Source organism: Argiope bruennichi, chromosome 2, assembly GCF_947563725.1.
Source record: "Argiope bruennichi chromosome 2, qqArgBrue1.1, whole genome shotgun sequence".
NCBI classification, from domain to species: domain Eukaryota; kingdom Metazoa; phylum Arthropoda; class Arachnida; order Araneae; family Araneidae; genus Argiope; species Argiope bruennichi.
Window position 1 is genome coordinate 5,507,445 of NC_079152.1, and position 543,205 is coordinate 6,050,649.

The 543,205-nt window shown below is 32.7% G+C and overlaps 7 protein-coding genes and 1 long non-coding RNA gene across 9 annotated transcripts; 6 read left to right on the forward strand and 2 right to left on the reverse strand.

The window, feature by feature from the left end:
* Positions 1–11,540: 11,540 nt before the first annotated feature.
* On the reverse strand, positions 11,541–13,569 carry LOC129962013 (uncharacterized). The gene is made up of 3 exons (XR_008783866.1): positions 13,272–13,569; positions 11,782–11,865; positions 11,541–11,663 (listed from the first exon to the last, which is right to left on the reverse strand). It is a non-coding gene; the product is annotated as an uncharacterized LOC129962013 (long non-coding RNA).
* Positions 13,570–29,689: 16,120 nt separating this feature from the next.
* LOC129957447 (neuropilin and tolloid-like protein 1) lies at positions 29,690–283,794 on the forward strand. The gene is made up of 10 exons (XM_056069768.1): positions 29,690–29,821; positions 201,101–201,148; positions 253,195–253,353; positions 255,887–256,150; positions 257,469–257,495; positions 260,321–260,451; positions 261,130–261,373; positions 272,581–272,706; positions 275,500–275,781; positions 277,582–283,794. The coding sequence occupies exons 1-10, from the start codon at positions 29,791–29,793 to the stop codon at positions 278,265–278,267; spliced, it is 1,998 nt and encodes a 665-aa protein (XP_055925743.1). The 5' UTR covers positions 29,690–29,790; the 3' UTR covers positions 278,268–283,794.
* Positions 283,795–302,720: 18,926 nt separating this feature from the next.
* LOC129962044 (delta(3,5)-Delta(2,4)-dienoyl-CoA isomerase, mitochondrial-like) lies at positions 302,721–303,928 on the reverse strand. The gene has a single exon (XM_056075734.1). The coding sequence runs from the start codon at positions 303,812–303,814 to the stop codon at positions 302,891–302,893; it is 924 nt and encodes a 307-aa protein (XP_055931709.1). The 5' UTR covers positions 303,815–303,928; the 3' UTR covers positions 302,721–302,890.
* Positions 303,929–304,313: 385 nt separating this feature from the next.
* Positions 304,314–306,365, forward strand: LOC129958313 (leucine carboxyl methyltransferase 1-like). The gene has a single exon (XM_056070712.1). It carries the CDS (start codon positions 304,517–304,519, stop codon positions 305,450–305,452), a length of 936 nt encoding a protein of 311 aa, XP_055926687.1. The 5' UTR covers positions 304,314–304,516; the 3' UTR covers positions 305,453–306,365.
* A 21,480-nt stretch (positions 306,366–327,845) lies between these two features.
* Positions 327,846–384,227, forward strand: LOC129956686 (eukaryotic translation initiation factor 5B-like). Of its 2 annotated transcripts, none has more exons than XR_008782702.1 (23): positions 327,846–328,152; positions 332,265–332,307; positions 334,143–334,425; positions 335,205–335,575; positions 338,476–338,575; positions 344,913–345,004; positions 347,833–347,949; positions 349,548–349,698; positions 351,367–351,459; positions 354,995–355,386; positions 357,596–357,703; positions 361,418–361,528; positions 363,734–363,801; positions 368,062–368,203; positions 368,604–368,735; positions 369,822–370,004; positions 372,187–372,348; positions 373,482–373,613; positions 375,046–375,177; positions 377,067–377,143; positions 377,989–378,292; positions 379,084–379,177; positions 380,339–380,478. XR_008782702.1 is itself a non-coding variant. In XM_056068618.1 (23 exons), the coding sequence occupies exons 1-23, from the start codon at positions 328,106–328,108 to the stop codon at positions 383,921–383,923; spliced, it is 3,510 nt and encodes a 1,169-aa protein (XP_055924593.1). In that variant the 5' UTR covers positions 327,846–328,105; the 3' UTR covers positions 383,924–384,227. The 2 variants fall into 2 exon arrangements, 1 of the variants encoding a protein (XP_055924593.1); XM_056068618.1 differs by lacking the exon at positions 379,084–379,177 and adding an exon at positions 383,816–384,227 and having other exon boundaries at positions 380,339–380,500.
* A 58,311-nt stretch (positions 384,228–442,538) lies between these two features.
* LOC129958598 (calphotin-like) lies at positions 442,539–484,807 on the forward strand. The gene is made up of 5 exons (XM_056071187.1): positions 442,539–442,692; positions 446,232–447,253; positions 448,316–448,688; positions 482,271–482,900; positions 484,693–484,807. The coding sequence occupies exons 1-4, from the start codon at positions 442,681–442,683 to the stop codon at positions 482,892–482,894; spliced, it is 2,031 nt and encodes a 676-aa protein (XP_055927162.1). The 5' UTR covers positions 442,539–442,680; the 3' UTR covers positions 482,895–482,900; positions 484,693–484,807.
* A 1,700-nt stretch (positions 484,808–486,507) lies between these two features.
* LOC129958603 (uncharacterized) lies at positions 486,508–489,752 on the forward strand. The gene is made up of 3 exons (XM_056071201.1): positions 486,508–486,861; positions 487,838–489,611; positions 489,727–489,752. Exons 1-3 carry the CDS (start codon positions 486,508–486,510, stop codon positions 489,750–489,752), a joined length of 2,154 nt encoding a protein of 717 aa, XP_055927176.1.
* A 320-nt stretch (positions 489,753–490,072) lies between these two features.
* On the forward strand, positions 490,073–491,740 carry LOC129958612 (uncharacterized). Its single transcript, XM_056071212.1, has one exon. The coding sequence runs from the start codon at positions 490,073–490,075 to the stop codon at positions 491,738–491,740; it is 1,668 nt and encodes a 555-aa protein (XP_055927187.1).
* The last annotated feature ends 51,465 nt before the right edge of the window (positions 491,741–543,205 follow it).

The window sequence follows — 543,205 nt, forward strand, 5'->3', positions numbered from 1 at the left end:
GAAGATTTAAAAATATGTTATCTCATTTATCGAATTGCTTTGATAGATGAGATATATAACGTTTGACGTAATGTAGTCTTTAGGTTGGACAAGAATTTTAAAAAATAAGTAAAAATGAGTTGCCAAATAAAGATATTTTTGGAATATATATTTCTCTCGCATTTATTATTTTTTTTAATGTTTTAAATAAAAAACAATAATGCGCAAGTTTTTGAAAACCAGATGTAAAACCTTCCTTAAAAATTTAAGTCTAAACAATCTCTTTGCCTTACGATCAAAAATTCAGAATAATACAGGGTGTTTATAAAGTCCCGGACCCATTTTGATGTTTAATAACTCATAAAATAATAAAGATATAAACACACTTATGACATTTATTGAGGGAATAACTCATATATTTTCCTTTTCAGGTTTGAATATTTTTACTTTTGTAAATATCGTCTGCACGTGTGGTTAATTTCAGATAATTTCATTTTCCAGTCTAAATATCTGTACTTTTCTAAATATTGTCTGATTATTAATTGCATTTTTCTCTCTTTTGTTTTTGGCAACTATTGCAATGTTATGTTTACTTTTGATGTGTTTGTTCTATGTAGTACTTTTGTATGTGATGTTTTATTCTAGCGGATATTAAGGAGAATGCATACACCACAAGAGAAAGCACAGATTTTATGGTGGTTCATAGAAATGAAATCGATAGTGCAAGCACAGAGAAATTTCAGAAGAATTTACCAAAAAGATCCTCCATCCAAAAACAGCATCTTGCGGTGGAAAAAGAATTTTCTAGAAATTGGAAGTATCAAAGATAAGAAACGTTCCAGACGTCCTTGCACAAGTGATTTTGATGTTGAGCGTGTCAGAGAGACATTTTTACACAATCCTAGAATATCTGTGAGATCAGCGGCAACAGAATTGGATATCCCAATTTCGACGGTGTACAAGGTTATTAAGAAAAAAATTAAGACTGCATGCATACAAAGTTCAAATTGTTCAAGTTTTGGAACCGAACGATAGGCCTAGGAGGATGGCCTTTGCAACAGATATGCTAAGGAGGATAGAAGATGCTGCTGATTTTCTGAAGAGCATAATGTTCTCCGATGAAGCATCCTTTCATGTTTCTGGCATTGTTAATCGCCATAAAGTGCGCAAATGGCTCTGTGGATGCCGACATGCTTGTCGCTACCTGGCATGAAATTGACTATCGACTTGATATTCTCCGTGCGACGAAGGGGGCACACGTGGAAGTTCATTGACAAGGGTCATGAAACTTTTTGAGTCTATTTAACCATTTATGTTATTAATTTAAATCTATCTTTATTATTTTATGAGTTATTAAACATCAAAATGGGTCCGGGACTTTATAAACACCCTGTATTTTATATTCAAAAATTCAATGAGCATGACAGTTTATATTTAAAAAATGTAATACTGAAGATAGTAATAATAAAAAAAATCTTAACTGAGTGTTAAAAGAATGAATTATTTTGAACGTAAATGTCTTTCAGAAGGTGCTTGTTTTCATATTTTTTTTTTTTTTTTATTCATTTGATGTTTTGATTTCGGTATAAATGAAGATTCAAAACATTATCTCGTCTATTACTGAATTGCATGCGCATCCACACTATGTGAAATATGCCTTGATTGCATTGATCTATACACTATGTATGTTACATATTACTGTGTAAAAAAAATGACACTTATGACGCATTATTTAATTTTACCAAAAAAATTTGGATTAATAATCTAAAAGTTTATTGAAAATTAGATGAAAAATAAGGAGGTTGTTGAAACTGATATTAATGAACCTTTTTATTTCAATGGTTTAAATGGTTTAGAAATCTAATATAAAACTCTAAAAAAATTATATCCTAAATTCTATTATAAAATAAATTTCAAATATTTGGTAATAAAAAATACCCCAAAATGTCGATGAACGAAACGTTTCACACTAAAAAATTTTAATGCATTAAGCCGTGTTCCAACGACTCTGGAATCTTCAGACAGGGCACACTTTCTCCCCTTGACCTTCTCTTTCGGTTTTCTGGGGTTCTTTGATGCTTGTCCAGTTTATCGATTGTCAGTAAACTGGACTGGTGTGGTGTGGTGTGGTGTGGAAGTTTGGTTGATTGATTGGATTTTAATGGCTCAAAAGCCAGACAGGGCTATGCTGCGCCAAACGTATGGTGAATATATAAACATATAAAATTACAGTGAAAAAAGTTTTAAAATACACAAAATTCGTCTTAAAAAATTGTTAAGTACTTGAAAGCAAGTGGCACATTATAAAACTAATCATATATGATATAAAAAGCCTATCGACTGTAAAAAAAGGAAGATATTAGAGTGAGGATTTTCTCCCACAAGATCGTTCAGAGATAAAATCGTTGTATTAAAAAAGGGTTGACGTTGAACGTTAAAAACTGGGCATTCGATTAAAATATGCACAATTGAATAGTGGTTTTGGCATGCACCACAAATGGGTGCGGGTTCACCAAAAAGTAAATATTTATGTGTAAAACGCGTATGCCCAATTCGAAGACGTGTCAAAGTAACGTCCTTTCTTCTAATTGAGGCCATTTGCTAAGTGTGGGTTTTAGCGAATGCAATTTGTTATTTTCCTGCAAATCCCATCGCTGCTGCTACATTTTGTAAATATGTTTCTTTATGTAGCATTTAACATCAGCCAAAGGGACTCATCTGTTAAGTGGGGTTGATGCAGATTTAGCGGCAGAATCTGCCAACTCATTACCTTTAATGCCTACGTGACGGGGTATCCAACAAAGCATTATGTCAAATCCTTTGCTTCTCAGATCCCCCAAAAGAAAGTTTGGAGAGGGAGTGTCAGTTCAAGTGTCATCCTCGTTATCTGACCGTAGTTCAAAATTACCCAAAATAGTCCTAGTGTTTCTTTGAAACGGGTTGTTAATATAACTAAACTAAGCTAAACCTACAAATGGATTTTCCCTAGATTTAAATTTGGAGGAAACTAATCAAAAAGCAAAATCAAAGAATTTTTTACTTAAATATTAAATTGCCATTTGTAACTTACTGCATTTAAATAGTTTCCACTAATTAAAAAAATGTCTGATATAATTCTCACTAATTTAAGTGATCTGACGTTAAATGAATGAACGAAATGGAAGTACTCGGCTCTAAAAGGGAAGTAACCGATTTGAACAACGATAACTTTCCGAAAAAAATAAAAGACAGAATCTCCTTAATACTGACAGTTCTGATACTAGCAGAAAAGAAAAATAGGACTGCAGCCCCAGAATTCGATAATTATTGTAAATGATATTACTCAAAATGAATCCCTTTCAGTTTAATAAGAGACTAATCAATATATATATATATGTTAATAGCTTAAAAGAAAATTGCTGCCTTCGGTGGCAGCCGTTCACACACCATACAAGTTTGGTTTGGTTTAGTTTAGTTTAGTTATATTAACGTCCCACTTTGAAGCAAAACTAGAGCTATTTTGGGACGGACCTCATAATTTTTGAACCATGGTCAGATGGTGACATTAATCGGTCGGGTGCATCAGGTTGAATCCGACTTAATCGGTGTGCTACGCTATACGCTGCTCAAAATAATTAAAGGATATTGTAAGTCTTGCATAAAATAACGGTATAAGCAATATTTTTTTTGTATAAAATGGAAGAAGAGAATGGAATAGAGAAATTTCTTATTTTCAAACTTCGCAGTATGCAAATTTTGATTTTGACATCGAAGACGACGCTTTAGCGGTAGCGAATTCAATTTGGTTTTTAACTTAATGTAAGACAAAACGGAAAGAATGATTGACATCGAAGACTGATCGAGTAAGCGCGTTATTTCGATGAGTGCGATGTTTCAATGAAGTCATTTAACTGAATCAGAAGCCAGGAGAATTGTTGGCAGGTTAGAGGGGGTCAATCCCAAGCCGAAGTAGCAGAAGCCCTTGGAGTTTCAAAAAGTGTGATTTCCAAGATCTCGAATCATTTTTAGAGACTGAAAATGCAGACCAAAGATAGGGCAAGGGCGTAGACGTACAACAACGCCCAATGAAGGACGTTCTTTAACTCTAACGGCTCGAAGACACCAAAATAGGAATGTCACTCTTCTTCAACAACTTCGCTCGGCTATTGGCACTACAGTTTCGACACAAACTGTCCGAAACCGCCTTCACGCTATAGATATGTATGCTCGCTGACCAATGGTGTGTGTCACGTTAACAGTAAGGCACTGTCGCGCCTGCAGGGAGCGGGAAACAGAGCATGTGAACTTGAGGAGAAATGAATGGCGCAGTATTCTTTTTTCTGACGAGTCCCGTTTTTCTGTTCATTTTAATAATAGGTGTATTTTCATCCGGAAGGAACGTGGTACTAGAAACAATCCTGCGTTCGTGTACGAATGTGTAAGATTTGGCGGTGGGGGAGTGATGGTCTATGCTGGCATCTCCATTGATGGGAGCACCGATCTTCTATCATTTGAAATGGAGCTCTGGCCAGTCGCCGATATAGGCATGAGATCCTGAGACCTATTGTAGTTTAAGCTGTAGCAATTGGAGATGACTTCATGTTAATGTACGACAATTGAGGGCCACATCGTGCTAACTTGGTAAATGATTTCCTTTTGGAGGAAAGAATCACACGAATGGATTGGCCAGCGTGTTCTCCGCCCATGAATCCAACCTAACATGTTTGGGACATTCTAGGCAGATGAATTATTGGAAGCCTACCACCTCCACAAACTCTCGAAGAACTGGAAAGAGCTCTTCTGGAGGAGTGGGACAGAATACCCCAGTCCCTCATTAATAGCCTTATTGACTCGATGCCTCAAAGGTGTTCAAAGTTACTGGCCGTCTAGGGTAACCATACTCCCTACTAAAAACGATTTTCTTTTAAGGAAACATCTTTTTTATTTGTATTCCTCATATGCACAAATTGTGTTTTTTTTTTAATTTTATACCCAAATGCTCAATAAAACATTTTTTTCTCCCAAAAAATGTCATTTTTATCTCATATAGCCAACTATGTCTGTCGATAATGTATCAATCATTCAAACAATTCTCCAAGTGCAAAATCAATCCACAACCTCAATATCCTTCAATGGTTTTGAGCAGTATGGTTTTATTAGTCAATAACTTTCGAAATGGGAGTGGTTGGGGGAACGAAGCATTATTGATAACTTATCTAGGGATCATGACTTTTTGTGTGAAATAGAAACTAGCGAAATCGAACCAGTGGTTCAGGCTTGTGAAAGGTTCATTTTCCCCCTTATTTTAAATATATAGATTGCTTGTACAATTTTAAATATGTAGATGAGCGCTTGCGAAAATCTTAGGCACGGCATCTTTTAATATTCATTACTACCTTTAAAACCGTTTTCTTTTTCACACAGGATGACTGATTCCAAAATAAATCTCGGTGGCAATTTTTTTCCCGCAACTGTATATTGGGTTTATTTAACAGTCAAATATGCAGGTTTTTTTTTTAAATCTTATTTATTAGACTAGCATTATTTTACTAATAATATGTCATCAACTGCAATTAATGAATAAATGGGATACAATAGTTTTTTAAGTACACTAAAAGAGCTGATTCAAGCATTTGTCAAACATGCTGAATAAATTTCCACATAATTTTATAAATTCTATTTTCAGTATTACAGCTATGAAATCGAATTCCCTTTCTATTAGACTTTATGAAATTAATACAATTTCAAGCGCTTCTCAATTTTTAGTAGATTTTCTAATTTTTTTTTTTGGATAAAAAGGTTTTAGTAATTATTACTATTGAAAATTAATATTTTTCTATAAAAAATATTAAAGTATACATATACAAATCGGAAAATTCTTAGTATTAGATATCAATGCTCATTTTCCTCTCTTTAAATGGAATCTTCCGTCATGTACACTGTTAAAGTTGCTCATGCGTGAAATGCCTTTACACAAAATTACATTTACGTCATAAAATCGCGATTGAGAACCATCTGGATGCTCTTAGCCTTCCTCCTTATTCTTTGTGAAGCATGTTGGTGTATAAAATTCTTTTGATATTTTGCAATATTTGCTGTGTATATCTCCAACACTCAGAAATCTAGAGATTAAATTTATTTCAAGACGACATTTTATGGCTGTTTAAATGTGGATGTAAACTTAGAGATGGCCTTTCGATTCTTGGTTAAATTCAGGGATTTTACTTTAAGAACGAAAATTCCAAACATTTTTGATAAATATTTAAATACATTAAATATTTTGATTAAGAAGCGAGTCGGTTATTATTGCAGAATTCCAATCATCCACAATATATAAAATCGAAGAAAAATAGTATAAAAATCACCATAGCCAGGTAAAAATAAAAATGAAAAATTTTAAAAGGTAAAAATTTTAAATGAAAAATGACAATTCATCTGTATATATTTTATATAAGATTTTAATAAAGTAATAGTAAAAAAAAAAATGTTTATTTTTATATAAATTTTAAAGTGGAAAATGAGGAATAATAGTGCAACAAAACTTCAACTTAAACTTTACAATTCTCATCCAACTCAAAAATTTTAAAAATAAGAAATTTCTTAAGTAAAGGCCACAAAAAATTACTCACTTGCGATTACGAATTATAAAGAGAAAAATGTAAAATAGTAAGTTGTTGTAAACTTTGAATTCGAATTAGGAATTTTAAAATTTAATAAAGAGAAATTTCAAAAATGATAATAAAAAATTCGAATTCCTCAAATTTTACTGCATTTCTAGAGCATGAACAGTTCAGCTAATTTCTCATACATATATTATCATTAGAATAGCGAAATGAATCAACATTTCTAATTTTTCATCTTTATACTCGATCAATAAACTAGCAAATAAATTCTAATGATATTTAGATTAATAAAAAGATTTTAGGTAAGGACTGATTTACATCTAAGCTGAATTGGCTATTGATTTAAGCTGAAACTAGAAAATGATTTTAAGTAAAGAATAGAAATTAGTATCACTTTTATTTTATATCAATAGTTCTCAGACGATGTAGATTTATGTACCATCTTAAATTTAGACTACGTAGATGTTAGCAATGTAGTTTCTAGAAAGTATTTAACTATTGAAACTAACAAATATCTGAAAAAAGATCAGAATATTTGGTAATTAAATAAAAAAAATGTATTAGAAATACATAACATTTTATTTACGATTTTGATATACAAAAACAGATGGTTTACAAGATTGTTACAATATTAAAAGTAGAATATGAGTGCATTTTAAATAAGGATTCATAACGGGTATTAAAGTAAAATGGGTTTTGCAATTTTATGTAAAATACTTAACAAGAATACATGCAGTTCATTAAAATGAATTCATTCAATTCATTTTAAAATAAACCGACTCTTCAGTTCCGAATTCTATTATTGAATTTTTAAGAGTTGCATACATTTAAATCAATTACTGCACAATAACTTATATGGCGAATTTTTAATTATAATTTCAACGATTGTTTTCAATTGTATAATACTATTCGGAACGAATGAAAAATATTGCATTTAATTTTTTAGGAAATGTTTTTCCAAATTTAATACCAAAAAATTCTGAATAATCAGCTGCTAAAAGGTTTCATTTTCATTATCGAAAAAGAAAATTAAGAAGCAATCAACACTAGGTTATTGCAACATTCATTCACCATTTTTCTCAAAAAGTTTTTTTTTAATTACAAAATCTATTTCCGGAATAAAGAATCTTCCAAATTTTTCCACTTATGATCGGGGAGGAACATAGAAAATTAATTTTTGAATTTAATTGGTATTTATCTTCATTCGAATTTGAAGACATTAAAATTTCTACGAAAAACAATGTTAGAAAGAAGAGAAAAACTGCAATTTACCAAATTCTACTATATTTCTAAAACACGACCAGCTTTCTAATCTGTCATATCTACACTTTCATCAATAAACTAACAAGTAAATTTTATTAATTTAAATAAAAATTAGGAGTTCAGGTAAAGGATATAAGCAAATAACTATTAATTCATCTTATGCATTTATACTTTTCATTTGAATCAATTCAATATTCTTCTAACGACTTATGACTTGTCTCAATTCATCTGTGTTTTAGAAGTAGCTGCATTTGCGCTCTCTAAATACTATGAAGTTTTTCCTGTTCTTTTTTGGTTTTAGTTTGAATAAGAAATAATTTTTAGTTGCGATTCCGAAACTATTTCGTTTCGTTTTCATTTTAGTTTCGTCTTCAAAATATTTCTTACTTTAGATTGGTTACTTCTAACGACTTGGATGTATGCACCGTCTTAAACTAACAAATTCTTTAACTGAATTTATAATTTCCTTGAGACGTCTCCCATCGAATAATTTCTGTCAGAGGAGTGAAAAATATTCCGAAATTAAATACAAAATTGAATTCAAAGTACATAAGATTTATTTACATATTTGATATACGAGAACAGGTCATTTATAAGATTACAAACAAAAAGTACAATATAAATGCATGAAGGATCCAGTACAGGTATCAAAACAGCAGAGGCTTGTTACATAAATTGGCTTAAGAAGAATTCAGTTTCATAAGTAAAGCATTCGTTTAACATTAAATTAACATACTTAAGTTGGAATATTTTATGCAGCACGAATTGCTATAACTAAGGAAAAAAAAACCCGTTTATATAAGTTAATGCATTTGGCAGAATTTCAATTAAAAAATTACAAAAATTTTATTTCAATGCTTAATGTAACATAGAATATGCGAAAGTTTGACATTCTATTAAATCAAAAGAATAACGTAACAAATTTATTATTTTAAAACTGATAACTCGGAACCTTAGACTTTCTCGTGTTATTGGAAAAGAAAAATAATCTAAATGTAGGGCAGGTCGCTTTAACATTCATCGTATCCATTCACTTTTTCCTTCAACAAAAGAGATTATATTCGAGAAGGATTTTATGCATATTATTTTATATTAATCATTAAAGAGCATGTAATTTCTCTAAAAGCATACTGATCACCGTGGTGATCAGGCACGATGATCAAATGCTTTCTGAGAATCAAAGGATATTTTGATTGGTTGACCGGCCGAACCAATGAAAGTATGCTTTATGCGCGGATGTAACAAAATTAAAAGTCGAAGTAGCGATAGATTTAGAATTTTAAATTTAATATTGATCTTACCTCAACTATTACTATTTTATTTTAAATTTAACAAATAAAATATTAAAAAAATAATTGCAAATGGATGCAACGAACAGATTTAATATATCTGCACAGACTACGGTGAAAAAAAACCAAATCAGAAATGTAAAAGATCTAAATTAATAAGTATTGACATTATAAGCATTGACATTATGTCTAAATTTTTTATCCATAACAATGCAATGCATTATGAAATTCGCATATGAAAGGTAATGAAAAGAAACTGAAGGTTTATTTTTTCACGGTTTCAGAATATTTATAGTTCCAAAAGTCGAGTATTATCAGATGTATAACATGAAAACGTCTTTTCAAAATACAAAGTTATTTCATGTACGAAAATACACGACTTCCGATTGATTAATATTTATTGAAAATATTTTCGACATTTCAAATAATGCAAGACAAACATGCATGCTAACAATACGTTGATTTATCCACCATACAAAATAAACATTCTTGACAAGAGTAACTATTCGTATATTTTAAATTAGCCGAACATGCATATGACGGTAATTATAGCAAATTTGATAGCGTTAAAGTTTACTTTGAGACCAAAATTCCTTTAAATTTAGAAATCTTGGAAAACATAGTTGAAACTAAGCATAAAATTATTTTGCATATTTAAAACAAATATTTGAAAGGGGAATATCAGGATCATTATAAAATATATATACGGTATTAAGGAATTATGCAGTCATAACACATTGAATTATTTGATAACTCGTTTTATAATCACAAGTGAGTTCTAGAAATGGACAAGATCATAAAGTTGCTTGTTGGAAAGTTGGTTTAGATTACTAACAAAATTTAATACACTATCAAATTTTAAGTTATCCATATTAAAAACCATTTCACCCATGTAGATTGAGGAATAAGTACTTTAAAAACAAAGATAAAAAAAATAAGTATTATATTTGAAGGGAATGAAGGAAGACCAATGTTTTAAAGTTGGTATAGGAATAAAAGTTTCCAGACAATTTTTAGATGAAATATTCATTGAATTGCCTTTGTTTTGAATCAGATATTTTGCACACTTCAAGCTTGGCGAAGTTCGAAGAAAAAATAGAATCAAAATTATATAAATATTCAGTATTTTGCTCTTAGAATAGAATAAAACATTTCAAAGATGTATTGATATCCTTAAGTAATGTTGACTACATACATACCATTTCCACTGTGCAGACCATTTATATATTCGGTTTTTTGGCACTAATATAAATTTAGGTGAAGCCAAAATGAATTTTCTAAACTCAACTGCATAAATTGGATCTCCATTCACAGTTCCATTGAAAAAGCTCCGAATTGCAAAGTTGAAGGTTCCAAATGGCATCTTGTGCCGTGATCACTTCTGTTAAAACACGTAGACGTCTGAAAAGATTAAATGAATAGGTTAAATCAAACTATGGAGAATGTCATTAAATGCCAGAATATAAAAGTAAATTTTGATCTTTAAGTTCACTCCAATAATTCAATAATTTGAAGGAAAAAAATGTTTAATTGCTCTCAATAGAAGCGGAATCTAGATCTATGTAGAATTTTTTTTTCACTAACAGTTCGCATTATGAAAATGTAACTAACCATTCAATTACGATTTAAGAATAGTTTAATTATTCCAGAATCTTCTGAGATGTATGCTTGTTTTTATTCTCCATGAAAGTCAAAAGGGGCAAATAATGAATGCGCCAATAGCGTCCGATAGACGTTGTTTAGATTTTAGAATACGGTAGATTTTGCCGGGCTCTAGCAACTTTCACAGAACCGCTTTAAAGCGCAAATACGAAAGCACCCTTGCATAGTGGAGAGGAAAAAAAAAAGACCCGATGTTGAGAAATGAGCACAACTCCCTTCGTAGAGATTGCAAATGAATTTCCTAGATTGCCGTTCATATACTTGAAAATCAAATGAGTTCACTCACCTTACTGATTATTATATGCTGGTAACTGCGATTAATGAAGGATTGAAAATTTTAAATATCAACTGCAACACGTTTGGATTGGCCCCAAAAATAAATTTAGTGGAGAAATGATAAAATTACACAAAACATCTTTTACTCATCTCTCATAGGCACGCGTCTGAAAAGGTTTGACCTTACATTTCCCTATTGACAAGAAAGCATACATAGGCCAACTCCGTTCTTGGGCAACCTCGCCATCTATTGACAGAAATGGATCCCCCAGTATAACACGAACGGTCATTCGGTTCTTGTGCTCAGAGGCAGTAAAGACATCCATGTTTCCAGGAAACTATGGTTTATGTATTTTTTGTGCCTTCGGAATACTTTCTAGAGGTACCAAATAAAATAGCTTCCGAATATCATGTTATTCTGATTATTTTATTATAATGATTCAAGAACTTACCATGAGAATTTGAATTCAATTATCTTTAGAAAATTGGCGAGTATTGATGGCTTGTATACGGAACCGAGAAAGCCGTATTACTGATGGTGACGGCACACTTTTATCCAAGAAAAAATGCATCCATAATGGTCCTAAGTTGTCTAACCAATAATACCCAATTAAATAAGAACATTTTTATAGTCTAATTATTTCATAATCAAAATTGATTGGATACAATTTTCAATTCAATTTGAGAGTTATCAAAATTTGTGAATTTACCGAAATTACTTCAGTACCGTTTCTTCCGCCAATCCAGACATCTCCCGTATTTAAAATTTGAGGCTGCAGCCGAAATGGTATTCACTGCAAAGATGAAAAGTGGTATTAAGGCATTGTTCAATTAATTAGCCTCTAATGTATTCTTTGCAGAATGCGCTGCTCTAATATCAATTGCAGGAGATTCCGCCTCTTTTTCGATTCATAAGACGTTCCATCATGAGTAAACACGAAGAACTCCGTCAGAATACTTTCAGGTATAAGCAAAGTAATTTACATTTACATTATCTCCAAATTTCTTTCTATTACTCTAAATTGTCACTTGTTTTTTCTGTTCATCTCTTCAAAAAATTTACAGAAATTTAAAAATGAACTATTCAGCAATAATTTTATTTGTGTGCATTTGATTTATTCACATTTTTAAAAATAGTAACAATGCTCATACATGCTCAAGAATAACAATGCTCAAGAATTTATTTAGTTCCATATTTCAATCGCCTGCTTTAGTCAATGTAAATCTGTAATTTAAAGGTGCCATTTTATTCGTTCATTCCAAAGCATAACTTTCACTTCTAACAGATTTAAAGACATTTATTCTGCAAATCAAGCGATTAAAATACTCCGAGTAGAATGGGTTGACTCATGAAATAGGGCTAGATCGACGATTCAAGCTTAAAATACCATGCTATTATGAGATGTCAATTTTCCATATTATTTTAACAATTTTTTAGTCCATTTCTTCATTGTGCATAGAATCCATCCTAATAAAGTCATGACGTCACTTCGCGGATGTCTCATTTTTACTATCCTATAACTTATTTCTTCTATTCCGATGCAAGAGAATCTTTAGCTTTCACCCATGTTTTGAGTCACTCGATTAAATATCTGATGAAATAACGAAGAGGTTTAAGTTTCTGAACTATATAATCTATTGCTGAATATTAATGAAATAAAATTAAAAATGACCGAAATTTGAAAAAATTCCCCCGAATATTAAATTATCATTAGAATTTTTTTTTTGTATTTTTATAAAATTATCACAAAACCCACGAAAGTCAGCTTTTTAATAAAGCTTCTCGTTTCTAAAAATACCCGAGAAGTTGCATTACTACCGTTAAAATTATATGTGCTAAATTTGGGAACATTGGGTCAAATGGTCCGTCTTGTAGAATGCCAACGCACACACATTTACATTATTAGTAGAGATGCAGAAATGAACAAGCAAATTTGAATTTTAGGATGTATCAAATCTCTAATACAAGAATTTGTTAATTGTTTTATTGCGCGAAAAACATGCAAGTTTTTTTTAATATATACATACTCTATTCTGCTACACACTCGATTTTCTAAAAATTTGTTTAGAACAATTACCTTTTTCGAAAAAAAGATGAACGAATATTTCAGTAGAAAAATTCTTCGAATCTTCGATACATAAAAAATAATTACAGTTCATTTTTATTCCTTTGCGAACTCAAAACAACTAAGTAACTTACCCATTATTCTTTAATTCAATATGAGTGATAAACAGTTCTTGAAAAAAATATTCAAAGAAGAAATAAAAAAAATATGAATATGACACCAAAGAGTTGCAGACAGCTAAAAAATTCCATTTTTCTTCAGTCTCGGAAGAGTTATTCATAGTTTACACAACACACCCAATTTAACAGAATTCAGAACCATTTTATAAAATTCGTTAGATGGGATCTTCTTTATAATGCACGCAACAATAAAACGTAAATCTACCCATTCTTTGAGTTTTTATCAGTTTATGGGGACCTAGAAATTTCTTACAAATCGTCCTCTTCCAAAGATTCGACCTACGTGGCTGCTCAGCTAGCGTGTATGATATATTTTCTAAAGGGGCCTCGCGTTTGAAAAGGATTCACAATTATTTATCCAAATTCGAACCCGAAAGAAGCATAGGAAATAAATATAAATATTATAAAACAACAACAATTATTGAGACACATTTAAAAATAAATCTATTGTCTTTCGTAAAAAATGAGAAAATTTTGGCCTGTCGTTCATTCGATCAGTAATCACAGAATTTTACTTTTCATGCTATAAGCGGGATTTTCGCTTAAGGAGCATCAAAAACATGATGACCCAGTAGCATAGTCATCAGTGAAGGTGCACCATGTTATTGCTTGGCTTCGAACCCAGCTAATTCTTGCTGAAATACTCCGGCATAGCTTCTTTAGATACTGCAAATAGCCGGTTATGTGCTCTGCTGACCATCAACATTGCTAAGCCAGGAAGGAATGATCTGACAAACGTCAAAATCATATGAAAGGAAGAAGAGGCTGGGATATGCAAATGATTAGCACTTCAGCGTATTTAGATGACGCGAGCAAGAAACGACATCTAAAACACTGCGTGAAAGAAAAATTGTGTAAGGAATTTCTCATTTAGAAAGCACTTTGTAAGGTTGGAGTTTGCTTAGAATATCGCGTTATGCCTTGAGTAATAATAAAAAAAATTCTTATTAGTGAGTAGAGATTTGGTAGAAGCAGGACCATTGGCTGTCGATCCATGATACCGAGTCACACTGATCGAAATCCAAAACTATTGTCATGCGAATATAGAATCAACGGGTTGTTGAGTTGTACTGAAAGGCATTTAGGATTTCAATGGCCTCCCATAATAAACACCCGGGAGAACAGACGTGTTGTGTGGTAGACCCTGCGAAACCGTACAACTACATTACGGAGCATCAGTAAGGAAATGGGCATGTTTGCAGAACGCCCAGTAACCACTCGTACGGTGCGCAATTACTTCGGTTTCCCTTGACAATGCAGCATAGAGACGACGATCTGTTACTCCGAAGGAGACGAGACAAAACTGGATACAGGACTGGCACGCCTTTTAAAACTCTCTTCATTCCAGTCGGGCGGTTTGGGACGCTTTGGGAATTTTCCTTTAACGTTCACGTGGGTCGCTTTTGTTATAGGGTAGACGAGTATTAAAAACGGCTACTGTGTTTAGTGCTCCAGGAGGTCCGTGGTATCTCTGACGATCGCGGCTTTTTCACAGAAGATTCCCCTGTGCCTAAGGCGGTAGGGTTGGGGAGGGATTCAATCAATAGGTTGTTTGCACATATTTAGTGTTTTGAAAGGATTTTAATTTCTATTTCCAAGTATTGCTATCCCAAAATTGGGAAGATTTTATGGCTATTTATAAAAGAAATTTTCCACTGAAGTTCTTTGTTAACGATGAATATAAGGATACCGGCCATAGAGCTGATATATAAATGGAAAGGGCTTGTCGTATGTTTCTTATCGAAACAAGTGCACCCAACATGAATCGCGTGACTTACGGAGAATCTGAGATTAAGAATACTTTTTTTGGCGACATATCGCACATCTTGACGAACTCGAAATCTGTCGCGCCATCTTTTGCTTCCCGGCATTGGGTCCGGTCGATTATCATTTCCTGAACAGTTCCTTTCTTTTCTAGTTTTGAGATTATCATTCGACTAAGCAAAAACTAAACAAACTCGTTTCGAAAATAATCTTCTTTTTTCATAACATCAATAGCTGAGTTTGTGGATTTAAATCGTGTTTAGTTTTTTTACTTTTTTTTTGCATTCATTAAAAGTGATTATTTTTTTAAGTAAACATTTTATTATTGTTATTTACTTAAAATCATCTTTTATTTTACCTTACATGCTGAAATATTTCTATCATTTTCTCAAACAGATAAAAAATATCCTTTATAAAAACAGATTATAAAAGTGACCTAAATCGCCTTTTTTTTCTGAATATTTTTAAAAAAATGCATTCGTATTTATAATTATTTTTCTTTCTAAAATTTAAATTATAATCCAAGAATTAAGAGAATAAATATTTATTTTTGCATAAAAAACGAGAAAGATGTTAAATTAAGATGTTAAAGAAAATTGTTCAATTATTATGAAATAATTTAGAAAGAAAAAAAAAAACACACTTGCTCAGGCACCGTGAATAATACGCCAGAGCCCTCACCACTATACCATTCGAATGCTCGTTCCGGGTGACACATTATTAGTATATACATTTTGTAAGTTTTCGAGGTTGGTTATAGAGTCTTAATATTTTCATGACTGTAGCGAACGTCCACCCATGGCATCTTGCAAGCTGGCGAGGAGGTCAAAATTTTCTTTTCGAACAGTGATTCTCCTCGCTTGATGGGCCAGGCTCAACGCACTTTGAAAGTGTTGACCTATGTGGTCCTCACCAGCACACTGCAATAGTTCGATTGCTTCATTCTCGATACGTAAATCTGAATTTATACTTGTTAAAATCTCTCTTACTAGTCTTCTAAACGGAGCACGAGGATTATCTAACTGCTCCCTTACTTCCGTGTCCTATGATTGAAAAAGGCAGCGTCAAAACTAAATAAATAATTAACAGACAATTATAAAAAGGATCTGTTCATGTATTAGAAGAAACGGAAAGAGAGAGGTACTTGCCTTCTTACAAAGATAAAAGAGCACGCATTTCAGCACACTCGAAAATATTCAGTTTGCTTTATTTGGAAACCATTACATCAGGGAAAACTTGGAACATAGCTGGTTCAATCATGTCAAAATATTTCCTTTTCAAACATTCTTTATGTGTCATTTATTTTTTTATTAACCTGAAATTTTTTAATCTAGTTATCAAATATAAAAATGCATGTAACTTTAGTTTAATCTGTATATAAAAAAAAATTCTGCATACGATTTTTTTCTGAATCCAAAATATCATAAATAACAAAATGCGTACAAAAAAAAAGTTTTGAAAATACATTTTTTATTTTCTAAAATGTAGTATTTGTTATTATGAAGTCTTTAGAATTTTCGCTATTAAGTGGTGACAGATGAACGATGTACTTTATGAAAACTGAACCCGAGCAGTTTCTTCCGATTACTTTTAAAGAGAAATAATGTTTTATTGGACTAATAGATGGCGCCATGAAAATTGTGGCCGATAGAATTTTCTTGGTTTGAATGAATGTTAATCTCTTCAACCTAAGCCTTTTTCTTCGGAAAAAAAACTTTAAACATAGATTGTTTTCAGAGATCTTATTAATACCATATTCATCAATAGAAAAAACCAGTGATATTCTTACATAGGCAACCCTATTTTTTTTTAGGGACGGAGTTAAATAGTTTGCATGTCTAAGCTAGTGACGGCAGAATTTAAGCAATAGAAAAACTAAGACTACGGTGCTTTTGCTATCATCACACCTGTAAGAGTCCAGTGTTGCTGTTTATGTTTCTCTTTTACAGAGAGGTGAACTTTGGCTTCTTGGTGGAAGGAAGTGAAGTGAAATAAGATTTTATTCAGTTTTGCTACTCACTCGAAAGCGACGCAATCGTTCCTAAAAATAGCAACAAAGAAGCATAAAAATCTGCGTGACATTTAATACCAACATTATATATCTTGTTACAAAATTCTTAGAAATAGCTCTTATTAGAAACCAAATTGATTTTTTTCAATTTAAAAAAAAATGTCTACGAAAGAAGGACGACTTATAATTTAACTAAATAAAGATTTTAGTCAAAAATATTTAAATTTATTTGTACATAACTACTGTCTATGTTGATGCATGATAACTAATTCACTAGAGTGGCGCGAAAATTTGAAATGAGAGTTCCAGCTAATTCGCACCACATTTAATTCCTCTATGATCAGTACCAACAATTCTAGGCTGCCTTCAAAATTATGCGATCCTTATCAAAATAGCTCGACCTAGCTTCTAAATGGGATTTTTACCTAATTATTTAATACTGAAACACTGTTTCAACACCTGGATGGTATATATAAACGAATAACAAGCACACAAATAAGAATAAGAACAAGCATACTAACGTATAACTGTTACTAGAACCCATCAGCACAGAAGGAAAAAGCGAGGTTGGTCCCCCCCAAAACTTTCTCGAATATTATCTGATAAAGTTATTATGTAAGAACGCCTTAATAAGCATCATATTTCATACAACAGTTCTGAATACTAATCCTTGGCCTAAACTTAGCATTTTTGATGAATATATCGCGCGATCCTCGGCGATTGGATCTTTGCATGCGGTTAATAGTATTAGAAAATCGAATTTGTTCTCCAAACATGTTTTTCCCATCCGACTGAAACAAAAATTTAGCAGAAAATTACAACTGGAATCACAAAATCACATACCAAATTTGATTTATTTGTTATTGTGTTTATGTCTTATTGCGTTTGCATGTTTCTTAAAATACAGATGCCCAGACGGCCTACCCCTCAATGGATTTAGCTCCAAATTTGATAAGTATCTACACTATAGATGTTAAATATGTATTCCGAATTTTATCCATCTAGCTATCTTTATTCTGTAGTTATCGTGTTGACCGATATTCGAACAGTTGGACAGACAGACCTCCTTTGAATAAATTTTTGAAATGGATGAAATTTGATGAAAATCTGCAACATTTCATCTGTTTACTTCAACGCAGTTTTGAGGGTTTTTTTTATGTTAGATGGACGAACAGATAGACAAACATTGCTGCAACATAAAAATTCAAATGGACTGCGCATGGGCTGCTGGAAAGAAAACGTCCGTAGAATAAGTAGAGTCGCATTTATTAGCAAACGCGAAGTCTGGCATCAGTATTCACTTTAAATTTATTTCTGCTATGCGTGGGGATAAAATTTACCAGGAAATGGAGAATAAGAAGTGAATAGAGTTTCGGAAAGTATTAAAATTCTTTTGACATTTGATTTCAAAGATGTTATGATGAAGATGTCAAAAATTAAAAAAAAGACGATTTGATGAAAATAGTAAGGTTGGGCATTATTGATGGAATCGACTTGATCTATCGCAGTCGATAGCAAGCCTCATGATGCACATTTTATTAAAGTTTCAGCAAAATTCCCAGAGAACAAATTAAGTCACCCTGCTGACAAATATATGATGCAGGCTATGGAAAAGATTTTCTCCTTCATTGAAATGAATGATGCCGATTTCCCCTCTATGGACTGAAAGATGTCATTGATTTCGGCACGAGGCCTGATCAACATTCAGAGTGAGCTAGAGGATAGACTTGTGACAGCCAACAAAAATACCTCATCTTACCCAATCCCAAAAATAAAAGGTCCGATCTTTCTCTGTTTTTGAGCCTCGGGCAATAATGCTTTAACCAAATCATGGCTAATGAAGGAACAGTAAAGAGGGATACAAAAAGCAAAAAGAATTATTCATCAAGATCTAAGTTTTGTATTGTGTGTACATCTTGATGTGGGTGTCCAATACTAAATTGTTTCCTAATGTCAACACTAGCCTGTTTGATTGATTGGTTTCTCTGGCGAATAAAAAACTTCAATGACTCTGCCGAGTCTTTTTTATTTTTTAAAGTTGAAGTCAATTGCAATTGGCCATGCAGTTACGCTTACAGTTCATCTCCGGTCTTTTGGAGCAGCCTATTCCTCGAAGTATCCATTGATTGGCATGGACACTTTGATTTCAGTCGTCTAAAAGACCCTTTCTCTTCCTTTTCATTTCTTTCTTCTGACAAATAAGCAGTCTTGTCAGCATTTTCGAATGTATTGTATCATCAGCCTTCTGTTTCCTCCTACGAACATGGCTGCTTCATTCGGCATATTGGAGGCCATACAGATCGCATTTCAACAACTTATGGTCTGAGACCCATTGGCAGAAGACGCAGAAGGATATCTCCAGTGCGTATCTCGGTATTCTGAATACCAGCTCATATCGCAGCAATGTTGTTGGACATTCTGCGCTAATAGGAATCGCATCCCATTTAATGGGAACAATTGGGATTTTTGATGCGCATAATATGAATGATTCCTCAGATTTAGCTGATGCATTGAGAATGAAAGAGACAAGAAGTAGCCCAGAGCAAATGTAAAACATACAAATGCATTATTGAAAGTAATCGGGGAAGTTCAAGGACTAAAAAGAATATTGAAGAGTAGTTTATTGTAACACAACACCTGTCTTCCCGTCAAATTTATTATGGATTTATCCCAAACGCAAAGAAGTATTCACAATTCCTAAAAGGAGTGGGTTCTATTGATATACAGGTGAATAGTTCTATAAACCCATTCTTTCCTGGAATTCCGAGTATTTCCTTACATTTTGAGTAAATCCATACAAGGGTGACTAAAGTCCTCCTTTTGCACATTCACTTGAGAAGGGAATAACTTACTGAGCTCAAAATGCCTTCTCGTACTAAATCATTCGTGCTCTGTTGCTACTCGTAAGACACAACAATGTTGCAATTGACTTTTTTCCCATAGCTTCATTATTCCTTCTTTGCATAATTTACATATTATAAAGGAATAAAATCGTATATACTTTGATAATACAAACGATACCAGAAAAATGAATATCTAATCTTTTTTTTATTTCATTGTGTTACTAAAATATAAAAATGAACTAAAATAAAATAGTATAAATAAATGAACTAAAATAAAATAGAATAAATAAATGAATTAAAATAAAATAGAATAAATAAATGAATTAAAATAAAATAGAATAAATAAATGAATTAAAATAAAATAAAAAAAAACATGATGATCAATTAAAAATATACATTACCTTGACTAGTTGAAAAAGACCTCCTAATGTGCATTGCCTAGAGCCATAATCCGCCACCAACCTCACGAACATAGAAGTTCAAAAGCACTTCTTTCTGGGCGGAGAGGAAATTTCAAAAAGGATCGGCGGGGTCATCTACGTGTCTTAAAATAGTCTTCGTGTAGTCAGAAACAGAAAACCTTTAATCTAAATCAGCATTAGACTTAAAATAATGAAAATAAATCATATTGTGTAACATAAAGTAGCAGTTTTTGTACACTGCGTGAAAAAAGCAGAAAGCACAAGACTTTATTATATATTGAATAACACAGAAATTTCTCAAAACATTTTAATGAGAAAACTTTAAAGGGTTGTTTACAGAGTTACAACAGTATCTGAAAGTTAAAATTAAAAAAAAAATGCAACTGAATTGCAATATAAAAATAATGAGTTTTCACTACATCACACTCAGGGGAAAAATAGGACACTTTAAAATAGTGCAAACAACAGTTTTATTAATTAGGAATTCTCCCATCATTGACATTAGTTGTTTTTAAATTTCGGTTTGGTATGGAATCGTATAAAGTATGTATTTCTGTTTTGACAAAATTTTCCTTATACCTAATTCAAAGATCTCCGAAGTTCATTTTCAAATTCAAATTGCTTGTCTTTCCCGTAGACGAGAATAAAAACCCTTGTTCTGTACAATTTGAGGTCCGAGCAAAAGCAGACCAGGGCAAAAACAGAACATTATTCACAGAATACTAATTTTTAGCCCTATTAGTTGTTTGAATCGATGCTCAGTCATGTTATAAACACTTACTTTCGCCTAGCCCAACGCTATGAGGAAGAAGATATGAATTGAAGACTTGGATATTTTATCGGTATGTTTCTGTCGATCACTCAGGAACACTGGGCTCGTTCTTCCACCACACCAGGCTGCCAATCAACTCCTTCCTCTCGCCTGTTGGACAAAATGAATATTTTCTTCACAACCGATACAATGCCAATAATTTGTAGCAATCTGTTACAATTTTTATCTCATTATAAAATATAACAGTGGCTCATCCTCAATCCCAGGGCATATGGTTTTTAGCCTATTGCATTCGGTGTTAAAACTTTAGTCTTAGCCGTTTAGTCCATTTAAGTTTATGTTTATGTAAGTCTTCTTCTGAATGCAGTTGGAGTTTTTCCTATAGTTGTTGATAGTTTTTGACACTTGTATGCCTTATTTTGAGCTTTGACAACACTTCCATCAGTTTTTAAAAATATTTTTTTAGTTCCCCAATGATTTTTCTTTGATCAGTTTTTTTTAAAGCTGCGTGAATGCTTCTGTTTCTTTAGGTTTTTGCAAATTTTACTTTAACTTTTTAGAACTTCACTGTAACTTTTTATCTTCAACCATATGTTTGGCGCAGCATAGCCAGATATGGCTCTTGTACCACAAAATCCGAAATAACTAACTAACTAGCTTCTGTTTCTTTTTGGCCCCTTGACCACTGGAATTGATGAAGTTCGGAACAGTATTTGGACTGGCTTGTAAAATTTCTCACACCTTTGCCATAATTTTCGTAGGCAACAGTTTGACATTTTTGAAACTCACTTAAAGGATTTCCTTTAGGTATTCTGAAAAAGATGAAGTCGACGGCTTTCAATAAAATAGTACGTATGCATTTCTTAACAAAAAGAGTTAAAAAGAATGGAACTCCCATTTTTAAGTTTTACAATATCTTGCAAAACAACTATTTTAGAAAGTCCTACTTTTTCCACAAACTAAAAATCGTTAATTAATTACTGTTTTTAAAATTCTTATTAGCCGGAGATAAAATTTACTCATTTGAAAAAATGAAACAGTCGAAATGAATAAAGAAACAACTTAACGAAAAAATCTAAACCGAATAGGATCAAAATTCAAAGCATAATTAACAAAATATGACTGTCCTACTTCCTTCACATTGTGTATAATAGCCATATCAAAGTTACATGAACAAGTATTAAAATCAACAGCTTAATTATTGCACGGAGTAAGCTATCGATCAGAGTCAAACTCTCGCTTTTATGAGACCTGTCATGATGTGCGGTTCCCAAATTTGGGAACTTCTGCCGTTTGTGTTTCAAGACAAACAATGGATGTAGATTGTTATTATCCCTAAGTTTGTGAGAGGGACGATACAACATAATGACCTTCAAATTGAATCTAGGCCCGAAATTACCAATAGAATATAAATTGAATTGTTCGAAAAATTTCCCAAGATTCGTATCAGGTTGCTACTAAAATCAGCATGCGATCCTGCTGCGCCTAGCTCTAGAAAAAGGCGTAGAGTTGCAGTTGATACTATCTACATTAATACCCTTTTTTGTAAAAAAACAGAGAATAAATAGTATCTTGCCAATCTGGAGGATAAATTTTTCATCAAAATTAAATCATGTCCCGAAGTTACAATTTGATACACGCGTAACTTTTTCAAATTTTGTATTCAAAACTTTTTTTGGAAATTATTTCAAGAGTTTAAAATAATCAAAATTTATTAAAACCAGTCCCAAAACCGCGTGGAATGAGTAACGCAATCTTACTAAATGCATCTTTCCCCCATAAATAGCTTTTATATTATTTAAATAATAAATTAGATTAAAAAATTAAATGGAACTAGACGTTAGAGCTTTATGCGCTTATCTAAATTATTAAAACTAATTTCAATCCCTTCTTTAACAACCATGACGCACCATGCACGTCCAGATGCTTTTATCACAGAATTGCCAGTTATGGGCAACATACGTTAGCAGGCAACCGTCATAAAAGTAAAAACAAGATTGTTTGCCTGAAGACAGTCTTAGTTCGAAAACCAATACATTTAAAAGATTTTTTTTTTCGATTTCTATAAAGTATCAGATGTTTTGCATGGTTTTGCACTGTTTTAGCAAGCACACCTGTGAATTTCTTGCCACCGCAAGTGGTTAAACAAAAAATTCTAAGTTATTATTTTAAATTATGAGATGAAGGTGCGTGCGATCATTTTGTCCCGCCGCGGAACTCCGACACATCACGACCTTACCGCTGAAATAGAATTAGTTTCCAATGTTTTATGCTTATTATAGCACGGCAATAAATAAAAGAAAGAACTATGGCAATCCTTTTTTTGTTGTTGTTGTAGTTAGGGACACTTATAAGCAATTATTTTACGATTTCATTTAGATTTTGTGCCTGTATTCTCTCCGAGTGCAGAAAACTGTCGATATCTTTTACCAATACATTTTAAATGACCGATATCTGTAAATAATTTTTCTCTCGCTGTGAAATTAATATCCATTTTCAGAAGTTGCAGTAAATACTTATGGGTGGTTTTTCGCCAAATGTATTATGAGCCATTTCAGCCACTCATCTCACGCTTTGATCCATTTTGGTACTTCCTTGGAAAAGACATAATTTAGTTACGAAAGTATCTATCAGCATAAGAGTGTTTTTGGAGGGGGGGGCGATAAACGATTGGCATGCGGTTAATATTCATCTACCATAATTTTAATTTTTCAATACCTTGGATCTATTAAAAAATTGTATATTGAGCTTTTAATTATTGGAGGAAAAACTATTGATAGCATTTTATGAAATATCAAAAAGGAGTTTCGCATAATTTAAATTCTAATAACACCATGTGCAACTAATTGTTTAATTTCATCGTTGGTTCCATTTTTTAAAAGCGTTTATTTGTGGTTATTTAACTTAATTCGTATCGTCTATATTTCACAAAACTACACTATTATCACGAAGAAAAACAAATGTGTAAAGTTATGTTTTTAACATTATATTATTCTGGTTTTGATTTCGCGAACATGTCACGGGCACAACTGGGCGGGTTGTGTTAGGAGTCATTATACTGATTTTACAACATTCAAACCTAATAAAATCGAATGATTATTGAAATGCAATTTAAATTGTCCTTCAAGGTAAGAATAAAGGAAATAATATGATTTTGGTAATAATAATTTTTAAAAACTCTTTGAATTTATGACATTTCAAAATATTTTTGAGTTCACGCAGTTTAATTTTGAAAAACCTAAAATGAACCAACTTTTTTAAAACTATAAACATTGAAGAATGGACATTGATATGCTTTGTAAAGAAGAAAATACTTCTAAACTCTTGGTGTCAAGCTAGATTTTTGTATAATTCAAATGTCCCCCTGCTATAAAAATTTTAAAAAAAGCATAAACAACAACGCGCGCCCCACAGCAGTCCATATCCAACAGCTCATAAAACGACGTTTGGATGCGAGCGATGCGGACGCCGCATACAGACCCCGAAGGGCTCCCCGCATTGGGCTTCCCAGTCCGGGAAGGCCTAGAAATTCAAAGAAGAGGGAAACTTGCATTTCGACGGAGTTTTTGGGTTATTGTAAAAAAATCTCTCTCCCACACCTTGCTTCCGACTGGAGAGAAATGTCGAGTGACACTGCATTCCTGTCGCTTTCGTTCCTGTCCAACATCGACACGGAAGAGAAAAAAACATTATTGATGGCAACAACACGCATAAAAGAAATCGAAGCTATATACTAAAAAAAGGAAAAAAAAAAAAAAAAAAAAAAAAAAACAAGAAATTTACTGTTAATAAATTTCAATAATACAAATGTTCTGAAATTACTTTAAAAATATTTTTAAAAGAAATGAATGTTTAAAACGACTGCGTTTTAAATGCTTGAGAATCATCGTTACGATTAAAGATGTTTCTACTTCCATTTGCTTTGTGATGCTTCGAGTCTTTTCCTCACTAACATGCTCATTTTTACTAGGCTATTTAATGTTCATAAATAACGGTTTGACAATCATGATGAGAAAATAATAGAAAATATTATATGAAGTAGACATTTAGAGGTATTATACATATCACGACATTACTTCGTCGGTTACTTCACTTACTTATACGTTCAATAAATTCTCTCATTCAGTAAGATTCATTAACATTTGTAACTGAAAATGACTGCAAATTAAAATTTTTTCTCTCAAAACAAACGCGGAAATCATTTTACATCCATTCAGTTTTTTTTTAAACAGACTTTTCATTGATACCAAATTTTATTTCGAAAATTTTACTCAAATTTTTATAATTAAAAAAATGTAACCTAATTTACAAAAATCTCTTCTTTGTTATAGATACTATTTGAAAAACCCCTCGTGACTGCATCGTATTCAAGCAAACTAAATATTCACCTTAGGATTACATTGCGCCTTTACTCCGAGTGCTGTTCACCGCTCGCATTGTAATAAGATTTCAATAAGTATATTTATATTTTCTTCGACTACGTGGGCCGGACGGTTCAGTGGTGAAAGCAACGTGAATGGTTGTGCATTCAGGATTCCTAATAGCGAATTTTTCATTATCTTTTTTACTTTTGTATTTTATTTAGTATTTTTTCGAAATTTCTCAGATTCTTCTATCCTCTTTCTTTTTTGTGAGTGTAGATTTTATTCAAAAATTCTCTTACGACTCAAATCGTTCCTGAATCGTTTTTAAATAAACCACATATTTCCTCCATAGGATTATATTGCATCTTTACTCCAGCTATTGTTCACCGTTTGGATTGTAATCCTATTAGAATATGTACATTTATTTTTCTTCCTGCTCTGCGTGCTCGACTGTACAGTGGTCAAAGCAACGTGAATCGCTGTTCGTTAAACGTCGTTGCATCGAGTCGCCTATGAAGTGTCATTTCTTCCGCATTTTACACTTTAGTAATAATTGTAAATCAAGTATGAGTTGTAATGATCGTTCGTCAGAATAACTGAATGATGAAATCGAGTGTGCTGTGAATAAAGTTCATTGACCTGTTATTTTCTCATGGATCCTAAAAAATAATAAAAATATAAATCTGTATCCGCACTTATAATAAAAATGAATGTGTGTTGGCGCTCTTCAGGCCATAACCGTTTGAATGGCAGCTACCACATTTGGCACATATTTATCTTGTAGGTGGGGAATGTGCATCTCGGAGCGATTGTTTAACTTTTTAATTCATTAAATATCAAGCGAAATGTTGGCATTTTTTACGATAACTACCGAAAATAGGATCACACAAAAATGAATTTCACTTCCATTTAAATGATCTTTTTAATGATATCGATGTTTTAATGATTATGTTTTAATGTTTTTAATGATTATGTTTTAATGATTTTTAATGATTATGTTTTAATGATTTTTAATGATTATGTTTTAATTTTTAATGATTATGTTTTAATGATTTTTAATGATTATGTTTTAATGATATTTTTAAAAACATTTTAACAGTATTTTTGAACACTTCATTTCGCACAAAATAAAAATAAAATTTAACCTACACGAGGACATTTCGCAAGCATGGGAAAAAAAATTGTTTTCATCTACGTAAAATAATAAAAGTTCAAATAAAAAGAAGTTAATTGTTACTGGAATTTAAATCTAGAAAAGTATCATTTTTTGCATTTCCGCATGAAATGAAATAAACGGGAAAATATTTTTCTAAAAAAGAAATCCATGCAAAATTTTAATCGAGAGTTAAAATATAGCTTAATCCACTCTCATCAAGACCCAACACTTGCTTTGTAAACTTTTAATAATATCTGCTATTGAAATTGTATAAATGGAGTTAATAGTCGTATTTTGTGTAACTTGAGTCAATAAATGCTCCGATGACTTACAATTATAAATTTTTAAATACATCTTCCTCCCTGTGAATCAGATTTAACACAATACTTTTGTGACACCAGTATTTCAAGTAAAAAGATTTTCACGCGCTCCAGTCAACTCCAACTGAACTGGTTTATGAAAATTTGAATATCACTACTCTATTCAAAGGAACGATTTCATACTTTTCGATTCACTGTCTTAAAGAAAATGCATCATCAGTTACCTCAAGGTTGATTATTAGAAGGATGCATGTTTGTGCTTGGGAGGGCACTCGTGTGTGTTTAAGTTGGTGCCAGGACATATGACCTAGAGTTACCAAACTAGGCCCATATATATTTTGAAGGATGGGAATGTGCAACTCGAAATGATTTTTTAAAATTTTAATTAGAATTTTAATTAATTAAAATGAATTAAAATTCAACGTTTTACTGCGATAACTTCCGAAAATATTACAATACAAAACTAATATTTATATCATCTTAAAGTTCAAAACATATTCTTTTCAATGACACCAATGTTTTAACCTCCAAATTGTTTCTAGTTTTTGATGAATTTAAAAAATATTTTAAACATATTTTTCAACAGTTTATTTCGTGCAAAATGAAAATAAAATTTAGCTTACTCGAGCACGTGATGAATAGGGGTGGGGGGAATTAGCTTTTATCAGCGCGTTGCCATAACGTTGATAAAAACTGAAATTGAAAGATCAAGTTAAATTTATTGCACATTAAATCTAGGAAAATGTAATGTTCAGTGTGTTTGTATGAAATGGAGTAAATATGAAATATGATATTATCTAAAAAAACGAATGTCAGAATGCATTTTACAATAACTATATTATAATTTGATAATTCAGTTTCATTTAAGGCATGTATAGTTTAATATATTAAGGACATCCGCTCTAATCAGAGGCCCAACGACCCATTTTTAAAACGGTGTATATATCTAATAAAAACGGTCTAAATGAAATAATTATATTTTATGTAGTTTGAATAAATCATTTCGAATTTAAAATTTTTATACAAATCCTCTGTTCTGTGAGTCATGTTTAATAAAATATTCTTAAGACACTAACATTTTAAATTTTGAAAAATTCAACAATTTTGCTGTTAAAACTGATTTAAGTTATGAAATTTGAATGCCTTTATTCTATTTTCATAAAAACGCATGATTTCGAACCTCTTCATCGACAGTCTCGAAGAAAATATCCAATCAGCGCTTGGACTTTCACAGAGAATGTTTGTCTAAAATAATGAAATCCTTGATTGTCCTTAAATAATGTTATTCAAAATTTTATAACTCGGTCAGGCTTCATTGCAGAAGATTGAAACGTTCGTTTGTCAAGATAATTTTACAGAATATGATTTATAGGATCGGAAGTTTGTATAAGATTTAGACTTCATAGTTGTTTTCAGAAATACATTTATTGATTGACATAAAATAAAATATAATTTACTGCATTTAAATATTTTCGAAAGTAAAACTGAATTTTATGATGAATCAGAACAATTTTTATTTCAGAATTCTTTGAAGTATTACATAAATTATAAAATACTAAATATTCTGTGATACACGTAAGATTTCAATGCTGAGGGATTCGATTTTCAGTCGTCAGCCAAGAAGCTTTCATATTCATTGATGTCTTCCATCTCAAATCTAAAGTTAAATCTTAGATTAGAGAGCGATATAGGAATTAAAATTAGAGATCTATAGAGTACAATGAACAAAATATCAGAAGACTTCTAAAATAAAAGGAATTATCCGACTATTGAAAGTGGCACTGAAATATATTTTGCTGAAGAAGTTATCGAGAGAACAAGGTACATAGCATTAGTTCTATAGCAAGAGAGCATTTGTTCTAACGAACGAACTGGTCACCAAAGGAGACTAGTATATTTGTTTTCAGTGCTAACTTATTGTGGAGTGAGAAATTACCCTAACAGTGTATTAACCAACTCCATTGTTTTGCAAATTGCTGCGATATACATATGTGTAGGAAACTGTCAATGCAGCTGAAATATTTTTGTGTAATTGTTTAAGAAATAAGTTAAAGATTTGCAATAAAGAATGTTTTATAAAAGTACTTGTAAGATATCTAAAAACGTTCTTGAGAACAATCTGTCTCCTCTTTTTAATTCCTTCAGGCCTTCTTGCTTTAGTATTCTGCTTTCGGTGGACCAATTCATTCTCTAAAACTAAAATGTTCAGCTAGCTCTCACGGGCATTGAATGAATGAAAAAATAGTAAAAAAAAGAAGAAAAAATGAATAAACTTCGGTGCGAATCCAATAGGAATGCATGAATCAAATACCACAAATAAATGTAAACATAGAGAATAAAAGCAACAGCCATTTTATAATTACTAAATTAATAGGTAATAAACTAGTTCCATTTTTTTCTCAGAAATAACCTTTGTTTTTATAGTTTGTCCGAATATCTGACTAATCAGATGAGGCATCACTTGAATTCCTGGGAATAATTGGAGCTGAAGTACACACACAAAAGTCAACTTTCTCAAAAGCGATATTACTTTTCAATGCGTTGGTCTTTGTTCCTCTCAATTCCTCGAATCGACCAAACGCTCTTCTGAATCGTCTGCCCCATTTCCGGGACGTCCCAACTTCTGTTTCCACAGGTGCCATCCGAACTTTTTCCTTTCCACCAGGTGTCGCTCTCCCATCTCCATCCTCCTCTCCAAGTTCCTTCAGTCGCTCAGAGGATACTCGGAGGTGAGGACCGGCTCTCTTGTGGATGTTCATCCTGCTGACCAGAGAAGGAGGGAATGCACGCCTGAGGGGGATCGGCCCTCGCTGCTGTTCCCGATGAGTCCGTCCGTACGGCTCCTCGTTCAAGGTAAGCACCTCTAGCATCGTCTAAGACACTCGTCACCAGGTCTCCAGGAGACTTGCTTACGTCACGGATTTTTGTGATTCTTTCGGAAGACACGAGTGTTACGTGAGCAGATGCTTGCATTTCGCTTAGATTATAATTGCTTGTATAAGGTTGTGAATATTATAAAATGATTATGCACTAACATTTCGGTTTACGTCAAATTTTTATTCATAATATTACGCCATGTGGTGCCTTGCGTCACGTATTTTTATGATTTTTTTCAGATGACGCCAATGTTTTTTGAAGGATGTTTGCATTTCATACGTTTGCTCGAAAAACCTTACTAAAAGAAATATGGACTATTTTTCAATTCATCACAGGAATTTTTTTCATAATATGATACTAGGAATTTTTGTGATTCTTTCGAAGGACACGAGTATTACGTGAGCAGATGCTTGCATTTGCTAGAATAAGGTTATGAATAAAAAAGGATTATAGACTAATATTTCGATAAAGTCTTTATTCATAATATTACGCCATGAGTTGACCGAGTGACTTGCATCACGGAATTTTATATTTTAAATGACGACAGTGTTATGTAAATGAATTGTTATAATTCATATGTTTGCTAGAATACAGTTATGGATATTAAAAGGAATATGAACTGATTTTTCACGTGAGAAATGTTTTCATAATATCGCATCCCAAATTTTAAATCATTCTTCGGAGGACACGAGTATTACGTGAACAGATGCTTACGTTTCTGGAATAAGGTTATAGATACAGGTAAATATAGATAAGGGTTTCTAGAATAAGGTTATGGATAATAATATCATTTTGTCACAGAGATTTTCGTGATTCGTTCGTAAGTTGCTAATATGTGCATCAACTTATACTAACATTCCAGATGTTCTCAGAGATAAAATTATGGATAATATAGCTACTAATGAACACACTAATAATAAAATAATATAGAAATTGGAATATAAAGTGACTTATAAGATAATATTTCATACTTCCGTAAGAATTAAGATTACAGATAATAAAGAAATTCTGCTAGCGCCACCGTTTTAATATGGAGTGGAGTCTCCAGCAGATATAAAAAAATATCTAATATTTTAAATAGAGAATTGGAACAAACATAAATTCTTTTATTATCTAAATCATAAAACATATCACATAAATATTAATATGAAAGAAAAACAAACTAGACATACTTTGTTTGTTTCTTTCTTTAATTTCAGCACATTTATTAATTTTCTAATTTAAATTAAGTCTTCGCTTGCTTTCCTTTTATGAAGCCTTTTATTTTAGGTCCAAGAGCTTTTCTTGTGACACTGTGGTTTTTATTTTTATTATTTGAAGATTTGTGAAACTATATTTGACCTTCGAAGTTATTAGAATAGATAGTTAACATCCTTGCATTTGTTGTTGTTTTTAAAGGCATTTTAAAAAAGATTTGTTTGTTGAAAATGCTCTTGAATATTCCATTTTTTTAGTTTGTTTTCCATATTGTTATTATATTTTAATTCTAGCCTTAAATCCATACAAAATTCTTTTTCATATTTTACCATTTTTTTCACATTTCGAAGGTGTTATTTTATTGGGAAAAAAAACCCCAAATAAGTTGCTGTGTTACATACACAAAATATCCATTTTAATCAAGGTAATTTAAAATTGGGCAGCTTCTAAACATTAGAGATTGACATATACTTTCAGATAGAAAAAATATTTAAATGAAGTATTGATTTATATTATTTAAATCACTGCATGTACAGTTGGAAACATTACGAAGTCAAAATTTTTATACAATCCACCGATACTAATAATCCCTTGCAATAAAACTGAATATCATTTTCATGAGATACAGCTGAAAAACAGCAAAGATTTGATCATTTTTAAATAGCTCTTTTTAGAAAGGTCCCTGTGAACTTTTCTTGTTTTGAACAACAGGTGTAACAAATTTCATGAAGTTAGACAAAACCTTAAGATTTATATAAACACCATACAAACAAATATTCATCTTGTTTACAATATAAGGAGAGAGAGACGTTTGCTAATCGGGGGACTCTAACAGAATTTAGATATTGTAATTTTTTCAGAGTACATTTTTTGACTCGAACATCATAAAATATCTCGATTTTACGTCATGTTTACGTCCTTTAAAGCTATGGAAATACTATATGACTCTCTAACAGTTTAGAAGATCGCTGTTGGTCCAAAGCTAAAATGCACATTTCTACATTTTGTTAGTTTTGAAATACTGAAAATAAATTTCGCTTATTTATCAGTTTCTGATCTCTACATATGACAAAATGCGAACCCCATTCGTTCCTGACATTTGCCTCAGCTGATGACCGTTAAAGACCTTTTTTGGATTATACTCTAATTTTTTGCAACACACATCGCAAGGTCTCCAGAAAGCTTAGGTCAATGAATTTCCTGATTTTTTTTCAGAAGACAATGGTTTTACGTGAGCAGCTACTTGCATTCCGCGCATTTGTAAGCGTAGAATTATAGATATTTCCAAGGTTTTAGATTAATTTTTCATATCATTCCGTCACACTACCACAAGGAAGGTTTTTTGTGAATACTTTGCGGTATTTAATTAAATGTTTAAGTTTCATCAATTAGAAATTATGCTTCTATGAAAAAACATTATTTGATTTTACTACTGATTTGAATGAGAACCATAGAAATAATTTAATTTAATTGCCTCGCATTATCCACAAGAGTGCTTTATTTAGTTTGATTTCATTCTTTAAAAATTAATAGAAGAGAGAAGAATTTTTATTGACTTTTGAAAATAGTTCGTAACTGAAAGTTAATCGATACAGGCCTCCTCAAATAATTTATATTAGTTTTTTTCCTTTAAACTGTGTTTTTTTTCAGATAAAAATGTTTTTGAAATGTTTCAAAATCATTGATTTATGAAAAAATTACATAAAATTTATATTATGGATTTCTGTTATTTATTAAAATAAACTTGAGCATCTCAAACTCTTTTTTAAGTAGGTAAAATTTCATTTCAGTTGAGAAAACCGGAAATTACTTGTATTTATTCATATTCATTCACTGATTTCCAGAAAATCAACCTTTACATGGAATTACAAAATAATATTCAGTATGAGATTTAAGAATAGTTTAGCATTGGTTATATTATGATTTCGATTTAAAAAATGAAAGCACTGAAACGATTTTATGTCTTAAATTATATAATAATATTTTATTAGCTATGGGGACAAAAATGTCTTTAAAAAGCCCAGGAAGGTAGATAATACTTGAAAAAAAGTTTGGTGTCGGAAAATAATTTTTTAATAATTAGTTTATGCGCAGATTCTATTCTATTATAGGCAAAGAATTTTCTATTTCCTCTTTAAAAGTTGATTGAAGCGTAGAAATATTTTTTTTGGAACGGAGGCAGATGACACTTTTTCTTCTTACTACGCAGTAGTCGCATGTAGCGGATAATAATTCGGAATACATTTACAAAGAGATTATTATTGTCGACGTAATAAAAAATAAATGCGGAATGTAATTTTTGAAATAATCAATTATTTAAAAAAATTATAAATTCAAATTTCTCTGAAGATTCCAAAACCACTTTCGAGATTTCGCATGTTATTCTTTCTTTGAGTGTTGCGGGAGAACACTTCATTTTAAATAAAATGTTTTGACAAATTCAGCCCACCTTTTATAAGAAAAAAAAATATATTCACCTCCGAAAAGTTTAGAGAAACTAGTGAGCAAATAAATCGGCAAAAATCAACTGCTGCGCTCCCATCGCACTTCCCGTTACAGTTTGTTTGTTCTAGCGATTAGTGTTTTGTCTTTTTAATTTACCGAATTCATTCCAGTGGACTCTCATTCTAAAAAAATTCCTTCTTCGAACTTTCTATAAAAAACGTTGTACGTATTACTTTCCCACCAAACAATTCAACAATTCACTGTGAAATGAATATACACCAAATATAATGGATGGTAACGTTTCTGTATGAAATAATACCACATTGATGAAAGGAATTCTCTGCTAGGTTTAACCATTTCTCGAAAGTCTTCCCACTTATAGAAAAGGATTCTTCATTTCAGGAGTTTTTTGTTCTTTGCATACTCATTTCAGACAGCACATTTTAAGCGAAATTCGAATCAGGTGATGAGATTTCATTTTGTTCTTTTCACTCACTTGATTCAAAATACGATCATTGGATCTATCATTTTGATACAAAGATCACTTATCTAGCTTACTGTATCACTGAATGATCCCGTTTTACATGCATTCGAGTAGACAGATGGACAACCAGCCCTTTGATCTGAAATGTGATTCTGATCTACCATTTTGGCGATAAAATGATATCCAAAATGACATTCATCTCACCCGTTACGCTTTTGAGTTACTTTGCTCACAGGAAAACTGAATCCCATTCGAGATTTGACAAATAAGTAAAATTGTGGCGAAGGAAAACTCAATCCAATTTCAAATTTCAAACTCATTTCACTGGTATGTGCATAAAAACAAGTATTCAATACAGACAATTTGAAAAATATTTTATAATTGGATTTAAAGCTATGTACTGAATTCCATTCAACTGGCATGTTTCATTTTTACTTAACGCTTTCGCATGCAAATAAAGCCCCTGCAGAATGTAAAAGAAACAATTCGGATACAGCTTGAATCCCGCCCTCCCTTGCTTTGAATTCTGACTGAAAGATTAGTATTCATCAGCACATGTATGCATGGACAGCTCGCTTTTCCAATATCTGATTTGGTTCCAAATTTGACACACATCTGCCATTTTGGAGTAAAAAGTGCAAGTCTGTGATATTAACTCTTTGCACAGTTGAGAAAAAGGCTGATGCACAATCATAACGCGCAAATGATGTCTTTGTTACTTGAGTTCACACACTCAGGAATGCGAGAGTGAGATTCTTCTAAAATTTAGGGTCCATTCTCGTTTAGACTGGACCATAAAATAATACGAATACAAATGCTTTGTATAAATTATGTAACAATATTTTTTAGTAAAATTAAATTATTTAATAAAATTATAAATTTTAATAAATTACAAATTATTATTCATTATAAAAAATTTAAAAAATATTTTTTATTAAAAAGTATTTCGATTAAGAAATCTCTTTGCTTAAATTAAAAATGATTCTTAGTATTTTAGTCAAAATAAAAATATTAAAAAAAAAAAACTACTGCTTCTTTTAGTAAGTAGTTAAAAGGAATTGGTAAGACTTTTTCTGAAAATCATGTCTTCATTCTTTCAGTATTTCAACTCCAAACTCAGACAGCACTTGATCTGTCACAGTTAACCAAATTCGTTTCATTTTTTTGGTATTCGGTTACAGTTATAAGTCAGTAAATAAGCTCTTTTACATTGGGACAAAATATAAATATTACCACATGATGCTGTAAAGTAATAGTAATTAATAATACAAATAAAAATAGTTATTTTCTCGGATGCGAAGTACAGAGAAAGTACTGTCATCGTCAAAAACAAAGTATTGTAATCGTCGCGATTTTAACGAATCTCCAATATCGAATTTGAAACCTTCCTGAATGAGACATTCCATTTAGATCTAGACTGGCGAAATTTTGTACGCGATCTTTAAACCACATTTGTAGATTTCTCAAAAATTTTGAGCAAAATCCGTTCAGAGGAAGTCTGTCCGGCTGTTCAAATATGAGCCAACACGATAACTACAAAATGGACAGAGCTCAATGGTTAAAATTTGGCGCATGCATTTAAAATCCATAGAATATAAACGAACCCAATTTTGAGCCAAATCCAACTTGGAGTGGATCGTCTGTTGGTCTGCACTTTTAGAAGTATGCAAATGCAATAACGCACAGTAACTCAATATTTCAAATTGATACGGGATTTTTCTATTAAAGTATCCACTCTGTGTCACATTTTAGTTTCAAACAGTCTGAAAAAATGCATATTTGGTTTTCTGACACTTCCCTAAGAACTGCGTGCCAGAGATCAGTTACCTAGAAACTCGCAAAGGACTATACGGGAGATTCAATAAAAAATACTGAATTCATGCCAAAGGTTAATATTTAGTTACACCCATGCCAATCTTGTACGCCAGCGCAACGCAAGGTTTTCTCTGGGATAGCGCAACTGCCAGAGAGAACGTTTTGGGGAGATCACTGCACCAGGTAGTTTTCCAGCATGCGAAACATTCTGCGAATCTCCTCATCTCAGACTTCCTGGAGTCTTAAAAATACGTTATTGGAATAATGTCTGCACATCTGTCACAATAACCCACAAACGCTTTCAGCTAGACAAAAGAATTGGGGTCTTTGCACCAGATTTGTAGTTAAAATTTTGAACGAAATCCATCTATCGGAAATGCCCCTCTGGCTCCAAGCACGTTTATTAAAAAAGCGCAAGGAACCGGGGCGCCATTTTAACATTTAAAGTTCAGATCTGCATTAAATTTTGAGTCAAATCCGTCGAGGAGGTTAAGAGGCTTACATTCGCTTTTAAAAACACAGGCAAATAAACTTTGATGTGCCCTCTTTTGGTTAGAATGATAGTTTCGTGTCAAATTTTAGTTTCAATTGTTGAACAAAAAAGGAATCCTCAATGTATACCTTATTTTCTTCCCTAGACTACTCAGAACAAAACGCTCATGTGTAGAAAAATAAAAATCGGAGAACTTGTATTGCTCTAAGTCCACATTTTTTTCTGCTGATAGGATTTGGAGATATCCTTCATTTCTTAGAAGTAAACGAAAAAGCTTCACGGAGGCCAATCCTTTCGGTTTCATTGATATTTTTAATGCATTTTTAACAGAATTTTAATTGGGTCGTTTCTGACTGTTTGCGGAGATTCAATTTTGTAATCTATATGTGATCTTATGTTATGTATTTTCCATTTATTGTTTCCGATAGCTATAAATATTTTTAGATATCAGTTAATCTATTCAAAATAATTAAATATTGATTTTGTTAGAATGTATAATGACTGACCATTTGATCAAGAGCTTTCAAAGTCAGGATATGTATGCTTTCATGATGAATAAATGCGCATCTGAGTGATATTCAAAAAAAAAAAAATGCATTGAAAATTATGCATTTTGGCGTTTTTCCGCGATAGCTTTTGAAAATAATGCTGAACAAATCTGTTGTACCATTTCATAATTTAAAAATTCTCTGTATTGCAATTCCAACTGCATGCAATTTCTGTATTTTCCTCTCCAACGACTGAGTTCTAGACTTATTACAATGCCATTGAAGGACTAAATGTCTTGCTTCTAAGTCGTTGCATTTTCGAGTAATCCCTTTCACAATTAGACGAGTTGCTACATGACAATTTATTAAAAGTGTGTGTTTTTCGAAATTTGATAAAGATCTACAATGCGAAAATATTGGATGATAGAAACAGAGCGGCGGAATCGGCTGGTGAGTCCTAAGGGCCATCACCGGCCACGGTACAACATTTCCCGTGGGAAGCATAACCTGTCATTGGTAGGGAGAAACTGGGCCGACACCATTTCTGTTCCTACCTGGGCGGCGAGAAACAAAACCATCATAAACAAACCCCGAACAAACTCATCCCTTATATCAGAAGCGCCCCAAGGGAAAATGAATGGATGGACAAATAAACAGACTTTTCATGGATTTTCACCAACGTTTAATAAAATTTGTAAATCTGGGGAAAAGTGCATGCATTAAATTTCCTGCAGACTGCTCGTTGTGTGTTAGAGTTATCTTGTAAACAGACAGACATAATACCGCATAGGCATTTTCGAAATCAGGAAAGTTTGCAAGATATATTTATTAAATTAAGAAAGATATCAAGATATATTTATATCTCTGTGTCAGTTTTTTTATGATTACATAATTTCTGTTTAGATATGCTCTGCACGACTGAGTGAGCCAGTTAAGTTATTCTACAGGCAGAATATCGAACCTATATGAACTGATAAACTGGTGAAATTCGAGCGCATAAAAGGCCGATTGCCAGCAATTTCTATAAAATATCTTGCATTTATTGATGAATTGGTGAAAAGTTTTCAGATTTTCAGGAGGCGTCAAACATTTGGCATAAAACATTGCTACAATGCGGAAACGTGTATGCTGAAAATAAAATTAATTCAAAACATTTAAACAATTAATACAAATGAATGTCTTTGCAATATTTCAAAAATGAATGCTTATTAAATTATTTACAAAAGTCGCAAAAATGAACAGAAGTTAAATGATTCCCAAACGTCTTAAAAATTAATACAAATATAAATATTTTGATATTTTTCAAACTTTAATACATATTGAATGATTCCTAAAACTTCTAAAAACAAATACAAACTCCATTATTTCCAAACCTTTCATAATCAATAGAAACTGAATTATTCCCAAATCTTCTATTAATCGTAAAAAAAAAAAAAAATCAACTCTATTGTTCAAAACGTTTCAAAAATAAATACCCATTAAATTATTCTCAAAAGTTCCAAAAATTATTACTATTTAATTATTATTTCTAAAACTTGTGTTCCCACCTGAAAATTGAAAATCTCCACTTTCAATAGATCCTTAACGAATAATAGATTCAAATTTCACAGATTATTGACAGATTAGGCAAAAATAATTATTATAACGAGGGAACATTGGTTCTAGCCATTGAATAGCAAAGAATGGGAGGGAGCAGAATGCGACCTCAAAAGAACGCGAGAGTTGAATGTGTTCTACGAATAATTCCTCTATATAAAATGTTAAATGACGTACGCAGAAGTCGCTGTTATTACACATTGCTGAATGGCAGCAGTTAAATGTAAACAAATTACTGTACGAACATTTCAGACTGCTTCACTGAACGTTGTTATAGCTGCTTTTGATTCAACATCTCTCTAATTAATGACTTATATCATTAGAAATGACTTACCTAGAGTATTTCTAATAAAATTCAATATAAGACAAATTAAGAAATAGGCATCAAAGTTGAATCGCACGGGAAATAGACAATCGTTTCCAGATATGTAATCGTTAGAATTTACATATGGAAATGGATAACTATATCGTCAAACACTGTTATCTCACAAAACTGGTTTTTATATCCCCCTAAAATTAAAAAAAAAATTCCTCATTAATAGTATCAATTCCATTTCTGTACCCTGTTTCTTTTTTATTCTCAGTGAATTTTCAAAACGTAATAAACAGTATTATGAAATTCAAACTCATTCTTCAAAGCATTCAGTCGCGTACTTTTGCCAATGTAACAATTAAAGGAAAAAAAAAAAAAAAGCCATCTTTGGACATTTATTCCGAAGAAGGATTTTCACTTCCACTCGTATTTCGTAATAGATGCGCCTTATAATTTTCATGCTTTATAATTTGTTTTGACTTATTCAAATAAATGAATGTTTTTCGGTCTTATTGAATTTACAAGGTGAAATTAAAAAAATATATACATTCCACATTCATATTTAACAGCCGCAAAACTTAATAATCTGGGTGAAGAAGCTGGTTGCCACAGGCAGCTAGTCCTACAATGATTTTTGTTGTGAATCTGTGGAAATGTGTGTTCCCAACACCGAAAGGTTGAAAGACCGATTTCAACAAAAGCGAATAACGTAGCAGTGCCGTAATATCGAGTCAAAGACGTGGTGTGTTTTCTACTCCGACCTTAAGAGTTCGTTCTCATTGAAGTCGAGCCGAGTTGTGAGTTTCTTCTTCGCAGCCGATTTTTTTCCCCTCTTCGTTCTAAACTTAGCCCCCGCCCCGTTTCTTTCCACTTTGATCTACCCATACACAAGTCAGTCCCCACTTCATCACAATAAACTTCTCCTGAGGAATCGCATCTGCATGGAGAGAAAAGAAATTTATAATACGAGTGAGATCCCGTGATTTTTTTGATGCAGTCAATTGTTTTCATTTACAACGGCGACTTTCAAATGGAGAGGTTATTCGAAACTCCACTCGTTGAACGAAGGAAGTGGATTAAATCGCAGATATTTTCAATGTTTTTAAATTTTGTTCGTAAATAATGTACCCATCAAAATATGTCCACCCCCTCTACCTTCGTATAAAATTGTGGATTCGAGGGGGTCTCAGACGAGAGATAAAATACATCAAAATCTCGACAGTGAAATTTTTGACAATTAAGATATTTTTTATTTATATTTCGGACACGAAAAAGTGAAAAGATATGCGCCATCATAAAAGATTTTTTTTTTCAATTGAGAATCGATGAATCCTTAATCAATTATCTATAGATATAAAATAAAACATTTATATTTTAAAAATAGATTAAAAGTCTTAAAAACGAGTCCCTCTATCCTAACCTTTGCATTGATATCAATAAAATTCGAAACTATGTCCCTTATAGTCTCATCGTCGATTACTGCCTTCTTCCCAAAACTCCAAATTATCAAATCAAGGAAAATCTCAAAAATATTACTTTCTGATATATTCTCTGCAGAAAACATCTCCAGCACTTCCATTTCAAGATATATCGCAAAATAAGACGTTGATGCAGCATCCAGGTTTGATAATCAGAATGATTTCGTACAATTTATTTGCCAGTTGATTTCTCAACTTTAAGTATATAACAAATTAATCAGATTCCTCACTATTTATTGTGCAAATATAATATAAAATATTACTTTCATTGTGTTTGATAAAATGTAATTCGTCAAAATGAGCCGGCTTTGCTAATTAATATGTTAAACGAACAGCTGTAGGCCAAAGTCGGTTAGATTTTTATTAATTAATATTCTGCAAATGAAACTGCTGTATTGGTACGACATTTAAATATTACGACATATTCCTGAAAAGTAGTAATCATAATTTAAATAACTTTTGTTACATTTTCCGTGTACGAAGTATAGAGAAAATATTGCTAACCCCAAAAAATCGGAACTCGAGATTTTGATGTGTCAGACTTCCCCGAGTTGGAAACACACGTTGACCTTCTGTTATCGCACTTCATATTCTGTAGCAAGGGCGCTTTCAAGACGGCTGAAGTTTAGCGCAGGGACTGAACGCTGAATCTGTAGATTTCTAATAAATTTTGAATGAAATCCATCCAGAGGAGTTCGAGTATCGGTTGACGCAGAGAGATAAATAGATAAGATTCGGTACACAGATTTTGCATCTATAATGTAGATATCTAATAAATTTTGAGCCAAATCCAACAAAGGCCTGTGCATTTAGAAATATGTAAAAACAATAACTCGAGAGAATCAATGGCACAAATATATCAAATTTAGTATGTGATTTTGAGAGTACAAGGTATGTTGTGTGTCAAATTTGTATTTCAATCGGTGTTGGAAAAATACGTTTAGAGCAGAAATTCGATTTTCTTACGCTGTTAACAGCATGCCTGGGATTAATCTCCAAGGAGAACACGACAGATTCCGTAAAAATGCTAAATTCATGCCAAAGGTTAATATTTTGTAACTATTGCACGCCAATGTTATGCAAGGCCTTCTCGGGGACAGCAGCTTTATTAGAGAGTATGCCAGAAAGATTTGGAGGGGCCACTCCATTTGGTTAATTATTATATGTTATTGATGTGGATGAATGTAACGAAAATTTCGTTGTCAACGGTTTCTCGTGTATGGACTTTATTTCATTCATTTTTAAGAAAAGTAAGGCTGGCTCAAGTTGCAAACATGTCTTATATGTATTTTTAAATAGTAGTATGATTGGAAATATAATTTCCTAGGAACTGGGAAAGAACAGATTAAAAAGTATTAAAAATGTATCATTTTGTCAAAAATATACTTATATTCATATTTTTAATTAAAAATAACGGAATTTATCATTTTTAGATTGATTATGATATTTTTGTAGCAGGAATCGTATAAAGTTTATCTCATTTTTAAAACTGATAACGTTACTTTGCGCAGTGTTCTGTAATTGCCCAGTTTTAAGCCCCAGTTTTGTTATGTGTGTCCGCTATTGGAGACAGTATGGACGTGTTGGATGCAAAAATAGCAGGAAAAATTATGTATATATCTGACTAATAAATATTACAATGTTACATTATATTGTGCCACTACATTTCAGTTTTTGGGACCAAAAATTCACCTTCCAGTTTGAACGGTTGTTGAAGAAAATGTTATAAGAGATTTTCATTACAATTGACATTTTGGACATTCTTTAACTGTTGTGTTTGAGTGTAAAAATTCGCACTATCAAATAATATAGCGCATCATTTGTGATACATGTACCGGAGGCTGAAAAATTCTGGCCTCATTGGTTCTTATTTTGTTTTATGCTCATTCATGAACAGACATAGACAATTCTGTTATTATGTTTTTCGAATTCAGGGAGGGTTGAAACATGCGCATTCATCAAACTCTCGAGATCGAATTTTTTGTAGAAGTACGCCTGAAGAGAAGATTCTAGTACGCCTGAGAGGAGAGGATTTTCGGTTATTTTGAGCCCGCTTCTACTCGAAACTAATTGCTAGAAAAATAGCAAAAATTTGAACTTTAATTTTTTCCCTTTTATTTGGAAGAATGTACGATGTACTTTGTTTGTAAACATTCATTTAACTTGATTAAATTACATTTGTTAAGATGGATTTTTGCAATCGGTTTCTCTTTCGCTTTTTCACATGACAATTTCTCACACGCTATGAAATTCCTAACAGATTTGTGTTTTCGATGACGGTACATTATTATCATCTTTCCAGTAATTTATTTTTAGCTCATAAATTTATTTGAGTTAAATTTTGATTTTATACGAATGGCACTATTTAATATGAAATGTGAGCAAACAATTGATTTTCAGATTTCATGATATTTAAAAGAACGAATTGGAAATCAATGACTTAAAAGTAAAAATTAAATAATTAAAATAAAATTTCTATTTTTATAGCACTGAAAAAGACGTGATCTTGATGCTACTGTTTTTGTTTGATGTTTGAGCAAGTTTACAGGAGTATTATAATCATTAAACGTCAATCATTCCGTGCACCAAATTTCCTGGAGATTCAAAAAGACTTGTTTGGAATTACATTTTTTCATCCCTGAAGATAATGATTCAAAAACTAAGAAAAGTAGAAAGAAGAATTAATAATATGTGCTTGTCATACTAAGATTGTTCATTTCTAGAAAGCTTTGTACGAAACACATATGTCTGTTCATTTACCCCTTAGAACTCTGAAAAGTAATTCGATTCATAATTATTCACTTAATGTAAGGGTTTGTTTATGGCTTCATATATATATATATATATATATATATATATATATATATATATATATATATATATATATATATATATATATATATATATATATATATATATATATATATATATATATATTTTTTAAAGTTGGATTTCCCTGAAAAATGAATCTACGTCTTTTTACCATTCTGTAAGCATTTTTAACAATCAAAATTGAAAAATAAATAACAATTCGAGTGCAGAGAGTTAGATGTATGCGAACACAATAATTTAAAAAGTGCAACGCTGTAGATAGTAAAAAATTGACATATAATTTTAATTGAAGAATTAAGAATTGTCAATATATAACAGAATTTCGACCAAACGTTGTCTGCTAAGAGAGATGGAGATAATAAATTTAGCAATGCTAATTAGTTTTGCTTTTGTGAATGGAGCGAAATGAATTCTGCATATTGTGATTTTGGTTTCAATCGCGAGTTTATTCTAGTTAAATTTTAATTTTTCAAGTCGAGTTATTGACTTAAATTCCAAGGTAATAATCTGAACCTGACGACAAATTCTTTTCTGTTTTATTTTCCAATGAAGTTTTCTAACTTTTTTAAAATTTAAAATCTCCCGAACTTTCTCACATACTCAAGTTTTTATACCGGAGAGCACTTCATGTGGCGCACAACAGATAATAAATGTATTTATCTTTAGAGTGAATTGAGCGGTTTCATTAAATCTGTGGTGCGATTCGTGGCAAGTTTTTATACCGGAGAGCACTTCATGTGGCGCACAACAGATAATAAATGTATTTATCTTTAGAGTGAATTGAGCGGTTTCATTAAATCTGTGGTGCGATTCGTGGCAAGTTTTTATACCGGAGAGCACTTCATGTGGCGCACAACAGATAATAAATGTATTTATCTTTAGAGTGAATTGAGCGGTTTCATTAAATCTGTGGTGCGATTCGTGGCAAGTTTTTATACCGGAGAGCACTTCATGTGGCGCACAACAGATAATAAATGTATTTATCTTTAGAGTGAATTGAGCGGTTTCATTAAATCTGTGGTGCGATTCGTGGCAAGTTTTTATACCGGAGAGCACTTCATGTGGCGCACAACAGATAATAAATGTATTTATCTTTAGAGTGAATTGAGCGGTTTCATTAAATCTGTGGTGCGATTCGTGGCAAGTTTTTATACCGGAGAGCACTTCATGTGGCGCACAACAGATAATAAATGTATTTATCTTTAGAGTGAATTGAGCGGTTTCATTAAATCTGTGGTGCGATTCGTGGCAAGTTTTTATACCAGAGAGCACTTCATGTGGCGCACAACAGATAATAAATGTATTTATCTTTAGAGTGAATTGAGCGGTTTCATTAAATCTGTGGTGCGATTCGTGGCAAGTTTTTATACCGGAGAGCACTTCATGTGGCGCACAACAGATAATAAATGTATTTATCTTTAGAGTGAATTGAGCGGTTTCATTAAATCTGTGGTGCGATTCGTGGCAAGTTTTTATACCGGAGAGCACTTCATGTGGCGCACAACAGATAATAAATGTATTTATCTTTAGAGTGAATTGAGCGGTTTCATTAAATCTGTGGTGCGATTCGTGGCAAGTTTTTATACCGGAGAGCACTTCATGTGGCGCACAACAGATAATAAATGTATTTATCTTTAGAGTGAATTGAGCGGTTTCATTAAATCTGTGGTGCGATTCGTGGCAAGTTTTTATACCGGAGAGCACTTCATGTGGCGCACAACAGATAATAAATGTATTTATCTTTAGAGTGAATTGAGCGGTTTCATTAAATCTGTGGTGCGATTCGTGGCAAGTTTTTATACCGGAGAGCACTTCATGTGGCGCACAACAGATAATAAATGTATTTATCTTTAGAGTGAATTGAGCGGTTTCATTAAATCTGTGGTGCGATTCGTGGCAAGTTTTTATACCGGAGAGCACTTCATGTGGCGCACAACAGATAATAAATGTATTTATCTTTAGAGTGAATTGAGCGGTTTCATTAAATCTGTGGTGCGATTCGTGGCAAGTTTTTATACCGGAGAGCACTTCATGTGGCGCACAACAGATAATAAATGTATTTATCTTTAGAGTGAATTGAGCGGTTTCATTAAATCTGTGGTGCGATTCGTGGCAAGTTTTTATACCGGAGAGCACTTCATGTGGCGCACAACAGATAATAAATGTATTTATCTTTAGAGTGAATTGAGCGGTTTCATTAAATCTGTGGTGCGATTCGTGGCAAGTTTTTATACGGAGAGCACTTCATGTGGCGCACAACAGATAATAAATGTATTTATCTTTAGAGTGAATTGAGCGGTTTCATTAAATCTGTGGTGCGATTCGTGGCAAGTTTTTATACCGGAGAGCACTTCATGTGGCGCACAACAGATAATAAATGTATTTATCTTTAGAGTGAATTGAGCGGTTTCATTAAATCTGTGGTGCGATTCGTGGCAAGTTTTTATACCGGAGAGCACTTCATGTGGCGCACAACAGATAATAAATGTATTTATCTTTAGAGTGAATTGAGCGGTTTCATTAAATCTGTGGTGCGATTCGTGGCAAGTTTTTATACCGGAGAGCACTTCATGTGGCGCACAACAGATAATAAATGTATTTATCTTTAGAGTGAATTGAGCGGTTTCATTAAATCTGTGGTGCGATTCGTGGCAAGTTTTTATACCGGAGAGCACTTCATGTGGCGCACAACAGATAATAAATGTATTTATCTTTAGAGTGAATTGAGCGGTTTCATTAAATCTGTGGTGCGATTCGTGGCAAGTTTTTATACCGGAGAGCACTTCATGTGGCGCACAACAGATAATAAATGTATTTATCTTTAGAGTGAATTGAGCGGTTTCATTAAATCTGTGGTGCGATTCGTGGCAAGTTTTTATACCGGAGAGCACTTCATGTGGCGCACAACAGATAATAAATGTATTTATCTTTAGAGTGAATTGAGCGGTTTCATTAAATCTGTGGTGCGATTCGTGGCAAGTTTTTATACCGGAGAGCACTTCATGTGGCGCACAACAGATAATAAATGTATTTATCTTTAGAGTGAATTGAGCGGTTTCATTAAATCTGTGGTGCGATTCGTGGCAAGTTTTTATACCGGAGAGCACTTCATGTGGCGCACAACAGATAATAAATGTATTTATCTTTAGAGTGAATTGAGCGGTTTCATTAAATCTGTGGTGCGATTCGTGGCAAGTTTTTATACCGGAGAGCACTTCATGTGGCGCACAACAGATAATAAATGTATTTATCTTTAGAGTGAATTGAGCGGTTTCATTAAATCTGTGGTGCGATTCGTGGCAAGTTTTTATACCGGAGAGCACTTCATGTGGCGCACAACAGATAATAAATGTATTTATCTTTAGAGTGAATTGAGCGGTTTCATTAAATCTGTGGTGCGATTCGTGGCAAGTTTTTATACCGGAGAGCACTTCATGTGGCGCACAACAGATAATAAATGTATTTATCTTTAGAGTGAATTGAGCGGTTTCATTAAATCTGTGGTGCGATTCGTGGCAAGTTTTTATACCGGAGAGCACTTCATGTGGCGCACAACAGATAATAAATGTATTTATCTTTAGAGTGAATTGAGCGGTTTCATTAAATCTGTGGTGCGATTCGTGGCAAGTTTTTATACCGGAGAGCACTTCATGTGGCGCACAACAGATAATAAATGTATTTATCTTTAGAGTGAATTGAGCGGTTTCATTAAATCTGTGGTGCGATTCGTGGCAAGTTTTTATACCGGAGAGCACTTCATGTGGCGCACAACAGATAATAAATGTATTTATCTTTAGAGTGAATTGAGCGGTTTCATTAAATCTGTGGTGCGATTCGTGGCAAGTTTTTATACCGGAGAGCACTTCATGTGGCGCACAACAGATAATAAATGTATTTATCTTTAGAGTGAATTGAGCGGTTTCATTAAATCTGTGGTGCGATTCGTGGCAAGTTTTTATACCGGAGAGCACTTCATGTGGCGCACAACAGATAATAAATGTATTTATCTTTAGAGTGAATTGAGCGGTTTCATTAAATCTGTGGTGCGATTCGTGGCAAGTTTTTATACCGGAGAGCACTTCATGTGGCGCACAACAGATAATAAATGTATTTATCTTTAGAGTGAATTGAGCGGTTTCATTAAATCTGTGGTGCGATTCGTGGCAAGTTTTTATACCGGAGAGCACTTCATGTGGCGCACAACAGATAATAAATGTATTTATCTTTAGAGTGAATTGAGCGGTTTCATTAAATCTGTGGTGCGATTCGTGGCAAGTTTTTATACCGGAGAGCACTTCATGTGGCGCACAACAGATAATAAATGTATTTATCTTTAGAGTGAATTGAGCGGTTTCATTAAATCTGTGGTGCGATTCGTGGCAAGTTTTTATACCGGAGAGCACTTCATGTGGCGCACAACAGATAATAAATGTATTTATCTTTAGAGTGAATTGAGCGGTTTCATTAAATCTGTGGTGCGATTCGTGGCAAGTTTTTATACCGGAGAGCACTTCATGTGGCGCACAACAGATAATAAATGTATTTATCTTTAGAGTGAATTGAGCGGTTTCATTAAATCTGTGGTGCGATTCGTGGCAAGTTTTTATACCGGAGAGCACTTCATGTGGCGCACAACAGATAATAAATGTATTTATCTTTAGAGTGAATTGAGCGGTTTCATTAAATCTGTGGTGCGATTCGTGGCAAGTTTTTATACCGGAGAGCACTTCATGTGGCGCACAACAGATAATAAATGTATTTATCTTTAGAGTGAATTGAGCGGTTTCATTAAATCTGTGGTGCGATTCGTGGCAAGTTTTTATACCGGAGAGCACTTCATGTGGCGCACAACAGATAATAAATGTATTTATCTTTAGAGTGAATTGAGCGGTTTCATTAAATCTGTGGTGCGATTCGTGGCAAGTTTTTATACCGGAGAGCACTTCATGTGGCGCACAACAGATAATAAATGTATTTATCTTTAGAGTGAATTGAGCGGTTTCATTAAATCTGTGGTGCGATTCGTGGCAAGTTTTTATACCGGAGAGCACTTCATGTGGCGCACAACAGATAATAAATGTATTTATCTTTAGAGTGAATTGAGCGGTTTCATTAAATCTGTGGTGCGATTCGTGGCAAGTTTTTATACCGGAGAGCACTTCATGTGGCGCACAACAGATAATAAATGTATTTATCTTTAGAGTGAATTGAGCGGTTTCATTAAATCTGTGGTGCGATTCGTGGCAAGTTTTTATACCGGAGAGCACTTCATGTGGCGCACAACAGATAATAAATGTATTTATCTTTAGAGTGAATTGAGCGGTTTCATTAAATCTGTGGTGCGATTCGTGGCAAGTTTTTATACCGGAGAGCACTTCATGTGGCGCACAACAGATAATAAATGTATTTATCTTTAGAGTGAATTGAGCGGTTTCATTAAATCTGTGGTGCGATTCGTGGCAAGTTTTTATACCGGAGAGCACTTCATGTGGCGCACAACAGATAATAAATGTATTTATCTTTAGAGTGAATTGAGCGGTTTCATTAAATCTGTGGTGCGATTCGTGGCAAGTTTTTATACCGGAGAGCACTTCATGTGGCGCACAACAGATAATAAATGTATTTATCTTTAGAGTGAATTGAGCGGTTTCATTAAATCTGTGGTGCGATTCGTGGCAAGTTTTTATACCGGAGAGCACTTCATGTGGCGCACAACAGATAATAAATGTATTTATCTTTAGAGTGAATTGAGCGGTTTCATTAAATCTGTGGTGCGATTCGTGGCAAGTTTTTATACCGGAGAGCACTTCATGTGGCGCACAACAGATAATAAATGTATTTATCTTTAGAGTGAATTGAGCGGTTTCATTAAATCTGTGGTGCGATTCGTGGCAAGTTTTTATACCGGAGAGCACTTCATGTGGCGCACAACAGATAATAAATGTATTTATCTTTAGAGTGAATTGAGCGGTTTCATTAAATCTGTGGTGCGATTCGTGGCAAGTTTTTATACCGGAGAGCACTTCATGTGGCGCACAACAGATAATAAATGTATTTATCTTTAGAGTGAATTGAGCGGTTTCATTAAATCTGTGGTGCGATTCGTGGCAAGTTTTTATACCGGAGAGCACTTCATGTGGCGCACAACAGATAATAAATGTATTTATCTTTAGAGTGAATTGAGCGGTTTCATTAAATCTGTGGTGCGATTCGTGGCAAGTTTTTATACCGGAGAGCACTTCATGTGGCGCACAACAGATAATAAATGTATTTATCTTTAGAGTGAATTGAGCGGTTTCATTAAATCTGTGGTGCGATTCGTGGCAAGTTTTTATACCGGAGAGCACTTCATGTGGCGCACAACAGATAATAAATGTATTTATCTTTAGAGTGAATTGAGCGGTTTCATTAAATCTGTGGTGCGATTCGTGGCAAGTTTTTATACCGGAGAGCACTTCATGTGGCGCACAACAGATAATAAATGTATTTATCTTTAGAGTGAATTGAGCGGTTTCATTAAATCTGTGGTGCGATTCGTGGCAAGTTTTTATACCGGAGAGCACTTCATGTGGCGCACAACAGATAATAAATGTATTTATCTTTAGAGTGAATTGAGCGGTTTCATTAAATCTGTGGTGCGATTCGTGGCAAGTTTTTATACCGGAGAGCACTTCATGTGGCGCACAACAGATAATAAATGTATTTATCTTTAGAGTGAATTGAGCGGTTTCATTAAATCTGTGGTGCGATTCGTGGCAAGTTTTTATACCGGAGAGCACTTCATGTGGCGCACAACAGATAATAAATGTATTTATCTTTAGAGTGAATTGAGCGGTTTCATTAAATCTGTGGTGCGATTCGTGGCAAGTTTTTATACCGGAGAGCACTTCATGTGGCGCACAACAGATAATAAATGTATTTATCTTTAGAGTGAATTGAGCGGTTTCATTAAATCTGTGGTGCGATTCGTGGCAAGTTTTTATACCGGAGAGCACTTCATGTGGCGCACAACAGATAATAAATGTATTTATCTTTAGAGTGAATTGAGCGGTTTCATTAAATCTGTGGTGCGATTCGTGGCAAGTTTTTATACCGGAGAGCACTTCATGTGGCGCACAACAGATAATAAATGTATTTATCTTTAGAGTGAATTGAGCGGTTTCATTAAATCTGTGGTGCGATTCGTGGCAAGTTTTTATACCGGAGAGCACTTCATGTGGCGCACAACAGATAATAAATGTATTTATCTTTAGAGTGAATTGAGCGGTTTCATTAAATCTGTGGTGCGATTCGTGGCAAGTTTTTATACCGGAGAGCACTTCATGTGGCGCACAACAGATAATAAATGTGACACGTTTTCCTCTACCGATTGAAACCGAAATTTGACGCAGAACTATCATTTTAATCACAAAATCGTATACCAACTTTAATACATTTATTATATTTACATATTTCTGAAAGTACAGATGGTCAACTCCTCTTTGGATTTGGTTCAGATATTGATAGGTGTCTTCGTTATACATATTAAATCTGTGCACCGAATTTTATTCATTTAGCTCTCTTAGTTTTGTAGTTATCACATCCATTTTTATTCTCACAGTCGGACAGACAAACTTTCTCTGAATTGATTTTGCTTTAAGTTTCGTAGAAATCTACACATTTGGTGTCAATGCTGTATATCAATCACATTTCATTTGTCCAGCCTAAAGCGTTTTTGAGTTATCTTTGTCACAGACAGACAGACAAAGATCGAATTATTTGAGGATTCCTATATTTTCTCTTTACTTCCTGTACAAGGAATAAAGAGAGAAAGTGCAGGCAAAACTTCGCGAAGTATCCGTATTCATTCCCCACATCTGCTATTTGCAAGATCAGTAGCTAGGGTTATGCATTTCATGGATCTATAGGATATAAAGATTGCAACTGAGATTTCATTTTCGGTTTTAGATCATTTTTTCTTTAGAAACAAAATGTGGATCCATATCAATCCTGATTATTTTTATCATAGAATAGATAGCAACAGGTCTTAAAGTAATGAAAACTGTATTTTTCACGTATTTTGAAAATTCTATAATACGACAGGAAGTGATATTAAGTAAGTCTAAATGCACAGCCATATTATGGAATTATTATTATTTAATAATGCTATTATTTTATGCTAAATGAATCAAGAATGCTTATTATTTTATGCTGATGAGTATCTGATATTTTTTTATTCATCCCGTGTATGTCTACATATATAATACTTTTACGTGCAAAGGCAGGTCTTAATAATGACTTATACTAATTGACATCGAATATAGAAGAAAACAAGAAAGCTGAACCTTCAGGAAGGAGGAAACAGAAAGATCTCATGATGTAAGAGGAATCGGATGATTTTGACTCTTTCGATTAGGGAACGACGGTTGTGAAGATGGACATCTCGAATCATCCGTAATGGATTTTTTAACAATTGTGTATGTTTTGATGGATTGTTGTGGAAGTATCGAAATGAATGGCCATTATTCATTGCTCTGACGAAGCTGAAAGGGGTTGGCTGCAGATGACAGATTTGAAAAGCTCCCATTTCATTAAACCAAAATGTGTTGTGGTGCTAAAGATAGTTTATGATTAGCAAGAGTTAGATAAAAGTTATACTATCGGTTCCTAAAGCAAGTATCGTATTTCCAGGCAGCGGAAATATCGGAGAAAAATGAACTTCATGGGAGATGAAACATTTTATTTGCTTTTTTTCTATTACTAAATTGAACGACTAGTTCTTATTCATTTTAAAGTTTCAGATATTTCTTTCTTGTATCTCATCGTGTGCAGCCATTGATGCTTTTACGAAAGTTCATTTTCCGATTCTTCCCGACAAAAGTGGGGATACAATGATTATAAATGACTCCAGATGGAAGATGTTCGTATGCGTTATTCTATAAAATAGAATACAGTCAAACCTCACATAACGAGCAAACAAACAAACAAAAAAAAATAATAATTTGCTTAACGATCGATGTTTCTCATCGCGAGTGACGGGGAGGCATCATGATGTCACATAAACAGGATATTGTCCGTTTGCCTTGGTTTATGTTCAGAACTTGGTGGTTGATAGTTTCATTTTTTTCTTTCCAAATAGAACTGAAACTGTAAAACCTACAGTTAACAGCATCAAAACGTATAGCCATTTTAAAACAGAACTGTCACTGTAAAACATATAGCTAATTGAATTGGCAAAAAAGCAAGACACTTTTGTACGCACATTATGATATGAGATATTAGTTCAGTCAAACCTCATGTAAAGAGAACGAGTGCTTCGTATGACTGTAAAACAAGATATAAAAAAGGACTCGCTTAACGAACGACATTTTGCAGAACGTGGAGCGAGGTGACATCCTATGCTGGAATAGGTAGATCAGTTCTTGTTTTAAAAGGGCCACCAACAAAGAAGAAGATTTGGCAGGTTGCAGGTGTCGAAAGCGACTCCGGAGGGTCTGAGCAAGTATTTCTCTTAATCGACGAGATAGTGCTTCTGTCTAAGATTATGGGGCTAGAAATGGAAAGTAACGACATCGGTGAGCTGAAGGAAATCACCAAAGAGCTTGTATTCTATGTCACAGCCAAAAGCTGAGGAGTAGAAAATAATAAAATCAACAGACCAAAAACCTTCCAGTGAAATGAAGCGTATGCTGACATCATGGGAAATGACTGCATTATTTGTCGAAAAGCATTCACCCAATAAGGCAGTAGCTACGCGCATTACAAAATCATTTAACCGTGTTTCATCTTCGTCAAATGTTGAAGCATAGCTAAAAACAAATGTCTTTAAGCGACTTTGTTGAAAAGAAAGTATGTATTATAAATGATAATACATGCTTATATTATTTTAAATGCATAAATGATTGATATTTAAATGTATTATAAATGATATATAAACTACATTATTTTAAATTTCTTTGAATATATTGTATTTCAAAATAGAACGCATTTGAACGATATTTTTCGTGCATTCCTGTGGCAAACGCTTTTTCACATAACGAATGTTTCACATTACGAGTAAGAAATGAATGATGCCCGTTCACTGCATTTTTAATTGAAAAACATTTTGCAATACAAAAATACTAGTTTGGTTTCGGACGGTGAAATAAATTCTGAGGAAATAAACTGTCATTTCTTATTATTACCAATATGTTCTCTTCATGTCAGTTTGTTACTCCTATTAAGTTAGTGACTCAAAAATCAAGATATGTATTTTCTATTACACTTTCTGATTTCATACCGATGTCATCATCATCTTTACGCAGTTGCCATTGTCTAGACAAAAGATAGACAGACTGTGCACACAGCTCTGAATGATTACCGATAGATCGAAAAGTTTAGTTTCACCCATCCAGCTAATTTTGAGTCACATAGAGACGGAGGCAGAATTTCGCAATCATAGATTTTGTCCAGAAACCTGCAGATTTGATGAGAAGGTTTCATTCCAAATTTCAGGCTCGTTGTATCATTCAATTATTCTTAGACAGACTTCATCCGAAAGTTGTGTTTCTCACACTCTAAGATGTCTGAAATTTACAGGAGTTGGAAGTTTTCGACTATTCCAACAACTTCTCATTTTTTTGTCTTATTTTTACGTGAAAGTTTGTAAGACGTTTTGAAAGCTTTTTATTTTTTGTCTCAATCCTAAGATATTTTTAACCATCAAACCTATTGTTCCCATTTTCAGCATCCTTATCCAAACACGCGAACTTCATAGTTTGGAACAATGTCTTCTAATACGATGACTTGCTTTTCTTTGCCACAAGATAACGGGAACTAGCACGCGTGACATGAGGACGGCAGTTCCCCGATTGTAAGTTCTCGGTTTCGTTCGGGAACTCAATTCCATTGAGAGTATATCATTTGCGGGAGGCCTGGGATATATTCAATTGGATATGGAGGGTCCCTTCCACTGATATCCTACAGCCATTTAAAAAAGGATTCAGTTTCAATTTCAGGTACTGCAATCCTCATCATATTATTGTTTAAAATCGCAAGGAATCATTCCAAAATAGATCTCATGCTTTTGGAATTCCACGGGGCCAATTCTGGCAGAAAGCATCATCCACACGCTGTACTATTTAAATATAGGATTAGCTATTTGAATATAAAGTATGCAACAGATTGCAAATTCGAACTGCATGTTGACAATGATATTGCCGCATTGAAGAAAGACAGTCGAATCTCCATGGCCGAAAGGTCATGACACTGGTCTCATAATCAAGAGACCTTGTGTTCAAACCCGCTAGAGACAATGGGATTCATAGTATGTGTAAATATTTAATTACTTGATTTTATGTTTTCCTTTATTTCATGTTCCAGAAGATACTGGACATTTCTTTAGTTTACCAGACAAGTGCTCTGGACTTTTCTTACACTTTCCAGAAAAGTATTCTGGAACTTTCCCTGCTAATATAAAAGCAGAGGATTTATCAGTCACTGTGTTCTCAGTTCTGAGTTCAGTTAATAAATTGGTTTAGCTCTACTTCTTGTGTGCGTCATTGAGTTCAACACTAGAGTATCTACGTGACAATATTAATAGATATGGCATCTGCATTATTCAATATAGTAATGACATAACATGACATGTCACATAACAGATGTCACTCTCGTTACACGGTTTGCTGATATTATTTCTTTTTATTTTGGATTCTTGAAAGAGAAGAAGATACATTTAATTTCACTTGGAGATAAATTTACAAACAGACGTTCCGCAACACATATATAAATGAATAGTGTAGTGGTGTAAATTCACTATAAAAAAGTGATGTTTAAAAATTTTATTAATTTGCACAATTACTTATATTAGAATCTAAAAATCCCTTAAAATTAGAAAATGTCAACCCTTTCATTCCAACGCAGAAAATTTCAACCTTCTGCGATTCATTATTTTTTAGAAAACAAAGAAAATGTGATTTATGCTGCTATAACTTATCTATATATTTAACCATATCTATATTTTTATAGGTTAACACAGAATAAATAATATGATGTTATTACCTACAGGTCCTTAAAATAAAAATATTTTTTACTTTAAAATATACCGTACATTCATATGTTTATTTTCCTTCTTTTTGTGTTATTCCTTTCTGTGATAATCTTATATAAGCTTTTTCTTTCTTCCATATGGTAGCAAGCATTTTAAAGCTAATCGATCTAAAAGAAGAGATTCTATTCGTAAAAGTATTCCATACATTTACAAATCAGGCACATTCAGAAACGAGTTCAATCCCAAAACGTTACTTATGAAGGGAGTTCATAGGAAGGTATCGGAAAAACATTCCTGTATTTTTTCAAGATGTAATACATAGGGATGTGTTTTACAATAATCTCTCAATTGTTTTAGTTTTTTCATAATCTTATGAGATGACCCTCTCCTGTTTTGGAAACTTCTTAGTTATTAATAGGAAAGTGGGATCTTGTCCAATTTTTATCGAATTATAACGTATTTACAAGGTTTAATTTCATCTTATAAGTCAAATAAACGATGATTTCAAGCCCGACGATCTTTGGATAAATTAAGTTAGTAGAGTTATGGCGTATAAAAAATCTGGAAAAATGTTTTTCCCATTGTCATATTTTGTTCACAATTCGATGCAAATATAAAATTTTAATGTGCATATTAAATAGCAAATTTCATAAATTTTTTCAAGCTCGTGAGCATTTGACAGTCATCCGAGCTCAAATTTTTGGACGACTCCAAACCTTCATCCTTCCAATTCAGTAAATAATTGGCAGGAATTTCTTCCCATCAGCTTTCTCAAACATTTACAATTATGGCACGTTCTGTTTATTTCCTCACATGAAGGTTTGCATTCATTCCAGGAATTTATTACACGGAGAGGGCTCCTGAGCGTATCAATGAGTTTTATACCGTGCACTGATGCAACGTGACATGTAATGTGTATACCATGGTACAGTAAAAAAAAAAAAAAAAAAAAATGGATATAGAGACATTTTTTGTTCTCTGGTGGTATGCCCTTTTAGGAACAAAATCATAGGCTAAAATTCCTCCACCTCGATTTTTTGTTTTTGATCTATCGCATTTATACTCATGTGAGTGGTAAACGCCCAAAATTTAACGAATATTTATAATTCTGATGATAAAACAATCTGACATCTTATTTCCTCGTATACGAAGCATAGAAAAAGTACATCTGAATTTAGTTATATTAATGTCCCATTTCTAAGGCAATATTAGGGCTATTTTGGAACGAACCTCGTCATTTTGAGCCGCTGGCAGATGACGAGAACGACACCTAAGATGGGACTTCCCTCCAAACTTCCACATCACACCAACGGGAAGACGTTGGGTCCCGACGGATTTAACGTGGACCAGACTCGTCCTGATTATTCGGTGGGACCGGGTCTCGAACCTGAAATCTTCCGGTCCCGAAGCCGAGACCTTATCACCAGGCCACCGCGCCCTTCAGTATATTTTAGATAGAAATATATCCGAGCTTTTGAAAAAAACTCCACGTTTTAGATTGACTACCCGAGTTAAAAAAACACATTTTTAGCATTACGTCTGTCTGTGACAAATGTCACTCTAAAACACTTTCATTAAATTTGGTATATGGCCTTTATAACATATTCGTAGATTTCTTTCGATTCTGGACAGAATCCATTCACAGGAACTCTGCCTCGAATCTAAGTCAAAACGATAACTACAAAACGAAGAGAGCTTGGTGAATGAAATTCTGTCAACAAATGCGACATCTATAGTGTAGACACCTCTCAAGATTTTAGCTAAATGCAAAAAGGTGTTGATTATCTGTCGGTCTGTCATTTTAGAAATATGTAAATTAGATAACTCAGAACTGTAGTGATTTATATATATCAAATCTGGAATGCGATTGCGTGACTACAAGTGTAGTTCCGTGTCAATTTTTCTCTCCCTCAACCGGCTGAGAAAAAACGGGTCTAAAACGACGTTTTAATTTTCGAATACTATTCATCTCATACCGAGAATGAATCCTCATGAACTGATTCTTGAATTCATGACTGATTCCTTAAAATTGGTAGATCGACGCCAGAGGTTAATTCTTCGTAACTATTGCATGCACTTTTATTAGATATTTCGGAAACGCCTCTATTAGAGGTATTTATGCGAGGAAGTTTCGGAGAGACCACTCCCGCTTGTTTCAAACTCGCTTTCACAGACGAATAAACGAGCTCCATTCCAAAAATGGTTCTTTCAATAAATCTGACATGTGAAAAGTCTTCATCTTCAAGTCTAATTGCAATATTTTCTCTTTTTGTATTTTTGTACAAGTCTTTAAAAATGAATGTGTTCTTCGAAAAGAATAATTTGTTGCAAAGTAACCAATTTAATACATCAGATAAATGATTTTATTAAAGAATCCCAATGAGTCGGACTTCCTATCAGTCGGGAAGGAGAGATGGGAAAAAATCCATTCATTGAATCTTGTAAGCAAACTGTCGAAAATATTAATATCATCAAAAAAATTCTACGTCGAAATGCCGATGAGTATACTATTGTAGATCATGAAATTAAAAAAAAATGAACTGCATCTTTCTGTCATTACGTCTCAAAAACATCACGTTAGATGGAAGAAAATGGATGTATTTATTAGACATCCAAATGACAGATTTCTTTTGAATTTTGATCGAAAAATTTTGTGTGTCCATTGACTGCTATTGAACAAAATAATTGTATAATATAACAAAGGAGACACAAAATGCTTTCAGTATAATTATATTGTTTCATGTCTAGCGGAAACGTCTTGAAATTATATTGTTTCATGTCTAGAGGAAACGTCTTAAAATTACATTGTTTAAAATAGTTTTCATATTTTATTTAAAAATGGAAAAAGAAAATTAGAAGAACGTCTTGAAATTACATGGTTTTATGTCTAGAAGAAACGTCTTGAAGCTACATTGTTTTATGTCTAGAGAAAACGTCTTGAACATTTTTGTAACGATTTGGTGAGATGAAATTTGACAAGTAGTTTTATAGTCAATATGTAACAGATTTTTACTAAGATACATCGTGGATTTGGCTATTTGTTTTTCTCTCTCAGTGTGTAGGTGAACGCCATAACTTAAACAAGCAACTAGTTAAATTTAGAACGTTTTAGGCTACAATATTTATTTTAAAAATGTATATAAATGTCAGATTTTGTGCTTTAACAACCAACTAGAAGAGGAACTATTTGTAAATGTGTATTCGAATATTTTCCATATTTTATTTAAAAACGGAAAAAGAAAATTAGAAAAATGAAATTTGCATCAAAATTTAAAATTTCTATAAAATTATGGATGAAATTATATTTGCCACTGAATTTTCCGTTTCTTTATGATAAATAAATAAAAAAAAAGTACCAGTAGGGTGGAAGAAATTTGGTAAGTAGATTTATTAACATAATTTTAAAAGTATATAAAATTACGGATAAATTCCATTCAATGTTGACTGTCGATCTGTCTATTTGCGAGTATGTGGATACGTTAATAATAAATGCAAAAAACTATAAAAAGGGATTTTGAACTTGTAGTCTTCACATCCAAAATGTAAGCCTGGACCAAATTTTGATCGCAATCGGCTGAAACCGGAGAGTTCCAAATGTATATTATATTCAATGTACTACGAATCATACATTGTTAATGAATTGTATTATGAATCGCGAATTACAGAATGAACAGTATGACAAATCATGAACAATTGAGTGAATTGTATTATGAATCCCGAATTACAGAATGAATAATACTACAAATCATGAGCAATTGAATGAACTGTATTATGCAGCACGAATTACAGAATGAACAGTACGACAAATCACGAATCATTGAATGAACTGTATTATGAAATGCGAATTACAGAATGAACTACAAATCACTAATGAACTATACTATGAATTATTAAATGAACTATACTATGAATCACGGAAGAACTCTACTGCGAATTTATTATTGAATTATAATACGGATTTCTAAATGAATTGTGCTACGAATTTCCGAAAAAACTATAGAAAGTATTTCTGAACGAACTGTCATATTTCAAATATGATCACATCGGTTATTTATTAATCCATGCATCCGGAACAGCTATGAATATAGAAAATTCTTGTTAGTAAGGTGAAGGGAGAGCATAGTTACATTTGCCTCTCGAGATAAAAAGATAACAATATTCCCCCGCCGCTCCCATCATTTCCACTTGCAGTTTCATAAGAGCAAGAGGGCTGAAAGAGCGGGGAGGAGAATACAGCTTTTGAGAACATTCCTTTAATTTTCACAGATTAGAAAATTTAAAACATTCTCGAAACCTCTTTCCCGAAAAACGGTAGAATGCAAAGTTTCATCTGTCTTAAGATTTTTCGAAACATGAATAGGAACCCTGAGGCAGCTGAATATAACAAAATGCACTGAATTTAACCCAAACGCTCCTGTGCAGATTTACAATTTGTAGTTGCCAAGAGCAGCTGGGCTGTAGACCGGTTGATTTGAACGCTGCTAAGAACCTAATAGCCAATTAAATAAATAAATTTTAGAAAATATAAATTTGATGAATTATAATAATACAAATCTAATCAATCGTTTCGGATAATATTTATGCTTTGTCACAAATAATCAGCCAGTCTGCTCAAGTAATATCAAATTAGAGCGTAAATGCTGCTCCAATCATGAATCATAATAAATAAATAAATTAAAGTCTATGCATTTTCATAATTGCAATTTTTTTAAAAAAATACCTTAATAAATCATCAATATATTGTTAATTTTAAAATGTCCTGGAATGTGAAAATAAATAGATCAATTTATTAAAATTGAAGTCGGGTAATGCTTACTGCCTGGAGCCTCAAAATGCTTAAATCTACCATTTCGTATTGCTATGAATTCATTAAATAAACGTATTGTTGTAAAATAGAGTTAAAAATATTTTTTTAAAAAAAATATTAAAATTAGAGAAAAAAAATTAAACGGAAATAAAATTGGCATCACTGTTAAATTAACTGGTGGAATTTTAAAATGAATTAAAAATTATTTATATGCGATAAGATGTTTCGAAATTATTGAGGGAAAAGGCCGACATCTCGCTTAATTTTTGTTATTTAAAAATAAAATTCAAATGCTTGAGGAGCACTTACGTCTCAAGAAATATCCGTGTCGCAGATTCAGTGTTTCTGAGGATCCACCTTATAGAGTGGATTCCCTTGGTGAAAGAAAGGACGACTTTTTCACCAATCGTGTCTCATGATGATATGCATTCGATATCAGATTTCAAACATTTGTCCTTATTCTAATAATTAGAATAATTTCTAATTGAAATTTTTTCAAAAAAATATCTTTCTTACTGTGCACAACTATCCCAGATATGCCAAATTTGTTTACTATCGTGCCGAATTTGGTTACTATATGTCCAATCCTGCATTGTATAGCTTTCTAAACGACTTTTACATCATGTATATCTCAAGATATAATTTACAGATAATATCCAGTATGTAAATATCACCATATTAAAAATAATCGAAGCTAGAATTTGAAAATCACGAGTTTTGTTTCAGTGAAAAATCTTTCGTTGCAATAAAACCACAACTGGCATAATTTTATTTATATTTCTATCTTAAATCGTATAGAAAGAAATGAAAATTTCACTCTCTTTATCATTTTCACCACTTTCTGGTCTGAATGGCCCATCAACGAAATCTTTCCAAATTTTTATCCTCTCCACAATACATTCCACGATGGTCCAAATTCTATGAAAACGGTTTTAATTATCACCTTCACAAAATAACGTGGATAAAATGACTCCCTTTCAAATCAAAATTGAATTAGTTCATAACAGAACATGAGCTCTTTGTGTCCTGCCTGCCCAGGTATAGCGTATGGTCTCACGATCTCTATGTCTCTGTGACTGGGGTCTGAGACAAAGGTGACCAGTACTTTATTGTCTGCTCTGTGACAAGAATCTTACATTTCACCAAGCCCAGAGTAGAAAATATATCGATCTGGTGCCAAAATATTGTTCGAAATAAAAGATTTGCGATGAGAATACCGAAGACTTTGAAACCTTTTCAAGAACCATGGCTTGGTATCATCATTGATTAAGAATAGATTCATTAGCCACCACTCTTTGCGGGTTTTTATGAAAAATGTTACCCTCCCTCAAACTTTTTTTTCTTTCCTATATCCTAGATTCTTCCTAGAAACCAGAAACTGTTGTTTAACCTTAAAACTTCTGGATGATTTAAAGATAACTAGGCTGCCTTGGAGACGCATTTGCTCGCGCAGATTGGCTGTTACGCTATGAATATAGGATGTATTAAACAAACATTTATTTTGGTTATTTCATATAACCTAAAAACATGAATTGAATCAGCTTACAGCAAATTAAAATATGTAATCTATTAAGAAATAAAAATGTTAGTGATGATCCTATTTTGGAGCTAATAATTGACAAAAGAAACAGAATGAATGTTTCGATGGTTATGTTTGAGTTCTATCATGGCATTTGAAAACATTGTTTCATATAGTGTAACAAACTGTATTAAAACTTTATTAAAATTAAGAGAAAAATTCCAGGAAAATGAAATTAATAACATTGAAAAAAATTATGTTTTAAGATATTATAAAAAATATTTTTTGCAAGATAATTATCTGGTAACATATGAGCAACAATTTTTAGGCAAGCAGGACTTTCTGTTTGTAGCCTATTTCTTCTTTTTATCTCTTTTCTTGTCATTCTCTGATAACAAAGCGGCCTATTTGCAACTTTATTAATCAGCTTAAAGAAGCGTTAAATTCAACGCAGTTGTAAAAGCATTCAGTAAAGCAGTCTGAAATGTGTGCGATGATTTGTTTACATTTAACTGTTTTCCTTCGGCAATCTATCTACATCTATATCCCTATCTATCTATTTATTTATACTTATAATGAAGCTCAATGTGTTTGTGTGTGTGTGTGTGTGTGTGTGTGTGTGTGTGTGTGTGTGTGTGTGTGTGTGTTGGCGCTTTATAGGTCAGACCGTTTGACTTACAGCTACTAAATTTGGTGCATATTCCTGGTGGTCGGAAATAAGCACCTCATAGTGATTTTTTTTGAATTTTTAATTAAAATTTTAATTAATGAAAAATTAATCAACTTTTTGCGCTTTTCCGCTATAATTTCCCAAAAATAACTGCATAAAATTGATTTTTGCATCATACTGAAGTTAAAAAAATAATCTATTCAATGATATTAACTTTTTAATCTATAAATTAAATTTCTATTTTTAATGAATTTTTTTAAAAAATAATTTAATTAAATTTTCCAACAATTTATTTCGACAAAATTAAAAATAAAATTTGAACTACATGAACACGTTGCGTGTCGATGGGGAAAATTAGCTTTTATGAGCGAGTTACCATCGTATTTACAAAATTTCAAATCGGAAAATAAGTTGAATATTGCTGCAAACCTGAAAAGCGCAATTCTCAACAAGTATCTGTATGAAAAGAAATAAATAAGAAATAAAAAAATTAATGCAAGAAGCGTTTTCTATGATCTTTTGCAATATCTGCATTATTAATAAGTCAGCTTTATTTAAGGCAAACATGGTTTAATGTATATCCTTTCAATTCAGGGCCCATCGGCTTATTTGTGAACCCTTAATAATATAAATACATGTGTCAAAATGCTCTAATAAATGACGAATGTTTAGCTTTTATATAGAATCTCTGCTTTGGGAATCATATTTAACAACATATTCTTAAGACATTAATATTTTAATAAAAAGAGTTGCACTCCAGTCAACTAAATCAGTCAGTAAAACTGACTGATTTATGAAAATTTGAATATCGCTATTCAATAAAAATAGTCTATTTTAGACCACTTCACTTATATAAATAAATGATGATAATAGGAAAAGCTTAATATGACATAGTTTTTGACCCGGGCATATTTTGAAATTCTAAGAACAATGATCCGTGAAAATTCTATCATGAGAACCATTCCATCTTACATCCAATATTATATTCAAATGCGAACCTTATATATTGTATTGAAAGCTTAAAATCGTATTCAAAATAATCTACTTACAATTGCATTCAAATGTAAAACAGGCTCGCCTATTGTATTCTAAGTAATCTGCTTAGTATTGTGTTAAAACCAAAACTCATATATTGTATTCTAGATCTAATAATAATGGGCAAAAGAATCTACATAAGAAAGCTATCTAATGTAGTATTCAAAAGCAACATTCGTCTACAATTAGCTTTCCTTTGCCTCATCTGTGGGATCAAAGCACGCCAATACAACCACAAAACTGTGTGTGGGCGAATCTCTTCAGACGATTTCTATCCTGTCCCTGGGGTGGAATATTTTTAGCCGCCTTACGTAACCTCCCTTCTCGGGGTATTTCCCTTCTTCCGTAGATTCCCATGTAGTTCAGTTCTGCCTCGTACATTTTGTTCCACGTTTCGACGTTGGAATTCAAGTGGAATTTTGTCTTGGCGACTTTCTGGCGAAGCTTTGGCATCATCTTTTTGGGCCTTCGTCAATTTAACTGCTGGGAAGGCCTCACAGGAAGTGTGGTTGCAATTGAAAAAAGTTCGTTTCTTTTTAAAATTTTACAAACATTTAAGAATATATAATTTTAAAAAAATAGCGAGAGGTTCTTCTTCTCAACTTAATCGCAATAGAACGGGCTTCTCAGTCTTAAGATAGTAAAAAAATCCACTTCCGATTGCCTTCCGCCACTTTGAGCATCCTTCATTAGATTTGGCCAAATAATATCATGGATAGATCATATCATTAAATCATCTTTAACTTAATATTTAACATCATAAGTGAAGAACTCATGTGATTAACTTGCTTTATTTTTTAATTATGGCGTTTTAATACTCACGAACTGATCGATCGGCAAATAGTCATCCCGATGATGGATTCACTTCAAAATTTACTACACATCTACATTTCTCTTGATAAATTGCATGTCGAATTTTGTTCATCTAGCTTTTATTGTTTTCTGGTAGAAAAATTTCATTCGAAATTTCAAAGATATCAACTAATGAGGTGTTGCGTTCAAACCAAAGACCAAATTCCATTCATTGCGTTTTTGAATTATGATGTTTGCAGAATGGAGGTACTCATCTACATCTGGTGGCCGAATTCCTTGACGACTGCAGCACTTTTTACACTTCTTGTGGAAGCCAGTAAAACCAGCTGGAGTTTCTCCCGTGTATTCTTCAGTAAAAGCGTGATGACTTGCCTCCGCATAAAAAAGTGGACCTTGCTTAAGACTGCAAATAATGGAGCGTAGCATTGGAGAACGATGGATCACTGACGTGGATATAGCATTTTTACTGAATCTGTTCTTTGGATTTTTTCAGGCCGACTGAAGCCAAGATTTGACACGGAATTACAATTATGGTCACAAGATTTAAATCATTTCCATGATTAAAAGTCATTGCGTTTAAATGCATGTGAAAGGTCAGACCGCCAGAATGTCAGTCATTTGATTCGTTCCTTTGAAAATTTGATAAGCATCTGCATTTTAAGTGTTCAACCTGTGTACCAAATTTTTTTTATCACCCATCTCTTTGCGTTTTGCTATTACTGAATTCACTTGTACTCGAACAGCCTGATAGACAGACTACCTTTGACTTTACTTCATTCGAAATGTGATTCAAATTTACAAATCTGGTTTTAATTTCATATACCAAATTCTAGCGGTCCAGCTCAAAGCGTCTCCGAGTTATTGTGTTCACAGACAGGCGTGTGCCAAAAATGTATTTTTCAATCTCCGGAATATCTGAAGCGCGGGGATTCGTGAAATTCTCGTATTCGAATTTTTTCGACATTCCTTTCTCTATACTTCATACGAGAAGGTAAAGAAAAAAAAATGCAGGTTTTTTTTTTAAATTTTTATCTAGATTTCTTTTAGGAAGTCGACTTATTGCAATGATTCTTACGACTCGGTTTCGGAGAATTTCTACATATCTCTGAAAATGATGGTTTCAGAAAGGCAGAACCATCCCACATTCAAAAGTTACAGATTTTCCCTTCACCTGTATACAAAAATGAGTCGTAGAAACCGCCGGGAACAAATGGTATCGAAGTGGAGAGGCTGAAATCTTTCTACCCTGTAATTTTTCAAGTATCGAAGATAGAAAGTTGATTCGAATGAAAGCGAATAACAATGTGCAATTTTTGAATTAGCAATTATTTGTTATTTGTCACTGGTTTGAAATTCAGAATCGATGGCCCTTCACAGCGAAAACTGAAATTTTTAAAAATTCAATTCTGCCAGGCTAATAAAGATAATGCCAGGACACCTGGTCAGCTTCCTTCTCCCGAGCAACGTCCTGAACTGAGATGAGATGACACACAATTCTGGTGCAGGGCGGAAATGAAAGCAATTATTCCACCCCGCTAAAAGCTGGCCTTGCACACGCATTGTGGTGAGCTGTTGTTTGAATTGGCTTCGTACAAAACGAAATCCCGACTTTCATGTGTTTTCTATTTGTTTCAATTACCGATTTTGTCCAAACACTTTATATATTTTCTTGTCAAATTATCCAAGCGTCAGATTGGAACGAACTTATTATAACAAACTGAATCTTTGCCATTCAACTGCTGTGCCCTGGCACTGTTGAAAGTCACAAAAGTCGTCGCCTGACGCCCTCTTCAGAATCCGAAAAATGCCAATAGTTTAAAGCGTTTCTCAGGATGAAAGAGAAGAGGAATTAAAAGCATGAAACTGAAATGGGCTGGTATTAGGTGCTTGCATGTATTTTGATCATTTTTTCACTTTAAAAAGCCATTTATTGAGAAAAATTCTTACAATATATATCAATTAAAATATTTTCTATCATTTTCTACAGTTTTTTCCCATTTTTGTCCAATAAGTCTTGCAATGGATTGTCTTCGATTTTTTTTCTGTCCTTCAGGCTGGCTGTTTTTTGCCAATGACATCGAAATCACCACTCTTAAATCGTTGAAATCAAAACCGACAATCGGATATGACGAAACAGCATCACCATGAGTTTCTAAAAGTGTCCGATGAGCTTCATTAGCAGATTTCTTCAAATTAAACAAAAAAAAAGCAATGAATGTCAAGAATACAATTCGGAGTGTTCTATGATTGAGGTCTTTATACGCTGAATAACTCAAAAATACTAAATGGAAAACTTTCAAAATGATAGCATTAAAGTAATAGTAAATTGGTAAAACACAAAGCTATTATTATTTATATAAATATTTCTTTACCAATAGATATCGCTGATTAAAACACATGCAAGCACCTAATATTATTTGTTTAAACTCTTATCGTTTTTCTCTTTTCATAATCTCATTACATGACACTTTCTGCTTCATAAGTGTGATGTCTCACTCATTCATTTTAAAATTCATAAAATATTTGAGGATTCTTGTATTATATGTAACTTTTATACAGAATTACAGCATCTTTGGTCGACTTATTTCAGCTTATAAAATGAGAAAAAAGGTAATTTGATGACTATATGACATATGGATCCGATGTTTAAGGATTTAAATAAAAGTGAAAACTTATGAATTCTATATACGATATGTTCTATTTAAACTAAGGAATAGAATTCCATCAAAATTTACTCACAAATACGGTACAGTAAAGTGCAATTCAATTTTTTGTATCTTTATTTAGAAAAGATGATTTCTTCTGTCATTTCTTTTGCGCCTTTTCTATTAAATGATAATACTATAGAAAATTAATTTCTTTTATTTATTTGCCTGTCAATTTTCACTCACTGCCAGTTTATACCCCCCTTTAAGAATTAGTAACAGCTTAAGAAAAAAATTAGCTCTCAGCAATTTCATAAATCTTCCGTTTGAGTTTGTTTGGTTATATCTACGCCCCATTTAGAAGAAAGAAGACTATTTTGGAACGAATTTCGCAATCATGAGCTGCTGAAAATTGCCTGGGGCTGTCTGAAATTTTGTGAGAAAAACTATCAGATTTCATGCTTCTGGCTTTTTCATTTTTTATATATGTTACGGCCAAAGTCCGAAGTACGGCCAGTTCGCGAATTGGCTGGCCAATTCGCGAACTGGCCAAGAGGTTTGGACAAAGTCCGAAATACTTACAATTAATATTGTATTTTCTACTTTGGCTGGCCATTTCGCGGAGTGGCCGGGAATCCTTGGCCAAAGCCCGATGTGATAATCTATACATATAAATAAAGCTCAATGTGTGTGTGTTGGTGCTCTACAGTCCAAACCGTTTGACATACAGTTATCAAATTTGGCATATATACCTTGGAGGTCGGGAATGTGCACAGTGGAGCGATTTTTTAAAAGTTTTAATTAGAAATTTAATTAAAAATTAAGCGTAATTTCGGCATTTTGTCGCTATAACCAGAAAATATTAGAGCACAAAATCGATTTTTGCATCAAATTAAAGCTTTTTTAAAATTAAATCTTAAAATTATGCTTAAATGAAATTATGCTAAAACTTAATCTGCACGAGCACGTCAAATTAAAAAAACAATAGCTTTTATCAACGTGTTGCCATCACATTGGTAGAAGTTTAAATTAAAAAATAAATCAACTATTATTGCAAATTTAATAAACAAAATTGTAATTTTCGGCAGGTGTCTGTATAAAATGAAAAAAAAATGAAATAAGATATTTTCTGAAAAGTAAAAGGAGGAAAAGTTTTCAATGAGCTTTGACAATACCTATTTGATTAATTCAATTAAATAATTTAATTTAAGGCAAACATAGTTTAATATACTTAGGATGATCATTCTAATCAGCGACCATCAGCTATTTTGGGACATACATTTGCTAACAAAATGGTCTAAAGGAACTAAATAATTATATTTAATATAACTTTAGGCAATAAATGCTGCGATGAATCAGGAATTTTAAATTTTTACAATAGGTCCTCTGCCCTTTGAATCATATTTAAAAAAATATTCTTGAGACACCAATATTTTTAATAAAAATTGTTGAACTCCAACCAACTAAATCAATCACTAAAACTGACTGATTTATGAAATTTCAATATCACTCTTCTATAAAAATTGGCGATTTTAGACTACTTCACCGACTGTCTCAATGAAGATACGCTAATCCTCTGCAGGGTTTCTCAACAGTGATTGGCCTGTGATTATAAAAATGTTGATTGTTCTAAACCTTATGCATAAAAACTTCATAAATCGGTCAGATTCATCGCAGAAGATAAGGACGTTTATTTATTTATTTAAAAGTTGGTGTCAAGAGTATTTCGCAGAATAAGATTCCTTGGGACCAAAAGATTGTGTAAAATTTAAAATTCGTAATTTTTTCATAAGTTCATTTGACTGAAATAAAATAAAATATTTTTATTTGCATCGTCCTTTTGAAAGTAAAAATTAATTTTACGATGAATCAGAGAAGTTTTTATTGAATAATCCTTTAAGATATATAAATTCTGCAGATATTATTCTGCAGTGAACATATAATTTCACTGCCGAACTACTCTGATTTCAATTTTCATATTTAAAAAAAGACAAGGTTAGCTTAAATATAAAAATCTTTTATATTGATTGCAGTTTAATATTTCCATTTTAATTTAAAGTAGAAATTTTATGGATATTGACAGAACATTAGAGAAAGTAGTACAATGAAACAGAACTGTTTAAGGCCTACATAAAAGTACGACTGAATCATATAACTACCAAAATAAGAAGCTCAAAAATATTTTGCAGAAAAAGCTACTAAGAGAACAAGTTACATTAATTGAAAATTTTAGCGATCATTAATACTAGTGAACCGGCTGGTCGCCAAAGGCGACTAGTGGTAAATAAGTATAATGACATTTATGTATAAAATATAAATAAAAACATGTTGTAGGTAAAATTCGATAGGTGGCGCCAACAAAGAAATGTCTTTAAATGATATTAATGACAAAACTATTTGTCCTTCATATTTGTTTTACTTAGCCCTTATTTTTGCTATTTGCCTTTGCAAAAAATTTCATATTTTTTGAAGCGATATTTCGGGAGCCAATGTGATTTGGGATCTTTAACATTAGGTCCATAGAGCAGAAAAAGACTAAGGATCACCCTTAAAGGTAATTGAAAACTGAATACTCAATTTGCCTTTGTATTCGTATACGATACGCAACGCCTTTGCTCAAGATATAATTCGTTCATTTTGAAGAGCGCAAACCTAATCTTCACGATATCACGTTGTTACAGTATATACGTTCACTGAATAATTTCTATTATGGCTTTAATATGAGAACAGAATAACAGATATCATATTTTTATATATTACAAGCTTATTTTTAACTCAGAAGTGTCACTTATATTTGAACTCGATTCTGAAACAATTGTACAAAAAAAAAAAAAAAAAAAAAAACAGTACACAGAAGTACTTATTTTTAAATACTTCATTTTTAACAGGGTGTAAAACAATTTGCTCTTGATTTCTTCCTACTTTGGCCGATCGTCCCAAGCCATTTCGCGAATTGGCCGGGCAAAGCCCGAAATGAAGAAAAGATCGGACATTGGCCGATATGTTTACAGCAATGTTGGCCAGATCGCGAATTGGCCGATTTCGGGCTTTGGCCGTAACATATATATATATATATATATATATATATATATATATCGTTAGTCAGTCGTTATATATACATAACAACTGACTTTGGATATTATAATTTTATACAAAAAAGTACTTGCCCGGTAAGTTTAAAAAATGTTTTTTTTCCTACTTGAGCATTGGCAATCCACTGTTGATTTGCATATATATCTTTTAATTTATAACGTGGAAATTTCGTCACCACGAGAAACAGATGTGATGTTCGTCTCTCCCAATGTAAAAGATTATGTATTGAAAGTTAAATAAATAGAAATCTATTAGCCGATACCCCCCATCATATCTCCAGCCTATGCCTAGATGCCATTATCATGAAGAAAGATGATATGATGATTGATAAAGAAGGCATGGAAGGCATTGAATACTTCTAGATCGTTGCGTTTTTGATTGAATGAGCTTCCATATTCGGAGAGATTTGTTTTATAAGCATTTCGTTCGAATTTCGACAAGAATTTATATTTCCATTCATTTACTTAATAGCATTTAAAGTCTATTCGTTAAGCATTTAGAGCTTCCACTTTGCTTCATTGATGTTTATGATTTCTACCATAAAATATTTTTCAGCAATAAATTCTGGCAAATATTGAAGCAGTGTTATTTTAATATGACTTACACTTGCCCTCTTCATTATGCACATGGACCTTCCCAACGGAAGGACGTAACTCCCTGGAAAATTTATTTTCAAATTGACAAGGTTTTTTTGGCAATATTACTGATCCATGTAAATATTGCAATCCGTTGATAATTAGTGGAGTCTTTCTTCCTTAAATTTCAGCATTGAAAAAAATGTCATGCCCTTAAATATATTAATGAGACTATGAAATGTTAAGAATTTCTTGCACAATAAAATATATTGTTGAAATTCGTCTAAAAAAATAGTTTTTTTAAAAAAAAATATTGAAAGTCGGAAAAAATTGCATGCAATTAAAATAGTATAGTTAAAAAGAAAATTTTAAAATAATGCCATTTTTGCGCATTCTTAGTTTTGTGAAAAGTCGCGTCATTTGAAATGAGACAAAATTCTGATTAAAGTTGGGTAAAAATCCATTCACATACAAGCATCAGTTGTCTTCTTTATTATTGGCAGAGATTAGTTTTCATTAACGGTTTTGGATTTATAATGTATTTAGTTATTTTTATAACTTATCAATTATTTATTATTATACAGTTTATTAATTATTTTTTTACTTTGCCCTAAATGAAGAATACAAAAAAAAATTTCTCCTTGATTTTGATGAAGACCTTTCTTCATTTTTCTGAATTTATGTCCTGTGAATATGACAGCTAAAAAACGCTTAGATCTGTGAAAATTGGTATTCTGACATTTCATCAAATATTTATCAAATTTTGATTGAAATGTGTACAAAGTAAGGCTGTCTCTTTTTTCAAGCGCAAATATTTGGACACGGTGACTCAAAAATTCATCTAACCGGCAGGAATAAATTTATCACACATCTATACTATTAGAATTGTAGATGTGTATCAAATGCTTCATCAAATCCATTAATGTTTGTCGGCCTGTTTATTAGAGACTATGTCAAACGAATAATTCAAGAACACAATTTATGTCTCGAACTCTACTCTTAACTAGACAATGGAAGATGTACGGAATCGACCTCTGCAGAAAGTACCCCAAGTGTCCTACTCATAGGGAAGGTGAGATCTCTGCGCATAAACAATAAAAATCTAGTGCTGATTAATAAAAAAATTGTTTCTAACAAACGAACTTTAATCCATTGATCTGAATCCTCATAATACAGTTTCTATCGTAAGAAATGAAAGCACTTCTGCGTCGAAGTCGGTTTCAGGACAATTTAAAGGAAACCACTTTCTACATTTCAACTGGTTCTAGGCTAATCAGCGAAGAACGACTTGCTATGTTTGAACCATTATAGTAAAGATTCGTTGGAACGAAATTTTACGCTCTCGGTGGTTGAAGGGTTAGTGAAATTTTGCATAATCTATTTTTGTGCACTTCTTATGACATATTCCGTCAAAATCAATTGCACTTCAGCAATCTTTCTGTGGAATTCTTTTCATAGTTTATATATGAAAATAATATTTTGCCGTAGATGGTTTCAAACTGGGAACGTCCGTTATGGCTACTCTGTATAAAGAAGTACTGTAAATTTTAGAAAATTCTGCTTCATAGTCGGAGGGCACTGGATTCGAAACCCGCTTTCGCGTATGATATGTCAGGTGTGCTTACCGGTATACATTAAAGAGGTACTGGCGTACATTAAACCATTATCGATATACTACGTCGTGATTCCAACCCCTTCCGTTGGTTTAATGCAGAAGTTTGGAGGAGGGGATACCGGTTCAGGAGTCATTTTCTACATCTTATCGAAGTCAAGATCCGCCTCATAATATTGCTCATAATATTATTCATAATATTGCTAGTATTGCTTCCAAATTAGATATTGAATTAATCTTCTCTTGTATTTCCATATTACGAGCCGCTTTTGGCGGCCAGTTTGTTCGCCTAGAATACTGTATTCTTATTCTGTTCAATAAATGAATGTACTTTTTAAAAATTATCTTGCTATTTGACGTGACTGAAAAATATGAATTCATTTCATCTACTTACTGTAAATTAAAAACTGTATACATGAGAAATAGAAGCGGAAGTAAAATTCTTCCTACAGAGTGTTTTGGTTCGGTTGTTTGAAGTTTTATGGCGCAAGAGCCATAGCTGGCCATACTGCGCCTTACTACAGAGTAAGTGACTAACAAAGCATGCAATGAAACGCTTTGAATTTGAATTCATACCATTTCAAAACTAGTTGTGTATCAAACTAAATTTAAAAAATATTATTAAATTGTACTGAAACGAAAGTGATATAATTAAAAAGGGGGCTATTCCAAGACTTGTCACCTCAATATTTAGACTTAACTTCAGTTTCCGCCCTGAAGAAAAAAAATTTCGAAAGGGGTGGAGGACACTATGTAATTAAAAGATTGAGATGAAGCGATATTTTGGTATTTGCCCTGGACATCATTTTAAGTAGGTATGCCTCTATTTAAAGAACAAGTCGAAAGTGTTATTTCGTGCTTAGATGGCCTGGAAATGGTTTTTGTAATAAACATCATTCCAGAGGAAAAGAAAGCGCTCACCACGATGACTTTGTAACCTACGTTTTATTAAAGAATCTGGTCGAACCTGAATATCCAGGGGATAAAAGCTTCAAAGACTTGACTGCAATTTTAGAAAAATATTTGAACCCGAAGATCTTTCCGAACTGCGATTTAGAAAAGAGGTCGCTTTCACCAGCTGAACTAAGTAGAAGTGTGACGGAGGTTTGCGCTCAGTTTAAGAAATTATCCACAACTTGCGATTTGGGGCAATTTCTCAACGATAATTTCCGTGACAGATTCGTATATGGTCTACACAGCAAAACCATTCAGATGTTGTTAACCGAACTGGATCTCATTTATGAAAAAATAGTATCCCTATCGCAATGGAAACTGCCGCAAGAGGTGCTGATGAATTGCATACAAGTGATTCAAAATCTATCCATATGAGAAATCTATAAAAGGTCTTCGTGGAAATTCAGGTGAGATTTTTTTTAATCTCAACAAAGTAATAAATGGATAAACATACGAAAGAATTTAAAGGTTGGCCCTTCCGATGTAATAGCCCTTTGCATTTTGCTAATGCGTGTCCCGGTAAAAATCAAACTTGTAAAAAAGGTCAATTTAAAAGGACATTCTGAATTAAGTGATAAAACTAAAATGAAATGAATGAATTTTTTAAAATTGAGTTTAGTAACGTAATTTTAAGAGCATTTGAAGCTGAGATGATTAAACCATTATAGAAAACTTCTGTGAAAGTAAAATACATAATCGGGTAAAAGTTAAAAAACTTTATTTGTGTGACGGGAAAATAATATTTTTATATGGTATTGATTGGTTGTGCTGTTTCCATTTTGACTGTAAAGAATTAAAAAGTATGGAAAAAGAATCTGCAGATAAAAGATGAAATGGTAATAACTGGATCGCAATCATTTCGGATATCTCATCTGATTATCCTGATATTTTAGAATATAGTAAAGGTAAAATGAAAGATTCTAAAGCTAGACTGTTTATTAAGGAAAAATAGCCAGCATAAATTGTTTAAAGCACTTCCTATCCGTTATGCGATCTAATCTCTTCAAAATGACATCAAGAAAAGGGTCGGTATAGATATTTTAGAACTCCTAGGAAAAAAGTAGTTGGGTTTGTATACACTATACTACAACAATCGTGTCAGTTATAAAAGCCAGTGGTACTCTAAGATTTCGTGGAGATTTTAAAGTAACACCCTATTTAAGAAGATATACATTACCCTCTCACTCCATTAGAAGACATTTTGCATTTTTTTAATATTATTCTAAAGCGGATTTATTCAAGCTAATTTGCATATAGTAACTGAGAAACGAGATCAAAATGTGTTGATTTTCAATGAAACCAAAGGGTTAAATCTTTGTAAAAGACTATGGTGTGCTATTAAAATATTTCTGTGCTCTTTACTTTTTTCTGACGCATGAAATTTGATATTTTTCTGTTCAAGTTGAATTCATGAATGAGTTAATAATTGTATATATCTACTTTATATAATAAGGTAATAATATATTTGAAATAAAACATTGTCTGCATCAATCATAGGGATTTACTTTCTTTTGACTCTCATTGTATGACGGTAACTTCTAAAGATTTAGATCGAATAATTAAAAGGGATTTAAACATTTGTTGAAAAGTTAGTATGAGAAAAATAAATATTGGGATGAGGACTTTCAGGGGGAAATGGTTTTAATTTGCAAAGAGGAAAACTTTTTTATGGACATAGAATTCTAATTCCTTAAATATATCAAAAGGCAGTATTAAACGAAACACACTGCACTCATTTAAAAAAAATTATTTAAAATGAAAAGTATAAAAAAACATTTGAAAAAATATTTAAATGACCCCTTTATGGAATCTGTACCTTTCAAATTAGCCTGAAATGTCCTCAATGAATTCCGTTACCAGTGATTAAACTATCGCAATATTAAGATCACTATTTTATAGATGGGATTGGCCAATTGCTTTGATTTCTGATAATGGTGTTGATAAATTTCAAAACTTTTAAATAAAAATGACATTCTTAAACAGCTTATTTTACAACCCGGTCTCATTCGGACTCATTTTGAATCCTAAAAACCTTTTTGCAATGTTTTTAGGATGCGACATTTATACATGTCTGGATATAAAGCGCTTAAGTGAACATGCTTCTGTAAAAGATGGGCATTGTTCCAATACGCCAGTTTAAAGCCAGAGATAAAGTAACCGTACGTGACTCTGTAAGTACTGATGGTGAGCAGTGGTTCAGAAACAGTTTGACAAAGGGAAGGAAGGTTTAGCTAGCAAATAGAAATTGTTAATAAAATCCAACTGAAGCACGTAGATCAAATGAGATACAAGAAAGAAATATCCTTCTCAATTCAACTGAACTCGAGTCAAATTTTTCAACCACTCAAGGGACACTACTTACATTTAAGAATTTGACTGTGAATCAGAAGTTGTCACCAGCATTTCCTTCACCTGCTGCTGATGGTGCGGTTGATCGTTCAAAGGAATTTCCAACGTCGGCCATTATTTCAATTGAGCAGAACTTCGAACCGTCGTTGACCGCATGTTCCAATAGCACAACAGTGCACATAGTACTGTGGCACTCCGTCGAAATTCGAGAATCAGTTTATACATGGAAATAAAAAAAAGTGTAGCCAAATGGCTAAACGATGCATTCTGGAATGAATGTTCTTTTGAATGCTATCAGAATTGTCATGTAACGAAGTTATTATCCTAATTGAAGCGATGCTTTTAAATAGGGTCGGTAAACGAAGGGTTAAATTCAAAATAAGTATGTGTATGCAATGCTCTTGAGAAACAAGAAGGATATCGAGACGGTACGATAACTCAGTCATCATTGTTTTTCAGCACGATTGGTGAAACGCTTTGAAAAACTGCAGATGTGCGCATCGATGTTAGTTGTTGAAAGTAGAACAAATACTTCCTTGTACTGAAGACTCTGCTGCATTTTAACTTTCTACTGTTTTTGGTTTCCGATGAACAATAAGCTTGCACTTTGTCATGTTTTCTTTTGATAGCCCTGAAAAGTTGGGATATTTATTTGACACATCGTATAGAAAATTTTTGTTCGATTCGAGTTGAAAAGCTGAATTACTGAAAGCATGTGAAGATAAAATGCTAGAAAATTCTGAAAAAAGTAATCGAAAAAGAATTGTCTTTAGAGAGAATTCAAGAATGAAAACTGTTCTTTGTCACAATAAATGGGCAAAGAATTCTGCGATAGAGCGAATTTCTTTTGGACTTCTTTCTCCAGCTAATTAAACCTGAATTTCTCTTTTGTGAATGCATCAATCGATTAAGTGGTGCAAATCGATAACATCATCGTCATCTTATCTGGAAGTGGAGGCGGAGTCAAGGGTGGGGTTTCGTGTCTCCAAAGCGATTCAGAAGAGTAATCTTATAAAGGGAAAGCAACAAGTAAACATTTTCAAACGCTGAAACATATTACATGAATATATATATATTTATGACGGATTTAATTAGATTTGAATGCTTTCGAGATGAAGCACGCAATAATTATTGCGTATGGTTAGAACTTTGCACACTTGCGATTCTTAATTATCTCTCAGATTGTTCGAATTTCAATAAGGTGGGAATGAGAGATAAATTTGCAGATGATTAGAGACGGGATCTTTATGCAAGGTGACCTGTGGCACTGGCTATTTTTAACCCATCGTATAAGGCAAGAAATTCCAACGAGAAGCGTGCTCTCAATGAAACAAATAATAATTTTATGTTGTTAAATCAATAGATGAATTAGTTGCACCTAAATTTTTACGCATTTTTGAAGTCATATTGGCATTATAAATAAAATATATTTTACTTACTATCATTTTAAACAAAGTTTCTGTTCTTCAATTTGAAGAGTAATGATTTTTCGAATTTCTCTCTCTCTCTCTCTCTCTCTCTCTCTCTCTCTCTCTCTCTGTGTGTGTGTGTGTGTGTGTGTGTGTGTGTGTGTGTGTGTGTGTGTGTGTGTGTGTGTGTGTGTGTGTGTGTGTGTGTGTGTGTGTGTGTGTGTGTGTGTGTGTGTGTGTGTGTGTGTGTGTGTGTGTGTGTGTGTGTTATTGAAGAATATTTTGATAACAAATCAACAGCTGAAAAATTTGATAAAATCCCCTAAAAATCATTTTGATGTACTTTTGTTTAAATTTACTATTCTTTCAAATGTGAATATTTTGTTTGAAATTCTATTTGAAGATTCATTAAAATATATTATACCTGCATTAAAGTTAATATGATATTATTATTAAGCCACTGAGTTTTTACTTCAAGCACATTTTTGCATATGCGTTATAGAAAACAACCAAAAATTGAAACCAGAAAAAAGGTTTAGCATTTTCCGAATGTGTTGGCAATGGAAAAATGCTAACCAAAAAAAAATAATTTTGGAATTCTCATTTGCATTTGTATTTCATTCTTTATCACAAATCAAAAGCTAATTAAATGCTGAAATATTGAAGCATAACTTTTAAATTTCGGCACATTGAGTAGAAGGGCAAGAGCGGCGAAATAAGCCAATAAAATAACTAGCGAATGTGGTCCTCTCAGATCTTTCTAGAATACTCTAAAAAAAGGTAAATTTGTGTTTTAGACGGGGTTTTTCAAACCTATCGAAATCAAAATTTGATGCAGAATTGTAGTCACAAAACCACATGCTAAATTTGATATATTTAAGTCATGTCGTTTACATGCTACTAAAAGTATATTATTGAATTTGACTCAAAATTTGAAGTGTCTACAATATAAATGTTTATTCTGTGTATCGAATTTTATCGACGTGGCTCGCTTCCTTTGGCCGTTATCGTGCTAATTTATAATCAAACTGCCGGACGGACAGATTTCCTTCGTATTGGTTTTGCTCATAATTTGATGGAAATTTTCAAATGTGTCCATATAACAAATTTCATCCATCTTTCTCAAAGCGTTTTCAAGGTTATCTGCTACCCATTACCTAATGAATGAATGAATGAATGCATGAGCCTTAATATGGGGCTCGGTCATTCCGATGAGTCCGGACTCTATAACAAGGCATTTGCCGCTCTTTCATAGCTTGCATTTTCCGTTAATATGAAAGCGGCAAATCGTTGGACATACACGTGGGCACCAAACATTAATACTGCTGCTGGTCATCGAGCCCCTTTGCCTGTAAAATACACCGCTGTCTGAGAGATCGCTGAAGATTTTATATCCAATAGGAGCGGTGCTGCGTCGGCCACAGAACCCGAAATGACTGTTCGTGCAGGATATTCATTCGAGTCTTTCATGTTGCGGCACGGTCGAATCGTACACTTGGTGGTTCCGTCTATTCTATTCATTTTTGTCGTATGAATCCCTGTATTTGCCATCCTGCTTAAAATGTGAGCTTTCATCTAAAACAGGAAATCATTGAACCGCACGTCATTCAGTAGCTGGTTTGATGAATCAAATCACTCAGCACCGGAATATTCTGCGTCATAACAACTGATTTATAATTTTTATAACAATTGAAAGAATTTTTGCTCAGTGATTTGGTGAAACAAAAATTAAAATAAATAGTTAATTCTTTAAATAAATTCGGGATAAATAGAAAAATTGTTCTTTTTTTTTATTTTAGCCTTTGAACATTAAGCCTCAAGTACCTGATAAAAACTGTTGTTATTAAAAAGTAATATTTTAATAAAAGCTGTGCATTAAAAAAGAGATCTACTCGTCATGAAAAAAATCAGTCGTGTGATCATCGGCAGAGGGAGAAAAAGCCTGTAATATGTTTGTAGTAGCAATGAAAGCTATACGAGTTTCACCACAATTCTAGAAATATTGCTGTAAAATACAACTGAAATATTTTAATGGTTTATTAAATTAACGATACATTGGGTAACAACTCAATGAGTATCATGGAAAATATCTTTTAAATTTTCCAATAAAGTAAAAACCATCTTTGTTCTATAATATTTTCGGAATTTATCAAGAAATACTGCAAAAATTCCGATTTAAATTAATCAATATAATAATTTAATGAATGAATTTTTTAATAAATATTTTTATAATTTAATTAATAAAATTTTTTAAAAAATCTGAAAAGTACATTTCCAAACTTCTAAATTGTATCTGTGACAGATTTCGGTTCCAGTTCTGCCTGCTTTGCAGAGAGCTAAAGTAGAAAGAAAAATTTTTTTCTTTTAATTACTGTTAAAGATTAATATATAGAAAGGGATCGATAATGTCCTTTTAAATTCAATAGTCGTGAGACGAGTCGTGTTGTATAGCCAAAGACGTAACGTGTACCTATAGTAAAGTGACTATGCTGAGTTGATTGAGACAGGGTATAATGGCCCTAGCGGCGAAATAAGGAAGTTACAAAAAATAAAGGTGGTTGGCCAAAAATTCCGACTCATAAATGCATGCCCTAATGAACCGTAATAAAAATACAAGAAAAAATTTCGTGCAGAATGGATGAAGGTATTATCGATTAAATTTATGAACTTTCCGGGGCTCAACAAAAGGGTTTGTTCCTAAATTTTTAAAAATGTACCTTACAGTGTTACCATATGGTTTTCCGAGTGAAACAATGCCGAAATAAAATGTAAGCAACGAAGAAATAAACGAAAATATTAATAAAAATCTGTCAAATGATATTAGATCAAAGGGTTTAAGATACATTTAATTTTAAGACTTTTCCTTTTTCACTTTTTCTTTTTTACAGTGTATATTTTTCCAGTTGGACTTTTTAGCCGATCTCCTTCATGTTTTGAGTTATTTTTTGTAACTTCCTCATTCCTCAGCTAAGGGCACTGCAACACGTCTCGCTCACTTTAGCACAGTCACTTTACTGTAGGTACACGTTACGGCTCGGTCTATACGAGATACCATTCCGAATTTAATGTTCTTACGATGTTATGTGTGCATAATGTTTTGAAAATGTTCCCTCTGTTATTTGATAATACGGAAAAATGAAAATTCACTCATATTTTAATCATTGTTTGAAGGGAAATCTATCAATGATTCAAAAGAGTGACAAACTTTGCTAAGCTTATACTGCACACGACTTTTGTATTTTACAAATTCTTGTGTCGCAGAAGGCCCACTTCACGTATCTGTAATACATACTTTCTTCGAATATAAACCATTATTAAACGATAATAGGACTCCACATATTAATCATTTAGGTCATTGCGTTTTTGAGCATTTAAATGTTTCTGAAAGTAGAGACCTCCTTGATAGATTTCATTCAAAGTTTGGCAGTTGTTTACTATGTAAATTTTCAATACTGAATTTTATCCACCTAGCTCTATTCGTTCTGAAGTTATCTTATTAACTTATGTTCCAACAGCCAGACTTTCCCTGAATGGATTCTGTTCGAATTTGGATAGAAGTTACAAATTTTATTTAAAAAAAAAGACTGCATAACAAATATCTTCCGCCTTGTTCAAAGCGATTTTGAGTTATCTTTGTTGCAGATAGACATTTTCCAAAAATGTGCTTTTCGAACTCGGAAAAATCTGACTTGACGAAATTTCGAGTTCGAACTTTGTGATGATTAGAATTATTTCCATTTACTTCTCAAGCTAGAAACTAAAAATCAATATATTGGTCAATGGTTGAGTAATGTTTGTCTTTCATTCCTTTATAGCACTTCTACCGCTCCTGTCTTTAACGTTTTATAAATTAGCACGCGGGTCTTAGTTAGTATGGACACAAAAGTCCTCGGATAAATGCTTCCGTAGAGGAAGCTTTTAAGTCACTTGGTTTATGTTGTTTAGAAAGTTTGGCGTTTAACATTTAAAGTTTGTCTAACTCTGAGCCTTTAAACATTTCTGAATGTTAAATTTTTAAATTGAAGTTGCTCTTAAAATTGTTTTTTCTTCTGGTCATTCATTTTAATTGATAATGTTAATTAAAATAAATAAATCTAATTAAAATAAATCAATAATGGCTTTTTCGAAATAATGCTTAATAACACTGTATAACTGAACCAAACATACATTTCAGGCAGGTTTAGTTCATTCTTGATGTTGAACCAAACAGCACAGCACAGGAAACGAGAATATATGGGCCATCGAGAAGTAGTTTCCACAATAGGGATCCAAATAAAGTGCCAAACAGAAGAATGGTGTCGCTATCGTTTACACTAAAATCTTTTCAACTGTCAGACGGTCAAACCAAAGAGTAGATAATAAAAATTGAAAATTGAAATAATATAGGAAAGTAATCAAAATAGAAAAAAGTTAATATAAAATAACAGAGTTGATACGATAAAAACAAAACGATGTTCATAATTGTTTAAGCATCGTCTAGGTCTTCAGTTAAATGTTTTTCAGCAGTCATAATGACGAATTCCTGACGAACTAGAATTTCAATAAAGCTTTCAGTTCTGTTTCTTTCCAGCTTATTCCAAACTCTTCGACAATATGCAGCATCATATCCATTGCTTTTCCACATCTAATCCATCTCAACATTCTGACCTAACCAGCATTAAAAGCTCCATTGCCAATAAGAATTTGGTTGAAGTAAAAATTTTCTTGCATCCTTTTAATGCTGACGATCATCTGTCTTTTATAGATGCCATTTATTTTTTCATGGTTTAATCCTTTTCATTTGCCTGCAATTTTAGATAGAATACAACATTAAATGGAATCGGGTTTTTTTTCCTTCTTTTTTGTTGCATATTTATTCTTGGCTGTCTGCCTCATCATTTCCGACGATCCCCATTTGCAATTGTGTTCAGAAGAGTTCAACTGTGTACTGATACAATTCAAATATTCATTTGGTATCGCTAATGTACTTCCTTTCAGATAAGATTTTCTTTTTCCTGAGGCCACGTACCAAATTTTAAATTTTTACATGCATCTGAATATAGACGGTTAATCCATTGACAAATTTCATAGGACCACTGATTCGAATCCACAGTTCTGATATTTTAAAAAATAACTCTGCATTACTAATAGATAACTTACTGCAGAACTAATAGATTGGGAAGGGTTGTTGGTCTGTTCTTCTTTTAGTTGCCTCGTCAGATAGTTCAAACTCAAAAGGAATAAGAGAGATGAAATTTGGTTTATATTATTTATATCAAAACTTTGGATTTTTATGAATTTCGGATGAAATCCATCTGCGAAAAATTTGTCTCTCCATCTGTTCTCTTATAATAAATGAAAACGTGAAGGATAATTGGATGGAATTCAGGATACGGTTTTATCATCCAAATGTACAGAAATGTTTGATCCTGTCCAGTCAACGGTTGTCTGTCTGTCGACAACAATTTGCAAGAAATCTTGATATTTCAAACATGCAACGAGCTAAGAAATTGAAATTTGTTACTCGGTCTTGAAGATCTGTATCAAATTATGGTTCTGGTTGGATGAAAGATAAAGGTTAAAATGAACGTTCGAACGAATATTCAGATTAATACAAATGTGCAGATCCATTTTTTTGACAATTTATCTTTGATTTGACAAATTTTTATCTATTCTTACAAATTTTTATCAATATAATCTTCTATTTGTCAAAACTGAAAACGCGGCATTGTGTGCAAGTGTTCTATAAAGTGGAGGGGCGAATGCTTCCTTTGGTTTAATGTTGGGGCAGTTTCTTACAAAGCTCCAAGGAATAGCAAACAAGATGCTTTTAGGATCAAATTAAGAGGACAATGTTTACCGTCTCTTTCACTGTCGTTGACTTAGAGATCAAGGAATGCTGGCCATCAGATGACCGAGGAGGAATTTGAGGGAAAGAATTTCTCGACCAAATGATCGTCCGCATATCAATCGATTGCATCAGCACGATTAATGGACTTCTCTCTTCCTGCTTGTACTTTTGCCGTTTGTAAAGATATGGCCATTTTATGCCGTTTAGGAAGTGTTCAGGAATTTTAGTGCTGCTGGAAAAGGCAGGGAGCAGTGGTGTATTTTTTGTACAATTATTGCCTGAAACTGTATCCTCTTTTCACATTAAGTAGTAGCGAAGTATATTTATCCGTGTTTCAAAGAAATATCCACTACACTTTTTTGTAAGTAAGTAGTACACTTTTTTGTAGAAGGTGTAAAACCAATCATTTCTTTATTTATTGATTTTGTTTTCGAAGGTTTCAGCGCATTCTATTGTCTTTCTTCTTAATATTTTGTTAACTGTCTTTGGAGATCAGTTGTTCGTTCACCTTATTTAATAGAACTAATATAATAAAGTCAACAAACTGTTACAAATTCTACTTCAAACAAAAATTACAAATTCTCTTTTGATTGATTATCTCTGCGCGGGAAGGGTAGAAATGAATGGCAAAGTCATTCTAATTGTTGAGGCTAGAGGATGTGCCATATAAATGGCATTTGGATTACATTTTGGCATTTCCCCGAAAATAGAGAATGACGAGAGGCAGGAAAACAATAATATTTCTAGTGGTCTGGAACTTATTTTATTATGAAATACTAATTGACAAAATCGATTCAATTATTGGTGAACTCTCTAGTGATCTTTCCTTGTAGAAGATGTGTAATGTCCTTCTTGAGATACCTTTCCGGGATGAAAAATGTTGTGAGAGGTGAGGCAGGTGACCATTTATGAGATATCTAAGGCTCACAAGTTTTTGTATGACATAAAAAATGGGCGAAATCGAATTTGTGGTTGAAACTAGGAGACGGGTCTTTACTTTTCTACTTACTTTAAATGTGCAGATTTCCCGATTTTATCAGCAATGTTTTTATATGTAGCTTCACGGCCTATTAAAATTCTGTTTACTTTATTTACTCTATTTTTCTGTTTTTAAAATCCGTACTATCTCATCTCTATTTTTGTAATGGTTCTATACTGTCTCCTCCTTATCCGGCGCTTGTTTTAAATATTCTTTTAAAAGGTTTTTATGCTAGCCGCCTTTAGCGAGCAGCTGATCCTTCAATAACATATTGTCGATTGTATTTGATTTCAGTATCCTATATATAATTCTATTTTATCACGATTCCTTAACAAAATATTTTTAAGCCTCAAATTGTGACAGTATTAAAGCCTGCACTTTTTTTAATAACCTTAAACTTGTTGTGTTCTCTGCTCTGTCCTAATGGAATCGAATCTCATGACATCACAGTACTATCAAAAGCTACTCTTCGGGGTAACATATTTCCAAGTGCTTTATCATAGCGTCATTTTATTTTGTAATTCCTCATAGAAACTGCGTAGATAATAAGAATCTCTGCACCTTTTTCAATAGAAGAAGAAAATCACAAGATTAAATCCTTCATAAAGTTTGGATGGGTGACAAAAAATGCGAACACATAAGAAAAAAACATAACCCATTTCAAAGCAGCGGAACTCGCACGTCACTTCGCACTCAAATCAGCCACCAAGTGGTTATGAAAGGATGGTATAAATTGCTCAGCATTAATCATAGCTGTTGCACATGCCTACCACGCTGTCAATAATGACGGGCCAGTCAGAGTTCTGAAAAGGCCCGATTTCTGAAATACGGTGCCCTGGTTACTCGGTGAAAGAAACAATGAATTATTTGAAGCGTGCAAGGAGTACTCTCTCAGCCTTTATTACAGCATACACGAAATGCGGTGATGTGGCACCGGCGAAGCAGAGCAGTGGGCAGATATACGCTTACGGAAAGAGATAAAAGAGTGTTGACTCGCCACCGAAAGCGTAAGCAATCTTTGCCTCAGATAACGTCCGAGATAAACAATCATCCCATTTCAGTAAAAAACTGTCCGAAGGGAACACCGAACTTTATGAAAGAGTTTTAATTTGTAATCCATTGGTTACATCACTCCATGCTTTTCGGCGAGATGTAAAACACACAGAAAATGGACTACACAGCTGTGGCAATAAGTCACCTGGTCTGATGAATCAACCGTCATCAACTTCAGAACAACTACATGTGGAGAATCATTTTCTCTTGAGTGCCTCATACCAAATGCAAAGCATGGTTTTGGCTCTCTTGTGGTATGGGGTTCAACATCTTGGCGTGGTTTTGGGCCGCTTTTTATTCTGCACGGAAAAGTTACAATTGCTCACTATGTCGATATTCTGAAAAATCAAATGCATCCTTTTATCCACACTTACATTTTCAGAGAATGCTCACTTTGTCAAGAGTACAACACTCGTATCCACAAAGTTGAAATGATCCAAAAAGGGTTTGAAGAGCATGAGGAGGAAAAAGGACTTCTTGCTTTCTCCCTCCTATTTCCCTACTTGAACGTTATTGAACCTTTGTGGGGATATTCAGAGTCAAAAATCCGTGCTGTGCTCGAGTTGCTCCTTCCAAGCTTTCGGAGTTTAAGACCAGGAAGAATGCCTTCCTATTCCGTTGAATGTCGTTCATGATCTCAGTGCATCTGCCCCACGTCGCATGCAATCTGTAATGAAGTCAAAGAGTGATACGACTCCTATTAAAAATATTTTCTTTTATTTCATGGGTGTACCTATTATCTTATCACCCGGCTTTTTGTGACTACATGTGGGATGAATTTCTTAAAAAACGCTGTAAAATATTTTATTATTCTTCCATTAAAAAAATTGACAAAACATGCATGAAGAAACATACCAGTTAAGTGGAAAAAGTTTTTAAAAATTGGAGTAATGATATTTTTTTTTTTTTTTTTTTGCTTAAAAGAAGTATAAAACAAAACTTTTTTAGTTTACATGTTTATCAAATGATTTGCGTAAAATTTTGTAGGTAACTTAAAAAAATATATTTCTTAGTTCCTGGACTAAAATAAGCTATATTTCTATTACTCTTTAAATATTGGGATTCGACTGATCAATAACGCGGAATGCTCTTTTTTTTTGTATGGCGAAGTATTAAAATTGTTCTAAAATATTTCTAAATGAATAGCTTATTTAATCTGTAGTTCAAAAATTGCAGAACATATTGAGGAATTATACCAAATCTGAACACAAAATATGGAGCAGATTTTAATTTATGAGGTGATTCGTGAGAAAATTCTGCCAAAGATTAGAATATGAAAAAATTGCTTTAGAAGTGCATTAAAACGTATATAAGTGCAAATATAAAAATCATTGTAACTTTCCAAAAAAATAGACTTATATGCAAAATTCAAACGATTTTATAAAGAAAGCTATTCAAACATTGCTTATATTAAGTTAAAAAAAATCCTTAAGTTAAAAAAAGCCTTTCAAACGTAATTATCTACTATGAAACTGTGTGAATTTCATCACACAGTTTCCAATGTTAAACGTTATACAAAAGTATTTTTAAAGAACTGCCAAAAGTCAGGGAAAATTTTCATAACTATATTAGCAGCATTAAAAAGACAGCATCTAACTTCTAATATCATGTAAAAATAACATTTTTAAATACTATTTTCTTCAGGTGTTATAATGAAAAAAAACAACTCTATCTTCCTTTTCTTAATCAATTAAACTTCTAATTATTATTATTATTACAAAACGCTCTAATGTGCACCTGCTTATCTTTCAAAATAAATCTGTACCAAATTTGGTGTCTCTAGATCAAAAGATTAGAAGAGATCTCGTCAGGTTTCGGAGCAACTTATCCAGAAAATGGATTTTGAGCCAAGATAGCATCTGTCTGGGAGACCGCACTTCAGTTAATACGTGGGTTCCGTTGCTTTTTACCGAATGCATTGTATTTCCTCTCGAGGGGCGTTTGGGGAATAATCCGAGACGTTCCTTCATTAGAGTAAATGTGTTCGGGGCTTCATTTCATATTTTCACTTTTACATTATATTTACTTCTAAAAGGGGACATAAATGTAATTTATATTCGTGATGCAGCGGGCATTTTTGGACCTAAGCGACTCATTTAATGAATGACCAGTCTGATTTCATATTTCAACCCACTTTTAACTTAACATACTAATCATCCTTTATATAAATTTTTAAAAAATTGTAAAAATGTGTTTTTAATTTTCTGGCATATGAAGCATAAAGTGTTTTCATCGTAAAAAAATTTGAACTCGAGATTTTGACGCATTTCTATATTTTAGATTTCCGGAGTTCGAAAAGAATTATTTTTTGGCATTATGTCTGTCTGTGTCAAAGATAACTCAAAAACGGTTTGTGCTGGACCGAGGAAAATTCGTATATGAACTGTGTATTAAATTTGTCATTTTTTTAATCAGATTTTTAGCAAAATAATTCTGAGAAAGTCAGCTGTTCGAAAAGGGTCCTACGTTTTGTCATTCCCAAAGAACTCCCCAAAAGAACAAAGATGAACCATTCAAGCAATATTTGATTTTTTTTAATCATTTCGAATGTATTACATTTGAAAAATCAAGAATACAAAATTAAAATACTCTGAAAATATCTCACCAACCCTCTTCGGTGTCCCCTAGACAATGGTCGCTTTTGCCTATTAGAAAATCTGGCCCAACCCGTATATGAGATGTGTTCAGAGAAAGTGTTGTAAACATTCGACCTCTCAACGTTCTGTTATTACAAGTATCATTCGTTATTTATTTTTTAAATTATTTATAAATCGGATCACAATCGGCGGAGAGACGCGACTTTTTTTCATTTTGTCCATTGCCAAAGGAAGTCGACTTGCGTCATCTTCGCGTTCTGATGGGTTGACGATCACGTGACTCAGTCGGGCGACAGGTGCTTCTAAATGCGTTTTTCTCATTAGGACTCCGTCCAAATCACATTCGAGGGACGCCAGTCATTGTGTGTGTCGCGCAGTTCAGGAAAGAGGGCACGAATGACATGAAAGCGAAGTGAGGATGGGAAGAAAACCAGGGGGAGTAGTCTTCCCAAAACTTCCTCGGGCACTCTCCAATAAGAGTGTTCTCTTCCACCCTCTCGGCAAACCATTTTGGGCTTTGAGTAAGGCAAGGCAGGGGCGCACGAAATATTAATCTTAGCATTCTTAGCGAGTTTATTGACGATTAATCCGTTGCGTGTGTCCAACAATATTTGAAAATGGAATTTCTGGTTGAGCCACGTTTATTCCGAGCCGAATGAAACCAGACTTGGACTACAATGACAGTCACGAAATCATCTACCAAATGTGATGCATTGAAGTCATTGCGTTTATGAATGATCGCGTTTGAAAGTACAAACTTATTGGATTTAGCTCACATTTTGATAGGTGCCCACTCAATGGGCTCTTCATTGGTGTATCGGCTTGCATCCCTGCATCTCTCTTTGTTTTGTAATTATCGCGTTCATTTGTATTCGAAATGCCGGGCGGATAGACGTCTTTGGCTCAAAATTTTATAGAAATCGACTGATTGGGTGTATTCGGCAACGTGTCGAATGGCCTCCGTCTGCCTCAAAGCGCTTTGAATTATTTTTGCCACAGACGGACTGACAGATAAACAGTCATAATGCTAAAACTATGTTCTTCGAACTCAGGGAGGTGTGAAATGTAGAGATTCGTCAGTTCGAATTTCTTGACGATTTCTCTACACTTACGATGTACAAATCGACAATTTCAGCATCAAGATGATGAATGGCCACTATTTATTTATACATACACTTTCAGGGCCCGAAATGATTTTTGCTCTCCCGAATGGTGTTTTTGAGCTATCCCGTTTTGATGAACAGGCAGTTCTCGTAGAGAGATTTCGTCCAAAATTTTATCCAAAAGTGCAATGTTTTTATATCAAAATGTAGTCCTTGTGTTCTTACTTTCTGGTATTCGAAACATGCAAAGAGAAAGAATTGGATTTGCCGATTACAAGAGTATTTGAACTCGGAGGTCCTTCATCTCGGCACTTAACAATGCTTGATAAAGTACTGAACTCTTCAAAAAAATGAGAACAAGAAATTTTGACACATCTTGATACGTTTCAGATACCCTGAGTCGAAAAAAAATCTTACGTATGTCTGCTTAAAATATGAAATATGTCTGCTTGTGTGCGAACACAATAATTCAAAAATGCGTTGAGTAATGAAATTTGGTATGTCGCTTTTCCTACAACAATTCACTAACGATTTTCAAGCGAAATTTCTTCACAGGAAGTCTATTTTATTGTCTGAGCACAGTTTTGAACACATTGGCTACAAAACATAAAGAGCTAAATAGATACGGTTCGATATACACTTCAAGTATTTAAAACTTTTCACATTTTGAACTGAACCTGTCGAAGGGTAGACTTTCTGTACTCTAGCGTGCATGCAAATGCGGTAACTTGAAAACTCAACAGAAACGAATGAAATTTTGTATGGGTTCTTGCTAATGAAATTGCAGCTCTGTTTTAAATTTTGGCATCAATCGGTCGAAAAAAAAAGCTTCTAAAATGTATATTCGATTTACTTCATCGAACTACGAAATAGGATATTCATGTGAAGAATTCTGAAAATAAAAAATCTGATTTTCTGTAGAGTTCATGGCAGATCCCGAGGTACACAAGTGCACTGAAGGTGTCCCTTTATTAAAAATGTACAAATATGAGAAAGTTTTAGGAGACCACTTTCGCTGGTTTAAATTTTAAGATGAAATAAAATTTTTGCTCAGTGCTTCATTTTGCTGTCCCTCCACCCTCTTTTTGTCTTGAATTCGTGGGTGCTTTTCAAAATTCACTCAAAATGAATCGATCTGTTGATAATTAAAAACTGAAAAAATATCAAAATAATTTCTGGTCATCGAGAGCAGGCAAGTTTTATGAAGTTTCAAATCTTCGCTGCATTAGTAAACAAGCGAAAAATAGTTCTAAAATTTCATTTTTGCAATCACGAAACTATTCTAGTTAAGTAAAAAAAGTCAAAAAATAAAGAGTTACAAAAAAATTAAAACACTTTCAGAATTCTGCATTAAGTTCATAAAAATAATGAAAATGAGAGTAAGCGTAGAATAATGAATATCAATGAAATTGTCAATAGCAACAAAATGCATTTAATCGACAAAATACTGCCAAAGTAATAAATCTTAAAGCAGGAATATAGTTTAAATGACAGCGAAAATCATCTCAAGAATTTCACCCTCTCTTTATCAAAACTTAATTAGCTTTCTTTGTCGGATTCTTTTAACAGATTCCGCCGTGCTGTCCCCAACTGCGCTTCGCTGCCCAAACACCGTTCAACGGGAAACGGATATAAACCTATCAAATATGGCAAAAATATATTTTGGAGTGTAATCATGTGCACCGAAGAGCAAGTTCTTTTTAATTTTAAAAATGAAGTTAGATGTTGTTATTTCTTCTTGATCATTCTTAAATATTATCGATACAATATTATTTTGACGTCATTTTGGACTTCAAAAAATTATCTAATTATACAGACTTGGCTGTAGCATAGTATTTTTTTCTCTATATTTTTACAATTTGCTTTCGCACTCTTCTATAATACTCTCCATTGTTGTAATGAAACTCAAATCGTTATCGTTGTTTCTTCAAATATTGATTCGCGTGATTTTCTTCCAAGAAGCTAAAGGAGAAACATTCTTTTTATTGTCTACTCCATTACTTGAGGAATCAGAAAGTGAGATGACATAACCATAAAAGACAACGCGCAATTAGAAAATAGATGATCGGTCAGTTGCAATTTTAATATTTGCTATATCATGGGAATAAACAGATCAGAACACGTCATCATAATAAATGGAATAAGCGTTAAAACTATGAAAGTAATTCCGTTTTATTGCGTAGCACGCTTTTTAGCTTGAAAATATGTGTTTCTAAAACTATGACTCTGAGTAATGCATAAAAAATTCAACTAAAATGAAACGCGCCTTATGTTTTTCGGGAACGGGTGGGTCGCTGTCCGAAGTTAGTAATAATAAAGGAGATGGTGTGTCTGCACATACGTGAATGCTGCAGCAGATCAGGACGAATGACCAAGAGCAGCGCAATGTGACACATCTCTCTTTTGAGTAAACATTCATTTTTAAATTTTATTAGAATGTTCATTCATTAAAAACCAAGAAAAGTCTTTTTATTTAATAACATTGAACAATGTAATGGAACAAAAATAATCATGACATGGATGAAAATTAAAAAATATATATATTTCTCCTGATATTTATTATTGCGTCATTTATTTATAATTTTTATTTATTTTTAAAGATGTTTTTAATGAATTTTGAAGCAATAATTACTGTTATGAAAGGAAGATCATTTCTGTAGTTATTGCAAATATTTCCATCTCCGTTCGTTCGCTTTGCACAGGCCACTATGAAAAGGATTCAAAGTAGACACATTGAAAGCCTAACATTGAAATGCAGGCTATTTTTTGTCCAAATCAGAAAGAAATCCAAACGCACATTCTCTATCTGAATCAGTGTATTTCACATTGATACTTTTAGCGTGTTTCCAAATTCGTGAAATGTTATCCTGGAAAGGTCTATTTTGTAGTAGCCAATTCTTTTGATTATACTGAGGAATTGGAAACAGTAACTACAGTCAGGTAATTTTTATCGTGGAAATAAGAAAAGAGCACATGGAACAAAATCTATAGAATACGGAGCTCGTATTGAATTTTATTTTTCGGACATTCACTGTTAATAACAGCGCTACAAGATGGCGACTTATTGCAGCTTGGGCTATTTTGCCGCAATTGAGTACATTTTAGATAATGGGATCTTGCTCAACAACCTCTGCTCATCATTAAGTACCATCGACTCTTACGAGGGATAAGCCGATATTGTATGGCATTTATAACATCGTGGAGATACCGTGCCATTACTTGCGCCAACAGGGACATACGGAGGATTAGACAAAGTGGATCGTGAATTCTATGGGTCGGATTATCTGCCTTTTTTAAGCATTTTCTAATCATTAAATAATCTTATTTGTGGTAAGCAATAATCGCTTTTGTGACTTTTGTTAACATGGAGTCAAAAAAAGCAATGATCGCTTTTTTTAATTCTTCTTTTTATCACAAGTCATTGTCAAGTTTGCTGAGACTTTTCACAATTTTTTTTGCCAGAAATGGTTTACTGGAAGCTTATTTTAATGTATATATCGATTTGCCAAACTGCATTCACCATTTTGAAAAATCGCCAAAATGAAAGTTCTTTAAAAACTACTTTAAAAAAAATTTCCAATAAAAACATTTATTTTCAGACAAGGCTATAAAATTCGAATGTGTCAAATTTTTATTTAAATCGTTAAAATATTTTTTGTAAATATTCTTTAACGACTGCCTGTATATACATATTTTAAATGAAACATTTTCCATCACTTTTTCTTCACAGTAATATATTTTGCCTTTGCTAATCAGTTTTGAATAATTTTCTTATTAGTGAATGAAAAAGTAACTTGCTTTTCTGCCTCGTGTTGGTAGATTTTAATAAAGAGATGACTATTCTTTAATTTTATCATAATTTATAAAAGAATCTCTAAATAATCGGGGTATGTCCGGATGAGACAAATTGGATGATCTAGATATTAAGATAATATTAACCCTTTATCAAGTATAATATGCCAGGTTCTTAAGTTTTTTTAAAATTATTTCAGTATTTATAAATAGATCATTAGATTAAATAGTAGTATGTTCATGACATGGACATTTCTCAGTCATAAATCATAATAAATTAAAAACATGTATTTTCACATATTTAAAAAATGGACCTAAAATAAATCATATTAACATATGAAGTTGGATGAAGTTGGATGAAGTAAGTTGAAATGTGAATCTAAATTGAGCAGCTTATAAAAAGAGGGATATTCTAATGTGCACCATATAGGGCCATGAAATGCTTAAACCGTCTTCCATGCTCAAACTGTAGTTTAGTTTAGTTATGTTAATGTCCAGTTTTAAAGCAACACTAGTGCTATTTTGGGACGGACCTCGTCATTTTGAACTGCGGTCAGATGACGAGAGTGACACCTAAGCTGGTACTTCCCCCTCCAAACTTCCACACCACACCAGGGAGAGAACGTTTGGCCCGGAAGGATTTAACGTGAACCAGACCCACGCACACGACGATTCTTCGGTGGAATCGGGTCACGAACCTGAAACCCTTCAGTTCCGAAGCCCTAGACCTTACCACCAGGCCACCGCGGCCTGCTCAAACTGTGGAGCGGAACAAATACGTTTTGTCATTACGCTTGCGCAATTACAGAAATCGGCACTATTCTTTCGACAGTACTTTTCCTCGCACAAACTGTATAACCGAATGAAGTTTGCTATTTTCCCCCCCATTTTGAAAGCTCTAAAGAAAGTACCATTAGATTTGTGAGGGATTTTAAAAATCATCTAAAAATTAAATTGATTTGTGATTATATTTGTGCATTCAAAGAAGGGCTCCGCTGCACCTGTATGTGAGTCGCTCTTATCAGAGACATTTCTGATGCAGGCAAGCCTTTTCGGCACCGCGAATCCGCCCCGGCGATTCATCACCCCATAAAGTGGATGTGACAGGGGGTGCTTTGTGAAATAGGATCGCACCCTCCGCCCATTTCTCTGAAATGCAAAACAACTATCTCGAAGAAGAAGATTCAAAGAAAACTTTCGTGGGGTGTGCTCTTGATAGGAAGGTGAACGAAAGGGCTTCTTCATTCGAAGAATTGAAAGGAGAGATATCTTTCAGAGAAAGGATTATCGTTTAGCATCCCATACAGATTCGAATCGCCAAACTCGATATTTGTTTCGTAGACAGTGAAAGAAGCTTCTAGAAAAAGATCTTGAACTGAAACCGGCCTTTACATTGTCGTGGAGGGGGAGGTATGTAATTAATAATATCTCTTTGAATAGCAATGAAATTCTATTTAACCTGAGATTTTAATCTTTTTAACATGAATGTGAATGTGTGCACGCTATCTGTACATTGCGTCATGTAACCACCGTAGTGGAATGATAGTTCAACAGGGCAGAACTCTATATACCAAACTGGACACATAATTATTTCTTAGGTGATAGGAAGGACAATATAGTTTACAATTAAACTATAATTTAAATTTATTTTCAATAAAAAAATCTATCACTTCAGTCTATATTATTGTCCTGTAACTCTTTTTACATCGTTTAATAGACTTAAGAATTTCCGTGAAATCCTCTTTATATCCCTGAAACTTTTTAACTAATTTTTATTGATTTTTATAGAAATATTTTTGGTGCACAGTATATTTTCCTTGTTGCGCACCCATGCACATCGAGGCAATACTAAATAATTTTTTGTATCAACGTTATCACTGCTAAATAATTAAGAATAACTTTTAAAAATAAAGCAAACGACAGAGAAATCAAGCAAAAGCAATGCCAAGCTGCGATGGTTTAGACTAGAAATTAATTTTGAATGATTCAAAAAAATGTGTAGAAATGAATGTCTCTAGCGTGAATGTTATATTAATTCTCAAGGGCGGAACTAAACTGGATAACGGGGGGGACTTCCTGTTTCTGCATTTCCTCTTCAGGTCTCGAACAACCGACTTGATTTAAGCTCTGGGAAAAAGCATCTCTTATCGTGTTCATATCAAATAGCTGAACTTTAAATTTGGGTAAATTGTAATTTTTTTATCAGAAAGAATTAATTTTTTTTTCCGTTTTCGCAAAGCAGAATGAAACTCAGTAGTGGTCTTACGCTTCTGCTATTAGCTTTTCGTTTCCCTCATTGATAGTATTAGCTTAATTAACTTTGATGAATTGCATATTATCGCGCAAAGGGAAAGTACCATTTTAAATTATGTTTGCCCAATACTTATGGATCATTTTGATTGTTCTGCTATTAATGCAAAGTGGTGAAATTAATTTGGCGAAATCTATCTAGTTGTAGAGTCCGGAGGTATTACCAAGTTCCATTCTACAATATCTCGCGGAAAGTGAGGTGAATAATGGAAAAAGAAAACCCTTGATTGCGCATCTAAGAATCGAGAGCCTTCATATGAATAAGACTTGATGATATCGGTAAAGTGGTCGAGACTGGGGAATTCAGTCTTGGCGCTTCCCCCCCCCAACAAAGAATGGACAGTGAAATAGTATTTCCAAGTTTTCTCCCAAAACTGATATAATGGCATAGAGCAGGCCTAGATGGTCGATGGCATATCTAGGAGCTTTCATATAGAACAAAATTGTTTAAATGTGAGGAATAGTTGAATTTGGGAGATAAGTTTTCCTAATTATTTTATACATATCAATATGAGAAAATCGAGACCGAAACGGGTGGTGAAAAAATACCAATGATTGCTAAATATTCAAAATAATTGACAAATAACCATTTGTGATTTAATAAAATGAACGAAATTTCTGTCGATGTCTTTCTAAATTTATTTCTAATAATTGGAAGCCTGTTGTCGTGATCGTTCAATTAAATTACATTTTCTTATGATAAACGTTCTCAAATAAACTAATTTAGTAACAAGATCCAGACCTGCTAATTAGAAACCTTGAGTTACTTCATTGAGAAGAACGAATGCTTAAATCGTCGAATCGATGCACTGTCATTGCGCTGAACCGCGTTCACGGAGGGAAACAATTCCGCCCGGAGGAATGAATCGATTTACGTGGGAATCCCAAATGTTTTGATTAAAGGGAGGCGTGGAGATGGAGGCGCCTTGTAATCAGCTTAGCAGTTGTCAAACGAATGGAGTGTTGGGTGCGAGGGAAAGGGTAGCAATATTAATGAGCAGAGAAATCAAGATTTTATCTCCGGATTACTTGAATGGTATCTATGCAATTCTGTTTATAAATTGGATTAAGCGCCAAAATACCTAGAGCAACGTGGAAAAAATAATGAAGGAGATTCGAATCGACTGGGAAGCGTCGAAGCGTGATAATGCTTAAGATCATTTTTCTAATCTGCCTTGCTTGTATCGGGCATTGGGTTCTGGCGTAACGATTTTTACTTTATGAAATGACGAAATACACAAAGAAGAAATGATCGAATTTGTCAAAAAGTCAGGGTTCGGATGTCGAGCGAATCTCAACATATCAGACTTCCCTGAGAAAGAAAAACACATTTTTCCTTTAAAATTATATCTGTCTGTTTTGAACAAAATAACTGACAAAGGCTTCTCACTAGACTCATGAAATTTAGTATGAGGTGTTAACACGACATTTGTAAATCTCTTTCAAAGTTTGAATGAAATTCATTCTGATGAATCCATTTGTCTGCCCGAATACAAATGAACACGGTGACTACGAAGCATAAAGAGTTAAATGAATAGGATTTAAAACGTGGATCCGTTTAAGATATTTAATCGGATTCATTTATTGGATGGCCGACGGACAATATGTACATTCGCATATATGTAAACACAGCGACTCAAATAAATGACAATTAGCGTGAGATTGTAGTACTGCGTCCCATTTTTGTTTCAATAGATTGAGAAAAGACGCTTACTTGGTTTCCTCCCCTCTATCCGGAAGTACTTAACGGGCGTCTACAGCGTCCTGAAAATAAAAACATCAGCCTTCGGGACATTCACAGCCTTTCCTAAGCTTTATACTTTGAGGGGGGGGATGGCACCTTTAATAGGGAGTTGACGAGAAAGCATTGGGTAGACTATTTCTGCTAGTCAGTTGCACAGTATCTGAAAATGGGAAGCATTGGAAGTGAGCTTGGAAAAGTGTGAGCCTCTCACTTCGAGTTTAATCACCAGATTAAATTTCAAGCCACTCATTGAGTGGAAATGCGTATTGCATATGCCGACCATCTGGTTTCAAAGGTGAGTGATTCATTTCAGGAACTTCTATTGTGTTTTCGTCCCCTTGGCAACGTCCCAAACCATCTCTCCAGCGGCGGAGATGCAAGTAAACGGACTTTCAGTACCTCCTTGTCTTGGAGCTCGAGGGGGGGGGGGCAAACAGTGCTTGTTTACGGATCCGCTTCAATCTTTTGTCTCACAGCCTCTGTGAACAAAAAGTCTGAAATGTCGTTTACGCCTTCTCGAATATAAAAGTTTAAGATGAGTAATATATATAATATACAGAGTCAAAAACCTTGACCGCGGTTTTTATTCCTTAAATATGGATCATAGACAAATACTTTGAAGGGGTAAATTGCTAAGTTGTGTAAAAAAAAGGTACAAAATGTTATGAAATCATTAAAATTTTTAGGGGATTAAACTTAAAAAAATACAAAATTTAAATTTTTATACGGACCCCGTACAAAAAAAATTCCCAGTGAGTAAAATGTGCCCCATTCTTTAATAAGGTCATATACAAAATCTCAGTTTTAGTTAAAAGTAGTAGTTCAGTTTAGTTTCAGAGTTCAGAGTTAAAACAAAGTTGGTGGAGAATCAATCACACATTAAAATGCAAATGTTTACAGCTTCAGTGCAGATGACGCGATGCAGAAATGCATCATAAGGAAATAAAATATGCTTTATATTTTTAGTTTTGAATACAAATTTTAAAATCTATGCTTCCTGAAAAATACTTAAAATTTTATATCATGAATGACAGAACATAACTTAAAAATAGCACAATCAATGAATTTGTAAAAAAAATTATGTAATCTTTCCTTTAAGTTATGTAATTTTTCCGTATGAATCTTTGCTTTAAGTTATTATTTCTACACATTTTTAAAACTTTTGAACGAATAAATAGCAAAATTATTATTTATTTCTTCAATCATTGCTTTCTTTATTAATTTATGTACGACCCTTAAAATGCAAACCTCCGACATGATTTTTCCTCTTTGCGAACTGGTAGCCAGGCATCGAAAAGAGCTTTAAGTCAGCACTTATGTAGTTTCATATGTTTGAGACTTTTTGTGATAAACTGCTGACATTTTATACATGACCTTACTAGAGGATGGGGCACATTTTTCTCTTTGAAATATTTTTGTATGGAGTAAGTAAAAAAATTTACATTTTCTATTTTTCGAAGTTTAATCCTCTAAAATTTTAATCGATTTCATAACAGTTTACACCTTTTTTCTTTTTTTACGCAACTATTTAACTTACAATATATGTCTATGATCAATATTTAGAAAGCCGCGGTCAAGGGTTTTGAGACACCCTATATATTGTAACATTCCCCGTTTCCCAGTACTGATAAGACATTTACAGCCAGCTGTGCCGACGCTGTTAAATACTAAACTCTTCGAGATAGCCAGAAGGTGGATCTTTTCACCTGGGTGGTCTCGCATCTGTTCATTAGCTACTACAGTGAAAGATCATATGTAGAATTCCTCGTCCAAGAGGTATTGATCGTACCTTCAAAGAGAAAAGGGTGTTCAAACATCTGGATACTAAATGTTTCTCATTGTGAAAGGACTGTGATAGTTCCGTGTTCCAGAATAGTCAGTTGTGAAAGGTGCTTCACACAAAGGACCTTCCCACGACCGACTGGCGCCACTGAGAGAGAGCATATTGCTGAATCCCAACTGGCCGAAAGAGAGCTGTAAATGACCAATGTAAATTAAGAGGCAGAGATTGGCGCCGAAATAAAGTGCGGAGATTTTTTTTAGGAGAAGAGAAGAAACAAATTGCAGGCAGACTGTTGGACTACGCCCACGAGTTCGGAGTCCGAGAACCAACTGAGTTTCAAGAAAACCCTTCAACTTCGTCTGTTGTGTCTCCTACTACAGGTGTAAATAACTATTTATTTAACCCAGATTAGAACCAGTTGTTCTTTTGTATATATAGGGCTGTAAAATAAAGAATTGTCTGGAAATTCTGCTTCGTTATTTGATCAGTCTAGATCAAGACATTACAATATATAAATATTATATACCACTAACGTACGCAGCAGAAAAATTAAATTATTATTTATTGTCGAATGGCAACAGTCAATTGCAAACAAAGCTTCATAGAAATACTTCAGACTGCTTCCTTTTATAGATGCCGGTAATTTAACATTTACTTATTTAATGGAGGAGCAAAATATTATTAGAGTATCTCGAATGTGGGCTGTTTCACTCAGAACTTCATTCAGTCAAGATGTTAGAAACTGGATTTAAATGCGCACGAAAACAGGCTGAATCGTCATCAGATTAATAATCGCTAAGATTTACCTGTAGAAACCAATTTCATATCTTCCCAAAAATGGTTTTTGCATTTTCTTAACTTTCAAAACATTACCTTTTTAATCACATCAGTTTCATTTCTGTAAAATTCTTTTCATTATTTTTAATACATATTTTTTGTAAATTTACTTTGGTTTCAGTACGATACAATGTTATGATGAAATTCAAATTCATCCAACAACAACAAAAAAAATCAATCGCGTGTTTTTGCCAGCGTTAAAAGTAGGATTAAAAAAATGGGCGTCTTTGGACATTCATTTTAGAGCGGCATTTTTACCTTCTCCTTGTATTTCAATATATATAGGCATTTTTTTTTTTTTTTTGAATTTGAATTCCAGTAGTTTTAGTGGACTACAGGAATTCAAATTCATCCATTCAATTCATGCCTTTCACTGCCGAAAATTTTTTAATGCATTTCATCTTAAACTTTTCACTGCCTGAAAAATGAATCTGCGTGAACCAGCCGGTCGCAAAGAGAGCCGGCCTGTTAGAATGCTCCGAAATGTCCGATGAATCTCTTTGTAAAAGAAGAATCATTGTTTGCCTCTCATCAAACACAATGGTTCAATTCAATCAGTCGATTGAAATGCACTTCGTGGTCAGTCCGACACTGCATATTTCTGCTGAATTTTGGATGACATCTTCTTGCAAATATGTTATTTTGCCATTCGGCTTGCTCGGGAGCCTATTTCTGAAATGTCCACCTGTCAGTCTTGAAACATAAGGTAAACTAGTTTGACAGAATAAATTACAGTTTTTCGCTAAATCTGTAACGGGAAAACTGGCTCCTTCAATGCCTGAGGAAAGGCAGAGAGGTACCTGGATGAAAAGAAGCGTCCTCTTTTTTCACTAGTATTTGGATAAATTATTTTAGACAAATGTGTCTTCGCAAAATATATCGCAGTCGATTTTCGTCATTCAGACCGGCAGACGACGTTCAGATTTTTGGTTGAATCTATATTGGCCTATTTATTTGCATTTATATGAATGCAATAAGAAGAAAACACAGCAAGGTACCCGCTGGAATTTTTTTTATATGATGTTTACACCAAAATACAGATCAAACTACATTTTGACTGAAGCGATTAAAGAGAAAAGATTTTGTTCGTATTCAGTAGTCTTCTGTACATTACAAAAACAAACATAAGCTGTATTCATATCATTAGCCAGGGGAAATACCCTCTCCAAAACGTTTCCTCCTATTTTCAAATAAGGCCTCGCCCTAGAGAAAGTTTCGCGTGACCTTAGAAGAATGAATATTTTGCTTGAGATGAGCGTTTCTACTGAATCTATCGTGTCATCCTTGGCGGATGTTTTGGCGATGAATCCCTGGCAGGGGGGTAATAATATCCGAAAAATGTCGAATGTGCCATTTATACACGTTTTTTTTCCAACCCTTTGAAATAAACATTTTGATAAGGGACTAAAATGGCAATCAGAAAATCCCATATAGATCTGATATATTTAAGTCATTGCGTGTTTGAATGATAGCATTTATGTTTCTGAAAGCATAGACAGACGGACAGTCAACTCTGTGTTGTGATTAGTCAAAATGTGTTTGATGTCTACACTATAGATGTTAAATCTGTGCACCGAATTTTATCCATTTAGCTCTCTTCGTTTTATAATTATTGTGTTAACTTACATTCGAAGAGCCGGGGAGATGGCTTTGGATCGCAATGTATTCAAAATTTGAAATAAATCTGCACATTTGACGTGAAGACCGTTAACTGAATTTCATCCTCCTAGCTCAGTGCATTTTTGAGTTATTTGTTCGCAGATAGACATACATTTTCCAAAAATGCCTTTTTGGAACTCAGAAATGGCTAAAGCTTGAATATTCTTTAAAATCTCGAATTTAAATTTGTTGGCTATTTGAGTACTTTTTCTATACTTCGAATACGAGAAAGTAAAAAAGAGTAGATGTGTGCATCTGCAGATAAGTCCAGCTGAGGAATGTGGCACGTAGGTTGTTAGTGATGACTCAATGCATATCGAAACAAAATGTTAAAATATAATGCAAAAAAATGATACTTAGTTTTATCCCGGATGAATTTTAGCCAGCAATTGTTTATAGAATCACTTCCAATTATTGTAAAAAAAAATATTGATGCGTTAGCAAAGAGAACAATAAATGATCGTTCTAAATAAATTCATTTTATGCTTCTTAGATAATTTGTCGAATATAGAGAAATTTTTAAGAAACTGTTCTCTTTTTCAGAAATTTTTTTTAAAGAATTTAATTAAAATACTTCATATAACATTTTAATTCCTTCATTTTTTCAAATTTTTTGAGGCAGTGATGTGAGCGTGTCTATTGATCCAAAACAACCACATTTACTTAACTCGTCTTTTTAATTAATTATTTTTTGGCTGAGATCAAAGACTTTTTTTCTTTGATCAGCAGGGAGACGGTTTTTCCTCTCTGCAGCTTTGACAATGAATGAGTTTTTGAACTGAAACAGAGGAGATTATTTCAATATTATTTTAAATCTAATATTATTGCTTGCAGCAAATTCTCTAATTCCATTCTCTCTCTTTTATTGGAGAATTTTCATTTTCAGTTACTTAATTCGTTTTACTTTCTTCGCAATGCATCAAGTAATATCAGTTGGAAGGCCAAAACTATGTAAAATCTTTTTTAATTTCATTTTCATAACATTATCTATATTAATAAAAAATGAGCGTGTGAATGTTAAGGTTTTATAGGCCATATCGTTTAATCTGCAGCTACCAAATGGGCACATATATACCTTGGAGAGTAAAAATGTGAAACTTGAAGCGATTTTTTTAAAAATTTATAATTATAATTTTTAAAAAATAATGCTTAATATTAGCATGTTTCTACGATATCTTCAGAAAATATTGTACAAAAATCTGTATTAAAATATAAAAGTTTTTTAATGATACTAATTTAATAATCATGACAATTTTTACTGAATTTTAGCAATTTTTTTTAAAAAAAATATTGTTTGCCTGATTTTCAACAATAGAATAATTGTTGTTCTGGAATTCATTCCATTTTCATTATTTCATCAAATACTTAACTGCGGGATCTTCTTCCATTGATGAAATTTAAAGAAGGATTTTGTTTTATATCTGTGTAGTTTACAAACGTAAGTGCAAAAGTAAAGTTACAATGACGCGAAATTTAAATGAGCCGGATATTTCTGTTTTTAATGACGCTATGATGTCAGTCTCTTTTAGAAAAATTCAGGTACACGATAAACAGAGCTTATGAAAGGCAATTGAAATAACGAAACTTGATAAGTCAGAGGAAATCATAAACATGGAGTTATAAAAAACGATTTATCTGAAATCAAATATAACCAATAGTCCAAGCGAAAGAGCTGGTCGCCTGAGTAGATGAATTTGATAAATTTTTGATTTCTCTGTCTTTTTCGCCTACATAAAATTTTCTCAAAGGACTAAGCATCTTCCTATTAATGACTCTAAAAGCAGCACCTCAAGAGCATGACAAATGAGATAATCTACTCAGCACAAATATTATAAAACTGTATTGATTTTTAGACTTAATGGGTCAGCTCAAATGTAAACTCTTCTCTCTTTCTTGCCTGTGAAGTATCACGTAAATAATGTTTCATTTATCGTATACAAAAAGTATATATTGTAAAAAGAAAACATTGAAAAGAAAACATTGAAAAGAAAATATATAAAAGAAAAGAAAATATTGTAATCACTAAAAACTTCAACCTCGCGATTTTGAGGAATTTTCAAGTTTCTCTTCTCTCTGAGTACGAAAAATGAAGCGTAGCTTGTTAGATGAAATTTAATTTTTTTTCAACACATTTGTAAATTTTTATCATAGTTAAAAACAAATCTATTCACAAGATGTCTGCTGACTGGCTGGCTATAGCAACATAACAAGATAATTACAATATGTGATAAGGTAAATGACTAAAATTGGGTACCTAAATTTAAAACCTTGAGTAGATTCACGTCACATTTAAAACAAAACCATTTAAAGAGTGGTCCGTCTGTTCGTATATCATTTCACATGCAAGTAAACGAAATAGCTCAAAAATGTCGATAAAAGAAATGAAGGATGCTGGTCGCTTCATTTTTAGTTCTGTGTCACATTTTGATTTTGATCCATTAAAAAATGAAAAAAATGCATATTCGGTTTTCTTTGCTCTATAGGACGAAGTCCAAAACTCTCGTACGTGGAGATCTGAAAATAAAAATCTGAAAACACGTGATGTTCATCGCCTAGCAGAGGGGCTTCCATTTTATGCGACTGGGGATTGGGGATAACACCTGTATTCGAGAGTTTATGAGAAAGTTTTGGAGAGACCCCTTCCTTGGCTTCTACTTTCTTATAAGTGGGTGGCATTGAAATCGTCAAAAAAATTCGAACTCGAGATATTTATAAATCGCCAAGCTTCCTATCGCCCCGAGTTCGGAAAATATATTTTTAGCCTTTATATCTGTTTGTTCGTGACAAAAATCATTCAGATGCTCTGAACTGGACATTTGATGTACGGGCCTTTGCCATCCAATTCGGAGATTTCTATCCATTTTTAGCTAAAGAAGTCTGTATGGTCCTTCCGATGAAATCTACCTGGCTGTTCGGATTTGAGTTAAAACGAAAAGAGTCGGATGAATCAAGTTCGGCACACAGATTGAACATCTGTAGCATAGATGTGCCACACATTTTGAATCGAATCCAACGGGAGGTAGAGCGCCTGTCGGAAGCATGCAAGCGCGATCATTTTCAAAAACACAACGACTTAAATATTCAAATGTATGTGATTTTTTGACTACAAGCAAAGTTCTCGGCCACATTCCTGTTTCAGTCGGTTGGGATGAACGCTTCTAAAACACCGAATTCCATTTTCGGATATTATGGGCCTTCGACAAACAGTCTATCGCCAAAACACTGACCACACGACCGTTTCAGTCAAAACATTAAATGCATCGGAAAGATAATTATTTTGTAACTATTGTATGCCACTGGCATGCTAGGCGTACTCGGGGATAACGCATTGATTAGAAAGCGTGCGAGACGGTTTTGAGGAGACCAGTCCCGGTGGTCCGTTGAAATATACGAGAAACGGCAAGAGAGAACATTCTGGCTGTTTCACCCAGTAAGTGCGAGGCAACCAAGTAACAAATCAAAGGAAGAAAGATACACTTGTTTGCTAAATGGATTCTTTTGCTCCCTCCAGAGAAGTAATGCCAGAAACAATCCGAGTGTCTTGCCATTGTCTGAGGTCATCGACCCAAAGCGACTCTTGAATAGAATCCTTCGACGTGAAGCGACCACAAAAGATGGCCGTGGGATGAATGGGCCGGCTTTTCAGATCTCATTTCGAAGACTTCACCCCCCACGTTTTGAGTGGAATCGAAAGGATTCTGAAAACCTTTTTTTTTTTTTTTTTTTCTTTCCAACAACTGCAGGGGTGATGGGATTCTCCTAAAGGTAAATATGCTGCAGAAGTTATAGTTTATTCCAAGCAAGGCAAGTCATATCACTTTTTTCTACTCTTGTATCCCCCAAAATGCGCTTTTTTCCTTCGCTTCAATGTAAAAATAGGATATTTCGAGCAAAGCTGTGAATGATACGAGGCTTCGTCGTACCTTTCATCTCAGAATTTCGCATATAATTTTTTTTTTTGTATTTCGTAATATGGTATTTAAAAAAAAAGACTCTACAGTTTAGATTATTCACCCGGTTTCTTTTTCTGACAGCTAAAAGCAAGAATTGACATAGAAGATATTTTAGAAGAAAAAAAAATCCTATACTGAATTTTATTTATTTAAACAACTGCGTTTTAGAGTGATCGTGTTAATGTGCATACGAAAAAAGACTGACGGACAAACATTTAAAGGATGTCGCTCGGTTTTGATAGAAATCTCCGTATTAGATACTAAATCAATTTACCAAATTCTATTCATTTAGCTTTATAAATTTGGTTGATATCATGTTCACTATCCTTCGGACTACTTGATAAACGAATTTCCTCTGAACTGATTTCGTTCACAATTTGATAGAATTCAGCAAATGCAGGGTGAAGGCACCGCGTTCACAGACAAGCATAATATCAAAAAAGGATTTGTTCAATTCGGTAATCTTCTAAATCGTTCTTTGACGAAATCTCCGAGTACGAAAAAAATAGCCATAGGGAAGGGTCTTCCGGAAATATAATTACAAATTCCTAAAATAAATGCTATTTTCCTCTCCTCCAGCTTAAAAACTGTGATTCCTCTACACAACGAATACTTAGATTTTTATTTTTAGAGTTCCGCCCATGAGAGTTTTGTGCTTCGCAGTGTTATCAAGGAAATCGAATGTGAAATTTTAATCCTTCTATACGACTGACTGAAGCAGGAATTTGGAATAGAAGCTCATTAGAACAGAACTTTCGTAACACGATCACGTGCCAGATGACATTCATCTATGGCGTGTTTTTTGAGCTCCCGCGCCTTTCGATGCACGTGAACGTACGGGCAGAGGGACGGTTGACTAGAAAATAAATTCAATTCAAAATTTGATGCAGATCTACATTTTGACAATAAATCAGCACTCATGATTTTATCCAAATAGTTTTTTTTTTTTTTTTTTGTAAATATTTTATTTACATGTCTCGGATGGACAGGCAGACAGATAAGATTTTTTATAAAAAGCTTTTTTTTTTCTTTTTTTTTTTTTCAAAATTTGTTAGGAATATACAAACTTGGTGTAAAAACCATGCACGAAATTTAATTTTTCTCGTTCTCATGTTCACACACAGGCAAACATAATTCGAAGAGGTCGGAAACACGGTGATCCATCGAAATCTCCGTAAGTCTTTGCCGACGATTTTAATACTTTCGTTTACTAGAATGTCAACGAAGCAATGAATGAAGGGTTAAAGTTTAAAATTACTTGTGCTTCGCAACAGTAGGTGCCGTTATCGCTAAACGTTTAACAAAAAGATTTTAATCTAATTCATATATCCTGAATAGGTGAACTTGCTACTTTTATAAAATGTGATGAAATGAATACTGAAACTGATGCAGTATCTATTACTTGATTACTTCCGTTCCTTTTTCACACATTTTAACAGGAATGATTCATAGCAGTTGATGATGGGTGCCGATAACTAGCCAGCCTTTTAAAGGCAGGACGCTGGCGGGTTTGTTTGTTTTTTAAATTTATCTGGGAACTTACAATATTGTCCACGGACATGAATTTTTATAAACGTCCAGCATAAAGATATTCATAAATTTACATTATCAGTATGAAATATCTAGTGAATATCAGCAAAAATAATATATGACATCGCTAAAGTTTTGTTAGCCATTTAGAAATTTTTTTTTTATTTACTAGAGTACTTTAGACTGAAAGGTTTCCCAGAAACTTTCTCGCATACACTTTAATTATCCCGCTTGAAATTATGGGCCTTGAGTGAGCCAGTGATCTTCGTGAATCCTCATCGTTTTGTGTGAGTCAATGGACACAGACTGTCGTACGGGTATCGTAAGAAAGACTTTACTTCCTTAGCAAACATTTAAAACCAAATTTGGCATTGAATAATAACTTTAGTATCAAGACAGCTTGCTAAATTTCATTTCTTTGTTTTATCACGCTTGATGCGTATCTCCAGACCAACAGATCCGTCAATCTATTTGCAATAAAGGTCCTTCTACGAGCAGCACTTAGGAAAAAGTGTGACTATTTATTTACACATATAGCAAATGGGGCACAAACACAATACCGCATCTAAACACACACAAAATATGAGATCATCTTTAAAGAGGCCTCACGACTCCCTTCTACCCTGTTTCTCAACATCTTGTTTAGTGACTCATTTTTTTACGCTTGGATCATAATTTCATTCCCATCCACACTTTAGATATTAGCCCTGTGCATGAGCCCTTTACTTTCCGCAATTGTCGTATTCGTCTGTACTGGAAAAGTTAGACGAATAGATTTCCTCCAAATTTGGTGCAAAGATCGCATTCCAAATTTCACTCTTTTCTGCTTAAATCGTTTCTGAATGACTGTCCCGACAGACATCATTCCAAAAATGTATTTTTCGATTCCGAATACTCTCAAAAAAAATCTTTTAATGACATCCATTTTATTTCCGCGCAATTTTTCCTTTAAATTTAATAATCTTTTTTTAAAATTTAATTTGATACACAATTAATTTAATAGGTTTTTTTAAGGTGACGACGGAATTAAAACTGATCTGTCGAAACCTTCAAAGGCATGCTTTTGGCAATTACTAACACCGAAGTAGGAGTTTCACTTTCTTTTTCATTTCCTAATATATACACTTTTTCATTTGCAGTAAACCGATTCATTTGAATTCGTATATTTTAGTTTTATCAAATAATAAGGTAAATATAATATGATTCTATATGAATTATCTGACAGCCAATAAATGGAAGTTCCAAATGTCTGGGTACACAAGCTGATTGCCGAAGGTGACCAGCACAACTCGTCTATTCTAACGCAGCAATTACTACGTTCACAGACAAAAGGTTAAGCTTCTTTCTGTGTGATGTCCAAACTTTTGCTTTCTGTCCTCGTTTCCAAGGGAGTTACGGCCATCTCTTTTCAAGGGAATACTTTTGAAGCCCTCTGCATTTAGAAGGATAGGGCAGGAAACTTTGTTTCGTTGCTGGATAGAGGTGGGTGCTTCAGCTATTTGTTCCTGTATCTTTAGCAACTCGCAATTCAATATTCCCGAACGGTTGAACTTTATTCAATCCGGAAACTTGCAAACCTTCTTTCCTTCCCGAATAACGTTGCCACTTATTAACCGTTTCCATGGTGACATGTCGTCACTTCCGCCTGAATTGTCACGTGACCCTTAAAAAGGGCTTACCGTCTGTAGATAGCGGAGGGGGATGACGAAGAAAAACGATTCCCCGAAGATGGTTTGCATTGTCGCTCCTCTTCGTTATCGGCCGAATTCTTTTGACAGGGTGGAATAAATTCTTCGAGCACCCTCCTTTCCGTGGGGACGTGGGCCTCAAGGCCAATTGTTTACCTGAGAAATTCTTTGGCAAAATTTAGAGATCTATTCTGACGGGATGAAAGGGTTGGGAGGGAGATACTGTCGGCGTTTCAAACAAAAGAAAGTTACGAAGTCGGATCATTCTTTTAGAAGGTTTTTATCCAGTTTCTTTATATAACGCCGCAGGAGATGACTTAAACGATCGAATGTTCTAAACAATATTCAGTGGCACCGTGTGGGACAGATTGGGTACCAGTGGGTGCTTGGAAGATGAAGTTTTTTGTGTAATTTACAATTTTCAAGCCAGAATAAAATTGCGAGGGTGAAAAAATAAATTTTCTGCTACAAGCATCACTTATCTTTGCAGTACCACTATTTCAATCCTGATGACCTTGGAAAAGGATGAAGCAACATTGGTGCAAGAATAGTTTAGTTTAGTTGTATTAACGTCTCATTTTGAAGCAATATTAGGGATATTTTAGGGCGGACCTGGTCCTTTTTGAACCACCAGGCCATCGCGGCCTCTCTGAGGCAAGAATCCATATCTCTGGTTTGTGGAAGAGGAAATGACCATGAATCCTTGTAAATAAAAGTGAAATTCTTACATAATTTTATATGCTGCCAAAATCTGGGTCAAATCTGAAATATTGTAGCCTAGACTAGTATTCGCACAATAAAAATAGTTGCGGATTTCCTGAGCTTGCATGAAATAAATTTTTGCAATATTTGTTCTACATCATTAAAAATCTTTTTTCTCTGGACATATCTTCTATCTGTCTGCATAAAATTCATAAACGAAACTTCCATTGCAATTTTCAGGGACAATATGAACATCACGAAACATTATTAAAAAAGAGAATTCGAAAAAAAAAAAGAAAAAAAAAACTCATTCATTAACATTTATTGAATTTTAAAAAAGGATCAGATAATGTATTAATTGAAATACTTAAACAATTGTTCAAAGTGAACACCTATACAAAGCTGTACTCTTTTAACAACACTTGAACATATGTGCTCGACTTTGTCATTGGTTACTTAAAGATAGGCCCTTTGAATGGGTCGGTTAAAGTCTACAGAGTGCGTGCTCCAAATGTTAATTCACCCCTTTGTTCAAATATAATGTAAATTCAAAATTAATTGAATATATCCATTACCATTCAGCGTTCTGTTATACAATATAAAACTAGCAAAGAAATTCTAAAAATGCCATGAAAGTATTAATATAAAATTGCCACTGATGATGAAGAATGGAGTTTCACCATTTCAAAAGTAATAGTTTTGAAAATAAATGTTTCCACTCAATTAAAGCTATATTTCTCTGTTCAAATTATATTATTTCGAAAAGAAAAAAAAAAGATTTTATCTAAGGTAAGCCCAATAGTGAAATTCTCGCCTTCGATCGTGCAGTTATTCGTGTAGCTGGTGTAACAGTCAAAGGACTTCACCAATACTGTATGGATGTAATTTTTTTTACTATCGTATATCATAGAGCAGAGCGCATACAGTTGCCTTTCTTATTTAAGGAAACTTTATAAGTATATATCTAGGTGCAATATTTAAAGAAATAAAAGCTTTCTCCACTTTTTGGGGAACATCTTATATATGTAAAAATTATGTTTGTTTGTCTTTAAATAGAATCTGCAGTTTTTATTCGATACTCATGAAATTTTTCGCAGTGTTCTTCAGGCCAAAAAAATCCCTGTCAACATTTTGCAGTCCAAAATTCAATTAAAATATTATATTGAAAGATTAAATCTGTGTTTAATGTTCTTAAATTATGTCTTATTAAATTCTCTAATAAAAACAGTTTTTTTTTTCCACTCCAGTTTTTTTTTTTTTTTTTAAATCCTTGATTTAAAAACTGAAACAATTATCTTCCAATGATGGCAGTTGCATTTCAACAGACATTTTTCTCTTATTTTAATAGTTAAAAATTGTGCATCCAATTAAAAATTTTAAAAAATTTCTGTTGAAATGCAAACTATCTTCGTTGTTTCATTAAAACCATTCCTTCACCCGATTTTATTAATGTAAATATTACGATAAAATTTTGCTTTTTTTTTAATACAAATTCCTAAATAGGATTTTCATTTCCGTGTTTATTTCGTAGTAAATGGATATTTTAAGTTGTACGCTCAATCATTTGTAGCATACGGAATCTGTTAAATTCATATTTTCTTATATAATAATGAGATGAGTTTTGAACAATGATTCCGTATTAATAGTTTAACGCCCAAGATAATCAGTATCGCCATTATCAGTCAGTCACTAAAGGCTGCTAGTTTTTCCATAAAATTCTTAATAACAATTCATTTTCCTAAAATACTCAATTGTATTCATTTCGACCAGATCTTTGAATGACAGACATTTCAGAATTTTTTCTATAACTAAATTGAATCAAATTAAATTTCTCGTCAGACAAATCACTTTTTAAAAATATTCTGAATATCTATTATTTTCTCTTTGCTTATTAGTTTTTAGGTAAAATGTCTTCGAGTTTTAAATTCTTAGATAATCGGCGTATTCTTTCAATTCGCGATTGTATTTTTGACGTTATTTTTCGTCCTTCTCTGCTTTTTTTCTTTGACCTTTTGTTGATTCGTGCTTTCTTTGAGTCACTGTAACCGGCTCTCTCCTGCAGATTGCATTGAAGTGCAGTCTTTAAAAATGTACTCTCCCTCGAAAGAGTTTTTCTTTTTTATTTTGCTTGTTACTTTCTTTGTTGTTTCCATTTCATTCCTTAGTTTCTTAACTTGGAAATAAATGTATGATAATACAGGAGAATACATTATCCCTCCCATAGAAAGAGTACATAACATTTTGATGCATGGATACACGAACAACAACGAGTTACGACTACAACATACGATTGTATATCAGAATTTCAGACCATTTCTATTTGCCAATATATAGACGCTGTAAATCAAAAACTTAAAATGCTAAATAAATGAAATTTCGTGTGCGGGCATTGACATCAGGCGACACATGCATGTATTGATAACACCGCACACGAAATGTGCATCCAATGTTGAATTGAATCAACCCAATGTATCCTCGATATTATTTGCTTCATTACATACCTTAAAACAAAATGTGCTCTATTGTAAATTTGCACGTGAAAGTCGAGAGGAGAACACTCTATCTAGGAGCATAAGAGGGTCCATCCGCATCAGTCATCAAGAAATGGGTGATATTCTATGGTTTGAAATCACGTATTATTAGAGATATATCACGCAAATAGATTTCTTAAAAGTTGTTAATCTGCATCAAAGTCGGGAGTTTTCTTTCGAAGCTCGTTTTAATTATAACTTCTCTGCATTATGTCCATTATGAACGAATGGGTTAAAAACGGGACAGTTTTACTATGATTTTAGGAAGTTTAAATAATTAAGCACTAAAAATCTTCGTTTCGCCCAGATCGCGTCAGTCACCAACGACTCATACAATATCTCTTGTCAGGACATGTCAGTCAGTATCAAGGTTCTCTGTTGCCTGACAACAAACTTCGTGCTCTGACCTCGTCAGTCACCAATGAGTTGAACTGTGCTTTAAATTTAATTGATAAATGGATAAAATAGCATATGTTTGTTGTAAATAACTATGAAATGATACGGGACTCTCTCTTTTAAGCTCTTTCTTTTCATCCAGCTGCACAGCAAAAGTGAACCGTGGCTTAAAGAAGCTTTCAAGTTTCACAGTTAAAAGCAATAAATAATTTTACATTGAAATATAATGGAGAAAGCAGAATGCGGTTACAACGAATGCAAATTCTAACCACAAGTCGCGTGTTTTTACCTTCTCTTGCACCAGAGTAGGGTTGGAATCCGTCCACTCATTATTTCAAATCTATGAGTATGACTTGTTTCAATCAATGACTTGTTTTCTATTTAAACATTTGCCCTCTGAAAACGCCAAACTATTGCAGGATTCTGTCTATCGTATTGAGTATGAGAGAAAAATAAAAATAATTTTTCTATCAATTTTATCAGAAAATAGTTTATTTTCCGTATATTTGCTTAAAAACTGCAGTATGGACAGAGGTTCTTAGTCAAATTTCATCAATGACGCGCCGTGCAAATGCGGTTGATGGGCCGTAGAAACTGAATGGTAAGATACCGGGTTAATCCTCAGAAAACTAAGGGGTATCTATAGACTTCTCAATCTTTTAAAATGAACTTAAATAGTTCTGAATAAAAATAGGTCCTTGAGGGTTATTTGACCACATCTTGTTGTCTGTTAAAAATTCTATGAAAAAAAAATCCGATACATTTGCTTTTTCGGAATTTATTCTCTTCATCTTTTCATGAAAATGAAAATTTGCATAAAATTTAAGTGGTTTTTATATCTTTTCATTTATGAAAATTCGCAATCAAAGGATGAAGGCGTTTTTTTATGAAACGGGCTGTGCAAAGAATCGTTTTACTTGGCCAGCCATTAACATCTAATAACTAAGTTGAGATCCGTGCTAGTTTAAGGATAAGAGCTCTATTTCGGGCGTGAAGGGTTCCAGGCTCGAGACCCGAATTCTTTATAAGGCAAACCGTGCATGTTCGCGATGCGGAAGTTTGGAAAGGAAGGTGCGTCTATTATATTCTTATATCATTACGAAAATGTTTCTCTCAATAAGCAACCACTCAGGAAACTGAAAGCATCTTGCACTCAGTCCCATTTCTCAGAATCCGAAATATAATATTTTCCGAGAGGGAGCAAAAGTTTTTCCATCTGCGAATAAAAATCGTGGAACCATCCATCAGGAGGAGCTTTTATGGAGTGGGCCGAAGAGCTGACCAACGGGGCTTTTGTTGTGCATCCCAATAAATCTTGAGCACCATTTTGCGCCCCGGGCAAGAAATTTCCATTGAACATTCGCAACTCTCGAGTTTTTTAGATTGTGGTATACAAATTACGCAAAAGGAATGTCGAAGCATTTGAGCTGGAGATGTCGATGCACCTCAACGTTTCAAATTTATTAATTTTAGATCCAGACACGATATTTCAGCGGAAAGAGGAAAGTTCATAATTTCATTAAATGGATTCGGTATGAGTTAAATTTACTATGCCGAAAATAGCGAACTGTAAGTCCGTTTCTTGCCACACTTGAAATAACAGTTCTGTAGCCATTCATTTCGAAGATCTTGAAGGGTTATCTGATGAACTTTCTTTAAGATCTACGAAATCTCACGCTGTAACAAACAAGAGGGCCGTTCTTGCCGGTATTATTCGAATGCATAAGATAAAGTAATGAACTTCCTTTTCTCCGATGAAGTATGTGCCTCGATCAACAGTCGTTCATTAGAAATAAATATTTTAAATCTGCCTTTTTAAAAATAAATGTGTATATATATAATATGTGTGTGTATAGGTCATAGAGAAAGCATTCGCTAAAATATTCGAAATCGAGATTTTGATAAATATCTACGTTTTAAATCTTCCTGGGTTCGAAGAACACAGTTTTAGTATTGTCTCTCTGTGGCAAAGCACTCAAAAACGCTGACACATTTCGGTATAGGTTTACCCCAAATGTGTAGATTTTCATCAAATGTTGAACAAAATTTATTTAGAAATTTCTATGCCGGTTGCTAGAATGCAAGTTAGCATGATAGCTACAAAATAAAAAGAGCTGGAGGAATAAAATTCTGTAGACAGAATGAAAATCTCTAGTGTAGACAACTAATAAATTTTGACCCCAATCGAATAGAGTAATGGTACCTTGGTGGCTCTGTACTTTTAGAGGTATATTAAAGCGATAACTCAAAAACACAACGACGAATATTATTAAATCTGATGCACGATTTTGTCATTGCAATCGTCATTCTGCATCAAAATTTAATTACAATTAGTTTAGAAAAACCCATTTAAAACGCAAATACGATTTTCGTACATTACCCGCCTGCCAGGGATTAATCGCTCCCCCCCCCCCAAAAAAAAAAGTCGCCAAGAATCACACAACCAATTCAGTAAAAATGCTAAATTCACGCCAAAGGCTAATATTTCCTAATGCTCTTCAAATATGATGCGGTAATCCAGTCCCAAGGCTTACGATGTTTTGCTAGGGGGGATGGGGGGGATGAGAACACCATTATTAGAGAATATGCAAGAGAATGTTCGGGAGATCACTCGAAATAGTTGGAGTCATCTGTCTGCGAGTACAATAACTAACAAAAAAAAACACCCCATCGAATGAGAAGGATAAATATTTTACATCTGCTTGCGAGGAATGCCACAAATGAAGAAGATAGCTCAAAAATATCAATAAGCTAGTTTAAATTTAGAGTATGGCTTTAAATTCAAAAATTTAGAGTTTCATCGGAGCTTGCATCCAAGGAGTCAAAGTGAAGGACTTCGAAAGTGCATTTGTTTTCTGCTTTATACAGCAAATAGTAAACTAGCTGTGATTTGAAAGTGTAAATATATCGAAGGGCGTTTACCGAATTTCATCCTCGTAATATACTTTGTCTTAGAGCCACCGTGTGCAGAAATAGGGAGAGAGTCAAAAGAAAGTAAACACCCACAAATTATTTAGAAAATGTGTTATTTCAAATATGCTATTGACTTATATTATGAAGTAGATGTATACAATTAATAAATTATTATGCAGAATCGAACATCTTGTAAGCATTCAATTAAAATAAAATGCAAGAAGGAATAAATCGATTTGAACCAAAGATCATCCAATTTTAGGCGCCAAAAAAGTAAACACTCGTAACTCTTTCTCCTTGAAATGTTTTTTATAAAAAAGCCTTTTTTTATTAGAGGTTCTTAATAGAAGTTAGTTTTATATTCTGCCTGAATTTATGCAAATTTCTGAAAAGTCTGAGAGATTTAGTGATAGAAAAACAAACAGCACTAGAAACGAAAAAAAAACAAAAAAACTGATAATAACCTTGAAGGAAAGTGGTAAATCCGTACGTGAAATAGGAAAAAGGAGTGAAAGAAGACACGGCACAGTGAGGAAAATTTTTGACAAATGTTCCAAATACAGATGGGTCAAAGGTATTCAGAGAACAGGAAGACCAAGACAACTTACTGATACAGTAGTGCGTCTGCATTTGGCCAAAAAGTACCTTTAGATTTTTGGAATAATATTTTATTTAGTGATGGAAAAAAATGGATTTTTTGGCATACAGAAGCTCTCAAAAAAAATTGAAACCAAAGAATCCAGTAATAAGTATTCATTTAAGAGAATTAAACATGGGGGGGGGGGGATGGATCTATTTGAGTATGGAGGTGGAGTATGGCGACTGCAAAATTCGGTCTTAGAATTTGTCGAATCGACGATGAACAAAATAGTCTACCTAAATATTTTAAAAGATAACACCGTGGTTAGAATTGTGAATTTGGGAATGTCACGAAACTGTATTTTCCAACATGATAACGACCCCAAACACACGTCAAATATTGTGAAAGAAGGGTTGCTCTATCGTTTTAAAAATCTTGAGAAACATATCTTGAGATTGAAAAAAATTGACATATCTTGAGAAAAATGCCAGGAATTATTTCTCACAAGGAAGAGTTGAAACAAGTTGTCGTAGAATAACTTTTAAAGGCGGTGATAAATCTAAAGGACTGCAGACAAAACATTCATTTTTTTCTATTGGTATCAGTGTTCTCTGTTTACTTTTTTTGACGAAAGAAATTTGTTGCTTTTCTGTTTTATTTGAATTATTTCTTTATACATTTTGATTTAATTAAACATTGTTACATCCTACATGAATAAGTTAATAATTGTATATATTAATACTTTAATACTTTTTTACTTATAATTTAATAATTGTAATACTTTATATTATCATGCATTTGAAATAAAACATTTTCTATATCAATCATAGTGGTTCACCTTTTTTTAATCTCACTGTACATTGACATACATAATTCTAAAGAAGGTATTTTTCGTACTCGAAAAAATTCGTCCGCATCTCGAGAGAGACACATTTTTGAATTACGAGAACTGAAAGAAAAAAATGAAACAATTGGAAGCACTTTTTTTTTCCCCAAAATATTTGCTAATGTCTTAAAATTATAAATTTTTATTTTAATAATTTTTCCCATTTACTTTTTAATTTAAGATTCATTACCTTAAACAATACGGAATTCGAAACGAATTTCTTACATACATTCAAAATGAGGCAGCAGCATTCATATGAATTCAAACTGCGCTAAATAAATGAATCAGTTGGCTCTGAAAATATTAAAACAGTTTGTTGTTATCAAGAAGACAAAGATGTAATAAATTTTCAACTTCTGTTCCACCAGGAATGTATATGAAAAATCGATTACAAAATTCAATGTTTATAAACATAAAATTCAAATTTAACGAAAATTTTCTAAAAAATGGAACTGAATAGGCAAATACCGATATCCCCCCCCCCCAAAAAAAAGTCACTATAAAGCACTGTTGCAGTGAAAATAACGTTTCATAAAAGTGAAGCTCGCTTCTTCTTTGTTCCTTTAGAATTCCCGTCTGAAACACCCCCGCTTAATAGGACGATGCCGGGCGATTTATGTGTTCGGGGTGAACAAAATTTATGGATGATCCTCCGACCCATCTCCCAAACGATTTATTGTCCGAAGCCTTCTTCTCGAAAATTTTTCAACCTACACCTACACGCACACTCGTCCCTCCCTTCGGCAGGGTGGCACCTTTCAAATAGATAGCGAAAGGCAAGGAAGCGCTTCACTTTTGTATTCCGATAGTCAATCGCCGATCACTTTTGAGTTTAGCTTCAAACGCTTTCATTTCGCTTCACTTTTTTATCTTAATAAAACAATAATTACTCTCTCGCATAAGAAGACTAGAAAAAAATATTGTAAGCTTCAAAAAATTCGAACTCGAGATTTTGAGGAATGCAATCATTTTAGGCCCCCACGAGTTGGAATATACGTTAACTCGGTCACTGCAAAACGAAGAGAGCTAGAAAATTCGGCATATAGATTTAGCAACTATTATATAGACACTTATTAAATTTGGTGCTACATCCTACCAGGGATTGGACGTCTGTATTTTCATAAGCATGTAAGCGGGTTAAAGAGATAAAAACGCAATGCCTTAAATATATTAAATTTGATATGATTTTGAGACACGCAATTCTGTATTAAATTTTGTCTGCAATCATTTGCGGATGGCATCTGAAATACAAATTCATCTTTATTAGAGAGTATGCGAAAAAGTTTTGAGAAGACTACTGGTTTTGTTATTTATTTTTATCTGATTTTCAGACAGACAAACAGTTTTCAAAATCTGTAGAATTGGGTCATCTTGATGACATTACGATACTTTAATACCAGATATTCGGATCAATCACAGTTTTATCTCATATCTGGGGAGCCATCTGTTACAAGTTTTGAAAAAAGGTTAACACTAAATAATGAACGCAAGTAACCATAACGTTTATAATATTGAATTAGAAATTAAAAAGTGAAAAGTAAAAAATGTTTAAAATAGAACATTTTTATGTATTAATAAAAGTGTTTCGTTTTTCTAATTTCATGTATATGATATTTCATTTTCTTAAAGACGAAGTTTCATAATAAAATTTTCATTTCAGATGCGATAAAGTTTTGAAAAACAAATCTGTTCAGTTGTGTATCGTCGAAAACCATGCACTATTTTGATATTTGCGCAACTAAATTAGCAGTTAACGAAATAAATTGATTACATTTTGATTTCATATAAGTGCTAATACCAGGTATCAGGTTTAAAGAAAATGTATGAAAAATTATATAACGATTAAATCAAAATCGATGCACATTATTTGGTTTTAAAAGTTTGTAGGAGAAATATAAAATCTAGATCTGCATTGTCTGAGGACCCCTAAAAGGTTTCTTCCGGCTCTGATTGTAATCATCAAAATTTTCGACTTTAACATTTGGACGAAACTTTCAGATTTCCTTGCATCCTACACACATTTTTGGAATGAACGCCTGTCTGTCGGTCAGTTAGTGCAGTGAGCTATAAGCATGAACTTTGTACTTCGATAAGAGGGGGCAAATGGCATCCATCACTTGACCCTCAGACAATGATTCGTACTAGTCATAAAAATGTAATGTCAACGCCTCTATTTTCTGCATCATTTCCATTTGTACTATTCTCTATAACTTAATTTTGCCAGTACCCGTGTTAGTAGGTGCATTTATTAACGTAGAGCAGTTACTTATTCACTCCTATTTCATTCGTACAGATAGAGGGATTTGTGCTGAAAGCTGTATCTTGAAATTCTCTTAATACTGTTCGTAACAATGAAATTTATATTATGTTATGAATGTTGTCCGTTCTTTACCACTGTTGATTAGTGTTCCCATACTGTCGCATCTAGTCTGTCCACCCTTATCCCAGAAATTTATTTCTACTATTGTTCATTGCAAAAATATGCAAATTAAAATAGGTTTGAAACGAGCGCGGAGTGGTCTCCCTAAACCTTTCTAGCACGCTCTCTCATAAATAGGAATTTGCTTTCTAAACACTTTCTGTCGCAGCATTGTCACTGCAGCCACAAAATCGCATACCAAATTTGATATGCTTAAGTTTCGGCATTTTCGAGTCATCGCACTTGCAAGCGTCTGAAAGTATAGACTGAGAGATGGCCAACCTCTTGTTGGATTTGGCTCCAAATTTGAATGATGTCTACAATACAGATGTTCAATCTGTGTGCTCAATTCTATCCATCCAGCGCTCTTCGTTCTGAAGTTATCATATTAACTTATTTTCGATCAGCCGGACAGACAGACTTCCTCTGAATAAAGTGCGTTCCAAATTTGATAGAAATCTATGCGTTTGGTATAAAGTCCGTACATCAAATTTCCTCCTCCTAGTTCAGAGCGTTTTTGAGATGTCTTTCTCACAGGCAGAGAAACGGACAACATTTTTGAGAAATGTCTGAATTGAGAAAGTTTAGATGCCGGAATGTGTTTTTCGAACTCAAAGAAATCTGAAAAGTGGAGATTCGTGAAAATTTAGATTTCGAATTTTTTGTTGATGACAGTACTTTCTCTATATTCCGTATACGAGAAAGTAAAATCAACATGAGGCAAAATGTTATCTAAGCAGTCTGAAAGATTGTTTCCTAATATAGCGTTTGATATCGGTTTGATTTGTTCAACTCTATATTAAACGATTGATCGTTCATCGTTCCTCAGCTAATTGTTTACTTAAATGATTTTATATCTCTCCATTATGTGATGATTCGAATAACTAGATCAAAGGAAATGGAAATAAAATGGCATCATATGTAATAAATTATAGATATTTTATTAATTAAAGGTTTCGGCCGAACACTCTTTTTGTAAATATCACGAAGCAAAAATCTTTATTCACAAACTGTAACAATTTGAAAATCATATTTATTTTTGACCTATTAATATCAAATTTTGCACATACATACTTTAAGGCAGGAGATATGCTTCTCAGAGCGTTGTTTAAAAATTTTTTAATCAAAAATTATGCGAAAAAATTTCCCCTTCCCCTCAGTAATTTCTGAGAATATTACAAAATAAAAATAATTTTTGGGCCACCTTAAAATTAAAAAGTATTTAAAATTGTTTTAATATAACTGAGCTTCGATTTTTTGGAAATCGAAGCTCAGAGCTTGGATTCAAACAGGTGTCTCTGCAATATGTTCTTTTGTTAAAGCTGAGATTTTTTTGAAATTCAAGGCTTCCCTATTCTGCTAACGATTTTACTTTATTATCATAACGTATAATGAAAATATTTTTAAATGCGATGCAAAGTCACTCAACTAATATTTATTGACATTCTGGTGTGGAGAAGAATCCTCAAATCTTGCTTCACCTTTCAAGTCCGTTTACTTGATGGCTGTATCAATAGCATATATTTAGGTTTCATCATCGTAATAACGCCGTTTTGAAAGCAAGAAAGCATCTTTTTACCAAGTTCTTGCAAAAACTTGAGAAGCGAGCGTCTGAATTCTAAATATTCTTTCAAAATTGCTTGATAGGAATCAAATGATAAAATAATTTGTTTATCAATGTCCCCTATTGTTAAAATGCAAGCAACAACTTTACTGAACTTATCATTATCCTGATTGTTAAGCGAATTGGATGGTCTACCAAATCACTGACGGTTTTTTTTTGTTGTTGTTTTTGTTGTTGTTGCTATGTTTAACCTCTTCGTCGTCCATAACGCGTCTAGCGCGTTCAAGTAAAAATTTCTGCAGGACGGCCGTAACGCATTTCAAGCATTTTTCTACATTTAAAGACTTTTAAACGTTTAAAAACGCTTTTTAAATGTTTACTTGTTTGAGTTTTTACTTTTGTTTGTTCAAATGCGGCGAAAAATAGAAATTTTCGCTGATAGGAGAGGACGGCGAATGATTTAAACTCCTTATATCAGTTGGTTTTTGTTGTTGTCTGTTTGATGAGGAACATTTGAAATGTTTTCGTAGTAGAAATTTCATTTCATTTCACAAAAGCTATCTGTTCAATAACATTTATTATTTCAAAGAATCAACAAAATGAATACATTACAAAAGAATTTAATTTTAGACGATGGAATGAAATAAATACCAGACTGTTGCCAGATGTTTTCGTCCAATTTAAATTAAACTTTTTTGCATTATATTCAATTTATTAAAAATTATAATTAATTAATAGTGAATAATAATCACTGAGGATCGTATTTAGTATTAAATTGTATTTTAATCCTTTAAAGGGCCATTTTTTTCTAGTCATATTATGTTAAAATATTTTGAGGCGTGAAACTAGAATTAGAAAATGGATTCATTTAGCTTATTAGATAAATTTAATTTGATTCATTAATTAATTTGGTTAATTAATAATTAAGTAACAAACCAAGACACGTCATTTTGTGTGAGATAAAGAACTGAAGCATCTAAGTTTCTGTCTTTCTAAATAAAAAAATTTGTCTGAACTTGTGCCAACCTACATAATTTCATACAAAGATGGATAAATTTGGTTGGAAGCATACTTCCCACGGCCCTAGAAAGGGTTAAAGGAACCTTCTGGATACGTTTTGATTAAGTATTTTTTTTAATTTATTTATTTGATGAACGCTTGAGATTTTTTTCCCCAAACAATATTCATTGCGGCTTGATTTTCTGATTGAATTATTTTCAGCGCTTCATACTTTAACGTTTTAGTTTTGTTCTTCAAAATGTTCACATTTCTTTTTTTAATTATAAGTACAATAAAAAAGTGCATTGATTAACTTCATTACTTATTATTATAATTTTGGAGGTATATTATGATAAATCAATTTCAGGATTTCGCAACGAAATGTCACCACTCGTATAGAATCAAAATTTAATGAAATCAGTCGATTAAGAGATCACTAAGTTTTGAAAGTAATGAAACTGGAATTTTAAAAAGCCAGATCACTTTACTTCAAATGGTACAGAGTGAAAATAGCAAGTGTCAGAAATCAAGAGATAGTTGTGAGTCGCATTGGATAGCTGAGAATAACTTTCTGAGGGAACAGCTTTCAGATTCTAGACATTTTAAGATGGCGAATATATTACATATTTGTTTATTAGCCGCTAAAAACAAAGATTTTTTTTAACTGATTTAAACTAGGAAATTTAATACTATACAGTTCATGTATCGCAGTTTAACAAAAGTTCATATTATAATAAAATAATTATTCATGTTATTTTCCATCATAATTAAATTGCATACTTTAGCATTCATGTCATTTTTCATTGTAATAAAATAAATATTCACTTTAGTTTTTATTTATATAAAAATGAAAGTGATAGCATTTCTGTCACTTTGTATCAGTATATAAATGAACGGTATAACATTTCTGTCTTTAAGCTTTAGCAATAAAATGAAGAAACGAAAGGAATGCTTTGAAAAATTGAATAAAAAAAAATTAATATTTTAGCAAAATGGTAAAACTGCACTAAAAAAGAATGTTTTGTCAAGATGAATAAAAAAAATGAATAATTTTGCAAAATTATTTTAAAATAAAACAAATATTTTACCAAAATGATTTTTTTAAAAAAAAATTGAATATTTATCAAAATGAATCAAAAAGATGAATAGTGGAACAATAAATGAAAAACGAGTAAAAGAATGAATGATCTAGCATTCATTTTTATTTTGCAACATATGTGTTTGAATGCTGTAGCATTCGCGTCCTTTCATTCTGTTTGCCCGTCTACATCTTGCTGTCAGGCCACCGGAGATATGCTCCCTGTTTCAAAGTTATGAATGAAATAAAAGGAAAGAAAAGAACGCTCGATGCCCATCGGCTCTGTTGATTTTGATCCCTCTCAAAACTCCGGCTTGAATTTCGATTGTTCAAGACGCGAGGAAAGAATTGTTTTCGGCGAGTCAATTCGGAATTCTCCGCCGCGCTGTCCCAGGAGCATGCGTACATTCCAGAATCAAATTCTTGAAAGAGAATAAAAAAAATTAAATTTAGAGGTGGTGATTCGATTTTTCAGGAGTGAACCCAGGCGAGAAATCTGACAGACGACTTGTAAATTGGCAAATCGAATATTCAAGAGGGCGCGGGCAGGAAATTCGATTTCTGTTCAGTTCGGGAGGTGAGGAAAAATATGCAAAATCTGGAAAGGTGTCTCCAGACTTTGGAGAAAATAATCCACTTGTGAAACCTTCGCTCTGGGAAAGTGAAATCTTTTGTGAACACCGAATCACGGCGGGATGGTTGAAAGAAAATCACCTTTACGTCGGCGAATTGTTTAAACTAACCGCCTTTGCTGATCTGTTGGTTCGTCGGGAAGAATGTTTGCGAAATTATTTCAGATAATTACTTTACGAAAATGTTTTTACAAAATCCATAAGAAGATTTACTATTCTAAAATAAAAAAAGCATGATTTAAAACCAAGAAAAGCGAAAATTTATGTTGATACATTCAATCACATTGCAGAAGGAATTGACTATATATATATATTAAAAACTAATTTTAACTTAATTAATTTTCTAATTTTTTTAGCTTAATTTATCCCATATTAACTTCATTCTAAAATGTTCTCTTATTTCCTTTTCCAATTCCACTTTTTTTTATTCAATTAATGCAACGGAAGCTCTGTAAAATTTCTGACATCGACAAGTTCCCACACTAAGGGATAAAAGATTGTTCATCTAAGACATTCTTTTAAAAAATCCCTATAATTCTCTTACTAATCATGTACGTGTAAAGAAATCCCTATCAAAATCTCACAGTATATAATTTACAGGGATAAATCTTTCATTGGCTGTTCCTCATTTCGCTCTTGGGTCGTTTTGTGTTGATTTGCTCGTCGCTTCTGCTTGTACATAAATCAAGCCTCCCGGGATGGAATAAAACGAAGTTAAAAATTCAAAGTGTCTTCTCTGTATTCACCCACGGTTCTGCTTAAAAAATTATGGTTATATATAAAACGTTAACGAACGTGGCACAGAGACCGCTCTAATGACTTACTGGCCAGTTGCAATAGTCAAATAAAAAGAAATCGTCACATGAATCTTTCCATCTGCATTTCATTTAAGCTTCGATTAGCTAATTTATTGAGCTGCAAAATATTATTCGAAATGCTCCGGAAAAGAATCGACTGTTTTACCCACTCGCCGCATCACCAAAACCTCTATATTCACTCAGAGGAAAGAAAATGTAAAAGAAATGAAGACTTAAGCTTCGAATTAAATTTCATCGAACGACTTAACTGTCGTTAGATGAATAATTTCTATGACTTGAAGACAGAATTGATATTTATATCTTCCAAAACTAAGATCTCGCAAAAATAGTCTTCGCATTACCTTAAATTCAAAAAATTACATTTTTAATTATATCCATTTCATCTCTACTCAACTTTTTAAAATACAACATAGCATACAGTCTGTTTTTAATGTTGTAATGAGGTTCAAACTCATTCCTCAAAGCACTCCATTGTTGCCGATGTTGAAATTAATATTACATTGGAACATTTTGACTGTTTGTGAGCGCTGTACGGGATAGATCGCTGGATTTCGACTTTCCAAATATTGCGCATATTTGCTTTGAAAAGTGAGAACATACACATAGAATCTAGTAGATTTTAAAATTTATTTGCCGTTTCAATAAAGGAAAAATAAAAATAAAAACTTTATTGCTTTTCGTCAATAAATTTCATAAATTTTAATCATAAAATATAATTTTTTTCGCCATCTTAAAAAAAAAATTAAGAATTTACTTTTCAAGTGATTCTCATTCAGTTATCCTCCAAATTTTTCTTAATTTTAATACCATTTAAAATTTTTTGTATAATTTGCAATAATATTTTTTTTATTGTTGTGATAAAAATGAATATGTGCCATGTATAGGGTACTGTAAAAGCAGAAGTACTAATGAACAGCAATGCGAGACTACATGTGTTTTGGTTTTATGTCGATTCAAGGCCGGATTATCATTTCTTTGGAGGGGCAATCTCTCTCCCGTCAGAAAAGGATCGTTTTGCCATAAATCGTGCACACCATTTATTAAGTGTTAAGCACAGGAGAAATGACGTGACAAAATTCCCGTTAAAGTAACTGTTATAGCTGCGGGGTTTCGAACTGTCCATGGCTTATTATTTGGCAGCTGTTAAACCGCAAGCTTTGAAGTGATATTTACTGTGATGGGCAGATATAAATGCCTTATTATTTAATGAAGTGATATGGGCATGGTTAAAATAAAATATCTCTCATAGGGCAAGAGAGTTTAGACAGCTAGCAGATGACCAAACAGACATTTGGATTCTTATCTTTCCACTTTCTGAAACTGGAGGCGATTCATCTTCCTGTCATTCAGTCATGAGATTTTTACTTTTTCGTATACGAAGTGTGAAGAAAATTGTAAAAAGAAACAAAAAAAATTCGAACTCCAGATTTTCGACGAATCTCTACGTTTCAGACCTCCCACAGTTCGGAAAACGCATTTTTGGTATTATATCTGTCTGTCTATGCCAAAGATAACTCAAAACTGCTTCATACTAGGAGGACACAGTCCTTAAATCAGTTTAGAGGAATTGTCCCGGCTGTTCGAATATCCGTTAGCACGACAATTACTAAATAAAAAGAGCTATATGGATAAAATTCGATGCACCATCTATATCGAAACAGCTCCCTGATTTTGAACCAAATCCAGAAAGGGGTCGGATGTCTATCGTCGGTACTTTCAGGAGCGTTTAAGAGCGTAAATTTTTTTTTAAAAAAAGCAATGACTTATAATGTCAATACGTCAAATTGAGTACTTGATTGATGTTGCACGTGATAGATCCGTGTCAAATGTTGGTTTCAATGGTTGGGGAAAATGCGTTCACTGCTCTCCCGAAACACACATTCACTCTTATTAGAGAACCTGCGGGAAAGCTTCGCGGAGACCACTCCCGATGGCGGGAAATCTAGTTGGCGTCAAATTTTGGTTTAAATAGGGTGCGAAAACGTGTCTAAAAGACACATTCGATTTTCGAATACTTTTAACCGGCATTAATAACTAAAACATCGTCAGGGATCGCACAATAGATTCAGCAAAAATACTAGATTTTCATCAAAGGTATCTATTATACTAAAGATATCTCTTTAGATAGATATTGTTCTCCGATGCTATCTCTGGGCTAACACTTTTATTTGAGTGTATGCGAGAAAGTGCCTTCAGAGACCCGCTTCGATTCAATGAAGCCGATGGTTTATTTTTTATTTGGTTTGAAGAAAATGTCCATGTAGATAATTGAAATATTTATTCTGCCAGAATACACTTGCTTCAATGAAATCCTGCTTACTGTACGTCACATAAAACGTCATGCCAAGTTTTTCTGCCATTGTTGGAAATGAAAGTCCTGTTTACTTTTTCATATTTTTTAGTAATGTCGCTGTTAAGTTTCAATTTTCTTTCACTTTATTTCAGTGGCGTATATTAACAATGCACTCAAAAGTAATAAAATTCAAACTGTTAAGGGGAATGTGTCTCAAAACGATGGTCTATTGAGGCTATGCGGGGCAGAACGTTGAATCTAGTGTAGAAACACATTTCGAAGAGATCTGTTCAGAAATTTTAATTTAAATCTCAAGATTTTGAAACTTTTCCGCTTTTACTTAACCGCATTTTACCTAAGATAAAATATGAGTGCGCAATAACAACTTTCACATCATTTTAAAACTCAAAGAATTGTAATAATTTTAAATATATCCATTTTTTCCTTAATATTCAAAATTTAAAAAAGAATTTAGTTCATTTTTGATAATATTTTTCATTATTGCAATGAAGTTCAAATGGTTTCATTATCTTCCTAGTTTACCAGGAATAAGAAAATGAGAGAGACGACGACAGCTGCATTTTGCAGGTGGCTATCGTGTGAAAACGCTTATGTGCAGTCATCAAAATGAATAATAATCAGTTATTTTATTTATTTATTATTACATCTTCACTTTTTTATTTATAATTGCGTTGATGTCAACACACTGAGTTCATTAACATGGAAATGAAGTAGTATACTCGAAATTCTTCGATTGTGCTATGAACTGTTTTTCTGAATCGATTTGTCGTCATGGGATTAAATTCCTGATAAAATTTCATGGAATTCTAATGATAAGATACGATTTCAATATTAAACGAATCTTACGAACTTTCAGAAGTAACTCGGAAAATCTGTTACTCAAAACATGTTTCACTCACTAACAGAAAGTTATCTCATTTCCTAAATTCATGAAAAAAAAATGGTTAAATAACACAACTTTAATATTTTTTTTTATAAATGGAACATGAATATGAAGAAAAAGTGACGTTTTAGGATGGAGCAAAGTGGACATCCTAAAATGTCGGAATCTATGCACATAACAATTGTTTTAGAGATATTCACAGACATTGTGAAATTCCCGCAATCGATTTGCAACCTCCACATTTTGAGGAACCGTATATTCCATTTATCTACATTTATAGATCTACTTTTCGTGAGCTTCAAAGGCCATTCTAATATCTCAGTCCGCTAAATAGGAAATGTATTAAAATGAATTTTGCTTTCTTTAAAAAATTAAATGAAAGTAATTAAAGTGAGCTTACATAAACCTGTAAGTGTGAAAGCGGATAGTGAAGAGCATTCTGCCTGAGAGAAATCCAAACATGTAAATCTTACCCTCGATTTCATTTATTAGAAAAGGGAAAGTGTAAGACACCTAACATTTCCTAGGCGGGAAAATAATAATTCCACTTGTCAAATAAGCCCCACTTCTTTTCTAACAATTATTATTCTACTACTACCGAAATCATAAATATAAACTGTACGAGACGCGTCATCAACTTGAATGTGTGTTTGGTAAAGATTTCTAATGGCACCTTCTCATTTTGAACGCTGTGCCACGTCTATCCTTTAGTTCCGGGGAAATGAAAGAGACCTTATTTAGAACAAAGAACTGTTGAATGATGTGTGATAAAGAAGAAGAAGGTGCGTACTTTGTGGTTAACTTTAAAAAATGAATGTTTCTTTTCACTTAGACGAAGCAAAAATCGACAGCAGGATAGACTAAATGTAGAAATGTTTGATCCGTTCTTACTCTTTACCATCACAGACTGAGTGACATTCTCTTCCAATAGAATGGGAATTTCAAAATTTGACGCAGTCCGATGTAAAAGAATTTTATCGATCCAACTTTTTTATTTACTAGCCGCCTTTGGCAACCAGCCGGTTCGCCAATCATAATGTTAGCTTAAATTTTAATAATTAAATATTTTACGCAATTCCTACTTAAATAGATTCTTCATGAAAATATTTTAAAACTTCAAATTTTGAGAGTCATATAATTCACTCATAATATTATAAAGGTCTTCAGTCATAACGTAATATGTATCTCTCTCCTTTTCTGTTAGCTCCCGTAGAATTTATGCTTTCAATTAAAGTGGAAAGGATTAATCTGCAATGAATATAATAATATTTTTCACTGAAACAAAGCATTTTTTTTTAAATATGATTACTGATAACAGAGTCATTGAGCGTTTAAATTTTATGGGCACTAAAGAATATCATTCTTAATTTATGTAATATCTCAAGAATTTGTGAACAAAATTTTTTCAGATTCAACATGAACAGATCGATTCATTAACGATGTTTAATTTTAAATGCATCAAACATTAAGAAAATAAAATGAATCTTTTAAAATAATCGGTCGGAAACAGGTTTAAAAAAACTACTTAAAAAACGATGAACTTAAAACTATAAGCATATACAAAAAATATATAACTAACATAAATACAATTCATTTACAAAAGCATGCAACTAACCTAAAAATAATTTAAATCAAGAATCATCGGTTGATAATAGTTGTCAACAATCAGAACATAATGCGCATGCGTGAATTTTCAACGCCAGTTACGGTAACGCAAATGCGTGAATTTTTCTACGCCAGTTGGAGTAACGCTATGCAGATTAGAAATTTTTAATTTCCTTTATGCTGTGTTATTTTTATTCAAAAGTACTTCAGAATGAATCTGAAAGATCGATTAACAATGTTTAATTTTAAATGCATAAAGCATTAAGAAAATAAACAGAAACGTTTGAAATAATCGGCAGAAAAAGGTTAACCCTAGCCTCATTAGAGTGGGAGAAAAAAAACTGAAGCCTTACTCATTTGGCGGTGGGGAAAATGGAAGATTTTTTGGCGGGAAAGTTAGTTTTTAATTAAAATTAAAAATTAAAAAAAAAGGGATCCCAGGTGCACATTTCTGACCTCTAAGGTATACATGTACCAAATTTGGTAGCTGTAAGTCAAACGGTCTGGCCTGTAGAGCACTAACACACACACACACACACACACACACACACACACACACACACACACACACATTGAGCTTTATATAAGTATAGATTATGTTCGCATGGATTTAGGCGGTGAGATAAACAGGCTTCCGAAGTCGCATAACAAATTCCACCCCTCTAAGATCATTCCATTTTTGAGTTTGCGTGCTCATAGCCAGACAAATGTAGTTTCAGATATATATATATATTTTTCAAACTCATAGTGGCCTGAATTTCGAAGCTTCACTGAGACCTAACGGTCAATTCATTTGAAAATGGCAGCTGTTTGCCCTACTTGATTCGTATGCGGACAAGTAAAAAAAAAAATGTTTATTCCAGATATTGTTTCTTCACCATAAATACTGCTTTCAGGAAATTCTTTAACCGAGAAGAGGAATTTCATCTCGCTTATTAATTCGCTTTTATATTCACAATATTTTCGAAATTTAAAATTTTATCGTTACAGCTTTATTAGAATAAATATTTGATTGTTTCGACCATTTATATATTCAAAATATTGTTGAATTGTACGTAAAAACAATCATAATATTTTTCTTATACTAACATAACCCTAAGAAGCTTAATAAGTTTCCTTTATGGGAGCTTCAACGATGAACCATTTTTTTTGCCAGAAAATAAAATTCTTTTTACGAACTCCAGTCATTTTATTGGCTTAAAGCGGCTTTAGGACGTTCACATCTCACCCTTCAGCGATTCTTTGAAAAAGTTAACGTATTTCATTCCTATAAGAATGGATTGTTAATTTCTTAGAGCGGGGTGAACTAAAGAGGCTAAGTGATGAATGGATTTAAAATGACTCACTATTTAAATTAGAATTAAAAAATTATAAGTTTAAAAATTATTGCCAAATTAAGATCGTTTTGCATTTGTACCTGCGACCTTATATTTGAAATTTACTTTACTGTCGATTGCGTACTGACTTACATCTGTAAGCCTTGTGGTATACTTGTTGGCACACAAGGAGTTTAAACGTAGAAAACAAACAAAAAAAAAAAAAAAATTAAGATCGTGTATATATGCTTCCTAAATTCTCAGTAAAAACTGAAAACACATTTTTTTTCCATAATTAAATTAATTATATCACGAGAATTACGAAATTCGGAACAAAATCTGACACAGATACAAAAAAGTGCCATTGGGATCAAATTATTTAAAATTCCCGATTTCCGAAATAAAAAAAAGTTCTCGTGAGTAGCTAATTAGTTTGCCGATGGGAGCAAGCCTGGAGTCATTTCCGTCGGCACCAAATATATGAAGATACGGTAATGAATAGTAAAATGACAGAGGTGTTCCAGGTTTTTTTCTTTATTTTGACAACTGTACGTAACGAGTATCAGAATATTAAGATGATGCGACTTATATCCCAATTTAATATTTAAAAATGCTTTGTTGAAGCATCAACGAAAGTCAAGTCAGATCAATGCATTTGAACTAAAGCATTAAAGGGATTTAGTACAAATGAAATAAAACCTATCGACGATCGCCGAAAGTGAATGCAAAAGTTTAACGTGAAAAAGAAAAGTACTCTCTTTGTAAAAACTTTGTGTGATAGCTCAGGTCCGAAAGGTTTCTTCTGCTGCTCAGCGATAAAGAACTCGTGCGTATTGTCACACATTTAACGAGAATTAACGGCGCGGAATATATGGGACTTACAAACTAAATTTGTGCTTCTAAGCACATTACCGGAAATACAAAACGTACTGATGGGTGCGTGGTGTCTGAGACACCCCTCAGTTTCATTTCCATTTGTCTTCCATCATTCGGAATATATTTTCTGATTCTATTTGCATTCATCTTCGTTCATCTGTAAGTTTGGCGAAAAGACCGAAAGTATAAAGAAAGCATTGTTATCGTCAAAAAATTCGAAATCTAGATTTTGAGGAATCTCCACTTTTTAGACCTCCCAGAACTCGTAAAACACATTTTTGTCATCATGTATATCTGTAACAAAGATAACTGAAAGTTGTTCTAGACAGATGAAATTTGGTGTATGGATTTAACATCAGATTTGTAGACTTTTATGAAATTTTGTGAAAAATCTGTGCAGTGGATGTTTGTATGTGCATTTATTAATGTAAGCTAACACAATAACTACAAAATGAAGGGAGCTAGATGAATGAAATTCGGTGCCCAAATTTAACATCTGTAGTGTAGATGGCTATTAAATTTGGAGCCATATTCAAAGTGGGACTACCGTCTGTCGGTCTGTGTTTTCAGAATCATGAAAACGCATTATCTTAAACGCATACAATTTGAAATGAGATTTTGTGACTACAAATGTAAAATTTTTTATTTCAATCGGTTGGGAAAAAAAGCATCAAAAACAAAAATTCCTCCTTATTAGAGTATGTGCTTGAAACTTTTGGCGAGGCAACTCCCTTTTTTTAAGTAATCGTGTTCACAGACAGACATAATTGAGGGGAAATGTCTCAGGAGTCAGAGAAATATAGAACCTCAAGATCGTCACCATCTCGAGGAGGTACGACTTCTTCATGTTTGTAATATTTTCTCCTCAAATATTTCGGATACGAGAAGGCGAAAGGAAAGAACTGCCGGCAAAACGATCCGAATCATCGTCTTAAATGAAGGCAATCCCGAAGCTTCGACGGTTCCTTTTTACTACTCGGCCATTGTTTCTTCTTAGAAGACTATGAGATGTTACCATGCCTTTTTTCTCTAAAGCTGTATCAAAACCCAAGTCCCGGATTTATTTCTCTGTTCTATAAAATACAAATTCCCGCAAGGGAGATGAAAGAATTGAATTCAGAAACCTTGTTGACCGAATCCACAAATTGATACATTTTTGAAGAAATACATCGAACCCTCTTTCGGATTGAAAAAAGGAATAGTATATATATATTTCTGCTGGCTTTCTGATAAAATTCAGGAAAGAAATGTTTTCTGGGAATTCGAAAACGTATCTCTAGACGCATAAAGTTTCAGTATTTCTGAAAGCGAACGTTTTGCTGTTTTAAATTTGGGATTCAATATGCATTTTCTATAAATTATGGATAAGAGTGCGAGAGTGACTGAGGCATTGAGATTCTGATTCGTGTTATTGTTATCATTGATTCCCCGGGGAGGAAGCCGACTTGATGAGGTTTACACTTAGGAAACATTCTGCTCAGTCGTTATTCTGAAAAAGCCGACTTGAGTGAATCACAGATGAAGTATATAAATACAAACGGTTATTCCAAATGCATGGTACAAACTTGAGGTGAGGTAGACAACAAAGAAACGAATAATATTCCCCAGGAAGCCCAGGTTCGCAATCCATTTCCTTACTTGTAAATACGGAAAATGTCAATTCAAGTGATACAAGATGCTTTTTCTACGCTTTACATTAGTGAAGATATTTTAAAGGAATTTTCAACAATGGCCGGAGACGGGTAGCCAATTTTACATTAGAGTTATGACGTTTCTTACAGTAGAACTGAGTAGCAGCCACCCCTCTCCCATATTATTCTGAAATCATACTTTTTAGTTTTCTGTCTTGTTTACTTACATTTTTGCGCTCTGAATTTGATGAACAACGAAAATAATAATGATAATAAAAAAAAAGAACAGTGATTATAGGAATAAAAAAAAAGTGAATGAACATGTGAGGTTACACAGGTTATTGTACGCGCAATGAGAAGCAGTGGCATCCCAAGAGGCAAATCGGAAAGCAAAACACGGCTTTCCTGCCATTCAGTTTACTTAAGGTTCGCGAAGGGTTTGTGCTGCCCAGATTCGTCGCTCTACCAATCCAATGAACGATAATGATTCGTCTCATTTTCTCGAAACTTTTAAGCGTGTCCTAAGACAAATTACTTTAAGAAAATTTTCCTATAAAAACAAACAGGAATTATAAATAATAAATTACATTTTTACAAATTTGTTTCAGAATGCAAAGCATTGTCCTATTTAACATGGATTCCTATGGAAAAAAGGGTTTCGCCTAACAAATACCTCGTATTATAGTAAGATTTGGGGGAAAATGAGATAGATAACATCATGAAAGAAGTATCCTCAAAGTTTGTTGACTTACATTAAAGATGACTGTCATAAAATGAATGCCGCCATTATAGCGAGTGGATAGTGGGTCTCCTGAGGAAGCTAGTATCTCATTATAATGTAAAAAGCTTCATACAAGAATATATTTAAATATTAGGAAAAATATCTTAAATTTATAGTACTTCATTTAGAAATTTATTGATTTTTAATGGAGAAAAGAGTTTATGATTGAACATATATTTTTAGTTTTTATTTGTTTCCCACATAATTTAACCATCGGGGGTTTCCCCCTCTCACCAAACTCTCGGACGAAGGTGTTATTCTCCAACCGCCACAAACACTTGTGGACCTCGGGTGAGACAAGGAATGTCTTGTATAGTATTGGCGTACAATAGTTACGAAATATTAACCATTGCCATGAATTTAGTATTTTTACTGAATCTCTTGTTAGATCATAAGCGATTCTTTCGGGGGTTAACAGCACCCGAAAACGGAATGTGTGTTTTAGTCACGCTTATAGAAACGGCTGCAAACCGCTGCTTGATACAGAAGTCACAAATCACATAGATTTTGGGTACAAAATGTGATTGAAATCTGCAGATATTGCGTATTCTGAATTTCATTCGCCGAGCTCAAAGCATTTTTGAATAATATTTGTGACAGACAGTTAAATAGAATGCCAAAAATGCATTTTTCGAACAAAGGAAGGTCTTAAACGATGCATTTCTTCAAAATCACAAGCTCGAATTTTGACGATTACAATATTTCGTGCACGATGAAGTAAAAAGATTGTAAACCGTGCTATACTTATCAATGTGCAAATTTGTTTAGTTGAGAGCATGACTCCAGTTAGTTTCTCTTAAGAAATATCAAATACTTGACTCTGTTAAGCAATATCAAGTGCAAGTAAGAAGTATTGAGTAAAGAATACTTTCTTGCTAGAATTTATTTGTATTTACAGACTCTTATATATATTTTTCTCTTTTCAGGTAAGCGTGACTCGACTACTCAGAATTGTAAGAATATTAAGGATGGTAAGAAAATAAAAATTAATTTTTAATAAAAGATAGAAAAACAGGAAATTAATTGCAAGAGATTTCAAAAAGTTTGTATTCTTTTTTTTTTTTTTGCAGGTAAATATTTGCAGGTAAATATTTGGTTCATACACAACCAAAAATATTGGCCAGATACTTTTGAGACGTATCATTCCATTTAAATATAATTTTAAATATTATATATTTTTCTTCTTTACTTTTCATATTATGTTTCATATTTATTAAACATTAGCACGAGAACTTATATATATTGCAAAAGACCTTTTACAGGATGTCTCAAGAACCGTGGCTTTTATTCCTTAAATATTGATCATAGACATGTACTGTAAATTTCAAAGTTGTGTAAGAAAACGGTGCAAAATGTTATGAAATCGATTAAAATTTTCAATTTCCAGGGTAATAAACTTCAAAAAATACAAAATTTAAATTTTTATACGGACCTGCACAAACAAAGAGTAAAATGTGCCACATACTTTGATAAAGTCATGTACAAAATCACAGAATTTTATCATGAACACTCTCAAAGATATGTTAAAACAAAGTTGGGTCAATCACACATTAAAGTGCAAATGTTTACAGCTCCAGTGCAGATGACACGACGCAGGAATGCATCATAAGGAAATAAAATATGCTTCATATCTTTAGTTTTGAATACAAATTTTAAAATCTATGCTTCCTGAAAAATACTTAAAATTTTATATCATGAATGACAGAATATAATTTAAAAATAGCGCAGTCAATGAACTTGTAAAAAAATGTATGTCATCTTTCCTTTAAGTTATTTAATCTTTCCTTATGTAATCTTTGTTTAAGTTATTATTTCTACACATTTTTAATACTTTTGAACCAATAAATAGCAAAATTATTATTTATTTATTCAATCATTACTTTCTTTGTCAATTTGTTACGACCCCTAAAACACGAACATTCGATATGTTTTTTCCTCTTTGCGAACTCATATCCAGGCATCGAAAAGTGGTTTAAGCCAGCATTTATGTAGTTTCATATCTTTGAGACTTTTTGTGATAAATTGCTGAAAATTTGTACAGGATATTATTAGAGGAGGGGACATATTTTACTCGTGTTGAATTTTTTGTACGGCGTCCGTATAAATATTTAAATTTTATATTTTTTGAAGTTTTATTCCCTGAGAATTTTAATCGATTTCATAACATTTTACACCTTTTTTTATGCAACTTTGTAACTTACAATATATGTCTACAATCAATGTTTAAGGAATAAAAGCCACGGTCAAGATTTTTGAGAGACCCTATATATATTGATAATAATTTCTGCGAAAAACTTTTGTATTTTTAGAGTTTGATATTATTTGGAATTTAAGTTGAACTACAAACTTAATGGATTTAAATTTAATGGTGTTTGACCTCTTATCACGTGACTGCTTTTACCAGCTTTTGCATCGAATACCTGGCAAATGTGTTTAAATCTCTCCTCTCAATAGTAACACAATGGACGAATAAGTACATTAGAGAGAAGAAAAGTTAATTTAGGGTCATTGGAGTTGAATTTCAAATGCACTAAATTTAATAATAAATTTTTAGCTTCTCCTTTTATCAATTTACTGCTTTCCCCACCTGTTTTCTCTATCCCTGGAGAAGGCTTGAAATCCCTTTGATGTGCCTCCTAGTGCTGATTCAATGGAAATTTGGGACATTAGATAGAAAAGACACCAAAAAGATTTTGTGACAATGGTTTTGTTTTTTCAAAATTCACCGCTGCTTTTATCTTGAATCTGTTTGAATTCCAAAAAAGAAAAGCCTTAGTCATTTCTACGCGAACAGTACTGTCAGTAATACAGTATTGTCAGTATTGAACAGTACTGTCAGTAATATGAGAACTTTGGCCTGAGGGGTGCAAAGGCCAAAGATACATCTTCCAAGGTACAACGCTACCGCCGTCCTGGCTCAGACCTCTTCTACAAGAAACACACACCTCCATCAGGAATGGAAGCATCACAGCTCTAGTATCAATTCTACACCCCAAGGGAATGTGAAGATCTACTTAATAAGTGAAAATCATACGGAGTCTTCTCATCCGCTTAATCGTGGTGCTCTCCGGCCTCTCTCGCATATTCGATGGCAACAAGCACCTTTCATAATGATCACTATTCAAGAAAATCTCGATCTTTTTTTCATTGTGAGATCAGACGCTTGGCTGTAGGACATTTGTGCAATGTGGTACATGGATATGATTAGCTATCGATAAATGATTTTTTGGTAGCTTTATATAATTGATATGTTTGGTTCAGTGAAAGTTTTGCAGGATTTAGAAAGGACCACAGCAATATAAACAAAATTTAGCGAAATTGTTCATATTCGAATAAAATTTGGATGTATTTGGATAATTACAGCATTATGATATGACATATTAGATATAAAAAAAGATGATTCTACGAGGAATCACCTTTTAATAATAAACTTAAGTAGAACTGATTCAAACTGTTGAAATTAAACTCATTCGGACTACTCTAACCTAGAAATAAAATATTGAATTCAAGGGCGAGAGGTCGTATCCTGATTCCACAAAAGAATAACCGTGTAAGAAGGCATGGCATATGCTAAATCTTTTAATGTCCATTATACTTCCACCCGTGTTATTGAGGAAATTTGAAGAAGGAAGATATTGATGTCTCATCATTGGATTTCCGATCAAGCAAGATCTCTCCACAATACTCTTCGTACTTCAAAATGGGACTTAAATTAAGCGAAAATAAACTAAATCAAATACTTTAGCAATATTAAATTAAAAAGTGATCGAAATTAGGGAGTTATTAGAAACTGAAAATCATTTATCAACTCTTTAAAGCCATTGCAGCCATCAGAAAAACTTTTATGGCAGAAGTTGTTCGTAGTGATGATGGGACACTTCGACTGATTTCAATTATTTTTTTTCCTTCACACGTAAGAGAGAAATTGGAATTGGAACATTACAACCCTTCGCTATCTCCATCCTCTTTGATTTGACGTATAAGGTGCCTACTTAAATACCTACACCCACCTTGATGGCAGTTATGGTCATCTCAGAATTGATATAGTGAAATGACTATGCACGCGATGCGATCACTTACAGCGCGCGCCATTTAGAGAGACACTCCGGTATTCGTTCTCCTATCTGCAGAACGGTACAAAATTTAGAAAAAAATGTTAATTATTGAGTGGCAGACTGTTATCAATTTAAACGCTTAGTGCACATTAATACAGAAAAAAGAGCATTAAAAATGTAGATTTTTTTTCATATTTTCCGAAATTGGGACATCACGAGAGAATGGAGAAGAAAATTTTATTTTTCCTTTTTTAAAAAAAAGATGGCTTAAATACACCTTTTTCTATGAGATTGACTCGAATTGTAGTTTTCCACTGCCACTGCGAAACACCCTGATAGCGCACCAACTGATAGGCGTGTGAGAGGTGAAACTCAAAGAAAGGCGCAAAACTAAATTGCGGGTGGCGGTGGACAGATTAAATATCGAAAATAAAGATATCTCATGATACTTTTTTTTCATTTTGTTCCGTTTCATGATGTTATAGTTTCGAAATTGTAGAGTAAACAAATTTGGATTTTGTGCATCCTGTTCTTAGCATTCAGGTGTATTACGGTACTAAATCGATAACGGTCTAAAACGTTGTTACTTGCATCTTTCCTTTATATTTTGTCGTTTTTGAACACTAAAACTAGAGGCCGCTGGTGGCATAGAAAAGGGCGTATCATCTTCACTTTGCTATATCCGGCCACCACTTGCCTGAATGTAGCTGTCATCGTTCTGAAGTGAACAGGCGAATGCAAAGGATTTAAATAATCCTTTGCATCCCCCCCCCCCCCCCTGTATACATAAGCTTTTAATGAAGCATCGAAAAATATTACAGCATAAAATTGATTTTTATTTCATCTTAAAATTTCAAAAAGAATTATCTTTTTAATAATGCAAATTTTGTAACATAAATTTAATTTACATTTTCAATCAATTTTGAAAATATTTTGAGTACATTTTGTATCAGTATATTTTACAAAAATATATATATAAATGAAATTTGAACTGCACAAACACGTTGTTCTTGCATGAAAAAAAAAAAAAAAATAACTTTTATCAAGGCGTTGCCATCACGCTGACAAAAATTCAAATTAGAAGATCAGATTAATCCTCGCTGTGAACTATATACAAGACATCTACTCTAATCGGAGCCCAATAATTAATTTCTAAAACTTTAATAATAGATATCAGTATTCAGTTTTAAAAAATAAGGGAAAGAAGAATTGATTCTGCTGCTTTATTGTTCGTTCTCGATTGAACTCGGTAACTTCAAAACGCATAGGACTCGGATCCCCAGAAATGTACGTGGACGTGTAGAATTTCGAATCGGATTCAAAAGCAGTGTGTTCAGGCGTGCATGTAAATGCTGAACTCACTCAGATAACTCAAAAATGAAACTTAAATAAATGAAATTCGGTATTCAGTTTTGTTTTTAAAATTGCATATCTATATGAAAATTTCCTCTCAGATGATCGAAAAAAGACGTTCAAAATACTGTGTGTACTTACACTGTGCCACTAAATTAGGAATTCGGGAGCAGGAGGGACACTCCCACTTGCGGAATTTTCCTCGATCTTTTATCCATCCCTCATGTTACGTGCAGGGAATATAAGGAGAACAGAATATAAGGCATTCACAGAGGCACTGTCACTATTTTAAATGGCCGTGCGAGTTCTGTATTAAAGGGTCGTTTTTGGAGAGTCGATTTCTTTTTCAAATGAGAAATTCAGGATGGGCGAGGGATAACTTGCTTCACATTCTGCACCCCTTGTTTAAAACAGAAATCGGCAGCAAAATGGCTCGTTGATTTAGAACTTTCACGGCCGGGTGAGTATTTAAAGGTTTACGCATACGAAATGACTGATAAGAAGGGCTTACACCGTTCAATCCATTATCATCTTCACGTGCTCGGGAGTAAAGGAACCAGCAAACAGAATTCTTAAATGTGACGCACGCCAACAGTTTTTGATAAATTCCTATCACAAATGCTATAGATCTAGCCGTTCACCTTTTTTAATCCTCACATTCACATGTTCAGGAAAAAATTCTTGCAGATGTGTGTCATTAAAAATTTATATGAGATCTGAATATTTGTTGTATTGCACGTCGCCCCTCTCGTCTAGCATGTTCATTTAGCGTCTTCTATGACAGACATAATTCCAAAAATGTGTTTTTCGAACTCAGTGAGATTCGAAATTGGAGATTCAACATCTTGGAGTGGAATTTTGTAACTGATCGTAAGTCGCGTTTGTAGGCCAGCTGTTTCGCTGTGAATAACGGTTGTACTTAAGCTCAATGAAATCGCTTATTCATAACTGAATGTCGATCATTCCAACGATTAAGGAGGAAATTCCCAGGCAAAGTCATATCCAGGACACTACAGTGCCATATCTGGGCAATTCATTTAAAATTGTATGTTATATTCTATGAAAATAAAATTTTTCTTGCTGGTTTTTGTTTAAATAATTACTTAAATTGCTCAGATAGTTATCAGGATCTTTTTTCCGTAGTATTCAGCAATAAAAGAAAAATACGCGACTAAATATTTAATGAAAAAACTAGAACTGTTTTCATTTCATCACAAAAATGAAATCTATTTTCGAAAATCGTGTAAAAAACCTTTTTCTTAAAAAAAAAAAGATAAATTAATTGTCAACATGTTTAGGAAAAGAAATAACAACATTAAATAGAGGACGTTAAAAAGATAATTTTAAAATGGTGTAAAAATCAGTTTTATGCATTAACATATTTTTTTTTTTCCATTTTGGGGAAACGCCTAAATTTCCCTTGGTTTTTTTTTATTTATTAAATTAACCGATTATAACCTAAAATATATTCGTGAGCAATTCAACACTCTAGGTAATTTTGTAAGGCGCATTCGTCGCATTTTTGTAATACCAGTTACAATACTTTATTCTTCATATAAGAGAAGAAATCAAATGTTTCCCTTTTTATTGCTTCATTTTCAAACCTTACTCTCTAATTAAATAGTAAATAAAAAATGAGAGCTTACTAACTGCTCAATGAACAGAAAAGACTTTTATACCCTTTTAAAATGAAATGAACTCCACCTGCTTTATGACCGAAATAGAAAGAAAAAAAAGGAAATGTGAAGTCTTACACACCGAATGGAACAGTTTGATTATTTTGATATAAAATTCGGCGGCAGTAGCACCTTCGATAAAAGTAAGGCAAGGCACCGAGTCCTGATTGGACGGCGTTATCAGTACTCCTGATCAGCCGACACGAAGCATTCCAATTAAAAGCCTTAAAAAGGGACGGAAAGAATCGTTTGGCGGAGAGGCGGGTGTGTCGGAACTCGGTTGGAACAGATGGTCGAACATAAAATATATTGATTTTGTCACATTAATAGAGAGACGCCGTGTTTCCCGACTCAGATGCACCCTGTTGGAGGCGGCTCTTATGTTACGATTGGAAAGTGGAAAGAAAATAATCGCGATACAAAACAGAGCTCACGAGATGAATTTTAAAGCGTTGCGGCAAACGCTGTGGAAAACTTTTTTTTTTCAAGAAGGACCAGAATGCATTCAATTGGGCAATAAGTTTCAAATCGAGTCTCGTGTCGGAATGGCATCTACCTTCGGCTCAATTCGATAACGTCAGCAGGATATCTCAGACCTGTCCCCATTGCTGGAGAGGTGTCGTCGACTAAGCACAGTTCAAGATTTCAAAAATATTCCCAAAAAAGTCCAAATTGTGCCTAAAACCGCAATGTAAGTACATTAAGCCATTCTAATTTTTAATTAAAACTTATAAGCAGCTCAATGAAACGTAAAGGCTCCAATATTTCTGTGGAAAAAAAAAGAACCTTGCAGATTGTTCGAACGACAGAAGGGAAAAAAAGTGAGTTTTTTAGAACTCCGAAATGTCAAATTCGTCAAAATCTCGAATTTGAATTTTTTGCCAGTTACAATACTTTCTCCGTACTTCTTGTACGAGAAAGAGAGAAAAAAAAAGCTGTATGGAGTGATCGAGTTTGTATTTAACAGCTTGCTTCTATTGATATAAAATGAGGTGATCTTGTCATCTCTTTAATAAAAGAAGAGAAATCTCTTTTATGAAAGGCCTCTTTGCAGGATTTTGATGTTAGCGTTCCAATGACACGCCATAAAAATAGATGAAATCGTTTGGTGCGGCGGTGGAACTCGATTGGAGCAAATAATTGAACATACAAGTATCAATCTTTTTTTTGACACATGAACAATCATGATTTGAAGTTTCGTTCGCATCCAGTTCGAATTCGCATTTATGTTCCAATTTCCAAATCTAAATGAGTTGGATAGAAGTAATCGCAAAGATTTGAAATGAAGTAAGACAACACCTCAATTCCAGTGAAGTAAGTTCTAAAACTTACTAACGTAGTCGAAATGTTAGTATATACAATAAATGTAATATTGTTCATTTAAAATTTCTAAATCTGCGAGGATTGTTTTTTCCTCCCAAACCTTGACGGATCATAAAAAAAAATGACAAGTATAGAAAATAAGATAAATTTATCCCACAAGTTATGCATAATCATCGTCTCCATTCGTTATAACCGCCGTGCAAAATGTCGTGCATTTTTCGTATAAATGAATCAGGTCTTCTGTATCCTCTTCGAAGAACGTTGCCAGATCAGAAGATTTGTTGAAGATGTGAAATGGATTATAAAGTTTCTTTAGAACTCCTCTTTAGTATGGATGTTCGTTAGATTTTTTTTAAAGAAAAGAGTATGGAGTAGAACGTCTAAGCATTCATCCACGGAAATCTCCGAGGCTGGCATATCGGTCGACCAACTCGTTTTCTAGTATTAGATTTTAAAAAGTTGCCTAATATTCTCCTCCGTTTCTTTTAAACCACTTGATCAATTGTTCGAACAAGATCTTCTGTTGTCATAAACTTGTGCGAATTTCTACTGAAAAGACGAGCCATTTAATAAGAAATCTGTTTTGTCACTGATTTATCGTAACAAAGGCAGAGTCATCGGGCTTCTGAAAATTTTCGAGCGAGAATTAGTTAAAACGCTAGACTGGACAGCATTGAGAAAACCAGTTTTTGGCTGAAGCATTGCCCAGCTCTTTTGGCTTGAATGCATGCCAATGTCCGACATGCATGATTCCCTTTATCTAAAATATTTCTAATTTTAGAATACATTTAAAATCTTCTAAAAAAATGCTACTAATAAAAATGGATATGTGTGTATTGGCACTCTGCAGACGATCGTTTGACCTCTACTAAACCTGACACTTGTTTATTTGGAGATTAGAAACCCATACCTCGGTGTGAAAATGAAATTTTAATTAGAATGCATTCAATTAAAATGAAGCGAACTATTGACATTTTTCTTAAATTATTTACAAAAACATTAAAGCACAAAACGTACTTTTAATATCATCTTAAAATTCACAAACATTATTTTTTAAATCATGCTCATTTTTTGTCGTATAATTTTTTTTTCAATTTATTAATAATTTTGAAAAAAATATTTTAGGTATATTTTATTATGCATATCGTTATTGAACTGAAAGTTATATTGTTTTCTTTTTCTCTACTATTATTTCATCCTTTTTTTCCATTGTTGATGACTTGGACTTTTTTCTGCACTTTGAGTATATTTCATTATAAGGCATGCTTTTAACAAAAATTTTGAAATTTTTTTGTACGTATAATTAAGATTTAACTTCAGAAAAAGGGAAATGTGAAACATTGAAAGATTTTAAAACGCATTCCAGTTTTTAACTGTGCTATGCAGGGCTTTCCTGATTTATATATGTTAAAATCAGGAAAGGAAATGATTAGGATTGTATGTATAAAGATACCGACAAAAAATTTAGGAACCTTCGTCGCGCAAAGAACAGAATGATTCAGTCTTCTAAAATGGTATAAATTACATTGTTATAAAAATATGTTTAAAATATTTTGCCAAACAATCCATTATGAGCAAGTTACGTAGAATATTTAATTGTAAATTTTTAAAATTCATTCACCCGAATGAACCAACAGGTCACCATAAGCGACAAGTTGAGAAATAAGAAGAAACAACACAAGTTGAAAGAAAATAGATTTACTTTTTTTTTTTTAAGTCGCTCATGTTACAGAGAAAATTCAATATTCCCAGTTAGTTGCAAGTTCAAATTAATATTTATGACGTCAAAGAAATGTTGAACTTAAAACAGCAACCAAATTTACTTCTTGAGCAATAGATGTTCACCAAAAAAGAACGTTTGAAAATTTTATTTATAAACTTTAAATTTTAATTAAAAGCGTTAAAAATTTTAATTATAAACAATAACATTAAGTTTTAAATAAAAGCGATAAAAAGCTTAATTAAAAACGTTAATTTAAAAAGGTAATATTTTTCTTCAATAATTTCGGAGTATAATATTGTGAAAAAGCTTTATTTTTAAAATAAAATTTCACTTTAAAAATCCAAAAAACAAACTTTTCATTGATACCGATTCACTCTCCGAACAATTTTTCTCTTATTTGAATAATTTTTTTAGTATATTTTGCCCCCATCTCTCAGTTATTGCATTTATTCTCACGCTCGTTAAGACGATAGGAGTTAAATTTTTGACATTTCTGCTTTATAATTGAGAGCTTGTGATTTATTTTCGAAGTTCTGAAAGAAAAGAAATTATTAACTTTTTTTTTTCATATTCTACTGAATTTTAAGTATCTCTACATAAAAAAAAAAAAAAAAAAAAAAAAAAAATGTTTACTTGAACGATTTTTTGCCGATTTTTTTAAATAAATTTCCTTTAGAAACAGTTATTTTTCGAAATCTTTTACTTTACGATTATATTTAATTAGACGTTCTTGGTGTAATCAGAAGGCAATTTATAAAACTGTTTGCTTTAAATTTATTTCTGTTAAGAGGTAAATGGGTTAACTCCTCCGACGACTTCAATTCGTGCATGGAATTGAGACATTTTATTAAACTTACAAGCTACAGGTATGAATTGGAAAAACAGTATTATTTGAAACTAAAGTCCGTAAGCATTTCTTTATCCCATGAACTTTAAATTGAATCAGTGGCATAATTCTCAATACAGAAAAGATCATCTAATTAAAAAACAGTGAAAACAACACAGTTAAGGGTGCAATAAACCGCTCATACTTAAAAATGGCCCTTTAATTGGTTAAATAATTGAACTTGTCGGATCTCTTGGCTTAAATCAAGCCCTAAAGATTGTGTGCTTTTTGGTGACCGACGGACATCTCCCTTTTTCGTGCCGTGCCATGCGCCAGATGCTGACGTCAGCAAAGACATGTAGCAATGTAACAAATTAACACACATACTTCTTATGTGCTCTTGTCACTTATTAACGTCACTTCCGTCTTGCTAGGGAAGCGTTCCTATGGCAACGCATCGTCACTTCTGCCTCGACTGAGAGGCAGTAATATCACGTGACCTTCTCAGAACAGTCTCTTTTTCCGGATGAAGCGAAAGTGATTCTTTCTTTATCCCCTGTTCCCAGATCGTTTGCAGAAGCGGCGCCCCTTTACCAATCTTCTTTGAGAAACCGACTTGTGTTCCCCCGCTTTCGAGTTCACGTTTGTTTACCAACGGACTTTCTCGACCCCAAATATCGATTGATGCGGGGGTGGGAAGGGTCAACTGAAATGAAATGATTGACGAATTTGTTTCTTTTTAATCTGTTGGTACCGTTGTGTCTCTTTACAGAACAGACACTCAAACTGTTCGTCTCTCGATTAGCCGAATGAGTCGAGAAAAAAAAATAACAATTGGGGAGACGTACCTCCACACTGAAGAACACAGTCGAAATCTAAATTTTCGGATTAATCAAAATCAGACCGCATCATTCACAATGGACGAAAAAAAAACTGTTATTTTTTTTAAGGGAGAATCCAGTGAGTGTGATCTCCCGAAATTTTCTCGCATACTCTCTAACAAAGATTTTGTTTTACTTCTTCCTTTACATAAAATTATGTACCTTGAACGAAGCAGCGAAAGCGAAGAGGGCTCAGATTCTTGTATTCTCACTCCAGAATTATCTGCTTCGTAGAATAGAAAAGAAAATAGGTATCTGTATTGTCACAAATCTGTAATGTTGCTTCTCAATACGGTTAGTTCAGTCACTGGAAAGACCGTTTTACTTTCAGCTCTGTTGGATGCTGATCGGATGCCGAATTGGAGATCCCAGGGCTTGGTGATAATCTTGGCGATCAGTTGATGACATGGCGACGAATTTGGCGACTTGGTCGGCAAAATAGATAATATTAAAATATACAAGAATTCTGGCGATAAAGCCAACAGAATCTAAGATATGCTTAATTGTTTCAAAACCCTCTATGCCCTGCTCCGGGAATAATAAAAGGCCGGCCATCCAAGCCGAAGACAGTCGTTGAGAAGTTTAGAGTCGCATAACGTGTCAACGGCGAATAGTTGGATCAGTCCAGTGAATCGCAGGCGTTGAGTGGAACTCAAGCAATTGCTGAATTGAGATGTGTGCCGAACTAAAAACATCGAGTGTGAGGAGTAGTCAGTCGTGTAGTATTGAGTCAGCAGTTGGATACAGCTAAAGCGAGGAGATAGTGGAGGATTACAGGCGTTTGGAGAGTCCGTAGAAAGTCTCTACGAAGTTTCTCTCGTCTTAATTCTATTTGGCCGCTTTGTGTGCTGTGGTTGTTATTACTACCGATTACTACTTGTGGTCTGCTTTTTGTTGTAGATATGCCGTTGTGTATTGCGTCTCGGCTACGTATGTGCTGTCTGTATATCCGTTTCTTCGTGTTAATAAAGTCTTCGTTTGTTACTAAGGCCTGTTAATTTCATTACACCATACACCCACTACAAGCGAACCCGTTGACTCAGTGGATGAAGTTCCGTGACAGTATATTAACTGCATATCAAAGGTGAAGAATTGTCACGAAACAACCTATTACTGGCAGATCTGTAGCGATTCATTTTTGACCTGCGATTAATATTCAAATACCAGAAACTCAAGCATATATTTGAAGATAGATAGAAAAAAAATTGATATAGATATTGCAATCAGAGTCGCAAGAACACACACCCAAATTCACTTATTTAAGTCGTTACATTTATAAGCTATTGTATTTCAATACATTCAAGGGTTGAGAGAAAGATGGTCAACCCTTTAATGTATTTAACATAAAACTTGATAAAAATCTACACTTTAGACGATCAAATTTCATTTATTTGAATCCTTACACGAATTTATAAATTATCGTGTTTATTTCAAGACGAAAAAATACGTACTGTCAAGTCGGGATTTGGTTTTAAACTTGACATATTTCGATATTTTGGATGAAAAGTCTGTGAACCAAATTTTATATATCTAGATTTTTATGTTGTACAACTATCGTATCCCTTTATAATTGGAATCCGGACTTCCTCAAAATGAATTTCGTTCAAAAGTTGAAAGAAATCCTTACATTCTAAATGATGACCACACACCATCTCCTTGAGTTCGCAGATGCACAGACAAATTTGTTTTTCTGGACCCAAACATGTCAGCACCCATTCGTCAGAATCTCAGCATCGAATACTTTTATTAATACAGAACTTTATTCTTGCGTATTTTGTGTGAGAGGTAAAAAAAAAATAATAATAACTTTCATTTTTACTTATTCTTGTATGAATTATAAAAAGATAAAATGTAATCGTCGAAAACGTTTCACTTTGACAATATGACTCATCTCCACATTTTAGACCTTCGCAAAATTAGAAAACTAATTTTTGGAATGATGTCTTTCTATCTGTGAGCATAACTAAAGAGTGCTTTAAACTAGAGAAAAGAAATTGGATGTGCGGTATTTACAATAACTTGCACGGATCCAATTTTGAGCGAAATCCATTTAGAGGAAATTCATCTGCCTGTTTGAAAATAAATGAAAATGGCATAATTGTAAAATGTGAAGGGATAGATAAATAAAAGTTTGTACAGCTCTTTTATCATCTTTAAGTGTCTCCACATTTCAATTTCACCCGCAAAAACACTGAGATGACGAGAAATAGCTTCAAGTGAATCCTGCCGTTTCTTTTAAGATACGTTTATCGTCTGCAATGACTCCAAAGCGAAATGATAGAAGTAAATGAAATTGGGTGTCAGATCTGGTTATTAAGATCATAATTCTGTATTGAATATGGATTGCAATCGGATGAAAATAAGAATCTGAAAAGCGCATTCTTCTCTTCCTGCGAAGCATAAAACACTCATGCGCGGAATTCTGGAAATAAGAAAACAGGAGACACTCGTAGATTCCACGGCCTTCTCAAATATCCAGTTTCTGCGGAGGTTTCACTTTTTTTCAACGAGTGTGCGAGAAATTTCCGGGGGAGCCACTGCCCGTGGTTTTATTATGTTCGGGCATTATTTCTATTTCCAGCCGTCATGCCTGAGAGGTCAAACAAGCCCTAACATTTTCTCGCATACTCTTTTATAAAGGGTTTTTTTTTTTATTTTTGGACACGCTTTTCCAAACCGATTGAAATCGAAGTTTGCCATAAAATGGCAAGCACAAAACCCCATACGAAATGTGATACATTTAAGTCATTGCATTTTTGAGTTATGGCGCATACAAGCTTCTGGAAGTGCAGACCGACAGAGGGTCCACCTCTTTTGGTATTTGGCTCAAAATAGAATAGGCGATGACACTATGGATACGTAATAGGTGCATCCAATTTCATCCATCTAGCTCTCTTCGTTTTCTGGTAGTCGAACAACCAGACAGTCGGTGTTCTCCTGAATGGAATTTGCTCAGAATATGATAGAAAGGTGTAAAAACCAAATATCAAATGTAATCCGTCTAGCTCGAAGGGTTTTGGGGTTAACTTTGTCACAGTTAGACAGATACTGCTAAAAAAGTTTTTTTTCCCGCACCCAGGGGAGTCTAAAACGTGGTGATGCGTCAAAATCTTGAGTTCGAATTTTTTGGCGATTGCAATAATTTCTACATATTTCGTATAAGTGAAAGTAAAAATGCTTCTCTTAGCGCGATAATAATGCGCGATTAACCACTTACTCAGTTTCACTTTCTTGCGCATTAAACAAGGCTCATTGCGACATTATGTTGATTCAATGACGAATTGTGATTTTGTTTTGTTTTTCTCACTGACCGTTGCATATAGAAATGTAACGATCCCGCCCATCGAAGCTGTCATTACGGCAGTCAGTCCATGAATGCTGGGCTTATTATTGGAAATCGCTAAATTTCATTTCCGATATTTTGTATATCGGAAATGTTTTCCAATAACGCAGCCTCATAAAATTCCTGGACGGGAGATGAAATATTGCGATTCTTCAAGCTTTGTGGCCATTGATAAGTGTTCTTTCAAATTCCGATACACAGATTCTGTGGTTTACGAAATCTTTAAAAATGAAGATAACATGAAATATTGGGTTGAGAAATACCCCTCATGAGCGGTTTTTTTTTTTTTTTTAAGTATGTTAAAATTTTCAAATTTACTTCTGTTTTGTTTTATAATAACTTTCAATAGGTGCATAGAAAATTTTTGGAAGGAAGATGAACTATGATGAATCGTTTAGCCGCTTTTGGACAGGTAATAAGTCTATGAAACACAGGTGCACACATTCTGCGGCAATTAAGATAGCCTGGACTTCTGAGTTGAGAATTTTCTCCAATTGATTCTAAATTTTTCAATTGATTTGATATGATTTTGCATAGAAAATTCTCTAAGACATTTGCACAGAAAATGAGAAAAAGGAAGCTAACATTCAGCTTTTGTCTATTGGCAAGTATTCTATGAAATTCTGATCCACGCACATTCTACTCTTCGCAAAACCTTCGAAAATGGAAGTAACATGAAATATTGGGTTCACGGAATACTTCAAGAAGATTTATTTTATTAAATTTATTTTTTGTTTGCAATTTTTTTCTATATTGTTTCGTATAAGTTTCAACAATTGCACAGAAAGCAATTTAAGATATAGTACAATCCTGCTTAAGAAGAGGAAGGGGCGTTTCCTACAAAGGATTTTTCGTTTAGAGCCAATGCGTTACGAGGACCTTTTTATGGTGGAAGGTGTCTTTTCGTCATGTAGAGTTCGACTGAAAACTATGAATGCATTTGAAATAGTTTATTAGAAATTAAAAAGCATATACATTACGAAATAAAAGCAGAAGCGAAAAGCCTACTGCTTTTGAATGTTTTAATAGATGAATGTTAATTCAAATCATTGCATTTAAAAACATTGTTACGTTGTGAATTTAAAAAAAAAATTAAAATTAAGAGGAGAAAATGGCGCGGAATTCTTATCTTTAAACGGATAATATTTTGAAACTTTAGGTTATACAAAAACCATTTTCGGCAGATAAATGTTTAAAAAGATATGAACATTCATTTTAATGGATGAATGACAGCGATGACTCTTTTGGTGGGAATAAAGTCGAAACTTTTAAACTTTCAATTTGTAGCTTATTTTTTTCTCTTATGTTTTCTTTCTTCTGGTCGAATAGATTCTTTGGTGACAACACGAACTCTATTATTCAGTTACTAATTAATTCTATTAAGTAACTATGCGAAGCGCTCAATACAAAGCTGTAAAAACATTTAGTGAAACTCGTAACATGGTTTGCTTACATTTGATTGTTGTCATTCGACAATAAAAGCGTGTTCTGAGCCACGTACATTAGATAATTAATAATAGAGATAATCAACAATAATTCATAGCTCATAAAAAATTTTGTCTTGGAAAATACCCATTTTTTTTTCCGAAGAAAAACTTTTCGCAAAAGAAAAATGAATATTCAATGAAAATATCTTTCTGCTGTTTACGTGAAGGTAACAAGAATTAAAATCAAAATTCATAAAACTCCAATAAGGGAGACAGAGAAAAATGATTACTAAACTTTGAATGGAAGAGAAAAAAAAATTCTCAGTATTCCAACCAGGGTATGCTCTGATAGCAGATTGCCTGTGTTGTCCAGTTCGTGCAATTGTAGTGTCAGATCTCCCTGAGACCAAGAAACACGTTTTTAGGATTATGTCTAAATGTCTTAAATCTTATGTCGAAATTTTTACTTTCTCTTATATGTATCATAGTGAAAGTATAGCAATCGTCAAGAAGTCCGAATTCGAGATTTTGACGAATTTCTACATTTTAGACCTCTGTGTAAAATGTCCGACTGTATATTTTTGTAAAATGTCTGACTGTTTGTGATAAAGATAACTCAAAATGCTTTCAGCTAAACGGTTGAAATGTGTTATACGGTTTTTACCCTACATTTACAGTTTTCCATCGAATTTTGAATCAAATCTGTTTAGAGAAAGTCTGCCTGTCCGGCTGTTCGAATGTAAGTTAATATGATAACTACAAAACGAAAAGAGCTAGGTAGACATTATTCTGTACACAGATTTAAGATTTATTGTGTAGACATCTATCCAATTTTGATGCAAATGCAACAACAAGTTGGCGATCTGTACTCACAGAAACCTGTCAATGCAATACCTCGAAAGCGCAGTGATATCAAATTTGGTGAGTGCATGTGTAGTTTTGTGACAAATATTTTTTATATTTCGACCGGTTGGGAAGATTGCGCCTAAAATACAAATTAGATTTTCGTATACTATTAACCGCATACCAGGCATTAATCGCACAAAAAAAAAAAAAAAACTCATCAAGGCTCACACATTAGTTTTAGTAAGAATGCTAATTTCACGTAAAAGCTTAATATTTTGTAACTATCGTAAGTGTTTTCTGGGATAATAACTTTATGATAGAATTTTCTATAAACTTTACTCAATTGAGAATTATTTGTGTTGGTTATTTTGCTTTCATTTCTGATTTTCTTAACATTGTATTATGTTCTGAAGTGTAGAATATTCCAAACTGCAGTGGTGAATAGAAACCGTGTAAAGTAGATGCGATGTACTGAAAGGTCGTCGACTATCGGCTGCTTTTAACTTGCGTCGAATTGTTCACAGATGTTATTACCATCAGTTTCAAAATACTGTTTCTGGATGAGATTCGAAAACATCTGCTATTATATGAATGACGTAAATAATTTCAGTGATTTTTTCGAACTCATTTTTAAAGCGAATAAAGAAATCCTGGTTTTTAATTTTGCTTCCATTTTAATTACTGATTTTCTTCACAATTATTATTTCACACTCTGAAGAGGGAAAAATTCCGAAGTTGAACGAGAAATGAGGAACCACATAAGGCGAGACGTCGCTGTAAGGGAGAGGGTAATGCCATTTGCGGACGATCCCCCATTTGCTCATGTTCAGGTGAAAAACAACATCCGAAGCGATGCGACGGCTTATTATTTTCATTTCATTAATTCGTTCCGTTTTTATTTGGCGCAATGAGGCCGCTTTCTTCGATGGCGGGACAATCTTTCCCAGAAAGAAAGGCATTTGAAAATGGAAGATAAACAATGCAAAGAGAAAGGAAACAACGGAGATTCAACGAGCATCAAATATTCCGGTAGAAATGCAAAATTCGATCGAAATCCGACTAGAGTATTCTTCTCTATTTTATCTAGCGGTATTTTGAAAAATATAGCGGTGCAGCAAAAAAGATTGAGTCTTAATTTTGGACGCCTTCTTTTCAAAAGAGACAGTTAAACATTGAATAGAATTCTACAATATTGGCAACAAAACCACACACCAAGCTACTTTTATACAAATATGTTGTGTAGTAATATCATTCAAATGCTCTCAAATATACAGACGGTCGTCTCTTTTGGAAAATTTGGTCCAAAATTTGGCTCAGATCGAAAATTCCAGTGACAATCCACATCTTTGAATTCATCGTTTGTTTGCGTTTTTGACTAGCATTGATCAATTAGACGTGAACGAACGAACAAACAGAACACACATAGACGTATTTTGTCCGAAATCGACGATTCTGATTAACAGTTTACCTATCAAATTTTATGATTGTTGTTCGCCGTTCATACATGTGTTCACAGTTCGAGAAACATACTTTTTATAATAAAAAGTAAATATCATGGCATAAAGTATATTAATGCGTATAATAAAGTTATTATATTAATGAAGCGCATTCTTAAATGTCAGTTTTATTCGCAGGCGTTTCCATTCTTTCGATAACCACCTGTATGTGGTTAATCGAGAGCTTTCTCTCCCAATGAAGTATTTTTAAGTAATGAATTCGTTCGTAGAAAATACACAAAATCCTCTTATCTCCGCGCATCTATTTTTATTTAAAATAAGAGTCTCAGTTCCATGAAACAACATTTTAAATCCTCAAAAAGTTAATTTTCTTCCTATTTTTCAAAAGTATGATGCAGAATTCAATTAGATAGTGGCAGATCGGAGGCAAATAAATAAACTGGTTTTAAATAAATTGTGAATTGTTTATTTATCAAGAATAGCAGCATTGAATACAAAATAATCTTTTCTGTAGAAGTAAACAGGCCTTTTAGTGAATAAAAAATTAATTATTGTGAATTGTTTTAAAACCTTCCTTCCAAAGTATTCGAAGAGAATGGTCAGTAGTCAGAATTTTTATAGACGTAAAATTAGTTGAATATTTATTTTCATCTGCAGAAATGCAAAATTAATTTTTATAATGTAAATTTCAAAACTTGGATGGAATCATAACTTTTTTTCTTTCACGCTGCAAATGAAATTGCCATGAGAACTTATTTATTTGCCTCCGATCTGCCACTATTTTGATGCTGCAGAGTAATTTTGAGCAAAATGTGCAAAAAATCCATCGAGTTGCTTGAATTCTGCAGCTTTTAAATTATTTATATTTTTTACTTTAAATTAATTACTCGAATTCTAATCAATGCAGATATTTGCTAAAAACATCTATTTTTAACAAAGTGGGGAACCTTTGAAAAAAACATGGGAACTTTTTAACTCAATTGTTTATGTTACGGTAAATTTGATTGATCCGATGATTATTCATTCATCAGTTATTAAAAATAATCCCGTTAATTACACGTATTCACCAGTTTATTACATTTAACGTAACACACACACACACACACACACACACACACACACACACACACACACACACACACATATATATATATATATATATAACTTTAATGTACGTGGCACAGATATCACTCTTATTTCATATTGCCCAATGGCAACAATCAGATGTAAGCAAATTAACGTCTCAGACAGCTTCATTGAACGTTTTTGAAGTTGAACTTAATTCAATGCTTCGCTGGTGAATGAAGCTGCAAAATTTTATTTGAAACGCTATGGATTGGATAAAAAAAACTATTCACTCAGAAGATGTAAAAGAAATTAAGAAAGTGGCCTCAAAAGTTTAATCAAGCACGAAAATAAGTCTAAACATTGTGAATTGTATAATTCCTATGTCATACCTTTGGAAATGGATGACTACATTTTCCAAAACTATTATCTCGTAAAAAATTCATCTTTCTTATCTTAAAAAAAAATCTTAAAACTCAAAAAATTATCTTTTAGTGATTAAATTTCATCTTTGTACAATTTTTTTATAAGTTTTTAAATATAATACATAATTTGTAACTAAATGCTATGATGAAATTCAAATTCAGCCATCAAAATAATCAATCGCTTTTTTTTTATCACTATTAAAATGCTGATTTATAAAGTTTTCTTTGGACATTCTTTCCAAAGTAGTTCCTCTTTCATTTCATATTCTATGTACTTTTTTAATTTGTGCGCGTTATAATCTGTTTCGATTTATTCAGTTAAATTCATGTTTTTAGTTTACTAAATAACAAGGTGATTTTTTTGAAATATGTATTCCACTTTAATATCGAACAGTTTAAAAAAATCAATAGAAGCTGGTGAATAGAAAAGGCGAAGAAGCTGGTAGCCAAAGGCACCTAGTTTTACTGACATTTCTATGTAACTGCTTTGAGGTTCCCTTTATCAAAACTTCTGGTAGCCTTTTCTTCCTTTCACCGACTGTCAAAACTAGATATTTTAAATTTTTATTTAATATCCATATAAGTTGTAAAAACTGCTTAATGCATATGCATTTATTATATTTTTATTTTTATTACGATACGTATTATTGTACTTATTCACATAAATACAAGTCATTTAAAAATCACATTATGGTCCATTGAGACAAAAAAATATATTATTTATTTAAAAACATTTATGACGATATCAGCAACTCGCATATAAAAAAAAAAGAATTTGAAAATAATTATTAAAAAAACTGTAAAAAAAATTATAACATTCTTTCAATACAATCTAAAGATTTCTATCTATTTGTTTTGACAACAAACTAACTTCAATTGTTTTGAATACGTATACCTGCAAATGATTTTCAAAATATGAAAAAAAAGAAGAGACCCTCACTCAGTGATTTGAAATTTGAGAGAAACATTGTTTTAATTCGAATATCTGACCCTTGTAAATTAGATGAAAGCGCGAAAATAATTTTCGTTGAAAATATCATGAAAAGAATCAAGTCCCTGGGACCCACATTTTTTCGGGCCCATGAGCAACTGCCTACTCTTCCTTCGTGATAATCCGATCTTGACTATTCTTATATCTTATGTTTCTCTCTCTACAGATATAATAAAAACTTTGGGTTTAGCAAATATTTGACGTGAACTGACTCTATCTAACATATAAACCGATAACGCAAGATTAAAAAAACATATTCTGTGGAAAAAGGATAAAGAAACTGCAGTTCTGCAAACACACTCTGGCATGTCGCTCCGTTATCTTTGGGCCGGGGAGAGGCGTAGACGTCTTTGTACAACCACTTGAGGGCCACAACTACAAGAGGATCTTCTTTAATCGTTTGCCATCTTTTGCTCGTTTCAGCTCGTCAGAGATCCCCATCCAAAGCATAAACATCGAGCTGCCTGCCATCGAAAGATGGATCAAACTTCGATCAGCAACAAAAGAACTAGTCGAAGGAGAGGTCTTCTCCTCCCTCCCCCTTTCTCGATTTGCTTGGGATAGAGGAAAAAACAACTGTTTACTTTCTCCAGCATAAAGTATAGAGAAAATTCTAATCGTCAAAATCAGCTATGGAGAAACAAAACAGACGGAAGAATTCCAAGCCCGTAACATCCATTTGAATCTGCTTGCCGGTCCCTGGATGCCATCACGCAAGCACCTTTCGATGAAATGTGATCTTCAACACCAAATGGGTAGATTCCTTGCAATTTTTGATTGAAAGGGCTTCATTGAAACCCATCCGGAAAAAATACGTCTGTCAGTCGGGACGATAACAAAAACAGATGGATGAAATTTAGTTTACTCTTTTGTTATCAGAATGATCAGTTTGAATTGAATTCTGAGTGGCATTCATGCATGAGGGGATGGGATGCGAATCTGTATGTAGCTAAAATTATAGATGTGGGATGAATTGTGTTTAAAGGGAAGGAAGTCTGTCCATCTGTTCGTTTGCGTCTATGTAAATCGATATATCATAAGCATTACAATCTAAATGGGTGTAGTTAATTGGGTTTTTTTTATCTCACATTTTTCAGATGTATATCAAATTGTTTTTTAATCTTATCCGTTTGTTACGTCGATCTGTTTAATCCACTTCTTGTTTAGTCCTGTGACAATGAAACTCAAATATCCGTACATAGCGACTTGAATAAATGAAATTGAATAAAAAAAGTCACATGGCCCAAATATTAGATCTTCGGATTCAATGAATCGAAAATAAAACGTCTAATACGCCTTTTTGTCACTATGCAATGAAACACAAAGCGTGTCGTTAATTCGGAAGAGGACAGAGTTTTGGCAACTTTGCTGCCCTTCTTGATACTGTCGGAGTATGCGGGGAAATGGCATCAGTGCCTGATGGTACGTCTCTATTTTGGAACTGGAAAATGCAAAGTTCGAATCTAATTCTAATGAAGAACTGTTGTATAAGTGGATTCGATGCTCGTTAAACCGAATAAATGTGTTCTGTTTGAAGTGACGCTAAGTTCGGAAAATTCGTCCTCGGCTCATCCACAAAACAGCCCTGATGCTCCTTCCCAGCGCAAAATGTTGCTTCGAAATGGACGCAAGAATAACTAAATGAAACTACATAGAATTAAAAAGCAAACCGAAAAGGCGGAGCTGCATTGCTTAAGTACGTGAAAAACAGTGACGTATTTCAGGACAGGAAGTGACCTAAAAGTGCAGGGTTGTGGTGGGACCGCAGTGCACCGATTAAAATTATGTTATTAACATATTTGCTAAATAAATGAATTGTAAAGATACAATAGATTCTATGAATTATTATATAAGATCATCTGTTGTACTTTCTAACTTATTAGGGGTGATATTAACACTTTAAGTAGAATCGGTTTTATTCCTATGTGTTTTATTTCATTTATTATTGCATTATTTATAAACAAGAGCATCTGCTGAGTAATATTGTATATAAACGAAATCATGAATAATAATAAATGAATTATAAAAAAATGATGTATTATTATATTTTGACATCTGATATATTCTCTTATTTATTAAGAATGATAACTTCAAGTAGAATCTGTTAGATTTCTATGCGTTTCATTGCATTATATTGAAGGTTTTTATTATGTCAATAAAACAAAAAAAAATAACCTTAGATAAATCGTTAACACATTAATTAAGTACAAAATTTCTTGAAAAATAAAACTAAATTATATAGTTTATTATTATTTTTACTACAAAATTGTTATAATGTGATTTGTGTTACTCGGATATTATTTAATTCGTTTTGAAACAATTTCAAACATTTTATTTTTTTTTTTAAATTTTACGAAAAAAATTTAACAAATTGAATAATTTCTTATGCAATTATTCAAAACACATTTTTTTTTTGTAAATATATATATATATATATTAAAATGTCATGCATTCTAGGGCTAAATTCTGGTCCAATTCCGCTCAAGCGCCGAACTAAATGAATGAAATTCGATTAGCAGATTTAATATCTAAAATACAGATTTGTTTCAAATTTTCATCTAAATCCATCAAGAGGTTGACCGTCCTCATATGGCGCATACTTGTAAAAACTCAACAAACTTTTATAAAGAAATTTCATGTGATATCTTTAAATTTGTACTTTGTTTCCAAAAGATCCATAAAAAGCAAACAAAAGGCATAATCAGTTTTCTTCACAATGTAAGAAGCATAAAACGCTCATGTGCAGCGAGTCTGAAAATAAAAATCTAAACATTTTCCAGGTATTCGCGGCCTTGCCCGAATTCCCTCATTTTTATACGGCAAGGAATAGAACTGTGGATTCGTATCGAATTTTTAATCAAATTGACGATAAATAAATATCTAATGAATAAATAATTTTAAATGGATTGTTTGTTTACATGCACATATCAAAATAATTTAAAAATGATACAACTTAGAGGAATGAAATTCGGCGTGTTGGGTCGTGACTAAAATTTGATGAATATCAAACTCAGCTCCCAACAGGGCGCATATTAAAAGTGCGTTCTTTCTCTTTCCTTATAAAATGCGCCATTTCTCCTTCGGTTCGCGCTGTACCAGAGGGAATTCTAGCACTGATTTTCTGTGATATAAAATCACTCCACTTTCGCGTAAAGCTGTCACTGCAAATCTATTCGAACTTTTTTTAATGACTTCCGAGGATTTTCCGATGCCATTTCAAATTTCTCAAGTGGACTAAAAACCTTTTTCTCCCAAACGTAGAGCCGAGACTTTTTCTCGAATCCATCATCTTGGTGTGAAATAAAATTCTTGAAAAATAATATTTGCTCTCTTCTCGGGACTGAGTTTGCAAAGCTGATGGCTCAGTTTCACGAATTCTGTTTTCTTTTTTTTATTATTGAATCCATTTAGACTTTAGCAGCTGAAAAATGTTGTGAAAAATAAGCAAATATAAGAGATTGCTAGAACTCAACCATCAAGCTAAGAACTTTTGGGTTCACTTTTAAAGTAAATAAAACGAATAAAAATCGTTATAAAAACTCGTTTTTATAAAAAAATGTAAATAATTTTTATAATTTTTTAAAAATCTTATTCTTCAATATCATTTCGGTCAAAATGAGGAAGCTCGATATCAAAAATTCAATGAGATCCAAATTTTCTCTCTTTTTATTATTCTCGCCAATTCCAAAGCAACGGGAGGGGCCTCGAGAAAAATTCATCGCATCAATAAAAGTGAATCTGTGTTTTAAGCGCTTCTCCCTCCAGTCGACTGAGAAAAATAACATCATGCCGAATCTGATGTGTGTGTGTTTTTGAGTCGCCGTTCTACAGATTTCTGAAAGTGCAGACCGATAGACAATCAGCCTCTCGTTTTATTTGACACAAAATTTAAATAAGCAGTCTGCGGGCCTGCTTAATAAGCAATCAACACTACATATACGTGAACCGAATTTCATCCATCTAGCTCTCTTCTTTTTTTAATTATCGTGCTAACTTATATTCAGACAGTCGGAAAAACAAACTTCCTCTGGATTGATTTAGCACAAAATCGGAAAGAAATTACAAATTCGATGCAAGGACCACACATCGAGTTTCAAGAGTCTAGATCCAAATATTTTTGAATTAGATCTGTCATAGACAGGAAGACATTTTCAAAAAATGATTTTTCGAACTCAGTGGATCTAAAAAGTAGCGATTTATCAAATCCGGAGTTAGAATTTTTGGAAATCACTATATGTTCTCTATACTTGCAATAAAAGAAAGTAAAAAATACGATAGCTGCTGAAATGAACAAAGAAGCGGCGACATTCAGAGATTGGCCACTTAAATTTTAAATAAATTTTCATTTATGCCAGAGAATTCATAGTTTTTTTTTTTTTTTTTAAATTTCGAACCTTCATCAGATGTATTTATTCACTTATCTCATCATTATGTTACGAAACTATAATATTATTTCTCTTCAATGTTATTTCCATCACTAGAAAAAAACATTTAGAAATTTTTAATGCATACTAAAAGGATGGCGTGTAAATAATGCTCGCACTTTATGGCAAACTTGGCTATCCTTTTCCGAATTGGACGATAAAATAATTATTCTAGAAGCCGCAGAAATTTTGGCACTATCTCTGTTAGGAGCTGAAATTCGATACATTTTTAGGGGGCTATATAAATGGAGGAGCTCATACGAAGTCAGTTCTCTCATTAGAGTATTGATCGTGGAATGAGTTATTTAATTATACGGAAGGGATATTATGCTATTGCTGCTGTTTAATAAGGAATGACGTTTTGTTTGAGTTGTTTATTTCTGCTAATGGGGCCTTTGTGTATATTCAGTCTGTATTTTGCTATTTGTATTTGAAGTTGGTTTGTAAAATAACGCCTCGTTATCTTTTGCGAAGTTCATTGGACTTCTTACTCTCACAATTTCTGTAATTAATATCATATAAATTAGCAGCCACTTTGCATTTCGCCTGTGGAAGTATGAAAAGCTACCAAATAGTGAACTTCAATCGAATAAAATTTTAATACATGAAATTTTGAACGTTAAGATTATTTAATATAAGAATTTTAAAATCTAATTATATATTCCGTCTAAATTGTGTACCATTTAGCTTGTGTAAAGTCAAAATTTAGTAAAAAATCCTGTTCACAGAAAATGAACTTCTAAAAATTCTGAAGCGCGCAAAATTTCTATATTCTATCCCACCATGAAGGACGTGGGAAAGTGAAGGAGATAATGAAAAAAAAAAAGGAAAATTCAATGTAAACTATGAGAGTTGTTTGAAGGGGTCCAGAAAAAGAACTTTCTTAGAGCGAAGAAAGATATTCGAAAATAAAAGGTAGAAATGCCGTAGTGAAGTAAATGAAAGTGATTTATAACCATCGGCACTGATCTCCCTAAAACTTACTCGCATGCACTCTAATAAAAGTATTATCTGAGGGATACCTTGCACGGCATTACTGTACAATGGCCATTGTTTTCTTTTTACATTCATTCAGGGCGTAGTAACCGAAAATACAATTTGTGTTTTTACCACAACCGATTGAAATCAGAATTCGAAGCAGAACTACAAATGCAATCACTAAAAATGCTTATCAGATATAAGTGATTGCGCTTTTGAGTTATAGCTGTTACGTGTTCTGGCCGACAGACTCCATTCCTGGTCGAATGTTGCTTACATTTTGATAAGTGTATATCATAGTTATTAAATTGGTGTACCAAATTCTATCTACCTTTTGTAGTTTTCTTGTTAGCATATGTTTGAACAGCTGGACAGACAAACTTCTCTTCAATGGAGTTTACTCAAAGTTTAATATAAATTTACAAATTTGGTATTAAGACCGTATGTCAAATTTCATATGACTAGCTCAAAGCGTTCTTAAGTTATATTTTTCACAGACAGACATATTGCCAAAAATGTTTTTTTTTCAGACGAATTCAGGGAGATATAAAACGTAGCGATTTATCAAAATCTCGATTTCAATTTTCTTGACGATTACAATATTTTCTCTATATTTCGTACACGGAAAAGTAAAAAAAGGCGAGATGTCAGAATATGTAGGTATTATGTCTAGCGCATCAATCCGTTGAAATAGCATTAAAAGTAAATTTATCTGTCCTTTCCACATTTGTATAGTTCCGTATATTTATGAATTTGTGGCTTGCATTTATTTCTTCCTCAATATTTCGAACAACAGGAAGCAAAAAGTTAACTACGTTTCGTGAAAAGCATTCATCAAATCGGGCGGCTCAGAATGGGTGAAAGTTCTGTTTTAAGAAGTTGCACACACGTTTACGCTCTCACAAAATGGAAGAAACTGCGCCCAAGAAGACTGATGAAACACGAAAACCCCTACCTTGGAACGATGTCGAGATTCGGTTCGTGCCAAAATTTCCGGAATAAAACGAAAACAAGGCTTATCGCGCTGGCGAAAGAGTATCGCTCTTTTTTACCCCCTCATCCGGCTCTGAAAGGCAGATTCGAGAAGCTCCAGCCTCATAACGCGGTGCTTAACGTAAGAACTGATATAGCGAGTGGAAGATTTTTTCTATGTCTTTATTTAACGACAATAATTAAAAATACAGGATTCGCTCAGGAATTCTGGATTCTCCCCTGTACAAGAAACTCTTCTTCGATACTGTTGTAATGTCATTAAAACAAGGTAAAATCGCAATGGTAGTGAAAAAAAAGGCTTTAGATATAGCTCATACTAAGAAAGTACTGACCATCTTAGGCGATCAGCTGTCCAACCCTTCAGTTAATGGCACGAGCCATCTTTTGGTAAGCTGTTGGTTGACCGACACTAATGGTTCCTAAACTCCTAATTAAATAGTTTTTATAATTTGATCTTAAGGACTTTCTGAGCCAACTATATTTTAAACTTCAAATTTTGATAGTCAAGTAACTTACTCTATTATAGAAGTCTTTTAGCGTTCTTTTAATTGCACCGTGCTATGTCGTCACGTATTCAATAATATCATGTGAAAGAGGAGCAGTCTTTAGAAATAGAAGTACTTTAAAAATATTGCTATTGTTTTATTGGATTAATTAAATGTTGCTATAAGTATAAAAAACTCAAAAATATTACCGAATGCATGCTTTAACAAAGCACGGAAAGATCAGCCTTATCTCCATGTCTTGATCCTTAGCAATGGAAATGAGACCAGGGTGAAATATTAGCAGCAGTAATGAAGATGGTTTGAATTTCACTTCGATGATGTCCTAAAATATGCTAAAAATATTTTTTTATTTATTTATTAAAAGTCGGACAAATTATACAGTAAAATAGTTGGTATCATAGGAAAGATTTTTATTTTTATTTTTATAAAATTATTTCTATACTATAATGTTTTCAGAGTCTATCGTCAAAAAGCGCAAAAAGTTGGATTATTTCTTAGTTAATTTAATTTCTAAAAAATTTTGCAAAATCTCACCGAAGAGCACAGCTTTAAACATTGCTTAGTTTGTCGGCTTCTGATCAAACTATTCGGCCTTTAGAGCGCAAATACACATGTATTCAACTTTATTATTAAATCACCTTATCATTGCACAGTATGAAAGTATTATTTTCACTTATACCTGCATAATAAAGTGAACAATCTTGTTGCTATAATGATGTAAAGTGGCTCACAAAATAGGCAGTATCGCTCCAACTGTAAAGGTTCTGCGAAAATTTTCATGTGCATTGTTTGTCAAAAGTTGAGGGCTGTCTGAGGAAAGTGAGCCTTGGCAAGATTTATAGTGGTTATGAAATTTTTTACGAACTTAAAATTTGTGAAACTGATGCACTCATAATAGCTGGGGAACTTTATGAGAAATTTTGTGTTTCATAAGAAATTTGCGATGAACTAGCATTATCGAAACTTGAAAGAAGTTTCTACGCTTATAGAATATGAAATAATTAACATTCATTCACCTTAGACAACTGCATTTAAATGAATTCGTATGGATAAACCTGTGTTATCTGTCGAGGGGAGAGAAGCTTCCAAGTTCCACTGGGTCACTCCTCCAGTGAAGGAGTGTTCTGTCACCTTCTGGGAAGTGGAACGAAGAATGAAATGTGGGCTTGAGATCAGTTGTACGGTCAGAGGCCGACGGAACATCAAGCGATGCCGAAATCTGAGATGCAGGAATCGTTGGGGTCTTCGAAGGATTTAAATCGAATAGAATTTGAATGGCGCTAAAGTTGAAATGTTTGAATAGAAGTCGATTTCGTCTCAAATGAGAGCACTCGTTTTCTTTTCAAAAGTCATCGAGATGATGCAGAAGACGATAGTTGAATGGATGTTTTAATAACATGAAAAATCAAGAATACAGAATAATTCAAGATGCATTTTTGGATTCAGTACATGGAAAGAACCTGATTATCTATTTCAAAAGTTACCAGAACGTAGGAAATAAATATTTATTTAAAGAAAATTAAATTTGAACAACTTAAATAATGTTTATTTGCGAAATCTTACTCTTGAAATTCGTGGTGGACAAAAATGTAGACACAGTCATGAGCTTTTGAAGTTAATTTTCCCATAAACAGGTGACAGAGTAAACATTTCAGATTTTTTCCCGCCGACCAAAATGTGATACAGTTTCGCAACACTGCTGACAAAACCACATACCAAATTTCATTTCTCTAGCTCCATACATTTTCGGGTTTCGCGTTAACATGTACGTTAATCTATAGAGAATGAGTCACCAGGCAATTTCGTTGCAATATTTGACATCCATTTAAAATTCTGTTGAAGAAATATATATGCGAAATTTCATCCCTCTAATTGGTTGCCCTTCTCAGTGATACACTCAGGAATAAATGGATGGAAAATCTTTAAGCTTCATAAAGGGTTTAGATATAAATGTGATAATGCTTAAAATGATGGTGATAAAACTTTGACCCAAATTTCATCCGTTTTGCTTGTTGAATTTTTTGAGTTTTCGTGTTCACGTGTACTCCAACAAACGGATTTCTCATGCATGAATTTCGGTCCCAATATGATACAATTCAGTAAAAATGAACTGCATTTCAAATTCCCTTCCCCCATGTAGAATATTTGAAATGCGTCTAAAGATAGACAGATTTTTTCGTGCTTAGGGTCATGGTGACATGGATCTGGACGGACGGACTTTCCTTAGACGGATTTCACTCAAGATTATAAATCTATATATTTAGTGAACAGACCAAATCCCAAATTTTGAAACCTAACTTCATTCAACTACCTCTTTATTGTATTCTCTATGGAGTGAAAAACTATGTTGAAATCTTCAAGTCGCAACTACCATACCGATTTAGCGAACTTTTATTTCATTAAAAACTAATTATATTTATACACGTCAGCAATGGTCGCCTACTACCTCTCTGTCTTCTTTCCTTTTCTGGAGATGTCGCAAAATAAAACCTTAACGAGGACCATACTTTCAACAACCGGATCGATGTCACCAATTAATGACACAACTTTATGCACGTAGCAGGACCAATCAAAATGCTCTGTTATCTATTGCACCATTTAATTTTTTTGTTATGACTCGATGTAGTACAGCAAAGTTGGTTCGTTTAACTTAATTAATACTATTAATTAATATCATGGATGAGCTTCTGGGCGTGGAATGCGACTATTCATCATTTTATCACAAAATCCTGATTAACTTTTCGAAACATTTCTATAGGTTTCTTTCCAAAGAGTCGATTTGCTTAAACAAAATAAATAATGAAACTGAGAGCTATATTTTTCAAGTTTTCTATCGAGGAAGAAGCACAAAGGATTGTAGAAGTCTGCATTTGAGGAAGAGCGAAAGGATGTTAAATTTCTTAAAGGAAATATTTTCGAGCATTGGGGTTGACAGGACAACTTTCGGGCGATTAACAAATTAATCATTCATGGCGCACTTTACGAGCGTCGCAACCACCCCCACCCCCATTTCTCTTCAGTGAAGAACGAATCCTCCGCTGGAACATGAAATCCACCTTACCCCTTTTCATTATATTTTACGAGTTCGTTTTCACCCCTTCCTGTAACAATCGTTTGCTAGTTTAACTGCCATGAATAATTCAAATCCGCGGACGATATCTTGGTATGATTTAATAAACCTCCCCTCTCCTAAAATGAGAGACTTTTCTTCCGGGGCAAAATAAAATGCAGGCGGGAAGATTGTAAAGTCTTTTCCTTAAACAAACGATTTTATATTCACATACCCTTTTTCATTAGCTTCCGACCCAGCTTTTTGAAGGCAGACGATTATTGTTTCGGGTGGGTACTCCGAAAAAGTGAAGTTTGGCAAACACAGAAGCCTCTTCAAGGGACCGACAAAAAATTTCGCGACATTTTTTGGATCGATTGCCCAGTCGGTGATAAAAGCCACTTGTCTGCTAGGCGGAGATGCTTATTCATTTGCTCTTCTTACCGAGATTATTGCAGGGGGAAAAAATGTGACGTAGTATTGACTCGATTTGAACTTTGAAGAGGATAGAAATTATTTTTTTATGCAATGCTATAATTATCTATGAAAAGGATTTGACCAACAGATTACTCCCAAGGAATGTAAATCCCATAGAGCCTTCAAGTACTTTTACTTCGCCACACTTTGAAGTGAAAGAAAAACTCCATATATAAGATGATTGTTTTACTTTCCTTATTTTAAGTATTTCAATCATCATTTCGATCACAAACAAAAAATTGTGGTTTTGATGAATTTCCATGTTTCAGGTTGTACTAAAATATGAAAAAAAAAACCCTTTTTTGGAATTTCATTAAACTTTTTTTCCCTATTTTTGACTAAGATTTTAATGCACTCTCGAATAAACCAATCAACAGTGACTACCTGATTCCTTATATGGAAAGCAAACCTCACGAAACAATTGTACCACAGTTTGAAGATAAAAAAAAACCATATATAATATGATTAATTGATTTTTCTGCGTTTCAAGTGTACCAGTCTTCAAAAAAAATCCAGATTTTGATGAATTTCTACAATTCAGATTATACTGAATTTTGAAAAGCAGTTTCTGGAATTTTATTAAACTCATTTCTGTGGATTTCTGCTTCCGACGTTCATGCATTCTTGAACAGACCGATCAACAGTAAATTAGCTGACTGATTTTGGCTAACATTTGATTCTAACTAAGTTAGCTGGTTGATTATCGATCTGTCTGTTCTGATGCATATGAGAACAAGAATATGAAATCTGGTGGAAACAATTTTAATAAAATTTGGAATATTGTTTTATTATTAAAAGCAGCTGCCTTCGGCTTTCAGATATCAGAACCACATTAATAGTATTAATTTAGTCAGGCCAATCAGCTTCGATGACTTACATGTCATCATGTCGAATGAAAATCTTATTTTAAATTTACTTTTGCACAATAAAGTATTGAGCCTTCTGATTGGTTAGTTATGCGCGGAGAGTGACGAAATGAATTGGCAACTGAAATTTGAATTGTCGTTCTAATTGTCGAGTCTGAGAACTCTGCCACAGTTTTATTTTTATACGCACCTCGAAAGTTGAAAGCGTAAGTGGGCAGTAACCATAGAGTAAGTATCTGAGTGTCATAAGCTTTCAAATGAAAAAAAAAAAAGATGTCGAAATTAGTACAGTATTTAGGCTGAGAGACTCTGTCTTATTTTTTCAAAGCAAATCTATACTACTATTATAAATGTGAAAGTTTGGATGGATGGATGGATGTTTGTTAGTTAATCACACCAGAACGGTTGAACGAAATTGGATGAAATTTAGTACAGAGATAGATTATTGTCTGGAATAGAACAAAGGCTACTAATTATTCCGGTTAATTGAGTGGTTAATTTTTTATTAATTAAAAACTAACTTTCCCGCCAAAAATCTAAGGCCAAATCCCGCCAAAAATGAATAAGGCTTCAGTTTTTTTCCCCCACTAATGAGGTTAGACTTAATATATTTTTGACTGATTAGTTCAAAGGATTCTGTTTATTTTTTTGGTGTTTGATGCATTTAAAACTAAAAATTGTTAATGAATCGATCTTTCGGATTCATTCTGAAGTACTTTTAAATTAAAATAAAACAGATTAAAGGAAATTAAAAATTTATAATCTGCATTGCGTTACCCCAACTGGCGTAGAAAATTCACGCATGCGCAGTATGTTCTGATTGTTGACAACTGTGTTTTCATTTTAATTAAAAGTGAAAAACTTATGTGTATTATACTGTTATAGCTATCTCATTCTCTATCGATAAATAAAATAGACTTGACTTGATTTTAAAGAAATACTCGCTGTTTTGTTTTATTTCAGGCTACAATGTAAATCAATTGTTTTTAGGTTAGTTTTGTGTTTTTGTAACTAAATTGTATTTATGTTAATTATATATTTTTCGCATATGCTTATAGTTTTAAGTGCATCGGTTTTTAGATCAGTTTTAATTTTTTTGATTTGTTATTATTTGATAGTTTTTCGAAATGCACAGAAAACGCAAATCTAATCTTTCGAAGAGGAGTAATAAAGCTCGGGCTATGAAAGTAGCTAGAAAACCTGTTTGCAATTTTAGTGAGCACTTGCGGACTATCAAACCCCCTCCAGCTGTGGGATAAATACAAGGACGCTTTATCAAAAGATATCGTGCATAGGCTGGATGGCACTCACAATAACCTAATCATTAACGAAGCTTTGGTATTGATTGAGGATAAAATTATTCCCATATCTGGAAAATGTCTCACTGATTTCGGCCTACCCCCACCGCAGCGAAGAGGGGAATTATCAAGCGAAATTGTGAAAAAGCTAAACTACGACACCGCGGTTTTAGAAGCGCAGGTCAATGAAGTGATATCACGATTACTTTCCCAGCAGCATCAAATCTACGAAACGATTCTGAACCGAGTAAATAGTGGAGAGGAGGGATTATTCTTTCTTGCCGCACCAGATTGTACGGGTAAGACGCTTGTGCTGAATCTCCTGCTAACCCAACTCCGCAAGAACCGCAATATAGCGCTGGCTGTATCTTCCTTGTGCATTGCTGCAACTTTGCTTAACAATGGCCATATTGAACAGTCCGTTTTCAAATTGCAGCTTAATCTTGCAAGCGAAAATACCCCAATATGCAGCATCACCAAAAACAACGACTGGGGAGTCCTTTTGCAGCAGTACAAGTTAATAGTATGGGACGAGTGCACAATGTCGCACAAGCATGCAATCGAGGTGTTAAACCGCAGACTGCAGGACATCCGCGGCAATCAGGCGGTGATGGGCGGCTTTGCTCGCAGGTGATTTTAGACAGACACTGCCGAGTGTTGATCAGACCGTCATTTCTCATACATACACATCAAAATTTCCACGCGAACGAAGTCGTGGGTAAAAGCTAGTATAGAATAAAGTATATTTTTGAGCTTTTCTCAAAAATAGGAGGGAACTTGGAGTCGGTGGCATTTAATAGCCTCTCTAAAAGTTACAAGCATTCATAAAAAATTTGGCAAAATCAGACCTATGATTGGGGATGGGCTATTTTCTGTATTACTCTAAATATATAAACTAAAGATTAATATGCCTTTTTTAACTAAATGAAATATACGTGTTCACTTTTTATCCGTTTCTAAGCATGTAATCGGGACGTTTTAGAAACGCAAGAAGGGGAAGAAAGGACATTTGACGTCTTGAATATATTATGAGATTATGTAAAATAATAATAGGGAAGAATGGCGTCCATTCGATGATAACATTAAGGTTATCTAACCGGTAGGACTTCAGAAACATAAATGAGAAGCTACCGGAATGGTGGTTAGTTTTCGCCATCCTGGTGTGTACAGAATTGGTGCAGGATGACCACCTCCTACCGATGACTGGACATGCCTCCGGCAGAATGGGTTGCACCGTGGCCGGTGACTGCCGTTCGGCTCAATCAAAGTTCTCGCCTATGGTATCATGGCATCCGATATTCAGATTTTTCCGTGCCCTTCGGGCGAGTTAGAATAGCCGATTGTAATTGCAAATGAGACTCATAAAATCTTGTTTCACAACCTCGGTGCGTCCTGTCGATGATTTAATGAGAACTTCTCCAAGTAGTCGTATGATGCGATTTTCAAAATGACGTTCAAATTCCTTATATTTGTTCTCATGTGAAGTTTGTGTGGAAAATTGAGTGCGTCAAATGTCTTGCGGTATTTTATAGGGGTTAGAACAGCATATCAGTACCGCAATTTAATCCGTAACTCGCCAAGTGATAGCATGAAACTGAATGTCGTTTGGAATGCTATTCGCATTCAAAAGGTAACACACTGAGATTAGCAGTTCCAGTAAGACGCTTCGCTTCAATGTCTTGTAGTTTTTTTTATATATATAATTTTGCATTCTGTCCAGACACCCTGGACGATTCTCATACGAAAATGAATGATAAAATTTCAGGAACGATCCGTCGATAGAAAAAGACCAACGAAACATGTTTTACAGCATTTGAAAACTAAGCACAAAATTGGGGAAGGAAGATGAGAAAGCTTCTGATCGTGTGATAACTGCTTTGGGTGGGTTTAATAGAGGCTCTAAAAGGAACGGGTAAGAAATTTTGAGACATTTTGTCGCACAGACAAAAAAAACAAAAAAAACAGATGAAACTTGCTTTGTAAAAATTTCAACTTGCTAGCAACTCATTGAGCTGCCTGTCCGATTGTCAGGAGACTCTGGGTAGTCGACCCCAGACCATTTCTGTACCCACCAGGGAGGCAAGAACCAACCAACACGCAGGAAGCTTCTTATCCTTATGTCTAAGGTGCTCCGCGATCGGAAGCTTACAATGGATAGAAAAATTCTTTTTATTTGAACAAGATTTCTCTCTAAGATTATTTCTATTCCAACTTTTTTAATTAAATGTAAATCAATGAAAAAAGTAATGCCGTTTGCTGTTTCCTTCTACCTAATGAAAGCTTCATTTTTTGTAACTTTTGGAAATCCGAGCTACTCAATAGATTTGCTTTCCAGCTACTATTGTGATGATAAATTCTGTGAAGGATAAGAATAGATAAGATATAGTTAATGAAAGTTGGATGATGAAACTGAATTAAAGTTATGAATATAAAGAGCGAGCAGCTTGACTAGTATATTTTTTACGTAAAAATTATCTTGAAGTTCCCTTGACGAAAAAAAAAATTGATTCAAACTTTTGCTTTTATCGATGGAGATGAAATTTCACTGTTTAAAAGGGTTGCTTTCATATTTAATGAGTCATTCACATTGATAAACTAAATTTTACATCTTAAATTAAATTTAAATTCTTTAAATTTATGTAGGATCGTGTCCTCAATCGAAAGAAGATTACACGTTTGTCTTTTCCATATTTTAATAAACGGACACAGGACTACACGAACATTAAGCAAAAGAACAAAAGTATAGGGTTGGTTGCAGTTCAGGCGAACATAGCATGGCTGTTATCCTTCAACTTCGAAGCTCACACACTCTCGCACCAAGTGTCTTTCTTCTGCCGTTTGCCTCTCTTATACTTCTAGTTGGAACACTACTGCCATCTGCCGGCGAGGTAGAGGGAATAGCATAGGGGCTCATACTACATTTATTAATAATTACAAAAATTTTAGCATTCTGAGATTTTATAATATTGTTTTGAACCGTAACTTGCAATAAATTTTAATTATTGTTTAAGGACTTGAGATTTTTCTCACAAAACTGAAGTATGACAAAGTTTTGACGAATGTTTTGTGGCAATTAATTTAGCAGTTAAATTTTCATTGGTTGAAAAAATATTGGAATAATTTTATCTCGAGAAATTAATGCATGAGCTGCAATAAAGTGCGAGGCCCGCATTGGAGACGGCAAAACTTTAATGGGATAAGCCCCTGCCGGGGCTAGGCGCCCCGTCAACCCAACCATCAAGGAGACGGCAAAACTTTAAGACTAAGTGATAACTGAGAAAATCGGAATTTGCATTAAAACCGGTATGAAAATTAAAGGGACGTCAGCGTAGGAAAACAGCTGGTTTTCTCCCACCCCACATCCTATCGAAAAATGAAGGGGGGAAAATGAGGAATTTGGGGAACACCCCAAAGTGGAAGTGATCTCCCAAAACTTTTTAGCATACTGCAATAAAAGTTATAACTCACTTTTGAAAATAACTGTGACCCATGTGTCAAGCCCTGCATGGCATTGGCGTACAGTGGTAATGAAGTATAAACCTTTTGATGTGAATTTAGCATTTCTACTGAATCTATCATGTTATTCTTGGCGAGTTTTTGGCGATGAATCCCTGGTAGGCTGTTAATAGCATCCAAAAATCGAATTTGTCTTTTAGAGCAGCTTTTTATCAACCGTTAGAAACAAAATTTGACATGGAAATACGCTTGTAGTCACAAAATCACATACCAAATTTGATTCATTTGAGTCACTGCTTTTTTTTTTTTTTTTTTTGAGTTATCGCGTTTACATGTTTCTGAAAGTAAAGACCGACAGACAGTGAAGGGATATCCTAAATATCTCTTGACTGAGGAGTTGGCTCGAAATTCGATAGACGTCAACACAATAGATGTTCAGTTTTGGCATTGAATATTAAATGTTTGATGAGACAATAAAAATGGCTTGAATTGCAGTGTCCTCAGTTGTCGGAAGTCCGAAAAAAAGAAAAAAATTCGAGGAGCGCTTCTCTGATTTGCGAAGTATTGTGTCTAATTTGGTCACTCTAAATCAAATAGTCCGACATGCAAAGTACCAGCACACAAACACGTAAGCTCTCTTTTATTATTTGAGGAATAAATATCTGTAAAACTTTCTGGTTGAGAATTTACTAACAGTTTTACCCAAGTTATTTCTTTAAGAATAAAAACTCGAGTCTTCTTCCCCGCGTCCTGGTATACTGTGAAGGAAAACATGGAACCTGATTAGCAGTAGTGACTTCTGCAGCTAAAATGAACCCGATTTATTTACTTTTTGGAACCTCCTTTTTCGTGTTTTGGTATTTCTAAGAGTTCATGAAACGACCGCCAACCATTCGACAGAGTGGCGAATAATAAGCAAAACAATGAATGAATATCTATCTGAAAGCACAGTTTATTATTTTCATAATCTTACTTTTTATTTATAGAAATTTGTAAAAAAAAAAAAAAATGAATATTTATGATGGATTTTTCATTCATTTCTTTGTGCTAATTTCTAAAACTTTGCACTGTTATACATTCATATCAATACAGTATTTTAATATTTAGGTTATTAATTAATATTTTATATTATAGGTTAAATTATATTGATAGTTTATATTAGGTTATTAATTAAAATTTTATATTATTATGTTATTAATTTAATATTTTATATTATGATTGTTAAAAAAAATTCAAAATCGACATTTTGGCAAATCTGCACGTTTCATGTCTTGATCTAGACTGATCAAATAATGAAGCAGAATTTCCAGACAATTCTTTATTTTACAGCCCTATATATACAAAAGAACAACTTGTTCTAATCTTGGTTAGATAAATAGTTATTTACACCTGTAGTAGGATACACAACAGTCGAAGTCGAAGGGTTTTCTTGAAACTCAGTTGGTTCTCGGACTCCGAACTCTTGGGCGTAGTCCAACAGTCCGCCTGCAATTCGTTTCTTCTCCTCTCCCTTAAAAAAATCTCCTCACTTTATTTCGGCAGCAATCTCCGCTTCTTAATTTACATTGGTCATTTGAGCACTCTTTCGGCCAATCGGGGTTCAGCAATATGCTCTCTCAGTGGCGCCAGTCGGTCGTGGGAAGGTCCTTTTACAATGAGAAAATTTAGCATCCAGATGTTTGGACACCCCTTTCTCTTTGAAGGTGTTATCAATGCTTGGACGAGAAATCCCCACATGTGGTTTTTCACTAGTCGCTAATGAACAGATGCAAGACCACCCAGGTGAAAAGATTGACCATCTGGCTATCTCGAGGAGTTAAGTACTTAACAGCGACGATACAGCTGGTTGTAAAACAGTCCTAAAAACAAGTTGTCCGTGGCAAAGACAGCTCGAAAACGCTTTGAGCTAGGCTGATAAAATTTGGTACGAAATTTTTACACCCAATGTGAGGAATTTTATCCTATTTGAAACAAAATCTATTCAGTGGAAGTCTTTCGATCCGGCTGCCGAATAGAAGGGAACATGATAACTGTAAAACGGATGGAGATAGATGGGTAAAATGATGTCCACAAATGTAACATCTCTATTGAAAACACCTGTCAAATGTTTATCCAAATCTACCTAGGGATTGAAAGTCTTACGGTTTGTACTTTAACAGCATGTAAAGATAAATAAAGAAACGCATTGGCAAATATACCAAATTTAGTCTGTAATTTGTAGTTGTGGTTCTGTGTCGTATTTTGGTTTCAATGATCTGGAAAGAAAACGCCTCTAAAACACAAATGCGTCTTTATGAGAAAGTGCGTGAGGAAGTTTTTGGAAAACTATTCCCACTTATTTATGTTTTCAAGGTCATTTGTTGATAAGTGTCATAAGGTGTTTTTTTTTTTTTTTTTTTTCTGAAGTGATCGGATTGACTTGCATGTCATCCACAGATTCGATTACTTAGTATTTAAAAGTATAAAATGTGTAAAAGCTGTTGTTTTTTTATTTTGGTTCAAAATATACTGCTTTTTTATTCTAATATTGGTTCAATAGATTTTAAATTTAAGTCACTAAAAGATATTTCCTTTTGGAGGTTTAAAAACACCCCGAGAGGTCTTGTCATGTGCATTTTTTTCACAGATCTTCATTCCTGTCCGGCAAATATAAAGTAGGTTCAATTCAATAAAATCATGCGACACACACTCCTTGTCGTCCACTACAACTGTAACTGATGATAAGCCGATACAACACAGTGTATCCTGAGCAAATAAGGAAGATGGATACTTCCATTCGAATTCAGAGGTAGGTGAAAAGGGTGCAGGAGACACTGTGCCAGGACCTTGGCATCCCTCCCGAGCGTTCTAATAAAACCTTCCATCATTCCTCGACCCCACCGTCTTTTTCGAATGACACTGAAGTTTGAAGGGAATGTTTTTGAGCCTCTCTTTTTTTCTGTACAGTTCTCTAAATGAGCGAGCGGCGGGTGAGTGGTGGGGCTGTTTTATTTCTTTCTCTTTGCACGAAAGTGGAACGGGTGAGTTTTTTTGAATAACAGGTTAGAGAATTTCCCTGAGATCTGAAGCCAAACCAACTCCACTCACACACGCCGGCGGGACTGCTCTCCTCCTCTCGCATACAAACGGATCGCGGGCTGCTTAACGCTTCGCAGAATGGCGAAGAAAACTGATGATGCATTTCTTTCGACTGATTCGGCAGAGCTCTTTATCTATTCTGATCATGAATTTTCATCGCTCATTTCATCCATCTAGCTATTTTTACATGTTTCTACTTTCTTCTATTCAAAGTAAGAGGAAAATATTGCAATCGTCAAAAAATTTGAAATTGAGATTTTGAGAATCTCTACGTTTTAGATCTCCTTAAGTTCGAAAAACACAATGTGTCATTGTGGTGTCTGTCGGCAAAGATAATTCAAAAACATTTTCGGTTAGACGGATAAAATTTCATTTATGATTATTACACCAACGGATAGATTTCTATCAAATGTTGAGCAAAATCCATGCCGCGGAGGTCTGCCAATCTGTCTATTCAAATTTAAGTGAATAGGATGATTGCAAAACAAAGATAGCTAGATGGGTTCAATTTAGTAAACAGATTAAACATCTGTAATGTGGAACGCATGTCAAATTTTTAGCCAAATTCAAAAAGAGATGGCATGCATGTCAATTTGTAGTTTCATAAACATGTAAAAGAGACAAATCAAAAATGCTGTGACTAAAATATATGACATTTGGTATATGATTTTGAGACTGCAATGGCAATAAACTAAATGAAATCACATTTCATATATAGACTGAGAAATGCATGGAAAGATGAATTCCGCAGAAAAAAAATTAATAACAAAAGTCTTCGATAGGCAAATAAAATGGGATGCGTGTTCTTATTAGCAAGATTAAGGATTTGTTCAAAATATTGTACCCACATTGCTGTTAAGGCCTACGCAGCAAAAGAGACGATCTTCTCAGATTCCGAGTAATAAAGGGGCCAGTCAATTCCCGCCCGCCCTTCTATAAATTCTCTTTTGAAACTCGCCTTTCAGTAAAAATCTTAGAACACTGTTGTTAATGTGCAATAATGTGTAATGCAATTAACAATGAACAACGCTTTCAAAATAATTAATCATCACGTTTTATTTTCATATTAAAATTGAAAAGTAACCACGGACAAGGGAGAAAAATCTTATCAAAATCCATGTTATATATATATTGTTAAGGATTATTCTTCCGTCGGGGTTCTTTTCCGATTTGTTGGTCGATGAAATAAACAGTCCTTTAGTAGAAAACAACGACGACGTTTATTGAATACGAGCACAAAGACGACAAATATATACAGTCGAGATGAAGACAGGCAGCACACTACAACAAACAGTAGCCCACAAGTAGTAATTGGTAGTATTAACAACCACAGCACACAAAGCAGCCAGACAATTGCAGCAGAAGGAGGTAATCTACGTAGCTTCACCCTACGATCTCTCCAAACTTCTGCAATTCTCCACTGTCTCCTCACTTTAGCTGTTTCCAACTACCGACTCACTACTACACAACTTTCTACTCCACACATGACCCGTAGATACCAGGACTCGGCACACAGCTCAGTTCACAATCGCTTGAGCTCCACACAACGCTTGGACTATTCCGCCGTTGCTTCGTTATCCTCTCGACGACGTATCTCGGTTCCTATTGGCTGAATTGCTAAAATTCTGGAAGTTTCCAATAATATGTATTTTGTCTCCAAAGTCGCGAAATTCGCATCCAAATGGTCGTCAAGTTTTTAGCCAAGCTCTGAGATTATTGACGTGGCCCCTGATCAGCGCACAACTGAGCTGATCGTAAAACGGTCTTTCTAACGGTATATATATATATTAAAGTAACGTAATTTTCAAAACTATTCATAAAGATGGAGCATTTTGCATTTTCAAGCGAATCTTAAACAAAATAAATCAAAAGCGACCGAAATCAATGAATATCATAGTCAAACAAAAAGACAAGCAACAGCAACACGAAAAATGCATCATTTTCATCAAGATTTACTAGCCAACATCTTCTTCTAAATGAAAAAACTTCATCATGGAGAACTCGTAAACGTAGCGTAGTTTGTTTGTCATAAAAAACGGAAAAGCGATTCTTTTTATCAGTGTGATAAATGCCGTGTGGCTATATATATTGATCATCTCGTACACTGTCTTACTGTGTAAAGATATTAAATTTAATTTAATTTCTATAATTATTTTCAACTTATAGTCTCAGATGTCCAGCTGGTTCGCCAGTAATATTGGTTATATTAAATTAGTATCATTAAAATGATATTTCTTATTATCTTGAAACGATGTAAAAGTTATTTTTGTGCGATAATTCTTTTGTAAGTTATTATGGTAAAACAACAAAATTCTGCTTAACTTTTAATTAATTAAAATTTCAAACAAAAAAAAATAGTTCCGAGTAGCACATTACTATCCTCCAAGGTGTGCATCTTCCATGTGACAAATTTGGCCAATGCACACACACATACTTTCATCGTTATTATAAGAATAGACGTATAACTCCATGGAACGAATAAAATTATAATTTTTTTAATCTATTTTGTTTTCTATTTGTTTGTTTGTTTTCATTTCGGAAAATTTCTATCTTTATGCAACAAAATGTGGTGTGGTGTTACGTACTGATTTTCCAGTTTACCTAATGATGAAAATGAGTTAATAATTGTAGTATGGAGCACAAAACATGCTGTATTTCATTCGTAAACTAGAAAATCAATGCGAGAATAATTCCGATATTATTAGTGAAGATGTAATGAGCTGCGACGATTATCTGCGCTCAGCTCTGTTCTGTCATTTCGCCTGATGTTCCTTCTCGATGAACGGCAATCAATAACGATCAGCGAGGAGCGGCATTTTCCGAACTTCCACAATGCTGCGAAACCGAAAGGAAAATCCGTCGTTGCTAAGGCAACGAAAAAACTTTTCCGTGTCTTATTTAGTCTAAATCATCTTGAAACAAGGGAAAGGTCTCGGTCCTGCTCCCGCGGGAGTTTGGGGGATTCGGAAAGTGCTCAAATTTGCTTTAATCCGAGTTTCATAGCATCTTCATGAACAATTATTTGGGACAGCGTGTATTCTGAATGAACGGGCAAATCACGTTCCAGGAGAGGATCGTCAAATAGACAGTTGCCGGGGGGGGGAGGTTGACATAATGAGCCCCAAAGCTACGATATTTTCCTTCTGTGCTTATTTTAAGCAAGAAAAATGAACAGTAAAAGATTTATTTTATCTTCTAAAAGGCATTTTAAGCTTGTGTTTTATCTAAGCATTTCTCATTTTCGTTAGAATTTCATGATGGCGATGGTTTAATTTCCTCTGTTGACTTGTGAATAGATTGATTGTTTTAATTGTGTAATGGTACATTTTTTTTCTTTTGCTTTTTTGTATAGGAAACATAAAAAAGAATTTTAAATAATCGAATTGAGGAATCTTGTCCAGCCTCGGTCTATCTTTTCACTTGCACGCAAACGTGATGGCTAAAAAATTCAACTGCTTAAAAAAATGAAATTTTATACACAATTTTAGTCTCTAAAGTATAAATTTTCAAATTCTGAATCATGTCTGTTCTGCCAGTCTGTACTTCCATTTGCCTCAATAGCACGACGATTTAAGTCAGGTTATCTTTATTTGTTATCATTGTATTATTAAGACAAATATCTTTGTCCCAGATAGACAAATAGAAGGACAAACACAATGCCAAAAATGTGTTCTGCAGTATAAGGGAGGTCTAAAATGTGGAGGGACTGATCAAAATTTCTCAAGTTTGATTTTTTTTAATGATCATAATACTTTCTCTATACTTCGTATGCGATAAAGTAAAAGTATTAAAAGAACTTTAGACGGAAATGAATGAATGAATAGAAAAAAAAAAGCAGTCTACCGTGTTCCAAGCCGGGCCGGGCTCTTCTGCAGCTCTTAATTGAAAGAAAGAGAGTTTCCTTTACCTTTCTAATCAGTCAGTCCGTTGAGTGGTGGATTTAAAGAGCTTTCGCCACTGATTCCTCTGAACCGAGTTTCTCCTCTTTGTTGATATATTTTCTGTCTCATTTTTACATTCTTTAATTGCTTTTCCTATCTCCGTTGATCGTTCATCTCTTCGAATGAAAAAATAAACAAACTGTATTCAGTTCTCAAAGAGAAAAAAAGGTTATAAAATCGGATTAAATCTAATGCAAATTTAAAAAATAATTCCATGAGCTGCTGCAGCCTTAAAAGACGAGCCGGCACTTGATTGGACTAAAACCACGGTGCTATCCAATCGTGAATTTGACGACATTTTATCTATACTTAGTAGTTTTTTCAAGTTTGGATCTCAATCGAGTCAAATCTGTGATTGAAAAATGAAAGATTGGCGATAGTTCGTTATTCGGGGAGCATTACACCGAGACTGCATGCTTTCTGCCAAATACGCAGCCCGAGTGGATAGCTTACAGTTGTTACATTTGGTGCACTTGCGCGCCATTTGGCGGTTACCTTGTCTAATGCGTCCGGGTTTATAAACAAAATGACACTTGCAAAATTACAGCTGACTTCCTGCTTGAATCCGGAGTCAAACCGTATTCTGTTTCGATTATGAAATAGTGACGAGGAAGAAATGGAGGGATGCCAGAATGAGAATCCATTGAGATGTACTGAGTACGCTGGCGAAAATAAAAGTTCAACTAAATGAAAGCAAAGTTACAATGAAAAAGATGTAAGGAATTTTCAAAAAAACATGTGATCCTAATGCATCTCTTGAGATGTTTGTATTTCTTATTTTCTTATTTAAAGAGGTAGGTATGGCCGAGAAGCAGCTTTTATGCATTTGGAATGAATTTGGCGAGGCGTTCGGCCCCTGCTCCATTAGCTAATTGCTTTCTTTCAGTTTTTTGATACCTTCCCATGGGAAATAATCTTGAAATAGCTTACATTTGACTCTAGATCTTTGAAATTGGAGTTCAATTCAAATAGAATGTTGGCTGAAGGCACCTTTAATTTAATTAAAATTTTTATGTACAAGAATTGGTTGCATTCGTTTTTTTTATTCCGAATAAGAATGTATCATCTAATAAGAATTCGGGATTTTACCGCATAATATATTATTACTGTAAATCCTAATCTGGACTGAAATTTTTATTGAATAATAATTTTTTCTGTAATTAATATTGTTAATGTCCTAATTGAAGTTTTTGTTGAATAATATATTAATGTTGCAAATTATATTGTTATTGCCTCAACTGAATAAGAAACTCTTTGTTATTAAAATATTTTTTCCGAATATGTATTCTTTAACCAATAAATTATTATTACTCTCTGAATTAACATTCTTTATTGAATAAAATGTTATAACTATTTTTACTCGAATAAGAGTTCTTTAACAATTTAACTTAATTAATTTAATTTTTTATTCGAATACAATTTTGGCTGAAAACAAGTTCTATGAATATTATTTTTATTGAACGAAATTTTCCTTCCATTAGCATATTGCTCCATTTTTATTTATTTTTTGGTACAATATCGTGAGAAGAATAATATCGAAAGACTTCTTATTTGAAATGAGTTGTACGAAATCGGAGTGAAATTGAAATGTAAGATTAGGAAAGAGCTTTTATTAACTTAAATTAATATATATCGGTGCTGATATGTGTACCATACACACATCAATTAAATTCATTTTTATCCTCCTGGCGAATAATGTATTATTAGTACCGTCAGCTTATAAATCTTTTTTTTTTCTGTGTTGCGTAATTACTTTTAAATTAAAATAAAAATTCTTTATCGAACAAGAATTTGTACTTTTTATTCGATTTGAAGTTACCATTTTTGATTCGAATGCCCTATTTGTGGGAAGTAAGCCATTAAATGGTGCGAAATTTTTTTGACAACGTGCCATTGGAAACAATCTCGAAATAATTTTCGATTTCAGCTAATCTTGAATTCGATCTAAATTCAAATGTAATATTGACGGAAGCCTCTTTAATTTAATTAAAAGTTTCCTATGCGGAATTTAATTAAATTCTTTTATTTGCTCCAATGGAAGCGCTTATCGAATCAAACCTGGCAATTTTTTACGCATAATATATTATTATTGCCTTTATCTGAATAAAAAATCCCTTATCAAATGAGATATTTGATAATATTTGGTTCGAATAAAATTTCGTAGCGAAGTAGTTCGTATGCATCTTAATTGAATTTAGCGACCTCCGCTCTATTAGCAAATTGCTTTCTTTCAGTTTTTTGATACTGCTTTTGGTACCACTGGGAAATAATCTCGAAGCAACTTTTTATTTCACTCAAGATTTGTGGCGCCGAAGCTAAATTCTTAATTCCGTTTTCATTTTACTGAAACGAAAACTTCTTTCGCTCTTGTTTGCTCTGAGCATTGGGCAGACGTCTTTTTTTTTTTTTTTTTTTTTTTTTAAAAAAAAAAGAAAAAAAAAAGAGAAAATTGTTGTTCTTTCTACATGTTTTTTGATACACCGCTGCGTTATCATTTTCAGAAATAATAGAGGGATCAGCTACAAACCCTCTGATAATATCTTACAACGACGGAAAAAAAGAGGACAATTTTGCCGGTAATTGTTCCGTAAAGAGAATCATATTTTTAAAAGATAGAAATATTGTTTTAATTCATTTAATGCTATGGTATGATCATGAAGCTCTTAAATGTTGCTGATGTAACTAATCTCGCTTCATCTAGAGTAGTTTTAGAGTAGGCAGCCAAATGATGAGTCGAAAAACTGTGATACCTGCTAAAATATGACACTTTCTGTCGGTGAAAAAGAAAGTATATCTAAAAATTATCTAGGCATCATCTGCAATAGAAGTGTGATTCTATCTCCAGCACATGGGGGTGAGTGACATTTCTAGAGGGAAACTAGCCTACATGTGTGCTTGTCTTGAAAGAATACAAAAATAATCCATCAGGCTTGACTGCCTTGAAAGAAAAACAGAAAAATTATACCAAATGCTAGTAAATAATATCAATGATGCTAGTAAATAACATTAATTATTTAATTATATTCCTGACATAATGCTAAAAAGAACAGCGCGAGAATATAGCATGAGAATGCATCATGGCTCATAATTACTTTCAAGCATACCACATATAAAAATAAAGTGTTGCGGGCATGAAAAAATTGGAACTCAAGATTTGAGAGCCAATCTCCCCGAGTTCGAAAAACACATTTTTGCAATATGTCTATCTGTATGTGGCAAAGAGGACTCCAATCCGCTTTGAGCTATGTTGATGAAATTTGCTATATAGTTTTTATACCCAATTGCAGATTTTGATTCAATTTTAAGTGACATTTATTCAGAGGAAGTCCGTCTATCCTGCTATTCGAATACAAGTTAACATGATAATTACAAAACGAATAGAACTACATGTTTAAAATTCAGTAACAGATTTAATATCTATAGTGTAAACGCGATGACATCAATATACCATGTGATTTTGTGACTGCAGTTGTAGATCCATGCCGGATTTCAGTTCCCGTTTTTGAGGGGGGGGGGAAGCGTTCATCACCATTCTGAAGCACACATTCGCGTTTATTTGAGAGTTTAGGGGAGACCACTCACGATTTGTGTCGTGCATCCTGTTCGAAAGCTTTCATCGGCTGCATTCTCCCCTTTCTTTCATTCTTGTTGTTCCAGCCCTTGTGAAATTAAAAGAGAAACCGGTGCAGTTGGGGAAGGGGGTGGGATTTCTTCGCGTTACGGCTTGCCAATAGAATCTTTTTCTTTTAGTTAGATGATCATAAATAATGTAGTAATCCTACGGGATTTGCACCAATGGAACAGTGCCAAGGAGAAGGCATCTGTGTAAGTTATACGATAGTTTTTCGTTACAAAGATCCGTAGAATACCTAATTAAGAGTTATTTAATTCTATTCGAGTTTTTTATTATCTTCTTGCATATAAAATATACGAGGAGAAAATAGTGTCAAAAGAGCCCAACAGGGTTTTCAATGAAACCTCCTTGAGTCCGAAAAACCCATTTTCTGATCTGTCCATGAGCGCGATAGTTCAAAATCATCTGGAGCTGCACGGATGAAATGTGGTGCGTTGCCTTTAGACCGAAATGGCAGAATGCCGTCAAATTTTGAATGAAATTCCATCAGAAGAAATCTGTCCGTTCAACCGCAAGTAAACGCGATTCCTTCAAAACTGGATGAGCGAAATGAATAAAATTTTTACAATAATATACTCCGGACGAAGAAAACTATAAAAATGTCGATTTATTTTTAATGTGTTAAAAATCTGATTTTTGAAAAACTCTTACTGAATGAACACCCATTACGGATGAAGTGACTGCAATCCAAATTTGATGGCTCGTATTTCTAACAGTTGTTGCATCTTACAATGAGCATCATCATTCTAAAGAAAAAAAAAGTGTGTAAAAATATTTAAAAATGAATGACGCTTGAATTGTGTACGCAAAATGAGATCATGATATGCATATCGTGAAATAAGCCGGATATACCATGTTTGACCACGGCTGTCAGTGCAGAATGACAAAATAAGGTCAAACTTTAAATGATGATACTAAGGTGAAACTTAATTGAAAAAATAAAGTCAACGTTTTCCTTCCTGAAACCACTTATCTCTCGGTAACCTTATCATTTGGAATGTTCTCAAACAAACATTCTTTCAAACTGATATATGTGTAGTTATCTTTACTTATAATAAAAATGTCTGTTGGCGCTCTACTGGCGCCAGACCGCTTAACCTAAAGCTGACAAACTTGACACATATATAAGGGGTAGGAATGTGTACCACGAAGCTATTTTTTAAATATTAATTAGAATTTTCATTCAACAAAATGTGCCGTTTTTCCACAACAATTCATAAATACATTTTTTACATTATCTTAAAATTTATAAATTAGTATTATTAAAATTTAAATAATTATTAAATTGACTTTTCCATGATATCGATTTTTTACCGTATAATATTTTTTTTCTACATTTAGTCCATTTTTGCATATTGTTTTAAACATATTTTCCCATAAAAAACGGAAGAATTCCGAATTAATATTAAACGTATTACAAAAAAAGAAAGAAAAACACCTAAGAATTCTAGAATTCTAACTCATTCTAATTCTTATTAGTTAGGAATAATTGTTCTTAATTAAAAATAATAAAACTGGATCTTTCCTAGCTTTTTCTTGTATGTTCTCTAATAGAAGCATCCCCTCCCGAAAGAAAATGAACCCCCTTCGGCACCTCAACTGTTTTTTACGGACCGCGGTATTCCAAACGAGTGATGGAAAGGATGATAACACACGCTGGGGTGTCGCCGCCATTTTCCGATTTTCATATACAGTGACACAGTTCAGCTCATTTTGTGCTTCGTGATATAATGAAAGGGTGAAAAAAAAAGAACGAAGAATGTATACTGAAGCAACAATTCTACCATTTTGGTTATTACAATGCATCCCATTTCACTTTATTCATTGTGTTCTTCAGTCATTTCATGTGAATGGGAAAACCAACAGACGATCACGGTTTCATTCCAAAATGTCAATAAGCTTATAATATGAAGTCCTTCGACAAGCAAGCACTTCATTGGACAAACTATTACTTTTTCACAAGCAGATGAGCAGACTGAGAGTGCTACCTGTAGCTGATTTTCGGCCAGCATATTTTCCATGAATTTACAAATAAGCCAAGGTACGAAATTTTATTTGTCTGCGTTCATGTGTTTTTGACTCATTGGGTTTACAAACAGAGTGACAGACATACAGAAATATTTCCAAAAATATGTTTTCATTCTCAGAAAGGCCCAAAACAAATCTTGATTTTTTTTTTTTTTTTTTTTTTTTGCAATAACACCACTGTGTATACTTTGCGCAAGAAAAAATAAAAAGCTCAAATTTAATGAATATAAATACAAGTTACACCTAACTCATATTAAAGAGTCGAAAAAATTCTTAAAATTATATAAAATATTGCAGATCCGCGGCCGGAAAGAAGAAACTTTTAAAATTGACTGGAGATTGATAAAAAGGGGGCTCGTTTATGGACATCCCAACACAAGAGCAAAGTGAGAGGAGTTTTTCCATCGGTTCCGATAGGGACAAATGCAGACTTGAGAAAGGGAAAGGGAAAAAAATGCTCAGGGATTTTCATCCCTTCCTCGGAGTATGGGAAAGTGAGTGTCAGCAATTTTTTAGAACGAGTATTAGAAATAACTAAATAAAATAATGAAATAAATAAATTATTTATAATAAATAATTAAAATAAATAATTTAATTAATAAGAAATAATTAAATAAAATGGACTCATTTAAGATAAAAATTAGGAAATTAATTTATTTAAACTAAAGAAACATCATATATCGTATAGATCGTTCTACAGGCATTCTGTCAACGAAGTAGGATGGCTAGAGGAGAATTTATTACTGTAACATAACATATTGAAAACAAACAAAGTAAAAAAAAATCTATATTATTAAGTCAAAATAAGGCTAAAATGGAAGTGATGGCAAAATAAAAATTTCTAAAACAAGCACTTTCCAAAGTGGGGCAAAAAGGAAAGTTATAATGAAATAAAGTTTTCTAAACCAAACAAGTGCATATATAAAATGCCAAATTTCCTCATTCGGGCTTTAAAAAGTCAAATGTGGCGAGCCTCATGGGACCTCAGTCTTCAGCAAACGGAGGTGATGAACTAACCTCCAAGTCGTCTATATTTCGTCCCCTAGGAGGTGAGTGCAGACGATATTATTCCGGCTGCTTTGCATTCCAGCGCTCCCCTATCAAGGGCGAGCGAGGATGTGCCTGGACAGCCGCCAACTTTCGCTCTGATAAGTCCTACCTGCCTTATAATGGATTCGGCGCCCTTACGATCGTTGTTGTAGAAAACAGCCTTTCGCCACGCTTCTGCGTTCTGGGTAAAAAGGCATAAAATAGCCTTCCCACTTGCCCGAATGGAAAAAGTATTGTAACCATCAAAAAATTCAAACTCGAGATTTTGACGAATCTCAAAATTCCAGATTTTGGCATTATATCTGTCTGTTTGCCTGGGACAAAGATAACTTAAAAACGTCTTGATATAGACGGGTGAAATTTGATGTATGTCTGTTATATCAAATTCGTTGATTTCTATCAAATTTCGAACAAAATCTATTGCATGCAAGTCTGTCTGTCCAGATGTTCGAGTATAAGTTAACACAGTAACTACAAAAGGAAGAGAGCTAGATTTATAAAATTCGGTACAGATTTAGTATCTATAGTGCCAAATGTTGTGCCAAACGCAGAAACGGATGGATCATTTGTTGGTCTGTACTATCAGAAGCACGTAAATGCGGTGACGAAAAAACGCTATGACTTAAATATATCAAATTTGTTATGTGATTTTGTGACAATAAGTGTAGTTCTATGTCAAATTTTTATTTCTATCAGTTGTGAAAAAAAGTGTCTAAAACACAACTTTGATTTTCGTATGCTATTAAACACATGCCAAGTTTTAATCGCCAAATAATCCCCGATAAATTCAACAAAAATGCTAACTTCGGGCCATGTTAATATTTCCTAATTATTACACAACAATGTCATCCAAGGCGTTTTCTGCCTTATTTAAGGTCCACGACTTTTGAGAAGTGCTGGAGGTCATAACACCTTTATTGGAGAATATACGAGAAAATTTTGGGGAGACCGATATTTCAAAATTAATTTATGTATATTTAGAATACAATTGTAAAGAAATTTCTAGACCACTTAATAAGCATATGTTTAAACCATGGGCAGTCGAATTATAAATAGGAAACATAGTAAACGGGAGGAAAGAGTTTTCATTTTTCACATCAGTAACAAAAGTGGCTCTGCAGACCGAATTTCAGTATTTCAGTAGACAAAAGCTAAGTGAGCTGCAGAGTTTTCCTTCCGTTTTCTCGCACAGCAACTTCTGTGCCAGGGAGGACTTCCAGTTGGGCAGTCCATGTGACAGAGTTGTGTTTTTGAAGACACATTTACAAAATATTGCATGCAATGTGCGTCATATGTTTTCATGAGCTATGTTTTTACATACACGCGTCATTACGAACCAACACATGATCAACTCTTTCGAAGTGAGGGGGGGGGGTGTAAAATGTAGAGATTACAAAATCTGGAGTTGAAATTTTTTGATGATCCCAATATGACCTCTATACTTCATATACTAGAAACTAAAAATCAGTTAAATTCCAAACGAAATATCTGGATTTCTTTCCCTGTTAAAATATCCATTAGATTTCATTAGATCACGTGTCACGCACAGTCATCCGACATTGTTAAATGAACCTGCTAAATTCTTTTCTGTGCACAGCACTGTCCAGTCATTCACGCGTCGTTATTCAATTACGCATTAGGTTTAATTTCTCAGAAAGCAAAGGAGGCACGAATTCAAAAGTTACAACGCGTGTTTTCTTCGAATATTAATTCCCCAAATTCCCCATTAAACTTTTCCACGTCGCTTATCTTCGAACAAAAGGCTCATATCAAATAAAATCTCGCTTAAAAATTAGATTAGCGTTCCTTTGATAAATGGAAAACCTCGCGTCTAATGCCAGAATTCATTTTACTTTCGGCGTCAGCCGTTGTAATTACAAGCGCTGCGTCTCGTTTTTGGCTCTCTCTCAACATCGCCAAGAGGATTCTTCGACTTGGAGAGGAAAAGAAAATAATAATTTTTCAACTTAGGAAGAAGAAAAAAATATTTCATTCCACCTGTTTTTATTTCTTCCAACGGCCATCGAAAAAAAAAATGTATCCGGCATTTCATGGTTAAATGCGATGCAAATTTTAATATCGCTTTGTATATTATTGCTATTGTACGCTTTACTTTTTTTTCTTTCTTCATTTATATAAGATGGCAGTTGTGAATGTTTTAAGTTGCCGATGACAATTTCTATATTTATTTCCTAGTTCATTTTTTCTCATAATTAGACTAAGAGAAAGTATTTGCAATAATTGAAAACTTCGACTTCCCTGTTTCTAAACTCCCGAGGTCATCCCTTGAATTTTCCCCAAATACATAGAAAACAATAAAAAGGTGGCTAGATTGGTATAATATGCAAAAAAAAAAAAAAAAAAAATGAGGTATGAACACTCCCGCCATTTGAAATTATGTTTGTCTGTGAACATCGAAGCCCTCGAACGCGGAGTCTCTAGTGTTCCTCTATCAGCCGAATGTGCGCATTGAAAGAAATTGATTTATATGAAAGAAGAATGCATTTAAAGGCATTAAAGGAAAATGCATTGAGATCAATATATTTTATTTTACGATACAAAACAGAATGCGTTTAAGGAAGAGCAATGCGTCACGAAATTCGATGCAAGAGTTTCATTCGTCTGAAGAGGGGCTTCTTGGAGAATATATATAGAGCAAATTATTTTGAACCTGGATCTGGGAAAAACAAGTTTCATCTATCCTGAAGTAACTTCTATAGGTTACTCATTTCCATTTTGGGGCATTTTGTTTTCCAATACGCTGTTTAACTAGATGCACGCGAAGGTTATTAAGGTGAGAAGATGAGGTGATGCATTTTTCTGTTAAATGTGCATTTTAAAAAACGTTACTCACAGGATGAAACCAGCCGCCAAGAGAGAAAGTTATTTTTAATATGACGATGCTTTTTACTAGAGCTCCGAAACTGTTATTATGTGAACCATCAGATTCACTTGCCCTGAGTGACAAATGAGCAGAGAGTCCAATAACACACATCTGATTTCCTCAACAAGTCAAATACAAATCTGCAATAAAGACGTAAAAATATATTAATAATTGTATTAGCTTCTTCGTATTCTACAGTTCTAGTAATAAAATCATATTCCAAACGCCAGCTTTTTAATTTTCTGCATTTCTGTGTCATCCTAATCACATGCAAGCGGTTTGATAGAGGTTAAAGGATGTCGCTGTCGGATTTCTTCCAAAATTTTACAGAAATATGCAAATACCCCATTGCATTACAGGCTATTTAGCAGATTTAAAACCTTTTGATATGCTGCATTTCTGTGTCATTCTGATTAAAGGCGAGATAGAAAGATAGATACATTTCTCTTTGTCGAATGAATTTCCTCCAAAATGTTACAAAAATGTGAAATCAGACCATGTAAATCAAAGACTAATTACGAAATTTAAAACTTCGAGCACTATGAATTTTTCAGTTACCTTCTTAAAATGCCTACAGACAGCCGTAATATCAAGATAGCTCAAGAAGATGAGTCATCAGAATTTAATCTTATACTCGGTTTTAATAAGATAAATTCAAATGTAATAGTAATAATGTTTTGGGTTGCCTTTTGTGATGCACTCCACATGCTGAAAAATAAATCGCTTCATCGCAGGACTTAAATCTATCAAATTTCGAAAGTACTTATTTATCTTTTTTATAGAACGAGCTCTCAACGAAAATTTGTTTCAAAACTTTATTTAGATTTTTAATTGAGAATCAAAATAAATAATGAAATTATTGCATCTGCCTCTTTTGAAGATTATTATCTCAAAAAAATATTTTTAATACCACAAAAAAAATTAAATAATATTTCTGTAGATATCAGTTATATTCTTGCGCAGCATCTTTCCGAACTTCAATAAATTTTCCAACATATTTTTAAATACATTTCTCAACAAAACTTTTTTCTTTTTTGGTAATATACACGCGCATTACGACGGTATTAAATACTTTTTTTTTAATACTTTTTGCATATTATAGTTGCTATTTAATGAGGAACAAATCTATACTCAAATCAACATGACTAGTGTTAAAGATATTTCAGTTGTGACGTTAAACAGTTATTGCTTATACACGAGATAACTCACATTACATTTTGTAACAACTCAACTCTCTGTGTATAGCTGGATCAACTCAACTTTATATTTTTGTTTTTATGTTTGAAATTGCTGTTACGTTTTTAAGTTTGAGGAATAACAAGAATTCGAATTGCGTTTGCGTTTAGAAATCGTTTATTACAATTCAGAAGTGGGATTTACAGGCCATTTTAATTTTTAATTCTGTTTAAAGTACAAAATGTCGTTTTTAACGCGACTTCGTAAGGAACAGTTACTTTTCGTAGCCGAAGAATTATCCGAAGATGTTATATCTGGTGACTTGAAAATTCCAGATTTGAGAAAGTTAATATTAAATAGTAAAAACTATGATGAAGAAATGGTAAGAGGAATAGTTGATATTTTAATTGAAGAAGCTGAACAGGATCGACAAGCCAAGCGGGAAGAAGCCAAGAGACAAGCCAAGCGGGAAGAAGCCAAGAGACAAGCCAAGCGGGAAGAAGCCAAGAGACAAGCCAAGCGGGAAGAAGCCAAGAGACAATCGAAACGGGAAGAAGCCGAGCGACAAGAAAAGCGGGAAGGAGCAGAAAGAAAACATGCTTTAGAACTTAAAAAGTTAGAGATTGCTGCTGAAACTTCAGATTTCGTTGGTTCAGAATTATTACCATCGGGGCACAAAAGTTGATTGGCAATCACAATTGAGAAAATTTTGCACTAGTAGTGAAGACATTGGCCTTTATTTAGTTCACTTTGAGAGAGTCATGAAACGAGTACAAATGCCAAATACGCTGTGGATGGCATGCTTGGTTAATCAGCTACCAACTGAAATTGTGCAAATGATTATGAGAGAATCGGAAGAACAGTCCGAAAATTATGAGTATGTGAAATCACTTTTACTTAAGCGTTATAAATTAAGTGCTGAAAAATTTAGGCAACTATTTTATTCACATGAGGTTACTTGTGGTAAGACATGGAAAGAATATTATTATGAGCTGGAAACATTTTTTAATGGGTGGACCGCAGGGCTTAAAATAAACAGTTTTGCGAGTTTGAAGGATTTAATCATCGCAGATCAAATGAAATCCCGCACACCTCCAGAAATTCGTGAACATTATTTGGATTAGACACAAATAGTTTCCCCATACATGCTTGCTGAAAAGGTTGATGAATTTATTGAACTAAAGGATAATTTCAAGAAAAGTGGTCATTTTAGTAGTAAACTCAATAGCATTGTTTCCAAAAGAAGAAAATTATGCCATTAGTAAACAAACTGATCCAAGTCGATTTATAAACAATCCAACCATCTACTATAATTGCTTTGAAAGTGGACATTTTGCTCGTGAGTGTGCACAGCCCAAGTGACTAAAATTTTGCACTGCATGTAAGAAGGAGGGTCACGGAACAAAAGTATGTCCAAATAAAATACCTTCACCATCAGTCAACGCAATTTCGGTTGCCAGTCTCGTTAATAACACAACAAAGAATATCAGTATTGAAGGAGAAAACACAAGTGCTCTTATGGATACCGCAGCTGATATATCTACGTTGAAATATAGTTTTGCTCAACGGTTAAATAAAAACATAAACAGAAAAGTTACTGTTCCAATTAGAGGTATTGGAGGTGTGAAAGAATCACTCGGAATCATTATTGTTAACGTAATTATAGACAAAGTAAAGCTACGTGAAGTGCTATTTTATGTTGTGAATGATGATACGTTTGAGGGTCCTGACGCTCCTCATAGGCAATGACATTATTGATTCTCCCCATGTGGTTATGGTTCGAAATCAAGGGAGATCCAAATTAGTTAATATTGATGAGTTGAGCTTTTTACGTGATTTTCAAGTGGATGAAATGCCTGATAGAGCAGTGTTAAGGACTCTTAAAGAATTTGTGATTGAACCACGCACAGTTCAATGGGTCACCATTTTTAGTGAGGATAAGAAAGGTGATGGATATGTATCTTACAGCACTCAAGACAATATGTCTAATGGTGTTACTTTGGCTGTATATGATGGCAAAACACAAGTACCAGTAATGAATCCAAGCAATTTACATTTACAACTAAAGAAAAATCGTGCAATTTTCAGAGGAAATTGGGTGCCTGAAAACAAATGTAACTTTAATATCGAAGAAAAAAAGACTTCAACGCCTACTTGTACTTTTAACAAAAGAAATTGTGCGAAATCCTATCTATTTAAAGTCTGTTAAATTTGGTCCATCCATAAATGAAGAACAGCAACAAATTTTATGCAAGTTATTAAATGAATTTAGACTGTATTTCGCTCTAAAGTCAGATGAACTAGGATATATTAACAACACAACAATGCATATAACTGAGACTCCAGGTAGCAAACCTGTATCTCGTTCACCATATCGAGCATCTAACTACGAAAGGCAAGTTTTAAGAGAAATAGTTCAAGAACAGAAAGGACAGGGTGTCATTCGGAATAGTTGTTCAGAATATAGTAGTCCAGTTTTGCTGGTATCAAAGAAAACAGGAGATAAAAGAACGGTAATTGATTACAGACATTTGAACTCGCAGACTATTAAAGATAAATTTCCGCTTCCATGCATTGATGATTTGCTTGAGAGACTTTCAGGTTTTAGTTTGTTCTGCATTCTTGATGCTTGCCAGGGATTCAATCAGATACCCATGGATGAAGAATCCTCACGAAAAGCGGCGTTTACCACACCTGATGGATATTATGAGCCAACACGTTTATTTTTTGGATTGTCGAATGAACCTCCTGTACTTCAACGAGTCTTTGGCTTTAGGAGATTTGCTATGGAGCGGTGTCTCATGTTTCGTGGACGACATATTCTTTGGTTCGACCGATTTTGATGATATGATAGTGAAGCTGAGACAAGTGCTCGAAAAATTGCTAAATGCTGGAGGGACATTAAAATTGTCTAAATGTGAATTTGCAATGCCAGAAATAGAATATCTGGGTTTTGTAATCGATAAAGACGGAATACGACCAGGTCCAAGAAAATTTGCTGCAATTGCCGAGTATCCGCTTCCTAAGAGCAAAGATGAATTACGTCGTTTCCTTGGCTTAACTAGTTTCTTTCGCTGTTTTATAACACGATACGCTTCAGTAGCTGAACCCCTCACAAGGTTACTAAAGAAAAATAGTTCAAATTCAGTTGATACGTAAACAGTTTTGGTTTCCCCGTATGACAAGCTACATTAAGCAACATATTAGACAGTGTGTTGTATGTGCATATTCAAAAGTACCAGAAGGAAAAAGCCAAGGCAAATTGAATGCTATATCACCTGGAAGTCGGCCATTTGAAGTTATTCACATGGATTTTCTTGGTCCTTTTGTAACAAGTACGTCTAGGAATAAGGAACTGTTAGTTTTTATCGACAATATGACTAAATTTGTACGTCTTCGTCCATGTCCTAGCTGTTCAACTAAAAACGTTTTATAGTACCTAGACGAATTTACAAATGACTTTGGTTATCCAAGGCGTATCGTTACAGACAGAGGAAGTTGTTTCTCGTCATCTTTATTTGAAGACTATTGCAAACAGTTTGGAATCAAGCATACATTAAATTGTAGTCAAAGACCACAAGCTAATGGACAAGTTGAACGCATTAATCAAATACTCATTCCAATGATATCATCCAGTATTCAAACAGAATCTCACAAAGATTGGGATAAGATATTGCCAGAAGTACAACGATGCATTAACTGGTTACCGAGTAAGTCGACTGGGAAACCTCGTTTTGAACTTTTGTATGGATACACACCAGTAAAATTGGGATATTTTCCTCAAGACCTGCTTCCAGCGTCCAATGAGTACGTAAAACCGACCAAATTGCAAAGAGATGCCCAGGAAAATATTAGGGCTGCGCAAAAAAAGATGGAAAACAGCGATATTAGGACAAACATCGATGTAGAGCACAAAATTACAATAAGATACTACTGGGGTTGTAAGACGACTGCCTGAACAAATTTTATTACCGAATTCTAAGACTCAAGCTAAATACAGAGGTCCTTTAACATTCATCAAGATATTACCATCGGATACTTATCAAGTTACTGACCTACGCACAATTGGACAATTGAGAAAAAGACAACCGAATTATACAACTACCGCTCACGCTTCTCAGTTGAAACTGTTTCATCTTATCACAGAAGATGAAGATCTATCTGATGGTGACAGTGAGGACCTAATTACCAGTTACTGCAATGACGGTTCCGATGAAAATTCATGTATAGAGAACACTCGACCAACAAGGCTTAGACGCATACCACACCACTTGAAAGACTATAAGCTGTATTAGAGGGACGAGGTCGTCCCATAGTCAGGATGGTCGAATGTAAAAGATAATTCAGTTGTGACGTTAAACAGTTATTGCTTATACACGAGATACTCACATTACATTTTGTAACAACTCAACTCTCTGTGTATAGCTGGATCAACTCAACTTTACATTTTTGTTTTTATGTTTGAAATTGTTGTTACGTTTTTAAGTTTGAGGAATAACAAGAATTCGAATTGCGTTTGCGTTTAGAAATCGTTTATTACACTAGTCTCCCTAAAACTACCTCGCGCACTCTTCGATTAAAACCTGTCCCTCTCTCTTTACAAAAATTGTGGACTTCAGATCTCAGATTTGTGTGTAAGATCCCAAATATCTTGAATGGAATTAGCAAACAATAATTATGAATAATATATCTTTGGTGCGGATTTAACATTTTTATTTATTCTATCAAGCGAATATTTATTTTAAGCGCCTCTTTACCAAACGAATAAAGCTAAAATTTGAAATGAAAATAGAGTTGTAGTCACAGAATAACATGATAAATTTCATTAGTTTAAGTCATTCCGTTTATAAGCCATTGCGTTTACATTCGTGCGAAAGTCAGACCGACAGATTGTCAGTCCTTTCACACAATTGGTTCAAAATTTCAAGAGAATGTGTATTTGAAGAGTTAAACATTTGTAAAAAATTTTATCTATGTTATCTCTTTGAGTTTTGGAGTTATCGAGTTCACTTGTCATCGAACAACTGGACAGACAGACGTGAAAATTTGATAGAAATATACAAATTTAGTCTTTAGTCCATATACAATATTTCATTTGTTTAGCTCAAAGCGTTTTTGTGTTATCGTATACACAAACATATGTTTTACGACTGAGGGACGTCTAAAACATGAAAATTCATCAAATTTTTAGACGATGACAATCCTTCCTTTATACTTCATATACGAGAAATTAAAAAAGAATGTATGCGATATCCACTCAAATTTATCGCACTGACAATGGTATCGCAATGACCATGGTTGTAGTAATGATTGTTCAATGCATTCCAAAGTCAATATTTTAAAATTTGATATAGAAAACCTTTGCTTCATATTGTTACGAACCTATAATATTGCTACCCGGCACGAATAGAGTCATCGTAAGAAAGACCGTTGTACGATCGGTCCTGTACGTGCTGAGATCAATGAACTTAGAGCTTGGCGACAGACTTGGCGAGCATTTGGCGGCTTGGCGATAAATTTGGAGAGTTTGGCGACTAAATGGATAGTACCGGAAAGTTCGAGAACTTTCAAGATCCATCCACTAACAACCGAGATGCAGCCGGGTACGCCCTGATTGGTCAGAAGATTCTAGCCCCGCCTCCCGGAACTATAAAAGACGGGCACTCAGAAGCTACGAGGTCGTCGTGTCGTGTGTATCGGCGGAAGTTGTGTGTGAGAGAGTCGGAGTCGCCGACACGTAGAGGTCTTGGAGGATTAGACAGCAAGAAAGCTGCTGAACTATAGCAATTAAATGCGCTGCGTCATTACGATTTATTGGCAGTATTTGTAGGAGAAAAATTTTGTAACAATATTTTGTGTTGTTTTGGATTATTTTTCCCATGTGTCTTCCTTTAGTACCTTTCCTTCTAATAATTATAGAAAAACCAGTGCATTATCCGAAAAAAATAAACTATTGTTATTCTAAAAAATTTTGTCTTTGTACTTCTGATGTAATTTACTGAATTTTTGTGATTTTTTTAAAAAAAATGGTTCATTTAATGAAAAACTTCTAAGAATCGAAATTAAAACGCCTTTATCCGAAATTCTAATTTAGTTATCTTTCAAAGATTTGTGAGGAAACGACTTGGAAACTTCTCTCTAATTCTAAAAAAAGAACAATCAAAGTATCTCTTTCAAATGGATTTTTACTTTTTTTTCTGATTCTGACATAAAATATTAATTAAAAAACTTTTCTTGCACTTCCTCGGGCAGATGTTTTTCTTCATCACTTATATGACAAGAACCAAATGAAGAAATCAAATACTCTTTAAATGTTATCATTATTTTGATTGGAATTCTAATACTATCTGATGGAGAAAACTTTCTGCATCCACCGTCTCTCATTTTAAGCGGTTATAAGTGATTCGTTTCGAATTTTATAGTCTGTGATTCACCAAACGGTGTAATCAGCACGAAGAAGAACGAAAAGCCAAAACATTATCAACAATATTACAACATACCGATGTAATTTTTTCTCTCCGTCACGTGGTATGTCATGTATGTATTATCAGCAGGATCAACGGGACTGGGTCCCCCAAAATCTTTCTCGCATAATCTCCGATAAAAGTTTTATTCTCAACCTCCCGGAAAAAATGGTGAGCCTCGGGTCACTCAGAGAACGGCTTGCATGGCATTGGCGTACAATAATAGCGAAATATGAACCTCTGGTGAGAAGTTAACATTTTACTGAATCTGTCGTGTGATCCTTGGCGAGAAATTGGACTGTAAATCCACAGCATTTATCAATAAGTACCCAATAACTGCATTCGTGTTTTAGACTCCTTCTTCCCAACGGATTCAAATCAAATTGTTGAGACAGAACTATGATCGTAGTCACAAAATCGCATGTCAATTTTGATATACTTCAATCACTGCGGGTTTTTTTTTTTTTTTTGAGCTATACATGTTTTTGAAAGCTAAGAGCAACAGACAAAATTGGATAGGTTCTTTTGATAGGTTTTCGTTCAGAGGTTAAATTCATGAACCGAATTTTATCCGTCTAGCTCTTTCCGTTTCGTAGCAATCGTGTTTACTTATATTCGAGCAGACGGACAGACAAACTTCCTCTAAATGTATTTTGTTCAAAATTTTATAGAAATTTACGAGTTTGGTGTTAAGATCCTATGCCAAATGTCATCCTTTAACTCGAGGTGTTTTTGAGTTATCAAGAAAGACAATTTCTAAACATGTTTTCTCGAACTCGGTAAGCTCTGAAACGTGAAAATTCATCAAAATTTCCAATTCGATTTTTTTTTATTTCATTACTTTCTCTAAACTTCTTACACGAGAAAGTAAATAGTAAAATAAAAATAACCTCTTTGTAAAATTACAATATTTTTTTTTTCTATCTCGTATGCGAAGTATAAAAAGGGAATATATTGTAAATGTCATGAAATTCTAACTCAAATTTTGATATAATTCCGCATTTCAGACATCACAGCGTTCGATAAATATATTTTCAGAATTATGTATGTCCTTATATTTTCCAATCTGTCTGTCTGATAAGATAACTCAAAAATGTTTTGAGACAGACAGATGACTGCCACATGACTTTTATGTCAATCCATTTAGAAGAAAATTCATTCACGAAAAATCTCTCTATCCAAGTACAAAGAAATTACAAAATGTGACGCGGAGTTTTCCGTATCCAACTCTGAGCCACATCTGTACAAATTTTGGCCATTAGTTAATCTGCGCTTCTGCATATCCTTGAAGGCGATAACTCAAAAGCGTAACGAATGAAATAAATGAAATTTGGCGTATCACCTTGATATCAGAATTGCAGTTCTGTGTCCATTATAATTCAACTGGTTAAATAAAGACTCCAAAATTCATTTTCAGTTTTCTCAAAACACAAAACGCTCATATGCGGGACTTGAATTCTGAGCACTTGTGATGTTCATAACTTTCGAGAAAGGAAGGAAAGTATAACACTATTGCCGAGAGCACGCGAGAAAGCTTCGGAGAGACCCTTCTGCTTGCCTTGTACTCGGCAGATAATAAAACCTATACGTGGTCAACTTCGATTATGTATCAATATTACTAACCACAAGCTCCATACTGTTTGGATTTTGTTTATTGTCCTTATCCAGTAAACTATCCGCTGAGGTCACAGATGCGGCACTTACTAAGCACATCAGCGCAATCCGAGTGTCGCCACAACAAAAAGAACATACCTAAATCATTTTTAGAGTTCTTAATAGAACGTGGCATTCGTCCTCGGAAAAGATAAGTAGTCGAGTGGGGCATCTTTTCGGACGTGTCTCCAAAGCAAAATTCCATTTACCCGCCTTCCTTATCCCTTGTTCTTTTCATTCGAGACTTCTGACCTCGCCCCTCCCTTCCCCACCCCCAACTCGTCTCCATTTCTTCTGTCAGAAAACCCAAAAAACTCTCCCTGAAGCAATTTCGGACAGCACGTGACCACCGCCTCAAGGGATATGTTCGCAGACGATAAAAAAAAGTTCGAGATCATCTTCTTCTGGCCCATTTATAATCCCCCAACGAGCCCGAGAGAGGACCAAACGATATATATATATATATTAATGGAACAACTGCGAAGAATATTAGAGGGACGCCAAATGACTTCAGAACAAACAAAATGCATCCCTCAGTGTCGTTCTGATCACTCTCCCTGCTTACAAACAGGAATGTTGTGGACCAAAAGATAAAAAAATAAGTTCTGGAATATTGGAGCATGCATTCCATAACCTCTGGAACAAATAAAAGCGCTCAAAAACAATGTTCCCTCTCCCTTCTCCGAATAAGAAGCGGTATATCATTTTTCTCGACAGACGATAATAAAGGGAAAAAAAATGGAAAGGGGGGGCATCAGGATGGACGACCCTTTGATATTCCAAGTTGTAGAGAACACTTTATTCCGACCACGTGATCTTGTTCGTGTGGTGCGTGTTCTTGCGTACAAGTGTTCGGGTAGCTTAACGTGAGAAACAAATGACATGCGTTGATTCTATAGAATGTTTTAGAGGACCCGCTTCCTTTCCCTGAAAAGTGATAGCGAAAAAGAATGTTAAAAATATTCATGGACTTTGAATTCTAAAAATTCGTGGACCAATGGGATTCGATATTTTTTAAGTCTCTGTACATTTTAGGATTTAAGTTTAAGAAGCGAAAAATAATTAAAAAGTAAAAGGCTTTCCTCTTAGCTTTTTCATTTATTAATAGAACATGGCGCGCCTTGATCCGTGCAGACTAAGGAAGAAAGCCGAATATCTTTCTGAGAGCGTTCCTTTGCTATGATTGGATCTGAAATTTAATACAAATCTACAATCTACAACATTACTACAAATCGACAAGACTACATACCAAATTTCCTTTTCGTAAGTCGCTGCCTTTTTGAGTTATCGTATTTACATACGTGAAATACGATTGTTATTCAGCAGGAAGGAGCAAATTTCAACTTTTTATTTCCAATGGCTGGCAATAAACACAGACTTGCGATGGATGGAGGAAAGTTTTGAGTTTTATTCTATACATTCATCATTCATTTCTAATGACTGGCCATAGACAAGGGCATCCGATGCATTATTGGATAAAGGGAAGTTTAAAGCTTTATTCTGTGCATTTAACATGGGGTCCATTTGTTATGCGAAAAACATAAAATCTGAAGTCCATTTCTTGCAGCAAGTGAAGTCCTCGATTATTGAACATACCTCTGTCATAATTCGATCTTCCAAAACTAGTTACAGGCATGCATCATAGTACTGTTTGAATCTCTGCTTTACGATGTATCGCTTTTGCTTTGCAGATTCGATCATCTTCCAAAAACCAACCAACTCGATCCTCTTCTAAATTTCTTGCACCAAATATAAATCTGTTTATGTGGAGATGGCTTTCGAAGAAATGCATGTGGCAGTGTAGCAATCGATTCACCCTCTTTAAACTGCAACACGCAAAAGAGGAGTCACCGTTTTATCGAAAACAAATAACAACGCTACTTTTACCAAAATGATTCGAATGCTAAGAGAAAGGCAAGAAAAAAATCTTTCTGTTGAATGATATATGAGGTCTTATGATTTTAATCTATTACCGTTTATCAGAAATAAATGCTTTAAATCTGCTGCTTTTTTTTAATAACCTTGAATAGGCCTACAAGCAGTGAACTCTTTGATGGATTTAGTCAAAAAATCTGACAGGCATTTTCAAATTCCACGATAAAGCTGTAAACCAACTTCACCCATTTTCAAGTTCTTTTTTAAATCGTTGACGAGAATCGACCATCCGCAAATTGACTTTCTATAGATGTACATCATTAAAATTGGCCGAAATCTTAATATCTGTCTTCCTTTTATTCAAACTCGCGTGTCATCCATCTAGTACATTGCGTTTTTCAGTTGCCTTGTTTGCAGAGACAGACAGTTTTTTAAAGTGTTTTAAAACGCTGAGATTCATCAAAATCTTGAAGCACATTTTTCAATGATTTCATTTCTTGTGCTTTGCGTCACTTCGCGTACGAAGGGGTTGATATAAGAAAAGAAATTAATTCTCCTTATTATGTAAGGCTGATTTGTTAATCAATGAATAACCGAAACGGGACATTTTAGTTATTAATTGGGACTTGAGGAATAAAATTAAAACATCTCATTGTTCATTTCATCGAAAAATTTGGAGAGAACTTGCTAATCCAACTTTCAATGTTAAGTATTGCCACATTAATACCTCTAAACTATAATTTTAATAGTTCTCTTGATTTTAAAACCACAGTACGTAGTCAAAGTGTTTATTAATATTTTTGTCTGACCCTGAACTTTTTAAGAGAGAGCAGTTCTGATTCGAAGTGCAAAAATAGCTTATCATGAAAATTTAAAAATGGATGAAATGAAATAATAACAATTTCTAACCACTTGAGCTGCGAATTTTTCACATCTGTTCATTAGAACCATATTGCATCTATTGTTATTTCTCTAATTTTAAGAATGGAAGATTTATCTTAAATGATGAAAGTTTTCCAAGTTATTTTTATCTTTTAAATGAATTGATGTTTTAATTTAAAAACAAATTTAAATAAAAAAAATGAACTCATTCGATACATTGTTTCAATACTAGGCATTAAAAATATCCTTTCATGAGTGTATTAAAAAGTAGATTTTTCATTATTTTTTGCTATTTAGTCTTTTTAAATTAAAATTATTTTTTTATAAATACAAATCAGTCTTGATAAACCTAATAAAGAGGGAGGCAGCAGTTTCGGATAATATTTTTTTTTTCCTCAACGCATGGGTAGTTATGATTGTTTGGATTTAATAGCAATATATAGTTCTGAAATATTTTTAGTGCAAAACGAATTCAAAACTTTCTTTGTGGATACATTTATAATCTACACTGAATTTAAAAGTACATTGTTAGGATTATTATTGATTAATCAATATATTTAATATTGATAATTTATAGCGCATGAGTTACTCATCAAAATGTTTGTTCAATTTTTCCGTGTCAGCCAAGGTTTTTAAAAAGCAATAATCCACCCATTTTTTATTATTTTTTTGTATTAGTTTAAGGATAACAGGCAGGGCAACCTAAAATAATGAGCGCTCCGGAGCAGTATACCCTAAAGAGCCAGAAATATTGGTATACTTGACGAATATCATGCAGAACCCTTACGAGTAAGCGGAAGTGTTGCAACGCATCTGATGGTACGCTCGAGGCAATTCACTGCACGAATTCCGCTGACAGTCCACAAATTCATATGACTGCGAGGGGATGGATATATCTTTTGAACAAAACCTTATACGGCGTCACAGATATCTCATTTCTGGGGATTTAGAAGACAATTTGAAGCATCTAAAGTCAGAAGAGTTTCCCTGAAACCCCTCGGTAGCAATTTCCATGTCTCATTGCCCTTCTGCAAATATGGAAATAGGGCGGAATGCACAAAGGGCATGAATCAAAGTAAGATGCTTATGTAATTGCCATTTGTCAGAATTGTGTCCAGGGTTTCATGTCATGCCAACTGCGCATGCTCCATACATTCCCAAAGGCTCCGTCAGAGTGAACAGTCCCTGTTGACACGTAAAGTCCATAGATTCATAAGATTGTCTCCATACCTATACACATACATGCCCTGATACAACTGGAAATGAGATTCGTTTGACAAGGCAGCGTGTTTCGAGACTCTGACGTCCAATAGCAGTACTGGTGGCCCTAGACAAGGTGTAAAGATTCTGTACACAAAATGGTACGTTTCCGTCACCAAAAGCCCATATCATTGACGATGTTGAAAAATTCGCAATCTGTAGAATCAAAATCCGCAGTCATATGAAAAAGCGTCGCACATTTATCTCGTCTGAGGATGATCATGTCTTCGACGGACCCGTTCTTTCAAGGTCTTTCTCCGACAGCACCAGAGCCGGAAATTCGACGTTTCACTAGATAGCTGATATTCACGGCTACTCCAGAAAGGGTCATACTCGAAAATCCAAATGGCATCTAGCTTGGATATGTTATGTCCCATCTCTATTGCGCCGCCTTTAACATCAAAACCCTTTAAATCTAGATAATTTGACTCTCTACCAACAAATACCTAACAGTTTTTCCAAACACCTGTTGTCTTTAAGAGTTATCACCTGATCGCCTGACGCTGTCTGATTATAAAGCTCCGCTATTTGCAAATGCATATTTGGATTTCCTGGATGATTTTTGGATTTACAATTTCAAAGGAATTGGCCCAGGTTCGGCTAATCCGAGTTTGAATGGGCTTTATAGTATTACTTTATCTTGTAATAAATTGCTTCTCAAACTCGTTACAGACGCATGGCGCCACTCGCATGGAACTAAAATTTAATTATATTAGTCATTTAGCCAGCAGTTAATTTTTAAATATGTTAAAATAATGAATCGACATTGGGAATGTACAAATGTACAAAATTTTGAAATTGTAATACATGAGAAAATAAGTAATAATCTATTATAAAAGTTCATATTTACTCACTTGAAACAAATCAACTTAAATAAAAGCTTTCAAAAAATAGGCGTATGTTAGTTCTTGAAATGAATATACACTTTATTAACGAATTAAGAATCTGCAGCAGTGTTCCAGGTCTATTTACCATTTTATTTCTGAATTGTAAGATATGAGTACAGTATGCCATTTCGTTGAAATCTTCTATTTGTTACCTTTCATATCTCAAACGGATGCCAAATCGCCAATGCTTTCAAGAGGAAAACAAGATGGTGACACGGTATCTATTGGTAATATGAAACAACACCAGAAAATAACTTATAATTGGTAATTTGGCATCCGTTGGTGATGAGAAACTAAATGATGTTGGCGTGAGCTAAAGCTAAGTGACTTGGTTTCCAATGACGATGCGAAAGAGTAAGGATTATTGGACGTCTATCGAATGAATTTTTGATATGCTGCTCTTTAAATTAGACATGACAATATAATTTTCTGGCGCAGTCAATTTGCATTGTAAAATTATATTGCAAAATCAATTTTTATTATGAAATATTTTTTTAAATGCAACAGACGCTTTCTTTTATTTTTCCAACGATTTTTATTTTAATTAAAGGTTGCTTTTTCATTGAATTAAATGTTGCTTTTTCTTTCTTTCAGTGTTGCACATTGCCTCTGTTTTCCTCTCTATCTGTCAAATGTCTTCAGGTGAGTCTCTCCTCTTCTCCAGTATCATACACTGTGTGGTGAATGGTCTTGAATGCTCCGTCCTGTTTCTTTCGCAAGCCTTCAAGTTTCGACCGCGTAAATTCTAACATCGAGGATGACAAATCATCATATAAAAAATCACTTGGCGAGAATAACATGATCCTAAATTAAACCCTTTTATATCTCTGTAAAATTCCGGCTTTAAGATAGATTATTCTTAAAAACACTGAACCGTTAAAATATATGCAATTATTAGGCAATGATTAAGAGATTTTTGCTCAATATTTCTTTTGGTTCTGTTTAAGCCGAATTACAGCTAGTATTCGGTTAAGAATGAATCCTGCGAGATTCCGTACTGTATACCAGTTCAGAGATCCAAGATGGAGATACCCGACACACCCAAAGAGGTACTGCGGGTATAAATTCAGAGACGCCAGATTTTGGATAAACAAAACTTCTAAACTTCAAGCCATAGAAAATGAATGCCCGGCGCGTCTTTTTAACAAATGTTCTCCATACGGTTCAATTCGGATAGGAGTGGGTGGTGATATTAACACTGAATGCTGACCGGCGCAAGGGATTGTTGTGATGTCACGCATGAAAGACTTTGCATACACTGTTACTGTGAGTTTTTCTTACTTGTTACTTTTCGAATTATTGAGTTACAGGCATTCAAGTTTAACAGATCAAAGGCAGTTAACCAGTAGCAGGATTTCATTTGATATTTCATACAGACATATTACTGCAATCACAAAACTACATGCGACGTTTCGAAAATTTATTTCGTGCGTTTGGATGTGCAGATACACAGAATTTATGCCGCTGAGTTTCATCCAAACTGCGAGTTTACGATTTCTATTAAAAACTGTGCAAACAGTTTTATATTAAATCTGAAAATATCTCTCCTAGGTGTTAAATGAAAGAATATATTTTATACATATGTGTTTACTATCCCCGGGGAATTTTTCGGCTGACTCAGACAGAGCGCAATCGAAAAAAGTGTTTCTTTCAGAGTCTACTGGATTCGAAAAGTGAAAATTTTTCAAAATCTCAAAAATCGCTTTTATTTTATTGTTGCCGCACACTCTCTTCATAGACGCGAACGAACAGAGCGGGAATATTCTTCCTTCTCTTCCCACCGCAACATGAGTTTCAGAATACATCGAAGAAAGCATTGAACGTGGATCTTGGATTGATTCCGTCTCCACCAATCGATTCAAAAGGTGATAGATTTGCAGCGCAGGTGCCAAGATCGCATGCAAAATTTCAGTCTCAAGTGTTGCGTTTTCGAATGATCGTTCTCAAACATTCATAAAGCATAGGACGACAGACAGACAGCTTTTTGACGGATCAGGAGTAAAATTAGATACAAATATATAATTCTAATGCAAAGACAAAATGGCTACTTTCGATCATTTAGCTATTCGCATTTTTGAGTCATTGTGTCAACATGACTCAAAAAGTCAGCCGACAGACATACTTACTGTCGGTGATTCTCGTCCAAAATAGGATTGAAATTCGAAAATTTTATGAAAAAACTACATAGCAAATTGCATATTTATAATTCGTTACGTTATGAAGGATACACAGACAGATATAATTCGGACAATATATTTTTCGGATTCAGAAAGATCTAAAATATAAAGATTCACCAGCATCTCAGGGACGTACATGACAGTACTTTCATACTTTTACTCTGTACATTTTGTATTATGATGATTGCAATACCTTCATTATGTACACTTGTGGTCATGCAGTATATGAAATATTTTCAAGCAATATATTTTGTATATGAAGTGGTGTCCAATACACTCCCCCATTAATATCCTCTAGGCAAAATTGAGAACCTGGGCTGAGAGCATGACGCCGCAAGTACTGACTTTTAATTTAGAGTCGTGCACTTCAAAGCAGCATATTCAGGAAAAACGAATATGTATTTTTGGTTCCTTTTTTGCAGTCCATTGAAACCAGCCAGAATTACAATTTTAGTAACGGATCTCACATCGAAATTCATTTATTTAAATTGTATTTTTTTTTTTATATTTCGGTTTGCATGCATAACGAAAGTACATACCAACCTATTGTCAAATATTTCATGTATTTGATTTAATATCTGTCTCAGAACTACACTTTAAATGAAAAACTGTGCATAAAATTGTATTCATTTGATTTTTTACGTTTTGTAATGAGCGTGTTCATTTATATTCGAAGAGTCAGACTACGTGGATTTCGTTCAAAATAATTTTAGAAAGCTACAAATTTGGCCCAAAAGTAATAGACCTGCTTCAAAACATTTTTGAGTTTTCGTTTCGACAAACATACAAAATACCAAAAATGTGTTTTTCGTATTCAGAGAGATGCGTCTAAAGTCATATAATTCTATTACTACTACAAACAAATATTTTATGGTATCTCGTCTTAAATTTACGAGACATTTTACTGAAATTATGCAATTGCATTGTATTATATAATATCCGAATGAAATATTATTCAAACAAATCAAACCAAAACAAGTTTTTACCAATTTTGATTAATATGCATATCTGAAACAGAACATGTAACGCCAATGAAAATAAAATTTTAAAAAATGCTGTAGAGGGGGCGCTGTTATCTCGACCGGAGATTGAATCACCTTCAGAGCGGGAAAATCCAGATGGGAAAGAAGAACAGGAAATGAAACTTCGTGAACGAAAGTCTGCATTTTCAAAATTTCAAAATATCACTTCGGATGCATGTTTGGTTAGGATTTCATCCATAGGAAATATTTCAAACTCATTTCATTGGCATACTTTATACTAAATTAAAATTTGAATGATAAAAAAACATTGGAAGGAAAGATAAAATCGAAATCCAACATTTATTAAATTTATACTTTTTAGCATACTATGAATGCAATGAGAAGGTGTTTCATCTTTATGAGAATTGGTTCTTTCTGAAACGATGCAAATGCAGTAGAGCCTCTTTTAAGGAAAATAATTCATTCCCGGATATTGTTAAGCGAAGCAATCTGCAGGAATTCGTGTAAAATATTTCATAACCGAAAAAAATACTCAACAAATTTAAAATAATGTAATTTATTATTTATAATATGTGCTTTTTTACATTTGTTTTTGTTTTCGCTTCAAAATTCAGCAAAATTTTTCTTCTTCTATGTAGATAAAAAACAACACGTCTTCTAACAAACAAACAAAACTTCTTCTGTGTAGATAAAAAGAGTTTCTTCAAAGAAGCGCTCTGATGCAGGCCGTTGCAACATAGAGCGTCACTGTGTTTCCTCGCCACTTGTCCTGGGAAGCATAACTCATGAAACGAATCACTTTTTAAACATCTCGTTTTGTTCCTTATGCAAGACACTGTCAAGATTTTACTCGTTAGGATTTCAGTGCAACTGCAGAATCCATTATGTCTGCAATGATCTGTCTGGGTATACAAATTATTTTATATGACCCCACACAACAAAAGTGAAGGCAAACAAATATTCACATAATCCGCATATCTTTCGTATTTCTTGAAAATAACAAATGCTAAATGGGAGCCGCCACTTTCTCTTGCTGTCTTCCGTAATATGCCCCCCCCCCCTCCACTCGCAGGCTGCAGGCCACGGGCAATGCCCTGGAAGCCAAGATTGTTTACATTTTTACCTTCCGATTCCTCAACACGAGCGCTTTGGGCTTCGAAGTGTAGTGATAAAAGAGGGTATTGGACACCTCTTTATCATGCGATTGAAACCAAGATCTGAATACAGCTCCAATCTCCATCTCGCAGCAAATTCCGTTTAGCTAAAATGTCACGTTTCAGAGTTATTGCATTTACATGCGCGTGGACACACGGTTAGATGAACTCCCGACCCGCCGACAGATTCGATTCAAAATGAAATACGGATCTACACTTTAACTGCTTGACTACGCACCCAACTGAATCCGTCCAGCGCTTTATCATTTGTAATGACCGTGTTCTGTTGTTCTTGTCTGTTCTTGTTGACAGACCAACTGCTCTTTCAATTGGTCTCATATTGAACTGCACCCATCTCACTCAGAGTTTTTAAGCTATCTTGTTTTCAGACAAACGGAGCGACCGACGGATATAATTTCAAAAATGTGTTTTGCGGATAAAGGGAGGTCAGAGTCTAAATATTTAATAAATTCTCTACATCTAAATATTTAGAGAAATGCAATCATCTCTGTTTTTATGACTTTGCTTATGAGAATGTAAAATCAAACCAAGGAGACATTGAAAATATTTATGTTAAATTCTCCTATCGATGTTAGGCAGTTACATGAACATATTATTTTTTTTTAAAGTTTCCTGTCTAATGTATCGCTCCAGTGGAACTGCAGCCTTTGAAAAGAATGACTAGAAAATTCATCGAGCTCAATGGATAAAATTTATTATATCATCTTATCATTAGGACTATAGACGTGTGCAGTAGTAAAAAGAAAACGGAATGCCTCAACAACTTCACCGCATCTTCACAAAATGGATACTGACGGAAGTGACTTAAAGAGACATACCATTTGTTTAGATGGACAAATTCATCGAGTTCATTCAATAGTATCTCAAAATTTTTCTATTACAGAAATCAAGATTTCTCAATAAATTAAATTCAAGATTTCATGCTACTTATAAAAGAAAATTAGAAATGAAAAGGTAGGAAATCATTTTCATATTTTTTAAATTCTTATTTACATTATTGCAACGTTGTTTTTGTTGCTTTAAATTCTTCGTCAAAAAAATTCGAACTCGAGATGTTGTCGAATCTCCAAGTTTTAGACATTCCTGAGTTCGAAAAACACATTTTTACATTATGTCTGTTTGTCTGTTCATGACAAAGATAACTCAAAAACGCTTTGATCTAGATAGATGAAATCTGGAATATAGTATTTATACCAAGTTTGTAGAATGTCATCTAATGTTGTGCAAAACATATTCAGAGGATTTCTGTTCGAAAATAAGTTAATATGATAACTGCAGAACGAAGAGAGCTGGACGGATAGAATTCAGCACACAGATTGAACATCTGTATTGTAGACATCATTCAAATTTGGAGCCAAATCCAATAAAGGGTTGAGAGTCTGTCGGTCTGTACTTACAGAAGCCTGTAAATGCGGTCATTCACAAACCCAATGTCTCTAATATATCAAATGTGGCATCCATCGTAGTTCTGCATCAGATTTTGGTTGCAACTTTGTTGAGGGAGAAAAGTTGTCTAAAACACAGATTCACTTTTATTGCAGAGTATGAAGAAAAAGACCGCTGATTTTGTCACTTATTTTTGATTCATTTCCTCAAGGACAAATACAGTTTTCAAATCTTTTACAATTGGGTGTTCTCGATGATAGTATGATACTTTAATATCAGATATTTCAGAATTTAATTGTGATTGAATCGATTCATTTTATTTGAATTTTGATCTGATACCTGTAGCACCACCACCTACTGACTTTTAAAAATGGATAACAATAAATAATTAGCAAAAGTAACCAGAATATTTATAATATTGAATTACAAATTAAAAACTGAAAAGTAAAAAATGATTAAAATAGAACATTTCTATGCAATTAGTGCGTTAATAAATATGCGTTCGTTATTTTTCTAAATTCAATTTTATGATATTTTATTTTCTCAAAGACAAAATTTTATAATCTAATTTTCATTTAATTCCTGAGTTTCAGAAGTATGTAAAGGAAGTAATTGGAAAACGTAATGAATAAAATTTACTGAACTTTGTGACTGCAGCCGCAATTCTGCGTCAAATTTTGGTATCAATCGGTTGGGAAGAAACGAGGCTAAAATTCACCTTTATTAGAAAGTATGCAAGAAAGTTTTGAGGGGACTACTTTTACAAGTTTATTGACATTTTCCGAACGATTCATGACTTAAAGCGCATAATTGGAAAGAAAAATGCATATTAAAAGAAGAATTAACTAATTGCACGAAAAATGATGCTGCCGCAATGCTTTGGGCCGCGGTGGCCTGGTGGTAAGGTCTCAGCTTCAGCATCAGAGGGTTTCAGGTTTGAGACCCGATTCCCCCGAAGAACCGTCGTGTAAGGGGATCTGCAGCACGTTAAATCCACCGGGGCCGAACTTTCTATTGTTTATGTAATGTGGAAGTTTGGAGAGGGGATGTCAGCTCAAGTGTCATCCTCGTCATCTGACCGCGGTTCAAAATGACGAGGTCCGTCCCAAAATAGCCTAATGTTGCTTTAAAATGAGGCGTTATTATAACTAAACTAAACACCGCCATGCTTCCTGTATTGCGAAAATGACCAACTTTTTTATAGCAATCATCTAATTTTTAGTCTGCCCACAAATTTACTATCGAATGTTTTTCTTAATACTACAAAGCACTCGATTCGCCCCTTAATGTTTGTTTTAACATAATTCATTCATATTGGCTTGTTCTTCCCCTCCCCGTGCATTCGAAATCTTCATCGTCTGCGCGGTCGATACGGACGGAACACCCCGTCATTAGCCTATCTCTTCTGGGTAGCTGAAAGGGGGCTATTTTAGGAATATGATTAATTAGATGCACATTTTTTTTTTTTTTTACAGAAAAGCAAACGATAATAAAAGGCTCACAATCGTGCCTCATCAGAAGCAAAGGCCCGGAAAAGCCGACCGAGAAAGAAAAGGCTCTCTTGATGAAGTCTTTTTTGGCACCGCTTTCGGGGGGAGAGGAGTAGAAAGAGTGGATTTTTTTTTTTTTTTTTTTTTTTTTTCAATCTCTGGTCTACAATGTTCAGACGTGACGGAATTGTGTTCGATTGTTCCGAGATATCAATAACAGTTTGTATAAGCTCACTATTTAATTATACATTTTTTCAAAGACACACCAAGGAAATGACTAAGAGAGGAAAAACAGTTTATTAAGAACGTTTTTTTAAAACTTTTATTAGTATATTAAAATACGGAAATAAATTAATAACTAGCCATCTTTAGATACCAGCTGGTTAGCATTGGAATATTGGTTATAATTAATCTCAGTTAAATCGTTTAGATATAACTTCATATCAATCAAATTGTTAGACATTGACCGCTTCGCATATAATGAAAATTCTGGCTCGAAATCATTTAAATGCAAAATTCAGGTAGAAAAGCTTTCGTGTATCAAATGCCCATTATATTATTGTAGGAATTAAAATAACAATAAATAGCCTAAATGGGAATGCATCACTTAATGGAGAAGCTAAGTAAATTCGTAAGTCAAGGGTATTAAAGCTGTATTATTCTAAATCTCTTATTTCACTGTCTCTGCTCATTATATACGTGGAATATTGGCTAATCCCAAGACATCAAAACTCTATTAAAAACATATATGTTCGGTTCATTTATCTTCTAATTCATACTTACTATTTTATTTTTCTTGTAAACTACATAGATATCGAAACAGAATCCTTCTTCAGCTTTCAACAAATGAAAAAAAAATAATAATAACGGGATGAAATATCTGACGAAATAATGTAAACGGTTTGAATTTCAGGACAACAACGCAATCTGTTGTTGGAAATTAAGCAAAAAAATTGTTAAAAATTTCCAAAATTTAGAAAAATTTGCACAATTTCCTATAAACGGGTGTGATTTAAAAAAAAGTATTTTTGACTTTGAAATATGTAAAATTCATTTTTGTGCAATAACATTTTCTGAACCAATTGCGAAAAAAAAAACGTAAATTTCCCAAAAAAAAAAAAAAAAGTCTCTCCAAGATGAGCCCCAAGGAAATATGTTCAATATTCGGAGCAGTGGTTCGGAAAATCCAACCTACAGAGTGCACAGACAGACATTCCAAGTGCAGAAGGAGAACACGTGCTGACATGTGTGTGTGTAAAACAGAACGTTTGAAGTACAGCTACAAATTTTACCACAGACACATTTTGGTGGATAGAAATGCACATGGATAGAACTTTTAAAAACTTATTTAAAAAATGAATTATCTTAAAATGATTAAAATGATGTTTTTCCGCGGTCATTTCTAAAAATATAATGAAACGAAAATGAAATTTACGACGCTTCGCAGTCTTATAAAATTCTATTTTTAATGATACCCATTAAATTAAGATAAATTTATTACTCGATTTTTATTTGAATTTTGAAAATTCCTGCAATACCTTTCATTGTCTGTCTAAAATTCAAATTAATTTTATTTTTTTCCTCAAATATTTAACCGCATGATATTCGTTTTGTTAAAAATTGGGAAAGGAAGTTTCTGTATATGATCAGCGTAACTTATATGAAATCGGAAAGTGCAGTTATATTACTACAATAGACAATATTCAATTTGAAATAGATTACAACGCATGGCATTTAAAGGTTCGATGATGCTATGAAATTTGAATCCATTAGAAAGGTTCGTGTTCCTGACTTTATTATCTACAACAATTTGATGATTAAAAATATCTTCTGGAAAAAATCATGAATATGAAGTTATATATAAAATATTTAATTTCAATTTAACTCAATTAATAGTCTAAATTCTCAATCAAAATTTATGTAGACTAAACAATTAACTGAAATGAAGTTCTAAAAACAGTAAAATAGTGTATTGTTAACGAGAATATACAATTTGGTAATATTTCAAAAGCATGAAAAAAGGATTACAACTGATTACAAAATTATTAACTGATTACAAAAATTCCATTTCAATTAAAGCCAAGGTTTCCACTTATATCCGTTATACCGACCCCCAACCCTTAAACTTCTTAATGATGATAACTGAAATCCATACAGACCATAAAGTTGGTGTCTTGGCATGTTAAAAAGGATGCGCTACACTATGAGATTTACGACTATCTATCGGCAAGTTTTGGAATTACCGCTCCTATCTTGTAAATGGGGAATTATATGAGATAAGGTTTCTTGTGTACTGAAACAAAACAGTTTTTTTTTTTAATGCTTTGGTACAATAAAGACAACAGAATTGATTGAAGAATTGAATTTTCGGTCTACCCCCTCCTCTCATGCGATGGCGCCAATAGATTGATATTATGACAAGACTGCATGCCAATTTCTGTTTGTATAAGATGTATTTTCATTCAAATCCGCAGTTACGAATAAGTTATTGCGTTCATATTCGAAAGAATGAACGCAATGATAGAACAGAATGACCGACTGGCTCCAGAATTTAAGGTTCTGTAGCTACCTAAGTTCAAAACAAATTTTTTAAAGAATTTGATTTTTTATTAGTTTGAGATGCATTATAATTTATGCGAAAATGACGAAAGAATGTTTTTTATAAATATAACCTTTTCTTAGAATCAGAGGAATTTGTAGTAAATTTTAATGAAATTTTACCAAAAAGGTTACCCAGTATGATACATTATAATGCCGCAATCGTAATTCTCTTTGCACATAATAATATATGAATGTGGACAATAGTAATATAAGAAATGTCCCAAAATCTAAGAAAAATTTTGAAATGCAAGTAAATGTGGGCGGACGGGTACATGTTTGTAAATAAGCCCTTTTATTCTAGTTTTCATATAAACACCTATGAATGAAAAAGTATTTCACCAGTTGCAAAAATTTCGCCTCATTTCAAAACTCATATAATTTAAAACCTATATTACCATTTCAGATAATTGTCCTTTTTTACGCTTTGTGTGAACGATGAGGGATTTTTATGAAAAACAAAGCTTTAAGAAAATAGTAGATAGTGCATTCCTTTCATTGAAAAATATGGTTCCTCTTGCAATGAAAGTTTAAAATTTCCTAAATCTATAAATCTGACCTTTTCTTTCGAAGCGTTTCTTATTCTGTCGAGCGGAAAGCTTTTCCGTTCAGTTTGCGCTTTGGGCAGAGAATGTATTTGGAATCATTCATCAGCTCATTTCAAATAAGGGCAAATCATGTAACTTCCAATGATCAACTTTAAACTATTTCAAACTGCTCATACGACTTTATAGACTTAATAAAACTAAAACACAGGTATAAAGGACTCTAAATCCATTGATTGCAGCTATAAAAAAATGGCTATTCCGGTATTAACATGTACGCATTTGTATTTTGCATTTTTCTATGCAGACACTTACCCATAATCGTTGATCGCCTAACTTTTTAAAAACAGGCCTCTCATGCCTAATGTGTGTCCTTCCATCTCATCCCTGAATGATTTGAAAGTTTTTCTCCTTGATACTTGCATCAGCCAACAATATCTTTTGGGCATTGATAATAGAACCGTGAAAACACGTTGCAATCATAGCACAAGTTGTTACCAATTATAATTCTGAAGTAGCTGTGCAATGCATCGACGGAACGATAGGATATTCCCACACAGCCCTTTTGCGCATTTTTTTAGTTTCTGATGGAGTGCTTCCATTTTCACTTTCTCGTATGCGTTGCATAGAAAAAGTATTGCAATCGTCAAAAAAATTCGAGATTGCAACGAATCTCCATATTTCAGACCTCCCCGAGTTAGAAAAGCGTATTTTTGAAAAATGTCCCTCCGTCTGTCTGTGAAAAAGATAACTCAAAAACGCTTTAATCCAGACGGTTGAAATTTAATATATTTCCTTTATACCAAATATGTAGATTTCTATCAAATTTTCACCAAAACCGCTCGGTGGAAGTCTGCCTGTCCGTCTGTTTCAATATGATTTAGCCCGATAACTGCAAAACGAAAAGGGATGAAATTCGACGCGCAGAATTGACATTCATAGTCTGGATGAACATCAAATTTGAGCCAAATCCAACAAGGTTTGACCATCTGTACTTACAGAAGCATGTGAAAGCAATGTCTCGAAGAAGCGGTTACTTAAATATATCAAATTTGTTCAATAGATTGGGGAAAACGTATCTAAAACTGAAATTGGATTTTCAGATATTTTTAACTGCATACCAAAGAATAAACAGGCCTCAGTAAGAAAATGAAGAAGTTTATTAACACGAATACACAGACAAGAAAACACAGCCGAGACGTACACACGCAATACACAGCAGCACACCACAACAAATATTATTCCACAAGTAGTAATCGGTAGTAATAATAACCACATCACACAAAGCGGTCAGACAGTATTCAGCAGAAGGAGGGAATCCACGCACCTACTCTCTACGGTCTCTTTAAACGCCTGCAATTCTTCACTGTCTCCTCGCTTTAGCTGTATCCAACTGCCGACTCACTACTACACGACTGGTCCTCCACACACGACTCGATACTGCTTCTACAGTAAACAACAGGATTCGGCACACAGCTCAATTAACCAATCGCTTGAGCTCCACTCAACGCTTGCGCTTCGCTGGATTGATCCAACTAATTTGCCGTTGACTAGCTATGCGACTCTAAACAACTCTGCGACACTTTCCACGACTGTCTTCGGCTTGGACTACTGGCTTTTTATAGTTTCCGGAATCGGGCAGAGGAGGTTCTTGAGCAATCAACCATATCTCGGCTCTTATTTCCTCTATTATCAATATTCTTGAAGATTCCAGCATCTGTATCTAGTATTTTGTAGCAAAATTCGTCGCCAAATGTTCTCTAAGTTTATCTCTAAGCCCGGCGGTCCCTACTCCGTTATTAGATCAGCATCCAATAGAGCTGATCGTAAAACGGTCTTTCCAATGATGAAACTAACCATGCTGGGGAGCAACATTAACAATATATATAAAACATTAACGTACTGGCACAGAAATCGTTCTGATTACTTATTGTTGACCGGCAGCAGTAAAATATAAACAAATCACTAAACAAATGTTCAAACTATTTCATGGTAAAATTTGTTTTTATCTTGCAACATTAGCAGGTTAAAAACACTCTTTATCAAACATTTTAAAATTCACTTAATTTATTTCGTAATTAATTAATAGAGCTGCAAAAGCTTAGTAAAAATGTTAAAGAGAGTACTCGTTATGAAACAAAATTCTCCATTGTGACAGAGTAAAGAAATTATTTAAAAAATCAAGAATAGGTATTAAATGCAAAGTTTCACCAAGCCCGAAAGTACTTTGACTGTCTCGTCAGATAGATCTGATTTATAAAAACTGATCATTATATCTTTTAAAATTCAATAAAAATTAAATTAATTTTTAATTTAATACAAGATATTTTTGCAGATGTTAAAATTAAGCTAAAAATTTGCTTTATTTGTGCACGGACTCTAAACAGGAGCTAATATACAAATAAAGCAATGCACCATATAATATTCAACTTCCGCTTTTATTTCATATATATACTTTTTTAATTTGTACTCATAGTGATTTATATCAGATTGACTAAATTAAATTTATGTTTTTCCGTCGTATCAGATTACAAGATGAAATTTTTAAACATGTATTTTATATTGATTGTCTAATAGACTAAAACGTGTGTCATTTGTGCGAACAGGTTGGTCACCAAAAACAGCTAGTTCATTCTATAATACAAATATTTGGTATAAAGCATACTATGTCTCATCGGAAATATGTTGCCCTCATGTGTTTTGTGATCGGAAATAACGCGACATCCATACCTGTCCTTTGCATCGCTTCGGATCGAAGTCTAGCACAAAGCACGGTATCATTTGCCCGTTTGCAGCAAACGACATTCCACTTCCTTCCATTCGGACGTTAAAGCAATTCGGAAATCTCGGTTTCCCCGAAGGAAATGCAAAACATCATCAACGCATAATGAGGTAAACAAACAGTGAAATGAAAAGAGAGCATCGATTTTTGAATCGCTTCGCACGAGGGCTGAAAGGAGATGCGAATGGAAGACTTAATCGGCAGGAGTGTCACCTCTCAGGTGACAACAGTGCTGCCGTTACGTCACGCGGGAGGTGACAAGACGGAGCCTGTCGAAACTGTGAAACGCGGGCGCATTGTCTGTTCAGCATCAGCAAAGGAGCAATTGACCTCTCCGGGACATTTCGCACTCAATTTTTAATATATTGAACCCCAAGAAAGATAATTTTATGAATTTCGGTGTTCTCAAAAGGATTTTGATTCCAGTGATGAGACTAGCCACGGCATCGCCAAACTTTATATAAACTTTATTCGGAAAATAATTATGTCGCTAATTGGAAATTTACATGAAGATGAAACTGAATGATATGGAACACCACCAACAACAGACAATGAGAGGAGATTGGACGGAAAACCAGAACACTTGCAACTTGTTTCGCAAATGACTGCTGAATTTGCTGTCATCAGAAGCTGCATGGAAGAAGGAAAACAATAATTTTCTTAGAAACATGCAACAGGAATCCATTATTTCAAACTGGAGAAGGTTTCAAAAATCTCCATGCATTAAATAATTATTTGAAACTCATATATTTGCAATACTTCTTCAAAAAAATAAAATAATAATAATGCTATTCTTATGACATTAAAACTGTTTCGCATATTTACTGCAATCGTCTACAATTGAGTGTGAATTCTATATAGAAAGATAGCGTCCGGCGAGGGTAATTGTTAAATATGAAAGGAATTTGAAATTCAGTATATCAAATTCATTTTTTAAATTTATCACCAAGTTGCATCACACGTATGTAATCAAAATTTTTTTGTATTAACTGATAATTTAGTACTGAAAATATTAAAATACAGTCGTCTAACGATCTAAACGCAAAAGTGAGTGACTAGACGATACGCAGAATCTAATTTGCATTTCGGCTATAAGGCTGTGTTTACATTTTTGTCCATTGAATTTTTTATTTATTTATTTCAAACTAAATGTAGATTGGTTGGTTGTTTGTTTTATTGGCACAAGAGCCAGTGTAGGCTATACTGCGCCAGACGTATGGTTAATAAATTTGTTCCTAATACAACCTAAAAAAATGACTTTAATAAGAATAAAAGATGCATTAAAAGCCGACGTTAGAATTAAAACGAAAAGGTGGAAAGTTGAACAAATTTAAAATTATGAAGTTTAAATGGAATTGTAAAAACCAATTGCCTTAATAAATTTAAAAAGGTTTTTGTGAGGATTCTCTCCCAACAGTGATGGCATGTCTAGTGATGAGGAGTTAAAATACCGTAAACGATGAAAATTAAAATCAGGACATTCAATAAAAATATGACGAATTGTTAAAAGCACTTGGCATCTCGAACAAAGAGGAGCCCGATCACCAAATAGAAGATATTTGTGAGTAATACGAGTATGACCAATGCGGAGTCTAGTCAATTTGACATCGAGCTCACGCACTGGATGAGAGGGCCAGGATGTAATTGTTGGTTTTATGCTATGCAATTTATTATTTATCTGCTGATTCCATGATTGTTGCCATAACGAATAAATATGTTTTAAATAAAGGTTCTTTGCGTCGGAGAAGGGTATTTCATGCTGCATAAACAAAGTTGCTGTTTTAGCAGCGTTATCCGCCAGCTCATTTCCGATTATTCCGACATGACTTGGGACCCAGCAGAATAATAATTCATAGTCTCTATTCTTTAGAGTCCTCAAAAGATCCAATATTTCCAAGGCAATCGGATGAGGCCGACTATGAAAATGGGAAAGAGTTTCTAGGGAACTCATGCTGTCAGTATAAACACAAAATTTGCGTTCAGAGCTTTGAGAAATTTTCTGTAAGGCATAGAAAATTGCTAATAATTCGGTAGACAAAACAGAAAGGCATGTATGTAGACTGTAGCCGAATGTTTGTGTTTCAAACACAATACCACACCCAACATGATCATCTGACCTAGAACCATCTGTAAAAATAGGTATATAGGATGAAAACTGACAGCGATGAGAACCGAAAAGTATTTTAAAAACCACAGGGGCCGTTGTAGACTTTTCGAACCCACAGAATGGGTTTAAGAAGAAAAATTCAGGAATATCCCAAGGTGGAAATGAAAATAAATCAAATGACTGAATATCTATATCACTTAGTTCAGAATCAGCGAGAAGCAATTTTACTCGTTCACAAAAAGGAAGAATGTTAGATGGACGGGCTGCGTAAAATCTCTGAAGCCGAGCGGGGAACATCATAGAAACCAAGGGATGTTTTCGAACGGATAATGACCGGAGGTAATACTGGACATATATTTTTTGGCGCCTCAAATTTAGCGGCAGTTGGTGACATACATTGTAAAGACTTTCGACTGATGAGGTTCGGAAAGCTCCTGAGCAGATTCTCAGGGCGGTGTGGTGTATAGTATCTAGTCTACGCAAAACGGAGGACCGTGCAGAACCATATACCATACATCCATAATCAATACGGGATAAAATAACTGCTTCATAAATTCGAAGCAACGATGTACGGTCTGCTCCCCAAGAGGTTTTAGAAAGTACTTTTAGAATGTTCATTGACCTGTCACACTTCTTCCGCAGATATAAAACATGCTGAAGGAAAGTGAGCTTACGATCAAACACTACTCCTAAAAACATTATTTCACCAACCACAGGGATTGAGGTATCCTTAATATTAATTAAAGGGTCCAAATGAATTTCACGCTTCCGACAAAAGTGAACGCATTTACTTTTTTCAGCGGAAATCTTATGTCCGTTTTCCTCACACCAATCTATTATCTTATTAACTGCAACTTGTAGCTGACGCTCTATTAGGTGCATATTGCAACCTTGACAGGAGATCTGAAGATCATCCACATACAGGGTGCCCTCGACAGATGGTGGTAAAATGTTAAGAATTTGACTAAAATGAATTATAAAGAGCGTTACGCTAAGGACGCTTCCTTGTGGAACCCCCTCAGCTTGAATAAAAGAATCTGAATAACAATTGCCAATTCGAACACGAAATTTTCGCAAAGATAAAAAGTTTTTTAAGAAAATAGGTAAATTTCCCTTAAAACCAAATTTGAAAAGAGTTTTAAGAATGCCAAAGCGCCAGGTACGGTCGTAAGCCTTTTCAACATCAAAGAAAATAGAGACCAGATGATTTCGGCGTACAAATGCGTTGCGTATTTGGGTCTCGAGTAAGACGATATTATCATATGTTGAACGTCCTTTTCGAAAACCACTCTGCAACTGTGGAATGCATTCTTTCCTCTCCAGTTCAAATACAAGACGGGCATTTACCATTCGCTCAAGCGTCTTGCACAGACAACTTGTGAGCGCAATTGGTCTATAATGCAGAGGGTTAGACGAATCTTTCCCGGGTTTGAGGATTGGTATCACAATAGCTTCGTGCCATTGCGAAGGGAACCTCTGTTCACTCCATATACGATTGAATAGACGCAGCAGATTAGAGAGAGAGGACGCAGATAAATGGCGAAGCATATTGTATGTAATTCCATCCGGTCCGGCGCTAGTATCATGTACTTTAGATAAGGCCAATAGCAGTTCATGCATGCTGAAATCGGAATTGTAAGAAAGAGATCTTCGGGTGGAAAAACGTAAATTCTTCCGTTCCGCTCGATTCTTAGTCGCCACGAATGCGGGCTGGTATGAATCAGCAGCGGAAACTTGTGCGAATGCTTCCACGAGAGTATTAGCAACGTTCAATGGAGAGGAAACCGTACCACTTCCTATCTTCAATACAGGGAAAGAAAAATCTTTATAGATTCCGTTTGCAGCCTTCACCTTCTTCCAAAGCAATTTGCTAGAAATAGAGGATGTAATTGACGAGATGAAGCGAATCCATGATTCCCTTTGACACTGTCGGCGAATCCGCCGTGCATTGGCTCTGGCACATTTAAAAGCAATAAGATTATCTGTTGAAGGGTACCTTCGAAAAATGTTCCATCTTTTCTTTTGTTCTTTGTGGCTGTCACGGCAAGCCTCATTCCACCACGGGCGACGAAATTTTCTTAAACGTGGGGAACATTTGGGGATGGTGTTATTAGCGGCAAATATAATGCAATCAATAACATTTTGCGTTGCCTCCGTAATATCGGAAGTATTAACCATAGTCTCGGTAATTTCTGCCAGCTGTGTGAAAGTAGCCCAATCTGCCCGCTGGAATAGGAAACGTGGTGGATGTAAGGTCGCACCACTTCTATCAGCCTGTGAGATTATTAAAGGGTAGTGATCACTGTTGTAGAGATCTTCACTGACAGCAAAGTTCAAGAATGGCAGTAAGTCAGGAGAGCATATGGCCAAGTCAATACTGTGGAAGCTGCGTGTGGGCGCATGAAAGTATGTCTTCTCGTCATTATTGAGCAGACAGAGACAGTTATTAGTAATAAACTGTTCGATCTGTCGCCCACGAGAATTTGTACTATTCGAACCCCACATAGAACTATGAGCATTGAAATCCCCTATTATCAGTAAAGGTGATGGAAGCTGGTCGATCAAATTGTTAAGGGCCTGTTGGCTAATGACATCATGAGGTGGCAAATAGACACAGCAGACTGTAACCAGTGTTCGGATGTGGACTTGAACTGCTACTGCCTGTAGAGAAGTATGTAAAGTAAGAGGTGTGCTCGGGTATAGATTTGAGGTAAAAATGCAGACACCACCAGAACTATGCCCTGTAGTGCCTGCATCTTTCCGAACACAATTGTAGCCACGTAATTTTAATGGAATATTAGGTGTAATGAAAGTTTCCTGAAGACCAAAACAAACTGGATGAAAGGTGTTAATAATGGCCTTAATGTCATGAAGTTTGGAGCGGATGCCGCGACAATTCCAAGAAAGGAAGGTACCCATTAAGAGATATGCGTCGCTGAAGAGTTATTAGGCGCAACGACAGGAGTTGCAGAAACTTCGCAACTCATTTCAAATTCAGATTCATCCCCCGAAGGATGAAGTTTGAGGTCGGGACAATTTGGTATGCCACCAAAAATAGACGTCAAGTCTTTATGGGCTATACCTTGACTTGCAAGTCCCAAAGCTACTGAATTTTTAGTAGCCGATTTTTTTAATTTTGCAGAGATATTTGTTTTCGAAACTCCACGTTTTGCAAGCTTAAGTTTCAGTGATTTATCTGATTTTGATTGTTTTCGTTTACTTGTTTCTGACTTCTTAGTGTCATGATCATTAACAAAAGATTTATCAGTATCGGAATCGGATGAAGGTTTAGAGGATGGTAAGGTATTCTTATTTTTAGTGCAATTTTGACATGCACAGTTTTCACAGAAATTCTTCCGGACAACAGAGGCGTAGCTAATGCCAGGTGAGGGTGTTTGAGAAAGAACTTTCTTTCGGGCTTCTGGGTATGACAATTCTTCTTTAATTTTTACTGCTGTTATTTCCTTTTCAAGTTGCCATCGAGGGCACGAGCGGGAGAAGGACGTATGATCACCTTTGCAATTCACGCACTTTTCCTGTGCGGAACACTCCTGGCTCTCATGTCCTCTCTCAGAACATCGGGCACAAGTTACAGTGCCTCGGCAATTTGCTTTCGAGTGCCCAAAGCGTTGACACTTAAAGCATCTCAAGGGGTTCGGTATATAGGGTCTAACTGGACGCTTAATGTACCCTACATATATAGACTCAGGTAATTTAGGTGACATAAACGTAAGAATGTGATGCTTGGTTTCTATTGTTTCTCCGTCTCGCCTAATCGTAATTCGGCGGACATGGATAACACCTTGGGATTTTAATTCCTTAGTAATTAAATCCACTGGGAGATTTAATATCTCACCACAAGTTATGACACCTTTTGAAGTGTTTAATGACTGATGAGGTGTAACACGAACTGGTATAGTTGCTAAAGCTTTTATTTTTTGCAATTGCTGAGCTTGCTTGCGAGAATTTATCTCTATCAGCAAGTCGCCTGAACGCATCTTGCGAATGGAAGTAGGTTCACCAATTGTGGCATTGATGGCCTTTTGTACCAGAAACGGAGATACTGTTTGAAATGTCTCGTCTTTTTCAGAAACGCGCTTCACGATATAAAAACGATCAAAATGGTTGTCAATATTAAAAGGTTGAGGAATACGTTGCCCACTAAAGGGACCCTTCTTGGGAGGAGCCATACGACATTGCTAAAGATTCGGGCCCGACGGCACCGCCCACCACGGAGCCCAACAAGGGAAGGCAATTACCGGCTCTGGTTATTATCAGCCTCGGCATCCACCCTAGTGCTAATCGGTACCTATACGCTGGGTGCTACCCCCGGGGACAGTGACCACCCTTAACGCCAAGCCCAAGGAGTAGCCCCTTCGCTTGATCCCTAGCAGACTAGCCACTGAGGTGACTAGGTACCAGCCGATTGATACACCGGGGACCACAGTGCACCACCCGTCTTTCAAATGGGTCGCCACGCACGGCAAACACGTGGGGTTTTGGCTGACCATGAGAAGCAAGAAGCAAACAGAGCGGCGACCGCTTCTCATGGAGAGCTCCCTCGCTTACCGTCGAGGGAAGGAAAAACAGCAGAAAGCAGAAGGCGTAGGGGAGTTTGAACATGAAAGGAGTAAAGATCCCTAGGTACCTCGGGATTGGGACACCCGTACTCACCTATAGTAGGTGAGCCCCTGAGGGGAAACTAAATGTAGAACTGTAAAATATACAATTCATTGAAACTTCAAAAAAAAAAAAAAAGTGAGAAGCTTCAGTAAACATCACAGTTTCCTAATGCAATATGACGGAGAAGTACTTCACGAATACAAGACAAGCCAGATGCTGTCTCACTACACGAAATGATGGAAGCGATTTCCCCAGCAGAGAAGGATAGAACTGCCTCAGTACAGCATCACTTTTCCTTGAAATAGGAGAGATGTTAAAGCCATGTTTGCAACATTCGGCATCACTTTCTCGTGTTTGTTAAAAACATGTAAGAAACTATTGCACCGTATGATGAGGCAGTAGTATGCGCTCTACAGTTTTGAATTACAAACAAGAACAAATGCCTTTACTTGTAAAAAAGCATGTATTATATATTATAAATGACATCATTATTATAAATCTGAGTATTTTTTTTCGGTAGGTCGCGCATTGTCCTATTTTGTATGGATTCCTATGAGAAACGATTGGTGAGTGTTATGCATTGCGAGTATGATTCTGAAACGATTGAAGCGCGTTAAGCGAGGTTTCACCGTTGTTTATTGACATCCATAATATGCATGCACACAGTATTTTAAAACCCCAGCAACAAGTCGTAACTCGATTACAAAATTCTATCTTAACAAAAATCCCCTTACGTGACCAGCGCGAGTGATCTCCCCGAAAAAATAAATAAAGGATTCTACCGATCATAAAAATTGTAAACCTTGATCAAAGCCATAGATTCCGAGAGTGCTTAGACCATTCATTTCGAGAGTTTTGTGCTTCGTAGAATAGGCATTGCAAACTCTTTTGCTTAAAACAATTGAAGCCAAAATTTGGAGCAGAATTTGAAACACGGCCGCTTTCTGAATTTCATCTAATTGAATTGTTGCTTTGCCGAGTTATCGAGTTTACAACAGTACAGAGGAACAGACGGCTACTCTTTGACAAATTTAGTTCAAAACTCAAAAGAGAGTTGCACTTCGCATGCTAAAATTGAATACAAAATTTTATTTATTTTTTTCTTAACATTTTGTCGTATTCACTTGTATTATGACGCACTTCTTCTGAATGGCTTTCTTTCGAATTGATAAAAAATCTGAAAATTTGGTATACAGTCACACATAACCAATCTCGTCTATCTAGCATAAAATATTTGTGAATTATTATGTTCACAGAAAACACATTTCATTCCAAACATGTGTTTCTGAATCGTGGAGATTTTTCAAAATCTCGGGTACAAATTTCTTGGCGATCACAATTATTTTTTGCGTATTTTCCATACGAAACGATTACAATACAAATATCCGATCAGAAGATTGTTGTTTTTTTTTTCGGGTTTGAATAGAAGATAAAACTAAACCAATGCCCGTCTTTTGCATTGAGCCCAGAAGTGGTATTCCAACACCAGAGATCATTTCCCCATTTGCAGCAAACGGCCCTCCGCTTTCTTCCATCGAAAAGAGAAATCTGAATTTCCAAAGCGGAACGAGAAGCATCATAAGTGCATTGTGGGCAAAGATCGCGCAAATTGAAGAAGAGTACACCGATTTCTAAATTGCCTTCAAACGCGCTAAAGACTCTTGTAATTGACTAGAAGAAGATGCATCGAAAGAAGGATTTGACAGCTATCTAGCTTATGTTCTCAGTATCACAAAGAGGGGTGTTCGGAACAATGTGACGGTTTTCCTGTCTCCCTTCGTCTTCAATCCAAGGATAAAACAGTGCAAGGCTTTGTGAAGGCGCTTGAAGTCGTGTTAAAATGATAATGATCTCTCTACTGTCACTCCACGAACTGTTTAACCGATTTGATAATTCCAAAAATTAATACGTTCATTCTGAAAACAAATGTCAAAATGTAATTCTTTAGGGAAATATTATACACAAGACAGAGAAATCCGATCAATGTAAACAGACCTGCAGGTAGTTTATAAATAGTTGAGCGAAAGCCTGTACAGACAGATACAGTGAAGGCTTTCGTACTCATTATATAATTTCTAACAGTACCGATAAAATAGAATGGAGTATTTACATACAATTAGTGAGTATTTAAAAACTACGAAATCTACAAGGATAACAGAGTTTTGAAAACATAAGGTATATGAGGTTTAAAAGCAAGCACAGGGTTCGGATAGTAAAGTAAATAAATAAAAGGAAATAATAAAAAATGCAGAGTAATAAACATAATATAATAAAAATAAAAGTATAAGATAAATAAAAAAAAGTAAAACAAGTAAATATCAAATAGAATAAGCAATAAAAGTGAAGAATAAGATAATAGTGTAAAGAAAAGATAACTTAAAATGTTAATGATAAGGAAAATAGTATGCACTGAGCAAGCGATATACAATACAGAGGCGGTAGATATAGATCCCTTACAAAATGCACACATGGACAGTGTATTGCCAGTCTTTCATTTGAACTCAAATGATTCATATGAAAACATTTCTGATCTGTTATGGGTCGCACGACGGCCATTAACAGACTTTGAACACCGAAGGGTAGTTGGAGCAACACTCAGAGGACATTAGGAAATTCAACATTCCGAAATACACAGTATCAATAGTGTACCGAAAATATCTCATTCCTCCCACCATGGACATTTAATGATCGTGATGTGCGTAGAATTGTCAGACAAGCAACACTACCTGAAATAAGAGCAGGAATCACTGAGGGATGTAAAACTGGCATATCCGTTTTGTGTCCGTTAAAACAGTGTGGCGAAATTTGACTTCAATGGGCTATGCCGCCAAATGACCCATTGGAATGCCTTTTTACGGACAGCGAGACATCTCCGGCAACATCTCTCCTGGGTTCGCGACACATCGGTTGGACCATAAATGACTAACTTGCTCAAATGAGTCACGGTAAGAGTTATGTTAGAGCTCTAGTGTGGAGCAGGTCCCACAATACCAAGGACCCAAGTTGGCAACAAAGCACTGTGAAAACTAGTGGTGTTTCTATAATGGTGTGGGCTGTTTTTAAATAAAATGGACTTTGTGCTCTGTTCCAAATGAACTGATCAATAACTTGAAATGGTTATTTTCAGCTACTTCGTGACCATTTGCAGCCATTCATAGGCTTCATATACCCAAACAATGATGGAATTTTTATGGATGGTAATGCGCCGTGTCACCGGGTCCAACTATTCGCGATTTGTTTGAAGAACATTCTGGACAATTCCAGAGAATGATTTGGCCATCTAGTACAACCGACATGAATCCAATCGAAAACTTATAGGGCTTAATAGAGATGTCAGTTCGTGCACAAAACCCTGTGCAAGTGCCTATAGAGACAGCGTGGCTCAATATTTCCGCAAGGAGTCCACGCTACGTCGAGTTGCATCCCTACACCGGAAATAAAAGAGATCCAACACGTTATTCCTATGACTCTTGTCACCTCATTTTACATACAGTCAATATATGATATTTAGCAAGACATAACACTGCTCCAAATCTCAGCATATAAGTATTCTCTAAATATTATTATGCACAAGAGCTTTCACTATAATTTGCACAATGTTCCTAATCCCAGTTTTTCCGGGGTTTTTGTTGTTGTTATTATTGGCTTAGTAAATGTCAACTGTTGATTCGCCCCGCTATTAGAATCGCCTTTTAAAAGTGACATAAGCACAGTAAGGGTTTATCTCCCCAAATGAGACATTTTTTCTTTAAAAAATGTCTAATGTTTTGCAAAATTTTTGAAGATTTTCTTATAAAGGTTTTAAAAGAGATATGCACACAAGCAGAATCCGCCTGTCTACGGTTTCAAGACATAAATGCACAGATTTAAAAAGCGATATGAAAGTGCTAAGATTTGTTCTCGTGAACCTTTTTACTTTATCGAAACGCGAAGTAAAGAGGCAATGTTGTCATCGCCAAAATATTCCAACTCGAGATTTTGAGGAATCTCTCCGTTTCAGACTTCCCGGGGTCCAAAACACACATTTTTTGCATTATGTCTGTCTGTTGTGTCAAAATGAACTCTAAAACGCTTTGAGCTAGTTGAGTGAAACTTGGTGTATAGTTTTTACTCCAAATTTTTACATTAATTTTTACATTAATTTTGAACAAAACTTTTCAGTAGAAGTGTGTCTGTCCATCTGTTCGAATACATGGTAAACAGGAAACTACAAAAGGAAGAAAGCTAAATGTATAAAATTCTGCACACAGATTTAACATCTATATTGTTGACAGCTATCGATTTTGAGCCAAATTCAAAGGTTTAGAATCAGACTGTGTGTACTATCAGAAACATGTCAACGCGATACGTCAAAAATACAATGACATAGATATATCAAATTTGGTATTGATTTTGTGACTACAAGTGTATTTTCATTAAAAAAATTTTCATCTGTCGGGGGAAACGAATTTGTACTTTAGACGAATCGAAAAATCAAATTTTTGATTTACACGCGTTTTTCCCAATCGAATGACACCAAATTCTGACACAGTACAACAACAATGGCGATCAAAAATCATATAACAAATTTGATATTTTTTTTATTATTGCATTTCTGAGCTATCGCGTTTACAAGCTTTTGAAAATACAGAACGACAGATGCTCAATCCCTTTGTTGAATGATATAATTGTACCAATATATTTGATATCATTTTAAAATTTGATGAGAAAAATAGGTATTGTCATTGAATATTTTGAAGTTTGTTCTTCTTTACATACAGATCCTATAAGAAATTTTCAGTTCAAAAATCTTTAAAAGTACATTCATTTCTTTTGAATAACTTTTTTATGACTGTACGATGAACGATGCCAGGATAAAGTTGCGTGACTTATTTTACTTCCATGACTGTATAAGCGAAAGAAATCACTCGCTCAGATATGAGAAAAGCTGAATCCACATTATTTGACATGTTGTTTTATCATCAAAATGGGTGATAAATATATCAGATTTTGGAGAAAATCCGTCAACAGGTGGCTCGTCTGTCGGTTTGTATATTCTTATGAGTCTACACAAAACAAAAAATTATTGCAGCTTGTATTATTTGCAAACAAATATATCCTTAGATATATTTTTTTTTTTTTTTTTTTTTTTACTTTTGAGATTGAATTTTTTGCAATTAACTGAATTTTTTCTCTGAAACGTCACGGGCGTGAAACAGCCATAAATTAGAGCAATCAGAACGGCCAACTGAGCATGAAAAAAAAATACTTTTTAGGGGTTAAAACAAGAGGAAAAAATAAAATAATTCGAAAATAGCTTTAGCATTTCTGTCAGATAATGCCTACCCCATTACTAATTGATTACAATTGTCGTTTATTTAAACCTCATTAACGTCATTTTTATCGTTTGGTTGGGGTTTTATCGCCTGCCGATTTTTTTTTTCTCTCATTTCCTCTCAGCTTCGAACATCCGATATTCCGCTTTCGGACGCAACTCGCCCTCGAAGAATTACAGGAAGCGCACCTCTAATTCGATTGGACGGGAAGCAATTCGCCTCGTAATTTAATTAGATCCCAAAAACAATTTAATTTTTTTTTCTGTTCCTTTTTTCGGTGAGAGAGGAATGGCATTTCCAAGCATAGACTGAGATCTTCATTCGAAACGCGCTCCTTCCAGAGCAATAGGCGCGCTCTTAAGTAGAATACGAGGGAAACAGACTACAGCGCGAATCATGCATCTACATGAATGTTTCAGCGATGATTTTGCCGCTGTTTCTGATTTATCTGATGCGAAGTAGAGAAAAGCAGAGTAATCATTAACAAATTCGAATTCGAGATTTTAGACGAACCCCCACTTTTTGATAAGTTCGGGAAACACAGTTTTGGAAAATATCTGCTTTTCTGCGACAAAAGTAACTCGGTTAGCGCTTTCAGTTAGACAAATGAAATTTGGTAGAAATCTTCACACTATACTTGCAGATTTCTATCACATTTTGAGAAAATTCTGCTCAGAGGAGGTCTGTCAGTTCGGCACAAAACAAATAGAGCCAGATGGATAAATTTCGTACCTCTATTAAATCTGTCGAATTTTCAGCCACATCCAATAAGGGATTGACCCTCCATCGATCTGTGCTTTCAGAAACATAACTCAAAGTCCAATGATGTAAACATGTCATATTTTGCATGTAATTTTTTGACTCTCATTTACCTCTGTGTCGAATGTTAGTTTCAGTCGGTTGATAAAAATGCGTTTAAATCACAAATTCGTTTTCGAGGACTCTCAATCGCATACCAGGAATGAACCGCCTCGCCAAGGATCATTGGATAGATTCAGTAAAAATGTTACATTTCGTGTCAAAGATTAACATTTCATAACTATTGTACGCTAATGCCACGCAAGGCATTTTCCAGTACGACACCATCCTTGGGAAGTATCCGGGGAGGGCACTCCCGCTGGTTGAGTGCGCATGCGGAACGACTTACAGCTACTAACGCAAAACGGTGGCCCTTCACTTATGTTCGGGTGGAAAGAATCAAGTTTCATTTTCCCTCTGACCACACAGATCTATGAATAAATTCTCATGATTGCAGGCCAAATTTCATATTTGTAGTTTGATATGTTTTTTATTTATTTATTATATTCACATAAATACAAATGGATAGATCAATGAATAGTCTATTATTTGATGGATTTGCTTCGAAATTTGGAACAGCTGAAATGAACAAATCATACTGAAAATATCCTTTATCTGGCTTGTTGTCCGCTTTCGAATCATTATTAGGTTGATTTAAGGATTTGCCGCATTATTTACAGTTGATACTGAAACTCGATTGTGTCTGATGCATCTAACTGATGCTTTTGTGCCTGATACAGAAAATGATCGATTCTTTCCCAGTCGGAATGAAACCGAAGTTCTGTCTGAATATCGGTTCCTCACACTTACGCGGAAACTGGTAGTGAATACTGAAATAAATATTATTCAGAATGGCGAATTTGCTTCTTCGGAAGAGGCATTGATGGCAATGCCTCGGAGGCATTTATTTTAACTATTATTAACGGATGGCGAGACGAGAAACAGTTTTTTTGACATAATATAGTGGGAGTGTTACGTTTACCACCACATATGGAATAAAGACTATTAACGGCCAGGAATGAAATATATAAAGTCAAAAATAAATTGCATTTGCTTATAGTTTCGCTGAAAAAGTGTCAATCAGAACTGATCAAGACCAAAAGCTGATGCCGAGTACCTGATAATATTAATATGCATGAGTTTTGTGTGCCTGATATTTCTGCGTGCTTGTACAAAGTATCATTTTGATGCAATATCGTCCAATCCTAGTTATTGCTTTGACAAATCTACATAATAACAAACCTGTAATGTTGCTTCCCAGCATGGTCAGTTCATTTACTGAAAAAAACCGTTTAACGGTGAGCTCTGTTGAATGCTGATCAGGTGATGAGTCTATGATTTCAGAGTTTGGCGACTATTCGGCGACTTGGTGACAAATTTGTAACTTTGGTGATAAAATAGATATTGCTGTGGAGAATTGCAGACGTTTGGAGCGGACGTAAAGTGAAGCTACGTGAAATCCCTCCTTCTGCTGAAGTCTGTTTTGCCGCTTAGTGTGCTGTGGTCGATTACTACTTATGGGCTACTGTTTGCTGTAATATGCTGTCCTGTGTTCGTCTCGGCTGTGTATTTGTCATCTTTGTAATCGTCGTTCGTTATTGTGATCTGCTGATTGTTTTCACACCATACACCCACTACAATCGAACCGGGTGAATTTACGAACTTAGCAGTGGATTTGAAGTATATATCCGTAACAATATTGACAAATCAACGTACATTTAATCCCTAACGATTTCATCCAAAATTTCCTACAGCACTGTAATTGTATTTGTGAATATTTTTTCAAATTTTATTTAAATGCTTTCTTTATTAATTTGTTATGTTCACATGCAGGTTTAAAAATCAGAAAATTTTCCGCATTTCTTCCCTTCTTCATTTATGGTGTTGCATTCTTTAATTACTGCACTTACAGGCTGACCGTCAAATGGGCCAAACATAAAGGAGGGTTGTGGAATCGAAAAACGTACAGATTTCTCAAATTTCGAGAAAGGCAATTTGTTGGCAATGGTTCAGGGTATACTCGGGGCGTCTTCGAGCTTCCAGTCTTGGTTTATTTTCTTCGTTTTCTATATTAAATTAATTCAATTTTAATAAGCTTATTTATTCAAAAGTGTATTCCTCTCTTTTTTTGTAGATGTAAATAGAACGTGTGTACGTGTGATGAATCTGAATTAATATAAATATCCTATTTACTTTCCTTCTTTATATCTTAAATTAGCCCACAACATTGTTATCCAAAATTTTATCTTATTTTTTTTAATCCAAATCTCACTTATTTTATTTTTAATTATTTCCTACACGAGCTGTAAAAAAATGATTGACCTGGTTATTCTGACTCGACAAGTGAAATGATAAAAGTTCCAAAGTCCAGCCGGCATTCCTTCCAAAGATACTAAATTCACACATATCAAAGAAATCCTTGTAAAGATATCTCAGTAAAAGTGCTGAGGGAAGATCTTCTGGGAATTTATCTCTTGTGTCTGGGTGCAAATAGACGAGTTTCATCATATTCTTTTCCTTGTATCAACTATGCTCTCTTTTGGAAAAAAAAATTGAATGTGTCTTCTTGTCCGGCACTCATTTGAATATATATATATAAACTTTTTTAATAAATAATTTATTTTTCCATAGGAGGGCAAAATTTATACGTGAGACGAATTTGATTCGCGTTCGTTCATGCAAAAGAAAAGTCAGAGACGTTTTTCCCTTGTCAATTGTTCTGAGATTGTAATAAGGTTTTCCTTGACGATTTAGGAAATGGAATCTTGGGTAACGCACTAACTATCCATTTTTTGGAGTTTTTTAAAAAATTAAAGTAACTAATTAATGTAACTAATTGATTTAGGACTCATTTAAGATAAAAATCGATAACTAATTAAGATTTAAATGAAGAGACGTCATTACACACACCGATATATATCTCTGACTTCAAAAACGAAGAAACATCACAGCATTTTAGTTGGCAAGTACGATTTAAAAAATGTAGCAATGGCAAGCACTTGTAGATGACATTGAAATCCCAATTATTTCCTAAAAAAAGTCGCTCGTCATAGTAATCCAGAAATCATATGAATAAAATGAAATAAAATATATCGAAAAGAGGCTTGGCTTTTCTGTCAGGCACTGCCCACCATCGCCGCTAATTGATTACAATTGTCTTTTATTTCAACCTCATTAACGTCACTTTTATCGTTTGGTTGATGTTTTTTTTTTATCGTCTGTGGATTTTTTATTTTCTTGTTTCCTCACAGCATCGAACATCCGATATCCCACCTTCGAACAAAAGCTCGTCTTCGAAGAATTACTTACCGGAAGTGCCCCTCTAATTCGATTGGACGTGACGCATTTCGCTTCGTAATTTAATTAGATCGCGAAGACTATTCCACAGTCTTCTCCTCCTCTTTTTCCTTGTGTCTTTTTTCAGGAAGGAAATGGGATTCTCTGGCATAAATTTTGAACTTCATTCAAAGTACATTCTTCTAAGACTTTGACAAAAATCGCCGTTTCTGTCATTGCCGTTTGAATCACGCAACCAGATTGCTGGATTTTTGTTTTTCATTTAAGGGAACGTTCTCGCTGACAAAAATGACCGCAATTTCAGTTGTAAATAAAGGGCAACTTTTCGCAAATAAAACAAAAACTTGAGGCTTATATTACATTTATTTATTTTTATTATAAAACAGTAGAAAAATACTTGTTTCTTTAAGTGTTTATTTTTTTTTAAATGGCAAGCCGTATATATTTTGCGGTGCGATGATTTCCAATTTTTTACCAAACACGATTAGATTCATTATTAAAGAACAATTTATAAATTTTGACTGTTCAAAGCTATGCAAGCTGGGCCTTCCTGTAACCATCCCTCTATTTTATTCGACTAAACTGAGAAATCATTTTTGAAGGTATAAATGTTTCCTTAACCGTTTTTGTACAATAATTTTGTGATTTTCTTGTGCTAAAAAAAATGACTAATATTGATGCAAATTGTTAACGGATAGATATCACTCTTTCATTAACATCGTTGTACAGACATGCATTATTGCAACGTTTGAGGGACTGTTCACCCATTGATTCTTATACTTGCATGCTATGGCGCGTGTTTAACATCATTCATATTCTGAAATAAACAAATAGAGACACAGCTAACCCGTTGAAAGATTTCAGGAAAAATTAAAAGAATGTCGTCCTCATCAAGCTCGATATATCAGTTCGTGCTTAATAATCCATAAAAATGGCGCTTTTCTTAATGTGAGGGCATGCAAGCTCTTGAAAGGCGTGTTTATTTAACCATATTGCAGCCTGAGTTTAGAGAAATCCTTGAATGTGCAGCGGAGCTTCATAACATCCATTATGAACAGACATAACAAGATAATGAACGGACATTATCATTATGCAGCAAATTATACAATAATCTTACGTATGCTTCCATCCACATAACTTTGTTGATTTGCGTGTCGTCCTCATCATCATCTTCTGCACTTTGCAGCTAATGTTCCATCATTTCGTCGTCATTGAAACAGAATGTACGATAGGGACAGAGCTGTCAATATCTTCGCAAGATTGCACAGCTTTTTCACAAATCCAGTAAATAGTTTTACTGTCTCGTATACGAAATATGGAGAAAGTATTGTAATCGTCGAAGAATTCGAAATCGAGATTTTGACGAATCCCCAAGTTTTAGAGTTCCCTGAGTTCGAAAAACACATTTTTGGAAAATGTCTAACTACTTGTCCGTTTGTTAAAAAGATGAATCAAAAATGCTTTGAGCTAGACAAGTGAAGTTTGATATACAGTTCTTGCACCAAATTTGTACATTTCAGTCCAATTTTGAACAATCTCCGTTCTGAGGAAATCTGCCCGGTTGTTCGAATATAAGTTAACGCAATAACTACGAAACAAAGTGAGATAGTTGGATCCATTTCAGTACACGTATATAACATCTCTAGTGGGAACATTAATATCTTTGAGGAGTCATGTCAAAGTGTGAGCCTAATCCAAAGAAATATTGGCTGTAATTTCAGAAACATGTAAATGCGGCAACTCTAAAACGCAATGGCTCAAATATATCATATTTAATATATGACTTTGTGTCAAATTTTTGTTTCAATAGGTTGGGAAAATTTGCATATAAAATACAAATTCAATTTTAGGATATTATTAACTGAATGCCAGGGATTCATCGCCAAAAACATTCGCCAAGGATGACACGATAGATTCAATGCTAATTTAAATTCTAAACTCACGCCAAAGGTTGATAAAGGTTAACATTTCGTAATTATTGTACGTCTGTGTCATGCAAGGCGTTCTCTGGGAAAACTTTCTTATTAGAGAGAATTCGAAAAAGTTTTGGGGTGACCTTTTTCCCCCCTTAGTTAAAGGCCATATGATGTACAGTGAGAGGGAAGATTGTAATTTCCAAAATAAATCTATCTCGAGATTTTGCAGATACTTTAAGCATTATCATTCCTGAGTCAAACGTTGGGTTCATTTTTCGGATTCTCAATCTATCGATACATGAACCATTTAATAACACCAGCAGCATTAGTCCCCCCCCCGAACACTCCGTTATAAAAGTATTATCTGTCCTTTCCCTCCATAAAGAGACCGAATTTGACCGTTTGAAATTAGTTTTAGTAACAACATTACATGCTGAGTTTCATTTCACAAAAATACGTTTTTCATCTGAATACACAGACCGACAGACGGACAGCCGATTGACAAATTTCATCCAATATTTGATTCGGATCTACGTTTTAGACGTTAAAATTATTCACCGGTTTTTTTTTTCTATTTGTTTTGTAGTGACAGTGTTTGCTTGTACTCGGCTATATCCACAATAACACTTCTCATTAATAGATTTTGCTCAAAATTTCATAGAAATGTAAAATGTTTTGTAACGATCGTTCTCCTTAACATAATTTATCAGTAAAGCTCAAAGCGCTTTTTTTTTCAAGTTACCTTGTTTACAGACAGAAAGACAGACATAATTCCCAAAATTTTATTTTTTGGACTCAAATAGCTGTGAAACATACACATTTGTCAAAATCTGGAATTCGAATTTTTGGTCGATTACATATTGTGTTGATACGTTGCATGAAATAAAACCACAAAAAGCTGTCGGTATGAAATCGGGCATGTCACTAATCATTCCCTTCTCTCTTTTTTTTTTTTTTTTTTTTTTTTTGCTTTTTTGAGTCTTTAAAAAAACCCCTCTTTCTATTGAAGTCTTTCCGTGAACACGGCAATTCAAAAACGATGTAAATCAGACGAATAAAATGAATAGTCTTCACCTCTAATCTGTGGATTTCTATCAAATTTTGAGCAAACTCCATTCAGAGTAAGTCTGTCTGCACATCGGAGGGCCACTGAACACGTTAACCATAAAACGGAAAGGGTCGTATAAAATATGACACACAGTTTTAGTATTTAGAGCCCAGTTTTGTGGAGATTCCAATCCATTTTTAAAGCAAATACTTCAAGGATTCATAGTTTGTTTGTTTTACATTAACACTCATACACACTCAACAAATTAAAACCTATTTACTTGGAAAAATGATCTTCTTACTAAAATTCTATTTCTGGGGAAAATTTTGGTTTCAGTTTATCAAGAAAAAAGAGAGTCCAAAATGTATACTCAGATTTCTTCACTATACTGAGAAGCACAAAATGCTTATTTGCGACATACATTCTGAGAGTAATGAACAGAAACATTTGGGGCAGTTACGGTCTTCATCAAGGCCCTCAAATGCGTGCGGGGGGGGGGGGGGGGAGAACAGGTTTATCGGGAGTATGCGGGAAAGTTTCTGGAAAACTATTTACATTGATTTCATTTTTCTTCTCCCATTTCGGATTTTCATCCGTTTTATGTATCCAGCTCAGAGCGTATAAAGGATTATTAATTATTACGAATAGAAGAATTATTTTTTGGACACAGGAAGAGCTGAAATGTTAAAATTCTTCAAAATTTCGAATCCGAAATTTTTGACAGCTACATTTTTTCCTCTTTATATATTTCGCACACAAAAAGGGTATGTTATTTTCACTCGGCTTTCATTTTTCTTTAATAAGTCAACATGAAAAATTGAACTTCCCTTTCAAGGATTTATTTTCAGTGTTTTTCACTTTATCGTATATGTTGCACAGAGAAAGTATTGTAATCGCCAGAAAATTCGAATTCGTGAATTGGATGAATCTCTACGGTTCAGACCTCCTTGAGTTCAAAAAAAAAACCTTTTTTTTTTAATATCTGTCCGTCCGTCCTTCTATGACAAAAACAACTGAGAAACTCTTTGAGCTCGACGGAACTTAGCAGTTTTACACAATCTATCATAAGATCTTTGGCGGGTTTCTACCACGATCCATCCCTGCTTATAATAATATCCGAAAATGAAATGTGTGATTTAGACGAGTTTCTTAATAGAATGAGATTAAAATTTGACGCAGTTGAAGTCACGAAATTCCTGCATCAAATTTGATATAGGTTTTGGACTTATAGCGTTCCTATACCAAATTTGATAAGTTACTGCATTTTGGAGTTACCTCGTTTCCATGCTTCTTTCTGAAAGTTTAGACCGACAGAAAAAATCTCACAGGTTCTTTCACTGCCGATGCTAAGTGTATGAACCGAATTTTTATCCATCTTCCACTCTTCGTTTCGGGGCCACCGTGTTTACTTCTATTCGAACACTCGGACAAAAACTTCCTCTGAATATATTATGCTTAAAAGTTGATAGAAATCCGTAATTTTGGGGCACTCATTGTATTCCAAATTTCACCCATCTAGCTAAAAGAGTTTTTGAAATGACATTGTCACATACAGACATAATGTCAAAAATTGGGTTTTTCAATCTGGAGATCTAGAACTTGGAGATTCGTCAAAAGCGAGAGATCGAATTTTTGATGATAACAATACATTCTTTATCCTTCTTATACGGGAAAGTGAAAACGGAAACTTTGATTCCTGCTCTTTCAATATTATTGAAATTCTGAATTTTTTTTTAATTTATAATTATTGAAACTACATTAAATGCGAAACAGAATGAATGCGAATGTAAAAACAGAAGGCAATTTTTAAATTTCTTTTTGCAGAATTGTTTTAAACACCAAAGCTATAAGAAATCGGTTATTTCCCCCAATAAGAATCGAAAATTGGTTCAGCGTATTTCCTTTTATAACAAGCTTTAATAACAAAAAAAAAAGTGAAGATGAAAAAATTCAGTCACTATCCGAACACTAACGACCCCTCGTTAAATGTAACAACCTTCCAAGAATCGTTTGCCTTCCCCCCCCCCCCTTCTTTCTCAAGTATATCTTGGAAAGCAAAATCATCTGCACGTTTGGGTGCCCCTCGGAACTGCGCACTCCTGGGAGGTAAAAGCCCATTAAGTGCGCTCATTTTCAATAGAAATCGTTTGGGTCGTTATTTTCAAAGATAGCTTTGATTAAAGATCGGGTAAATATTAATATCGATAGGGTTGCAGATAGCGATCTCAAATATTGAAATCGATCATTTTTCCTGGATAATTTTTCATCTGTCAATGAAAAATATGATATTCAATTTAGGGTAAATATCGGTGAGGTTCTCATTTTTAAGATATTTATCGATACAGATATCGCATTTATATATATATGGAGGGACAAGCATTGGATGTCCAATTCTGATGCATTTCGGGAATAGTTTCTGGATGGGCCTCATCGTTTTATTATCTTGGTCAGATGACGAGAGCTACATCTGAGCAGTCATTGCTTGACGATTTTTGTACCACACCAGCGGGAAATCATTTGACTCTTAAGATGAAATTTGAAATGAATCAGAATGAACAACGGTGAGTACATTTTTATGGGATAATGTTTCAAATCTGGAACTTTCCGACCCTTAAATGTAGATCACACCACTTTAATACCACTGACGGGGAATAACACGATCAGGTTGAAGTTTATTTGGTAATCTGAATTGCGTCCTTGAAAACACAGGCATGAAATGGAGAACCGTTATTATTTGAAGTTATTTCTTCACTAAGACCATTCCAAATGTGTCCAAAATGGAAAACAGTTTTTATTCCAAGATCACACGATACATTTCATTTATATAGATTTTTGCGTTTCGGAGTTCATATATATGTGAATAGAGAAAAAGATAGACGCTCCTCTAGGTTTGGTGCAAATCCTGTTGGAAATAAATCTATCTAATTATTTCAATTATTCATGTTTTTTTCATGGACTTAGGCAAACGAATAGAAATAATCGTCATGCATGAATTTTGCTTTTATTTGAAAAGAAGAACCAACACATATTTTGAAAATGTCACACACTAAATTTCATCTTTACTGTTTGTTACATTCCTAAATGATAATGTTTGCATGAATATAAACAATATAGATTTACTTCATCCAATTTTGATTTTTTTTTAAAAAAACGCACATTTAACGGAATATGTCTGAAAGGTTTCAATTCTTCCATTCATTGCGTTTTTGAACTATTATATTTGAATTATTATATTTTGAATTATTCAAATATATATAATAATTATAATTTATTAATTATTATTATATATTTTTAATTATTATATTCGCATAGACAGAGACGGAAGAGCAATGCAAATTTCCCTTAGACGAATTCCATCCAAATTTGATAGAAAATTACAAATTTTACTAAAAGGTCACATACCAAATTTCACACTTCTAGATTTATTTCCTTTTTACGTTATGCTGTAGTTCAATATCAAAAGGCAGCACTCATGATTTTAAAAATGCCCTTTATGGACTCACAGAGGTTTAGAACCTGAATGTGCATCTGAATTTTGAAGCAGGATTTTTCTGGCGGACTGCAGCGTTTTCGCGAGATTTGAATAACCATTTTTAAATCATCTCGCCGGTTTTCGCTAGGAAAGGTGCGGATTAAACGAATGTTAATATTTAACGGTGTTCAGATACTGAAAACATTAAAATTTTTCAAAGAATATCAACATATTGGATGAATATAAGACAGTTTTCTCAAATATATATATATATATATATATATATATATATATATATATATATATATATATATATATATATATATATATATATATATATATATATATATTTGCAAAAATACTCGCTTTTGATTACCAAAGATAGAAAAAGATTGGTTATCCCTCCCGCCACCACCAGTGAAGATCGAAAATTGCCTCAGCAGATTTCATTTCACAGAGAGATTTGACAATAAAAAAGAAGAAGAAAGGAAAGGAAACCTCTTACAGGAACATGCAGTCACCATCCGATCGCTAACGATCCCTCTTTAATGTAACTGCTCTTTGAGAACCGTTAGGCACCCTCCAGCTCAAGAATATCTCGGCAGACGATCTTCGAAAGGAAAATCGCGCGAAATGGAACCAACTTTATGAATTGTGCTCTTCGAGTGCGTATAGTCCATTAAGTGCACTCACTTTCAATAAAAATCGTTTGCCTCGTTATTTTGAAAGATAGCCCTTTGATTGAAGATCGGGTAAACACTCATATCGATATCATTACCCATCGATTGATCATTAAGATCTTCTTTATTCTAATATGTACGAAAGATTTGAATCCGTTTTCACGTTAATCATAAGTACAGAAATGACCGTTGGTTCTAAAGTGATCAGGAAAAAAAATGTAAAATAAAGTAAGAAGAAATGTTTACTTTCTTGCACACGAAGTATAGAGAAACTACTGTAACCGTCAAAAAATTTGAACTTTAGACTTTGAGGAATCCAAACGTTTTAGACATACCTGAGTTTAAAATTACATGTTTAGCATGATATTTGTCTGTCTATGACAAAAATAACTCTAAAGCTTTCTGATTGAGATGGATGAAATTTGGTGTCTGATGTTTATACTACATTTTTAGATTATTGTTAAATTTTGGGAAAAATTTATTCAAAAGAAGATTGTCTGTTCGGCTGTTCGAATATATGGTAACAGATAACTACCAAGCGAAGCGCGCTAGATGAATCATTCGGTACACAGGTTTAATATCTATATCGTAGAAAACTATCATGTTTTGAGTCAAATCCAAGGGTAAAGAGTCTGCACTTTCAGTAGCATGTAAATGCGACACACATCAAAAATTAAATGATTTAAAAATATCAAATTTATTATATTTTTTGGCTACAAGTGCAGTTCTGTGTCCATTTTTTTTTTAATCGGTTGGGAAGAGAAGTGTCCAAACCCTTCGTTCGATCTTTGAATACTATTAGCCATATGGCAGGGATTCATCACCAAAACTTCTCTCAAAATGATCACGATAGATTTAGTAAAAAGGTCGAATTCACGCCAAAGGTCAACCTTTTGTAACCACTGAACAGTAAAGGCGTTCTCTGTCTTACTCAAGACCCACGAATTTGTTACGGGAGAGGAGGGACGACACTTTCATTTGACAGTAAGCGAAAAAATTTAGGGGGGGGGGTACTCCCGCTGGTTACAATAGAACAGGGAGGCACCAATGCAAAGGACTGTCGCTACAAGGGGCAAGTTGCCTGAGTAATGTAAAACACTTTGCTAACAGATGAAACCATCCCTTAATGGCATTTCGAACACGCGCTGGAAATTTGTAAAACTTAATAAAATGTTTTGTTTTGTCTGCTTCTCTTTTGTCCTTATGGTTTTTTTTTTTTGTTCATCTTCTTACGTTGTTTCCGAAATGTTGAAAATGGATTCTTCTCAATTGGATCTAAATAAGCGGCAGATTATGACCTGAATATGCTCGATTGTCCCACTGACTCGCAGCAACCCTCGGCGTATCTCCGGCTCTCCTAATAGGGACACAGAGACTTAATAATGCCCATTTTGACAGATAGATTTTTAAAAATTTTATAACGTAACGTTAAGCAGTTTTGCCCATAACAAGTACAACGCTATTTCATTTTTCTTTCTCGGTTGAAACGGGAATTGCTTTTTATAAGCCCTTTTTTTATTAAATTCCATTTATTATTTGTTTTATATGCATTTTTTAAATTCCTTTTGTTATTTGTGCAATAGTGTTGTTATAAAAAAAAAGCTGTTATTTGATTTGACATTTTATAAACTTTAGATTTATTTTTTTATTTATGGATCAGTTTATATCTAACTAGCCGCCTTTGGCGACCAGCTGGTTCGTTAATCTTAATGCAAGTTAAAATTTTAATAATTAAATATTTTATGGAACTCTCATTTTAATTGCTTCTTCATTAAAATATTTTAAAACTTCAAATTTTAATAGTCATATAATTCACTCATATTATTATAAAGGCCTTCAGCCATAACGTAATATGTATCTCTCTCATTTTCTGTTAACTCCCGCAGAATTTATGCTTTAAATTAAAGTGGAAATGATTAAACTGCAATAAATATAATAATATTTTTTTTTACTGAAACAAAGCATTTTTTTTTTAAATATGAGTACTGAAAACAGAGTCGCTGAGTATTTAAACCTTATGGCCACTAAAGAATATTTTTCTTAATTTATATAATATCTCAAGAAGTTTTCAACAAAATTTTCTCAGATTCATCATAAACAGATCGTTTAATTAACAATGTTTAGTTTCAAATACATCAAACACTAAAAAAATAAACAGAATCGTTTGAAATAATCTGTCGGAAACATATTAAACCATCAAAACCAAATCCGCATCCGTTGAAAATATTTGTCAACAATAAGAAAACAATGCGCATGCGTGAATTTTCAATGCCAATTATGCTAAAGCAAATGCGCGAATTTTCTACTCCAGTTTGGGTAATGCTATGCAGATTAGAAATTTTTAATTTCCTTTATTTTGTTTTATTTTAATTCGAAAGTACTTCAGAATGAATCTAAAAGATCGATTCATTAACAATGTTTCATTTTAAATGCATCAAACATTAAGAAAATAAATAGAATCGTTTCAAATAATCAGCCGAAAAATCTTAAGCCTAGCTTCATGACTGTTGGGAAAAAAAATTGAAGCCGTGCTCATTTGGCGATGGGAAAAATGAAAAGATTTTTTTGGCGGAAAAGTTAGTTTTTAATTAATAATTAAAATTCTAATTAAAAATTCAAAAAAAGGGCTATCCTATCTTTTAAGTTAGATCAAACTGCACGCGGTGTGCAAATTTGATTAAAATCGGTTAAGTAGTTTAGGAGTCCATCGCGGGCAAACAACGTGACACGTAATTTATATATATTAAAATGGATTTTTGTTTTTATCCTGCTGTTTAAGATAGGCGATGACACTAACAAAACGTTTTTTTTTTTCTTGGTTTTTTTTTTTTTTTTTTTTTTTGGAAAATGGCGAATTTTTTTTATTGAATATTCAATACAACAATTTTGAACAAATTTCTCCGCAAAATCGTTTTCTTTTTGCTTCAAAGTCAATTGTTTTAGGGAAGTGACATTGACATTTGTTTGTTTTTATATATGTTTTAATGCCATTTCACATCTTTAAATGCTGTTTTCTCAAATTCTAATTTTTTTGCAAAATTTTCTTACGAAAAATCTTATAAATTAAAATCTAATACATATCGTTTGTTCAACTTTGGTATAACAATTATTCAATACGATCTGCAGTTCTTGAACTAGAGAATAAGTAAATTATTCATTTCGAAATATTATGTAGCAGTCTTAATTCTTTACAGTACGAAAAAAATTGGAAATTTCACATGGATTGGTTGAGCCCCACTATTGAAAGAATGGATAGAAATACGGCTTATTTTTTGCGCAGGAATTGGAAAATATATTTCTTAAACTATCGGCAAAAGTTTAAGCAAATCAAATGATAAGAATCTAAGCTAAAAGACATTTGGCCACCTCCCCAAAAAATGTTTTTTGTTAGATCTCGTTTCCTAAAAATGTTTTTTCAAATTTTTTAAAAATTCTTGCCATCTCACTGGAATATTTTGGCTTCCTAGCTGTGTTTTTTTTCCAATTTTTTTTTTTAATACACTTAAAAATATAACTATTTTAGAGCGTTTTTGAAAACATTCATTCCAAAAGTCATCACATACCTGAAATTTCTAGTATCCCATTCCGCTTTGTGTAATAGCAGAAATAACAATACCCCATATTTTGCAACTTATCCAATGAATTGTATTCTCTTTTATAAATAAGTTATATCTATATTTACAAATTCACGATGCTACGAAAATGTTATTTTATTTCCTTACTTGGAAAAATTGGATTACAAATAAGCACCCTTTTGACAGCGAGAGTTCCATTCAATAACTACAAAATCCATCTGATATCACTTTCATTTGTACGCGAGTCTTTTGCATCAGCGCTGTTTTATGCCTATTTTGAAAATGATAAAGATATCCATTAGCATATAAATGATGTAGGTTCTGTTTTATCAAATAGAGTTTCAGTCATAACAGATACATGCACTCCGAGATATTTCAAAGAATACACTTTATTTATCTTATCCATTGAATATTTTATTAAAATAAGAAAAATGAAACGAATGGAGCTGTCGAAATCGCTAAAACTCTTTCATTATTCTTTCCATTCTGTCATTCTGTCTAATGACACACAGGGAAAGCTTTCAAGCTATATCATTCTTTTTCTTACCCATTATTTCCACGAATTATTATTTTTCGAGTCTGGAATAGCTTGTTATTAATAATTATCTTCTCATTTTCATTCTAAATCAATTATAAATCAGAATCTTCAAAGCACACTTTGCATTTGACTTTTATCATTTGTTTTCAAGAAATGGAACTGTTTTCGGATTATATTTCTATATTCGTTTAGGTGAAAGAAGAAAACACTTTTAATCTAAGTTTTAAAAAATGGCTTTTGCCGGATGTGTATGCTTCAGACCTTTTTGAATCCGAGAAACACAACTTCAGAATGATGTGTGTATCTGAAAATAATAACGGAAGAATGCAAGGAAATGTATGTATAAAATTTGAAACAAAATAATCATTTCGCTCTTAAATTTGGAATCCAATTCATCTTTGACGTTTATCAAATTATTTTGCCGTTATAAATTAAAAATGTTATATAAATTATATCATTATTTATTCGTTTTGGAAAGTGAATTTTTGAAAGATCACCTGTCTGCATGTGAATGCGAAAGGGAAACCTTCAATCATTCTAGGTGAGTGAGTCACAGAAGTGCTGGATGGGGGAAATCTTGTCACGAAAATGATAAATGCGTATCAGATTTAAATCAAATCTCTCACATTGTGGACCGCCTACCTATCGAGGGCAGTTCGTAAACGTCCCAATTGAATTCAATGGCATTTGGGATGCCCTTAACAATAGATTTGTATTAAATTTAAGATGCAATTAGCCATAGATAGTTCATGCGCATATTCGATTCCACGAGTTTTGACACAATTGCGTCATATTGTAAAAAGCGAGGAAGAAGGCTTTATCTCATTAACAAAGTGCATTTTATTAGATGAATGAGCCATCTTCTGCTACCCGCTGTTCGTTCACTCTATCATCAGTATTATCAATATGATGAACTACATCTTATGTCAGCCAAAGAAAGTTTCATTTTAAATCATGCTTTTACAGTAAATGGAGCATTCTGAATAATGAGCTTGCTGTAAAGACCACCGCTTCCATCGAAAAAGCAAGAAGAGTCCGACTTTTTTTAGAGAGAGAGAGAGAGCGGCTATAATATAATCGCTTAGAATGAGAGAGTAACAAAAAGATCGAAAATGATGACTTTTAAATCTTATGTAAACATTAATAATGATTACTTTATTTTTAGTGCAAATCCTTCATTTAAAATGGATGTCTTGGGATGTGTGCAAATATAAATGAATGAATGATTTGCACAAAAAATATGTTGACTCTTGATTGCGTAGTTTGGTCATACGTTGCGATTCTTACAAAGCGATGAAATGAACTGATGAATAAAAATGTTGAAATCTTTCTAATGTTCTAACTAGAATCTTTGCAAAAAATGCATGAAATTCCTCGGAACTAAAGAGTAGTGAGGGTAGACGGCCATTGATGAATCAGACGCTTTCATATGAGCTAACAAGTCCGAGTACTTTTTCCGAAACTCTCTGGTAAAGGTATTATGCCCCCTCGCCTCCTCCAGAATTTGTGGAGGAGGGCATTCATCAAGATAGAGAACGCCTTGCATGGCACCGGTTTACAATGGTTAAACTCCGGCATGAATTGAGCAATTTTACAGAATCTGTCGTATGAACTTTGGCGATTAATCAGTGGCTTGACGTTAAGAGTATCCGAAAATGGAAATATTGTTTTAGAAAAAACAATTTTCAAAAACGATTGAAACCAAAATTTGCTTAGGACTACGCTTGCACTCACAAAATCACATATTAAACTAGATATATTTAAGTCATTGCATTTCTTATCTATTGCCTTTCCATGCTTCTGAAAGTGTTGACCCCCGTTGAATGTGGCTGGTTTGGTTTTTGATGCATCTCCGCAATACAGATGTTAAAACCGAGTATTTTATTCATACAACACTTTATTTTGTAGTGTTCGTGTTAAACAGACAAACAAACTTCTCTGAAAAGATTCTTCCCAAAATTTGTCAGAAATCTACAAATTTGGTATAAAAACCATATACCAAATTTCATCCATTTACACCAAAGCGTTTTTGAATTATCTTTATCACAGAAGAGAGAGACATGCAGACAAACAGACATTTTCCTAAAATGTGTTTTTCGAATTCAGGATGGTCTAACAGTCATCAAAATCTCAAATTCGACTTTTTTTTTTTTTTTTTTTTTTTGACGATTGCAATACTTTCTCTAGACTGTATTAACTGGAAAGTAAAAATTGGCGAGATTGGTTCCATTGCCTGGGGGCTTTCTAACGTCGTTATGTGTTACCCGTTCAGAATGCATTGGTGAAGTAGTGATTTTGGTATTTCTGCTCTCTAAAAGGGGAAGCAGAAAATGACTGATGATTTCCATGAGCTTTCAAATAAAACCAAAATGAACCAAATCGAACCGGTGGTAAAGGTTGGTAGACTGGTTCTGTGGCTTTCCTCTTTATTTTAGAGATATAAATGAAGGCATATCATCATGATTTGCATCGAAAATGGATGTTCATATCTTTCAAAACAAATATCTTACAAAAATAATCTTGGTTTTGTCTTAAAATTCAAAAAATTCCATGTTAATGATATCATTTTCGGTCCCATATAATTTCCCCTTGATTCCAATGGCATTATTTATTCAATTTTACACACTAATCGTGACAGTATTCTTAAAAGATAAGATTGTAATCCGTCGGAGGATTCAGTCACGCGCTTTCACAGAACATTAACTCCGTAACAAGATTTTAATTTCAGCTTTTATTTCGTAATAAATATGATTTTTAATTTGCAGTAAACTAATTCAATCGAATTCATTGTTTCTCGGTCGTGCCACACAACAAGGTGGATTGTTTTTCAGATACATTCCATCTTAGTAATTTAAAAGCCTGAAAAAATTAATAATCTAGACGAACTAATTTGTCACCAAAGGCGGCTAGTATTACTTAATAACCTTCCTGTTAATTGTGGTAACCTTCCAGTTAATTGTGGTCGTATTCTGTTTACACTATCGATTTGAAAATTCCAAGAGATTAGAAGATTTTACGCAATATGTGCTCAATTTATATTTTCTTTTCACGTAGAAATTATCCTTCATTCAGACAATACATTCCTTTCAATTCCAAAAACTATTTAACTCGTATCTGAATGAGACTCATTTACATTAAGAATGAATCCTATAGTGTATTTGAAAATGCCTAAAGTATTCATCCGCATATAAATTGCCCATATCAAGCCTGAATTGCGGTAATATCCGACGCAAACACTTTGAATTATTTTTTGCATTTGTATGCCGAATAGCAACTTGAATTATTGCTTCATTTGAATACTGCATTGAAACGCGAAATGTCAGATAAATAAAGTTATTTAGAATGTTAAATTATTTTCTCCATTTGATCGTTCAGTCTAATGACTGAACAAGCATTTTCTTTCCGAACAACTGACATTATTTTAACTTATGCTTTCAATCTATATTTTTCATTCTTTCGTGGAATTACATCGGGCCTTTTATATATCGAATACAAAGTTGTTTTATGAAGGGGGGGGGGGGGTATTTCATATACAGAAATGTCAGTATACGGGACTAAATACCTCTCAGGAGTTTCCTGATAAAAACAATTAGGCATAGCTAATTTTGGGGACTAAACAAGACATAAAGAGTTCCTGTTTACAAACCCCGGAAGACAAAGCACACTCCTTTAGCACTCAGAAATAAGATGTGTGTCCCTCCAGTAGGATGTAAGGAATACTCCCACCACAGGATGTGAATATAATAGTCCTGCGGTTAATAAAATCAATGTCCCTTCTATAAAATATACGAAATATTTTTATCACACGATTTAAAGAATACTCCACCGGTAATACGAAAGAAATATTCCTGCTATAATATAAATCCTTCAAAAAGATATAAAAAAACTTCTACAAAAGAACATGAGGAATATCCACAGATAGAATGTAAGGATTACTCTAACCAGAGAATGTAACATTCCATCGGGAGGATATAAAAAATATCCAAGTCCATTGATTGGATATATGGAATATTACACCGATAGGGTATAAAGAATATTCCTCCGATAGAATATATGGAATATATATCTCTTAGGATATAAGGCATAATCCTCCGAAAGGATATAAGGAATATTCCAGCAATACTATATATAAAGAATATCAATCGATAAGATGAAAAGATTATTGCAAAGAGAAATATTCCTCCGATTTAATGCATGGATTTGGATAAAAATCACATTCTTCTGAAAGGATATAAGGAATACTCCTCCAATGGGTTACAGAGCAATGTCCTCCTCTAGGATATAAGGAATGCTCTTCTAAAGATATAAGGAAATGCTTTTCCGAAAAAAAGGAAATTTTATTCGGGTATATAAAAATGTCCTCTACCGTTTATTACTCCTATTGCATAAAAGATTAATCCATAAGGATGGAAATAATTTTAGCTTAATTATATCTTCTTTTTTTTTCAAGATATCACGCAAATTGAGCAAAATGTAATCGAAATTATGGCTTTCAAAACTTAACCCGCTGTAGACTTCTCTGTAGATTTTCAAGCCTATTTAGATAGCATAATATCTTTTTTCCGCTTCCCCTTGTAAAAGCTTGAAATCCCGGAACGTATTGTGAGGGTGCGATAATCTAAGGACGGAAGCGGTTGACCCTCGAAGATCACGGTAAATCGCAGTCCCCTCCCTCCTCCTGGCTTTCACGCGCAGAGACTCGGTATGCCGAGCTTCGTGTTTCAAAAATATAATAAAGAAAACTTATTGATGAGCAGCTTTTTGTCTTTCCGAGTGACGCCTGGCAGATCGGCAGAGAGTCGCCTCTTAAATACTTTTTCCCCATTTTGATAGAAATATGCAAATTTGGCGCTGGCACCACATACCAAAATTCGTCTTTTTAATCCAATGTATTTTTGAGTTGATTTGTTCGCATGCAGAAAGGCATCACTCCAAAATTATCTTCTCTTGACTGAAACGAGAGATCCGTGAAAATATCGAAATCTAATTATCTGAATGTTACAATAAAAAAGACAAAAATAAAGTATAGAACAGATAATCTTTATCACCCTGTGCCGCATGGATTCCTTTTCAAAATTTATTTTCCAGGTTGCTGTAAGAAAATAACAACAGTGTCCTAAACTACCAATTTTCGAAAATCTAAAATGTTCTTTTTATAAAATAAGGAACAGTTAAGAATTTGATCTGTGTTGTTATAAACATTCATTTAAGAGCTTCAAATGTTTCGTTTCACTTTTATGATATAGTACACTTCCTTCGAACACATCACATTTAAGCCAGGGTTAAAGAAAAAGAACATGCAAGAATTGCAAAAATGCAAAATGCGTGCGTGTTTTCCAACAATTAAAAAACTTTCTTTACGAACTACTTTCCTTTTAAATGCTTCAAGAAAACTTGCAGGTGCTTCATCTAACTAACAAATTGAGTTGAGAGGTTGCGTGCTGCTGCCTTAAGTATTCGCGGTTATGATAGAGATTTTACTGCAGAACTGAATGAGAGAGCAGGAGCACATGAACATTGGTTGCTTCAAAGCTTTCTCGCACACTTCTAAAAAAAAAGTTGAATTCATGTCTTAGCCGCGTTCAATTGAAACCAAAGTGTGTCACAGAACTCACAAAATCATCTAACAGATGATATATTAAGTTGGAGTTGCATGCTTTTGAAAGTACAGAAGGCAGATTTACAATCCTTGGTTGGATTTAGCTCGAAATTTGATTAGTATCTATTTTATAGATATTGATTTTGAGCGTCGAATTTTATCTGTCTAGCTCTCTTGGTTTTGTTGTTATCGAGTCAACTTATATTCGTACAACCGGACTGACGGATTTTTTTTCGGAATAGATTTTGCCCAAAAATTGAGAGAAATCTGTCAATTTGGTGTAAAGGCTGTAACAATAAATTTCATCCGTCTAACTGAAAACGCTTCTTACTTGTGTTTGTAACAACCAGACGGATGGACGGACGGACAGACAGAGAGGCACAATGCCAAAAATGTGTTTCTTGACGTTGTTTTGGCTAAAACATGGAGTCCATTAAAATCTCGAGTTCGAATTTTTTGACGAATACTATATCTTAACTATACTTCTTATATGAGAAAATAAAAATCTGCGGGAATAATCTTCTCGAAATGGACTCGCATCTCCCCTCCTCCAGCATCAAACTGTGAATCTTGGTCAAGCTCATGAGCGCCACGAGTGCTTAGATTTTTTTTATTTTTAGAGTCTCGCATATGAAATATTTGCGCTTTCTACTATAGTGAAGAAACTCGAATATTCATTTTAGGAGTCTTTTTATCTCCCGAAAGAATTTAAGATGCTCCAAACTCTCGCATGAATTTTTTAACTGTTGCAATACTTTCTCTTTACAAACTTCGCATATCAGAAAATGAAAGCTTAAAGGATAATCGACCCTTTACTCCAAAACTTCTCATCTTTCAGACTTCATTTGTCTCGCTTTTTCTTTATACGTCAGTAGTTACTTGTAAACAAAAGATGCATTTAATATTGTTACAACACTCCTGAGTATAAATCTAGTAAGAATTTAAGCAATGGTGAGGGCTGACGTAAAAGATGCTTTAAAATATTTTTTTTCTAATTGAGAAAAAATTTTTTTTGAAATTTCAAATTTTTTGAAAATAAAATTGAAGAGAATGAAAAGAAGTTGAATGAAATAAGAAAATGAAATTCTAAGTTTTCTTGGGGGGGAAGGGAGGGGAGATTATAAAATGGCGTAAAAAATGTCTTTTTATGCTTCAAAATTATTGCAGGAAAACATTAATATGTTCATTCATTTTTAGTCAAAACTCTAGTTGGAATTATCGAGAATCCTATCTTATTAAACATCAATAAATAATTAGATGCCAAATTTATGAATACCAATCTTTGCTGTAGATTGTATTGAATGATTTGTATCGTACTTGTCACATTGTGGCAATTTAAAAATTATATTCAGCATATAAATATTATCCTATTTAAATATACTTTGTATCAATTCTATTGTGATCTATGTAGAAAAATTTGGATTTCTTTATTGAAAATGAGTTTTCCTTCGGCGACCATTTGCTTAGCTGCCAGTATTGATTGTGTTTCATTTCGGCTAAATATCTGATGCATGAATAATGTTCAGGGTTTTCTTAATAAAATATTTTTCAGCATTAATTTGTAAAGACATTAAAATATTTTTAATAGATTCGGACCTGCTCTTTTTATTGCACAATTAAACTTTTTTTTTTCTCTTTATTGCACAAAAAATTATGTTGAATCCGCAAATCGTCTTTTGCTATAGTGTAATTTTACTTTCAGATTCTTCATTTGTCCAAATAATTGGCAGAATCTTTCTTCCTTGGCTTTCAACATTAAAAGAAATCCTTTTAATTAAAGGTTTGATGAAAGCGAGTTGAAATCCATTACAACAATAAAATCTATGGTTGAAAATCATGCAAAAAAAATAATGAAATGTCAACATTTAGGGGGAAAGGCAAAGCATTTAAATGGTACACTAAAACAATTGGAAAATTTTGCCAATTTTAAAATAGTCACGTAAAAATTAATTTTGTTCTAGTATCATTAAAAGGACATTTTTTTAAATTTTGAAATAGTAATTTAAAAATATATTTTGTCTATTCATTTGAAAATTATTGAGAGAAAATATTAATATTTCGCTCAATTTTAAATTGATTTAATTTTTTTCAAATTTTAAAAGCACTCCCCCCCCCCCGAAAGTGCTTATTCCCCGATTTCCAAAATACATTTGTACCAAATTTGGAATTTTAGATCAAACGGTCGATCCTCTAGAACACCAAAATGCACGCGCTTTCTGCTTTATTATTAGTAGAGATCTTAATGAGGGAATAGTAAAAGCCTTGACATTTTTAGATTGAAAATATTATTGTAATTTTAAGCAAAAGCTAAAAGAATATAAATAGTCCCTGTCTCTTAATTTTTAAAAAATTCATTTCTTTTTATTTTTATTTTTTATTTTTTACATGTGATATAAAATTATTGTATTGCTAAAAAAGAATTCAAACTTGATTTTTTTTGGGGGGATTTTATTTTCAAAAGCGTATTTTTGCTTTAACCTAGGCTAAATATGTTGAAAGAATGTGCTGTAATCATAAAAAAAATCCGAATTCGAGATCGTGGCGAAACTTTACTTTTTACATTTCCCTGAGTCCGAAAATACATTTTTGGAATTATATCTGAATGTGTAAAGTGGATAATTCAAAAATGGTTTGAGGTAGACGAATGAAATTTATTATATAGTTTGTATTCCAAATTTATAGATTTCTATCAGTTTTTTTAAAGAATCATTTTAAAGGACTCTGTCTGTCTGGCTGTGTGAGTACAATGGCGCACGACCCTTTCACAAAGTTAAAAGCTAGATAAATATAATTCAATGCACAGATTTAACGCCAAAAGAGAAGATGTGCATCGAATTTTGAATAAAATCTCCGGCAAAGAATGAACCATCCGTCCTATCGCTTGCTTACAAATGCGGCAATTTAAAAACCCACTCATTTAGAAAAATGGTATTTGATTCATAGTGTTAACATCTAAAGCGTAGCTCTTTGCATAAATTTGAATCAAATTCATCAAAGGGTAGACCGTCCGTCAGTCTGTACTTTCACACGCATAGACACCTCAAAACAAACTCAAAGGGGCAACAACCCGCATAAATAAAATTTCGTATTTCTATTGTTATAAATCAACGACAGTTCAGCTTCGAATTTTTGTTTCGATAGGCCAAAAATAATCGATAGGAAATGCATTTTTTCTTAACTTTATTACAAAGCACAAAAAGCACATGGGCGAGAATCTGAAAATAAAAATCTGAGCATTTCACGACATTCACAGCTTGCTCACATTACACAGTTTTAATGCTGGGGGTGGAGGAAACACTTTTGTTAGAGAGTATGGGAGAAATGTTTCGAGGAATATGTGGCTGTGAATGCATGTGTGTGTGTGCACGCGCGCGAGCACGCGTGTGTGTGTATGTGTTTAAGACAAGGAGGGAGAGTTTGCTCAATACTACTATTTGCTTTCCTGATACCAAAACAAAATTATTCTTTTAATATCGACTGTCAGCATGAACTCATCGGGTTCTCAGAATTTCGAATAAAATCTCACACTATAAGAGTTCGCATTCCGGCCAACGTCCACAATTTCATGCCGGAAGGTGAATGATGCCATCATTTAAAAAGAACTTGTATAGCTGATAATAAAAACTATACAATTAACGGCAGAGAGTTAAATGAAACAGCGTAACAGCAAATTTTAAAAAAGTGTAAATTTGGAAAAATATTTTTAATTTGAGTGAAATTTTTGTTATTTCTTTAAAGTGTGCATTGCATAGAAAGAGTGTCTAGTAAAAATTTCCGATTGAATTGGCATTACTTTTTTGAAAAACTCAACTTTGTAGAAAGAAAAAAAGTCTATGAATTCTTATGTATGCAAAATCAGGAACTGATTTAAAAAAAAGCAATACCAAAAGTTTTGCGATTGGTTGATTTTTTTAAAAAAAGAGGTAAAAATAAATTTTAAGTTAAAAAATTGTATCAATTATAAATCCCGAATGCATTTTCCGATGTCCGTTAATCTGGCAAGCTTTACTACTTTATACATTTCGAGAACTAATCGCCGCAAAGTAAGATTATTTCTTTTCCAAATTTAATTTTTTTCATTTTTTTATGTCGATGTATTTTTGCAGAAATACAGACAGGGGGTTCAAAATATTGGAATTCTAATCCTAATTTTATTTGTATAATCTCGTGCATGTCATTTGTTCACCCGAGTTTGGGCAGCCGACAGATTTTCCATGTTCGAACCTTGTTTAAAAGCAGCCGCGCATTTGCGGGTTAACTAATATTACATTAAAATTTCATGCTTGTAGGTTGTTCCGTTGTTGTGCTGATATCTACAAATAATCTTCATTCCAAAAATGCGCTTTTCGATATAAAAAATATATTAAATTTGGGGAGGAATTTGAAGGAAAAACTTTAAGAAAAATGCTCAAGAAAATGTTTTGTGTGCAAGTTGTCGCGGTTAAAGGACTAAGAACAAATTTTGAAAATAAAATTCAGATTAAGCCTAAGATATTATCACAGTACCATATTCGAATCTCCTTTAAAATGTGTCCATAATTTCCATACGCATTATTTATGTTGCATGAAAGGAAAAGGAAATAAAATATTCAAAACAGTTAAAAAGGGTTTCTTTGTCGGAAATAAAAGGCAATGAATTACAATCCAGTAGACGTAAGCAGACAAAGCCATTCTCAATTTCAAATAAATAGTGTCGCTGCCAATTTTAGATTGCAAAACGTGCAAAACAGTTTTAGTCTTTTTGCGATATTGCACTCTCGATCGGGAAGACATTTATTAAAGACACATGAGATGGGAAATTTAAGAAAATGGAACCTTTTTTTGATAAAAGAACAGTCTCTTTCCCGCCACGAAAAACGATAGCGATATTCTTAGTTGCTTAGCAACGGAATTCTGTCGGAAGGAAGGATTCTGCGAATTGTTGCTGCAGTTCGCCCAATCAAGGTCTGTAAAATAATGGCTTGTGACCCTCAGCGCGGTGGATGATCGGATAAGAATTGGATTTCAGAATTTGGTGTTGTTACGAACTGTTTTGTTTATTTACGTAGGAAAAGAATAAGAATAAATTCGTTTTATAGTGCTCCCATATGTTTCCCGTTGATCGAACAAGCAAGTGAATATGCGTAAACAATTCGATTACAATGGAAAACGAAACTACGCACGACTAAAGTGTTTAGCAAATGTATAGTGATAAATACAATGTATCCGAAAAGTGATCGTAGACTTTTCAAGTGTGTCAAATTGATTTATTATCAATTAAGATTCCATATTTCAAAAAGGAATTATTGAATAACTGCTTCTTAAGATTCTCTTTCTCTGTGACCTGAAACTCGCACGATGCTTCTTAATATTTGACTGTTGCTATTCAGCAATAAGTCATAAGCGAGTTTTTGGCGCAATGTACGTTAGCGCCCTGTGTACATTGTGATGGCTTGCTCCCCACCGGCCAGATAAGAGAGGAGCATAACAAAACAACTCCTTTATTTACAGCCTTATATATATATATACACAAAAGCAACTTGTTCTCGTCTAGGTTAATATCACTCATGAAATTCACACAGCAGTCGTCAGTTAATCATGAAAAAGCTCCTATATCAATTCTGAGAATAAACACCAAAAAAAAAAAAAACGCTGTTAGCTCATTCCGCTACTCCAGGGGTAGCTCCAGAAATCCGCCGATCTATATCGTGTGGATCTTAACACAGTGGCTCGAATCACACGGAGCTTCACACAAAGTCAGGAACACCTTAGAACACTCACGTCTCTCCGACTCCTCCTTAAAACTACTCTCACTGTTCTCCCCCTTCTCTTCAAAAAATACCTGCATTTTATTTCCCCCAAAACTCTTTCTCTCATATTCTCATTGGTGCACTTGAGCTCCTTATCATCCAATAGCTGTTCAGCAATGCTTCCTCAATGGTCTCCATGCCATCGTGGGAATGTCCCACGATGAAATTAAGATGAAATTAATGATTCATCTTTGTAGCTGACCCCTCCCGAACACATGTTAATCAGTCCCTTCCTAATGTAAAAAAAAGACTTGTTTGGATGGTTTGAGGGTTAGACGCTCTTCTGCCTTGAAGGAAGATATGATGGATCTATTTCAAACGACGAAACGCACATCTACGGTTCTTTATCTGGATACAATTAATGACCAGACACAATGATTCTACTGGCAAAGAAGATTCCTCATCTGGCAGTCCGGAGGCACTTAACAATGGGGGGGGGGGGGGTGAATAGGTGACATTTCATCTGGGGGTAATGCCAATTATTAAATGAGAGAAACGGGGAACGTTACAGCATAGAATTTTTAATAATAATCTTAACGAAACTACTGAAATTTTGACTACGAAGTAAAATCTATTTTGTCGGAAATCAGTTATCAAAGGGTAACCGAAAAATTACATCGTAAATATCCTTAAACAATACAAACATTATTTCATTTTTTAAATTAATTTATTAATCGAAAACGAATTTTTTAATTTACAAACTTTAAATTTATATTTATTGTTTTGTTCGTAATGCTAGGAATTTCTTCTCCTGCAGGGAGGAATTGCTAAATGGACGTTTTTCTATAATTACAGGCGCCAAAAAGCCCGTCCAGAGTGCCGCTCTCATGGATCTGAGTGAAGACAACAAATGCTTCAACTTTTCCGTGGCAAACCCGACCAAGAAAGAATTCTACAGCCCCAACTATCCCAACAACTATCCCAAAAATGTGAGGTGTACCCTGAGGATAACAGGTGAGGATACTAAGTTGTCAGTTCCAGGATTTGAAAAGTTTCGAGGTAATGAATACATCTCTCTTCGACGATGTTAATTATTAAACATTGATCTTCATCTCTTAATTAGTTTGCATATATTTATATTCGCTATTTTTATATACACAATAAGGACAAGAAAGTCATAAAACTAAGTTCATAAACAATTAAGGAAACTGGAAACATTTGTAGATTCGAAAAAATTGATATTTCAATTTTAGCCTAATAAAATAGGGAACTTTTCTCTGATTACAGAAATGTATAATTTTTACAGTTATAAAAAGTCAAAAATATATAAATTATCTTATGACGTAATGTATGACCATATAAAATTAGACTTCCTCAGGAGTACATTTATTGATTGAAACAAAATAAAATATTGTTATTTACGTTATCACAGAAATTTTTATCGATTTTTTTTTTTTTTTTTTGAAATACGACATAAATTATAAAATTGTTGATCTTCTAGCTTTTAGCTGAGAAAAAAATTATTTCCTTCTTTTGCGATGAAATCTTATTCTGTTATGGAGCTTTGAATAGCATTATTTTATAATAATCAAGATTTTCATTATTTTTAACCAATGAGGATTGGGAAAACTATGGGCGCTGATTCGTGGACCTTTTTCGAAACGGTCAATGGAGTAGTCGAAACTGGCACGTTTCTATAAAATATACTTAAAATTTCATGAACAGAGTCCGTTTCAGTCACAAAACTATGGAGCTCTTTTTATTTAAAATTAGCAGTACCCGCACAGTATTGCCCGTGGCATAACATCCAAGAGGAAAAATGAGCTTTAAACTTAAGTCTAGCTTCCAATCTTTTTTTTTTATTTTGGTATGACTTCAATATAACAAATTCTTCCCCAATAAATGCCCTACAAAATGGTAAAAATATTTCCAATATCAGTTAAGTATTTCCCGAGTTTTTCTCTTTCAAACACACGGACGCTTTCAGGAGATTTCATTTTATACTATGTGTAAATGTTCGTATCTAAAGAATATTTTATTAAATGCTAGCCATTTTTCGAGACCAGCTATCTGGCCAAGATGAGTGGTTGCTGAAATTTTCAAGTAACTTTCAACTTTCAAGAAATTTTCAAGTTGTTTTTAAGTAACTTGATCTTAACAGCTTCTTTAGCAAATTATTTGTAAGCTACGGTTTTTGATGCACATACTGTATCATGGAGGCCCTACGCCGTTCTACTCATTCTGCTTTGAGTTTCCTTTATTTTCTTTAAATTCCCAAAAAGTCGTAAAAATTGGATGTTATTCCTAACTTTTTTACAATGAAATTCAATTTCTAACCTAAAATAATGTAAGATTTTGGTATTTCTCTTCATGTTAATAGTATTTCCGAATTAAATTTAAATTTTTAACAGATCTTTTTTATAATTAAGTAACTTTAACATTAATAGCGGCTTTTATTAGTAAATGAATCAATGAAATTTAGATACAAAAGGCATATTAAATGTCACTTATTTGAGTCTTTGCGTGTTTGAGTCATCCCTTTCACATACATACAAGTAGACAGACTGGCAAAGGATTCTTCCCCTTCATGGGATTTCATACATAAAAATCGACGCATTTTGCGTTCGGAGCACATACTGAACATCATTCCTCCAATTGAAGCGTTTCTGAGTTATCGTGCTCATTAACAGACAGTACGGACAATAGAATTTTCGGACGCGGAAAGATGTGACCTCACATTTTGCAGTTGAATTTTTTGACGCTTATGGCACTTCCCTTTCGTATACAAGAAAGTAAACAAGTGGGAACCCTGAAACTTTATAGTGTACTTCCTCTCTAATGAACGCTTTGCATGGCGTATAATAAGACGAATTATCAACCTTTGGCGCGAATTGAGCATTTTTATCTAGTGTTTTGGTGATTAATCTCTGTCACATGGTTAAGAATATTCGAGACTCGTTTTTACCAAACCGATTGAAATTAAAATTTGACACAGAATTGTACTCACAGTCATAAAATCATTAACCGAAATTTTGTATATTTAAGTCATTTCTTTTTGGGGTTATTACGCTTACATGCTTCTGAAAGTACAGACCGACAGACAATCAACCCTGGTTGGATTTGATTCAAAATTTTATAGGTGTCAACAATATGCATGCTAAATCTGTGTACCAAATTTCTGTTTAGATGTCTTTGCTTTGCATTTATCATGTGAATCGAACATCCGGGCAGACAAACTTTCCCTGAATGGAATTTACTCAAAATTTGATAGAAATTCACAACTTTGATGTAAAGACCCTATACCAAATGTCATCCGTCTAGGTTCAAAGCACTTTTGTGTTATTAATGTCACATACAGACTGGCTCTGCTAGACGGACAAACAGACAAACAAAATTCTGTAAATGTTTTTTTTTTTTTTTTCGAGTTCTAAAACGGTGAGATTCATCAAAATCTAGATTTCGAATTTTTTTGAAAATGTCAATATTTTCTCCATACTTCGTATACAAGAAGAAGAAAAAAGTGCTAATCTTGGCTGTTTACTTGCAGCACCCCCTGGACACACAGTGAAGTTGGACTTCCGAGACAAGTTCCACCTGGAGAACTCTCCATCTTGCAACTACGACTGGCTAGAGGTGAGGGACGGGCTGCACGGTTACAGCCCTATGCTCGGCACCCGCTTGTGCGGCTCCGAGTTCCCCCGCCAAATGATCTCCTCCAAGCGTCATATGTGGCTGCAATTCAACTCGGATGATTCCATCGAGTACGAAGGGTTCCGGGCAGTCTACGATTTTGTGCAGATGCCCAACCTGGGTCAGTATTTTTTATGTTTTTTCTTTGTCTACTTATGTTGAACTTGGCTAGTTTCGCGATTGTAAGGATGGGATTTTGTAAGCGACTTCTCATGCTTACGAAATTTTGAAGAGGAAAATGAGTTCTTAGAAAGCAGAAACCGACTCTGAACCATCTGTAAAATTAATTGCTAGACATTTTTAACGATGAAGTATGGAGCTGCTTCACCGCAAATATTGATTGTGCTTCATCCCAATAAAATATTTTGTGTTACATCGACAATGTATTATTAAGAACCAAATTGTGACAGATGTTTAATAACCTTACACATGTCCTATTCATTGTATACATAAATCCTTTTAAGGCAGTAACGCTGTTTAAAACGCGATTCTTATGTTTATGCTTTGACTTTCATGGTTTAACTGTAACTTCCCTATCTTGTTTCTCAGACAAATTGCACAGAGACGGCAGAAGGAAATCACACGATTAAATATTAGCTGAAATAATGAAAACGGTCGAATTTCTTCTCAACAATGAAATATGCTCTTGAAAATTAAGGAAATCCACGTGTTTTTTGTTGTTGTTTTTAAGATGTGCCGAAATTCAGAAAAAAATTGTTTTGCAATAACATTTTTAATTTTTAAAATGGTCTAAAAGTCATTTTGAACCGATTGTGTAAAAGTCATGTATAACATTTTCGAAAATTATTCAAATTTCAAAAAATTAGCTTTCAGTTGTGCATTTTCAGCTTTCAAAATACATCTTTGCCAAATTTAGTAAGTCAAGCGGTTTTTCTTTTCCTGCAACATACGAAAATACACATAGAGAGACATGAAGTTAGATGATACCGTACAGCACGTTGTGATACTTACAATGAACTAGAGTTTTGAAATTTTGTATATTTGAATGTTCTTGATGGCAGCATGCTATTTTAATATTTTCGGAATCACTCTGTTAATAATCATTAATCCATCTGTTAATCGATTCATTGAATTAAAAAAAGAATTTAAAAATAATACAAGTAATGTAAAATGTAATACAAATGTCATTAAAATACCAATTTGTTTAGAATATTTAATAGGAGCTTCACGTATTTACATTTTTTCCCTAACATTTTCTCTAATTTTCCTCACAGTCCTCTAATTTTCCTCACAAAAAAAATACAAATTTTTCCAATCTTTTAAAGTATTATTAAAAGTTTGCTTTATTTTTCCTAAAAAAAGTATAATGATTTTTGAGGAAGTGGATAGAAATCTGATTTTTTTTTTAAATGACATTTCTTCTTCATTCTCTTTTACTTTCCGTTCTAGAATAATGTTTCTTCCTCGTTTCTTTTCAGGTGCAAGCAATCCAGATATCGAGAAAGGTGAGATTTTGTTTATTTTTTATTGTCTTTTTTGGAAGAGGTTTCGAGAAGTATGTTTAGTGCAATGTAAAATCTTAAAAGAGAATATGAATCGTTCAATATAATATTTAATAATTCATATTTAATATTCAATATAATATTATAAAATATTTTGAAGAGAATACAAACATTATGTTGTGTAAATTTTCCAAAAGAATTCAAATAGTAATTACAAAAATGTTGGTAGATAATTCCAATCATACATTGTATACATCTGAATAATGAAATTCTGATCAGTTTTCAAAATAATTTGAATATTACGTTGCGTTCATTTTCGAAAACAATCCAAACAGGATAATTTGAATCATTTGTTTAAGTATCTGAACAGTATATTGTAATTATTTTTCTGGAAGAATTCGAAAAGTATATTATAATATTTTTAATAGTAAGATATCCGCCACGAAAATCAAAGTAATTTCACAATTTTGACAGAAAATGAACTTATTTTCATTTATAAACTCAGTTCTAAACATAAAAAAAACAGCCGTAATATTATATAATTAAAGTTAATGTTTTAATAAAAGATAAATTTTAAGGTTAGATCTATACTACTATGTTCAAAAAAATTCCATAACTTATTTTATTACAGAAAAAAAAAGTACAGAAGCAGCCTGCTTATCTTGGAAGTGCGCATTTTTTATCATATTTATTATATATATAGTACAAACATGTAAATACGACTTTCTAACTCCTTTTGTCACTTCACTTAATCCTCCACAGCTGCACTTTTTCAGAACGTGAAGCTTGCCTTTGATGAAAATCCTTCATCCAAGGGAAAAGTGACCAAAGGGATACTATAAAAATAAGCTGGTAGAATATCATAATGCATAGCAGGCACATTCCTGTAAATATCGGAACGTGTTGTTTTGAAAGATAGTTTCATACCAGGGGCCTGTGGGCAGTAAACATCGAAACGAAAGGTTCACGGCTTGGCCTTTTAAAAATGCAAATTCCTACGTCTAATCGGGTTTATAAACATTTCAGAGCTCAAAAGCAATCTTTTATTTTAAGTGTGCGATCAAGTCGATAGAATTCTTTGAAGAATACTGAAGAATTCCATAGCGTACATCTTCATGTGACAACTTATGATGATACATTTCACAATCATGAAAGATGATTCAATAATCGCGTGCCTTTCTCTGCCAACAGGTGATCTTCATGACAATGCTAACGAAGGTCCGTTCCATAATCATCAAAGATGATTCAAGGATAGTGTCCCTTCCATATCAACTGATGATATTTACATCGGAGAAGTCAAGAGCGCACACAAAATCTTTGAAGATTTAGGAAACTATTTTTACAAAATTTTACTGTAAACCTGCCGGTCCATCGTATCGAAGAAAAATTTTTGCCTTTTATCTTGACTGATGAGTAAAATCTGATTCATGCCACAGTTCATTAAGCATTGCTTTGTCTTTCAAATAAGGATCTTAACTTTCTTCTAAAAGATATTTAATTCTTCAGAATCAATTCAGTTGGCTTCCATTTGTTCAAAAAAATTGACAACTACAGTGAAAAGTCGAAGATTTTAAAAAAAATAGATAAAAGAAAATCTTTGTGTACTATGTACTATCTCTGAAAATGGCTCCTTCAGTCAGCCATGAAAATCACGTAAGAAGAGAGATATAAGCAGAAAGTGAGAGCGTTTTTGAAAGATGCAAATCTTATAAAAAGAACATTCCGAAATTTAAAATTCCGGTTTCCTTTTGGACAGAGTGAGTATGTGTAAATACAAAGAAAGAAAAAAGGGCGCACAAATAATTTATGTTGAAACCACATTAAAATGAGCCTTAAGTGCTTATAGTCTTTAGATTTAGTCACTAGCGCTGTTTCAATGCTTCCAACACTGTGAAACTCCTAGAATGCTGATGGTTCGGATTTTGCAGGGTTTCGCTTCAAACATATTTGCTATTGTTCGGTAGTAAATGATTTGCTTAAAATTTTGCAGATAGCTTAACAAATATCTTACTTAGTTCCACAACTAAAAAATAAGCTGTATTCCTATTCATTTTTCAAAATGAGAGTTCAAATAATAAACAACATGAAGTTTTCAATTTATTCCGCACTGTGAAGCATTGAAGCAACTACAGAATAATTCTAAATGAAGAGATTACTAATTCTGTATTTCAGGAACTGAAGAATGTATTGAAATATTACTCTGCCAAATTTGAATAAAAAATGTATATTATTAGAATGTATATTATTAGAATGTATATTAAATGCATTTTTGCAGTTGTTCGTAAGAATATTTTACCAAAGATAAGAATTTTAAAAACAGCATTTAAAGATATAAAATAACATTAAAAAGTATTATATAAATGTAAATATAAAAATCAGAGTAACTTCCCAAAAAATGGACTTAGAAACAAAATTCAAACATTTTCTAAAGAAATCTGCTCAAATATTAAAAGTATTAAATTTAAAAAATTCGTATTTTTGCAAAAACTCCACTTTTCAATGTAGTCACCTAATCGATAGGTCCCTACCATTTGAAACATCAAACAAAACATGCATTGCTTCAAATATTCTGCAGGTTCTTTATCTCTGGAAATTATTAAAAAATTATAGACAATGCTGGTGATTACATCAAAGACAATAAACGTTCTACGATAATATCAGCACTTGGTTGATTGCAATTGTATCTCTTCCACTTTTAAATTCTAACTTCCGAAAAATATAGTGTTTTATTTCTTTCTAACTGTGGATGTTCACTCACCTAAGGTAAGTTATATTGTTCTATCCTATTTTTATTTTTAAAATTCGCTAACGGCTGATTTGTATTACAGAGTGCTCCATCCACTTCAGCGGTCATTCGGGGACCGTCATGAAATCCCAGATGGACCAATATTTTCTCAAATACAAAAACGAGGACAGCATCGAGTGCATGTGGACCATCGAAACGGAGGCAGGGAAGAAGGTGAGCCCCCCCTCCCCTCTTATTCCATTACAATTTCCTTTCATTAATTCCATTACAGTGCTATCCATAAAATCGGATCCATGATAATTTTGTATTACTTTGTTCTTACTAATTCCATTACAGTGTTATTAAATCACACCAGGGTAGTTCTATGTTACCTTACTTTCAAACTAAAAAATACTGGACCGAAGCAAGCTTTGAGAACGAACTTCATGTACTGTGTAAGTCAATACTGACCAGCTAATAAAAAAAACTAATGAACATTTAGTTTATGGATAAAAGTGTGCAGCCTTTATCAAAATTTCAGGGGATGTAGCATGGTATGAGGTTTTATTAATCTTGCATTGGGATTTATATCCTGCTCTTTCAAGACCCTTTGAGTTCCACTAAGATTATATCAGGTATGTCGTGTGTGCGATGCGATCAGCTAATTTTACATTCGTCTTCAGCTATTTCTGAAAGACAGGGTGCCATACAAGAAAACCGGGAACATTGCTGCAATGTTGCATCTCAACTCTGTCTGTACGCGTTCCCCTATTTTACATGGCTTTCTATGGGAAAAAAAATTTCATGTTTCGAGTAAGATTCAAGAAAGAATTGTGCTCGTTAAGGGAGTTTCTACAATATTTATATGGATAGATGCAGTAATCATTATGATTCGTTCTTTTTTCTTCTCAGCTATACCTGAACTTCAAGGAATTCAGCCTGGACAAGCCCAACGACTGCGATCAGAACTTCATCCAGATCTTCCCCGATACGCACACGCCGAGCGAGAAGACGGCCAACTTCTGCGGCACAACGGCCGAACCGCAGAAAAGCGATTCCAACATCACCTACATCCGCCTCTTCGCGCAGCGCCTCGCCTACGAGAAGACCGACTTCAAGATCCATTTCACCTCCTTCAGGGAGATCCAGAAGAACGGTAAGTGGCATCTCATCCAACATTCTGAGAATGCTGCAGAATGAACTTCCTGGATATTCATTTGACAGATTATGCGATGCTGCTTAAAAGTGGAATAAAATAGCGAATTTTTTGAATAAAATAGTAGATTCGTTATATGTTTCTTATAAAATAAATTGATATTAGCAGGAAAAAATTAAGTTTTAAACATTATTTCCTCAGGTAGCCAAATACACCGTTCGCAAGATTCTTCTTTAATTATGGCAATCGATTGTTTCTTTTCTATTCCCAAATATTGCCCGCAAAAGACAATGCAAATCGTGCCGAATGATCTGTGTATATCAGAATGCAGTATTCTGCAATATGTGTGCCTAATATTGGTAATTTTTCTTGTGAAAATGAAAACATTGCCCTTTGAACAGCACGCATTCTGTGCGAAATTTTTCAACATTTTTACTTTCTCATATGCGAAGTCAAAATAGTCGAGCTCGAGATTTTGATAAGTCTCCGCATTCCCTCAATTCAGAAAAAAAAAATGTTTGTCTGCCTATCAGTCAGACCTGCCTGTTTATCTGTGACAAAGATTACTCAAAAACAATTTAAGCTATAAACCTATTTGTAGATGAATAAAATTCTGTACACCAAATATTGCTATCGAATTTTGAGGAAACTCTATTCAGAAGCACTCTCTGTTCGGATGTTAACACGGTAACTGCAGATTGGAGAGAGCTAGCTAGATGGATAAAATTCGGTTCACAAATTTAACATCTGTAGTGTAGATACTTATTAAAGTTTTGACCAAACCTCACTAGGGATTGAGCGTCTATCAGTTTGTACTTTCAGAGGCATGTAAATGAGATAGCTCAAAAACGCAGTGACTCGAATGAATCAATCTTGGTATGCGATTTTGTGACTACAATTGTAATTCTGTCAGTCGGTTTGGAAAACGAGCCTGTAACAAATAATTTGATTTTCGGGTACTGTTAACCACATGCCAGGAATTAATCACCAAAGCACTCGCCATGAATCACACGAATGCTCCATAAAAATGTTAACTGTTTGAAGAGAGCCCTTATATCCACATGGAAGCAGTTGTCGAAGACCACTCCAAGAGATTTCATCAAGTCATTGCCTGTAGAACTTTAATTGGCGAGATTTTGTCACCGGCTAAGGTTATGGGGATGACGATGGGTAACAAGAAGATCGATGAGCTCATGGAAGAACATAGCTAGAACAAACAAAGAGCTTATGGACCTGCATTTTGTGCCGTAATACAAAATTGCAGGGGAGAGATAGGCATTCAGATTCGAGACCCGATTCTACCGAAGAACCGTCGTGTAAGGGGGTCTGTTGCAACTTAAATCCGTCAGGGGCAAACGTCCTCCCGCTGGTGTGGTGTGGTGTCTGTGGTGTTTGATCTGACCGCTGTTCAAAATGACAAGGTCCGTCCCAAAATAGCCCTAGTGTTTGCTTTAAAAAGGGACGTTAATATATCTAAACTAAACAAACTAAAGTTATATCTCATTTCGCTAAATTTGGAAGCGTAGCCAATGTCTTTATACAAGTCTTAGCCATATGCCTTTAGACAAGTTTTTTTTTAATTTAAAAAAAGCATTCATTAAAAGTAATAAATTACATTAGTATAAATTTGCTTCAGTATTTGTTTCCAAATAGAACGCATTCTCCCATTTTACATGGATTTCTATGGAGAAAACATTTCTACTTTACAAGTAAATTCGGGAACGAATTATGCGCGTTAAGCAGGGTTCTTTAACTCAAAACTTGTCACCATCTAAATGAAAGAAATTAACATTTTATTTTGGCACCATAATTGTAGATTTCTATCAAATTTTAAACACAATCAGAACAAAATACAAAGTGAATACTCGATTTTCTGGCCACTCGGTACTCGTATATGAGAAAATCGGGCCCTCATTGGTACTCTATAGTTTTCAAGAATATCGCTTCTTGTGACTTTCAAATATAATTTTGAGATCTGCACAAATCTTCTGACCTTTCACCAGACGATGGCAATATCTCTTCCATGGCGATATAATATTCATTTCTATTCTTAAGGACAGTTTCGCGCCGGAGATGTGAATTATTGGCTTTTTTGACAAATTATCCGGCTGCGAAAGAGTCCGGCAACGATGATCGATGAATATTTGTACGGATAGCCGGATATTACAGCCTCTGGAGCGGGAACTTCTTTGTGCGTTGTCTTTCAAACGGAACGAATCCACTTCGCAGACAAATCGACATTTTAATGAAAGCGTTCATCGAAAGGAAGGCCTTTCCTTTCTTATTCCGAAGGATTCGAACAAGTGTATGCAGTCATCTTAGTTTCTCGTGTAAGATGGAAACATTGGAATCATCAGAATATTTAACTTCGAAACTTTGACGAATGATTCTGTGATTCGTGCATTCCCCAATCAGCAAGAAACATCATTTCCTCCTGTAGGAAGTTTACAAAGAGAGAATATTGTAATTCTCAAAAATTGGAGCGCGAGATTTTGACGAATTCGCAGGTTTTAAACTTCCTCGAGTAAAAGAAAAAGGAATGTATCTATCAGTCTGTGGGCACGAGGGCTAAAACGCTCTTTGCATATTTCTATGCATAGAGCATATATTTATTCTTATTGCATCATTTATATGCATATTTTACACCGAATTTGTCAATTTTTATCAAACTTTGGACGCAATCCATTTAGAGAAAATTTGTCTGACAATCTGTTCAAATGCAAAGGAATATGGTGACGAAAATGCAAAGAGCCACATGGATTCAATCTGATATATAAAACTCTACCGCTCAAAATTCGTATAAAATTTGGAACCAAATTCATCAATGAGTCGATTGTCCGTCGGTCGATTGCATTTGCATACATTCGCATGCAATAACTCAAAAATGAAATATTTTCACAGATAAAATTTGATGTGTGATTCTGTTATTAAATTATAATTTTGTTTCAAATTTTCATTTGAATGAGTAGAAAAATCAAATCCAAATTGTATGAAAGCTTTTTTTTTCCTCCTTTGTTCTACGAAGCACAAAACTTTCAGATACGGGAGGCTAAAAATAAAAATTTGGAAACTCGTGGAGTTCACGGATTTGCTCTCATTCCGCCATTTTTATGCTAGGGATGCAGAGAAGAGCCCCTTTATTACAGAGTTTGCGAAAATCATTTCAGGGAATATAATATGTGTATATAAGACAAAGAGAGAGAATTTGCTCACTACTCATATCGATTTTCCTGATAATACCATCATAAATGATTGTTCTGAAACTGATTGTCAGCATGAATTCATCGTGTTCTCAGAATTTTGAATAATATCTCACACTATAAGAGTTCGTACTTCTTAAAGAAACGAAAAATATTATTTTTCGTTTCTTTGTCATTCTTTCATTGTAAATTCATTCCATTCTTAAAAGTTAAGAATTATATCTTCGATTTTCTGGAAGGTCATTTACACAGTTGAGTCATATCAGTATGACCACCTATCTAATAACCTGAATAACCTCCTCTTGCAGCCAAAATAGCATCTAAGCGTCAGGGCATTCACTCAGTGAGTACTTGGAAAGTGACGACTGGCATCTGTGATCATGAAGCAAGAGAACATCATGTAACTCGTTAAATTTCGAGGGGGAGGATCTTTCTATTATATGTGTTTACCGAAATGTTTCCCACACATTTTCACGGGAATTAAGATGTATGGAATTTGAAAGCTAAGGCAATAATTAGAACTCTTCTCATGCTCCTCAAATCATTCAGGGACAATTTCGGACACATGGCATGTTACATTATCCTATTGAAACATGCCATCATTCGCAGAATACGCAGTTGCCGTATAATGATGTACATAATCGGCGACAGTTGATAAGTGCCATCGATGGAACCTTCCACATGAATGAAAGATCCAAGCAGGCAAAGTAAACATAACCCAAACCATCACATTACCTCTTCACCATCGCATAGGTGCCCATCAATGGCTTCTGGTAGTGTGTTTTCTAATGTCTTTCGGCGAATATTTCAAAGCCCATCGATCCGATGCATTAGAAAATGAGACTCATCTCAAAAAGAAACCTTTTTCCTTTTTTTCAATGTCTTATGTTTATATTGAATCCAACGAACGACGTTTCTTGTAATATACGCTTGCCAACATAGGTAAGGAAATCAGATGTCTGTTTCTAAGACATCTATGTAATTAAGTGCTTCGAACAGTTATCCTGGATAACTTTCTGGTGTATTGCTGATTCATCTGTTCCGTCAATGTATCGACAGTAGAGTGTCGATCATCCCAACCAAGCATCCTAAGAGAACACTCACCCCTCACTTTAATGGACCGTGAAAACCCTCGATTTGCACACCTACACTGCACACTCCCAGTTGTTGTACTCATTCACTGATACACTTCAAGAAACTTCGGTTTCAGAAATGCTGCCGCCACCTGCCCTTTACCCGATGATCGCATCTTTTCAATGTCCGTTAAAGCGCATGACTTACTCATTAATGCAACTACTACTAAACGAAATCTTTATGTGCCATCCGACAAAGACATTTCTCAGTTTTACCTGTGATTGGCTAAAATTGTGTTTATGTCAACCTGACTATGGTCATAATATTGGGATTTGACTGTGCATTTATTCTGCATACTCGTAAATAAATACCGTCAGAGTATTAGAACTCTTTCGTTTGAATTTTCTTTGCGGTGAGGAGATAAAATATCCGAAAGGTGCTCAGAAAGGATCTTTTGATGATGAAAAGCCGATACTATCTCCATCATTTTATACTTGTGCAGCATTTCTACTTTAACTGTCCAAGTAACTAATTTCTAATATGTTAAAGATAGGTGCATATATAGTGGAACCTCGCTAAACAAGCATAATTCGTTTCTGAATCTTACTCGTTAAGCAAAAAAAAATGTATCCACAGAAATCCTTGTAAAATAAAAAAAAATTCAAACAAAAAATACTGATACAAATTTAAATTAATGAAAGTTATTATTTATAATGCATGCTTTTATTTACAAGAAAACTGTCTAAAGACATTTGTCTTTGGCTACGATTCAAAATTTGGCGAAAATGAAGCACAACATTATCGTAAAAAGAATTTGTAGCTATTACCTTATCAGGGCAATGCTTCTCAACGAAGGATGAAATAATTTCCTATGCTTTCAACGTCTCCTTTATTTCTCAGGAAGGTTGTGGCTCAGTTGGGTCTATCTCCTCTCCTGGCCAAATCTCTTCAGCATTCTCTCTCTTCGCCAGAAGAGAGAGAATGTGCTGCGCCTGTGTTCTTCCTCCGACTCATTGATGTCGTTGCTGTCCACGTGCAGCCCAATGATCTCATCGATTAAGAACTCATAGACACTTGCTCAGACCTCTCCTGTCGCGTTCCAACCAAATCTTCTTCCATGCGAATATAAGTATTCTCTTTAAATAAGGATTCAACACAAACTGATACAAGCCAATTCGTCATGTGACTTCTAGGTGTCTCCCGCCACTCGTTTTACGTAATATCGCTCTTTAAGTGAGTTTTGACTGTATTTCCAACTGGAAAAATTTGCTTAAACACATAAATAAGTATATTTTCCGTTATTTGTGTTAATGAATATATGACATAAAATTACGATGTCTATATTTTTTTACTTCAATCCAGGTCCTATTAATCATATTTAGTAAACTATTCTTGCCATATTAATATCTAAACAAAGAGATTTCAAGATTCTGTTTCTAAAGTCATGCTTCTGCTCATCTTCTCTTGATCAATTGTAATCACAGAATCAAGTACCAAATTTGATAGATTTAAGTCATTTTGTTCTTAAGTAACAATGTTTGCATGTTTTTGAAAGGACAGACTAACGAAAGGTCGGTTCCTCGTTGGATTTGGTTCAAAATTTGACAAGTGTCTGCATTAAAAATGGAAAATCTGCGCACCCATTTTTATCTATCTAGCACTATTCGTTTTGTAGTTACAATTCTAATTTGAATTCGAACATCCAGTCAGACAGACTTCCTCTTAATGAATTTTGCTTAAAATTCTAGAAATGTTGTGTAATGACCGTATACCAAAGTTCATTCGTCAGGTTAAAGTGTTTTTAAGTTATTTTTGTCCCAGACGAACAGACAGATATTTTCCAAAAATGCTTTTTTCGAAATAAGCGAGGTCTCAAACATCGACATCGTCGAAATCTATCACTCTTACGACATCGTCGTAAGAGTGATAGGGAAAATGAAAGGGAGACTTTCAAAAATTCTCCATTATTTTTTAATCAGCATGTTTGTTGATGAACAACATGAAATATAATTTTTAAATTCATTTAGATCATTTTCTAATTAGAAGTAAAAATACAAATCCCACAGTGGTAAACAAAGTGTCACTAAATGAAATATATTACTGACTTCTGATATCTCATTTTCAGTTTGTCTTACAGAATATTATTTGTGCAAGGTGAGGAAAATGAAGGCGGATTGTTTAAAAATTTCGTGCAGATTTCAGTTGAAGCTGAAATGCATGAATCTTTCAATTTGAGGACGCCCCCTCTCTGGAAAGTCTTTGTCAACTTTGCATGGATGAAGGCCATTTTTCATTCACAGCTTTTTTAGCAGAAAGGTGAGGGACCCAGAAATTTTTCATTATCCGGTCCGATGGCTGCCGAATGGCATCGATCCGGGCACTTTGTCAAATTCGACACTCATTACGTCACGAGTGAAAACCCATCTCGACCAAAAGAGTAAGCCGATCAAGAAAGTGGGAGGAGGGGTGGGAGTCCAGTAGGTGATGAATGTCGTTCAAATGAGAGGTTGTTTAACTGTGGAGAAAGTTATTACGATTACTTCCGTCGTCGATACCAAAAAAGCAAATTGGTTTCTCTTTTAAGTTGGCAGTCGCTAGATTAACTATTTCGAAAAGCTTTCGAGAGTGTGCTATTATATTGAAAGTGATTCGTTGTACTCCCCAGTTAAGCTTGAGCAGTAACGATGAGTGTCTGCACCAAAACGATGAGCAGAAACGACTTTTTAGTTACATTTTTTATGAATAAAAAATAATAAACAGATTGCGCAAATAATGCTCCTGAATTGGAGATAAATTTTTTTTTATCGATTTGTGATGGGAACGAAAAAGATGTAGTATCCTTTTTATTACTAAATAAATTTAAATGTTTGCAAAAATTACGAAAACGATTTAAATTTCACTGCAATAATAAAAAAATATTTCAGTACTCTAGACATCAGATTAGAAGACTGCCGGGTTAGCGAAAAATTATCATTTAGAAAACGCATTTTTATGCCAAAGTATATTGGACAAACTGCATTCAATTATGCAAAAATATATACTAGCGCCATAAAATAACTTATTTCTACTTGAAGACATATACAGATGAAACTAACGAATAAAACCAAATTTCATAAGCAGGTTGTGGCGATTATGGGAATATAAATTCCACAAAGAAATGAAAAATGATGAAATTTTGCCTAATTTATAATTAATAAAAATTCGAATAGAAATTTCTAAAATAATAATTCGTAGTTGCTCATTTAGTCCCTACTTAGTATGTGTATGTCTAATTTTGTAATAATGGGTGTCTGAAATTCAATTCGCCAGCAGACAGAAACACGCGTGGCTTTACAGCATTCAATTTGTGGACGTCCCCTTCTAGAAAACTTTTTGTCAACCTTGCATGGATGAAAGCAGTTTTTCATTCACAGCTTTTTCAGCAGACAGGTGAGGGACCCAGAAACTTTCCATTATCCGGTCCGATGGTCTCCGGATCGCATCGATCCGGGCACTTTGTCATATTCGACACTCATTACGTCACGAGTGAAAAAGTGTCAAAGCCGAAGGAATTAGACGATCAAGAAAATGAAGGAAGAGGAATCTCACAGGTGATGATTGTCGTTCACATGAGAAGTTGTTTAACCGTCGAGAAAATTATTACAATGGCTTCTGGCCCTGATGAAAAAAAAAATGTTTTCTCTTTCAAGCTGACAACTGTTAGTTTAATTATTTGGAAAATCTTTCAAAATTCTGGCAACGTAATCAATCAATCCTCAAAGCTGTCGAAACTAACTGCATTAAGCGATACTTTCCAAACTTTAATTATATAGGAAAAAGCCATGTTCTGTAAAGAGAGTCCACTATTTGTCTGTTAATTAAATGTTGTAAAAGGATTTTGAAAAAAAATTAAGTAAATGAATTAATTCACCAAATTTTTCTTATGTGAAATATGTGCAAAGAGACAGCACTCAAATCTATGAAATATTTCACCTCGAAATTTCAATTAATTTCCATGTTCCATACCCGCTCTCCCCGGCTCAGAAAAACACATTTTTATTATTATTATTATTTCTGCCTCGTTGTCTCTCTTTGAACAAGATGATTTTAAAGCACACTGAGGCAGAGCGATAAAATTTTAAGTGCATTCAAAATACAAAACTGGTATTTTCTTTATAAACGTTGGACGAAATTCTTCTAAAGGAAATCCGTATGTCCTGACGCATGTGATCGCAATGAATCAAACGCATAGAACTGTACACATGTAATATGAATTCGGCCGACAAGAAGGCAGATTGGAAGTGTGATTCAGTTTATTTTATAATTTATTCCTGGGACAAAGGTGGAACGCGTCTGTTTGCAACAGATGCAAAAGTAAAAATGAGTGAAGTTTTTCATTGAGTTCTTTTATTAAGAAGTTCTTATAGGGATTTCTTTGGCACGTGTTGATTAAGGAAAAGGAAATACCTAGTTTAACATGTTATTCGAAACAATCTACTATATGACAATATTCATTTTACAGTTTACCAGCTGATGTTGCAGCGATGTTTCTCTTCAAACATTTTAGTTTTTCTTCAATATCTTAAAACCTCCTCAGTTTTCACACTACAGACTTATATCAAATTAAAGAGTATAAAATTCTTTATATTTTCAAGGTTTTATTTTTCATAAAGTTTTAATATTTTTGAAGATAAGCGTTCTAAACTATTTTTTTCGTTTTCAATAATTTACGACCCCCTGGTTCATCAAATCGGCATGTTACTTACACGAAAAACAGCCTTTAAGAATGTGCTTTCACTTAAAAAAAATAATATTTGAAATACCATTTATTATTTTTTTATAAATTTTTTACAGTTTCCGACAGTTTTCCGACTCCCTATATTTTTGCGATTTTCACCCCCTAAACGTCGTCTGGGACCCCATGTTGTATGGTGTTTCTTTATCCTCTTGATACCTATTATCACCCCTCTGAGTTTGTCGGTCGAATTGCATATATATATCGAATATATATATATATATATATATATATATATATATATATATATATATATATATATATATATATATATATATATAAGAACAACCACCACTTGTGCCTTTCCACATACTTGAAGGGAATACCTGGAAATACAGCGGCTTAGAATGATGTACTTTAACTGTAAATCTGCATGAATTTTGATTTCATTCCCTATTAGCAGAATGCTGTACAATACCTCTACGCCGCTTTTCGGTATTCTTAATGCCGTACAAAGTTATGGAAACACCGTAACGATATTATTGGGAATTTTGAGGTACTAAAGCTTGTTCGAAGGGCAAGACGTCCAAAGTGATCACTTATGTTTCATCATTATGCTATGAAGCAGAAAAGTGTTCACAGTAATTAAGTGTATGAGGAGAGCAATCGCAGTTTCTTAATATATAAGTATTGAAGAATCTTATAAAATCCATTCATTCTAACGCTCAATAGGATGTTTTAATTTCTGACAATGAGATATTTCATATAGCTTTCAGATATTCATATTTACTGTAATAGTTGCAGTTCCACTTTAGGAATGTTACATAGGACATCGAAATGGCCTTTTTCGACGATTGTACTTCAGTAAGGGGTGGTACGCAGAAAGATGAGTGGTTATTACACCTCTTGATTCCGCGAATATCCGAGTTCGTCTTATTGCTAATGTAAATATCTGCTTTTTTCATCTTTTCTCTCGCCCCTTTTTTCACGAAATAAGCGCTTCTTGACGCATGCGCAAAAGGGCAGATGGTTTGTAAATCTGTGAATGAACAATAGTTATTTTTATGCACTTATATTTAACTTGATTCGTGTTAGACGGGTTATGGCTTTTCTGTTCACTTGTGCAAACTTTAACAATTTGCTTGATCTCTAAAACAAATCATCATTTTAACTTCTATGGAGCTTCACGATCTGTTGATGGATTCACTTCATGTCAATTTTGATTTCATTGGATGGAATTATTTCACAGTCAACGTGTGAAGAAATGGATTCCTAGACGCTATTTTCTATATATAAAAACTAATAAAACAAACATCAAAGAGACAATTATCCAGCTCTAACCATTCATCCGATTTCGCCATTTTTTAAATTTGAAAGCCAATCACGTCAACGGTAGCTTGCCTTTCATCACCTTCCAATTTAGAATCAAAAATACTACATCAATGTACATTTTTTTTTTGTGGGAGGAAATATTGGCAGAATCCCTCAACCACAAAGGCACACATTTCAAAAAATTTTATTTCACTTTATTCATACAAGCTTCACAAAAGCTTTTGCTCTTTAAACAGGTCATCAGTGGTCGTCTGTTCAGCCTAACAACTAGCCTATTTCGCCAATTTCTAACTAAACAGACATTTCTAAATAATCTGAGTGCTCTATTTTTATCGTTCAAATTTAATTTTAAATAGTATTTTGTGTGTGATTCATCAAAGTTGATTGATATGACAAGATGAACCCTCTCATAGACTAAAATCACTATTTATATGCAATACTGGCAAAAAAATTCAAATATTTTTTAGATGCAGCGAATAATATAATATAATACCAAATAATTTAATGATACAGTTCAAATTTGAAACAGCAAAATGTAAATAAATGAGCTCGCAGAAATCGCGAAAGATAATAAAAAATAGACAGACATCCAACCCGCGATATCACGAGATAAGCGATTGGAGTATTAATGCTATTAATATGGCCAATAAAGTGGGTTATAAAAATCAATTATAAATTAAAAGAAAAGGAACTAACACTTTCTTTAACACCTATTCCTTGTTTTCTTTTACGCCTATTCGCACAGCGATTTGTTTATAGTTGACTGTTGCCATTTGACAATATATTATAAAAATAGCTTCTGCGCAGCGTAAGTCAGCGTTTTACATATACCGATGTTTCTGTCTTACAAATAACCACATACCATGTGTTCATTCTATCTTTTGCAGAACAGTGTGACCCCAAGACGGAGTTTAACTGCGGCGACCAGACCTGCATCGACATCTCCCTCAAATGCGACGGGGAATTCGACTGCAAGTACAGATACGACGAAGAGCCCACCCTCTGCACAAGAGGTACTGTCTCTTAACACAAAATACTCAACTACATCATGTCATGATACCAGTAGCCAGCTGGTGCGTCGGGGATATTCATTTGACTTCATTCCAATTACAGCATTGAGATATATTCCCCCAAATTATCAGGCACTAAAACCTTGTTTTTAACTGTCCTATGCGTGCTCCGTTCATCGTGTACATGAACCCTTCTAAACACGTATGTATGCATTTATAATTAAATCTATACGCTAAATCTAATAAATCACCTAAACTTATAAAATAAATATTCGGTTAATTGAAGAGGCCCTATTGGATTACTAGGACTGTTAGTAATATTTCATTGCATAAAAATCCTTTTTATAACTCCATATTCATGATTTTCTCAAATAGTCTGACATTAAAACTTTGTCATTAGAATTGCCTTACTTGGTTATTGCAATTAAGTTTTTTTATTATAATTGCCTTACTGTTTATTATATACCTAAGCCTAAAGGAAAAAAGCCTATAGCATAGCAGCATTATTAAAAACTTAAATATCCGGTTCATCCACTAAATTTTTCTTTTATATTCGTCTTTATTTATATATTAACCAGAATTCTTCGTCCTTAGATTTTAACAATGGAAAGAAATCACATGGTTAAGTATTTGATGAAACAAAGAAAACGTTTTAAATTTTAGAGCAACAATGTAAATTAACTTCGAAATAAAGACAAAAAATTATCTTTTAAAAAGTTCCAAAAAGTTTACAAATTTATTAATTAATATGAAAAAACAGGTGTTTTTTTTAAAATTTCGTGTGAAATTTATTTTTGAGCAATATTACATATTTTTGGGAGTATGACGAAAAACGGCAAAATTCAGCTTAATTTTTAATTAGTTAAAATTCTAACTAAAATTTTTTTTTAAACTTTCTGAGGTACAAATTTCTACCTTCCGAAATATATATGTTCCAAATTTTTGAAGCTGTAAGTCAAATGGTCTGGCTTGTAACATAGCAACATGCACTCATTTTCAGCTTTATTATTAGTATCGGTTGTCAGGCATTCAGAATATCATCATATTGTGCAGATGCTGCTAATATCTTTTATATTCATCTTCTAGTGGCAACCAAAACTCTGTTCAGTTCACGCTATAAAATTTTCACTAGATAAATCAACTATTTATCTATTATAGTCGAAATTCTCCAGGCTACCTTAGGTGCCATTTTGAGAGCCATAAAAACCATGTGTATTTTGGGTTCATGTCGCTAACCATTCCCGTTCTTTTATCTCTGTGTACTTTAAAGGTAGCGATTCTCATAGGCCCGGATCACCCATCAGTACTTTCTTTTAACGTTTATCTTTAGATTTCATTTAAAAAATATCACTTGAATGTTTTAAAGTTACAAACCAGTTTCCTTTCTTTTAGTTGTGTATGCTTTAAATATAACCACTCCCTAGGTCAATGTCACCCTCAATATTCCCTCTTTTAGCTCTTCACTCATAATCATTCCACTGGTTTAAAGTTACCAGCCGTCCTTTTCTTTTTGCCATGTTCTTTAAACGTAACCATTCTTCTAGGTTCATATAACTAACCATTCCTTTTTTTTTTTATCTCCGTACCATGTCACAAATTATTCTCAGCTATGTATATTTTAAGGGTAACGATTCCCTCTCACCAGCCACTCCTTCTTCTTTAAATATCTCTACTTTAGAGATAACCCATCGCACAGATGCATGTCTCCAACCATTTCATTTTTTTAACTCTCTGTCCTTTAAAATGAACTGCCAGCCTCTATCTGTGTCACAAATCCTCCGTGACTTTCGACTCTGTGCATTTTAACCTTCCAGTGAACACGCCGATGAAAGGTCGCATGTATTTCGTGGGTTCGCTATTGTAAAATATAAATTTTTAAAAGACAAATTATGGAAATTTGGATGCAAGTGGGTAAACCTAATGCAATTGAGGGATTCTGCTTAATGACACCTCGTTCACTTTTTATAAACCTAATTTGGCTTTTCTTTTCAACGCTTTTAATTTTATACGCCTCGTAAAAACTTACTATTCGCTCAACATACTCTTACGTTAGAGAGTTAGCCAGCCTTCGCAGATATTTCCTTCTTTTTGCTTTTCCTTTTGTTGCCAAGCTTTAGCTTTTCTAATTGTTTGGCAAATGAAAAATATAGCTGTTGATAACAGTTGTATTATTTTTAAAGTAATTAAGCTTTTTAAAACATCAAAGTACAGAAGATACAGCCAAAAAGTACAGCCAAAACTACCAACAGCCGCCCATATCTTTGAAATATAAATAATAAATTAGCAGAGCTCTATTAATGCCTCAAATTCCACCGTTGAGTAACAGTTAGTTCAGAAAAGCTGCAAGAGTAGCCTAAACAATGCCTTCATGGCGCTCTGTTTTAAAAAGATATAAACGCAATTATTCTTTAATGTATCTGTCACATATGCTGGATGATTAAAGGTATCCACTCACCTAAATCTATGCCACATACTATCAGTTTCTTTAGCACTGTGTGTTTTAAGGTAATCCCTCGTCTATCTAGGGTAATGGCGTCTGGGCCTGGATATTATTTTTTCATCCATCTCTATTATTATTTCGCTTAAAATAAAGAAATGCAAGTACTAATGTTTGGCTGCCATTGTGGTTCCTAATTCTGACTCCTCGTCTATCTATAACTCACTTTCCTACCGGTTGCTGCGTCACTGCACTTCGGTCCATGACTCTAACCATTTTTTTTCCTTTCATTTCTGTGTACTTTAAATCCAACCACTCGCTCAGGTCTTTAGCACTAAGCATCCTTTTCTTCCTCACAGCTCTAGGTGCCGCCATGGTGCTGACGTCTGAGCACATGATCATCATCCTGGTGGTCTTCTTCAGCCTGGTGGTTGCAATGTGCGCCTCCATCTCCATCTCCTGCTACAATAAAATACAGGAGAGGCAGCTCCGAGAGCGAGAGTACAAGGAGAGGAGGTCCAAAGAGGCGTCCGTAGAAGTCACTCTGGACAGGACCTTACAGAGGAGAGACGACGATTCCTCGGACGGAGGATGCTATGTCCCCGAGGTGGACTTCAGGGGTAAACAACAGAGGACCAATGGTGAGGCAATTGATATTTTCTATACATCTTATGACCAAAAGGTCAAAGATTTTCGCACAGCCCAGTTATATTTTTGAATATACAAAAAGGAATGTACCAAGTGGCATAATAAGAGGCGTATTTTTCGATTTCGTTATTTGCATGTTTCTATAATTTTAACACCTCGAGTCTCGGCTTCATTTGAATAGTTTCCGTAGTAATTCAACCAATTATTTAATAACCATGGTGACTATTTAATAGTTTCGATAGCCATGTTTAACCAAATTTAGTAAGACGTAACCAAATTTAGTGTTTTCAGACTCAGATGACTAATATCTGTAAAATCCATCACTGAAATGTACCTCCAATTTCAAATAGCATTGCATTTCGATTGCATCCCACATATGTGTGTACAAGATGAAAGAAAACAAAAAAACGTTTCTTTCAAGAATTCAGAATTTTCAAACGTCAAATTTAGTTTTAAAGTCTGAAATCATTTTCATTTAAATTTCCTTCTAAATTAGTAACTCTTTCTTCAACTAGAAAGGGGTGATACTGTGTCAAACCTAATCATCTCTTTGTATCAGGTACATCAAGGTGATGAATAAGAATATCAGGTGCTCGGTATCAGTTTTTGGACTCGATAGAAAATCCCCTCAATCGCATTCTGTTCGACTGAGTGATACTATATCAATCTGATATAAAGTAATACTTATACGATATTATTTAATATTTTACCGTCCAACCTCAGCAAATCACCAGTACACATACCTACCTTAGTATGGGTGATGTTTTTCAGCCATATACATAATATTTTTCAGCCATTACAGCCCTTCACTTTATGTAATGGTCGACATACCACTGAAAAATCCCCCCTTCTCTTTTACCAACCGTATCATCTTTTTTTCTTCTCACCGAAACGTCAAAAACTGACAAAACCAAAACCACTGGCACTTCGTCATCAATATCCCCTTTTGGAAAACGCAAAATCCCTATTTTGAATCATATTCGTATCAGTATCAATTACCAGTCTCCGCTCAAGTGCTAGAATAGATATCCCATTCCAATTCGACGGAAAAAATTTGGTTATCGGCTGTATCATGTACAAAAGTATAAGATACAATCGAGTACCAGTATCAACCTGTATTTGTTACAACAAAGCCGGATTTTAATCCTGCCCATCCACAACAGTATTTCTAAATTTTTAAAAAGAAGATTATTTGTAAATCCTTAACACTTATCGGAAAATCAGTTTCTGATTTTAACTGAGGATATTTGATAAAATCGCCTTTTGTAAAAGGTTCATTATTATGGCTCATTGCCTTTTCAAAGTATTGTTAATGGGTTTCGACACTCCCACTAAATTTCTTGAATAAGCGATAACGTAGAGAAAATGTGTTTTCTAAATGCTAACATGCGCTAATAATTGAATTTCATGGGGATTTTCCCCTTTGACCATGTCTGAATATTTTAACCACTTGCTGTGGCAAGAAATTCACAGGTGCGCGTGCCAAAGAAATCCACTGTAACTTGCATCGAAGCCACACAAAGTACCCGGCACCTCACAGAAATCGGAAAAAGATTTATATCTTTTAAATGAATTAATTTTTGACCAAGACTGTGCTTCTGTAGGCTATGTTTCGGCAAACAATCTCAGTCGCGAACATCATTTTTACTTCTGTGAAAATCGCTTACGGAACGCAGTTGGTGATTGAATGACAAAAGCATTTCGGCGTGCGTGACACATCTTTCCACCGCAAGTGGTTGAGGAATCTCTCTCACAGGGAAACCGATGAATTAATTCTTCCTACCTTTTTTCAGGTGGGGAGACCGTACCCAAGAAGATGCCCAAAGGGGCGCCTTTCCAGCAGCCCAATTACCCATATATTAGTGAAAGCTTCGAGAGTTTAGAGAGTGACGTCATCGTGCCTCCGGCACCACCCCCTGTCCCTGCACACATGAAGGAAAGGCGGGAAATCTCACCGCCGCCTCCAACCTACAGGATCGTCGGGGGAAAAGTGATCGCCAATCCAGCCAAGAACGAACCCACCACTTCTGCTGAGCCACCTGCAAGGTGGCAAGGTCTTCGAGGAGCAGAGACTCCTTCAGAACCGAAATGGCAAGAGAGCAGACCTCCTTCAGCCAGATCGGGACCCAGAGTGGCTGAAAGGGAACCTCAGGAATCGAGGACCAACTGGCTGCGGGGGCCTCTCGAGGCGGGGGTTCCGAGGAGCGCATTCACTCGCCAGCCTGGAGAAATCGGGCTCCCCAAATTCGGGATGTCGCGGGTGACTCCGGGGGGACCCGTCGGACAATCAAAAGGGCCCCCCGGAGATAAGCCCATTCCATTGTCAGCCTTCCGAAGCCCGTACGACCGGGTTGCGCCTGACAGAATCGGATATCCATCTCAAAGAGAGACCGACTTAAGGACTGAGGTCAGTGACTCCTCCAGGGCCCACAGCGTTGCCTCTACTCTCTCGGCACCCGATGCTGTCAGAAACCGCTGACATGACCAAACACGAGACCTAGTCATATTTTCTGGAATGAATGTTCGATCCTTATGATAATTGATTTTAGTTAACTGATATGTGATTCGACATCCTGAGAATCATTTTAAAGATGACTCCCCATAATTGCGGGATTATCATTCTGAGGGATGTCTTAAACGATTCTTATATTTGATTTTAGTTGATTGATATGTGAATTGACATCCTGAGGGGAATTTTAAAGATGGCAGTCCGTTTTTACGGAACAGGCATCCTATGGAATGTCTCAAACGAGAAATCGATATTTTTAGGGACATCCTTAACGCACCATGAAATTGCTGCCAACATCCAAAGGCAATAATAACTTAGATTTAGTGTTTCCAAATCCTGAGGGAATATCTAACAATCATGGAATCTTCATTTTGTCATTTCCATGAAATTGATATCTTATTAACCATCACGATGGAGAAGCTAACATCCATGACATTCATCCATCTCTCAAGGTCTTCCTATTTCAATCTTGGATGAATTAAACCGTTAGACGCTGACTTTAGGTTCGGCGAAAGAGACTGGCGTTTCTGACTGTTTCGCGAGAGACCTCGCAGTCTCTGTTCTTTAAACTCAGGCAAAACAAAAAAAAAAGAATAGAAAACTTTTTACTCTTTTTAAAATGCATTCGTTTCTAGTTTGTAGTTCTTTTTTTTTTGTCGGGAAGAAAGCATTCGTAGTTGTTATATTTATATAACTTGTCTGTTATTAACTTTCCTTTCTCTCTGTTCAACATTTATGTGTCTCCGTGAATCCAGACATCTGATCTCCTGTACTTTTGACATGGAATGATAACACTGTTCATTTGAGTTTTCACAAGAAGTCAGTTTCGAGAGAAAATCCGGAACTGACCTTCCATGAAATATCTCGCCTTAAGATGTATTTGTATTTAACATGTGTGTAACTTAGGAATCACTTTGTTAATGCCACATTGTTTTTTAGTATGTAAGAGGTTTTTTTATTTGTCGTTGAGAATTTTTTTTTGTGCTAAGAATAAGTTTAACCTATTGATTTCGATTATAATAATTCATATTCAATTCACTTTTTAAAGTTCAATAGATGAAGTTTCCACGTAGGTACTGGCCAATGAACTAGAAACTTGTTAACATCTGTGTATATGTAGATAAGGGACAAAATTATGCATAATTTCCAAATCAAAATAACATCACCAAAGTGCCACGAAGAGTTTCACAAAGGTTCTAATGGGTGTACCAAATCTGGAGTATGTTCTTTTAATTTGGCATTGATCCCCTGTTCTTTCTAGACGATTCATTTTAGGAACAATAAAATCCATCCTGCAATGCTGCAATTTTATTCCTGTGCTATTAATGTCATCCACTTAACAGTAATTCTACAATAATTGTTTGCAGTCATAACTTTGATTTCCAACTATCATAAGCGTATCCGCAAAATCCAGATACCAGATATCCTAAAAATGATTGATGAATTTTGAAAATTAATTTTAAAAAAAGAAGGAATGCAATAGAAATACCTCGTTTGTTGCCTTTCTCTTGGAAAATCAGAGAATTTTATCTCACCAAATTGTAAATTTAATTGACGATTCCACTGCTAGGTAGCGCTGCAAAATAGGAAAAATAAACCCGGAATAGAATTGTTGCAAAAAATATTAAATGATGATGTTTTCAATGTACCTCCATTAGTAGCAACAACGTGGCGCAGTCTGAGACAAAAATTTCCAGACATCCGTGCAAACATGTCAATTGCAATTGTCTCACCTATCGGTGGCAGTGTTAACTAAATTTTTAATTTGGCTGGATAAAATTCCCTGGTTTTTTAAGCCCACAAATGATACATTTTTATCGCATTCCATCTTTTTTTAATTGATTTTCAAAGTCCATTGGTAGCACTGGTATGAATTTTATTTTAAAATATATGAGATGTTGGAAAGACATATACCTATTGTATTATTAAACCAAAAAATGCAAAGCTTTGTGCAACGCCTACCGTACTCTGGACTTAAAGGCACTCCCTTTCTTATAAAATTCGTCCATAACCGAATATGGGCTGTAAAGGGAGGTGAAATAAAATGTGGAAAAGTTTCTATTTCATCGGCGAGTGTCTGTATTACCATTTACTTTTTTGACATTATTTGTTTCACAAGTAATTCCCAGTATAGAACCTAATTTAGAAACTATCACTTATTTATAAAAAAAAGAATTAATTTTTTATTAATCTTTTCTTAAGCATGAATTCATATCTCGGGAGGAAGTTTCGCATCTGTCAACCTGAGCCCTGTCTATGAAACATTCTTCAAAATGAATTGTCCATATAAAAGTTGCCTGTACTTATTTGCATTTTAGTTTCGTTACAGGACTTAAGTAGGAAAGCATATTTACTTTTTTGAAGACTTTTATTTTTGTGTTGTGTCTATCTCATATCTGGACTACATAACAAAATACAATCCCTTTTTTTTATTCTCCACTGTATTTCATACCTGATACTGATTAACACTAACAAATTATTTCTTATAAAGCTTCCTACCAACTTAGATTTCTCTTATACCACCTATCCACTACAGAATAACCCAATTGGGGTTTTGAGTTATTAAAGAAAAATCAACCGCCTAACCATGGACAAGAAGAAATAATGCAGTTAAATTGCTCCGGTAAAACTACATTTCTGTTTTCTTTTTCTCATTAATAGACTTTAAGCGGTTCCTTTGATACAGTATGCATCAAAGAATTACAAAGTTACCAATTACTAAGTAACTGGTCTTATTTTATTATGGAAAAAAAAATATAGATAGAACCTCTTTATTTTGCGTTTCCTTCGAATTAACTACATTATGTAGCAATGCATTTTTATCATCAATTATACAAAGATGTAAATTATGATTACAAAACTTCTTTTGTCAACTTCCCGAGTAGCGTTCACTGTACTTTTTCGGAACTAGAGAATAGTTGTTCCTTAAGAAAATTCATCAGGAATGTGATGTTTTGACAGATCATTTGACACTAGATGGAAAATGTAGGTCGACGCCAAATCATGACAGTCGCCTCTTTTCTTGCGACGGGAAACTTTGAAAGTCTGTGGACACGATCTATCTGCATGCGCTGCATATATGTGAAGTGGATGCAATCGGTTCTGGCTAGTTGGTCATTATGATTATTTTAGCTCGTTCTGCTGAAAATAGAATTATTCCCTTATAATTAAAAACTGTTTAAAAGTTCCAGCAACTTTTTGAATTTTCTAGTATGTATGAGTACTGATCAATAAATATATTTAACGACCGAAAATTTGCGAAATGATGTTCATCTGGAGAGTTTCACCAAGCTTCTTGTGAGTATGTCATCATTTGATGTATGTTCTGCCTTTTCTGGAAGACAAGACGTTGTGGGTTTACTCCGCTTATGATAGATCTTTTGTAAATAATAGTGATTACATCCGCTGCAAAAGTATTTGAGAGATAAAACTGCTCCAAATTATGTGGATTCGTGAGCTATTCTAAGGTTGTTTTGTGGTTATCTGGGTGTGGGATACGTTTAGTAGGTTCGGTATCGGTTCGCTGTTGTTTACGGAAGGCAGGGTGTCATTCAAGAAATTAGATGAACATTGTGTCGATCAGATCCATCCTGAAAGTCTGTATTATTAATCCGCATGAACCGGCAAACGCTGGACTCGCTGCGCCCAAACGTCTTGAGAAACCCATGATTGACTTAATACAGGCTGCAATGCCGGCTTAAGGAGTACAGTAAAATATCAAGCCAAGGTTTCAAATTCATTTGCCAGTGCCTATATCCACAAATGACAGCAAAAATAAAAGCTAAGACTGTAGAACATTATCCAGTTAAATTTCCTTATATATATAAAAAAAATATCCCGTCTCACTCAAAAATGTATCCTTTTTTAAACTATGCTATATCAACATTTTCTAAGGGTAATCGCTTTTTGTTTTTGTTTTTAATATAACCACCCGATTTTAAAATCGCTTTTACTGTAACAAAAAAAAGTCTTATCAATCAAAGAATGCACTATAATTGAGTTTCTACCCTTTTTGGTGCATAGGAATGCATTTCTCATCGATTGAAACAGAAGACAAAGATGAATGCTAAGAACATTAAATCGCAAATAGTCTCAGACGTTTCTGCTATTAGAATGCTAGGGACAAAATGAATAATTTTCGTTTACAAAATATTCTCGAATCTCTCGAGGAATAGAAAGCAAGGTGTAAAATCTTCATCTCCATCCACAAAAACTGTTAATTAAAAAAATTTAAATGAAATACTGATACAACTTTACTTTTCTGGTGTTTGCTTTGATTTAATTTTCAACCGGTTCTTTGATTTCACGATTCAAAAGTGGGATTTTAGGACCAATGAACCTTCATTTCCATCCCTATCTGCTCTCCATCCCACCAGAATTGTAATGGAAATGATTAAAGCAACGAACATATCTGTGAAAGAAATCATTTCTATTGGATAGATAAAAAGTATGATCCCGCCCTTTTTCGAATAAATGAGCCGAATAAAAGGATTTTTTTTAAACTCTTTCATTAAAGTGCTAAAAATATGGAATTTTTTTCATTTAATTTATTTTATGCATCTTAGTATTTAGTTCATGATTAATTACTAGAATATTGTGGAATTTCCAATTCATTTTTTTTTTCTCACTACTAAATGACACCACTCGTATGAAATCAAAATTAAATTAAATGAATGATTAACATATCAATGTATTTTAATACTGTATTTATTTATAGTAATCTCTCAGCAGCTCCAGTACACATCAGAACCCAGTTTATTGGTAAAAGGTTCTTGATAAAACTTATGATTGTTGCACTAAATACAACAAATTATCACGCGACATGTAAAATATTTCAGACTCAGAGCAATAACCTACCATTCACTTCTCCAGACTTAATTTTCCTGTCAGGGCTCTATTTGCCTGTCTGGAAATGCCAGATTACCAAAGTGCTGGAAAGTATCATATATCATTTTGCATCCAGTGTATGCATAATGTAGATAAAGCTGTTTTAGTAAACATTAAATAATACACTTTAAGGAAATTTTGTTTTTGTTTTTTTAAGAAATAGAATTTTTTGCCTCTATTATCTGGATATTCGATTATCTGGATCGGGTCCCTCTCCCAATTAATCCGGATAATCCCGATCATACTAAAATTTTGGCAATCAGAGAAGCCGACAGGTTCGTGTGAGATGAGGGCTGAATCCTATTTATACCCGCAATATTTCACGCCTAAACCTTCAAAATGAACTATTCGGTAAGGATTTCGACCAATTTTAGAAAGCAGAAGCCCTGATATCTATCTCTAGATCTTTACGTTTCCTTAGTGCCTTAACTGTGGGCCCCATACGCAGAAATAGATCAAAGAATCGTAGGTTTGTATCGTCCTTCTTTTTAGAATGTAGTTGACGTTCCTCCATAAACTCTCTGTCTATTTATGATACTTCTTTTTTACAAAATGTTCTCTGTACAGATTATTTCATGTATCACTAATAAAATATAAATATTTACTTTGCCTTTTCCTTTCTTTTTTTTCTTCCACGCACATGAAATTCTGAACCGAAGATAAATCATTATTGGCAGATAATTACTGCGCACGAGTCACTTTTGGCGATCATCTTGTTAACCCAGATTATTGACTTAATAGTGAAACTCTTACATTTTTAAACAAAATTACAGCGTGTTATTTGATACGAGTGAAAGGCATTTGATTGAATAAGTCTACTAAAATTACTGAGACTCAAATTTTTAAAACAATGCATATATTATGAAATAAATTAATGTCCAAAGAGGACGATTTTTTAAATCCTACTTTCAACGCTGGCAAAAGAATGAGAATGAATGTTTTGATAGATGAATTTGAATTTCATCATAACATTGTATCATGCTGAAACCAAAGTAAATCTGCAAAAAATGTATATTAAAAGTAAAGAAAAGAATTTTACGGAAATGAAACTGATGTCATGGAAAAAGGTAATGTTTTGAATGTTAAGATAATGCAAAAACCTTTTTTGGGATGAATATTAGTTTCTACAGGTAAGTCGTAAAAATTATTCATCTGGTGACGGTTAAGCCAAGTTTTAAGTCTATTTTTTAAGCCTATTTTAGCCCATTATGGTGCTTATTTCTAACATCTTGATTCCTTTGACACGTTGATTCCTTTGACTGAATGAAGTTCTGAGTTAAACAGCCAAATCCACATTCGAGATATTAAAATAATATTTAGCCCCTTCCCTGTTGAATTAAAGGCAGCTGTAAAAGGAAGCAGTCCGAAGCATTTCTATGAAGTTTTATTTACATTTGACTGCTGCCATTCGACAATAAGTAATAAGAGCGATTTTTCTGTGTCTAGCACGTTTTATACTTGGAGATTCTCTCACTTTTTCTTTCCTTCTGTCACAATCAAATTCGTCAATATAATGTTAATAACGGTGAAATAAGCACTGAAGATGGCGAGTATTGATAAGAGTAATTTAGTCAAGTCAATCAATTTTGTTCGAATTACATCGTATCAAAAAAAAAAAAAATACCACATCGTTTTAAAGATACAATTTGATATAAGTCCATTGGCGAAATTTTTTTTTCCATCAGCTCAGCTCCTAACCCGGAAATTTAAATACACCATTTCCAAATGTCGACAATGGGGACTTACATCAAAGATGTTCAATTTTTAAGCTATAATTGAGCAATAATAGTAGAATATCCTGAGTAGTTAGTTAGCTGTACTTCAAACAGGGCGAAATCAGTTGGCAATGTCCGGAAGCTTCTCTATGTAAATAGAAGACGTTTCACACCTCTCGGACGATATTAAGAATTGCTAATCCTCAAATAGTATTCTATTATTCAGAGTATTCTATTAAAAGGAAACACAGATTTCCTTTTAATAGAATACTCTATTTTGAATTCACGAACTCTTTATTTTCTCGATAGCTGCATCTCAAGTAGTGAACTGAGTAATGATTCGCAGTGATGTAATACACGTAGTAAGCGCCACCTATTGGACAAAGTTTCTTCTTAATACCTCCATTTCGTTCATTCCGCATGGATTCTACTTACGAATGATTCTTCAACACATTCATTTTGTGGTGAACCTTATAAGCCAGATAACAGCTACGAGACAAGAGTAATTACTTTTGTCTTGTGGTCTTGTTACTCGGCTGCGAACCACAAGGTACCAGGTTCTATCCTCGCTCATAACAGTCCACTACATTTGATTTCACTTCTTCATTTAGATTTATAATCGATATTGCTTGACTGAAAATCATTTTTTTCATGCTATCCAACAAAAAATATTGTTTCCGCCTAGGCAAACATGTAAATAATTCGAGCATGGGAGCTGTTTCCAAGCAATGATTAACAAATTCGTCTTGGTTTTGAGTCCACATAAGCGTTTTATAATTATTCTCTCTTTCTTTCCTTTCTTCTCTCTCCACACCAATGAACTTCAACAAATCTGAAACAGAGAGAAGCATTGAGATTGGGTTAAACATTTAGTTCACCTTTTCTTCTGCTTCTGTTTCGTTACTCACTACATCCATGAAATCCGAACCTAAGTGAAGTGCGGAAAATCTGGATGAGTACTACCCAGAGAAAAGGAAACCTGGCAGCCCTTTACAATTACATGAAAATAGGTGAAAACTAATCAGCCTACATGAATTCCACAAAAGCTCTTGTGAGCGTTACATGGAGTGGGTTTGGTTTGGCAGTGGCTATCCGTTCTTTCTGGAAGATGTAGTGTCATAAAGGAGTTAAATGAATTTTCTGACCGACAAAATTCGTCTGCAGTGTTACAATTTTACTCTGAATATTACAGATCTTTTATGGATGATAATGCCGCTATCTAGGGATCTGTGATTCTGTAAGTATGGCACTTCAGTTGCAACATTTACTTTGTGTTCTAATAAAGAATATTTGAAAATTTTTGTAAGGAATTCTTGTATGTAATTTCAAATTTCGATTCCTATAAGGTTTGATTATCCAACGATCTGAAATTTTCTGGTTCTTAAAAAACAATTCCCGCGTCTTGCAGAATCCATACTTCATCAAATAAAAACTCAATGAGACACTGAACGTCGGGTTTTAACTCACCCCCCAGTATTTGTGGAAGGAAGAGGTACAGTGGCTCATTTCTTTCGTGCGATACTGCTCTGGTGGATGTCAAATGAACTCGGACCCGTAAACTTTTATCCTCACTTCGCCATCTACTGATGAATCATATGATATACACATTTAGTGCGTGATTACCACGTAGACTCAGGTTTGCGATATCCATATTTGGTACTTGATTAGTAAGTAAAGTCATGCTCATGATATCCATATTTAATGAATAATTAGCATGTAGAGGCAGAGCCCCCCCCCCATTTATTGCATGATTAACATAAAGAGTCAGACCGATGACAATTATCTGAAACCTAATGATCACAAATCAGACTCGTAATGGTCTTATTTATTTAGAATTTCAGATCACAAGTCGGTATCATCAAGACACTAGCATCCAAAGGCTGGCCTTAGACCTCGAGGTCAGAATTACCCCTCTTGATATTTGAGCAGTATGAATTGGAAATTTGTTGAGTAATTATTAGCCGTTGACTAACGCATTGCAAAACGTTTGATACGAAAAGCAAGACTTATACTCCATTTTCGTCATAGGTACAGGCACAGCACTCAAACTTCTAGTTATTGGCCATTCATTACGTTCACGAGCCTGTTTCTCCGGCTTTAACGAGCTTTCTCGCTTGTAAGGTGTGTAAAAAAAAGAATATTTTACCTATAAATGTGAGTGAACCAACCCTTTTTCCCTTTCCTTGAATCTGAAAAACACATTTTTACTTTCTCCGTATTTGAAATACAGAGAAATTATTGTGATCGTCAAAAAATTCGAACTCAAGATTTTCTTGAATCCCCATGTTTTATGCCACCGTCAGCTCGAAAAACACATTTTTGGAAAATGCCTGTCTGTCCGTCTATCTGTCTGTGAATATACGTTAACAAATTAACTACAAAACGAAGAGTTCCAGATAGATAAAATGCTGCACACAGATTTAATATCTATAATACAGACACCTTTTTCATTTTGAGCCAAAGCCAGTGAAGGGTTGACCCGTCTGTCTGTACTTTCAGAAACATGTAAAGGCAGTCATTCAAAAATGTCATGTCTTAAATACATGAAATTCGGTATGTTATTTTGTGACTTTCATTGTAGTTCTGTGTCCATTTTTTATTTCAATCGGTTAGGAAAAAGTTCTTAAACTACACATTCGTTTTTCAGACGCTCTTTATAATCTACTAAGGATCCATGACCCAACATTCGCCAAGGATCATAGGATAGGTTCAGCAGAAATGCTGCATTCGAGACAAAGATGGCTGGTCCGCAACTGTTATTCGCCAATGTCATGGCACTTTTATGAGAGAATACGCGGGGAGATCACTCCTGCTAGTCTGTCTGCGAATAAGATGATTCAAAAAAATGTTGGAGCGAGACGGATGAAGCTTGATATGTGGCTTATTTTGCACCCAATTTGTATTCTATCGAATGAAATCCATTCTTAGAACATCTCTTTGACTGCTCAAACACAAATGTTATCATTTCAATTTTAATTTCAAAATGCAACAAACTCCGGCTCACGGTTTTATCATCTAAAGTGGGGCTCGTATGAGATTTCGTAAAAAAACGGACACATTCTTTTGCATGTATATGTAAACACAAAATAACAAATAAGTAATATTGGATATGTGACCTCTTGACGAAATTATAATTCTGTGTGAAATTTTGATTTTAGTCTATTTAGAAGATGGATAACATGCTTATTAAAAGGTTCAGAAAAACCTCTCCTGGTGCCGGCAGAGAGTTTTTGTTTTATGAGAAATCAATAACAATTTTCTCAAAATAGTGTGATATTTGTCTTACTCTCGTAAATAATTTTAGCGCTTCGAATGAAGGAATCATTGCTTTTGGGAGAAGGCTTAAAATATCAAGATCAAAATAATCAGAACAAAAAAATTATTTGATAAAGTTTTTTATCAATGTCATGAGTATAAGCTGAAATTAAAACTGGAAAGCAACCAAAATTTGAAAAAAAGAATAGTTATCTCATCACGTTTTGATCTACAATACGCATTGCGTTAATCTGATATCAAAAACGGAATATATGATAATAGTATCCGAGTATGTTTCATTTTGCAGTTACCGTTTTATTATTTCATGATTCCAATGCCTTTATAAAATAATGAAATATTTAAAAATATTTGAATATTTATATTGTAAAAATAAATATTTAAATTTGAAGTGATCTCCTGCTTTCTTACCTTATCACCCATTCCATTATGCCACTCTCCAACAGTTGCTTATATCCCCACTGCATCCTTGCACTGCGAAACAAAAAGCACATTGTTGTAGCGAAAAAGAAAGGGTACTTGGATTATAAAATGATTATTTCGCCACCAATCGTCATCATGATTGAACTCAATCAAACAGCATTCAGGGGTCATGCTACTATGATTTTCGTCCCTTCGATGTATTTTACCTTCAAAGTGACATTCCTTTTGTTCCCGTGGTATTCTTTTAAGATCACCCGTTAAATGCTCGAATTAGAAAATGTTTCCTGCATTCAGGAATAACATCATAAAATTCTTATTGGATTATTTCAGAACCTCGAGGCCTTTTTTCATGGTGGAGGAATCCCTCGTGCTGCCATCTGTCGATCATTCTGTAAGGAAATTGAGATAAATAAATGAATATGTCTAACTATCGAAGACATTTTTATGTAAAGAAAGTACTATAACAACAGTTTAATAACATACTCGTATTACTTTACAATAAAATAGATTTTTTTTAAATTTTCATTATAGTATGTTAGGTTGAAAAAATAGTTGAAAATCGAAAGAAACTAAGTCCTGTGTATCAAAGTGCACATATGAGATAAGAGAAAATTCAACTGAAAGTGAGGTTATTCGTTAAAATGAAAGAAAAAGGAATATAGGTTTCCATTGGCGATATTTTGGTATTGGCGACTTTTACCGCAGCAAGAATAATGTCTTTCAGTTTAAAACACATGGACAAAGTTGTTTCAATTTCGAATGTTGAGTACTCTTCCAAAGAAAAAATATTGCCCATACCAAAACACCGCCAATGAGGACTTTTATCAAAGCTATACCGAATAGGGTACACATTTTTCCCTCACTCTAAACAATAGATCTCGTTTCTCTTCACTCTCATGCTAAACAGTAGAAAACTCGACAAATATTAACGAAAGAATATATCTAAGTATATTCGGTAGAATATATTAAGTATATTCGGCAGAATATATTAAATATATTCAATGACTTAGAATTCAATTATTAATTATTGACAATTATATATGTGAATTATATATTAGATATATATTTACAAATTTACGAATAGATAAACGGATTGACAGAGAACTAGTAGATGAACTTGATCCAAAATTCGATGCATTTGTACAATTCTCTTAATAAGAGTCAATGCCTCATTTCACAGATCTAGCTCATAGTGTTGCGATTATTTTGTTCAAATATGTACAAGCAGATCGATTCACAGACGATGAACTTTTTGACGAAATTCATCCAAAAATGATGCACTTCTTCGATTCTGATGATAAAATAATGCATTTCGTTTTAACCATTTAGTTTTTCGCATCTTTTAATTATTATGCTCCCTCGCACATAAATGCAAAAAAAAAGCAGACAAGTCTCTTACTGTTGCATTTCGACCAGAACCCAGATATAAAGACCGTGTTTTAAATTTCATAGATAGAGTGCGATTTTTGAGTAAACGTACTTACAGACAGTCGGCGGGAGTGGCTTTTCTCTCCGATAAAGGTATTGTCCCTAACTCCCCCAAAAAATGGTGGGCGTTGGGTAAGTCAAAGGACGCTTTGCGTGGAATTGCGTCGAATCGTTATGAAATAGGAATCAGGAGTGCGAATTTTTATTGAATCTATCGTGCGATCCTGGGTGATGGTTTTAGCGATGAATCCCTGGCATACGGTTAATACTATTTGAAAATCGAATGTGTGTTTTAGACACATTTTTCAAAACCAAGTAAACCCAAAATGTGAAAAATGACTAAACTTGCAGTAACAAAATAACATACCAAATTTCAAATTTTTAAGTCACTGCGTTTTTTAGTCATCGCGTTTATAAACTTCTGATAATACAGACTGACAGACATTCAACCACTTGTTGGATTTGGTTCAAAATGTGATAAATGTTTACAATATAGATGCTAAATGTGTGTACCGAATTTTTGCAGTTATCGTGTTAACGTATCTTCGGACAGTCGGACAAACTTTCTCTGAATGGTTTTTGCTCGAAATTTGTTAACAATTTGCAAATTTTAGTATAAAATTTCATCCGTCTAGCTGAAAGCATTATTGAATATTTTTTGTCACACACAGACGAGTAGACATTTTTTTAATGTGGTTTCCGAACTCAATCGAAAAGGGGGCGATTCATCATAATCTTGAGTTTGAATTTTTTTGACGATGAGAATACTTCATGTACGGGAGAGTAAAAATAGTTTCTTCCAGATTCAGGAGAGATTTGAAATCCTGGAGGTACACAAATATCTTTAAGTCAAATATTTCGACGATTTCAAACCATTTAGTTTCACAAAAAAAACTTTTTATACTTCATATTTGTGAAAGCGAAACAACAACTGAAACAGTAATTAAATATTATTTCTAATTAAATTAAATTTCTAATTTTTAGTAATGCTTCTGCTTTACTCGAACCTGATGAGTTTCCACAAATTATAGTAACTTTCGGACGCACTCTGCATTGAATCAAGCTATCTGTGAATTTATACTTAGAAAAGAGAGCTCTAGTGTGCCTATGGTATCCAGATCAATCAAGTTTCAGCCGTACACAAGTATTCGTAAAGGTGTTTAAAATTTAATGTAGAAAATCTTTACTTTTCATGTTGTGTTTATTTAGGTGATTTTTTGTATTTGCCCATAGTGAAATTTCTGCATATATATTGTTACAAACCTCTAAAATTGTTTTCCTGCACGTTTAAGTGAATCACTTGAAAAACCATTTTACGATCAGTCCTATTGGGTGCTGATTGGATGCCGCGTCAGTGATCTCAGAGATTGGCGACTTGACGACGAATTTGGCGACAAAATAGAAATTACTGGAAACTGAGAATTTTATCGATCCAGCCAATAGGAAATGAGATACGCCCAGAACCTTCTCGGCCCGCCTCCCGGGAACTATAAAAGGCCTCCACTCTCAAACTGTAATGAGTCGGAGTCGTGAAAAAGAGTCGTCAAGAGAACGAAGCAATGACTGATCCGAGGAAGATCCAGCGTGTTATGGTGTCCAAGCTTCTGCTGAACTGAACTGAACTGAGTTGTCTGCTGAGTCCGTCTATTATGGGAGTAGCATCGAGTCCTGTAAGGAGTAGCCAGTCGTGTAGTAGTGTGTTGGCAGCTGGATATAGCTAAAGGAGGAGACAGTAGAGAATTTCAGCCGTTTGGAGAGACCGTAGAGCAAAGCTCCAAGGATTCCCTCACCTGCTAAATTCTGTAGAGCCGTTTACGACTTGTAAGAAACCATTTGTTGTAGTTTGCTGCTATCTGTTGCCTGTCTTCGTCTTGGCTGTATATATTGGTCGTCTGTGTATTCGCCTCTTCGTGTGTAATAAAAGTTGATATCTTTTGTTACTAAAGGATTGTTTATTTCTGCATCAACTATCAAATCTTAAAATGACTCCAACGGAAGTAGTAAATCCTTAACAATTTGGTGTCGGAAGTGGGATTTGATTAGCCGATGATCGTTACCAGAGCAATGGAAGAAGAACTGAAGAAGCTTCTGAAAAGCTTAACTAGCCAGTTCAGCGAAATGAAAAATGCGAAACAAAAAATGAATGCGAAGCAAGAAAAAAGCCTTTACGAAGAAATGAAAGCCGGACAGAGTGAATTAAAGGATGACCTTTCGTCGATGAAAAAAGCTTTAGAAGGTAGTAGAATTAATCATGTGGAAGAAGATGTCCAAGATGTCACAGAAGAAATTGAAGGAAACGGCGAGAGCCAAGTGAAAGAAGAAAATGCCGAAGATCGAATGGAGACCGGTGTTACCAAAAAGGAGCTTAGCTATCCTGAGGATGAACCGAAGTTCTGTAAGGAGAGGCACGAACAGGGAGATTGTTTCAGTTCTGCAATTATTTTACAGTCTTCTCCGAATGAGTCCCCTGAAGTTGAATCGAAAGTGCAGACGCTTAGAGATAGAGAAGATGAACTCTGTTTCGACGGATCTGTTCATTGTGACCCGTGCTCGATGCCTATGGATTCAGGAGTTGATGAGACCCTGATTGGAATGGATTCGTCCCAGAATTTAAAGAGACAACCTCTTGGCAAGCCTCTTAGTAGCTCTTTGCAGATTGCTACGGATGAAGACTACGTAGTAGGAATCTCTGATCCCTATGGTCTCGGCCTCCATTTTCTTCAAGAATTCAGCCTTGCTGTGGATTTGCATAGGAGTGTGGTGCAAGTAAGAAGCGAGGAATCTTCGGTGTATCCTGAGCAGTTGCATCGTCGCAGAGGAACACTTCCAGCACAGGCAAATGCGCTCTTTAGAAGATCCTGTACTGAGAGCTGCGGACAGTTCTCGGGTGACGAGAATGAGCCAGGAATAAGCTTTATTATTCCCGTGAAGGCTTTGGCGACGAAGTCGAATCCCTGGCTTTCAAGTGGACTTCGGAAGGCACTGTTGGAGCATCCTGATATTCGGTTGGTTTGATGGTGGAAATTCAAAGCGACCAACCGACCAGCCTGGCTAGAATTCGTTCAAGAGAATACCGTTGCAATACGATATTTGGCTCCATGGGACATCTTGCATTTTAAGGAGCGAAATCAAGTCTGAATTTAAAATCCGAAAAGACGAAGAGGTCCGTGTCAGGAGGTTCCATCTGATCTTATAAACAGATAACTAAACAATGAGTCATTTTGTTTGGATTTTAACTGGCTTGGAATATGCTTTTAGAAATCCTCGGATGAGTTCTTAAATGAACCATCTAGCTCAAAGGAGTAGAAATGATGGGGGGGGGGGAGGTTGAAATTTTCATTTCGCTATAACTTTCTTAATACTGAAGATAGAAAAATAAATCCAGCAAACCAAATACCAGTAAATCCAGATACCAGTAAACCAAATGAGCGCCTCATTAAAATGAACAACCTTTGTATTTAAAGTTTTTCAATAATTGCAATATCTTAGTAGTGAGGGGCTAAAAAATGGTTTTGAAGCTATAATTTTGATTGTTACTAACATCAACAATTTATGTTGCCAGTTTTTTAAAAAAAAATGAAGTAAAACTTTTACTTTTATTTGGTTTGCATAGTTTGAAATTGTTTTAATGCACTTAGAGCAATTACTGAATAAAACTAATTAAATAAAAAATAGAAATATGTAATGGTAACATGTAGAAAGGATCAACCTAAAAATTTCCAGAAGATCTTATTTATACAAGTGGTTCAAACAATTGAGAATACTCGTTACTTTTACTTGATAAATCCGACTTTCTTTATAGATAACCCATTATCAAGAAATGCAAACATCCTTTTATTTTTACACATAACAAGTGGTTCAATTTAAAATAAAAATAAATAACAATCAGCGAAAAACTTCTAAATTGAAAAGTTTCAGAAACCTTCTAAATAAACATATGCAGAGTTTTGCCTCAAAAAAAAGTGAGAATACAGAGGGCGTTAGCAAATTTTTAACTACCACTAAATATTATCTACTTGACTGCTACTTTAATCTAATTTTGCATAATCTTATCTTGAACTTTTTCAACGATCATTTTTCTATGTTTAAATTTGTTAGATGAACTTAAAGCCAAACTTTTAATTGGAAAATAACTCTTCGAAGAGAAACAAGTATTGATGTAAGGAAATTCGTATTAGGATTATTTAAAAAAGAAAAATCTTATCGTGAAACGTTAAAATTGCTGGTAAAAGCCACGCTTGTGTCCAAAAGTCACTGTAGAATTTAAAAATGATGGATTGATCGAGAATAAATGCGGTAGAGGAAGGAAAAGTATTCCGAGTAATGTCGGGAAAAGGAAAATTTTGAAAGAAATCAAGATTGATCTTAAAGTAAGTGCAGTCAAACTTGATACAGAAACTTCTCAAACTATAGACAGAAATGTAAGTCCTGAAACTCTGCGAAATGTAATTAGACAAGCTGGATATAAAAATCGAGTTGCTAGAAAGAAACCATTCATCAGCTTGCAAAACCAGAAAAAGCATTTGGAGTTTGCAGAAACTCATCAATCGAAGACCAATAACTTTTGGGAGAAAGTTATATTTAGTGATGAAAGTAAATTCAAGATTTTTGGCAGTGACGACCTTCGCACCGTATGGAGAAAGCCCAATACCGCTTTGGATCCCAAAATTTATATCCTCCAATTAAACATAGTGGTGACTCTGCCATGGTTTGAGGTTGTATGGCTTCATCCGATGTAGGAAATTTAGTTTCTTTAGATGTCATTATGAATCATATGGTTTACTTAGATATATTTTGTAACAATCTAAAGGAAAGTGCTAAAAATTTGGGTTTAGAATGGAAATTTCATTTTCCAGCAGGACAATGACCCCAACACATGGCACATAAAGACGAAACATACCTTTTTTCATTGTAAGCAGCAGTTACATACTCAAACCACAATCCCCCGATAGCAATGTCATTGAAAATCTATGGGCCACACTCGAAACAGTGGTCCAAAAACACAAAATTAGAAACAAAATCCATTTAAAACAAATATTGCAAGAAGAATGGGGTAAATTATCTTCAGGTACAACCAAAACGTTTGTCGAATCGGTACCACGACGTTTAGAGACCATTATAAAAGCCAAAGGCATGCAACTAAATAATGGCACTTTCTTTCTACGCGATATATTACCAAAATGTCAATGGTGTATTCTCAATTTTTTTGAGTCAAAAGTATGCAGATGTTTATTGAAGAGGCTTATGAAACTTTTCAGTTACGAAGTTTTTCATTGATTGTTCTTTATTTTTACTTTAAATTAAACCATTTGTTATGTGTAAAAATAAAAGCATGTTTGCATTGCTTGGTAATGTGTTATTTACATTAAAAGTCGGACTCATCAAGTAAAAGTACGGTATACTCTCAGTTGTTTGAGCCACTGTATACACTCCAGATGAACCTTGTTATTCTGGAGCTTTTGTGAATTGGATGGTACTTTGGTTTGATGTCTGGCATTACTGAGAATATACTGTATTTTAAAAAAATATTATAATAATAAAAGTGAATCATTACAGCTTTAACACGAGTATGGATGTTTTTATTTACCGACTCGGCAATGAATCGACAAAAAGGATCCTCAAAGATATGTTAGTCTATGGACTACAATCGCCAATGACAGTTAATAAGTAACTGTAATAATGCAGTCAATAATAAATAATGCCGAAAAATATTTTTTTAAAAAAACTGATAATACATCCCTTTTACTCCAATGAATAATTATAATTAAAATATTTAAATACGCAACAATAAGAACTTAGTTCAAATATTCATTAAGAAAAGCAAACGATTTTTTTCCTTCCATGAAAAGGAAAAAAACCAAACGATAAATTCGTATTCGTAACTTTATGGTTTGCATTCGATTAAAAGAAGAATATTTGAAAACGGCCATTCATTTCTTTAAATATGTTTCAAATGCAGAAACAACTTTCCATTCTTGTAGACTAATACAAACTCTTGACACGCGCTAAAAACTTAAAATCCTTTCAAAAACATAAACTTTGTAACTAGATTTATAAATTATTTTTATAATATTTGTATTTTGACATTATTTATCTTATTATTATTATAACAATAAATAGTGAATGGTTCGATAGCGATATAAACATCACTTATGGTTGCTCCAATATGTAATATTTCATTTTTACTTTATCGTATACTAAGTACAGAGAAGGTATTGTTGTCTGCAAAAAAGAAGAAAAAAAATCAAACTCGAGATTTTGATGAAGCTTTTCGTTTCAGATATCCATACTGTGACATATTTTTAGCATTATGGCTGTCTTTCAGTCAGTCTGTCTACCTGTATCACCTGTAACTCAAAACTCAAGACAAAACTCTGTAACTCAAAAAACTTTTAAATATGCAGGTTACATTTCATATAGGGTCTTTAGCAAGTGCGTTTAACACTTGCGTTACATTTCATATAGCAAGTGCGTTTAAGCGTTCTCAAAACATGCTTTGCCGAAAATAATTATTTTTTAATTTTAATTTACTGAAAGAGCGATCAGAGCTTAACTATAGTAACTGGCAAAGAAAAGTTTTAACACAGTTAATACATTTAGATATGACTCATTACAATTATTTTTTAGTACTTATAGCAATATGACTTGTACGTTATTTACATCTCTTTCATTCGAAATCAAATCCCTTAGCAAACAAATGACCTGTATTAGGTTCTCATCTACATCCCCGTTATAAAACTCTACATTTTTGGAACATTTCTCTAGTTCATGTTTTTCTTAAGTTTTTATATCAGTGATTAATTTGAAATTAGAAATAATATTTGGTATAATTTTAAATCTATCTTCTATTTGTACAATAACAGTATCCATTGCAGTGTTAAAAAAAATAATATCTTAATTTCTCTATCGAGTCTTTTATAACTTCATCTTTGGCTCATTCGGAATATAACCTTTTTCTTTTTCGAATTCGTTTTGCAGGAAAATGTTCTGAAATACTCAAATTACGTGCTAGCACTTTTGCTTTGTCTAAAAATGCGTTAAATTTCGTTCTTAAATTTTGGATTTCAGTTTAAATTTTATTGACTAAATTGAAAGCCAAGTCCAGAGCAATTGTTTTTGCTTGAAATAGTTTATTGATAGTTGTGTTAATTATGGAAAATATTGCAAACCATACTATTAAACATAAAATAAATGGAATTTCTTGTATTGCATCCAATAAACTTTTAGCTTCGGATACTGTTGTATTGTCGTTACTTACATCACTAAATTCTTCTAGGGCATTACAAGTTTGTTCAAACTGTGTATACACTGCTTTAACCGAATCTATTTTGGCTTCCCAACGAATGTCACATATTGGTTTGAGAATAATGTTTAAATGCTTTTGTAGAATTTCCCATCTTTTTGTATATACAAAAAATAAGCAATATAAGCAATACAAGCGTTGCAATATCCCCCTTTTTTTTTCTACAATATATACTGCTGGAAGTGGCACCACAAATTAATAAATGAAAGAAGTGTGATAGGTAAGGTACATAAATTGCATGCGGGTATATTGTTCTAGATTATACATTATATTTCATTTTCATGTTGCTACCGTTGTCGTATGCTTGCCCTCTACAATTCATAATATCCAAATCAAGCTCACTTAATTTTTCCAATAGACTTTTTACTAGTCCTTGATACTATAGTACATGGCTGATTTTATATCGTGTTTAATTTTGTTAAGGACTTCATTCCCTAACGCAGAAATAAGTGTTCTCGTAATCTGTGTGCTAAATGATGCACAATTCTGTTTTGGGAATTCGTTATTTTGTTTATTATGTTATCCATTTGCACAGGATCGTAGTTACTTAATAATTCGATTCAACTTAAAAAATTTCCATTATTAGGCGAACCTATTGTTTCGTGGATTTCTCGAAGTGGAAGATTACTAGACGCTAAAAATAGAATCACATCTATAATTCTTTGAAATCGTAATTTGAGTCATGCCATTTCCTTACTTATATTAACTTGATTTGTTTTGTCAATAATCGAACATAAATTGAGTCTTTTTAGTAATTCTTTCCAAACAATAAACGAATTAAAATGACAACTAGAATGATCATGATCTTGGATTACAATCGGCATCTTTCTCCAATTATTATAGCCACCTATAAATTGTATAGTTGGCTATAATAATTAGAACAAAACAAAAACAAAATACGGAGTCTTGCGTTTTTGAATAAATTAACCAGCTGCGAAGTTGGGTTTCACCATTTGGCATTTTTTTAAAGTAGTATGTAGTGGAAATGGATCTACCTTCAGCCTTTTTAGCAAAAATACAGGTCCGATTTCAACACAAAACATTATAAATTTATCAGTTGTAATACTTAACCATAAACCAGGATCATTTATACTGTCTTGATCATATTTGTTATTGTCATTTTCGTCACTATTTTCTGATTCGATCATATTTATATAAACACACGTTTCTTCAACAAATTTCACCGTTTAAACATTTTCATTCCAAGAAACTCTGTACTTTCAGCGGAACTTTCTTCCCCAGTTAAGTCTGAATTGTAACTTCTGAAATCGAAGCAATTTCTTTGTCAGAATTACTTCGTAGCCAAGAAAACAGATCAACTTGTGACTTCTTGAAGTTTAGCCTTTCTAATAAATTTTCTTTTTTGGCACCTAGAGGGATATATCCTTGGCATGGACATGATTATATGTAACAGTATTAAGCAGTTTATAGAATGAATTATCAAATTACTATATGATATACTATACGCTATTACCTAGTAGGTGAAGCAATTGACTGTAAATCTTCTTAACTTATATTAACAATATTTTGCACTAGACAATAATAGTATATACTGTAAACTTCGTATATTTCCAAATCCGTCGACTGCTCCATTTAAACTTCTTCCTTAATTGTTTTCATTCCGGCCGTGATCGGTGAAGCAGTAATGCAATGTGCATTGCTAGGAGATGACAGTTTTATTTATCTTCGTTTTACTTTTTGTTTGAACAACTTAATATGAACAAACATGCACAGATGCACGCATAAACAATATCACATTAGATGTAGAAAAAAGTAAGTAGCTGATGATTTACATGTCCATTTGAACCCTGCCTCGACTTCTGGCCCAGAAGTCGCGCTGCTCTATCTTAACATGTCTGAAGGGGATATCCTTATTCATAAATGAACTCTGCCCCCCCCCCCTTCCTTTTTATAGGTATCACTGCGATCATTGCCGAGTAACAACGTCAGTCGACACTCGGCCAGCCACGTAGAAACAAACTTGCATACTTTCAGAACGTGTAAACGGTATTATTGTTCAGAACACTGTTTTAATTCTTAATCACGGTGGAGCACCCCTTAGTCGCGGGGCCGATGCATAGCACCCGCCGCAGCCCCTCCCAGATGGCCGGCCCTGCCTTCTTGGATTTAATTCTAAGTGTGAGTGTCGTGTATTTTAGTGTTGGTGTTTGTTCTGTCTTGTAAAATGTGAACTTAGAGATTAATTAAATAATTATTCCCGAAACTCGTCAATATTTCATCTACCTCATAATGAAGTTATAAAGAGTCTCGTCCCTCGACAGTGACAGTGGCGCCACTTTCACTGTGGAAATGATGAAATGTTGACGAGTTTCAGGAACAGTTATTTAATTAATCTCTAAGTTCTATATTTCACAAGACAAAACAGACACCAACACTAAAATACACGACACTCACACTTAGAATACAATCTAATAATGACTTCCAAAAAGGATATCTTAATAAGGTAATATATACCTTAATAAGGTAACGCCATCTATTGTACCAAAAGAAAAGGTTGTAGAGTTAAATGTAAAATTAATTTAATCCACAACTTTAATTTTTTGCATTACAAAATATAATTGAAATAATCTGAGTAAGTAATCTGATGTAACAGTATTTTTTTATGTACCTAAATATTTTGAAAAATCTTGCCTTTCTAATAATTTCTTAAGATAAATAAAATTTAAATATATAATTAGTAAATAAAAAATATCACTTTTTAGTCTTACAATAACTAGATGTGGTAGGAAGAGATGGTTCAATATGAATTAATAATAAAAAAAATCTTCATTATTCATATTTTTATATTTCATTTTAAAATCTGTTTAATAAAAATATTTAGATGAAAAATTCTTGAGAAAAATTTACTAATATATTATTTTCATACATATCAAAAGGATGAAAATTATTTTATCTAAACATTATAACCAAGTGAACTTTTCCTAATAAGACATACATCTTTCTTTATTCATTTACCTAAAAGTGTCACTAAGGTTGATCAACCAGATACATGCTTAAGACCCTGCAAACTAGATCCCACGCATCAACATACTTTATACATAGATGAAAAGTTTTTATAAGATCATGAAATCTAGTCAAATTTATTTTCTGTATTCCTATCACACACAAAAAAAAGTTTAGATATAGTAATAAATTGCAGTTGCATGCATTAAAAATATCTGCTTAGTTAATAACATGGAAAATACTATGTTGTACATTAAATAATTAGAAATATTTCGATTCAGAATAATGCTAAATTAATTCTTTTTTACATATTTTAAAAACTTTGTGCTTCATTAGAGTAAGAGCATAATAAATATTTTTTAAAAAGAAAAATAGGAAGGTTGATTTATTCATCGATATTCTGATTCTACTTTCCCACAAAGAAATAACACACACCAAATAATTTTTAAAAAAAACGATTTAATAATTCTTCTAACAATATTAGTTAATAAAGTTCAGTACTTTAAAATTAAATACAATCTCAAATTCTTTAAATTAAAATATAATTTTAAGAATTAGCAATCACAATAACCTCTATTAAGTTTAAATGCATCTTTCCAAAGATTAAAATATTATAACAAAAAAAGTATTAAAATTTAAAAAATGGCACAAGAAAAACTATCCTATATATTTTGGTTTTCTGTAGAAAATAAATTTCAAAGACTTAAATTCAAAGGAGTCGAACTTGCAGGAATGAAAGCAATAACTTTATTTAGAATTAATATGTTAAATATTAGTATTCAGATAATAAATGGGTAATTTTTTATACTAAAAATCAAAGATTTTATTTATTTAGATTTATTTATTTAACTGGAACCCATTCAATATATATGCCAAGGATCTCAAAAACTAAAGGGAAGTATTACATCTATTCTCTAAAACTTGTTCATTTAGATAAAATTCATATTTTATTTAAAAGCTTATGCAATGTTACATATCACATGACTGCAATGTTTCACGTTTTGAAGTAATACATTTGTTATCGACTACAAAAAAAGAAACTTCTAAACTAAGCAATGTCAAATTCCATCTGATATCTAATCAGCAGATTTCAAAACAATGTAGTGACACAATTCTTAATTTTAAGCTTCTTTTTCTCTGAAATACAGTCTTTAAACTGAAATAGATATAAAACACATTTCACATCGAGATTAATGATTCCTTCACTGATATAGACATAAAACATGCTCATTTCATTATATTTTTAATTAGTCTAATAATTATAAAATATTTTCTAATTTTTATAAATAATCATTTTGTCTACAAGAATTTCATCTTTAATCAAATTTGTTGAAATTTAAATCCTCTATTTAAAATTGGATATAAAATATTTCATAATAAATTCTACTCATATTCAAAATATTAGCTACTGGCAAATATATGTCTAATTATAAAATAACTTCTAAAATAAATAAATTATACAGAAATCAACAATAAAGATTTAATATCTCATACAAAATACAGATAAACATTTTTAATTCTAAAAAAAATTCAGGTATACATGAAACAATTTTATACAAAATAATTTACTATGAGTGTGCATCAAGTGGCTTATCAAAAATTTTAACAAGTTTTGAAAACATACAATTCAATCTCTAAAATCATTAATATCAAAATAATTTATGTTTTTTAAAAATATACAGTAAAAAACCATGCTTTTCACCTATTTCTCTTTGCAACCTACATTTTAAAAATAAACTTGGAAATAATTTTTTGAAACAAATATCCAATCACTTAAGTCTTAAAAATAATTTATTAATGGTTTTATTTACAAAATTATACAGCACTGAAAATTAAAGATATAAGAAATATGTAATTATATTTGGTAGATTTCTCAAACTAAAATGCTTATTAGAAACAAGAGATCTTTTCAAAATTTTTAATGTTCTAGAGAATAGCATATGTCGGATGGTTCAAGGAGAAGAAAGATTATGGTCTAACTTCAAAAAATCTGCAAAACTATTAAAAAAATTGTAGATTTCAAATATTTTCATACACATATATATTTTCAATTGATTTAATTTACAATGCAAAGTTAATTTTTCAAAAAAAATATTACTTAAAAAGTATGCAATGACTTTTCACTTTATTCTTCTAGAATTAGATGCAAAACTAAAATATGTATAATCACAAATGTGAGAGATAAAATTCTGTTAGTAAAAAAAAAAAAGCATGACTGATAAAATGAAGAACTTTGGTTAAGCTATTTGGCTATTTGAATGAATCATCACCAAAGTATTTATTATAGGTAAAATCCCTTTCAAAAGAGTTCCAAGAGAGAATTTTTTATCTAAAAACTAACAAGTTAACAAGTATTTTTGATTATGAGAATAAATAACATTTCATAATCACTATATATTCACAGAAAAGAATCCACAGTGAAATGCAAGCTTGTTTGAAATAGAAATTTATTATGTCTAAGGCAAATGCTTTTTTAATCATTAGTATCCTTTTTTTAAAAAACAATTGATATAAAAATGATAAAAATAACTCTTTTTCTCAATCACACTGTACTGGCAAATTGTCAGACAGATGAATAACAAGCAGACTTGGAGTTTATTTTACAACTTTGAGAATTTCGGGGGCTCTTTTGATCTGGAGATTGTAGCCTCAGCTGCTTTGAGTACATCTTCACTCTGAAGCATTGTCATGTTCCAAAAAGTCATGAATTCCAGCCCTTCCTTGACTGAATGATCACGAGAATAATTCAGAGCAATCTTCGTTCCTTGCACTGCAACAGGGCTTTTGGATGCAATCAGAGCAGCCAGATCAAATGCTGCATTCATCATCTCCTCCTTAGAAGGAAATATCTTACTCACAATTCCAATTTCCTTGGCATCTTTTGAATCAATGGGTTTACAAGTGAAAATATATTCCCTCAAAAGGCTATCATTGCCTACAGCTTTTGGCAGTCGTTGTAGAATGCCAATATCGGCAGCCAAACCAATGTCAATCTCTTTGATAGCAAAGTAGGCATCTTCCGTGCAATAGCGCACGTCGCAGGCACTTACAAGATTAGCACCTGCTCCAAGGCATCCATTGTGGATTGCTGCAATTACCGGCTTTTGGCAATCTTCGATGGCAGTAAAGGACTGCTGGAATTGGGCAATCGTCGCTTGCAAGTATTTAGCCTTTCTGGCAATGTCATCTTTACTAACTATTTTGGAAGTGAGATCCAGCATATCAGAAAAATCCAGGCCAGCAGAAAACATGCGCCCATTACCAGAGACGACAGCAACACGGCAGTCTTTGTCATCCTTGATTTTTCGGAAACAATCAAGAACTTCATGCCAAAAGATTTTATTAATGGCATTTAATTTATCAGGTCTGTTCAGCTGAACATGCAAAACATGGTCTCGGTCAGATGTGACCGATAAGGTTTCATATTGATAATTAGATGTGCTAGACATAGGTCGAATTAATTTCTTCAAAGAGTGAATAGAAATTTTGGAACGCAAAAGACTTGTAACATTAGCACAAAACATTCCAAATACTTACTTTGGAAATGTTTCTACACGTTGATTATTAAAAATTGTGCTGAGTTATGAAATCGAAACTTGTGACACCTATGTACACAGAAGGAAATTTTTTATTTTAACTTAACTCATTTCAGTTCGGAGTCAGCAAATTATCATCACAAAACATATTTTTTTTGTTTTTGGTTTTTTTATATCCCAGTGTTAAAGACTGATATTTGTTTAGTTTATAACAAATATTGTGTTTTTAACGAACATTATTTAAAATTATTTCTTAAAAATAACAAATGCATGGCTTTTATGAAAATCCTAAATTAATTCATCATGATCGTTTTTTTTTTTAGAAATATCCAACCAATATCTTTTAATTTCATTTAAAAATGTATAAAAACTCAATTATACTAATACTAACTTTGATTTTTTTTTCTCGATATTATTATTAGAAAACGTTATTCTAGCATGTATCGTTTAAATTTGATGAATGATAACATTAGAAGTAAAACCGCCATATGTTTAATACCCCAACCTTGTAATCGCTGCACACAAACAAAACATTATCCATCTGAAGTTCTCAAAGGATGATTCATACTGAGTAATTCTGCGACGTGTATATGTATCTGTTCTTTATTAATTATTGTAAAGAAATTTTAACTGAAAATAATTTGAATATAAATGCGATGATTATAGTGTAAGTTCGTCTGTTCATCCATCATGTGCGAAGACGACGCCGTAATTGCTACGAACGATGACGCTGCTCTCTGCAAACGATACGCGGTCGCTAAAGGTTACTGGAGTGATCCCTACATTGAATATTTCATTAAATCGACTTCGGAGAGAAAAGCACCTGAAATCAGCCGTGGGTATTACGCGAGAGTCATGGGAATGAAAATATTGCTGGATCAGTTTCTCACAACCACCAATTATAATTGCCAAGTGATTAATATTGGGGCTGGATTCGATACCTTATATTGGAGATTGAAGGATGAAAATGCGTCCTTAAAAAGTTTCATTGAAGTGGATTTACCCCCAGTCACCTCCAGGAAATGTTATATCATTCGAAATCGAAAAAATTTACTCCGTATGGTTGCTACAGAAGATGATGACATACAGTTTTCAAGTTGTGAGCTCCATGCTGGGGAATATCATTTAGTTGGAGCTGATATTCGCAACACAGGGGAACTTGAAACAAAGCTGCTGTCTGGTCTAGTAGACACATCCTTGCCAACAGTTTTCTTGGCTGAATGTGTTCTGGTGTATAATGAAGAGCATCTCACATCTGCCCTGCTGAAATGGATTGCTGAACATTTCCGAACAGCCCTATTCATCAACTATGAGCAAGTGAATATGGGTGACAAATTTGGATCAGTGATGATTGAAAATCTGAAGAAACGTGGTTGCAATCTTGCTGGAGTATCTGTCTGCTCTGATCTGGAATCACAGCGGAGGCGCTTCACCAGTGCTGGTTGGGATGGAGCCAAAGCTTGGGACATGATGGAAGTGTACCAGCATCTGCCCTCGCAAGATGTGGAACGAGTGGAACACCTGGAGTTTTTGGATGAACAAGAACTTCTTCAGCAACTCCTGCAACATTATTGTATAACTGTAGCTTTTCGAGGTGAAAGTCTTGAAGATATTGGCTTCAACTAAAAACATTTCTGGATGCAGAAAAAAATGAAGAAATGTGTGTCAAATGTCAGACTCAGCTTGAAGAATATGTGCCAATTTGGCAGTTTCATCTTTCTCCTTACCCAAAATCAATTTCAAATCTTTAAAGGCTGCCAAATAGGAGATATTGTAAATGCTCCAGATTAATTTGTCTTTTAGCTTAAGTCATGTTTTTACTTTTTTTTTTTTTTTCACCTCATCCTATATAAATAGCAGGTAAACTACAGTGGACTATTTTTTCCATTTGTTATCTGTGCCAGATAATTTACATTTGTATATGGAAAAAAAAAAAAAAAAAAGAATTTGCTTAGTTGTTCTAATGATTATTACTTTCTTCTGTTAGCTATTTTTTGTTATCTCTTTTTGTCTTTTCAGTCTACACCTCTTCCCTTTGAAAATTTTAAATGAAGAATCTTATAATAAGAAATGTGAATACTAGTATGTTAGTAAGGCCCCAAATGATGTGAATAATTTATATCAAGAGAGATGCTGAATATTGGCAGTATTTTGAGTGTCATTAATAAAGAATGGAAAATTAGTGTTACTTTATGTGATGCCAATAAACAAAGTGAATGTTAGCTCTACATCATGTGGTGCCAACAGAAAAGGTAATTGTTGGCACTAAGATTTGACAGATATTTTTAAGGCCTTTTTGATGGAATTCGCCAAAATGTGTTATTATAATTAGTTTTGCTTAAATTTTCTATATTATTTTCTTTGGAAAATTCATCAAACAAGATTATTTTTCATTAATTTCTAAGGAATATAAAATCCAATTTTATGTCATATTTGTTTTTTTCCATAAATTATATTAGAATTTCTAAGGAATATAAAATATGATTTTATGTTATGTTTGATTCTTTCATAAATTATATTCAGACTTTGTGTTTTAATAAACTTTTAGAAATATCTATATTTATGTGATAAAATTGTTTATTAATTCCTTTCCATTGTTCTCAGTTGAAGAGAATTTTTAAAATAGAACTTGAATTTTCAGGGTAAACAAAAAAGATCTTTGTTTTAATTTTGAATATAAAAAAGATTTCATCATAAATTATTATTGTTGTATATTTAGCGATCATCATAAATCTATTTCTATTTTATTTGTCTTTGTTGCTCTTGTAATAATAATAATGATATTGAAAAATTAATTTATAATTTCAAACGATTTAACCTGTTACTGCTCAAGTTAATTATTTAATGCATATAGATTACTGTAATTTCTTTTAGATTATGTTAAAATTATTGAGATTAAAAGTGTGAAACTAAATTAATTTTCAAATATTTTAATATATTTGTGGAAATTAGTAGAAAATCATTTTTTTAAAGATGAGAGAAGGCATTAAAAAAATTACTTTTAAATTTTTTCGATTTCTTTAAAAATAAATGACATCTGAAAAGCAAAATATATTGAAAGATGACATTTTGACATGAAAATATAAATGGTCGATATAAGTTGGGTAAGTTCTTATAGGGGTGTCAGTTGAAATTTTTTTAGGAATTTGGAAATACATATTCACTTCTCAGACAAATAAGAAAAGAAACAATGTAGTTCAATTTAGTTACAAAAGTAAAATGTAACTATTATATAAAGAATTCTTTACATAGTATGCTGAGCATTAATGGGTTAAACTAATTGAAAAAGAAACTTTTTTAAAGATTTAATGGTCAATTTTTTTTTGTTTGTTTGTTTGTTTCCTTTTTTGTTTTGTTTTTTCATTTACTTTTTGAGTTTACTTCTTTGTAGTGTTAATGAAACTAATTCAAAAAAAAATAATTCATCTTTACATTTATTTGTAATACAGAATCTCTCCAAATAATCTTTTGTTATAACTCTTGTTATCTTGCATGTTATTTCTTTTCACTTACTATTTAATTTTTAAATATCTTGCATAGATATTATGAAATTCATAAGTGTAGATTTTAAAAGAATCTTAAAAATTCTTTCAAAAATACTAATAAATTCCAGAGAATTAAATTAAATTTAAATTAATTAAAATTCCAGGTAGCATAATATGTTGCATGATATTACACATTATTGCACAATATTATATAATATTATAAGCATTTCGAAAGACATTCAATACCAAACAATAATATATAATACCTTTATACTACCGAGGATCTATTGCATGTAAAAATTTCATCCACTTTCAAAAATAATTTTGTACTTATCTAACTGTATGTCATTATTATGTACATTTTATTCTATACTGACAAAAATCAAGGGAGAATAAAAATTTTAAATTTTGATGGAAGGAAAAAAAAATTAGAAATTATAGTATTGTTTAATGGGGTTCGGGGACTGATCTGAACTTCATAAAAAATTAAATTCAGTTCTACTGTGTATTTCAACCGAAATCATGTTAATTTGTTGCTGTTGATAGTCCTTGCTTTTCAGATTAAATAAGACGAAGTTCATCAAAACATTCAGCACCACTGTAGAGTGTGTGTGCAAATTAGATGTTTCCAACCCTATTCAGAAAACAACATGATCCATTAAAGCTTGATGTGTTTCACATTTGCATCAAATAAAAAAATTCTGTTCAAATCAGATCATTCTGCTCCCGACAAGATAGAATATGATCTGATGAGACCTAGTTTGCTTCATATATGTGACAAGTTAGAAAAATCTTGCTACTCAGATCTACACCAGTCCCAAACAAAAACAAAATAGCATCTAGCAAGACTTGATATATTCCACACTTATATTAAGGGCTAAGGAACAATTTCTCCGAATTTACTATAAAAATTTATTAGAATGTTTCGAAAATAAATATCAAAATATAATAAAAATCAGTTGATTTTTTTTATCATTAATTTTTTTTTTCATATTTTTAGTGTTGTGTATAGTTGGTTTATTAAAATACTTTTTCTTTCTTAGTTATATTTATTAAGATTTTATTTATTAAAATATTTTGCTGATTATTTATTATTGATATAAACTGTGAGATATTAAAAATAGATATTTTACATCATTTTTAATTTGAAAAAGATCATTTTCTTATGCTGTTCACATTCTAAGTTGCATTTTTGTTTGTTACATTTTTGTTTGTTGTTCCATTTGCTTTGAGTTAGCCAAATTCAAAGCAAATGGAACAACATGTGTTTAAAAGGTGACAATGGGAAGAGGTAATATGTTCCATCTGTTTTGACCCAAAACATAAAAAAAGGAAGAAAAAAAAGTGTCAGCTTTCTGCAATTGCTGTATAAATGGAAAATGTTCAATTTGTTTTGTAAACTTTAGTGCTTTGTGTATTTGTGCATTTATATATGGTTTCAATTGTCTGGTTGAATCCCAATCTTCTGATTGGCTATGGCTATTAGAATGAACTGTATATACATCATTATGTTAAAATGAGTAGTTGAGACAATATCGTATATTTGTTGTCATCAGAAGGTTTGATTTTGGCTAAAAAATATATGTGCTTTTGATGGATTAATCACTGATAAAACTTGGTATTAAAAGTGAAAAGTTTGAAAAAAGAATTTAAGCCCAGAATATTTTTTTGCCATGTATAGATTAGTATTTATTATTATTATCAATTCAAGTTCCCATATAATACCCAATTTTATTTAAAACAATATTTTTAATAATTTTGGTAAGTTTACAGTTTTTAATTTTTAAACAAATTTTATGTTTATTATTTAAAGTATGGAATAATGATATGTTTTAAATAGAGAGAAAGAGCTTTAGTAATATGAATCTGACAAAGTAAAATTGATAATATTGTGCTTTAAACTTTTTTTATTTTTGTTTTGAAATAGCTGAAATGTTTTTTGTGAGTCTTGCAACAGAATTTAATTGATTTATTGAATATCATCACTGAAAATGCAAAGGGCCAAATATATATAAAAAAAAAATCCAATTTATTGAAATCCACCAATATGTACTCCACCATAAATGGCCGGTCACTAATACCAAAAAGTAAGATGGTTGCTAAGGCAAACAATGCCATGAAGCAGACCTGAATTATATTGACAGATATAATTAATATGTATTGGCAATTTGGCATCCATTTATGATGTGGTGGATTCAGAAAGCTAAATGGGGTTTACAGTATATAACCTTTTACACTTTGAGTGGTGATCTGTATAGAAAGGACTGCTAATCAGATATATCATGGTATTAAAAGGAAATATTTGATTCTGTTTACTATTGTTGACTTCTTTATTGATTGCAGTAGAATTTCTATTTATTTTATGTGTCATATTTTTGTTTAACCAAATAGAATTTATTTCTTCTACACTCCATTTCAAGTAAATCCAATTTTTAAAGCTAAAAAAATTATTGAACAAAGATTTTATTATTAGAACAACTGTAAAGTATTCTTCTTCTGAAAGAAAGAAATTGAAGTACTTTTCTTTTAGCTCGTTCAAAACCTGCCAAACTTTAACAATGAATGTTGGCAATTAGGGAATAGTGCCAACATTCAAGCTTGGCAGCAACTGAGGTCTGGCAAATGAAGAAGTACCAAAAGTTATATATAATAAATCATGGGACTGTTTAGCTATTTCGTATTCATGACTGTTTCTTATACATATTTTTAATGTTTTGGAAAATGAAAGTTTTTTTTATTCGTGAAATAAAATGAGCCATTTGAGTAACTAGTCATATAAATATTAGCATTAGAAGTTAAAGATGACTATCCAGTTTGAAAATGAAAATTCATTACTTACTTTTATTGCTCATAATCTTTATGTGCAAGTGTGTCAGAAAATTCTATTGAAATTCCTTACTGTACCTTATCAAACAATTGGAAAGAAAAAAAACTATTTTTAAAGGGAGAAAAAAAAATGTTTTCAGGTGGAATTTTTAAAAAAATGAGTATTCAGGTATTGAGCTGCATTCTTTTCTTTTTAAGTGTCTTTTAGAAGCAAATTCTTTTTGTTTAGATTTTTTTTTAGTTAATTTTTTACATAAGGAATGTTTCAATGATAATTTTCTGGTGATTACTTGCTATATAATAGGTTATATATGTGATTGTATTTATAAAAACCCCTCTGGAATGCATTTAGCCTTCATAAAAAAGTGATGCTTTTTTTTAATTTTAATTTTTGGTTCATTAAAGATATATTAACTCAAACTTAATATGCAATTGTCATATGATGTTATAATTTTTTATTCCTTCATTTAACTATGCAGTTATTTTACTGAATATTTCTTTCCCATTAATTGTGTGGTATGCATATTTCTTTAAATTTGAAACGTTAAAATAGCATACCACATTTTTGTGCAATTGAAAAGTTTGCCTTAAAAGTCTTGTTTAATATTTCCTCAAAAAATGTATTATTATATAAAATAATATTTTGAAATCACTTTAGGTTGTGTTAAACGAACCTTTGGGAACTTTCTCGGCTTTTCATTTCTTTTTGATGAATTGTGATTGATTTTATGAATAAAATTTCAAGATTAAAAAATCTTCCAATATCTGCTTCAAGTGAATGTTTTTGTACATCAGGGGGCGGGTATAGATTGTTAATTGAATGTAAAATTTTTGAAAATGCAAAATTTTTTGCTCAGTTTTAAAAGCATTTGTTAAGGAATCCTGGTAACTTCATATTATCACTAAGTATTTTGTTTAATTAGGTGCTTTATTTATGTGTTAAAAATGTGAATGTGTTGTTGTTATAAGTTTTGTATTTATTTTATTGTAATTGTGATCCCCAAATGTGATATGCTCTTAAATCGCTCTATATATCATCTACTTGTTATTTGTATGTGTTGTTTAACATGATTGCTATGCTCTTTAACACTTTGTTTGAATTTCATAGGTTGAAAATTAAAATAAAGTCTTGTGAATCATTGTATCAAATCTAATAACTTTTGCAAAAAGAGTTTTCTTAACATTTTCTTTTTTTATGCATCTTAATTTAATTTCACTTGTTTTATGTTTTTTTAAATGCAACTTTAAGGAATTTTTACTCATTTTTTGACTTACTGGAGTTTTGAGTTTTCTTAACATAAATGTTCTGAATGACACAATATCATAATATTTTCAGTACTACTTATCTGCTAATTGACCTAATTGATTAATTTTGGTATCCTACAAGTGGAGCCACTTGCTAGTGAATTTCCGAAAGAATAGATTCAGAAATTTTATAATATTTATAACTAGTCGCCTTTGGCGACCAGTTGGTTCGCCAGGAGTAATGCTTTCTAAAATTTCCAATTAAATATTTATGTACCTTGGTCTGAATAGTTTCATCAGCAAAATATTTTTAAGCTTTAAATTTCGTTAATCAGATAACTCATATTATATCATAGTTACGATAATCTGTTCACTGTATTATACATCTCTCTAATTTGTTGTCAGCTACTGTAAGATTTGAATTTGAAATTTGAGAGTAAAACTTCATTAAAAAAAAACTTTTTTGTTGAAACCAAGTATACCGAACAACCAAGCTGAAACCATACATACCGAAGAGCCGTTACATTATGACCACCTCCATCTATAACAATGGGCTTGCCCAGGAACAAAAGCACTGTGCATGCGAGGTTGATGTTGGAGTATATAAAGCGACTATGCATTGTCTTTCCAAACATAGCGCGATTAGAGAAAGAATGGGAAAAGCAGCAGACTTCGATGTAGGCCAAATTGTTATTGCTTGGCGACTGGGAGCATCAACGTCACGTTTAGTGGGCTGTTCACATCCAGTTGTTGCGAGCACACATCGAAAGTGGTGTGTGGATGGTAAAATGACAAGTCGCCGGCCAGCGGTGTGTCGTCCATGGCGCATTGATTTCAGAGGAAAGCAGAGATTGCCTCGCATTGATCGAAGAGTTATGACAGCCGAAATCACCACCAGCTACAACAAAGGTAATCCAGACAATGTTTCTCAACACACTGTGCAACGTGCATTGCTGCGTATGGGCCTACGCAGCCAGAGCATGCATGTCCCTGGACTGACGGCACATCACCACCAACTGCATATGCAATGGGCGAAGAAACATCGGAATTGGGCATTTAAAAAATGAAAGAAGGCTGCATGGTCCGATGAATCATATTTTCAGATCCATCACATCGACGGGCGTATGCGAATACGCCTTTTTTTTTTTTTTTCCCCAAAGGAAATCCGGGCTGCCGGATGCACATTTGGACGGAGAGAAGCCGGTGGAGGGGGTATTATGATGTTGTCAATGTTTTCATGGATCACATTAGGACCATAATAACCCATAGAACAATCCCTCACGTCTGTGCGCTACTTGAACATCGTTGCAAATCAAGTTCACCCATTCATGACATTATTATTTCCCCCGGCGGATGATGTTTACCAACTGGATAATGCACCATGTCATAACGGTCGAATCGTCAGAAAATAGTTCGAGGAACATTCCAGTGACTCTCAAGTCATGCCTTGGTCTCCAAATTTACCAGACATCAATCCTATAGAGTATTTGTGGTCCCACCTGGAAAACCAAATTCGTGTTGCCATGCTACCCCCTCGCAATGTGAGGGAATTACATTACCAGCTGGTGAGCGCTTGGTGCCAGATACCTCAGACTCCCTATCAGCATCTTGTGGAGTCAATGCCTTGTCGGGTGCTGGCAGTTTTGCGGATTAAAGGTGGTCCTACATGTTATTAACAGATTGGTCATAATGTGTAATGGTTCGTCGGTGTATATATGACTGCAGAAAATAGAATCCTTTAGCATTTATAATTTTATGTTTTACCAGAAATATATATATATTTTATTTTATTTATACAATGCTTCAAAGACTGGTTCAATAAAAATTTCTTTGATTCATCATAAAATTCAGTTTTAGCTCCAAAAAGATTTAAATACGGTAAATAATATTTATTTTATGTCAATTAATAAATAGAATTCTGGAAACAACTATGAAGTCTAAATTTTATACAATCTTTCGATCCTATAAATCATATTCAGTAAAATTATCTTGATAATCTAACGTTTCAGTATTCTGCAATCAAACGTGACTGAGATATAAAGGTTTGAATATTATTATTTTAGAACATTCAGCAATTTTGTTATTTTAGACGACCAGTTTTGTGAAAAATCCAAGCACTGGTTGGAGTATTTTCTTCGAGACGATCGATGAAGGGGTCTAAAATCGCGCGTTTTTATAGAACATTCAAATTTTTTTTACCTCACTCAGTTTTTATTGCAAAAAAATGAAACTTTTTTTTTATTTAAGATATCAATGTATTGAAAATATTTTATTAAATTTGGCTCGCAGAACAGAGGATCTGTATAAAAATTTAAAATTCGTAATTCGAACATGTATTGATTCAAGCTGCATGAAATTTAATTATTTATTTCATTTATATTTAAACCACTTTTATTAGATATATATTGCAATTTAAAAAGTTTTGGAAATTAGCTCTTGGGTCTTGATTAGAATGCATATCATGTACATATTAAAATGTGTATGCCCGAGATAAAACTGAATTATTAAATTAATAATACAGCTATTTTAAAACATAACAGAAAACTTTTTTTTCTCATTTATTTTTTTAAGAAAATATCCCATTTCATATTTATTTCATTTCCCACTAACTCGGGCTGAACATAACATTTTCTCAAGTTTAGTTTGCAATAAGAGTTAACTTAATCGTTCAGTCTGAGCTTTTGTCAACGTTATGGCAACGTGTTGATAAAAGCTAATTTTTTCCTTGCACTTACGACATGCTCGTGTAGATTAAATGTTATTTGCCTTTCTTACGAAATAAATTGTTGAAAAATATAATTAAATTTTTTTATTAAATTTTATTTAAAAACGGAATCTAATTTATAGATTGTACCATTGGTATCGTTGAAAAGATGTTTTGAACTTTAAGATAATGAAAAAAAAAAAATTTTGTGCTGTAATATTTTTGTAAATTATTGCGGAAAAACTCCAAAATTTTGTTTAATTTTTAATTAATTAAAATTTTAATTAAAAATTTAAAAAACGCCCCTAGATACCTATTCCCATTCTGCCAAGTCGGTAGCTCTGAATCAAATGGACTGACCTGTAGAATGCCAGCACATACACACGTATTCATCTTTATTATACTTAAAAATAAAAGCAATAAATTTTAAATTAAAAACAAAAAAGTTGAAATAATAATATTCTACATTTTAGTGCACTGATAGAAGTTTGCTTTTGAACACTTTTTATTATAATTCATTTATAACATTTGATAATTTTATTTTTTTGTCGTTCAAATATGCTGCATCGCTATAGAGTAATATAAAAAAAATGTTCAAGAAAAATTGGCAAATAAAGTGGCAAAATCATTTAGAATTTATAAGGAAATGCTATATTAAGATTAAACTGATTAATGAGCATTTCTGTTTTCTCTCAAATGAAATATATAAAGAAAAGGTATTGTAATTGCAGAAAAATTTGAACTTTGGATTTTGACACTTCGTGTTTCAGATCCCCCTAAATCAAAAACATTTCTGTCTGTGAACACGATAACTCATAAACTCTTTTAGTTAGACAGATGACATTTGGAATATGGTACATCAGATTTATCATCATCAATCAAGTTTTGAATGAGATCGATTCACACGCAGTTTGTCGGTCCAAAAGCTAGTGAACACGATAAGTACAAAATGCAAAAGGTTTGATAGATTAAATATGGTACCAATTTTTAGCACCTGAAGTACGATTCGTATCAAACACATTCGTGTTCGAAGCAAATCTTCCAAGAGGCTGACCATATATCGGTTTGTAAATTTGCATTCATATGAATGGAGTAACTCGAAAAAGCAATGACTTATGTCAATGAAAGGGCCTGCTGTTAAGAGGTCGGCTTCGGAACCGTAGGGATTCCATTCAAGAACTGTCATGTAAGCGGATGTGATGCATGTTAAATCCGTCGGAGCCAAATGTCCTCCTGTTGGTGTGTTGAGGAAGTTTGGAGAGGGGTGGAAGCTCAAGTGTAGTCAAGTTTGACCGCGGTTCAAAATGACGAGAACCGTCTCAAAATAGCCCAGTGTTGCTTTTAAACGGGGCGTTAACATAAATGATCTAAATTGAAATCAATGAAATGTTGATATGAAAATTTTATAACAAGATTATTTTTGTCAAATTTTGGTTTCAATCACTTCAAAGCAAGGCGCCCAAAACACATACTCTGTTCTCTTCTACATGTTATGAGACACAAAATGTGTTGAAGCTTAAAATAAAAATCGCAGCACTTGTGACGCTCAAGATGTATAAAATTTTATGCGGGACTTTTACTACGCAGCATACTAGAAAGTTTCAGGGAGATATATGAATAATATTCACGAATTGGCCAAAAGCATATATATTTTGATAGAGACTTCAACTTTGGAATCTTAATGTTCAGTCGAACATTGCTTAAGGAGTTCCAGAATCATATTCATAATGTAAAAGGAATATTTTCCGTAAGAATTCAGATGAAATAGCTCAATACGTTCCATTCCGAAAGAAAAAAAACAAAATTATTATTAATATGCATGCTTTTTTTTTACAAGAAAATTGCATAAAAACATTTGCCTTTGGCTACACTTCAAAATATGGCGAAAATGGGACACAGCATTATCGTTAAATGAATTTGCAGCACCCGTAGCTATTACCGTCTCAACATAAAATTTTATAATATCCCATCTTTTCAGCATCTCTCTTATTTCATTGGAAGGTTGCTGCTCTATTACATCTATTATTTTTGCCTTTTCGAATCGAATCTCTGCTTAGCTTTTTACTGTGACACAGAGTGCAGCCCCATATATTGTTCAGTTGCTCTGGCTATGTTCTTCGGAGTTGTTTTTATTCACCTCTTGCCCCGTAATATTGGCCAGAGACACAGCCTCGCCGATTAAAGCTCCACAGGCACTTATCCATACCCATGGTGATGCTTTCGACAGTGCAGCCAGGCCAAATATTCTTTAATTTAAATATAAAAGATGTATCCAAACAAGCATTTAACACATACAGACTGATACATGCCAATCCAGCATGTGAATACGCGGTGTCTCCTTGCCGCTCGTTCTGCAAAATATTGTTCGTTATGCTGGGTTTGACTATGTTTCATAAGTTTATTTCTTCTTATTATTCATAATACAGGAAGAGAAAATAGCATAATTGCCAAAAAATTCGATCTTTAGATTTTGAAAAGTCATGATATACCGAAATTTCTTGAATCCAAATGTATATATATATATATAGTTTTTGAAATAATGCCTGTATCTTTGAATGCAATAATACGAAAAATGCAAATTATTAGAGGAGTAAAATTTGATCTTTACACCAAAAAGGGCTTGCAGATCATTCCCTTGAATCTTATCTGAGCGCTTCTTTCATGGATGTGTCGTTGCTTATGGCACTTTTCATAGACAAGTTCGCTCACGATGATTTTAAGCCGAGTTTAAGCGTCTCTTGTTTCAGTAGTGGCATCCAGAGTTAAGAGTACATCTTAGCTACTCATGCGTCACAGCCCTTTTCACTGGGCGAGCATTCATACATTTCATTCACAGATCGTAATTTAGACATGGATCAAGGAACAACCACCTCAGATCTAGTACCCCTAGGGGTATTGTCTAGACTTGGAGGACTTTGTGGCTATGACATACTTGTACGTGTACAAGGGGAATCTTCGGCCGGCAGAGTTCGAACTCACAACCCAAGGGATGCGAATCCACCATCCTACCAACCAGGTTATCCCAGCCTTTCATGGGCGTGCTGTGTTAGCTTATGTGGCCAATCACTTAGTAGAGCTGGAAAATTGTTGGATAAATGCTCAGTGGCTGTAACTCATTTACTGAACTAAGGCTGGTAGCAAGGTCTCTTGGCTTACTAACTCAACTTACTGTGAAACAAGATTCTGAAGATAAAATTGATTTCAAGATGACAGGAACAGTTTCGAGAACTGAAAGTAGAATATTTTATATAATAATAGTAATTTAAAAATATTTTTTTAATATATACAAAATCCAATCACCTTTAGTTACATTGAGAAGAACTCATTGTAATTCAACATGTAAATATTATTAATCATCTGAAAATTTTTTTTGAATGATATTCCATCATCGATTTTACTGTTTTCAGTTGAACGTTATTTATCTGCCTTTGGAGACCCGCTGACTCGTCAGAAATATTTGACATATTTCATCTCAGTTCATTCTTTTAAAAATAACTGCATATGTCCATGATTCCCTTAAATCGTCAGATATTAGATAAAATTCTTTGCTCTGACTTCTTTGGTTTCTGAAAGAATTATATACTTCAGTAACGAACGTTTAGATACGCTGAGAAGTTATGCCTAAGTAATCATAATACCGGCCTAGTTGTAGAAGAATACAAACGTCATTTTCCGAATTCCTGACATCTTTCTAAGAAGTATGTTTACGAAACGGTTTAGCGATTTCAAACTTCATGATCCTTACTTTCCCGGAGAAGAGAGAAAAGGATGAAGGGATACATATGAAGCAGAAATTGACATCTTATTTTTCCTTTATGCTAGAGAAAGAACAATCAATACAAAGCTTAATATTCTAAAACCAATAGTGTAAAAAACATTTCAACATAATAAATGGCATTCATAAAATATTCATGGAGTCCATGGACTGGCACAATAGTTGATGATCGACGCCAAAAATTTTACAAATGTATTTTACTTCAGGTAAAATCAAAAATTCTTTTCTGAGAAATGTATTTTGGACGGGTGAATATCGCTTCACTCGATAAAGAAGCCTTCATCAAAACGATTAATTTTTAACTGTAAATATCCCTTTTTTTCTACAGATATTTTTATCATCAATGGATATTTTATACAAATGTGTGGTGTGACATTTTTAGGATTCGTTGGTTAATCTCAACAAGGTCACCATATATTGAATATAGTTACCGATATATGCAGTTAGTTTTTTTGACATTATACTTAACCTAATAATGAATTGACTTTAGTCCATGTTCTGCAGACATTTGCCAATGAATTAAAAAGAAAACTTGGCTTCTCGTCTACAGTGATCAACTAGATAGCATATAAAAAGTATTGTCAACAGAATGCAATCTTTTATAGATATCGAAGAATGAGTTATTATTTTCTGATTCCACCCTTTTAATAATATTTCGCGATATTAATATTATCCCTTGAAATTACAACGAAAATCTCGCTCAAACACCAGTCAGACGGATGTAAAAATGGTTTAAGTCAATAAATTTCCTTTTTAATATCTCAGTAAACTTTACAGATAGAGGCTGGAGTGTCTCCTCATGATTCTCCGTATTTGCTATTTTGACAGATTTGATGCATTTCTTGTGGAGCGAGATTTTCTGGTGTGTGATTATATCTTCAACAGCAATCAGCTTAAACTATGGGTTCAATTCCTTGAGAATTTTTAGGAGAAAATTCGCCTTTTCATCCCAAGAAGCATATGAATGTTTTGAAGTCCAAACCAATATACAATTTTCAGGTCATGATTTATTTTATAAGATCAGTTTCTAAAGGCTTGAAGAACAGAAACATTAATTACAAACATCAGTTGATTTTTTTTTTTTTTCTGGAAGTGCGAGATCATTTCTGTGGCTTGAAAGATTACTAAAACTTCAGCTACAAAGATGGAAATATGATTACTGTGGCTTTTGTTAAATTACAAGGTCTTAAAATTTTGCTTACAAATACGGAAAAAAAAAAGCATTAGTGGCAGTTTTATCATAATTACATAGTAAATCGCCACAGATTTATCTATTGCAATTTTTCACTTTTATAGCAAGCCTGTTAAATGTGAATCCTTATGTTATCGGCCATTTATTCATCATCGCATGAACGAAAGTAAAAATATATAAAATAACAGCACTTGATATAATACCAAGTATACGGAAATAAATGTATTAAAATTTGTATAATTCTTATGTGAAACGTACTATTACTCAAAATAAGAACAATATTGTTGGAATTATATTTGCATCTTTTAATTAAAATTCATGCACAAAAAATTATCAGTTTTGAAAATCGATATCTAATATATAAAAATCTCATGTCACGGTGTTTGTGTTCGTACTCCTACGAAACGGCTCGACCGATTTTCATGAAATTTTTATGTGTATTTCGTAGGTATGAGAATAGGTCTTAAAGTATATTTCATAAAGCTAGGTAATTAGGGTGTTCCTATCCACGTTCACCGTATGCTAATGAGATTAACGCTTGCTTGAAATCATCGCCACTGTGACGTAATGTTGAAAAAGTCCAATTAAAAATAAACATGCGCGTCCAAAAGGTACAAGATCCATCTGCTGACACATTCTCGGACCAATTGTTAGATATCGGAGATGGAAAAGTCGCTGTCTATGAAAATACTGGATGCATAAAATTGCCCACTAATTTCTGCACTATCGTTGATTCGCAAAATGCTCTCATTGACCGTATATTTCCCGATGTACGCACATAAGACATAAATCATGCGTGGTTGGCAGAAAGAGCCATTTTGGCAGCAAAAAATGTGGACGTCGACGATTTAAACTTCAAGATACAGTGGACTTGGTATCATACAAATCAATCGATACGGTTGAAGCTGTAAATTATCCAACAGAGTTTTTAAACTCACTGGATTTGCCAGGCATGTCACCACACCTTCTACGACTGAAAGTTGGATTTCCGGTTATTTTGCTTCGGAATTTAAACTCACTACCGCTGTGCAATGGCGCGCGATTGGTCATTAAAAAATTGATGAAAAACGTTATCGAAACCACCTATTTGAAAGGCAAATTACAAGTCCAAAATTTTTTGCTGCCACGAATTACAATGATTCTCACAGACGTGCCAACTGAATTCAAACGCTTTCAATTTCCTATTAGATTGGCATTCGCAATGACGTGGCATGTTCTAGAGTTGGAAAACCATCGAGCTTATTTGTGTTGGTTAAATGCGGACTGACAAAAAATATCGTACACTCAATGGGGTCAATTCACGTTCACGTGTCAGGTACCAAACAAACCGTTTCTGTTCAATTTTCAACCGTTCTGCGTATTTCGGGATGTCTGCCGATAACGTTGATGAAACCATTGTTTAGTAAATGTTACACCAGCCGATCAATTATTATAAACTTATGATTTTTTTTAAAGATATTATTTTGAATTATTTTCTCCAAATTTTCGTAGTTATATAATTTTATTTCTTATATTAAAATTTTAATTAGTATTTTTAATAGAACTATTGTTTTTGCATAATTAATTAACGTCGCTTTTTAATCGTTTGGTGCTGATTTATTCTTTCCTTTCCCAAATCCTTTTTTATTTAAAGGATACATTTTGACAAATGACTATGGCAGTATTTTTGAAAAATTACATATGTTCTTTTTTTTACATATTATTTAAATATTATTAAATGTTGAATCTTATAAATATAGTTCATTTTAAAAATAAATTATTACTCTTAGATAAATTAATATTTTAAAGCTTACTAATAAAATCATTACATTTTTTTTTTCTTATGTAATGATTTTTATTAATATTGAGACTTTGATGTTTTCAGTTTGCTCAGAGGAAAGAACATGAAATTCAAATTAGTACATATTGAATAAATTATGTTTACAATTTCAAATTATGAAATTTAAAAGGTATAGATACCTTTTTTTTTAAAATCTATGCAACTTATGAATCAGTTATTTCATTTTAATTTGTACAGATCATTAAAGGAAAACAAACAAAATTACACTTTCATATTTTTTATTTACACATTACAAATATATATATATATATATATATATATATATATATATATATATATATATATATATATATATATATATATATGATAATTATTTGAAAAAATATGATCAAATGGATGTTTCAATGTACTCACTAATTCAAAAAACTATTTATCGACATTTATTTTTCTAGACACTTAGAAAAAATATAAACACAGTATGACAAGAATGTCAATGTAAATGGTAAAATCAATTTTATTCAACAGAAACATTCCAAATACTAAACAACAGTTTTTTTTTTTTTTTTTTTTTTTTATCACGAATAAAAACATTATGTTGAACAATATACTTTTAAAGCAGAACATTTATAAAATTGTTTTTAAATGTTAAAGTTACATTGATGAAAATCATATTGAATGAATATCATAAAATAAAACATACAATACAGTAAATTTAATAAACAAGAATAAGGTCATGATATATATATATATATATATATATATATATATATATATATATATATATATATATATATATATATATAGAGAGAGAGAGAGAGAGAGAGAGAGAGAAGTTAAATAGGATATAAAGATGAGTTGGAAGAAACACTTTTATACTTTTACAGAATTTTATAATTCAAAATTGATATGTTAAAAAAATAGGGGAAAAAAAAGAGTGAAACATGCATGTAGCAATGAAGTTGGGAATAAATATTATATAATAAATGCTGATATGGAAATTGATTTTCAATGAAAAGACCTGTACTTATTAAAACAGAAATCACTGAGGTGCACAATGGCATAACATGATATCAGGATAACAGTCAATTTCAGTTTAAATACAATAAACTATTGACATTTCATTTTTAGTTACAACATAGAAAAGTTGTTTGATACAAATTCACTTTGAATCCATCACAAATCTGCTAATGTAATTAGAAAACTAGCAATAATGCTTTCTGGAGCCATCCATTTTGCTCTTTTGTTATTAGACATGATTACCCAGCAATAACTGAATAACATGAATTACTAAAAGATAAAGAAAACTTTAAGGTTCATAATAAAAAAGTAAAACCTCATAATGCATTTTATTATTATGCCAAAAACTAAAAATCAAATGCAAAAATTATTTGACGTTAATTAATGATTTTTATACTTAACTAATTTATATACTTAATTAATTGACATGTATTTTCAAAACTTAAATATATATACATATTTCTTATAGCATTATATTATTATGTATATAGCATTCAATTTATCAAATTAAGAGCACTTTTAATAAAATACACCAGTTATATATTTATTATAACAGTCAATAAGAAAATTCAATTTTCAGTAGTTAGTAAAGATTTCACTTATTAAATAAATCTTTAAGAAATTTATTCATTTCCACCTAAGTTTAGCATTACAGCAGTTATTATTTTTGCAGCAGGAGTTTGTTTACTTACATTAATTAAATTTAGATAAGATTTTTTAGAAAATGCAATGTAATATTCATGTAAACATTTTAAAACCTTCTAAGCATATACAAAATTTTCAGAAATTTCATCAAATGAGAATAAAGTAAATTAGAAATGCTCTCACGATTTTGTTTGATTGTTTTTGTTGGCAAATCGCTTACCAAATTCTTTTTTTCGAAGAATTTTTCTAAAAATTTACTGGAACATTTTCGATTACTGGAATTCCATTTACGATTTAATAAATGAACACACACTGAATGAATTCTTCAAAATGATCGGAGCATATCACCGACTTCGAAGGCTTGAAAAAATCTATACCAAAGGTACCAACCCTAGTCAGAATTGTTGAAAGGAAAATAAGAAAACATTTTATCATGACAGTCACTATTGTGTTTCGCATTAAAGCATGCATCCATCAGCACACCAGTATTTCCTTTTTTAGCACATGATAAGAGGTAAGAAAATGACTCAAAAATTATAACTTCAAATGTAAGCAAAAAAATCCGCTTCATACTTGGCGGAGAACGTTAATGGCAGACTAATCGACGAAAGCGGTGCGGATGAAACTTAAATGCCATGCGCGTACAGCACATGACATGTGACTTTTAGGTCACATGAATTGACCCCATTGCTCTTCGAAATGAATATTGATTTTCTTTATTTCATTTTTATACTTAGGGATAAAAAATATATTACTTTTTTCCCTTTACGTTTAACTTTTAAGAGATCAAACAATGTATATGTTCGTTACGTTAATGAAATACATTGTATTAAAAAAAATAAATGTTTTTTTTTTTTTTTTTTTTTTTTTTTGTATCGGTGACCATTGTCTACAGCCCTCCATTCCCCCTTTCTGTCATAGATCCCATCTCCACACACTTACAATACATTCATTATTTTTTAATTAACAACCAAAATATTCAATAGAAGTAATTTATATGGCAGAACAGCGTTTGCCGAGTCAGCTAGTACTCTTTATAAAAATTAAATTATAGCATTGTAGGTGTGAGTGAGTATTCTTTGTTTGATTGCTTTTTGAAACCAATATTTATCAGATCCATTCTAACAATGAACCAAATAGTTAAGAGTTTGACTGTCTATTGGTCTATACATTTTAATTTATAATGTATGAAAACACGATATAACTCAAGAACACATCTTTTTGATGTTGCGTCTATTTTTTTTTCTTTCTTTTTTCTACTGTCAATTATTCCTTTGATCCTGAGCAGGCCCAATAGAGCGTGCAAATTCTATATTGGTAGTATGGTTTCGGTTTCAAACCAGAGGCGGCGGCAGAGATTTGCCAACGGGGAGGCAAGACAAATCCGACAGGGAGGCAAGCCCAATATCTCTAATTTGGCTCCAAAATAACTTATAATAATTAATTTTACATTTAATTAAAGTAAATAAAGTATTATTTAGCTTCTTTTTTATTCAGATACTGACTCTTTCTTTCATTGTTAAAAATTTGCAAAGATACTTTTTTAAAAAATGTTGTTCTCAGTTTCTTTTACTGACTGTCAAAATATCGCTAATATTTGAGCCTACTTTTTATGAGACTCTTGAGATTTTATTGCACTGAGATCTAATTTTAGAAAAAAATATGTTTGTATTAAGAGATGCATAATCCACGATCTTTTGAATAACAAATAATATTGCTATTGTTATTTTTAAATATGCGTTCCAAACATCTGTTATTTCAATCATATTATTAATTAAAAATTATTACTTAATATTAAATATAAAATTTATTAACTGTAATTAATACGTAATTTATTAATCTAAGTAACGTGTGATTGAATTAATTGATCTGTTTCAGCTTACTTCTTAAATTTTATTTTTTTCTCAAAACTATTTATTTAATTTATTTATTAGAGTGAACCATTTTCAGGAAAAGGTGAGTTAAAAATATATGTCATTTCTTTAAAATGCTTACTTTAGTCCTATATTGTACCAATAGATGGCGCCAGCAGTAAACAGAATACATGTAATCAAAGTCAATCATGTCACGAGCAATTAAAAATGATCTGTATGGAATAGTGCATCATCAAATACGAATATCGGTCACTCCCGTAAAGTGGAGCGGTGACTTTGCACTTTCCAGTGAAGCGTCGCACTTTCCGGTGAAATGACCGCTCCGATAAATTTCAGTGATATGCAATTCAATGATAAGATACGATAATTCCAATAACCGGTCCGTTCACTTTTCAATCCAATCACAGATTTCTTTCGAGAGCTTCCATTGGACAGATCGTATCGATTGTTACTTTCCAGTGAAGTCACCGCTTCGGTAAATTTCAGTGATATCGTATCGATTGTTACTTTCTATCGTGATCCAAAACCTGTATTCGAAATATCATCAGTAAGATCGTATCAAGGATTTGAATCACACCCCACTGTGAAAAGTATTGATCACTTGTATTTGTGACTTATTGATATTGGTTACGTAATATCCGCTCTTAAAATATTCGTCATCCCTAATTGTATTTTATTCTAGATTGTAGTATATAGACAGGAACATAGATTGCGCCAGAATGACGTGTCATTCTAAATGAACAGATGAATGTTCTTATCTTAGAATCTACATAAAATGAATTTTGAAAGAAAAAGTTTTGTAAAAGAAACTTTTTCAGAAATCAAAAATCAAAAATAAAATATATTCGATGTTTTCACCAAAAATTGATTTTTCAGCATAATTTCCTACCTAAAATATCTGCTAAATAAAGATTGCTACAACGAGCAGAGGTGTTTCGAATTCGAAGAGAATAAGTGCGCGTACTCAACAAAAATTTACTATAGTTCGGACACGAGCAATATAGAATGCGGAAAAGATAAATGATGTGGTTTCTTAAGAAGGATTGAGAAAATATTTTCTAAATTTATGTATAAGCTTAATTTTTATGTAAGATATGAAAAATGTATTTGTAAAAAATGGAACTACTTAAACATCAGATTCCCATATATTTATTTTTCAATGAATACTTAGGCTTAAAAAAAAACCCAATGCATTTTACTAAAAAACAATTAGATCTAGAATATGAATTCCCCTATCTCTATTTTTAGGCACGCGTTCTTATGGTTAAGTACTTTTTTTCCCTAAAAGTTATTGCAAGCTAATATTCCTCCCAAAATGTGAGTTGTATCAGTTGTATGCATTGGTTTTTCTTAACCCCTTCATAAACAATGGCGAGTCTGACTCACTCATCGAATTACTAAATTTTTAATTTTAAATCTGAAATTAAGTGAATTAAGTAATTTAAAATGCAAAAATCACTTAAAAGTATCTCATTAACTCAAATGCCCTTACCTAGGAATTAAAATAATAATAATCATCCCAAAGAAGAGCAGCTATTTAATTAGGAAGTTAAGTAAATTCATATGTCATGAGCTAATATGTTATATATGAATATTCTATTAATAACTATTTTAATCATCATTTTTATCAAGACATCTTTATCCAAAGTTTATTAAAAATTTAGAAGCACCTGTAATTACATACTTTTTGTTGCAAAGAGTAATTGAAAGAAAAAAAATTGAGAAGAAAATAAAGCAATACGTTCCTCGATAACATAGTTATAATACTCAATGCAGAATCTGAAGAATGTAAGTACTAATTTATTTATCGAATTTATTACTTGAATAAACTTTTTTAGCATAACTGAAAAACTACCATACCACATATATTATTTTGTGTCATCATTTGCAGTCGGTAATATTTCTTTAGTGTATTAATTGTAGACTGATAAATTAAGATTATTAATTAATTAAGATTGCAAAAGAAAGATATTTTACTGTTAAATAAATTTAATTTGCAATTATACAATTTACTTATTTCAGTTATTCATAATGAATTCACATAATGTGGCTAAAACAAAATAACTCTTATTAGCAGGAATATTCACAAGAGTGTCAAAAGAAAAGAGCGTTTTATTATATTTAGTTTAACCATTAACTAGATTTTAGTCAGACTATTCTAATGGTGAAATGAATAAAATAAATTTATCAATTGGTTACTGAGGAAGTAACATAAATAAGATGAGGATTAAGTTTAGAACTTGAATTTAAATGATGAATTATCGAAAACAACTTTATCGACTTATTCATAAATAATATAAAAGCATCAATTTCTCTAATAATTCCACTGGAGGTAATCGAAATGATGAAAACAATTTTTTTCCATAATCTATGATAAAATCTTATCCGAAGGACAAAGATTAGTCAGGAAAAACTTGACGTCTTATTCGTTGGTCAACTTATTGATTATTCTGCTAAATTTAATATAAATTATATGCTGAATGAACATTATGACATTTAAATAAAATGACTGAGCATTTGGAATCGTCGACAACCATTCGCATTGAATTCTTAGTCGACAGATCAAAATTTTTCGACAAAATGGGACATGTCTTATTCATTTGTAGTCTTGTCGGTTATATTGCCAAAAGTAGTGCAAATTAAAAGCTTAATGAGCGACATTTGAATCAGATGTCTGAAAATCTGCGAACTTAACATCTTCTACATCCATTGCATTCAGTTCTTAGTTCTGTCTATCAAAAATTATCCTCGAAATACGGAATATTATTGGCCTAGCACCCTATTGCTTATTTTGCCGAACTTAGTCAAAATACTTTTATTTGGGATAATTCGACTGTTTACAATATATTTACTAAGGTGGATTTTAAATAATCATATTCGATAATGCGCAATTCTCTACAACCGTCCTGAAATGGTAAACACTTTTGCCGACGAAACTCTCAATCTCTCGCCGACGGGGGGGGGACAAGTGACTGCCGACAGGGGGACCCCCTTGCCCCCCTGCTACCGCCGCCTCTGTTTCAAACAAGGAGTGAAGATATAAAGCGATTTGTGGCTTTGGACCAGGTTGAAAATGCAAGTCAAATGCTCATTGCATGCTTATGTAGGAAATATAGTTTTTTTTTAAAGTTTCGACAAACCCTCTATTGGCTTAAAAATTTGAGGGCTGCTGGTTAATTTAAACTTGGTTTTAATATTTTAACCATAAAAAAAATTTACATTTCATGTTATGAAAGATAATTTGTTATTTTTAATCTACAACATAAAAGATTCGCAATTCAATGAATTTCGGATCATACATTTCAACTATTTGGCTAGATGATGAGGTTTTCAATCTTTTAAATTGCACAATTTTTATTTAATAAATCTTAATTTATTGATTTTTAAAAATATTTTTCTCACAAAATATTAATTTAATTTAAATTACTACTACTATCATTATTTATTTTTCTCTCCGATTTGGCAAGAACGATTAACTGTCTTTCGATACGATTCTTTCCGCTGACATGTGTTCAGGATTTTCAGCGTAAAAATTAGAAATACGCGATTTCATAGAATATTATACACACATGCATTTTTTAAATTTTGAAATTAATTATAAAAATAGCATATTCAAGTGTCTAGTCCTATATAAAATCCCTTCAGGTAAAATCGAATGACATTAGTTTATACACATTATTGTGTTAATATATTATTTATTGCCGTGAGGATTTGAAATACTTAAAACATATGTACGATGGGAAAAGATAAAAAACAGAAGAAAAGTCGGGACGACAAAGAGAAGTAAGAATTTATTAATTCTCTATGTATTTCTATAGAAAAAAAAAAAAAAATCCGAAGTAAATTCCGATTGTTATGAGCTGGATTGTTGTTCAACATATTTAATATATTGGAAAATTTTCATTTTTAACATATTGGATAGTTTCTTTTTCTTTATTTAGACTGCAATTTTTCTTTTTTTTCTCTCTTTAAATATTGATTAATTTTGATTTTTTTAATGCTGTAACGCTTGCTAATGGGAATATACTGTATAATTAATGGAGTAAACTTGATTTGATATATCTTTTTGAACATGTAATATTTTTGTTGATTGTTATGACTTGGTAAGAAACTGACTTCTACTTTTTAGTCAAACTGATTCATTATTGGTTTTTCAAGTTGAGATTTTTAATGCTTGCTATTATTCAAATATTATCCAGATTTATGGTGTGGACTCCTACTCATATCTGACATGAAGTATACATATTCTTATAAATATGCAAAAGTAACGTGTGCTAAAATGTTTTTTTGTGCTGATTGTAATTGTAATTTTTCTTTTATAATTTGTTAATGATATGTTTCTGATTTTTAAAATGTTTGCTAATTTATAATAATCTTTGAATCTTTTTTCATATTGAGATTATATGGATTCAGCATTTGTTACTCTTTAGCAGAATTTTTAAGGTATAATATATTCTGAAAATATAAGAAATAAGATTCCATGTCATTACCTTAGCAAAATTTTTTAATCAAATAGCTATTGCAAATAGTATTTTCATTTTTTATATGATTTATGGCGATGATTAATAGCTTAATTCCAATATAATAAATTGGAATGGAAACTTTACATGTGTTCAGTTAAATAAATCAATCTTTGTTTCAGTGCAGATTTTAATACTACCATATATAATTCTAGTTAATTAAAAAAAAACTTATTTTATGAGAAAACTACTTTCAATTTAAATAATTAACAACTATTTCATGTGTATAAGTAACTCTTTTTTACAAATAATTTTAAAAAATTTATGAATTGGTTAAGATTACTTGGAACTAAAAATAGAAAGTTGAATATGTTTATCTCAATAATTCCCAAAAATTAATATATGCCTAGTTTTCTTTCTGTAGTTATCTCTATTTTTAAATGTATTTAAAATTTCTTATGAAATGACCTTTTAATCATTTATAGTTAAAACAATATCTGAAAGAAATTGAATTTAAACAAGCTGTTTATATAGAGATTTGAAAGTGCAAGACATATTGTATTTAATTGAATTTTGTAAAAGATGAACTGTTGTTATATGCATAAATTTTATGGAATGCCAGCTTTTGATATATAATAAGGACTTGACAGTTCAATTTTGTTAAAAAAAAATGGAATATAATAAATTTAAAATAAATAAGTAATAATATCTTATTAATAAAGCAATAATTTAGTCACAATTTGCATTGCCAATTTTTTTTTCTCCTAAAATTAAAAACTGACATTTGTGACTATCATTTTCAATTTACCTTTTCACATTAGTGTTATTATTTATTTAAATAAATTTTTAAGAATAAAATAAAGTCTGTGCTTTATATTAATATTTTTTAGTTTAAAAATGTTTGTATTAAAATGCTTTGGATTTGGTGACTATAAATGTTTCAGTAACCAATAAAAAATCACAAAAGAGGGAAAGAAAAAGTTACTATCTGAAGAAATGCTTAGTCTGATTTGAGTCTCATTTTTTAAAAATTAATTATGTAGATTTTTATGCTGAGATTATTAGTAAATTGATCTATTTTATTATAAATGAAATTCCTTCTACTTTTAGCTATTGCAATTTATTTAATCTTTACTATTAAACTGAAAATACATGTCTGTTGCAAGAACTTCTCATGAATAGTTTTGCATTAAATTTGCTCATATCATTATTGGTTCCTTACTCCTTACTCTGTAGGGTAATTTTGATGTATTGATATGTTATTGCAACTTTTGTTGTAGCCTTTAAATGTCTCCCTTCGTTTGTAAAATTTTAAAGTTTGTTTCCTTGCTATATGTAAATGTAAAATGCTTTTTGAATGATTGAGAGGAATCTAGTTTTCCTTTAATCTTTGCTATTAAACCTTCTGTACTTAAATTGTCAAAAGTTCAAATCTGGAGAGTTTACTGAAATATTGAGCAAACATTTTGGATCTTTTTAACTCTATCATTTCTGTTTTAATTTTTTAAAAAATGAAATTTCTCAAAACACGCATTTGATTCTTCATGGGTGCTATGGAAGAACGGAATTAAAGAAGTAGATACAATAGAATCCCAATTATCTAGGTCTATGTTAAGCAGACAGGCAGTTGTAGAAAATTGGAGTGTTTTTCTTTTTTGTTGAAGTCATCAACTTTTTCAAGAAAAGATATCAAAACTAGTATTAGAACTTATTTTCTCAATAGAAAAACATGGAAACGTCACATCAACTCAGCCTTCTAGGAACACATATAAGGCTTTTCAATGCAAGGACTCTTGAGATATTATTTTTTTTGGGGGGGGGGGTCATATTTTTTTATAACTCAAGTAGTTATTCTGGGGAAAGAGTGTTGTTCCATTTTTAAGCACTTCAATGATGCAAATATCATGCTAATTCACAAAACTGACACTGTAAATGTATTAAAATTTTGCATACTTGAGTGGAAGAAAATATCCTACTTTGGACATCCTTAAATAATCATTGGGATGATACAAATAAAAAGTTAAAAGTTGTAATATTCACAAATTTTTTTATAAAAATTATTTAATGTTTAAAAAAATGAATGTAAGCTTAAAAAATTCATATCGTGCTTTAAAAAGAATGTGGAAAATTGTTAATATGTAGTAATACTTGTGGATTTATATTTAGAATCTTGAACAATTTTAGAAAATTTTGTTAAAAGAACAGGGGAATGATTTAAAAATTAAACCTCTATTGAATTTTTGATTATCTGATTTTACTCCCAATCAGCTTGGAATCTATTGTATAAAAATTAAAGAAATGGTTATATATTTTTTTCTTTTTCTCTTAGGGTTAGATCTGATGTATCATGTAGTAGAAACTGGTATTTCAGATTAGTTTTTCATTCTAGCTATAGCAAAAAAAGTATTCTAGTTGTGAACTTTTGATGTTTTTTAATTATTTTGTTCAGATGTGAGTTGCATATAATTTCTTAAAAAATATATACATATGTACTATATTATTTTTTGAGCTAACCTAATAGAAATATTTTAATTCTTGATAAATTAATCTAATTTTAAAGAGTTACAAAAATTATCTTTTTGGTAGTTATCCTTTCGTATTCTTATGTTTGTATTTTAATCAGTTCTGTCATTGTAATTTATAGTCCTAGGAACAAAGTTTTGAATAATATCTTTGATATTTTTTAGAAGTCATTAATCTAGAATTCATTATCATGCTCTTTTAATGTGTTATGTTTGTACTTATGTATTGAGCACATGCCATTGGTGATCTTTAGCCAAATTTTAGTGACAAAAGACCCTATTATAGTGGAATCTTTGACAATTAATTGCTGTCATTTGGTTAATGTACAAGTATTGCTATATCTTTCTGTATACTCTGTGAGTATACATATATATATTAATTGTGTAATTTATCACCTGCTTCCATTTTATACATCTATTATACGTTTTATATGAATAAAATGCATACGAAAAAAAAGGAGAAAACTAATGACAGAGACAAGTTATATTTTCTTTTTGATTGTTAAAAATTTCTATCTGCAAAACAGCTTATATGCTCGAAACAAGTTATTCAAATAGACTACTTTCATTTTTTATTAGAATATCTCTTAAAATCTGAAATAATTCATTCTAGCAATCTGAGGTTGCAATAGTTTTATACTTTATGTAATGTTCAAAAAATGAGGTTATGCACTGAAAGATTGAAATAAATAATTAAAACAAAATATAAAAAATACTTTAAATATAAAAAAAAAACCCTGCATATTTTATTGTTCCCATTTTAACTATGGTACTATTCTTATTATCATACTCCATAGAAACTTTCATTTTTAGTAGTTTTATTTTTCATGTTTATTGCGAGTTTCAAATGTACTGCATAAATATCGTGAATCTTGTATATTGAAAAAATCTCATGATGCAATTTCTTTTATAGGTTTGATGATGGTGATGACATATCTACGACTATTGAATCTAAGGTGAGCTATCAACAAACATATATATTGTTAAATGTCTTAGTGGATAAATTGTTTTTCTTTTTATAAATTTATTGGTTTTTGTTATTCAACTTTTTGGCTTGATCCACTGAAGGCTTGATGGTTGGGAATGTCTGTATTCATTTTTCTCCACCTCCAACAAAAGCAGAAAATGAACCACCGTCTTGTAGAGATTGCTTATACCTTTGAAGTCCAACAGTTGAGTTGAGGAATATTTATTAAATATTATTGCTCTATGCAACATCTTATTATAATATTCCTCAAATTAGTTTTTAATCATTTTAATTTTTAAAATGAATACTTGGTACTGCCAGAGGTGACAAGAGTAGCAACAAAAATAATGCCAATGCAGTATGCAAATTTGCAATTAAAATTTTTTATTGTCCAGTATAACATTTATTTTATCACCATTTATTTAGTTTCATTTATATATTTCTCAGGAGAGTGAGGTACTAGAAATGTTTACTATACTCTTCATATGAATTGAGACTAAGTAAATATTCACTCTTTCATGAACTGTGCTTTTACATCATATTATAGCTTTATGTATACTATAATTGCCTGAATTAGGGCAAAATATGTTCTTCTTTCTCAGAAATTATCTTTTCAGTTTGTTTGAGCACTGATTAAAATAATTTTCTGCTCACATTTATTTCATTATTGTGGATATTGCATTTGGTTATATAATTCATTTTACTTTAACTTCTTTGACTTTTTATCTTTATTTTATCAGCCAAATATTGTTCTTTTCTGTAATCTTTTTGCTTTCTAGCCAGTAACCAGAAGCTTATGGTACATAATTGAATAACTGACATTAAACCACTAGTTAATAAATCTCTGAAGATCTGGATTCATTTTTATAGGAGTAATTTTACTGTTTATGATTGGAATTTCTGTGGTTGATGGAATTGCTTTTTGTTTTCTTCTTCTTTTTTTTTTTTTTTTGAAATAATTATACAGAAATTATGTGTCATAAAAATTCTTCATACACTTGATTTGATTACAGCAACTGCAAAAGCAATGTATCTGTTATTGAAGTGCGATTTTTAAGCAAAATTATTTTTGCATTCTTCCATATAGTAATAGTCATTTCTAAATACAGAAAAGCACCTTGTTTATTTCACACACAAAAGAAGCAACAATTTCCAGTTTAAGTAATTTAAACTAAAATCGTATTATTAAATTCTTGCAGTCTCACCAGCAGTTGCAGTGGTCTGGTGATGAGCTCTCAGTTTCAAGATCTGATTCTACTGAAGAGCCCTCTTGTGAAATGGATCTGGTGCACCTTAAATCCATTGGGGCCAAGTATTCTGCCACTGATACAGTGCAGAAGTTTGTAGAGGGGTGGGTGCCAGCTCAGGTGTCATCCTCATCACCTGATTGTAGTTCAAATTACAAAGTTCATCTCAAAATAGCCCTAGTTTTACTTTAAAATGGGATGCTGATTACTAAACCAAACTAAATTAAACTCACAGTCACATCACCAGAAAGAAATAAAATTCATTTTAAATTCATTTCAAACATCAACTGAAATAATTTCGAGAAAAAAAAAGTTTATTTCAATTAATTTTGTCACAATAGAGGATGTGCCCTTGTATTTGTAATATATTGGGGAGAGGTTTTTTAAGACTGTGAATTTCTGCATTTTGGCATTCTGTGACATTGTCAAGTTACCTCGCTAAATTTCAAACTATTTTTCCCCCTTTTTTTTCACAAATAAAATCTTAAAATATGTATAATTTGAATGCTTTTAATGGTTTCTTGCACACTGTCTCTTTGTGTGAAAAATAGCTTTAAAATGGACTATTATTTTTCAGATTGAAAAGAACCAGAAAAATGAGGTTAAATCTTTAAAAAATGGCAAAGAAAAGTCTGATTTGCCAACTTTAAGTGATGAAGAGTCAGAGATAGAAATCATCACCCTCGAACAACAGGGCAAAAAAAAGAAAAAGACCAAACAGAAGAAAGCCAATTTCAGCCTTCTTGAAATTGAAGGCGATGATGTCAACAGCGAAGAGGAGAAGAGTGTTAAAGAACAATCACCTGAATCTGTTGAAATGGAGGATTCTAAAAGCAACTCCAAATCAAAAGAAAAGTCAGGTAATTTGTCTTTTTAAAAATTGTTTTAATGTATAAAGTATCTAATATCAACAAGAAGAATTGTGATTTTGAATTTAAAAAAATCGTGCTTACTAATTTTCAGGACAATTTGTGTGGGGTTATAAATATGAACGGGATTAAGAGAAATTATTTTATACCTTTTAGTCCATTAAAAAATCTATTACATTAAATTGTTTTTCATTTAAATAATTGTTTACTGCTTTTTAGTTTTCTGTGCTTAAGATTATCATTGATTGTGAACTAATTTCCTTTTGTTAATAAAGCATTTTTCCTTTACCTTGTAAACCTTTTTTGGGATCACCCTTAGTACATTATTTTATAAGAGATACTTCCAAATTTATTTTAACTAAAGTCATCATGGAAATGAAAAGTAGGAAAAAAATACCATATATTTAACTTAGGATTGAACCTGTGACCTGCAAGCCAAAACGTAAGCATTTTACTAATTAAGCACTAACATTAGTTTTATAAATGATATAGGGACATTTAGTTTCTTTCATTGTTTATTACATTAGCATATTTGAACCTTTTGAATTTGGATCTCTGAAAACAGGAAATAGTTGTTTAATTATTTCGTAGTGTTTAAGTCATTTAAGCTATAGAATTCTTATGATTAGAAATTTGAAACTCAGTTTCTTCATTTGACATGCTGTTTTCAGTAATGCTGTTATAAAGCAAATGGAAGGAACCCCACTCATAGAACAAGATAATATTTGTAATACATATTATCATATATTAAATTCAAATATTTTTGTTAGGTAAGAAATCGAAGAAAAAAGAACGTAAAAAGAAAGAGGATGATGATGAAGATCTTGATAAACTTCTGGAAGAACTCAAACTAGAAGCTGGTGGTAAAGCTCCTGCAAAGACAACGAGTACAGAGGCAGTGGATGCTATACCTAAACCAGAAGAAAAGTCCGAAAAACTAGAAGAAAAGACTGAAGTGACGAAGAAATCAAAGAAGAAGAAGAAAGCTGAAGAAGTGACGACTCTGGCTGAAGAAAAAGAGCAGCCAGAAGGAGAAGGAGATGCTGGAGAAAATGAAAGTTCTACCGTGAAGACTGCTGCGCAGAAAAAGAAAGAAAAGAAGGAAAAGGAAAAACAGAAAAAACAGGCGCAGTTTGATCAGGTAATAAGTTGTCCTTTCATTCTTAACTTTAATTATTTATTGCCACTTTTTAACAGAATTTATCTCTGCTTATGTACCATTAGTTGTACACTAGATTATTTTTGGTAGTACGATTTTTTTGCACAAACATTTTGTAATTTTCAAAACGAATGAATGATTGCATGCATTTAATATTTTATTTTGATATTTATAATATATAGATGCATGTATATACTTTTTGGTTATTGGTGTATTCCTTTTTTATGTGTCTAAATTATATAAGAATCTCGTTGATTAATTAAAAGAAAATAATTCATGCCGTTTTTGCTTAAAAAAAGATATGAATATAATTCTGAAATAGCAACAAATTTTTAAATGTTTTTCAACAAATCATATTTTTGTAAAGTTGTATTTTTAAACATGGGATTAAATAAAAATAATAGGCACATTCATAACTTGAACCTGAGTTGATTTGAAAATATCGAATATGGAACCTGATATACTGTGATTGATTACAATGAAATTTACAGTCTGTGCATTAGTCCTTAATAATATTATGCATTGTTATTCATTGATTATTATAATAAATTAATAGTATATTTTTTTATGAATGTGTTGGACACATATAAAGGCAGTGTCCAAAACATTCATAAAAAAATATACTATTAATATGACTATACCAAGTTATAGCCATATATGATGACAATAACTTCCTTATAAGCCCTAGTAGGAATAAATATACATACAAATAGAAGAAGTTATATTTTTTTTCATAGCTGAGATTTTGAAGATTTATGCATTTTAGCTACTTCTTAAATTTTTCTAAGAAAATAATTCTTAATTTTTAATTAAAATTAGGTTATTGCTCTGTAATTTTTATTTCCATTTTGTGCATGTTTTCTTTTTAGTTCAAAATGTTTTGAGATTTTTTTTTCTTTCATAATAAAGCTTGTTAGTTTCTTTTATTAGTTGCAATTTCATATTTTAATGGAATGTTCTTAAAAAAAATTTCAGCTATTACACAACTTTTAAATAACTTTAGTTATACTTTATATTGCCATAATTCCATACCTTTACTAATTTACATTTTTAAAATTCATAGAATTTTATTCATTCATTTAAAATACTTTTTTTTACATTTGATTTTTTAATGCACTTTTATTTAGCATTACTTGTGGCAAATGTGGAATGGTGGCTTAGGTATCATCCTCTTGATATGATTGGTTGAAAATTATGAAGTTAGCCCTAGAGTAATATCTTTGTCATTCAAAATTTAATGTTAATTAGCTAAACAAAAACAGCTTGATTCATGCATATGAAGGTGGAATTTTGATGATTTTATATTCACATCTTGATATATTGAGAGTTTTTTAATTTTCTACACTCTCTGAATGTACACTTTTAATATTATTTTACACTCTTTTAATATTTTTAAAACTTGTTTGAATTAATGCATTAGTTAATTTTTAATTGCACATGAATAATATCACTTTATAATGAATTTGCGAAAAGAAAATCGATTACAAGATCATATAATATTTATGACAATGTAAAATAAATGTTAAATAGAAAACATGTTGGAAAAAATATTTAAATTTTTTATTATGTTAATAAAAGTGAGTTTTTCAAATCTTTTAAAAGTCATTATTGATTTTTATTCCACAGTCTAGTATGTAAGTTAATTGTAGTTTTCAAGCTGGATAGATTTTGAGACTTTTATGTTTTCTATACAGGTGTGAAAAAAATTATTTAATTTGTAATTTCATTGTAATAAGTAGAAAAATATGATTATGTTTACAAACCAATTAACTTGTTCTGCTTCTAAACATAGGATTTTATTTTAGAACGCATGCATATTTAATTTTGTTTTAAAATTTGCCTCAGAATATTTGTAAATGTTCAAATAAAGCTTCAGGTATTAGGACGAAGTAAATAGTTTTTAAGCAGGAAGTTGTTATGCTGTTTAGAAACACTGAAGCAGTGCAAGTTTCAGGAAATATTTCTTGTCTCTAACTATCAAAATTGGATACATTTAATTCAATCTATATAAGTGGTTTTTAAATTATAAAAAAAGGTATTTAATTATCTATCATTATTCAAATAATTAGTTATTATTCTGGAAAAGGCTGGAAAACAGTTAATTAATATAATTTATAAAGTAAAATGATTTAAAAATAATTTTAATTATTTTAAAATTATTTAAAAATAATTTTATAAATTTTTAAAAAATAATTAATAAGATTACATTTTTTATATTATGCTTTTTAAAACAGCATAAGTATTCAAATGCAAAATTATCCAAGGTTTTTTTTTTTATCTTGTGAGACAATAAACGTGGTAGGAAAAAAAAATAGAGTGCACATTGATCTTTAAGTAAATGTAAAAACATTAGAAAAAAAAATCCCTGTAATAAAAAATATTTTAAAATTATATTCTAAATAAAGTAAATTCTTAATTTTTTTTTTTTACAAGCAGGTGAAGATTTGATTCTTTTATGTTTCCTGTATTGGTTACAAAAGAAATTATTTAATTGGTACTTTCATTATAGGAAGTTTAAAAATGTGATCATAATTAATTCTGTATTTGATAATAATTTATAATGTGATTTTAAATATTTTTAATTATCTCTTAAACAATATTCTAAAATTTAATAAATATTTGATTTCAATATCAATAAGTTTAAGTACATGATTTTTACAACTCAAATGAATTTTGTCTTGTTATTAGGTAAATTAGTAAATTACTCAAAATATTTAAAATACTCAGAACCTTGAAAGTTGTAATACCCAGAGGTGAGGGCTTATTTGATAATCTGGACTTTTTCTTATATTTGTTATATATATTGTCTTGTTTTATATATTTTGGAGTTTTTAAGTCTAAAAAAATGATGAATTCAAATATGAAATTATCTTTTGATGTAGAGTGCAAAAAAGAAAAAGCCTGATGCCAAACCAAAGGAAGAATCACCTGCTCCTGGCGATGATCAAAAAGAAAAAGATGATGAAAAGAAAGATGATGAAGGTAATTATTACATTTTCTATTGTTAAATTTCTTTTTTATTAGCAGCATTTACTATTTTGTATCATGCCATTTACCAGACATGTTGTGGGAGGCTTAACTATTGTCTGAACAATAAATGATTGCAGATTTTGTCAGTAGGTAGTTTTAGCTCATTCTTTTGGTTTGTCAATATGTTCAAAGCACTGAACCTATATGTTTTGTTTGTTTGAACTTCAACCTTTAATAAGAAAATTGTATTGATTAGTTATTTATTTTCATTTGTGTTCCAATTGGAACAGGATGCATTTCAGGCATATATTATTGTATTATTTCCAAAAAGACAGAAATGCTGTGCAAACATACAAGAAATTAGGCATCGTGTATAGGAATGAAGCCTTGTAAGAATCAGTGTCAAAATTCATTTGACAAATTTTGTTCTAATGACTTTTTTTCACTTAAAAATGCATGGGGAAGTATTCATCCAATTGATGAGAGCCATATTAAGACCCATTATTATTCTGATTAGCATAGCACAACATGCAAGATTTTTAAGAAACTCAATGTAATTCATACTTGCATAAAAAAAAAAAAAAATTAAAATTAGCTTGATTATGCTAAGAAATTTGACTGATGGCTTCCTCATCAGCTCAAGGAAATTCATTTGACTCAGTGTATTTGTTTCTGAAATACAAAGAACAATAGATCAGGTGCGTAGCGTCATGAAAAGTGCTTAAATTTGAAAATCATTTTTAAGCACCTTAAAAGTGCTTAATTTTCAGAAAAGGTCCTTAAAAAGTGCTTAATATTTTCGTGAAGATGAAGAAAGCTGTTCATTTTGTTTCCCCACAAGTTGAATATGATAATTTGAAATCATGGACGTAAAAAGCTTGTTTACTGAATGTATCAAAAAAGAAAATCAACAAAAGGGAAGAGTTTGAAATATTCCAGGCATTCCAGCACATATTAAGATAATGCTTGAAGATTCTTTTTCTTCCCCCTTCCTCCTTTTTCTTTCTTTTTCCTTTCCTTTATTTTTTCCCCTCTCTTTCTTTTTGTCTATTTTTTTTTTGCACCCTTTTTTTTCAACAATGTGTGCATTGCCATTTATTAAAATACTGGAATAGTTATCCAGAAGGGGTAGTACGAAATGCATACTATGTCATACTTATTGTGAATCAGAAAACGTTCCAACTTTAATTTTTAATGTTTTAGATGTTGAAGAATTTATTTAAGTTATGACTGGTAAGTATATATTTAAACTTTTATGTGTTGTAGAAGAATGGTCCAATCAACGGAAAATGAGAAAACACCAGGATGAATTTGATACACCAAAATAATATATTGAATATGCGAAACGCTTCTTTAAAAACCTTAACATATTTGATCATCATTATCATTAATACGTTGTTTTGGAGCAAATGCTTGAATGACCTACTTCAGGTATTCGATTGTACTTCATTATAATTAATTGCTGTATGCAATTGCATTAGTCAATCGCGTAAAATCTAGACAATGAAATTTTAACTTGAAGCCTTAAATTTTCAATGATTGTGATATCTTTCACGGTATTTTTTGAATGTCCCCATTCATTTGAACACTTTTATTTGTTTGGACTAATCTCGCCAAGTTTATTTTGATTAAGGGGGAGAAAATTGCTCTATATGGTACATAAACATTTTTAAAGAAATAAAAAAAGTGTTTACAATTTTTTTTTTCAGAGATTAGATTCTATCATTTTATAATATGTATATTTTCTTTTCATAATTCTTATTGAAATTTTTTCCCCAATGAAATCTTTTTTAATATATAAAGACTTGTCCCGAGCAATGCCCAGCATAAAGCCATTGAAGTTAGGAGCATGAAATTTTGGAAGTTATTTTTTAGTCATTAGAGGCCTACTAAAAATGGAATTCTCAAACTTTTAATTCGACACTTAATTTAAAAATATAATTCTAATGTGTTTTCATTATATATTATGGTACAAAAATTATTTTAACACTGTTTTAAAGGTTAAAAAAGAATTGCTTTTCAATGGTAAAATTTTTTTGTTTGAATTTATTTTGTTTAGTTTTAATAATTTTTGAGAAATTAGTTTTGGACGCAGTTTATAACAATGATTCTCATTATAATGAAATTCAAAAAATTATTGCTTCTTCAAATCGTTGAATCATATTATTTTGCATCTGTTAAAATTATAGTAAAGGGGGGGGAATGCTTTCTTTGCGGTTATTTACACTTAAAAATTTGTTAAGCAATTCATGCAATAAAATACTATGAATAAATTGAATTCATCGAATAAATTTGGTAAGTTTTGTTAAATTGTGAAAAAATGCAATATATTGTCTCATGTTGGCGTCAAGAAGGACTTTTTACAAAATTCTTCAATTGGAATTTTACTTTCTTGTATACAAAATTTAAAGAAAATATTGCAATCATTAAAAAATTCTAACTCGAAATTTTAATGAATATCCAGTTTAAAATCTCATTGAATTTGGGGAAGAAAAAAAAAACATTATTGGAAAATGTCTGTCTGTGACAAAGATAATACAAAAGCACTTTAAGCTAAATGAATGAAATTTGGTATACGATTTTCACATCAAATTTGTAGGTATCGATCAAATTTTCAACAACGTTCATTTTGAGGAAGTCTGTTTATTATCAAATTTGTTTGTCCTACTGTTTGAATATAAGTTAGCATGATAACTATGAAACGAAGAGAGCTAGATAAGTAAAATTTGGTACACAGATTTAACATCTATAGTATAAACAGCTATAAAATTTTGGGCCAAATCCAACTTGAGGTTCACCGTATGTCTGTTTATACTTTCAGAAACATGTGAACTCAATAATTCAAAAATTCAGTGACAAATATATCAAATTTAGTATGTAATTTTGTGACTATATGTAGTTTTGAGTCAACTTTTTGTTTTAATCAGTTGAGAAGAATGTGTCTAAAACTCAAATTAACTTTTCACATACTTTCAACAGCATGCCAGAGATTAATCCTAATACACTTGCCAACCATCACACGATAGAATCAGTAAAAATGTTTATTAGCTCCTAAGGTTAGTACTTTGTTAGTTTTCTAAGCCAATGCCATGCTATGCATTTTCTGGCAGTATGCAAGACAGTTTTGAGAGAAACACTCCCGCTGACTTATTTTCATTTTGGTTCTAACTACAGAGTTGATATTTTTTTTTTTTTTTTGACTTCATGAATTTGTTTCTGTTATTTATGAAAACTGGAACTTCTTAAAGCATTTTCATTCCTTCGTAAAATATATAACGATTTTCTATAAGAATTTTTGCTTGTATGCTAAAAAACAGGTTTTTATTAAATTTTAGAAACGTTAAATGTTTAAAAAAGGCTTTTACTACACTTTAGAAAATCCTTTACTACACTAAGAGTCGATAAGATAATTTCTTTTTAGTCTAACCATTTGTGAATGCTTCTATTATTATCTATTAAAAATGATTTTAAAAACTCATGGCATTGTTCTGTCACCAATATCATGGTAGCTTCACCAGTGATATGATAATAGCCATAGAAATGCTTTAGTTATTAGCTTTTTAAGATTGCAAATAAAATTATTTAATAGAATGAGTTAGTGCAGGGAAATATTTACTCTTTCTATCTCAACCATGTTGAATCATATTTGTTGTTGCTTATATAAAGATCAAATACAAAACATTTGATCATACTGAGCTTCTACTTCACTATCGGCAATTTCAGAAATGTTATATCTATCTAAATTAAACTTTTTAAAGATATATTGAAAAAGTTCACAGATTTTTATTGTTTATCTTATAAAAGTTGATTTCACTTTTTTGATGTTTTTGTCAAATCTAAAAAGACATACATTTACAATAAAAGACGTTGTGCAAATACAGAAATAAATATTAAAATTTAAAGAATAAGCATTTAAAATTAAGTTTTAAGATTTTTTAAAATAAAAAGTATACATTATTAAAAAACAAAAAATACTATGCTAATACTATACAGTTTGCGTATGCATACGTATGCACCTTATACGAAGGTGCTTATAAGTACTTAATTTTTTCGCACTCTGTAGATGGTTTATAGCAATATTGATTGAAAAAGACTTGAGTACAGCAGATTGGAACAACCCAGACAACATCAGAACCCGAGTTACACCAAAAAAGGTTACTTGTCAGTTTGGTGGGATTACGAAGAAAAATTTTGCAATTTGAACTTTTACCAAAAAAAACGTTGCTAAAATGGCTTCAACACCTCACCAAATTGAATGATGCAGTTGAAGGAAAGTAACTCGAATTGTGTGTCTATCAAATCTTAAGGATGATGTTTTTCAACAAGATAATGCAAAACCCTACACATCTTTGGCTTTTTGCCAATAATTATTGGAGCTAGGTTAAGATATGTTGTTTCATCTATATCCATTTGATTCATTCCATGTAGAATTCCTTAAATAGTAAAATTTTAAATTACTCTAATGATGTAAAATCTCATTAAATTCAGTTTCTTAGTTGCAAGAATCGGAAGTTTTATGAACATGGAAATATAACATTGCATAAAAGATAGGTAAAGGTCATTGATAAAAATAAACAATACCAGTTTAATAGTTAGATTTTCAAATAAAAATTTGGGAATTTTTATTCTTATTATAAACAACATTTAGTTGTCAACTTAATCTTTTGTAAAAACAAACATTTTGTAATTACACTGATTTAAATTTTGTTAAATTTTTTCACAAGAGGCTGTAATATTTATTAATGAAGTTTTTTATTTTGTGTCATAATTTTATGCTTACTGTAAAAGATTTTTTTTTTTTTTTTTTTTTTTTTTTTTTTTACATTTTGCCTTCTTTTTTCAAGCAACTATATTATTTTAAAAATTAAAATTATTTCCAAAAAAAGATTTATGAAGCAATTTTAAATAAAACTCCTCATGTGAATTTTAAAATGTATTAGATTTTTAGATAAAAAATTAGATGAAAACTGCCATTTTCTTTTAGTTTTATTAATATTATTGATCCAGTTAATAATAACTTTGTGAATATTTGTTTCAGTATTTTTGGAAATTAATTTTTTTCAACACATATTTAACTAAGTATTTTTACAATGAAAATTATCCATCTTTTATAGTAAAATTACTGACTGTTATAATGTAAATTTGATAACTTCTGAATTAAGGTGCAATTCTAATGGCTTCTATGCATTTGACTTGGATTTTGTTCCAAGTTATAATCTTCTTTTCATTATAATCATATTTTGAATTTCTTTATATGTACTTTCTTTGTAGAATTTTGATGATCTATGCTTCTATCTACAAGTCGCTGTTAATTGTGCTCTTACCAGAAAATTAAACTGCATTTTTCAACGTTTGGTAATAAAAATTAATTCTAAGGGGGGAAAAAAAACCACACAAAACTGAGTTTGTATTGATGGCAATTTTCATAATATAATAGGTCATGTTTCATAATGTAAAAGGAATTTCAGGAGGTGATCTTTTATAATTGAAGAAATGATAAGTAAGTTAAGTACTTCAGTAGTGATTAGAGCAAATACCCCCCCTTCCCTTTTCCCATTTTAAAAAATTGGTATTGTAAATTTGTAGAAGAGTTTCATGAATGAAAATACTAATTTCAGTACACTTAAAAAAAAACATAAAAGAAACAGCAAAAATCAATAGCATTTATGGATCATCTTATCAGTGATGGATCTATTGACATATAACGATTTTAGTAATGATCTTTCTCATGTGGCATGTGTATTTTTTTCTCTTCTCATAACTACTTGGGCAATATGTCTATTTAATATATGGTAATATTAATGAACTTATTTTTTAATTCGAAATTAGCAGTGTTCAAAAATCTTGTTGAAAGAAAAGATTATTAATAACTGAATTTTTGTCTAGCAATGGTGGTTAAGGTTCCAATCAGCTGGGATAATCGAGATTTTACTTGAATTATTTTTTTGTATCATTGGAATTTTTTTATTAATTTTTTCTACTCGTATCCTTTTTTGCTGGAATTTTTTAATCACCTCAATAATTTTGCACTGTTTTAAAACTTCCTGAACTTAATTATCAAATTATTAATTAATTAAGGTTTGATTTCATATTAGTTACTTCACTTGGCAATTCATATGAAAAATATTTATTTTAAGATATCATTATAGCAAATTAAATATACAATAAAAACTAAAATGCAGAAAATAAATGAAAGATTTCTTAATTTTAAAACACTAATAAAAAGCATATTTCAAAATTTGTGTTTGTTTTGTCTTGCAATTTTAATCAAACTTAGGATTTGAATCATAATTTTAATTTTTCTCTTTTTTGAACAAAAAAATATTTATGTATGTTTATTATTCTTTAGTGGATGAAAGTGAAAGTAAAAAGAAAAAGAAAAAGAAAGGAAAAGATGATGAAGAGGAGAAAAAAGACAAAAAACGTCCTGGAAAAAAAATGGTATTTTATTTGTTTATACTATTGTTTCAGATATTAAGGTAGATACCCAAAGATACTTGTGTAATCTGTAACAGAAATATTTATTAGAAGTTTGAATTTGTTTCAGAGTATATATCTTCAATGCACTGCTTTGACCTAAAAGAAATTTTAATTCTTTCTCCTGCAAAAGTTCCTTTCTCTTAAATTTTCTTCTGTTTTTTGTATAAAATTCATAATGTCTTTGATTATTTTCACTTGGATTCTTTGAATATTTTACATGGTTAAATTTAGTATGTTTGAATTGTTAAGAGAAATATTGTACAATATTTTTGTGCAACTCCTTAAGTAGTTTCCTGAAAATCAGGTTTTCTAAACTGTTATTGCTTCATATTTTATTCTCAAATTGTGGCTTCCTATTTCAGTGTATAAACTTTATTACTTAATTTTAAAGCATTTATTAGCTAATATTACCCGTCATTGCTAAGAATGAAATTATTTTTTTTCAAACTGATTAAATAACTATTTGATTAATTCCCTTCAATCTTTTATTATTCTTTTACATCACTATTTGCGAGAAAAGCTTGAAGTACTTTAAAAATGAAAAATGTTTTTCATATGCTTCCAATGTTGCATACCAAACCAGCTGTTGAGAGCTGTGTGGTGTAAGTAACATTTGTGAAAAAGTAAAAATGTATTTAATGTTAGTACCCAACTGAATCCTAATCCAATTTTTTTTATTATCTGTAATTTTAATTAGAAGATCTATTTACTAAATCTTTTTAAAATTAGAATGTCCTTAACAATTAAAAAAATAATTTTTCTTGATAATTTTGTATGATACAAAACATAAATATTACGTACCCTCCCACAGCTACATAATTTATATGTTATTATGGAAATTAGGTGAATATGGAATTACGGATATATAGCAAAAAACTGTTTAAAACTACAAAAAATGCCAAAAAGGCCCTTTACCCAAATCTTTGCTCACAGCAGTGCAGATAGTGATAGTATTTTTAGCAGGGTTAGGAGGGAAAAAAAAGGGAGAAATCCTGTTCCAGCATGAATACAAAAACAATGGAGTTACTACTCATAATAAAAATGAACAAAGGGTTTGGTTATGAGTTATATTATGACCTAAAAAAACAAATGTGATTGCTAATCGATAAAACAAATTTCTTAATGTCTAAAAAATAGTCTTAATTTGTTTGATCAACAAAATTGTTGTGTGATTTTTTAAAAATTATTTCACACATTTTGGGTAATGATAAATGCCTATTGAATAATTTTGAAACTGTGTTTTAAAATTAAACCCATTATTAATATTAATTGTTTTAAACTACATATTTGTTTTAAAATTAACTTTAAAACTAAATTAATTAAAATTCTTTAGAGATATCCATTCTTCTGTAATTTGGTGGTATTGCATAATATGTAGCATATTGGTTAGAATTGCTACTGATGACTGAGTAATCAATATTGGAGGATATGATATTATAAGTAGTGACTTAAATATGTATTTAAAGCATAAACATGTCTATTTTAACAAAATGAATGTAAAATCTTTATCAATAATTAAAAGCAAGTATTCAAGTTTTAAAAGAATTTTTAAATAAAAGGAAGCTTCAAAATAATTTTCCAATTTAAAGATATATCTTTCAATATAAATAAGGTAAAAGAAATTTAATAGAATTATCTTTTACTCCATGTTTGTCTATTTTAAATTCAGTTTATTAAATACATCTATAGCACAGCCATGCATGCTTGTGCAATACACCATGAGAACATAACATTTTTATAAATAAGTTTTTACTTGTAATGAAACATTCCACAAAAAGTTTACTTATGAATTAATATTTGGGAGCAACATATCAGGAAAAATTATGGAGTAGTTTTTTTTATAGTAATCCCCTCCCCCCCACCCAAAAAAAATCAGGCATTTTAATTTTATTTATATAGATTGTAAGCATAAATAAAGTGTTTTCAAGTTTGTTATAATAGCATAGTATAGTGTGATATCACTCTTTAGTAAGTCTTCTGTTTAAAAATTTGATATTTATTTCATAATGTCTAAATTTAATTTATACATTAACAAATAGATGCCATGTTAATTAAGCAACATTGATTTACTAATGGTTCTTATAATTAATTTAGTTTGAGTGCAGATTTGTTGTTTAGGGCTTCTTGAACGTTTTCACTGGTCTCTCTTTTGATAAAGATTAGAATCAGTAATATTAGATTTTGTTTTATTATTTGATTTACTTGCAATATAATACTTTTTTAATTAAAATCATTTGTTTTATCAATGCAGTTACTTTATCTAAACTAAGACTTTGTTTTTTTATTTAAAATTTCTGATTTAATCCATTATTGAATCAGGATCCATTCCTTGTTTTATTTACAAGACAGTTGCATTTTACTTTCATGGCTTAATAGATCACATTATTTATATCTTTCATTTAACTTTGAGTAACATGTGTCCCATTATTTCACCCATTAATGAAAGTTCAGAGTCGAAGTGATATTCTGATTTTTCTCGTCATTTATTTTCAAAATCATGTTCGAAATCCATATTTTTTAAATATTTTACTGTATTATAAAAAAATATTTATGAGTAAATCATTGTATCCAAAACTCTTTAATATTTTTAAAATACTTATTTTTCAGCAGAGAAAATATTTTATTTTACTACTGATTTTAGTATAAATTTTAATTTAGTGTTAATTAATATAGTTTATAATTTTTAGTGCTTCAAACAATTTTTAATTGTTTTTATTAAGATTAATGATTGGATTAGAAAAAATTAAATTTTGATTGCATTGATGGGATTTTTCACATTATCTTTCCAGATTGCTGCTATGCAAGAGGCTCTGAAAAAAGCCAAAGAAGAGGAAGAGCGATTGAGACAGGAGGAAGAAGCCAAGATCAGGGCCGAAGAAGAAGCTGAGAGGTTACGGTTAGAAAAGGTATGCAATTTTAGTTGTCTTCTTTGTCTTTTTTTTTTTTTTTTTTTTGGCTTTTTAGAATTTTATAATCTTAGAATTAGATCTTAAGATTAATCTTAGAATTTTATTCTATTCTTTTTTCTTTCTTTCTTTCTTTCTTTTTTTTTTTTTTTTTTGCTATCATAAAGGAAATGAAATTTGTGATTTTACACACATCATATTATTGGAGTGTATTTCAGGTCTTAAAAGGATAAAATATTTTTTTACGGATTTGATTTAATTTTTTAAAAATTAATCTGAGAATTTTTGTTATTATGTGGCTTTAAAGATAATCATATATTACAATAATATAATGAAAATCGTATATTATAATTATATATTACAATTACAATATATAATCATATATTACATGCAAGTATATGAAAACAATCAATCATTCAGAATATCAAATTGAACAAAAAAAAAGTGCAAAGAGTTAAAGAGGCAGGGGATGTGCTGTTTATCAGTTTAGCTATTTGGTTATTATTGATAATAGTAATAATATTTTTATTTTACATTTGTCTGTAATGTTTTTATTGAATTTATTCAAATACAAAAATTATTTATTTTGAAAAATGATAATTGTCTTTGAGACGATCTAAAGTTCTTAGCAAATTATGAAAAATGCACTTAAAATCTTTGAAATAAAATTATCAAAAAAAGTAATAATTCAAAAACTTTGAAATTTTTAAAATAAGGATTATTTTTGTAATGCTCAGTACAAAAACGTACCAATATTCCATTTTCTTTGAAATTAAAATCATTTGTTTTAAGAATAGAAATAAAAACATTTCTGTAATAGAACAACAAGCACTCAGCTTATTAAGAAAAATGAAAGGACACTTAGTATAGATACATTGTCAGAATACCAACTTCTCTAATGCAAATGATTAAACTAAACCTTACTCCTGAATGGGTATTGCTAATTTGTGGATTATTAAACATTGCTTTTTTGTGTGTGCCTAAAATAGAGTATATATAAACTGAAGGAAAGCTAGCAAAATGTTAGTATTTGATTTAACCTATTCTCAGAGGAGGGAGGATTTAGGGAAAGTAATAAACCAGTAGCAGTGCAGAATATTTTCTGCAATTCTTAAAATCGAAACAATTATTCATATTTCATTTATTGATGATAACTTCTTATTAAAAATATTATATTAAGAAGAGTTATGGTTCATGTAAAATTTGGTCTGTTTACAATGATGCTTAGTAAAAAATCCAATCCTATCCAGTTATTAGATTATTTTTTTTTTCATTGACTAATCTATGTATTCATTTTTACCTTTTAAAAAAAAAAGAACTTTATTTTTGTTGAGATAGAATTTTTAAAATCTATTTTTTCATATCTTTTCATGGTTACATTTTTGAAATTTTCTGTATTCTTGTATTTTTTATTACTATTTACTGTTTATAGTTTTATAATGTCTATTATTCTAATTAAATTTGGAAGGGAATTTGAAAAAAAAAATTATTTACACTTGTAAAGGTGAAGTAAATAATAATTAGGCAGAAAGGTAATCTGAGCATATTTTTCTTAGGAGGAAAAAAACTTGTGTAAAAGTGATTTAAATTTATTTCAGTTACGGTTAGAGCAAGAAAGAAAAGAAAAAAAGAAACAAAAGGAAAAAGAGAAACGAGAGAGACTTCGAGCTGAAGGCAAACTCCTGACTAAAAGCCAGAAGCAGAATCGAGCTCGTATGGAAGCCACTTTAGCAGCACTTAGAGAACAAGGTCAGTGATTAAATGCTTTTTTACTTCTAGGTTGGTATATATATTTGCAGTTTTCTTGTTGCTTATTTATTTCTTAGCCCTTTAAAAAGTCTTTTTACGAATGATATATTAAAATGTTGGTGGGTTGGCAAAGATTTAAGAAGAGGAAATTCATATCTCTTATTACATAAATTTAATTTGACCTTTAACATCTTCTTATACATCTAAAATTTGTATTTTGTAAAGCAATTAGTAGCTTCTTCTTGTGCATAGCACTTATATTTTTTTTTATACATTTCCTCTCTAAAAGTTCTTTTTTTTTTTTTTTTTAGCTAAAATTAGATTTTAGTGGAAGATGTTTGAACTAAAGCATAAAGAACTAAATTGGAAATTTTGTGTGGAAAATATTGAAACTAAAATAAATTAGAGGTTTCTAGTACAGGTAAAATGCTGAATATTGTTAAATGTAATACAAAATTTTACTTGCTGCAATATATACATAAACTTCTTGTTAGCAAATCAATAAATTTCAAATATAACTTGAAAAAAAAAAGGGAACAAATAAATTTACTTCTCAGTCTTTATGTTGGCAAAATTCAGTATTTTATGGAATTCAGTATATTTAGTTCCAATTTATGTTGTGTCTGAAAGACATATAAAGTCATATTAGAAGCATAAAATAAGGAATAAGATAAGAATGAATAAAAGTGGAAAAAAGAATTTTTCTCATTTTTTTAAAAAAAAATTCATTTTAATGGATATATTATTTTGATTATTATTTTGTTATTGATTTTGCACACACACACAAAAGTGTTGAAATAAATTGTAAAAATAAAAATATCTACAACGACTTTCCAAAAAATATGAAGAAATACAAGTTTTGTTCATTAACTTTGAAGATAGAAAAAAATATTTTTCTATCTTCAAAGAATCAATTTCTATCTATTATCAAATGTTCTTCTATCTATCATTCTAGCAAAAACAATTTAAATTTCAGTGCATGTTTAAAAATATAATTACATATTAAATAATTGTGATAATTCAGGAAAAATTTACATAATTAAATTGATATCATTGGAAAGATTATTATTTGTATTCTTTGTAAATATCATTTAATGTATTCTGATTGTATTTCTGTAAGTTATTAATGGTGACAATTAAAAATTTTGAACTGTGTTTGATAAATGAAAGTTCAAATAAAAAATTTTACGAAATTGCTCCAAGGTATGTATTTTTATTTTTCGAAATATCTCTTCAGTATTTGGCAGTATTAGTTTCAATAGCTTGCTCTATTGAGTGGAGACACAGACACACATTTGCTTTTATTATTCATAGATTAAAGTATTCAAAAAGCTATATACTTTTTATTTAGTGAAATTATTTATCAAAATGTTTCTGGTTATTTATATGTATTGTTTATTAATTTAATAAAAATTAAAAATATATCTGCATACTGCTGGCTTTAAAAAAAGATATTTTTACTTGCTGTATTTTTTTAAACTCAATTTTTAATTAGAATATTTGGATAAATTTTTAAATTTTCTTTTATAATAATAAAAGTCTCTTCATATGCATTTATGAACTACAAATGTTTCTAATAATAATTGTATTGACTTTTAACTTTAGAATAAGGTAAAATTTAATGTTATAGGGAATTTAATGACAAAACATTGTGAAAATGCATTTCAGGTATTGAAGTGCCTCAAATTGGCGAGAAGAAAGAACCTCGTCCCAGACTTGGAGACAGAAAGAAACCAGCAAAGAAGAAATCTATTTCACGAGGTACTTTCATTTTTCAGATTATTGTTATTAATTTTTTTTCCTTGTCATTTAAATAGCTAAGTTTTAAATATCCAGAATTCCTTATTAATGCTGAGATTATGCTAGCTCCATAAATCATTCAATGTGCAATGACTATACAGTAGAGCCTTGGTTTTATTATGGTTGGCTGGAATCATAATCGCCTTTCATAGCAGAGACTAAATTTAAAACCATGCCTTCATTTTATTATTATTCATTCCTTTATTATTAAATTTTCATTACTTCAAGTACTGCTTTATTATTAAGGATTATTACTTAAGGGCTGTTTTTCAATTTTAAAACTAAACCCACTTAAATATATTAGGGTGTCCCATAAGTTTCTTTCCTATTTCTAATATGAAACGAATACACAGTATTTACTGTTTAAGATATTATTTATTTTGTTATATAAGAGTCCTTTTACTCTATTACTTTCTTCCATCTCTAAGAAAGCCTCATTATACCTTCTTTTTAAAATTGTGTTTTTGGATAAGAAATAATCCCCAAGGTGCGTTTTTATTTTGCTGATGGATTTAAAACGCTTATCGCAAGATCTGGAGAGTATACAAGATATAATAAAACATTCTAATCAAACCGTAAGAGCTTCTCTCTTACAACTAATGAAATATGTGGTTTCCTGTTGTATGATGAAAAACAATGCCTAGTCAGTTCATTAATTCTGTTTTTTGCTATGGCAGCTTTCAATTGATCCAGTTGTTGACAATGTTTTGTATAATTTATTGTTTCACCTTGAGGTAGGAGCTCATAGAAAATTATTCCTTTCCAATCCACCAAATGGACAAAAGAACTTTTTGATGTGTAGTCCTGGCATGGGGTATAGTAGAGCTCTGGTACGACTAAAACTGATGACATAGACGGCTAATAGATAAGCCTGCATATTTACACAAGCAGGGCCAGATAAGGCCATTAGCACGATGAAAAAGAAACTTTTGAGACACTCTAATATTTAACAAGTCCTCTAAATGTTTGGAGAGAGCATATAAAAGAGATAATTAGTGTGAATATTCTTATAGTTGTATAAATAGTTTCTTGCAATTTCTCGACTTTTCTTTTTTATTATTGATTACTTAAACTTTTTGTATGTAAAAGATGAAATAGTGCTCATTCTCTCTAAAAAAAAAAAAAAAAAAAAAAAACGTATAAGATGTTTAGACAGAAAACCCTTTTCCAAATATCCATTGAAGAGGAATTTTATCTCTTGTAGATATCTGAGAGATAATTTAGTGAATATTTGTGCATCTTAATTTCCTTCCATTCCATTAGTTATCTTTTTTCTAGTATTTCTTTATCTCACTGTTTATTAATATGCATATGTCAGTTTCACATGTAATGCTTCAAAATATAGCTATTGTCAGCATCAAAATATCTTGATGCTGACAATAGCTATATTGATTATATTGTATTTTCAACTTTTAAAGAGACATGCAGCTTCCACAACTTTTTTTGTATTTAAATATTATGTAAAAAGTATTGGTAATATTTAAAATTGGCATTCATATGAGATCACATTGTCTATTTAAAATGAACTTAATATTTTAATTTTTAATATTCAGTCTTTTAATATTCTGTTCTACTTTTTCGAGCATGAAAATTTTTGCATCTAATTCATGCTTTAAATTCTCTGAAATACATTACAGAGAATTGTGCGTGAATTTCTAAGGGCATCTAATGTTAATTTTATGAGTTTTTTTTTATGTCTGTCTGTATGTATATATAAAGTTAAATGCTTATTGCATGTGAAATTTAACCTTGGAAGCTTCATTTTAAATAAGAAAAATGCGTTGTATTTTAAAAATATACATATAGAGAGGAAAATCTAATCTTGACAGGAGGAGGGGAAGTAATTTAGGTTATTTGCACATGCATTTCATTCATCATCATAAATAAAATTATAAATAGCTTTTAGAAATATTAAAGATACAACTTTAAAATTTTAATATAATGAAAAGAAGAGGAAAATAATGAATTAAGAAAATAAAATGAAAATATTTACTATTATTTTAGTCAGTTTTGAGGTATTGTATCTCCGTATTAAAATAAATACACTACACCCTCTTTACAAAAGTAGCTAGTTAAGGCTCTTTTTCAAAAAACTTAAGACATTTTGATAATAAGCAATTTTAAAAAATGATGCTATTAAAATCTATTTTTTTTTTTTTTTTTTTTTGCATCAGAAATTAAATTATTTGAAAGCATAAATATAAATTTATGTATATCATATTTATATCCTGAATTATTCAAATCGTGAATCAATAAGTTTTTATAACATTCCAGTTTTCATGATTATTAAAATTCAGTTGCAATCACAGTCAGCTTTTAACTACTCAAAGTACACTATGCTTTATTATCAGTCATTTTTATTTGAAAACTATTCTTTATCATGAAAAATAAAATCCACGTTAGGAAAATTACATTGAAAACTTTATGGAACTAAATCAATGAAATGATGATGAAGGATATATAAATTTTACCGCATTTAGTTTTTCACTTAATTTTAACATTATTTCATTTTGTAAAGATGGGATTCATAAGTGATTTTATGTTCTTTCTTGATGTGTTAAAATTTAAAAATACGTACATTTATGTTATTTTAATGATAATATTCTATTTTTATATTTTCAAACCATAATTATCAATTATATTATGTAACTGCAAAACTGGCCATCTCCATTTTTCTCCCAACTTTGTTTCTTTATTCGATTTCACTAGAAATTTCATTCTAAAACTAAACTAATATACTTCAAATACCATATAATGATTTTTTAAATCTCAGTTTGATTATATGTGTCTTAAAATCCACTTTCTCCTCAAATCTTCTCTTTTGTAGGAGGTCATATTTATATGTATTTAATTTACTTAAATTTTAATTCTCAAAACTTAGTGTCACATGATAGTGATTCAGAGATAAATTGATTTTATATTTCCATAATGAACTATTAATTTAAGACTAAAATGATAAAAAGTGAGGATGGGGGGGGGTCTTTTAGAATTAAAAAAATATCAAATTACAGCAAGGAATGGATATATTCATAGCTCAGCAAATATAAAAGTATGCCACATTTTTTAAAACAAATTTGGGAGCTTAATTGAAAAAAAAAAAAAAAACTTTTGATAATGCATAATTATTATTACAAAATAACGAATAATAATAGGAATTGAAAGATTTATTGATGCAAGAAATAATTTTCCTTTATAACAGGAAATGAGCCATCTATTATATCCAAAATTGCTGACATTTACTTTGATTTAATTTTGGTACTAATCAGTGTAAACAAGATGCCCCCCCCCCTTTGTAAGAAAGACTGTTGCCACAAAGAAGTGTTATGAAGAAAAAATTAACTTCATTGTTGTTCTTTTTTATAATGTTATTGAAATAAGCTTGTATTTTTGTAATTTTTTCCCCATTTTACAGCCACTTAAATAATAAGTGTTTTTTTTTTTTTTTTTTTTTTAAATAAATTGTTTACAAGAAACAAGTTTATTTTCTTTTTAATAGAAGTGAGCACAGAACCTGCTGAAACAGAGGAGCCTGCTAGCAAGGAGACTTCTCCTCAGTTAGAGGAGGAAGAGGAGAAGAAAGAACCAGAACCACCTGCTGTGCCTCCAAAAGAGGAAGAAGAGGATGTAAAAGATGCCTGGGATGAAACATCCTCTTCTGAAGATGAAGACACTACTAAACCAGAAATGAAAAAGGTAGAAATTGTGACAAAAAGCTCATCGAAACAGGCTGCAAATAAGAATGAATCTGATGAAGATGAAGAATCAGAATCAGAAACTGGAGAAAGCTCTTCAGAAGAGGAAAGTGAATCAGAAGAAGAGAGCTATAGCAGTTCTGACAGTGATGATGACAATTTGCCATCTGTAGAAAAAATAAAAAATAGGATACAAGTAAGTGTTATAAGTTGTTTTTTCATAATATTTTATACAAATCTATTAATATTGCAAATAACTGAACCATTAGCAATTAAGTACCATTTAAACTGTTACTGCTTCTGTCTAAAAATATAATATGCATTTCAAAATAATTTTTGTTGTAATATATGATATACTTTTACAAGAAACTTGATTGTTAAAATATTTTTTTTTATCCATTATTCTTCAATGTTTTCATAAAATGGGTACCATATTTGCAGTCACTGATGTTATTAGTCTTTGTTTGTTATTTATCTGACTTTACTTTTTGATTTTTAAAAATCTAATGTGAAGAAATTAGTAGAATCAAAATCACATATGCTAAATGCAATAACATTATATTTTTATTTTCAGTCTGCATAAATGTTTCTTAACAAATTTATATGCAAAATCTCAAGATTGATAAGTTTAAGTTTGTTCTGATATTGAATGAACTATATATTGTATTCCAGAATAATTATTTTTTAAGTTGTTCTTTTTCTGTATGCCCCTTTTTATTTTGGATTTTAAGCCTACAAAACATTAAGGCCAAAAGTTTTTTTCTCTCTTCAAGTTTAGAAATTCGATTTTAGGAATTGTCAGGGTCCGTAGCAACCTGAAAAGTGCTTAAATTTGAAAATTATTTTTAACCACCTTAAAAGTATTTAATTTTTTCATGAATAGAAGAAAGCTTTTCGTTTTGATTTGCTCCCCCAAAGTTGAATATAATTCGAAATCATGGTCATATAGGCATGTTTACTGGATGTATAAAAAAAAAAAAAGAAAACCAACAAAAGGGGAAAAATCGAGGTATTTCAGGGGTTACAGCACATTTTAGGATAAAAATGATTTTTTTTCTTCAGCAATATGCATTGCCATTTATAAAAATACTTGAATAGTTATGTGGAAGGGGCAGTACAAAATGCGTTCTATGCAAATCGGAAAACATTTCAATTTTTAATGTTTTAGATGTTGAAAAATTTATTTAAATTATGCTTTATATTTAAACTTTTATGTGTTGTTAAAGCAGAATATACGATAATATCCGATAGACGGAAAATATAAAAATAGCAGGATGAATTTGATACAATATATCGAACTTGGGAAAAGCTGCTTTAAAAACACTAACATATTCAGTCATCTTCTCATTAACATGTCACTTTTGAGCAATCACTTGAACGACCTGCTACAGGTATTCAACTATACTATACTGAATTGCAATTAAGTTTGTTAGTAAATTGCGTAAAATCTAGTATGTTGAAATTTTAACTTGGAGCCTTAAATTTTCAATGATCGTGATATCCTTTTTGCTATTTTTTGGATGTTCCCATGCAGTTGAACACTTTTATTCGTTTGAACTAATCTCACCAAATGTTTTCTGATTAAGAAAAAAAAAAAAAAAAAACTGCTGTATCTGATACTAAAATATTTTTAAAGGAATAAAAAGGCAGTTTTGCTAATCGTCTGATGATAGAAATGCTTTAGTTCTTAGCTTGATTGCAAATTACTTAATAGAATGAGTCAGCGCAGGGAGAAATTTACTTTTTCCATTCCAGCCATGTTGGATCTTAATAGTTGTTGCTTATATAAAAATCAAATACAAAATTTGTGGTCATGCTGAACTACATCACTATCGACATTTTCAGAAATGTATCAATCTGAAATTTTATTTTAATTTTAAGGAAAGTTGAAAAAGCTCGCAGATCTTTATTGATAATCTTATAAAAGTTTATTTTATTTCTTTGATATTAATATTTTTTTTTCATTTTTATGGCAATTTTTATGTTTTTGTCAAATCCAAAAAGGCATAATTGCAAATACAGAATGTTGTGCAAATACAGAAATAAATATTTAAATTTAAAAAGTAAGCAATTAAAATTAATTATTGAGAATTTTTTTCAATAAAAACTATGCATTATTATAAAAAAATACTATGCTTAGAAAATACACAGTTTATGTATGCATACTCATACAAAGGTGCTTAAAAGTACTCAATTATTGCAGCAGTTTCTCACTACGCACCCTAAATGTATCTAATCAGTAGATTTTCAACATGTCCAAATAAAAAAATTCATAGAGATATTTTAAGGTTCCTTTTGTAAAAAATAATTATGGGTATTTTATTACTTTTAGTGTCTATTGAATTATTATCTTTGTTAGGATTTTTCCCAAACCCTAATGATTAAAAAATTTCTCTTACTTTCAGAAACGGCGAGAACTTGCAGAGAGCAATCGTAGCATGGACAAATTGAGGTCACCTGTGGTGTGTGTACTTGGTCATGTAGATACTGGAAAAACCAAAATTCTAGACAAAGTAAGATTATTTCTTCATGCTAGATATTACCCTAACTAAGCAATGGTAGTTTGTTCACTGTATTCTTGGAAATGTTGTGATTGATTCTAAATAGATTTTGCCTTCATTAATTAATTTTGAATAGCAATGCTTAGTAATTGTGTTTCTACTTTGGATAGTTTTATTTGTGTTTTAGATGTATCAATATAATCATACTCTAAATGCAAAGTATCTCCTTTATAAACTTTATTTTTCCTTCATAAATTATTTTCATGCTAGATTAGAGTCATAAAATTACTTTTAACTTTATTTGTTTTAATATAGTCTTTCTTTCAATGGTATGACTTAATAAAAATTGTTTACCTTTTTTTATTTATGCTTTAAATTTTTGAATTGATGTACTCAAAAAATTAAAATCTAAACCAAAGATTAAATATAGAATATTCATTTGGCCTCAATATATGTATTTACATTTATCAAAATATTTTAAACAAAATATAGTAATAATGCATTATATTTAGATTTGTATTATAATAAAGATAGTGCTGTAGTGATTTTTAATTGTATTTTTTCTTCTGATTATTCAGCTATTCAGTTAGCATGCTAACTATGATGCTTTCTTAGAAACTATTTACAAATTGCTAGTTATAAAAACATTTAGTACTTCTGTATTTTTGAACTGTGGAAAGTACTCTTTTTCTGGGTTATCTGAAATATTGATTAAGTTATTCTATTTTTGAAAAATGTTATTTTATATATTTATTAGAACAGAGGAAAAATTTCTATTATATTTCTATAAAATCAGGGTTGCCATGCCACCAGGAGAACAGGAAAACCCTAGAAAATGCAGTGGAATTTGAAAATTTTTTATGAAAACATGAAAGATTCAGGAAATTTTAAGTTCCTTAGTTTATAAAAATGCCGATCTCTAAAGATTGAAAGAATAAAAGATGTAGTCATAGCTTCTAAAAACGAAACAATACCTTTTGTGATTGTGTAATGCAGAAACTTGCCCCTTTTTTTCTTTGTATAGATCAATCCAGTTTTGATTTGTGTGATAGTAAGTTATTCATTTTCATGAGATTCCCGAATTGCAGTTAATGAGCATGCATGAGACATCTGTTACTGTGTGAAAGAGTAGAATATATTTCTCTAGTGGGATTAGCAACATTCAATTTGCGAAAACATCTCAATAGTGTTTAGTTAACCATTATTGAGTTTATTTAATGATTTCTTTATTATTTGAGTAACTGTGAGCTTATTCAAAGTAAGTTAGAGAATTTTTTTTTAAACAATCAGCTCTCAAAATCCATAATTAGTATGAACTGGATAAAACAAAAATAAACCCTGATTTTGCTAAATGAGAAGTTTCACAAAATCCATTTATTGCATATTGCTTGTTTTATAAAAAGATGATAAACTTAAATAATATGAGAAGACAGGACTTACTAGTCATGCCAAAAGAGGAAAACATATAAGACTGTGTGCCATTCAAAAGAGTCATTATTAGAATTAGTATCTCTAAGGAATACAGGAAAAGATAACATGTCAAATCAGAAAACGTCAAATTTAATGTTTTAAAATAATCTGATTTCAAATTTTTTTAATTCAAGAATGGCCATTTAAAGTTGAATTTTATAGGCATTAAAACTTGTTGTATCACATTTGTTGTTTTAATGCATTCATTATATATCAGAAATATTTTCATATGGTTCACTAACAGTGAAATAGATAAAAAAAAAAAAAAAAAAAAAAATGTATGTTAGGCCGTACAGAAATATTGGACCTTGTTACAGATTAGGTTCATTACCTAGAAGAAACTGATGGCTGAAAAATCTGCAGAAATTGATGCCAAAATACACTACAATTTTTCCAATTCAACAAAATACAATTTTTGCCAGTTCAAATTGGCAGAAATGAATAAATAAAAAAAGTAATCTTGCTTTGTAGTGATTTTTTGTTAAGTAATCATTAAATTATTTGTATCATGATAACAAAAATGTTTTGTTTTATTTCACACAAGTCCATTAATTTTGTGTGACTTACATTTATAGAGCATGAGAGGTAATACACCCCCTCCTCCCATCTTAATATATAAATATTGTTTTGCTAAATTCTAGATAATAAATAAAAATTGTTTTTTCTGTAAGTTAAATATAAGGCTTTTTTGAATTCACGATTATTTAGAAGAATTTTCAATTGTTACTTTTTTTCCTTGCTCTTTCCATTTCTTAAAATCATATTCCATTATAACTAGCGCATTAGTGCCATTCACACATTTCCTCGCATTTTAAATATATGTACAGGGAAAACACAGATAATTTTTTTTTCCAGATTGACAGTGGCAACCCTGAAAATACATGCATTTATATATGTTTTAATTTTCATTATAATTTCAGCTTCCATTTGATTTTTCCTTTTTTTTTTCCCCCTTCCATAGGATTATTTTTAAAGTGCTTTTATGTGGCTCTGAAATTGCTTATTACAGATCATTAGTTTGCCCTGGCATTTATACTTATTGATAAATGTAACACTTTGAATCAACCATCAAATTGCATTAATCTCCCAAAGTTTATTACATTTTTGTCATTTGCTACATAAGCAAAACTCTCCAACAGCTACGGGATTTCCATAGTTGCTACAGAAATGACTTTCGTATATATTTAAAAAAAAAAAAAAAAAAAAACTATGAAAAATACTGAAAATGTCCTCTTCCCAAATCCTCACTCACAGCAATCCTGGCAGTGAAAGAATTTTTAGCATAATTTTTAAGGGGGGAAAAAAATCATGTTCCAACATGAATATAAAAATACTGGAGCAGCTAGTCATGATAAATTTGTATATGGGAGTTTGTTTTGATGTAATACTGAGCAATGATGACTTAAGAAAAAGCCAAAGTGTTTGTGGTTTTTGCTATTTAATGAAAACTAATTAACTGTCTAACAAATAGTGTTAATTTTTGATCAGATTAACACTATTTTTTAGACAGTTAATTAAAATAACACTATTTTTTAAAAAAATAATTCAGTTATCAGATAACACTATTTTTTTTAAAAAAATAATTCACTTATATATTTACTTAATAATAAATATTTTTTAAATAATTTTGAATAATGTTTGAAAATATTGTTTTAATTAATTAAAATTCTTTGAAAATTCCTATTGTACATAGGATTTTTGATAAGAATTGCTTCTGGGTAACTCTTCTGGAGGGTATGTAAGCACAATAGTTTTGCAACCTTTTATTTAATTTGTTTTATATTTATAAAAATGAATTTTTTTAAAATTAATTTTTCATTTACTTTCTGATTCATTTCTGAATTTATATTCACTTGATAATGGATCATTTGATAACAATAATTTATTTTAATCCCTTAATGTGCAGTGTTCTGTTTATCTGGAAATTCTATATTTATTCTACAATTAAATCAAATTCATTCCGCTTTCTTTTTTCCTTTGTCTAAGAAGTCTCTATATTTTTCCTATTTACTAAATTATTTTTAACTTCACCCATTAAGCAAAAATATCAAAGCATTTTCTTTCTCATTTTGATTTCTTCTCTAGCTAATGCAAGGAACTGGAAAACAATTTCTTTCTGATTTTTTAAAAATAATTTCGAAGTTCAATAAAGTTTTCTCATCTTTAATTGCTAAATTTTTTTATAAACAAGGAATGTTTTATGTTTAAAATTGTCAGACTGTTGTCTAACATTGAATTTTTATTGACTCTCAATAGATCCGAAGCAGTAATGTTCAAGATCATGAAGCTGGAGGAATCACTCAACAGATTGGTGCCACAATGGTTCCTGAAGATGCTCTCAGAGAGCAATGCAAGTTTGTCAAAGGAGTAAGTCTGAGTTATTTTAATGCATTCATTTAAAAATTGCAACTGCGATCTTTAACCACATGAGGTGGATAGACAATGCTTTTTCTATCCACCAATTTCTAATGACAAGTAAGCACATAATCAGCTGATTGTCACAGAAGAAAAAGATATCCGTGAACCACTAACTGAGAGTGTTTGCTGGAATACATTTTATAGGAGCACAGACTGAGATCGAAAATTGGTTGATTAGAAGATACAAATCTTTTCCCCATTTCTATAAAATAGTGGATATTTTGTGTGGCCTTACTTTAAGTTACAATGGACTGATTATTTTTGTTACATGTACCTGTGAATTTCCTGCAACTTTTAAGTGGTGAGAAATTTTAAAAATCACCATATCATTTCAATTTTTTTTCAGCTCTGTTAAACTGAAACCACAGTTTCAGTTTAACAAATTATTTTATTTCATTTTGAATGTTTGAACATTGATTATATTTATTTATTCTAATGACTTCTGCCATTGAAATGATATTTATAAATTTACTTCATGTGTTATTTGACATTGATTGTCTTATTGTCAAATACAAATAAGCAAGTCCGATTTCTGATTTATTTATTTTATTCATTAATTTTAAATTTAAAAATATGTTTACCATATCTTTGTAAGTAATTTATTTCATAATGTGTTTTTTTATAAATTACTCACTAAAATAACTATCTTATTTAAATGAAAATAACCAACTTGCTGCAGATGTATAATCATTTGGATAATAATCCTTCTATTAATTTCTTGTTATGCTTTAATAATATCCATTAGCAAAGCAATGTGAAAATATTAAACAAGTTTAATATCAGAAAATGTATAGTATATTTCTGGCGTAATATTTATGCAAAAATTATATATTTAAATTTTATTTTGTATTTAATTATTGACCCATTTTCTTATTATTTATGGTATTGCAATGATAATCTGATGGTATTATAATTTGGGTTAAGTTGGGTTTGTGGTTAAGTTTAGCATTAGGCAAAACAGTTTAGGTGCAATAAAAGTGGTTTGGAGCTGCATTGGAAAAGAAAGATTAATCGCCATATCTAATTCATTGCACATATAAATATATAAAAAAAATTCCCTCAAAGATTTTGTTTGCTTTTTTTTTTCAGAGAATCAAATTATTGATAGAATTACTGAAAATGGTTGTGCCTTTACTTTCTATGAGAAAATGAAACCAAACTAAGCCCAATACCTATTATTATTATTATACATATAACAAACACATACACAAAATTTGTATGTAGAATTTTTCTCTACCCCCCTCCCCATCTTATTTGAAATCAAGTCAATTGTACCACATGCTTCAAAAGTTTTTTTTTTTTTTTCTTTCTTTTCTAAGACCACATTTGGCAATAAATAAATAAAAGAAAAGAAAGCAACATCATTTTAAGGACAGTTGATGTATCCAAAAAAAGTTGGATAAATTTTTTTAAAAAACCTGGAAATGTTAGGGAAAAGTCAGCGAAATTCTAACAGCAGTAATGATGATCATCCCGATAGGTTCCATTTGGTTTTGTTTAGCAATAGAAGCAACAAATTTCCAGATAGCTGGCTAACTCCTGGAAACAGTTTCCGTTTCTTAAATTGTGAGAAGTCAAAATCTGATTGCTGACACTCGTCACTAAACTCTAGAAATAAATGATGGTGGGTATTAAATTCGAATCTGGAACTTTTTGTGTACATAACTATTAATTGAAATTTTAGCAAAGTTCAGTAGATACAGTGCTTGGGAAACAAGACCATAGAATTTATAAATAAATATATACTTAAGAACCATTACCTCAGCTTCAACTAAAGGCATAAGCATGCCAGCTAAAGGATGAATTAATAAATGAGACTAATTGCTAATCACAGAAGTACCAAACACATGTTTGTGCATAATACCATGGCCCAACAAAAAGTATATAAATTATGATGTACATAGACTCCCCACAAGGGGAAGCAACAAAAACTTAAGAATCTTAGTTTCTTGCACAGTGGACCCTATACATACTCGATTCTTTTCACATTGCAATGAATTAATTATATGGAATACTTTATGTAAAATATACCATATTGTGTACATATATGAGAATGTCAAGGGTTTATTTCCGATTTCTCATGTTTTACTAGTTAGTTTCTTGAAAGTTAAATTCGATCAATCACATTTATTTCTGTTTCTTATTCTACTTTAGTTTCCTGAAATTGATCTGAAAGTTCCTGGGTTGCTGATCATTGATACTCCAGGTCACGAATCCTTCAGGTGAGTTATTATTATTTAGGAAATACACTCATGTCCAAAATTAAGGTCACAAAATTGTTTTTCAAAGTAATTCTAAATGGCTACCAGTAAAATTTAAACAAATTATATATTATGAAGGACCACTAACACAATATTAACCTTTTTTGTGGGAAAAAATGTTGTTTAGCATTAATTTTTGGAGAACTACTGAAATTAGACCATTAAGGCATCTGGGATTTTTGCCTGCAATTTTGTGAATATTGCATTAAAACAAAATTTTTTACCTGTTTCCAGTGAGAATGAGTTCTCATAATCGTTTAAACAATGTCTTGAGATGGAGAACCGTTGATAGGCTTCAAGCTGGGCAGTCTCGAGCGGAGGTGGCTCGATGGTTACAAGTGGCACCGAAAGTGGTATCCAGGTTGTGGAATCAATTCCAAACAAGTGGTATTGTAACCAGGAAGGCTGGCCAAGGCCGTTACAGAGCAAAGACGCCTGCACAGGATCACTATTTGGAATTAAACGCACGACAGCATAGACTGACAACGGCTCCTCAACTTGCTCATGACCTTGCTGCTGCGTCTGGAATAAGAATTTCCAGACAAAAAGTATACAGACGTCTAGCAGAGAGGGCTCTTTATGCCCGGCGATCAGTTGAGTGCGTCCCTTTGACTGCATCCAACAGAAAAGCCCGGCTGTTGTGGTGCCTAACATATCAGTCTTGGATACAGCAAGAATGGGGGCTTGTTCTTTTCAGTGATGAGACGAGATTTACCAGACAGTGACACTCGTCGAATCTTCATCTGGAGAGAGCGAGGAGCTCACTATCATCCCTCCTACGTAAAAAAAATCGACAAATTTGGTGGCAGAGGAATCCTTATCTGGGGTGGCATAATGTTGGGAAGTCGTACACCACTGCACGTCTTCAATGCGGGTACTGTCAATGCTCATCGCTATAAAGATGAGATCCTGGAAGCCTACGTGAGGTTGTTCCGGAGTATTTTTGGCCCAGACTTCATGTTTATGGATGAAAACGCACTTCCACACAGAGACCATATCGTTGATGATTTTCTTGAGGAAGAGGATATTCGACGTATGGACTGGCCCTCGAGGACTCCGGATCACAATCCTATTGAACATGTTTGGGATGGTCTCGGGAGAGCCATTGCACAGCGTAATCCCCCTCCTAATACCCTCCAAGAGTTAAAAGCCGCCCTTTTGGAAGAATGGGCTTTGTTGCTTCAAGCATTTATTGACATACTCTTAAACAGTATGAAAGCTCATTGTGAAGCCTCTATAGCAGTGCATGGTGGTCACATTCCATATTAAACAGGCTTTTCCTGAGATAAATGCTTAATCTCTGATTCATAATATAACACTTTTTGATACATCCTGTTTCTTAATTCCCAGTTAAAATCTTTTCCATGTTGTTATGTGTCTATGTTCTTTCTTCCATTGTAGTGTACTTTTGTGCCAAATTTCGTGGCAACACAGTGAATAGTTTTTCATTTTTCGCAGATTTTATGTTTGTGACCTTAATTTTGGACATGAGTGTATATAGATTTTAACACACATTAACTTACCTCTTGGTTTTACTAATCGAATTTCGCTATTGGTTTTTCATTTACTTCCTATTAAGCTGAAGATGTGGAATTTTCTTCCGTTTTCTATTCTCAATAATAATATTCATATATGTATATATAATAAATGATGCTAATGCATGGGGCACAGAAATCTCTTATGACTTATTTTCGAATGGTAACAATGAAATGTAAACAAGTTGCTATATGTAGTTTCAGTATGTTTTATGGATTGTTTCTATAACTATGCTTCGTTCAACATTAATTAATGGAGTTGCAAAATATTAGAGACAGAGCACATATCATTAAAAATTCCTTTCGTTTGTAGTGTAGTAGGATTTTTGTTTTTATTGATTGATTGTATTAAATTCATATTTTTCAATCTTATCAAATAACAAAGTTAAAAAAAATCCATTCCGCATTAGTAGTTTAACAGCCTAAAAAACTTGGATAAACAAGCTGGTCAACAAAGATGCCTAGTATTGAAAATTTTACTAAAATTTCTAGTGAATGTAATTCAAAATGAATGGAAAAAATCACCTGGAACAAATTGTACAACATTAATGCTAACTCAATTGATTCTTAATCGAAAACATTTATTTATGAATCTTCATTGATTGAAATTATTTATAGCACACTAAAATTTATCAAAATTTTATACCTTACTTAATAGGGGAGAGGAATGTGTTTACTTTCCTCTGTTTATTGTCATGAATTCAGGAACAACTTAGTTATTAAATGAAATCTTCAATCCTTTATATAAGTTGAAATTGAAGAAAGAAACTGCTGTTGAACTTGGATAATTTGAGCAGTTTTAATTAGTATCTGTCATTAATTTGAATTTTCCCCCCAGACTTTTTATTTTCTATAAATAAAATGTTAAAATGGCATCTACTATCCAAATATATTTTCTTCTTAATTCAAAGTTTAAGCTAAAAACTGTTTGTTGAATGTATATTTTGCATCTGTCATATCTGTGTGACAACATATTAATCAAAACAAGAGATAAAAAATCTTAACTTCCATAAAACTTTGATCATATTAGGGCATGCTCTTTGTTTTGAAGTTTTCTTGTGCAAGTGTGCTCTGTGTTGTGCTTTATCCAATTAAAATTTTTAATTTATTTTAAATTGCACAAGAAATAATATTAAACAACTAAAAATATTATTTTTTATTGTATGAAAATATCTTGTTTTATTAGTGTGCATTATTAAAACTATTAACAATAAATAGTAAAAATTAAACATAACCAATATTTTCAATTTAAAAATCGTCATTTTCACTTGTTGTACTCCCTTTCTAAATCTTGATTTTGTAATAAATTTTTATATTGATCCTGTCAGCATCTAATGAGCTAATTTTATTATCTTAAGTAGATGGAGGGGTTGGGAAGGGAACTGGAATTTAGCAGTTTGTAGTGAAAAGTAAAATTGGAGTATTGAGTTCACCTTTTGGAAATTTATGAAAGAAACATCTTAAATTTTTCTCCTTATTTCATTGGTATGAAAAATTTCTATTTAATTAGAATTGTATTGCATTTTGAACCTATTTCAATATATTTTGTAATAGACATCATAATTTGGAACTGTGATCAAATGGCAAGAATTAGACCTAAGTTAGTTAACAGCTTAACAAACCTAGACTTTTTGAAATTCCTATGAAGAAGTTTGTAAAGCTTGCTAAAGTAAATTTTTATTCGAAGTAACCAAAATATTGAACTGATATTTTGCATTAATAAATAATTTTTGACTATCAGAAATGTAGAAATTTGATAGTTACTTATTTTAAAATTTATAGATGTAAAAAGGAAAAGAAAAAAAAATTCACTTTATATTTAATTTTGGAATAATCATCTCTTTAGTTTCTTTTAAAATGTTTAGTAATATAATTTGAATAGAACTTCCAGAATTTTGTTTTGTCTTGACTGAATTTTCAGAATGCCTTCATCATTTTCATTAATTTTGAAAGTTTTTCATTACAGTACAGAAGTATCGAGTGGTAATTATGCATTATAACAATGGAGTTATTTTTATTTAAATGTCATGTTGAGTAGTGAAGTATATATGTAGAATTTAAATTTTATCTTTTCTAATTTATTTTTTACTCCAAAGAAACTAATAAAGCAGCTTTAACTAAGATGGAATAAACAGATTCTTATTTCATTTTAGCTATTTATAAATATATATAGTTAATAAAGCAAAAACTGTTTGTCTTTGCTAATCTGGTACAGTAGATTGCAACTGCAACACATTAACTCACTGATGAAGCCTAGAACAAGACACTACTTGGTAAATTGACTCAGATTCCTCGCCAGGTTTAGTAGATTCATTGTAGTCAGAAACGATGACAATCATGTGTTAACCTTACCCAGTGAAAGCTCAACGGCGACACTTTTTTCATTTTCAATATAAGCTAGATTTTTATATACTCTCAGAAGATTCCTGATTTTATTTTAGAAAAGAGTGTAAATATCAGAGCATCAAATTTGCTGCTGGAAACCTTACTAAGAAATCAATTTGTAGAAATTGTTACAATATTGAGCACAGTTGAAAAAAGTTGGGAATATTATAGTTTAACTGTACCTATACATAAACATAAACTGCCCTAGTAATATTTTGAAAAAATTTCAACTACTTTTGAAAAGAATGGAGAGAATAAAGCCATGAATAATATGCATTGAATTGTATGCCATCTGTTTCAGCAACCTCCGTTCTCGTGGCTCCTCCCTTTGTGACATTGCCATTCTCGTTGTAGACATCACCCATGGACTGGAGCCCCAGACCATCGAGTCCATCAATATGCTGAAGCAGAGGAAGACTCCATTTGTGGTGGCACTCAACAAGGTAACAAGGCTGATGATTTTTAATCCTTTCACTACTGACCCAACCTAACCATCCATAAATGCTATACTATAAAGCCAGGTTCTGTTTCAGACAAGAGGTGAAGGATGTAAAATGAGTTATCATCAAGTTGTCCTCAATTTACATCCTGCATCCATCATTTGAAACAGAAACTGACTAGCTGCTACAGAATATTAATGGCTGTTTGGGCTTAGTTAGTTGTGAAAGGGCAATTTTCTATCTATAATATTCTTCATTTTTTTTTTTTTTTTTTTTTTTTGTCCTTTTTAATCTCCTTTCTGAAAATATCATTCTATATTAACTGATTCTCAGAATAGAATTTGAAAAAAAATTTCGTCTAATCTTTCAGCAATTTTTTAATTTTTGGTATTTTTTCTTGCAGATCGATAGAGTTTATGAATGGAAGACCACGAAGAACAAAGATGTTCAAGACATCATCAAATCTCAGTCTCGAACAACAAAGCAATTTTTTGAGGACAGAGTCAAGCAAGTCATTCTGGAATTTGCCAATCAAGTAAGTTGTCTTTGAAATTCTATAAAGGATTGTAAATGATTAGGTTAATCAGTTTTAAACATAATTTAAAGTTGTCCTCATGAATAATAAACTTTAAGAAATTTGTTTCAAAAACTGTTTTATATGCAGTTACTAAACCTTATCATCATTATTATATTTCATACATAAAGTGGTGGTGCATCAATAATATAATTATGAGAATGTGTATTTTTAAATTTCTCTCTCCATAGATGTTTCTGGAGCATTTATACATTTTTACTTTTAATTCTGAGTAATTAATTCATTTAATACACTTAACCATGTTAAGGGTAAAATGTAATAAATATGTTAGTTAAATTTCTAAGAATTAATTATTTGTCCTGTATTCTTACTACATTTATAAAGAATCACACAAGTACAGCTGAAGGTTAAGTAGTGCATACTCAAATTGCTGTTAGACCCAAGAAGACAGAAAGTAGTGTCCCTGCTACTTGCTAATCAGCCTTTATATGACTGGATATCAGTTATTTTAAGTTAAAATTCAGAATGTTTTTAACAATCTTTAATTAATATAACAATTGAGATTTCAGATAGTAATTATTTTGTTGAAAAATGAATAAAAGACAATGTTTTCAAATTGAGAATATTCATAGGAAACAGTTTCACAGCCTTGTAAAGGGAGGGAAAATTTTTTTTCCTTGAAATCGCCTGGAGCATAATTGCTAATATTTTATCATGTTCTAGAAGACTTAAATCAGTTTTTATAATATTGAAAAATGTTTTGATAGAAATAGTATTACTTTTTCTTCACTAACTATACATTTCTTATTATAAAAATGTCTTTAGTTGGAATGTGTTAATCTGGAAGATGTATCGAAACAGAGTGGGAGTAATACTAAAGTTTTCCTTTTTATTCTGTCTCTCATTTTACACATTTGTAGCAAAGTTTAATAAAGTTTTGAGAAGTTATTGCAATTGAAAACTGTAGGATAATTAATAAATTAAACTTGCACAATAATTCATATCAGTTAAAGGCACATTTTCTTCTTGTTATTTCATTATTTATGCAACCAAATTGTATTTTGAATAAATTCTTGCATATTTCAGTCTCTGAATGCCGTCCTGTATTATGAGAATCCAGACCCAAGACAATATATCTCAATGGTTCCCACTTCTGCTTTAACTGGTGAAGGCATGGGAAATTTAATGGCTCTCATAGTTGAGCTCACACAGTCCATGATGGCCAAGCGACTCATGTTCTCTGAGGAGCTACAGGCCACAATTTTAGAGGTTGGTTTCATTTTTTTTCCCACCAAATATATTATTCCTATCCTGTCTTTTTGCATGCTTTCATTTCAGACTCTTCTATAAAGATTTAATTAAGGTCTTAAAATTCTGTACACTTGTATTTTCTAAATAAAAACATTGTTTAAATTTTTCTGAACTTAATTACAAGCTAATCAATTAATTGACAAATTTTGATTCTGTCAGGGATGTAATTTTTTTCCATGCATCCATGGTTTCTTGCTTTTTTAATTTAAAAAAAAAAATTCTACAATGTATTAGGCGATAGGAATTTTTTACAAAGGAGTGAAAATAGAAGTTCTTCAGGATGATGACAAAACTGGGAAATCAGGTATTTTAGAGAAGAGTCAAGTAATTTTATCAATCTGGAAAAATCATGGAACTATCGGAGATAAAAAAAAAAATATCCAAAAGGCAGGGAAAATTGCATGGGAGAGCATTTCGCTTCGAGCGAGCGCACAATTCATCTAAAGCCTAATGTTACCAAATTAATAATAGCTACAGCTACCCAGGATAACCTTTTTTCAAGGTTATGTTGAACAAGATATACTTTTTGGAATTTGATTATCATAAGAAGGGAGATAAGCTGATAAATGTTACTAATAAGAAACCCTAATGAAACTTTCAGATAGATTGATTTTCATTTTCCAAAAAACAGAGAATACATTTTGGTTCAGTCTGCTCTCAGCTCAAAACCTAGCAATGATGCCATATTTTTGTTAAAAATTATAATGGTATAATCGCATGGTAGTAGTACTGTTGAGAGAGGTTTTTCGATCAATAAAAACTGTGATAAAGAAAATAAAAGAACAAATACTGATTACAAAAATAAGTCTTTGATGTATTGAAGCAAATAGTGGAATAAGAAATTTTAAAGGGTAGAAAAAAAATTGATTTTAAGTATGAAAAATTCATGAACCAAATGTGAAGAGTATAAAGAGAAGAAATGAAGGAAAGAAAAGGAATTATAAAAAAAATCTAGAAAGAAAAAAAGAAAGCTGGGTATCAGTTCAAAGAATTAAAAGCAAAGTAAATAAATTTTTGAGGCAGTTTAAAAAGAGATTTTTAGAGTCAAAGAAAAAATTGTAAGTCTTAAAATTTGTTAAGAAAATTTTAAAACTTTTTAATTCACTTAAAGTAGGATTGGTTGTTTTAAACCAAGTATTTTTTATTAGTACTCTAAAAATTGGTTTCAATTTTGAATTTATTGACTGATTATTATTTGTAAATGTTTTGTATTTTAATTATAATATATAAGAATTTCTTATTTGAATTATTATCTTTAAATTAGCATTTTATATATAGTATTATTTGTAATAAAAATGAAATAAAAATATTTTTATTCATTTATAGAAACATAAATTTTAAATTAGTGGTAATTTCTTACGATTTATTAAAGAAAGAATGACTTAAAGTAAGTTTGGAGTTTCTTTAGTTTGATAAAATATATTATAATGGTGCATATAATCATACTGTTGTTATATTTATGCTACCACATGTAGTTCTGTGTAACTATGCAAAAAGTTCCAGTTAGTTATTGAACTGTTTTAACATATTGAGCAAAAATCACAATAACCTTTACAGTTATAATAATTTAACTTGTGTTGCAAAAGTGTTTTTTTAAAAAAAATGTTTTCTAGACTTTTAATCTGGTTTTAAAATCAAAATATATTATTAAAATTTCCAGTATTTTTCCCACATAAGAAATGTAATATGCTGTTTTAATATTAATAAAATGTATTGTACACATAACAGTGATTCTGAGTAGAGAGAAAGCCTAGAAATTAATATAATTATCAGCCGTAAGTCAGGGAGATCTTGCAAATTTGGTGAGGACAAAAAGCTGTCTTGTAAAAACAACTTTAATATTTTTTCTAGTTTTTAACAGCAATTTTTATTTCTATGAAAAAATTATGATCTGTTTTATATTACATTGATAAAAGCTTTTAAATTTTTTTTTATTTATTAATGTAATAATTACTTTAGTTTAATAAAATATTCTATATTTTAGTGCCCTAATAAAAGTTTTAAATTCTAATTTTTATTGTACCAATTAAACTTTCTTTAAAAAATTATATTCTAATTTCTATTACATTAATAAGGAAATTTTACTTTATATTATACTAATCAATAACATATTAAAAAGTAGTTTTTACCTCCCTTTTAGGTGAAAGCAATCAGTGGGCTTGGTCATACCATGGACACAATTTTGGTGAATGGGCGATTACGTGAAGGTGATACCATTGTGTTTGCTGGGTATGATGGTCCTGTTTGTTCACAAATCCGCTCGCTTCTCATGCCACAACCTCTCAAGGAACTCAGGATAAAGGTGAGTTCAGTGAGGTCCATTGAATGATTTTTAGTTTCTTTATATTAGTTTAATAATTTAGAAATCTTTACTTCTTGTAAATTAAAGACAGAGCAGCTTTCCTTTTTATTTTTCCCACATGATAAAAGGCCCCTTCATTTTCATAGGATCAAAATGTAGGCAAATCTCCAAATAAGCAGGCCGATTGTCCAAAATAGATCTGTCTCCACAATTGAAAAAGAAGATTAATCTTGGATATGCTTGTATAGCTTTCAACATTTGATGAAAAATGCACAAATTTTTATTTGACAATTATTAGAATATTTCAATTTGACATATGTTAACACATCATTTGAATAAGATAAATCTATAAGGTACTGGAGAATCAGTTATCTCTAAATCCTTATGCCATTTTCAAATTCTTGATTTTGGAGATTTCAGTTATGTATTGTCCAAAATCTACTACTTATTTTCTAAAATTACACGATTTAAAAAAAAAAAAGAACATAATTAAAAAAAATATATGATTTATTACATTATTAAAACTAATGTTTTTATATAAAATATTTTATTATGCAAAATTCTTTAATTATTTGTGATTATTTTTAATTAAAATTGGCATATCATCTGCAAAGATGTTTTTTAAATTTCATAGATTTTTCCCAAAATGATATTGTATCAAAATCATCTTGGAAATTTCCAAAAGTTTGCTTCCCCCCCCCCTATAAGTTATTAATAATTTTTAAAGAATATTACAAAATTTGGTTGAGTATTACAGATGGTATCTGTTAGACTAATAATTATTTAAAATATTTCTGTTATTTTCATTTAGTAAGAATGACAACACTAAAGGCAGTTTTATCTCTGGAAATTTAATTCCTAATGCATATAAACTTAAATTTTTAATTGTCACATAACCATTTCTAAAACTTTTATTATACTATGTAAACAACTTCTTAGTATTTGTGAATAAAATTTGATAAAAAAAAAAATTAAAAAAAAAACACTTTCTACTGGTTATGATTTTTGTAGCAAACAAATTACGTAGAAATTTTTCTTTTAGTTATATAGATTATAATGACAAAAAATAAATAAATTACTTAAAAGTGATCTGTTGAATAGATATCTTTTTTTCCTTCTTTTCATTCATTCAGACTCAGTTTGTGGAGCACAGAGAGGTAGAAGGGGCCCAAGGAGTGAAAATATGTGGGAAGGACTTCGACAAAGCTATTGCGGGCCTTCCATTGCTTGTTCCTAAGAGGCCCGATGAGACAAAAGTCCTTATGGTAAGGATTGTGTATAGTTCATTCATGTTTGAAACACTAATGATTTGGTTGCTAATATGACAAGGAATATAATTATGTGGAGTAATTTCACTTACATTTACCTTATATAATATTGAGTGATAATGATATATTATTGATATTGAGTGATAAGAAAATTGAAAGTTATTTATCAAATAAAAATTTTGCTGAGACATTTTTTTAAGAGAATATCAATTTATTTATTCATTTTTGTTTATTTTACCAGATCACATATATGAGCGATTTTCATTGGTTTCTTATTCTAATAAAAAAATCTTGTGCTTAAGAGTTTTTCATATTGCATGTATGCTTAAATTTTTATCATAACCAAAAGTCATATAGTGCTTAAAACTATTTTCTGTGTAATTTGCATTAATATTATCTATTCCTGTGTTAGGAGCCATCTTGCTTGGTTATCTTTGCTCTGTTTTAAGGTGTTGTAATGTGTGCTACTTAAAAATATCCACTTTTTTTTTATATCCACATTCAACAGTTAGTTGTTCCTTTTCCTGCCCATAAATAGAATGGAACATCATTGGTAACCAGTCACAATCAGTCATTTACTGAAATCAAAAATAGAGGACATTGATGTTTCTGCACATATACTTTGCAGTATTGTATTTATATTTAATTTTTCAAGGATCTGTAATTTTCTTTCGTGTAGTGCCATGAGAGCTTTCAATTTTGAAGTACATGCAGCATCTAATTTTTGATGGATTCTCTTCTGTTGACTGATTTTGCAACCACATTTTAATTCTCTTACATTCTATATTATGTTGTTTGTTGTTGTTGCACTTTATGTTGTTTTAAAAAATTAACTAATTTCAACTGAAGATAAGCATAAGTTTTTTTACTGTTATTTACATTGGCATTTAGAAATAGTAAATATGAAAGTAATCATACATTTGAACATTAATAATGATAACATTTTATTTCAATCAATCATTTTCATTTTTATATTTTTGCATAAATTTAAGGTCTTTAAATTTTCTAGAAAAGTCCTTGAATTTTTTTTCTTCTATAAGAGCAGAAACCATGAAATGATAAAGTTTTTAATACTTTTTGAATTTACAAATTATTTAATGACAATTTAAAAGTTGGTGTAATACATAATAGAATTTGGATAATTTGAAATTGATGAGGAAAAAAAAAGACAAAAATTATAACTTTAAAAAAAAAAGAAAAAAGAAACAAGCAAAATTGGATTCAATTAATGTTATGTTAAATAAGAAATTCGAATGACCAGAGAACAATTTGAGTTATTGGAGAATTTAGATTAAAGAAATTAAAGCTATCTAAATTCTGTTGTAATAATAGAGAACCTAAGATGAAAGAATTTTGAGAAAAATAGTTTTTTTTTTTCTGTTAGACTTCTTTACGGAATATAGAGGTGATCCTGCTTTTTTGTTTGTAGGAAGAAGTAGCTGAAACTTTCCGTGACACAATGAATTCCATCAAAGTGACTGGCACTGGAGTTTATGTACAGACTTCCACTCTGGGCTCTTTGGAAGCACTCATGGAGTTCCTCACAGAGTCTAAAATTCCAGTATGTTTCTATCAAATTTACTTTATAGTGATTTTGTGAAATGCTTACTTATGTGTATAGTTATAGTATTAATTTTTGAAATATCAACATTACATTAGATTATTTTGATTCCAAATTAAATATTACTTTAAGGGATTCTTGGAAAAAATGAAAGGTGTTTTTTATAATGGTACTTATTCCATTGCCACAAACAGCCAGTTTTCAAATGTTAACACATGAACAGAATGCATGCATTAATTTGTTAATACATATTAGACAATTAATCCTTATTTTATTTATTTTTCAAACTACAACAATAAAAAGTTGCCATAAATTTTGGATTTTTCTTTCCTGATACTAGTTATTATATAAATACAAGTGCAATTTTATGCAGGAATAAAGAAAATAAATAAATGTTTCATATATTTTCTGCATTAATTCATTTTTTTAATCTGTTTTATTTGTGGAGAACTTCTGTATAATTTTTTCTGTATAAAATGTTGATTTTTTTAAATACTTTAAATATAGCTTACATTTGAAAATTTATGTTACGAGTACTCTTTGCTTTCAAATAATTTGTATTCAGAATCAGAAATGTCTGCCTACCATCTGTTAAAAAAATAAACAACCTTTTTTCCCTCTTGATCTGGCACACAAATTTCCAAAAAACAAACATCAACATTTATTTCCACAGATTTCAGTATTTTCGTAATTGAATTTTATCATTCTTGAGATCAATAAATTTACTAACCTGGATTAAATCGGTCATGAAACATGCCCTCCAACAATTACGAAGTTATGGATATATATTTAAAAACTACTGAAAATTACAAAAAATGGGTACATAAAGAAAACTACAAATAAATGTCGGAAATACCTTCTTTCCAAAACCTCACTCACAGCAATACTAAAGGTTAGAGAAATTTTTACCTAATTAAAATTTTAAAAATGGAGTCCCTCATCATTGCAAAAATGTATATAGGTATATGCAAAAATGTATACATATTATGATGTTAAATGGAGCAATGATGATTTTAAATAAATCAGAAGCGTTTTTATTTAATGAAAAAAAAATTGTAAATGTTTTTGACAAGTCATTTGTCTAATTAACAAAATCGACTGATTTTTTTTTTTTGAAAAAATTATTTCACTCATATATTTAATCAGTAATTAATGTGTGTTAAATAATTTTGAATAATGTTTCAAAAAAATTTCAATAAATTAAAAAAAAAAAAAACATCTTTGGAAACATCTATTCTTGAATAATGTGTTGATATTATGTTAAATGTAATATATCTATAAAAAGAGCTATTGATGGCAGGCAAATGTTGGAGGGTGTGTATGAAAGCTCTATTTTTGATAGGCTAGTTTTTGCTTCAAACATCTTAAGCACTTTTTGCACAACTTTATTTATTTTATTATTCAGTTTATCATACTTATTTTATTTCTCAATGTTCATGTTTGGCACATTTTTTTTTGTGTGTGTGTTTAAGCTTGGGTTATGTTTAATCATAAATAAAAGTACAAGAAGTAGGAAGTTTTGAGAAAATCTTAGAAAAATTTTTCAAAACAAAAAGATTGCACATGTGTGTGAAGGTTAACTATTTCACAATTCTTCTCCTTCATAAACTCTTCCAGTACATAAAATGAATCTAGAAAGCATTGATTATTATTTATTGGACAGCAGGGCTGCATCTAAACTTTTTTTTTTTAATATGAATCTGCTGCACTAATGTCTTTTTTGTAAATCATGCATGAAATTATAAGTTCTAACAACTTCAAGTTTTGAGAAAATTCTGTAATTCTTTTTGCAAGAGATAGTGGGGCTAAAATGTTTCTATCTATGTGTGGACTAATCTGTAGAAGCTTCTGGATATGTTTTTAATCATTCTTTATAAATTTGCTTACAGGTATCTGGTGTTCGAATAGGTCCTGTTACGAAGAAAGATGTCATGAAAGCTTCAGCAATGCTTGAACATGACCCTACGTGAGTAGAGTTTATCTTGACTGAAATTCTTTTGACTTGTATTGAAATTGTGGCCCATTTGTACTTATGTTTTCAGAAATAATGAATACTTTTTTAGCTGAAACACAATTTAGATATCAACTTATAAAAATGATGAAAATATTGATTTCATTGATATATGTTTATTTTTGAGCTGTAAAGTTAAAATTAGGTACTTTTCAATAAAAAAAGGAAAAAATTTATTACTCAGTGAACCATTAAAAAAAAAAATAAGGAAATAAAGTGATTTGTTTTAAAGGTAAAATAGTAGATGCATTTTACCACATTAAATGTGAATTGTAGGCTAGGGAGAGAAAAAAAAAATTGATTATTGCAAAAGCATTTATTTATGTTTGATTTTTGTAAAAATTTGATGCAGTACTTTTTGTGTGTAATATTTTATTTAAGAATTTTTCATGCATACTAAAAAAAAATTTCATTAAAAAAGTTTTAATATACATAATATGTATTTGAAAAACCAAAGCATTAGACCTGATTTTCAGCTTTTAAAATTCTGTCATTTTTCAAAGTTACTGCCCTTTCTTTGGGTTATAAGATTTTGAATTAAGACAGCTAATTTTAAAAATGCACGGCTATATAAATTAAATTAAAAATTTATATGTGTTATGTGAGAACTGTAAGCTTTGTAATTTTATAGTTCAGATTTTGCTTATAAATTGTAAAGTATAATGAAAATAATGATGGTAATATTTTATTAATAAAATAAGTGTAAAAATGTTGTCATCTTGAACAATGCTGGACATATCAAGTAGTAGTACTTTGAAAGCAAATAATTTTCATTCAATGCTCTCCTTTTGCTCTTGCAGGTATGCTGTGATCCTAGCGTTCGATGTTCGCATTGAGCGTGAGGCTCAGGAACTGGCTGATTCCTTGAATATTAAAATCTTCCATGCTAATATCATTTATCATCTATTTGATGCTTTTGTCAAATATCGAACAGAAATCAAGGAGAAGAATCGTGAGATGTACAAGAATGCAGCCGTCTTTCCCTGCAAGCTGAAGATCCTTCCACAATTTATCTTCAACTCTCGTGATCCCATTGTGGTGGGGGTCTCTGTGGAGGCTGGGGTTCTCAAAGAAGGTACACCCCTTTGTGTTCCTACCAAAGAGGTGAGTAAAAACATTTTATGCATTGTTTTTGCGAACAGTATTTATTGAATAATTAGACATTCACAAATAATATTCAGGTTTCCTTTCTTATTGTGGCCTAATCGCTAATTTATAAACTTTTAGAGATATACATATAGTTCCAGTTGAGAAAATGCTTTAAATGACATGAATTATAATTGATGTTAGAAAAGTTTTCAGAAATATAGTTACTAATTTTTAGATTACATCATGTTAAAAAAAAAAGCAGCAACATTTTTGAAACAGTAGATAGAGAGATTCTGTAGGATTGGAACTATGGTTTTTGGCCCTTAATAATAAGTGATTCTAGCTGAAATTTCCTTTTTTTCCCAAACATATATGAAGATACCTAAATGAGATTTTTAAAAAATGCTAAATCTTGAAACATTATAAAATGTATCAGCAAATATCTGAGAGAAGTAGATTGACAGTTGAAAAGGAAAATTGCATAAACAGTACTATTAATTTAACCTCGTCCAGTTTTCATTCTTTTCATCAAACCTCCAGTTTTATAATTAAAAATTAGTTATTGGGTTGGAGTAAATGCACACATGAATAAATAGAGGACTGTGCAATTACCATTCTTTCCTGGAAAAATTCCATCATGTTGCTAGGCATTGGTCATATTTTAAAAATGCTGGTTAATCTGTTTTATTTATCTCTTATTTCTTGCCCATGAGTTTATTAGGAATATGCAAAATAACCTTAATATTTTTATAAATGTTAAATTTCAAAACATATTATAGTATCTCCATGTGTTTTTCTATATACAGTGCAAACTTGGTTAGTTCAAAGCTGTCTGGACCACAGTAAAATTTCAAATCAAGAGATTCAAATTCAGAAAAACTGGGTCTAAAGATGACTACAGTAAGAGAAATTTTTGACAATATTTAAACTTTAAATATCAGTAAAGATTTGGTACTTAGCAATTTTAGTAAATATATAATTATTAGTAAGTATTCTAGTAAACAGAAAATAAATGCTAACAACAAAAATTTTTAATTGTTTTACAATCACTGATTTCAATAAATCAAAAAAATTATTTTAACCCACACAAAGTGTATTATAATTATTCAATAAATTTTCAATATTAAATACATTAGATATCTATTATATAATCTTAAGTTTTTATTCCTTTTTTCAATACATGGCACAGATAATTAAAAACTTCACATGAGCTAAAAGATATAAATGTATTTAATTAATGAAATTTTTGTGACTAAATTTAAGCAAAAGAAATATGTATTATCAGGAATATTTTTAAAAATTCAAGACACCTGGAAAAATTTCAAATGAAAAAAAAAAAAAAGCAGATTAACCAAATTGCACTGTTATTATTGTAATTTATTCATTTTTGGCTGGGACTGCAAGTGTGATCAGTGGCTGTAACATATCTAATATAAATAGAGGCAAAAACATAATTTCTTCTGAAAAGACAAACATAACAGTGAATTTTACTGAATATATTTGAACTGAATAATTTTTCAGGTATTTTAATAGAGACTACAGCAAATTTACATAATGAAAAGGATATAAAAGAAAACTGTTTAATTTCACTTACATTCATTTTTGTCCTTTTCATTGAAGTCAGTGGCAAATTTCTGATTCAGCAAATGCATAGGGTTGCTAGTACTAAGGAAGTGGAGTCGATTAAAAAGATATTTATATCCTAGATATCAGATAAATAAAATTATAAAATATTAGAATTATTCGGAAACTTCCTCTAATATAAAATGGTGAAGCTGGTTTAACATATTTATTTAATTGTTGATATATATCAGTACTAACAGCATGTGTTTCAGTAATATTGTGTTAAAATATGTAACATTGTCTGTAATATTTCAAAATTGTAGTTGAAAATTGCACTGCATATGAACAGTCAATCACAAATATATTATTGTAAATTTATTTTTTAATTTTTCTCCAAATTATCTACTTAATTTCAGCAATATTGTCTTAAATTGCTTATAACAATATCTTTGATTTTCTAGATATGATGACTTTAAAACAATCTGTTTGGTATTTCAGTTTCTGGATGTTGGCATTGTGACGACAATCGAGGTGAATCACAAACCCATAGAGTTTGCAAGAAAAGGGCAAGAGGTGTGCATCAAAATCGAACCTCTTGGTGGAGAATCACCGAAAATGTATGGACGTCATTTTGACCACACAGACTTGCTTGTCAGCAAGGTAAAGACTCTTATGTGATCTTGAATTTTTTTTTTCTCTTTAAGATTTAATTGTATACTTTTAACAAGTTAACTGTGGAATTTAATTTTTAATGTCAAGTGATGATGCATATACAATAAGGTGGGATGAAAAAATCAATTTTTGATTTTTAATTTGTAATAGCACAGGAAGACTGCCTTTTGGTGTAGATAAAATATATTATAAATATGAAAATTATTGGAGTAGATCGTGAGAGACTGCAAGGGCGTTACAGTTTCATAAAATTGAAATTTCTGTTATATTTTTACGAAGTAATCAAGTTTTGATTTTTAATTTGTAATATCATGGAAAAGTTATCTTTTGGTATAGACAAGGTAAATAAAAATTATGAAAAATATTAGAGTACATCTTGAGGAGCTGCAAGAATGTTTACAAAAGCTCACTTTTTGTGTGTCTCGATTATGAAATGAAAAGCTTTAAATAGCATTGTCATATGAATAAAAGTATGAAAACATTTTTACTATTGCATTGACTTGGCACTGAGTCGTCGCCAGAGCGATTGTTATTGAGGTAAGATAGAGATTTATCTGTGTTCAGTGAAGTACAGAGCTGGTTTCAAATCAGTAACCTTGCCTAGTTCAGTTGAGTTGGCTCTCCATTCTGTCTATTGTGTAACTGATTTATTAGTTTGTGCACTTTGCCATGAGTAAAAATGGCTTCCAGTGACTCTCTGGAAGACTTTATACAAAAGGCATTTGAAGCTGAACCAAATAGTATAGTGGACTCAATTATTGACTTTCTCCACCTTCCTTGTCACATACATTCAAGTTAAGCCTCAAAATGTCTGTGGTTCAATCGCAAGAGAAGGATACATAAGAACAAAAATTCACTAACATGTGAATATGCTAAAATTTAATTTTAAAAAAAAATAGTTTAATGTGGCGGTGAAGTAGAAATCTAAGAAATATTTTTAAAGGCCATTTTAAAAAATTTCCATTTTTTTTTACAAATTTCAAGCTCTTTTCAGCACCTCAAGATAATGTAATATTGGAGCCAAATTTTAAAAAAATGTTTGTGAAACTAAGACAACTTTTCTGCACTATTACTAAACTAAAAATCTTAAAAAACCATTTTAAGGCCATTTTTGGTTTACCTTAATATACATGTCAAACGCAATGCACACGGTTGCATAGTAAATTTTGAAAAAAATCTTAATAAAGTAAATAGATTTCACTTTTATTAGTTAAAAATTGCACATCAACTATGACAACATTGGAGATTTGGATTGATATGTATGCACATGAAACACACTTAAAGGGTTAAAATCTACATAAATAAAAATGGCAATTTATAGAAAACCTAACTACAAATTAGATTTTGACTTTTGCTCACATAATAGTGAAGCATTAAAAAAAATTTGGTACGATTAATTTAACTAACAAAAAAAATAGCTAATGAGTTTACTTTATGTTAATTAAAAATTACATTTCCATAAATGGATTATTATATCTTTTTAAATAATATAGTTCCGAATTTCGAAGTTAGATGTGACTGTAAATGAAACTGCTACTGTTACTTTTACAGTAAATAGTTTTTAGAACAGTTATGTTCTTTTACTTTTTTTTTTCCCCTTCTCCCTTTAATCGAATTATAGACAAATGATATTTCACAGCCAAGGCATGCAATGGTGTATCATAATTAGATGCAATTTTAAGCTAAGATAGAAGTATCAATAAATTAATTGGCATACAGTTTCAAAGATTCGGATGTTTCTTGAAATGCACAGCCTCGATAAATATGCGAAACTTCGATTTTAACCTTCATATGCATTCCTTTACAAGTTTCTTGCAATTATTGTATTCTTGGCTCAGGAAATTGCTAATGATGCTTCCTCTCATTTCTATTTGTGAAGAAACAATTCACCATCACTTATAGTGCAAAAAGTCATTAAAATTCAATATGTTAATAATTCATTCAACATTTCCACATGTTAGCAATGCAGTTTAGTAGTAATAGTTATAAATTAACTGCTGAAAATTTAAACAAATTTTCAGTGCTGCTTCAGAAATCATTGTTTAATTTAAAAAAAAAAAAAAAAAATCTTTGAGTGGCAAATAAATAATGCCATACGTTGAAAATTAGCTCCAATTTTTTGTTATACATTTTAATAAATGCTGTATGTACCTTACTGATTCAGGCTTTTATACTATAAATGCATATTAAATTGAATACATAATAATAAAACTATTCTTTGCTTTCATGAAAAATGTGGCTTTGCACTTTGAAGGATAAAACAGTCATAACTCACAGAACTATTTTAAATAAAGCAAACACGACCTTTAAAAATTTAAAAATAGAGTGAATTTTTTTTTCTGGTAAAAATGAAGATTCTTTACATTACAAGCAGGTAGGACTTTATTTTGGCATTAGTGACATAAAGTATACAGAGTGCTAGCGATTTTAACTGAATGAAATTGTGCCTGTATCTTCTATATTTACTTTCTCATACATTCTTTTGCTGTGGTGAACTCTATCACACTTAACAGTTTTCCCACATGAGTTTGGATTCATACTGTATCTTTAAAATATATATATATATATCATTTTTAAAGTTTTGGCGCCGTTCATTTGTTACATATCCTACCCTGAAGTAGGTTTCTAAAATGTTTTGACTTAAAATTGTTATTTGATCAGTGGTTCGGGAAATGACCAGCAAAATGAGCTCCGCACACCGCGTTCGGAACGACTCGCGTATCGTGTTTTCAGCGCAGATCTTCCGCCGTCACGCCGTCTGCCTAGAGCGCCATTCATTTCTGAGTGCTCCGAAAGGGTTCATTAAAAATGAAGATGAATTTTAGCCTTTTCAAAATGTGCGCACACAAAAATAAATTTTTTAGCAATTTTTTTACCTGATTTCCTATGGTAGTATTTTCAACAATTGTTTACATTGTTGCCATTCATACCATTTTCATCCACTATCTGATAAAGTGATTTTATTTTCCTCATTGTTGAAATTTAAAAAGGAATGATCTGTGTCGTTTATGATATGGATAAAAAAGTGCAGTTACTCTATTGTGAAATTTATAAGATAGATGAACTGTACATTTACATTTTTCAATAGCATCATGGTTTCATGGGACTGAACACAATAAGAGAGCTTAAGTTAAACATTTAAAATAACGGTGGACAGTATGGTGGAATCATGGGCATGAAGTTTTGTTTAAACGATTGGACTAAAATGGAAGATGGGCGGTATCCCAGAAAACAGCTTACCATCTGATTCTAAGTTGGATGCTTCCTGCAATCTTCTTACCTTGGCCTGATTTTCTTTTCCAGATCTCAAGGCACTCTATCGACATGTGCAAGGAACACTTCCGTGAAGATCTCCAGAAGACAGATTGGCAGCTCATGGTAGAGTTGAAGAAGCTGTTTCAGATCATGTGATTGGCTCATTCCAGAACTCTTTTGTTTTTAATATATGAACTTGTAAGAATTAACTCCCTTTTTCTACACTTCTCTTCCCTGCCGGCTGTTTGAGAGGTTTTAAATTCTTCTGTTGCATCAAATTATTGTAAATTCTGTTGCAAAATTCTTCTCTGAAAGAAACAAAAAAGAAACATCCCTATTTTATGAATTTGTTTTTAAAAAACTCAAAAGAATTCCTGTTTATACTGGTACATTATTTATTATAGAATCTGTTGAACTAATCTTGTATTTTTGTCATAAAATAAAACTCAATTGAATACAAGTGTTATTCTGTCCAATTTTATCTTCAATAGTCACAATGGCAACTACTCAATGTGGCAGCCCACAAAATTTCATTGGTAGATCTACAAAATAAGGGAAATTCAATCCATTTCTCAGTTAAACACAATGCCTGGTATTTTGTTTTTAGCAAATTTGTTACCATGATTCACACTTTTTCTTTAATTGAATTTTCTTTTCTCTTAACTCAATAGTAAGACTGATAATGAATCTTACCTACAGATTTGACCTAGATGTTTGGCGAGAGGTATGCTGGCTCTGATCTTTCTCATTATATGACAATATTCAGAATGACTAGCTTCACTATAAAAGATGCTGCTTCAAAAGAGAATGTCAATATATAATTGTAGTAGAGTATGCTTCAATGAGAGATTATTATGAAGCAACTGACATGAGCATCCATCAATATGCTAATCACAGTAAGCTAATGTAGTTGCCATTTTGTTGGTGGAATAGTAATATTTTAACTTCCTAAGCCAGTAAAACGATTGCTTTGCCATTAAAGCCAAAAGAGTATTACTCGGTTACTTTTTAAAGAAAGAATGCATTGAGTAGAAATTCAGGTTGTCAATGAATCCAGTTTTCCACAGTGTTATGCACTTAATCTATGTATCACGTGGCCAAAACTTTCAGTTTTTTTTTTTTTTTTTTTTTCCCTCCTTTTAAAGGAGCTGAAAAGATGGTAATCACATGTAGATATATCTAAATTGTATGAGGCAAATTTGACAAATTAGCATCAAAATTTTGTTTACAAGAGTCTTTGGGGCTATAAATGGCCTAACATGGTTTTTAAGTAAAGATATTAAACTCAAATGCCACCGCAGGCCAGATGAAGAAAATCTATAAATATAAATGATCAGTACACACAAAAGCATACGTTTCTTTCAAAAATACAATATAGAAAACTCCTTCTAAGACCCCCCCCCCCCCGATTTTCTCTCTTCTTTTATTACTATACTTTTTACTTCAAGGAATATCTTACTTCCAGTGATTACTTTCATAGCTGACAAAAGTCAGTAATCGTTGATTTGGCAGGATGCTTTCTTCCATTCATAAGTGATTGCATTTAGTAATACTTCCAGTTGTTGGAATAATTTCATGTGCCATTTTTAAATGTTCTCGAACCAGAATGACAAATATTTCTGAAATTCAGGCATCCTAACTTCATCTCATTTTGTCTTCATAACTGAACACCAGTGAATCACAGATTACATCCATTTATATATTATTAGCAATTGATTCTGTATCTATGAAGAACACATTAAGTAACTTTCATTGAAGAATGTTGTGGCTGGTTTTTGATAACTAAATGCACACTCATCGTATTAATAGCATTAATTTAGTAATGTTAAGCAGCTTTGATGAACTATTGTGTTGAAATCATCACTTCAAAAGCAGAACAATATTATATATATATATATATATATATATATATAAATTTTTAAAATTTCATACCACTGTTCTTTTGCGAAATAGACGGAAGGTTTTCATTTTGATTCCTTTTTTCCAAGTTTAGCAGCAAGACAGAATTCGGTGAATAAATAAAATAAAAAGAAGAGAATTAGACCATTTGGTCTAATGGTGATGTGTGTTTCTTAAAGATCCACGCTAGAAGAAACGGTTATATTTTAAAATACTCGGCCGCCGTTCCTGCGTAGAAGGAGTCGTTTTGTTTACATTGTATCATTGATTCTCGCCAGAAAAGGAAGGCCAAGCAGAGGTCTTGTTGAAACGAATTCTTCCAAATAAGAATTTTAGTAGCTTTTCAATTTGAATCCTCGCCAGAGAAAGAGGATCAGTCGGTGATATCGAGTTTTTGGAAATCATCGATGTTGGTAGATTTTGAAAATCGTCATCCGGTTCAGTGACGGACAAATTTTTGCTCTACAAACCTGCTTTGGAGATGTCTCTTTGACTGTATATTTTCTAAACAAGTCAATATTTAAGATTTAAATTATTCTTACAATTTATTTAGATATGATTAGCTGTAAATAAATACATGAAAAAAAATTTTGCTGAAAAAAAAACTTCTGCATGATTCTTGCAGCACCATGATCTTTAGTCATTCTGATGTAGAATCAATGAAAGTTTAATCTTTGAAATGTATTGTTTCTACAATTTTCTTTTCATTTTCTCCGTGTTTCCACCAAGAGCCAGTCTATAATACTTCGGCAAAGAAATACTCATGCTTCCCAAGTCAAAGGAAATTGCCAATACATATTCACATGCATAGTTCAAACAGTTAAATCCGATGTAAAAGGTTTTTTTTTAATTGACAGAATATATTTTTAATTTTGGTAACATTTATAAACTTTAAACATCGATCATTCATTAACATACTTAATAATACAATTATGCATACGTTTAAAATAATTGGCTAAACCAAAGAAGCATCATCCCCAACATTGGCCTTGCTCCATCCGTTTTTACTTTCTTGTGTAAGGAATATATAGTAAGTATATTAATCGTCAAAAAATTGGAGCAAATCGAGTTTAGAAAACACATTTTTGTCATTATGTCTGTGACAAAGATAGGACTTTGTACATGATCTTTACACCAATTTTCTAGATTTCTATCACATTTTGAGCAAAATCTGTTCAGAGGAAGTTTATGTACCCTGCTGTTGGAACATAAATAAGTTAAACACAATGAATAATATTGAGTACATCTTCAGTGCAGACACCCATCAGATTTTGAGCCAATGTAACAAGAGATTGACTGTCTGTTGTTTTAAAGCATGTAAATGCGACAACTCAAAAACACAACTTCTTCCAATGTATCTAATTTGATGTGTGATTGCAGTTATAGTTCTGTGTCATATTCTTGTTTCATTCGGTTGGAAAAACACATTTAAGACAGAAACTCGATATTCGGATACAATTAACCGCATGCCAGAGATTAATCGCCAAAAAAAAAAGCCAACGACGGATTCGATGAAAATACTAAATTTGGGCTAAGCATTAATATTTCGTAACAATTATACGAAAATGTCATGCAAAGCGTTCTCTCAAATAATCTCTTTATTGCGATAAAGTTTTGAGTTTTTAATTAATGTCGAACTGTGCTAAAATCTTCAGAAGATATTTCAGCCGTTTCCGAGATATAGCCACTTTAGAAATACTTCAGAAAGAGCGGCATCGGCGTAAAGAGAATAAAATGTAGGCTGAGTACTCTAAAATTTGATTCTCTAGCGTAGTTCCGAAACAGAAATTCTCCAGAAAAGTTCTTACACTTCAAGAGGCGGAAAATGAAATGTTCGATCTACTCAAATATTACAGTAAAAATATTTTCATCTTCGAAATGAAGTGGCCTGATCATTTTTGACTTATGTCATAAACCAAAAGACGGACATCATTTCAAAAATGTGCTTTTCTGAGTTAAAAAAGTTAACATGGCGGATAACCGAAATATCGATGTAGAATTTCTTCGACGATTACATTTTTTTTCCGAATTTTTGATGCCTATCCATAAAGCACAACACCTGTTAAACTTTGACAATTTACTAGAATCTAATTTGTCAGCAATATTATCAAACCAGGTGGAATGGTCTCCCGAAAACTTTCTCGCATACTGTCATAAAGGTAATAAGAAGTATTGACATTTGTAGAATATTATAATTGGATATATGCTAAATTCAATTGTCGACATTTGTATTGAATTTAGCATTTTTAGCGAATTGAACGTGGTATCTTTGTGGATTTCTTTGGCGATTAGTCTCTGGCGTGCGGTTAATAATATTTGAAAATAAAATTTGTGTTTTAGACGCGTTTTTTCCTAACACACTGAAACAAATATTTGACACAAAAGTACATTCGTAGTCCTATAAAAAATATTATATACGAGTCACTGCATTTTTCAGTTATTGCGTTTACATGTTTCTGAAAGTACAGAGGGTCAAGCCCTTGTTAGATCTGGCTCAAAATTTGATCGACATTAAATCTGTGAACCGAATTTTATCCATCTAACTCTCTTCGTTTTGTAATTATCGTGTTTATATTCGAAAGCCAGACAGTCAGACTTTTTCTAAATGGATTTTGCTCAAAATTCAATAGAAATCTACAAATTTGGTGCCAAGACCGTCTGCTAAATGCCATCCATCTAAATCAGAAGGTTTTTGTGTCATCTTTGTCTCAAACAGACAGACATAATGCCAAAAATGTATTTTTCGAATTCTGGGAGGTCTAAAAGGTGGAGATTCATTAAAATATCGAATTCGAATGTTGCAATTCTTTCTCTGTGCTTCGCATAAGTGAAAGTAAAAAGTGCTCACATTGGCTGTTTTAAACATCTTGCGGCAATGTACATTTTGAGGTCCTTTGTTTCATAACCGGCCAGTTTAGTCTCTCATTTCAGCACATTTTTAGCTCCATCAATATATGTTCAGTGATTTATTTGAGGTCCATTTTTTACGCTAGAAATATTGTAAAAACATGATTCATTCATTTTTTAAATTCATATCACCGAAAAAAAATGATTAAAATAACAGAATTCTTCAAAAAAAATTATTTGTTAAAGAGTACTTGACATACAAATAGAAGTTCTTAATTGTAATGAAAGATTGGTTATGAAAATTAATTCATTTTAAACAAATATAACAAAATTAATGAATGAATATCTAATATTCCGATACAGTTTTATAGTTAAGCTTTAATTTATTTGATTATAATTTAAATAATTCAATGAAAATGCACAGCGTCATTCTGCTTTTAATAATTCATTATGTATGTTTTACAAATTTATTGATGGGATAACTAAGCTAATATTATTTGTATGGGAGTTGCCCGTGGTTCCAGGGTGCTACTCATTCGAAAATCTGCTCGCATCGTTCTAGAGGCGAAGAAATTGCATTGCTAATTGGCTTCGGAGTCCGAACGGCACCATATCTGTGTGAATTGCAGAACTCACTTATTCTAAAAAAGAAGAATTTTTACAAGAAAATAATTTTTGAAAATGATAGATTGTAAATGATGACCTCATAAAATTAAAAGTTAGAGGATTTCGATACGAATAAAGTTCCAGTTCTGTATTTCTTAAGACTAAGAATTACCACAAGAACTTTCGAAGTTTTGAAGGAACGACACTCATCCACGTTACAGAAATACTTCTACAGCTGTACATACTCCTTGATAAAAAGTTTTTCAAAACTTTAATCGCAATTTTAATTAATTAAGAAACGAAATGTTAACTGTATTTACTAATAATTTTGGTGCATATTATTTCAAAAAAGAGGGGGGGGGGGACACGTTTACATCACTTCGAAATTTTTTTAAAAAAAAGCTTATAAATAATATAAATTTTTCTTTAAAATTTAAATGATATCTACAATTTTGTTGTACAAACCACATACCGAATTCGAACGCTCTAACTGGTTATGTTCACACACCAACAGCCAGACACAATTCTGAAAATGTGTTTTTCTACCTCAAAAATTCATCAGCATGCCGAGGTCGAATTTTTTTTTTTTTTTTTTTTTTTTTTTCTTCTTCTAGCCATTCTAATATTTTTTTTTATGAAAAGTATTATACTAGACACCCCTTCATATACGAAAAAGTAAAAAGTGACCTACTTAAACGTTATTGTACAGTTTAGCAGTATTCTAAAAAGAATTTTGAAGAAAAAGCGAGATGCACAACCGTGGGACCAGTTCTCCTCCAGGAGTGTGATCGATGTCGCTCCATTTGTTGCCGAGTTCATTAAGCATGGAAGTCGTGCGTGTACGTGCGGGGGAGATTTAATTTTCCGCTACGTGCTTTTCGGAAGTGTGACACGCGTGAACAGAATTCGAGCAGAGGGTCGCGACCCACGGCCATCAGAATGCGCTCCAGCTTTGTCAGCTTGCAAGGATTAGGACCGTCGAATTAAGTTGACGCAATGCTCCGACTTTTTTTTTTCCCTCCCTAAGTTACTTTTAGAAGAGTGAATCATTGTCGCCTGCAACAACGCAGCTTTCTGAAGGAGAAGTGTTTTCTCGCGCTTATTGCCACCAAGGTTCCCACGTTTCGATTGAATAATGCGCGCATTCTAATATTTGTAAATTATGAACATTTTATCAAAATACCAGCCGCTGTACTCGTGGCTTTGCCTGCTTTGATCGCTTCTATATGTTGGTAGATAAAAAAAAAATGTACTTTTACGCCGTACAAATTTTATATTAAATTTCTTCAAGTATCTGATAACATCCGGGATGATTTTTTTTTTTAAACCATTCAGTGTAATTAGATTTTTTAAAAAAATTTTTACGTTATAAAAGATTTGAAAAACAAATGAAACCAAAATACATCAGTTAAGTGACGAATATTCTTTAAAATTCGAAAAAAGGGGCCTTTTTGATCGAAAAGCGATATAAAGCAAAAACCTTCTGATCGAGAGCTTTACCATGTGATTTGCTTAAAATTTTGCAAATAGCTGAAGAAACATATTTCCTGATCTAAAAAAAATATTCTGCATTTCTATCCACTCTTAAAGTATCGGGGTTCGACGGATAAACAACATAAAATTTTCATTTTTTTCTTTTTTTTTCGCATTGTGAAGAATTAAAACAACTATAGAATATTTCTAAATGAATAGATTACTTATTCTCTAGTTCAGGAGCTGAAGAACTTATTGAGAAATTATTATACCTACCTTTCATTTTTATTATATTATATATTTTATTTTAATTTGAGGTTTTTCTTAAGAAATTTTTACAAAGATTATAATTTGAGAAAATAGCATTAAAACGTATATAAATACAGATATAAAACATAATAGGACTTCCGAAAATGCACTTGTAAATAAAATCCAAGCATTAAGAATATTGAATTTTAAAAAAATCATATTTTTATATTTGCATTTCGAAATTTTTTTTCTAGGTAGTCCGCTATCTTAAGAAGTTTTAACCCTCGGCCATAAATTAACTTAACATATTTGAATAAATGATATTAGCATTATTTATAACATATAATTGAATTTGGTGCAGATACATAAACTCTGCTTGGAGCTAATAACATATAAGCTGTGGGTCGAGACACGTTGAGTTTATAAGTTCCTAGTGACTGTTTGCTGAGAATAAATTTTATTTTAAGAGATTAATACTGTCAAAAGCAGACAACTAAAAATCATTTGGCGTCAGATAAACGAGCGAGTGATAGGTACAATTAAACAGGGAAATAAGCTGAATATTTTGACAAAAAATGAATTTGATACAAACTTGGTTCCAATTACCTTTGAAAAAATTGATAATAAAATCGAAGAAAGTTTGTACGGTAATGAAATTAACGTTACTGATATGCTAATTTTTAAAGATGATTTTTTTTTTGTTTTTATTTTTTGCAATGATATAAGGAATGAAGAAAAACTCAAAATTCTGTAATCATGATTTAACTCTCTTTAAAAGTAAACAGAATTTTTTAAATAACAAATTGATTCTTCTAGATGCCCTGTGGAACACATGTGCCAAATTTAGTTTGGATCCATCAATGGAGTGCAAAATTGCACAGTGTTCAAACAAGCAAACGGGCATTCAAATATATATAAACTTAGGAAAGTACATGCCATTTTATCCAGTGGGCTAATTAGGTTTCCAGGGGCTCTACTGCTTGTAAAAATTATTCAAATTTACTTAATTATAACTAGCCGCCTTCACCTATCAGCTGTTCTCCGCTCTTTGGCGAGTCTCCGAGTAGGCAGCTCCACAAAGTTTAAGAAAGTCGCAGGCAGGTCATTTAAAAAGATGCTATTAACTCTGTTACGAAATAGATAATTTTTTAAAGGATGCAAATTCCATTAATTGTAAAAAATTAGACCAAAAATAACGACTGTGACCATAGATAAAGTTTTAATATTATATTATCGCGAGTTCGCAAATTGTACAGACTAAGTCTATGGCAAAGGATACCGACGTGCTCTGATTAGTTTAAGCATTGGCATCTTTTTGGCAATGTTTTGCACTCATAGTAATGTAGTTTTCGCTTATTTGGCTCAAACCTTGTACCTTTCATTAGTTTTATGGAAGATACGAGTGAATATCAACAAGATCTGATTTTTATTAATATAATTGTTTTCTCTAAATATTACTAGTAATACTGCTAATAGTAATTAATAATAATAATAAATATTATTCATAATACTAGTAATACAAGTAACTAATGTTGTTTATGCACAGAAGTATAAAAACTAAATGAAAGTAATTACTCAACATATGATGCAGCTATTAAATAATTCTTATTTTTCTATGATTTTCGTACCTTTATTCGATAATTAATGCAGTCATTGAAACTTGTTGCTGAACGTTTGTTACTTTCCCATCAACTACATATGGGAAGATGATTACTTAATGCCCAAAACGTATAAATATGTAAGCTTTAACGGAATATGTGATTCCGTAGCTATTTTTTTTAATTATATCAAAATAATATTAAGAAGAAACACACACAAAAATATTTTTAATAAATTGCAATTTTTATATTTCCTGAATTTAGATTTCTGGATTTGATCTTTTCTGCTGTATATGTGTTCCAGATTAATATTACATGTAAACCGTAAAAAATAGGGGGGGGGGGGCAGGGATAAATTCACAAATTTTATTTATTTTTATAAAAATATATTTCGGTATGGCATCTTTTTGGCGAAACATTGCCAAAAAGATGTGAAGGCTTAAACCAATCAGAGCACGTCGGTATCCTTTGCCATAGACTTAGTCTGTACAATTTGCGAACTCGCTATATTATCTATTTTTGCTAACACAGTATTTTGAAACTGCTAGCATGGGCAAACGCTTGTGACGACGCTTTATAAACCAGATAACAGCCACGAGACATGAGTCATTACTTTTGTCTTGTGGTCATGTTAAGCGGCTACGAACCATAAGGTTACGAGTTCGATCCTCGCGATAACCAAATCGCTACATGCAAATAACCAAATCGTTGCAATCTCTACTTAAAAAAACATAAATGAGTGTGTGTCTGTTGCTCTACAGGCTAGAGCGTTTGACCTAGAGCTACCAAATTTGGCACAAATATACTTTGAATTGCTTGGAACCGGAGCTATTTTTGAAAAAAAAATTCATTAAAAATTGGCATTTTTAACCATAACTTCTGAAAATATATTACATCACAAAACTAATTTTTACATCATGTGTAAATTCAAAACGTTTCTCTTACTGATCCCTATTATTTTTCCAATGTAAGTTTTTCAATTTTTAATCAAATTTTTAAAACATATTTCAATCATGTTTTCCACCAATGTATCTATACATAATATGAAATGAAGTCTCCTGAAAGCGTCCGTATATTTGAACCAGACAAACTCGAGAAATCCTTAGCTGAGATTGGAGATATTTGTATTATTTTGTAGAGCATTTATCGGGGAAGGTTTTAATATATTGAAATCATATCAAAATAAAAAATGGAGTGTTATAATTACGATTTTAAATATTTTCCTACTACGGTTCGCGCATGCGTGAAACTGTAATATATACTTAGCACTTATCCGCGCGTGTGCAGGAACCTCCAACTTCGCATGTGCATATAGCCAGAGCTGTGGTATGCATATGCGATGCATTTATTTGTTTACGTCCGATTTTCAGCAGCGATCCAAATCTCGTTCTGTCCAATAGAAGGAATGTCATGAAATGCCAAAGCGCTTCGTGTGTTGCTCGATAGCGAAAATGTGAGAGAAAGAATTACTTTTGGAGGTCCACACTTAGGGAAGGAGCTTCTTCTGCTGAGCGAAGTAACCGTCTCTCTTTAAATCGTACTGCAATTGAATGACAGACAGAATGAATCTCGTTTGTCTGCTGACATTTAAATGCGAGAAGCGAAAGAACAAACATTTCTAATATTTGGTCCGAAAAGGAGTACCCCGCCCTGAATTGCGATCCATGTGTGGATGACAGAAATGATGCTTCCGTTTCAATAGGAATAATGTCTGTCCATATGGTTCAGCTTTAAAATGGAAAGATGAATCCAAAAGACATGTGTTGTCTACAAGGGAAAATTAAATGAGAAGAAATCCTCTCCTCCAGAACCATTGCATCCACTTCTTACCAATGAACATCCTACTTTCAAAGAATTTACGAAGAACATACGCCATTATAATAATGCCTTTCCAATGACTTCATTATGAGTGCACAGGTGCATGAACACTACTTTATGTCAACATTTAAAGGACACGGCGAAGTCTATCATTTGGCTGGTTGGAACAAGGAGGAAAAACAGCCAATATAGTAGTTTACAAAGAAATATTGTGAAGCAAGTTGAATTTTATTTTCATATCTTATTATACAAAGTTGATAAACAAGTGTGGAACAGTGGGTACGATGACTTATTTGTATACTTTTTAATGCGTTTTCCATTGTATATTTTTAGTGAATTGTTTTCTCTATGAACATGTCATATTTTTACCATTCTAACAGTCTAAATATGGAACAGCTTTGATATACAGTCATTTTTACCCAAAAAATATTTTATCGCCAAATTTTAGCGAAACGGTTGAATGAGGCGCAAATGGCCGCAATAGTGTTTCCAATCATGAGGTTACGAGGAACGCTGCAGCAAATTAACGGAAATATAGAAAAAAAATCAATGAATGCAATAAAATGGAATGCACGCAAAAATATGTAATCTAAAGTAATGAAAGTAAGCAGAAGGAGTACGTGGCAGCAGGAAAAATCAAGGGAAATAAACAGTAAAGATCAAAATACAGTAACATAAAAAAATTGGCGGCAATGTAACTCCAAACAAAATCGAAAAATTGCCAACCTCGCAAGGCGCCAAATGACTGTATATCAAAGCTTAGCCCTAAGTATTTCTGAAAGTGTGCTATAAAAAATTGTTTTGTAGTTATTTCTGATGATTTCTAAATATCTTTTTATGCCTGATTTTGCATGACATGCTCATGTCATATCGGACGAAGGCCAGACCTAAGTTTGAAGCTAACTTTTTCTCTTGGATGTTATGCCACGGGCAACGCTGTGAGGGTATTGCTAGTTTTACATAAAATGAAAATAGATTTTGCGAGTAAATTACGCATAGAAAAAGAAAAGCTTTCACCAATACGTTGTCTTCGTGCTTCAAAAAGCTGAAATCAAAAGATGAAATTCAGTTCCACTGCAATCAGAAAATTTGATTTTCAACACGTGTCTGTATAAAATAAAATAGATGTACGATATTTTCTAGAAACAAAATTACAAAACAAAGTTTCTATAGATTTTTAAAATATCTATTTTGATTAATATAATAATTCTGTGTTATTTAAGGAAAATATGGTTTAATATAAACAAGATATTTACTCTAATCGAGTCTCAAAACTGAACTAAACAGTAATATACATACACATCTAATAACCAAAAGGGTAAAAGTGAATTATAGTGTGCACCCTGCTGCGCCAACAATGCCAAGTCGCCAATAAAGATGGCGGACAAAATAAACAAATACTTCCGCGGAACAGTTATGGTTACCATTTCCCGCCATATAATTAGGACATTTTACTGATAAGTATTGTCCCGGATGATACTGATAAGAATTGTCTCTTCTACATATGCCGAAGGCATCTGTAGAAGGCACCGGACAGAATTTTTTAACTTAAAAAAAATATCCTACGGCTTTGCTAGCATCGGGAGCGGAAACCTAGTAGCTTCGCTAGCACATTGGACATAAGGACTGTGTGGATAACAGAAGCAGTACATAACCAAAAGAAAAGAAAGAAGGAACATTCACCATACAAAATTTCAGACATGCATCATTTTCCCAACTTCATCAACTCGTAAATATATATATATATATATTCCACTCACCCTTCACCCATTCTATAGGTTCGAAATACTCCCGTCATAACAAATTATGAAGAGAACGAACCGTTAAAACACCAAAAGAATTACGAGAACTGCGAAGAATTCCATTGCAGCTGTCTTTTAAAGTGAGAATGCAGACGATTTTTTAAAACGCATACTGAGAATTAAAAATTGCAAAAGAATAAATATTTTCTGTTCGTATTCACATTAAAAAAAAGAAAGAAGAAAATAATTTTTAATTATAAGCTTAACTTTCTTTATTTAATAAACTTTTAATTATAATAAAGAACAAAATTAAAATCTTTAATCGATATTTTTTTTAAAATTTTTAATTTAACATTTTTCATAATATAGTTGTAGTTTATGTACAACTCAACCATCGCAAAAAGTAGTAAACAAAACAGCTTTAGGGTTGCTAGAAAAGCGATCCGATGGGTTGCAATTAGGGATTGCAATACCGGGATACCGAATACCGGTATTTTGAGCCATTTGTACAATTTTGTAATACCGGTATTCGCAAGTTTAAATACCGGTTTTTCGGTATTTACTAAATATTTTTAAAACTGTCTCCACTATAAGTTCAGGGATCGCCAACATAGCAAAATAGTATACGTTTTTGTTTTTATGTCTCCCTAACGGGCGAAATTAATTAGCTAATTAATGGCTTAATTAATTGCTTAAATCTAAATTAGCGAAACATGGATTATCCTCGAAAAAATATATTGTATCCATAACGACTGATGGAGTAACAGTTATGAAAAAAGTTGGAAAGTTGATTGGTGCAAATCAGCAATTGTGCTATGCACATGGAATTCAATTAGGAGTAATTGATGTATTTAGGGATTGCAATACCGGTTTACCGGGATACCGAATACCGGTATTTTGAGCCATTTGTACAATTTTATAATACCGGTGTTCACAAGTTTAAATACCGATTCTTCGGTATTTAATAGAAATTTTTTAAATTGTCTTGTAATTTTTAAAATTTTTCAGGGATCGCCAACATAGCAAAATAGTGTACGTTTTTGTTTTTATGTCTCCCTAACCAGCGAAATTAATTAGACTGTGAATACAAAGTTGCATCGTACAATCAAGAGAAGTGACAAAATACTGAATGACAATGGATTGTTAAAGCCTCCACCTTTTGCGCACAACTTTGCGTTTACTTTGACAAAATAGGAGTGAGAGGAAAGATGAAAGGAGATGTTTAGGAGGAGATTCAAAACACGTTGGAGCAGTTTATTCCTAATGATGGAATGGTTTTTGAAACTGAGGTATCCAATCCAAAAAGCAATAATTGACTTAAATCAGCAAATTAATTTTTCAGATAGTGAATTCGACTTAATATCCAGAACAGGTTGTTATAACTTAATATAAACTTAATATTAAAACTGGCTCTTGAGGCATTATGTCGGAGAGATTCTAATTTATTAACAGCGAATGCAACAATAAATTTCATGTTAGAGTCATTGAAAGAACAACACACATCACTATCTGAAGAATTATATATTACATTGAAAAATCGCACAGAAGAAAGGCATACCGAAATAGAAAATGTCTTACGATATTTACATAATTATAATTATTTTAAAAATGAAAAAGAAGAAAAGTGACTAACCAATTCAAATCTGATCAAGTTTATAGTAAATTTTCTTAAAATTTTTTTACCCACAAACCTATCCACATTCAGAAGAATTCGGTACAGTTATCGGAGATTATCATGGCACCAATGTCGATAGTGAAAAAGAATTGTCCCTTCAACAAAAATTAGAATTAGCGATAAATAAAAAATATTCAATAAACCAAAATACAATACGGAAATCAGCTATATCCAAAACCATCCAACGAGTAGTAGATTTATTTGAAGATGAGGTATTTAGAAGTAAATATTTGGAAAAAGAATATCACAAATTGCTTACAGTACCACCAACTATCGTAGATGCCGAAAGAGCGTTTTCGACAGCTGATAATTTTTGCCCAAAATTACATTCCAGGCTTAATGACAGTACAATTGATACATTATGTTTTTAAGATCACATTTCAAAAATTTGTAATAGTACCAGAGACTGAATAGTGATATTAACATTTTCTTTTTTTATCTATACATTATTATTGCCAGGTTCTCTGCTGAACACTCTATACACTTTCAGTGGGTCCTCTTGCATGTTGGTTTAAATTGTAATGAGATAGCGGATAATTTAGTTAAGACTGCCTAAGCAGACATATTTCATGGTGATGCAACACTAACTTATTCTGAAATCTCCTCTATCAAAAAGATGGAGTCGAGTGCACTTTGGAGAGTCCCACCTGCTCACCCTTAGTACTTTGGTTAAAGTCCCGATTGGTGTCACCGTCTGAATATCTCTAGAAAACAGCAAGCGGCTCTCTCTCGTTTTTTAAGTAGACACACCAAATCCCTCATCTTCCAACACGGACGGAGGATCTTTGCTGAATGTCCTTGGTGCAAGGCAGATCAAGCCTCCCCCAATCATATTCTTAAATGTTTAAATTTTACTATTTTTGAGATTTTAAGGGATCCGCTATTATTTTTGGACATTTTAGAGATCTTTGGTTTCATGGAGGTTGTATAGTGCAGCTATACCACTTTGGATCAGAAACAACAACAGCACTTTTTTGTGATTGAAATAAAGAAGATGTTCCTTTACTTTTTTGTGATTCTTTATAAACCGTTATAATTTATATGCTACAAATTATTTTTGTGATATTTACATTCTCTAATAAAACTGGTAAATAAAACAAAGCAACAACCGTGTTTTCTTTCTTTTCCTAAAATTTCTAATACCGGTATCCCGGTATTAAGATCTAAAAAATACCGAATACCGGTATTGAACTTTTGGTCCTGTATTGCAATCCCTAGTTTCAATATTGGCGACAAACTCGGGAGCACACTATTCTTCACTTAATCCACCAAAAGGTTTTAAGTGAAGTAAAGAATATTATTTTATGCAGTTTGATTCAATAAATGTTTTGATGAAATATGAATTTTACATTTTTTATACAGATTTTTGGTTCTGCGAGTCATATTTAGTAAAATATTCTTCAGACTATAACATCTATATCTATACTTATAATAAAGCTGAATGTGTGTGTTGGGGTGCGTTCTACATGCCAGATCGCTTGATCGACAGCCGTCAAATTTGGCATTTCGAGGTCGAGAATGCGCACCTTGGAGCGATTTGTTCGAAATTTTAATTAAAACTTATTAAAAATTAAGCGAAATTACGGTGTTTTTTCTCGATAACTTCTAAAAAATATTTTCGCACAAAAATTACTTTTGCATCAAAATAAAGTTTAAAAAATGTTTTTTTAATAATATCAATGTTTTAACCTATAAAATAAGTATTCTATTTTTAATGAATTTTTAAAAAATATTTTAACTATATTTTTCATCCATTTATTTCACGCAAAATAAGAATAAAATTTAACCTGGACGAGCATGTTACGATTGCATGGGGGAAGATTAACTTTTATCAACGCGTTGCCATCACATTGGCAAAAACTGAAATTTAAAAAGGAGTTAACTATCATTTCAAATTAAACATTTAAAAGTGTCATTTTCAGCACGGTTTTGCATGAAATGAGATAAATATAAAGTATGATATTTTCTAAAGAGTAAATGCAAGGAAAGGTTTTATATGATATTTTATAATACTTATATTACTAATTCAATAAAAGATTTTTTTTTTATTTAAGGCAAATATATTTTAATATATCCACTCTAATCAGGGCCCAGCAACTAATTTGTAAGCCTTCAGTAATAGATATATATCTGCTAACAAAATGATCTAAATGAAGTAAATATTTATATTTTATGTAAGTTGAATGAGTCAATAAATGATCCGACGTATTACGAATTTTCAATTTTCACATATTCATCTGCCCTGTGAATCATATTTAACAAAATATACTTGAGACACTAATATTTTAAATAAAAAGACTTGCACTCCAATCATCCAAATCCTTCACTAAAGCTGAGCGATTTATGAACATTTGAATATAACTATTCTATAAAAACGCAATTCAATAGATGCGTAGTACAATGAACAGAATAGCTTATATCCTACGCAATAGCATGAGTGAATTATCAAAAACTTGGAGCCGAAAATAATTTCGTTGAAAATCCGATTTTGAGACCAAGTTACATTCAATATTTAAATAAAAAATTTTAGCGAGTATAAATACTGGTGAACCGGCTGATCGCCAAAGGCAATTCGTCTTAAATAAAAAAGAAAATTTTCCTCTGGACTAAAACTGATAGGAAAATTTGTTTATCGCTATTTTATAAAAAATGTGCACTTTTAGACCACTCCATTGAACCGCCTTGAAAAAGATTCATCTCTAAGCTAATGGAGTTTCCCCCAGATGGATTACTATAGAATAAGGAAATGGTGGATCATCCTCCAATAGCGATATTCCAAAATTCACAACTCTATCATATTTCACCGAAGAAGAGTGAAATGTGTTTTTTATTTAAAAGTTTGAGGGTCAGGAATATTTTTGTGATTTCGATTCGTAAGATCGAAGGATTCCATACAATTGAAACTTCATAATTTTTTTTTAGAATTGTATTTATTGAACGAAATAAAATTAAACATTATTATTATTATTCATGTAAATTAAATAATATTTTTTTACGTAATAAAATATTGATATTATATTTTTCTTTCGAAAGTAAAACTAAAAACTGAGTTTTATCATAGATCTGAATTTCTTTTCTCTTCTTTGAATAATGCATTGACACATTTTATAAATTATAAAATAATATTCTGTAACCTCTGAACATTCTTTTTGTTTGAACTCATATTTGAAAAAAAATTTAGTTTTAGCAAAATTGTTTTTGCATTCATTTCAATTTAATCCATTCCGTTTCAAATGACACTTCAAATTTTAGAAGAAAGAGATGATAGAAAATGAGGGGAAAGCATAGTACAATGAACAGAGTAGTGCGAGGCTTCTAAAATAGAACGAGCTATATGACTGTCAGAATGGGGAGCTTACAAATATTCTGCTACGAAAGACATTAAGACTTCGTCGATTAAAATATTTACTGGAACATTTCAGTCAGTTCATCCATCTCGGCTGATCACGGAGGGCGTCAATGAGTCATAAAATGAACAAACATCTAGTAACATTTCACAAACGAAACAGTGGGGATCGTTTTCTCAACATTTCGATGCTGCTCACTAATAAAAGCGCTCACCCCTCTAAAATTGCAAACATTAGCCAAAGCCGTGAACGCCGCAAGAATTCAGATTTTTATTTTCAGAATCCCACGCATGAGAATGACAGGCTTCGCAGCACTGCGTGGGTAACCGAGAGCAACAGTTAGCTGCATTACGAAATGTCGACGATTGTTGTGAATCGCCATTTCACTCAATACAATCTTTGGCATATTTCTTTCATTTTTTTTTCGATTATTTACTGGCATATGGTTAAAGCATAAGTACCAGAAAATCGAACACCTATATTGGAGGCATTATTTTTTCTGACATATTCCGTTACAGAGCTCCAATCGTCATCGAAACAACACATACCACATTTCACTTGTTCAGCAAGTTGCTTTTTTTAAGTTATGGTGTTTACACGCATGCGGAAGTACAGACTCACTGACGGTCTGGTGCAAAATTTTATTAGAATCTGAATTTTAGATGTTAAATTTGAATGCAAATTTTATTTTTTGTTATTTATAATGTTAACTTGTATGCGAATGGACCAGTAGACAGATTTCCTCTAAAGGTATTTCGTTCAGAATTTTTCAGAAATCTATACATTTGTTGTTAAGTCCATATGCCAACGATTCTCAACCTGTGGGGCGCGCCCCTGGAGGGGGGCATGAGCACACTAGAAAGGGGGCGCAAGAATACCGAAGAAAAAATATTTTAAAAAATTGATTAACTGACTGAAAGGAAAGCACACATACACATAGAAAGCAAAATACATTTCGGCATATTTAAGAAATTATTAAAGTAAAACAACTTACTAAATCAAAACTTACTTAATCAAAACATACTAAATTTTAAAAAAAATTTAATAATTATTAGTGACTTTCTTGGGCCCGTCTTGCAGAGCAAAGTTTTTCGAAGGAAGGCTTAATATTAGAAATAGCCACTCTCAGTTCTGTTTCTATATTTTGTCTTCAAAGACGCCACAGCAGAAAATCCAGTTTCACAAAGGTAGGATGTTGAATGGAAATAGAATGTGAAATGTCCTTGTTTTTAGTGCAGAAAAATCATCCTTACTCCTGCCCATAATTCAAATAGTGATTTATTACTAAATTGTCTTTTAGTTTCGCCACTTGTCGTGAAGTCTATGAATTTTTCTTCCTCCTTAGTTGAGAGTCCTTCGGGTCTTATGAAATGGATCCCTAATCCACTCGTAACTTGCTATCAGTTTGTCGTCAGCATGAAAATACTTTTTTAAAATTCTTTGCCAGCATGGCTAAATGATTTTCAATGGGTACAAAAACAACTTTTACATGTTCTTCTTCAGCCTTATAAGTTTTAGTACAATCATTCACATTTGCAAACATTATTAGGTTTTTTGCTTTAAATTTCTGTTCCACAATTCCAATTTTCTACAAAAAGCATTAACTTTATAACTCGTATCCAACATATGTGTATTTGCTTCTTGGAGTTGAAGATTCAAGTTATTTAATTTCTCGAATATGTCGACCAAGTACCTCAATTTCATCAGAAATAAACATCGCAAAAAATGTGTGCACTGAGGCGATTTTTGTTTTACAAGTGCTTGTATACCTTGGAATCTTCCGGACATTTCACGAGTACCATCGGTGCATATTCCGACGCAATTTTTCCTTTCTATGTTTCCCTCGTTCATAAAATCATTTAAAATAGCTAATAATGTGAGCTTGGATGTTTTGAGTTCTATTGGCTTCCAGAAAAGTAGTTCTTCTACTACTGACATATCACAAATTCGAACATAGACAATTAAATGAGCATCTTTATTACTATCTGTTGCTTCGTCAAGCTGTATGGAAAACAATTTGTCACGCAACTTCGAGAAAAGCTGACACTATACATCTTCAGCTATATCGCCAATTCGACAAGCAACAGTATCATTTGAAAGAGGTATGGACTACAATTATTTTGAAAAATTATCTCCAAACATAGTTTCTACAATCTCAATTGCTGTTGGCAAAATAAGCTCTACACGAATGGTGTGAGGCTTTTTACATCTGGCTATTTTATATGAACTTTGTAAGATGCAATTAAAGCTTTTTTATTCACAGACAAAGTTTCTTTAAAAAATGATTTTTGCTTTCTATATGATTTTAATTTTAATTCCAAGGAATTCTCTGGGTTTGTTGACGTACTCACTATGAAGCGTTTAAGTTTATTAGGTCTTAGGCCAGCATTTTTAAGCAAATGATACTCAGGGGCCTTTCTTCTTCATTTACTTCTGTACTGGTAAACCCAAAATTTAAGTATTCTTGAGAATATTTCCTTGATTTTATTTTCGGAATCACGCTCGTCTGCGGACTTGTTGATACTTGACTATCGTCTAATGCTTGCTTACTTCCGCTTAAAAATGTATTCATGAGTCTGCATAAGTCTGCTGCTGTGAATATTTAATATGGTGAATTGCAATTAACACGAAACCATATATAACATACACATTCACGATAGATTCGATAGCGATAGAAGGATCGACTCGAATGAGACTGGCTGGAATTAAAACTTGCATTAACGAACATTTTCCTTCTTCCTATGAGAAAACATTTGCTCCGCGCATGCTCAAGACGGCATCGGTCGTGTGGATTCCCTTCCACAAACATTACTTTTTTTTCTCTTTTGTTTAGTCATTTAGTAAATGTTATTTCTTTAATTATTCAAAAAAATGTATTCCTAGCTCACCCCGTCTAGGTTAACTTTCAAAAACGAATTTTTCTACTTTCATATTTTTTTAACGTTATCTCCCTGTTTGGCGTTCATTTTAAATATAATATTTAAATTTTCTCCGCTTTCATTCACTTCATCTGTTAACCGCCCGCTTGTCCAAATTGCAAGATGTGGTTTATCGCCAACGTTGGCGGCTCACTTTTACTCTTGTTTTGGCAGTTAGTTAAAAATAATTTAACAACAGAAACCAAAATACTCAATTTACATTATTGTTGTATACATTTTATTGTAAGCGAGGGGCGCGATGAAAATTATGACTGAAAACTGGGCCACGAATACTGAAAGGTTGAGAAACGCTGCCTTAATGTAATAAATTATTGTATGTATAAGGATCAATGTTAGTGAAATTAATTAAAATTAGATAAGAATGTGATCTGTAATGCGCACAGACAATACTGAATGACAAAGGTTTTGTATTAGTTGAAATTTAAACACTTTCGTTTTTCAAGTTCCCATTTTTGTTGGCATTACTGAAAATTAAAAGAGATGCATTGCATAAAAAGCGGAATAGTATAAGGTTTTTAGAACAGTAGTAAATGTTACATGTCCAATAGAATTTGAAGTTACATATGCTCTTGTGAATAAGCGGTCAAGAACAAGCTAAGTAAATTTAGCAACCATAAATTTGGATTATAAAATTAAGTTGGTTACTACTTTCATAAAAACTTTAAAAAAATGCTTTTTAATGTGTATTAACATTTATGTAACAATATATTTTACAACTATTTTTCTTCAATTCATGGTTATGTAGGAGTAATCATAATTTCTATTTTGAAAAAAAATAACGTTCCTACCAAGTTATTTAATTGAATCTCTCAAACTTTTTAAAATTTTTTAGTTACATACAAATGAACAAACATTGCGGATAAGCTTTCAGAAATGCGGAACAGTTTTGTCTATGCTGAATGTCAGAGACAGAATGTTTGCAGTTTTTTTTTTTTTTTTTTTTTTTTTTTTGTTAAATGTAAGTGACCATATAATGCATATTGTGAAATATTAAAAAAGAATTATTTAGAAATTATATTCATTTTTTAAAAAATTTCTAACGCCTTTTTATTATTTTCATATTATTTTTTGACCTATTGTTCTCTTATCTAACAGGTGATCCAAAAATACAAGGGTTGGAACTTTAATAGTGGCAACATTGCTGTAAAAACGCAACACAACAAAACCAAAGAGTGTCAAGTATACCACACGTTAGCTACATACCTACCTTACCTGTCAGCAAAAAAAACTTGTCCTTCTTATGTCACGCACATGCGGAGTGACGCGAAGAACTGATCATTGTATTAGCTTGCGGTGTTGTCAGGATGTTTTCAAAACAAAAACAACGAAATTGGATAAAAATTGAATGTGCCAGAGGTCGTACAGCACGGCAATATCATGTAGGGCTTCAAGAGGCTTGCGGGGAAATCTGTTTTACCTTACAGAACTGTTGCAAAATGAGTAAAAGCCTTCAATGAATGATACCAAAATGTGTCAGACATGCATCGGCCAGATCGTCCTCTGGCCCGACAGACAGGATTTGTGCAAACGACTGTGCTGCGCATTCTGAAGGAACGTCTGGGCATGAGAAAAATTGTTTCACGATGGATTCCTCATCATTTGACGGAAATGCAGAAATGGCTACAATACGATGCTGCTCGAATCCACCTGGAGCGCTATGAGCGCGAAGGAGAGGCTTTTTTACACCGTATCATTACGCTGGATGAGACTTGTCCAGATCGTACCAACCAAAACTGAAACATCAATCAATCAATCGAATAGCGCCATTATGGATCACCTCGAAATTTCAAATTTCTTTAGAACCCCAGCATTGTGAAAGTTATGCTGATTCTCGTGTACGATTGTGATGGTGTTATCCTAACGCATACCGTTCCCCCACAGCAGACCGTCAATGCGCAGTATTAGTGCTCATTTTTGGAGCACCATCTCAGACCAGAGAAAAAACTTTGAGAAAAAAACGGAGACACTTTCTGCAGAACATCCCTATCATTTTGCATGACAATGCTCGGCCACATGCAGCGCAAGCTGTGGCTGATTTTCTCGATCGATGGGGCTGGAAAATACTTTACCACCCACCATATTCCCCAGATCTAAGCCCTTTTGACTTTGACTTAATTCCTAAGATGAAGAAACCACTTCGTGGCATTCCCTTCAAAACTGTTCCAGAGATTCTTGAGGCAGTAGACCGGTCCCTCGAACTATCAACAGAGCAGGCGTTGCTACAGGTGTTCTGCGACCTCCGCATCGTTGGAAACGGGTTGTACACAATGCTGGCGACTATATTGAAGATCTGTGAAACATGGTGACATGAATCACTTTTGTATTCCATGTAAATAAATAGTTGCCACTATTAAAGTTCCAACCATCGTAAATGATAGATTTTGAAACTCAATTTAAAAAAAGTGGGCGGAATGCGATAGAAATATATCGTCTGCGGCCTTACGCCTTCAAGGAATTTTATCCCATCAGAATTGCTAACCAATCCTTGTTGCCAGGAGGTGCCACTTCTTCGATTTGCAACTGATGTTGTTAAAAGTAGTACTTCAAATCAGGAAATTTTTGCCTCAGACTGTACCATGTTGTTGCTGTAAATGGAGGTTACATTGAAAATATCGTTGTTTTATTTTTTGCAATAGTCCTTGCAACATTTTTATGCCAGCTCTTTATTTCTCCGACTTTGTTAAATAAATTTGCAATTTTGTTGTAAAAATTTAGCTGATTACACAAGCTTAAAATCCCAAACGATATGTTTCTATAGTATTCCGTACTTTTTTTTATTGGTTTTCAAAATCCATCAGTCATTTTTGGAACACCAAACAGGAATGATAAGCTTTTATGGGAAATAAAAAAAGGCGAAATCGGATCTGTAATTGGAAATGAACAACCGTGTCTTTCATTTTCCTAATAATATATATATATATATATATATATATATATATATATATATATATATATATATATATATATATATATATATATATATATATATATATATATATATATAGCATGATTATAGTTAAAGTTATGAATTCGAATCGATCGATAATTTTAAAACTACTGATCAGAATGACTTGACATTTTAGCAGAACGATGCGCATGGCGAGAGCACCGCAGCTATTCAGGCAAAGAACTCCAGCTCTTTGCCTGAATGTTTCATCATGACTCTGACTATGAAGGATCGCGCAATGCTCTTGAAACTTTTTGTTATAAGAACGATCATTGTGTACTTACAGCTATCAGGAAGTTTCGGACATTAAAATCCATGAAATCGGATCCAATAACCATAAATGGTCTGCAAAAAAAATGCGATTTCCTAAATTCGAAGAGACCAGTTCATTTGACGTGAAACGGGGCAGAGGAAAGAAATCAATTTCGGCTGCGGCAGTCGAAGATGTGGCTACAGCATTGCAAGAACAGACTAACAGTGATGCCGGAATGAGCAATGCACGGGGAGTTGGCCCAGTGCCGATAAGCACGGTGCGTAAAGTCCTATGAAACATATTGCGCTGTTATCCGTACAAGATAACTCATGTGCAGCAGTTGCTACCTGCTCACCTAGAAGCACGAGAATTTTTTGAACTACGATTTCTTGCTCGGATGGAAGTGGACAACGGATGGCCACAGGACCTTCTATTGTTTGACGAAGCCCACTTCCATTTGAATGGTTCTGTAAATACGCAAAATTGTAGGAAATGGGTGACCAAGAATTCGTTCCAGCTCCAGCCATTATCTCTGCAATCTGAAAAGGTCACTGTGTGGTGCGGAATAATGGCAGCGTTTATCATCGGTCCGTTTTTGTTTTTTTTCAAGTAGTTCATAACTTCGGGTCCCGTTACCTGCACCGTTACTGGCAAGTGGTATGAAGCCCTTTTGCGTAACCATGTCCTTCCGGCACTTCAGCAGCGTCAGTGTGTGGATCGCATCATATTCATGGAAAATGGCACTCCTCTGCACATTATTACTCTTTTGAGCCAGCTGCTGAGTGCTCATTTCGGAGATGATAGCATCATAAGTCGCCATTTTCTAACAACGTGGCCCCACTTTCCCCCGACTTAAACCGTGTGATTTCTGGATTTGGGGGGTTCCTGGAGAATGTTGTTTACAGTGGATGGATTGAGAATTTAGCAAACTTGAAGGCAAGCATTATACACCATATCCATTGTATTAGTACAGATACTCTCCGATCTGTTGTGGAGCATGCGGTTTTGTGCGTCTAATTAGTAGCGAAACAAGGTGGAGGGCATATCGAACAACTTATGCCTTAACCACTGATCAGTAAAGTCTTTGTTCCATGAGGTTTTTTTTTGATATTATTATCACTGTTGTCGCTATAAACATGTATTCTTGTCTTATCGCTAATAAATTTTTAGTAAACCCCTGAACTCTATTGTTTCCTTTTGGTAACAGTATTCATGTATTTAGCGAATCCATTTTTGGTCTTTCACTTGACAGTGCCATCTATCGGCACATTTTAGAACAAGTTTTTTTGCTTCGTCAAACAACATTCCATTTCCTCACGATTGTTCTGCTAAAATATCAAGTCATTCTGACCAGTAGTTTTAAAATTATCGATTTTTGAAATCTTAATTTTAATTATAAATCCCCCTATATATATATATATATATATATATATATATATATATATATATATATATATATATATATATATATATATATATATATATATATATATATATATATAATGCTAATGTGGAAGAAGAAGATCAAGTTTTGCAATTATACATTGAGGAGATTTCGACTTTAAATAGGATAAATAATTTTTTGATATAGTCATTAGAGCAATCTTGAAACAATTATTAACTATTTTATTGATAGCACATTTTCCAAAATATTTATCAAACCAAAATTATTGTTACATTTATTATAAATATATGTCACTCGCTTAATATTTCAGAAAATGAGATAAGCAAATTTACATCAATCAAATAAGTAATTGCAAAATACTATATTCCTTTATATTTTAAATTATGGAAATATATAAAGTTTGTTTCATTTTTTCACTTCTATAAATTAAAATACATATTTTATCTCGGTTAAAAAATAATTAAAAAAGGGCCGAATAAAGTGCAAAATATTTATATACCGGATACCCTCAAATAGTAGAACAAGCTTTTCTTTTCCTAAATATTGCATCTAGGCGTACACCCCTTCCAATGACATAGCGGGCCATTGTTTGAAGATACTTTTGCTTCTGGGGAGATTCAGAGCATAAAGTTAAAAAAAAATGGCCTCTTTATACGACATTCAGAATGTCAACCAGTGAAATATTTCTCTTGCATTCATCTCTACACACACAAAGCTTCGCTCTTCTGTCCGTGCAATTTACAAAGATGCGCTCATTTTCTTACATTGAGAGGCACTCGTCACGGATGCAGGAAAAAGCGCTTACTTCAGAAAGGCGAATGTATCCAATGCAGATAACTGTTATATGTAAATATTTGTTTAGTAGTAGAACATATAATTATCATAATTTCAAAGAAATTTGGTAATCGCAGTTAGGCACTTTGGTGGGTCGACTTTATAAAGAAGGGGAAAGAAAAATGAGAGTGGATAGAGACATCGCAGTTAAGTACTGGAATAGCGAAAAAGGAAATAAAAAATTTTCCGAGCACTTGTGTACTTTTTAGAATATTGACATATTCAGTCATTAAGAACGTTTGGATATGCCAATGTAACTAATGACTGTTCTTGTCGTAGAAGCAATGCAAACATCTTTTAACGAATTCCTTCTTGAATCCTTCTAAGAAATGCGCCTATAGAACGGTGTGTCGTCTGCAACTTATAGGGAATACGAAGCTTATACATGTGATGCAGAAATGGCCATTTTGGCTCATTTTTACATTACCCTCGTGCTAGTATATGGATGGTCAATCCAACATTCAACGATGCAAATCCAACATTGTAGGGAATATTTCAACATAATAACTGATACCCTTATGATATTCGTGGAGTCCATGGACTATTACAACAATGACATGTACCTGTTAAAATTGTACAGCTAAAAACATTTATTTATATGAGAAAAGTAATGTTGGACAGTTGCTTTAATCGAGATAAAAGCATCCATCTTCCTAGCTATCCTTTTTGGAACGGTGAGAAATCATTATTTGAATTTAATCATCAGTAGCAATTCTCTATAAATACGTCACTTTTGTCGTACTTTTGGAAATTCTTTAGTTGACCACCAAACAAACGAGACTGCTTCACGCCCCTGCAACTACAACCTGCTGGTTATTTAAACAGTGTAATGAGCATAAAATGGGAGTGACATCGAAGGACGCTCCTATTCTGTCCATCGCTGTGACTATCATCCAAATGGTTCGGCTTCTGACATTTATGGATTAAAATTTGGTAAAGAGATTTTAATGTTAGATAAACAAACAAACAAAAAAAAACCCGCAGCAATATCGGAGTTGGATATCGAAAGCAATGAGCTGGTTGGAATGCAAATGGGAAATGACATTGGCTTATGAAACAAACTATCAGAGAGAAAACTGAAAGCTAATGCTAATCTACATAAAGAGACTTACAGTTTGTTTGTGATTACAAAATTCAGGAAAAATAATAATTACAAAACTATTAACAAAAAAAGGCTACTAGAAATGAGGACAGAAATAAAAATAATAAAAAATACGAATACAAATAAATTCTCTATGCAAACATGAAAATAACAGAAAATAAATATATAGATGTACATTGCTACTCTTGGGATTAGTGTCCTTTAAATCTGATCCGTTCTTGATTGTCTTCGAGATGACGACTCCTTCTCTGAATTTTTAATCTTAGATCCTTTGGAAGAGTGAATCAGATGCTGGCTTGGTGGAAAGAGGAAATCGGGATGTTGCGGAGTGGCTGATCACGAAACAGCTCGCTGAATGACGTCCATGTTATTAGCTGAACTAAGGGGGAGGGGACTGGCTTTGGCAAAGCACACTCTGTAAATCTTTGCTGACAAGTTGAAAATGCTCGTTTTTAAAAGTTACAAATGATGAACTCGATTGTATATGGGCAAGTGTTCTTGAAATGCCATTTTTTACGGTTGTCGAAGATGTTCATTTTGGATAAGTTCTAAAGTACTTCCATGAATGTATTATTTGACCATTTTTTAAAAACACTTTAATATAAGTTAAGAAAGGTCGCATGTTTTCTGATTCTATCCTTTTAGTCATCTTTCGTGAAATGTACATTATCTCTAGAAATGACAACGAAAGTCTGGCTGAAACGGCGTCAGATGCGTAGCAAAGTATTCAAACTCAATACATTTGCCTTTTAAAAGGGCAGAACATTTGACAGCTAGAAGCACAAAACTTTATGACCTTATAGTTGAGTCTAAGAAAAATATTTTCCTGTCTGGCAATTTTTCATTTAAAAAATTTAATATTTATATTTTTTTTTAATCCTCTTCAACAGAATCTAAAGTATTTTTTATACCTTCGGACATATTAATGGATGAAAATGTGCAGCTATAAATGATACATTTGATTGCAGTAGTTAAGGAACTTTGATTGCAGTTGGAGATCCTCTATACGCTTTTCTAAATTTAAATATGAGATATTTTACTGCATTTTTGCAGAGAAAACAAGAAAAGAGAAAGAATTATAAAGCATCATAGAATAGAGAAAATATCTATTTGTTATGTAACCCTTATATTTATTATTTTCCCATATGTGAAATATAAAGAGGGTATTATCATTGCGAAAAAATGTGAACTCCACATTTTGACGAATCTCCACGTTTTAGTTATTGAGGTCAGAAAACACATTTTTGGCATTGTGTTTGTCTGTATGGCACAGGGAACTCTGAAATGCATTGAGATGGACGAATGGTATTTGTCTTTACACCCACTTTGTCTATTTCAATCACATTGTGAGCAAAATTTGTCCAGAGGAAGTTCTGTTCAGCTATGCTTACACGATACCTAAAATACGAAGCGAGTTCGATGGATAAAATTTAGCACACAGATTCACATCTGTGTGCTAATTTTAATTGAATCAATTCAATTGAAGAATTTTGAGCCAAATGTAAAAACACATCATTTTTTTTTCTCACGGTTCCTTTGTTATTAGTTTTGATTCCCCATATGTGTTACAGTTAAATTGACACTCTGATAGGGTGTAAAATTATTCTAACCTAGGGCTTTCTAATTTGTTCATTGTAAATACTCAAAGAGGTCCTTTTTCCTTCCCTTATTTTTCTTATTAAATTCTTATTAAAACTGTTGTTGAGCACATGCACACACGAAGTTTTTATGTATGAATGTTACTTGAAAGGGTGCGTAGACAAATTTTAAGTAAATAGCCGCCTTTGTGACCAGTTTCCTCGCCCAGGTTATTGATGTTTTAAACTGTCAAATAATTTATGAAATTTATAATTTGAAAAAAAATCATTTCCCCCTTTTTATTTGATACGATTGAAAAACATGAATCAGATTTTTGCAAATTAAAAAATGCATGTATTTCGAATTTAAATCAGAAGTGAAAATCCCACTGTAGAGTTAATTATTGACAAGTGCACGCGATTAAATGTTTTGATGGATTCCCTCATAGCAACAGAAAAACGTTGTTCATCAAATTGTATTCCACTATTATTAAAATGAAGTTATTTCCCTCCATGTCATCCTATGCGATGGTGTTTCCTAATAATGCTTCCTGTTTCCCATCCAAGATTGTGTCTTTACTTACAGAACACTTCAGCAACGAAACGAAGGGGTGAAAAAGATTGCCAAAATGCGCTAATAAACTTTAAAAAATGCACGACATGAGTATAACCGAAAAATACCCGGATCTCCAAAATCCACTCATCTCAAAATTAAAACATTGACATCAGACCGGACATCATTGTGATAGGACCGACACCAGAATGGGTATCAAATGAAAATGTCCACCACGGTTTAAAAATGGAAGAAATGCTGGATGAATTAAAACTGCCATTTTCTGCGGGGGAGTTTTGATGGATGATTATGATTTATCAAGTGGAATACAATATATTATTTTCATTTAATTAAATTTGTCGACAGTATAAATATTTAGGATCGATTTGTAATCTTAAGAGTGCTTCACTCAAATTTGGAACTTCATGCAAGTAATCAGTCGGAAGTCACTTTAGCACAGCCTAAATCTTGAATGATAAATTTGTCGACGGTATGCGGTATCTTATCCATGCATTTAAAGTATCCGCGGGACTGGAATTTCATATGCAAGGGTATTAAAATGATGAAAGACATTTAAAACGCAAGTCAGATATACAAGACAACTCTTCATATGAATGCCGCAAAGGTAATTGGCCATCGTCACTCTTTTGGCAGTAAATAAGATAGAATAAACGAATACGTCACTAAAAATATGAAGCAGAAGGGTAACAAAATAAAAATTTACAACAACAAATCTACACAATTGCATAATCTCCTTAAGAAAAAGCTTAATTCAACTATGCATCCTTATATTCGGTCTTTCTGCCTTTAAGTTATAGATTTTTTTTTTTTAAGTTTCAGGAATTTTGAAGTTCAAACAAAAAATTGGAATCTGCCTTAACTCTTTGCCCTCAGAAAAGTAATTTGATGCATAATTATTCACCTAATACAAAGACTTGTTTATTTTTCCGAAAAATAAATTTTTATATTTGTTTTAAATTGAATTTTCAAGGAAAAAAATTAAGCTATATCTTCTTACCAGTTTAATTATTTTTAACAATCAAAATTAAAATAAGTAAATAAATAAAATGTGAGAATGATTTACCGTCTTGAATGATGCCTGAAGAAAGCCTCTTGAGCTCAAAAGATGAATTCTTCCTGCCAATTGATTAAATCATTGTCAATCGTAAGTTCTTCCAAATACGGTGGAACTGAAAAATGAAGTATTTGATGCATATTATTGTAGAGAAAAAACTAATGCAATCTGAACGCCCTGATTTCGATTAAATTAGAATAGAATCTGATAAATATTGATTATAATATCAAATTGTATCCAACAAAATAGTTTTGTTTTTAACTTTACTGCTTTATAAATCTGACTCTTCAAGTTGTTTTGCATTATGGCTATACACGCACAGACAAATGATTGCGACCAAAATTTGACAGAAAGCCACTCATTTGGTATTCAGATGTTGTCATTCGTTTGGCTCAAAGCTTTACTCACTTTTTGAACTCATAAATAATCAGGCATAGTTACAAAAATATACTCTTTGATTTCGGAAAAGTATAAAATGTTGAGATTCATTCGAATTTCAGGTGGACTGTCGATTACTTTCTCTTTGCGTACCTGGCACACGAGAAAGTGAACTTGTCTACATCATTTTTTCCTGCTCCGCCTCTTGATTCTTTTACATGTATGCTTTTCTTGTGCTATTCTTTGACATTTTTTTTTTTGTACGCATGCTTTTTCTCATCTTACTCATTAACTCTTTTTGCATGTGTATTTTTTCTCGCTCCATCCTTTGATCCCTTTGTACGGTGTTGTTAGATTTTCAACACTGGCAAAAAAAGTCATATTATTTGCATATGATATACTGAGTGAACTCTCAGGGTAGAGGGAACCCATGGAAGAAAACTGAGCTCTGAAACTGAGTTTTCTCTAAACGCCCCTATGAACCGCCAATCAGAAACGCGCCTTGGGGAATGGTTGCCAAGTTATGAATTCTCAAACGATGACTAAATCAATGAGAAAATCCACAACATTTTAATTGCAATCCTACAAAATAGCCAGTAGGCGTGGCCTCTCCAAATTTTTCCAGCACTTCCGTCAATAAAGGTCTCCCCCCCCTCCACATCAGCATAAAATTGCGGACCTTGAGTAAGGCCCCGAATATCTTGCAAGGCACGGACGGAAGAGACGAGCCATTTTTTGCCTGGATATAGTAATTTCATTGTATCTATCACCCGAATATGCATTTTGTGCATCTTTTTTTGGGCGGAAAATCGACATCAAAATTTGACACGAAAGTACAGTTATAGTCACAAGATGACGTCTCTAACTTCATTGAATTATGTCAATCCATTTGTGAGTCATTGCGTTTATATGCATACGAAAGTACAGACTGACAACCTTTTGGCGGATTTGGTTGAAAATTGGTTAAGTATCTGTACTCGTGTATCGAATTTATCTACCCACTCTTTACGTTTTACAGTTATTGAATCTTGAGTACAGTTTACAGTACGTTACAGTTAACAGCCATCCAGAAAGATTTCTTATAAATGGATTTCGTCCAAAATTGAATAGAAATTTACAAATTTGATCGTCAGTCCATGTAACAAACTTTAGCAAAAAAGCGTTTCTGAATTATCGTGCTCTTACGGGAGAGAGACACAGGTGCCGAATATGTCTCCCAGACTCGGAAAGGTCTGAAACGTGGCAATTCGTCAAAATTCAGAGTTCGAATTTTTGACTATTACAATACCTCCTCTATACTTCGTATACGAGAAAATAAACAGTGGGGGTGGTGTCGCCAAAACTTTCTCGCATTGTCCGTAATGAAGGTGCCATTCTTCCTTCATATTCAGATTGATAAATTCATTTGCTTGAAATATCATTATGCGATGAGTCTTTTAACAACAAAATAAAATTTCCGTTTAAAAATATTGGAACTAATGTATTTCATTCGCAATAAAAATTTCTACGTTATATTTAAATGTTTAGGGCCGGAACAATCATAAAGGTGGATTCTAAGATATACTGAAAGACTAAAAAATCCCATATGAGTCGGAATTGCCAAGTTATTGATCACTCTGAATCGCATTTGGTTAATGTTTTGGAATTTTCGTGAAATGAAATGGATGAAATACACTTTTTGCTTTTAGAAATCTGAGATTTATTTAATGCATGGTCCTTAATGGAGACGAAGTCTTTTCAAGCGTAGTTTTAAGCAAACAAAATTAATTATATCTCTAGAATTAATTTTGGAACGAAATTTGATACACATATAAAAAGGCATACTACATAGAATCATTGAAAAATCTCGATCTCCATAATGTAAGAATACCGAGCTACTAATTAGTTAATTATGTTAATTGGCTCACTTAATCAGTTCTTCGATCTAAATAAAACTTTCTTCATTAATTTTCATCGACACCAATTTTGTGTGGATGCTATAATAAATAAAAGAGTTACAGAGGTGTCCTACCATTTCTGTTGACGACTGTACCTTTGATCACCAGGTTGTGTCTTAACCTCATCAGACATACAATATTTCTTATTGAGTGAAAAGTGCATCATTTTCTCAGATCTGAGGGAGTGATGGTAATTTATAAATGCCATCTCAATTTGAGCACTGCTCATATGGCTTATTCGAAAAGATTTTCATTCTCATCTCTTTTTTTTTAAACAAAACTCTTGCAATGAAAAAAAGATAACTATGTTTTGAGAAATCGTAATAAATTCTATTTTTATTTCTATGTGGATTGGAATTTTACTCTCGAAAGAAAGATCAATTAAAATATTTTTGAGTTTGAAAAATACTTCACTCCATAATTTGACTATAGTTGATTGCTTCTCAGCAATAAATTGATTTCTAAGGACCATCACTGGCCACGGTACAACTAGTCCCGTAGGAGGACCATCCCGTTATCGACGGAAGGTAATGACTCCACAACATTTTTGTGCCCTTCAGAACCGACCAACATTCCTGAAGTTTTTTATCCACATGTCTGAGATGCCCCCCGGAGGGATATACGATATATTGCAATACCTCACATTTGTACTATTACTCCTTGATAACTTCAAAATTCACGTAATTATTCCTATTAATGAAATGACAAAAAGAAATTGTGGGATTACTATGGTCTTTCTTCTTCACAGCAATTATAGAATGTTACCGTTTCATAGGATGTATTTGGTATAATCGAAACTTATTGCAAACAATGAACAAGCAACTGAATAGTAAGTTTAGTTATATTAACGCCTCGTTTTAAAGCAAAACTAGAGCTATTTTGGGACGGACTTCGTAATGTTGGACCACGATCAGATGAAGAGGGTGACATCTGAGTTTGCACTCCTCCTAGAAAATAAAAACTAAAAGTTGAATCAAAGACTGTTACAGATAATTCTGAAAAATTATTGAAATCAAATAATGCCTCCAAAACTTAAAAAAACATAAAGGACTCGAAAGAAATTCTGCTTGAACAACAACAAAAAGAGTTTAAGAAAATAAATGCAAAGGAAAAAAAGAAAAAGAAAAGAAAAGAATTTTTTAAATTGGCAAGAATCTTTTTTTTTTTTTTTCCCAAAATTTAAATTTTAGTAAAGGTTTATCTTATTCATTAAATAGTAAATAAGATTATATTTAGTTATATTAATTTATATTTAAACACTTGTAAATAACTCGGTTTTGTATATAAGAACATGAATTTAATGAAAAATAAATATCTTATCATTTTATATGAATAAAATGCAGTAACTCATTTTCTCATTTATGTTTGTTTTTATAATAAAGGCAGGTCAAATATGCAACTTTCCCCTTAAAGATGCAAAACTATTTTGTATTATTGATCACTGTGTAGGGTTTTTTAAATAAAAAAGGGTAAAGTTTAAAATGTGGTTCCTCTAAAACACGAAATAAATATAAAACTAAGCAATATTAAATTCGATATTCCTCCTAATTGGAACTTACAAATGAAGCCAATAAAAGAATTGATAATGAAAAGCGGTAAAAATTAAATAATTCTCCCTACTTAAATCTCACTATCATAAGCGCATTAAAAAAATCGGTCCAATTTCTGGCCAAGCATAGTAAAATTATGTCAATTGTACCAAAACACCCTATGGAATGGCTACCAAATATGGTAAAAAGCAATCTTTAGGACTGCAATAAAGAGTGTCACATTTGCTACGATTACGACATTTGGCAAGAAATAGCCTAATAAACAGTATTGGTGAAAGGAAATTTTTTTGATGGGCCCATTTAAAAAGTACTCGCTCAATTTTGATAAAGTCTCAAGAGCAATCAAAGATAATTAAATGACATAACACTGTAATAAGATGCAATCATAAATTAAAATGGTATTCAAAGTTAAAACAATGGAGGGGACTTTCATAACTCTATAATAAACTTAAAAGCACAAAAAAATTAAAAATTGCAATACCTGCAAACACAAGCGTTTCTGAAATACTTTAAAAAAATTTCTTAATCTTGGTTTAAGTGAAGTTCTAAAAGTAAACAAATAAAACGTTCTTATATCAAATTCGTTCAGCGTTCGAAATATTCGAATCGTAGTTCCGTAGTAAACAATGTTTAAAAGTTAATTCATTCCTCGTGAACTGATTGAGCGAATGGTGAACAGTTGGCCACAATGGTATCATCATTCAAACTGGTGGGCGTTTTTTCAGTTTGCCGGTTATTGAAAAAGTCTTAAATCAAACATTTGTTGATTAGATTCATCCAAATTTGGTTGAATGGTAACTAGTAAAGATATCTATTGATATATAGAAAAAACTTGCTCGTAGTTATAAGATTCCATATAAAAAATGGACTTACAATTGGAATACTTAATACGTTGCCTTACAACTTGCTCACTGAACCGGTTCCGCATATTCATTTAAATGCGGCCTCTTCACACTTTTCAAAGGACCGAAGAAAAGTGTAAATGGGAGGAAAAACCACTTGCATAGGTAAAAGTGTTCCAGAAAAAAAAGGGGATAAAGGTTCCATGAATCTATATTATTAATATCAAAAAGTACTTCGTTTTTATTCCCAATTGTTTCAAACACATGTAGAATGTAAGTTAATTATTGATACTATTCGCCGTCCTACCCGTGCCGATTAGGTGAGATTTAGCTAAAATGATGCGTCTTATATAATTTCAGTGTGGATTTAATTAAATCGAAATAAATCTCTCTTCACTAAATGAAAAATTTAAATTTTATTTACTCATCTCTATTTCAGCATATCTTTAGTATCGTATCTTTGTTTTTAAATAATTATGGCGGGGAATTGGGTCTGCATGAGCACTGATTATCAGAATGATTTTATTTTTAAAAATTTCATTTATAATTTAAAAATTAATCTAAATTTTACTGTTTATCTGTGACTGAAGTATTATTGAACGAAATTGAATGTTTCTAAAATATATAAAAAAAAAATTCCCAAGGATGCAAATTAAATTGCTGTGCCATTTTTTCCATGGCATACAACAACATTGTTATAAAATTCCTTTCCACATCATTTTCAATAATAGATTCTTCTGTCACTGTGAAATTCACCAATTCCATTTTTTTTATCAAATATTTTTCATTTTGTTTTGGCATTACTTTTTTCTTCCATTGTTGAAAGGTAAAGGAGTAAGAATATGTTTATTATCTGCGCTTGTGAAATGAGGAATTATAAAATAAACTTTTTGTCGCAAAAGATAACATACAGTTTGGATAATTATCCAGAAAGCTACATTTACACTATGACGTCATGGAATTTGGCTACACTAAGAAGGTAGGTATATATCTACAATAAATGAAACAAGGATAAGTTTAGTAAAATAACATAACTTTAATATTTATAACAATTGTATGGTTAAAAATACTTTTTCCAGGAAACTACTACAATGAAACTACGTCCAAGACTTTCAAACTAAATCAATCATGAACTGATATTGTCAGCAAACCAAATATACTCCATGCGGGACTAGATTAGAATAGTAACATTGCACTAGTCCAGACGGGTAACTGTCACGGGTCTCACCTCTACTTTCCAATTATGCCGATCTAATTAGATGACCCTTTCTCTCATCTAATTTAAGAATTGCAAATAAAGGATCATGGTGGCCCGAATATCAGGCTTGAGCCGTGGCAGTGAATGCATTAATAAACATTTATTTTAAATGAAAACACAACAACAAAAAACAGCTCGAATCACCAGAACATGTGATTCGAAATAGATTTCATTTGCGGTTATTATTCCTTTGTTCTTTCCTCCGTTTGTCTTATTACTTCATAAGCGTCATCATTCTTTGATTTGGTCTTCAAGCCACCCTTTCGCATCTCCCCCCTCCCGGAAAGAAATAGTATAAATGGCGAAAAGCATTAAATGTCATGAGCATACGTTTGAGAATATTAATACATTATGAACACAGAAAATCTGAAATATTTTTTATGACGGTAAAAAGGTTAAAAACAGTAAATGTGGAAATGATCTGGGTAAATCAGCGATTCTCAACCTGTGGGGGGGGGGGGCGAGCACACTAGAGGAGGGCGCTAGAATATCCAAGAGAAAATATTATTTAAAAAAATTGATTAACTGTCTGAAAGGAAAGCACAGATACACATAGAAAACAAAGTACATTTCGACATATTTAATAACTTATTAAAGTAAAACAGCTTACTAAATCAAAACTTACTTAATCAAAATATACTAAATTAAAAACAAATTTAATAATTATTAGTGACTTTCTTGGGCCCGTCTTGCAGAGCAAAGTTTTTCGAAGGAAGGCTTAATATTAGAAATAGCCACTCTCAGTTCTGTTTCTATATTTTGTCTTCAAAGACGCCACAGCAGAAAATCCAGTTTCACAAAGGTAGGATGTTGAATGGTAATAGAATGTGAAATGTCCTTGTTTTTAGTGCAGAAAAATCATCCTTACTCCTGCCCAAAATTCAAATAGTGATTTAGTTTCGCCACTTGTCGTGAAGTCTATGAATTTTTCTTTCACCTCAGTTGACAGTCCTTCTTGTCTTATGAAATGGATCCCTAACCCACTCGTAACTTGCTATTAGTTTGTCGTCAGCATGAAAATACTTTTTTAAAATCCTTTGCCAGCATGACTAAATGATTTTCAATGGGTACAAAAACAACTTACATATTCTTCTTCAGCCTTCTAAGTTTTAGTACAATCCTCCACATTTGCAAACATTGTTAGGTTTTTTTGCTTTAAATTTCTGCTTCACAATTCCAATTTTCTTCAAAAAGCATTAACTTTATAACTCGTATCCAACATATGTGTATTTGCTTCTTGGAGTTGAAGATTCAAGTTATTTAATTTCTCGAATATGTCGACCAAGTACCTCAATTTCATCACAAATAAACCATCGCAAAAATTCTCGGCCTCTGGTCTGTTTTCTTCTTCTAGGAAAATGGCGATTTCTTCTCTCAATTCATAAACACGTTCCAAAAATTTCCCACATCATATCTATCTTGCCTCACAATAAAATAGTAACGCTGAATGTATTGAACTCATGTCTTTACAAAGTGCGGAAAAGATTCTTGATTTCAGGGGTCTCATTTTTATATAATTTACTACGGTTACAACCGTAGTTAACACAATATTCAGACCGAGACTCATTTCTTTCGAAGCCAAAGCTTCTCTGTGGATCATGCAATGTATCCAGATGCACTGAGGCGATTTTTGTTTTACAAGTGTTTGTGTACCTTAAAATCTTCCGGACATTGAACGAGTACCATCGGTGCATATTTCGACGCAATTTGTCCATTCTATGTTTGCCTCGTTCTTAAAATAATTTAAAATAATAAATAATGCGTGCGCTGTTGTTTTGAGTTCTACTGGTTTGCAGAAAAGTAGTTCTTCTACTACTGATATATCAGAAATTCGAACATAGGCAATTAAATGAGCTTCTTTATCTATTGCTTCATCAGGCTTTATTGAAAACATTTTATCACGTAACTTCGAGAAAAGCTGAAACTGTACATCTTCAGCTATATCGCCAATTCGACAAGCAACAGTATCATTTGAAAGAGGTATGGACTACAATTATTTTGAAAAATTATCTCCAAACATAGTTTCTACAATCTCAATTTCTGCTGGCAAAATAAGTTCCCCACAAATGGTGTGAGGTTTTATACATCTGGCTATTTTATATGAAACTTTGTAAGATGAAATTGCAGCTTTTTTATTCACAGACAAAGTTTCTTTAAAAAATGATTTTTACTTTTAATATGAATTAAATTTTAATTCGAAGAATTCTCTGGGTTTGTTGACGTACTCACTATGAAGCGTTTCTATGTCATTTAAGTTTATTAGGTTTCAAGCTGTCTGTATCCAACATTTTTGAGCAAATGATACACGGGGGCCTTTCTTCTTCATTTACTTCAGTACTGGTAAACCCAAAATTTAAGTATTCATGAGAATATTTTCTTGATTTTATTTTCCGAACCACACTCGTTTGTGTACTTGTCGATGCTTGACTGTCGTCTAATGCTCGCTTACTTCCGCTGAAAACTTTTCCCATGAGTCTGCATAAATTTGCTGCCGTGAATATTTAATATGAAGAATTGCAATTAACACGAAAACATACATAACATACACATTCACGATAGATCCGATAGCGATAAAAAGATCGACTCGAATGAGACTGGCTGGAATTGAAACTTGCGTTATCGAACATTTTCCTTTTTCCTATGAGAAAACATTTGCTCCGTGCATGCTCACGACGGCATTGGTCGTGTGGATTCCCTTCCACAAACATTGCTTATTTTTTTCACTTTTGTGTAGTCATGCATCTGTTGTATTTCTTTTATTATTCGAAAAAATGTATTCCCAGTTTTTAAATTTAGCTCACCCCGTCTAGGTTAATTTTTCTATTTTCATATTCTTTCCACGTTATCTCCCTGTTTGGCTTTCATTTCAAATATAATATTTAAATTTTCCCCGCTTTCATTCGTTTCATCTGTTCACCGCCCGCTTCGCAAATTGCCAGATGTGGTTTCTCGCCAACGTTGGCTCGCTTTTATTCTTGTTTTGGTAGTTAGTTAAAAATAATTTTAAAATATTTATATGCATGAAAAAAATACTCAATATGCATTATTGTTGTATACATTTTATTGTAATCGGGGGGAGCGATGAAAATTATGATTGAAAACTGGGCCGCGAATACTGAAATGTTGAGAAACGCTGGAGTAAATAGTTATTTGCATCGATACATTTTTCTTTGCTTCTTCAGATCCAGGTTTTTATACCTTTCCCATCTTCTCTCTCTCTCTCTTTTTTTTTAATTCTATTGCAGATTTTACAGCATTCACACGAATTGTGTTTTGAAAATAATCATTGCGAGTAACCTTTCCCGTAAAGAAGGAAATATTGTACTAGAAACGAGGCTAAAACGGAAATTTTCATTTGACGATGTACATCTCCATTTTCGGTTTGCACATGACGAAAAAGATTTATATTTTCTCCTTGTTAGCACACCACATAGCTTTTAGGATTCACCGTTCTCCAAAAGAAGTTAAGAACTTGCCACCCGCCTCTCACGTATACCAGACGACGTTAGAGAGATTTCAACGGAATTTTTTGTTCCCGAAACAAAATCCGAAGCTCATTTTCTTTTTTTGTCCCTAACTGAGATGGTAAAACCTTGTTAAGAATTTTCAAAATGTTTGCATGCTTCGCATTTTAAATCGCATCGTCATTTTAAGCAATGATTGTGACTCGTGGCGATTTAACCACTTACTGTAGCAAGGAATTCACAGGTGAGAGCGCCAAAACAGCTCGCTGTGATTCGCAGCGGGGCCACACCGTTCCCTCACAGAAATCGGGAAAAGATTTATATCTTCTAAATGAATTGATTTTCGACCCAAAACTGTGCTCCTGTAAGCTGCTTTCCGACAAATAACCCGAGGCAACTGTTGATCATCGTTTTCATTTCTGTGACAGATGCGTGGCACGTTTTCCCACCGCAAGTGGTTAAGAGAAGTAATAATACTTACAAATATTTTCTTAAACTTTTATTAATGGAAAGTAACAAGGAAACAATAAAAATCTGGGAGTCAAATTAAACATCGCTAAAGCGTCAGGCACAGATAGAATTCGATTTATTTAAACTGAAATTGCAATTTAGGATGCACTCCAATTTTTAAATAATGAATGCTTTGGATATATATTATATATATATATATATATATATATATATTGTTTCTTATGGTTATCATTATAGTTTTATATTCTTCTCGTATTGCTTTTGGCACTTTGGAGATTTTTTTAATAAAAAAAGTATTTTTCCTTTTTAATATACTGATAAAAGCCTCTATTTTTAAAAAGGGATTTCCTATTTTCTGTTTTTCAGTACTGAACGGATTAAGCATCTCTCTATAAAAACTCTATTTATTCGGATTCAGACGGTGCCTGAAATGTTTACATGTCCACTGCAGTTTCTGTCTTCTAACTACCTCATGGCAGAAATCGGACTTGGCGGCCTTTCTTTTGAATCTTAATCCAATATGCTAAATAATATATGAGGTTTAATCTTATTAAAACTATTGAAAATCTTAATGGTCTAAGAATAAATATTTTAATCTGTACAAAATCTACGTATTTAATATTCTGTTGGAATATAAAATATCCCAGCTCATTAATAATATTCTTACTTTGAGAATAAAAAATTTTTGATTATCATCTTAAAATATTCTGTTTGCTTTATTTTCATTCTTTTATTGCTTTATATTTTACATTCATTTTTTTAATCAAAAATAGTGATGTCAGCATAAAACTGTAAAAGTGTGAGATTCTTACAGAAATACTGTAAGTGAATTTAAATTTTAATAGCATTTATAATAAATCTTAGCCAGCGGGAAGAGTCCCCGCCTAGATTTTATTCTATTCTACCTAAAAAAAAATCCATCTCAAATTAAAAATTGTAGAATCTGAGCAAGGTTAGTGACCTCGAAGCGGAGGTCGGGCCAAGGTCGAAAGATCACCCCCCCCACACACACACACTTTCTTTCGGATGTCGCATTTCGTGCTTCGAAATAATAATGAAAAAAATGTACGCATTTTGGAGAAGTGTGCTAAGGGATGCCCTCTTTTCAACCGAGTGAAGTCAACATTTCACAGAGATTTACAATTATGAATTTTCATTACAAGAACACATAACGAATTCAATTTACTTTAATCGTTCATTTTTTTTTTTTAGAAGCACTGAAATCGTGAAAAAATTCGAAGTCGTGATTTTGAGGAATCTTCTCATTTTTGACCACCCTGATTTTGCAAAACACACTTTTGGAAAATGTCTGTCTGTCTGTTACAAAGAAAACTCAAAAGCGTTTTGAGTTGGACGAATGCCATTTGGTACACGGTCTTTATATCCAATGTGTAGATTTCTTTCATACTTTGAACAAAATATATTCAGAGGTAGTCTGTCTGCCCGGCTGTTCGAATTTATTTTAACATGATGATTACAAAGCAAAGATAGATAAAATTCGATGCACAGATTCAGTCGCTAAAATACAGACATTTATCAACTTCGCCGTCTGTCGGCCTGCATTTAGAAAATGATAACTCAAAAACGCAATGGTTTAAGTATATTAAATTTGGTATGTGACTTTGTGACCACAATCATTGTTCTGAGTCACATTTTTGTTTCAATCGGATGGGAAGAGCATGTCTGAAACTCAAATTCGATTTTTGAGCACTATTAATAGCCAACATTTCGCCACATATCACATGGTAGATTCGGTAAAAATGATAAATTCCTACCAAAGGTTAATATTTCATAACTATCGTACTTAGGGTTCTGAAAGGCTTCTGTGGGTTATTTTAGAATATGCCAGAAAGTTTTGAGGTTACCACTGCTGTTGGTTCAGCTATTCAGCAGTCGTTTTAGTTTAAAAAAAGGCGACTATTGGAAACAACTGGAAGACTATTTAGGATTGAATCTCGTCATTTTGAACATAGGTAAAATGACGAGAACGACATCTGAGCTCTTACCTCCCTCTCCAAACTTCCCCATCAGTGAAAGAACATTTGGTCGACGATGTTCGATTTAACGTTTACCAGGTCCACATACGTAACTTATCTTTAGTGAAATTAGGTCTCGAACTCTGAAGTTCCGACTCCGAAGGCGAAAGTTTACCACTAGGCCACGCGACCTTCAGCAGTTGGCTAATCATCTAACAGATTTGATTCAAAGTCTAATCTAATGCAGATGATAAAACTGTGTACCAAATTTTATCCGCCTAGATCTCTGCGTTTATTAGTTACCATGCACATAGATAGATAATATCTATTCGGATGCATTTCGTGGGGAAAAAAATGGACAGGAATCTGTCAGTTAGATATGTTCAAATTAGACATGTTTTTAAGAACACTTATTAAATATCGCTGTTCTAGCGCAATGCACAAACAGGCGGGGAAACTCCGTGGTTATGCTTTTCCTACAGAAGGAAGCCCGAAAGGACGGGATCCACCCAAATCCCGAGAGAAATTTTCCCTTCACACTTTTCGTATACGAAATATAACGGAACATCCTCTCCTCTGGTTTAATTATTATTATTATTATTTTCCACCCAAAAGAAGTAAAGCTTGTGAAGAGCTTCATTTGGCGACTGAAATCGATGCATGATGACCATTTCACTTTTGCTTCTAAATCTCCCCTGAAATACGATGTAGATAATACGTTTCGCAGTTGGAAATTTTTATTGTATTGGGTAATCAGTACTAAAGCATCGGTATTGAGAGCTGATCAACTTATAAAGTTCATATTTTTGTCATCAGGGAAAGAAGTGACGATTCAGACATATTTTATGTAGTAAAGGGGACTACATCCCTTTAAACTATAAAAAGTTGATTGACAAAAATTCTCATCGTCGTAATGATATTTTAATCAATCGGGTACCAATACATTTTGGATCTCTTATCCTCGTTTTGGAGCCGGCTGTCATCTTGTAGCGAACAGGTGAACTATCTCAAACAATACTCATTAGTACTGAGTAGAATTCTGTTGTTGCTAGTCACTGAAATGTATAACATTTGACAAAGAAAAACGAAAGACGGTTTCACATTGACAAATAATACAAAAATTTCAAGGCTGTACTTGTTTATAAGTGCAGTGATGAAATTTGCATTTCCAATGTCAAAATTAAAATTTTGAATCATTATTTTTTTATTTATAATTTCCAAATATTGTTTGAGGATTTACACTACATCTTAGTTTATGCAGCTAAATCTGATGATAAGTTCGAAAGATTACAATATGTTGGAACTATCATTTCTTGCAAAACGGATCACAAATTCGTCTTACACCACGAATCATTGATCAGAAATTTATGATTTTCATTATTTTGTAATTTTTCAGTTTATAAAATCATATCAAGTAAGTAGGATGTAAACGTGAAATGATTGCCCTTGAAGCTCTTAAATAAACGACTGAATCTGCTTGTAGTAAAAAAGAAAAGAGAAATTTAATGAGAGTGCAGTATGAGGTGTTTGAAACTAAATTTTAAGATATTTTGAAGGGATAAATTCAAATAGTATGTTCAGAAAATTGGGAAACAATTTTCCGAAAAAGAAGGGTTTTCTTTTGAAGAATATATAAACAAAAATTATAAACTGTGGATTGACTAAGAAGGAAGTCCGGTGTTTGATTTCTAAATTTGCAGTAAATAAAAGTCGAAGAATAAACAACTAGAGGAAAAAATGGTTCAGACAGTACACTTCACTGGTCACGCTTCAAAATGAATTACTAGAAAATTCATGCAGAGACAAGTTTCCGGAAAAGGATGCTAGAGGGATGGCAAAGATATTGGAGCAATGGAAAAGTTTTTAGTATCCTGCCTTCAGTTAACCTTCATTTCACTCACTGGATCAGAGAGTGATATTTTCTTCCCCGAACGTGGCCATTTTCCTGCCTACCTCAAAAGGTTTCATCTGTCGGAGAGTGATCAGTGCAGTTGTAGTGGGAACTTCATTATGCTACAGAATGCATCCTCATAATACCTCATACGAAAAAACCATCGCCAAACCATGAACAAGAATGGCTGAAAAGACTCGCCAGCCACTTCCTCTTCAGGCAAAAAATCCATACGATAATTGAATTTATCAGTGTAAAGAGAGATCTTTTCTCACCTCCCTGGCTTTCAGCACCAAGTGTCATACTCACATGAACTATGGGGGGGGGACATCACAGTCTCTTCTCATTCATTTGCATTCATAAATATCTTTCAAACAGAGTTTCTCTTTGTTAGCATTCGCCAAATTATTTTTTATTTGTTTTTTACAATTGCATCCTCATCTGATAACAAGTGAACACAGAATTCATGTGGTTTTTTCATACCGAATATCTTTCTGCAGATTATTATTCCAAATATTTTTTCAAAGTAGAACGGTTGCATTTTATTATCATTTCTTATATCTTGTCACTTCTATACATAGTTATTCTTTTTCTACTGTAAGTAGTTTGGTATTTAGATAAAATTGCCGTAACATGTCCACCAAACCGTTCAGTGACCAGAATGGTCACAGATACGGGGGTATGAGACGGCACTCTTTTCTGTCAAAGACAACCTTTCCAGTGTTATAAATTTCTTTAAATACCCCCAAAGACGCGCAGTTGCGATGAAGTGTTCCTCCTCGTCGCACCTGGAACAGGATGATGAGGCGTGAACGAAGGATCGTTTTGCACGCGATTACGTACACCCTTTGATTTCTCCTACACGAAATGTAAAGAAATTATTACAATCGACAAAAAAATTCAAACGCGAGATTCTGACGAATCACCTCGTTCTTTCGTTTTTCCTCCCTGATTCCGAAAAACAAACTTTTTAGCATTACGTCTGATTGTGACAACGAAAACTGAAAAAAGCTTTGTCCTAGACAGATGAGATTTGTTATACGGTCCTTACACTTCATTTGTAGATTTCTACCGAATTTTGAGCAAAATCCGTAGAGAGGAAGTCTGTCTGACCGGGTGTTCACATGTTACCTACAAAATGAAGAGAGCTAGATAGGTGAAATGAGGTAGACCGATATAACATGCGTAGAGTAGATATCTATCAGACTCAAAAGGTGACCACATGTTGGTCTGTACTTTCAGAAACATGGGAACGCGATTAACAAGAAAACGCAAAGATTCAAATGTATCAAATTTGGTATGGGATTTTGTGATTCCAAATGTCAAATTTTAGTTTCAATCAGTGCGGAAAACGTTCATCTGAGAAGAAAAACCTTTATTCGAGAGCATGCGAGAAAGTTTCGGGGAGACCACTGCCGCTAGTTGATATTTCTCTCCATTAGTGGGAATGTAAAAGTTTCTAGATTGAATATCTGCAGAATCCAGCGCACTTGCGGATATGAAATTTAGCACAAAGATAATCGTAAGGCTTAAAATTTTTCGGCTGATTATTTCAAACGATTCTGTTTATTTTCTTAATGTTTGATGCATTTAAAATGAAACATTGTTAATGAATCGATCTTTCAGATTCATTCCGAAGTACTTTTGAATTAAAATAAAACAGAATAAAGGAAATTAAAAATTTCTAATCTGCATAGCGTTACCCCAACTGGCGTAGAAAAACTCACGCATTTGCGTTACCGTAACTGGCGAAGAAAATTCACGCATGCGCATTGTGTTCCGATTGTTGACATGACAACCATTATCAACGAATGATTTAAATTATTTTTAGATTAGTTGAATGCTTTTGTAATTAAAGTGTATTTATGTTAGTTATACATTTTTTGTATATGCTTATAGTTTTAAGTCCATCGTTTTTTAAGTAGTTTTTTTAAAACCTGTTTTCGACCGATTATTTTAAACGATTCGTTTTATTTTCTTAGTGTTTGATGCATTTAAAATGAAACATTGTTAATTAATCGATCTCTTCATGATGAATCTGAGAAAATTTTGTTGACAAATTCTTGAAATATTACATAAATTAAGAAAGATATTCTTTAGTGCCCATAAAGTTTAAACGCTCAGTGACTGTTTTCAGTAATCATATTACAAAAAAATACTTTGTTTCAGTAAAAAATATTATTATATTAATTGGAGATTAATCCTTTCCACTTTAATTTAAAGTATACATTCTACGGGAGCTAACAGAAAATTAGAGATACACATTACGTTATGACTGAAGGCTTTATAATATTATGAGTGAATTATATGACTATCAATATTTGAAGTTTTAAAATATTTTGATGAAGAAGCTATTAAAGTAGGAATTGCATAAAATAGTTAATTATTAAAATTTTAACAAACATTAAGATTGGCGAACCGGCTGGTCGCCAAAGGCGGCTAGTAATCCAATATATCCAAAACAACTAAAATAAGCACAGTTTCTGAAATTCCCCAAAACTGAGCATTTTTACATAATGCTATCAATATATATTTCTGCCCTTTTATTTTTATTTAATTCATTTTTCTTCCAGCTATTAAACTTTAGTCCACGTGCAATTAAAAAATTTAAAATTTAAAAAAAGAAAGCAAATGTAGAAGTGTTTTTCATTTATTTAAATGTAGCAATACAGGTCATCATAAAACGAATGGAATTGATTGATTGAAAATCTCTTTTCAGTCTCTAACTTCTAAGTAATTTTAGCTATCGGAAAACTTTAGTACAAAAAAGTCGTTCGTTTTAATGAGACACTCATTGGCCTCATTTGATTTTTTTCTATCGCCAATCGTAAAAACTTTACGGAAAAATGAAATTTTTACCTCCATCGCATATACCCTTTTTAAACTAGGTGATCCATCTAAAAACTCATCTCGGATTTTTACTCTCCTAACAACATAACCCGCGTGTATGCATACAGGTATACAGCGTGTCACAAAAAATGGAACAATATTTTATTTTTTTAAATGTTGTACCTAGACAAATGCTTCCAATTGCCAAGTTTTATAAATAAAGCGGGCAAGTGTATGAAAATACTTTCGTTTCTATGGATCATAATAGTAGAAATTTGAAAAATTAACTTTCTATATGTCTCTGATAGTGTAAAAGTGTCATTTAACAAAATGGTTTTCTTACATTTATCTACGCACTCACTTTCTCATTCCCATCTACAAAATTTGCAGAGATGTGCTTATTTTTAGATTTGGAAAGACGAATCACAAATTTAGCTGAAATCTTTATATTTCAGAAATTAAAATTTATTCAAAACGAAAACACTGTGGTGTGCAAATATTTGTCCACTGAGGCATCAAAGAAATCTGGTAATCAGATAGAATGCTTTCATTTTGATTAGCTGACTTCAGGGCTGACAGATTGATTGATTGAAGGGAGGAGAAAAAAGTGAGAAAAGAAGCATTGAGGATATCTCAGAGAAGTGCTAGAATACCGAAAAAGAAAAGAACATTCACTTGTGTGCTAAACCAGGAGGGGTTGATCCTCTGCTTCCAGAAGCGATGACTCAAATGCATCCCATTTGATGTGCGATTTTGTGACTGTAACTGCAGTTTCGTATCAAATTTTGGTTCCGATTCGTCTTGAACGCACTCTCCGAATTCACGCACCTAATTCGGGGCATTTTTTGAGTTATTTTGTTCACTGGCGATTGGAAGGATGGAGCGTCTTCGTCCAATTTTTAATGTGCATTTAAAATTTTACTATAAAAGAAAATGACGAAATTTCATCTTTCTAATTCAATCTGTTTTTGAGTCACAGATCCAGAAAGACGCAATTCCAAAAATGTGTTTTATTAGATAATAGGAGGTCTGAAATAGAGCTCTTTCCAGGTCTGAGTGATCTTCCTTCTTTGTTTGCAAGAAAGTAGTTCAAGAAGGAGGCTTTTACGAGCCCTAGAGACTGATATCATTCCAAAAATTGCTTGGGCTTGGAAAAGGGCCTAGTGAAACTTTTTAAAATAATTTTTACTTCGGATTTAATTTCGTAACATGGGTGGGAAAAAACACGTAATAGAGGGTGCACACAAACTCTTGGAAGTGATAAAAATTTATTAAAAAAAACTGTCGCAGATACATAAGTGCTTTTTTTAAAACTTTGATCCGCATTTCAATTTTTTTTTCTGTCTCTCTCGGATGCAATATTAGTCAACGTGGTGCAGGTGGCGCTGACATTGGTAACTGAAAAGGCTTTCCATGGAAGAAAAAGCACAGTGCTTTCTGTGGTTTCATGAGAGTAAATCGCCGATTAGTTCGCCGAATGCGAGAGGTTCGAATAAAAGACGATACGAATTCGACACAATCACATACATTTATTTTTCACACACACCACAGAGCATCACAAGACAGATTCACACTTAAAGTATCTATTTCGTCACCTCTAATTCCCAAACTTTCCAATTCTCAAAAGCGTGTAAGCTCCGAAGAGACAGCTTTCTTTTTCACTAAAAACGGAATTAACTGATGCGGACTCACTTACACCCTCACATCTACCTTGAAGGGACCATCCAAAAACAGTTTCTAAAGCAACCAATGATGAATTTAACCGTTGAAATCTCTTAGTCATATCCCAGTAATAATCTGATCCTACTAACAATGAGATCCGACAATCGCTAGACAACTCAAGTCTCCTAGCCTTCATCTCAGCACAAACTCTGTGATCAGGAACATGAATTGGAGCTCTCGAAATGTCATCAATCTCCAATGCCTCAATCACCACTTCTTTGCCTACAAAAAAATTCCGTACCCTTAGCTCAACTTTACGACACACCTGCAATTTAGGATTTTTCGCACCAAAACTGTAAATTTTTAATTTTTCAAATCCAATAACCCTTAATCCTAACCTTTCAGAAACAGATTTTTTTTTATAAATGTGCGTTCAGAACCATTATCAAACAAAGCAAATATAAAGTCCGAAGATTTAGAACCAGTAATTTCTACCTTTACACATTGCAACAAAATTCCTCCTTTATTATTCGCCATGTGATTCGAAGAAGTAGATACAATCTCATTCAAATTTTTCTCTTCATTTTGTTTTTTTTTTCTTTGACTCGCCCTCAACCTTTTGCCTCTTAGAGTTTTCTAATTTATAACATATTGCGCGGGCATGTCTACCATTATAAAAAGAACAGACGGCGCCATTGCAGGTTTTAAAACAATTTTCATTACAACATAACAGGCATCTTTTATCGCGTATGAATTTTTCTGTCTCAATTTGAGCTTTCAAGTTCTCACATAAACGACTCAAATGATTTTGATGGCAAAATATACAGCCGCTTGAAGCAGCATTAGTCATCAATTCATTTGAGGAGGATATAAATTTATTCCGATTCGAAGTGCCTCCGTAATGTTTACGAGAAAATTGTCTGGGCTGGGAATCAGACGCCTGACGATGCGATGGGAGGGAAACAGTGGATTGTTGCATATGAATGGCTCTCTCTCTCTAGCGATGATAGCTTTATGCAAAAAACTCATTAATTCATCTAGATCATGATTAGTAATAGAAATTTGCTGTTTACTAAATTCTAAAATAAGATCACTGGGAAAGAGTTTCAAAATAATTGCGCAAAGTATTACGCTATATGTTTCCGATTTCACACCTAAGCTTTCAAGAGAACGAATTTGAGTTTGACATTTAAAATAAAGATTCCTTTAATTCCTGTAAATTAGAAGAAATTTGTAAAGGTGTCATATTTAACAGTTTAGACATATGGGCATTAATTAACACATCTCGCTGACCAAATGTACCTTGAATTAACTTAAGTGCTGACTTATAGTTATTTCCTGTTATTGCAAAACCTTTAATGCAAGCAAGTGCATCACCACGAAGACAACTAAATAAATAAGAAAGTTTTTCAATCTCTGTGAGAGAAGAATTTTTGTCAATTGAATTTTCGAATTGGTTCCAAAAATTTAAATACTCTGATGGATCGCCATAATAGGTTTGAATTTTCAATTTCGGTAATTTTGCATTTATATTTGATCCGCATCGATTTACTGGGGTTTCACGCAAATTACTAGTTTCATGCTCATTTACACAATGCGAATGCAAAGATTTTATTTTATTCTTTAATTTTACAGAAGTAAAAACTATTTCTTCATTATATTCATCAATTTTCTGAATTTCCGACTCAATATCATTAATATCTAAAAGATTTTCGATTTTACTATCGATAGATTTCATTTGTTCGTCTTAGGTTTGTAGTCGCACCAAAAGACCTTCGAGCTCATCCATTTCAACTCCCGGTTTGTCTAAACGAGTTTTTATTTTTGGAATTAATTTTGTAACTTGACCTCTGTGTGAGGAACGTTGTTTTTTCAACTTATCTAACATATCTTTTTCGCTCTTTTCAGCCATAACTAATTTTTTCTTTTACAGACATTAACTAACACAATCAGATGACTTCCTTTCCAAACTCAAATAATTTTAAAACATATGAGGTTCAGAAATACAAATACGACACAACTAGTAACAAACAGCTGAAAATGAAACTTAATTCAAACACACTCAAAACGAAAGCATATACAACTTTAACATTTCTACTATTTCCAACGAATAAACCCTAATTCTAAACATCAATACAATCCTGAAACAACTAATTTCTAAAGCAGAACTAAATTTGCTTCAATAATTTTCAGCAGAAAAGAAATAGCAAATTTTCAACTACATACCCCACCAGCTGACATCTGTTGCTTCGCAAACGAAGTTACTTCAAAATAATCAGGATATCCAATAAATTTCTTGAATCATTTTCCAAATGAAATGTTCGGATAAACCTCTTCAATTATATTCTGAAGCTTCAAAACACAATTTACCGTGAAGTGGCAAAACGAATGTACTTTCGTTTCGAGTCAGTACAAACGTATTTTACTTAGCCAAATGAATCCACATTCCCGGCCGATACACCATTTTGTTCCTACGAATGTTCATGTTTCGAATACGAGAGCTTCGAATAAAAGACGATACGAATTTGACACAATTACATACATACATTTATTTTTCACACACACCACAGAGCATCACAAGACAGATTCACAGAACACCAACTACATCGTTCTCCTTATAAACATATTATAGGTGTGCCCTCTAGCGGCGAAAATTCGGAACAAGAGCAAAGAAGATTTAAAAATTATATACGAACTCGACCCACCGCTTGTTGACAGCATGAAGCGTTGGTGCGATGCGTCTCTAGAGAAAGGCAGCGTTATCGATATTGCAAGACATGGCAGGCCTGCTGTGGATGACGGAGCTACCCTCGGAACGTTTACATGAAGTTTTCGTAAAGCAATTCATCAAGATCCTCAGACTACAATGTTTAAAGTTTTACATTCGTTTGCGTGCTTGTAAAGTGCAAACTGTTCGGCCAAATGACAGCATCCAATGTCAAGCCTTTGCTGTGGAGATTCTTGACTGCATTGATAATGATGAGGACTGATTTAAACGCGTATGTTTTTCATTTATTAGACGAGATGAATCAGTACAATGTTCGAATATGGGGTTCTGAAAACCCGCGTGCTGTGGTTCAATATCACAAGAACTGTCCGAAGGCTAATTTTTTGTGTGGCTTAATGTACTATAAAATTATTGGACATTTGTTTTTCTTTGGGGGGGGGGATCTTTCGTTACAGGAACACTTTATTAGGATATGCTCCAGTTGTTCGTTGCGTCTCAATGAGAAGAATACCAACCAAGGGTGATTTATCAACAGGGCGGCGCTCTGTCATACTAAGCGATTCCTGTTCGCGAATTCCTCCATTCAACGTTTCTCAACCGACGGTTTGGAAGAAATGGTCCAATTGCATGGCCTCATGTTCCACGGATATAATTCCTTCAGTCTTTTTTTCTGTGGGTTGGTGTCAAAGTGTTTACAGCACCGGCCCCAGTATGGATACGTTAAAGGGAAGAATAACGGATGCGATATCATCAGTAACAAAAGGCATACTGGTGAATACTTGGCGCAAAATTGAATATCGTCAAGGTATTCTCCTGTTACGAAAGGTGCGCATGATAAAGCGTATTAAGGCTAGGAAAAAATGTTTGAAATTAATAACAAAATACAAAAAAGAATTACATCTATATCTGTAATTGTTTTTTTTAACAAATTTTCTTTATCGTGCAAATTTTTCTGGACACTTTGTATAGTTTTAAAAATTATGTCGTTCGGTAAGCGATTTCGGTACAAAACTATTCATAAGCTTATAAGTTGATTTAAAGATCACTATGAATTTTTGCATTGCGAATTTTATGCTCACTTCAATACGGACTGCCAGATGGTATTTCTCCTAGCGAATTTAGTTTGAAAGTTGACACTGATCACACAGTTTGGTGTTAAGGTTATGTACCAAATTACATACACTAGAATATTTTCCTTTCAAATCTACTCAAATGATATATCACAAAAAGAAAAATGTATTACCTTGGTTATAAAACATATTTTTATGACTTTGGAAAATTTATCAAACTTTTCAAGTCACATTTTTCTCAAATACAAAAACAAAGTCACATTTTTCTCACATACAAAAACTAGCATAAGTCTTTTTTCCAAAATTTTCTCGCATATTCCCTAATAAAGGTATTACTCAGCGAATGCCTTACATGGTATTGGCTCATAATATTTACCAAATATTAGTCTTTAGGTTGAATTTAGCATTTTTAGTGAATTTAACACTTGGCGAGTTTTTTGGCGATTAATACATGCGGTTAATTGAATCTGAAAATCGAATTTGTGTTTTTGACACGTTTTTTCGCAACCGACTGAAACCAAAATTTGACACAGAAAACTACATTTGTAGACGTAAAATCACATACAAAATTTGATATATTCAAGTCATTGCATTTTTAAATGATCGCTTTTAGATGTTTCTGGAAGTGCAAATGGACAGACGTTCCATTCTTTGTTGGATTTGGCTCAACATTTTACTGCAGTCGCAAAAATTACGTACTGAATTTTATCTATTCAGCTCCCTTCGTTTTGTAGTTAGCCTGTTAATTTATATTCAGATTTCCTCAAAATTTGACAGAAATTTACGAATTTGTTGTAAAGAACATATACCAAATTTCATTCGTGCAACTCAAAACGGTTTTGAGTTATCTTTATCTTAAACAAACGGGCGGACAGATCGATCGATATTTTTTAAACACGGTTTTTTTTTTTTTAAATCTCAAGTTTGATTAAAACATAGCGATTCGTCAATATCTGGAGTTGGAATTTTTCAGTAATCACAATGCATCCTCCATACTTCGCCTACGAGAAGTAAAAAATGCATCACTATGGTCATGACGCATATTTTTATGACTGGAAAATTTATCAAACTTTCGAAGTCGCTTCTTTTCCATAATAAAATATTTTCTCTTTGCATACAAAAAAAAAAGTTGTAATAATTATATTATTTTCATTAATATTCTTATTGAACGTATGTCTAATCTAAATCCTTTTTGTGCTCGCTTTAAGTTGCAAAAATTGGAAAACCCCGATATTCCAACTTTCAGGTATATCTTGGATCAGGTATGTCTTTTTCCGAAAACCTTGAAACGGTGACGACATTTTGTATGGCATCCGACCTTTTCACCTCCTTTTTGTTTGCTTGCTTCTTTTTCTGGAAGAAGAGCGAAACCAATTCAAAACTGAGTCTATCATTTCAAGCGTAAGAAAAGTTACCAAATTTCCCAGGTTAGCCGTCATAATTCCATGTCTGAATCAAGCACTATTCGTTTCACTGAGCGTTCATGCAAAGTGAGTAGATTTTTCAAATGAGTAGAGTTACTCTTGATTTTGGAATTAGTAAAAGCTTGATGATGCGTAAAATCATAATGACCGAATTTTCCGGATTCATCGAGACATTCTCAATTTCGAATTGAAAACGCGATTCTGATTTACCTTATTAGTAAATAATTCATATTAAACATGCTGGAAGATTCTTTCCTGAATTTTCTCTAAAACCTCCGTGGCATCATGCATTTAGAGTGGAACGTAGTCGATATAGGGCGAAAAGAGCATGTATTTGAAATTTCTAAGCCCTTTTCTCTTGGAAGAGAGTGATTTGGAAAGAAACGCAAATGGACTTTTTTTTTTTGCTTTGACTGGATGGGTTCAGTGGTGAGACAAATTTTACAGTTGTTTTGATATCAAGACCATTAACACTAAGAACGGTACCCTTAGAGCTTTTAGGTGCATAAAATTATTAATTAATTTTATAAATTTTTGAAAGAATTTATTTTTTATAGTTTATTAATAATGTTTATAATGATATACAAATGAACTTATTTCTATTTTTAATTAATTTTAAAAACATCTTATTGGTTGAAGACCCAAATTTAAAATTGCCCCAATGCATAGATAGCATTGGTAAGACAATCATGGTATAATGCAAAAGGACGAATGAATGAATTGCAGGTTGTTAACCTCAGCCCAGTTTTTATACTTCCATTAATGAACTGAAACCAAGAGGTTGTGATCCGGGCTTCGAGGTCGAAGGGTTCTACACTTGAAATCCAATTTCTCGCAAATACATTAACATGTTGACACCCGAGTAGCTCACTTGTGGTTCCCATCTGCTATCTAATAGTAAAGAGCCATCTATCTAATTTGATGAGCTCTTCTCTATAATAGTTAAAAGAAGGCAAAGAAGCGGTCATCGGAAGGGCTTACTCATCTCGATGATTCTTCCCTTTGTATATCCGAATCATCCTGTTTAAACTGGAAGCACGACCGAATGGGACAAAGGCATGACTAGTTGATCAGCACCATAATGTTTCGCAGAAGTCATCCTGGACTGACGCATTTATGGAAGATGAATGCTTCTTGTTGTTGGCTATATCTTTATCATGAATGTAATACACGAATTTATAGTTAAATAAAGCATTAAAAAACTCATTCAATTCAAACGCAAATAGATATTCAACAGAAACGAGACCACCTTTTTAAACCAGTGGGAGTCTTCTCCCCTCGACTTTTACGTATACTTAGAAAAGTAATTTTTTTTTTACCCCTTCTATCCGTTTATACATCTCCTAAATCTATGGAGGAAGTGTAAGGAAGAAGATGGCGAATCTTTGAAATGCAATGTACAGTCAACCCTCCTATGACGCGGTACTCTCAGAACGCGGTTTCCATATAACGCGGAGCTGAAATTGCGACAGCCCTCCTATAACGCGGTACTCTTACAGCGCGATTTCAGTTCAACAACGTCCCATCAGTTCTTTCCGTGCACCCAATGAATGGTTTTAACTGGATATGTTTATATAAACATTCAAGCTTATCTCTTAGCCGTTTAAGGCATCGGTTTTAGTCGTCTCAGAGCTCTTTCACAGCACGTCTCGTTGATGACCCATTCTTTCTAAAATTTTGTCTGCACCGTCCATTCGTTTAGCTTTTTGCTGCTTCATTTGTAGTTTATAATTGGACAACATTACACAATACTGCAAGTAATATTCTTCAATTGTTCTAATATAATAATAATAAAGTAATTATTAACCCTAGATTTGCATCATGTCAAACACAAAAGGAACAAGGGAAGGATTTAAAAGAAAGTCTATATCGCTTGTCTTTTGTATTTATTGGTCTCCATATAACGCGGTAGGAATGATGTGATTATGTACTAATTCTGAGTTTCTTATAGCGCGGTTTCAATACAACGCGGTAGACGGTTTCCATAGAACGCGCTACGAATTAGCGTGGTTTGTACGGTTAAATCCGAGTTTCTTATAGCGCGGTTTCCATATAACGTGGTACGCACTCACCGCGTTATAGGAGGGTTGACTGTAGTTCGTAAACGTAAGTACTGCGTCGACATGTTTTCGTGTTGAATGACGCGTTTTGTGCTTCATGGTATAATAAACGAAGCTGTGCACTCTTTCCTTTTCATCGATTCAATTCAAAGTTTGACACATAGCTTCACATTTAGTCACAAAACCGCATACCAAATTTTACTTATTTAAGTTGTAGCGTTACTGACTTCACATACACGAAAACATATAAATGAACAAACAGTCTCCCTTTTGACAGCTATGGTTAAAAATACATTGCAATTCTACGACCCTGATGATAAACTGTAGTAAATTTCATACATAAGCTCTTTCATTGAGTTATCAGATGCGTTCGGACGGACCATCTTTCTAGGCACATGTCTCATTTTCAAAGTTGGATAGAAATTTTGCAAATTTAAATGGATGACCCTGTAACAAATTTCCTCCTTGTAAGTCAAAGCTTTTTAAATGACCGTGTTCATAGACTAGCATAACAGCATGAGAGTTATATCTGCCCCCCCCTCCCCATTTGACTGGGAGATCCATGTGGGGAACAGACAAAATGTATTTTTCCGACTCGGGGGAAATTTGAAAATCAGAGGTCTGTAGGAAGCTCGAGATGGAATTTCTTAACGATTACATACTTTCTTTTCACTTGCAAGAAAGATAAAAAGCGGGATTGATCTCTCCAACATTTTAGGGAATGCTCATCTTTTTCATTCCCCGATCATCTGATTTTGTCTTTTTTTTTTCCTGCTCACTCTAACACCAAACAATCCAGTTCCTCCGAATTTTTAAAATCAAGTTTTCAGTGCAGCAGGCACCGGCTGTATTCGCGAGTTTGGAAGTTTTTTAATTCTATAAGAATTGGCGCAGAATGAAACTCTCTAGAATAAAATAATTTTCCAAAAGAAACAGGTAAGGCAGGATGCCTATTAAGTAGGATTTAACAGAAAATCAAAAACAGTTGAGTGCAAATTACCCCCCCCCCCCGATTTTAAAAGAAACGCGATGTAAAGTACTGTAATCGTCAAAAAAAAAAAAAAAAATCGAACTTTAGATTTTGACGTTTGTTTGACCCCCGTTTTAGACCTCCCCGAGTTCGAAAAACACGTTGTAGGGAAATGAACGTATGTTTGTGGCAAAGATAATTAAAAAATGCTTTCAGCTGGCCAGATGAAATTTGGTATACGTACTTTGCACCAAACTTTTAGATTTCTGTCACATTTCGTACAGAGAAGTTCTGTCTATTTGTTCAGCTGTTCAAATATAATTTAATACGATAATTACAAAATGAAGAGAGATAGATAAAATTCGGTTCACAAATTTAAAATCTATGATATCGACACCCATCAAATGAAAAGTTAAATCCAACAAAGGGTTGGCCGCCTGTCGATCTTTACTTTTAAAAACATGCAGCGCGATCATTCCAAAATGGCCTGACTTTCTTAACATAGGTTAGGACTTTGACACTATAAGTGTCATTTTTTGTACAAATTTTTGCTTCAATCTGTTAGAAAAAACGTGTCTAAAGCACACATTTGATTTTTGGATATTATTAACCACATTCCAGGGCTTCATCGCCATATATCATACGATAGAATTAGTAAGAATTCTAAATTCATGCAAAATGTTAATATTTCGTAGCTATTGAAAGCCAATGGCTTGCAAGGCATTCTCTAAGTCGAGGTGAATGAGAAAAAGTTTTGAAAAACACTCCGAATATTATTATTATTATTATTATTTTTGCAGAATTTGTTTTCTGGATTTTATTTCTGGTTTATTCTATTAACTGGACTTAGTTGCTAATGATCCCAAATAGGGAAAGTTGTTTTATGGCCACCCTGTATTGTTATTAATAATTGATTGCATCAATAATTAGGAAGAAAGTTCCAAATTTTAAACTAAAAATACAATGTACATGGAGTATTTTAAAGTGTGCGTATGAGCCGTAAGGCTTCTTTCTGAGAAGAGGCTAGAAATATATTTGAAATATATATACAGAAATCCACAACATCAGTAACAAAAGATGCTTATACTTAAGGAAGGGTTGAAAATGACGAATGCTATTTTCTTTTCCTTTCGAAACGTTTGCTAACAAACGCACTCATCAGCTGACTTAACATATTCGGGGAATCTTAAGTACACGACTCGGCATGGAAAATGCATTTGGTACAGTCTGACAGTTCAGTTCCATTCTGTATACATAAGTTGATGTTGTGTGCAGCAGAAAGGGCTTCGTTTCTTTACGACAAACGAACAGATTTGAAATAATAACTTGAATATATAAATATAATATATTAATGATTACATATATATATAATAAATGATTCCGTCTATAAGTTGAACGGAACAGAATGGTTATATTTGAAGCATTATATTTTTATATTATAATTAAATACTGTATATGATTATGTAATTGAGACGCTATAGTAATGGCCTGTTACTCACCTTTTTGATTTTTATTAAAATTAATGATCATTTTATAACTATAACCATTTAGGACTTTTTCAAAAATATAAAATATCTTTAAAACAAGACATAATTTGAATATAATTATACTAATAAAGAACTTTTTGCCCATATATATAACTTGTACGACCAAACGTTAAAAAAATGAAGTAATTAATGAGTTAATAAAAGATAGTTTTAGAAAGAATTTTTGTATTTCTAGGTGCTGATAACCAAATAATAATAGATTCCAATAAAAAAAATTCTTTTTCAGACGATTGCTGGCAATTTGTTAATAAAAGATCCAAATAAAAAAATCCTATCATAGCTAGTATTTTTGTAGTTTCACCGTCTATTGTACTCTGAAGAAAAGTTTTTCGAATGCTGGCAGACACCTCAATGAGCTAGATTTTTTCAATTTTTAGGACTTTGCAAATTTTATAAATTATAAATATATTATTTAAAAAAAAAGGGTGGAATTAAAACTTTTCTCATTCAGATACTAGACTTACGCCATTGTAATCCTTCTTTTTGTTTCACGTGTCTACTTGTAAAAAATGAAAGCGGAAGAAAGGACAAAAAGAAAATAAGTAAATGGGAAGGAAAAAGAATAAAATTAAAAAGTGAGATTGTTTATGATTTACATGTCCTGACAATTGAAGAAGGTTGAGAAGAACACCTGTGAGATGTCGGAAGGACAAGAAGAGGAATGTCGCCCGATTACGTCGCTCCAATATTCAGTTCACACGCTTCGAGATATTGTATCTGGAGCATACAGTTACATTCACAAATTAGTAAGAAAAGTGCGTTTTCTGGAACATCAAGTAAACAAAAGAAAGGTAAACGAGAGAGATTCGTGTCCGGTCAAGGGCCACTTCGCCCCCAAGGACCCAAGACCAGGTATATAATGCAGGGGCCGGGACGTTCTGGTCATCCAAAGCTACCAGCAACCTCCAACAGCAGCCATGAAAGCAATGGTAAGAACTTTAACATCTTGCAAAATGGCTCATTTCTTTCTCTAAGCCTTTTTATTTCTTATTTAACAAATCCTATAGAAAAGAAAATTTCTCCAATATTTTGCCGTTCTCGAAGAGCTTTAAAGAAATCAGTGTTTCGATACTTCTTTTGTTAAAATACTGAATGGTTCATTCCATTTCCTGTAAGAATTGTTCTATAAAATGTGTCTCCTTTCAAAACTTATGATTGCTTTCCATTCAATAAATTATGTTTTTAAAATGAATAATTTATTGAACATTAGATTCATCAAACAAATCGAAATAAGATTTCCGTCGAAAAGTTTTCTATAAACTCTGTTATTCTCGTAGAACTTTTCCATTTTTAAACATGAATGTGGAATAATATTTCCGATTCTGAAGTTTATGTTCAATAAAATTTGTTAAGGGAATTCTAAACTGTAAATTAGTTTTCTAATCAGTATGTACTTTTCAAAAAATATTTTTGCAGCTTTTAAAGTAGCTTTCTACTTTCTTCTTTAAATCAGATTAATGATGATCGATTTGGGTGTTTTTAACGATATGGATCCCTTACGGAAAATACCTTTTAAATAATGTCTCATATAATTTGAGGGCACTACAAAATTCTTAAAATGCACTTTAGGTAAAGTATTTTTCTTTTTGTGTGAAAGAATGCTGCGCACCTGCGAGGAATGACTCCACTCAGAATTTATTCATTCAACAGGTCTTATTTCGATTTAAAATGGCTAAATTGTCTCAAAAAATGGTTTATTCCACTGCAAAATGTCAGTCTGGATAATTTGCAGATGCAAGTCTTTAATGCTTGACCAAATTATAATAACTAAAAGGCCAACATTGTAACGAAAATTTCAGTATCCGATAATGCTCTAATGAGAATGAGAAATCAGGGTGTAAGGAAGTTACTTTTAACATGTATCTTCTAAATGAAATCAGATTATATAAAAATTCTGAAATTTCCCACTTTTTTTGCAATCGAAAACAGCTGTGCGTGGAATTACTCACTGCGCAGAACAAATAACTTCTGACTGAATCGTATTTTCAAAGTTAATAATTTATCGAACATTTGATTTATACAGTCTTAAAAATCAGAACTACTTTTTAAGGAGAGAATAGTTGTTTTTATTATTTATTTATTTGTAGAATATTAAAACATCCTGACTTGAAATACTTTTTCAGATGTTTAACGATTGATGAGCATTTTTTTCCATTGGAACTGTTCCATAGAATCGCTTTTCTTTTACTTTGCCTTTAACATGACTCTACCGTGCTGGATTTAATTCTTTCTGTATGCCGAACAAATCAATGTTTAAAGCTAATAATTCATAGAACATTCATTTTATTTTTATATCTAACAAATCTATAATATAAAAAGAAAATTGAATATAAAAAAATTGAAATTGAATCATTTCCAATCAGTAAAATAAAAAAGTAACCCACAATGTCTGCTTATTTATACTAAAACTTTTAGGCATTTTCAAAACAATAAACGCATAAGTTATTTAATGACCTTATTTTAATAAGTGTTGTTATATTTAATTTAAAATTCGAAAATTATAAATGTAGAATAGAATTTTAGTTTTAAAAAATGTCTCTTTTTTTAAACCAAATAGTTTTAATGATTATTTAAAATATTTCACAAATTTTTAAAAAAATTTTAAGAAAAAAAAGTAAATTTTGTGAAAGAGTACAAGAAGTTCACATGTGATATCTCACACGCTTTGACGATATTTTAATTATACAGAAATTGGGAAAAATAAAAAGTTAAACTGTAACTAGGAAAAACCTTTAAATAATCGTCATCTAATCAGGGGTGAAAATTAGAGGTTATTCTAAAAACGCCTTCGGGTTGCTACAAAACATTAAATAATTGGTAGAAGATTCGTACAGATGATGCCTTAGATGTAAAGGACTTCTTAGACTAATAGGAGAAGATTCCTAGAGAAGCTTCATTAGAAGATTCTTTTGAAATGATTCGAATAAATATAGGATCAATTATAAATTACACCTCTAGATAATGCACGTTTCCATAGCTTTTGTCTTAAAATTTAATTAAATTTTTAACATTTAACAGCGAAATGGTATTCCTCGCTGTTAAGTAATAAATATCAGATCACTCCAAAATGCCCGATTCCTCATTCTAGGGTTAAATAAGTTTTCCAAAGTTGGGTCTTCACTAATGCATTTCACTGCAGTTCTGTGTTTTATTGAACCGCACGAATTCCGACTAATATTTGATTTGTTATGAATTATCCGAGAGGTGAGAATGCTTTTAAGCCCAAAGAATGTTTGATGTTACTGAAACAAGACATGTGGCTACGTTTGGGAGGAATTTGTTTGAAAAACTTTTAAAATAGTTATTTTTTGGAATTTCTGCATTAAAAAAAATGAAAAATAAATGAAATGGGAAAAAAGGGCATGAAATCAAAATGCAGTTAAATTAAAAAAGTGTTTTAAAATTGAAAAAAGGGCATACTTTTAGCTAAAAAGAGTTATGAGGCAAAATTTTTGTATTTTTGATATTTATCAAATGATTAGCTTAAAATTTTGCATACAGTTTAAAAAATACATTATCTAGTTCTTGAACTAAAAAAAATTGTCTCTATGACTTTTTAAATATCGGGGTTCGACTGATAAATAATATGAAACTTTCAATTTTTTCACATTGTGAATCATTAGAATATCTATAGAACATTTCTAATGAAAAGATTACTTATTATTTAGTTCAGGAACTAAATATCAAATTTGAATAAAAAAAGTGTGCATTAGAGTTTTAGTTTATGCGGTTTTTCGTAAGAAAATTCTACAAAAAAAGAATGTGTAAAAATAGCTCTTGATGATGTAAAATTGTATTAACTCGTATATAAATGCATTCCCAATAAACGGACTTATAAACAAAGTTCAAACGGTTTTATAAAGAAGATTGTCCAAACATTAAGAATATAAATAAAAAATTATATTTTTGAAAAAAAATCAATAGTTTAATGTAATTATCCACCGATCCTCTTAATTTGACAAAGCCTGCTCTTGGATGTATTCTTCTAATATATGCCAAAGATTTTCTACAGAGTTCTGGACTTTACGAGGATTAGGATAGTATTCTTGATTCGGAGCCATTCTCAAAGAACCATTTTTGAACCCTTTCTGTGGAATGAACTGTAACTAAATCATCCCTGAAAGACCCGTCACATTCAGGGTAAAATTTGCAGCATCGCAGGATTAACTCGATCGGCAACAATATTCTTGCAATCCTTGGACGATACTCCGTCTGTCAGTAACAGCAAGGGAGCAGTGCCAAATGAGCCTAACATATACCTTGACATGACCATCAGAACCTAGATGAGATTCCCCTGATTTTGCATAATTGTGACTATTAATAACATCTGCATGACTGTTCATGCGTTTCTGTTTCATTGACAGTAGTGTATGATGCGATGCATTTCATAGTTGTCTGATGATTTTTGTGATAGCAATATAAATACGAAATCTATTGCCGTATTAACGTTGTGTCTTTTTCCCAATAGAAACTTCTTCTCTTCGCCAGTCTTCTGGCAACTGCTTTGGGCCGTGGATACATTGGCGGCGGTCTAAACTACGGCTCGCTCGGGGCACGTATCTATGGACCTTCCCTCGGTGGGCTCTATGGCGGATACAATAACCTCTATGGAGGATACAATAGCCTCTATGGAGGATACGGAGGTTATGGTGGTCTTTATGGGGGATATGGAGGATACAATGGTCTATATGGAAGATATGCTGGTGCTCCAGGCATTATCAGCAGATCGTACGGCGGATACAGTCCTTACGGCGGATACTCTTACGCCTCTCCAGCCATACAATATGCTGCTGCTCCTAGAATTCAATATGCGGCTCCACGAATCCAATATGCTGCACCTGCGCCAGTAGCCGTTGCTGCTCCAAGAATCCAGTACGCTGCTCCAGCCCCAGTCGCAGTTGCTGCTCCAAGGATCCAGTATGCTGCTCCAAGGATCCAGTACGCTGCTCCAAGGATCCAGTACGCTGCTCCAGCCCCAGTCGCAGTTGCTGCTCCAAGGATCCAGTACGCTGCTCCTGCACCAGTCGCAGTTGCTGCTCCAAGGATCCAGTACACTGCACCTGCGCCAGTAGCCGTTGCTGCTCCCCGAATCCAGTACGCTGCTCCTGCACCAGTAGCAGTTGCTGCCCCACGAATCCAGTACGCCGCTCCTGCACCAGTCGCAGTTGCTGCTCCAAGAATCCAATACGCTGCACCTGCGCCAGTAGCCGTTGCTGCTCCCCGAATCCAGTACGCTGCTCCTGCACCAGTAGCAGTTGCTGCCCCACGAATCCAGTACGCTGCTCCTGCACCAGTAGCAATTGCTCGACCAGCTCCAGTAGCTGTCGCAGCCCCAGAAATCAGATACGCTGCTCCAGCTCCGGTAGCTGTTGCAGCTCCAGCTATTAGATATGCTGCTTCAGCTCCAACATACAAAGGCACAGCTGCACTCCCAGCAAGAGTTGCCGTTGCCCCTGCTCCAGCTCCTATTGCAGTGGCCCCACAAATCAGGTTATCTAAAGTTTTTGTTTAATGATGTGTTCAGAAGATCTGCATTAGCTTTCAATAGCAATAATTTTTGAACTGAATTCCACTAGCATTCAATTAGCATCCGTTATTCTCGACAATCTACTATCGTACGGGAAAAGGAGGTTAAAAATAGTCATTTTTGACTTTATTTATATACTTTTTGTGCAGTTCTATTCAAAAAATTATCTGAACTATACTATCCAAAAAAGACAATATATTTAATTTATTGACAGCTTTCAAAGCCATTATTAAAATTTTTAACAAATATTAAAAATACTGTCACTTTTTCAGTTTCATATCTGCGATATTAAGGAGCCTTCAATATAGCAATATAAATACATCTATAGTGTAATTAGTTCCACCATTCCTATACTGTAGTGACCGATTTCGACATAATTTACATAACTTTAATTACATAACAATCTACGTAGTGTGTACTGATTAGAATGAAGGTAAGTTTTGAAAGACCGAATTTTAGCAATCCAACTTTTCTTCAGAAATTCTGTAAAGAAATAAGATATTGTCAACATATTTAAAAAAAAAAAAAAACGTTTCTTTAAATGTCAAGATTTAAGCAATGTCACTTTTCCATTTTGTTTGATAACAACATACCAGATGAAGTAATAGCAGCGTGTTGCTTTAAACAGGTTGGACAAATTATAAGATAATCATGGCAGTTATAAATTCTACATTATTTCTCCATTTCAAAAGTCTCGTATGCTTTCTCGCAAATAACTGTGTATCAATGTAAAATATGATTTCTGCATCGTTTTCTTAAATTTATTTTATTTGCAGAGATGAGCCCAAATAATCCAAAAATCATTTACGACCGTCATATGAAACTGCGGACCTACATACCATGCAACAAATATTCATTTCATGTTGAAATATAAGCATATTCGCTCTGAAGTTGTTGTTTTTTTTCATTATTTTTTCTATATTATTTGAAAATAACAATAAAACTGACAATGTTTCCTGATTCCTGACTAAAATCGCTTCAGCTCTGCCGGATTACAAATAATAAAGTGATTAATTTGAATTTAGGTACACAGCTCCAGCACCCATCCGAGTGGCAGCCCCTGCACCTGTGGTAGCTGCCCCCGCCATCCGATATGCTGCACCAGCCCCCGTCGCCATCCCTAGACCTGCCATCAGATACGCTGCCCCAGCTCCAGTTGCAGTAGCCGCCCCTGCCATCCGATATGCTGCCCCTGCTCCAGCAATTGTGTCCAGACCAGCTGCCGTCGCAGTCGCCGCTCCTGCAGTGAGCTACGCCGCCCCTGAGCCGGTTGCAGTATCCGCTCCTGCTGCTGTTATTCCTCGAACCACCTTGGTCGGTGGTTACGGATACACTGGTGGAATCGGTGGTTATTCTTTCCCTCTCATTAGGAATTACGAAGGAAAGAGCATCAAGAAATAAGTCCTTGGACTGAAAGTGAGTCCTCAACTAAAAATTTGTAACATTTCCGTCTTTGCCCAGAATAGTCAGTTTTGACTCTTGAATCATTAAAACATACTTTTCGTATCAGTTTCAACCTTACGACTTCAAGTTTCTTTACTTAATTCAAACAAGTTGCATCAATGGGAGATCTGCCGAAAAGCTACGGAACATTGTCTTAGGGGACTTTGACTATTTCACAGGCGTTTAGACATTACAACTGTCTTACTCTCCAGAATTGAAAAATTATATTAATTTGTTAATTAATTTAGAATGAGTTTAATGCTATAAAGTTAAGTCATATTCCTTTGAATTATTTTCTTTTAAGATCAATTACAGCATCTCAAAGAGTGAAGAATTTTTATAGCTGTTGAAAGGGATTATTTTAATTTTCTAAATATCTTAAAATTTGTGAAGATGGAATTTTGCAATAGGTTTTTTTTTTAATTTGCTTCGAGATGTACTAGATCTCTGAAATTATGATAAATTTTGCATTTTCCTACAATACACTATTATTCCATATGAATAACAACATCTTCGAATAAATTTGAGAAAAAAAGCAAGATAGCAGAATAAATAATTATAATTAAATATTTAAAAGTAGAAAATAATTCCACTTTCAAGTTTAAAAGAATGTTTCTAAAACACTTTTGTTAATCGTTTTCTTGTTAGAAGAACGCCGTTTCTTTTTCTTCACGTCATTTACGGAAACTGTGCACAATATGATTGGCACAGCATAACCATATCTTGACCTGGTGCCATAAAATCTAAATCCCCAACAACGTTAGGGATCTCTTTTCAAACCACGCGTAGCAATTATAGTAGAAAAGTTGAAGAAAGCAATTTAACACGTGTCTACTTTTTAGTATTCTAACATATCTGAAAATTTTTTAAAAATGTATTTTACAATATAAATAAAAACTTTAAAAAAAAGAATAACAATTATTTACAACATTTCTTTTCCAGCAACTGTCTTCAAGGGTGGTCGGTGACTTGTTTGGAGTGGTGTTGTGGCTTCAACAACGCGCAGCACTTCAGGCAATAGACATTTTTTTTTATAAAAAAAATTCTGCAGTGGGATTCAGCTTCAGTGAAAGCCAAGTCAAGCTTTTACAAAGTCGGTGATAAGTTTAACAAATGATGGGTGCTGATGTAACTGTGACCGTCTAATAAAGTTTTATGTTACCAAAAGGATCTCGTTTAATTCTTCTAGACCACTTTTCTTATCAGTACTCTTCTGCTTGATTTAACTCTGTACTTTAACTACTTTTTTTTTGGAGCTCACATCCATCTGCATTCACCTTTTACTTGTAACTACAAACATAAGATAGTCGCTGCATGGACAAATCTGGAACTTAATTATTTGATTTTGAACTATAACCACTTTCCTTCTTGGCGCACGTCCTTCTCGTCTGCCCTATTTTTAGCACAACTGGACCTCATCTAACTTACTTTTTAGCACACTTCCACTTCTTAACATTTGTCGTCACTACAATTATTTGACAAGCGCAGCGTGGGGAATCTGAACCTATACTATTGGAATTTTCATCTTAGCTACTTTTATTTTTAGGATATTTCCATCGTCTCACTTTTTATCTGCGAGTACAGTAAAATGATTGGCGCAGACCTAGTTCTTAGTTAAGATCTTTTGTTCACCACTTTCTTTGTTAGAACGTGTTTCATATTTCTTACGTCGTCGTGTCTTTATAGGTTTTATTCAACATTACTTATTTCATCTTTGTAAAAATGAAATTTTATAATCCATTCAGCACTCCTTTTCCTGGTGTGCCAACGGTGCGAAATATTATACAATTATTCATGACCAACAAGAAAATAAACATATGAAGAATATTAATTATCAGTTTGAAACATTACTTTAAATAAATATGGATTTCCTAAATGGTAACCATAATATTTATAATCATAAATAATGAAATAAATCAAAGACAATACAGTATATACGAACGAAAAGAATAGTTTCAGTCTTTGCTTTCTTTTTTTAGAGTAGTAAAAAGTAAAGCGTTATTTTTTAAATCGAAAATCATGCAATATTATAAAGAAATTAGGATGTAATATTTTAAGCAAGAACTTCCTGTATTCATGAAAAGTTAAAATATATTCTAAATGTGGTTGCGTTTCTTGCATACCTTCATAAAAAGAAATATTATTTTTACACTCTTTTATTTAATATGATTTGTTTTATACTATAAAAACAAAATTCTACAGTCGATTTTGCATATATTTCCAGATTTGCTAAATTTGATGTAGGAATAAATTCTTCATGAAAATATACCATCGTAATATTCTCAAAATACAAATTATTGGTTCAACATTAATTAAATTCAATTTCGATATCGTAATATTCGTAGCGCCACTTGGTGGTATATTAGGGAAGTAATTTATTTAAACTCCATAACATTTAGAATAATGAATTATAAATTAGAGATAAGGAAATGAAGAATGATTCAAATACGGAAATTTTTCTGTTTCTGAGTACAGTAATCAAAGAGCTTCTTTAAAAAGTGTTTTCAATTAAATATATTATATTCGTGCATTTAATTTACGTTGCTTAAAAAAATAATATTTTGTAATCAAGCTTCCTCTGGTTTTCTCATGTGTGAGAATCTGGAAATTATATAAACTTGTGCCTTCTCGATAACGATCCATTTTTTAAAAATTTTAATTTTAAATAAATCGATCTATTTCATTTAATGTTTGTAGTAGTGCAGTTTAATAGTAAATGAGGGAAAAAAATTTATTTCAAAATTCCATAATTTTCATAAAAATGAATTGTCAATTATAAGTAAAAAAATTGAAAATAACCAATTTTTATTTTTAATACATTAATTAAAGTGTTACAAAAATTTATTGCATCAAGTTTTAATTAAATTATTTTATTGAATTAGAAAAATTAATTAATATTCTGAATTTATACAAAAGTTTAAATATAGTTGAAACAATACAAAAGAAATTCAATATTTGGAACGACATTTTTAGATGGATAAAAAATCGTTTTTTGCTTTTTCCATCTTTCTCACATACTCTACCTTACCTGTTTGTACCTCAAAACGCCGTTTAAATTGTTTTTTATTAATTAAAAATGAAGTGTGATTTTGGACTTTTTCTGCATTCACTTCCAAAAATGTTACTGCATCAAAATGATTTTTAGGTCATTTGAAAAATCCTCTTTTAAATTACACTGATGAAAAAATCTAATTATCTTTTTAATTATAAAATTATCTTTTTAATAATAACAGTAATATTAATAAACTAGTAATACTAATAACCTTTTAAAATGCACTATTTAAAAAGATTCTATCACTTTAATAACACAATTATCTTTTTAATATCACTAGTTCAATTGCTTACTTGCTTCTTGCTAAATTCGATAAGTTAAAAAGTTTTTTTTTTTTTTGTATAATTTTCAACGGTGTGTTTCATCGTTACAACAAAATACGTTTTCCTTGTTTTATTCAATCGTATGATTGTTTATCATTGCTGAAAACTAAGGAAGAATGATTCTTTTAATTAAATATGCACATGGAATTGGAAAGCGAAGTTACAATGCTGCGAAAGACCACGTGCACTGAAAAGTTGGTGAAAACAAAATATTGGGTTTTGAAATGCCATTATATATCAGTGGACTGGACTCCTTTAGACGGAATAGGGGTAAGGCTATTAATGTATCTCGACCTTACTGTCCATCATAATTTCCTGTTTAAAACTAATCGTTAATACAATTATGAGCATCAGTTTAGGCATAAGAGACGTAATTGATCCAATGCTCCTGGCGAACCAAAGACAATTATTCTATATTCATAACGCATTTGAAAGTATCAATAAAAAATTTCAAGGCTTTTTCATGAATCCAAAAAATTTTTTTAGGGAATAGCAAATGTATATATATATATATATAATAAACGTAATGAATAAACATAAATGTCTTTAGAAAAATGCATTTAAAGTTAATAAAGACATGAAATTAAAATTAATAATGCTCAACTTTTTAAATATATTTTAAAATTTTAATATTTAAAATGCTGAGAAGCACTATTTTAACTCAATAGGATTGAATCTGCCATTTTTGTTCTATCGTCTGCGAAGTGTACAGAAAGTATCAAAAGATTCAAACTTGATACTTTTCGAATCTCCACATCCCTGAGTACGAAAAACATATTTGCGGGAAATGTCTGTCTGTCTGTGATAAAAACTCAAAAACATTTTGAGCTAGACGGATGAAATTTGATTGACGGTTTTGACATCAAATTTGCAGATTTCTATCACATTTTGAGTCCATCCATTCTGCTGAAGTCTGTCTGTCTGACTGCTTGAGTATAAGTGAACACGATAACTACAAAACGAAGAGAGCTTGATGGCTAAAATTCGGTGCACAGTTGTATCAAATAGGATCTAAACATATATCCACTTTTAAGTCAAATCCAATAAGGCGTTAACCATCCGTCTATCTGTACTTTTAGAAGCATGTAAACATAACAGCTCAAAAACGCAAATGCTTCATTATATCCGATTTGTGATGACAATTGCAGTTCTGTATCAGATTTTGGTTTCAGTTGGTTGGAAAAAACGCATCTGAAACACTTTGTCTTGCCTAAAACACATTTTTGAATACTATTAATCGCATGCCATGGATGAATCGTCAAAAAATGTCCCAAGGAACCGATTGAGTGAAAATACTGAATTCGCGTCGAAGACTCATATTTCGTAACTACTGTACGCCAAAATCATGCAAGCATGGGACTCCGCCTTGTGGTCAACGCAAGGCGGATTATTAAAGAGCGCGTGAGAAAGTTTCGGGAGAACACTTCCGCTGGTTCATTGGGACACTTCAAAGGATCCATGGCATTCCTTAAAATATCGATAGATTATCCAAATTTAATAAAAACGTTATTATTATTATTAACCTAATTATTAAATTTATTATTTTTATAAAAGTTATGAATACTATGCATTTAATAATAGAAGAAATAAATAATATTAATCCAAATGAAAGTTAAAAATAACTATTTCTTCTCGATTTTATGTGGACGCCATTTAGCTAGTTTAAATTTGGTTGCGCGACTTTGTACTGCACTGAGTTTCATTTATTTTGGAAATAAGTCCGCTGACTGTCAATAAAATGTGTTGTTTTTATGAGGAACTGATTGCAAAACGCTTCACTTCCTCAAACATTAAACTTTTAAATGACACTCGACACTGCACATTTCAAGAGGCTCTAGCTGAATTGATAAAATAATAAAAATCAAAAACCAATAAATCGTGCACGACCCACCCTGAGGCACGCGGAAAATAATAATAATCAAAGTTTGCTTAAGTTTTTTACCATCTACAATAACATAGTTGGATGGGAAGCTTTTAAATAACGGTAATAATGTGAATGATAATACAAAATGAAAAAATGTAATTTGTGATACCCAAATGAATAATCCTTCATTCAAAGAAATTGGCTTATTCCACAATATTTCAAAAATTGAAAAATGCTTCAAAATGAAAACAAAATGAACCACGCTTTCTCAATCGACGAATTTTGAGAGGGATAGCATTTACAGAGCTTCACAAATCTTGAAAACTATTTGGATACTTCATCTAAAATGTAGACCCAAATTTTCTAACTATAGGGGGCCCACAAAAAATCCCCCCCCTCAAAAAAATACAGATTTTTTTCCCTTTTAGAATATTGTGCAGAGTTAAATTTTAATAAATGAACATTAGTTAATGATGAAGTGCTCATTTATGCAAATGGAAGTGCACATTGAGTAACAAATGAATGGCAACATAAGCGTTCATTCTGAAATGGAGAAAAATTACTATATTGCATAAAACACGGCTAAATATTTATACTAAATTTTTTTTAAAAAGTCATAGCAATCATCTAAACCATTCATCCACTGAAAAAGCATTGGATATCAAAAAAGAAGAAAACAAAAAGTACTGCAAGCGTACCATTATTTATAATAGCAGTAATAACGAAATGCAAATAATGACATGCTTGTAACAGATGAACGAAACAAGCAGATCCAACTCGGTTTGTCACGTTCATTTAATATTAGAGTATTTTTAAAAAGGGAGTGTCTGCTCAAATGATAATAAACATTGAAAAACAGAGACTTGCGTCATTTAATAATCATAAAGGAGAATGGGATTTTGTGTGTTTTGTCCCTTTACAGTATAAACCATTAAACCTAGAGCTACCAAATTTATTATAAATATACTTTGAAGGCTGAAAATGAACTCTTTAAGGTGATTTTTTTGAATTTTAACTAAGATGTTAATTAAAAATGAAATGTTATTTTTACATTTTTTATCCCAGTACACAAGACAAGAATTATTATTACATCTTAAAATTCAAAAAATTATCTTCTGAATGTAACTACTTTGTCGTATTCATTTTTTCCATTTTTAATCGTTTTTTAAAAGAATATTTGATGTGTATTAAAAACAACATTGTTGCCCTGAAACTCAAGCCTTTCTCTCGCTTGAGCTCCTGAATTTTTCTTCCATTGCTGCTCATAAAGACAAGATTCATCTTCCTATATTAGACCATTTTCGCTTTATAGCATGTTTTTAATACATTCTACAAATGATTTCATTTTAGAAATAAAAATTGTACTTCCTTTCTGTATTAAAGCCCATATTTTAGATGAGATGACAAAAAAAAATTAAGGATGATACTTTACCTCTTATGAATAAAACAGTGTAAGTGCGAATTGCACGTTTAAAAAAATTTAAATTTTAAAATAATATAGGCTCTCTTTAATTCATCATTCCTTACTCCGTCACTCCCACTCATCCCACGCACTTGTCTGAACCCTTTATTTGTGATAAACCATGCTTTCCTGTTAAGACTCGGAACCTTATGACTTTCAGTACGCAATTTATCTGTTTAACGTGTTCCCAATTTTTCTCTTTAACATGCTGTTATTGTTTTCCGTACGTAGAAAAATCATCTTTGTACAATTTAGTGATATCTGTATGACTTTCCATAGCCCGGAAATTCCCCATTATCTGACAGAATCCTCTCCTACAGTTCGGACACTCTTTCTTATCCGACAGAATCCGTTCTTATAGTCCGGACACTCTCTCTAATCTGAAAGATGTGTGATCCCATATGTATCGAATTAGACTTTAGATTAGATTCTTCCGCACTTTGTTGGAGAAACTATCACGACCATTACATAAAAATATTTCATTGAAGTTGTCGCAAACAAAAAATTTTGGTGAATCAATGAATCGTAAGAAAGGAGATCAAGAAATAAATGTAAGGAAAAACAATTCCTTTTTCATCTTCACGTGGCGAATAGAGTAATCTCCGGCAGAAGGCCACTTCGTCATTCTTATCGACAAAAATGTGCAAATGCAAAGTGATATGCTCGAAGCAATAACTTTTTAAAATCAGTAATGACCCTGAAAAAAAGGAGAAAAACTCTTAATATAAATTAGAGGCAGTTTATCGAAATTGGATCTGTTTCAAAAACAGCCCAAGCCAAGGGAAGCTTGTGCGAATGACGCAGATTTTTAAAATAAGAAACAAGTAGTCGGCAGAATTGCAGGCCATTCGATAGCATTTACATATTATCCCTCTTTGACGGAAAAGGTTTCTCTCTAGCTCAATTTCTCAACGACCACACAGATAAAGTTTTGATTAAAGCCTCTTTGTTAAAAAATAATTTATGCGTTTGACCTCAATAAACTGCAACCGGGACTGCATACGGAAAGCCAAGAGAGAACGCCTTTTGCCATCATTATGCATCTCCATCGCTCCTCCCTCCGACAAGTGGTTAAAAATTGCGTCTGAAACCGAGTCAAGGACTCGCTTCGACTGCTCTGGATGCAAACAAATCGCCCGTTTAAGAATTGTGCGCACGGTGCCGGCGCGTGAACCACCTGTTAGTGGACGCTCGGTGCGCCTCTTTTCGAGCACAAATAATTTTCAGAACAATGAATGTCAGACACAACATATTTTTTTTTCCAGCTGCCAAGCAATGAAGCAAGGATTATGAAGTGACAAACATAAAAACTGCGACAATCAAGCGAACGGGGAATATTTGTACCTTCGAAAAAATGGATAAGGAACAATACCATATAAGAAAGATAAAAATATTTATAAAGATTATATTATGATTTGAAAATAAGGGACATTTCACAGATTACAGTAATGCATCATTTGTATAGGATTGAAAAGCGAAAAATTTATAAATGACTCTTTAACAATAAGTCCAATAGGAAATCTTAAGAAGACAATGTTTTGCCTATTTTTCGAAACCTTTTTTCTTCAAATTTCGATACCTATAGAAAGCATTCTATTCATTACAATCGTGTGAAATTTTTACAACAGTATTTGTAAACATGATGCATCTGATGAGCCTGTTTATTTTTTCTGTGCAAATAGTATTCATATTGAGAGGACCCTTATCGTGCAAAATATATTTTTTAGATTCTCAAGCTTCACGACATTCATTATTTCTTTGACAGTTTTATTACTAGCATATTTTAATCAAAATAAGTTCATTGCAATCTATATTCATATATTATACACATTTTGGAGTGATTTTACTCTCAGATTAATCGGGCATACCGATTTGTGATTATAAAAGAAATGATCGAATCGCAACGCAAAATCAATTTGGTTTTAAAAAACGGATATTTTTCTATTCTTTTAAAATTAAAATAAGCCATTCGTTCTACATGTCCTATATTTTTCATCAGATTTAAATTTTACTTGCGCAAAAAAATGACTTTTATTTCAAACTTAAATTTTAACAACGAAAATGGACGCTAACGTCCTAATTCCCTTCACACTTCAGTCGAGTGATGCTTGGGAAGAACAACAGTTTTGTTGCACTCAAATATACGATTAAGTTAAAAATGTGCTTTTCAGCTAAAAATTCGAATTTTATTTTCTGACTTGAAACGAAAGCTTCAACGCTTCAGATTTCAATCAGTTCTTATTTTTAATCTTCACATGTCATAGCATTCATAATACTCCCAGAAGTATTCATACTTGAATTCTGCCCATACTCTGCCCATACGAAGGGCAGAAAAAGCACTGGAATCCTCTAGAAATTCGAATTCGCGATTTGGGCGAATCTCGACGTTTGAAATGTCATCGAGTTCGAAAAACACATTTGTGTCTCTGTTTGATCGGCTGCTTTCTATCAAATGTTCGGCAAAACGTATTCATAGGTAGTATGTCTGTCCGGCTATAGAATATAAGTCAACAGGATAACTACAAAACGAAGAGAACTAGACGGATAAAATTCGGTACACAGATTTAGCATCTAGCTATTACTTCCAGATGCATGCAAACGAGGTGACTGAAAAACTTAGCATATGAAATTTGGTATAAATTTTGTGATGACGAGTTTATTTCTGTCTCAGAATTTTGTTTCAATCAAATGACAAAAAAAAAAAAAAACCCGGGTCTAAATCACAATTTCGAATTTCGGATACTTTTAAATAGCATACCAGAATTTTATCGCCAAAACCTCGTCAAGGATGGCAGGATAGATTGAATGAAAATGCTAAATTCACGCAAAGGGTTAATATTTTGTCATTTTTATACGCCGGTGATATGCAAAGCGTTCTAAGAGATTATACGTGAAAGATTGGGAAAGATCACTCCACTGGTTAAATACATTTCCTGAAGAATAAATATTGCGCTGCGATTGTTTCGCGAAACGCTTCATATTTCAAAACCAATTGAATTAAATTGAATGTGGTTGCTTTAAAAAAAAGGGCGAGGATGTAATGGATCAAAGATTTTAAGATTGCTCCGTTTAGACACGTTTTACAGTCTCTATCTGTTTAGAACATAGTTTAATTCAGACAAAAAAGAATCAATAGCAAATTCGAATGATCATAAGGAATTTATTTATTAAAATAGTTTTTATCTTCTCACTCTAGATAGCTTGAGAAATGTGTAAATGGAATAAAAATGAAGTATGTTCATTCATTTTTAATTACACTGTTTTTTTAACAGTAAAAGCCTGCTTAAATTTCGTTAATCAAGCAGAATCGTTAATCAAGGGAAATAAATTTCGTTAATCAAAAGGAATAAAAATAATCTTTTATTTCTCTTCCGTATTGCAAGTGGACATATATTTTGAATTACAAAACTTTCAATGATGTCTGGAGTTGCTTGAAAATGCTTTGGCATCTGTTGGTAGGGATAATAATAGAGTTGTAAAAATTAAGTTCTGATATAGATAATGATAATAAAAAATATCAATATAAAATATTTTTTACATTGATCCATGCATACACAAAGTCTCACTTTTCTTTGAAATCACTATTAAAGCTGCAGATATTTTTTCTTTTTGTTTTACAATCCGAATCCCCATTCATGTTATTATAAGAATAATGAAACGCATAAGATAATGAAAATAAACTTCTGTCTTTAACTCAAATTATTATTGGCGAAGTGCATTTCGGGAAGGCAAGCGATATATTTATTTAATCCTGAGAAGAGTATTGTATAAAAGATTTAAATTTATATTTAAAATTAGCTATAAACACGAAGAAAAATACCAATTTTTTTTACAGCGCTTTAGGTTAGAAGCGAGATTGCATATTTAAAAGGCTAGAACATCCATTTTTTTACAATTTTTCGAGAAACTGAGAGGAAATGAAGAGTAAAATGAATAGAAGGCTTCTGAAATAACATGAACAGCATATCTCTCGAAACTTGATACTTAAAAATATTTGGATGAAAAATCTATCAAAGCTATCAAAAGTGGTACGTTTGTACTTTGAAGGAAAATCAAGCAAAATTTTGCCGTTTCCCTGTGATAACTTCTAAAAATATTACAGTACAAAAAAAATTCATATGTTTTTAAAATTTCAAAAGTCGTATTTTCAATAAGGCCGAATTTTAAATAAATAACTTGTTTCTATTTTTTTTAAAAATATTTTTAAGCGTATTTTCCAATAATCCAATATTTCAGTATGAAAATCTGAACCTACTATCTTATAAAAAAATGCTGATTTTAGACTTCTCTATTGATTGTCTCAAAAAAGATACACCAACCAGCCATTGGAATTTTCCCTAAGTTGATTAACCTAAAATTAAGAAATTATTTATAGTTCTAAAGTAGTGAGTTTCAGAACTTCATATCTCAATAAGATTTGATCGGAGAATACGTTTTATTTATTTATTAGTTGTAATGTAAAGAATCTATCACTGAATATTATTATTTAGGAACAAAGGACTGCATAAATTTCATAATTCATGCGTTTCTTAGAAGCAGATGAATTGACTCAAGTGAAATAAAATATTACTTCTGTCATTTAAATTCTTATATAAATAAAAGCAAAAATTGAATTTTATTATCTATCAGAGAAATTTTTATTGAATAATTCCCTGAAATATTGCATGAATTATAAAAAAGTATTCTATAAGACTCATTAGATATTGATACTGAAAATAACTCTGTTTTTTTAATCAAATTTTTAAAAATACGCGCATTGATACCGCAAATTTTTTAAATCTTAAATTGAAGTTGAATCGTTTCCGCTTATCGCTAAAGCTAAAATTTTATGGGAAAGACAGAAAATTAGAGAGATACATAGTAAAATGAATAAAACGGCGCAATATTTCTATAATAAGTTATTAACTTTTACTATTACATAAATGAGTAAAAATTTGAGGCTTAAAAATATTAGAGAGCAAACTACACGAAATATTGAATATTTTAGCGAGCATTCATTCCGGCAAACTGGCTGATCGTCCAATGCGGCAAGTTCTCTGTAAGTACATGATATGTCATTTTTAGAAATTCTTTGGTTCCATTCTTTGCAGCAATATGTTGGATGGCCCACCGACATGATAATATAGGTTTTGATATCTGTGGTTGAAATGACACTATGTCTGAATGAATGGATGGATTGTCAGCGCATGATTTCACTTTTAACTTAACTCACTAACAAAAACTCTCTCTTTAAGTTACTCAAAGAACTTGATCGCATGTGCCCGAGCATTATTAACAGAATGCAACTTTTCATTAAAACACTGCCAGAATAAAGAAGCTTATTTTGAAAAAGTTTTTAGGTGTGAGTGAGACTTCAGCTTTCATTCAATTTTAATTTAATTGGATGAAATAATTAAAATATAATTTAATTTAATGAAATAATTAAATATTCATTAAATTTTTAATTTAATGAAAATTAATAAATACGTTATTATTTTCTCATTCCGATATTTTAATCATTTTTCATGACATGTGTATCATCCCTGAAATCTGCAGCGGAAGTTTCACTCAAATATCGATCAAAGTCATGAAAAAATGAGAGAAAGTCAATAAACTTGGCTGACGCCAAACACTCATTGAGTTATTCGGCACTATCCGCTTTTTTTTTTTTTTTTTTTTAACTCACCCATTTTCCAAAAATGTGTCTCCAAATGTAGGCGGATGGGGTCAATGGATGGGTTGGCTTTCCAACGCAACATTTGCTTCCTTCTATCGTGCAGGAGAAAGCTATGTTCAGTTTTTCATGCTTAAATAAAAAGTCGCTCTTCCTAAAAAAATCCAAACTGAAAAATGATGGGTATTGAAAAGGTCTATAAATGAGCGAGTCTTAAGATCGTTTGATAAGGTCAGAAAGGAAATGGAACTGCGCGGAGTGGTCCACACTCCCCTCCCTCTGCTTTTTAAAATACTTAGAGTATTAGTCCCCTCCCACCATAAAAATACTGCACTCTGGGCAGGTCGGTGAATGCCGAAAATGCCCATATTTTTATTTCCTAACATGAGAGCTGTACGCTTTATAATGCAGTAAAGAAAACAGGCCATTGTGTATCATTGGCGACGGAAATATCGATACACGGGTGTATGTTTTGGGTGATAAATCGCCGGCATATTGTCAAGACACAACGATCAGAAATTCGATTCTATATGTTGAACTTCTTTCTCCTTTTTATTCTGACCAAAATTTGACATCCATCTTTCATTGTAATCATAAGATCACATACCACATTTCATTTATTTAAATCATAACATGCATGAAAAAGTACAGACCATGAAACGACCCACAATTGGAAGCAATGGGTTCAACATTTGTTAAGAAATCCACACTTAAAATAATAAAGCCACATTTCAATAACCTAAGTTTCAATTGTAGCGTTTATGCATATGCGAAAGCACACACTGACAGACAGTCAGTCTCCAGAAGGGTTTCGTTTGAAATTTGATATTTTGGTCCGAGTACAGAATTTCATCTTCTTACCTCTTTACGTTTTGTAGTTACAGAGGTCCCCTGTAATCGGCAGATAGAGCTACTCCGATTGGATTTTGCTCAAAATCTACAAACTTGGGATCAAGTCTTTGTATCGAATTTCCTCCGTCAAGATCAAAGTGATTTTAAGTTACTGCATTCACAGACAGATAGACAATTTCAAAAATATGATTTGCGCACTCAGGATCGTCTGAAATCTGAAGATACGTCAAGGTCTTTAGTTTGATTTTTTTATATAATCACAGTATCTTCTTTTTATATAAATCGTATGAAAAAGTAAAAAAAAAAAATAATAATAATAAATAAATTTTACAAAAATTAAAAACACACACACACACACACAAACTTTGAAAATATTTTTTTTTTCAATTTGAGAGGATTTTTTGAAACTGTATATAAATGCATTTATACAAAAGAAAACACCTGGTAAAAATTTTATTTCGATATCTGCATTCATTTTCGAAATATTCAGTTTAATCTAAAATAAGAGAGTTGTCAAAAAATGCCTTCAAGCTGAATGCATTTCCTGATGTTCGAATGTCTATTACTTTCGCGAACATTGTTTATGTCTTTATAAGTCTGTTGTCACAGAATAATTTTCTTTTTAAATGCCATGAGCTCCAAATTTTTACATTAAAAAAAAGACTAAAAAATATTTTTCTAAGTTAAAAATTATTTAAAAAACACTTTTGATCTATTTAAACAATCTAAGTGTTCAACGATTAATTTAATAACTTTTTAAATATATTAAATTTTTATTTTACACTTTTCATCACATTGATAGATTTTTACTTAACCTTGAAAAATAGAATTTCATTTTCCAACACGCGCACAAGGTAGTCAGTTTTAAAACATCCCTTCTCCCTATACAGAGAACTACTCAGTGTAAATACTCCAAATTTTTTTAAATACTACTCAAGACATGGGAAAACGTTTTACGCGAACGCTTTTTTTTTTTTTTTTTGCTACTGCTGTTTTGGGCGTAAAAGGGGATAAAACTGGGAAAAAGTCATTCTTATCAGTGACGGCTGTCACCCTGCCAGAACGTTTTGCTTGTTAAGTTGCTTTATGAAAATAAAGGAAAATTCTGAAGCTGCACTTCGAGAGTTTCGTCGACTTAAAAATTTATGCAAAACCATTACTTCCACAATTCCTCAGGAGAATGTTCGCTCGACACGAGAAAGCTGAAGATCTTAGAGTTCAGTCGGGTCGACCCTTTTAGATGTCATAGAAAATCTAAAAGAGTCGATTGTTGCCCTCGTTATTGTTGAGCAATAAATGAGTATCCTTGTAGGCTGTTGTAGTGCACGTGCAGACTCCCTACAATACAGTGCGGAACTTACTGAGAAAAAGGGTGCATTTTTATACATACAAAATTCGTCACTATCAGTAGCCGCTGCTCATCGTCAGGGAAAAGCGATGGAACTTTGCATTCACATTTTTGGCTAGAGTTGAAATGGATACATGGGCAGATTCTGTAGACCGACGAAGCACATTCAAATTTAACACCCAAAACTGTCGAATTTGGGACAAGGAAAACTCTTGTACCTTCCAGGGTATTCCACTTCACTCACCGAAAGGAACAATTTGGAGTGGATTCCCAGCCACGTTTATTCTTGGACCTTTCTTTTTCGAACAGGCTACATTCAGTGGCTCTGCGGCATGCACTGTGATGGTCAGTAGGTACCAAAGTATGCTCGAAACATTTGTTGTACACCAAGTGCAACAGTACGTACCAAGATGGAGCGCCTCCACACGTTGAACTCTGTGTATAGCAATTTATTCATCTGCATTTTACTATTGATACAGAAATGAATCGAGTATTTCCAGCAGCCTAACCATCTCGTTCTACACATCTTAATCCCTGCGATTTTTGGCTTTGGGAATATCTAAAAAAATATTGTTTGTCGAGGACGTCTGGTAACCTTGGTAAATTTGAAAGACAGCATCACTCTGCATGTGAGAAGCATCTCGATGGACCCATAACGATCCGCAGTTGAACAAGTTCTCCATAGAATGCAGATTTTACATCTTGAGGAAGGGAACCAACCCTATTGTACAATTTCTCAAGTATCGATAAGGCCCTTGTGATTAAGTGTTTGATATGTTTGAATAAAAGGTGTTACAAATGTGTGTTTTGTGTCTTTTCAGCATATTTTCTATTGTATAGCGCCATCTCTCGGTGATTCTGGAACGAATTCTTTTTCATTTTGGAGCCTTTACACTGAATAGTTCGCTGTATAGAGAACTCAGGGTAGGGATGCTTTCATTCTGACCACTTTATATACATATATATATATATATATATAACGCTAACGTACTTGACACAGAAATAGCTCTTATTGCTGTTCATTGGCAGATTTCCACGATTGCACTTTGCTAAGAATTGGTACGCAGGTAGATGAGTTATCAGACCACCAAATTTCGCGAATAATCTGCATTCACCCTATTGATAAATATAAATATCTCCTTAAGCTTTCTTCGTAACCTTATTTTGACAAAATAAACGACTCGTGCGTAAAAGCATGGAATGTTGCCGAGAATGAACAGTGACGAATGACAGCATTCAAAGGCGAAAAAATCGCCATACAAATGTTTCAAACTGTTTCATTGAACATTTTACTTAATTCAACGCTTCGCTGATTCATGAAACTGCAAAACCTTATTATAAATATTTGCTCTGGTTAGGGTTCACTGAAAACTCTCAAAGAAAAGAAGATGTAAAAGAAATCAAGAAATAATCGTCAAAGTTTAATCTGGCCGAAAACAGTTCTTAACCGGTAATTACTACGATTTACTTAAGGAAATGTATGATTATATCTTCCAAAACTCATCATTTGATAAGACAGAAAAATATAAGATGAAATTTTAAAAATATACATTTTATATTAATATTTAAAAACCCAAAACGTTAATAATATGTGGAAACAAGCTGGCCGTCAAAGGTGATTGATAAAAAAAAATAAGTTATTCATCTTTTCCACATATTGATACTTTTTGTAATAGTTCAACTAAACTGCTAACAGAAATCAAAATAATAAAGTAAAATAAGAAGAAATATACATAGCATTCCATTGAACTGTCTCCGAACAGAATTCTTATTTTATTCTTATTTTTTAGACTCAATTGATCTTCGAATGGAAAGGAGTCTTTATGATCCAATGTAGGAGAAATTTTTCTGATAAAAAATTCTCGGTATTTCTCAAAATTTAAAATATTTAATTTTAAATACATGCATGGAAAATAAATTTTTCGAAACAAAAAATAAAAGTAATTAAAAACCTAAGTGTTAGGAAGATTCGAGGTTTTAGTCCGAAACATCCAAGTATGATATTACTTTCGATTTGATCCATCTCTTAAAAAAAAAAGAAAAACATCCCCTTAACTAAATAATCTACACATTTTGGAGACAAAAAAAAATGTATATTTAATGTCGTCATAATGCGTTTGAGTATTATCACTGTAAATGAAACTGAAAAATTTGAAAATACATGGGGTGCCCATAGAATAACTTTTTCTCTTTGTAGCTGAAACCAATGAAAAAATGAATCCAAATTTCATGTGAAGCCAGGTAGGTGATAAATTCTGGGGAAAAAAACTCAGCAACAAAAGTCACCCGAGGGGAGATTCTGGCCATGCAGCAACAAAAACAGGTCACAAGTACACTTTCATTAATTCCGGAGTGGTGAAAAAATGCAGATAAAAGTGTGGCTGCAAAAAACTCATAAAAAAGAACCTTATTATTCAGTCTAAGTGTGCCGCAAGCAATAGTTTTAAGGCGCTGATCTTGCACGTTGTTGCATTGGTGACAGAGTTTTGTTTTTCTTAATTTGTTTTCTAAGACTCATTTCCATAGTCTCTTTATGAAATTTGGTTTCATTTCGATCATTCATTTGCTTACAAATGACTTCAAACAGCGAAAATTATTTCATGCTCATCCTGACTTAAACATAATAAATTTATAAGTATCAAAGGCATAATCGTTTAATAATGTTTCCACTAAAATGATTATTTCTTGGATTCTAACTTCTTTCTATACAAGGAGGAGTTTGATTCGCGCATCGAATTTTTAATTTTAAGTTTGCATTTAAATAAAAGTAATTTAAAATGCAAAAATCTCTTAAAAAAGCTTCAAATATTCTTATGTTATTATAATTAAAATAATAAATATCCGAAATAGGATGTGTCTTCTAATTAAGAAGTTGAGTAAATACATAAGTCAGGAGGTTAATGTGATATAAAAATGATTTCGTTCAGTAATGTATTGCAAAATTATTAGCAAAAAACTTAAATTTTTAATTAAAAAATGAAAAATTATACTACATTTTGAAAAATTTATTTTTATTGGCCACCTGTAGTTCAGAAGTAACTGCCGGACTCATTTGCTAAAATATCCTATGGTCTCAGAAGGAGAGCGTCTCGCAGGATTTTTAATCATGCATGCCATGATTTATCCATAGCATGCACGCATGCAATCATCATCATCATAAAGAAATTTTAACTTCTATTCCTTATTTTATAATAAATTTCAATAATATTTATTTTCCTTCATCTTCTTTACTATATCTTGAAATTGCTAAGACACCTTATATAATAAATCGCCCTCTCTCTTTTCATATTAATATATACATATATATACTAATAAGTTATATAAACCAAATTTACAAGGAAAAAAAGGGAATCAAAATTAAACCAAATAAAATAGGAATCCGGCTAGTCTAATCAGTCTAGATTCATCTGTGTTTTAATAGTAGCTGCATTTGCTCTCTCTAAATACATTGATGCTTTTTTTTCTACTTTTTTCTTCTTTTTTTTAGTTTGATTCCGAAATAAATTTTTAGTTTCGTTTCTGAAATAGGTTTTAATTACATTTTGACAGATTCATTAAATTCAACGCTTCGTTTAGATAATTAATGGAAATATTATGTTCTGAATATTGTCATCAAGAAATACATTCAGTCAGAGGAAAGAAAATATGAAAGAGAGACGAACATGTTTTGAAAAATATATTCCACGATTTAACAGTCTAAAAAAATCAATATTCCAGGCGAATAAACTATTCGTCAGACGGTTAATTTTAAATAAACGGAATGCGTTAAAAAGGAACTAATACGGAAAATAGAGACATTTTTTTTTCTTGTTATAAATCATATTTGTATCCGAAACAATCGAAACAAAATATACACACATTAATGTCACTTTTTATTAAATGGGTGCATATGCTGGCATTTAAAAAAACTTTGGTTAATATTATGATATACAGTTCGATACATCTTTTCATCGCTATAAATGGGTGAGCAATCACAGAGAAACCAAAATTTTCTCCGTTTGTATCCTCACCTCTCTTGAATACAAACGGAATAAGACAAGGATTAGTACTTTAATTCTTTATTTCAAGGATTAATTCGGAAAATCTTTTATATTATTAAAAGTATTCGCGATTCCATGATTATAAATGCATAAAATGCATATGCATAAAAAGTATTTAACAATTTTGTTGGTTATAACACCGGGAATATTTTTGAAACGAGTCAGCTGTAATAGCCCTGAATAGAGGGGAAGTTGTAATAGTAAAAAATCAAAGAAGCTTTTCAAACGTAATTCATAGATGAAGTTAATAAGTAAAAACATTTTTAGAAACAATAAATAAACTTGCATAAAATCAAAATTTACAAATTTTTTTCTCTATTTATTAGCTAAAATGTTCGCAAGGGATTTTAGCTCGAGGTTTAGCTTTTCTCTATTTTACTACCTACATTTTTTAGAGCACATGTTCGTTTCTATTCGTTTCGGCTGGGTACCGACACAATAGAACCCACTATAAGAATCGTATTTATCGAACATTGTGATAAAAAATGTGCAAAATCCATGGCATGACATGCATGCTACAACTTACTTCTGTTACATCTGGCCTGCCTCGGGCTTCCCAAGAATGAAGGGCCTATCCATAAATGGGGCCCGATGCAGATCTAGTGAAATTCTCCATTTCATCCATCTATGCATGATCCTGCGCAAGGACTTCACCTGAAATTTCGTACAAATCTGCTCATTTGTGGAAAGACCACAAACCAAATTTCACGTCCGTGGCTTACCGAATGGGTAGCCCAACACCAAAACTTAATTCCAGAAATGTGTTTTTTCAACTCAGGCAGATCTGAAAGGTCGACAAAGCATAGCGGAAGAATTTATATTTATATTGTATAAGATAAATCAAATGATATGATGGATCGAAATTTATAAGTATGGCGATTTCATTTTTTAAATCGAACATATTTGGGTGTTGTTCCAAAAATTGAAAATACAGGAATCTATAGATTTGCTTATCGATTGTATTCACAATTTTGAAAAACAGGTAATCATGAAAATGTATCAAAATGACGAAAAAAAGAGGCGATCCTTCTTTCTTTCGAAAAATTCACGAGAGGTTCGAACCTCTAGTCAGAAGCATGCAAGAATACTTTAACTTTGATTCATCTATCTTTATGTCAGTTTCAATATTTGCTTTTAATGAGCGCAATATAACGCACAAAAACAGATTTAACATAATCTAAACGCGCGTGCATTTAAATGCAATTGCATAAGGCAATTAAAAATATTCTTGTAAAACACAGTCAAACCTCGCTTGACGAGCACCTGGCATAACGAGCGAAACAAAATAAAACAAAGTGACTCGTTTAGTGAGCGATGTTTCGCAGAATGATTGGCGAGGAGACACCGTGACGTCATATGGTGTATTGGCCTGTATCAGTATGTGTTGAGTGCTTTTTTGAAGAAAGTCCTTCAATTTACATGAAAGAAGTTTTGACAGGATAGCGTTGTCAGACGCGACTTCGAGGAGTTCGAGCAAGTGCCTGTGGAATCTTATTAGAGGAGTTTTTTTGTGTCTCCGGCCAAGATGATGGGGCCAGAGTTAAGATAGAAAAGACATCGATGAGCTGGGGGAATAACACAGACATAAGATTCGAAGAGCTGCACTCCAGAGCAAAAAACAGAGAGGGTCAGGACAAGAAGAAATAATAGACGCAACAGAAGGATAACATTCTTATGAAATGAGGAAGATGCTGAAAGCGTGGGAAATTATGGCATTTGAAAAGCACCACTCTGATAAGGCAGTAGCTATTCGCATTATAAACCCTTTTAACGTCAATAGTGTACCTCATTTTTCCCAAATTTTGAATCGTAGGCATTCTTGACAAATTTTTTTTAAAAGCGTGCATTATAAATTTGTTTGGGAATTTTTTTTTTCAAAATGGAATACATTGTCTTATTTTATATGGATTCCCATAAGAAAAAGAAAAGTTTTTTATGAGCGAGTGTTTCGCATGACGCATTCGTAAGATTTGGGAACACATTATGCTTGCTAAAAATAAGTTTGAAAAATTTATTAAGAGATGGGATATCACTAAAAAACATTTGAATTTTGAATTGAACTTTTGAATTTCAAAATGGTATAAAATTTATGTTTGCTTAAAGTTATTGATAAAGGTCATAAAATGTCGGCCGATTTATGTAAAAATGTAATAAACCTTTTTAAAAAACCTTAGGAAGTAACTATTTCTCAAGAAATAAATTGGGTGACAAATGTAGTGACTCCAGGTTTAACGTAGAATGTCTGATCTATTTTTTCACCTTAACGCAATTTGCAGACAGTAAACAATCTGCAACATAAGATTATTAAACTAGCTAAGGCATCTCTCCCTTCAAAGTTTCTCTCCAATAAAGGTGTTATCCCCCTTCTTAAACGTGCCCAAAATTAGAGACTTTGGGCAAGGCCGAGAACGTCACAAGTGTCCAAATTTTTATTTTTCCAAGTCCCACTCATAACAGTTGTGTACTTTGTAGTACAGGAAAGAAAATCGGTACTTGTGTGTCATTAACATCATGCCATTTGGAGATCATTTTTACACAAAAAAGACACTGAACGTGCTATATTCGGAAATGAACGGACGAGATGCGGTTAAAATACAAATACCAGAAAACAGAATTCAGACCGGTTGGAATCAAAATTTGATACAGAATTACAATGAGAGTAGTCAGAAGATCACATATCGAAATTTATTGATTGGAGTCATTCTGTGTTGAAGTCTGTATTCATGCAAATGCACACACCGACAGAATCCGTGAAGGATTTGACTCGAAATGTGATGCAGGTCTGCTTTTCAGATGCTATCCCTGTCATCGAATGTCATCCATCTTGTTTTATTTGTTATTGCGTAAAATTATAGTAATCAAACAGCAACATTGAGACATCCTCTGGATGGATTTCATTCGAAATTTGATAGAAATCTGCAAACGTGGTCTAAAGACTATATTCCAAATTTTATCTCGCTAACTCAAAGTATTTTTGAGTTTTTTATGCTCACAAACAATCAAACTTAATTCCCTCATATATATTTTTTTAAACTTTCCAAAGACAGGTTGCAGCAAAATCCACACTTACGAGCAGCCCATTCCCGAATAAGGCTTCGACAGAAGACCCTCCACTCCTGGCTAAGTTATAAACATTACCATTTTAAAATATTCCAATTAGTGGACCGACGCTAAAATATAAAGGAAGAACACTCATTCATAGAGATGCAAATAGGACCTTTTAATGGCTTGGGTACCTGTTTTAACAGCAGAAAAAGCATTTTTATGCAAATATTCTTGCCTCAGTGGATTTTAAAAAAAGTGAAGTTTAGATTTGTTATATGGAAAATCTTGAACTTTATGACCTAAGAGATGTTTACAATGCCACGAGAAGAATTTTTCTTACCATTTACTGCCATACTTAATTTGAATTAAAGAAAAAAGTATTCCTCGCAAAAGAGTCTAATTATATTAAATTTGATGATTTTTTTTATAAATTGGCGCCTTTGTATTCCGCTATAATCAAATCCTTTTTTACACAATTTAATGTTCCTGATTCGTTAAGTTAAGTAGTTTGCAGCATCGGATTATGGCAGACATGAACATTTTTTTCATTTAGCAGATTCCTCTTCTCTGTTTATTGTTTGCGTAGACCTTCCGAAGGAACCGATACACTGACTATGACACATTTTTAATGACATCATTGCGCAAATAAAATTTTTTGTCTATATATTCTATTTCAAATTGCACATTAATATACATTGCATTGACATGCATTATGATAATATAATTTTACTTTGGTACATCATGTAAATTCGCAGTTGAAAGCAAATTCATTCTCTTATATTGAGCAATGGGGAAAAAAATCAAGGATTAAATATATAATGCAGAGCACCAACTCTCTCTCTCACACACACTTGTAGCAATTTGACGAATATTACATTTACGTTAAGGAAGGATATTCAGAAACTAAGTTCCGCATTGAGAAAAGATTGGAATTGTCAAAAATTCGAGATCTTGACGAATCTCCGAGTTGCGCACGAAAAACACATTCTGTAGAAAACGACTGTCTGTCGGTCGGTCTGTGACAAAGATAATATAGAATAGCTTTGATCTAGGCAGAAGGATTTTGGTATGCCATCGTTCTATCCAATTTGCACATTTCTGTAAAGTTGTGAGCCAGAGGAAGTTTGTATCTCCGAATACAAATAAACACGAGCTAGATGGATAAACTTCAATACATAAATTTAACATTTATATAGTAGAATATTACCTCTATATTATCGGAGCTGGCATCGCTTCTCCAATCACACCAGCAGGAGGTTGTTTGGCTCCGACGGATTTAACGTGCACTAGACCCGCTCTTGGGCGGAATCGGGTCACCCTCCGGTTCCGAAGCCGAGACTTTACCACCATGCCCCTGATATAAATACCAGAAACCTGTAACCAAATCCAACAAGGAGTTAATGTCTGTCGGTCTGATCATTCAAAAGCATATAAAATTGACAACTCAAAAACCGCAATGATTTAAATATATCAAATATGGTATGCGATTTTGTGACGGCATCTTTTCTATGTCAGATTCTGGATTTTGGTCTCAATTGGATTGAATAAAAAATAGTTACATTAATGTCTAAAAGAGTATGTGGAAATATTTTGAGAGGCGGGGAGGTTACCGCTCCTGCTGGTTTTCGTCATGTATAACACATGTCACAATTTACATACAATAACTCATTCTACAGACATTTTTAAAGATATCATTTGAATTACTTTTTTCAGCCGAAATGCTCCATTTTTAGGTTAAGAAAAACAATTGTCAACCAACAGTCTTCACTCATTCCTACATGACGTTATCTATGTCTTTTGATTGGTTTCATATGAATACAGAAAAACGTTATATTTCAAATGCAACATTTATCTGACGTAATGGCATATTCCATCCATACATATTTTCTCAAAAGAAAATTGGAGGATTTTATTAAAACTTTCTCCTAAGCAAAGAGTAAATATTCTAGTTGCTAAAATAACAGACATCGACTTTTGAATGAATCTTCGTATTTTAGAACTCCTAGACACAAAATAAAGGCAAAACACACACACACACACACATACACACACACACACACACACACACACACACACACACACACACACACACACACACACACACTTTCTTTGAAATTATGCCCATATGTCTGTAAACATGATAAACCTGGAGATTTCTAATAATTTTTTGTTGCAAACTACATGTCTATTCAGCCATGTATACCTGAATACGTTAACTCAAAAATGCAAACATTTTGATAAGTAAAATTTGTTTCATATTTTTATCATCGAAATGTTAAGAAATTTCGGACACCATCTGTCAAGGAGTTGTTTGTCTGGGAGCGCAATGGTTCAGAAAGACAGCACTTTAAGATGATGGAATTCTATATGACGTCCTGAAATCAGAATGGTGCATCTGTATGAAAACGAACGAAAGGAAAAAGCTCAAAATGCATATTTTACTTTTAAAAAATACCACGAACACTAAATATGCTCTACGATCTCTTTAAACCTTTTTAGCAAACTTTCTATTAAAGGCGAATTTGTGTTTTAGACGCATTTTCCACAATTGAAACCAAAATTTGAATTACAACTACAATTGCGGAGACAAAAGCAAATGCCAAATTTGCTATATTTGGCGGGGGACTTTGGGAAGTCTGAGAGGGGGGGGGGAATTGAATCCTATTTTAATACAGAATTTTGTAAAATTGCCTGGAAAATGTAGTAATAAATTATTAAACAGAATTTTATGCATTCCGTTTAAGTAGATTAAATGTCTTCTGTGACACAGATCTATTTTCTTACCAAAAAAAAAAAAGAATGGCAACCTCCCCACACCCCTCCCGTTATAACGAGAAGTTCCAGAAAAGAAAACAATGCTCAGTCCATTGTTTAATAGTGTCCACAGAGAATAAGTTCCCGCAAATGAATAGCGATGAATCATTAAGATGTTTCGGGATGGCTGAAATTCGTGGGACTTGCGCAAAATAAGAGAACGGAAACAGTTGCATCAAGTCGCAGGTCGTCTATTGCTCACAGATTTCTAACACCCGTTTGTTGACCCTCCACTAGCATTCGATTGATTAACCTATATGATTCGATTGGTTTTCCATTTGCCCAATATAAAAATGAAATTAAACAATGTTAGAGTTTCCGATCCTATAAGCAGATCTGATGCACACTTTTTCAAAAGAAATCTGAAACATATATTCCATTGGTTATTGAAGCACTTTAACAAGTACATCACAATTTATTTTTAAGAAACCGTTTCTTTATTTATACTTAAAAAAATGTCTTTGCACCAAAAAATATAGTGGAAAGAACCGGGTATGCACGAGCTTTGTCAGCCGATTGAAATCCAAATTTGATACGAAATGACTATTTTAAAAACAAGATCACACGCGATATTTCAGTTGTGCAAATCATTTCGTTCTTGAGTCGTTCATTCATCAATGAGCAACTCATTGATGAATTTGATTCAAAATTTAAAGCGGATCTACTCAAAAGATGCCAAAACTGTGGACTAAATTCAACTCATTTAGCTGCTTAACTTTTCTAGTTATCGCTTTCACTTGCATCTCGGCAGATAGATGATAGATTTTAATTGAAATTTGATAAAAATCTATAAATATGATATAAAGACCATATATCAACTTAATCCGCCTAGCTCATTTTATTTTTCAATATTTGTGTTCACAAATATGCAAATAATATAAGTCCACATGCATGTTTCACGCGTTTGTAAATGCCTGAAACGTAAAGACTCAAGGTCATTTTTTTTTTCGCTATTTCGGTACTATCTCTTTGTATCCTTCGTCCACGAGAAAGTAAAATTCTTGTGAACAACAATTAATTCTCCTGAGTAATGATTCGCTTCCAACAACTGAACGCGCATTCTTCTCTGCAACTTTGAATGCGAAGCACGTCATCCATCCGATACTCCATCCCCCGTTCGGAATTTTTTTTAAAGATGAATTTCTTTAAAGAATTCTGGAAAAGGTTCAACATCGCCTTCTTACAGTCAGAAAAACCTGTTCCTTGAATCAATAAAGAATAGGAAGTAGATCACTCATTTGTTAAGCGAAAGGGGTTTCCGCTTTTATCTCTACGTGGTTTCGAACGTGGAGGGCTCAACAATCAAAGTCTGATAAGGTTCGAAACTTCAAGGATTCGGCCCAAGGTCTTGCAATCTGCAGGTATATAAGAGAACACCTGGGAGCAGAAAGGCACGAATATTTCTGTTCGCAGTGCAGAAGTTCTTCGCTTTTCTCTTACAATGAAGTCTTTGGTGAGTATTTATTGCTTTCTTTAGAACCAGCCTCCTTTCATGACCCATTCCTAATGGTTCCTAAAATCTTCAATTAAATATTTTGTGTAACTATGGCTTATTTAGCAAAATATTTTGTAAACTTCACATTTTGATAGACATTGAACTAATACTATTTTAGGAGTTTTGTTCATTCGGCTATGGATTTCGATTGACTGCTTTTTTATATATACAGTTACATCATAGGAAAAGTACCACTATTTAAAACAGAAGGATCTTTAAAACTTTTCTACCGTTTTCTGATTTTGAACTTAAATTTTAATTTTAAATGCAACAAAATATTTTTAAAAAATTATTAAAAGAAAGCCTTCAACTGAAACCAACTCCAGTACTAATGAAGCCAGTATGGAAAAAATAAACATCATCTTGATCTTAACAACAGTAAATGAAATATTAAAGTAAAGTTGCTTCACAAAATAGGCTTCAAATATCTAGAAAAATCAATTAAAAATATCTGAGAAAATTTTTGGTATCACTGAAAAGATAATACTTCAAATTTTAACATAGAGCCAAAATAATTTTTCTGCTGTCATATTTTCGAAAGTTATTGCGAAAAAGTGCCAACATTTTGCTTCATTTTTTGTGAATCAAAACTAATTAAAATGTCAAAGAAAAAATCGTTCCGCGGTTCTCATTTCCAAAGTATATATATGAATGCCAGATGTGGTCTAGCACACACAGATACATATACACAAGTAGATTCCTACACATTTATCTTTTGATTAGTAGGGATTTGCCGTCTTTGGCGACCGGTTGTTTCGTCCTTCGTACTAATTATACTAAACACAATCCGCACTCAGCTTGTGCCCTGAAAATAACGATCGTTTCCATAGAATTTCTTGTGCAGGATTCGATTCATAGCGATTCCCTTCAAGTCACTTTAAGCTTCCAATTCAACTTCCAGGCATTCAACTTTTTTGTGCATACGCAAATAAACAAGCATTTCGTCCACACTCACACGTTTCGTGATTTTCGAACCATTCTATTTCGATATCGGGACGAATTTTCATGTTTCAAGCCACCCACAGCGATTTCGAAAAATTTAGGATATACAGAATTCGATTGATGAACACATCGCATTATACATTTGAATGTATGAAATGATGAAGATTTTGATAAATCTGAATATTTCACATCGTAATATTTATAAGCAAAGATCTTTATTCGAATCTTTCATCGTGGTGTTTAAAAACTCTCCAATGCAATGGCATACGATTCAATAAAAATAGTAAATTAAAAAAAAAAACACACACACACCTGAAGTGGTCTTCCCAAAACTTTCTCGCATACTCTAATAGAGGTGTTATCTCAGAAAACATCTTGCAATGCATTGGCGTACAATATTATGAAACCTTTAGAATGAATTTTTAATTTTAATTTTAATTTTTAATTTTTTCAATAAATTTATCGTGCCATCCTTGGTGAGCATGTTGGTGTTGAATACCTGGATGTGACTAACAATATTTGAAAATCGAAAATGGAATTGAGACGCCTTTCTCCCAACCGATTGTTACAAAAATTGGATACAAAAACTTTCGTGACTTAAAGTCACAAAATCCCATAACACATTTAATATATTTAAATCATTTCATTTGTGAGGTGCCACTTTCACATGTTTCTGAAAGTACAGACCGACAGACGGCGAACTGTTGGTTGGATACGGCTCAAACTTGGACCCACACAATAAACACCAAATCTACAGAAGCTCATTGCCATTTAACTCAAAATGTGGTAAGTGTCTACAGTCTAGGTGTTAAAGCTGTATTCCGAATTTTACCTATCTAGCTCTCTTCGTTTTTCGTTTTGTACCTAGATCTCTTCGTTTGTGTTAACTTATATTCGAATAGCCGGACAGACAGATTTCCACTGAATGGAATTTGCTCAAAATTCGATAGAAATCTGCAAAAACCAAATTTTCGCTGTTCTAGCTCAAAGCATTTCTGAGTCATCGTTGTCGTAAATAGACAGACGGTCGGAAATCTCCCAAAAAAGAGTTTTTCGAATTTGGGGGAAGGGGGTTCTAAAACGCGGGAATTCAGCAAAATCTGGTGTTCTCATTTTTTGACGATTACGACAACTTTTTTTTATACTTCGTATAGGAGAAAGTAATTAACATTTTTGTGCCATTACGAAATTGTTATGCGATGAGGGGGTATATTGATCGACAATGCTGTTTTTATTTCTAAAAAACTCATTTTTAACAAGCATTTAAGATTATTAATAACGCGAGTAGGCGAGGAAAAAAAGCGGTCTTACATTTTATTTCCAGACAGCAACTACGCGATACGACTTATATTAATTTTGAAAAAACATTACAAAGTATTATGCGCTATTAATAAAACGGCAGTAAAGGATATAAGCAAAAAATATCAAATACCATTATTTTTTAAAAAATTTTAAATGCTGAATTTGAACAACGCTTAATAATGTGGTTAAAGTGGAAAACGCCGACTCATCCTCTATCAAAAGAGCACATAAAAAGGACGCTCGTGTGGACTGTATTTCCACAGTAAACAGCTTATTGTGATTTTCTAACATTTTCGCTTTTGGTGCTTACAATTTTTAGATCTCAAATGTATCCATTCACTACATCCAAAAAGAAGAAAATATTTTTATTTTTTCAAGATCTTTATTTATAATTCATTATCTATACTTATAATAAATCTCAATGTGTGTGTGTGTGTGTGTGTGTGTGTGTGTGTGTGTGTGTGTGTGTGTGTGTGTGTGTGTGTGTGTGTGTTGGCGCTCTACAGGCCAGACCATTGAACCTACAGCTACCAAATTTGGCACATGTATACCTTGGAGGTCGAGAATGTGGGGTTATTTTTTCCTCTGGGTTATTTTTTCGAATTTTTAATTACAATTTTATTTATTTAAAAATTAAGCGAAATTTTGGCGTGTTTCTGCTATAACTTCCGAAAATATTACCGCACAAAAAAGATTTTTATATGAAGTTAAAGATAAAAAATTTATCTTTTAAATGATACCAATGTTTTAACATTAAAATTAAATTTCTATTTTTAATGAATTTTTAAATAAATATTTTAACTATATTTTTCAACATTTTTTCTTCGTACAAAATAAAAATAAAATTTAAGCTGCACGAGCACGTTTCACATTCATGGGAAAAAATTAGCTTTTTTCAAAGTGTCGCCATCACATTGATTAAAGCTCCAATTAAAAATAAATTAAATCTTTTTGGAAATGAAATCTCCAAAAATATAATTTTCGGCACGTGTGTGTAGGAAATGAAACAAAGAAGAAATATTATTTTTTCTAAAAAATAAATTCAAGAAAAGTTATTTTATGATCTTTTACACTATCTGTATTATTAATCCAATAAATCAGTTTTATTTTAAGGCAAGTTTTGTTTAATGTGAACAGGATATCCATTCAAATCACGGCCACACAGCTAATTTGTAAATCTTTAGTAAGACACAGATTTGCTAAAATGGTCTAAATGGAAAATGATTATATTTTATGTAACTTGATTCAATAAATGCTCTAATAAAAAGCGAATTTTTGATTCTACATAAAGCTTCTGCTGTGGAAATCACGATTAACAAAATGTTCTTGAAACACTAATATTTTAAATAAAAAAGAGTTAATTTCCAATCAACTAAATCAATCACTTAAACTGACTGATTTATAAAAATTTGAATATTACTATTCAATAAAAAAAGGATAATTTTAGATTTTCCATCGACCGTTTCAAAGAAAATACGCCAATCAGCGCGCAGGTTTCTCAAGATTAATTGGCCTAAGATTATGAAAATGTTGAGTTTTTCAAAATTTTTAACATTCAAAACTTTATAAATAAGTCTTAGTTGATCATGGAAAATAGGAACATTCATTCATTTATCTAAAATTTGGTGTGTCCAAAATATTTCTCAGAATATGATACCTTACTGCATTAAATTTAGACTTCATAATTTTTGAAATATATTTATAGGCCGGAACAAATATTATTATTGATTTCATTTCAATCTTTTTGAAAGCAAAACTAAAAACTGAATTTTATACTGAATCTGAGAAATTTTTGTTGAATTATTCTTTGAGATATTACATAAATTATGAAAAATATTTTGTAGTTCACATAAGACTTAAATACCGAGCGATTCTGTTTGCAATACTCATATTTAATAATAATAATAATAAATAAATAACAATAAAGATGATAAATAAAATAAAACGCTCGGTTTTATTAAAAAATATCTTTATATTAATTGCAATTTCATCATTTCCACTTTAAATTAAAGTTGAAGTTTTACCGGAAATGACAACACATTAGCAAAATATATATAGTAAATTGAACGAAACGATCTAAACAACAGTATAAGTTTGGTATGACTATCAAAATTTGAAGATTAAAAATGTTTTGTTTGAGAAACTATTAAGAGACCAGTTACTTAAAATATTTAATTGAAAATTGTAGCGAGCGGTAATACTGGCGAACCGGCTGGTCGCCAAAGGCAGCTAGTAATAAATATTATGGGAATCAAGTGTTTTATTAATAATTGCCATCACTCGCGTGCAATCAAAATTTTATTTAAATGCATCTATTTTCAAATAATAAAAGAGGGAATTATCATACAGATCGCACAACTGTGCAAAATGTCAAAACGTTGACACATCAAGAACGAAATGAAAAATCTAATACAAAACTTCATTTTTAGAAACAGTTAACCATCTCAATGAAATGAGTCTAATATAAATGTTCTAAAACCATATTTCTGTAAGTGTGTTAAAAAGAAATATTTCGATGCACAGTGCTTTTTAAACGTTCATTAAAATTCATTATTGTAAAGTTTAGGCAATTTTGTAGCAATCTTTCCAAATCTTTAATAAAAATAAAATTGAATTAAAAAGATCAATCACATAAAAATAAAATGATGAAAATATTCAAAAAGTGCAAAATAAGTTGAATATTTTAAGGCATCAAGAAGTGGATGACGAAATGAACTATTGAAAAATATGAAGCATGTCGCGTTCATTAAAAATGACAAATCAAACAGACACCTTATCAATATACTAAAACGAGAAATCTTCTAAATTTTAATTTTTTTAACATTTTAGTTTCGCATTTAAAAATTCTTTATTACAAATATCATGGCATCTTGTCATAAGTTTTTCAAAATTTCTGATTAAGTGACCCAACGATATCAAAATGTATTTAAAATTCATAAATGCAAAATAAGTTGTATTTTCTTCTAAGAGATGGCGCCATATCAAAATGACTTTTTTTTCTCCCTCACTTTTTTCACTTTCAATTCATTTCGCATGTTCTATTATTGAAAGGAAAATGTAATTATACAATCAATTTTACACTCATTTATTGGTATACACCATGGTGTTTAAACTATGCACTACTTGTGTTTTCTCGAAGATAATGCATTTATTTAATATTTCCAAAACTTATGATCAGTTTTGATTATTTATTGATTGTTTTAATTAAAATTATTATATACAGTGTGCACCAATTGATAGAGAACAATAGCTTATTGAAAGTAAGAGGAGCATTGACCGGGCCATGATTTTTTCGCTCCCTTCATAATATTACTTTTATATATATATATATAAAGCGATATCAATACATTTAAATTCTGTCCTCGTGGCAGTTCATACAAGACTAGAGCCTGGAGCATTCAAACCCAGTGTTGGGAACTCCAAGACAGTCAAAATTATGGGGTGGATTTAGATATTTTGTGTTCGTAAGTGGTTAAAATTATAGGCCCAGTAGTGGCTTTTGACAATATGACAGACAGGCACTGATATATATATATATATATATATATATATATTGAAGCCCTTCGTGGTAAAACTGTATATCAAGAAAGAAACCAAATTTATTTGAACTAAACTTATTTGAACTTTTAATTTTATTTTAATGTTTGTTTCCTAATATCACTTTATAATTTGAAGGCAATTCCTGCATGTTATTTAATGCATTTATAATTTCTTTTCCTTCTCATTTGTACAGAGAATATACATTTAATAACACGCATATAATATAAACACACAAGACCAGATTTTATGAACAGCCTTTGATTTGAAGCGACAGTCGTGGATCATCCTTCTTCATTTTAAGGAAATAGTCCAGTTTTAATATATTATCAAAAGTTTTTGTCCAAGACCTGGTGAGCACGTTGTACCGTAAGAGTGGTTAAGAAAGGAATGGGAACTTATATCATTTTAGAAAAGAATTTGTAGACATAGTGGACCATTAACCATTCATCATCACCGGACCACAGAATCAAAATATTCCGTAGTTAAAATGTGATCACACCCAACACAAATTAAAAATACAAGAAATCATTTTTAGAGAATGGATTACAGAGAAATTATAAATATGTATTAATCGATAGGATCCCTATGGATTAATCTAGTTTCTTTATTTAGAATATATATTATATAATCGAATAGATAAAAAAAAAAGGATACAATATTTTACTCTTCTTCGCTTATCGTTTATCCAACTTAAAAAAGAATAATGCAAAAGAATGAAGTGACGATGATTTCTTTCGATTTTCTAAATCGGGGGATCATAATAATGTTTAAGGAAACAAATTTTATATAAAAAATTAAAAAAAAAATATTTTTAATAAATGTATTATTTTTTTTGATTTCTTGATTTAATTAAAAAAAAGAAATCTTATTAAATTTTACCAGCGGAAGTGGTCCCCCTGAAACTTTCTAGTACACTCTCTCATAAAAGAATCGCCCCTTCCTATTATAAGTTTTTTTTTATTTTATTATCATTGTGGAAAAGAATTTGTTTGCTGGAATGAATCTAATGATCCTTAGATAAAGGAAGTTTAAACACCTCACCTTTTTTCCCTTCCCACCTTGAAAATTAAATAGTTTTAAATTGAATGCTTATAAAGCAATTTTTAAGTATAAAATATGACTACAAACTGAAATAACAAAACATTTAATGACGGGTTACTTTCAGAAGAATAGATTTCACTGTCTCCTGTATCAAGGAATAGAAATTTTAAAATAATATGCTAAATGAAAAAAAAATTCACAATATGGCTAATACAATATATGTACTTAAAAATGAAATTAGCTGAGAACCATGACTTGTGAGTAAATCAAGTAACATCAAATAAAAAAATGAGCCCCAATAATTTGCAAACGAATTTAAAAACATGAGAAATTTAAAAGAATACTGGATTTTGATTTGGTGAATTTCAAGTATGCGATGCTTATAAATTAAAAGGCAGATCAAAATGTAATTACTTTGATATTACTAAAAAATATTGAGACCTTGCTCTTTTTCTCTTGCGATGTTAACCATTTGTCTACCTTAGCTACTTCCTGCATATTTAACAATTCGGCTCTGCTGGGGCCTTATTATATTAGTATATTATACATATAATTCCATATTGAATATATAAAGGTTGCAAGGAAGAAGATAAATGCTAAAGCGATTCGTTATGTTGTTCCCCTTAAATGCGTTAGTAAGCATCTTTTATGCCTTGTGTTGCTAAATATATTTCATCATCACTTATGTTTTAAACTGTTAAATACATCCATCATTGCTCGCACCATGAAACAATGGAAGAAACTAACAAAGCGAATCCTTCCAGAGCGTCGCCGCTTTCTTCGCCTTGGTGGCCTGCACCGTCGCCCTCAGCGGCTACTATGGTTACGGTGGCTATGGTTATAGTCCTCTGCACTACGGATACAGCGCCCTGCATGCTCCCGTTGCCACCACCTACGCCACTCACCACGCAGCCCCCATCGCCACTTACGCCGCCGCCCCAGCAGTTGTAAAGAGCGCTGCCTATGTTGCCCCTGCTGCTTACCACGCCGTCCACCACGCCCCTGCCGTCGTCGCCGCTCCAGCAGCCACTGTTGTCAAGAGCTACGCCGCCCCTGCCGTCGTCGCTGCTCCAGCAGCCACCGTTGTCAAGAGCTACGCCGCCCCCGCTGTTGTCGCTGCTCCAGCAGCCACCGTGGTTAGGAGCTATGCTGCTCCAGTGGCCGTCGCAGCCGCACCAGCCGTTGTCAAGAAATCCTACACCTATGCCGCTCCAGCTGCAGCAGCCTTGACATACGCTGCCCCAGCAATCTCTACTTACGCAGCACCAGCTGTTTCCTACTCATCCCTCGGATACAGTGGTCTCGGATATGGCAGTCTCTATGGAGGTTTAGGATACAGCAGTCTCTATGGTGGTCTCGGATACGGAAGCTATTATTACAAGAAATAAGCTGTGGTAAGTAAATAAACCCTTTGAAGAACGATTTGAACTGAATATTGGATTTAAGAGTTTAATATGTTTTTAGGCAATTTAATTTGCTTTTCTCATGTCCGTAAAGATGGATGTTTGTAATCAGATTTTGTCCCGTTTTCATGTTTGTGACAGAATTTTGAGATTTTATTTCAAATGTGTTGCCATGTGGCTACTATTGTTATCGAGGTTCTTAATAAAAGCAGACGGTTTTAACAGCAAACTTCAAAAAGAAAACTAAAAAAAAGAGTGACACAAAATTAAATTCAAATGGCATGGAGGATGAAACATACGTTTAATATTTTCTGAAACAAAATGTGAGAATATATAGTATAGTCAAATTCATTTCCTTGTAAAATATTTCCCCAAGTGTTATCAGCTAAGATATCATCTTTTGTATATCAATTCATAAAGCTTTTATTACTGTTTTTGAATGGGTGGAGAATCGTTCTTAGGTTTCAAAGAAGAACATGGACATTCCATTATTCTGAACTCCTGAGCCCGGAAGATCTTAAGAATCGCCTCTATTAGCACAAAATACCCTGTAATATTGATACGACATCTTCACGGTAATGACCGGCATTCAGAATATGGAACATCGTGAAGATATCAGACAACATTTTGTGCCGATAGAAGCTAAATAAAGCAATTTTTGTTTTTTGAACGAGGTTAAATTAGGAGTAGGGGACCTTAGACAGTGCAACCTCCAAGGTCCTTCCCCCCCCCACCCACCTGTCCTCTGCCCAATTTCAAATTCAGATTTTTTTTATTTATTTATTTATCTTTATTTAAATACAATTAAAGATTCTAAATAAAGATTCTGACTTACAAACAAACCAATCGCAAAAATGCCCTCTAATCTGCAAGAGATCTTGAATAGATAAAAAGAAATCCCAAGAATTATGTTTTGAAATTTTAAAAAAAATGCAAGATTTTTATCTGAATATATGGTTTTTGTAAATCAAATGTTAACAAAAAAAATCAATTTATCCTGAAAATATCACAATGGAAAATAAGTTCTTAGAACTCCAATAATTTTTGGATCAGATCGACTGGCAACTATCTACTTTGCTAATTCGATCATCATGTGTATCTGAGCAGGGTCGAATTTCACACAGAATACTGCCCCTGACCCACCCCCTTGTCGCTGGAGAAGTGTTTCCGGTGACTCGCTAAGTGGTTGAAGATGGGAGGGGTTACACTGTGTTCCACCGTATTGGGGAACGCGGAGGGAATTTAGGACTCATCTAAATTCTTTTTGTAGTGGCAGTTTCCTGGTCACCTGTGGCTCAGCTTTGTCTAAAGTAGCAACATCCCTATCGCGAATTTGGATCTGTGCTTGTTTCTGAAGGCCTATTCACATCTGTCATTCTCTCGTAAGATATCAATATTCATTACAAAATGCGATAATGTTCTACCACTTTCAGTCAGAAGTTATGTTGGGGGCATTCTTCGCTAGCAAAGAAACTGAGCATAACTTCCATTACTATTAAAATTGAGTGATTTTTTGGAAGCACCGACACCGCCAACTCATTGCTATATTGGCAAACACATCGACCCATGCCTAAAAAGATTTTGCCACAGCAAAAGTCTTCTTCCGGTTTGTGTGCCACTCACAGATAAACGTTGATGTGATGGCGTCGGTTTTATTTGGGAAAATTTCAGATTTTGGATCAAAGAAAAGAAGAGAAACCGAGACTGAAATGAATGATATTAGAGAACAACTTTTAATGTACTTAATGCTCATTAATTTTTTTTTTTCTTCTTTTTTTTTCAGAGGTAATCTACGAAGCTTTCTGACGGAAGAACAGTTGTTAGATGTGAAGATTGTTACTTTACTTGTTGTTACTGGTGAAACCGTGTGTTGAAATAAAGGATTGTTTCTTATAAAATTTTGTTCATATTAACTTCAGATAGTTTGATTCATCCCTTGTACATGCAATAGAATCTCGATTAAACGAATCTTCACGGTGCTTTAAACCAAAATTTGATGAGCGTCTATTCGACAGATTCGATTTGTATAAAGCACGAACTATTAATAAAGTTTATTTATATAAATCAGTTACGATATTTATAAAATTTGGTAAAATTCTTAAAGGTTTTTTTGACAAATATGATATCTGAATATTAATTTTGGACTTTTTTTCTTTCCAGAGTTTGTGTTTAAAATCTCATCTACAATTCTAGTAAATCCACATACATAACTCCTTAATACTCACTAATTAAACAAGGAATTTTGAAAAACATTTCATTGATGTTTTATAACTTTCACAGAATTTTAAATTTGTTAACCAATTAACTGTTTTTGACGAGAATGCTTGTCATGAAAAAAGTACAACATTTTACGTCATGACGAGTTTATTCGTCAGGAGTAATAAGTAGTGAAACTTTGCAGTTTGAATTACAATTTTAGTAAAAAACATATTCGTAAATTTCAAGATGTTTCAAATGTTTTAAGACCAAGTCGAAATCAAAGGAACAAATAAAAGATTTCTGTGCGCTGTGCCGTGCTTTTCTCAATACCCTTCTCTAACAGCAAATAGAAATAATAAATTAATTTTTTATGTTTCTTTTCGTTCATATGCAAAAAAAGTATGTTAATTTGAATAAATAAATAAATGTGATTATTGAAATAAAAAAATTAAAAGTTCATTTCATCACAACATAATTTGATGTTACACATACTTTATGTTTGACGTGTATACTTGTCATCGCTCAATTTTTTCCCGACACAATTTAGGTGCGCATTTTCCAAAGAGGTCGAAACAGTTAGCTAGTTACTATAAGAACATCAAGCATTTCAATTAAAATTTTATGATTTTTTTAAAGAAATAAAATTGTTTATTTATGGGCATTTTTAACCTTACACGTCGAAACTAAGACAAAACATTTCGGCACAGAGGTTTAAGAAATGTATTGAAAGTTGTAGGCGGAAAAAATGTATGTTTATAAAAAAAAAAAAAAAAAAAAAAAACACGATATCCTCCTCCCTTTCTCCCCCCAAAACCCCCTCAAACAGAGCTGTCATATATTTAAACTGAATGAATCGAAAGTATTAAATTCAATGCAGTGTGCGTTGAGAATTCAGTTGACCACGTGATCTCCCTGGGCGGAACTAGCTGCCAATCATGTGTCACGTGGTCTCCCTGTTGTTGTTTAGTATATTTTTTTTTTCTAGCAGAAGCGAACTGGACTCCTGTACTAGAGGGAGTGTTATCTCGGCTCTCGGATCCCGGCTCTTTCCGAGAGAGTTTTATGTGTAGTTCTCTAGGCTTTCTACACTAAGGCGTATTCATGTGCCTTTTGTTGTTATTGTTACCAATAAACCCCAGAAAAGACAACATGTGTCTTCAAGTCATTTCACTCCAGAACACAATCTTCACTATCGAATAAATTATTGTTCAATCAAGAAATGCAACGATAATTTAACATGGTGCCGAAACCCGGGAAATAGTATACTGGGTGAAGATTGTGTTTATGCTCTTGAATTGGTGAATAATCGTGGTGCTCCTGAAATTCTGCTTTTATTAAGGATTATAACTCATCGTTGGACATTTAAAAAGGTACTGTAAACTTTATTTTATGCATGAAAATGGAAACTCTTGATAAGTTAAAGGCCAAACGCAAGATAATTCGTACTGCTTGTACAAAATTGATTAACAAGGCTTATTTGTTATTAGAAAGTTGTGATATTGAAAACGAAAGTGATCAAGAACAACTTTCGGAACATTTATCTAGTTTAGAAGCAAAACAATTAGACCTCAAAAGCCTTAATAGTGAAATTGAGGATTTAATTTCTGATAGTGCATTGTTTGATATAGAAATTCAAAGCTCTTTTGAATATGAAGAGCAAATAAATGAAGCTAAGTTCAAAATCAAAAGTAAGATCAAAAAGTTTAAAACTGATCAACAACCTATCCCACCACTTGCTGCTAATGGTTCTAATGTAAGAATTAACTGTCCTGCAACAAGCATTAATTTGCCAAAACTAAGAATTCCCACATTTAGTGGAGATGCTAGTACTTTTCTAGAATTCATCAATAGCTTCAATAATGCGATTGACTCTAATGATTCTTTAAGTAATGTTGATAAATTCATATATTTAAAGTCCTTTTTATCCGGCGAAGCTTACAAAATTGTTTCCGGTTTTTCTCTTACTGAAGAAAATTACAAATCGTGTTTATCTCTGTTAAAGGACAGATATGGGAAGCAAGACCATTTGATTAGTTATTTCATGAATCGCCTATTAGAAACTGAACCCGTAAAATCCTCTTTCAATCTCAAGGGATTACGAAAACTGCATGACGAGAGTGAAATAAGCATAAGAAATTTAAACTCAATGGGAATTGCATCCGGAAATTATGGCCATTTACTTATACCTATTTTATTAAAGCAATTACCCCAAGATTTAGTCATAGAGTTCCATCGTAGAAGAGATTCTTCTAAGATTGGTGACATCAATGAATTGATAAAATTTATAAAATTCGAAATTGAATCGCGTGAATCTGCGAATATTGCTACAGGACATTCTCAAAAAGTTCCCGAAATTCCCCGATATCCTTCACGAAATTCTGTTTATCATGGACATACTAAATTTAAAAATAAATTGCCTTCATCTGCCGCGTTAAATACTGTAGTTAAAAATGTATGTGCCTTTTGTAACTCCGACACGCACACTGCATTAAAATGCAAAAATTTATCGGATGGGCAAAAACGTTACAAATTAAAGAAAGAGGGTAGATGCTATCGGTGCATGGCTCATAGACATATAATTTCACAATGCAAGGCAAAAATTCCACCCTGTGAGACATGCCAGAGTTTTCAGCACAATTCCTTGTTTTGCCCAAAAAAATAAAATTGAAAGCAGCTCGTTTGAAACCGAAACCCACGGACAGGAAGTCGTAATTTCTTCCGTTTTAAAGGCAGAAGAGAACCCTGGCAGTTACGCGACCTTACTTCAAACGGCTAACGTCCAGGCAGAAAATGGTGCCAACAAGATCATGGCTAGACTTTTATTTGATTCAGGATCACAAAAGTCCTTCTTGCGCAGTGATCTGAAACAAGCTTTAAATTTAAAATCAATACGCCAAGAGAAGCTTTTAGTTTATACTTTCTCGAACCGAGAACCAATCGAGAAAATATTCGATGTGGTACGATTCAGAATAAGGAGCAAATTTCCCCCTTATCAATTCTTAAACATTGAGGCTTTGGCTTCAGAAGAAATAACTGGCGCGGACGTATACTCGAACGTTGACCTCAAACATGTAAACAAAGTCATTCCAGCCACCTGCAACCTTTCTGACTCCCTCGAAAATTCCACCCCTATCCAGATCCTGTTGGGGGCGGACTTCCTGTGTAATGTTCTAAGGGGAGAAGCAAGAAAAATAAATAAAAACTTGTTCTTGCAGCCGACACTCTTTGGTGACACTTTAATTGGACAAATCCCAGACTTGCAGAAAAGAAAACATTCCTCCGTATTTACTGTATCTTGTGCTGTAGTGGAAACTGATCTGAAGCGCTTGTGGGAGTTAGATTCTTTCTTGCTCGATGGGACTTCGGAAAATAAATCCAGGGATAATTTAGGTGATTTCGGAAAAGAGCTTAAAATAAAAAACGGACGATATGAAGCACCGTTGCAATGGAAAACAAACGAAATTAAAGAAAAATTAAGTAATAATTTTGACGTTGCGGAAAAGAGATTCATTGCTTTAGAGAAAAAATTTAATAAGGATCAAGCGTTGTTTGAGAGGTATAATGCTGTTATGCAAGAGCAAGTTAACGAAGGCATAATTCAGATGTGTCATGACGAATGTTTTACTGGATATGTAATGCCGCATAGAGAGGTTTTCAGGGAGACTTCTTCCAGTACAAAAACTAGGATAGTATATGATGCCAGCAGTAAGCAAGGTAATAATATTAGTTTAAATGAATGCCTTCTTTCAGGAGAAAATTTAAATCCTAACCTTATTGATGTTATATTAAAATTTAGAGAGCATAAAATTGGATTTTGTGGAGATATTGCTCGGGCCTTTTTACAAATAGAAGTTGCGGAATTGGATAGGAACTATTTATGTTTCTTGTATTATAAAAACTGTGATAGATCTCAACCAGTAACAATGTATCATTTTAATAGACATTGTTTTGGTGTAACTTGCTCACCTTTCGTTTTGGCTGCAACTATTAAAACACATATCAAAGAATACAGGGATAAATATCCCCTTGCATATGAAATGTTAAATGAAGCGTTATATGTTGACGATCTCTTTTGTGGAAGTTCCACTGTACAAGATGCGTTAAAATTGTCTTCCGATGCTGTATCGATCTTGAAAGATGCGAAAATGAACATGAGAAAATTCGACACTAATTCTGAAGAATTAAAAAATTTGTGGCGTAACTCTGATTCCATGATTGAAATTAATGAACAGGCTGATTCGCATCTGAAAGTGTTAGGACTTGTTTGGAACAATATCGATGATACTTTGGGACTAGATTTAAGATCTTTGTTGTCAAACTTGAATGACAACGAATGCACAAAAAGAAATGTGCTTCATACTGCTGCAAAATTGTTTGATCCTTCTGGATTTATATCTCCATTCCTGATTCGAATAAAATGTCTCTTACAAGAATTATGGCAAGCTGGTGTTGGATGGGATGAAGAGTTTTCCGGACAATTAAAAGAAAATTGGCATGCATGGTGTAAGGAAGTTAAAGATTTGCAAAATTTTAAAATCCCACGTTACTATTTTCCCGGCACAAACTTTATAAATAAGGAAAATTTACAGTTACATGTATTTTCTGATGCTTCCTTAAGATCTTTTGGAGCTGTTGCTTACTTAAGGTATAAAACTTCCAAGAACTCTTTTCAGACAAGTTTTGTAATTTCAAAAACTAGGGTAGCACCAATTAAAAAATTGACTCTTCCTCGACTTGAGTTAATGGGTGCTATAATTGCTTCAAGAATAGCAAAACATCTTAGGGAAATTTTCAAAAATCTTGAAAGAATTATTTTGTGGAGTGACTCGACGATTGTACTCCACTGGATAAAGAGTTCAGCATCTAAATATAAACAATTTGTTTCAAATCGAGTCATAGAAATTCAAGAAATTACAGACCCCAGTAATTGGAGGCATTGTAGTGGTAAGCTAAACCCAGCCGACATGTTAACTAGAGGGATTAGTAGCAAGGATTTAATCGCATCTGAGAGCTGGTGGCATGGTCCTGAATGGTTGAGGAACGCGGAAAACCTTTGGCCCAAAGTAAAGGGATTTCAATATGATTCTAAAGAGCCAGAAATAGCATCTGAATTTAAATCCGGCGTTATAATTAACACAGCTATTGTTCAAGAAAAAATAATAGATCCAGAAAAATTTAGCTGCTTGCTTAAATTGCTAAGAGTGACTTCTTGGATATTGCGTTTTGTAAATACTCTTAAAAAGAAAAATGTTGAAAAGGGTCCTCTTACTTCAGAAGAACTTTCCGACGCAGAAATGTTTTGGGTGCGAATAGTCCAAAACGACTGTTACTCTAGCGAAATTAAGTGCTTGAAAAATAATAAACCTCTCCCAAGAGACTCTAAATTATTATGTTTAAACCCTTTTCTTGATAATAATGATGTCCTTAGAGTCACAGGAAGACTAGGGAAAACAACCCATTTATCGACCTATGAAAAGCATCCAATCATACTCCCTCCCAAGGCTAAATTAACAGAGTTATTAATTTGGGAATCTCACAAAAGAGTCTTTCATTCTGGTGTATCCCATACGTTGGTGCAAATAAGAGAGAAGTTCTGGATTTTAAAAGCCAGACAAACCATCAAATCTCTTCTTGGAAAATGCACAATATGTAAACGATTCAACTCTTCTCCCGGAAATCAAGTGATCGCGCCACTTCCAGATATTCGTGTAGAACAGTCATCTCCATTTACGATCATCGGTGTTGATTTTGCTGGCCCTCTTTTCGTTAAAGATAGTATTAACAAGCAATATATCTTGTTGATAACCTGTGCAGTGACAAGAAGTGTTCATCTAGAACTGGTCGGTGATTTGACTACCGATACATTTCTTCTAGCTTTCCGACGCTTCATTTCTCGACGTGGCTTGTGCTCTGTGGTGGTCTCTGATAATGCACGCACCTTTAAACGTGCAGAATTAGAGATAAAACTCATTTGGAATGTTCTGAATCATGCAGATGTAAAAAACTTTTACTCTGCTAACGGAATTAAGTGGAAATATATTGTTGAAAGAGCTGCCTGGTGGGGTGGTTTTTACGAACGAATGGTACGTACTGTGAAAACTGCTTTACGAAAAACACTTGGAAAATCATGTCTCACTGTTGAGCAATTGCTGACTGTCCTTACCGAGATTGAAGGCATGATTAACTCTCGGCCAATTACATATGTTGGTAGTGACACTGAAGAACCGATTGCTCTGACTCCAGCACATTTTCTTCTAGGGAAACGTGTTACCTCCTTGCCCTCTGTAAGACTTCACCTTGATTCGAATCTCTCTTCCAGGAAATGCTTGATAAAAGCATTTAATTACCGAGAAAAATTAATGAGATCATTTTGGTCTAGGTGGAAAAATGAGTATTTGCTAAATTTGAGATCGGCCCATTCAAGTTTTGTTAAAAACATCTCGCCATTTAAAGTTAACGATGTAGTCTTGATTAAAGATGATCATCTACCTCGAAATTTCTGGAAATTAGGAAAAATTCTTGAATTATTTCCCGGAAGAGATGGCAAAGTGCGGGCTTGCCAAGTTAAAACTGAGTCATCAATTATTAAACGCCCTGTACAATTGTTGTATAATTTAGAAATCCAGGACTAATAAGTAAAATTGTGATAATAATTTTATTATATGTATCATGTACTTAATTTCTAGAATATTAATTATTTAGCTAGTAACATTATTGAATATTGTTTAATGTATATATTTTATTATTTGAAATGCGTAATTATTATTTGAATGTATATATGTTATTTGTAATTTGTATTTGTTATTTGAAATTTTTTTTTTCATATATTTTTTTCTTGCAGTATGTTTTTTATCATATTTTTTTTTTCTCGAAGTATGTTTTTATCATATTTTTCTCGGAGTATGTTTTTATCATATTTTTTTTCGAAGTATCTTTTTATCATATTTTTCTTGGAGTATGATTTTATCATATTTTTCTTGGAGTATGATTTTATCATATTTTTCTTGGAGTATGTTTTTATCATATTTTTTCTTGGAGTATGTTTTTATCATATTTTTTCTTGGTGTATGTTTTATCATATTTTTTCTTGCTGTATGTTTTTATCAAACGTATTCTTGAATTTAATTGTTATTTAATATTTTTTAGTAATTACCAGGTAACTTTCTTGAAGTTAAATTTACAATTCATGAAATATAAATACAATTATTTTCTCTAGGAAGTTTTGATGAACCCCCTGGTTCATCCGGGGGCAGGATGTTGAGAATTCAGTTGACCACGTGATCTCCCTGGGCGGAACTAGCTGCCAATCATGTGTCACGTGGTCTCCCTGTTGTTGTTTAGTATATTTTTTTTTTCTAGCAGAAGCGAACTGGACTCCTGTACTAGAGGGAGTGTTATCTCGGCTCTCGGATCCCGGCTCTTTCCGAGAGAGTTTTATGTGTAGTTCTCTAGGCTTTCTACACTAAGGCGTATTCATGTGCCTTTTGTTGTTATTGTTACCAATAAACCCCAGAAAAGACAACATGTGTCTTCAAGTCATTTCACTCCAGAACACAATCTTCACTATCGAATAAATTATTGTTCAATCAAGAAATGCAACGATAATTTAACAGTGTGCATGAAAGTATTTTTCCCTCCAGTATCATATTTGATACAAAATATATAAATTTAAAATTTTACATCACTTTTGAAATATCAATATTTAATTATTCACAGATGAAATGATCAACAAAAATTGTTGTTTTGGTTGAAATAAATCGCATTTTTCACATTTAACTGATGACAGACATTTGCTATTTGGAATATATATGCCGTTGACTATCAGCAACAAACTCGGAAAGTATCTCATCCCATCTGTGGGGTGATGATAAAGATTTTGGCATTTCTTGTGCAATTGTTCACTTGTACCTGATTGCACCGTGCTTATTCAAAATTGCTGCTACCTACTGTTTGGAATTTTCCAATTTCCATAACATTCATTTTAGTTAAAAAGATAGAAAATTAGGAAGATACATATCACAATAAACAGAACGATGCAGGGCTTCTATAATAGTGCATGTTACATGCCTATCAAAACGTGAAGTTAAAAAATAATTTGTTGAGGAAATCATTAAAAGGAAGCAATACAAAATATCTAATTGAAACTTTTAACAGTCATCCATTTCAGCCGATTAACTCGTCATCAAAAGCTTCTAGTAAACAAGTAAATGAATAACTTGATGACCAGAGAAAGTTATTTTGGTGTAAGAGAAAACGCTAATTAAAAACATGACTGACAACTAAATCTGTCTAAATAGCAAAGTATCTAAAAATAAATTTAAACAAACGAAGAGAAAAAATTGTATTAAAAAATCTAGTGAAATAAGGAAAATGGGCAGAATTTTATTAAAACAAAATTGCAATTAAATAGATTTTGTTATTAAATAGATTAGAACAATCGCAATAATTAAAATAGATTTTGTACTCATATTTTTAATAAAAAAGCAAAATTAGAATTACCGACTTGATAGAACTATGAAATTGATCTAATTTTCATTAAGATATTTAAAAGCGTGAATGTTATGGATGAAGCATTTTTTTAAAAAATTGCCGGAATAAAGAACAGAACAGCATGAGGTCTAAATATTTCGAAAACAGGAAAATCATTACCCTTCGAAAACAGGAATATAAAACTTAACTAATGGATCCAAGTTGCAATGATTCAGAAGTTGCAGCATGCATATTAATGATTTTAGAATCAAGCAATCTTCAAGATAAAGCATATAACAATCTTAATGAATTTCATAAAGTTATTTGCTTCGTATCAGTCACTCAAGTGCACAATGAAAGCACATTCTCAAAGCTGATTATCTTTAAGAATCAGTTAAGAAATTCATTTTTTGAGGAAAACTGGGAACTCTGGGCATTGCTTTCGAGTGAAAGGGAATTCGGATGTAGAAGTAATAATTGGCAAATTTGTACAATTACTCAGAGGACTAAAATGCTGGCGCGCAATATATATCTCTACTTTTGAGCTGTTCATTTGGGACAATAAGGAGGATTCTTTAAAATTATTGAAGTTGTTAGATAGTTTGCACTTTATTTGAGGCTTGAATAAAAAAGGCTGCTCAAAATAAAAAAAAAAATATATAGTTCTGAAATATTAGTACACTGTGCGCCTATCAAAAATTAATATAAAATTCATTATTAATTTACATTTGATATTTCCTTATTTCTTTAAATGTGTATAATATTTGTATACAGTAACATAATATATTTTTTAGATTGAGAATAAATTAAGTTAATTTATCGATTTTATGATATAAAGTTGTGTGTGGGTGTGTAAATGAATGTCCACACTGCTGTACAATCGGCTGGCAACACTATTTCAGATCCAGTCATCAGCTGTATTCATGGCACCTGCCTCTGTAAAAGCTTTCTAACCCAGCATATTGTTGGTTTATAAAAGCACTTGCCTAGGACTGCCATCTATAAAGCTGTTGCAATCCAGGTTTCACAGTCTATTGCATAATATTCTGCTATGTTATATCATTCAATAATACTTATAATATTGTGAATATTGTTTAATATCATGCAATATTGTACTATTTATGTGTGGGATAATCCCCCCTCCATTAGATTTACGGCACTTTAAAAGAAGGGCATGACACAAGTTACTGGAATTCGCTGTCCGTGTGAGAGGTGCGGCGATTAAGAAATCAGTTTCAGTCTTCTAACTGCAGTGAAACTGGTATACAGCAGAGCTGTCTATAAGATAAACTTGTCAATAGTGATAGTTTCTTTATACTCTGAAGAATTCTTATTTACTCAATTTAACTTGAATCTTCCCGCAGCAACAACGCTTCTTAAATGCATCCGTCTGCATTTATAATTTTGTGCTTTTAGAAAGATGGTTTATTTTATTTTTGGAGACTGATACTTCATGGATCAGAAGGTGAGATACTAAGGGGTAACACGGGGGGGGGAGAGAATATGGAGCCTGTTTTAGTGGCTCCAGAGCCCGAGAAAGGCAAGATATTTCCGTGGCTAGAGGGGTTTTCTTTGCTCGATCTCGAGTGGGCAGTTTCGTACCAATTAGTCCGCAGCTGGCACTTCAGATCGACCCACTTTTCCTCGAAGGTTTGATTGATTGGTCTTGACTACACGATTGGGCTGCGCAAAATGTTGGCATTTGTAGAAAATTTACAAAATATTCTTGAAAATGGATCAAGACCACGACAATAAGTAGCACTATTTCATAGAGAACCAGCCATTTTGGCTATCAGCTTGTTCGCCCAAATTATTTACTTCCAAAGCTCTTAACTGATTAATAAAGAATGCATTTTTCTTTCAAAATTATATCTTGTTAGTTGATAGACCTAAAAACGAATTCATCTGAATCGGTTTACTGGCATTTAAAAAGCTCATATATTATGAAATAAAAGCGGAAGCCAAAATCCGGTTAAAAAGACACGACTGAATATTTTGATGAATGAATTTAAACTCCATCATTATATTTATGTTGTTTAGACTGAGCAATAAATTGAATTAAACACATCATTAAAATTAAGTGAAGAATCGTACGGAGTTGGAATTGATATCATTAAAACTCTAGTTTTCTTATTCATAAGATAAAATGAGGGCAATTTTAATAAGGTAATTGGCTTGGGAGATATCAACGGCAATCAAGTCATAGCAATTACCCATATGCCGTTGGTTAAGCCTATTTTTTCCCTTGTTGTTTGAAGCTTATTGCTTGATCTCTTTTATATATAACTTCCCTCTGACTGAATGGAATTTTTGGTGAAACGGTAAACACTCCCCGAACATTTCTACTAACATTTTGCAGTTTCATTAATTAACTAAGTGAAGCGCTCAGTTCAGTGTAGTTATAAAAACATTCAATGAAGCACTCTGAAATTTGTATGGTGGCTTATTTACATTTGAGTACTGACATTTGACAATAAATAATTTCTGTGCTCAAATGTATAGCGGAATCAGAAAATTTAAAAAGTGCTCTGAGTGAAGATGTTGGCAAACCTGCCCTAAAATAGCCATCCTCCCGAGATGTCCTTTAGTCGACAAATTATTTCTAAGAAGGAAAGAGAAATTGTGCCTTTACTTGGCATTAAAGATTTCAAAGACAGTAATGGATGGACTTCATATTTTTATCTTCCTTTTATACAGCTTTAATAAAAATTTTAAAGTGAAGTATTAAAAATTATTTAAAATTGGTATAAAAGTAAGTAGGTATAAGTGAAATCAATAAGCGCAGTAAAATATTAGTACACGTTCACGTTGTAACATTCCTCGTTTCCCAGTACTGAAAGACATTTACAGCCAGCTGTGTCGTCGCTGATAATCCTCGAGATAGCCGGATGGCGGACCTTTTCACATGAGTGGTTTCGCATCTGTTCATTAGCGACTACAGTGAAAGACCACATGTGAAAATTCCTCGTCCAAGAGATATTGAGAGTACTTTCAAAGAGAAAGGGGTGTCCAAACATTTGGAAGCTAAATGTTTCTCATTGTGAAAGAACTATGATAACTCCGTGTTAAAGAATAGTCAGTAATGAAAGGTGCGTCACTAAAAGAACCTTCCCACGACCGACTGGCGCCGCTGAGGGAGCATATTGCTGAACCCCGACTGGCCGAAAAAGAGCTCAAATGACCAATGTAAATTAAGAGGCGGAGATTGTCGCCGAAATAAAGTGCGGAGATTATTTTTTTTAGGGAGAGGAGAAGAAACGAATGGCAGGCAGACTGTTGGACTACGCCCACGAGTTCAGAGTCCGAGAACTACCCCTGGAGTGGTCGTGTTAACTAACAACCTGTTAGTACCCTGTGGTGCTGTTTCTACGTATTGATGGAGAACTGAGTATCAAGGTAAACCTTCGACTTCGACTGTTGTGTCTCCTACTACAGGTGTAAATATCTATTTATTTAACCAAGATTAGAACAAGTTGTTCTTTTGTATATAGACGGCTGTAAAATATAGAATTGTCTGGAAATTCTGCTTCGTTATTTGATCAGTCTAGATCAAGACATTACAACGTACTTGGACAATGGAAGTACAAATGCTCAAACTGTTTGTTAAAATATTTTTGACTTCCCTAAAATATCGTTTCAAACAGTTTTCACTGTATTTGTATTTTTAATTTGATGCATTCACAGCGAAAGGAACTTGTCATTGATGAATTTTGTCCGAAATTTGGTTCTTCCGAGATTCTCTAGAAGTCAGCAAATTCAGTAAAAAAGTCATATTTCAAAATTCATGAGTGTTGATTGTTGCGATTTTAATTTCTCGTATATCAACTGTACAGAAATAGATGCACTGTAAAAAAATATAGGAATTTGAGGTTTCGACGGAATCTTTGCGTTCCCGACCTCCCCGAGGCTGACACGCTCCTTTCCCGCTGTATGTTGATAGAGAACCAGACTGAGGAAATTCGGTAGAGGATATTTAGATAAAATTTTGAAGGAAATCCATCATCCATTTTCCGGAGTACAAGCAGACATAATAACTATGAAAGTGAAGAAGTTAAACACTTAAAATTTGGTATACAGGTTTAGCATTTATAACGCAGTAATCCTTCGGAGGGTGTCTTTTAAAATTTGCAACGGAGACATATCTGTCTATATCAAATCACATATCTGTCTGTTCATTTGCATCCATGTAAAAGCGATCATTCGAAAAGATAGCAAATTAGGTAAATGAAATTTGGTATCAAAAGGTAGGCCAAGTTTGGCGTCATTTAGCATCAAAATGCAGATCCTAATCAAATTTTAAACCAAATCTGTTGAAAGGTTGGCCATCTGTACTTTGTGATGCATGTAAAGGCGGTAACTTAAACTTAATAAATGCAATTGACTTAATAAATGCAATGCAGTATATGATCGTGTGAACAACTGTAGCTTTGTGCCAACTATTGGTTTTCAAGCGGATAACAAGAGGCCGTCCGAAATACATATAAAGTCTCTTTGGTAATAATATATTAACAACACTTCAACAATAAATCGTCAAAGATCGCACATCCTATTCAGTAAAAACGCTTGTTTTACGTTGGAAATCGATTCTTCGCAACTATTGTTCGCCAACGGTGTACAGTTGGTATACAAGTACTGGTTTTCCTTACTATCTGACGAAGTACATAACTCTCATATGGGAAAAAGGAATATCTCAGTATTCGGATCTCGTCTAAAATAAACATTTTTGTCCAAGGAAGAAGGAATAGCACCTTTATTAGAGAGTATATGGGGAAGTTTCGGTAAAGCCGTTGTTTGAGCAACCGTTTTTACAGATATACAGCAACAATTCGAGAAATGTGAACTCAAGAAATTCTGGCACCAAGACATTCGTGTAAATCCCAAGCTTCAGTGGATTGATAATAACAATATATTATTTTTGTAAATAAGAATTTATAATTCTGGTAAATAACATAATTAATTCAATGATTATTTCGTATTAGGTTTATGAAAATATTTTCGAAATAAAAAAAAAAGAATATGATTTGTCGTCTGAGCAGATTGCATATACTTGTTTTATAGAGACATGAAGGCAAATGCTGTCAGGTCTGAATGGAAGCATTCTTTGTGGTTGAAAACCTGCATGATTTTATGAGAAAATTTTGTATTTCCATAAGTTTGTGTTTGGTTAAGTGGAATGACGGTAGCCCCATGTTTGATTAAACTGGAACAAACAAGTGGTGATAAATATTTTAAATGGCTGTTTAAAGGTCATTTTAGTCTATCTGCTAAAAACTTGCCTCAAGGAGAAATACAACTTTAAAAACAAATTTAATAAATTGGATGAAATAGTAAAAACTTATCGTTTTTAAAAATGTACAGCAGGTAAAAAAAAGTTTCCGTACGTAGCTATAAATGTTAATAAAAGTTTAATATTTGGCACAAAATACTTTGTTATGAAAATGAAAAGTTTAAAATTGGTTTAACACAATGTCATTTATTATTTAGGAATATTATAAAGGAAAAAATATGTAGAAAATTAAATACTTAAATTGAAAGAATAAAAAAATGCCACTAATAAGGAACAAAAAAAAGTTTCAGTACGGTATTTACATATTACATGAAAAACCTTTTTCATGGCGACCAACTTGCATTTAATGATCGGTTGGCCTTCCTTTGGCTTTTATCACTTCTCTCAAATGTTTTGGCATAACCCCCATTAGTTTTGTTTGTTGTTTCTAGAGAAATACTACTCCAAATGTCTTGAATGACCCTTTTGAGTTCAACCTTGATCTTTGTGTCATATTTTTTTAGTTCACGGCCGATTTCTTCCAATAAATGTCCTATAAGGATTAAATAGGGAGACTGGGGAGGGCTATGAAGCTGTTTTTTAACATTATAGAGATATTACTCTTGACAAATCTTGGAGGTGTGCTTAGGATCGTTGTCCTTCGGAATGCTTCCGTATCGATCATATTTATTTTAGTCTTCCGTACGGAAACTTTTTTTACCCACTGTATATATATATATATATATAAAAAAATGGGCATGAGTAATTTTATGACGGATGTCTTTGAAATCGATGCAAGAAGAGTAATGAAAGTAGCGGATGCATTGATTATTAAATTGCGGACATTCTATTAGAGCGTGGAGAACCGATTTGGGGCACACAGTGCATTGGAGGGCACAACAACGCTTATACATAAGTCTAATATATCCGATTCTTAGTACCCCGGGGGGGCACATCGAAATGAGGATGAGATGCTTCCGGCATGGTGGTTGGATCTCGCACCCTGGAGGGTACACTAATAGGTGGGGGATCTGACTCCTCCCATCGATGACGGGACGTACTTCCTTCGGGGAGGGTTGTACCGTGGCCGGTGACGGCCCTTAGGACTCAACCACAGTTTCCGCTAATGTTGCTGTTGCGGCGGTCCGGTCATTCAGTTTTTATGGTTTAAATCCGTGTGCCTTCGTGGCGGGTCGGAGAGTTAGATGGTTGACTATCCGATTCTTAGTCGGGTAAGAATTGTATCAAGTTTTCTATCAGGTAAACTAGGCCAAGAGTCAATAACATTTTTAACTGAGTGGAATTTGTCTCTAAAATCCACTGAGTTTGCCATCTTAAGTGAAGTTTGATTTTGACATAAATTTTAGTATCGCTGTAAAAAACAAAAAACAGGAGAGCTCAAAACATTGGTTTCTGCCAAACTGTTCGTCAGTTTACTTCCCGATACACCAATGAGAGAAGAACCTCGCAAAAGAATCGTAAAACCTTTACTATTCAGAAGATCATGCTAGTCAAGTAAAATTAAATTTTAATGAAACGTTTCAATGAAAGGCTGCATTATACGCTTTTAAAGAGATATTGCTACTCTTGAGAGCAGTGTTGAAGAGTGCTGCTGCTTTTAGAAACCATGTCCACCTTATTTAAAAATTTGGAATTAAAGTGTTTTTTAAACAATTCATAGAATTTTATAAATCATAACATAAGAAACAAAACAAGTCAGCTCCTGAAATAAAAAGTCTTCTGTGAATGCGTAAAAAATGCCAAAGTTGTCAGTGATATTATAAAGACATCGCTCGCCTTTTAAAATTCTGAGATTATTATGAATTATTTGAAAACTCAAAACAATGTTATACTGCTATTTTCCAAGCGAATGTTATGTCATTTTCCAAGGAAAAAAAATCAGGAATATTTGAAAGCAAAAATGAAAGTAAATCTAACTTTCTGTTTGAGGCTCTCTTCGTAACAACACCCCTTGGCAGAACTGCAACTTGTCGTCATTTATAAAACTTGTAAATGGTGGTTCAAAGCCAGCTTTTGCCACCTCATTCGTATGGCTTTATATTTTTTCTGACCTTCAGCAAACCGTCTATTCAGGGGAAAAAAATCACATGGAAGGAGGACAGGGAAAGAAGCTAGTTCTGAAATATCATAATGTGAAACTTTGACTTGTAATTTCGCAGCAAGAAAAAACCTCCTCTATAATGAGAAGTTTTTGAATCATGGTAACTACGGACTGCGTGCGCGCTCTGCAAGCACTGAGCTGGATGAAACCAGCACACATTCATTAGGAACAAATCACCTGCATTCGGAAAGTATTTCAAGAGCTCTGATCCGAATTGTGTCAAATCAGCGGTCTCTCCGAAATTTCCTCGTACACTCTGTCATAAAAAATTTATCCTCTTCTTTCACTGGAAAAATATATGGATATTGGGCAAAACCATGAACGTTACGAGTGCTCAGAGTTTTATATTTAAGAGTTCTGCACATGAAAGTTTTATGCTTCGTAGTAAAGCAAACGGGGGAAAAACCGAATTTGAATATTACTCTTCTTTCTCGATTGATTGAAAGCACATTATGACACAAAACTACCATTTCAATAAGAATGAAGTCGATGCTTCTAAAATACTAAATTTCTAAATAAATAATACTCAATGAATACAATACTAAATTTCATTCGATTAAGTCGTTGCGTTTCGGCATTTAAATGCATTCAAATGTGCAGAACGACGGGTGGTGAACCCGCTCGCCGCCAATAGATTTGATTTAACATTTGATACACATCTGCACTTTAACTGTCAAAAACAGTGTCTCATGTTTTAGACATTCGATTCTTTCTGCTTTACAGTTATCAATATCATGGGAATCTTATTTCGGTTGTATGGCATTTGCGCTCAATAAATTTCCCCCTTTCCGCTCAAGAAAGGCTACCACATTATTGCATGTAAGATTTGGCGATTTTACAATGTACGCCAAATGATAATCAACTCACTATGAGTGAGAATGATACTCTTTGTCTCTGATAACGAAACGAAACTTCCTTGAGAAAAATGCTGATGACCCTTACCACGTTTCAAACGAGTGTTGAAAATAATATATATAAAATGTGAGAAATTTGCTTTAAAAATGTATTTATTAAAAGGAATACGTTTATAATTCTCCCACACGGAAGACATTTATAAAAATTATAATTCTGATGTGCATAATACAAATTTAATCTAATAAAATGAATTAGAATGTTTAGTTTTATGAGGATTTAATCTTTATATCTCTTACGGTTTAACTTTATTTAACAAAATGAAAAAAAAAAGATACATAGAAAGGGCTTTAAATTCAAATTTAAATGGATATCAATAATGTTTAGTTCTTTCTATATGTATTTATGCTTTTATGTATATACATTCCACAAACTGATACTTGAAATGAGCTAATGTATTTTTTATGTTAAAGCTGTTCAAATAAGGGGTTTTTTTTCAAAACAATAATAAATATAAAGTGTGAGAAATTTCCTTTAAAAATGTATTCATTAAAAGGAATACGTTTATAATTTTGAATAAATGATAGGAATAGTATTAATAATTTTAAAAACCGCTGCTGGTTAATTCTCAGGAGAGATAAAACATTTACAATGAGAAAATGTTGATAACTACTGAAATTCCTTCAAATCTGAAATATATTACTTCATTTTCTAGCTTATTTACTGTCAGATTTAACTATACATAATCCAATGTACCAGAAACGACATTTAAATGCAACACCTAAATGGCTACATAAAAAAAAATAATATGAAAATAATAAAAAGGCGTTAGAAATTTTTTAAAAAAAGGAATATAATTTCTAAATAATTCTTTTTCAATATTTCACAATATGCATTATATGATCACTTACATTTAACAAAAAAAAAAAAAAAAAAAAAAAAAAAAAAAAAACTGCAAACATTCTGTCTTTGACATTTAGCATAGACAAAACTGTTCCGCATTTCTGAAAGCTTACCGCAATTTTTGTTCATTTTGTATGTAGCTAAAATTTTTTAAAAAGTTTGAGAGATTCAATTAAATAACTTGGTAGGAACGTTATTTTTTTCAAAATAGAAATTATGATTACTCCTACATAACCATGAACTGAAGAAAAATAGTTGTAAAATATATTGTTACATAAATGCTAATACACATTAAAAAGCATTTTTTAAAAGTTTTTATGAAAGTAGTAACCAACTTAATTTTATAATTCAGATTTATGGTTGCTAAATTTACTTAGCTTGTTCTTGACCGCTTATTCACAAGAGCATATGTAACTTCAAATTCTATTGGACATGTAACATTTACTACTGTTCTAAAAACCTTATACTATTCCGCTTTTTATGCAATGCATCTCTTTTAATTTTCAGTAATCTGAACAAAAATGGGAACTTGAAAAACGAAAGTGTTTAAATTTCAACTAATACAAAAACTTTCTCATTCAGCATTGTCTATGCGCATTACAGATAACATTCTTATCTAATTTTAATTAATTTCACTAACATTGATCCTTATACATACAATAATTTATTACATTAAGGCAGCGTTTCTCAACCTTTCAGTATCCGTGGCCCAGTTTTCAATCATAATTTTCATCGCCCCCCCCCCGCTTACAATAAAATCTATACAACAATAATGTAAATTGAGTATTTTGGATTCTGTTTTTAAATTATTTTTAACTAACTGCCAAAACAAGAGTAAAAGTGAGCCGCCAACGTTGACGAGAAACCACATCTTGCAATTTGGACAAGCGGGCGGTTAACAGATGAAGCGAATGAAAGCGGAGAAAATTTAAATATTATATTTAAAATGAACGCCAAACAGGGAGATAACGTTAAAAAAATATGAAAGTAGAAAAATTCGTTTTTGAAAGTTAACATAGACGGGGTGAGCTAGGAATACATTTTTTTGAATAATTAAAGAAATAAAATTTACTAAATGACTAAACAAAAGAGAAAAAAAAAAGTAATGTTTGTGGAAGGGAATCCACACGACCGATGCCGTCTCGAGCATGCGCGGAGCAAATGTTTTCTCATAGGAAGAAGGAAAATGTTCGATAATGCAAGTTTCAATTCCAGCCAGTCCCATTTGAGTCGATCCTTTTATCGCTATAGAATCTATCGTGAATTTGTATGTTATATATGTTTTCGTGTTAATTGCAATTCGCCATATTAAATATTCACAGCAGCAGATTTATGCAGACTCATGAATACATTTTTAAGCGGAAGTAAGCAAGCATTAGACGATAGTCAAGCATCAACATGTCCACAGACGAGCGTGATTCCGAAAATAAAATCAAGGAAATATTCTCAAGAATACTTAAATTTTGGGTTTACCAGTACTGAAGTAAATAAAGAGAAAAGGCCCCTGAGTATCATTTGCTTAAAAATGTTGGCCTAAGACAGCACAGTTGGCCTAAGACCTAATAAACTTAAACGCTTCATAGTGAGTACGTCAACAAACCCAGAGAATTCTTCGAATTAAAATTAAAATCATATAGAAAGCAAAAATCATTTTTTAAAGAAACTTTGTCTGTGAATAAAAAAGCTTTAATTGCATCTTAAAAAATTCATATAAAATAGCCAGATGTAAAAAACCTCACACCATTCGAGTAGAGCTTATTTTGCCAACAGCAATTGAGATTGTAGAAACTATGTTTGGAGATAATTTTTCAAAATAATTGTAGTCCATACCTCTTTCAAATGATACTGTTGCTTGTCGAATTGGCGATATAGCTGAAGATGTATAGTGTCAGCTTTTCTCGAAGTTGCGTGACAAATTGTTTTCCATACAGCTTGACGAAGCAACAGATAGTAATAAAGATGCTCATTTAATTGTCTATGTTCGAATTTGTGATATGTCAGTAGTAGAAGAACTACTTTTCTGGAAGCCAATAGAACTCAAAACATCCGAGCTCACATTATTTGCTATTTTAAATGATTTTATGAACGAGGGAAACATAGAAAGGAAAAATTGCGTCGGAATATGCACCGATGGTACTCGTTAAATGTCCGGAAGATTCCATACAAGCACTTGTAAAACAAAAATCGCCTCAGTGCACACATTTTTTGCGATGGTTTATTTCTGATGAAATTGAGGTACTTGGTCGACATATTCGAGAAATTAAATCTTCAACTCCAAGAAGCAAATACACATATATGTTGGATACGAGTTATAAAGTTAATGCTTTTTGAAGAAAATTGGAATTGTAGAACAGAAATTTAAAGAAAAAACCTAATAATGTTTGCAAATGTGAATGATTGTACTAAAACTTATAAGGCTGAAGAAGAACATGTAAAAGTTGTTTTTGTACCCATTCAAAATCATTTAGCCATGCTGGCAAAGAATTTTAAAAAAGTATTTTCATGCTGACGACAAACTGATAGCAAGTTACGAGTGGATTAGGGATCCATTTCATAAGGCCCGAAGGACTGTCAACTGAGGAGAAAGAAAAATTCATAGACTTCACGACAAGAGGCGAAACTAAAAGACAATTTAGTAATAAATCACTATTTGGATTTTGGGCAGGAGTAAGGATGATTTTTCTGCACTAAAAACAAGGACATTTCACATTCTATTACCATTCAACATCCTACCTTTGTGAAACTGGATTTTCAGCTGTGGCGTCTTTGAAGACAAAATATAGAAACAGAATTGAGAGTGGCTATTTCTAATATTAAGCCTTCCTTCGAAAAACTTTGCTCTCCAAGACAGGCCAAAGAAAGTCACTAATAATTATTAAATTTGTTTTTAATTTAGTATGTTTTGATTAAGTAAGTTTTGATTTAGTAAGTTGTTTTACTTTAATAATTTCTTAAATATGCCGAAATGTATTTTGCTTTCTATGTGTATGTGTGCTTTCCTTTCAGTCAGTTAATCAATTTTTTAAAATATTTTTTCTTCGATAATCTCGCGCCCCCCTTCTAGTGTTCTCATGCCAACCTAGGGGGGCGCGCCCCACAGGTTGAGAATCGCTGCATTAAGGACTAACAGGATTTAAAAATGGATGCACTTTATAAAAATTACAACGCTATAACTTCCGAAAAATTACAGCACAAAATTGATTTTTGCATTAAGATAAAACTCAAAAAATTTTCTTTTTAATAATATCAATGCTTTAATATACAAATTAAGTTTCGATGTTTAACAAGTTTTTAAAGAAATATTTTAATTATATTTTTCAACAATGTATTTAGCACAAAATAAAAATAAAATTTAATCTGCAAGAGCACGTCAATGGGAAAAAATTAGCTTTTATCAACCTGTTGCCATCACATTGACAGAAGTTCTAATTAAAAAAATAAATCAATTGTTATTGTAAATTAAATATATAAAAGTTTAAATTTCAGCAAGTGTCTGTGTGAAGCGAAAAAATTTGAAATATATTTTCTAAAAAGTAAATGGAGGAAAAGATTTCTATGACCTTTTACACTATCTATAGTATTAATTAAATCAAACAATTGAATTTAAGGCAAACATGATTTAATATATCTATTGGATAATCACTGTAATCAGCGCCCATCAGTTAATTTTAATCAGGGGCACGCATCTACTAACAAAATGGTCTAAATGAACTAAACAATTACATTTTATGTTACTTGAGTCAATAAATGCTCCGATGAATTAACAATTTTAAATTTTTACATAGGTTCTTTACATTACCCTTTGTAATCCTTTTACATGTTTACCCTTTTACATTAACCTTTGAATCTTATTTAACAAATTTTTTTTGAGACATCAATATTTTAACACTTAGCACTTCGATCTCTCCTCTCAGAAACTATTCAAGGCAGTGCATCATTTTGGTATTTTATTTAATTATTTTATGAAATTTTGACTGGTAAAAATACTTAAAAGTGGTAAAAATATGTAGATTAATTTTCAGGGAAAATTCATATATATATTAATTTGTCGGAGCAATGAACAAGTTCTCTTATTCGGCAAATATTTATGCATCTAAATACTTTTCGGAGCGCTAAGGGTTAAATAAAAATCTTTGAACTTCAATCAACTAAATCATTCATTAAAACTAAATAATTTATGAAATTTGAATATCACTCTTCTATAAAAATTGGCAGCGATTTTAGAACTCTTCATAGTCCGTTTCAAAGAAGATACGCCAATTTTTACCAGGATTTCTCAACAGTGATTGGCTTATGATTATGAAAATATTGATTGTTCTAATATTGATATGTAAAAACTGACAGATTTGATCGTAGAAGATAGAAAGTATATTTATTGAACTTGAGTTAAGAGTTGAAGTGTTAAGAGCATTTCGCAGAATATGACTCCTTAGGACAAAAGGACTGTGTAAAATTTAAACTTCATAATTTTTTCACAAGAACATTTATTGACTGAAGTCCAATAAAATATTTTCATTTGTACCATTTAAATGTTTTGAAAGTAAAAATAAAAACTGAATTTTACGATGAATTAGAGAAATTTTTGTTGAGTAATTCTTTGATATTGTATAAATTACAAAAATTATTCTGCATTGCATATACAACTTCAATGCTGAGCGACTTTACATTCAATTTTCATATTCAAAAAAACATGTGCTTGGTCTCAGTAAAAAATGTTTTTATATTAATTGCAGTTTAACATTTCCACTCTAATTTAATGTGCAAATTTTATGAACTCTGACAGAAATTAGTAAGTAATACAGTGAACAGAACTGTTTAAAACCTACATAATAGTATGACTGAATTATATAACTATCAAAATCTGAAACTTTGATAGCTAAATATTTTGCAGAAATAGCTATTAAAAAATCAAGTTACATAAAATAAATTTGAAAATTTTAGAGACCTTTTATACTGGCGAACTGCTGGTCACCAAAGGCGGCTAGTTTCTTAATAAAGATATTGCTAAGTGAACTATTGTAATATATATACATACATATACATTTTTTCCCCTTTTACGAGTATAGATAATAGCGATTTTGAAGAAAATTCATTCAGAAATATGAGATTGTTTAAATATTAGTAAATAAAACAACTATAACTTCTCTTATATCTTACTTCTTTTTAAATGCATTTAATTCCGCTATTTATTTTTCTGATAAAATCAGTCTTACTTTTCTATTAATAATAGAATTAATTATTATTTATTGCAAGATATATGAATAAGATGAATGTATGTACAAGATCTCATAAATTCAAGATCAAATAAAATTTTTACAAAAATTATCACCAATTAGCCCGATCGGAAATGCAGCTATTCAAAACTAAAAACCGTCAGCCCTCTAGATGCGCGCCAAGTTTTCTTGCCAAAGGTCCGAATCCCAGTAAACCTACAATGCAACAGGGGTAGGGAATAATTTATGGAGCGCAAATGCTTCATTCCCCTTATTTCTAGACAATAAAACAGACAGGTTGTCAGAGAATGGATTTCTTTCAAATCTTAAAGAACATTACAAAATCGGTGTGAAGACTATACATCAAATTTCATGCAATCGAACCGAAAACATTTTTTAATTATAATGTTCACAGACAGACAGGCGGGCACCATTCCAAAAATGCTTCTTTCGGATTCAAGGCAATCTAAAACGTGGTGATCCGTCAAAATCTCAAGCGGGAAATTCTTTTAACTATTACAACACTTTCACTCTGAATACGAGAAAAGTAAGTCTCATTTAACTGGAGCAACTTCGCCCCACTCCTCCTCGGTGTGAAAGAGCAATTCATACTCCTTGACAGCAAAAACTGAGCAACCCACTGCTCATCGCTGACAGAAAGAAAAACAAACAGCTAAACGATCTTCCGTTGGGGTCACCCAGTGCCAGGAACCTGCGGATTCCGCCTTATCAGGAGAAAGAACGCGACTGAAATTCCGAGCGGGGCTATCAGGGGACGTGTGTGGAGTGGCCCACTTTTTTGAGCAGGTGACGGATTGCTCAGTGGCATGATGGGAAAGTGAAGCACTCGCCTTGGCTTCGTGACTTGGGGCTTTCCGCGTATCTCATGAATTGTAGATCGCTGGATGAATGCGAGATGTCGATGTTTCACCCACAAAGATGACAGGCATTGAAAGTTGACGCATCCGTTGCTTTCTTCTTAATTTCGTTTTTTAATGATTTACATAGCAAGGTAAATAGATTTAGGTCAGAAGCGGATCAGTCAAAAGATAAAATTTAGCATGGGTACAAAATAACGAGGATTTTTTTTTCCCCGCTTCCTTGAATACGAAGAGACAGGGACGGTCCGAACAAAAGCGGGGCCTGCTACAAAATAAGATTTGTGGGGCCTTGAAACTAATTTCACACTGCTAAATGTGTGACCTACTGCAAAATAAAGGAGGTAGCAAACAGTTCATCTGGAGTTGTTTAGCAATCTCTGATTTGGAGAACTAGAACTTTACAAGTGGTACATTGGATAAATATATCTAACTTGCTATCACTAGAAATTTGCAGCAAAATGCGAAAACAGAAACCTCAAGAAATTTTAAATAGTACCAAGATAACCACCCAAAATATACTGCTGATATTTGAAAGTTATCGATCCTATACCATTGTCTGGTGTAACTAAGACCTCGTCCCGTAGTTCAGACCTTAGTCACATTGAGTATGTGGGAGGATTTTAAGCAAGAAAAAAATGAATGAACCCAGCATTTCTAACGCGTTAAGAGGTAAGAAAACGAACGTAGAGCGGGTGAAAATCAACGTATTATTTTGTGCAAAACGGATCATGCCAAATGAACTGCGAGAAATCATAAAATGTAAGGATAGTCCAATAAGGTATTAAATATCAAGTTCGTATTTTTTTTTCTTTCTTTATTAAATAATATCCCAATATTTCTTTGAATAGATTTTTTCAATGGATTCCTTTTACTTTAAATTGTAATCAAAATTACATTAATATATGAATTTTGTTTCAGTTACAATAATCTGAATTATTAAAATATAATATACTTCTTTTTTGTTTCTATTGTATATTTAAATGATGTATTTTGATAAATTCTTGTAAACTTGCCTTCTGTCCCAATACTTTTTAAATGACAGCATATTTGAGTTTAAAAAAAAAAACTAAAGATTTTTTACTTTCATAATCATTCATTTGTATATAGCTTTCAGAAACATGGGTCTTGTATACTGGTACTTTTCCCAACTTTCTAGCCGGTACTCTTAAGAGAAAATATAATAAATTTCTAAAAGTTCGATTTCAAGAATTTAATTGAATCCATATTCTTTTAAACTAGGAGAAAAATGATACGCATAATAATTACTATCACAACGGAAAGCGTTGAAAATATTCGTTCTGGTTTTATTTTATGAGTTTTAGGAATACAATAAACGGTTGATGGAAATTTAAATATTTTATAAAATTTTCAAACTACACTTTGCTTATATATGTGTTTCTAAAATCCTGGGGGAAGGGACTCTGATTTTATAGCTCATACAGAACAGAACAGATTTTGCCTTAAGACGTGGGGAGCAAAACGCAACAAGGGGCTGTTGGAATTAAATGAAGAAAAATAACAATAAAATACAATTTTTGAGTACAAAATAAATAATTTGATTCACGATAAAATTTATAACAGAGCGATGCTGACCTGAAGAAAGCACATACAAAATATTAATCTAGTACGCGATAACATAGCCAATACCGGCCCATAAGAATCAATCAGTCAACAGTAAATGCATAACGTAGCAGTGCATAACGTAAAATGCATAACGTAGCAGTGTGGGTCTGAAGTAAAGCTGTGCCTGTTATGAAAAATAAAGCTCTTAAATTGTTCTTAAGTTCTTAAAGTTTTGAAATAAAACTCTTGAATAAAGTAATAATGGCAGGTAAAATCGGATCAGTGACCAGGAGATGCTCTCTGGGTTTGCTGATTTTTTGAAATGTGTAGTGAACAAAGGGAATTCGGACGGGCAGCAGCGCGATTGCGTGGCTGCATGATAAAATTTTAGGCTTGTTTCGTCTTGATGATAATAAGCCGTATAGGCTTGATATTGATGGTGTAAGCCATTGCATTTTGAGAGTGAATGAGTATCATGCAATTTACAGGGAAAAAAATCTGCCTAAAAATATCAAATTATTTATAAAATGAAGGCAAAAATTCTGCTCAAGAGTTAATTTCTAAAAACATAGACATTCTTTCCTTCATTATACCATTGAATTGCAAAAAATACAGCATGAAAGAATCCTCTGTAACGCTAAAAATATTTTGAATTTCATGATAGTTTTTTTTTTTTTAAAGCGTTAATAAGCGAACTTTGCTTTTCTCAGCGACTTAAAACTTGAGAAGAACTTCCAAATTCAGCAGTTCCATGTTTCGCAGTCTGGCCTGCGTATAATTTTGAAATCGCGTTTACAGATCGAGAGTCTCGTATTAGTCCAACTAGCAGGAATTGTCTTCCCAAAACTTTCTCGCATACTCTCTAAAAAAAGTGTTATCTTCCTTTCTCACAAAAAAAAAAAAGTCGAAAAGTTTCAGATTTTTGGTAAAGCAGAGGCATTACCTTATGGCATTAGTGTACACTGGTTAAGAAACACTCACCTTTGATGTGAACTTAACATTTTTACAGAATCTATCGAGTGATCCGCTGCGAGACATTAGTCCCTAGTATCCGTTTAATAGTGTCCAAAAATCAAATTTACGTTTCAGACGCGTTCCTCCCAATCGATTGAAATCAAAAATTGTTGCAGATCTACAATTGCAGTCGCAAAATCGCATGTCCAGTTTGTCGTTACGTTTCTGAGCTATCGCATCTACATGCTTCTGAAAGCACAGATTGAAAGACGTTGGTCTTTTTTTTTTTTTTTTTTTTTTTTTTTGATTCGGTTCGAAATTTGAAAAGTGTCTACAAATAAGATGTTAAATGTGTAATCAAATTTTATCAGTCTAGTTCTCTAGCTTTTGTAATGACGTTGTTAACTTAAACTGGGGCAGCGCTTTCCAGTTATCTAAGTCACAGTTAGACAAAGATATCCCAAAGAATCCGAGACAGACATCTTTCAGAAATGTGTGTCGAATTGAGAGCGATAGGAAATGAGGACATTCATCAAAATACCCGAATCTATTTTTTGACTATAATATCACATTCCGCTTGATTATTTTGTATGCAAGAAAAAAAATATACAGGAAAATAGTTACAGCCATATTTGTTCTAACTAGGATTGCAAGTGCGAAGATTGGAAGAAACAAAATACTTTTCAGCCATACAGTTGAAGAAATATTAGGAAAAACGATTAGTGAACTCGCATCTTTCAATTCGTTTCTCACTAACATTATCACCATTTTGAAGTTCCATTTTGTTTTCATACCAAGAAGTTTCACTTATTTCAGCTAAAATAATGATATTAACTGCGATAGCGAAACATTAGGGAAATGAAAAGCGGATCTGTTACACCCGTTCACTGGTTCGGAAAATTGTTGATGATATAGCTCAGGCATCATCTTAGTTATTTAGCCATGGTTTAAAATGACATAGTCCTGGCAACGAAGACCTTCTTACTTTCTCACAAACGAAGCGTAGAGAAATCGTCAGAAAATGTCGAACTGGAGATTTTAACGAATCCCCTATCTTCAGACTTCCCTGAGTTTGGAAAACACATTTCCGGAAAATGTCTATTCAGCTGTATTTGTGACAAAGATAACTCAATACCGCTTTGAGGCAAGTGAATGAAATTTGGTATACGATCTTTGTGCAAAATTCTTTGAGAAGTTTGTCTGTCTAACTGTTCGAGTATAACTACAAAATGAGGAGAGCTGAACAGATAAAATTCGATACGTAGATTTAACATCTATAGTGTAGACTTATTTCAAATTTTGAGCTAGATCTAGCAAGACTTGACCGTTTGTCTGTCTGTATTTCCAGAAGCATATAAACTCGATAGCTTTTGACACAAGTAACAAAAAGATTTTTTTTTTTCAAGGAGTCCAGCAGAATTGTTCTCGCCTCAACTTCCTCGTACACTAACATAATATGGCACGTTTCATCTCTCACGGGAGAGAGAAAAATGGAAAAAATCCTTCGTAGGAGCGAAGCAAACTTAGAATGGAATTTCTGTCAAACATTTCAGATACATCTGCAAGGTTGCTGGCAAGATTACATACCAAATTTCATTCGTCTAAATCGTGGAGTTTTCAAATGATCGCGCTTACACACTCGCAAATACACGAATCGGTAAGTAATAACCCTCTGTCATAATTGGCAAACACTTGCAATTCTACTGATAAACCTGTACACATAATACCATCTGTCCATATTTTTGCATTCTTATTTTTTCGTATAAAAAATACCTATACAAAGAGAAAGTACTGCAACCGTCAAAAAGAAAAAAATCGAACTCGAAATTACAACGAATTTCTGCATTTCAGACCTCCCTCATTCGGGAAACTCATTTCCGATATTAGGGCTACTTGACTCTGAAGAAGATAGCTCAAAAACGCTTCCATCTAAACTGATGAAATTGGGTATGTGTACTTATCAAATTAAAATATTTCTATCAAATTTTGAAAAAAATTCATATACAAGAAGATAGTCTCTCTGCCGGTATGGAAGGACTATTTCCAAGCTTTAGTTATCTAGTTTAATGCAAAACATATAGAACCAGATAGTTAAAGCTGGGTAGACGCGTTAAAATGTAAATTCGAATCAAATTTGGAACCAAACCGTCAAGGGTTTGACCATCTGTTCGTCCGTATTTTCTCATGCATGCAAATGTGATAATTCAAAAATGCAATGACTTAAATAAATGAAATTTGGTATATAATCTTATGACTGCAATTTTACTTTTATACCAAATTTTAGTTCAAATGAATAGAAAGAGTTGCGTAATGAATGTATTCAATTTTCTGAAATGTGTCGAGTCATCTCCAAAGATCGAACTCATTTCAGTCATAACGCCATATTCTCGCCAAAGATGGATACTTCGTAAGCATTGCTCGTCAATGCCATGTAATTTACACATAAGAATCGAATTTTTACATTTCGAAGAACGCAACTCCTGCATGGGAATTGAAAATTCAAATCTGAACACACTTGGCTTTCACGACCTCGCGAAAAGTCCACAATTTTATGCGGAGTGAAGGTAACACATTTGCTAGAAATAATTTTTTGATAAAGTTTCGCGGGGGCCACTTCCGCTGATTCAGTCACCGTGTCTGAACAATCGACGGATTTTACTCGAAATGTGAATAAAAAAACATGTGAATTTCGCCGAAGAACTTGTACATAGGAATGACCCTTTTCTCTTCAGTACATTTTACATGTTTCCTCTCATATGCATCATAGAAAAAATACGATATTTACAAAAAAAAAAAAAAGTAATAAAAACTTTTCAGAGTATTCAATTATTATTACTTAAAAGGGATAAGAACAAAGGAATAAAGAGACATTCTAAAAAGTAATAATATATAAGCAGCAGTAAATTAAAATTTAATAAGGAAAAGCGATAAAAATTTAAAAATTAAAAATGAAGAATCAAAATGTGTCACGGAACTTCACCAAGACTTAAGCAGGTGTTCCACCCTGATTTAAAAACAAACTGAAAATTACATGGATATAAATCAATGGATGCATGACAAGGAAAAGAATGTAAATATATACAATACAGCTTGGCTCTGGCGAGCTGGCGCCCGTCATTCAACCTCAGGAAGATTGTCTTTGCTGAGAAGGAGAAAGATGGGAAATAGAGAGCGGATTGCAGAGAAATAATCAGATTGTAAAAAAAAAAAAAAAGAAAGAAAGAAAAGAAAAGAAAGAAAGAAAATAGGATTGCACTAAATGCATTTTTTTTTTTCTTCTATTTCTGATCATTCATATTTATTGAAAGGCGTGTTATCAAACTCAGCCGGCTCTGATAAACGTACGTCCTTCTCCTAATTTAACAAAATGGACCCATCTGATAGAAGACAGTTCTCATATCACATCTGTCATTTAGCCTTTATTGAAAAGACAGATTATATAACTATACTAGCCGGTACCTGCCGCAGAATAAAGGATTTTGGAAACATCGTTTGAAATTTGAAACAGCTATCTTGTTTAATTAGGAATGATGCAAAGAACGATATTTATTTTCTTGTCGACAATGAATGCATTCATTGAAACTGAATGATATATAAAGGAGAAGAAGAAATGATATTTATTCTTATTCTATTTTTTTCTACTTGATTATTCAAGTATACTTTTAGGGTAGAATATATTTTTATTTTTCTATCTTCAGCAAAAGCAAACCAATTTCTTGGCCGTCCGACTCGTAAGCATTCAACATACAATTGGCCATGTGAAAACCATGGGTTGTCTAGGCTCAAAGCAATCAGTTGGCAAAGTTTTATCATAATCGGATGAACGGTACGGCAGACACGAACAAATAAAAATGCATTTTTAAATATTATATTTTCACTTATAAACGGATATTTTTCATCTTATGACAGCAACATAGATATTCTTTGGTCATAATAATGTAGAGGAAAAATTATTACGAAGTCTTCTGAAAAATAATCACTAGCAAATCCAAGCATAAAAATGATCCATGTAGTTTTTATTTGCTACGAAAGCTCTTGCATCACGTTATATTGGTCCGACTTGTGAGTATCCAACATACAATGCGAAAAACATGGATTTTCCAGGTTCAATCTGCACACTTGGATTGGCCTTGCGCTTTGTTGATGATCATCGAAAATGCGAGTCGAATGGGGAACTACAGTCGTTTGAAATCAAAAGGCATGTCGGTGGGGATAATGGGAAAGGGAATAATGGAATGAGCACATCTTCTCCATTCGACTTTCCGTTAAGAATAGTTACACCGATTCTTGCCGCATGTTGGTGGTCTTGAGATTCTGAAGAACGTGCACTTCTGCAATTCGTAAACGATCTGCTTCATTGCTAGCCTTGTCGTTCCTCTTTTTTTGAGAAGCTCGAATTCGCTTGTGCCTATTTGCTGCGCTTGTAGATCTACTAAGTGATGGCCGTTTAGGATGCATATTTTTTTGGACGACGCAATTAACACGAAATACGCTTATATAACCGAAATATCGTTTGCCGATTCACTGAATAAATAAAAATTTACTGTTTGCTCTGGTTTTGATTCTTTCGTTTTCCTTCCACTTATTCTGCTTATTGCGCACATGAACATTCTTTCAAAGGAGTATAATCAAATGTCGTCCCAATTCCATTGAAAACGATAATTTTCAAAATCATCGATCTTCAGACTGCAAGCTCCTTTTGTGGTAGCATTTCATTACCTTATTTCCTATTTAAACTAAGCAGATGATAAACAAAATATTTCTTCCATGGTGTTCGACTATGAAAGTACAAAAATGTTTCTAAAAATAATGAAAATGATTTGATTTTTATTGCAACTAGGTAAAATATTGCTACAAATCCATCATATATATATTTTTTAAATAACTGTCAAAATTGGTGAAAAACTTATATGATTAATAAATCAGCAACATTTAAAAGATAAATTTTTGAATTTTAAAATGATGTAAAAATCGTCTTTGTGTTATTATATTTTCAGAAGTGATTGAATTAAAACCCTATAATCGCTTCATTGTTTCGCAAATTTACACTTTGTACGTTTTGTAAATTTCTATGATAAAGAAAAGGCTCCGAGATGCCAGTATCATCTTCCAAAGTATATTTCTGCCGAATTCTCCTGTCTTCCCAGTAAAACGCCGACAACGCGTGTATACACAAACATAAGGCAGGCACAAATAAATTTTCCTTATTTGCAGTAGAGATAAATCTTAAAAGCTGTTTTTTTTTTTTTTTTTTCATTTTAAATACTTTTACATTGTGCGCATTTCACGCCCAGTCTTTTTTATGACGAATTTTAGAATGCATCGAATTTTTATTTTGAACCCGTTATCTTCAGTCTAGGGAAAAAAATCAACTTTCATTATATGTGAGAACGAAATGTGCAGATATTAACAAGGACTTCGCATGCCTGTTCAGATTATAAGGTTGCTTAGAGTCAACTCACACAGATGCAGAATAATATCTTTATTGCTTCTTATGCTAAAAGTGACTCTCTTTTAACGGGTTGTACGTGCTTTACAAACAAAAGAACAGTCGATTTTTTTTTAAATTTCTTCAGAACCGAAGTTCACAAAGAGATAGTATTGTAAAAGCCAAAAAATACGACCTCGAGATTTTGATTATCTCCATGTTTTCGGACTTCCCCGAGAAAGAAAAACACATTTTTCAAATTATATCCGTCTATGACTGCGATCATTCAAAAACGCACCTAAATACCGATGTGAAGTTCGGTGCGTGACCTTTTCAATAAATATGGAGGAATTTTTTTAATCTAATTTTGGTGGAAATCCGTTTACGGGAAGGCTGCCTGTTCGTCTTCTCGTGATCGTGATACTCAAAAATGCAGATAGATAAATCGACGAAATGAAACGAATGTTTTTGTCATCAGAATTATAAATCTGTAATAAATTTTAGTCCTGCTTCTTAAAATGTTGGTCATTTATCAATCTGCATATTTATACATATGTCAACGTAATAGACAAATGAAATTTGGCATATACATCGTAGAATGGCATCTAATATATTCCCAATGGATGAAATGAAGACACTTAAAATTCATACTCCATGCGTTTTTCATCGCATCGTGAAACAGATCAGTTTAGTTACCAATAGCAATACTTGGGCCATTTTGGGAAGGACCTCGTCATTTTGAATCAAAGCCACTGAACTAGTACCCTCTCTCTAAACTTCCGCACCACACCCGCAAGACGACATTAGTCACGGTGGATTGAACGTGCACCAAACCCACTTACACGGCCGTTCTTCAGTGGAATCAGGTCTTGGAATCTTCCGGTTCTGAAGCGAAGACCTTACCACCAGACCATCGTGGCCAGTATCGTCAACCAGAAGTGCCATATTGTGTTGATCTAAAACCAAAAGGAAATTGACACTTAATACGAGTTTAGGCCACTCCACTGAGAGTCTTAACAAATATTTTAGGCCAACCAACGACCGCTAGGAGGGGACGCCGTGGTGGGCCTTCCTCAATGTTTTAATCAAATGGAGTAAACTCCTTTTAAATAGCGGTATTAAAAGATATGTAAATCAAACAGCTTTTGTCTCATGAAAATGTATTTTTTTTATTTAAAATGTTAGTATGTGAAGAATATTTTATTACATATCACATATATCAATTCTATTATATATATAGACAATTAATATTACGAAGTGGAAAGGGAGTGTGAAATTCGCAAAACAATGCATCCATTTGCTCATCGGGTGGATTGTGGCGCAAGAGCCATAGCTGACTATACTGCACCAGACATATGGTTAGAATAGAAAAAGCTTGTCTTTATGTAAAAATCTGTAAAATTAGAAGCTGATTAAAAAATTACTTGGCAATGTCCCTTAAAATTAGATAAAAAATGGCAACAAGATGAAACATTAAATTAGGTGATATAAACCAATTGTTTTTAAAAATTTAAAAAGATTTTTGTGGAGACGTTCCCCCACAAGCATTTGCATGTCCACTTTTGAAACATTAAAAAATCGTTAACGATGATGAGGGCATTCATCATCGTTAACGATTTTAACATCGTTAACGATTTACCTTTTAATGGAAGGGGGGCATTCCATTAAAAGGTGAAGATCGTTTGGCATCTGGAGAAAAAAGGAGCTCGATCGTCTAATGAAAGATGTCTGTGTGTTAAACGAGCGTGACTCATGCGGAGTCTCATCGGGTATTGAAATCCACACGGATCGCAAAAGGGATGCCGACAATGAAGTGTCGTCAGCCCAAATACTAGAATAGACCAAAGCTATAGAAATGGCATCGATCTGTTATGAAAAGAAAATAATAAACACAAATGCAACAAGGCTAAACAAAAATGAAAGCAAAGAAAGGACAAACATTTAACTACCTTTTCGAGAGGGTGAAGGCGGCCGATATGTTTGAATTGTATCAAGTGACGTCACTTCTGCCGTGCATTTGCGAGGGTTGCCAGTATATTTTTATACAAATTTTAATGTAAAGACCGCAAACGATTATAAATAATGTTAAACATTTCTATAATAAAACACATATAAACGTATTTAACGTGTAGTGTTTGTGAGGTATCAGGTGAACATGTTTCCTAAAATACAGTTGACCCGTTATTCTTTTCTCGAACCTTATTAAGAATTTGACGTTAAAACCGAAAATTTCATCCATCAAACTCCCCGCGTTTTTGATTCATTCATTACATTCACATGCAGATGTAACGAACAAAAGAGTAGATATTTATATTTTCCAGATTCCGTGCAGAAATAATATTTATATATATAAATTCTAAAAGAATAAAGAAAGAATAAGCAGAATTAAGCTCCAAAGGAAAGGGGCTTAAATGCTGAAAGTTTCGAGTACATACTTTCCTCCTCGCAAAACCAAATTTTTGATGGATGCAATTCAACATCTAAGCAAATGGCTTTTATTTAACAAATTAAAATAACATTTCATTGCGAATCACCTTGTCATATCTCTCGCGAGTAAAAATATTACAATTCAAAATAATAATAAACTAAAATCTCCAGACTTTCTTTGCATAATTCAAATACACTAACACAAATAGTGCACGAAACAGTGTTCATTGGCGAGTGACTCAGTCAAATGCAAAAAATAATTTTAAAAACGCAACTTTTATCTGCAAATAGATCTGGAAACATGAAAAAAAATCTTGAGAATAAAGTTCTAAAATTTAAACAAAGTTCATTTCAATTTGGATGGCATGACAGCAATAAATCGATGGATAGCATAAAATGAAATGACCCTGAAAGCACATCAAAAACGAAAGAAAAACTCCCAAAATGAGGGAGAACTTAAAACACTTTGTTGATTTGACAAACTGGCTAAAAGATTATTTTTTTTTACCATTGTAAAGTGGATTAGAGTAAACGTTGCAGACTTGATACGCGGTTCAATTGACGATGAGAATGATACCTCAGTTGGTCCAAATTTTTGCAACACCACAACTGGAGAGAATACGTGTCAAATTCAACGCACATCAAGAAAATGCATGCATTGGAACTTTGATACAAGTCCGGAGCTTTGCGACTGGAAGCCGAGATTTTACAAAGAGCTTTTCGCCCCTGAAATAGGAAGGGGCTTAACAATTATTCAAAGTAAGCAATTGCGTAGGAGCTTTCAAAATTTTGGGGTGTCCTAAAGTATTAAGGATTATTTATAATGTTTTTATAGTAATTAATTAATATTGAATTTTGTCCTTTTATTTAATTTACAAGTACGTGTATTCAAACATACTCAAAAAGGAATCAAGTATTTATTAACTTTCAGAGTAGTATTCTTAAGACTTTTTTAAGGTTTTCCAATTCGATTTCATATTATTAAGGTTTTGTTTTTTCTAAATAGTTGGTAGATTCATCGGTCTATAACTTTTATTGGACTTCATATTATATTTTCTTCTTACATTATATTTAAAAAATTTCGCAATTTTTTATAATTATTTGGTTTAGAAGATGTATTTTAATTTCATTTTCGAAGTTTTCCAAAAAATTTTTTATTTTTTTTTGAAAAGAAAACGCAGATAAATGTTTTGCTATTGAAGTGCGGAAATGTATGAGTTTCTTTATGACTACTTACATAGCAATTAAACTAAAATGAATCAATAAATGGATATCTAGTTTTAGAAGAAATTGTTGTAGAGAAAGAGACTTGTGTTATAGAAGGGCTAATTGCGGCCAGAATCCCGCTCTGCCTGCATGTGTGAACAAAATCGGAAAATAATAATAATAAAGGCCTTCTTTGGTATTGCTAGAGTTGTTCGGAATCAACATGGGAAATATCTGTGCATGGACAGGCTGAAGGGAGGGAGAACTTTGACGAAGCACGAAGGCCATCCATTGTCGGAAGTCGTGCAGGCCTTACTCGGACCCTCATTAACCCATTTTCTGGTGTCTTCGTCCGTTTGGAGGCGAGGCTCCCGGAATGTCAACGATAGACGACTGAATGTTTGTTTATGGGACGCCGCGGGGAAATGTGTCAAGACGTGTCTTACACGCCCAACATGACGCTCTGATGCAACAAAACTGTATATAAGTCTCCGCGAGAATTCCAGAACATAGCATTCTGCACCACTACAGCAGCAACATGAAGCTTCTGGTAAGTCTTCTGCTTTGCTCCGCCAAACCTTCTTGAAACGCGAAATGCCCCTCTTAATTTAATTTTCTTTTTCCCGACAAGTCAATATGATTATATTTGGGATGAATTTTTAGAAAAAACGATCTAAAATAGTTATATTTTTGAATTTTTGCATAAAAAAAGATTGAAATGACATGTATGAAACCAAAATATACAAGTTCAGAAGGAGAAGTTTTAAAAATTGGAAAAAAAGTGCCTTTTTGGCTAAAAATGTATAAAGCTAAAATCATAAAATTTTATCAAGCGATTTGCTTTAAATTTTGAATATATAATTTAAGAAATATATTATCTAGTTCCCGAATCAAAATAAGAGCTGTATTTTTATCCATTATTTTAAATATTATAACTGATAATAGCAGGAAATTTTCAATTTTTTTTTTCCGATTTGTGAAGCATTGGGATATTTATAGAATATTTCTAAATGAATAGAATACCGATTCTCTAGTTAAGGAATTGCAGAACATATTGAAGAATTATACCACATCTGAACACTAAATATTCGCTAGATTATAATTTATGAGGTTTTCTCAGAGAAAATTCTAATAAAGATTAGAATGTGGGAAAATAGCATTAAAATGTATATAAATACAAAAATAAAAAATCAATGTAACTTCCCTCAAAATGGATTTAGAAACAAAATTCAAAAAGGTTTTATAAAGAAACCTGTTCAAATTTTATAAATATTAAATAAAAAATATCAATTTTTCAAAAAAAAATTTTTTTTAGTAATCAGCTACATTATGTTATAACGTTCCGAATATGAATTTATTGAGAGAATGTTATAAGCTAGTCAGCAATGGATTTAAATATCTTGCTGTCTCATACAGTGCACACTCCATAAGGCCCTTCTTTCAATCAAACTGGTCAATTAAATTTCATATTTCAATGCATTTAAACAGTTTAATATTTTATTCCGAGTTTACTTTGACTTTTTTAATTTTTTTTATTTTATCAACTTTATAAAAATAAATTAGCTTCTATCTATTATCATTCTAGATATCTGAACAAAAAAAATCAGGTATTTGGCATTTATAAATGTTTTAATAACAAAGTAAACTGATAATAAGATATAAGAATTTCACTAATTATACTTGATAGAGTATGAAAATGTTTTATAAAAAATAGAATTTGTTTTTTTTTTATTTATTTATAAACTTACTTGAGAAGATAAACATTTATTGACCTTCTTATGAGCCTAGGAGGCCGTCTAGTCGGAAATCCGTCAACGAAACTGGCTATATATTTTTTTAAATTTTCACTGAAAATCTGTTAAAAATACCTATGAAATAAAAACTGTACCAGCTAAAAGACTCCATTTCTTTCTCTTAAGTTACAAGAAATATATATGCTATACTATATTGGAGAGATCGGAACTTGTTCAAATAATTTTTGGAAAAATGCTCAGATTTTTTTAATGTATTTGTGATCATAAGCATCTTTTAGATAGCTTAACTATTTTTTCTTAATATGCGAAAAAAGATATTGTATTGATTTTACTACCATAAATATTTTTTCAAAACTTGCCCCGGATATGGGGAAAGGTGAATCAAAACAAACAATAGCATTCAAAATTATGTTCTCTTTACCTTTTTTTTATTAATTAGAAGACACAAGGCTCTTGCTAATTATTATCACTTGGCATAGTGATTATAATTTGTTTCAAGGAATTTACAGTGAAATGCCGAAACATTTATTTAACCAATCAACATAAGAATGAGTCGCAATCAGAATTGCAAGAAAACGATTGACATCTTTCTACCGCACGCATTGTGTACCCAAATGAAGCGTACTGCATTCATGATAATCGGTCATCTATTTTAAATGTTCCCTGGTTCGACTTCTCCAAATAACAGCCCTGCCAACTGGTCTAGTAATTTATCGGACCCGATATATTTCCGCCGGTGTGGCACGGACGCTTCAAATGCTCAGGAGCTATCCTCATTATCCCAAATGAACTTACTATTGCTTCAAAACGGAACGTTAGTGTCATACTTTAAAAACTCTTCAGAATTGCTGTTTCCACAATGAGAGCAAAACCATTTTTCGTTTTCAGAATCTGAGTTTTAGTTTAAAATCCTCTTCTTCACCCTTTTTCCCTTTTGTTTTTGCTTTTGGACTTTTTCTTAAATATTTCGTTTTATCTTATCCCTTTTTTTTTTCTTGTTTGCTCTTCTTATTAATTATTTCGCTGTCATCTTTTACTGTTGATTCTTTTTCAAGTCAGTCAGTTAGGAAAGGAAATTGTTTTACTAAACGACCCTTTGTTACACTCCTTACAAAGTGAACCCTGAGGGAGGGATCTGATCTGTGAGAATACACTATAACATTTAAAACAGAAAGTTAACTACATGAATCAAATACAAAACAAAATAAAACTCTCAATTTGTAATGTTACAATTTGCCCCGTGATTCTTTTACAATTTTTCCCATTCCATATTTTCGGGCAGTTTTGTTGATTAATAAAAATATTGTGATTAAAAAAATCGATTATTTTAAAATTTAATACATAGCCAAAATAAATAAAATATTTTTGAAAATAACAACTACGGAAATGAACTTAAATTTTACGAAATATTTTTTTTTCACGCTTTATAGCTAAGGCGGAACACAAATTGATAGCTTCACCCTACCCGTTTCAATTGGGCACATATTATGTTGATGCAATAAAGCTTATCATAAGAAATATATTTATTGAAAATTCTGATTTAAAAATTTTTTAATTTCTGTGAATGAGTGCCAGTTAAACCAGCCCCTCTCTCCCCCTATATATCATATATTTCTTACAATTATACTATTCAAAACCCTGCATTCCATTTAGAAATATAAATTCTAGTTCCTGAACTAAGAAATAAACTATATTTTCCTAATCTTGAAATACTTAGTTTCAAATGACAAAAAAATACGAATTTTTTTATGAGCATTTAAAATATTTCTAAATGAACATTGTTTATTCCGCAGCTCAGAAACTGCAGACAGTAGTAATAAATTGTAATAAATTTCAGCAAAAAATAGGCATTAGATTTATTTATGATGTTTTTGTTTATTAGATGATTTTACCAAAGGGATACAAATGCATTCAGGACAGCATTTAACGACATAAAATAGCATTGAAACATGAATTAATCTATGTCCTTTTTCAAACAATGACAAATAAAATTCAAACGGATTTTTTAAAGAAAACTTTCCTAAAATGAAGGTACTGAACAAAAGAAATATTTAATATTTTAGCCAAAAATAGACTTTCCAAGTGAGTCACCTATCTTAAGTAGACCCTATTCGAACTTTTTGACTGCTGAGGTTGTTTGAAATGCCTGCTGCCTTTTCGGCTGTTTCAACTGAAATGATCTTTTATTCCAGTTTGAAATTTCGAAATCATTCATTATCGGGAGTGAAGCACGAAAACGGCGTCGTGAAAAAGCAGCTTCTCATTGGTGAGGTGTGGAGGAGAGGATGCCAAGCATCATTATTTGCCCATATTTCAAAATGACGTTTCTAAATACTCCTTGAACGCTTCTGCGAAATGTAACTCAGTCTCTCAAATATAGCAAAATGGCTCCAGTGATAGTTGAAATCCGAATCATTTTAATTCTCAATGGAACGATTAAAAATAGATTGAAAACTAGAGCAGGAGACATTGAATTAGTGACAAGAAAGAAGCGACCGATGCATGAGTTTAGTGGCGCAACAAAATATTTTTATAGGAAATCCGGTTTAGTATGTTGAAATTTGATGCGTTTCGACTTTTTTTCGTAAAACCTCTCCAGGCCCTTTAAATATTTGAAAATTTCTTCCATGCGATAGTAACAGAGTTTTGGATTTGGAATCAGACTCGTTGGTATGGTGTGGAAGTTTAGAGAATCGTTCTTGCTATCTGGCCTTGATACAAAATGAAGAGTTCCGTCCCCAAATTGTAATTGAGTTGCTTCAAAGCGGAAGGCTAATCTAACCAAATCACGACTCGTACGGATATAAAAGTTTGTGAGCTTCACTGCTGATTTTTTTATTAATTCATTACACCCTGAAAATAAGATTTATTTACTAATACGATCACTTTTACAGGCTTTCTATGGATTAATGGCGTCATTTTATATGCACTATGCAACAATCGTTCAAAGGAATCCATAGATGTTTTGCAAGAAGCGTGAAAATCTCGAACGAATTCGTAGCTTCACTCCTATGATTCCTTAACTATGGAAGAAAATGATATGGAAAGATGATTCAAATGAGGAGAATAATTGCTTCTTTATAACGTACTTTTGAACTAATGTTCTTTTTTTTATCACTAACATACCTTTGAATTGCCAACAGTCTTATTCGTAGATAAGAATTTCGCAATACGTGTTTCAGCTTTATTGCTCTTGGTTCAGCAAAGTGCTAAAATTTTGTGGTAGAAACTCGTGTTTGATACTCGATTCTGCAGAAATTCCATTGTATACACGGGTTGTAAGATCAGATATAGACATTATTCTGACGCAAGAACTTTTTTTAGTATGAACTGCGCCGAAGCTTCATGTAGATCGTAAACAGAAACCGAACCAAGATAGAAAGGAATCTACCTCCGCCTTGAAACCAGAAATATATTGCACAGAATTGCACAGAAACGCTAAGTAGCAAAATTCACGTTATGCTTTCTCTGATTATACAAAATTAAGTTTCAGAGAAATTTAAAGTTTCAAAAAAAAAAAAAAAATTCTACTATTTACAATTTTCTATCTTTGACTCTATAGTTACCTTTGTTGTTTTCTTCATAGTATTGCCTAAAATGCTAGCTTTAACTTTAAAAAAATGAAATTGCTTTATGAAGCTTGGTGTAAATACTTAAATTGAAAATAGCCTTTCCTGAATGCAGCTCTGTAAGTAACTCAGTTTTTTGGATCGTTCTGATTGAAATAACGGTTAATTTCCCGATTATTAATGAATTAATTTATTTGATTTTAGACTGTAATTAAGAAGTATCATCACATATATCTAATAGAACTGGTGAAAGGACGGCACACCAAATTGCATTAGTAAGTCATTGCATTCCCAAACTATTATCTGTACATTTTCGCAGACATGCAGGCTGGTAGACGGTTATCTCTTCGTCCTATTTGGGCACAAAATTTAATGGAGATTTCCAATCCAATACTAAATTTGTTAACTTATTCTTAGTTTCAGAACACCAAGACAAGCACTTTTCGCCAATTCTACTTCGCTTAGTTGCAGTACGCAGAAAGATGTGCAGTTATCCTAGTTACTAATTCTGCAAAAAAAATCTAAATTTACTCTATTGCTAAATGTAAACATCTCTTCCTTTTATATTGCCTCTCACCTCTTTTTTGACGATATAAATGCTGCCTGACGCATGCGCAAAGGCGTTTAGGACTTTCAAATCCGAGAATGAACAATAATTTTATCCAGCCCAGTTGTTTGTTTTTATTTATAGTGCTCACGCAAACTTGGAAAGATTTGCCCCAGATGGATTTCGTCCACTGATATCACCCGTGTCTCTAAATGATGAGGGAAAAAAGGAATGCCGTGCAATCAGCAAGCGGAATCTGCCACCTCCACTTTCAGCAGGTTTTGTGTTCCACAGTCAAGTAAAAAAAAATCCTACATGAATTTTAGTCACTTTCCTAATGACAGGTTGGATCAAAATTATATATAGATCTACATTTTGATAGCAAATCAGAACAAATCGTGGTTGTAGTACAGAAAAATTAGATGATATAGAGAAAATAAGGGACATAGTAACAAAATTTAACTCAAATCAAATCAGGCCAGAGAAAAGTGGGACAAATCGAAAATATAGGATCAAAATTTGGGATAAATCAGAAACTAAATATTGAAAATCGGAATAAAGTACACAAGGTCAAAATTTGATGCAAATGAGGAATGTAGTATTGAAAAGCGGAACAAATCGGAGAAATAGGTTTGAATTTTGGTTTGTTCCAGATGTAAATCTGGGCATTTGGTTAAATCAAGCTCATATGAATGATGCTTCCTTTTTTTCTTGCAGGTTGTCCTTACCTTCGTCTGCGCCGTCTCTCTGTGCGGGGCTACCTACATCCCGACCTATCTAGGAGGCTACGGATACGCCCTCGCAGCTACACCAGCTATATCCTACGCCCCTGTACCTATCAGTTATGCTCTACCCGCAGCCGCTCCAGTCGCATCTGGTGGATACGTTCGATACGAGACTCCCCATTTCGCTTATTCCTATGAACATCCTGTTCTCAAGAAGTAGAAGAAGAGGTGAAATAAATTTTTGATCAGTTTAACAATAACGCAATTATAATGTAAATGCTGTAATAAGCATCAGCAATGAAATAGGTAGAAAAAAGTGTATTTTTAAAAATCTGCAAATCGCACAAGTATGGCATGTTATATTATAGTTTTGTGGCATAAGACCCATTTTAAAACCAATGGGAATGGTCGCTCCAAAATTTTTACATATGTATACACTCTAATAGAGGTGTTATTCCGGGAAACCCCTTCATGGTTATGTGCAATATTTATGAAGTATTTACCTTTGGAATGAATTAAGCATTTTTACTGAATCTATCAAATGCTCCTTGAAGGGTTTTTTTTTTTTTTTTGGTTTGTTTATTAATGCATGGCATGTGGGTAATAGCATATGAAAAATTGGATTTGGGTTTTAGACACGTTTTTTAAAACACATTTATATTACACTAGCCGCCTTTGGCCGCCTCGCCAATCTTAATGTCCGTTAAAATTTTAATAATTAAATATTTTATGCAATTCCTACTTTAATAGCTTCTTCCTCAAAATGTTTTAAAACTTCAAATTTTGATAGTCATATAATTTACTCATAATATTATAAAGGCCTTCAGTCATAGCGTAATGTGGATCTCGCTAATTTTCTGTTAGCTCATGTTGAATTTATACTTTAAATTAAAGTGGAAAGGATTAATCTGCAATTAATATAATTATATTTTTTTTACTGAAACAAAGCATAATATGATTACTGAAAACAGAATCACTGAGCGTTTAAACTTTATGGGCACTAAAGAATATCTTTCTTAATTTATGTAATATCTCAAGAATTTGTCAACTAAATTTTCTTTCAAACTAACATAAATACAATTTAATTACAAAAGCACACAACTAATCTAAAAACAATATATTTACAAACCAATAAATCAGTTGTCAACAATCAGAACACAATGCGCATGCGTGAATTTTCAACGCCAGTTATGGTAACGCAAATGCGTGAATTTTCAACGCCAGTTGGGGTAACGCTATGCAGATTAGAAATTTTTAATTTCCTTTATTCTGTTTTATTTTAATTCAAAAGTACTTCAGAATGAATCTGAAAGATCGATTCATTCACAATGTTTAGTTTTAAATGCATCAAACATTAAGAAAATAAACAGAATCCTTTGAAATAATCTGCCAAAAATTTCTTAAGCCTATCCTCTTTAGCGTGGGAAAAAAAACTGAAGCCTTACTCATTTGGCGGTGGGTAAATGAAAAGATTTTTTGGCGGGAACGTTAGTTTTTAATTAATAATTAAAATTATAATTCAAAATTCAAAAAAAGGGACCCCAGGTGCACATTCCCGACCTCCAAGGTATACTTGTACCAAATTTGGTAGCTGTAGGTCAAACGGTCTGGCCTTTAGAGCGCCAATACACACACACACGCACACACACACATTGAGCTTTATATAAGAATAGATTATACAGGATTATAGATTACACCGAATTTTATCCATCTGGCTCTTCTCGTTTTGTATTTATCGTGTTAACTTATCTTCCAACATCTGGACTGACAACTTCTTCCGAATGGATTTTGCTCCAAATCGATTGAAATCTACAAATTTTGTGTAAAAGTCATACACCAAATTTCATCCGCTTATCTCAAAACAGTTTCATGTTATCTTCTTCCCAGATAGACAGAAATAATGCCAAAAATGTGTTTTTCTAACTCAGGGAGATCTGAACTGAGGAGATTCTTCAGTAATCTGGAGTTTGATTTTTTTTTTTTTTTTGACGATTACAGTACTAAAAATAAAACAAAAATAAAAACGGTTTAAAAGAGTAGAAATATGCATCTCTTGAATGAATAAAAGAGAGTATGGATTCCGGGTGTTTTTCCGCTCATCGGCTGCATCCAAAATTTGATACAGATTTACAATATTGCTGGCAAGATTATGTATTAAATGACATTTGTCACAGGAACAATACTCATTAAATATCATGGCAGTCCAGCTCTTCCGTTCCCTTTTTTCTATTTTACAGAGCTGACTTATACGAATGATGCAACATATATAGCATTTTCAATAATTAATAAATCTAGAAATATTTATGCACTAATCACCGAAAAGAAAAAGAGAAAAAAAAATTCAAGATGTCCACATTCTTTTATGTTGAATATTTCATTCCTAATGGTAAATTGTATCCACATTAGCACTGCATTAGTCCAGAATATCTAACAGACACCCTGTGGCGGGCGGTCCCCAGCGATTGCTTGTGAAGCCGCTGCGCATTATAAAAAAGTAGACATGGATTGTGTTGGTTGCTTTTCTACTCTTAAACTCTAGTTTAAAATCCTTTTTATGTTCATTACTTTTGAGTTTAAATTTAAATTTCAATAATGTTAAATAACTCTTTTCAACTAGCATTTTTAATTAAACTCAAGGGACAGGGCAGTGCATTGATTTAATGTCAGCAATACAACTCATTATGGTGCAACAAACTATGATTTTCTCATGCGATTTCTCATTCCCCAAGTGTGGAATTTCAGTTTTATTCCAAAAAATTAAAACTGAATGTTTCTCAAGCATCGCTGTCCATGTCGAATTCTAGTTGACAATCCCTCAATGACAAGTCGAATCCTTGTCGCTACTCAAGATGGTGAATATTTGAGATGCGATTTAACTATTGTTGATAACAGTTTTAGCAACTATAATTTTTTGTCCACTTTTAACATTCAAGTTCAATTTTAACACTACAAAGCAAATAAAAGTGATCTTTAAGCGAGTCATCATTCCTTTCTGCTATAGAAAGTGGCGGATGCTTGACGCCTAATACAACTTTTGGTTAACTTTTCAAGCTTGACGCCAAAATTTTATATTTATCGCAACGAATGATTTCTCCTATTCGGAATGTAAATAATGGCTTTAGTCAAAGCAGAACCCTTTTAACTTTCAGGTACATTCCCTAATAAAAGCGCCCCATGAAAAGTGCTGATCTTGTGTAAAACATGGATTTTTATTGACAGGAGATGAGGTCAAGGCGGAAAGAGGAAGGAGTGGATTCCATCCAATTTTGACACACTCCTTGTATTTAAACTCATTTCCGATGTTTGAATATCATGAGACAATATTACATGTTTCATAATAGGATTAATTCGGAAAGCGGGGTTTCCACCTATTCAAATCAAAATTGACCAGCGCACTATTTAGAAGAAGCCTCTAGGCCTGTTCCATGTCGGGAGGCCTGGAATGCTATATATAAGCACTACAAGAATATGTACTGAATGAAACATCTTTTGACTCCCGTGATACCTCCCCTTCTTCATCAGAGAATGATGTAATTCATTTACATTTCGAAGATATGTAAAATATTCAGAAACATTTTGAATGTAGTAATATGCTTACAAGTGAGATTTATTCATTTTATAACCATTTTCTCTAGAAATAAAAATGTTCAGCTTCATCTGCTTTAAATCTAGAATTAGATTTAAAATGATGGCGCTGTTGCCAGGTTTTTCTTTCAAGAGATATTTCACCAAGTGTGGAATCATTTTCAAGCGGTGGCAGTCATTGGAGAGCATTTTAAGTTTAGCGTAGTGATGAGATCGTAACCATCATTTTAAGTGTCATAGAATTCCAGATGCCGTTTTTGATTGTTCGTCTTTTTCTTTTTCAGAACATTGGAAGAAAATATAAAGAGCAGTTTTTCTGTTCCAAGTAATACGAACAGAAGATCTTCAGCAAACTGCCAGTCATCAGAAAGTGAATGCCTAAAATTTGTTCGACTGAATCTGAAAATTGAATCGCTTTCATCCTTCTGATGAAAATCTGATTGATTAAATCTTATCGTGAAAAAAAAAATCGGACATTCAGAGAAATTCATGTAATGTATATCAAGATCTCTAATATATAATAAATTGTTTCCTATCAACAATGGTTTCTATTTTTTAAGCATTTCTCATTTTCTCTTACTTTACTGTATAAACCTTATCTATATATATTTATATAAAGCCTTCGTTTCAATTGACTTGTCATTTTAACTCCGATGAATTGCATTTTATCTCAACCAAAAAAAGCACTATTTTATACTATATTTGTACAATAAGCATAAAGCTTTCTGATTGATTCATTATCATGAAAAGTGGCAAAATCGATCCAGTTGTTAAGGGTGGAGAGCACTTTAATGAAACATAAAAGCAGATTTGGAAAACAAAAATGAAGAAAAAGATATGGAACGACAAAGAAGAATATGAAAGAAAAAATATGCAAAGAGTAATCCCGAAAACTCATGCTCTTTACGTATGGGGAAGGGGAAAGGAATCCATGAGTCGGTGCTTTCTAGGGTTTTTTTTAAAGAAGTAGCCCAAATGATTTCCAACCTCTAGAAATATTTACCATTCATATGCGCAAGAAATACACTATGTGATCAAAAATATCCGAACATATAATTTTACGCATTTTTCCAAATGTATCCAGAAAAGATGAAAGACATGTCGACCATATATTAAATCGTTTGAATTCACATTTTTCTGTGAAGATTCGGGCACGAGGACGTCTAGTAGGCCGACAAGAAGTTTATGAAAAAAGAAGAACTGAAACTTTGAAACTTTTTAATAATGGCTTTATTGGTTTTAGGTAATACGAGTTGCCTATAGATATATGCCAATTCATCCATCTTAATTCACGTTAAAATTTTCAATGAAATATTTTATGTAGCTTGTTTTTTAATAGTTTATTCATCAAAATATTTTTAGCTTCACATTTTGATAATCATACAATTCACTCATATTATTATAACCATAATGCGCCCTTAAACCATATTGCACTCTGTATCTCTCTCATTTTCGATCAGGTCCCGTAAAATGTCAACGTGGAAATGATTAAACTGAAATAAATGTAAAGACATTTTTTTTACTGAACCTAAGTATGTCTTTAAAAAAATAAATATGAAATCTGAAAGCAGTGAAATTGTTTGGTATTGAAGTCTTATGTGCACTATCGAACCATTTCTATGAATTATAATATCTCAAAGAATGATTCAACAAAAATTTTACGGATTCATCGTAAAATTCAATTTTTAGTTTCATTTTTAAAAAGATTTAATTGATGTCAGTATTTATATTTTATTTTATTTGGTCTATAAATATACTTCAAAAATTGGGAAATTTAAATTTTAGACAGTCATCAGTCCTAAGGATTCATATTCTTCAAAATATTCTTGACATTCCAACTTTAAAAAAAAAAAAAAAAAAAAAAAAACTAAATAAACGTTTCTATCATCTGCGATCAAATCTATCCGATTTATTAAGTTTTGAATATTAAAATTTAAAAAATTTTGTAATCTTAGGCTAATTACTCTGGGAGAAGATTGGTTATATTCTTTAAGATGGTCTAAAATCCCCCGTTTGTATAGAATAGTGATATTCAGATTTTCATAAACCGGTCAGCTTTAGAGATTGATTTAGTTGATTGGAATGCAACTTTTTTTATTTAAAATATTAACATCTCAAGATTATTTTGTTAAATGTGATTCACAGTTCAGAAAATATACGTAAAATATTTAATTAGTAATTCATCAGAACATTTAATTTCTCAAGTCATAAAATATAAATATTTACTTCATTTATACCATTTTGTTAACAGATATTACAAAAGGTTTACAAATTAGCTATTGGCTCCTGATCAGAAACGATATCATGTACATATTAAAATATGTATGCCCTAGATAAAAATGAATTATTAAATTAATAATATAACTATTTTAAAACGTCACAGAAAGCTTTTTTCTTCTCTTCATTTTTTTAATAAAATATCACATTTCATATTTATTTAATTTCCTACAAAATCGTGCTGTACATTGCACTTTCTTAAGTTTAGATTATATTTTAAGTTTAGTAAATATAGAAATATTTACAAGTAAAATTTTATTTTCGTAGTACATGGTATTGAATATTTCTTAGTAACTATAGGATTATTGTGTAAAATAATACCAAAAATAAATAAAAGAAAGAAAAATATATAAAACCGTTGCTCAATTCCGAGATTCGATCTGAAGAACTGCAAAAAACAGCAAAACACCCAGCCTATCTATCAACCAGGCAACATATGAGCGAGGCAACAACGACTGAGAGGTCTAAGATCCTTAATGCGACTATCCAATTCGTTTTAAACACGGTGGATATCTGGTCTAAAGGCACAATGCTAAGAATAGGAATGAATTCTGAGCATGCGCATGATATTGGCACTTAAAATTTCAATTAAAATTAGAAATATTTCGAAGTAAAATTTTATTTTCGTAGTACATGATATGAAATATTTCATACTAACTGCATTATAATAGCGAAGAATAATGCCCAAAGTAAATATATGTATATGTAAACGTTTCTCAGTTTCGAGACTTGTTCTGAAGACCTGCAAAATCCAGCGATACAGCATTCCGATTTAGCCAGCAGGCCACGTATTCCGACGAGGATGAGGGGTCTGAGATTCGTAATACGACTACACAATTCGTTTTGAACACGGTGGAAATCTGGTCTGAAATCCCAATGCTTCGAATAGGAATGAATTCTGCGCATGTGGATGATACTGACACTTAAAATTTCAACGAAATATAAAAATACTTCGAAGTAAAATTTTACTTTCGTAATATATGATATGGAATAGTTATAGTAACTATAGGATTATTGTGGAGAATAATACCCAAAATAAATAAATAAAAAATATATATATATATATATATAAAACTGTTTCTCAGTTTCGAGGCACGAAATTTCTCATTTTACGGACTCGATCTGAAGGCCTGCAAAAATCATTCAAACACTGTCGGCGCTGCCGAGCTTTTTCAATTTTGATTTCTCATCAGAAAAATTAATAAGGCAAAGACTGCCCTTTTCATTAGTAAGTGTAAACGAAAATAATTGGTATGACACCAAATTTAATTTTTTAACAACATTTAATTGACATTCACTTAGGACGAAACATAACATACAAGAACACTATAACAAAATTTAGTACGAGAACATCATCGAGCTCCAAACATCAATTTTTTTTTTCTCTCGGCACTGTCTCTCCCACCGTTCTACTCCTCCACTCTCTTCCCTTCAGTTCGTTTTCTGATTCTCATCAGCAGCAGCGCCCTCACAAGCCGCCCCTAAGAGAATAACTGGTCTTCAAACGACAAAAGTTTTTCTCTGATTCCTTTGGACAAAGTTCTGAACATGTAAGGAAAAATAACTGAACGAAATAAGAACATCTCATCCACATATTGAAATAACAATGAAAGCCCCGAATATATATATATGAAAAATAATTAAACGAAATATGAACATAGCATACATATATTAAATAAAAATGAATACATATATTGAAAATAATTAAACACAATAAGAATATAGCATACATATGTTGAAATAAAAACTGAACAAAACATACATTAACACAATGGATGTTGAGAACTAATTTTACCAAGAAAAAGAACTAATGTTTAGTTTACTAATGTTTAGTTTGTAGACGAGATAATTTTGATGACGATGAGTAATTTTGTAACTCCATCGTTGCAAAGCCAGTGCCCATCTAGTTAATTTAGGGCTTTTTGGAGTTTTTTCAATTAAGTATTTTAATGGATTATGATCAGTTACGATTTCTACCGTAGTTCCATGCAACCATTTATCAAATTTTTTAAATCCAAACAAGATGGCATAAGCTTCCTTTTTAATGGTTGACCATTTTTTTTTTTTTTAGTTTTTTTTAAATTTTTGGCTTACAAATGCGATGGGTTTATAATTTCCCTTTTCATCTTTTTGGGTTAGACAACACCCAACTGCATAATCAGAAGCATCTGAGTGAATTTCGAAAGGTTTACCAAAATCAGGGGCATTTAACGCTGTCGCCTCACATAAAGCCTTCTTCAACCTAAAAAACGATTTTTCTTCGCTTTTTCCCCAATTTACATCTCCTGATTTTTTCCCTTTAGGTTAGTTCAGTTAGAGGAATTGCAATTTCCGCATAATTAGGAATATATGATAGATAAAATCCCATTAGTCCTTACACAGATCTTACTTCCTTTTTCGTCTTTGGCCTTTCTAGTCGTTTTATTGCCACAATCTTTTCCTCGTCTGGGGCATGCTTACCACCTCCTACTTATGGTCTAAAAATTGTAGTTCTCGGGCCGCGAAAGTGAATTTTTTAAATTTTACAGAAAACCCTGTCTTTTCTAATTCTTGCAATACATTTCTCAAATGAATTAAATGTTCGCTCCATGTTTTGGAGTACACTATTATATCATCAATGTAAGCTTGAGCATAACTAGAATGGTTTCGAAGAACACTATTCATTATTTTTTGGAATGTACCCGATAGACCAAAAGGCATAACCTTCCACTGATATACTCCGTTATGAGTAAGAAAAGCTGTTAAAATTTTGTTCTCATCATTCATTTTAATTTGGTAATATCCCTTTAGCAAATCTAAACAAGATAGCCATCCCCGCAGTAAAAACTAATTCTTGTGTATCTTTCATGGGGTAATTAGGAACTTTTGTTACAGCATTAAGGGCTCTATAGTCAATACACATTCGAATGGATGCTTCTTTCTTTGCCACACATACTATGGGATATGTAATGTCTGCATTTGAAGGTACAATCAAGTCTAAGTCCAACAGTTCTTTCACTTGTCTGTCCACCTCTGTTCTATAAGACATTGGAACACTGTAGGAATGCGGTTTCCGTCTAGTAATATTGGGCAAACGTTCAATCACTTGCTCCCCGATTGCAACCGGTTGCACTGGTCTTTTGAATAGGGGTTCAAATTCTTTTAATAATGTCTCCAATTCTGCTTGCTGCATAGTTGATAAGTCAGGTGAGACTACGGATTTTATTTCCTGCCAAAAGGAGTCTCCTTTCAATGGAGTACTTTCAATGCCACCAAATTCTTCTTCCCCTTCAAATATGACGTTCACACTTCCGGAGCTAGCAATAAATTCTCTCATTTTATTTTGATGCACATGCCTCAGACTACCATCAGGCATCTTCACTAAAAATGAATGTTCATTCTTTCTTGATTCGATGGTACATGGACCTTGCCATCTAGCTAAAAGCTTGTTTCTTGAATCAGGTAATAGAACAATTACCTTGTCTCCTGGATTAAAGACTTTCTTCGTAGATCTCAAATTGTAATAACGGGCCATTCTGTTGAAATTAATTTTGCTTTCTCAGCTACATCTTCTAACTGCTTCTTAAGCTTTTCCATGTAAAGAGGTACTGGTGTAGTATCCAACTGCAAACCTCTTCATCTGCCACCCAAGTGTTCCTCAGAATAGATAAGGGTCCTTCTGGTTTTCGTCCATATAACAACTGAAAAGGTGCTACACCGGTCGTGCTGTTGGGGACTTATCGATAGGCCCACAAAATGAACGGTATTTTTGTATGCAACGTACGTGGCTGTTCCAAAATGACATGATGTAGCATGTGCTTTAACGTCTGATTAAATCTTTCTACTAGCCCATTCGACTCTGGATGCAATGGTGTCGAAAACCTTGGGCTGGATCCCATTCTTTTTTCAAACTCTTGTGTCAAACTAGCATTGAAATTGGTCCCATTGTCTGATGCTATTATATTAGGCACACCTGTCAGCATGAAGATAGTTAACAGTGCTTCACATGTAGCTTTGGCAGTTAAACTGGTCAGAGGTACTGCCTCAGCCCATCTCGTGTGTTGATCAACTAAACATAATATATATCTGTGACCTTTTGCACTCGGCGGATCTATAGGTCCAATGATGTCGATGTTTACAACTTGGAAAGGCAATTCCGGTCTTGCCACAGGAGTAATTGGTACTCTGTCCTTTTGATTTATTCGCCTTGTCAATTGACACTCTTTGCACTGTTGACAAAACGCTCTGACATCTTTGGATATTCCATGCCAGTAAAAGGAATACCTTATTCTTTCAGCGGTTTTTCTTGCGCCCATGCGACCTCAAAATACTCAACAGTGAGCTAACTTTAGAACTTCAAGCCTACGCTTCTTAGGCAAAACTAGCTGAGCAATGGACGCCCCTAAAACTTTTTCTTTGTGAAACAAAAATTTATTATGGAAATAAAATCCTCCGGCCTTTTCATTTGCACATTTTCTAGAATATTCTAAATCTGGACAATCCATTTGATCTCTAAGAAATTCGTCCGACCTTGATAGTTCTTTAGCATTTTTTTCTGAATTTTCCACAGAGAATGCCCTTATTTCTTCACTTCCCAAGAATGGGTTGTCATCACTTGTTTCATCGACGATTTCTCTATCTTTAATTGTCTTAGGCTCCCAGTTCTTTTCGGAAATATCAACGAAATAATTTTCTTGAACAGCCTCAACTTGTCCCTATTTCTGGGGGCAACAGTACATCATCCACCAGAGTAGGAGCAACTGCACACAGCACTTCTTGGTGAATCATGTTCCCGTCTTTGCCAACGATGACACCCATTGGAATATTGACAAGAGAACATTTCTCTGCTGGACCAAAAATGCCTTTTATATAAATTGAAGCCTTATCTTCAACAGGAAAATCAGTCAATATATCTCTTCTGACTACAGTTATTTCAGTGCCAGAATCAATTAAAGCTGTTGCAGGCTCTCCATTCACACTTATACGTATCTTTTCTAGATTACAAAGACCTTTATCAAGAGAAGATCGTCTGTAAGACATCACTTTAGCCACTACTGCCGTTTCCTTAGTGACCGGTTCTGGGTCCACGACTGTTCTGTGAACATTTGCCTTTCTTCTACTATCTTGATCTGAGTTCGTCTTTAAAAGTTTGGGACAGAATTTCTTTACATGACCATCCGCTCCACAGAAATAGCAGGTAAATTTTGGATGATTTTTTGGTTCGTATCGATTCAGTGTTAAACCCTTATCTTGCTTCGTCTGTTTAGAACTAACATTATAGTCTCTGTTATCACGGCTAAAGGCGTTACTTCTAACATTTACTTGCTGATGTGCCTTGGGATTTGGATTCAATGGTCTCCGATAAGTTTTTCGAATACACTCGTACTCGTCTAGCTTGTCTGCTAAATCTTGGGATTTGACTAATGTCCCTCACACGTCAACAAAATGGTCATGAACCTCTTGTGGAACTCTCTTCTTTACTTGATCCGTAATGATTAAATCTTTCAGTCCCTCCAAATCTGTGACATTCAAAGCACTTATCCAGCCTTGAAAGTAATTTGTAACTTCATAAATGAAATCTTTCCAACTCTTCTCTGGATTTCTTTCGTGCTGCACAAATTTCTGGCGAAAACCTTCAGCATTCAATTTAAACTTCTTCATCAAGATTTCCTTCACATGTTCAAAATTAAAAAATTCTTCTTCTGGAATTCTTGCGATCAGTTGCACTATCTCTGCAGGCATGAGAGGTATTAAACATGACACTCAGTTTTCCTCATCAATTTTCAACCTCTTGACTTGTCTCTCAAACAATGACATATATAAGACAATGTCACATTATTTTTCGTCGAATTTTGGCATGGACTTGGAAATTTCAATCTGAGGATTGATATGAAATTGTCCAACACTGGCTGAACTAGCATTAGATGCAGCCGTTCCTGCTTCGATTTTTTTTTTCTTTTCCAATTCAAATTCCATCTCTCGCTTTCTTGCTTCCATTTCCATCTGCAACTTCGAATTACTCTCTTGTTCCTTTCTTGTAGAGATTATTGTTTCTAGTAAAGTTTTGACAAATTCTTCTTCATATACCTGACTGCCAGTAATTAATGATTTTAGCCCATATACTGTCATATCAGATTTCGGTTCCTCCCCCATTTCAGTTGCCAACACTAAAGATCACACTTGATACCCTTTGCCAAAAACGCCATTATCAAATAATAATTCTGACCCGAAAATAGAAATTTACCCTGTTTTCATTAAATTATACAAATATTTTTTTTGTTTGTTTTAAAAACGCGTAACAAGAACTCTGTTACTGCGGAGATACTCTTTACAATACTGAAAAATATTCAAAAGAAAATAAAGTAATAATAATAATAATTGCTAACAAAATTATCTTGATAATTTTTAAATTCATAAAAAATTATTTTAACAATCTAAAATTAAAGTACATGTTCCAAACAACCTTTGTTTTATTTGAAAACATTTATAAAATATTAAACATAAAATGTTTTATGCATTTGCGAGACACTCTTTTTATAATGTAACACAAATTAACTTTTGTTGTCGTTCTATTCCACAACAATAACCTCTAGTACAACACTTCCTTTATACTTATATCAATAAAAAAGAAAATGCAAAAGTAATAAATCTTCCATTAATAAAGACCATTCTTATTAAAATATTAAACCAGAATTATTTGTTTGAGCTATAGTCAAATGTTTCGAAACAGTAACTGAAAGAATTTAGTACATAAATAATCATAAAATGAAGAGAGTATTAGAATGCTTTCTCGAATAACAGAAAATAGTATTAATTCAAAGAATTATCCTTTTTAATAAACACACACACACACACACACACACACACACACACACACACACACACACACACACACACACACACACACACACACACACACACACACACACACAAATGGCATAAATTAGATGATTAAAAAAAACCCATAAATCTACTCTTTTCTTTCACTTATTTCTTGTTTTCTTTTTTTTTTAACTGCCGTCAACAGGATTCATAAAACAAGAATGATTTATCCAGAACACCGGAAATACGTATATCAATCAGAAAAGTATTATTTTTAAAATATCTTTCGTTCGGAATCGAAACGAAAGTTTTACTGGTAATTATTTTTCAACTAGAATATAGAATTATCAAGCATAAAATTCAATTAAACATATCACTTATCTAAGACAACAATCAAAATAAATTCTTTAATGTCCAAAATATCTGAAAAAAGAACATAAATATCAAATCAAGTGAAACAAAACCCGCATAGCTAATTATTGTATTTCCCAAGAATTAATGCGTTGCAATGTTTATGGAACAATTACTTTATTATATATTTAAAAAATATATCAAAAGAACATCAGTTTTATTCTTATAAAAATATAGAATTTATTATAAAATGATATACAATTATTTATGACAGCATTCACCTTTTCAAAACGAAACGATAGTGTCAACAATTGTTCAGCTCATTTCTTGATAGAAATAAATTTTTAACACAGCATGTTTTAGTTTTATTTCTCTAAAAGGTACAATAATCAACTTTCTTTTTTTTACTCTCTTTATTTTACTGACGTAAACTATATTTAATCACCGTAACCACTGACGTAACATATAAAATGGCAGGTTCCTGGCGGAACAAAGTAAAAACAATAATAAATTAATACTTATGTGTGCTGTAAAGATATATTACCAACATGTTAGAAGGTGACACAACATGCAGAAGTTAGAAATCTGGATATCACTGACGTGATACTGCCTATATTCCTGACAGAACAAAATCACTGGCGTGATACAACAACTTATATTCCTGACGGAACAAAACATGCGTACAAAATCAGTAAACATTTAGCTTAACCGAGTTCCTTTAGCTACTGTCGTAACTTTCCTCGTCACATACCTGGATTCGGTGGGTTACCTCGATTTCCTTCTGGATTAACTGGAAAGATAATAGACACCTTCATTAATTCATATCCCGTTCGCTGCCACCAAGATGTCGACGCTGCCGAGCTTTTTCAATTTTGATTTCTCATCAGAAAAATTAATAAGGCAAAGACTGCCCTTTTCATTAGTAAGTGTAAACGAAAATAATTGGTATGACACCAAATTTAATTTTTTAACAACATTTAATTGACATTCATTTAGGACGAAACATAACATACAAGAACACTATAACAAAATTTAGTACGAGAACATCATCGAGCTCCAAACATCAATTTTTTTTTTCTCTCGGCACCGTCTCTCCCGCCGTTCTACTCCTCCACTTTCTTCCCTTCAGATCGTTTTCTGATTCTCATCAGCAGCAGCGCCCTCACAAATACTATGCCGATCTATCCACCAGGCCAAGCCCCCGACACTGGTTAAGTGTCTAAGATTCATAATACGACTACGTAATTCAAGTTTTAAACACGGTGGAAATCTGGTCTAAAAGAACGATGCTAAGAATATGAATGAATTCTACCAACTGTTCTGTATTGAGGTCCGAACTTATTGCAATCTATAAGGGACTTCAATATATCGATACCTCCTCTGAAGTTGCCTTCGGGGACATTTGGATTTTAACAGGCAGTCGTGCCTCAATACAGCACCTTTCTCATTGGATGAAAGTGAGGGACAAAGATTAGCATGAATACCTTATTGCCAGGCTCTCCGTAGAATACTCTTTACACTTTCAGTGGGTTCCCTCACATGTTGGTTTAAATGGTAATGAGATGGCGGATAACTTGGCTAAGAGTGCCTCCGCTTACATATTTCAACGTGATGCAACACTCACTTATTCTCCTCTATCAAAAAGATGGAGTCGAGTGCACTTTGGAGCGTCCCACCTGCTCACCTTTGGTAAGAGTCCTGATTGGTGTCGAAGTCTGAATATCTGCAGAAAACAGCAAACGGCTCTCTCTCGTTTTTTGAGTGGACACACTAAATCCCTCACCTTCCAACACGGACGGAGGATCTTTGCTGAATGTCCTTGGTGCAATTCAGATCAAGCCTCCCTCGATTATATTCTTAAATGTTTAGATCTAACTATTTTTGAGATTATAACGGATCCGCCATTGTTTCGGGACTTTTTAGAGATCATTGGTTTCTTGGAGGTGGCATAGCGCAGCTATACCACCTCGGATCAGAAACAATAACAGGAATTCTGCATATGTGTGTGATATTGACACCTAAAATTTCAATTCAATACAAAAATATTTCGAAGTGAAATTTTATTTTCGTAGTACATTACATAGAATATTTCATAGTAATTATAGGATAATTGCTGAGAATCAAGAATTTTCTCTGAGAATTTTAAAATGAATAAAAAATAAATATATATATAACAGTTTCTCAGTCTCTCTACTCAATCCGAAGACATGCAAAAAGCAGTGAAACACTGCCAATCTAGCCACCAGGTTATGTACCCTGACAGCGGCTGAGGATAATAATACGACTACGTAATTCAAATTTTTAACGCAGATAAATTTTGTCTAAAAGCACCATGCTAAGAATAGGAATGAATTCTGCGCATGTGTGTTAAAATTTCAATTAAATATAGAAATAATTCGAAGTAAAATTTTATTTTCATAGTATATGATATGGAATATTCATAGTAACTATAGGATTACTGTGGAGAATAATACCCCCCCCCCCCCAATTTTTTTAATGTATAAATATGTTTCTCGATTTCGAGACTCGATCTTAAGTACTGCAAAAAACATTCAAACAAGTGGCCGGGCTAGCCACCAGGCAAAATATCCCGACATCTGCGGAGGTGTCTAATATTCATAATATGACTACCCAATTAAAGTTTTAAACACATTGGAAATATGGTTCATATGGAAATGGTGGAAATATGGTTCATTCCTATTCATATGCTATGAATAGGAATGACCTTTTGCTCATGTGCGTGGTACTGACACTTAAATTTTTAATTAAATATAGAATTATATCGAAGTAAAATTTTATTTTCGTGGTACATGATAAGGAATATTTCTTGGTAACCATAGGATTACTACGGCGATACCCAATAATAGATGAATAAAGAAAAACAAATAAAACCTTTTCTCAGGTTCGATCTGAAGAATTGCAAAATACCGAAAAACACCCTGCAGATATAACCACAAGACCACACATCCTATCAACGGCTGAAGGTTCCTAAGATTCATAATACGACTATCCTATTGAAGTTTTAAAAACGGTGGAAATCTGGTCTAAAAGCACAATGTTAAGAATAGGAATGACTTCTGCGCAAGTCTTTGAACTTGACACTTAAATTTTCAAATAAATCTATAAACATTTTAACAAAATACTTTATTTTTAAATTATAAGAATTGGAATAATTCAGTGACCAAAAAATTAGTATTTGGAAAA

What these genes read in the sequence shown, in the direction of transcription:
- LOC129957447 (XM_056069768.1), top strand. Translation starts at nt 29,791, where the DNA reads ATGAGTCCGTCCGTACGGCTCCTCGTTCAAG. An exon ending in TATCTGTCAAATGTCTTCAG is followed by an intron (nt 201,149 to 253,194) that starts GTGAGTCTCTCC and finishes CTATAATTACAG; the next exon opens with GCGCCAAAAAGCCCGTCCAG. An exon ending in AAACGGAGGCAGGGAAGAAG is followed by an intron (nt 260,452 to 261,129) that starts GTGAGCCCCCCC and finishes TTTTCTTCTCAG; the next exon opens with CTATACCTGAACTTCAAGGA.
- LOC129962044 (XM_056075734.1), bottom strand. Translation starts at nt 303,814, where the DNA reads ATGTTTTGTGCTAATGTTACAAGTCTTTTGCGTTCCAAAATTTCTATT.
- LOC129958313 (XM_056070712.1), top strand. Translation starts at nt 304,517, where the DNA reads ATGTGCGAAGACGACGCCGTAATTGCTACGAACGATGACGCTGCTCTC.
- LOC129956686 (XM_056068618.1), top strand. Translation starts at nt 328,106, where the DNA reads ATGGGAAAAGATAAAAAACAGAAGAAAAGTCGGGACGACAAAGAGAA. An exon ending in CAAATCAAAAGAAAAGTCAG is followed by an intron (nt 334,426 to 335,204) that starts GTAATTTGTCTT and finishes TATTTTTGTTAG; the next exon opens with GTAAGAAATCGAAGAAAAAA. An exon ending in TTTGTGTTCCTACCAAAGAG is followed by an intron (nt 378,293 to 380,338) that starts GTGAGTAAAAAC and finishes TTGGTATTTCAG; the next exon opens with TTTCTGGATGTTGGCATTGT.
- LOC129958598 (XM_056071187.1), top strand. An exon ending in GCAGTGGCCCCACAAATCAG is followed by an intron (nt 447,254 to 448,315) that starts GTTATCTAAAGT and finishes ATTTGAATTTAG; the next exon opens with GTACACAGCTCCAGCACCCA. An exon ending in AAGGAAAGAGCATCAAGAAA is followed by an intron (nt 448,689 to 482,270) that starts TAAGTCCTTGGA and finishes GAATCCTTCCAG; the next exon opens with AGCGTCGCCGCTTTCTTCGC.
- LOC129958603 (XM_056071201.1), top strand. Translation starts at nt 486,508, where the DNA reads ATGGAAACTCTTGATAAGTTAAAGGCCAAACGCAAGATAATTCGTACT. An exon ending in TTGCTGCTAATGGTTCTAAT is followed by an intron (nt 486,862 to 487,837) that starts GTAAGAATTAAC and finishes TCCGTTTTAAAG; the next exon opens with GCAGAAGAGAACCCTGGCAG. An exon ending in AGAAAATTGGCATGCATGGT is followed by an intron (nt 489,612 to 489,726) that starts GTAAGGAAGTTA and finishes TGCTTCCTTAAG; the next exon opens with ATCTTTTGGAGCTGTTGCTT.
- LOC129958612 (XM_056071212.1), top strand. Translation starts at nt 490,073, where the DNA reads ATGTTAACTAGAGGGATTAGTAGCAAGGATTTAATCGCATCTGAGAGC.